Genomic DNA, 576,716 nt, shown 5'->3' on the forward strand with positions numbered 1-576,716 from the left:
ACACTGCCTCTCGCATTTTGTTTTCATCCCACACCTGCCTCTTGTAGGTTGGTTTAGGTGCCAGATTAGTCCTAGGCATCTGGAAACAAAAATACAGACTGCTTATAATATGGTCACCGGGGTCCACATTACAAGCACCAATGGGGGCCATATTACGGTCACCTACGCCTTGTAAACTCGTGTAAACAACTTAAAAACGAAATAATATCACACATTTTAATTTATTTGAAAGTGTTGCCAATACTTTCTAGGTTGTATGCATGGTGCTGTTGCTTACTTCTACATATGAACCAATAATTGTATGTTAATAAAGTGAAATTCACATACCTCTCAAAGTTTTGAAGAGGAGCTTCAAAAATATAACCTCACTGTCACTCAACCACTACACTGACTTACTTCCAGCGCTCCTACAGGCCAGTGAGGATACTAGTAGATTAGTTCCACCTATCAGTACTAGAGTTCAGCTAAATGTCCGTAAGATATTAACGGGGGGGGGGGGGGGGGGCATATTTGTTGCAGGGGCCATATTACCACCACTTCCTCTAGTGTCTGTCAGTCTGACATAAAACTACAACTGTTTTTTATACAGTAGTATAGACTAAAGCAGTTGGTGTAGATGCGACTGGCAATAAAGCCCAATTTCAGCAAAATGTTTTTACACTGCGCATAGTTGCCATCAGTGAAGAAAATCGATAACGACTCAGACAGTATGTTCTCGACTTTGTTGACACTGACAACAAAACGAGTCAGTCAGCTGCCAAAATGATTCTCGGTGAGCTAAAACGTTATGGCTTACAGCTTTCAGACCATCGTGGGCAGAGTTTCGACAACGGGAATGAGGAAGCTAAACAGCATATATTAAAAGAAAATTCATTTGCAATTTTTTCTCCTTGCTGTGCTCGTACATTACGTCTTCGTGGCGCCCATGGTGTGGAGAGCTTCTGAGATGTAGTCACTTTTTTTGGGAATTGTTTCAGAAACATATGCTTTCTTAATTCTAGTCGCCAAATAAGGTAAATTTAAAAGAAAATATCGAGTCTCCCTCTGCGGGGTTAGATGTCGTGCTTTGATTTGCTAAGCATTTGGCAATATTACAAAGTACCATTGAACTTGCTTTTAACTTCAATTTGACTTTAGAGACACTTACTGTGCTAAAGACCATTCAGAAGTATTTGAAATCAATTCAGTGTGTCTTGTCTTCCGTGTAGGACAAAGTCGTTATTGTTGTTGTTGTGGTATTCAGTCCAGGGACTGGTTCGATGCACCCTATCCAGTGCAAGTCTCTTCATCTCTGAATAACTACTGCAAACTACATCCTTCTGAATCTGCTTAGTGTATTCATCTCTTCGTCTCCATCTACGATTTTTACCTCCACGGCCGGCCGGGTGGCCTGCGGTTCTAGGCGCTACAGTCTGCAACCGAGCGACTGCTACGGTCGCAGGTTCGAATCCTGCCTCGGGCATGGATGTGTGTGATGTCCATAGGTTAGTTAGGTTTAAGTAGTTCTAAGTTCTAGGAGACTGATGACCTCAGATGTTAAGTCCCATAGTGCTCAGACCCATTTGAACCATTTTTTTTTTTTTTTTTTACCTCCACGCTTCCCTCCAATACTAAATTGGTGATCCCTTGATGCCTCAGAACGTGTTCTACCAACCGATTCCTTTTTCTAGTCAGGTTGTGCCACAAATTCCTCTTCTACCCAATTCTATTCAGTGTCTCCTCATTAGTTACGTGGTCTACCCATCTGAACTTCAACATTCTCCTGTAGCACCACTGTTCGAAAGTATTAACCTGTATTAAACGAACGTAACACTGTGCTTCAAGCAAGTGAAGTCACAGTAAATGTTGAAAGTGGCAATATTAGAAGTCTAGTGAAAGAATTAAGTAATCTGAGAAACAGTTGGGATATTATTCACGCAGAAAGTTGCAAAGCATAAGAAAATACTCCAGTATCACTTGGCTTGTATTCGAGGCACAGGTAAACATAAAGGTAAAAGAAAACATTTTGTAGCTGAAACACCAGAAGAAGATTGAAACCGGAACTCAGAAGCCAGTTTTAAACTAAATGTTTTCAGAGCTATTCTACAGTTCTAGTATAATCGCCTATAAGGTATGCTGCCATGGAAAACATGCACACGTTTGGTCTCTTATCGAACTACATATGCCTAGACGATTCTACACTGTAAGTGAATGTAGAAAACGTGGTATCTTCGGACAGGATGGACGTTAATAGGCATGATTTAAAAGAAGGAAGTTTGCAGTTGAAAGAGATTGATGCAGCCGACTTTGGGTGTGAGCCACTTTCTCTTCTGCGCCTCCTTAGTGTTCTTCGTCATTGTACTTTTAAATAACATAGTGTTTAGTGTTCCATCCCCTCTGCATCACCGATTTAATTCAACAACACTCCCTCGGCAGTGTCTTACTTTTGTTGATGTCCATCATATAACCTCTCTTGAAGATAGTAACCATACAATTCAACTGCTCTTCGAAGCCCTTTCTCATCTCCAAGAGAGTTACGTCGTCATCGGCATACTTCACAGTTGCTCACTGTACATACTGAATAACACTGGGGATAGGCTACAACCCTTTCTCACATAAGAAAAGTATTCATTCCATCGTAAGAGACTGAAAGGTAGCTAGCTTTGAATGGCCAGACTGGTAAGTGTGATGTCTGTTCACGTGTATTGCATCCGGAGATGGCAGAGTGGCAGCCGCGCCTAATAGGGAATTAAGTAGACTTTTCACCCGAAGACAACATGCAGTTTTGAAACCGAACACGATTTTCGACGGTTTAAGGCCGGTTTTGCAACCTGAAAGTGGACACATGTTTGCTCATACAATTAATATTGCATGTGTAAATGCATGGATTGAGCACACGAAAAACGCATCAGAATTACGTGCTCCTAAAAATAAGGCACTTGATGTGCTCCACTTTAGGACAAGTGTGGCCAAAGTACTGACAAAAATAGATAAGTCAGCTGCCAAGAAAAGGGGGCGTCCCACTAGTGAGAGTTCAAGTACTTCAAAACGATCCATTGAGGAAGTTCGTCAAGAAGCTGAAGTTCGTTTGGACAACGTTGGGCATCTTCCAGTGGTCAGTGACAAAAAATCATTTGACAGATGCAAGAAACCAGGTTGCAAAGGCAAAACCAAATTTTATTGTGTAACATTCACTTATGTCAGGGTACAAAAAAATTGTTTCGTGAATTATCATCCTTCACAAGTGTAAAACCATAGTTTATATATATAAAATCGTTAACTAAGCTATATGTAATTTATGTATTTTGGTGAAATAAAATACTTTTCAACGCATACTGCACCCACTTGAACACAATGTCGCCCTCATTTGGGGACGCGTTGTATCCCCTTTGGTTTGGGTGGGGGGTGAGGGGGGGGGGGACATCGTAATATTATATATATCCGAAAAATAATATTTAAATTTGAAGAACTGGATACCAAAACCATGATTTTTTTCAGGGAAAAAACAATTCGTGACCGAAAGGGTTAATTTGTCAGGAAGTTACGAATATGCGCACACTCCGCTGTAGGGTGAAAATTCGTTCTAGTTTCTTGCATCTTGCTGCAAGTACTTGCCGAATTTGTCATTTTGTGGAAGTTTTTCTCAAACTGGACATGTAAAAAAAACTGATCAGTGCAGAATGCGAAAGTGAAGTGATTGCAACGTTGCTAACTGAGATCGGCATTTTAAAACGTAAATATGACGTCTTAACACAAGAAGACCTACAGCCTGATATATCAAAATATAAAAGCGAACTGGAAGAAGCAAAAATAATAATAAGTTCATTAACTAATGAACTACAAAGACAGGGCTCAGATAGAAAACACCCTGAGATCAATGAATTTCAACAGATTTATACCAGCGAAGCGAAAATCTGTGCCCAAGTGAAATATTTGTCTCCAAGAATAAATAAGAAATCTTCAGGAAATCTCACTGAGTTAAATATCTACTCAGATAGCCACGAAGCGGACTGGTGGAAGTACTATGAAACCCTTACGATCTGAAAGTATGCAGTCATGTGAAACCAGGAGCACCAATGCGGGAAATTATTAGGGACGTTTTACTGGACAAACAAGACAGAAAAAATCGTCATGTTATATTAATTGGAGGAGCAAATGACGTATATTGTAACGAGTTAGCTAACGCTATTATCAGTCTCAAAAGTGCCCTCAGTTCGATAGAGAACCAAAACGTAACTGTTATTGGTATACCACATAGACATGACCTCATACCTGCTTCATGTGTGAACGCCGAAATTAAGGAAGCAAATAAACAGATACAAACAGTGTGTAAAGTGTACCCAAACATAAGATTCTATCAGTCGATTTCCTGGATAGATGCAGCTTTACAAAACATGGCATGCACCGGAATAGAAGAGGCAAGTCATCTCTGTGCAAAGCAATTTACGAAACGTTAGAAACATATGAAAAACAGAGTATCTATGAGTCAGTACCAGCCATTGTAATGAACTACCAATACATTACTGAAAGCAACCATGCAGGAAGTGAATCTGTCTTGGAGACAACAACTAAAGCAGCTGCAGAACCACAAATTGCTACAGCATTACAATCAAATTCAGTAACAACTGCAGTACCAGCAAAACCAGCAGCATCTGAACCAGCTCAAGCAAGAAGACCAATAACAGCAGCAGCACAAGCAACACAAGCAGAAATGGTGTCAACAACAACTGTAGCAATTCCACTGCAGTCACTGGTAGAAAAGGGGAAGGAAACCACAGTGAGTATTGTATCACCACCTCCATCCTACGCCAAAGTGTTATCAAGTGCCTCCACCCAGCCTGCCCACATAAACTATGTAACATGTCAAACAAACAAGAACCTTGAGAAACAGACAATAAAAATGTCACCTCCATTAGCAGATAAGAAGACAGAAACCTCAGTAAGTATTGTATCATCTCCATCCCATAGTAAAGTGTTATCTAGTGCATCAAATCAGCCATCACACATAATGTGTTATCAAGTAGGCCTATATCAAATCCCCCATGCCAGATAAATTATGCAGGAAGTGAAATAAAAAAGTCTGCCACCCGAGTCTCAAACAGAACCAAAAAAATACCACAGAGAAGCAATGATTTTTTATGGCCTGCCACAAGGAAGTCCAGCCGCTAACGAAACATAACACCATCACCACACCAAACATGAGGGCCAGTGAAAGGCAAACCACCATGTGTGCATCAAATTGGGCCCGAGACACCACACATCTTCCCTCTTGCTGTGAAAAATCAATATTATTCATGCTCATAAAAATTACATCTCTGAAATATAAAGCTGATGAACTTGGTGTTGTATTGAATGGAAACAATAGAATAGTATTATGTATTAGTGAAGACTGGTTGAGAGAAGAAGAGATAAAACTCTATGTACCAAGATGTTTTAATTTAATTACAAGTTACTGCAGACCCAATGAAGGTTATGGGGGTTCCTCAATATATATTAGTGACAACCTAGGGTTAAGATACACTGTGCTTGATGTTGTGGGCATATGTGTTAAAGGCATTCTTGAAGTTGGTGTCATGCTACTACCAACATTAAAACTCACAGTTATTTCAAAATACCATTCTCCTGAAAGTGATGCCGATCAATTTGTAGAGCGTTTAGATAAACTTATTCACCGTACAGAGAAATATACCAAACACAAGACAGTAATTTTAGGAGATTTAAATTTTGATGTAAGGTAAAAACACACAAAAATACGAATTTGCTTAACATGCTAAGATCCCATAATCTCTTCTATGCAAATTATAGTCCCACAAGACAACTATCCTGTCTCGACAATTTTATCACAAATATACATAAAGATGATTTTAAATTGGGACTCCTTAATGTCGAGCATCTGACAGATCACAAAAGTATATGGGCAAACTTAACAATTAATGAAACAATGGAGGATTATGAACCAACCCAGTATATCAGGTTATTAAATGATAAAAGCTTAAATAGCTTCAGGGATAAGCTGAAGGTACTAAACTGGAATAATATAATATATGCTTCCATCAATGTTGAGGAGGCTTGTAGCAGGTTTGTTAGTACTCTATCTGAAATTTTCAATACCTCCTGTCCAATGGTTACCAAACGAAACAAAACTATGGCACGTAAGCATAGTCGAACTACTCCACTACTCACACCACATTTACAGAAGCTAATGTTAATGGTTTTGATATGCTATGTTAAGGTAAAAAATGGTAGTGTTGACAATGCAACGTATGTTAGCCTCAAGAGACACTATAGATCACAAATCAGATTAGCAAAATGTAGAGCAAATGATAACTTCATCAAAAACTCCAATAATAAGTGTATGGCTCTGTGGAGGGTCATTAAAGCAGAATTAGGTACGAGTAGTCATAGTGTAAAAGTTACAACTGATTTTAATGCCACCCCAGATGAATTTAAACTCTTTTTTATCAATGCAGCAAACCCTAATCCCTCATCTCCTCATAAGAAGAGTTCAAAATCAAATTCACAATCTACTTATATAAACCAGTTTTTGCAAAACTTTGCTGATACCGTGCCATCCTGTAATTGGGGACATGTGGAAATAAGTGATAAATCAGTGGCAAAGTTAACTGACTCCGGATCAGAAGATATTTATGGCCTCTCAAATTTTGTGATTAAAAAAATAATCGACTTGCTATCATTCCCTCTCTGCACACTCATAAACTGGATATTTGACAGTGGTATTTTTCCAGAATGTCTAAAGAAGACAGTAGTAATTCCATTACACAAAAAGGGTGATAAATCCTGTACTAATAATTATCGTCAAATTTCTCTGATACCTATTTTTTCAAAAATTAACGAATATTGTACACAAAAGCAAATTAACATGCATTTGTCAAAAAACACTATACTGACTAAGTCTCAATATGGTTTTAGGGGCCAATTATCAACAATTAATGCTGTTGAAAATGTTGTTTCTATTGTTCAATCTTCTTTTGAATCCAAATTATCTGTTGAAGCCACACTAGTGGACTTAAGCAAAGCATTTGATTCTGTAAACCACACAATACTGCTGGAAAAACTATGGTGTTATGGCATTAGGGATCTGTAACTCTACCTCATTAAATCATATCTCAGTAACAGAAAGCGAACTGTAAGCTACAACGATCAAAAGTCACAATTACTGCATGTCACTAGAGGTGTTCCCCAAGAATCAGTGCTTGGGCCATTACTGTTTATAATATTTACAAAGACCTGCCCAGCAGTATGCAATGCAAATCTGTGCTTTATGCAGATGATACAACTTTCATCATTTCAAGGAAGGACATAACTAAACTGAAGGAACAAAGTAAAGATTTTCTCAGATTATCCAATATGTGGTTCGAAGCCAATGACTAAGCTATTAACTATGAAAAAACTGTAAATATAACCTTCAGCTTATCCAATGCTGATATTGAGTACACTGCTACCAAACTTCTTGGCATATACTTAGATACGAAATTAACCTGGCAGAGTCACATAGACAACATATCTCGAAAGCTTTCGTGAGTTATCTATCTACTGAAAAAAATTACACACCTGTGTTTCTGAAAGCCTGCTGATTAAGTCCTATTATACATTCTTTCATTGCCATATTAGCTATGATATTCTTCTATGGGGTAATTCTCCATGGTACAGGAAAATTTTTATTTGGCAGAAGAAAGCCATCAGGAGCATCTCTGGGATTACCAAAAATAACATATCATGTAGGTCATACTTCAAAGAATTACAGATAATGACGGTAACTTCTCTTTTTATATACGGCTGGCTTTTGTACACAAAATACAACAACAGTTCATAATCATAACACTCGTCAAACATTTAAGATAAACATACCAACAACTCGACTCAATAAAACACAAGACAGTTATGAATACATGGGAATAAGGCTTTTCAACACATTATCTGGTCCCTTTCATCCCCCAAACCAACCAATCAACACATTACCTGTGCAGGCACATTGTGTCTCTTAATATATTTAAAAGTAAGACTAAAAAATGGCTGAAAGACAAAGCTTTTTTCAGTGTTAAAGAATTTGAAAACTCTCCAAAAATAGACCTGACTTACGAAACAACTTGCAACTCTGTTTGTACCTCTTCCTAAGCTTTGTTTGTCTCTGTAGTTCCACATTTAACTGTTAAACATGTGGAGAAATCCTTATGTATGGAATGTATTCTTTTATTATGCACATTCTATAAAATGCACACTTTAGTTATGTGGGACATCTTTATGTATAAAATGTATTCCTTTATTATGTTCTTTTAAAATGTATACTTTAGCTTTGTGTGCTGCCTCACAATAGTTATATTTCTTAATATGTAAACTGTATATTACTCATGATGACATCGATTGCATGTAAATGTTTAAAGATGGATAAATAAAATATATAAATAAAAACATAACAAGAGTTGTGTTCAGTACCGATGCGAAAATGTCAGTGACGAAATGGGAATGGCACAAAGACAGATGGGCGGAAACAAATGTACCAATGAAACCTGTAAACCATATATAATTCGAGCACCAGCCAAGTAAGTACGACATGGGTTTACCCATCTATTAGTTCCACCACAAAGTAAAGCAGAAAGGCAGTATAGACATCTTTAAATTTTAGGTGATTTTACATTACACATAAATGCATTACATTTTATGGTAAAAGTAGTAAATACTGCTTGAAAAAATAGAAGAGTAATTAAAAGGCAGTTCTTGGTGAGATACATCGCCGCATATTTGTTACCTTGTTATCGAGTATTTGATTATACAATAGACTAGAAATGTTAGAGATTTGCAAATGACATCCTCGAAGTTTTTAATCTACGTGAAATACTCTGATTTTAGTTAATTGAATAGTGTTTCTCGGTAACATCAATATGTATTCTACTAACATTTTTTTTCTATTTTTTATTTTGGGGTTTCGTCACGATTAATAATAACGAACTGCACTTCTGCAGTAAGTAATTGCAGAAAGTTCATAAACTTGCCCCAGTGACTTGAACAAGTAAACTTCAATAGGATTTTGTTCTAATGTAAACACTTTAGCAACTGCTTACAGAAGTTACTTCCTAGTAAACACAAGCCTTTCGTAATACATCGCGTCCAGGGGCAACTTGACATTGGCAGCGCTTGGAGACAAATGAATGTCTTTCAAGCAGTGCAGATTTCACTGTTCTAAAAAATCTTTTGTTCTGTTTCTGAAAAAATACATTGTGACCCTAGTTGTACTTCGTGCGCTGGATTCAAAACCGTTTTAGTTTTTTTCTGTCAGGGGTAGTTTATGAGTAATCACAACTTTATTTCTTTTTTCTATTTCTGATATAGTGTAGCAAAAATGGGGTGAAATTCGATAAACGAATTCACGTTTTTATGGTGTTATGAGTTTATCACATTAATAGAAGGTGACATCTAACATATAAGACAGTAATCTTTGTGTATACGCTTTGTAGTATTTATTTCGCATGAGAAATTACAGAAATTGACAAAAAATGAGGCACTGTATTGTAAGTCACATCACTTTTTTCTCTTGTATTTTGAATCTTTCTTCTATCGAATGATATTCCGGCAATAATCTGCTGACATAGAAGGTACCCACTTCCCTTCATAACGTCTTTCTATGGTAGATATGTCTTTATGGAATCATTCGCCATATGTCACTATAACTCTCTGGAAAGTAGTCCAGATGAGAATCCATCATATGTACCTTCAAAGACATATTGCAGCCCAGATCTTGATATGCTTTGGTCATGTCATTCACCATTGTTTTGTAATTAGTAGCTCTTCTTCTTCTAAGGAAGTTTTCTGAAATCATCTTGAAACAGTCCCATGCTGTCTTTTCTTTGTCAGTATCAAAATTTGAATCTTTCTGCAGCTCGTTGATTTTTGGGTCCACAAATACACTTTCATTTATTTTTGCAGTTTTGAAAGATGGAAGAATTTGGTAGCTAGATATGCAAATCCACTGCCTGTTGGATCCATGGCCTTTACGAATTGTTTCCTTAGGTCAATTTTGATGTGAAGCGGTAGAAGTAATATGTCTTCAGGAGCTACCAGACTTTCACGTTGTACATTCTTTTCGCCCACTTTTCATCTCCGCCCAAGCCATTTCATTTTTACGTAGTGAGGATTTATGTCTCGACTATCCCACTCACAAAGAAAACAGGCGTACGTCATGTAGCCTTGTTCCATTCCCAGCACCATAGCAATTACTTTGAAATCTGCGCATATTTTCCATTTGTATTCATTGTATTGTAATGAATTTAGCATGCTTTGTACGAATTCATAATTCTCTTTGATCAAGCTTGCGTAAGCTACTGGAAAAGAGGGTATTTTATTTCCGTTATGGAGCAGAACACCATTAAGACTTGTTTTCGACTCATCTATGAAAAGATGTAATTTCACCTCTTCTCTTCAGTGGCAATCCACAGAAGGTCCTTCACAAGTGGTGCCGAGAACTGTGTGGCGAAACGGTGCGAATGGAGACAAACTAGATTTTAAGAGCAGGAACCTGACAACTGACTAGCTCTCACAAACGGCTCCCTCCCTACCTCCAAAACTATTTTGACATAGCAGCTAAACAGATCATCTTCAGACAGAACCAACAGAGACATTCCTGGAGGTCTTATCTGAGAAAACGCGCACAGTTTGCAGCAGACATGGAGGCAATGCCCAGAAAGACACTGTTGACGTGGCAAAGAAAAAAGACGAACATCTCTGTGAAAGGAAACTTAAGTCAAGATTAAAGAAGATGGAAATGGCATAACTTACAAAAGGTGTTGTAAGAGTGTGGCCGTGGTATAACACTGGAAACCTTATATGGACAAGAATCTATTATAATTAATAAGAAATATCAGGTAGAACAACTAACACCCAAAGAAAATGGGGAGCAGGAAAAACAAGAATCAGCTCCATTCACAAGCGGAAAAAACAGCAAATACCAAGTGGAAAAATAGGACTTTTTTCCTCACTGTTCTTACTAAAGGGGAATGAAATAAGGGAAGTTGAACAGTGAAATGTTTGCCTACTTACTGAATAAATATTGGGAGAGAAATCGTGCAAGTGCTATGGCTCTCAAAAATTTACTCACATTTAGGTACTTATAACAACACCAGATTCACACCAGATAAGGTGAAAACTTTAGAGAGAGAGCTCACCTTTTAGTAAAAATGACTTATTCTCATACTGTTTCATTGGGAGAGATTATAATTATTCAACAATGAAATAAAATAATTGCAGTTCTATTAAGAGTTGGGCATGATATAACATCCTACGAAACAGAATTAAATGGTTTCTCTGAAAACCACCTCAAACAGGTGATTCAGAAATTTTTAGATATTTGGCAAAATATGAACCCGACTTCTTTGACGAGGTCCTCATTGAAACAAGGGGAAATTGTAGTAACAATGGTTGCCAAAGTACGAAAGGGCAACTAAAAAGTTGGAAGATTTACATGTTCAGTAAACTAGATAAACAACCAGTAGTCATATCTGAATGCTGATCTCAAAAACTTAAGCTGTAGGCAAAAGCTGGTAGAGGAATTGTGCTTAAAGTGTGGAAGAATAGTTGACCAGACGCTGGACATATATGTAGCTAGTAGAATAGTTTGTGATGGGAGGAGCGCTCCACAGTATTCAGTCTCTGTAAAGAAATGGTAAGTACCACACTAAAAGGTACATACTCACGGCAGTCGAAAGTGCAGTGTGAATCCCTCAGTGATTACCTCGGCATAATATTACAGGGAACTCTCTCACAAAAAATTTAGTTCCACAACTGCAAATATGTGCAATGTAGTAAAGTGGCGTGTGAGAAACAGGTGAAATCGCTAATACTGAACAACCCCAGAGTACGATGCAATCGCTATAAGAATCTGTACAGAACTGTGACTGAATTAGTCTCTATATTGAATGTAATATATTCCAGCTTCATTAAGCAATAAAGTGTGCATATTAGTGGAAAGGAAGCACCGGTCAGACCCATCTACAAGAAGGATACGTGTTAAAACCTGTTCTGAACTGAAACACAATTATGTATCTACTGTAGAACAGAATGACCTCATCCACGCCAACCTGCTTAGATTCTGAAAACATCAGTTGTGCCAAACCCCATCAGTCTTCTGCTCACGTGACTTCATGGAAGTCAAGGACCAATGCAGTCAGGTAGGTTCACCAATTTTTTGACTTCTGAAAGGTGGACTCAGTTACATACTGACACTAGTAAAATCATATGAGGTACCAAGCGAAATTTGTGATTGTTTTGATAATTTCTTGGTAAAGAGGAAGCATCCATTTCAGATAGTCATCGACAAAAGTTAGTCACTCGCTGGGGAGTGTCAGGACCGTTGGTGCTCATGTTGGGCAGATAACGTGAATAGCTACTGTAGCCTAGATGTTTTCAGATGATGCAGTTATCTGTAGCTAGTTAGATATTTTCAAGTTCCATAGGTCATAATTCCCATCTCTTGTTATGATATAGTGGGAGTCTGTTTTTCAATTATGTAACAGTACATCTGCAAAGCCTGGAGCTATATACTATTTAACTGCTTCTTTTTTAATGTCCCTGCAGCCATTTTTACTTAACTATGTCCACTCTTCATCTTGAGGGTGAATCTCATTCTTGCGTCCACGTTTGCTTCCAAGTAATAACATATGTTTTTGAGTGGGGTCCACCTTTAGCAAAACACAATTTGCAATTGTTTTTGGATGGTTTTGCCTTTAGCAAATACAATTTCTCCTCCTCCTTTTCATCCAGACTCTGAAATTACAGCAATATTAGTGGGTTATTTATTTTGTTTCTATTAAATCACAGGAAAATTTCTGTTTACTTTCTGTATATACAAAACTTTTGTCTTTGAGAAAAGTATTCACAAATTAGAAAACACACTTTTTTATTTTATGTATTTTGTTAACAAGCGTGGCTTTTGTACCTTTTTCTATTTTGTATCTGTTTTTCTTTTGCAGTTGTCGTCTGCAACCATTGAGAAGATTGACCTCACTTTGAAATGGTACGTTTTAACTTGCACCGTGTCATTGTTTATAAGGCATAAAAACAAAATGGTGAACACTTGAATGTGCTCTTGGTGGAAGTTTTGAATATTGTTTTGGTCTTTGGCTTATATATATATATATATATATATATATATATATATATATATATATATATATATATATAGAGAGAGAGAGAGAGAGAGAGAGAGAGAGAGAGAGAGAGAGAGAGAGAGAGTGTAACTCGAGCAAACGTGTGGATAAAAAGAAGAAAGAAAATTGTGTTTGCTCCAAAAACTAATTTCTGTGCATTGCTCTCCCTTAAAAACACCCATAATAACACAAATTCAGAATGTCTTCTTCTGAGGAGGAAGAATTGTCAAGCAGATATAATTTCAGTCAGTGTTTGAAGTTAATTTTATTATCTATTACATTCTGTGTTGAAAGATTTTTACGGCTGAACACGTCACTCCTTTCTGCTCGTTCCAGTATAATACATATGAATGTCAGCATTGTGAATATGCCCCACTGTTCGAAGAACTGTCTAGCAGATATTTTAGAGTGGAAGCCACGCGTGATCCACACTACATGCTTCTGTGCAACAAACATTTGTCCCTCAGTTACAAGATATCGCAGAGTACGAAAAAAAGATCTGTAAAAAGTGACTTCCAATTTGAGTCCTTATTAACAGTTAAGACCCTAGATTACTCTGTTTCACTTATTGAGTTACTCACACACATGATCTAAGGAACGTTAAAAAAAAAATACGAGCTGGAGACATAATTAGAGAAACCAGTACCTGTATGTTAGAAGTATTGACCCTGGCGGCTGAAACACTTGTTCCACTGTGACACACGGTAGCGAATGACTGACTCTCAAAATTCCCGGGGCTGCGATGTGAACCAGTTCCGCACATACAGCTGGACGTCATCGTCCGAGGTGAATCGTTTATCCCTCAGAGCCTTTTTAAGGGGACCAAAAATGGCGTAATCACAGGGTGAGAGGGCCGGATTGTATGGAGGGTGGCAGAGAACCTCCCATTTGAATTTCTGCAGGAGTGCCGTGACTGTGTTGGCCGTATGAAACTTTGCATTGTCGTGGAGCAGAATGACCCAGCGGGTGAGATTGCCTGGTTGTTTTGATTCGATCGCTTGGCAAAGGGTGGTCAAGGTCTGCGAGTAACATTGGACATTGGCTGTTGTCTCGTGCTGCAGGCTGGCAGCGTTGGACGATTGATGCATGCTGCTGATAGCTCTGTATAGTCACGTGACGTGCACGCGTGCCCTCTACATCTACATCTACCTGATTACTCTGCAATTCACCCTTAAGTGCCTGGCAGAGGGTTCATCGAACCATTTTCATACTACTTCTCTACCATTCCACTCTCGAATGGCGTGTGGGAAAAAGGAACACCTAAATCTTTCCGTTCGAGCTCTGATTTCTCTTATTTTATTATGATGATCATTTCTTCCTACGTAGGTGGCTGTCAACAAAATATTCTCGCATTCGGAAGAGAAAGTTGATAATTTAAATTACGTAAATAGATCTCGCCGCAAAGAAACCTGTCTTTGTTTCAGTGACTTCCACCCCAACTCGCGTATCATATCAGTGACACTCTCGCCCCTATTGCGCGATAACACGAAACGAGCTGTCCTTCTTTGCACCTTCTCGATGTCTTTCGTAAATCCTACCTGGTATGGATCCCACACCGAACAGCAATATTCCAGCAGAGGACGGACAAGTGTAATGGAGGCTGTTACTTTAGTGCAGTGGTCGTCAAACTTTTTTGTTCAAGGGCCAGAACTAACAACATGGTGTGAGACCTCGGGCTGCAGATTTCCAGGTCTCTTTATTAACTGGCAAACCACGTAAATGGTGTGTTATGAAGCTCCAATAGACTAGCTATAGTAAAGACGCGAGAGGTTTACTACCACTGACTTTCTAGCACTTATCGTTAAAGTCGATACCATTCGGACCACTACGCGTAGAATGGTCTCTGTTTCGGATTGTTGCCACCCTCAATGATCCGTAAATTGCAACACTGTAATTGCCCGACGAAATGTTGCTGGGGTTGTCTTTGTGAACAGATGGTTAATAACAGCAAATGGACTTACACTTAAATGTATTATATAATGTGAGACACGATCACAGCTGTTTTCTACATGAATGAGATTTTCACTCTGCAGCGGAGAGTGCGCTGATATGAAACTTCCTGGCAGATTAAAACTGTGTGCCCAACCGAGACTCGAACTCGGGACCTTTGCCTTTCGCGGGCAAGTGCTCTACCAACTGAGCTACCGAAGCACGACTCACGCCCGGTACTCACAGCTTTACTTCTGCCAGTACCTCGTCTCCTACCTTCCAAACTTTACAGAAGCTCTCCTGCGAACCATGCAGAACTAGCACTCCTGAAAGAAAGGATATTGCGGAGACATGGCTTAGCCACAGCCTAGGGGATGTTTCCAGAATGAGATTTTCACTCTGCAGCGGAGAGTGCGCTGATATGAAACATCCTGGCAGATTAAAACTGTGTGCCCGACCGAGACTCGAACTCGGGACCTTTGCCTTTCGCGGGCAAGTGCTCTACCAACTGAGCTACCGAAGCACGACTCACGCCCGGTACTCACAGCTTTACTTCTGCCAGTACCTCGTCTCCTACCTTCCAAACTTTACAGAAGCTCTCCTGCGAACCATGCAGAACTAGCACTCCTGAAAGAAAGGATATTGCGGAGACATGGCTTAGCCACAGCCTAGGGGATGTTTCCAGAATGAGATTTTCACTCTGCAGCGGAGAGTGCGCTGATATGAAACTTCCTGGCAGATTAAAACTGTGTGCCCGACCGAGACTCGAACTCGGGACCTTTGCCTTTCGCGGGCAAGTGCTCTACCAACTGAGCTACCGAAGCACGACTCACGCCCGGTACTCACAGCTTTACTTCTGCCAGTACCTCGTCTCCTACCTTCCAAACTTTACAGAAGCTCTCCTGCGAACCATGCAGAACTAGCACTCCTGAAAGAAAGGATATTGCGGAGACATGGCTTAGCCACAGCCTAGGGGATGTTTCCAGAATGAGATTTTCACTCTGCAGCGGAGAGTGCGCTGATATGAAACTTCCTGGCAGATTAAAACTGTGTGCCCGACCGAGACTCGAACTCGGGACCTTTGTCTTTCGCGGGCAAGTGCTCTACCAACTGAGCTACCGAAGCACGACTCACGCCCGGTACTCACAGCTTTACTTCTGCCAGTACCTCGTCTCCTACCTTCCAAACTTTACAGAAGCTCTCCTGCGAACCATGCAGAACTAGCACTCCTGAAAGAAAGGATATTGCGGAGACATGGCTTAGCCACAGCCTAGGGGATGTTTCCAGAATGAGATTTTCACTCTGCAGCGGAGAGTGCGCTGATATGAAACATCCTGGCAGATTAAAACTGTGTGCCCGACCGAGACTCGAACTCGGGACCTTTGCCTTTCGCGGGCAAGTGCTCTACCAACTGAGCTACCGAAGCACGACTCACGCCCGGTACTCACAGCTTTACTTCTGCCAGTACCTCGTCTCCTACCTTCCAAACTTTACAGAAGCTCTCCTGCGAACCATGCAGAACTAGCACTCCTGAAAGAAAGGATATTGCGGAGACATGGCTTAGCCACAGCCTAGGGGATGTTTCCAGAATGAGATTTTCACTCTGCAGCGGAGAGTGCGCTGATATGAAACTTCCTGGCAGATTAAAACTGTGTGCCCGACCGAGACTCGAACTCGGGACCTTTGCCTTTCGCGGGCAAGTGCTCTACCAACTGAGCTACCGAAGCACGACTAACGCCCGGTACTCACAGCTTTACTTCTGCCAGTACCTCGTCTCCTACCTTCCAAACTTTACAGAAGCTCTCCTGCGAACCATGCAGAACTAGCACTCCTGAAAGAAAGGATATTGCGGAGACATGGCTTAGCCACATCCCCTAGGCTGTGGCTAAGCCATGTCTCCGCAATATCCTTTCTTTCAGGAGTGCTAGTTCTGCATGGTTTGCAGGAGAGCTTCTGTAAAGTTTGGAAGGTAGGAGACGAGGTACTGGCAGAAGTAAAGCTGTGAGTACCGGGCGTGAGTCGTGCTTCGGTAGCTCAGTTGGTAGAGCACTTGCCCGCGAAAGGCAAAGGTCCCGAGTTCGAGTCTCGGTCGGGCACACAGTTTTAATTTGTTTTCTACATGTTTTGAAAGTCATTTTTCTTCAACTCACTTAACTGAATTACAACAGCCTTAATTTTATTTCATACTAGATGAGGTACCTGGCATTGGCTAGATGTATTTATTCCAATCTTATGTTACTCTGTCTCTTCCTTCCCTCACTCTCTGTCGTCCATCTCTATAATGCGTATTCATGAATCCAAAGCACTTTCATTTAAGATTGATATAATAGCAGGTAATTGGTACGAGGCACACGCACCCATTTGTTGTCAGCACTGAGAAACAAGCAAGAAAACGTTTCCATTATTACGTCCCCTCCCACTGCAACGACAAATCTATCTGCCCCTGTACCAAGTGGAACCTGTAAAGGTGATAGAACAACTTTACGCGCTCTACTTACAATTCTTCCAGCATGTTTTTCATTTGAAGCAGGAGACAGGTGCAGCCGACAGCTGCAAAACATTTATTCTTTACCAGATTTGGATATACATCATTTATCGTTCTTCAGAAACTGTAACTATTAGCACCTGTTAAAACGAAATAGTACGTTCGGAAACATACCACTCGCAACTGTTGGATGTATGTGACTCCTTTGCCAAATAACATTGCTTTGCAGTTGCTGACAACAATGAGCCATGTTTATGACCCTGAAATCCTGCAATACAGGAAAAAGATTTAAATACCCGCCCGCGGGTTTGACAACTATTAGAGTATGAGGGATATATTCGTAGGAGACATACGAATAGTTGTATCACGTTGTCAACAATTACGTTTTTAGTCAGTCTTCACAGGAGTCAAGCGTTGAGACCGACTGGAATAATCGTTGTGGTAGTATGAGTCAATGTGAACATGTGCCATTCGCAGACTTTCACATAATAAGTGTCACCATGTTTACGAGTGTTGAAAACTGCATAAAATGCTGCTGATCAAATTTCAATAAACTGGAAAAAAGCATACAGTGTCTCTGACTAATTCATTCCAGTTTAATTATCTCTGTGAAAATAAAATTCACGACCTGCATAATCTTACAATATTCTTGTAGCTAGGCAGGAGCATGTGAAGGGTGAAAGGGAAGGAAGGGAATCATTAGTAATTTTGAGCCACTACCAAAAACAAATCTGGGATCAGTGTATCTTGTTCCTCAAATTTATTTTAAAGTACTTTCATGGAAGATGAGATAGATGTATTATTAAAATATTATATAACATTATTCAAATGACCACAAAATCTTTATTACAATTGCATTAATCTCAAACTTTCAAAAATGTAGAAATAAAAAAGAAATTTAAAAAAAATAAGAAAAGGACAGTTGCACATGCAGCAGGTTATATAAGAATGCTACAGGTCTCTTATCGAATCTGGTTTTTACTCATTATAATTGCAAAACAAATGTAAATACAAATATATAATTTTTCATTAATGTGACTTGTGATGTTGAACTTTCTGGCAATGTCGTGTATATCTGCGTCGTTTGGGATGCATGTAATCCTCATTGCGTCTTCTAAATGATTGGACAACCGATTACGATTTTTTTTTCAGGTACTTCATTTTTAAAAATGAAGATTCACAAAGGTAAGTTGAAGGAAATGGTGTTAAAATGAACTGTGCACAGTCTCGCAAATTTTTAGAATTGCTAGGCACACATTTCCAAAATTCAGTGTACTGTTGTGTTTCACGATGTTCTATAAACAGAGCTTTAAGCTGTGTGTCATGCTGAATTTCGATTATTTCATTTAGCAAATTAGTTTTAGGAAATCCAAATTGGCTGAATAATTTGTGACCATCATGTCTAACATGCCAAAGGTTCTCTACGAGAATGCAACAGCTTTGAATTTCTAACATCTGCAAATCTTTTTATTTCTTCCAAATATTCTTTCATGTTTTGGTATATAGTTTCGGCGATAGTTAAGCCTGATCGGAGCATAGCAACAGTTGGGAAATTAGACAGATCTTTTACTTTGAGTTCATTAATATATAATTGCAATTTATCTTCAAATGCAAATATTTCGTTAGTCATTTGCCCAATTACCTTGTTTGGTCCTTGTAATCACAAGTTAAGTGTGTTGAATTTTTCTCTAGTATCGGTCAAAAAAGCTGTAAGTATCCACCATTCATTATAATCAAGTTCAGGATAATTTTCGCCACATTGTTGAAAGAATAAAATCATTTCAGATTTCAAATTGACAAACCGTTCGAGCACTTTTCATTCGCTTAGCCATCTGACAGCAGTATGTAGGAGAACGTCACTGTAAGAAGCTTGCAATTCCTGCAGAAGTTCTTTAAATTTTCGGTGATTAAGTTCACAGGCACAAATGAAATTTATAGCGCTGATAACCGTTTGCATAATATTCTTCAATTAGGTATTTGAAATTTGACATGTCAATCTTTTTTGATGCAGTAAGCAGTGAATGGAGAGTAAATTTGGCAAATTCCATTCCTTCTTAATCAGAGCTATCAAACCACTGTTGACGCTCGTGATTGACGGACAACCATCTGAACATAGATATTAATTTGCTCATAGATAAGTCTTTTTTTTACAAATTCTTTAAGTGCATCCCCAAAATCACTTCCTTTTGTGTGACCTTTCATGGTTATAATTGCTAAAAAATCTTCCTCTATTACCCCATCATTTGTGCAGTAACGCACAAATAATGAAAACTGAGCCAACGAAGCTAAATCTGTACTGGAATCACATGCAACACTTAAGCATTTGCATAGTTTGACTTTCTTAATTACTGCCTCACACATATATTTTGAAATATCTTCTATACAACGTCGACAGGTAGGTTCTGAAAGTGTGAGCTTATTTATTTCAGCTATTTATTTACTGGTGGAGAAATTTTGGAACAAAGTTTCAGAAACAGTCATCATACATTGTTTCACTAATTCAACATCAGTGAAAGCTTTCATATTTTTTCCAGAATATTACACACTTGGCATGGTGCTCTTTGTGACAGCCTCACTTTGCCCAACTGCTGCTGACAATGTTCTGTTGACGACGAACGGTAGATTTTAGATGAGCAAATTTTTCCTTTCTTTCATTTGAATTCAAAGGAAAAGCTACTGTAAATAACTTGTGCTTACTTGTGTAGTGGCGAAATAAATTGTCTCTTCGGTCCCACAATCCTATCCCGGCATATTAAGCAAGTAGCAGTACCTCCTTTGTGTCCTCTTGCAAAGCAAAACTCTTCTTCCCATATTTCTTGGAAACTTGTTTTCTCTTCACTTATTTTCCTCTTAGTCACTGTTCTTGAGGGTACATCAGACATTATTTATTCCACTAATAATTATATGACCAAATATGAGCACAAATACACTGAATACGCGACGAGCGCTCAGGGGCACCGAAACTGACACGACGAAGCCAACAATGAGGCGGCTGCTGGACGAGCCCGCCGACAAACGAGCGGCGCGTCTCATGGACGGCTCACGTTGTCGGCTGGCAGGCCTCAGCGATGCGGAACACCGGCAAGCGGCGCGTTAAATCAAAGTGGTGGCTGGTATTCAGTTACCTAATTACTTCCCCGACTTCAATCACATTTCTACACAGTTTCCGTAAACAAAACACTGCTACGCCAGGCAAGTAGACAACTAATGCTACCCGTGCGAAGCCGAGGGGGGTCGCGGGCCGCACGAAAACATGATCTGTTTTAGTGGGTTTGTCGCATCTTCTGTGTCCTGCCAACAAAGCGCAGTCTTTGTTTCGCCTTCCCCACGATATTATATATGTTGTCTTTCCAAATTGTAATTCATAGGTAGCCCTCCAGCGACGGGGTGCAAACTTCCACACTCTGGTCGGAAACACTCCTCGTTACACACACCACGGTATTATCCTCCTGTCACCAGTTTGCACATTTCAGCATTCGGCTCGTTTCTTTTTGAACGCCTGTTATATTTCATGGTGCAGTCAGGCATTACTAAACTGGAAGTGTTGTGTTTATCTAAACTGAGTGACAGTCCGTTTCCAGAGAGCCAGTTACTAATTTTCAAGAAAATTTTCAGGTCTTAAAGTCACTCCTTTACGCTCAATTTTAATTCTTTGGAAGCCTCTGTGAAAAACGTGGAGGAGCAAGTGCAAGGTTAGTAGTTGTTGTGTTCCTTTCTTTCATTTGCGGATAACATTGTCGAATGTACACTAACATGTATTTATAGACGTCCAGAGGTATCTCGAACGGTGACTTTGTTCACAAAATGCAAGTTGTTTTCCATACGAAAACACAATGAAATACAAGCAATACTTTATTTGTTGCTATATTGTGTAATCGAGTAACGATCACTTTTAATGTTATGTGTACAACAATGTTTTTCCGCCCGCTGAGTTGTGTAGTGCAATTGTTTCGCTTGTGGATACCAATGCCCAAATTGACCATTACTGTCGTGTAGTTAATGTTACGTTGAGGGATGGATATTTTTATTACAGAGATGTTTGCATACAGTGGGGAAGTGCCAGGAGAAGTATGAGCGATCACGACTGCAGCAACAACTTTTCCAGAGGACGTGCCAGACACAAACGACGATGCCGTGATATGGAGCCGAGGAAAGAAGCGCCTTACAAACGAAGATAGATGGTTTGTAACGTCAGGAAAGAGCCCAGAGCTCCAGGTCGAGAGTATTCCAACCGTAAGTGTAACCTTGTACCTCGAAAGGAATTGTGGACAATCAGTGAGTGTTCGTGCCGCTACGAGGGCCACAAAGACATTAACGAAGAATGGGAAGAAGAAGTGTTCAATGAGTTTTATAATTTAGGCAGCCACGATTTGCAGTCAGCTTTCCTGTTTACCACGATTAAAGTTGTTGATAATGCAGGGTCTTGCGTAGCTCAGCAACATTCCCGCAGGGAGAAGACAAATTTCTATTACTTGCTCATAGTGGTGGGCAGGAAATCGCGTATCTGTTAGAAATCGCAGTGACTGAGAAGTCACAAATATCACAGTAGCAACTTTACAGAATCTAACTGCGATTTCAGTCACAGTTAGCAGTCGCAAGTAGTATTTCACATTCAAAAACGTGAGCCATCTATTGGCCGAATTTAGCGCTGCTTTCTGCGATTTCAGTGACAAGTCGCAACTAAGAGTCGCAAGTAGCAACTAAAAAGCGCGGTTAACAGTGGCATCTGTTGGCCGAAGTTCGTACTACGTCCATCTCTGCGGTACGCTAAGGAGTCTAACTGCGATTTCCGTGACAAGTCGCAAGTAGCAACTAAAAAGCGCGGTTAACAGTGGCATCTGTTGGCCAAAGTTCGTACTACGTCCATCTCTGCGGTACGCTTTAGAGTCTAACTGCGATTTCCGTGACAAGTCGCAACTAAGAGTCGCAAGTAGCAACTAAAAAGCGCAGTTAGCACTGCCATCTGTGGAGCAAAGTTTATATTACGCTATTCGCTACCGAGTCAAACTGCGATTTCTGTGACAAATCGCAACCAAGAGTCGCAAGTAGCAACTAAAAAGCGCAGTTAACATACTTTTCCTAGTGTCATCTGTTGACCGACGTACGTACTTCGTTATCAGAGCCTTGTGCCTCACGAGATCGATGTGCTGTGTGTGCATATGAAGGGCTTATTTCAATAGTGGTACAAGTCCATTTTTGCTAATTTTGAGATATAGAGTCGTAAAGTTAAATGAGTGCTGAAAAATCTGCAGTTGAGATACCAGAAATATTCAAGCATATGACTTCTTGCTAGAGATGAACCTTTATTTATGTTTGTTTGGATCACTAATTTCAGAAGCATTATAGACAGAAAAGTGCAGGTAATGGACTTGTACCACTATTGAAATAAGCCCTTCATATTATATGACGACATGCACATTCAGCATCAGTTATGGTTGGTCAAATACTGCTGTGACTCTGAATGTATTATATTAATAATAAGCAACATTGCCTTTTTCTCCTGAAAATATCAAGTAATGTAACAAATGTGTTTGATTCTGCTTCCAATATGACAGTTTTGGATAATACTCCACATGCCTACAGGACTTTGCAATGTTAACACAGCAGAACTCAGACATATGTATAAGTGTAGAGAAATGAAAACAGTCATATGAATGCCTCACTTTTGTTCCGACACAGTTCAAGACTCGGGAGAAAAGCTTTACACCTGGTGTTCTACATGGCAACTTCACACACAAGAACTTTTTGCCGACACTACTACCACCTACATAAGTAAGCTTTTCCTGTGTCACTTTCAAGTAATGCACTTAAGCTATTCCTGATTTAACTGGAAGATCTGTACTTCCCACTTTCATATCAACAGCCTCTAAATGCATATTGTAGACTTCGGGATATGCTACAGGTCAGTGTCACACCAAGATTGTGGAGAAAGGGGGGGGGGCAGCACGTCGGTATCCAACAAGTGTTTACCAATAAATAAGTGGCGGAAAATTACGGGTATAGGACGGCTTAACATGTGGAAAATGATATTTTTATTATTCACTCAATGTATTTAACATTTATTATTCCTTTAAAATCGCAGAACAACTTCAATAAAACACTTTAATCAGTCACACACTTATTTCATAATTATTTCACTTTTAAACTGCAAATCCTCTAAGAGCTGTCTTGAATCTTCACGAGTCTCTCTCAACAGCCTTGATGTGGATAGATATGTACAGCAACCAGTAATCAGTCAGAACTGCGTCTGCAAAAACACAAGGATTATTAAACAATTTTTGCTGTCACTAATTACTAGCAATATAATTGACAGAGTAGATTGCTAATATTTGCTATATCACATTTGCTAATATTTGCTATATCACATTCGCAAGAACGATCTCACTGAAGTAATTAAGTCCATCAAAACGCTTAGAAACTAACCTCTCGTCTGACGAAAACGGTCTAAAGACTGGCAATTTCTTCAGATCTGTTGACAATGATATTTTGAATTATCACTTTACTGAGTGACTGAAATGTAGTTCAGGTACCTATGAACATAACAATATGTTAGAATTCATTTTCTAAACACGAACTATTACGGTACTGTGCGGCTACTTACATATTAATTACACTATTAATATTTTCACAGTTGTTTCTTTAATACAAAATTAAAGCCAACGGAAGAATAAACGTAAAACATACTTACCAATGACAGGTTTGTTGAGATGCAATTTTCTGTGTGGACAGATGTAACTTTTTCTTACGGTGGTACGTCGCAGAAATCGCAGGAGTCACAGAAATCGCAGAAGTAGCAGAAGTCACAGAAATCGCAGAAGTAGCAGAAATCGCGGAAGTAGCATAAATAGCAGTGGCGGAGGGATACGCGACTTAGGTTCCTTAACTGCGACAAATCACAGTTAAGAATAACAGATACTGAAAAGTAGCATTCACAGAAATCACTGATATCGGAAAAACGCAGTTTAGCCCATCACTACTTGCTCAATTCCAGTGATCTCCATACTAACTGGTTGTACATGTACTATCTTTGAACATAGTGCCTATCCGTGCCGTCTCAGGAGTGTTTGTTTATATCGTCCGCCATCTTTTAGTTAGGCAAAAAGTTTCTCTTGGTGTTAACGAAGTGTATGTTGTGAGTGTAAAATGGTTATTTCGTGCTCTGCATACAACTGTACGAAACGGTGGAACAAAGAAAGTAATTTAACTTTCCACAGTTAATAATTGAATGTCAAGAAATGACAATAATCTCGTAAATATCTTGGTCGTTGCCTTGCATGATACAATGTGTCTTCTGTTTTGGACAGGTTTCCTCTGCAAAAAGGCGATTTGCTGAAACAGTGGGTCATTGCCACTAAACGCAAAGGTTTCACGCCTACAAGGGCTAGTTTCTTGTGTGGAGATGACTTCTTGGAAGAAGATTATTTAGTAAGGCTTGGTACTTCGAGATGGCATCTCAAGCCTGATGCAGTGCCATCACAGTTAGCGTTTCCGACGCATTTAATGCCCAAGGAAAAGCAACCAAGGCGACAGATTAGAAAAACAACTGAACAGCCTACTGTAGAAACTCATGATTATATTTAACAGGTTAGTCACTTCAAATAAACATTGTTTCTGTTTTCAAACAAACATGTTTTCAAATAAGTACTTGCCAAACTTTGTTTCATGCCTGTACTACTTGTATTCTATTCTTGTTTCAGTTTTCTCAGAGTTGTGAAACATCTAAGGAATGTGAATCTCAAACACAAATAGAAATGATTGACAACGCCACTGACACATGCAGTTTTTTACCAGATGTTGTGGAGTCACTGAGTAGAAAAATCAAGAGCCTGCAGGAAAAATTAGGAGAAGAGAGAAGAAAAACTATTCAATGAAAGACATCATAAGTGCTCTGAAAAAGAAGGGTCATCTAACAGAGAAGCTGCATGAATTCCTGAATCAACAAACAGGGACTCAGGTGGAATTAGTGTGCAATTTGTTGAATAATTGTGTGTCATCCAAGGGAAACAGGTACAAAACAGACATTAAAATGTTTGCAGTGACAGTGTATTTTTACTCTCCTAAGGCGTATGAATATTTACAGACATTAATGCCTCTGCCTCACAAATCACTGATTTCTCGTTGGGCAGGGACTGTGAATTGTGATCCTGGCTTTTTAAGTGGTGTGTTCAGGTACTTTGAATTTAACCATCAAGTGAGGACTGAATTTAAAGATTCTAGCCTCATAATAGACAGTATGGCAATTAGAAAACAGGTAGTGTGGGACCAGGAAACTAAGAGGTATACAGGTTTTGTAGATTTTGAAGGAGAAGTTGAACAGTCAAAAGAAGTGAAAGAAGCTTCAGAGGCATTAGTTTTTATGCTTGTGTCCATAAAAGGTAACTTTAAATGTCCTGTAGCGTATTTTTTTAGTGAATGGCTTTGATGGTAGTGTGCAGGCGAAGTTAATAAACTCTGCTCTGCAGAGGCTAAGCAATTCAGGCATCAGAATTTGGGCAGTCACTTGCAATGGCACAAAGACAAATGTAAGTACTCTTCGTTCATTGGGATGCAGTATTAATTTTTAATCAAAACGTTTTTTCTTCTCAGTTCCTTCACCCAGTTTCAAACCACAATGTTTACTGTGTTTTGGATATGTGTCATTTAGTGAAACTTGCCCGAAATGCATTAGCAGAAGTAGGTGTAGTCTACAAATGGCCATATTAAGTGTAGTACTTAAAAGAACTAAATGAGTTGCAAATTGAGGAAGGCATGACATTTGCTAGCAAGTTGTCAGGACAACATATTAATTATGTTAATAAAAAGATGAATATCAGCTTAGCAGTTCAAACACTCAGTTCTAGTGTTGCAGATACTGTAGATTTTTTGAGAAGAGCTGGCAATCCCAGATTCCACGGTAGTGAGGCAACAGTGGAGTTTTTGAGATTTATAGATAGAATTTTTTATGTCATTAACTCCATAAAGCCTCTAGCTTCAGGATATAAAGCCAGCCTGAAACTCAGTAATCAGGCATATTGACTTGATATTTTTCATCGGACAGAGTCTTATGTAAGACGTTTAAAAGTAAATGGTTTCTCTCCTGCAGCACCCGAGAAATACTTGTGCCTTTTGCTTAATTTTGAACATGCATTCGATTAAAGCCATTGCACTGGAAATAATGACTAGGGAAAATTCTCCTCTGCAACATTTATTGACATATAAGTTTTCCCAAAATCATATTGAACTCTTCTTCTCATGTGTGAGATCTAGAGGGGGTTGGAATAACAACCCAAATTCATATCAGTTGAAGTGTGCTACGCGCAAGTTGCTTTTAGGCACTAATGTTAGCACTAATTTAATGGTGAGTCACACAATTATGTTTCATTCAAACATTCAATAGCCAACTGCAGAATCCATTTATCCCTTTCCACACATCCTGTAGTTTTCTTCTAGCTTATTCCAAAATTATCTATCTCTATTGTAGTTTGTGGTAATTATAGTATTGTTGTAGCATATGAAGATCGTGAAGTGGACCGCCAAACAGTCATTTCTTACGAAAAATTTTGTCCACCCTGCTGCTGCTGTCTCAACCATTGTTTGCAATAGAGCAATCATTTACATTGACGAGAAAATATTTCAACCTAAATTTGAGTCAAATCTTTATTAATCAGACTTATATTATTCCCTTTTTGACTTACGATTATACATCCTATTACAATGGAACGCGGTAAGGTAGAGATAGTTTCGGCAAATGAGTTAAGTGAAGTAGATTCATCGTTCAACCAACAAGCCCTCCATGGACCAGTTCACAGATCAATGCAATGATTTTGCCTCAAACTTGCAACATTTGTGATAATACACAGATGGCGACTTTAAATGACGAAATGTGGAATGGACGCGAGACTAGACGGTCAGCGCTATTGTTAACATCAATGTCAGAACCGAATATGAGACAAATTCAGCAATGTGACACAAATCGGACACAGGAAACTGACAAACTGGACCGACTATTAGAGTTATTTGCAGACATGAAACGAGACGTTAGTCAGAAAATTGACATATTAAACCATACTATGACCGAAAATTTTGAACGAACGACAAAACAGATGACAGAATTAAATAATACCACTCAACAGCTCAGCCAGCGATTTGAGACATTGTCCGACCGAGTCACTAAACAGGAAGAAACTTGGGTTACATTCACACAGGAAACAAAAAACAATATCACCCGATGTGAGAATCAGTTAACTCGAATAGTTAATGTGCAGCAGGAAGTGAACACCCGTGTGAAAGAGTTAGCTCAGGCCCACACTTCAGCTAGCTCCACCCGAGAAAAGCTGACTGAAGAAGTGGGAAATATTACCCAACAGCTCACACTGGTAGTTCTGGAACAAACCCACCTCAGAGAAAAGATAGAGAAATTAGAAGATCGAGCGGACCTCGCGTCGCTAAACAACGACACCAACATGGCCGAATGAATTGTACATGAATGTAAATTGTGTGACGACTATGTTAAAGACGAGACAAAACACGTAGAAAACGAAGTGACAAAATTACGAGACAATTTTGTGCCGTGTTTGGCGATTGGTGCAAACGCATCGTCAGGGAACGACAAAACAGCTAATGACACAGACAGAACACCCATTGTGGAATCACCTATTTAAAGTCAAAATTACAATGTGCCGCTTTCTTTTCCACCAAACGAGCAATATTACGGTACGACACCTAGAGTAGCAAGTGACACGAACTACGTCAATACAGTTACGCCAACCGGCATTGCCGATGACACGTTTGGAAGGCATGGGTATTTCCAGACATTTTCCAGCGAGGACAAGCACAAAGTCCACCCTATTGTGTTTATTAGTTCATTTGACGGTGTTTTTCCACGTAGTTAGTCAGAAGTCGATAAAATCAGATATGTCACCAATCTCATGAGAGGACGAGCAGCTAAGTGCGGTGCCGCTATGAAGCGGCGGTGCCTTACGTTTGAACAAAAAAATGGCTCTGAGCACTATGGGACTCAACTGCTGAGGTCATTAGTCCCCTAGAACTTAGAACTAGTTAAACCTAACTAACCTAAAGACATCACAAACATCCATGCCCGAGGCAGGATTCGAACCTGCGACCGTAGCGGTCTTGCGGTTCCAGACTGCAGCGCCTTTACGTTTGAACAGTTCGAACAAGCCTTCTTGGACGAATTCTGGTCCGAGAATGAGCAACAGAGTCTAAGGAGAGAAGTGTGCAACCCCGAGACCTATGACCCTAGTAAAGAGTCATTAAGACAATACTTTGAGAGATACCTAGACAAGACACTGTACTGGTCCAAACCAGCCGACTTGCCAGCGATAATTGACACTTTAAAGAGCCACTTACCCTTTCCATACCGAGACAGATTAATAGGAGTACCGGAGAATGACGTTAAGACTTTCTTAAACTTCATAGATCAAATGGACGTAGTTTACAGAGGCGATTCACGCCATTCAAATTTTACTCATATTAGTAACCAAAATCAGCACCCACCCAAAAGGAACCATAGGGACGGTGGTTGGTGGAACCATCCGTCCGCACCGCGAGACTATACGATGCCTGCACGCGAAACATATTCAAATGGAAACGTGTATGACGGTAGGAACAACCGCAGAAATTCGTGGAATAATAGTAATAACAACAATAATTATCACTCATATCAAAATAGTAACTACAAGCAAAATGAAAATCACAGACAGTACAACAACAACAGCAATAGGAGACGTGAGAATGACCGGTACAACCCGGGCTACTTTGACAGGAGCATGCCATATAACAGACATAATTACCACCAAAACAATAACAATCCCAACAATCACCGACAGAATATGTGGAACACACAAAATTCACGCATGACAAATCATAACCCTCCACGGAATCCGCAGCCGTTCCCCAGTACAGTTATGCACTCCCCGCCACGAAGTAGCAATAATAATTGCGGCGCGCCATCAGCTGACGCGTGGGCGCCAACCGGCCGGAATGTAAACATAGTGGAGGAGCTGGTCAATGAACCCGGCCAAACACAGCAGACGACGGAAAACAGTCGACGACCGACCTGAGCGCTCGTGCTTCGGTCGTGAGGTGGTGTAAGAGCGCAACGGCTGAGAACGGTTTGTTTCTCAGGTACGATGACAAAATGACGGCAGAACAGGAATTAACCGACGACAAAAACATTGAATCAGACAGTTGTGTTACAGAATTCATACAAGCTACGGCATGGATTAAGTTTAACGATTATGATGTACAAATTTTATTCGATACTAGTGCTGCTGCAAGTGTGATGTCAACCGCAGTCTATAATGAATTGAAACAAATTATAAACATACCTACTTTACCTGTACATTATTGCCACGTGGTTAGTGCCACAGGTACTAAATCTAAGAACATACGCATGCAAGCCCTTGTTAACTTCACATTTTCCAATACACAGTTCAAGTGTAATTTTCTGATTGTAGACATGCTCATCCTAGGAATGGATTTCTTGAATGAACACAAAGCAATCATAGATTTAAGTAATGGCATATGTCAATTACCTGTAGAACAACTAATTAATGTTGAACTTAACAAGACGATTGAACCACGACAAAAACATTACGAAGTAAGTCAATTTCAATTGGTATATGCTACCATAGTTAGTGTAAGTAATTTAACACTTAAAGATTCAGACTATCTGGAGATTGAGCAGGATTTATTATATTCAGGTCCATTCAGAATAGCAAGCATACCTCACCCAGGTTGTTATTCCCTAGAATACCCGTTATCTCACAAGCTGAGGGGGCTGCATCCCCACAGACATTTGAAACCCTTTGTGCACTAAAACAACATAATATAGTGACAACTAATTTGAACATGAGCAAGTCACTGCGAAAACGAGATCATAAATATTTGTATTGAATACACGAACATTAAGTTATACAGCTAAAGAACACAAACGATAATTTATGGAAATTATATACTGCAGTTACACTTGTACACATAATTATGAAGAGAATGTAAACCCAGGTGAGTACACTTACTGAATGAGAAAAGATATTCATATAGGAATGAGATCTACACAGGTTACATTTGTTGTTAATTGTAAATTATAGGGTGAATCAACAACTAGTTAGTTATTTCAAGGCTCTCTAATGACAGGAGATAATAGCTATTGAGATCAGTAATGACATGGGTATGTAGCAGAATGAATGAGGATGTAAGAATGAATTAGTTAATTTTTAAGTTAATATAAGAAGGTAAGTTACTGTGAAGTAGTTGATGGAGACAAGAGATTATTTGAGGAAAATATTATTGGAGTTTTATGAGAATGGAAGTGTCAAATGGCCCCACGTATGTGATATATTAATGTTTGATGAGGAATATGTTTTAAGATGACATAAGAATTTCAGTTTGAAAGAAAACATTTGTGATGAGTTAGAACACGTGAGCACAAGACGTTAAATGTGAACCTATTTTCAGTGCCCTTGAAAATGAACGAATGCAAGAAAAGCAGAGTGAACATAATGATGATTACAGCTGTTGAAAGAAGTGTAATAAGAATGTAACTTGGAACCACATTAGCTTTAATTTGTATCAGAAGTGTAACTTAGTAACTTTTCATTAAGTTTTGTTAAGCCACTCTGTGGAAGAAAACATTTATAGTTCGTGTTCAGACAGGAGAATGATATTTTAAGGAACTTAAGTTGAAATATAGTTTTTACACAGCCCTCATGTGAATACATTTGTATAATTTTTTTTTTTTTTTTACGAAAGTGAAATTTAGTGCCATGTTAGCCTCTATTATACTTACAAACAACAGAAAACCCTGAGGAAGCAAAAGATAGGAGAGTTATTAAGGCCGTTTTGCGAATCTTACAACACTTACACTTAAGCGAACAGATGACAAAATTACATCTACTTTGAAGACAACAATTGGCTTTTGAGGTAATGCAAGGTAAGTGCAAAGGAGCAGTGACCACCCGTGCAACCAATGTCGAGCAACGGACACTGAGAAGGAGACATTTTACTGTCAATTGCAATAATACTATGTTCTTTATTTATGTTTTATACAAAGAAATGATATATATACACCACATAGATGATGTTTAACCTTCACTAAAGTAGAAGCAAGTTCATGGTTGAACTCTTGAGAGGAAATTTGATTTGTTATTATATAATACACATTATGAGAGAGACGATCTCTGTGAGATATATTTTCCATTTGTATAGACGGTATCCACAAGAAGTGGAGATATCGAGGAAGTACTGAGCAGCTATGTGATTTACTCATGCAAGGATCTGTTAATGTATAATACACTTAGTCATATGAACAGTCAGAACACAAACACAGGGTGTACACGGGGACGAGCAAACAAATTCCAGGATTATTCACGGATTTCTCCCGGATATCCCGTTTAAAAAAAATATGCTTTTTCCCGGAAGAAAATATACTTTTTCTGTGCTAAGTGACAATGGGTTTTCCGTAGATTTTCCCTCGGAACTGTAAAACTTATCAATCCTTTGAATGGTTAACGTTTTACACAATCGCGTAGAACTTCCCGATAAAAAAAGAAAAGACGGGCAGAGGAGTTTTGGAGAGACTTTAAAAAAAAAAAAGAAAAAAAAAGAGAAGTTTTGTAAAGAACTTTGATTTGCAGCAACATATACGCTGCATATTTTCGTATTACGAAAGTATAAATTTGAATTGCACCAAAAACAGGGCGTTAGTTTCCGGAGCGTTGAAACCGAGGTTGCGATGTCCTTTTGTAAGCGAGTCATATCTCAAGCCACGAGATCTCGCCAGCCGATGACAGGTATTCAGAGCATAGGACACGTGTTACAGTCAGTCAATAGCAAGATCACTGGTTACATAGCGCGAACACGCAAGAGGAAAAGTTAACGGTTTACATTAATATACACAGTACCTTATATCTACAAGAAAAGCTAAGCTTTCACATATAACATTGGTCTCTAAGATTAACACGCTACAACAGACGTTAAGCTTTCACATCTAATATTGATCTTTTTTGTGTGTGTTATACTTTAAGATACATCACACAGATGTGCCAGTAAATTTAAAATTATGACATAAATGTCTCGGCTCGAAATTCTTGTAAGTGGCTAGTCCTCAAACTGTTCAGTTCCGAACGCTCTGTGATTTGGATCTCCATCCCACTTTCTCACACGTAACATAATTCATCTTGCGTAAAAAGGAATTTACTTTGAAAGTAACGCGTTTCTAATCACCGTTCGCAATACTATCCGGAGACTGTTAGAAATAGGTTTGATTTACTAGTCGCCAGAGAGCGCCAGAAAGCAGGCATTACCGTGCGCGTGCAACTGCAGTGGTGTAGGACGCCCGCATGTTCGTATGTATAAAGCACTAAGAGAGCTTACATTACACCATACAAGAAACGGGGCATCAGAGGATACTCCAATGAGCATCGGAATTTCGTTGTTGTTGTTGTTGTTGTGGTCTTCAGTCCTGAGACTGGTTTGATGCAGCTCTCCATGCTACTCTATCCTGTGCAAGCTTCTTCATCTCCCAGTACCTACTGCAACCTACATCCTTCTGAATCTGCTTAGTGTATTCATCTCTTGGTCTCCCCCTATGATTTTTACCCTCCACGCTGCCCTCCAATACTAAATTGGTGATCCCTTGATGCCTCAGAACATGTCCTACCAACTGATCCCTTCTTCTGGTCAAGTTGTGCCACAAACTTCTCTTCTCCCCAATCCTATTCAATACTTCCTCATTAGTTATGTGATCTACCCATCTAATCTTCAGCATTCTTCTGTAGCACCACATTTCAAAAGCTTCTATTCTCTTCTTGTCCAAACTATTTACCGCCCATGTTTCACTTCCATGCATGGCTACACTCCATACAAATACTTTCAGAAATAACTTCCTGACACTTAAATCTATACTCGATGTTAACAAATTTCTCTTCTTCAGAAACGCTTTCCTTGCCATTGCCAGTCTACATTTTATATCCTCTCTACTTTGTCCATCAGTTATTTTGCTCCCCAAATAGCAAAACTCCTTTACTACTTTAAGTGTCTCATTTCCTAATCTAATACCCTCAGCATCACCCGACTTAACTCGACTACATTCCATTATCCTCGTTTTGCTTTTGTTGATGTTCATCTTATATCCTCCCTTCAAGACACCATCCATTCCGTTCAACTGCTCTTCCAAGTCCTTTGCTGTCTCGGCCAGAATTACAATGTCATCGGCGAACCTCAAAGTTTTTATTTCTTCTCCATGGATTTTAATACCTACTCCAAATTTTTCTTTTGTTTCCTTTACTGCTTGCTCAATATAGAGATTGAATAACATCGGGGAGAGGCTACAACCCTGTCTTACTCCCTTCCCAACCTTTGCTTCCCTTTCATGTCCCTCAACTCTTATAACTGCCATCTGGTTTCTGTACAAGTTGTAAATAGCCTTTCGCTCCCTGTATTTTACCCCTGCCACCTTTAGAATTTGAAAGAGAGTATTCCAGTCAACATTGTCAAAAGCTTTCTCTAAGTCTACAAATGCTAGAAACGTAGGTTTGCCTTTCCTTAATCTTTCTTCTAAGATAAGTCGTAAGGTCAGTATTGCCTCACGTGTTCCATCGTAAACCATACTAAAATGTATAATTCGGCTTGAAGTGCAAATTGGCTTTTTCCAGATTCACAATGAAGTAGGTCCCATCTGATATTAAGCTTTTCAGTGTGGTTTTTGGGATGTAAATTTTCTTGTAGTACCAGTACTCTACGATCTCATTTTAGGTTCTTTATTATGGCATAATGCCATATATGGCAGAAGATGATAATGTGCACTTGAAATTCAGCGAACAATTGGAACTAGCCAATACGGTAGAAAGAAACACTTCGTTTCAAATAAAATGATTGCCTCAGCGGAAAGATTAATAAAGCCTGTGATATTATTGGATTTCAGACATTTTGCATATGAGAAAAGGACAGCCATCGAGCTGTAGTTTGTAATGATACTAAGCATGACAACGCGAGAGTAAAAAAACGAAATCTGTTTATAACGTGCGCCTATACCAAGGTACTTTTAAACACTATGACTCGCTGGGCGCAGATATTAAACATCATTGCCGCAGCGCTTGATAGCAAGAAGCTGCGAAACAGAAGAAAGAACAATTTATCTTTTGTTAGGAAAATTCTAGAGTCTATATAGTTAGTTGTACTTCTGGTCGCCAATATGTTAACATGTACTTCATTACCTTTGATGTTTGGTCGCCGACTTGTTAAGACGTGTTGTGTAGCACCGCTACAAGTTGTATTTCATTTAGTGTGAAAAACCACGTTATCACCAAGAGAAAAAAAAAAAACGCTTTTGTAAACCTTGTGACGATAAAAAATACTTACGCGCACGCCAGGACATTTAATTTTTACAAAATATCACACATACAAAAGCAGCGATTGTTGGACTGCTCCATGTATGAGAAAAACATAAAAATGTAAGTTTTGTATTCATTGTAAATTTGTTAATGTTCATAGTTTAACGCCTTTGTTCTTTGAGAATATATTGATGCTTCACTGTACAGAAAATCTATGCTTATTCTTTTCTTTAAATTAATCACAAATAATGTTTATGTTTAAATGAACTTTGTTGGAGGTTCGCTCTTTATCGCGGTGTCTCGATTGTATTTGGGAGACCATTAATGTGTTCAATTTCCGATCTGACAACTTTTTTTACAACATTTCACTGTTTTGCATTCATTTCCAATTTTTTATTATTATTCAAATAGGTCCCTTAGGTAATTTCATTGAAGAGTCTGATTGCGTGAAAGCAATCCGGGTTAAGAGGTCATTTGAGAAACTATTTTCACGCAATCAATCTGTACGTCTCCTGAACACAATCGAGAAGCGACGCATCGTCGATCATTCATTAATTTTTCTCTCTTTCCAAGTCGTACCAAAAAACGGCAAAGGAGAACTGCCGTGAGTACGCAATCTAGTGTTAAAGGTTGCATTCTTTATCTTGTCGGCAAACATGGCCATAAATTATCATCATCAATGTTATATTTGGTTAAATGTGAAAAGCAAAAACCTTTTAACGCTAGGAGCCAAATTTCTTTAGCAAACTTTCAAAAATAACTTCACTGTTCTGCAAGGCGATTAATGCTTGACTGCTACTAACTTGGAAATAAAATAAAATTGAAATTAATAATACATTTTTGCCCTCCATAATTATGTGAATGTATTTTAATTCACTTGATAGCTCCCGGTCACAGAAATCCGTTTTGTTTTCATTTGACGTGGGAGCTGTACACGAAGAGAAGCAGCGAAATCACTTAACGTAAACACGGGTCACGTGGAGGTTAATCCCCTCCCCACTACAGCTCAGATAACTCTGTCCAAGCGTGAATCTGGCAGCTAGCGGAGCGCGAGAAAAATTTTTCTCGTTTGCATCTGACTGCTTGCTGCTACTACCGATACACCCCTAACAGCCAAACTTCAAGTAGCGGGAGAAGGTACTGCTTATATGCGAGTCAAATGCGCGTGCGCAACAGACCGCTGGCAATTGGTCAAACGAATCTAATGTGAACAGTTGTGATGTCATGCTCATAGCAAGCAGTTTACTGTTACGAAGAATTAGTCTGCGGCCTACGGCCTTTGACATATTTTTGCTATTTGCAGACGCTTGTGCGTGCGCGATGTTTTGTTGTTGTAAATTGCACATTTCCTTTGCCACTAAAGTTTTATTTTTTTCCCTCTCGTTTATATTTTATTGCTGCAGTATCATTCGCCAGTAGCGGGATACAATAACATTCTTTGCTAGAGAATCAATTCTGCAGTCAAAATTACAAAAATTTAACTGAAAGCTAAAACAATGAAAAATTCCCGGAATTCCGAAAAGTTCCCGGGTTTTTCCCGGTCTTCTACCGGATGAAAAAATTCCCGGGTTTTTCCCGGGTCGTATACACCCTGAAACAGAGAATCTGTCATGATGTTACACTACACAGACTTGACGTAAGGACACTTACATTTACCCATGATTTAGTAAATTGTAAGCACCTCCTTTCACACACCCCTTGAAGGTGATGCAAACGTTATAATGTATTATGTTCTCTTTATATGTATTAGCTGTAGGATTTGATAGTTTATGGGTAGTGAATAGTTTCTTCCAGTCTATCTTTCTTTCTTTCTCCATTATCCTACCACCACCTGCAGCTGGGTATTGTTTGTTTATGGAATGTAAGAGTATGTTGTGTGACAGTAAACTTTCAGGTATGAATTAAAAGACATGAAGAAAATTAAGTATGGCACTACAAGTCTGGTCAACCACTAGCCAGATATGGAATCAAAAGAAAGAAAGAAATAATAAATGAAGGAAAGCCCATGCTTTAAATATTAAGTCTGATATCCCCTGGCACGCCCAAACCTTAATGAAGAATATCAAAATGACCATAAACACCAACAAAAGAAAGCCAATGGAACTTAGTATAATTTTTAGTGTAAATATTTCACATGCATATTCTTGTAAATTTATATGTATTTGTATACGTGTTAAAACTTTGCATATTGTCAACATATTTTGAAATGTGACAACGAAGAATAATCTTTCATAATTAACGATGTAAACATGCTGGGACACAGTGAACTTTGTTAAAATGTAAATATGGCAAAAAATTGTTGCAAACTGTGAACGTTATAAACGACGAATTTTGTTATTTGTGAAACTTATGGTGCATAAACCAAATAACTGTTTGTAAACCGATATAAACTGCAATTTACTTCGGCGATAATGAGGATTTTCACACTGCAAATGAACGTTTGTTGGCAAGTGTAAACAACGTGATGGAAACACCTACCTTCGCGAACATCGACGCCGTTGTTCCTGGCCGGCCTTCAGATGCTTTGGAGGAAAAAAAACTCAGCACCTGTCGTAGGCGATATGGAGGCTAAAAACTACATCGACCATATATGCCCCGGGAACAATAGTCACGAAAGCGCACAAGGACCTGGAGTGTTGTATCGTAACAGAAGACGTGGACATTGCTTCAGATCACGCACACGCTCAATCTTATGGTGTCACCGGACTTAACACGCCATTTATGCTGGAATAACAACTTGTAATGAACACTATATTAAAGTGAATACTGTGCAAGACTCTCATAACGCAGCGATTTTGAAACTGCCGCACGCGAAATTAAATGATGCTATTGCGCATGCGCAAAGACTACGTGCTGCCAGAGATGCACTGGGAAACCAACGCTGGAAGCGCACAACATTAACTGCGCTGGCGAGCAGCTTGCTCAAACAAACTATATGTAAATATATGTATATTAATTTTGTAAAAAGGATCAAAACTGTAACAATTGTATTTAGTATATAGATTTAGAAAGTAAGTATTGACAAAGATTATTCCCTATGAATGCACGTGGCCTTTCCTACGAAAATATGTATATATTGACATTTAGGTATATCTATTATATTGTTTGCTAGCCTGCCACACTAAATGTTTTAGCGTGACAGTCGAGGGGGCGATGTAGCTGGACTTTGAATTTCGCCGCGCTACACTCGTTCCCTCAGACATAAATTATACCGTCGAAGCGGTATGAGCGCTCGACGGCAGAGAAAATACTAAAATTGTAACTCTTTTTCTCCTATCCGTTTCTTTATTGTCTCTTGAGAGCGGAAGCTTAATGCAGACGTGATCTGATGAAGACGAAAATAAACTTATTAATGTGTAGACATATTGCGGAAGCTGTTATGACATTTGGAGGACGGAAGCAACGTAAGATAAATTGCATTTAATATCAAGACGGTTTTGTATACATTAGAAATTCCAGGACGATGAAACTTATTGCAAGATTTCGGAGCAGACTTTTCACGCAGAAATGAAGTAGGAGATTTTTGAAGACCTGGACGCCGCACGAAAGAAGACATGTTAACATGGTAAAGGATGAACTCTTATCTACGCCACTTCCCCCTGTCAGTTACATTTTGTTATTCTCTGTTCTTTTTCAATAATTTTTGTAGTGGAAATAGGTTTAACTTTTGCTCAAAAATGTCACAAGGACCACCCCAACAATAGCTTTTCCGAATCACGAAGTCCGATTTGCATTTCATTCTTTCCCTTTTTCACGGTCATTTACGATTTTAAAAGCCCCTTTTTATTCACCATTTCTTCCCAGATTTTCAACCTTTTCTTTTTTATTAACCACTACAGTGTACTGTAGTCGTCCAATTACAATTCCCATGGATCATAGTAAGAATCAGTCAACTTGTTCAAATACAATTTGTAGGATATATGAAATGGAGCTCTCACATAGGCTCAAGCTTGCAGACTAGGGTTTATTGTCACTACTAGGAAAATGAAGTCGGTATACAAAGGAGACTGTTTTCACTGGGCCAATCCCACCTAGAATATCCAATAGGAAATAGGAGTAATATGGAAAGTTGCATGTATACGATAATGGTCCGTATGAATGGCTCACTGGAGGGTGTCACGAAAAGTTTGAGAGACCTGTGCTCAAACTAGTCCTGTAACTAGGTAAATGACTCTTTACATGACTTTTCTTGTTTGTAAACTGTTTGAAGAGGTAGAGAAAGTGTATGAGGATACTGAAAGGGTAATACAGTATGTAAAGCGATATTAAAAGCTAATAGTCATGAGAGACTGGAATGCAGTTGTAGGGGAAGGAGTAGAAGAAAAGTTACAGGTGAATATGGACTTAGGAAAAGGAATGAGAGAGGAGAAAGACTAATTGAGTTCTGTAAAAAGTTTCAGCTAATAATAGTGAATACTCTGTTAAAGAATCACAAGAGAAGGTGGCATACTTGGAAAAGGTAGTGTGATATGGGAAGATTTCAGTTAGATTATATCACAGTCGGATGGAGATTCCAAAATCAGATACTGGATTGTAAGGTGTACCCAGGAGCAGACACAGACTCAGATCACAATATAGTAGTGATGAAGAGCAGGTTGAAGTTTAAGACATTAGTCAGCAAGAATCAATACACAAAGAAGTGGGATATGGAAGTACTAAGGAATGAAGAGATACCATTGAAGATCTCTAAGGCTATAGATACAGAAATAAGGAATAGCTCAGTATGCAGTACAGTTGAAGAGGAATGGACATTTCTAAAAAGGTCCATCAGAGAAGTTGGGAAGGAAAACATAGGTACAAAGAAGGTAACTGTAAAGAAGTCAACCATGGGTAACAGAAGAAATACTTCAATTGATCAACGAAAAGAGGAGGTGCAAAAATATTCCGGGAAACTCAGGAACAGAGAAATACAGGCCGCTGAGGAATGAAATAAATAGGAAGTGCAGGGAAAATAAGATGAAATGGCTGCAGGAAAAATGTGAGGACATCAAAAAAGAAATGATTGTCAGAAGGACAGACTCATCATACAGGAAGTCCAAACAACCTTCGGTGACATTAAAAGGGTGATAACATTAAGAGTGTAATGGGAATTCCACTGTTAAAAGCAGAGGAGAGAGTGGATAGGGGGAAAGAATACATTTAAAGCCTCTATAAGGGGAAGATTGGTCTGATGTGATAGAAGAAGAAACAGGAGTCAATTTAAAAGAGATAGGGGATCCAGTACTAGAATTAGAATTTAACTGAGCTTTTGAGGACTTAAGATCAAATAAGGCAGTAGGGATAGATAACATTCCATCAGTATTTCTAAGACCATTGCAGGTGTGGCAACAAAATGACTATTCACATTGGTGTGTAGAATGTATGAACAATCAGCTTAACAGGTCATGCATCCAAATTACTGACAAGAATAACACACAGAAGAATCGAAAAGAAAATTGAGGATGCGCTAGATGATGATCAGTTTGGCTTTAGGAAAAGTAAAGTCACAAGAGAGGCTTCTGACATTGCGGTCAATAATGGAAGCAAGACTAAATAAAAATCAAAACATGTTCATAGGATTTGTCGACCTGGAAAAAGCATTCGACGATGTAAAATGGTGCAAGATGTTTGAAATTCTGAGAAGCGTAGGGCTAAGCTATAAGGAAGAGAGTCGTCGTATACAATATGTACAACAGCCAAGAGGGAATAATAAGAGAGGACGACCAAGAATGAAGTGCTCGTATTAAAAAGGGTGTAAGACAAGGATGTAGCCTTTCGCCCCTACAGTTCAATCTGTACTTCGAGTAAGCAATGATGGAAATAAAAGAAAGGTTCAGGAGTGGAATTAAAATTCAAGCTGAAAGGATATCAATGATATGATTCGCTGATGACATTGTTATCCTGAGTGAAAGTGAAGAAGAATTACATGATCTGCTGAACGTAATGAACAGTCTAATGAGTACAGAGTATGGATTGAGAGTAAATCTAAGAAAGATGAAGGTAATGAGAAGTAGCGGAAATGAGAACAGCAGAAACTTAACATCAGGATTGATGGTCATGAAATAGATGAAGTTAAGGAATTCTGCTACCTAGGCAGTAAAATAACCAATGATGGACGGAGCAATGAGGACATCAAAAGCAGAGTAGCAATGGCAAAAAGGGCATTCCTGGCCAAGAGATGTCTATTAATAATAAATATCAGCCTTTGGGGAAGAAATTTCTGAGAATGTACGTCTGGAGTACAGCATTGTGTGGTAGTGAAACATGGACTGTGGGAAAACCGGAACAGAAGAGAATCAAAGCATTTGAGATGTGATGCTACACACAAATGTTGAAAATTAAGTGGACTGATAAGGGAAGGAATGAGGAGGTTCTGCGCTAAATCGATGACTGGGTTCTGCGCAAAGTCGATGACTGATGGGGGAGAACCTGTACTACCATGGTGTATCCAACATCCTCGAAAAAGTGATCCCTGGACGAATAAACCAACAACCACCGACCCATTCCTCACATATCCGGTACTGAGGTACTCATGGCAGCCCATGTTCCTTTCTATTAGTCTTTACACTTACCTTGGTTTGCTAACTGCACCCGTGGTCTTTAAGTTCCAAATGTTGTTAATAGAAGTTAACACAAAATGTATAAACATCCCAAAAATATACTTTCAGTGTTAAATATTGTGGGATGTAAGTTACATACAGTAACATCCAATAATGTATTTCAAATTTCGACACCATAATTATCTTTTATCTACACATAACACTGTTTTGGACAAGAACAGAATCAAATCTGAAATATATCTCTGGCATCTTGGAGCCAGTGCTGTTCTAGGCATACATATGTTGTGATTACAATTGTTTCATTATGAAAGAAAAGAAAAAAATTCCTATGACTTTTCACTTTCATCACTGTCAGTGGGAGTAATGTTTTCAACATACATCCACTTAGAGTTTTCTAACCTCACAGAAACCTGTACAAGAATATAAGAAACTAAACAAACAATTACTTGGTTCATCATCCAGTTACCTGAGTTTTTTTCATACCATCACTTCATCACAGTTGGACTAATCTCTATCAATTTCTGTATTGGTACACAAGTCCAAACGCAACACAAGTTAATAATCTCAACTAATACAGTAACATTCCAACTGAAAGCTGTGATGTGCTGCTGACAGGAATTTGGTTTCACAGTACCAGTCTTAACATCCACTTTACACTGTGTTTATAGAACTGACAATTTCATTCTTGATGCACTCTAAAGAAAAATCCAAAAATTTCTAACATTTAAGTTAACATATTTTTTTAAAAGAAAGTCAATATAATACATTTGCTGACAAGCAACACCCATAGACAATATATGTAAAAGTGTTTTATGTTTCTTTTCTACCACCACTTATGCTCTTTCTATTAAAAATGAAATCATAAACAATAAAACACCAGACAACTGAAGTGATCAGCAGAAGAATTACTAACCCATAAGAGCGCATGTTCAGTTATTTCATGTTATATACAAAGTAAAAATAAAAAAAAAAAAAAAAAAAACAAGCTAGTTTAAAAAAAATAAAAAAAAACAAGTATTCAACTGCAGTAGTACAAAACAATTTACATAGAAGACAGTTCTTACTAGTCACTCATCTGTAATTTAGTTGTTACAAGTTTGAGGCATTTGTATATACAATAGATAACATGTCCACACTAATCCTTCCTAAATTGAGGGTTATCACTATCTTCCATCAACCCCTTCAATGTAAATCCTAAAATTCACATAGAATTTTAAAAAATCAACCATTCAATGTCAAAGCTTTGCTGATAAATAAGCAGTTCCTGAGTAAAGTAAAAACAGTCAACATGTCATATCAGACTTTGAATCCTCCTCCGAACTATTTTATAACTGAACAGTACAAACAGGCAAATGTGACCTGCATAAGAGGAAAACAATTTTAACTTCTTCACAATGATATGTTTACACTCCTCATCACTACAACATTTACAATAACAGCTTACACATCTCGCATTTCATTTCATTCACTTCTTTACATTCCAAGAAATTTTGTGTAATACATTTTCTTACAAACTAATATCAAATACAAGAGTGGGCATGGAAAGTGTTCCCATAAATACAGTGGTGCAAAGAGCACATCGACAAGTAACAGTTACAAGTAACACAGCACTATTTCACACAAGCATTATTGGAGAAGCATAGTCTTTCAGTATAAAGTAGGTAAAAGCCTAACAAAAAATGTAGGAACTTGGTGCAGTTTGAAAGTTAAATTAGATATCCACTGCTGGTTTGTGAATAGTCAGTGTGTTTTCAGGGAAGAGCTCATATCCTATGTGTTATTTATTGACACTGGTGTAAAGGAACAGAGAGTGATGGGAAATAACTGAACAAACATTCTGCAATCATGAAGGCCACACAGTCCAGAGAAAATGTAGTGGAGTAAAAGCTGTCTCAGTGCAAAAATGTGCAGTCAGATCTAGGTATGACTGCAAAGCAGTGTAAAGGTTGGCGACTTGCTTTAAATGTAGAGAAATGTAAAATTGGGCATGCTGCAAAATGAAGAAACATAGTATCGTACGACTCCAGTACTAATGAGACACAATCGGAATTGGGTCAACTTGTACTAATGTGTGGCTGTTACACTTCATAGGGATACAAAACAGGATGACGACATATGCTCAGTTATATGTAAAGCAGGCAGCAGATTTTGGTTCATTGTTAGGGTACTGGGGGAACGAAGTCAATCTAGAAAACACTCACGTGACCCATTGTAGAATGTCGCTCAAGTCTGTGGGACCTGTACCGAACACGATTAATGTGGGACATTTAACGATACAGAAAAGGGCAGCACAAATGGTCACAGATCTGTTTGATTCACAGGAAAGTGTCACAAAGATGCCAAAGAAACTGAACTGGCACCCTCTCGAAGATAGACACGAACTGTCCCGAGAAATCCTACGTACATAGTTTCGACAAAACCAGCTCTGAGCAAAGAATCTAGCAACGCAAGATAACTGTCAACCTATTGCTCCCTCAGGTACCACAAAGAGGAGATCAGTGTACATGGAGGCGTTTAAGCAGTCTTTTTTCCTGAAGATGACCCGATAACTAGTATAATGGGAAGTACCCTCTGCTGTGGTTTGCAGCATACAGATGCACATCTGTCGCTCCATGTGTCGCATTCATGTGGAGGTTAGGAAGTAAGTTACAAATGTGTTAAATGTGGTGAGTTTGGGCCCAATGTTTTGTACTCCTTACAAGTGCTCTGCAAACACTAATGTGAGGATCCACAGCAGAAATCAGTTAGCCCACACACGGGGCTGGCCACCTTGAGGCATTGCGGTGCTCGCTGCAGTGTGTTTACGGTCTTTTTCCCCCTTTCCTTTTATTAACAATAGGGGAGGAACAGCATTTTACTGCAGTCTGCGCAATAAAAATTTTAGTAATTAGTTTGAGATCAGCTCTCTCGAACATTTGTTAATCATTTATTCATCACACAGAATATCTAAAATTAGATTTTAGTGTAAACTCTGCCTCGATCAAATTAGAAAAGGAATAAGACAAGGATGTTCATTACCCCCTTATTTTTTATTTAATCTTTTCATTGACATCCAAAGGAAAAACACCTGGTGTTAAATCCCTATACACTGCATCAGATTTGCAGCTATTGCATTTTAATAGCTGATGGCAAGAAACATACGCACAGTATACATGGAAGTAATATTCACCCTGCACAATGTCAGATGTGAAGTGGCTGCTAACACACAGACACAAAAGGTCTGGAACATGTTGGCTTATTTCCTCTACAAACATTGGCCACCATCAACTTGTCCAAAGTCCAGGAAGTGTTTTTTACAGTCTGCTGCTCCACTTCTGTCACAGTTAACAAAATCCAGGGCCGACCTACAGAAGCAGAAAATCCCAGTCATTCAGAATGTACCAAAACTGCAGAAGAATTGCCACCCAGTCACAATTAGGGGCGGTGCACATCACAGTAGTGAAATACTGGCCACAACTCATATAAATATTGTACTCAGTGTACATATTTGATTATGTCCAGTTATATTCTGTGTAGCACTTTATATCATTCTGTCTTAATTTCTTAGTTTATAAACTGTCAATCGATTAATTTGTTCACGTACATTTAATATTCTTTTTATTCGATATCTGTTTTGAACAGTACTTGCGACATGAATAAAGGAAAGGACCAATACCTTCGTAGTGTTAAAGAGAATCTTAGTGTTATAGGATATTGTATTGGACAAGAAACCTTTGCTACAGGTAACAATAACAAAAATTCAAGCATAAATTAAAATCAATACTAATACAAGTATAGATGAGTATAGACAAAGGTTATTGTGTGGTGTAATTCGATTACTGGGAAAGTAATGCCTCCATGTACCACCGTACTAAGTGCCAATTTCTTTAGGGCTCTGGACGGGAGGAGCCTGTCCTGCTGTGACAACCACATGCCCCAGATGTTACACACTTAAATTCTTTCTCCTAGGACTGCATCAAGTATAGCATTTACACTGTTTTAATTTAGACACTCAGGGCAGAGATGTGCAACTATCGGCACCACTGTGCGTGGAAGAATATGCACCAGACAACCAAATAAGAGTTTTGTCACACCCTGTGTGTTTCAAAGGCTTCCTCAGTTCCATTTCTTGGTACATTCTCCAGTGGCAAAAATTTGATATACAGGGTGTCCACATGAAATTTCACTGATTTCCAACTGCTATTTAAAAATAAATAAATAAAACTATGAGGCAGAGATACTTGCACAACTTGCAGCATCACTAAAAGCAACTCAAAATGTCTTATATACCTTATATACCTTTCTCTGAAAAATTCTTTTAATTTTGTTTCAGGTGCTGAATAATTACCAGAAATGACTGCACCTCAAGATCGTGGTGTGGCATGCAGAAATGAATTGCACATTGCATTCAAAGAAAGTTTTGTCACGGATTTCAAAGGGAGCTGCCAGACGTGAAGATAACTGATGCTCGATATGTTTAGTTTGTACCACTGAGAGTAAAAAGAAACTCAGGTTCCAGCAGAAAAGGCACATCTGGTGAAATGTTAGAAAGGGACCTTCCAAAGAAACCCATCAAAGTCAGTGCACCGAGCCTCATGAGAGCTAAACACCCCTCACTCAGTAGTCTGTGAGGGGCTGCATAAAAAACTCTACCTGCACACTTACGGACTTCAAATTGTGCAAGCATCGAAGCAAAATGGCTATTCACATTTGCTGTTTAGATGTTGCACCAGTTCAAACAACATCCCAAATATATGGGAAGCAGATTTTCTCCGACGAAGCAAATTTCCGTAAATCGTTACAACATTCACATCTCAGCTTCCAAAAGCCCCCCCACAGTTTCTGAGAATGTGTCATAGACAGGAGAAGATGAATCTGAGCCATGCACTCATGAAAGACAGTACAGTTGGACCATTTTTCTGCAGCAAGGAAATAGTAATGAGAACTGTTTATCTGAGTGTACTTCAGAAATTTGCTGTCCCTCAGCTTCTTCCATTCCAGCCAAATGTGATCCTCCAGCAGGATGGTGCACCAATGCACTGCAGTTTACACATTCACAATTTCCTGGATCAAACATCCGAGTGGGGAAAGATAGGATGTGGTGAAGAAACGTCGCAAGTTTGTTCCAAGTGAACGTTTGTTTTAGGATAGCTAGCTGCGTGTAACTTCAGGGGCTGACATCTGCCGGCCTAACTGGGAGACCCACGCGCTTCTGTCACTACCTGCCATGGTAAAGCTATTCAATGTCTCTTACTGGACGCGTACATTCGCTGCCTATAAAAAGCTAAATAAATGATATTAAATATTATTCAATCATTTTCAACATTTTGGCATTCAGGAGAAGATTGTATCCAAATTTCAGCTTTATAGCTATCATAGTTTCAGAGATAAAATAAAATGCTAAAAAGTCAAAAACTACCACTTAGGAAACTAAATTCAGTCAGGAAATTAAATAGTTTATCCTTTGGTATTATCTAAAAACATAAACAGAACTCACAGGGTGCAAAATTAGTTAATTGAGATTTTCATATTAAAACTTTAATTATTTTTCGTTTTTGTAATATAAAAATGAGACAAAATTATTATTGGTGTCTAAGATTATTGTGGGAGTATATGTGAGTGAATGAGAGTGTGTACATGGGACATTCATCAAATTTGAATGTTGCATTATATACCATCTTAAGTAACCTGCAAAAGTTAGTCAAGCCTGTCGTGGGAAAATGTTCATAGGGTATTTACCCACGCTGCCGATGACATATGTCTAGGTGTGATTGCTATTGTAACAGGGCAGCCAGAAAGTCTGTATCTAAAGGATATTTCCAGATTTATTGCATTTTCATTTATTAAGCATTACTTTAATATTTGTATATCAGGATGACGTAGATGCATCTGTACGTAAGGATTGGTGCAGTCCAATTTTGGTGCGAGTATGATCATGAGTGAGCATTCTGATTGGCAGTGAGTACTGGTAGCCAATCAGAATTACGATGGTTCCCACTCATTATCTGATAGTTATACTGGGAGTGAGGCTGCAAGAAGGGAGTCTCTCACTAGCTTTGAGTGCAGACGGTCATGTTACTAGTGTGAGTCAAAATAATGTGTAAAATGAAGGAATACTGAGTTCCTCGCGTTTCATACATGTCGTGACTAACGCTGATGTAGTTACGGAGAGTTTTGTGAAGTTTGGAAGTTACAGTATTCAACCACTGAGCATTTTTGGCAATTTCTCTTTTGAAATCCACCAGAAGGACCAAATGTAATAACTAATGTTAGTGGTGGAATTTAATAACTGTGGAAATGTTGTTTAACGTGAGTCGGATTTGGACAGTTTTCTGGCTACTGTGCGGGTGAAATGAGTGTATGAATTGTGAACTTGGCCAAAATAACCGATAGTTTAAATGTGAACTGAATAGTACCATTTCTTTGGTTACAAGAACAAATAAACATTTTTGTGTGGAAATTTCAGGCATTATTTTCCAGAAGCCAATCCATTATCTTACCGCCCAATAAATTTTTTATTTACAGCTTTTATACAGAACTTTATTTCATTACTACAGTTGCAAGTCCTCAGAAATTGTAGATATTAGATGTTGCTTTTACATCATCTTTTAAGTATCTACATTGCCGAGTGAACAGACATCAAGCAGACACTGTTCTGAGGTTGGTGAATTTCTAACTTGCAGCCTGCACAGTACATGGAATTTCAAACCCCGCCATGCCGCAATTGGTGCATCGGTTGGGAAAGACTATAGTAAAGTTCGGGTGGGTAGGAACTTCATAAAAAAGCAGCAGTGTTTAAATGGACTCATAAAGTATTCACATGCGAGTGATAAAGGAACCATTGTGAGACAATAGACAAGTGTGCTAATGAATGGTAGTTGGAGCATAGCAGCAAGGAACTTGTGTGCGAAGTTACCAGTGAAGGTACAAGGCAGCGAGAACAACTGACAGTCTGCAGAAGCAGACTACGTGCCGACAACTGAAGATCGACAGGCGCCACGTTACAGCAGCAAACTGGTAGACGGAGCAGTTGGCAGCTGTGTAGGGAGTGCTGGCCCATAAACTGGATCGGTTGAAGCAAGTCCTGGAGAACGGACCCGCGGTATAACCTCGCCATGCAGTCATCCAGACGAGGCAAAAGATAAGTAGTGTTCTACTTAGAGGTTTGTGTGTGTGTGCCAAGAAACTTTGCAGAATGGCTGAAAATAATCAGGCGATAATAAAGGAGAGACTAGGGGTACATCTGGGGAATGTACAAGATGAGAATCATTCCATGATTGGTAATTTCAGTTTTGATGTGTCACAAGCAAATGTTAGTGATAGTTTGCCAGATTCACTGTATGTTAATTGTGGGACTGATAGTGAACAAAATGTGTCGGAACCCAGTGTCCCATATCTACCCGTTATGGTTAAAGAAATGAAACAGGAACCAGGGTCAGTGGCTTGTGAACCAAAAGAGAGAGTTTCAGTAAATATTCTCAAACATATGAAGGAGATGGGTTAAGATATAAAATTGTCATTAAGTTCTGATACGGACACCAAAATTAATAAAATGGGTAATGACATTGATACTAAAATGAATAAATTAGGTATGTAAATAAAGGAGTTACACACTGAAGTAGATGGGTTAATGCAGGAGGTTAACCAAGGGTTCAATAATTTGTCAACTGAGATGGAAGATAAAATTTCGAATTTGAGGGTACTTGGAAAAATGATATGACTTTGTTCAGCAATAATGTTAAAAGTGACATTAATCAGGTCAGACAGGAATGTAATACTGCTATTGTGACAGTGAAAAGTGAAGTAACTACACAGATTGTACAAGTTGCTGAGGACAACCAACAGTCAAAGCAACAGTTACATTTAGAATTAGACAAAGTTAATGAACAGGTTCATAATGTAGAAAAGCAATGTGAAGAAAGACACACAGTATTAGCAAGTAAAATCAAAGAAGACAAAGATTTGTGTGCAAAGGTTGGTATGCAAGTGGCTAGTAAAATTACTAACATAGAAACTAATATCCAGCAATTTAGTACCAGTGTGAATGAACAATTGTGTGAGCATGAGGGTAGACTAACGTGAGTAGAGAAAAATGTTAACAACCACAGTGGCTGTGTAGTGACTAAGGGGGTAGTAGACTCATCTGAAATTGCTTATGTAACACATCACCAATTCTTGAAATTTGATCCAAATAAGAATGTTCACTCTAAAGAGTTTTGGAGTGATTTTGAAGATGTGTTACCTAAAGTGTGGAATGACAAGCAAAAGACTGGATTCATCACATCTGAATCTAATGGGAAGAAGCTAGAATCTGTGGGAATTTTGCTTCTGATAAATACGATAAGTTAGTAGAGTTCAAACAGACATTTTTTGAAGAATATTGTGGAAAGAGGAAGCAACTGGAAGTGTTGAATAAATTTTGGTCGGGGCAACTGGAAGTGTTGAATAAATTTTGGTCGGGGGAAAAATATGATTCCAAGAGTGATAAGATTAAAAGATTCGTACAAAAGTGGGTAACTACCTTATCGTATTTAAATCCAAAAGTAGAGACAGAACAGATAATCATGGGTATTGAAAAAAAATTGCCCTTGAGCTGGCGAAATAAGATCATTTCGGCACCTAGGGATGACACTGACCAGTTTATTCATTACATTGTGTGAGTAGAAAACTTAAAAGAAGAGGAAAATAACAGAAGAGAGTATAGGCCTTCCGTTAGATCAAATGACAACACAGCCGAAGTCAATGTAAACAGAATAGGCAGTCAAAGAGGTAACAGTTATAGAGGCAGATATCGGGGGGGCAGAGGGGCCTATGTTGGAAATAGGTTCAACGACCGAGTACAATACTTTGATTGCTGTCAGCTGCAGTCTGCTAATGTAATGGGTAGGTGCGGCCCGACAGGTGACAGAAACATCAGAGGCAATGACATCACACAGGAGGAAAACTGTTCAGCAGTCTGCAATGGCGCTAGCATTTGCAGACTGAAATGACATAAGTTAAACCCACTAGTGACGCCCTTTATTAAGAAGGCACGTACCAAACAGCGTGGGAGTAGCATAATAGAAAATAGAAGGGTAGAGGAGAATGACACCGTAAAACAATTTGGTTATTCAGTAAATGCAGTAGTCTTTTGTGAAATGGAAAGCTCAAATAAAGATCGCAGGAACCATATTAAGAAGGAACTAAATACAGAAAGTGAAGACTCAGATCAGGAGGTGGGGGTGAATCAGCACTGCAAAACAGATGAGAGGCCTACTAGAGATGGTGGAAGTAGCATTATTATCGGGGAAATAGTCGGGGAGGTACCCAAGGAAAAGTATAATAGTGTAAAGGAGGTGGTATATAGGTTGAATGAACTAATTTCCAATAGTGAGGAAGAGGGGTCAGAAGAAGAGGAAGGAGTAAATGATTTTGAAAATTCTTACACCACCTTGGAGAGGGTTGCAGAATTAGAGGTTATTAAAGAGGGTCAGAAGCTAGAGAAATATTTTGATTTATCAAGAGTGGACAGGATAGTTAAAGTTGCCACTACTAATGAAGTGAAAGAGGACCCAGTTAAGGTAAGTGTACTTTCCACAGAAGGGGTAGGTTTTGATAGGCGTGAAGTAGTGTGGGATTTACTAGACGAACCCGAGTCTGTAGTCAGAAAAGAATATATTTGTCAACCTATAATTGAGGTGACAGTGTTTGGAGAAAAGGTTCCTTGTCTAACTGATACCAGTTCGGAAGTGTGTGCTGTATCACAAAATTTTGTAAATGCTCTCCCAAAGAATAAACAAACAGTTGTAATGCCAGTGAGTGGTTTAAACATTATTATAGCTACTGGAAAAACTAAGAAAGTAGTTAAACAAGAAGTCCTATTACCCATAGCTGTAAGTGGGGAAGCCATGAAACAGAATTTTCTAGTTATAAATGGACTCAGTGTGGAAATGTTGGTAGGTGCTGAATTCTTGCATAAATATGAAGGATGGGTAAATTTTGGATCCAATGATGCAACTATAAGAATCAGTGGAAAACCTGTAGTTATTCCATTCATTGGAAAAAGACCAAGTGTAAACGAAGAACAAAGTGACATTCCTAAACAATACTCCAGGGCTGTGTGTCTTGCACGTTGTGGTTAGTGCCTGCAGAGTGTTCAGCTGATCGTTTATTTCTTCAATTTTCATTTTCGTAAACCAGTGGCCTATCTGTCTCTTTAATCTATGCATCTTTTCCCTCCTACCTTTGGGAGTCAGGATCTATCTATCTATCCATTGCAATTTCTTGTATTACCACTCAGCACTACCAACAGGTTACGGACCTGCTGAGTGATGTGAACACTTAAACTACTGACAGAGTCCTTAGACGGTCTTCCTATTCTTGCACAGGCCCTTGTATGGATCCTTGACAATACCATCTAGTTACCGACTTGTTGAAAGTAAAAGAGGGGGCTGAGGTAACAGTGCTAACTAAAGTGTATTTAATATTGTCAATAAGGTATGTTTTCTTGAATATTGTGAATAGAGGTGTTGGAGAGCCACATAAGTTGATATGAGTCGAGTTTAATGTTTTTTCTATAAGGACCTTTTTTGTATGTACTGTATATATATTGTAATTTAATCATGGAACGATGAAGAACTACAGTAACTGACTAGTGTTAGAGATGCTTTGAGAGCCACAGAAGTTGACTGGAGTTAGCTTCAGTTATGTGTAATGTAGAGCCACAGTAATTGGCTAACAGTATCAGTACTGTTCTATAAGGATTTTTTTTTTTTTTTTAATTTTCTTGAATATTATGTATGAGAAGGGCAGAGCCACAGAGGTGGTATGAGCTGTGTTCAAATTTTCTACATGAACTTTTTGTATTCTTTGCCAATAATAGTGTATTCCTTATGTAATATGTGTATAATGTGAAGACTTTACTAGAGCCACAGAAACTGTCAAGGATATTTTTCAGAGATTTTGCTGAGGACTACTCTACAGAATAGATATTCTTTGTATATAGTATTATGTAAGATGTGTCACAAAGCTACTGAAGCAGGCATAAGTAAATTTTAGTAACATGATAAAACTGTTTTCTCTTTTGGTAAGATGTGTATAGAAAGAGATGTAGGACTGCTGGCGGTGGAATGAATGATTTTCAGTGCTTAATGATTTTGTATTTCTTTACATAATGTTTAATGATTCTTTTTTTTTTTTTTTTTATTTTTTGAAAGGGTGTGTGTGTGGGGGGGGGGGGGGGGGTTGTTGCAGATGGTGGCGGAGATAACGTTTCAGGATATTTTATGATGTTGTATTATTTTGTTCTTTGTGTACAATAGCTTATTTGTGTGAAGGTGTAAATTTGGTTTTCTGAAAAAGAGTTACGAAAGAGTGTTTTTTTATGAAGCAACAGATTTTGTAACAGTAATTTGCTTAATCGTTAACAGATAATGAAAAAAGAATTTAGTGATGGTGCCAATTTTGGGGTACTCTTGATTTTTTTTGAGGGACAGTTAATTCAGTTTTTACTGAGAGGATTAGTATCAAATGTAGGTACTGTAAAGAAAATGTTAAATTGCAGTGTAATATGAATTTGTCTGGGAAAGAAATTTTTTGTGTGAATAAGAAGTAAATTGTGGAGGACAGTAAAGTTTCCGGAATTTTTTTTTCTGAAGTTCTGCGCTATTGAATTTGAGAGCAGCAACTGCTGATTGGAGTATATGTATGTGTTAGGGTAGGTTGTATAGATTAAGAATGGACTATTAGCCATACTGTATATCACAGGTATGAAAATATGACAGAACCTGATACGAGATTGAGAGGGAACCTGGTTTGAGACAGAGCTGGACGCTGTATCCCAGTGACGAGCCCATGGTGTGACCCATATGAAAGTTTTGAATAGAAGTGATCCGCACCCATTTTATTCATTGGAGACAGTTATCAGAACCACAACGTGTTGTCAGAGAAATGTTAGGTAAAGAGACGACCACCATATCGAAGTGAATATATTCTGCGATACAAAAGGACACCCTCCACAGTGCCAAAATTATATTTGTAGTCAATTTTTTGGACACTGATAGAGCGAAATGTTAATTGATTGTCTTTGCTTGAATTCATTATGAAAGAGTAAGGACCTTTTGTGTGAAAAATGTGATATGAGAAAAAGATGGAAATTCTGTAAATTAATTTGATTGTATGCCATTCAGTACTAGCCCTTTATATTCGATGTAATCGTGTATAATACTGTCATGTAGCTTAGATATTTGGTTAATTGAGGAAAACAAATTTTGATTAACAGTGTAGTGGTATTTAAAGATTCAACTAATAATAATAATAATAATAAAATAAAACTCGTCTGCAATAAGAACCATAAAATATGCTCAGGAGAGATTTTAGGTTCTTAGGGGGTATGTAGTGTCGCAAGTTTGTTCTGAGCGAATGTTTGTTTTAGGGTAGCTAGCTGCATGTAACATCAGGGGCTGACATCTGCCAGCCTAACCGGGAGACACAAGCGCATCTGTCACTACCTGCTGTGGGAAAGCTATCTAACGTCTCTTACTGGACGCGTACATTCACCACCAATAAGAACCTAAATAAATGATATTAAATATTATTCAATCATTTTCAAAATTGGTACACTACATTTTGACGTTCAGGAGAAGATTGCATTCAAATTTCAGCTTTATAACTATCATAGTTTCAGAGATAAGAAATTGCTAATAAAGTAAAAAACTGACACTTAGGAAACTAAATTCAGTTAGGAAATTAAATAGTTTATCCTTTGGTATTATCTAGAACCATAAACATAAATCACAGGGTGCAGAATCAATTAATTAATATTAAAACTTTGATTATTTTTCGTTTTTGTAATTTAAAGATGAGACAAAATTATTATTGGTGTCTACGATTGTCGTGGGAGTATATGTGAGTGAATGAGAGTGTGTACATGGGACATTCGTGAAATTTTAATGTTGCATTATATGCCATCTTAAGTAACCTGCAAGAGTTTGTCAAGCCTGTCGTGGGAAAATGTACATAGGGAACTTACCCACACTGCCGATGACGTATGTCGAGGTGTGATTGCTATTGTAACAGAGCTGTCACAAAGTCAGCTGGAGTATTATCTGTATCTACAAGATATTTCCAGATTTATTGTCTTTTCATTTTCATTTATTAAACATTATTTTAATATTTGTATATCAGGATGACGTAGATGCCTCTGTATTTAAGGATTGGTGCAGGCCAGTTTTGGTGCGAGTATGATCATGAGTGAGCATTCTCGATGGCAGTGAGTACTGTGGTTCCCACTCATTATCTGATAGTTATACTGGGAGTGAAGTTGCAAGAAGGGAGTTTCTCGCTAGCTTTGAACACGGACGGTCATGTTACTAGTGAGAGTCAAAACAATGTGTAGAATGAAGGAATACTGAGTTCCTCGCGTTTGATACATGTCGTGACTAACGCTGATGTAGTTACGGAGAGTTTTGTGAAGTTTGAAAGTTTTAGAACTGTGTTGTTGGAATGATATTCGCGTGTGAAAATTTGGCCTTCATAGTATCTGTGGCATGTTCAGTATTCAATCACTGGGAATTTTTGGCAAGCAATTTCCTTTTTTAAATCCACCAGAAGGACTGAATGTAATAACGCCTGTTACTGGCGGAATTTAATGACTGTGGAAACGTTTAACTCGGGTTGGATTTGGACAGATTTCTGGCTACTGTGCGTGCGAAATGAGCGTATGAATTTTGAATGTGATGAAAATAACCAATAGTTTAACAGCAGATGGAATTTCAAACTCCGCCACGCTGCACCACGGCGATCTCAGGACACGAGCCCTCCAGATTTCTCCCTGTGGGATTAGTTGGAAGACAACTGGGTATGCATCACCTGCACATAACCTCAGTGATCTCCACAGAATTACAGATATTGAGCCTCTGTTACACCAGATGTGCTCACGTGCACAGGTGCTGCAAACTGCAGTATCTGTCCCTCACAAATTTCTTAAAAATTGCATATGGGAATCGATGTGGTTTCGTGTGGGCATCCTGTATACCATGTGTTTAGGCTCCATACAGCAAGTTCGATAGCACAGCAGTGCTGAGAAATGGTATCGAATGAACCATGTCAGCTTGCCGCCGAATCCTTCTAATAAAATTACTGGCAGATTAAAACTGTGCACCAACTGGGATCCAAACCCTCAGCTGCAGCAGGCAGCCATTCCTCTATTCTGGGAGTGCTAGCCCAGCAATGAGGTATGTGGGAGAGCTCCTGTGAAGTTTGGAAGTACATCTGTGTGAAGGCAGGTCTTGAGTCATGCCCAGCTAGCTCAGCTGTTAAGAACACGGCATGGTAAGGGTGAGTCCCAGTTGGTGCACTGTTTTAATATGCCAGGCAGTTTCAAAATGCTGCACACTCCATTGTCGACTGACAGGTTTATTCAATTCTTTTACTGTTCACGTTGAGAACTATAGTGAGCTTCTCGGAGGAAGCCAGTTACACGCATCAGCCACTTTTTTATTTGAAACAAACACTTAATTTTATGGGCAATTTGTATTTTTTGCTCATTAGGCATTAGCGAACAGCCTGATGGTACAAATAAAACAAACGTTATGAGCACCGTCATCATGTACAGTCTTATGATACATTTGTCTCACCCACAAACAAGAACTAATAAAGTTTTCACGCTCTCAAACTAAAATAGAGCCTATAATCGCAGCACTTGATACATCAAAAATAGTAGGTAATCCTATATTGGCACAGTTTAGTTCAGTAATTATGAATTCTTCTGTGAATGTGGATTTTGAGCTGATTCCTTAAGATGTATACATAGATAAAGCAGTTGTACCTACCTCCTGTGGAAAGCCTGCTTCATACACTTTAGTTCGATACTTGTATTTGTACAGTGAATATTTGCACATATTGTCTAAAATGCTGAATGGCAGTGACAGTGAGAAAAGCATTTCCGAAAAAGACTAATACATAGCTTTGAACAGAAGTGAAGTGTGGACAATAAAAAAATCAGATGAGAGGAGAATGAAAGCTTTTGGATTGTGGCACTTCAGAAGAATGTGTGGCGAGTTGCAGTGTTTAGACAGAAGCGAAAAAGAGACACACAGGACAGAGCAACACAAAGAGCTGCACCAAACCAATCTTTGGACTGGAGATTACAACAACAACAACAACAACAACAACTAAGGCAAGCGAAAATTATTCGCATTTGCAACATGAACAGCATTGTAATACATGTGTTGATATACGAGTTGTATCACCATTAATGTTGTATGTGTCCAATTTTGTCCAAAAAATATTTGTAGTGTTTCTCTCTGGCTGAATATACAATCACGTACAGAGTTTGACTCATGTACCCTAGATTTTTTATGCAATGTTTCCAAAGTATTCTTATATTGCTTGAAAAAATATGGGAACTGTGACTCTATTGGTGAACTATATGGGAACCCCAGACATCATTTTAGGACTATCTCAATCGGCAGTGCAAAATAAACACATTACTGCGAGTGAAAAAGTGTTCTCACAACAACACAGGAGCCACAATGACTCACGCGGAATCGTACATGGCACCGGGGACGCAGAAGGCACAACGGCAGTCGTGCACCTTGGCGTGCTTGAGCATGTGGTCCTTGCGAATGAAGCCCTTGCTGCAGACGTGACAGACGTATGGCCGCTCCCCAGAGTGCAACATTTTGTGGCGGGCCAGGTGTGCTCTGTTAGTGAACCTCTTGGGGCACTCGTCGCAAGAGTGCCGTTTGCCGGCATCGGCTCCAGCACCGTGCTCCAGGAGGTGGGCTCGGTATGTCGTGAGATCAGGGAGCACCGCCCCGCAGAGCTCACACTCTAAGAATGTGCCGCCAGAGTGGGAGATGACGACGTGCCGCCGCAAGGTAGTGTCATTGTCGAAGGACACACCACAGACGGGACACACGCGTGCCAACTCGGGGGAGCCGTCCGGCGAGGCGACCGTCGCCGTAACTGAGGGAGTTGGAGGAGGAGAACGTTTCGACTCGGCTGCACATATTGTGATGCCGGGGTACTGAGACTGCAGCTTCTCGATGTGTCGGGGGAGAAGAACTGCCTCGCCCCTGCACTGACCGGCCGTGACGGGCATCGACTGTGGCATGCCAGACTGCGGACGGGTCCGACTCACACTGTCACGTAAATTCCTTTCGCAGACCATCTGTGGCACGATCCGGTAAGCATTCTGTCTGCCATTCCTGAAAGGGGTGTCATCAGGGGGGAAGGACGAGACGGTCTTTCGCGCAGTACCGCCTGTACCACTACTGTCAGGCGTGACAGTAACTGCAGAACTGGTAACACTTGTAGTCGGTACAGACAATGACTGTGAGCTGTCGCCTGACCTACGAGGATGCACGAGCTGCTGCTGCTGCTGCTGAAGGTGTTTCAGGCAGAGGTCGTGCTGCTCCTCCTGCTGTATTCGGTGCCGTATTTTCTGCTGCTCGTACACTCGGTGCTGGTACAGGTACTGCTGCTGCTGCTGCGAGTGTATCATATCCCATCTCATCTGGAATGCGAGGCTGTCCTGTGGACCATCAGGTACCCACGGTGGCTGGCAGCACTGGGACCCGAACAGCCTGGGCACATCGTGTCGCTGCCACTCGTACTCGTATGAGCAGAAAGGCTGTGGCATGTACGCCGGTGCTCTGCCTCCATCTGGCATCAGTTGTGGCTGCTGCAGTGTTGGTGGGCCCACCTGATATTGACAAACATTTTATCATATTAGTAACTTAAAAGTTAGAAATATTTTTGTTAGTAATATAAAGTAGCAACTTATGTGATCCAAGTTTTGTCGTACAGGTTTACTTGTCAGTACTTCTTGAGTTTCAGAACAAGACTGCAAAAAATTCGAGATGTACAGAAAATAGACACTCTGAGTTTCGATTCGTAACACGGGCAGTGGCCCGATTGCAGAGTGCACGACTAGTGGGCAAGCATGTCAGAAAACGGCATGTAACAGAGTGATGCATATGGTCATGTCCTCAAATTTGCTAAATATGAGTCTCTGTGATGGTTCAGTGATGTTCTCATACCGAATGTCAGGTGAAAGCTCCAATAGACAAAACAATTCACAGACAGTACGACATATTCTGTGTGTCTCGCTGCTTATATGTTGTGAAGAAGATGTGCTGGCTGGTACCACCAGCACAGGTGTGTCGCTATCGTTTGCCGGGAGCCCTGAAAGTCGACAACATTCGAGAGCACATAACTGCAGCTACCGTTGGGCACATTCTACACAAACATTTGCATGTAAAGCCGTACCAGCTGTAGCCATTGCTATTTGGGATAGTGATCTTCCTTCTGACTTTCAAAATTACTTGCAGTGACTGCTGGAGGAAGGCTTTTTCAGACAAGCTGGTTTCCAATGAGAAAACCATGTTTTGTGTTTCTGGAAAGGTGAACCATCATAACATGCACATTTTGGGGCACAAAAATCCACATGAGATTGTGGAACACACTTGTGATGCACCTAGATTTAATTTGTTTGTGCCATTTGGTCTTCAAAACTTTACAGACTCTTTTTTCAGAGACAAATGTGACTGATTTTGTGGACCTGGATATGCTGCAGCATTGGAATATGCCACAATTACAGCAAAACAGAGGAGAAACCATTTTGCAATAAGACAATGCTCCACCAGACTTTTTTTCAGATGTTCACGACTACCTCAAGGGCAAACTACCTCAGCATCAGAGTAGATGTGCATTTTGACACTTGTCTTTTTCACCAGCCACTCTAACATTTTTCGGAGGAAAACTGACAAATTGATTGGTAAATCTCTCAAAAAGTAAAGTATGATGCCAAAACAAAGTGTTTTTAAGAACTGTGAATTTCATGGTAACAGATTTTTGAATAAAGGAAAACACTGTGTTCAACATGTGGCATGTGAAGTTACTGACAATGAAATACAGGCAAACTCGTTAGCATCCGGCAAAAGATTAAAATAAAATGTTGTGATACACAGTTTTCTCAAAATGAAAGTGATGTAAGTGGGAGGTTAGGTTAGGTTGTATTTTGATAGATTTACACATCCTAACAAGGGTGTTAGATGAATGTGTGTGTTGTAAAATATGTGGAGGGCCAGTTAGTTTACTTGAAGAAAGTGAGGTATTAAATGGACTAGTCAGGAAACTTTTAATTAATTTTGGAATTCTGGTAAGTGTAAAGATAATTATTTTGAAGTAAATGTTTGGTGGTTTTATGGATTGAGAGCTATTGGCAAAGGACACACTGCCGCAGAAACAATGTGTGCCGTGATGAATATCCCTACAAAATTGACAAATATGCAGGATTTATTGGAGCTGCTGTGGACTCTCTTGCATTTGAGTCAATGAATGGTGCTGCAAACGAAGCTGTTGAAATAAAGTGAAATAAAATGAACTGACATACCAGTAGCTTTCGGCACTTGGCAGAAGCGCGGCTACAGTTCTAAGAAGTCTGTTGCTACGGTGACCAGTGTGGATAGTGGAAAGGTATTTTCAGATCTTAGCCAAACATTGTTATAAGTGTAAATCAGGGAATGAAGAAGGGCATATCTCTGACAGAAATTATGAAGGGACAAGTGGTGGTAAGGAAGCCTCTGCAGCTACTGAAATTTTTAGTCGATCTGTGAACGAAAGGGGAGTGTGTTACACTAAGTTCTTAGGTGATGGAGACTCAAAAGCATATAACAGTGTAGTAGCCGCTCAGCCTAATGGTGAGAAGATTATCACAAAACTGGAATGTGTTCATCATGTCCAGAAGAGGATGGGCACCAGGTTGAGGAAGTGGAAACAAAGTTTGAGAAACAAGAAAATTTCTGATGGTAAAACCAAAAAACCAGTACACCACCTTTGCCCTCCTCGACCTGATTCATGGTGCAATTACAGCAATGCCCAGTACTCAAACAGTTCAAACAGCCATAAACATTTCATTCCAGCAGCAGTCATGGCTATCATAAAACCTATTTACAGAGAACTGGCAAATCCTGAATTACTGAAGAAGTGTCTGCATGGTCAGATTCAAAATCCCAATGAGTCATTCAATAATCTTATATGGACTCGCTTACCAAAAAAAGGTCTTTGTTGGAATGAAGACACTGAAGTGCAGGGTCAGTCATACTGTTATTGCTTTTAATGATGGCAACATTGGTAGGGTGAAAGTGCTACAGCATATGGGAATTAATCCTGGAGCAAACAAACTGTATCAGACAACTTGAACAGATGGACAAGGTTTGCATTGATAAAGCAAAGTATACAGCACAGTTGGCCACTAAGGAGTACAGAAAGAAGAAACAACTTAGAAAAATATCAAGAGGATCATATACAGTATGGTGTAGGGTGCTTCTCAGTGACTAAAAATAAAAAAAAGCATAAATTAAGTGAGTTAAAGTCTTTTGAAACATTATAGTTCAATTCTTTTATCTTGGCGGCTCGCGCATGCCCGCCTAGACGCGGGAGATTGCTGCGTTGCCAGTTGCACACGACGCACGCGCCAATAGAAGCAGCACCATAGTATAGCATAGTTCGCAAACTTACGTTTAGGGGGGAGCGCGCAGTTCATGAAGTAAAGCCCCCACGGCCGCATTAACCCTTTCGCTGCTACAAAGACGTGCTCCCTGCATTCCGCGCTGTGGGCGATTTCGTCACTGCACTGCTCGCCTGTGCAGACACATTGTGTTCCGACTGCTTTGACACACTTTATCATTCGATTCCAGGAAAACTATTTGGCTCAAAAATTAGATTTTTACCTATCTTCTTTACTGATACCTTCCCCCCCTAAATGACTTAATTTTGTTTCGATGTTCAACGCAGTTATTATGCAGCATTAAATATAATAAACCATTGCACGAAATTTTTAAGAGTTTGCAGAGGTCAAGTCCATAGAGTATACTTTCTGGATGGTCAATTTTAATTGCCACAATGTTGAGAATGAAATGTGGACAAGATACCTACATATTTCATTTAATTTAAGTACCACATAAGTGTTGTATGTAATATTGAGAAATATTCCACCTTTCCCGACTATAACAAAAGTTTTACTTACACTGGGCGTGTTTGGCTTTATTTGAAAGCACTTTGATCAATCAAAAGGAAGTAGACAAAATACATTAAACAAAACTGTGGACTTACAAAAACATTAGGACTTGAATATACCGTCTGTCAGTGAAGTGCTCAGAGCTATGTCAAATATAATTTTGTGTGTGGCACACACAAACAGCATTTATTTGCTAAAACACTGATGAGCCAACACAAACGTTGAATATTGTGCTACCGCAGCACAAAACTACGAAAGGTGACTTGGCAATGGAGGACACAAAATACAGTCCTTCAAAAGAGAGACGCACGTCTGGTCTAAATAAGTCGCTTATTACAGTTGCAGAAGAGGGACATATTTCAATACCATTGGTAAAACTGCGACTGTGGAACAAAAACAAGAAATAGAACATGAATACCATTGTGTATGTGCCATACCTTTCACCGATGGAAGTGCTTTAAAATAAAGCCAAAGGCGCCATGTGTAAATAAAACTTTTATTAGTCGCGAAAGATGGAATATTTCTCAATATTACATATGACACCTATGTGGTACTTAAATTAAATGAGATATTGTTATACAGTAAATATTATATGAAATTTAGGTATCTTGTCTACATTTCATTCTCAACATTGTGGCAACTAAAATCGACCATACGGAAAGTATACGCTATGGACTTTTACCTCTGCAAACTCTTCAAAATTTCATGCAATGGTTTACTATATTTAATGTTGCACATCAAAACAAAATTAAGTCATTTATGGGGGGAAGGTATCAGTCAAGAAGACGTGTAAAAATCAAATTTTTTGGCCAAATAGTTTTTGTGAAATCGAATTATAAGTGTGTCAAAGCAATGGGAACACCATGTGTCTGCACAGGCGAGAAGTGCAGTGATGACAAAATCGCGCACAGCGTGGAATGCGAGGAGCACGTGTCTGCAGCAGCGAAAAAGTTAATGAAGAGACAAAGCACTAGAAATTTCATTCAAACGAATAAAATTCATGAAGTAAGGCACTCCAATATTGGTTTTAAATAAAGAAAATTTTACGCACCACACAAGGTTTGAACTCATAACCTTTCACTTGGCAGCCCAACACCTTAACCGTTCCGCTACCTCAGCTCATCGAATAGTTAAACTCCATAAGGAGTCTAACACCTCACGCAACTACTTATAAACACTGTTGGTATGACTATGAATTACTCACGCTTCGTCGAAGTACAACAGGAAATAAACAATTACCGCTGTTCTTTATTGCGAAAAAGCAGTTCGTGAGATTGAAACAAACACCTTTCCTTGCTATTGCCTGAATTAGGAGTCTTATTGCTTGTTTGGTTTAATTAATTAATAGAATATGAAGCAATTGGTATAAAGAATGCTTTTTCCAAACTTTCTATAAAAGAAAGTCTGCTATCAAGACATTGCTTTTGTTCTATTACTTTATTTATGACGGAACGTTTCTAAATCTGAAGACACTCGTCCGTGCTCTGCACTGCAGTCGAGATCTGGCAACGTCGTTCTCTGTTCATTGGCTGACTGTGTTTTGTGACGTCAGATGTGCAGAACGAACCTAAACTCGGCCGCCAAGATATATGATGCGCACTTTAGAAGCCGTTCCTGAAAATTTACATTTTCTGTTAGAAACCACTTTGAGTACAGTATTCAGATTTTCAGGGAGTAATAACATGCATATCCTGAGTCTAATGAACTAAAAGAAGAACATAATGTTATGCATAATTAAAACTATTTAGGATAATGTACAAAAACAAATTTTAACCATTTAATTAAAAAATTATATTTCCGAAAGCAGTGGCTGAAATGCAATTAGTGTAACTCAGTAGACTCAGATCATAGAGTTTAACGTCCTGTTAAAGTTCCATGACAATGGCTACGGTGATTCCTGATATACAGGGAAACCAACTCACTAAATTTAAAGTTTATCTTCTGTATGTTTGCAGTTTTCTCTGCAGTTTCTTCAAAACTGCAGTTTCTTCTGAAAGCTCAGAGGCACTTGTGAACAATTGAGGCTTTACTTTTTGTATACCATCTGTGACACAATCGCACCATATTTCACAACACAGTAACCAACCATGAGCAGTCAGTGGTTATCTTGAGAATGAAGGCATAAGCTGCATGTGGTTTTTGTTGCATTGTAAACAATAAAAGTAAAATCAGTCTATTAATAGTCGAGACAGTTTTTTGTCGTATGTGAGAGCAAGTTTTTCTTTACTAGTTTCCATTTGTTGAGTTGCCACATCACCTAACACAGATTATTCCAGGTACAGCCAAACTATCAAATTTTACCAACAATTATAAGTTGTTCTACGCAATTCCGTGCCATGCCATGTCATTATGTGATAACCCTATATATATGGGCAAGTAAACTTAAAAATGATGTCACTAGAATGTGATATCTACAGATTTTGGCAGCAAAAAAGAGATCACTTTTCAAACTAGATGCTCTCCACACTACGGTCATTCTTGACTGAAGCATGACATCCTGAGAAAGTCTGCGAAATATGAGAAAGGCGGCAAAGTACTACATTGCATTGAAATTAGTAAAAAGCAACACAAAACTGAATATTCAGTGCTGGTAGATGAAATGCCTGTGTGGAGATAAGGATGTCTAATTACGTATTAACAAGATTCACGTTGTCCGTCGCACTTCACATAGTGTAGACAGGGAACTGTCTGCTAGGCATGCCCGATGTAAAACTGACTGGGCACAGCCCATGCTGCCTGAGTTGTTGTTGTTCTCCGGGCGGAGGGTGTGGCCGAATTCTCGCGTGCCCTCTGGTGGACGGGACTTTACTTGCGGCAACTACTGTCCGTGACGCACCGTGCCGATGTGTGCCTCCCACGATCTTTCTGGTGGCTACTGCACTCCTACTCCTTCGGGGGGTGAAGCCACTGTGATTCACTGCGTCGGAAGGTGGAGCGTTGTGCAGTAGCGATGACCTCCACATCCATTGGAACGCTGGAGTCAGGGGGATCTGCCAAACCTCGAGCCAGAACCTTCGAATACGGTTAAACGTGAGCCACATGAAGACGCTCCCGTCGTCCCACCACTGGAGCCCGGGACAGAATGGGCGACAAGCTGTTGAACTCCAGATCCCGTTCCACCTCGGGAGGGGCAAGACCCAGCAGCAGGGACGATGGGGAAGGCACGACCACAGGTGAACCAGCCTCCTGAGAAACCGGGCCTGCGAAGGGGGTCGGCTCTCGCTGGGGCATCTCTAACGATGGCGATGCTGGTGCTGGAGCTATTGGAGCCCGCCAAGGCTGAGAACCATCGCAGTGTGGCAAAGTCACAGGTGGGAGGGGTGGTAGCGTCCCCTGAGAAAACAACACGGGTGCCGGCAATGTGAAGACGGCACCTGAGGGGTCGGAGGGTGGGAACCCAAACGTGGACGTAGCTGATTTTGGTGATAACGCACCTCCCGGTCCCCCACCTGCTAGGTATAGAGCCGGTGGCCATTGCAACGCAGGACCACCGCCGGTACCCAACGTGGATTGCGACCAAACCCACGTAATCACACCGACATACCCGGTGGAAAGCCGGGTACCCCATTTTGCGAACACTGGCGAGGACCAGGCCAGAGGAGGTGCAGCAGAGTCCTAGGTTGGCACCCGTGGAGGAGCTCTGCGGGGCTGCATTTTCCCATCGGTGTGGTCCGGTATGCCGTCAGGAAAAACGTCAATGCCTCCTCCGCAGGAAATTCGTGCACATACTTTTTCATCTGCATCTTAAATGTGCACACCATGCGCTCGGCTTCCCCATTTGCTTTTAGATGAAAGGAGAGAGAGCAAACGTGCCGAATACTGAAGCACCTACAAAAATACCGGAAGGTCTGCGAAATAAACTGAGGTCCATTGTCCGATACCAGGGTGACTGGCAGACCTTCCACAGAAAAGATTTTTGCGAGTGCCTCGACTGCAACTTCTGAAGTGGTTGAGGAGCAGTGAACCACATATGGGAATCAGGAATAAGCATCAATGACAATGAGCTGAAAGCCATTGAGAAACGGGCCCGCAAAATCTATGTGAACAAGTTCCCATGCCTGGGTTCCAGGCGGACATGAAGAGAATGCTGACCTGGGAGAGGCCTGTTGGCTCGCACACTGGGAACAGGCGGCCACCAAGTGCTCAATTTCTCTGTCAATGCTGGGCCAGTACACATGTCTGCGAGCCAAGGTTTTGGTACGGGAAACACCCCAGTGCCCCTCATGTAATAACATGAGGACCTCCCTTTGCAAACGTGCAGGAACAACCACATGAGGAGCTGTATCATCAGTAGCCAGAAGGAGAACTCCTGCCAAGACTGAGAGGCAGTCTTGTAGAACAAAATAATTACGAAGAGGGTACGAGGCCCGGCCTGGAGGTCGGGGCGACCACCCCTGCTGAATGAGGCAAACCACTTGCCAGAGAACTGGGTCAGCTGCCGTTTCCCTGGCGACTCTAGAACTAGTGATCGGGAAGCCATCAACCGCTTGGCGGGACGCCACATCCAAATGAAAACACACAATCTCCTCCCGATCGAACTTAGGATCCGGGCGGAATCTGAGAGGCGGGGCCAAATAACGATATTAATGGCTTATGGTCAGTGATTAACTGAAACTTCGTGCCATACAGGAAAGGGTGAAACTTGGTAACAGTGTAGACAATGGCCAAAGCCTCTTTTTCCACCTGGGAGTAATGGGCTTGCGCAGGACTAAGAGTTTTAGATGCAAACGCCAGTGGCTGCTCGGAACCATCCACATTGCGATGGGCCAGGACCGCCCCCACCCCAAGGCGCTGACGTGAGGAGACCCTTCAAAGAGATGAATGCTCGCTCGCATGCAGGCAACCAATCAAAAGGAACTCCCTTGTACAGAAGGCAGTACAGAGGGCAGGCTATGGTGGAAGCCCTGGGAATGAACTGGTGGTAATAGGCAATGTTGCTTAAAAAAAGCTGTAACTCCTTCAGCGAAGTGGGCCGCGCAAGGTCGACGATACCTCGGACCAAACTTCGTGCTGCGGCCTGTGACAATTATGTCATTCAGGTAATTAATACAATGAGGGATTGCCGACGTGATGTGCTCAAGATAATGTTGAAATATTGCTGGGGCACTGGATATTCCGAAGGCCAACCGCTGGTACTGGTAAAGGCCAAATGGGGTGTTGACAACCACCGGCCATTTGGAGTCCTCATCAAGTGGTATCTGATGATAAGCCTCTGAAAGATCGATTTTCGAAAAATATTGGCCTCCTGCCACGTCGGAGAACAATTCATCAGAACGAGGCAAGCGATAGATGTCCACCACCAATTGGGAATTAATGGTGGCCTTGAAATCGCCACCAAGACGTAATTTTCCCAAGGGTTTCCCGACAATAACGAGGGGCGAAGCCCACTCACTAGAAGAAATGGGAAGAATGACTCAGAGGGCTGTCAGCCGGTCTAGCTCTGCTTTTACCTGAGGGCGAAGAGCCAAGGGGATCTGCCTCGTGCGTAGAAAATGCGGGAGAGCCGACGTTAAGTGAGCAAAGGCTGAAACACGTCCCAGGCCCTCCTCAAAGATATCCTTAAAGCCAGAGGTCAAAGGTTCCAATGATTGATAGGGAACGTCTTCGGAGACCAACTGTATGGTGTCTGCGATAGAAAAACCAAAAGCTTGAAAGACATCCAATCCAAAAAGGTTAGCGGAGCTCGCATCACTGACAACAATAAAAGTAAGAGGCCGAGTGACTGATTTGCAAGGAACGTCGGTAGTGAATTGACCCAGTGGGGGAATGAACTGTTTACCATAACCATCGAGACGCCAGTAAACTGGCGCTAACGGGGATGACCCAAGGTCGGAGTAAGTTTGTGCATTCAACAAGGAAACTGCCACGCCGGTATCTACTTGCAGTTGTAGTCGGCGCGACCGAACTGACACCTCGATAAAGAGTTTGTGTGCCGATGTGTCGGGAGCCTGGCCCGATGAAACTTCCTGAATGTCAACATCCATGTCCTCTGTACTTGCGTCCTTTGATTCATTTGAGGCTGAGTGGCAAACCTTAGCAATGTGTCCTTTTTTATTACATTTGTGACAACCGGCTCAACGCTGGGGGCACTCCGACCGATCATGATGTATATAGCACAACGCACAGGACAGTAACAGGGGCTGGCGGCCGGAACTCTGTTTACGCGCCGTGCGGGAGTGGCTGTAACGGCCGGATTGTACCATTCGCACGTCGTCCACCCCGGACGCAATGGACGCGGACGCGCCGCCCTGAACTACTGCGATGTCGCACCACGCTTCCAACTGTTGACCTGCGGTGTGAGAGACATCATACAATTGAGCAATGGACAGGACTTCCTCAAGGGAAGGGTCTTCCAACTGCGGGGCCCATTGCCGGACCTCCCTATCAGGGGCCGAACGAACAACGACGTCTCGCACCATAACGTGGGCATACGACTCTTGCAACTGCTCCGTGACAAAATGACACTTGTGACTAAGACCGTGCAGGGTAGCGGCCCACGCCCAGTAAGACTGATGGGGCTGTTTCTTGCATTGATAGAACTCGACCCTAGCCGCCACAACATGCGTGCGGCAGCGATAATATGAAGACAGCAATGAACACAATGCGTCAAAAGACCAGGACGAGGGTTCCTGCAACGGCGCTAGCTGACGCAAAACTTGATACAGCGAGGGAGATATCCAAGACAAGAAAAGAGCACAACATACCTCCGCATCGGCAACATGAAATGCCTGGATATGCTGCCGAAGGCGATGTTCATATGCGTCCCAATCCTCCGTCATCTCGTCATACAGGGGAAAGGGAGGAGGGAATGGCGCTGGAGAAGACTGCGTGGAGAGCAATGCCAGAAGCACTTGTTTCACGGTTGCCATGAGCTCCTTCTGCTGCTCGACCAAAACCCGCACTAAATCCTCCATGCCATGGGTAAGCTGCGAAACTGGAACAACGACACAACACGCAAAAGAACGACCCTACTCGTCGCCAATTGTGTATTAACACGGTTCACGTTGTCTGTCGCACTATAGTGTAGACCGGGAACTGTCTGCTAGGCATGCCCGATGTAAAACTGAATGGGCACGGCCCGTGCTGCCTGAGTTGTTGTTGTTCTGCCGGCAGAGGGTGCGGCCCAATTCTCGCGTGCCCTCTGGTGGACGGGACTTTACTTGCAGAAACTACTGTCCGTGACGCGCCGTGCCAATGTGTGCCTCCCGCGATCTTTCTGGTGGCTACTGGAAATTATATATGTCATAAAATAAAAGAACACACTTGCACTTCTCAGTCAATTATGAACCAGCAGAAAAATGTAAAAGTGAATATATTCCACTTTGAAAGATTCAGGCAGAAAAATGGGGAACCAGCTTCATGTCTGAATCAATTATGAGTTTACAGTTATGAGATAAATTCTCCATCACACACACAATTGTGCAATGGGAAGCACCTCTCCAGCCCAACAACTCACAGACAATGACAATTCCCAAAGTTGGCGAGTGTGCCTGGAATGCCACAATTGAGCAACAAACATTACAATAATTCAGTGCATGTTGCCAATTAACACTCTCCCGCCCTATTTCTCAGAACGCCCAGGGTCTTTCAGAATGCCCTGACTTCTCCAGTAAATTAATTATACCTGAGATTTCCTGATTTTCCAGACAAGTTACAACCTTGTAACCTGCCTCTGTCACCACTCACCACAATCTATTCTATTCTCCTACTTTAGTTTGACATGTTTCTGAGCTATGACCCTACTGTCTAGAACTACACTATTTTCTGGCTGTCACACTTGCTTCAGTTTCTCTACTAGCACTAAATGAATAATATAATACTTAAAATGTAGGAAAAGATAGACTGCTACTTACCATAAAGAAGACACATCATGTTGCAGACAGGCGTGATTTAAGACACTCGCATACAGTTTTTGGCCACAGCGTTCATCAGTAAAGAAAACACACACACACATACACACACAAACACAAACACATCTTGCGCACACCTGGCAGCAACTCCAGTATCTCGGGGTGGAATGCTGGCCTGAGATGCTGGAGTTGGTTGTCAGGTGTGTGCGAGATGTGTTTGCTTGTGCGTGTGTGTGTGTGTGTGTGTGTGTGTGTTTGTGTGTCCTTTACTGACAAAGGCTGTGGCCGAAACGTATATGTGAGTGTCTTTTAATTGCTCCCGTCTGGAACGTGACGTGTCTTCTTTATAGTAAGTAGCAATCTACCTTTTCCTACATTGTTAATATTCCTACCTGGAGTTTCCAGTGTTTGATTCAATATAATACTTAGATTTACGTGAAAAACAATCTCTGATGAGATTAAATAAACTGTTAATGGTTATCTTCACTTGCCTACAAAGTGTTCATCTTCTGTGTGATTGAAAACTTTCACATTTGCACTCACACTTCAAATAATGTGATATGTTTGTATGTACTAAATGATACAAGTGACTCACTTTACTTTAATGTGTAATTATAGGAAGTATCAAAGCAGCAAAGGGCATAATACCACCAAAAATTTGCTGATGTGTGACTGGCCAATGCAGGGCAGCACCATAGGTATTTTAATAAAAATACTCAGTCTCAATGACAAATGACATTTTATTCCATTACGTTTACTAGATTCAGTCTTACTAGACTATCTTCAGACCAATAGATGACACCGTCAATGACCAGCCTAGATGACAAGTAGAGCTCCTGTGTACACTGGGAGGCACCATTCATCAACTGATCACAGATATTACCGACAACAGCAAACAAAGATGCCACTGTAATGGGTATGGGACAAGTGATATCTGTTAGTATTGTGCAATTTATTGCTCAGTAAAAATGTTGTTTTCCTGAGAGTGACAGGTTTTCATTGTGGAATAGTATTTTGTCAGTTGGCAGTACACACGGGTTGACTTCCTGTGGGAAATACGGAGATGCTGCAGTACCAAACAATTCGAAAATGATGAGATTAACCTCCTGTTTCTGTGAACACAGATCAGTTGCAGATGAGAAGAGAAACAGTAGGCCACCCATTTTGGTAAATGCTAAACTGGCTAGTTACAGAACATGATGCTACATTCCTCTTCAGAAATTTTGAGGAGAATATCTGTCCAATTTCAGATTTCGTAAGGCAGTGCTCAGAACCTGTGCAGAAGTTGAATTCGGACAAATTATTTTTGTAGTGTTCAGGCATTAAGGGAACCGATAAACAAAAGTATCTAGTGTACTGCACACAGTTTCAGTCGTTTCTCGACATCTGTGATTTCACAGCACTGGACTGTGTTCTCTTCACTGGGTAGGTGTGGCTTCATCTTTCTGGTTAGGTGAACAGCTGGAGTACAAGAATTTAGTCAACCATAAATCCAAGCATTTTTCATGAAAATGCCTCTCACCATCAGAAAACTGGAGTACAGTACACCACACCACATTGCCAAATGGCGTGCCCTACATCCTTTGAAGCAACAATAAACAGTGACTTGCACTGAGACACTGCTACACAGATTGTTTCATTTCTTGAAGCAGGTGAACACTATTGTCATTTACAGCAGTGAAATGCCATTTTTTATAGGTCTAATGAAACAATTCAATTCTTAAGCAAATTTTTTGGCAATCAAACCATCTGTTAAAAGTTGGTGTCTTCATGTTGTCCCAATTTAATACCTCTAGACTTCTTTCTGCCGGGAAAGCCACATACACTGGCACTGACATAATAAGAGAGATTAACAACATCAGTGTAAACATGCTCCTCAAAATGATCTGAAATGTGATAAAATGAGTCTGTGCATGCATTACTGGACTGGGCAACCACTCTGAGAGAAGTTATAAACAACATGTGCGACATCACTGAATATAATAGACATCATAAATATCGAAGCAAGTGATGTGCTGATCACCCTGTACATTGTTCAGATCATACATTGTACTTCACAATTCTGGGATGTACCAAAGGAAGAAAGGTCGTACTACCATCCTCTAGTAAATGAGATTAAATAAAATAATAGTATTATGAGAAGGAAAGTTGCTACTCACCGTATAGCAGAGATGCTGAGTCGCAGATAGGCACAACAAAAAGATTTTCACACTTAAAGCTTTCAGCCAATGGCCTTTATCAACATTCCATCCTGGATTTTACATTGTTTGATTAAATAAAATAAAATTATTCAGTGTAGTGGCTGTTAAGGATTATTTTTACACTCATCCATAAACTGCATGTAGTTTGGTGTACTTATTGCACAAACTACTCCTTCCGAAATGGAAAATACATGCTCATTCACACAACAAGCACTCACACGACCAATTTTTCCAGGCACTGGGCATAGAATGCTGCCATGTCTGAAGTGAGCACCAGTCAGATAGGGTGTGAGGTGGGGATAAGGAAGGGGAAGAGGAGTGATAGAAGGATGGTGGGATAGAAGGCATGTGTTGTGCTGGAGTGGGGGCAGGGAATTCGACAGGTAGGTGGAGGACAGGAATTGCTGTAGGCCGAGACGAGGGTTATTACTGAGTTCCCAGCTGCACAACAGGCTGTGAAGCAGTCATTAAAGTGAAGCATATTGTGTTGGACAGCATATTCAGCAGTCGGTTGGCTCTACTATCTCTTGGACATAGTTTGGAGGTGCCCATTTGTTAGTTGTGATGCTGATGTAGAAGTGACATAGTGGTTGCAGCTGATTTTATAGATCACGTCTTCTTTCACAGGTAGCCCTGCCATTGATGGGGTAGGAGATGCCTGTGATGGAACTGGAGTAAATGGTTGTGAGAGGATATATGTGACAGGTCTTGTATCTAGGTCTATTCCACTGACATGAGCCAGGATGCAAAATGTTAGGAGGAAGGGTGGAATAAGGACGAACAATGATATTACGTAGATTTGGTTGCTGGTGAAATACCACTGTGGGAAGGGTGGAGTGGATATTCCTCATTTCAGGGCATGACAAGAGATGGTCGAAAACCTGGTGGAGAATATGATTCAGTTGGTCCAGTTCTGGGTGGTACTGAGTCAGTTCTGTCCTGTGTGGTACTGAGTCAGTAGAGAAGTGTTCCTCTACAGCCACACAGTGGGTATGTGGGAGGTAGTATGTGACTGGAGAGCCAAGGCACAGTAAATCTGTTTCTGGACAAGGATGATACAGTAATTTTGGTCTGTGAAAGCGTCAGCGAGACCCTTGGCATATTTTGAGAGGAACTACTCTTCACTACTGATATGATAAACAGGGGTAGCTAGGCTGTACAGAAGGAATTTCTTGGACTAGGATGGGTGGCAGCTTTTGAAATGGAGATATTGTTTGCAGTTGGTAAGTTTGATGTGGACAGAGATGCTGATGGAGCCACTCTTGAAGTGGAGATCACCACTGAGGAAGGTGGCTTGCTGGGTTGAGGACGACCAGATGAAGTGAATGGGGGAGGTGGTACTAAGGTTTTAGAGGAATGTTGAGACAGAGTCCACACCTTTGGCCCTTATCACAAAGGTGATATGAACCTGAACCAGGAGAGGTGTTTGGAATTCAGAGTGATTAGGAAGGATTCCTGTAAATGGCCCACAAATAGATTGCCATATGAGTGCCCACTGATGTACCACAGATTTGTTTATAGGTTATGCCTCCAAGGCAGAGGTAATTGTGGGTAACAATATAGCCAGTCATGGTGACCAGGAAGGAGACTGTACAACTGGAGTCAGTTAGGCAATGGGAAAGGTAGTGTTCAATATCAGCAAGCCCATTTAGGATGAAGCCTTTGTCAGCAGGAGGTCATGATCAGTTTTTAGGTGGTGGCTTGCAGTTCTTTCTGCAGATGTAAAATTGGTTTCCATGTTGAGGGATTCAGTAAATGATGCTGAGACAAGGTTCAACTGTAGGAAATTCTGGAAAATTAACAGGAGGGCAGTGGGATAGGATCACAGTTGGATGGAGGAATAAACTGAGTGACACAGGGTTCAATATTAGTTTTGGATTGAGTCTGATTGGTTGGGTTGGTGTCAAAAATGTGTTTCCCCTGTACAGACTGGGGAAAGGAGAGAAGCCCAGCATGACAATTTGTGAAAGGGGCAAAAGGTACGGCTTTTGGGAAGGACTAATACTTCTCTAGGACTGGGATTTTGTAGGACACATTCATGTCTTTGTTTTGGGTCTCCTTGGGTTTTGGATTGTGTATGCTAGTGGGAGGAAGTTTCTGAGGGCGTAATAAATGTAAAGGTCAATAAGACAGGGTTTGTCATGTATGAGAAGATGTGGTGGAGGCTCCTGTAGAGGTGATGGATAGTGATTGTGCATGATAGGAGTAGGACGTGCACAGGTTGAAAAGTTCTTCGAGATGGTGTTATGCATGCTGCTCTAGTTCCCAGAGCACATGAATTTCAGTACGAAAAATGGAATACAGAAATTTGGGCTTGTAGATCACGATAATTTTACAAGTGGAGAGGAGGTGTCACAAGTGAGGTTTGAGACTGATTTAATCGGTTTTGCAAGACTAGGTTGGTGAGGGCTATGGACTGACAATATCTGAACACAGAGAGATCCTTTTCGAGGGAGGAATTGCAGTCAGAGATAGGTAATTTGGTGGGATTGCACGAGCTACGTAACAATGCCAAAATAGTATGTGGGCCTGAGTTCTGGCCAGGAACAGGGAAACTTTTCTGTACTGACGTAGATAGAGACAATGTGAATCCATAATGGAAGTTAAAAAATGCATAAAAATACACAGGAAAAATAAAAAAGGAGCAGACGGATTAAGTATACGGAAAGAAAAGTGAAACCTGAGGGAATAGAACCTACAATGAAAGACAAAAATAAACTTAAATCGATATGAAAACAATATTGGGATGAAAGAGAAAAGTAAATATAAAGACAGCAGTCACTCATCCCATACCAAGAAGCCCCTTCCATACAGCCTAGCCCCCATGACCGTCGCAGCAGCATTGATGAGCAGACCCTCAAGAAAAAACATACCAAGGATCCCACTGAGGCCTTCATAGATCAAAATTACCCTTCCAATCTTGTCCAGAAGCAGATCTCCCCTGTCTCGTTTCTACGGCCATCTACCACCTCTCACCTACCCGCTGTCCTGCGACAAAGAAGCAATCCCCTTGTGACTCAGTACCATCCAGGATGGGAGCAACTGACTCACATTATCCAACAGCGTTTACACTATCTCCTGTCATACCCTGAAATATATCCTCCACAACCCTTTCACAGTGGTATACTGGCACCCACAAACCTGTACAATATCCTTGTCCATCACTACTCCACCCCTGTTCATGGCTCATATCCCTGCAACAGACTCAGAGGCAAGACCTGTCACATACATCCAGCCACTACCATCCCTTCCAGTCTTGTCATGTGCAGGGCTAATTGTGAAAGCATTGTAAACTAAGCTGCAACCACTATGCCACTTCTATGTGGACATGACCACTAACAAGCTGTCTCTCCACAAGAATGGCCACCGCCCAACTGTGGCCGAGAGATGGCTGGACCATGCTGCTGCTGCTGAACATGTTGCCCAACATGACATGCTTCACTTTAATAACTGCTTCAGAGCCTACGTCATCTGGATTTTTCCTACCGACACGAGCTTTTCTGAATTGCGCATGTGGGAACTCTCCCTACAAGATGACCTTCATTCCCATACCACCCAGGTCTCAACATTTGCCAATCCCTGTCCTCCATGTACCTACCCCGCCGCCCACTTCCACTCCAGCACAGCACCCATTCTGTACCACAGACCGACCTACTAAACCTTCTCTATTCCTCCCCCCCCCCTCCCCCTCCCCACATACACACACAAACAAGCACTGTGACACGGTAGTTTGTGGTCCTATGTTGCCTCCATATGTGTTATGCACATATGAGCTAAGCTTGTGTGAACGTATGTGTGTGTTTTTTCTATTTTGGAATTAGAACGTTCGTTGAAAGCTTAAATATTTTAGCAGTGTTTTTCATTGTGCCTGTCTGGAACTCAACGCTTCCTCTGCATGGTGAGTAGCCGTCTACCCTTTCGATACTGTTATTATTCCATCCTAGACTTTGCTTACAGCATGCCTTTTAGCGCACCTGTGCCCTAGATGTGTTCCTGATGCCCGACGGCAGTGATGGTGGTGGCACCTTTGGTGGTGGTGGCGGTGGCGGAGGCGGCCCCTGGGGCTGTGGTTGTGGTGGTGGTTGCAGCAATCTCTGTGCCCCTGGCAGTGGCAGTGCCGGTGCACAAGCTCCCAGTTCTGGCGGCTTCCTGCCGCCCTCTCCGGTGTCGTCACGAGAGTTGCCGCCATCCCCTGAAGCCTGGAGGGTCTTGAGGAAGGCAGCTCGTGACCGCCTCGACTTTTCTGTGTGCGAGAGAGTGAGTTCTATCTTAGGGCTATTACAGGTCAACTGATAGAAAATGTACATTTATCATATAAAAAAGCAGTTTTGTTACATAAAAACCTCTTAATTGCTATACCAATGTGTAAGCACGAAGGTTTATGCACTCTGTTCAGCAAGAGAAGATTCAAAGAACAGCATTGTGGAAGCAGTATGTAATGTATATTTATTTGCAGACTACCAGTTTCAATTAAGTGACGGTCTCCAAGTCCTCAGATAATGCTACAAATATTAATAAAACAATGAGAGCTATTTTCCAGATACCTATGTTCCACCACAACCAGCTTTTTTCCTAAATGTACATTTTCCGGTGACAGAGTTCACCAGCAATCTATGTAACTAATTCTGAGAAAAAAATAATTACAAAGCCTCCCGGTAAACTCTCACAGGGAGATATTCATTTCGGAAGAAGCCGTGGGCAGTGTAACAAATGTATCTTAAATACATTGGCAGTGGTTTCTATTAACATACACATTACTTAGCTGTGGAGCACAAAATGAACACGATCAACACAACATTGTGTTAAAGGAAGGTTTTTTGGCCAGAAACACATAATTTTTTCAGTTGCAACACTTCTCACATATACATGTACGTATCATCATCTACATTTTCATTGAGTGCATAAACTGATAGTTTACTGCAGCATTCAAAAGAATCTGGAGAAGGTACAGCCCTTGGTTGAAATGACAACTTTTGGCAGTTCTGGGATTCTGTTCTTTCAATGAGGGGAAACTGCGAGGTTCTGTCTGTATCTGCATAAAAAGGAAGTGTGTTACTGAATGAATAAGTAAAACTTGATATAAACTGAAAGATTCACTTTTTACTGTCAAAAATAGCATTTCTGGTTGATTTTAATAATCATTTCAATAATATGAATTTGTATTTGCAAAGGAAAGGAATGCACTATTTCTGACACCTGTAGGTTTACAGATATTAATGGATTCCGGTGTAAGTTTAGTTTGCATTGTAACTACATCAGAAAAATTTTCATCATTTCTTGTGTTGTTGCGTATCATTTCTGTGAAGTGAAGCAAGAATATGTGGAAGTAAAATTTTCAAAACTTCCTTCAAATATTGATGAAGTCTCCATTGAGTTTAAGAGCCATTTTCAAGATCTTAAATGTCTATATCTGTATATCTTTAACTTTAACAATCCAAAAATTTTAGAAGTGATCTTCAAGAAGAAGTCTGCAGATTACAAATGTTATATTCAAGTTATCCAGAATCCAAGCAAGCAAGCATTAGGTAAGGTTAGGTTAGGTTAGGTTATGCAGGCAGGCAGTTCATTGTAGGATGTTTAGCAGCTCTCAAGGTTTTATTTCCTTGTCCTTTGCAGCAAATTTCACATGGGAGTACATCAAAATGGCGATAGGCTGAGAGATGGCATTATACATCATCCAGTACAATGGAATTTATCGACACTAGTACGAGAGGTAACCATCAGCAAAATGAGTGTAATGCAGGGGTGCAAAAATTTTTGAGACATAAACAAGATAACAGTCAACTGTTGACAAAATAAGGTACTTGGATAGATAAAAAAAATCTACTCACCAAGTGGTGGCAGAACACACACACGTAAAAGATTATAATTAGGTGAGGTTTTGGAGCCAGTGGCTCCTCCTTCAGGCAGAAGGGTTGAAGGGGATGGAAGATGGTTGAAGGGGAGGTAAGAGGTATGAAGAAAAAGGACTGGACAGGCCTAGGAAAACAGGTAGATTTCGGGACCGCAGGTCAGAGGAGAATTACCGAAGCCACAGCTGCCTGACCCTCCTGCCTGCCTCTCCTCTCTCCTTAACTATCTCTCTCCGAGTAGTTTACAATACTATGCTACACAATAGAGAATCAAGAAAAGTGTCATTCTAGGTACTGCTATTAGAATACAGGGTTTCCATAAAGCCGAACTTTCATTTCAAGAAATCATAACAAGGGACAGACTACCATAGTTCACTGTAAGATGTTTAGCAGCTCTCAAGATTTTTTTCCTTGCCTTTTGCAGCAAAATTGATACTGGAGTGCATCAAAATGCTGATAGACCTAGAGAAGGCACAATACGTCTCCCCATAGTGCAGAATTTATCGACACTAGTATGGGAAGTAACCGTAGGGAAAAAAGTGTAATGCAGTGGTGCACAAATTTTACAGATATATCAATGAAAACAATCAATTGTTGACAACATAAAAAAACGAACTCGCCAAGTGATGGCAGAACACACACCCATGTAAAAGATTATAATTAGGTGAGCTTTTAGAGCCAGTGGCTCCTTCTTCAGGGAGAGCCAGTGGCTCCTTCTTCAGGCAGAAGGTTGAAGGAGAAGGAAGAGGATTGAAGGGGAAGGAAGAGGAAATGAAGGAGAAGGACTGGAGAGGTCTAGGGAAAGGGGTAGATTTTGGGAAAGTCACCCAGAACCATATTTCAGTGGAGAATTACCAGATGGGATGAGAAGGAAAGAATGATTTTTGTATCTTTTATCTGTGTGTGTTTTGCTGCCATTCGGTGATCGAGAGTCGATAGAGTGCTCGCCACATTTCAATGTAGCCACCAGATGTCATTTCGTCATGCATCACATGAATTGCAGTAACTGAATTAACTGTCTGATTAGTGTTAAGTAAGCAGCTACACCTTTTCAGTAATACGTGTTAACTGTTAGCATTGTAGCCAAAGAATTGTTCACTCCAGTACATTTTCACATGTTGTGTGATGACCCCCATATGTGCTACAATGGCTACCCGATAAAGTGCCTCTTTTCAGAAGATGCACCATTGAACATTTATGGATAAGTGAATCGACATAAGATTGGGATCCACATCTACATCTACATGGTTATTCTGCAATTCACATTTAAGTGCCTGGCAGAGGGTTTCATCAAACTAGTTTCATACAACTTCTCTACAATTCCACCCTCAACTGGTGCGCGGGAAAAAGGAACACCTACAGCTTTCCATTCGAGCTCTGATTTCTCTTATTTTATTATGATGATCATTTCTCTCTACATTCGGAAGAGAAAGTTGGTGATTGAAACTTCATAAATAGATCTTGCCGCAAAGAAAACTGCCTTTGTTTCAGTAACTGACACCCCAACTCGAATATTATATCAGTGACACACTCACCCTTACTGCGCAATAACACGAAACGGGCTGCCCTTCTTTGCACTTTTTTGATGTCCTGCATCAATCCTACCTGGTAAGGATCCCACACCGTGCAGCATTATTCCAGCAGAGGACAGACAAGTGTAATGTAGGCTGTCTCTTTAGTGGGTTTGTCGCATCTTCTAAGTGTTCTGCCAACAAAGTGCGGTCTTTGTTTCACCTTCCCCACAATATTATCTTTGTGGTCTTTCCAATTTAAGTTGTAATTCCTATTTATTTAGTCAAATTGGCAGCCCTTAGATTTGTGTGGTTTATCATATACCCAAAATTTATTGGAGTTATTTTAGTACCCATGTGGATGACGTCATACTTTACTTTGTTTAGTGTCAATTGCCACTTTTTGCACCATACAGAAATTCTCTCTAGATTATTTTGTAATTGGAATTGATTATCTGATGATTTTACTAGATGGTAAATTACAGCATCATCCGCAAACAGCCTAAGGGGGCTGCTCAGATTATCACCTAGACCATTTATGTAAATCAGGAACAGCAGAGGGCCTATGACACTACCTTGCGGAACGCCAGATATCACTTCTGTTCTATTCGATGATTTACTGTCTATCACTACGAAATGTGACCTCTCTGAGAGGAAATGACGAATCCAGTCACACAACTGAGATGATACTCCATACGCACACAATTTGATTGTCACTTGTGAGGAATGGTATCAAAAGCCTTCTGGAAATCTAGGAATATGGAATCAATCTGAGATCCCTTGTTGACAGCACTTATTACATCATGGGAAGTTGCACAAGAACAATATCTTCTGAATATGTTATGTATCAATTAGTCATTTTCTTCATGGTGATTCATAATGTTAGAATACAGTATATGCTCCAAAATCCTACTGAAAATTGAGATCAAGTATATGGGTCTGTAATTCAATAGGTTACTCCTATTTCCTTTCTTGAATATTGGTGTGACCTGTGCTACTTTCCAGTCTTTACGAACAGACCTTTCGTCAAGTGAGCGATTGCATATGATTGCTAAGAAAGGCATTATTGTGTCTGCATACTCTGAAAGGAACCTGATTGGTATACCATCTGGACAGGAAGACATGCATTTCTTAAGCGATTTGAGTTGTTTTGCAACACCTAAGACATCTACTTTTATGTCAGTCACACTAACAGCTGTTCTGGTTTCGAATTCTGGAAAATTTACTTCATCTTCTTTCTTGAAGGAATTACGGAAAACTGTATTTAGTAACTCCTCTTTAGTAACACCATCGTCGGTAATATTTCCATCGCTATTGCACAGTGATGGTATTGACTTTTTTTTTGCCATTGGTGTACTTTACATCAGACCAGAATCTGTTTGGGTTTTCTACCATATTTTGAGACAATGTTTCATTGCGGAAACTACTAAAAGCATCTCACATTGACGTCCGCACTAAATTTCGAGCTTCCGTGAAACTTAGCCAGTCTTGAGGATTTTGCTTCTGCAACAGTGTTCTGACGTGTTTTGTGTACCATGGTAGATCAGTCCCGTCTCTTATTAACTTATGCGGCATGAATCTATTTATTGATATCTATTTTGTATCTTTGAATTTGAGCAATATCTGGTCTACATTTACATAATTACCTTGGAAGGAATGGAGACTCTCTCTTAGGAAGGCATCAAGAAAATTTTTATCTGCTGTTTTAAATAGATATATTTTGCATTTGTTTTCAGTGGATTTTGTTGATGTGGTTTTGAGCCTCGCTACAACAACCTTGTGTTCACTAATCCCTTTATCTGACTTGATGCTCTCTATTAGATCAAGATTATTTGTGGCTAAGAGGTCAAGTTTGTTTTCGCAACCATTTACAATTCGTCTGGGCTCATGAACTAATTGTTCAAAGTAATTCTCAGAGAAAGCATTTAGTACAATTTCGGAAGATGTTTTCTGTCTACGACCGGCTTTGAACATGTATTTTCGCCAACAAATTTAGGGTAGAAGTCTCCACCAATTATAGCTGCATGAGTTGGGTACTTATTTGTAATGAGATTCAAGTTTTCTTTGAACCGTTCAGCTATTATACCATGTGAGTCGGGGTCGGAGGAAATTATTATTTTGGTACGGCTGATGAGTATAACCTCTACCCATAGTAATTCACAGGAACTATCTATTTGAACTTCACTACAAGATAAACTACTACCAACAGACACGAACACACCACCGCCTACTTTATTTAATCTACACTTTCTGAACATGGTTTGCACCTCTGTAAAAATTTTGGTAGAATTTATCCCCGGGTTTAGCCACCGTTCTGTTCCTATAACGATTTCAGCTTCAATGGTTTCTATCAGTGCTTGAAGCTCTGGTACTTTTCCAACACAGCTATAACAATTTACAACTACAATACCGACTGTTGCTTGGTCGATTCTTGTCATTTCTTTGCCCTGTAACCTTTGAGACTGGAGGTCTTTTTTATCTTTCTTGAGACTGTCTAACCTAAAAAACTGCCCAGTACACGCCACACAGCCGCTGCTACCCGTACAGCCATTTCCTGTGTGTAGTGGACACCTGATCTATTTAGCAGAACCCGAAACCCCACCACCCTATGGTGCTAGTCAATGGATCTGCAGCCTACATGGTTGCAGAACCGTCTGAGCCTCTGATTCAGACCCTCCACTTTCTCTGTACCAAAGGACCGCAATCGGTCCTGTTGACAATGCTGCAGATGGTGAGCTCTGCCTTCATCTCCCTAGCAAGACTGGCAGTCTTCACCAACTCAGATAGCCGCCAGAAACCACAGAGAATCTCTTCCGATCCATAGTGACACACGTCATTAGTGCCGAGAGGAGCCACCACCTGCAGTTGGCTGCACCCTGTACCCTTCATGGCATCCAGATGGACCCTTTCCACATCTGCGATGTCTTCCCCTGGTATGCATATGGAGTGCACATTGGCTTTCTTCCCGTCCTTAGCTGCCATATCCCTAATGGGGCCCATCACCCGCCTAACATTGGAGCTCCCAATGAAAACCAACCCCAACCTCTGCACTTGTCCAGTCCTCTCAGGAAGACTGACCATTGCCGCAACAGGCGAGGCTGCCCTTGATGGCTCAGAAGTACTTTCGGTACAGGATTTTGGCTCCGCAAAGACACAGGACACATGTGGGCTCAGCCCTGGTGGCCACAAGTGCACTGTCTGGTGCAGTGTAATGCACAACTGGGTGACAGACCCATTTTTCTCCACAGAGAAAATAGGTAATGGAAAATGTTTGCCTGGACAACCTTTAACAGTTCCTGCCACAGCAAAGCCAAGAGTAGCCATTCAACATCTTTAAGCACAATAGTTCACGACCATATTGAAGTTTGAATGTGAAAAGTGTGTCGAAAGACACGTTTCCTGAGTCACACGGGTCATGATCGTCCCATGGCACACAGCCACTGCTCCCTGAATGTCGCGCCACTAAAATCCTTCTTTGGAATTATACTGAGGATTGTGTGTACCTGTTGATGTTGTTGTGGTCTTCAGTCCTGAGACTGGTTTGATGCAGCTCTCCATGCTACTCTATCCTGTGCAAGCTTCTTTAACTCCCAGTACCTACTGCAACCTACATCCTTCTGAATCTGCTTAGTGTATTCATCTCTTGGTTTCCCTCTATGATTTTTACCCTCCATGCTGCCCTCCAGTACTAAATTGGTGATTCCTTGATGCCTCAGAACATGTCCTACCAACCGATCCCTTCTTCTAGTCAAGTTGTGCCACAAACTTCTCTTCTCCCCAATCCTATTCAATACCTCCTCATTAGTTATATGAACTACCCATCTAATCTTCAGAATTTTTCTGTAGCACCACATTTCAAAAGCTTCTATTCACTTCTTGTCCAAACTAGTTATCGTCCATGTTTCACTTCCATACATGGCTACACTCCATACAAATACTTTCAGAAAAGACTTCCTGACACTTAAATCTATACTCGATGTTAACAAATTTCTCTTCTTCAGAAACGCTTTCCTTGCCATTTCCAGTCTAGATTTTATATCCTCTCTACTTTGACCATCATCAGTTATTTTGCTCCCAAATAGCAAAACTCCTTTACTACTTTAAGTGTCGCATTTCCTAATCTAATTCCCTCAGCATCACCCGACTTAATTCGACTACATTCCATTATCCTCATTTTGCTTTTGTTGATGTTCATCTTATATTCTCCTTTAAAGACATTATCCATTCCGTTCAACTGCTCTTCTAAGTCCTTTGCTGTCTCTGACAGAATTACAATGTCATCGGCAAACCTCAAAGTTTTTATTTCTTCTCCATGGATTTTAATACCTGCTCTGAAATTTTCTTTTGTTTCCTTCACTGTTTGCTCAATATACAGATTGAATAACATTGGGGATAGGCTACAACCCTGTCTCGCTCCCTTCCCAATCACTGCTTCCCTTTCATGTCCCTCGACTCTTATAACTGCTATCTGGTTTCTGTACAAATTGTAAGTAGCCTTTCGCTCCGTGTATTTTACCCCTGCTACCTTCAGAATTTAAAAGAGAGTATTCCAGTCAACATTGTCAGAAGCTTTCTCTAAGTCTATAAATGCTAGAGATGTAGGTTTGCCTTTCCTTACTCTAGCTTCTAAGATAAGTCGTAGGGTCAATATTGCCTCACGTGTTCCAACATTTCTACGAAATCCAAACTGATCTTCCCCAAGGTCGGCTTCTACCAGTTTTTCCATTCGTCTATAAAGAATTCGTGTTAGTATTTTGCAGTTGTGACTTATTAAACTGATAGTTCAGTAATTTTCACACCTGTCAACACCTGCTTTCTTTGGGATTGGAATTAGTATATTCTTCTTGAAGTCTGAGGGTATTTCGCCTGTCTCATACATCTTGCTCACCAGATGGTGGAGTTTTGTCAGGACTCACTCTCCCAAGGCTGTCAGTAGTTCTAATGGAATGTTGTCTACTCCCGGGGCCTTGTTTCGACTTAGGTCTTTCAGTGCTCTGTCAAACTCTTCACGCAGTATCATATCTCCCATTTCACCTTCATCTACATCCTCTTCCATTTCCATAATATTGTCCTCAAGTACATCGCCCTTGTATAGACCCTCTATATACTGTTTCCACCTTTCTGCTTTCCCTTCTTTGCTTAGAACTGGGTTTCCATCTGAGCTCTTGATATTCATACAAGTGGTTCTCTTTTCTCCAAAGGTCTCTTTAATTTTCCTGTAGGCAGTATCTATCTTACCCCTAGTGAGATAAGTCTCTACATCCTTACATTTGTCCTCTAGCCATCCCTGCTTAGCCATTTTGCACTTGCTGTCGATCTCATTTTTGAGACGTTTGTATTCCTTTTTGCCTCCTTCATTCACTGCATTTTTATATTTTCTCCTTTCATCAACTAAATTCAATATTTCTTCTGTTACCCAAGGATTTCTACTAGCCCTCGTCTTTTTACCTACTTGATCCTCTGCTGCCTTCACTACTTCCTCTTGAGTAGTCCCCACCCGGAGATCCGAATGGGGGACTATTTTACCTCCGGAATATTTTACCCAAGAGGAGCCATCATCATTTAACCATACAGTAAAGCTGCATGCCCTCGGGAAAAAATACGGCTGTAGTTTCCCCTTGCTTTCAGCCGTTCGCAGTACCAGCACAGCAAGGCCGTTTTGGTTAGTGTTACAAGGCCAGATCAGTCAATCATCCAGGCTGTTGCCCCTGCAACTACTGAAAAGGCTGCTGCCCCTCTTCAGGAACCACACGTTCGTCTGGCCTCTCAACAGATACCCCTCCATTGTGGTTGCACCTACGGTACGGTTATCTATATCGCTGAGGCACGCAAGCCTCCCCACCAATGGCAAGGTCCGTGGTTTGCACTGCTAGCCTCCATGCACAAACCGATGAAGCAATCGGAACTGTCAACCCTGTGATGTTGACCCGTACACTGGCAGAACTCTACAATCACCTCAACATTCTATGACTTATGAATTGGGTACAAATTACACAATGAAATGCAGGTATAACAGAAGAAACTTTGGGAGATGCTTAACTTTTTACAACAAACCATAATACGTTATCTCTAATAGTTTCCCAGTTATGAGTTTTTAAAATGATAGTTGGAATTTACAGATAGCCTGTATACAGTAAAAGCATGCATGAAAACGTCTTTTACTGCATTTGTCAGACTATATTCCATGTCAGAAAATTACAGTTATGCTGAAATTTACCTTCCAGTGATTTCTTCGGCAGAAAAAAGTTATACCTTTTTGTAGAGCAGCTAAAATTGTTGGGGAAACTGATTCTTAACCACATTATTAATTTTCACTGGAATAATTTTTGAATCTAATAATAATAATGGACAGCATACCCCAAGGACACCCCCCCCTCCCACCTCCCACAAATCATGGACCTTGCCATTGGTGGGGAGGCTTGCGTGCCTCAACGATACAGATAGCCGTACCGTTGGTGCAACCACAACGGAGGCGTATCTGTTGAGAGGCCAGAGAAACATGTGGTTCCTGAACAGGGGCAGCAGCCTTTTCAGTAGTTGCAGGGGCAACAGTCTGGATTATTGACTGATCTGGCCCTGTAACACTAACCAAAATGGCCTTGCAGTTGTGGTACTGCAAACGGCTGAAAGCAAGGGGAAACTACAGCCGTAATTTTTCCTGAGGGTATGCAGCTTTACTGTATGATTAAATGATGATGGCATCCTATTGGGTAAAATATTCCGGAGGTAAAATAGTACCCCATTCGGATCTCCAAGCGGGGACTACTCAAGAGGACGTCGTCATCAGGAGAAAGAAAACTGGCATTCTACGGATCGGAGCGTGGAATGTCAGATCCCTTAATCAGGCAGGTAGGTTAGAAAATTTAAAAAGGGAAATGGATAGGTTAAAGTTAGATATAGTGGGAATTAGTGAAGTTGTATAAATGGAAGAACCCTGGAGATACTAGAAGGTTTCAGATAGATTATATAATGGTAAGACAGAGATTTAGGAACCAGATTTTAAATTGTAAGACATTTCCAGGGGCAAATGTGGACTCTGACAACAATCTATTGGTTATGAACTGTAGATTAAAACTGAAGAAACTGCAAAAAGCTGGGAATTTAAGGAGATGGGACCTGGATAAACTGAAAGAACCACAGGATGTACAGAGTTTTAGAGAGAGCATAAGGGAACAATTGACAGGAATGGGGGCTAGAAATACATTAGAAGAAGAATGGGTAGCTTTGAGGTATGAAATAGTGAGGGCAGCAGAGGATCAACTAGGTAAAAAGACGAGGGCTAGTAGAAATCCTTGGGTAACAGAAGAAATATTGAATTTAATTGATGAAAGGAGAAAATATAAAAATGCAGTAAATGAAGGAGGCAAAAAGGAATATAAACGTCTCAAAAATGAGATTGACAGGAAGTGCAAAATGGCTAAGCAGAGATGGCTAGAGGACAAATGTAAGGATGTAGAGACATATCTCACTAGGGGTAAGATAGATACTGCCTTCGGGAAAATTAAAGAGACCTTTGGAGAAAAGAGAACCACTTGCATGAATATCAAGAGCTCAGATGGAAACCCAGTTCTAAGCAAAGAAGGGAAAGCAGAAAGGTGGAAGGAGTATATAGAGGGTCTATACAGGGGTGATGTTCTTGAGGATAATTTATGGAAATGGAAGAGGATGTAGATGAAGGTGAAATGGGAGATATGATACTGCGTGAAGAGTTTGACAGAGCACTGAAAGACCTAAGTCGAAACAAGGCCCCGGGAGTAGACAACATTCCATTAGAACTACTGACAGCCTTGGGAGAGCGAGTCCTGACAAAACTCCACCATCTGGTGAGCAAGATGTATGAGACAGGCGAAATTCCCTCAGACTTCAAGAAGAATATAATAATTCCAATCCCAAAGAAAGCAGGTGTTGACAGGTGTGAAAATTACTGAACTATCCGTTTAATAAGTCACAACCGCAAAATACTAACACGAATTCTTTACAGACGAATGGAAAAACTGGTAGAAGCCGACCTCGGGGAAGATCAGTTTGGATTTCGTAGAAATGTTGGAACACGTGAGGCAATACTGACCCAACGACTTATCTTAGAAGAAAGATTAAGGAACGGCAAACCTACATCTCTAGCATTTGTATATTAAGACAAAGCTTTTGACAATGTTGACTGGATTACTCTCTTTCAACTTCTGAAGGTGGCAGGGGTAAAATACAGGGAGCGAAAGGCTATTTACAATTTGTGCAGAAAGAAGATGGCAGTTATAAGAGTTGAGGGACATGAAAGGGAAGCAGTGGTTGGGAAGGGAGTGAGAGAGGGTTGTAGCCTCTCCCCGATGCTATTCAATCTGTATATTGAGCAAGCAGTAAAGGAAACAGAAGAAAAGTTCGGAGGAGGTATTAAAATCCATGGAGAAGTAATAAAAACTTTGAGGTTTGCCGATGACATTGTAATTCTGTCAGAGACAACAAAGGACTTGGAAGAGCAGTTGAACAGAATGGACTGTGTCTTGAAAGGAGGGTATAAGATGAACATCAACAAAAGCAAAATGAGGATAATGGAATGTAGTCGAATTAAGTTGGGTGATGCTGAGGGAATTAGATTAGGAAATGAGACACTTAAAGTAGTAAAGGAGTTTTGCTATTTGGGGAGCAAAATAACTGATGATGGTCAAAGTAGAGAGGATATAAAATGTAGACTGGCAATGGCAAGGAAAGCATTTCTGAAGAAGAGAAATTTGTTAACATCGAGTATTGATTAAGTGTCAGGAAGTCTTTTTTGAAAGTATTTGTATGGAGTGTAGCCATGTATGGAAGTGAAACATGGACGATAAATAGTTGAGACAAGAAGAGAATAGAAGCTTTCGAAATGTGGTGCTACAGAAGAATGATGAAGATTAGATGGGTAGATCACATAACTAACGAGGAGGTATTGAATAGAATTGAGGAGAAGTGGAGTTTGTGGCACAACTTGACTAGAAGAAGGGATCAGTTGGTAGGACATGTTCTGAGGCATCAAGGGATCACCTATTTAGTCCTGGAGGGCAGTGTGGAGGATAAAAATCATAGAGGGAGACCAAGAGATGAATACACTAAGCAGATTCAGAAGGATGTAGGCTGCAGTAGGTACTGGGAGATGAAGAAGCTTGCACAGGATAGAGTAGCATGGAGAGCTGCATCAAACCAATCTCAGGACTGAAGACCACAACAACAACAACAACCCCAATGACACACTTTCCTTCATTAGTACTTCAAGGGCTGCTGTTTACTTGCCTTCTTTGTTAGTTCCAACCTCTCCCAGGAAGACGTTTCTTTTAGCACTTAGCTCTGCTGCAGCTCTCCCTTGCTGTTTCCACCTTTGGCATATGCCATTCATAAACATTTTTATAAGTTTCCTTTTGTCCTTCATTTGCAACCTAGTTTACAATTTCTCAAACTATCACATATTTGGTTATGTGACCTCTTTTTTAATATGAGAGGTCTCCTCACATGTGTGTAATTTTCTTCTCCTCCCCACTCCCCTACCAAAAAACCACACACCCTAAATACTGACAATATCAATATGAAGCAAAATAAAATTCATATCTCATATAAATTTTAATTTAAAACTCGGAATGCACAAATATGTAATGTACTGCTGACTTTTCACTATTTTTTACTGCCTACAGAATTATTTAAAATATGAAACGTCAAATCACAAGCCGCAACATTCGACATACTTCGGGCGTGGGCCACACTACATTCGTGACGCCAATCAATTCATCACTACAGTTGGTCCCCTCTGATTGTGGGGCCTTTTTATTTTCATTTATTTATTTTTCTAACACACATAAGCCTAAACAGTATTAGCAGCTGGATCAAACTGTTAAGGACCTGTGACAGACAAACACAGTGAAGAGGTGGAATGAACAATTAGTACAACCGACCCTTTTAAGGCACCACTCACTAAAAGCCTCACAGACAACAAGCAGCCACGGTTGAAAATTAAACCTCCTTCGCCACGTCATTACGGCTATACTGTATCTGCTGAAAACTCAGATATCTCAGATGACAGACACGCATCGAAGCGTAAGTGGTAAAACTCTGACACAGGGTTTCATTACAGCAAGTGCAAAGTGGTGTGAGGGTGCCACTTACCAGTTGACTGAGGACAGTAACAGTCTCACTAAAATTATGTCTTTGGGGGGCAAGTGTATTTTGCCCAAAACATACAGAGGGGTGTAAATTCCTCCAGCTCATTCCCACGGGGAGACGACCCATGTTCGTGCCCAGGTGATACTACATACCTGTATATATCTGTACAGAGATGGAATGAGGGGACAATAGTTATAAGATGCAAGTAGTGACGTTGTAGCAGTGGCACCTTCAGCCTCATTCCCTAAGAGACCGACACGTCCGGGAACCCATAAAGACGACAGGCTGGTGTGAGCTTCGGTGAGTGAGTTGGAGGCGTTCCCGATGTATAGTACTAAAGGGTAGTACCAAAGGGTGGTATGTAAGGGTGCCTACTGACTTTCAGAGGATCAAATTCATGACTCTTCCATTACACCTCGAGTTTAATTCTTGACTTCTTCAAAATGTGGTTGATACAGTGACAAAAACATTTTTGTCATTGAACCTGAAATCAGTTGAAATTAAAACTGAATTGAATCATTCTTATATCCCTTAAAACACATGTCAATATGAATAATGTAACTATGTATGACTTGTAACAATATTATGAAAAGGAAAGTTGCTACTCACTATATAGCAGGGATGCTGAGTCGCAGATTGGCACAACAAAAAGACTGTTACAAATAAAGCTTTCAGCCCATAAGGCAATCATCAAAAATTGATGACACACACACACACACACACACACACACACACACACACACACACACACACACACACACACACACACATGCAACTCACGCAAACACGACTGCAGTCTAAGGCAACTGTAGCCACACTGTGAGCAACAGCACCAATGCATGATGGGAGTGGCGACTTGGTGGGGGTAAGGAGGAAGCTGGGGCAGGGAGGGGAAGGGATAGTAGGGTAGGGATGGCGGACAGTGCAGTGCTGCTAGGGAGTGCGCAGGGACGAGGTGGAGACGGCAAGGCAGCTATGTGCAGTTGGGGGGTTAGTCAGAGAACACGGGAGAGCTGGAGAGAGGGGATAGTGGAAAAGGAGTGAAGTAAAAGGACTGGGTGCAATGGTGGAATGAAGGCTGTATAGTGCTGGAATGGGAACAGGGAGGCTGCATGGGTGAGGAAAATGGTTAACAAAGTTTGAGGCCAGGAAGGTTACGGGAACATAGGATATATTGCAGGAAAAGTTCCCACCTGCACAATTCAGAAAAGCTGGTGTTGGTGGGAAGGATCCATATGGCACAGGCTGTGAAGCAGTCATTGAAATGAAGGATGTTATGTTTGGCAGCATGCTCAGCAGCCATGTGGTCCACTTGTTTCTCTGCCACAGTTTGTCGATAGCCATTCGTGCGGACAGACAGCTTGTTGGTTGTCATGCTCATATAGAATGCAGCCCAGTGGTTGCAATTTAGCTTGTAGATCACATGACTGGTTTCACAGGTAGCTCTGCGTTGAATGGGATAGGTGATGTTTGTGATGGGACTGGAGTAGGTGATGGTGGGATGATGTATGGGACAGGTGTATGAGCCATGAGGTAAGAGGTTGGGAGCAGGGGTTGTGTAGGGATGAACGAGTATATTGTGTAGGTTCGGTGGATGGCAGTATACAACAGTGGGAGGGGTGGGAAGGATAGTGGGCACCACATTTCTCATTTCAAGGCATGATGAGAGGTAGTTGAAACCGTAGCAAAGAATGTAATTCAGTTGCTCCAGTCCCGAGTAGTACGAGTTACGAGGAGAATGCTCCTCCATCATGGTGGGACTTTGGGAGACTGGAAAGATAAGGCATGGGAGATTTGTTTTTATACAATATTGGGAGGATAATTACGGTCTGTGAAGGCTTCAGTGAGACCCTCTGTGTATTTCAAGAGGGACAACTCATCACTGCAGATGCAGTGACCATGGATGGCTAGGCTGTATGGAAGGTACTTCTTGATATGGAACGGGTGGCAGATGTCAAAGTGAAGGTAGCTGGAGGTTAATAGGTTTGATGTGGACAGAGGTACAGATGTAGCCATCTTGGAGGTGGAGCTCAACATCTAGAGAGGTGGCTTGTTGAATTGAGTAGGGCCAGGTGAAGCAAATGGGGGAGAACTTGTTAAGGTTCTGGAGGAAGTGGATAGGGTGTCCTCACTCTTGATTCAGGTCTCAAAGATGTCATTAATTAATCAGAGCCAGGTGAGAGGTTAAGGAATCTGGGTATAAAGGAAGGATTTATCTGGATGACCCATGAATAGGTTGGCATAGGATGGTGCCCATAGGCGTACCTTGGATTTGTCTGTTGGTAATGCCTTCAAAGGAGAATTAATTGTGGATGAGGATATAGCTGGTCATGGTGACTAGGAAGGAAGTTGTCGATTTGGAATCTGTCAGCGGAAGATAGTGTTCAATAGCAATAAGGCCATGGGCATTAGGGATGTTAGTGTAAAGGGAGGAAGCATCAATAGTGGCGAGCAGGGTACTATATGGTAAAGGGACAGGGACAGGGACAGGGACAGAAACTGTGGACAGATAGTTAGTGGAGGAAATGGTTGGTATCTTTTATATAGGACGGTAAGTTCTGGGTAACAGGTTGAAGTTGTTGGTCTATAAGAGCAGAGATTCTCTCAGTGGGGGCACAGTAACTGGCCACAATGGCGCATCCTGGGTGGTTGGGTTTGTGGACTTTAGGAAGCATGTAGAAGGTGGGAGTGCAGGGAATGGTAGGGGTAAGTAGAAAGATGGACTCTGGGGAAAGGCTCTGGGATGGGCCTACAGGATTTGAGTAGCGACCGGAGATCCTGCTGGATTTCTGGAATGGGGTCACTGTGGTGAGGTTTGTAGGTGGAATTATCTGACAGCTGGTGGAGTCCTCCTGTCAAGTAATCCTGGTGGTTCAAAACAACAGGGATTGAGCCTTTGTCCTCAGATAGGATTATAAGGTCAGGATCAGTTTTTAGATGGTCGACTGCATTTCTTTCTGCGGATGTAAGGTTAGTTTGTATGTTGAGGGACATGGCGAATGATGGTGAGGCAAGGTTCAAGGTTAAGAAATTCTGGAAAGTTAACAGGGGGTGGCTTGGGGCCAGTGGAGGTGGATCACAGTTGGATGGAGGAGCGAACTGAGTTAGGCAGGGTTCAACATAGGTGTTTGGTTGGGTCTGATTGGTAGGGTTGGTGGCAAGCTTCGTTACTGTGTCATTAGACGTTTGATTCTCTTTCTGTATTAGTCTTTTGTTATATTCACATTTGTTGTTTATTAATACTGTTAATAATAGTAGTTACTTCCCTTGTAGAGTAAGTTTGCAATTGTTGTAGTCAGGTTTTTAACATCTTCTTATTGTAGTAGCAGAACTTAGAAAAAGTAAAATTTTACCATGAGTGAGAAGTGTGTGCTTTGCAGTAGGTTCGTGAGTAGTGGATAGCGGTGTGAGACTTGTTCGAAGTATTTTCACTGGGGGGAATGCAGTGGGGAAGCCAGTGGGCATTCTGGTGAGATCCTCTCCTGGAACTGCAGGTTATGTAGCAAGAGTAAGTTGATAGAGGAGCAGGAGCGTAAGATCTGTGACCTTCAGGTGCAGTTGAAAAACGGACAGGAGGAGCTAGATAGGATGAGGAGGAAGAAGGGGGTTGGGGAATGGGAGCTGGCTGTTGGCAAGAGATCTGCTAGGAGAAGAAGATTTACAGATAGTTTTACTGTTGGTGTTTACAATAGATATGACCAACTGTCAGAGTCTAGTGGAGAGGAATCTCTAGTAGCTGTAGATGTAGGAAGTATGCAGCAGACCTCAGTAGTTACGGTGGCTAGAACAGTTGCAAAGTCGAAGAGGTAGAAGAAGGTTCTGCTGTTAGGTAGTTCTCATGGCAGAGGTGTAGGCCAGCAGTTGCAGGAAGTGCTGGGGAGTGAGTACCAGGTCACCAGCATTGTGAAGCCTAATGCAGGATTGACTCAGGTGACTGTTAACATAGGGGGGGTTTGTAGGAATTTTACTAAAGAGGATCAGGTAGTGACTGTGGGTGGGGCTGGTAACAGTATTGATAGGGATGGGGAGTATGACATAGATGGTGACCTGGAAAAGAAAGCCACTCAGACTGGCAACACGAATGTGCATTTCGTGAAACTGTTTTAGCGTCACAATCGGCCTCATCTTAATACAGCTGTCAGGCGTAATAACATGAGACTTGGGAGTGCGCTGATGACAGAAAGCATGGGTCACATTTCAGTGGTGTCGGTGGAGTCTATTAGCAGGACGGGTTTCACTAGACATGGCCTGCACCTCAACAGGTATGGGAAGGGGAGGTTGGCAAAGCTTATAGGTGACAGCATAGGTGGGGTTGGTGGGATCACTCATGGGAAAATTCCTGCAGTAGTGGGTGTTAGAGCTGCACCTTTTTTAGATTGAAGTCAGCTGATAGGTATTCCTGCTTAAGGGAAGTCTCTCTAACAAAGGAACTACTTTTGACAAAGCTTAGATGTCCGCGTAATGAGGGAATTAGTACATTTCATCAAAATATACAAGGTATTAGAGATAAAGTTAGTGAACTGCTTATAGATGTTGACTCTGAAATTATTGGTATATCTGAAAACTTCTTAAATAAGGAGATAATTCAGAGGCTTCCTTTACCAGGATACAGGTTGGCTGGCAGCTTTTCGAGGAGCTCTTTGCGGTGTGGGGGAGTAGCCATGCATGTGAAAAACGGCATCCCATTTGAGTCAATTGATGTTTCAAAGTACTGCACTGAAAAGGTGTTTCAATGTTGTCCAGGTGTGGTTAAATTTAATGGAGCTAAACTTCTAATGTTGTTATTTATAGATCCCCAGACTCCGATTTCACAACATTTTTGCTAAAGCTAGAGGAGGTTCTTGGTTCACTTTATAGGAAATACAAAAAGTTAGTTATATGTGGTGACTTCAATATTAATTGTGTAAGTGATTGTGCAAGAAAGAGGATGCTGGTAGACCTCCTTAATTCGTATAATCTTATGCAAACCGTATTCTTTCCAACGAGAGTGCAAGGGAACAGTAGAACAACCATAGACAACATTTTTGTTCATTCCTCATTACTAGAAGGACATTCTGTTAGCAAAAGGGTGAATGGCCTTTCAGATCATGATGCACAAATTTTAACTCTAAAAGATTTTTGTGCTGCAACACGTGTTAAATATAGTCATCAGCTGTTTAGGAAAGCTGATCCAGTTGCTGTAGAGACCTTTGTAAACCTTATCAAGGAACAAGAGTGGCAAGATGTTTATAGCGCTGATACAGTAGACGATAAATATAATGCTTTTCTCAAGACTTTTCTCGTTCTCTTTGAAAGTTGCTTTCCGTTAGAACGTTCAAAACAGGGTACTAGCACAAACAGGCAGCCTGGATGGCTGACTAGAGGGATAAGAATATCTTGTAGAGCAAAGTGGCAGTGAAAATCTAAATGCGGCAGCCAATTACAAACAGTATTGTAAGTTGCTTAAAAATGTTATTAGGAAGGCAAAAAGTGTGTGGTATGCAGATAGAATAGCTAAGTCTCAGGATGAAATTAAAACTATATGGTCAGTCGTAAAGGAAGTGGCTGGTCTGCAGAGACAGGTCGAGGATATAGAATCAATGCATAGTGGGAATGTCCGTGTCACTTTCTGAATATAGCAGGTGAACTAAATAAAAACCTAGTCCCAACAGGGAATCATATAGCACTCTTAGAAAAAAGTGTTCCGAGACTGTTACATGAAATGCTCCTCCATAATACTGACAAGAGGGAGATTGAGTTAATAATTAAATCACTAAAGACCAAGAACTCTCATGGATATGACGGGGTATCTAGCAGAATACTGAAGTATTGTTCTATGTATGTTAGCCCAGTACTTAGCCATATCTGTAACTTTTCCTTTAGGAGTGGTCAGTTTCCTGACCAATTAAAGTACTCGGTAGTGAAGCCACTTTATAAAAAGGGAGACATTGATAATGTTGACAATTTTAGACCTATTTCTATGCCATCGGTGTTTGCTAAAATTATCGAGAAGGTTGTATATACAAGGTTACTGGAGCATTTAAATTCACATAATTTGCTGTCAAATGTTCAGTTTGGTTTTAGAAATGGTTTAACAACTGAAAATGCTATATTCTCTTTTCTCTGTGAGGTTTTGGATGGATTAAATAAAAGGTTGCGAACGTTAGGTGTTTTCTTTGATTTAACGAAGGCTTTTGACTGTGTTGACCACAAAATATTACTGCAGAAGTTGGACCATTATGGAGTAAGGGGAGTAGCTTACAATTGGTTCGCCTCTTACTTTAAGAACAGAAAGCAGAAGGTAATTCTCCACAATATTGAGAGTGGTAGTGATGTTCAGTCCCAATGGGGCACTGTTAAGTGGGGCGTTCCCCAAGGGTCGGTGCTGGCGCCACTGCTGTTTCTTATTTATATAAATGATATGCCTTCTAGTATTACAGGTGGTTCAAAAATATTTCTGTTTGCTGATGACACCAGTTTGATAGTGAAGGATCTTGTGTGTAATACTGAAACAGTCTCAAATAATGTAGTTCATGAAATAAGTTTGTGGCTTGTGGAAAATAATTTGTTGCTAAATCACAGTAAGACTCAGTTTTTACAGTTTCTAATTCACAATTCAACAAGAACTGATATTTTGATCAGACAGAATGGGCAAATTATAAGCGAGACGGAACAGTTCAAGTTCCTAGGCGTTCGGATAGATAGTAAGCTGTTGTGGAAAGCCCATGTCCAGGATCTTGTTCAGAAACTAAATGCTGCTTTATTTACCATTAGAACAGTATCTGAAATAAGTGTCACTTCAACACGAAAAGCAGTCTACTTCGCATATTTTCATACAGTTATGTCGTATGGTATTATTTTTTGGGGTAATTCTTCTGATTCAAAAAGGGTAGTTTTGGCTCAAAAACGGGCTGTTCAAGCTATATGTGGTGTAAGTTTGAGAACCTCTTGTTGACCCCTATTCAATAGTCTGGGAATTCTGACATTGCCCTCACAGTATATATTTTCTTTAATGTCATTTGTTGTTAGCAATATTAGCCTATTCCCAAGAGTTAGCAGCTTCCACTCAGTTAATACTAGGCAGAAATCCAATCTGCATGTGGAATGCACTTCCTTGACTCTTGTGCAGAAAGGAGTGCAGTATTCTGCTGCATCCATTTTCAATAAGCTACCACAAGAACTCAAAAATCTTAGCAGTAGCCCAAACTCCAAGTCTAAACTAACCAAAGTCTAAACTGAAGAGTTTCCTCATGGCTCACTCCTTCTATTCTGTTGAGGAACTCCTGGAAGAGCTAAAAAATTAAGCAAATTCCAGTGTTACATTGTTGATTTTCTTTATTTAAACTTACGACTTGTCACCTGAATATGTTTTTTATATTTCATTTTATCTGTTTCTAATATTATGTTATAATTTCATGTATTGACTCGTTCCATGACAATGGAGACTTCTCCTTAATTTGGTCCCACGGAACAATAAATAAATAAATAATAAGGACTTTTTCCACTATAGGGACCAAGAGAAGGAGTGCAGGTCTTTAACAAGTCCTGCATGATTGAATTTGGGAGTGGGGCAAAAGGTGAGACCTTTGGAAAGGACTGATATTTCTGTGAATCTAAGGATTCTGGAGGAAAGCCCGATGGCAGTGTTTCAGGTCTGTTTATGTTCTGGATTGTTTGTGGTGATAAGAGGGAGTTTTGGAGGGTGAGTTGAATTTAGTAGGTCTGCAGTCAGCTATGAAGGGATGAGGAAGAGGTTTGGAGGTGGTTTTAGAGGTGGCGGACAGTGGTACTCCAAGGTGGGAAAAGGAAGTGAGCAGGTCAGAGAAGTTTTTGAGGTGGAATTGCACCCAGTCTTTTAACTTCTCTCCTATTCCGCTACCCCCTCTCCCCTGTCTCCTTCAACTAACCTTCCGACTCCACATAGCTGCCAAACAGTAAATCAGTCAAGAACTCTTCAAGCTTCTTGCTAACACCATTTCATCTTATGTAATATATATACATTTACATACCACCTATATTAAAGAAAAGTCTAGCCTATATCTATCTGAATGTTTGAAATTTGAAATAAACTGGTCAAGAACTTTTGAGATTTTGGCTAACAACTTTTCCCCATTAGGTATTAAATATGTATTTATATATTATACATATATTTCAAAAATTATATAGCCTGTGTAGAAATACAGATGGTTCAATTTTGAGTGGTGACAAAACAATACGTAGAAGATGGCTCAACACTTTGATGAACTGTTGAATGATGGTATAGGCTGATAACCAAGGAATCTTACCCTCTGTAAATACAAGGAACCCAGAAATTGGGGAACTAATACCAACTGCTGAGGAAGTGGAGGCAGCCACAAAGAAGCTTAAGAATAATATTTCAATGTGCTCTAACTACAGGGGAATTCGCCTATTACCTACAGCATGTAAAATGTTTTGCAACATTCTTTTTAAAAGGCTTACAACCCATGCTGAAACTGTTATTGGTGACTATCAATGTTGGTTTCATCAAGGAAGATCTACTATTGATCAGGTCCTCACGATATAGCAAATGCTAGCAAAATGCATATGATTTGGGGTTGACTCATTTCGCCTCTTTATAAACTTCAGATTGGCATATGACAGTACTGAAACAAGGGCAATGGCAAAGTTAGATATTCCTAATGAATGGATTGCCTTTATGAAAGCTGCTATGGAAAGCACCCAGAGTAAAATTAAAACACAGGAGATGTTTCAGTGTACTGTGACCACAAAAAATAATGTTAATCTAGACTCGAAAAATGTTACAAGAGAGGCAAGCATCAATACAAAGAGGGACTATCTTGTGAAAATCAGTTCATGTGCTGGGATATGCAAATGATACTGGTATAATTGCAAGAATGCCAAGAGCAATGAAAGAAGCCTCTATAAGTCTTGAAAGTGCTGCTAGAAAGATGAACCTACAGATAAAACAAACAAAAAGTATATGCCTATAATTAAGGAAGATTATCCAAATGAGTTTGTATAAGTTTGATGTCGGGTATTATTGCTTACCTCAAATTACAAGTACATTCTAAGAACAACATCAGTTCTGAAATCCAAAAATGAAAATTGTCCACCAGCAAGTGCTACAGTGGCTCCAGAAAACATCTGAAATCTAACTTTCTGTTCGGAAAAACTAAAGTTACGATATGTAATGTTTTAGTAATGCCGGTGCTAACACATAGTGCTGCAACATAGGCATTAACAAAATTTGACGAAAAGCAAATGGATATATTTGAAAGAAAGATTTCCATGAACTTTTTTGTGTTGCCTTCTTTCATCAATCAACAGAAGTAGTAGTTCTGTCACCCATCGTTTCTTTGGGGTTACCTTCTTTGTACCTATGTTTTTCTTTCCAACTTCTGTCACTGCCATTTTTAGAGATGTGCATTCCTCTTCAACTGCACTGCCTACAGAGCTATTCCTCATTGCCGTGTCTATAGCCTTAGAGAACTTTAAATGTATATCATTATTCCTTAGTACTTCCGAATACCACTTCTTTGCATACTGATTCGTCCTGACTAATCTCTTAAACTTTAGCCCACTCTTCATCATTGTGATTGAGTGTATATCTGCTCGTGGGTACACCTTGTGTCCAGTACCTGATTTTGGAATCTCTGCTTGACCATGATGTAATCTAACTGAAATCTTCCAGTATCATCCAGCCTTTTCCAAGTATACCTGCTCGTCTTGTGATTCTTGAACAGAGTATTCGCTGTTACTAGCTGAAATTTATTACAGAGCTCAATTAGTCTTTCTCCTCTCTCATTCCTTGTCCCACGACCATATTCTCCTGTTATTTTTTTCTGCTCCTTTCCCTACAACTGCATTCCAATCCCCCACGAATATTAGATTCTCATCTCCTTTACGTACTGCATCACCCTTTCAACATCCTCATATACAGGGTGTTTCAAAAATGACCAGTATATTTGAAACGGCAATAAAAACTAAACAAGCAGCGATAGAAATACACCGTTTGTTGCAATATGCTTGGGACAACAGTACATTTTCAGGCGGACAAACTTTCGAAATTACAGTAGTTACAATTTTCAACAACAGATGGCGCTGCATGTGATGTGAAAGATATAGAAGACAATGCAGTCTGTGGGTGCGCCATTCTGTACGTCGTCTTTCTGCTGTAAGCGTGTGCTGTTCACAACGTGCAAGTGTGCTGTAGACAACATGGTTTATTCCTTAGAACAGAGGATTTTTCTGGTGTTGGAATTCCACCGCCTAGAACACAGTGTTGTTGCAACAAGACGAAGTTTTCAACGGAGGTTTAATGTAACCAAGGGACCGAAAAGCTATACAATAAAGGATCTGTTTGAAAAATTTCAACGGACTGAGAACGTGACGGATGAACGCGCTGGAAAGGTAGGGCGACCGCGTACGGCAACCACAGAGGGCAACGCGCAGCTAGTGCAGCAGGTGATCCGACAGCGGCCTCGGGTTTCCGTTTGCCGTGTTGCAGCTGCGGTCCAAATGACGCCAACGTCCACGTATCGTCTCATGCGCTAGAGTTTACACCTCTATCCATACAAAATTCAAACGCGGCAACCCCTCAGCGCCGCTACCATTGCTGCACAAGAGACATTTGCTAACGATATAGTGCACAGGATTGATGATGGCGATATGCATGTGGGCAGCATTTGGTTTACTGACGAAGCTTATTTTTACCTGGACGGCTTCGTCAATAAACAGAACTGGCGCATATGGGGAACCGAAAAGCCCCATGTTGCAGTCCCATCGTCCCTGCATCCTCAAAAAGTACTGGTCTGGGCCGCCATTTCTTCCAAAGGAATCATTGGCCCATTTTTCAGATCCGAAACGATTACTCCATCATGCTATCTGGACATTCTTCGTGAATTTGTGGCGGTACAAACTGCCTTAGACAACACTGCGAACTCCTCGTGGTTTATGCAAGATGATGCCTGGCCACATCGCACGGCCGACGTCTTTAATTTCCTGAATGAATATTTCGATGATCGTGTGATTGCTTTGGGCTATCCGAAACATACAGGAGGCGGCGTGGATTGGCCTCCCTATTCGCCAGACATGAACCCCTGTGACTTCTTTCTGTGGGGACACTTGAAAGACCAGGTGTACCGCCAGAATCCAGAAACAATTGAACAGCTGAAGCAGTACATCTCATCTGCATGTGAAGCCATTCCGCCAGACACATTGTCAAAGGTTTCGGGTAATTTAATTCAGAGACTACGCCATATTATTGCTACGCATGGTGGATATGTGGAAAATATCGTACTATAGAGTTTCCCAGACCGCAGCGCCATCTGTTGTTGAAAATTGTAACTACTGTAATTTCGAAAGTTTGTCCGCCTGAAAATGTACTGTTGTCCCAAGCATATTGCAACAAACGGTGTATTTCTATCGCTGCTCGTTTAGTTTCTATTGCCGTTTCAAATATACCGGTCATTTTTGAAACACCCTGTACTTTCTCTATCTCTTCATCTTCAGCTTCAGCTTGTGACATCAGCATATATATGAGGGTTGGAACTTTAATAGTGGCAACTATTTATTTACAGCTCGTACAAAATAGATACATGTTTCAAAGTTTCACTGACTTCCAAAGTATGCACCAGCATTGTGTTTACCGTTGACAGTGATCAGTGATGTGGAAGTCACAGGCTACTTTTAGCAGTGCCAGTTGTGTTGACAGTTTGAGCGGCACAGTGTATTGCCAGATGAATTTGTAACAGTTCTGAAGCAAATGCCGCGAAGCGTTTCCTTCAGTTTAAAAATCGAGTTGAACTCACGAGAGCTTAATTGAGGGGAGCGCAGCAGGTGGTATAGCACTTTAGCAGCCCCATCAGTCAAACAACTCAGTAACAGCTTGCACTGTACATGCTTGAGCATTGTCCTGCAAAATCATTGTCAGGTCCTGCAGAAAGTGTCATCACTTCTGTCTCTAAGCAGGTCGTAGGTTCTGTTCCAAAAATGAACAGCATAGGGACAGAAGTGATGACATTTTCTGCAGGACCTGACCATCATTTTGCAGGACAATGCTCAAGCACATACAGTGCAAGCTGTTACTGATTTGTTTGACTGAGGGGGCTGCTAAATGCTAAACTACCTACTGCACTCCCCTGAATTAAGCCCTCTTGAGTTCAACTCGATTTCTAAACTGAAGGAAACACTTCACGGCATTCACTTTAGAACTGCTACAAACTCATCGGGCAATAGACCATGCCGCGCCAACTGTCAACACAATTGGCACTGCTAAGAGTATCCTACCACTTCCACATCACTGGCAATGAGTTATACACAATGCTGGTGACTACTTTTAAGGTCAGTAAATCTTTGAAACAAGTATCTATTTTGTATGAGCTGTAAATAAATAGTTGCCACTATAGTTCCAACCCTCATGCTGAACTATCATTGTTGGTGTCGGTTTGTTGTTGATTCTGATAAGAACAACCCGATCACTGAACTATTCACAGTAACATACTTCTGCCCTACCTTCCTATTCATAATCATCCCCACTCCCACTATACCATTTTCTGTTGCTACTGACTTTACTCTATACTCATGTGACCAGAAATCCTTGTCTTCTTTCCTTTTCACTTCACTGGCCGCTACTATATCTAGATTGACCTTTGCATTCCCCTTTTTAGATTACCTAGCTTCCCTACCATATTCAAACTTCTGACATTCCATGCCCCAACCTGTAGAACATTATCCTTTCATCAGTTATTCAATGTTTTTCTCACGGTCACCTCCACCTCGGTGGTCCCCTCCTGGAGATCCGAATGGGGGGCTATTCCGGAATCTTTTACCAATGGAGAGACCGTCTTGACACTTTTTTCAATTACAGGCCACATGTCCTGTGGATACATGTTGTGTGTCTTTAATGCATGTTTTCCATTGCCTTCTGCATCCTCATGCTGTCGATCATTGCCGATTCTTCCGCCTTTGAGGGCAGTTTCCCACCCCAAGGACAAGAGAGTGCCCTGAACTTCTATCTGCTCTTCCGCCCTCTTTGACAAAGACATTGGCAGAATGAGGGTGAATTATTATGCCAGATGTCTTCGGCTGCCAATGGCGATTATTAATCAAAATATAAGCAGTGGCGGGTTTTGAACCCGAAACGGATAACGTATTGATTACTAATCAAAGACGCTACTCCTGGACAACAAGTGCTGCTTCCTCCCTCTTATGGCCTCTTATCTGTCATTTTGTTATACATTCCATGGCTTGTTAAACATCTCAGAGTTTTCTACTTTGGCTTTCAGCCAGCTCTCGGTCCCAAGAATAATTGGGCACAAGAACTTTCCTGGAGGGCAGTAAATTCGTGGACTTTATTACGAATACTTCAACAGTTTACTCATAACAATTTGTCTTTATTATGAACACCATTAGACTTCCCTTACTGCATAACAACTGGCAAGTGTTTATCAGAGCACCGGAAACTTCTGCCTAGATGAAAAAAACCCTCACGTGCACTCCACATGTACTCTGCTACCTTAGTAGCTGCTTCCTTTGTGTATAGTATTCCCTCAAGGGGATTGCTACAAATCACCATATGATAATGCAGGTCTAGAAATCTGCACCCGAGACCATCACAAAGTTGACTAAGCCTTCGGTTCAAACTCTCCACTCAGCTCCAAGCCAAAGGACCTCGATCAACTCTGCAAACGACGCTGAAAACTGTGTGCTCCACTTGCACCCTGTGCACACGGTCAGCAGTCTTAACCACCTCCACCAGCCACCTGTACAAACCGAGGATCGCCTCGGAACCCACACGACAGGCATCGGCGGTGCCGACACGAGCCACGACTTACAGATGACTGCACCCTGCACACTCGGAAGCCACAGGCAAGGCTGCCTCCAAATCTTGGATGAAGCCCCCTGGCAGATATACTGAGTGCACATCAGCTTTCTTTCCAGCCCTGAACGCTATCTGCCTAAGGGGCTTCATAATGGATTCGAGCTCCCAATAACTAGTAACCCCACCCCCCCATATGACTGCTCGAACCCTGCCGAAGGAGTGGCCACCTTGTCACTCACAGGGTGATCGGGCGAGACCAGGCGGCCAGTCTCCACATTGGCCCTCCACCTCGAGCAATGTGAACGCGTTACCTCCCGTCACTCACCCTGCTGTGCTGCTGTGACAGCAGATCCACCATGTTGGGTGCACTAGGAGATGCCTCAGAGGCATAGCTCGTGGGCAAAATGAGTGACACCTGACGTATCCCATGTGATGTGCTAGATTCTCCGCCACTGCTACACCCCAAGGCAGCAGCCTAAAGGTGACTGACCGTAACCAAAACCACATTCAGCTGTTGGTGAACTGCGGCCAGCTTCTCCTGCATCTGCACACAGCGTGCACACATCCTATCTGTCCTACCAAGACTAACTGAAGAAGTGAACTACAAAAGCAAACAATTGTAGATATTTGACTTGTTACCCTCTTAATATGTCACAAATGGATGCTGGAGCGTTAAAGAGCTATGTAGCTGGTGTTCTGTGAGCAACTATACACTGAACAGATTTACACTTACAGAAACTTCTCTTAAACAGAGAACTCCAAAAAAGCTCTCACTTACTAACTTGCAGGACACACGTTGAAATTACTTCCAAAACCCATAAAATAGATTAAAACTGAACTATAAGAAACACCTCACAGATATACAACTCATAAAAGATACAAACGTTGAAGACACAGCTAACATTCTCTTTAGATATAGAAAGTATGAACTCTAACATACCAATAGCAGAAAAAATATCATCACAGACAAAACCTGAAGGACAATCAGCTGAACACATCATGGAAATATAGATATTGCTGGAACTGATAAATGAGCAGAACTACTTTCATTTTAATAATGAGTAATATTTACAAGAAAATGGGCAACTAATGAATCCCCAGTGTCAGGTGCCCTAGGCAACATTACCACTAAACATGTAGAAGACTCAATTTTTAGAAACGTTATCACACAAAATTATAGCATTCTTTATTCGATCAGATACATGGATGATATCCTTTGTTTAACTGCTGAACCTCCAGCAAAAATTGATCAGTTTCCTTCAGATATAAACACAATACACAAAAAGCTAAGATTCACAATGGAAAAACATAACAACCAAAATAAACAAACAAAAAAAACATAAAGAAGAAAAAAATCAGCATAGCTTTGAAATTTACCATAAACTTACTATAAGGGACACTATTATACATTACTTTAAATCACACACACTTACAGAAGCAACAGTGCTCAGATACATGATTTGTAGTCTCAGCACAGTACCACTCAGCACAGTTAACTACCATAAAGAACTAGACATCATCACATTAATAGCATCAAACAATGGGTATAATAATAATAATCTAGTCACAAAGTTAAACAACAAATACAGTCAATAAACATTATGCATAGAAACAACAGCACAACAAAACGCTACACAAACAAACACACACAGCAACAGATCAACAATGGCACCTAGAATACATGAAAACAAGAAAGAAGATTCAAGATAGTACACAATGACCTACAAGCATAAACCCACATGTAAATCAACAAGCATTTTCAAAAGACAACGCATAAACATAGCATTCAAAACAGACAGTTCAATCCTAAAGTACATTTCAAAAATAACAAAATACATAGACATCTACCAGAAATATACCAACTACAATGCCAGACATGCGATGGAAGATACATAGGACAAACCAGCAGAACATTTGACACCCACTACAAAGAACATATCAAAGCAAGGAAACATGGGACAAGCCTTTCAACTTTTGCAGAAAATTTAAGAGAAAATAATCACAAACCTGCAACAAGAAAGAAAGAAAGAAAGAAAATAGAATAAATAATGAAAGGCACGTCCTAACCTCACAAGAAAATTACCACATATATAAAAGAAAGGCTGAAAGGAAGGTACTACTAAATGGCCAAGGTAATGTGAATGCCCACTCACTGTGTACATTGATTGGTCATATAATAGACAGTAATCCCAACAGATGATCACAAAGCCTATTTCTCTCCCAAGAACTTACATCAGCATACACAAAGACACAGAAAAAACTGTTGGAAGCAAAACCTGAGAAAGTTGGCAAAACTTACAGAAACAAATGACACTATACAACAGAAATAGCAGTTAAATTGCCATATGTGGAAAACACTGAGAAAAAGGATAAGTGCAAACTTTTAACCAGTTAGCCACCTGAGAGAAAGCTGTTTGGCTGAGAAATAATGAATTAGATGCTGAGCTGTACGTACTTTTCCATTTTATTATAAAAACCTGAACACACTGTTTTAAATCTACACTATGTGATCAAATGTATCCAGACACCCCCAAAAACGTATGTTTTTCATACTAGGTACATTGTGCTGCCACCTACTGCCAGGTACTCCATATTAGCACCCTCAGTAGTCATTAGACATTGTGAGAGAGCAGAATGGGGTGCTCCACAGAACTCACGGGCTTCAAATGTGATCAGGTGATTGAGTGTCACTTGTGTCATATGTAAGCAAGATTTCCATACTCCTAAACATTGCTTGCTCCACTGTTCCCAGTGTGATAGTGAAGTGGAAACATGAAGGGACACTTACAGCCAAAAAGTGTACAAGCCAACGTCGTCTGTTGACTGACAGAGACTGCCGACAGTTGAAGACAAACTGCATTAGGATCCACAGCAAGTACTATGACAGTTAGGCGGGAGGTGAACTTGGATTTCATGGTTGAGCGGCTGCTCATAAGCTACACATCATGCCGGTATATGCCAAACTACGCCCCCCCCGCCCCCCCCCCCCCCCCCCCCTGCTTGGTATAAGGAATGAAAACATTGGACGATTGAACAGTGAAAGAACGTTGTGTGGAGTGATGAATCACGGTACACGATGTGGCGATCTGATGGCAGTGTGGGTGTGGCGAATGCCCAGTGAACGTCATCTGCCAGTGTGTTAGTGCCAACAGTAAAAGTTGGAGGTGGTGGTGTTATGGAGTGGTCATGTTTTTCATACAGGGGGCTTGCACCCCCTGTTGTTTTGCATGGCACTATCACAGCACTGACCTACAGTGATGTTTTAAGCACCTTCTTCCTTCCCACTGTTGAAGAGCAAATTGGGGATGGTGATTGCATCTTTCGACACGATCGAGCACCTGTTCATAATGAACGGCCTGTGGCGGAGTGGTTACACAACAATCTGCACAGAGTCCTAACCTGAATCCCATAGAACACCTTTGGGATGCTTTGGAATGCCGACTTCATGCCAGGCATCAACGATCAACATCGATACCTCTCCTCAGTGCAGTAATCCATGAAGAATGGGCTGCCATTCCCCAAGAAACCTTCTAGCAACTGACTGAAGTGGAAGCTGTCATCAAGGCTATGGGTCATTCCATGTCAAGTGGCTTAAATTTAGACAAGCTCCCCACTCAACCTTCTCCAATTTTGACGAAATTTTTACAGGATGTACATATAGACCTTACATGAAGCACTACCAAATTACAGCTTCATAAGTAGTATGGTGGGGCCGCTAGCCACCTTTTCATAAAGGCTCGTGTTTTGACATTGCGACTGAAATGAATAAATGATCAACTTTGTTTTACCATTGTTCAGGATCTAAGAGATCTGTCATGCTAAAACTTTGTGATCCTGTTCAACTTTTTGGGTACAATATCTTAGCTGTAAAACAAAAGGTCATACTATTGTAAATTCATCATAGTGTGCTATCAGAGTGGCTCATAAATCTTGTCATACCAAATTTTGGCTATACTTTATGGCCTTGTATCTACTGGAAGAATAACTTTCTGAAGCTAACACTTTAGTTACCTGGAGCCTGCCAGCATGTCATAAAGCTCTGCAAGTGGCACCCAGATTGCTCAAAATAATAACTGAGTTATCAAAGTTCAAAGTGTGCTAAAAAATTTAATCAGTCAATTTTGGCTCACTTTCAAAAGGTCATATCTCAAAAAGGATCACTCAAATTTGATTTTTCTCAGCACCTTTGAAAAGAGTTCACCTTGTTTGATCAGAAAAAATTCTTTTTATTTTGGAGACTTTGCATTTAAGAAGAAATAAATTTATATTTTCAGTACATTACATTTCTCGACATTGCGACTTAAATGAATAAACAATCAACTTTGATTTACCATTACTCAGGATCTAAGAGATTTGTCATGCTGAAGCTTTGTGATCCTGTTGAATTTTTTTGGGTACAATATCTCATTCGTAAAACAATAGGTCAAACTATTGTAAATTCATCATAATGTGCTATCAAAGTGGCCCATAAATCTTGTTGTACGAAATAAAATTACATTTATACTACATTAAAAAATACATGTCATACTCTTTTTGGTCCCCAAGCCAAATATTTCATTTCTTATTAATTTATTTGCTGAAATTGGTTACTAATAGCAATTACAGTTGGTTCTAACAAGCTATAATGTCGGCCCATTCTTGTTGCTGATGGAGCTGGAATGACAAAAATAATGTGTTGGTTTGAAACCCAAAAAGCATCCTGCCTAGCTGGCCAAAAGAATGAATGTGAAGGTCCATTGGGGTGCATGAAACTGACTAAAACATCGTTTTCTTCTTCTGAAACTTCAGACACATTACCAATCCACCATTTTTCATCATATATACAGGCAATGTGTTGGCCCAGTTGTAAAGCTATAATATTTCTGAATGAAACTGTTGCTTGAATTTGTCAACATTTACCACAAAAATATTTGTTTCATTGGATACTCTTACAACAGAAACTTGATTTTCATTTAATGGAATAAAATGGTGATTCTCTCTTGTTCCTGATAGTGTGCAGCCATTTTTGAACCTTACTTCCTGTTCACTTTTTAATGTTTCAATTTCTTATTTTGAAACAAAAATGAATTGGATTCCTCTGATATTCTTTGTACAGTATTTAAACAAATCAGTTGGTGTCAGAATCTGGTCCTCAGTTGGTCTTTGAAGGCACTTTACAGTTCCCCCAATTCCATCACATGGAGATTTTCCATGGCTTGTAGCAAAAAAGTTCCATTCAGCTGAGATTCCAAAGTCATTTTGATGGTGGCAGGGATTCAGAAATTTTTTTAAGTTTTTGTACTGCACTGCTGACCCATCACTGAAGTAGTAAATGTGTGTGATTCTTCTATTAATTTCACCATAAAAGCATGTACAGCAATTACATCATGTTTCAGACTGTCGTTTATTATACAGTAGTTGATGCCCAAGTTATTTCTGAAGTACACAACAAATAGGTGTAAAGTTGCTTGAGCTGCATCCTGGACAATGAAGGAATAATTTTCAGCAAAGTCCATTAATATGATCAGTTCAGTTGGCTTACAGCTTTCTTTTATGCATTTTAGGTGCTTGCTCTGGTGCTTTGCAATATAATGATGAGTGGAAAGTTTGTCAATTTTTGAAACCAGATCTTCAATAAAATCCTCGGTGGTCATCTGTTTGGTTTCTAATGTATCTCTATCAGTGTGCACCCACTGTTTGAACTCAATGGTATCATCTGGATCACTGTCTTCAAAACTACTTTCTAGAAACTGTTCCAGTAGTTCTTTTCCCAGACAGATTTCACAGTGATGAAGCATCCAGTCTTTGGATTCCAAATCACACACTGTTTTAGCAATCAGACACTTACAATCTTCTTTAATTGGAGTGCTTGCAAGCATCAGTTTCACATTTTGGTATAAAGTGCAAACACAGACTGAGTGGGTTCCTGCAGCATCCACAATGATGCACCATTTTGGCCTTAATTCACAAAATCTGGAAAATCCAATTTCAGGCCCATGCTGAAGTTGATATGCAACAAACATTTCTTTAAAATTATTCAGAAGAAGGTATTTTTGCATCAAAACTTTCTTTCCTTCTATTCTATATAATGGAAGGAAACATTCCACGTGGGAAAAATTATATATAAAAACAAAGATGAGGTGACTTACCGAACAAAAGCGCTGGCAGGTCGATAGACACACAAACAAACACAAACATACACACAAAATTCAAGCTTTCGCAACAAACTGTTGCCTCATCAGGAAAGAGGGAAGGAGAGGGGAAGACGAAAGGAAGTGGGTTTTAAAGGAGAGGGTAAGGAGTCATTCCAATCCCGGGAGCGGAAAGACTTACCTTAGGGGGAAAAAAGGACAGGTATACGCTCGCACACACGCACATATCCATCCACACATACAGACACAAGCAGACATATTTAAAGACAAAGAGTTTGGGCAGAGATGTCAGTCGAGGCAGAAGTGTAGAGGCAAAGAAGTTGTTGAAAGACAGGTGAGGTATGAGTGGCGGCAACTTGAAATTAGCGGAGATTGAGGCCTGGCGGATGACGTGAAGAGAGGATATACTGAAGGGCAAGTTCCCATCTCCGGAGTTCGGATAGGTTGGTGTTGGTGGGAAGTATCCAGATAACCCGGACGGTGTAACACTGTGCCAAGATGTGCTGGCCGTGCACCAAGGCATGTTTAGCCACAGGGTGATCCTCATTACCAACAAACACTGTCTGCCTGTGTCCATTCATGCGAATGGACAGTTTGTTGCTGGTCATTCCCACATAGAATGCGTCACAGTGTAGGCAGGTCAGTTGGTAAATCACGTGGGTGCTTTCACACGTGGCTCTGCCTTTGATCGTGTACACCTTCCGGGTTACAGGACTGGAGTAGGTGACGGTGGGAGGGTGCATGGGACAGGTTTTGCATCGGGGGCGGTTACAAGGATAGGAGCCAGAGGGTAGGGAAGGTGGTTTGGGGATTTCATAGGGATGAACTAACAGGTTACGCAACTACCCTCCCGACCTGGTACAGAAGCAAATAACCAGAGCCACTTCCTCGTCCCCTCAAACCCAGAATCCCCCACAGAAGAACCACAAAAGTGCCCCACTTGTGACAGGATACTTTCCGGGACTGGACCAGACTCTGAATGTGGCTCTCCAGCAGGGATACGACTTCCTCAAATCCTGCCCTGAAATGAGATCCATCCTTCATGAAATCCTCCCCACTCCGCCAAGAGTGTCTTTCCGCCGTCCACCTAACCTTCGTAACCTGTTAGTTCATCCCTATGAAATCCCCAAACCACCTTCCCTACCCTCTGGCTCCTATCCTTGTAACCGCCCCCAATGCAAAACCTGTCCCATGCACCCTCCCACCGTCACCTACTCCAGTCCTGTAACCCGGAAGGTGTACACGATCAAAGGCAGAGCCACGTGTGAAAGCACCCACGTGATTTACCAACTGACCTGCCTACACTGTGACGCATTCTATGTGGGAATGACCAGCAACAAACTGTCCATTCGCATGAATGGACACAGGCAGACAGTGTTTGTTGGTAATGAGGATCACCCTGTGGCTAAACATGCCTTGGTGCACGGCCAGCACATCTTGGCACAGTGTTACACCGTCCGGGTTATCTGGATACTTCCCACCAACACCAACCTATCCGAACTCCGGAGATGGGAACTTGCCCTTCAGTATATCCTCTCTTCACGTCATCCGCCAGGCCTCAATCTCTGCTAATTTCAAGTTGCCGCCACTCATACCTCACCTGTCTTTCAATAACTTCTTTGCCTCTACACTTCTGCCTCGACTGACATCTCTGCCCAAACTCTTTGTCTTTAAATGTGTCTGCTTGTGTCTGTATGTGTGGATGGATATGTGCGTGTGTGCGAGCGTATACCTGTCCTTTTTTCCCCCTAAGGTAAGTCTTTCCGCTCCCGGGATTGGAATGACTCCTTACCCTCTCCTTTAAAACCCACTTCCTTTCGTCTTCCCCTCTCCTTCCCTCTTTCCTGATGAGGCAACAGTTTGTTGCGAAAGCTTGAATTTTGTGTGTATGTTTGTGTTTGTTTGTGTGTCTATCGACCTGCCAGCGCTTTTGTTCGGTAAGTCACCTCATCTTTGTTTCCTTCTATTCTAATTGACACACCGTCTTTTTTACCTGGACAAATTCAGCTTAATTCTTTATTCTGAAAAAAAAAAATGTTACCACTCTTTCTTTTACGGGATCTGGAATCTTCTTGCCACACTTGTTCTTTGGCAGAGCTAATGCATCATTTTCTGCCTGTAACTTCCTAGCTGATTTTACCATACTCTCTGAAACACCAAATTCTTGCATTGTCTCTTTTATAGTCCAGCTTTGTGGTACTAATGTTAGTATTTGCAATTTTTCAGGCTGCCTTGACAGCTGCAACTTGTCTTTCAATTCTTTAATCAGCTGCTTATAATCTTCACAATCAGGACATGTCTTGCTTGTATTAGGTACTTGAAGATCTTTTGGGGTGAATCCTCCAGCAGCAGCAAAGTTATTCGCAATTGCCTCTTGAGCTTCGCTTATTTTTCATTTTGCGTAACCTTTCACATCCCTTTTTGATACTGTCTGAAATTTTAGAGGGGGACACTCCAAAAGCAGTTAGACTTGAATCAATTGATACTTCTGGATATGCTTCATCTTCTGACTGGTTTGAAGTTGACTGTGATTTTTTTGCTTTCTTTGCTAAAAATTGTTTTCTTTAAATTGGATAGATCTTCTGACCAGGTTTCACATTGCTCATAGTCATGGCTTGCAATTGTTTTGCTGTTTCCACACTGACAATCCATAAACCCTTTTTAATAGAATGTTTCTTTGCACCAAAAAGATTATGACAAGATCTCTGTAGAAAGTCATATTTGTCCACAAGTATTGCTTTGTGATGAAAGCATATTTGTGAATTTTCAGTAAGACATATCTCACTTCTTTGGTTTATTAATTCCTGTTGCTCTACTGAAAATTCTTTGATTGGAATGAAGCCTTGTTGATGTGTGTATGTTTTCAGATGACATTTAGAATTATCTGAAAGGCCAATGATACATGGTACTGAAACCTCGCTGATATCCATTACACTACAATTAAATTTATGCTTCCAATTGCCGTTTGTTTCAATATTAGATAAAGTAGAAGTGGTGTATCTTTTCAACTGAAAAATATTAAAGAATCATAGATAATGGGAACTTCCTTGAGAATACAAAATTAAACAACCTGATAAACATTTCTAAAGAGGTACTCCATACCTTGAAATAAATTTTACTTGCCAAAAAAAGATGTTCATCCAGTAATGACAACACATTTTACATCATTTAAAAAGGCACACACAACATCTGAACACTCTTAACTACACAACAGTGTGCTTCAGACTGATTGTTGAAGCATGTTACCAAACACCATTGTTGACATTAAGCATTATTGACACTGTCTCCAAAATAAAAACAACTTTTTCTGGTCAGACAAGGTGAGCACAGATAACTCCATTATTATTTGAGCAATCTGGATGCCACTTGCAGAGCTTTATTACATGCTGACAGGTTGCAGATAACTAAAGTATGAGCCTCAGAAAGTTGTCCTTTCAGTAGATACAAGGCAAAAAGTATGGTCAAAATTTGGTACGACAAGATTTATGACCCACTTTGATAGCACACTATGATGAATTTACAATAGTATGACCTTGTCGAGAAATGTAATGTACTGAAAATATAAATTTATTTCTTCTTAAATGCAAAGTCTCCAAAATAAAAAGAACTTTTTCTGATCAAACAAGGTGAGCTCTTTTCAATGGTACTGAGAAAAATCAAATTTGAGTGATCCTTTTCGAGATATGACCTTTTGAAAGTGAGCCAAAATTGACTGATTAAATTTTTTAGGACACTTTGAACTTCGATAACTCAGTTATTATTTGAGCAATCTGGGTGCCACTTACAGAGCTTTATGACATGCTGGCAGGCTGCAGCTAACTAAAGTATTAGCTTCAGAAAGTTACTCGTTCAGTAGATACACGGCAATAAAGTATAGCCAAAATTTGGTATGAGAAGATTTATGAGCCACTTTTATAGCACACTATGATGAATTTACCATAGTTTGACCTTTTGTACTACAACTAAGCTATTGTACCCAAAAAGTTGAACAGGGTCACAAAGTTTCAGCACGACAGTTCTCTTAGATCCTGAACAATGGTAAAACAAAGTTGATCATTTATTCATTTCAGTCGCAATGTCAAAAAGCGAGCCTTTACACATCTGTAATTTGGCAGTGCTTCATGTCTATATGTACATACCGTAAAAATTTCATCGAAATTGGAGATGGTCGAGTGGGGACCCTTAGGCCGCTTGACATGGAATGACTCCTAAGGGTGGGCCAACAGCAAATTGAATACCACCACTACCAATGGAGAGCACCACAAACTTGTAAGTCATTTTCAGCCAGGTGCCCAGATACTTTTGATCACATAGTGTATAACCTATAAGTGTAAATGATAACCTGTATGCGCAAATGAATAAATCATGTAATATTTCAGGACAACCACTGAAGATGTCTTATAACTAATGCAAAGCGTGTCTACATGCACGAAATAAATAAATAAAAAAACTTAAAGTGCAGCATGAAAAAGAGTTTTTCTTTTGAACTGCTGTAATTTAGCTTGAAAGAAGTTCACAATCTGCAGGACTGTCATCATAGCTGATCATAGCCCTCTGTTTCTGAGTCTACGTGAAGGTTTAAAGCAGACTTCAAAGGTTCTGTTGTGAGCTAGGCTGCAACTTTCTGGGCTCACGTCATAGTGTCGAGAATTGGAGTGTGGCCCTAAACTGGTCAGGTGTGCACTACACATCAGAGGCTGCTGCTCAGGTAGACTGTATGTATGGGCAAGGGTGTGTGGGAAATTTTTCTTTTTAGCTCAGGCGTCTCTCCATCTGGTATGAACACTGACATCCATAGAAGACCCTGAAGTATTAGAGTAAGATTCAAAGAAATGTCCCCCACATACGAAACCATTAAAATTCTACTAATCAACTGACAAAGTATTTGCAACAAAAGGTCCCAGAGTTTGAAACAGTCTCAAAAGCAGTGTAGCTCACCTACTACTAGCTATTAAAAGCTAGGTAAAACCCAAAATTCACAGTGTTGAAAATTTTTTGAGTACTTTGAAGTCTACATTGAAACTATAAGCTAATGGGAGATGGAGGTGGTGTGTTTGTCACAGCAGACAAGAAATGCAAATCCATCACAACAGAAATTGAAGCTACATGTGCGACAGTTTGGGTGAAACTGTGTCGAGGGCAAGCATAAACTTCTAGTCAAAGACTTCCATCGATCGCCAGACTCTTCCCCAGATGTAACTGAAAACTTAACAAAAAGAAACTCAGTTCGCTAGTACAAATATCCTCCAATATCTTGTGTCACACGGTCAGCACGTGAAGCGTCCCAGATTGGCTTGGGCTGTATGGTGGTTTGTTATACATGATCTCATGTACCTAACATGTAAATAAGTCGCCACCTGAACACTCCTTCTATAGATGATGAACGTAGCTTAGTGAATATTCCGTCACCATTAAGAATTACTAATTAGGATCCAGCTAGGTTGTACCCTGAATCTATATGACTTCTTCCCTGAATTTTGTTCAGACTTCATCTCCTCACAGACTGCAGATAAACCTGCTGAAAATTAAGTTCTCATTCTCATCTGGTTCATCACATAAATAAGAAGTTAGGTACAATTCACCTTCTTATATTATCTTCAAAATTACAACTCAATGCATGATAAATGAGGACAGCTACCAACTCATTATACTGTCTCTGTACTACATACATAACAGGTCTGATAGTCAACTTGATAATTAAGAATCACAATGGATTTATTATCTTTGAAATTTTGCGTTCATAGATTTCATGGAGCTCTTTCTTCCGCACTCCCCACTCCATGGAACTCTTATCTCTGCCTCGGCAGGTAAGGTCATCTGACTGCTACCTACTTCTGTACAGCCACTGGATCGTTAGCTCTGATATCAGCACCTACAATTTAAAACACCTCCCAACAGTGGGGTGCTCACCACTTATCGACAACCCTGTCAGGAAAATCTTTTCTCTGACATTTATATTTAAGGATGTGATACCTCTCATTCAACACATACACTAGTACAACAGTTCAAGATGGAAGGGACCCCTCCATGGTATACAGTCATTGTAAAGAAACTGCAAGATAGCTGTAAAAGAAAGCACATGGCCAAAGATGGAGAGATGTTAAATGAAATACATGTCGCTTTGAAGAGGGTAATGCATGAAGCCTTTATCGGTTACCGTAGCAGAATAATACTGCAAGATGTCTTCCAAAATTCAAAGAAATTCTAGTTGCATGCAAAGGCTGTAAATGGTACATAAATTAGTGTCCAGAAAATCATGGATGACACAGGGAAAAAGACTGGGGCTAGTAAAGCAAAAGCAGAAATACTCAACTCAGTTTTCAAATGACTCTTCACCAAGGAAGATACAGACATACTGCAACAATTGGAAAGACAAGTGTTATATAGATATTAGCGGCAGTGGCATGGAGAAACATATGAAATCGCTACAATTAAACAAGTATTTGTGGCCCTACAGGATCTTTATCAAATTCTATGCAGAATCTACAGCTGAACCAGTTCCCATTTTAACCAGAATATACCATCAATACCTTGAACAAAAAACTGTGCTCAGTAGTTGGAAGACAGCACAGATCACAACAGTATACCAGAAGGGTAGCAGATGTAATCTGCAAAATGACTATCCACCTCCCTTGACATCTATTTGTTGTAAAACCTTAGGATATATTCTGAGATCAAGTGTAATGAACACAACCAGAAGATTGATCTAACACATTTAAATGTGTTAGACCAATCTTCAATTTAAGCATGAATCTGTATAATTTATATCTTTGTGATTGAAGTGCCACAGTTTTATGTAGCCTCCTTCTGTCTTTTATATATGCCTAACTGGTGAAATAAATGACTTTTGCTGCCATTCTGATCATAATTTACTCCTTTATTATTAAAAAGAACCAGTGTCCCATAAAAAGCGCTAACAGTAGGTAAGGATTTTAATTATCAGTTGTGTTTATTGGCTTCCTATTGGCTCATTCCTCCTTCAAAAGGAACGGTGAGTGCTGGGGATAAGACGTGGTTTCTATCTTCATTATTCATCTTTCTTTTGGACTTCATTGTGATGACAATTTGGAAGGTAGCTAGTAACAAAGTTAAATTCAGTTTTCGTTTGTGGAGTAAACTGAAAAGTTACATTAATACTTTTGGATCAGACATATTTTCTGCTGTACGTAAAATACTTTAGTGCAAAATATGTCACCAGTCAGTGAATTACAAAAAGAAATATTTTATTTCTCAATGTATCATTACAGCCAAACACAAAAATGCACTTTCCAGGGCTACTGGCATGATAATTACTTTGCTTCCAATGGCAATTGTAACATGGAGTTGAATATTGCAATTTGCATTTCACTTTTATTCATGTTAGGACCCACCCCCTCCTCCCCACCTTGTGGAAACTACAGAATCCTACGTTAGGACAGTTTTTGGAATTTATACAGATGAATCAGTGCCGAGGGAGTCAAGTTTGAAAAAGTGTTACTTAAGTGAATGTCACAATAATCATCAAAGATAAAGCAAGAAATACAAAGATCTGGATTTCAATCAAAGATAAGGGATCCTACGGGTTCCATTATTGCCAATGTTGTTGTTAGATCCATCAGAAAGTTAATCAATAAAAACATTCTCACTTAAAACAGAGAGTTTATTTAGTAATTCATTACAGTGACTGTGGCCTGAAGAAATTCAATACAACAATATATTATTTTTCATATCATATGCTGCACCTTATATAAAAAAGACTGCCACAATTTTAAAAGTGGCACTTCATGGGACCTGCATAGCACATGGGTTTTGATAGCGTGAAAGCGATAAGAGATACAAAGCTCATTTTTGGATGTCGACAAATTAATTTCCAGTACTGAGCAGATCTTTTTGAAAGAATCATCAAATATTCTGAAATTTAAAGACATTGTGCCAGTTATAACTCCGCCCCCTCAATTTAGCATCACAAGATGGGGAACATGGATTTCAGAAGGAGACTACTACACTCGTTGTGGTGCTCTCTGAAGAACAAGGTGCTGTGACAAAGTAGGTACCTCATGACAGAGCCTCAACTAAGCACAGTTGCTACCAGACACGGCAATGAATGACAGACATCGGCGTAGTCACGGCCTCAAAAGATTCTGCACACCACTCTTGCCGAAGAAGAGCTTCGCTCGCCCACTCTGCAATTGTCACCAAAAATGACAGCATTGTCTCACTACAGAGACAGCAGCACGAGAATTGTATCGGACAGAACCGTGTAGCAAAGATTACAGTCAACTGTACATGGACAGAAGAGACTATTATCCTGAACTGTATCGAGAAATACATTAGTGTTCAGGGACACAAGCAGTACACATAGATGGATTGTTTCAAAACTGAATATTTCATCTTATTCAAGCTATAATAAATTGAACTATATTTTGATCTAATATTCTGTGTGTGTTGTAATATCCATTCAGCCTCCTCCAAAGTAACTAACCGCCACAGTGCTGACGGGTGTTTTCTGGGACGGCACTTCAAATATCCCAAGCATAACTAAGCTGGTTATTGGTCTGAATGATGAATAATATTCAGCTGCAGCAGGTAACAAACTTTCTGAATCGTTAGAAGTGAGAAATGGCTAACTCTCATTGTGGCAGAGTTCAGTTTCCTGCCACAAGTGAACCGTCAGCTTTGACAAACAAGGTAGCCTCTGACAAAGCCAGTGAAAATTACAGATGGTGTCGTGCAAAGATTGGAGAGTATGTGAGGGAAATGAGGTTCACTGGTTAGGGAAAAGCGTAAAATGGTGACTTCAAAAATCCTGACGTTGACAGAAAAGCTACAAGGTGAAAATTATATTGCAGTAGAAATGGACCCTACCACTGTTTCATGTTTTCAATTTGCTCCAGTTACCTCCGTATATGTCAGGAGGTTGTTTCCTCAGACGAAAAAATGATTATCTGACAGCACACTCAGCACAGCCCTCCACTCGCAACAATTGACAAAGAATAACTCGCGTCATCAGTGTGTCTGACACAGTGACATGGCAGGAATGTTCTGTATCTTGTCCTAATTAATTAGTTAGACGAGGTAATGCTGCAGCAGTCCCATCTTTCTATGAAAAATGTGTGTCTCAGCTAAAAGTAGCAACGCCCAAATCAAAAATGGTAAAATCGGACACGGTCCAGTTTTTTACTCGACTGCCAAAATCGTCACACTCCCAGCAGCGTGTCCGGCAGGTACTCACTGCAGTAAGGCACAGCAGGCTGCCCCTTCTCCACGGCGAGGCGCTTGTGGAGGGCAGTGTTGTAGTGGCGCCTGAGGTGCGGCACGCTGGTGAACCACCGTACGCACAAGGGGCAGTGGTACGTCTTGGGCAGTCGGTGCGGCCTGGCGTCCCAGTAGTCGGGGGGTGGCGGTGGAGCCGCGTAGCCTTCCGGAGGTGGGTCCGCAGGGCACGGGGCCGCGTAGCTGTTCGGAGGTGGGCCCACAGCGTACAGATCCGTGTGTCCGCTCGGAAGTCGGTCTTCCGGGGCCCGGACACTGAGGACGCGCGGCCCCCAGTAAGGTGGTGGCAACTTCCCCCTCTTCGTCAGCAAGTCTTCGAACTGCTGCTGGAAAAGGTGAAACCTGGGGTTTGCAGTCCTCCTACTGTACCCACAATATAACTTGGCACTTTTGGCTGAGGCTGCCAGGAGCCTAAATGTGTGTTCACCACCTAAAAACATGGGCTGTTGCTGGCAGTTTCATAGATGAGGTTGGCAAAAGAAAAAAAATCTGTACCGTAATGAGTTCATTCAACTTCCACAAATTCCTCTGCTCCTATTTCAAAAGTGCCAAGTTATATTATGTATATATTATTATTACTATCATCATCATCATCATCGTTATTAACAGTAAACACAACAAATGAGTTCACTATGTTGGATTTTTAATTGTATAACTAGTCCAACTGCACAATATATCAGTGGGTAATTTGTGGAAATCCTAGTAAAGTGGTTTTATGTAGTTGGGGATGGATAGTTTTTCGAGACCCTTGTTTTTCCAGTGCCCACTCAGAGCTTGTGGCACTGCTTGAAGTGTTCCATGAGCTGCTGGGACTACTTTCATCAGTTTACACCACAGTCACTGTAGCTCAGTTTTCGAGTCCTCGGGTCTTATAAGTTTTTCAATTCTTTTCTCACTGCTTTTGCTGTCACTGGAGGTTGAAATGTCCACGATCTGCAGTTATTTTTGCTCCAAAATTGTGACGTTTGGTGTATCACATGTTCTGACATCCGATCTGAGGTTGAAAGTACCACAGTAAGTTGTTATTTCTGTTTTTGAGAACTTTTTCAGCTTTTGGTCATTACTACAGGCAGAAGATGACTTTGGCATAATTTCCAGTGGATTATTTGTACTACAGCATTGTGTCTCTGCTCATAATTGTCCTGAGTGGTCTTTTTGCATCAGCTCACGATGTGGTGAATTGTTTCCTCAGCTCCTTTGCAGTCTGCACTTTTCTTGATTCTGGCTTTGATGGCTGTACTACTGATAACTTGGTTTTCTGCAGCAAAAATAAGTCCTTCAATTTTCCTCATTCATGGTTCTGCTGGTCAGCCAGGACCAGGTGCTTTCTTTATCTGTTTCACCTTCGATTTCCTCAAAAAATTGCACTCGTTCTATAGGTTGTCAGTCCAACATTAGAGTGCAGCTTTCTGGTATAGTGTCTTGGTTTCTTGTACTTTGAGATGCTTTCATTGTTGACTTCGATCAGTTATTATTATTGTTATTATTAGTATTTTTATAGGTGTGATCAAATCCTATTAGATCACACAAAGCATCATTATTTAATTTTCTGTATTTCTTGTGGACGTCTTATTTTTTTCCATGAATTTTTTCTTTCAACAGTCCATTTTGTTTCCATTTACCGTACTTCATAGTTTCATTCCCTAGCTGCACTTGCAACCTGTTAATTTTTTGGCTGTATGATTTTCTCTCTGCCTTTCAAGGAATTTATATAGGCTGTTTCTACATCCTTTTTGAATTTCAGGGTGTAGTTGTTCATCATTCTGTGCATGCTGAAATTTTGTGGGTAAGTACAAGGGCTGTTCAATAAAGAATTATCATAATTTTTTTATGGTCATAATTTCTCACGCTAAAATTTAATCTTATGATATTCTGTTAGCTTAATGTGCAACAAACACGCCGAAGTAGTTTCATTGTAGGGACTCCCGATTCCTGCCTGTGAGAGGCAGGCAGGGTCGGACATGTTGGTCGGACATGTTAAGTATCGCCTACCGCTGCAATGGAGGTAACACGCGAGGAACAATATGCGGCTTTGAAATTCTGATTTCGTCTCAACAAATCTTCAGCTGAGGCCTATACAATGTCAGAGGAGGCCTATGGAGAGTCTGTTCTTCCCTACAGCACAGCTCGAAGATGGTTTAAAATGTTTAAAGAGGGGAGACAATCAATTTCAAAGAAAGGTGGGCCTGGCGCTCCAATTACTGCTCTTATGGAAGGAAACAACACCGCTGCTGTCACTGTGAGATAGGATCGACGAATTACCTGAAGACCACTTTCTGAAATACTAAACATTTCATTGGGTGCCTACCACACGTTGGTGACAGAAAAATTACAGATGACGGCATGTTTGTACGCGATGGGTTCCAAGACTGTTAATTCCTGAACAAAAGTTAATTCGCTTGCAGGTCTGCATAAAGTTGATGTTAGAGGAAGATCTGGAGTTTCTTTCAAATGTAACCACTGTTGATGAAACTTGGCTACATCATTTTGATCCCGAGAGCAAACAGCAAAGCTCAGTGTGGAAATCTTCATTACCAACCCCCCAAAAAAGCAAAAGTGGTTGCTTCTGCTGGGAAAGTTATGGTCATCTCAATCTTTGATATTCATGGAATGGTTTATCAGCATGTTGTACAACAACAGGTCATACTTATATCTCATTTAAAGTTAATCAGCCGGTACTTTCGCGAAGCAGTCCCTCAAATACTCTTCAATGGTACCCAACTACCATACCAAAAAAAAACAGTAAAAGACCTTGGAATAATCTTGGATGAACACCTAAACTGGGAAAAACAAACAGTCACAGCTTGCCGGAAATCGCTCTCCTCCCTGCATGCAATTCAAAAATTTAGAAAAATATTTCCAACCCATGTTAAACAAAAATTAGTCCAAACACTAGTCTTGCCTAATCTTTACTACTGTGATGTAGTTCAACACGGCACAAATAGTGAAAATTCGAGATGCCTCGAGCTAGTGATGAATGCTTGCGTTAGATACGTATGCAATATACGGTTGTATGATCATATCAGTCCTTCATACTCCCAGCTAGGTTGGATGCGCCCACATAAGGCACGCGATCTCCACATGATGTGCTTACTTCATCGATTTCTTAGCCACTGGTGCCCCCTACTTATCTTCTCACATTAAACACCTATCATCATTCCACAACCGCAATACCTGATCGGATACGTCTAGCATCTTGGCTGTACCTTTACATAGCACAAAATCTTTCTCCGTGTCATTCTCCATCTCAGCCATACGACTATGGAAAGCGCTCCCCTGTGATCTGCGTCTTATCCAGAACCACTCAACATTCAAGAGGGAACTCAAGACTTACATATTAGGGACGGTATAGCCACCATTGTTGTGCCCCTCTCATCCCTTTCTTTCCCCTCTCCATCATAGCTTCGAATTTTACCATTCTATTTCTCTTCCTCTAACCTTTCTACCTCGTCTATATCTCTTTCACCCCATTCTATCGTCTTATGTCTCTGCTTGATGAGAATAACTCACAAGCTGCAAGAATATAACGAGAAAATTCCCAACAAGCAATAGGACTGACATTCATAAAAGAAAAATATGTTTACTTTCATATACATAGTCATTACTATCATTATTATTATTATTCTTGATTGTTATAATTATTTTTTGATTGTTATAATTATTTTTTGATTGTTATAATTATCATTGTACTACTTTTATAATCTCTATTTTTTTCTTTAACATTAATACTGTATAACATGTTATATGTCCTTAATGTTCTGTAGAAACTGAAATTTGTTGAATCTGAGTATGCCTGATTAGGTGTAAGAGAGGACCTGAAGACCCTAATCCTGCCCGATAAAATAAATGCATAAATAAATAAACAGTAACTGGACAATACTACAGGGATGTCCTGAAACTGGGTGTATACGGGGACAAGGGAAAAAAATTCCTGGATATCCCGTTTAAAAAATATGCTTTTTCCAGGGCGAAAATAGACTTTTTACGTGCTAAGTAACAGTAGGTGTTCCGTAGATTTTTTCCCTCCGAACTGTAAAACTTATCAATCTCTTGAATGGTTAATGTTTTATACACTGGCGTAGAACTTCCCGGAAAAAAAAGGAGAGAGAGAAGACGGGGGAGAGAAGTTTTGGAAAGACTTTTAATGATAAAAAAGGAGAGAAGTTTCGGAAAGACCTTTGATGTGCAGCAACATATATGCTGTACATTTTCATATTACGAAAGTACAAGTTTGAATTGCATCAAACACAGCGCGTTAGTTTCCGGAGCGTTGAAATCGAGATTGCGATGTCCTTTTGTAAGCCAGTCGTATCTCATGCCACGTGATCTCGCCAGCCGATAACAGCAGATATTCACAGCGTAGGACACGTGTTATAGTTAGCCAATAGCAAGATCACTGTTCCGTAGTGCGAACACACAAAGAGGAAAAGTTAACGGTTTACATTAATATATATAGTACAGCTACAAGAAAAGCTAAGCTTTCACATATAATATTGGTCTCTCAGATTAACAAGCTACAAAAGAAGCCAAGCTTTCACATGTAATATTGTTTTTTTTCATGCGTTATACTTTAAGACATGTCAAACAAATGTGCCAGTAAATTTAAAATTATTACATAAATGTCTGGTCTACTGGGCTCGAAATTCTTGTAAGTGGCTGGTCCTCACAGTGTTCAGTTTTAAACGCTCTGTGATTTAGAAATTCATCGCACTTTCTCACACGTAACATAATTCATCTTGCGTAAAAAGAAATTTACTTTGAAAGTAACGTTTTTCGAACCACCGTTCGCAATACTATCTGGAGACTGTCAGAAATAGGTTCGATTTAGCTGTTGCCAGAGAGCGCTAGAAAAATGGCATTATTGCACGTGCGCAGCTGCAGTGGTGTAGGAAGCCTGCATGTTCGTATGTATAAAGCATTAAGAGAGCTTACATTACACCATACAAGAAACAGGGCATCAGAGGCTACTCAAAGAGCATTGAAATTTCGTACACCATACTAAAATGAATAATTCGGCTTGAATTCTCATTGTAGGCCTCCAATCCTTGAAGAGGTTTGTCAGTACCTCTCACAATAGCAATTGTTAACCATGAATTACCACTAACTACTTCTGTTGTAGTACAAGAAAATTGAATCTTGCAACCAACAAAAGTAATAGGTTCTTGCAGTAGCTCCTGTTGACCAGTCTCATTTGGTGTAATTGAAAACGTGTCCACTGTCTTGTAAACTGGAAGTCTGCTCCTCCTCATGTATCTTCTGCGTCGGTACGGCATGGCTGTCTGCTCGCTGCGGCTGCCTCGAGTCGAATGAGCCTGCAGCTGCCTCAGTACCGGATGACGCCACTGAAAAGACGTCACCGCGCCAGTTATCAGCGCCGTTGCGCAACAGGATGTGAATTTTCCAGCAACATGCTCCTAGTAATACTAGGGAGCGTGTTGCCCAGCCCATTTGAATCGCGCGCCACAGCCTCGTTCTGCGGCTAAGTCCCACTCAAGGTCACATGCCTTACACAGCGGCATACGGTGAACGCGCACTCACTTGATAGCTCCCGGCCACAGAAGTCCGTTTTGTTTTCATTTCACGTGGGATCTGGAAACGAAGAGGAAACAGTGAAATCACTTAACGCAAATACGGGTCATGTGGAGACTAACCTCCTCCCCACTACAACTCAGACAACTCTGCGCATGCGCGAATCTGGCAGCTACAGCGCGCGAGAAAACTTTTTCTCGTTTGCATCTGGCTGCTTGCTGCTACTGCCGATACAGCTAACAGCCACACTTCAAGTAGCGGGAAGCGGAAGCAGGTACTGTCATACACAAGTCAACTGCGGATGCGCGTGAGCCCGCTGGCAACTGGTCAAACGAACCTAATGCGACCAGAGTCTCAGTTAAGGAACCTAGGTCGTGTATTCCTCCGCCGCTGCTATTTCTGCGACTCTTGCGATTTCTGCGACTTACCACCTTATGAAAGTTACATCTGTCCACACAGAAAATTGCATCTCAACAAACCTGTCATTGGCAATTATGTTTTACGTGTTCACAGGTACCAGAACTACATTTCAGTCACTCAGTAAAGTGATAACTCAAAATATCATTGTCAACAGATCTGGAGAAATTGCCACTGCGTCTTTAGACCGGTTTCGTCAGACGAGAGGTTGGTTTCTAAGCGTTTCGATGGACTTAATTACTTCAGTAAGATCGTTCTTGCAAATGTGAAACATACCCCATTGAGTAGCTTTCATTACAGCAAATATTAGCAATCTACTCTGTCAATTATATTGCTTGTAATTAGTGACAGCAAAAATTGTTTAATAATCCTTGTGATTTTGCAGACACAGTTCTGATTCTGATTACTGTTTGCTGTACGTATCTATCCACATCAAGGCTGTTGGGAGAGACTCATGAAGATTCAAGACAGTTCTTAGAGGATTTGCAGTTTAAAAGTGACATAATTGTGAAATAAGTGTGCAGATGAGTGATTAAACAGTGTTTTATTGAAGTAGTTGTGCGATTTTAAAGGAATAATAAATGTTAAATACAGTGAGTGAATAATGAAAATGTCATTTTCCACATGTTAAGCCGTCCTATACCCGTAATATTCTGCCACTTATTTATTGGTAAACACTTGTTGGAGAGTGACATGCTGCCCCCCCCCCCCTTTCTACACAATATTGGTGTGACACTGACTTGTAACATATCGCGAAGTCTAGAATATGCATTTTGAGGCTGTTGATATGAAAGTGGGAAGTACAGATCTTCCAGTTAAATCAGGAATAGCTTACGTGCAGTACTTGAAAGTAACACAGGAAAAGCTTACTTATGTAGGTGGTAGTAGTGTCGGCAAAAAGTTCTTGTGTGTGAAGTTGCCATGTAGAACACCAGGTGTAAAACTTTTCTCCCGAGTCTTGAACTGTGTCGGAACAAAAGTGAGGCATTCATATGACTCAATACTACTGTTTTCATTTCACTACACTTATACAGATGTCTGAGTTCTGCTGTGTAAACATTGCAAAGTCCTGTAGGCATGTGGAGTATTAACCAAAACTGTCATATTGGAAGCCGAATCAAACACATTTGTTACGTTACGTGATATTTTCAGGAGAAAAAGGCAATGTTGCCTTTTATTAATATAACACATTCAAAGCCACAACTGTGTTTGACCAACCGTAACTGACGCTGAATGTTCATGTCGTCATATAACATGAAGTACTTATTTCAATAGTGGTACAAGTCCATTACCTCCACTTTTCTGTCTATAATGCTTCTGAAATTAATTATCCAAACAAACATAAATAAAGATTCATCTCTAGCAAGAAGCCATATGCTTGAATATTTCTGGTATCTCAACTGCAGATTTTCCAGCGCTCATTTAACTTTACGACTCTGTATCTCAAAATAAACAAAAATGGACTTGTACCACTATTGAAATAAGCCCTTCAGATGCACACACACAGCACATCGATCTCGTGAGGCACAAGGCTCTCATAACAAAGTACGTACGTCGGTCAACAGATGGCACATGTTAACTGCGCTTTTTAGTTGGTACTTGCGACTCTTAGTTGCGACTTGTCACAGAAATCGCCTTTGGCCAAGAGATGGCACTGTTAACTGCGCTTTTAAGTTGCTACTTGCGACTTCTAGTCTTCTTCTTGTCACTGAAATCGCAGAAAGCAGTACGGAATTCGGCCAACAGATGGCTCACAGCGTTGAATGTGAAATGCTACTTGCGACTGCTAACTGTGACTGAAATCGCAGTTAGAAATTGTAAAGTTGTTGTTGTGATATCTGTGACTTCTCAATCACTGTGATTTCTAACAGATACGCGATTTCCTGCCCTCACTACTGCACACAGTGTCCCTTTGTTCCTTCGGTTACCCCATTTCAGCAGCTGACAACGTTTCAACTGGAACACACTGGGGTTTTACCGTTCGTGTGTAGTTTGAAAACAGTAGATCTGTGATGAAGACAGTTTGACATTCTGCATAACATTGCCATTTTTAATGCCAACACAGCTCGGTACTGGGTTTGGCAGGTGGAGGAAACAGGTAGTATAATAAGAAGAGATACACATGGCTGACACAGATCTGTCAGAAAACCAGAAAATGTGAATTTGATGAAAGCCCCAGTTGAGCAATCGCCAGGATGTCCTGCTCTAAGGCATTCTGTTGCATTGGGAATTTCAGGTAACTGCAGTTCGAGAGAATTCTGCATTACAATTTCAATTCCGACCCCTTCAAAATAATGACGGTTGAAGAATTGGGCCCAGCAGACTGTGCCAACCACAGCAATCTGAGAGACCAATAATCTCAACAGATCCCTTCGGGGCAGCTTTCTTCCATAGCGACAACGCACATTTTCACGTCGGTGGGATTACGAACAAATAAAATTTTTTATACAGAGCTGAAAATGACCTCCGAATTATTCACGAAAAGCTGCAATGGTCCCCTAGGCTAACAGTGCCGTGTGCCGTATAACAATTCGGTGTGATAAGCCCTTGCTTCTTTGAGGAGGAATGTGTGACAATGACAGTAAGTTCTGGACATTATGCTACAATTTTGCAAAACTTTCAGCAGCCCAGAATGGAAGAGATTGTTGAAGAAGAGGGATTTGGGGACTTGTGGTTCCAACAGGATGGAGCTACAGCTCAGATGCGAAAAATTCGTTTAATGTTTTGAGAAAAATGTTAGCGGGTCTCTTTGAGGAGTGATGTGGTGTTGCCTGTGTGGTCACCACATTTGAGCATTTGTGACTTCTTTTCTTGGGGATGTCTAAAGGAAAAGGTGATTAAATGTCACCCTCACATTCAACCAGAGATAAAGGAGTAGATTACTGAAGAAGTTGATGCCACGCTTTTGTGATATGTTTAAGAGAGCTTTAAAAAAATCTTTAGAGATCATCTCCGAAAGTATATTGGTGCTAACGGCCATCATATTTTATTTTCTTCCGTGCCGCATTACTGATTACGTTTCCTATGGCACTGGACTGAGATGTGGATTGAGAGGCACAATATTTTATCTAGTTGAAGTACAGTGGCATCAGGATTGTTAGCTGCTACCGTTAGCTCGGTGTCTATTTGTCAGTCATAGAGGATGGCATTACATTACAACTGCTTCATGTTCACGTTCAGGTACTTCGTGGAGAGATTTGCGTATATGCCACTGATGGTATGAGCACACCTCTCGCTAATGACCTCGTAGTTGAGCGCCCTTTAACCCCCCAGCACACCTCTGGAGGTAGGCAGCCTCACTATAACATTACAGGTCGGGCCTGATCTATGAAGTCTTGAATATCTTATTTGTATCTGCCAGTTGGTATGGACAAATTGAGATTTCGGGCATTTCTTTATATAGTTTTGCGTGAGTAAGTCCCGACGCTCTGCAAAGCCGTCATTTAGTTACGCGCGATCTGCTATCTGTTATGTTTTATTTTCCGATAATAAATCATATTTTTCTGATTACCGTTGAAATATAATGACGATAAATGTTTGAGGTAATTTGGAATAATATTTTAGTAACTATATAGATGAAGTGACGTCATTCATTTACTCATAGGAAAAAAAGAATGTTAATTGTGCGTTTATGAACGGTCACTTCGGGATCAGTGATTACGATTCGAGAAATAACTGATTTGATGAAGTTCAATTGCACACAATCGCGTGGGGCGAATTATGATCTTGGAATTGATTGTAGATGTATGCAGGTCGATTTCGTGACAGGCTAGTAAGCGTCGCGAGTGTGTCGCGGTATCCAGATTGTTTTTCGCGCTGCCGATGGTTTGCTTTAAACTCGCGAAAATACAATTTACGCGAATTCTTAATTATCGCGAAAGGGTACAATATTTGATGGTTATCCCACTTTTGATGGCCATCGTGGAGGACGTAAGTTTGGATAGAACGATCAATTTCAAAATTCAATATAAATCCTGTTGATCGAAGTAGCCTAGCAACCCAAAAGCACATACGTGGTTATCAGCAGAAACAGTGTACTATTTTTCATGTACAGATTTACACTCTACATCGAAGTGTGAATGATTTGTGGGTGCGAAATAAACATTTGATTGAATAAAAAGAAATATACCAAGAAGTTTATTCGTATATTTTGTTATTTCACGATCAGTGATATTTTCTTATAGTGGTGTATAGCCTTACGTATTATTAATATTGTGACAGACTGGTCGTAAGTGCTCTCGTTACGAGTAGAGTTTTGGCCCTGATTAAGAGTAGCTGGTTCTTAGAGTCTCAAAGATTAAGTGAAGAATAAAATCACAGTTAAATAACGCTGCATCGAAACCCACTATCTTTATACTATATTACGCTAGGTGTTCTGGAATCAGGTGATACCGTGGCCGTATAGTTGTTTGTTGTCAACAACAAATAGGTAAACACAAACATAAACATTTCTCATGCTCTGATATCGACGAGGGAAAGAAGAGACGACAGCGACGACATACACGTACACATATACATATATAAACGGTATACGTGGCGCCTTACAATACAACTCTGCGACGTCACGGTATATGTGGCGCCTCAACGAGCGGCTCGATCACGGAGGATTTGCTGCATCGAGTCGAGTGCCATCCGGATTCACGAACCCTGGAGCTGGAGAGCACTGTAGCAGCCAGCGAATCAGCCCAACGAAGGAGGTACACTTCAATAATAGCTTAAAGTAAGCGTTACTACCAGGTATAAATAAAATAACATTATAATTGAAAAAGGAATTTTGATACCACTGATTTTGGTATACCGTATATTGAAAAGTGTATACTTTAGTACTGAATGATCATGTCGAAACTTATCACAAGAGTGCATGATAATGTGCAGTCGATTATGGAAACAATTAGAGAGAGGGAGTCCAGTCGTCTGCAAGCAGTTGCTCACGTCGGCATCAATGATGCCTGTCGCTTGGGTTCTGAGGCGATCCTCTCAGAGGTTCGTACAGGCGGCTGGCGGATTTGGTGAAGACCGCTGGCCTCGCACGCGGGGTGCAAGCAGAGCTCTCTATTTGCAGCATCGTTCCCAGAGTGGATCGGAGTCCTTTGGCTTGGAGCCGAGTGGAGGGTCTCAACCAGAGGCTTCGTCGACTCTGTGACGGTCTTGGCTGCTGATTTCTAGACTTGCGCTATTGGGTGGGGAATTGTAGGACGCCCCTAGATAAGTCAGGGGTGCACTACACAAAGGAAGCGGCTACTCGGGTAGCAGAGTACTAGTGGCGTGCACAAGGGTTTTTTTTAGGCTAGGCAGTAGTGCGAGGTGTCCTGATGAACACTCACCAGTCAACGTGCAGGCAGGGAAATCAGGACGCGCTCAGTGTAAAGACACTTCTGCTATCAAGGTATTAGCAGTAAATTTTCAGAGTGTTCGGAATAAAGTTCCTGAATTTACTGCCCTCCAGGAAGCGTGTGGCGCGCAAATTATTCTCAGGACTGAGACCTGGCTGAACCCTAAGATAGGAAGGTCTGAAATATTTAGTGAGGGTTGGAACGTGTATCGGAAAGACAGATTAGACACCGTAGGAGGTGGTGTCTTCAATGCAGTTGACAAAAACATTGTGTCTACTGAGGTCGAAGTAGAGTGTGATTGTGAAGTTATCTAGACACGTTTAACAGGGCTAAGGGAAATAAAGTTAATCGTGGGGCGTTATTACCGGCCACCAGGTTCCACCGCGACAGTTCTAGAATCATTCAAAGGGAGTCTAGTCTACATTCTGTATCGCAGAAGTACCCGGATCACGGTATATTAGGCGACTTCAACCTACCTAGTATAGACTGGGATGTCTATGGATTCATTGCAAGTGGTACAGACACGCCGTTGTGTGAATTACTTTGGAACACATTATCCGAAAACTGTCTTGAGCAGCTAAATCGACAGCCAACGCGTAATGGAAATATTTTAGATCTGGTAGCCACGAACTGACCAGACCTCATCGACGGTGTCAGTGTTGAGGCAGGGATTAGTGATCATGATGTTGTCATTACGACTATGGTTACGAAGGTTAAAAAGTCGGTCAAGAAGGCTAGGAGAGTATTCTTACTAGAAAGAGCAGATAAGCAGTTGTTAGCATCCCACTTAGTAAATGAATCGACTTCATTTACTTTCGGTACGATGGACGTGGAAGAATTATGGACAAATTTTAAACACATTGTAAATCACGCATTGCACAAGTATGTGCCGAAAAAGTGGGTTACGGACGGAAAAGACCCACCGTGGTTTAACAGCGCAATTCGGAGAATGCTCAGGAATCAAAGGCAGTTGCACTCGCGGTACAAGAAAGATCGGGAGAATGAGGACAGGCAAAAGTTAGTAAGAGATTCGTGCTGCTGTAAAAAGGGCGATGCGCGAAGCATTCAACCACTACCACCGTCATACTTTAGCAAAAGATCTTACTGGTCTTACGTAAAATCGGTAAGCGGGTCGAAGGCTTCCATCCAGTCACTCACTGATCAGTCTGGCCTGGTAATGGAAGACAGCAAAACGAAAGCTGAAATTTTAAATTTAGCATTTGAGAAATCTTTCACGCAGGAGGATCGTACAAACATACCGTCGTTTGAGTCTCGAATGGAGGTCATAGTGATAGATATCCCTGGAGTTGTGAAGTAGCTGAGCCGGCCGAAGTGGCCGTGCGGTTAAAGGCGCTGCAGTCTGGAACCGCAAGACCGCTACGGTCGCAGGTTCGAATCCTGCCTCGGGCATGGATGTTTGTGATGTCCTTAGGTTAGTTAGGTTTAACTAGTTCTAAGTTCTAGGGGACTAATGACATCAGCAGTTGAGTCCCATAGTGCTCAGAGCCATTTGAACCATTTGAAGTAGCTGAATAGGTTGAAAATAAACAAATCGCCAGGTCCTGATGGGATTCCAGTTCGGTTTTACAGAGAGTACTCTACCGCATTGGCTCCTTACTTAGCTTGCATTTATCGCGAACCTCTTGCCCAACGTAAAGTCCCGAGCGACTGGAAAAATGCGCTGGTGACGCCTCTATATAAGAAGGGTAGAAGGACGGACCCTCAAAATTACAGACCAATATCCTTAACATCGGTTTGTTGCAGGACTCTCGAACATATTCTCAGTTCGAATATAATGAATTTCCCTGAGACAGTGACGTTGCTGTCCATGCATCAGTACGGCTTTAGAAAGCATGGCTCCTGCGAAACGCAACTCGCCCTTTTTTCACATGATATCTTGCGAACCATGGATGAAGGGTATCAGACAGATGCCAGATTCCTTGACTTCCGGAAAGCGTTTGACTCGGTGCCCCACTGCAGACTCCTAACTAAGGTACGAGCATATGGGATTGGTTCCCAAGTATGTGAGTGGCTCGAAGACTTCTTAAGTAATAGAACCCAGTACGTTGTCCTCGATGGTGAGTGTTCATCGGAGGTGAGGGTATCATCTGGAGTGCCTCAGGGAAGTGTGGTAGGTCCGCTGTTGTCTTCTATCTACATAAATGATCTTTTGGATTGGGTGGATAGCAACGTGCGGCTGTTTGCTGATGATACTGTGGTGTACGGGAAGGTGTCGTCGTTGAGTGACTGTAGGGGGATACAAGGCGACTTGGACAGCATTTGTGACTGGTGTAAAGAATGGCAGCTAACTCTAAATATAGATAAATGTAAATTAATGCAGATGAATACGAAAAAGAATCCTGTAATGTTTGAATACTCCATTAGTAGCATAGCGCTTGACACAGTCATGTCGATTAAATATTTGGGCGTAACATTACAGAGCGATATGAAGTGGGATAAGCTTGTAATGGCAGTTGTGGGGAAGGCGGATAGTCGTCTTCGGTTCATTGGTAGAATTTTGGGAAGATGTGGTTCATCTGTAAAGGAGACCGCTTATAAAACACTAATACGACCAATTCTTGAGTACTGCTCGAGCGTTTGGGATCCCTATCAGGTCGGATTGAGGGAGGACATAGAAGCAATTCAGAGGCGGGCTGCTAGATTTGTTACTGGTAGGTTTGATCATCACGCGAGTGCTACGGAAATGCTTCAGGAACTCGGGTGGGAGTCTCTAGAGGAAAGGAGGCGTTCTTTTCGCGAATCGCTACTGAGGAAATTTAGAGAACCAGCATTTGAGGCTGACTGCAGTACAATTTTACTGCCGCCAACTTACGTTTCGCAGAAAGACCACAAAGATAAGAGAGATTAGGGCTCGTACAGACGCATATAGGCAGTCATTTTTCCCTCGTTCTGTTTGGGAGTGGAACAGGGAGAGAAGTGCTAGTTGTGGTACGAGGTACCCTCCGCCACGCACCGTATGGTGGATTGTGGAGTATGTATGTAGATGTAGGAAAGTGATGATGATATGGGTGATGTTTCCAATGAGTCTAGTATGGAACAGTAAACATGTACAGATGATCATACTGTTATTGATTTAAAGCTATCAGTAGAATGGCCTGTAGGATAAGCAATGTGGAGAAACGTAAAGATATCGAGGTTTCGGAAGTAGAGCGCCCAGCTGATCCAAAAATTGGAAATATTAATCAAAAAATGTTCGATATGTCAGTATCAATAAATACTCAAATGGGTTTGATAAATGGAAGACTTAGTTCGCTAGAAGAGGATAACAAACAATTAAAGGTCAATAAAAAATTAAACGAAAAATTTGCGGCCAAATTTGGTTCGTTGGAAGGTAAAATGGATTCGTTAGTAAGTAAACTTAATACCTCTGACCAGAAATTGGAAAATACTAAGAAAGAATTAAAAGCCAACTGAGAGACCCAGTTAAATGCGAAATTTAGAGAACTGGACTTAAAAGTTTTCTGACACCTTAGGAAATCAACAGAATAAATTACTGAAAAAAATCACTGATGTAGAAAACAAATATGAAATAGTTTCGAAGAGCTGTGATAGGATGGTAAAGTGTGAAAGTAGTTATTTCAACGCTAACGCACAGGTAGAAGACCTTTCTAAACAAAGAGCAGAGTTTGAGTCGGATGCTCGTAAGGGGATCGACAAACATTTAGTAGATCGAACTAAAAGGGCTTGACGAAGATCTATCTGAACGGGCAGAAGAAAAGAAAAACCAAATTGCAGATAAGGTCAAGACTCCTATTGAACCCCATCAAAAAGAAGCTACCAATGAACAAAATGGCTCTGAGCACTATGGGACTCAACTACTGAGGTCATAAGTCCCCTAGAACTTAGAACTACTTAAACCTAACTAACCTAAGAACATCACACACATCCATGCCCGAGGCAGGATTCGAACCTGCGACCGTAGCAGTCGCGCGGCTCCGGACTGAGCGCCTAGAACCGCTAGACCACCGCGGCCGGCTACCTACCAATGAACACTAAAGTAGTAATGATGAATTATGTAAGCTATTCACTAGCGAATTTCAGCTAATTAAAGACAAAATAGTTGATGAGTTCCCTAAACGCCAAAAGGAAACCAATCATAAACTATGGGAGTTAGAACGAAAATCGTCACAGAATTTGTTAACTGAGGACGAACGTTCAGAGAGCAAGTCGAAAAACAACAGAGTTTGTGGTGATCCGAAATGTAAATGTTATGGAAATCTACAGTGGGATGCCGATGATTCATTTCGGAAAGAATATGATTCTTTTGGTCAGTGAGGATATGTGTCTTCCTTAAAGGTGGAGAATAGTATTTTCAAAAATAGGCTATTTCCAAAATTTTCCACTGGAAAGAATAATCTCCACCTGAAAATTTTTATCAATAATTTCAAAAGAATATTTCCGCACAGTTGATCGGAGCACGACAGACTTCAATTTATAGTATCCCTTCAATTTATAGTATCCAAAATTACAGGAGAAGCAGCATTGTGGGCTGCAGAAGCAAGCGAAATCCTACTACTACTATTATTATTATTATTATTATTATTATTACTATGATAATAATAATAATAATAATAATAATATCCCGTGGAGGTCCAGGAAAAGAATAGGCCTTCGGTACGTTCTTCCAGTCGTAAAAGGCGACGGAAAGAACAAACCACTAATAGGGCTAACCTCCCGTTTAGTGTGATTAGTTGGTTCAGGACAGAACTAATGAAGCCTCGGACAAGCGCTGTCATGGTCGGGGACGACGCTTGAACCCTATGCCCGTCCACAATGGTAACGACACTGCTAGCCACATGGAAAATGATTTAAATCCAAATAGAGGTGTTTTGCTGATCAGATCAGTGTAATAATAAAAAATAACAGGATACCCCAGTCAGAATTAGAAACATCAAACAACAAGGACAACAAATACTGGAACAAAATAATGTGCAATCAGAAGAAGAAGAAGAAGAAGAAGAAGAAAATACAGTAATGGACTCAAACATCCCAGAGTAAACAAACAAAGAACATGACGCATCAATTAAACAATCAGAGGAAAACGAAATCTTAAGACAGCCACCAGAACAAGCATAAATAGAACATGAAGTGACACACATGTTAGATATAGCAGAAAAATTTCAGTTGACATATATTGAATACAAAAACACAAATACAGACATTAGACCATTCTTTTATAGACCACCAAATAACCCACAAGTCGAAACAACAATAACAACTATCAACACAATCATACACAATAAAATAAATGAAAATACAACTATGGAAGAGTTACAACTACTGGTTTATATAGGAGCACTCACTACACTAAATATACACACTAGGCAGAGATCAAAACAAACCAACACACTGAAGAAACCCACAAAACCAGCATGGCAACACAGGATACAGAGCAGAATAGAAAAACTGAGAAAAGACATCGGACAGCTAACACAATTTATAAGAAATGAAATATCAGACAAAAAACGAAAAAGGTTAGGCAAAATCTCACAACAAGAAGTGATAGAGCAATTATATGAAAAGAAGCAAAAATTACAAGCATTGGCCCAAACGACTTAGAAGACACAAGAAAAGTGAAAATAGAAGGAAACAAAACCAAACATTCAACACAAACCAAAAGAAATTCTATCAGACAATAGATAACACACACATTAAAATAGACAACCCACCAAACATAACAGACATGGAACACTTCTGGGTCAACATATGGTCAAACCCAGTACAACATAACAGGCATGCACAGTGGATACAAGCAGAAACAGACACATACAAGATGATACCACAAATGCCTGAAGTGATAATTTTGCAACATGAAGTCACGCGAGCAATTAATTCAACGTACAATTGGAAATCCCCTGGAAAAGATAAAATAGCAAATTTGTCGCTAAAGAAGTTCACCTCAACACATTCACATCTAACTAAATTATTTAACAGTTACATTGCAGACCAATACACATTCCCTGATACACTTACACATGGAATAACTTATCTGAAACCTAAAGATCAAGCAGACACAGCAAACCCAGCAAAATATCGCCCCATAACATGCCTACCAACAATATACAAAATATTAACTTCAGTCATTACACAGAATAGAATTAATGACACATACAACACAGGACAAAATTATAAATGAAGAACAAAAAGGCTGTTGCAAAGGAGCACGAGGATGTAAAGAGCAACTAATAATAGATGCAGAGGTGACATATCAAGCTAAAACTAAACAAAGGTCGCTACACTACGCATACATTGATTACCGAAAAGCTTTTGATAGTGTACCCCACTCATGGTTACTACAAATACTGGAAATATACAAAGTAGATCCTAAATTGATACAGTTCCTAAACATAGTAATGAAAAATTGGAAAACCACACTTAATATCCAAACAAATTCAAATAATATCACATCACAGCCAATACGGATTAAGCATGGACTATACCAAAGAGACTCATTAAGTCCTGTCTGGTGCTGCCTTGCTCTGAACCCACTATGCAACATGCTAAATAATACAAAATATGGATACAATATTACTGGAACATACCAACACAAAATCACGCATTTGCTATACATGGATGATCTAAAACTACTGGCAGCAACAAATCAACAACTCACAACTCAACCAATTACTAAAGATAACAGAAGTATTCAGCAATGATATAAATATGGCTTTTGGAACAGACAAATGTAAGAAAAATAGCATAGTCAAGGGAAAACACACTAAACAAGATGATTACATATTGGATAACCACAGCGACTGCATAGAAGCGATGGAAAAAACAGATGCCTATAAATATCTAGGATACAGACAAAAAATAGGAATAGATAATACAAATATTAAAGAAGAACTAAAAGAAAAATATAGACAAAGACTAACAAAAATACTAAAAACAGAATTGACAGCAAGAAACAAGACAAAAGCTATAAATACTTATGCTATAACAATATTGACCTACTCATTTGGAGCAGTGAAATGGAGTAACACAGACCTAGAAGCACTCAATACACTTACACGATCACAATGCCACAAATATAGAATACATCACATACATTCAGCAACAGAAAGATGCACATTAAGCAGAAAGGAAGGAGGAAGGGGATTTATCGACATAAAAAACCTACATTACGGACAGGTAGACAATTTAAGAAAATTCATTAAAGAACAAGCAGAAACTAGCAAAATACACAAAGCAATCACTCATATAAATACATTGGATACACCATTGCAATTTCATAGCCACTTCTACAACCCTTTAGATCACATAACATCAACAGATACTAAGAAAGTAAATTGGAAAAAGAAAACACTACATGGCAAGCACCCGTATCATCTAACACAGCCACACATTGATCAAGACGCATCCAACACATGGCTAAGAAAAGGCAATATACTCAGTGAGACGGAAGGATTCACGATTGCAATACAGTATCAAACAATAAACACCAGATATTACAACAAGAATATTATTAAAGATCCCAATACCACAACAGATAAATGCAGACTTTGCAAACAACAAATAGAAACAGTAGATCACATCACAAGCGGATGTACAATACTAGCAAATACAGAATACCCCAGAAGACATGACAATGTAGCAAAAATAATACATCAACAACTTGCCATACAACATAAACTAATAAAACAACACGTTCCCACATACAAGTATGCACCACAAAACGTACTGGAGAGTGATGAATACAAATTATACTGGAGCAGAACCATTATAACAGATAAAACAACACAACATAACAAACATGACATCATACTCACCAATTAAAAAGAAGAAATTAACACAACTAATCGAAATATCCATACCCAATACAACAAATATACAGAAGAAAACAGGAGAAAAAATTGAAAAATACATGCAACTGGCTGAGGAAGTCAAAGACATGTGGCATCAGGATAAAGTTGACATCATAACAATTATACTATCAACTACAGGAGTCATACCACACAATATCCACCAGTATATCAACGCAATACATCTACATTCCAAACGTATGTATACAACTACAGAAATCTGTAATTATTGATACATGTTCATTACCCGAAAGTTCCTAAATGCAATGTAACATATAACGTACAGTTAAAAGGAAGTCACGTTTGATCAAGGTCCGCATCACTTTCCATTTTTGACCAGACATAATGTCTGAGAAGAGAAAGAAGAAGAAATAATAATAATAATAATAATAATAACGTCTGAGAAAAGAAAGAAAGAATAATAATACAGAAAAGAATGTCACAACACACGTCACAAGATCGAGGGCAATCTCAGTCCTATGGATACATTAAGAATAATAATTATAATCAATATAAAAGAGATACTTACTGTGCTAAAAGTAACTATGGAGGTACCGTTAACCAAGTAAATTGAGATAGTGCAATAAAGCCAAATCGTAAACGTCGATATGGAGACGTGAACGTGCATAGTGGTAATACCAATAAGCGTAACATGTATCCGGAGGATGATCCTAATTGTATTCGACCATGGGAAGATAAGAAGCATAATATTGGTTGGGACGATGGAAAATATACACCAATACCAATGGGCGATGGAGCATCAAATATGTGACATGATAGACATCGTAAGTCGGACCATACTGGGATCGTGGAAGCACATGAACCACCACCAATGATCCAGCAGGAGAGATTAAACTAGAACCGGTCACCGAATGCCTTCCTATGATGACTGGAAAGGAGGAGGAGGGCAAGCATCATTTTGAATTAAATGTAATAAGGTATAATAATGATATGGATGTAAGGGATGAATTAATTGATGAAAAACCTAATGTTTTTAACAAGTGCGGACAAAATTCACAGGCAATAATTCCAGCAAGCACAAATAACGTTAATGTTGAAGTACTGGTTGATACTGGCACGACCATTTGTGTCATGACGCCGGACTCTTTAAAACACATAACCGAGGGGTAAAAGAGCTCACATTTCCTGTCACAGGATGTACCGTGTCTGGCGCGTTCAGCGCAAAAAGTCTTAAAACAGGTACGTGTCGATGGTACAATACGGGGAACTCAAATAGAAAGCACATTTCTGGTTGTTCCTAAAATGACAGTACCATGTATTTGGGGCTTGGTCTTTTTAGGTGAGACCGGTGCAATCACTAATTTGAAGGAAGGTGAATGTGTATTTAATTCCAATGGTAATATTTTGATAGCCACAATGATAAATGGCAGAATAGTTCCCAATCAATTTTGTCTGAACTTAAATGGTGAATTATGTCGGTATCAATTATGAAACAGTAGATGATACTTACCTTATAGAATGTTCTGAAGAGACGATAAGTAAAGTGTCACTTCGGGAAAAGGTTTTGGAGTCAGAATGCTTACCTGTGATCCAAAATGGGCGAAATATACTACTTATTGTACCAATGTTTGCAAGTTTTCAGTAAACATCCTGTTGTGATTAAAGATTTTGAATACACTATAAAGACGTATCCGCATAAACCATTTTGTCGTACATCCTATTCTATACCTTGGACAAAGAAAGAGGTAGTAAGAAAAGAAATCAATAAAATTTTAAAATGGGATATTATTGAGCCCTCAGATTCAGAATTTAGTAATCCCCTCTTGGCGGTAATTAAACCCAACGGTGACATCAGATTGGCGTAGACGCAAGAGAGATATACAAGATCATTATACCTGTACAAACCAGACCCGAGAACTTAGAGGAATTGATACAGTAATTTTATGGTGTTCGTTTGTTAACTCCCTTGGACATGCGTAGCTCATATTGGCAAACGAGAATATCGAAATAATCTAGAAAATATACTGCATTCGTTTTTCTAGGCCAGAGTTACCAGTTCAAATTCATGCCATTTGGATTGAATATAAGCAGTGGTGTTTTTATATCTGCATTGGACACTGCACTTGGCAGAGACCTTTTCAATAATGTTACTTTAAATGTGGATGCTTTGTTAACTGCTTCTGAAACCTGGGAGGAACACCTGGATTTATTAAGAAGAGTTTTCGCAAGACTTTTAGAGTACACAGTTACTGTAAATTTGATCAAATCCAAGTTCGCACGTAAAAAACTAAAATTCCTTGGATATACAATTGCTCCTGAAGGGATAAAACCAAATCCTAAAAAAATGTATGCGATTAACAGATGTCCATATCCGAAGAATGGAAAAGAATTAAAGTCTTTTACCATCAGTTTACTTCCTTTTTTTCGACAATTTTTACCCAATCAGCTAGTCAGCCAAGACTATTTGTTACGGCTGTTAAGAAAAACTGTCACGTAAATAGTCTTAACGAAAATGATTCAAAAGTAGTGTTAAGATGTAAGAAGAAGGTCCATTGGACTTCAACGTATTTATGTTATACGAAGAAAGGTTATGTTAGCCGTAAGAAGGTTTTATTTAGTAATTGTCTGAAGAATTATTAATTTTGTAATGTTATAGATAAGTATGTAAAGCAAAACGGAAGTACACTGTAACCACGTGAGCTAAAAAGTAATGACGAAAGGAAATTTAATGCAACCCAAACAAATGATGTAGTAACATGGAATAGTTACTGGAGTAATAACAGGAAGCAAACCAAGCTAACTGTCTAAAGACAATAGCTACTGTTTACGTGGGAAATGCAACTGACCACGATAACGAAAAAAATTAAATATCTCATGAGGATAAACGAACTTTTTTCATTATATTACGCGAAGAAAAAGTAAAAATACCTGTTAATAAATACCTGTTTGTACTAATTTGAAAAGCTAGCAACAATGAAATATGTAACAATGTACATACTGAAATTTAGCAAGAGAGCCTAGGGTATTGTATTAAGAAACATTTTACTGTACGTTTATGTTGGTTAATGACCAGAAATAATTGAAGAATGATGTGAAATAAAGACGCAAGGAAATATTGAAAGGAATCGGTATCTTCATGTAAGAAATTACGGACCTCGCCGAATGAGATAAACTGAAGAGTGTTGAAGGTCTGAAATGAGATTTAATCGAAGTGTATTACGTACGCTATCTACCTAGCAACTGTTAGTGAACAGTTAATGCAATTAAACGATTGTAACGGCAAATGAATAACCTAACCGTATTGCACAAGTCATAGAAGTTTTAGCAAACTACTGTATTGGAGAAATTCAAATCAACTAACGCGCCTGAGCTAACTGAATAAAAACATCATGGAAGTCAGTAATAGTCCGAAAGGTACATTAACCCCAGGAGATGATTATTTCGTAAAGCACCGAAGATTTCCATCCAATAGCTTCTTGAGGAATACTCAGCTACAGTAAACAATCGACAGCTGATCGGTCCTTTAAAGCGCGCTCTTCGCGCGACGCCACAGAGTAAATATCTCTGGAGTTAGCGTTGCGTTCTGCACATGTTGTCACCATTGAACCAGGATTGTCACGTGTTTTCGTGACTTCGCTGTGCGTGTGTGCTTTCTGCAGCGTTTGAAGTTTATAATAGCAAAAGTTTTTGTTGTGTTTCACCGTTTGTTGTAGTGTAATAGCGATGATGAATTACTGTTGTTGCTACGGATGCAAAGAAAAATATGAGAAAGGAGGGATAGTAACTTTTCATGGGTACATACCATGTGGCTCTAATTATGGTTATCATATTAGTAAGAGAGACCGTATACATTTAAAAATTCCGGAGACGCATTATAATTAAGGCTTGACTCTGTAGACCTATTTTTCTACGATTTTATGACTATATAATAGATATTACGGCTCGTACAAAAGCTTACAAACAATCGCTTCCTCTCATAAATTTACTAGTGGAAACGGAAAGGGAGTGGTTAGTTGTTTCAGCAAATGCTATCCTCCATGCATTTATCAGTGACTTGTCGATTATGTATATACATTACTCAGTCTACTATTTATTTAATAAACTGGGAGCAAGTGCGTTAAATAAATACTTCAAAGTGTCACCAGTGAAAAAAATTGTGCTTTCGGTCGCAAAAACGAGAAAATAAATATGCAGAAATAGCAGAAAAAAGGACGAATTAGCGGGGATATAATTGCTAATGTGTGGCAAATTCGGTGTTTTTCGGACACTTGCAAAAGTACTAGCGTACTGTCAAGTCGTTTTGCAAGACTATCACTGAAAAAATGTACGTCAGGCTCTGTAATACTATAAAGTGCCATATCATACCGAAAACTACAAAAAATCGAGTGCATCTGAAATGTGACACCTATCGCAAAGAAGCAGAATGTAATATCACTTTCCCTTAAGAGATACGTAGCTGTTTTATTCCCGGTATCAAATGGACACTGTTAAAATGTCTGCGCGACATATATAAGTAATCCACGACACGTACGAAAAGAATCCGTCGGTACTAGGGATGTAGTGACATTCTAAATATACAGGGCGCTATGCGGACAAACACACGACGTCCCGAGAACACGTGACCAGGCCGGCAATGTATGTTGACGAAACACAATCTATTCTGTGCATGTGAATGCTCACTCCAGAGATATTTACTCTGTGCGCGACGCAATAGATAAAGTTCATGCATACCAACTTGTGACAATGTCTTGTCAACCACTACACGTAGGCTACTTCAAAATATTAATGAACGCGTTGTTTTGACATAAACGTCATCGATTCTCACAGTGAATGCAGCAAGGAAGTTTGTGGACGATAGTGATTTAATGTTGCTAATCTAGTCGCAGTGAGAGCAACATAACTGCTTTCATCAGAGATGAATTAGCGATACTGTACAACTGCAAAGACAATATTGAGATCCGATTTGTCATCTAACCGGACTGCCAGACTGGCTGATTTGAAATTGGAATTGGGAGAGGAAGACGATGACCAGGTTGTATTCAGCCAACTATGGAATCTGATGGAGGTCGCAGCCTTGGACGTCAATGTCGAAAGCGGCTGTGATCCCTGTTTGCACAGTCGGTTGGAGAACTGAGGACATCGACCAAGAGAATGTGTTGTGTGAATATGTGATATTATTTCGAAATGTTTCTGATACAACCCAATAAACAGATTTAGAATTTATTTAAGGGCGTTTTGTCTAGGCCCTCTCATTAATCATAATTTGTTGTAACATATATGTACTTACTTACTGAGTGAATCAGAGTGTGAGTGAATTCACAAGGACAAGTACACATCAAAATACACAACAGATAGTCCTGTTCTGTCTGGTTTCCTCTTCAAGACATCACAGTCAAGGGGCCCGTATAACATTACGGGTCGGGATTGATATATGAATTCTTGAATATCTTATTTGTATCTATCAATTGGTAAGGAGAAATTGAGATTTCGGGTATTTCATTATATAGTTCTGCGTGATTTAAGTCCCGACGCTATGCAAAGCTGACATTTAGTTACGTGCGATTTGCGATCTGTTATGTTTTATTTTCCGATAATAAATCATATTTTTCTGATTACCTTTAAAATATAATGACAAAGGTTTGAAGTACTTTGGAATAATATTTTCGTAACTATGTAGATGAAGTGACGTCATTCATTTACTCTTAGAAAAAAAAGTGTGTTAATTGTGCGTTTATGAACGGTCAGTGTCGGTGATCTGTGATTACGAGTCGAGAAATAATTGATTTGATGAAGTTCAGATGCACACAATCGCGTGGGGCGAATAATGCCCTTGGAATTAATTGTAGATGTGTGCAGGTCAATTTCGTGACAGGCTAGTAAGCGTCGCGAGTGTGTCGCGGTATCAAGATTGTTTTTCGCGCTGCCGATGGTTTGCTTTAAACTCGCGAAAATACAATTTACGCGAATTCTTAATTATCGCGAAAGGGTACAATATTTGATGGTTATTCCACTTTTGATGGCCATTGTGGAGGACGTAAGTTTGGATAGAAAGATCAATTTCAAAATACAATATAAATCCTGTTGATCGAAGTAGCCTACAGTTCAATTCTTTTATCTTGGCGGCTCGCGCATGCCCAACTAGATGCGGGAGATTGCTGCGTTGCCAGTTGCACACGACGCACGCGCCAATAGAAGCAGCGCCATAGTATAGCATAGTTCGCAAGCTTACGTTTAGGGGGGAGCGCGCAGTTCATGAAGTAAAGCCACCACGGCCGCATTAACCCTTTCGCTGCTACAAAGACGTGCTCCCTGCATTCCGCGCTGTGCGCGAATTTGTCACTGCACTGCTCGCCTGTGCAGACACATCGTGTTCTGACTGCTTTGACACTCTTATCAATCGATTCCACAAAAACTATTTGTCCCAAAAATTAGATTTTTACACATCTTCTTGGCTGATACCTTCCCCCCATAAATGACTTAATTTTGTTTCGATGTTCAACGCAGTTATTATGCAGCATTAAATATAGTAAACCATTGCATGAAATTTTGAAGAGTTTGCAGAGGTAGAAGATCATAGAGTATACTTTCCGTATGGTCGATTTTAGTTGCCACAATGTTGAGAATGAAATGTGAACAAGATACCTAAATTTCATATAAAATTTACTGTATAACAATAGCTCATTTAAGTACCACATAGGTGTCGTATGTAATATTGAGAAATATTCCGTCTTTCGCGACTGTAACAAAAGTTTTATTTACACTGAGCACGTTTGGCTTTATTTTAAAGCACTTCAGTCAATCAAAAGGAAGTAGACAAAATACATTAAACAAAACTGTGGACTTACAAAAACATTAGGACTTGAATATACCGTCTATCAGTGAAGTGCTCTGAGCTACGTCAAATATAATTTGTGTGTGTGGCACACACAAACGTAATTTATTTGCTAAAACACTGATCTGCCAACACAAACGTTGAATATTGTGTTACCACAGCACAAAACTACGAAAGGTGACTTGGCAATGGAGAAGACAAAATACTGTCCACTGAAGATGCTTCAAAAGAGAGAAACGCGTCTGGTCTAAATAAGCCCCTTATTACAGTTGCAGAAGAGGAATATATTTCAGTACCATTGGTAAAATTGCGACTGTGGAACAAAAACAAGAAAGAGAACATGAGTACCATTGTGTATGTGCCATACCTTTCCCTGATTGAAGTGCTTTAAAATAAAGCCAAACGCGTCCGGTGTAAATAATACTTTTATTACAGGCGCGAAAGATGGAATATTTCTCAATATTACATACGACACCTATGTCGTACAGTTATACAGAAAATTTTATATGAAATTTAGGTATCTTGTCCACATTTCATTCTCAACATTGTGGCAACTAAAATCGACCATACGGAAAGTATACGCTATGGACTCCTACCTCTACAAACTCTTCAAAATTTCGTGCAATGGTTTACTAAATTTAATGCTGCATAATAACTGCGTTGAATATCGAACCAAAATTAAGTCATTAATGGGGGGAAGGTATCAGTCAAGAAGACGTGTAAAAATCAAATTTTTGGGCCAAATAGTTTTTGTGAAATCGAATGATAAGTGTGTCAAAGCAGTGGGAACACCATGTGTCTGCACAGGCGAGCAGTGCAGTGATGACAAAATCGCGCACAGCGCGGAATGCGGCGAGCACGTGTCTGCAGCAGCGAAAGGGTTAATGAAGAGACAAAGCACTAGAAATTTCAAAAAATTGCATTCAAACGAATATAATTCATGAAGTAAGGCACTTCGATAGTGTTTTTAAATAGTGAAAATATAAAGCTCCGCATAAGGTTTGAACTCATAACCTTTCATGTAGCAGCCCAACACCTTAACCGTTACACTAAGGCACCTCGTCCGACTACAAAGCGCCATGAGGACTATAACACGCCACGCAAAATAGTGACAAACACTGTTGGTATGACTATGAATTACTCATGCTTCGTCGAAGTACAATAGGAAATAAACAATTACCGCTGTTCTTGCTAAAAAACGGTTCGTGAGAGTGATACAAACACCTTTCCTTGCTATCGCCTGAATTAGGAGTCTTATTGCTTGTTTGGTTTAATTAATTAATAGAATATGAAGCAATTGGTATAAAGAATGCTTTTTCCAAACTTTCTATAAAAGAATGTCTGCTATCAAGACATTGCTTTTGTTCTATTACTTTATTTATGACTGAACGTTTCTAAAACTGAAGACACTCGTTCATGCTCTGCACTGCAATCGAGATGTGGCAATGTCGTTCTCTGTTCATTGGCTGACTGTGTTTTGTGACGTCAGATGCGCAGAACGAACCTAAACTCGGGCGCCAACATAAATGACGCGCACTTTCGCAACCCAAAAGCACATACGTGGTTATCAGCAGAAACAGTGTACTATTTTTCATGCACAGATTTACACTCTACATCGAAGTGTGAATGATTTGTGGGTGCGAAATAAACATTTGATTGAATAAAAAGAAATATACCAAGAACTTTATTCGTATATTTTGTTATTTCACGATCAGTGATATTTTCTTATAGTGGTGTATAGCCTTACGTATTATTAATATTGTGACAGACTGGTCGTAAGTGCTCTCGTTACGAGTAGAGTTTTGGCCCTGATTAAGAGTAGCTGGTTCTTAAGAGTCTCAAGGATTAAGTGAAGAATAAAATCACAGTTAAATAACGCTGCATCGAAACCCACTATCTTTATACTATATTAAGCTAGCTGTTCTGGAATCAGGTGGTACCGTGGCCGTGTAGTTATATGTTGTCAACAACAAACAGGTAAACACAAACATAAACATTTCTCATGCTCTGATATCGATGAGAAAAAGAAGAGACGACAGCGACGACATACACGTATACATATACAAACGGTATACATGGCGCCTTATGGTACAATACAACACGACGACGTCACGGTATATCACATCGTGCGGTACACAGTCTCAGAGCACGTGCCACGAAATCGACATTTATTGTCTCTATTAGTTTTCTTTAGAACTACTACTTAACATAGCAGGACACGGTGTTTTACCAAACGGGTATCTCGAAACTGGTGCATCAGTGGAATGATTGCTTCAATGTTCACTGTAATTTTGCCTTATCGGCATTCTAGACTGTGCGGCATCAAAGTGAAAACTTTGATCACCCCTTATACTGACATATACTAACAGTAAGTCTTTCAAGCCGTGAATGCTGTCTGCTGGAGAATGGATAATATTGAGCCCAGTTCTCATAAATAATTTTTGCACTCTGTTTTATTTAAATTACTTTGAACTGAACAAAGGTAACTTGTACACGATCGTCAAGTAAGGGCACTTTACCACTACTCTTCTTACGGTCCTGTTTAGTGACACACTAATGACATGACGTTCCCTACCCACTTTGCAACTAAGTCTAGTTATTAGTATAAATTATAAACTTTACCATTATTTAATATCATCCAACCATTATTATTGCTTTGTCTTATTGGCACATTTATATTTTCTTAGAATTTTATATTCAAATATTGCATCCATCTTTTATTTTTACCTGAATCACAAGTCGCCGAAGTGGTATCGAATATAAAAACTTGTACCCGGCGACTGGTCTACCTACCAGGAGGTCATAGACACACGTCATTTACTTTTACATGAAGTCCAGGTTTCAGATTCCTAAATTAAATCTGCTACAATTAATGGTCTCACAGGTTTACTAGCAAAATATTGCATATTACAAGAAATCATTTTTCACAATATTCTGGGAACATCTACAGAGCACAATCATTCACTTTATCTCCTTTTATCTCGAAGCAAGTGCACGCACTATGTAACATACTACCCGAGTTCATGTCGGACAATGGAATGTTGATATTTTTTGGACTGCCTTTTAACTACATTACATTTGACTCTCCACTTCGCACTCTTTTTTAAGACACTAAATATTTTTTCTGTATTTAAAACTGTTCATGGATATCAGAAAAAAATGTTGAAAAAATAACACTCTCTTCACTCTGGAAATAAGTATATTTTTTTATACTTTGCATTTATGTACAAGTGACTGAAACTTATCATATTCACTCACACGTGATTCTTTGCACTTACACAAAACCGTGTGAAATTTTCATTATTAATAAACATTTGTTAAGTATAAAAACATAGTTTTAAACACCAAATGAACAACAGTTATGGTAGAATTAATGGTACTATTGAAAATGGATGGATGGCGCATGTCTTTAGATACTACGGAATGCAAGAAAGCAGTTTTTGTCTTTAAGTTTAGTTTGCACTTCTCACGCCTGACAAAGGTAAAGCCTTTGCAGTTCGGGCATTTGCACATTGTTTTCTTCTCATTCCACACTGGCCTGTGATTAAAAGGGTTCTAATCTTATATCCTTTTGAGGTAACAATGATCCCTTATATTTGAGTCTGTCAGTATCTACTGGATCTGTGCTAGCTGGTCTATCTCGCTTTCTTGCTCTGAGACCAATTTAGTCAATATGGTGCATCAGCATGTCTGATGTTCTTTTTTTCTGTGAGTACCCTTCTGTAGAGAATCTATGAATACACTGTAGTTATACTAGTCAGAGGAAAAACAAATGTAAATACCATTGTTTGGATCTAATCTGTATATGACATCTGCCAACACTGATATCTAATAAATCTATATTTCCATATGTTAGTTGTAAACAGAAACAGCAGCAGGACATGGTACCACTCTGTCTTTTATCTTCTTTTTTGCCTTTTCATTTCAGATTTTGGCACCTAGCTGACAAAGGTGGACAGGAAAGAGACAAAACTATTGTCTTTACACAAAATGGAGGAAATGTCCAACTTATCAATGGTAGTAATGTATTTCTAAAAATACCCACATACTTCTTTCTTCAGCTCCTTTTCATTTTGAAATTTATAGTTTGGTATTCTATTTCTCTGGCATATTCTTACACATTGAATTTTCAATAGGTACACAACTACATTAATACAGGTATAATATCTATTAAAATGGATCTTGCAGTTCTGGTCCCCGGGAATTTCCCTGATGAGGTGAATAACAATGTTTTCATGTGCTCCAATATCTACTTCATTACCTAACCTGAATTCTGGATTTTTTCTTGCCCTTTGTAAGTTCAATTTTGTGTGCAAAGCCCATTTTTCCGCACACAAAACAAGTTTATACCCACATTTATGTGTTTTGTTTCATATACATCTTTATGTAGTAACATGCTTCTAATGGACAAATTTGTTTATGAATTGACAAACACTGAACAGCATACTCTTCAAATGATATAGAAGCACTATATATTTTTTACGTTCACATGTTCTTGCTTACAGACACTAATAGTCACCATCGAAAGAGAGAAATGTATGCCAGGGTGAAAACTGTACACGGAGGAGCACACACTGTTGCATCACCAACTCGGTAGCATGTTCTAGTGCCAGATTATTTTAATTAGTTTTATAAAGCAACACTGCAATGCAGTTTTCAGGGTTAACTTTGCTCTGCACATCTGCAAAGCAGCACAGTGGAGGGTTAAACCAGGGTCGGTAGGAGGCCAAAACATATCAAAATCAACTGGCATCCAGTTTTGTACCAAACAGTTTGGGGTCTCACTAAATGACGTATGGAGTTCAGACATTGCCCAAAATAACTTTCAAATAAACTTCTTCTGGAACAGTGTCTATTCTTTCAAAAACATCTAATGCAGACAGTTCTATTCTTTTAAAAAAAACATCTGATGTGAAGACTGGCAGGATATTTCTTTCCAGCAACCACAGGAATGTTCACTGGTTGATTAAGAGCCAGTAGTCATTCCTCTGGCTCACTTTTGTATATGCTATAAAAATAATCTTGTCAGAAAAGAATCTGATGTGCCCCACAGAATCATTTTTTGATCGATACAAAAGCAATTTGCAGTGACTCGCTCTCTTTGTGCTAGCAGTTTTGCTTCTCTTACCTCTGATGTGTAGGATCTGTTCCAAAGACCTTCCTCAGAAATATAAGCACTGTCAGTTTGCTTGCGCTGATAATCTTCATCAGTGATCGCGACTGTCACCTCAGATTCACCTAAACCGGCAACTGAGCTCTTTCGACGGGTTTGGGTGTCCTCACTGTGCTGTCTTTTCAGTGACAATCCGTTGCTGGTACACTGAAATATTTGTTTCACTGTTCTGAAGCCAAATATTTTGGCAGAACTAGCTCTGGGATAAACTATGGATTTTCGGTATATCGAAAAGCGGATTACATCTGGTGCTAAGCACACGTACAAAAATTTATCAAAATATGCTGTTGTCCTATCATACTCTGCACTGTTTCAACATCTAGGCCACTCAAGGATTACTGCTGCTTACTAAGAACAACTGGCACCCAAGATTGCCAACAACAGCTGGAAGAAGAATGATGTAGTATGAAACTTAAGTTGTTTGAGTTTTAGTGATGCACCGTTTACATGTAATTTACATTTCCTTGAAAATAACTAACTTTCAAAAAATCCAAGATGGAATGTGACAATACTATGAAAAGGATAGTTGCTACTAACCATAGAGCGAAGATGCTGAGTCGCAGATAGGCACAACAAAAAGACTGGGCCTAAGCCTGGATAAAAGATTAAACTGGAAGACACATGTAGACTGGCAAATAAATTAAATTCCCTAGTTTTTGCAATGTCTATTTTACCTGGTGCCACTCACATGGCCACAAGAAAGGCAGTCTACCACAGGTATTTTGAATCTGTTGTTCAGTATGGCATAATTTTCTGAGGAAACTCTAGAAGAAGTACAAAGCTACTAATTCTTCAGAAGACAATCATTAAAAATTTGTGTGCTGCCCACAAAAATGAGTCATGTCACCCATTGTTCAAGAAATTAAAAATACTAACAATTACATCATTGTACATTTTTGAAATTTTGATTTTTGTATATAATAATCAACATAATGTTGAAAAGTTCCGTTTTAAGCATAGCTACAGTAATCATCACAAGAAAAACTTCAAATTTCTTTCACATCATTTAAAGCTTTATGCTCAGACACACTGTACATTGGGCTAAAATATATATAACAAATTAAAAGGAATAAACATGTTCACAATGGACCTTGGTTCGCTGAAAAGTTTCCTCAAAAATATTTTAATTCAGAAATGTTACTATACCATTGAAGAATTCATGGAAGACAGTCTGACACTTTGAGCAATAAAAATCTATGCCTAATATTGCGGTGTTGTCTGTGTACAACAAAGGAAATTGGTAAACTGATAATTTATAGTAAATATTGCAGTGTAGTATTTTATTGGCATTATTCTTAAAATAGTGCAAAAAGAATTTCTGTAAATCATTATACATCATACTTTTGCTAAACTTGATGTGTCTTCTGTACAACAGATCATATGATCTGTACAATGTATGTAATGAGACTAATAAATCACATTTACTGTCACAAAATAAGCTTTCAGCCAACAAAGCCTTTGTCAAAAATAGACGAAACACACACACGACCACAGTCTCTGGCAGCAGAAGCTACAGTAGTCTGGCTTCAGCTGCCAGAGACTGTGGTCATGTGTCTGTGAGTTACATTTGCTTGTGTGTGTGTGTGTGGGGGGGGGGGGGGGGGTATTTTTGACAAAGGCCTTGTTGGCCAAAAGCTTATTTTGTGACAGTCTTTTTGTTGTGCCTGTCTGCAACCCTGCATCTCCTCTATGTGCTAAGGTGTACATAACTATCCCTTTCATAATATTCACTTTTGAAAATTGTCATATTGCCACAAATTGTGTCTGATAGGCTTAGTCCTTCCATATGGTCACTGCACCTCTCTAGGCTCACCTCATTTACAGAGTAAATTAAAAGTACTGTTTCTCGCATCTTCAGTTTACTTTTGGACAACAGCCGCCCAGCAAATATAAAAAATTACACCAAGGGATATGTTTTTCTAGTTGTTATCATTCAGACTGCCATTTGTATTTTCCTTACTCTTAACATGTAGTTAGTGTTGTCTGAAAAAAAGAAAGCTATTTTGGTGAAGATTTAAAATTTCATAGTATCATCTGCTCAAAAGAAATAAAACCCATTAATAAGCACTTTTAATTTACGTATAAAGGTGCATACAAACTATTTATTGTGACAATTGTGTTATCAGCAAATATCACATTAGCAAAAACCTAATGAAATAACCAATTTTCAGTAATTTTTGAGATGTTTATATAAATACACACCAACTTACAACTACTTACACAGAAGTGTCAACCAAAGCAGAATGGGAGTAGTTTTACATTACTGTTGTTGACAGCAAGTATTGTTCTCTGTGTAGTTTGCACATAAAATTTTGGACTGTCAGTAGCACTTCTCAGACCATGTTCAAAACCTTTCATTTGCCCATTGCATCCCATAGTTGTGAGAGGTGTAGCATAACTGAATGAACACACAAGTCAACTACAAACCTGTGAAAGGAAATTCCTTAGGTGTATTCCACAAATCTTTCACTCTCACTATCAGAAACTTCAGATTCTGAAGAATTTTCATCTCTTTTAGAGACAGATGGAAGTGTCGCACCAACCGTCATACTTGGCTCAGCTGTTACTTCGAGTTCCTGTCGCTAGTCATCTCTGGCAAAGAGGTCATTCTCGCTGTTGCTTCTAGTTAGAATCTTCACAAATTCTTCATCTGTACAGTCACAATGGCATGCCATTTAGTCGGTCAAAAATGAAGATAGAAATAGTGACACAAATCGGATTACAGCAGCAAACTCGCACACGGCAAATGTAGGAAAGCTGCCAAACACCAAACATGTAAATACAGTTACTTGGCCCCTAAGTGTCTCAAATCTTAACACGCACACTCTCAAATGGCAGCGTGTCGTAACCTGTTGAAAGCACAGAGGCGTTGGCTTTTCGCCAAGCATAAACAGGTACAGAGGACCTAATGTCCTGACAGATGGAACGGAAAAGTGCTACTTGTAAATGTGTCCAGAGCACCTGGGAACAGCAGCAGCAGTGTGTATTAAAACGTAAAGGTTAAAAATTATACTTAAATATAATGACAATCCACATGACGGCTTAAAGGGGCTCGAGACATGGAGTTGTGATCACTGGAGTTGCTGTATTTGGTTGCTTCTTTGTGCAGTCCGACAGTGGCCTCTAGTACTGGAGGATGAGGTTTTTACCAAAATTCGTCATTTGAAAAATATGTCATCTTACATTCACAGATTAAATTATTGCTGATGAAGTAGATGTTTTTACGTCATGTAATAGACTAATATACGGGCTGTCGCATCTCTGTTGACCTGATGCTGTGACAGCATTCCTTAGCCTCTCACTTAGAAACGTCTGTCCACTGTGCTGTCATTCAAAAAATATCACTCAATTCTAAACCAAATTCAATATTGCATTTGGTTACGAGATTACTAGATTGCAAACGAGAAATTCTATTGTTTTCATGTATTAGAATACCAGATAAAAACATTACCAGCTATTAAGCAGCTCCAGAACAAGATGGTGACATTCAAATGAAACAAGGAAAAAATTAGTGAAAAATTTAATGCCTAACAAACAAAATAAATCATATTAATCTGACATTATCAGTGGTAACCTTAACATTACAAAAGACTGGACACGATTGCTAATATGGTGTGTGATCACCACGGATGGGAACGCATTCCTCACAACGTGCTCACACGCTGGCAGTTAGGAGTTCTCGCAGTGGGCACGTTCAAGTTGTCGATGGCACACGGGGACGTGCTGCAGTATGTCCCCGAGATGCATGCCACGCATGCTCGACGTGAGCGAATATCTCCTCGTTCTCCTTTCCCTGTCCTGTTTGATGTGGTTGCACATTTTTGTTCATAAAAATGAAGTCGTGCCGAGAAAGCATGCTTAAAAAATGCCCACGGCGAAGGAGTACAGTCTCACAACAATGTCGAATCGTGAGTGGTACCGTGTTCAGTGATTTGTAAAAGTGCCAAGAGCATAGGGTCTGGACCAACGAGGAACCAATGAGGATTGGAGTCGTGTGCTCTTCTCAGATGAGGCAGATTCAATTTGCACAGTGATTCCAGATGTATCCTCATGTGGTGAGAGCTGGGACCATGTAATGCACGCAGGAATGTTGTAAAACATAATGATTTTGGCTGTCCAGGTGTACGGTGTAAGGAACAGTATAGCAGCTCAGGCACACTGACCTCCAAATCTTCGAATGTGGTACACTCGTCAGTCAGTATCACTGTAACACAGTTTTTCTTCCCCACGTGTGTTTTCAGGGATGAATTTGGCCCAGGCCCCATTGTGTGCAACGGCATTGAACTGTGCAGGTGGAGGAACTATTGGTATGAGAGGGTATCAAGTACATGGACTGGCGTGCCCGTTCCACGACTTAAATCCTGTCGAGCACATCTGCACGTGTCGCAAAGATGTAGCGTATTGCAGTACATTGAGATGCACCGACAAATGTAGTGTTGGTGGACGAATGGAACACTGTGCTACAAGAACTTCTTACCAACCTTGAAGCCAACATGAGAACATGGTACAGAGCATGTGTTGCCATCTATAAATTGCAGTAATTTCAGTGTAATAACTGTCTTGTAATAGAAGTGCAAGTCCTGTTTGCCTCATTCGGTGTTCCCTTCAGTTACCTTCTGTACCATATTGCAACAGTTCATTCTACATACAGAGCAAGTTTCACTGAGTTGCGTTACTCGGCAGCGACGTCGCACAATAGTTACTTTCGTTCTTAATTTTTACACACCGGTGTATCTGGTGTTGTTACATGTAACTGACACTTTACAAGATATTGCAGCCTGTGTATCACAGTTCCTTTTATTATAAAAATCAATAGTGCTTTAATAATGTGAAAATGCGTTACAGAAATAGTACTGAGAGAAGTCGTCAGATCAAGCAGAACCCATGTGTTTTCGAGCTGTGACATAAACTGCTCGAGCCGTTAAAGTTGTACTTGACAGAAATTTGTGAAATGGTTGGAGGGAGAACAGTGACAATGGCTCACCTGAGAACTAAGATGAATGTGGGGAGGAAAGTGGTGATGAGCGGGAAATTTTGCCCCACTGCTGACGGCGGGAATATATACTGGGTACCTCGGATTTTTATGAATGTCAACCGCGTTCAAACTGCAGTTTGTCTGAAACTGATTTGTAGTCAGAACTGAACTGACTTTGCTATTGGAGAATATTATAGATTTATGCAGGAGAGAGTAAAAGGTGATAGCTGTCAGGTACAATGGGAACAAAAGGGGTGTGTCCATTGCTAGTTCCCGGCAGCCAATGAGAGAGCAGAGAGCAGATGGTAGGTTTGGAACTGAGAGGCAAAGGAATAGTCACATTCTCACATTGTTATAGATTCAAAATCCGCTATGTATTCAGGAAAAAAACAGCTATGTTCTCAGGTCTCACCAAAATCAGAAATTGCAAAATATTTGGAAGAAATAGCCAAATATTTGTGAGAACCAAGATTATAAATTTCACTCACTGCATTTTCAATTGTACTATTAAGATAATGGTGATTAAAATCAGTGATACCACATGAGTGGCTAGATAGTAAGCAAAAAGGGAGTGAACATAAAAATCAATGTAAACTTTTTTAAAACTTTATTTCCCCTTGTATTATTGAAATGTAGATAATCAATAAATGTAGAAGCATAGAACAGGAATAATGTTAACTTTTTGGCAGATACTTTGGCAATAAAACAGTTTGTAATTCTGATTAGTCACAATATTAAAAATAATTTTTTTTCAAGGTGCCTCTTGCAAAAGGCGATGTTTCTTCTTATAGTCAGAGTTGTCTTAACTGTGCATGCCTAATTCTTAAAGATATATTATCCTATTAGGTCATTGGAATCAGATGAGAGGATATGTGGTGGATATCAATAAGAAGCTGAGTTACAACTTCCAATATCAGGAACTTTACAAGCCCAATTATGTCAATTTGCAGACTGCAGGTTAAGAGGAAGTGCACACAGATAACTGTACAGAAATGCTCAAAGTCGAGCATGATTCGGTGCAATGGTTGTATCGCACTACGGTACTTAACTGTGTGCCTAAGTGCACTGATTTATGTACGAGTGGAACTTTATTTCGATATACTCACGTGTCCTCTTTCAGCTTCATCCCCACTGTCTGGCTGCTCCTCCTTGATGGCGACTTCAAGTGGCATCTCGGGCTGGAGGCAAACGAGACGTTACTCACTTACCACCTCCGTGAGACCCCACACTCTATAGCATCGCACACTACACAGATATATTCTAAAATCAAAGTAAGTACGATTAATCAAGAGGCCAAAATGTGTCAGTATAACACAACACAACACAACACAACACTGGCACATCACAAAAAAAAAAATACAAATAAGACAGTTTTCCGCATCAGCCTCTGAGTTACTATATCACTAACTGTTCAGACAATTTGTGTAACTGTCAGGTGGAAAATTAAGTCCTCGTACTGTCATTATTAGCACACCGACGAGCCAAGTGAAAGACAAGTTATGTTTTATCTTTTGAGATAATTTAGAACCAAATAACTTATTTATCTGGCCATACGACTAATTTTTTGCCCAAATTCATCATTCATCACTACAGTCTGTTCCCAAGGTCTACATTCTTACGTCGTATAAAAGCTTAATATAAGGGTCATCTTACATTCTCAGCTGAAGCTACAGTAGTTGAGGTCACATGCAGACTTAATTTGACAATTTCAGAATGGTGGGATGGGGTCCAGTGGCACCTGGTCAGCCGAATGTAGGGAGGCTAGAGGTGGGTGAGCAGAAAATTACGTTGCACTGCCAATTTTTGGAATGTATTGCACACTCACATTTTATGGACATCTACCACATTTAAACTGCACCTTTCCCAAACTCGCACTTTGCCAGAATCGAACTGACTTTACAAATGGACTATTATTTGGCAATAGTACACATTCACGACAACCGGGCCCAACATTTTCTGAGGTTGAAGTGGCACATGTCATTACTATGCTTTTGCTGACATGTGGCACCTGGAACAAGATAATGACTGCATTGTCAAGAATCTGGTTGCACATTATTATAATGAATACATAGACAATTTATAATGAAACATGTATTATTATGTGTTCAAATTCCACAATGTTATGTTCTTGGTGAGACTAGAGATAACAGATGTGTCCTGATATTGTGTACTGCTGTTACTGTTATCTAACGCAAATAAAATCATTAACAGTCATAAACATGTACTGAAAGTAATATTTCTCTTATCTGCAAACCACTGTTAAAGTACCATAGTGTAACATATAACTTTAATGAAGTGATATGTTGCGCAAGCATTTACTGAACCTTCGGACGACAATCACCAATACAAAAAGTTTATGTTTGTGCTGAATTAGTATAACTTAACATTTGGATCTGCAAGCCATGACGGCCACGTTACGTACTGGTTGGGCAGTTTATTCCGTGTCATCCTGCCTCAAAGGAAGGGTGGGTGGCTGTGACATCCCAGGGATAAGAGAAGACCTGTTATTCATTTGGAATCTTAATACAGACCGTTTTTAGACACAGTTCTTATTGACATATCTGTTCCAAATAAAATGATGCAGATCTGCTATATACAGTCATTGTAAATGAGACTACAGTATACAATACATTCCTTGTGAGAAGCATTGTGCTTATTTCGAGAACTGGATATTACATTGTACTCTTAACTTCCAGCAGTAACTGCAGCACTTTGAGAAATAAAGGTCAATCAGAAGATATTGACGAGTGTGCACAAATAGTAAGGTGATCGAGATTGAATAATAGAAACTTGTAGCTCCCAATCAGATTTTACAGTACCCAATATCACGAGAAAGAAGTAGCAATGTGGCGAATGATGAGCAGCCCAAAACAAATATGAAGGGAAGTAAATAAAAACTCACAAAGGACAAGAACAGTAACCAGAAATCTTAAATTTTGAGAAAGACTGGTGGCTTTTGGGTGCAAAGATTTGCTGCACTTGATAACTGTTGTCTGCTGCAAAGAAGGTCAACAGCCAAGAATACACTGCAGTGCAAAAGCAACTCATAGCACTGTGAATTACAAATTTTGTACGACATCTGAGTAGTTGATGAATTATTATTAAAGCCTCCAACTGAAATTACGATAGAAAAGAAACTAGCTAGTCGACAAGCAAACGAGTTTCAACTACAACGAGAAGGCTTCAACTGAATTAACCATGACAAGTCTACAGCAGCAGTCACAGACAGCATCTGTGGCTTGTCAATCTGCAGTGGCAGATATTTCAACGGCTCATTCACTTTTGGTGATGCAGCCCAACCTAGAAACTAATTCAGCTTCTCGTCAGCATCTAGTCACAGTGAGATACTGGTGAGCTGTATAAAACCTGAGTTCATTAGTGTCCAAAATGTTTTGGTGGCAGTGTTCGTGTTGTGGGGTAAACTGCAAGTGGTTTTACAACCAGACTTTGTCTATGTACTACAGCATCGTGGCTAGCCTCGTTACAGTACTGAGCCGAGTTTAATTGCATGTGTATCATTGTAGACACTGTACACCTGCAGTGCCACGAACAATGTTGTGGATGTGCTGGTAATCCCAAAATGTGTCGTATGCAATTTAGTAATGACATGAAAGAGTTAACTCTCTGTTTAGAAAACACTAAATCAGAATTAAACAAATGAAATAGAAACAACAAATAACACACTAATAGCATATCAGTGATTCACATAAGATAAATGAGAAATCCAAAGTAACATATCACAGAATGAGATTTTCACTCTGCAGTGGAGTGTGCACTGATATGAAACTTCCTGGCAGATTAAAACTGTGTGCCGGATCAAGACTCAAACTCAGGACCTTTGCCTTTTGCGGGCAAGTGCTCTACTGACTGCTCTACCAAGCATGACTCACGACCCGCCCTCACAGCTTCAATTCTGCCAGTACCTCGCCTCCTACCTTCCAAACTTCACAGAAGATCTTCTGCAAACCTTGCAGAACTAGCACTCCTGGAAGAAAGGATAGTGTGGAGACATGGCTTTGATACAACCTGGGCGATGTTTCCAGAATGAGATTTTCACTCTGCAGTGGAGTGTGCGCTGATATGAGGACAGGTCATGAGTCGTGCTTGAGTACCTCAGATGGTAGAGGACTTGCCCAAAGAAGGCAAAGGTCCCAAGTTCGAGTCTCGGTCCAGCACACAGTTTTAATCTTCCAGGAAGCTTAACATACCGCGCTTACAGACAACACTTTCCATCTTAAAAGATGACCTAAATTGTGAAATTTTGATACAATGCAACTTAGTTTGTAATGAAGTGAATGAGCAACTTAAGAGTGTGGAAAAGGATTTGATGCAATTAAAGGAATTAACTGAGTGGGAGTTTAATGCAATACACAATCAAGTCTCATGCACACAAGTAAGGTTAAGGGTGTCGCAAGAAAGCAATGATTCAGGTGTTGAAGCTATTTCATGGTCTACACTTGCTAGTTTTAAGGAGCATGTCATCTGCTTAGTCAATAATAATGTATGAGAAAATATTGAATCATGTGTAGATACACCTGTTTCTAGTGCAGAAACAGGTACGTGGAGAGAAAACCGTAGAAAATTTGGAATGAATTGACGAAGACTAAGGAGGAATTAAATAAAAGAAAGTTTAGTGGGAACTGTGGGCTGAGGGAACTGATTTAGCCAAACAATTCCCTAAATTTAAGCCAGTAGGGAGGTTCGCCTATGTACATTTTGAATATTTATTGAATTTTTATCCAAGTGATGGGATGATTCAAAGAGGACTAATTTTGCACTAAATTATTTAGAGGTTGACGCAGCAGAGTGGGGAACTGCTAATGCTGGAGCACTCTTGTCGTGGACTGATTTTTGAGGAAAGTTTGAAAAGAAGTACAGGTTCCAGCTACTCAAGAAAACTGACACTTGAGCTTTGTGACCCACGGTATTGCAATAATAATTGGGGAACTTATAAAAAATATACTGAGTGGCACTGAACAAGATCTAAATACTTAGATGATCCCATAGGGGAGAGTCATTTAGTTAAGGGTTTCGTGGGCAGATTATCTTCTGATGCAAGGAAAGAGGTTTGATATAGTGGGTGGTCAACAGTTGGCTTGTTGGCATTTGTCAAAAGTCTGGTTACATTACGCAAAGAACACTGGAATTATACACCAGGAAATAATAGTCAATCAGATAACAATGAAGGAAACGTTTATCCACTACAATTCCAAAAAAGGATATAAAGTATTTTAAATTAAGGAAGCATAATATCAATCACTGGAAAATCCGGGACGGAATGTAACAAAATTACAGAAAGAAGTTGCTACTCACCATATAGCAGAGGTGCTGAGTAGCAACAGGCACAACAAAAAGACTCACACAATCTACTGCGACTCAGCATCTCTGCTATATGGTGAGTAGCAACTTTCCTTCTCTAATGTTGAAGCATAATATCAATAGACGAAATAATTAGGGAGTAACCAGTCAGCAAAATTTTCCACAAATAATGTAAGCACTACATGTGCTTATACATCGACCAACCATTTATAAACAATCAAAAGATGTATAAGAAATATGCCTGAGATGAGTTCACATTCTATGTGAATTTTTTAGATTGACACCTGCTAGGCATCGAAGTGTCTGCTACATTTCTTCAGCATTAGATTTCTGCACAGAAATCTCTCACTTCTTTGCCTATCTTCTTTAAAACCGTAAGTACTCTTTACGAGCAACATGATGAGATAGCAAATAAATACACAAGGAGATAATTATAGGTAACGAATGACATACTGTTGCATTAGAATGTCGCAAATAAAAGAAATTAACTAATTTTAGTTAGCAAATTAATAGCTTTTTCCCTCTTTTTTCTTCTTTTTTCTTTTCCTTCTAAGTGGTGCTGAATCCACCACCTTTGACAGGGGAATTGAGTGGAATATACCCTTTGCTATAAACCGTACATATAATGGACCATGATTGTTGAAACATATAATAGGAGGGCATTCAGATTTACAGTAGTGAGTAACATAAATACAGTACAAATGACAGATTAGAAACCAGATATGAATATGTATCAAACAATGGAAAATCCAGGATGGAAAGTGACAATATTATGGACAGGAAAGTTGCTACTCACCATATAACGGAATGCTGAGTCGCAGATAGGCACAGTGAAAAGACTGTCGCAAATAAGCTTTCAGCCAGCAAGGCCTTAATCAAAAATAGGTCACACACACACACACACACACACACACACACACACACACACACACACAAGCGTGCGCGCAAACGCAACTCCCGCTATATGGTGAGTAGCAACTTTCCTTTTCATGATATGAATATGGAATGTAGTAAAAGTAGGTTACCTCAATATGTATGTGTAGAAGGGTAAGATAGGGTTGTAATTGTACCCCAATTTGTATATATGTATGGTGTGTTGGAAAGGAGAGGTGCACCTAGAGGAGGAAAAAATGATACATAAATAGGAACACTATCAAAAATTCTTGTGGAAAGAGATTTACTTTGACAGTTACTACATAAGTTTGTACTGTTAGTTTTGAGGTTTCTCAAAAGTAGCAAAGCAGATGAATTTACCTGAGCCAATCTGTTCCTCATGCTAATTTAAAGATGACATAGTAGAGGCAAATGTCTGAGTTTGGTATGCTATTCTCCAGGACTGGAAAGACAGGTAACTGACTACAGAATGCCCAACAACAAAGGCTTGTTAATTACTCAAAACACGACTTGTCTGGTTCAGTGGCAGTTTATAATTGATGAATGTGAATAACGATGAAATCTACTTCACAAGAATGGGTATTAAGCTCTCTATAATAACTACACTGATCAATTTATAATTATAGTTTTATAACTCCTGTAGAGTCATAAACATGAATAAATATGTTTATTACAAATGAAATGTAATTACAGCTGTTGTTATACATCAAATATACACAAGCTATTGATATTTGTAATTAAGAACATTAAAAATAGTTTTGAACCTTGAATGTTGACGCTTGTTGGTGTTTCACAGTAGTGATGACATCATTCCCCTAAGAGGAGGAATCTGTAGTTTAATATATGACTTTGGTGATGTCATGTGTAGCACAAGTATTTACTGAACTGACAAGTAGTCCAGAGTGAGATTTGCACTCTGCAGCGGAGTGTGCGCTGATATGAAACTTCCTGGCAGATTAAAACTGTTTTAATCTGCCAGGAAGTTTCATATCAGCGCACACTCCGCTGCAGAGTGAAAATCTCATTCTCTAGGCTGTGGCTAAGCCGTGTCTCCACAGTATCCTTTCTTCCAGGAGTGCTAGTCCCGCAAGTTTCGCAGGAGAGCTTCTGTAAAGTTTGGAAGGTAGGAGACGAGATACTGGCAGAAGTGAAGCTGTGAGTACCGGGCGCGAGTCGTGCTTCGGTAGCAAAGGCAAAGGTCCCGAGTTTGAGTCTCGGTCGGGCACACAGTTTTAATCTGCCAGGAAGTTTCTGACAAGTAATGATTGCCACAGTAAAAAAATTACATAGATAATATAACCTACTGTTTGGATATACATTTCACTTATGCTCATGCATTCGGGAGTAGATGGATGCTGGGTATCTGCATGCCAGGGTGACAATTTTCCCACATTCGCTGCACTTGCTGGTCAGGTGGTTTATTCTGTGTCATTGGTTCCAGCCTTGGTAATCACATATTAGCTAGATGGATAGGGATTTTGTTTGTTGTGTGCGGATGCAGGAGGAGTTGGCCACAGTCCAAATGCTGCTGGAAGCTTTGTTGGCCACAGTCAAAAGGCTCCAGAGTGCCACCTTGAGGTGCAGTGGGGATGGGGTGCCTGGGGCAGCCTCTGCTGTATTAGATATTCAGGGGTAATGTCACAGCTCTCTGTCACTGAGCCGACCTCAGGTGCGACTGAGCCGGTCAGCCCACTCTCACCTCAGTGCGGGTGGCAGGCTATGACAAGGTCTTGAGCCTCAAGGCAATGGCTGCATGGGGGACGAAGGCTCCTGCCAAATCCCATGCACTTTGTGAATAGATTTAATGTGTTATCTGATGCTGGAGGGGAGGCTGAGCCGGGTCAGAATGCACCTACTGCCAAAAGTGGTCACTCCTTCAGCAAGGTCCGGACAGGCACGTACAGATAGGGGTTTGTTAGTTATTGGGAGCTCCAATGTTACGTGGGTCATGGAGCCCCTGAGGAACATAGCGGCTAGGGTGGGGAAGAAGTCCAATATTCACTTGGTGTGCTTGCCGGGGGGCCTTCTCCTGGATGTGGAAGAGGCTCTTCAGGTGGTTATCATGCGTGCGGGGAGCAGCCAGCTGCAGACTGTTGCACATCTTGGCAGCAACAATGCCAGTTGTCGGGGTTCTGAGGAAATCCTTGGGTCCTTTCGATGGCTGGCTAAATTGGGAAAAGCGGCCTCCATCTCTCAAGGAGTGGAAGCCAAGCTGACGACTTGCAGCATCATACCCAAGGTGGACTGAGGTCCTCTGGTTTGGAGTCAAGTGGAGAATCTAAACCAGAGGCTACATCAATTCTGTGATGAAAATGTTTGTAGATTCCTCGACCTACGCTAAGGGGTGGAAGGTTGCAGGATGCCCCTCGATAGATCAGGGGTGCACTACACACAGGAAACAGCTACATGGATAGCACAGTACTTGTGGTGTGCACATGGATATTTTTTAGATTAAGTTCCTCCCCACGGGAAACAAACTGTTGGCCTGAAAAATTAACACTTCATGACACTGATGCGGGTGTCCCAAATGTAAAAATTGTTAGTTCACCTAAAAAGGTCGTTCCAAAGGATTTAAATATGCCAAATCTCATGTTAGTAAATTGACGAAGTGTCTGTAGCAAGATCCCTGAGTTACTCTCTGAAATAAACAGTAGTAATGCCAATATTGTATTAGGTACTGAAAGCTGGTTGAAACCACACATAAATAGCAGTGAAATTTTGAACTCAGATTGGACAATGTTTAGGAAGGATAGGACTGGTGCTATGGGAGGCGGTGTGCTCATTGAGATCGATACTGGGTCGCACTATGAAACAGTCTGGCTAAAGCTGTCAATCAGACAAGGAGTGACCATTGCATTAGGATGTTTTTATAGATCACCAGCATTTGCAACAAACGTCGCAGAACATTTCAGGGAAAGTCTTGAGTACATAGGAAGTAAATATCAAAATTATCCATTTAATTATAAGTGGAGACTTTAATCTGGCATCCATTGACTGGGAAAATTACACATTTATCACAGGGGCAGAAGCAAAGTCTCATGTGAAGCTATTCTAGGAGCACTCTCAACATACAACCTTGAGTAACTGGTTAGAAAACCAACTTGAGATGGGAACAGATGAGATATCTTGGTGACAAACAGACCTGATATTTTTGAGGAAATTAAAAAAAAAAAAAAAAAAAAAAAAAAAAAAAAAAAAAAATTGAAAGAAACAGCAAAGAGTTTTCTTGTTTGGGAAAGCAAATAAAACTGTCATCAATGAATATCTTCATAGTCAGTTCAAAGCATTCACCGAGGGACAGAAAGATACTGAGCATCTTAGGTCGGAATTTAATGGTATCGACCACCACGTGCTAGAGAAATATGTGCCTAGCAAAAATATAGGGGAGGGAAAGGTCCACTTTGGTTCAACAAACATATTAGGAAGTTGCTGAGAAAGCAGACAATTTTGCACAGGCATCTTTACGTGTAGTCACTGCCCCGCTGACAAACAGAAATTATGTGAAATGAAAGCAGCTGTCAAAATGTCAATGAGAGATTCTTTTAACAAATTTGAAAGCAATATTTTATTTACAGATTCTAAAAATAAACCCAAACAAATCTATGAATACTAGAAATAATTCAATCCCTTCTCTTGCTGACAGTACAGGTAATGTAATGGATGATGATAAAGAGAAGATCGAAATTCTAAACCTAGCTTTCAAGAACTTGTTTATGGTAGAGGGTTGCAATACCATTCCCCATTTCAACTGTCGAACAAACACACGGACGGCTGACGTAATGTTTAGTGTATCTGCGATTGTAAAACAGTTAAGATCCTTAGACGCCAGGAAAGCATCTGACCCAGACGGTATCCCCATACGATTTTATGTTGACTATGCTAGAAATATAGCACAATTCTTCTCCATCATCTATCAGAGATCACGGGAACAGCAGTTAGTTCCACAGGACTGGAAGAAGGCCCAGGTCATAACAATCTATTAAAAGAGTAAAAAATCTGATGCACATAATTATTGCCCAATTTCACTGACATCGAATTGTTGTAGAATCATGGAACATATTTTGTGTTCAGACATAATGACCTTTCTAGACTCTGAGGAGCTCATCTGCAGAAAACAGCACGGTTTTCGGAAACAGTGGTCATGCGAGGCACAGCTGACCCTCTTTGTGCATGATATACAACAGGCTCTAGATACCAGCGCCCAGGTTGATGCCATATTCCTCGACTTACGAAAGGCGTTTGACTCAATTCCACACTGTCACTTGCTCCAAAAAGTGCATGCTTACTGTCTATCCAATGGTGTATGCAGTTGGATAGAAAGTTTTCTAACAGACAGTGAGCAGTACGTCACCCTGAATGGGGCGACTTCAACAGAAACAAGCGTATCATCAGGTGTGCCCCAGGGCAGTGATTTACATAAACGATCTGGTTGATGGTATTGACAGTGGCATTAGAACGTTTGCCGATAATGCTGTAGTCTACAGTAAAGTAGTATCACATGGAAGTTGTGAACAAATCAATGAGGATTTGCAGAAAATAAATGCGTGGTGTAGTGACTGGCAATTATCTCTCAATATTAGTAAGTGTCACCTACTGTGTATAAAAAATCGAAAATCCCCATCAATTTACGAGTGCAGTCTCTGGAAGCAGTGACATCTGTCAAGCATCTGGGTTTGACTATTCGAAATGATCTGAAATGGAATGATCAGATTACACAAGTAACAGGTAAGGCAAACTCTAAATTGCGGTTTATTGGTAGAATCCTGAAGCGATGCAATCCTTCAACAAAGGAAATTGCTCACAATACTTTAGTTCATCCAGTCTTGGAGTACTGTTCATCTGTGTGGGACCCTTACCAGTTGGGTCTGATTCATGAGGTTGAGAAGGCCCAAAGAAGAGCGGCACTGACTGGTACACTTCGCCATCGCGAGAGCATTACAAATCTCATAGAAAGTTTGAAGTGGGACACACTCACTGATAGAGAGTGCGCTAAATGGAAGGGGCTGCTCGCAAAATTCCAAAATCTGGTCTTCACCGAGGATGTAGAGCATATATTATTGCCATCAACTTTTAAATCACACAATAATCACCATTCAAAGATAAGGGAAATTAGAGCTCGTACTGAGGTGCTCAGACAGTCGTTTTTCCCTCGCGCGATCTGCGAGTGGAACAGAGAGGGGGGATGGGGGGACTATGACTTTGGCGCGAATAGTGCCCTCCGCCACACATCGCTTGGTGGCTGGTGGAGTATATATGTAGATTTAGGGGATAAGATGCAAACTGTAGAGGAAGAGCAAGCATTACAATGCCTATGATGTGACAGGGACAAGATAAAAACTGTTACCTAGTTACTCAATTGGAATCTTAACTAGGGTAGACTGTTTTGGTCCTGATCAAGGTAATTGTGATGTATCAATGGTAAATCAATTTTATAATTAATAGTCACTGTACACAAGAGTACAATATATGATATCTGATTATCAGAAGCAACTTATTTATTTTGAGAATTGGATGTCTGATTTGAACTCTTAAATTCAGCAGTAACTGCAGCACTTGGGGAAATGAGGTTCGATCGGAAGACATTGGTGAGTGTGCTGAAATAATAAAGTGAGCAAGATTGAATAATAGGAAGTCTTAACTCCTGAACAGACTTTAATTTACCAACCAGTATCATGGGAAAAAAAACTACCACAAACATTGCATGTTGTTGACAACAGCTCAGAACAAGTATGGTTGGGAGTACATAAAATTTATGAAGAACAAGAATAGTACCCAGAAATTTGAAATTTTAAAGAGAATTGATGGAGTTCTGGGTACACAGATTTGCGGGAGTTTATATCTGTTGTCAATAGCCACAAAGATTGACTGCCAAGATCACGCAACCATCCAAAATCAACTGCTAGCATGAATTAAGAATTTTGAACAGGTTTGGGTAGTTGAACAATTATCAGTCCTTCAGCTGCAATTATGAAAGAGAAGAAAATAACTAGTCCACAAGTTGGAAGATTTCCACGAAGATTACAAAGGGCTTCGATTGTAATAATCCCATGACCAGTCTACAACATCAGTTGCGGATCATAGCTGCAGCTCATCAACCTGCAGTAGCAATAACATCAATGATGCTCCTAATTTCAGTGATGCTGCATGACTACACATCAATGCAGTTTCCTGCCAGCATTTACACTTGGCGAGATTTTGGTGGAGAGGTGTGAGGTGTATAAAATCCAAGAGGGTTTTTTTTTTTTTTTTTTTTTTTTTTTTTTTTTTTTTTTTTTTTTTTTTGGGGGGGGGGGGGGGGAGGGGAGGGGGGAACTGCATGTGGTTTTGCAACCAGATCTCGGGTCAGAATGTGACACCATGTGGGATACAAGCAACAATCTGGAGGGGTGAGGAAGGGGAAGGGATGGTAATATACGGGTGGGGACAGAGACAGACACTGTCTGGTGGAGTATGCAGGGACTAGACTGTGAACAGGCAACTTTTCTGAACTGTGCAGATAGGAGTTAACCTTAGAAGACATTCTTAGAATTATCCCAGCTTCAGCTTATGGTGACATACTGTCTCCACATCTTCCACCCAGTAGGTTCCACCCTCTCTGTGCTATGATCTCCTTCCCATTCTGGTCTCCCACCCTGATTCTTTGCAGCCCTCTGCCAATGCACCCTCCTGTCCTTTCCTGTTCCTCTCCTTTTTTTGTTCTTCCTCCCCCCCCCCCCCCACCTGTCCCACAACCTCACAATGCTGCGCCTGCTGATGGTCTAATCGCTGTACACTCCACCAGACAGCATCCGTCTCTCCCCCCATCCATACACTACCATACCACCCCCTCCAGATTGCTGCTTGCATCACACATGGTGTCGCATCCCGGCCCAAGATGCTGGACTTGGTATTCGTGCGTGCTTGATGTGTGCTTGCTAGTGTCTGTGTGTGTGAATGTTGTGTGTGTGTCTCTCTTTACTCACAAAGTCTGTGAAGAAACGTATATGTGAGTGTCTTTTAATCGTGCCTGTCTGCAACTTGATGTGTCTTCTTTGCAATAAGTAGCAATCTATCTTTTCCTACTCTGTTGAGATTCCTACTTGGAGTTTCCATTGTTTGATTTTTGCCGAATGGCTTTGTTCCATCCTACAACCCTGTAACATTTTCCTTTGTTACTCTTCACTATAGCATTACTCTTCTCAGTGTCTATTCTTTCTCCTCTTTCTTGTGTTTATTCATCTCATTCCAAACCGCATCTACTTCCGAGCCATACTGTGTCAATGACGGTCCATGCACAACACACACTTTGTGACCACACACATTGTTGTTGCAGCATCTAATGTCCCAGATTCTTTCCTTCAATAGTTAATCACATTTATTCCTATTGATCCCACTTCATTTCTCACCCTGACGTACTTTCAAACCTGCCCATGCCACATGAAACTTTGATCCTCTTCCTAACCCATTCCCCCTACTCTCCCTTCATTCATCGCAAGACGTGTGTGCGCCCCCCCCCCCCCCCCCCCCCCCACACACACACCCGAGGGAGGACTCATCATTCCTTTTCACCCACATTTCTGTGCTTTTTTTAACATATTTGTGTCCGCTTTACATGATTTCACATGTTTTTACATATCTGTGAATATTTTAAGCATCTTTTCACTTATCCAGCTCCTGTCACAACCATCAACACCTATTTTACCCATTTCTACTTCATTCCCATTTTCTTTGCACCATTCTTGCCACAATGGACCCATGATCCATCTTTCTGCATCAGTTTAGAAAAGTATCCCTTTCTCTGGCTAAAACCCAGTCCCACATCCTGTTTCTCAAATGTGCCTAAACCATGGAGCCCCCACAATGGCCAAACTGTAAAAATTACTTTCTCTGGATACCACCACTCCTTTCACAATGATCTACAACTTTTCAGATTCCGCCAATCCCTGGCCCTCAGAAACATGGCGCTGCAAAAACACATCTCCAAGGCACAGGCATCCCAGAATCACCATTACTCCCTCTCTAAGATACTACTGCTCTGCAGTCCCTACTCCATAGACTATGTCTCTGAAATTGAATCCCTTGCTCTCCACCACCTGGAGGAGTATTACAGACATCACCTCCATAAATTATTCAACCTGCCGACATTCTACTGCCACCTTGAGGGACCACTATTCACCCCCATCGTACCCACAGTGTTCCTCGTCATCCATCCCTTATAGCAGCTATACCCTGCCCAGCTGACCTTTTCTACTTGCCACATCCTCCAAACCTCCCTACCAACCCTCCAACAGATCCAGAGCCAAAACATTCCCATAACACTGTTGTTAACCTTTCCAACGAAACCCACATCTCCACAAAAGTTTCAGTCCAACACCCAAATTTAACCAACCTGGACTTGTTGAGCTCTACTCTCCTTCTCCCGATCCCTATAATGGAAGCATGTCTTTGCCGCCAATCCCTTCAACAAACAAATTCCAACACTGAACCCTGCCTCTTCCAGTCCATACTACCAGCCAATCACGACCTCTCCCCCCCCCCCCCCCCCCCCAGCTAACCACCGTGCTGATCACTTTCCAGGAATTCCTTACCACCAACTTAGCCTCTCCATCCTTCCCCAGATTCCTTCCTCAGAGCACCAATCTTTCAGTGGAAGAAAGAATGGCCATACATAACCTCAAAACAAATCCTGACCTAATCATCCTACCTGCAGACAAGGGTTCCATAACGTTGTTTATGGATTGCAATGACTATCTGGCAGAAGGCCCCCACCAATTTTTTTTGACTCCGCCACCTATAAACTTTGCTAGAGTGATCCCATCCCAGAAGTCCAACACAAACTCCAGTCCCTGCTTAGAGCCTTAGGCCCTTCCCAGAATACCTCCCCTGAATCAAATTTCCCTCCTCGCCCCTATGACACCCAACACACCCACCTTCTAAATGCTCCTCAAAATCCACAAACCAAAAAATCCTGGACGCCGCATTGTGGCTGGTTATTGTGCCCCCACTGAAAGAATTTTGGCACTCATTGAGCGACATATCCAGCCAATTGCCTGTAATCTAGTCTCTCATGTCAAAGACGCCAACTGCTTCCTTCACCAACTGTCCATCTTAACTACCCCTTTACCTCCTGGACACCTACTCATCACTGCTGACGCTACTTCCCTATATATCAACATCCCTCTTGCCCATGGTCTTACCACTGTTGAACACTATCTTTCCCAACATCCTTTAGACTTCAAACCCACTACCTCATTCCCCATACTCCTTACTAATATTATCCTAACCCACAATTATCTCTTATTTCAAAGGAAGGTATATAAACAAATCCGTGGCACAGCCATGGGCACCCATATGGCACCCTTCTATGCCATTCCTTTTATGGGCCATCTAGAAGAGACCTTCCTAACCACACAAAACACCAAACCTCTAGTCTGCTTGGGTTCATTGATCATAGCTTCATGATCTTCATGACAGCTTCATGATCTATCTTTCTTCCTTCACAATTTCAACACCTTCTCTTCCATCCACTTCATGTGGTCCTCCTCAACCCAGCAAGCCACCTTCCTCGAGTTGACCTCCTCCTCTCTGAGGGCTCCATTTGCAGCTCTGTTCATATTAAACCCACCAATCACCAACAGTACCTACATTTTCACAGCTGTCACCCTTCTCGCACAAAAGAGTTCCTCCCATATAGCCTGGCTATCCGGGGAAGGCATATCTGCAGTAACAAAAACTCCCTGGCTCAGTATGGTGAGGGTCTCACCAAGGCCTTCACAGACAGGCACTAACTACCAGACCTAGTCTGCAAACAGATCTCCTGTGTCATTTCCCCTCAGAACCCCAATCCTCCCACCACACGCAAAAACCAGCCACAAAGGAGTGTCCGATTCATCACCCAGTACCATCCCGGACTGGAAAAACTGAAACACATCCTTTGCCAGGCCTTTGATTACCAATAATTGTGTCCTGAAATGAGGGACATCCTACCCAATATACTTCCCACCCCTCCTAAAGTGGTATTCTGACGCCCAATAAACCTCCACAACATCTGACTCTATCCCCACGCCACTCCCTGTCCCAATACCTTGCCACAAGGATCATATTCCTGTGGGAGACCCAGGTGCAAAACCCGCCCAATCCACCCACCCCGCACTACCTATTCCAGTTCTGTTCAGGTTTATCCTACACCATTAGGGGATGGGCCACCTGTAAAAGCAGCCATGTCATCTACCAGCTCTGCTGCAACCACTGCACAGTTTTTTTTATACTGGCATGACTACCAATCAGCTATCCACCATGATGAATGGCTACCGCCAAACTGTGGCCAAGAGCAAAGTAGACCATCCCGTGGCACAACATGCAGCTGAACATAACATACTTGATTTCAATGGCTGCTTCACTGCCCCAACTGTCACAATCCCTCCCTCCACCACCAGCTTTTCTGAACTGCACAGATGGGAGTTATCCTTACAGCATATTCTCAGCTGATGTAATTATCCTGGCCTCAACCTACGGTAACATACTGTCCCCAACCCTCCATTGTACAGTTTCCTCTGTCCTATCAAACACCTCCCACCCTGTTTATTTGCAGCCCTCTGCCAATGCATCCGCCTGTCTTTTCCCACTCCTCTCCCTCTTGCTCCTTTTTACACTCAACTCCCAGCCCCACAACCTCCTGATGCTGTGCATATTGGCAGTCTAGTACCTGCACACTCCACCAGACAATGTTCATCTGTCTCCCAACCAATACACTACTATCCCTCCATCTTCCCCACCCTCTCCAGATTGCTGTTTGCATCCCACATGATGTTGCATTATGGCCCGAGATGCTCGAGCTGGTGTTCGTGTGTTTGTGAGGTGTGCTTGCTTTTGTGTGTGTGTGTATGTATGTATGTGTGTGTATGTATGTATGTGTGTGTGGGGGGGGGGGTGGGGGGTGGGGGGGGGGGGGTGAATGATGTGTCTTGCTTTACTGATGAAGGATGTGGCCAAAAGCTAGATGTGAGTGTCTTTTAATTGTGTCCACGTGCAACTTGATGTGTTTTGTTTATGGTAAGTAGCACTCTATCTTTTCCTACATTGTTAAAGGTATTTATAATATGGGTATGATCACAGGATACATTTTATAAGAAAGATCCCTTTACAACTATAAGAGAGTTTTACATTAGTATGTCACAAACAACAGAAATTAACAGACTCTAACCAGCAAATACAGTACAGAACATAGCTAAGTTATTTCTTTTTCTAAGTGGAGCTGGATGTTATGTCTGTCACTTTTGATAGGGGGAAACAACGGCAATATGCCTTTAGCTATGATGTGCAAGCATGATGGGCTAACTTCCAAGTATGATAGTTGCACCACATAATACAAGGGGAATTCAGTAAGTAGCATTATACTTTTTTTTTTCTTGACCAATATTGGATGAAAAAACACGGAACTTGTCATGGGACATAGTGGAATATTTCCACTTCAGCCCCAAAGTTTAATGAAGTTCCGAAAGGTGGTAGTCTTCCAAATGCTGTATGTAACAGAGCTGCAATCCAAGCAGAGAGCTGTCATTGAGTTCCTTTTGGCAGAAAACCAGAGAATCTCAGATATTCATAGGTGCTTGCAGAATGTCTATCGAAATCTGGCAGTGCACAAATGCCTGGAGAGATGTTGGGTGAGACTTCTGTCATTACTGCATAAAGGTTGCACAAACCTGTTCAATCCGCCACACGCCGCCTGGCTGCTCACATCTGTGACGCCTACGAAGTTAGGCAACACGGACACATTCATTAAAAGTGATCAATGGATGATAGCCAAGTACCTTGCTAGACAACTGGATGCTTCTGTTGGCAGTGCTGACACACTTGTCCACCAGTCAGGGTACTCAAATGTGAGTGCCCATGGAGTCATACAGGCTCTTCCAATAAGCTGGTGTTAAGTTTGTGGTGGTGGTGGTGGTTAGTGTTTAACGTCCCGTCGACAACGAGGTCATTAGAGACGGAGCGCAAGCTCGGGTTAGGGAAGGATTGGGAAGGAAATCGGCCGTGCCCTTTCAAAGGAACCATCCCGGCATTTGCCTGAAACTATTTAGGGAAATCACGGAAAACCTAAATCAGGATGGCCGGAGACGGGATTGAACCGTCGTCCTCCCGAATGCGAGTCCAGTGTGCTAACCACTGCGCCACCTCGCTCGGTTGTGTTAAGTTTGTCACATTGGATGGAGATTATGTTGAAAAATATGGTTTCTTAGCCAAAAAGACTGGAGAATAATATGATGTATTGGTAATTCTGAATAAAACCAAGATGCTTCCAGAAAAAAAAGTGTTGCATTACTTATGTATTGAATGTCTCTCATAGGAGGGCATTCGTTGAAACAGACAATAGGACGACACCGACAATAGGAGGACATTCAGAGTTACATTAGTGAGTATAAACAGGGGATAAAGGTAATTATAGCACAGAAGACAGACTAAAAATTGTCTATGAATAAGGACTTCTGTCAGGAGCAGATTATATACATATATAAAAAGAAGGTAGTAGAGCTGTAAGTGCTTTTAGCAGGATATTGTACCCTAATCAATGTGTGTGTGTGTGTGTGTGTGCGTGGTGTGTGTGTGTGTGTGTGTGTGTGTGTGTGTGCGTGGTGTGTGTGTGTGTGTGTGTGTGTGTGTGTTGGACCTGAAGTAAAAGTATGAACTACTGACCTATACCAGAGAAGAGAAGGGAAGATATGTAAATAAGGACACTACCACTATGGAATATTAAAAGATTGTTTAAAAGTAATCTTTCAGTGGAAAGAGGTGTGTTTTCTCAGTTATTACCTAAGTTAGTTTGTACAGTTCACTTTGAGGTTCCTCCAAAGTAGCAAAGTACATGAATTTACCATAGTTGTTAATGTGTTCTGTATGCTAATCTGAAAGTGATGTTATAAAGAGACAATGTCCGAGTTTTGTATGCTATTCTCTAGGTTTTGGGAGACAGGTAACAAATTACAGAATTTGAGACAACAAAGGTTTGTTACTTGTTCAAAACATATAACTCATATGGTTCAGATGCAGTTTATGAATGCTGAAGGCATTTGCAAGGAAACTGGCCTCACAACAATGATTCAGTGGGAGTTTATGAATGCTAAAGGAATTCGATGAGGAAACTGGCCTCATAGCAGTGAATGTGGTGTTTCCTGCAACAACTACACATGGCCAAATCCCAGTACAGCTATATGAGTTTTGTAGTTCAATACAGTTATCCCTAGAGGAACATCTATTTACACATTCATTCCTTTCCACGAGTGTTATGAGCACGGCTAGAACAGCCCTAGTTCTGGAAGCAACATATTTGACTGGATGAAATATGTATGATTAGACTAAATGGCTAATGGACTGAAGGTGCTGGTAATGAGTAGTTCACAACAGAAAACAAAGAAATATTATAAATCTGCTTACTGTTCCATATGGATAATAAATATTCATTACCTGAGTGCTCACATCTGTAGTAACATAATGATTACCTGGTAGAAATGTTTAGAAACTTAATTAAAGTGAAGATATTACATACCTAAGATTAATGGTTTATAATCTACTGTTCTTCAAGGTATTTTGATGTACTTTTTACATTATTTTATTCCATAGTTAACGCACATGGGTAAGTACATTTACTGCTACTGGCTGTTACTGGGCAAAATTTATAACTGTGATTGTACATATAAGAGGCACTCGATATTAATGTTTGCAGTGAGAAGGTTAACACTAGTTTTAACTTTAAATACTTACTGTTCAATTAGCGTTTCACAGTGGTGACCTAAGGTTAGGAAGTGACGTGTTGCACAAGCATTGTTCTAACCGATGGATGACAGCTGTCATTAAGAATAATTATATTTTTGTAATGAATCAGATAATCTACTGTTTGGATGGACATTTTATTTACGCACACATATAATGAAATGGATGGTAGCAGCATATCTGCAATCGGGAATGACATCACCCCCCCCCACAAACATGGTACCTGCCAGTCAGGCAGCTTATCACGATTCGTCGGGAGCCGCCTTCGAGCTGGGGTGTGAGCCGTAGAGGAAGAGCGGCTGTGACGATACTTGTGGCATCGAAGGGACAAGAGAGAACGTGTTATACATTCACTTAATTGGAATCTGTTAAATAAGACAGGTAGTTTGTGGGCTTTGCTTTTTTCACTGTAATTGTGATGTTTTTACTGTTGAAGCAATTTTATAATTAACAGTGAATAAGAGTACAATATACATTGATTACTGGACACACCTTACGTTTTTTGAGAATCAGATGTCAGATCTGTACTCGTAACTTCCGGCACTAAGTGCAGCATTCCGAGAAATGAAGTTCAACTGGAAGATGTCGGCGAGAGTGTCAAAATAGTAAGGCGAGCGAGATCAAGTAATAGGAAATCTTAGCTCCTGACCAGCCTCTATGTCATCACCAGATATCGCAGTAAAGAACTGGCGGAACATCAATCCATCTGATATCACAGTAAGGAAGTAGTGGAATATTGTGGTGCATCAAGATATCTGAAGAATAAAATAATGTAAAAAGTACATCAAAATACCTTGAAGAACATACAAAAAGAATAATTTTATACAATATTTGGGATCAGTCCGCAGCTTGCGGTTTCGCAGTAGTGTTCTCACTTCCCGAGCACAGGGTCCTGGGTTCGATTCCCGGTGGGGTCAGGGTAAGAGCTCTTCCCTGTAGCCTGGCTGCATTCTCCCAGCAACCGCAGTTCACCACCTGCCTCCTTCTTCGTCTTCAATTCGTAGTCTCAGAAACTGTTACACCCAGGTTTCTGTACAAGTCGAGAGATTCCCAGAGTACCGACTAGCCACTATTGCACTCTCGGAATACCGTAGAGCATCACTGTCTGGTGGTCGACTGAGGACTTTGAGTCCAAGTTTGTGTGTCCCGGTCAGTCCTAGAATTTTTATCCGTGACTTTTTGCTCCCTCCATTTCTAGCGACGTCTAGCGATGTGAAGAACTGAGAGACACACGGAGTTTCGGAGTCTTCACTAACCTTTAGGTCCCCGTGTAACTGGCAGAGTAAGTGGGATCGCAGCTAGAAGGCAGGCAAGCAGGAGGCAGTACAGGTGAAGATGCAGACCGGAGTGGCTCTCTGCCTGCCGTCCTGACTGCGGAATGCCAGCTCAGAGGCGGCTGCCGTCAACTTTCGAACTCTTCCTATCTGTGTCCACAGAAAAAGCGACTATTAATTCTGAACATCAGGTAGCATATCACTTTTATCGACAGTAGGAAACGTTTCACCTCGTGTTGGCTGGCGATTCGGTCTCGCAATTTATCAGATTTCTCGACTGAATTTTGCTCCGATAACATCGTTTCATATAATAGAAGAGAAATGGAACACGGCTGCAGTTTGTCACCAGAAGATATTTCTCTAACAGATTGCCAAATCATAAAGGGCAACTGTGTGGAAATCTTTTTGAGGATAAATTAAAAGCAGTAATCGATTAACAGATGTATGTAGTCATTTACACATTTCTGAAATTGTCAAATTCTTCTCTGTTATGTAATCATAAATATTTTGTCAACGACTTTAAAGTCGAGTTAGTAAATATTTATTTATTTATGGATATTCCACATTTGAAACAATTTCTGAGGCCCACTGTATGAGACAAGCTGGCTGACTCTCACATCACAATTTCAATTCTGGCTGCAGTGGCAAAAACAAATAGAAAATTGCTATTAATTACAGTGCTCCCTTTTACTGACATGAATGCATAAAAAATGGCAAATTGTACAAATGTGAAGTTATCGTGAACAAATAAAGATTATCGCTGTCATTCTCATAATTAAAGCAGTATCGCGATGGTCTTGGGCGAATGCCTCATCGCCGACGTTACACTGGGCCCGACAGTGAGGTGGAGAGCGTCAGACGGGGCAGCCGAGTTATGCAGCGTGGCGTGGCGAGGCACTCACCTGCCGGTCCTCTTCGGTGGACAGTGGATCGCAGGTGCCGTAAGAATCCTCGCTGAACCTCCACATCTGAAACCGGAAACAGAGTCAGCAAACAGAGTTTGAAACAGTAAGCAGCAGTCGGACGAAATGAGCGGGACATTCCGGCATATGCCGTGATGTGTCCGGAGCTTGTCTGCCGAATTATATGTGGTGCAGTAAAGTCTTCTCATACCTTCTCCATAGTCCCCATCACCTCTCATGGTGCTCTGTCCAGAATGTAATTCCGTTCCGACAAACCTCGGAGATTTTCGGTTGGAGCATTCTCTTTAATTGTAAATGGTGAAGCACTGGAGAGGGATGTCAAATCAGTCGGGTTATACATTAACGGGCAGAAGTGACCTCTGCAGGCTACATCTGTAAAGTACACTAACCACAAATTATTACTAGCACTAATCTTCTCAGGCTGGTGACTGTGGGAATAATTTGTGGATTATTTGCCACATATATGACAAGATAAGTTTTTTCTTTAGAAAAAGCCACTGTTCTATTCTTTCTCTCCAATAGCCAGCTATTGTTTTTATCTACTGATTAACTATGCATTTATAAATAGTATCATCTGTCCACATGCTGGCAAAGATAACAATCTTTTCAACACGAACTGAACAATAACTGAAATACCAAAAATTTTCTTAAATCACTAGAGTGGCTAGTAAGTTACTTTACTACAATGAAAATTCACTTTATATACAGGTATGATTGCCAAGAGAGGAAATAGTGTCACAAAGAAAAATAAAACATACTCTCCCTCAGACAATAGGTAGTATTTTGATCAATGCAAAAGACAAACAACCAGCTATCACAAAAAGTGGGGTTTATAAAATCACATGTCGTGAGTGTCAGTCTCGCTACATCGGACAGATGTGGAGGTCAATCTGTACCGGTCGTAAAGAACACCACAGAACCTGGAGATTGAAGAAGCCCAATTCAGCCTTTGCAGAACATTGCCTGAACAATAACCACAAATACATAATAGATATACAAGTCTGACATACAGAGGAAAAGGGGGCCAAACTCAACCAATCAGAAATTTTAGGAATTAAAAACCAGATTTGTATATCCCCACACCTATTATTACATGAGCAAACCTAATTCAATCATTTGCCTCTTTAAGATGAGATAACAACCCCAGGATAGATGCAAAACTTTGGGCCCTGGTCTATCTTAGTTAAAAATATCCTGGCTGATGCATAACTTTAGTCCAGTTATTGCAGTATAATTGGTGAATGTGTAATAATGTATGTAATTTGTTAAAAAATTGTCATCGCTGCAAATGTACATTAAGCTAAGGATTGATACCTTAAGAAGTTGAGAAGATTATCTTTGTCTGGTAATCATGTTTATCTGTGCATTATCATCTTTGGGAATTGGTAATGTACTTGATAATGGGCTTATAACTCGAACTAACATTAATAATAAATTGAATATAATAGAGGGAAACAGTCCACGTGGGACAAATATGTCTAAAAACAAAGATGATGTGACTTACCAAACAAAAGTGCTGGCAGGTCGATAGACACACAAACACACACACAAAATTCAAGCTTTCGCAACCAACGATTGCTTCATCAGGAAAGAGGGAAGGAGAAGGAAAGACGAAAGGATGTGGGTTTTAAGGGAGAGGGTATGGAGTCATTCCAATCCCGGGAGCGGAAAGACTTACCTTAGGGGGAAAAAAGGACAGGTATACACTCGCACGCACACACACACATATCCATCCACACATACACAGACACAAGCAGACATTTGTAAAGGTAAAGAGTTTGGGCAGAGATGTCAGTCGAGGCGGAAGTAAAGAGGCAAAGATGTTGTTGAAAGACAGGTGAGGTATGAGCGGCGGCAACTTGAAATTAGCGGAGGTTGAGGCCTGGCGGATAACGAGAAGAGAGGATATACTGAAGGGCAAGTTCCCATCTCCGGAGTTCTGACAGGTTGGTGTTGGTGGGAAGTATCCAGATAACCTGGACGGTGTAACACTGGGCCAAGATGTGCTGGCCGTGCACCAAGGCATGTTTAGCCACAGGGTGATCCTCATTACCAACAAACACTGTCTGCCTGTGTCCATTCCTGTGAATGGACAGTTTGTTGCTGGTCATTCCCACATAGAAAGCTTCACAGTGTAGGCAGGTCAGTTGGTAAATCATGTGGGTGCTTTCACACGTGGCTCTGCCTTTGATCCTAATCCTACTCCTAATGATCCAATTCCCCAAGACACTATCCAAATTGAACCCTGCCTGGAAAAGTTCCCTCCTCCGTCACAGCGGGACCCACCTCCTCTTCCTAAAAATCACCCTCTCCAAACCTTCCAGGAATTTCTGACTTCCAGCCTTGCCTCTCAATCCTTCTTAAAAAACCTTAATCCTACTCCCAACATCACCACTGCTGAAGCCCAAGCTATCCGTGATCTGAAGGCTGACCGTTCCATCAACATTCTTCCGGCGGACAAGGGTTCCACGACCGTGGTACTTGATCGTCGGGAGTACGTGACTGAGGGACTGCGTCAGTTTTCAGACAACACCACATACAAAGTTTGGCAAGGTAATCCCATTCCTGATGTCCAGGCGGAGCTTCAAGGAATCCTCAGAACCTTAGGCCCCCTACAAAACCTTTCACTTCACTCCATCAACCTCCTGACCCCACCGACACCCCGCACCCCTATCTTCTACCTTCTTCCTAAAATTCACAAACCCAATCATCCCGGCCGCCCCATTGTAGCTGGTTACCAAGCCCCCACAGAACGTATCTCTGCCTACGTAGATCAACACCTTCAACCCATTACATGCAGTCTCCCATCCTTCATCAAAGACACCAACCACTTTCTCGAACACCTGGAATCCTTACCCAGTCTGTTACCCCCGGAAACCATCCTTGTAACCATTGATGCCACTTCCTTATACACAAATATTCCGCACGTCCAGGGCCTCGCTGCGGTGGAGCACTTCCTTTCACGCCGATCACCTGCCACCCTACCTAAAACCTCTTTCCTCATTACCTTAGCCAGCTTCATCCTGACCCACAACGTCTTCACTTTTGAAGGCCAGACATACCAACAATTAAAGGGAACAGCCATGGGTACACCCCAGGATGGCTCCCTCGTACGCCAACCTATTCATGGGTCACTTAGAGGAAGCCTTCTTGGTTACCTAGGCCTGCCAACCCAAAGTTTGGTACAGATTTATTGATGACATCTTCATGATCTGGACTCACAGTGAAGAAGAACTCCAGAACTTCCTCTCCAACCTCAACTCCTTTGGTTCCATCAGATTCACCTGGTCCTACTCCAAATCCCATGCCACTTTCCTTGACGTTGACCTCCATCTGTCCAATGGCCAGCTTCACACGTCCGTCCACATCAAACCCGCCAACAAGCAACAGTACCTCCATTATGACAGCTGCCACCAATTCGACATCAAACGGCCCCTTCCCTACAGCCTAGGTCTTCGTGGCAAATGAATCTGCTCCAGGCTGGAATCCCTGAACCATTACACCAACAACCTGAAAACAGCTTTCGCATCCTGCAACTACCCTCCCGACCTGGTACAGAAGCAAATAACCAGAGCCACTTCCTCATCCGCTCAAACCCAGAACCTCCCACAGAAGAACCACAAAAGTGCCCCACTTGTGACAGGATACTTTCCGGGACCGGATCAGACTCTGAATGTGGCTCTCCAGCAGGGATACGACTTCCTCAAATCCTGCCCTGAAATCAGATCCATCCCTCATGAAGTCCTCCCCACTCCACCAAGAGTGTCTTTCCGCCGTCCACCTAACCTTCGTAACCTCTTAGTTCATCCCTATGAAATCCCCAAACCACCTTCCCTACCCTCTGGCTCGTACCCTTGTAACCACCCCCAGTGTAAAACCTGTCCTATGCACCCTCCCATCACCACCTACTCGAGTCCCGCAACCCGGAAGGTGTACACGATCAAAGGCAGAGCCACGTGTGAAAGCACCCACGTGATTTACCAACTGACCTGCCTACACTGTGAAGCTTTCTATGTGGGAATGACCAGCAACAAACTGTCCATTCACAGGAATGGACACAGGCAGACAGTGTTTGTTGGTAATGAGGATCACCCTGTGGCTAAACATGCCTTGGTGCACGGCCAGCACATCTTGGCACAGTGTTACACCGTCCGGGTTATCTGGATACTTCCCACTAACACCAACCTGTCAGAACTCCGGAGATGGGAACTTGCCCTTCAGTATATCCTCTCTTCTCGTTATCTGCCAGGCCTCAACCTCCGCTAATTTCAAGTTGCTGCCGCTCATACCTCACCTGTCTTTCAACAACATCTTTGCCTCTTTACTTCCGCCTCAACTGACATCTCTGCCCAAACTCTTTGCCTTTACAAATGTCTGCTTGTGTCTGTGTATGTGTGTGTATGTGTGTGTGTGTGTGTGTGTGTGTGTGTGTGTGTGTATACCTGTCCTTTTTTCCCCCCTAAGGTAAGTCTTTCCACTCCCGGGATTGGAATGACTCCATACCCTCTCCCTTAAAACCCACATCCTTTCGTCTTTCCTTCTCCTTCCCTCTTTCCTGATGAAGCAACCGTTGGTTGCGAAAGCTTGAATTTTGTGTGTATGTTTGTGTTTGTTTGTTTGTGTGTCTATCAACCTGCCAGCGCTTTTGTTTGGTAAAGTCACATCATCTTTGTTTTTAGATATATTAATAATAAATTGTGAGACAAAGCTAAAAACAGTGTTTGTTTAGTTAAATGAAGATACATACTTTGTTCCTTACACAGATCCAAAATTAAGTAGTCATCATGAATGTGGAAGAAATAACAAAATCTTTTAATTTAAGCTGTAATATCAAAGTTATCAGTACACTGAGATGCTTGTGACAATTCCTTGACTCTTGTAGGCACACATTATCAGAGAGAAAAACCAATTTACTGCACTCAATAACATTCATCACATTATACTCTAATTATAATTTATTTGTGACTGACATTGGCATTGATAGAGAGCAGTCTTGCTGGCTTATAGACAATGTGAAATGTGCTTGAACTATCGAAAGTTGTGCACGCACGGAAAAATAAACGTGTAATCTATTCACCTACTGTTGCTAAGATCTTTGCAGGTGCAGTGATGCGAGACACTGCCACTGCAGTGACAGTGATCTGTTAGGATATTGTAATAACTAGCAGCACGACGAGCGTTCGGTGGCAGAGATATTGCAAAATAACAAATAAACCAAATTAGCAGAGGAAATTGTGGAAGTGCTGGACACAACTGAATTTCTGGTGAACACTATAGTCCTAACAGATGCACACAACTTGTAACTTTTACAGTGATTTGCATTGTCACTACAACTGTTGTCAGAATTTGATGAAATAATAAATTGTTCAGTGCCATTTTTCACTATACATTGATTCTCCCACAGTTTCATTATTACTTCCTTCATGTGACTTACATCATTACACCAATCTGATGACAAAGTTCGGTTTACAGTGTCCTGTGTCAAACTTTCCACTTCACTAATGTACTGTTTTTGTTCCTTACAGCATAAGCTTTAGCTTGAGGCCATATTAGTTGAATGGGCCTGAAGTGGGAGTGGTATGGTGTCACTCTGGAGATCCTATGAGTGTATTTTTCTGGCAAACAGATGTATAACATATAAAGGAGGTTCGTTCTGAGCCACAAGTTTCAGTAATTCACCCTTTGTACAGTCGTCTCGTGTGGGAATGTTTTTCCGTTGTATCCATTCAATAATTTCTCACTTTCTGGAAGCTACCTCAGACGCCTTATTGAGAATAGCCAAATGATACCAGCATTGTTTGTAAGTATTATTTAATGCTTTTCCAAGTAGGACACAGGACGAGGAATTCCGCTCTATGCAAGACACCTCAGTTTCGTTTCACCCAGACATGTTTCAGCACTTCTTGTGCTATCTTCAGTGGATTATTTTATTTTGTTGCTTACATGAAGCTACTGCTATACAATCTACAACCTGTTGTGGCTTTGATTCTTTTGTGTTTCCTCATATGTTTTGGCGAGGTGAATACACTGATTTCTGTGACTAATGGTCAATTGACAATGCATTTTCTACAAATTTTCAAACATGGACCCACGCTAGAAAATTTGTAGAAAGTGCATCGTCAAACGACCCAAAGTCACAGAAATCAGCATTTCACCTCGCCAAAATGTATGAGAAAACACAAAAGAAACAAATCTGTGACAAGTTGTAGATTGTGTAGCAGACTAGCTACCAACACAAATACCCAACAGCTTCATGTAAGTAAGAAAATAAAATGCCCCCCAGAGGTTGCACAAGAACCGAAGAAACATGTCTGGGCGAAACGAAACTGTAAAGGTGTCTTGTGTAAGGTGGAATTCCTCATCCTGTTTTCATAGCAAGCATGGATACGAGAAAAACTGCAACTCCACACAATGCTTTCGCAAGTTTTTCAAATGTGACTCCTTAATCCACAGCTGAAACTCTCCCTTCACTTATTACTAGTCATCAGCTGTTTTCTTCTAACCAAACAAAACCCTACAGTTTTCCACGATGGCTGCATTTCGTGTACAGTAACATACGACCTACAGTCCACCAAGTGTAAAGTATGAAGCAACCACATTTTTCACTGAAAGTTCTCTGAATTAAAATCTGTTGGTTTCAGAGTTTCAGAACATTATAATATCCGCGACCACCACGATTTCAGACTTGCGAGGCAAAAGAATGAAAGTTTTTAACCAAATAGGTGATCCTAATGATAAAGATTGTGAATCCGACATTGTTCTTTTCAATATTTTTGCCCAGGAAGTAGAATGTTTACCATTGTACCAACTTTAGCTATATATAAAGCTTCACCTTCGTGCAATAACAATAGTTTTGTCGCGACATCACTGAGCACTCAAAAGTCACTGGGCACTTGGCACTCCTTCCCCTCTCCTCCCACAGCCGTTCCCTTCTGCCCCTGCTCGTGCCCGTGCATCAGGTGACACACCGAGCATGTGGAGCCCACAAAACAGCTGCGATTGGCCGGTAATGCCCTTACCATTCGACTCGGGGAAACATCAATTGCGAAGTCATTTTAATCTTAGTATATTGCACTGGAGATTTTTGAAAGCCAGATTTTATGTAAAGTGTCACCAATAAATCCTTTCAGCTCCTTTTAAACTCAACTTGATTAGTAATTAAACTTTTTATGGCTGCTGGTAAGTTATTGAAAAATGTGTGTTCACCAACAATGGACACCTTTCTGGACCAAAGTACATGACTAAATGACAGCAAACATTATTCGTATTTTTAGTATTGATTGCACAGACCGACACATCGGTTTGGAAAATAGATACTAATTACAACAAAATACATTATGAAATACATGTATTTAGAAGCAGCAGTTCGTATGCTCTGCTGCTGCAGCCTCTCTGGTACCTTCTCGAGTTCACACCACAAATAACTTATACCGTTCATTACTCGTCAAACATTAGTTCAGTTTGATGAGTTACCATAAAAATTGATCCTGTGCAACACTGTGGAATAAAAGTAAATGAAGACTGCTAGCTTTTTTATTTTGTAGCATTTATGTGTGACAACATTTGCACTGCAAATGAAGATTAATTTATGTGCCTCAACAGTTCTGTGGTATGCTCCTACAAAACTGAATGTATTATCAAGTTGTAATCACAAGCGTTTAATATTGTCAACTTCTATCACAGGGCTTCCCAATCTTTTCAGCTGGCGGACCCCTTCTTCAGTCGAAAATCCATGGTGTGCCCCTAGTCAGTCAAGAGCACAGTAACTTTAAATTCCAGAATGAAACCCATGGGAACTGAAAGCTTCTTAATGCAAGTGCCATGTACCCAACGAAAGCCTAGTTATTTTTACGTCTTTGCGTATCTACTGAATGGTAGCTGTCAGTCCATAGCCGGCAGCTAGTAGGCGGCGTTGCAACAGTGTACTGTCAGTTGGTTGCTGGCAACTGGCAGGCAGCGTGGCTGCAGTTTAGCCACAGCTGACAACTTCAACTACTACTTGGATACTATATCGTGGCAGTCAGCCTCGACTGTAAACAATTAGAAAAAAAACAAACAGACTCTCTTATTTCTATATAAGAAGACAAAGCATTTTACAGAACGTAAGACTTTTTTCTCAAATTCTGGTGGAGTTGGTTTACCTTCTACAAGGTGGCACGTGAAAAGTCCTCATTTGTTTATGCTCGCAGCCAGTTGCCACAATATAGTGTCAGAGTAATAGCAAGTAATTGTAATTGAAGTATAGGCAGGCCATATTTTTAACTGAGAGGATGGAATATATTATAAAGAAAAGAAATTAGCTTTAGAATCAATTTTCATAATAAAAATATCGATGCCAACAGAAACAAAATTCCTACAGAGTTATAGTTCAGGTACGTTCATTGAGCTCTGCGAAGGAAAATGCTTTCTTCTTTACTATAGATGAGTCTGTAGGAATAATAATGGAATCCTAATGTGATGGTTGAGGGTGCTTCTGCTGATACAATTTTGAAAAGTTGGGTTCAATTCTTGACAACTGGAGACGGATGTCTGGTTCCGCATCTAGACAGCTTCGGTACTTAGTTTTGTGGTCAGCATACATTGAGAATCCAGATTCACACATGTATGTTGTGGCAAATGGAAGAAGTACATGTTTTGCCTTTTCAATAAGGGGGTAGTATTTCTTGTTATCCAAACGGATCCAAAAGTGTGAGTAACCGTCAATGTCAAAACTTGATTTCAAGGTAGGGTCTGTGGCAATTTCCGTCAACAATTCATATTCATTTGATGATAGAATGTTCAGCTTTTTGGATACAGTGAATTGGTTGACCACCCATTCGTATTTCTGCAGCTTCTCATCTTCAGCTGTTGGGAAATAATGCTCCAATAATGACATCAAACTTCGGAGATGTTCCAGGATTTGATGAAACAAATTCTTCCTAAGCACAAATGTTTTGTTTTTCAAAAACTTCTTGAGAAGAGGAAAACACTCGACCTCCCCCTCCTCGACACTCTCTATCCAAAAATTGATTTTCCTCTTTCATGCTTGAACTTTGCCGATAGCAGTGACCTTTGTTTCACTTTATCCTTTGAGTGAAATATTCATTTCATTCATTTTGGAGAAAATATCTGACAAATAGGCTAGTATACACTACCAATTTTCATCATTAATAAGGTCTGCTAATTTGGTGTTATGCTCCAAAAGGAAAGCTACGACTTCCAATCTTAATTCGTACAACCGAGAGAGTGCATTCCCATGTGAGAGCCACCTCACTTCTGTGTGGAGAAGCAGGGAACGATAAAGGCTTCCCATATCTTCACACAGTATTGTGAAAAGTCTTGACTTCAACGGTCTTGATTTTATGTAGTTGATGTTTTGAATGGATTCGTCTAAAACTTTCTTGAACGAAACAGGCATTTGTTTCATAGCTAAAGTGTATCTGTGGAGAGCACAATGTCTACTGCTGCAATTCTTGGTGTTTTCTTTTATTTTCGTTATTGCTCCGACTGTAGGACCCGTCATAGCTTTTGCACCATCTGTGCACACATCTATGCAATTAGACCATGAACGGAATATTTCACCACCTGTTGTGTTGGCAGGTAGTGATCTGCACAATAAGAGGTCCTCCTCAAAACATCCAGAATATTCATAACCGACAAAAGCCAATAAAGTCGCTAATTCTGCAACATCAGTGGATTCATCTATCTGCAGAGAAAACGAATTGTGTTGGATGCGAGAAACAAGAGTGTCTTTCACATCATTTGACATCTCAACAATGCGTCTCTTGACAGTATTGTTTGATAATGGCACCGAAGATACAAGCTTTACTTTCTTTTCGTCTAGCATGCAAGAAACAATATCATTAACACACGGCTTCTTGAGATTTTCTGCAATGGTATGAGCTTTGCCTGTTTTTGCCACTCGATAACTAACCAAGAAAGAAGCTTTTAATGAATTTTCATTAATTGTTTTTGCACGAGTTTTCATGCAATGCTGAGAAGAAGATAGTTCAGCAATCTTCCTTTTGAAAAAATCAATGTCCTTAGCCTGGAAATCTGGGTGAGTACCTTCAAAGTGATGGCACAATTTAACTCGTACCATTGAACTGTTCAGAAGAGCTCGTGCACAAATTACACACTGAGCTTTCCCCTCCTTTGTCTCCATGAAGCCCATTTCTAAATAGCTTTCGTTGTACTAACACTTCTTGGTTATTCCACTTCCACAGGACATTGCAACCGATGGAGTACTTGCAGCGTTTTCACATAATAAATCTGGCTGTGGAGCTTCTTGTTATTGTTGTTCCTTTGGTTGTCCTCCCTCCTCATTCATTTCAACTGAAAACTTCCCGTTGTGAAGGCGATGGAGAAACTGCACCCTTCTTCAATGATCCAGACTTCAGCCACCGATCCATGATAAAAGTAATAAACTGGTCAAAAATCGACTTATGAAATAGGTAGTGCACTGACAAAGTAAGTTTAACATTTAATTATGCCTGGGGCATATATGTGCCAGCGAGCCTGTGATTGGCTGACAAAGCTCGTTCTGTGCATGCATAAAAGGTTTCAGAGCATCTAGTGCAGTGAGCCGTATTGTTGAGAAACAGTCGTCAGAGAAGCCGCATTCTCTGGCACTAAACTGTGTACGCGTTCTCACTTAGGAACCACTAAGGCTGCTTGGGAATACGACCTGAAGTAAAAGTACACGTTTTTTTCTCTCTCTCTCTCTCTCTCTCTCTCTCTCTCTCTCTCTCTCTCTCTCACACACACACACACACACACACACACACAATGATGAATTTCATTTTCACATTTTTATTCAATAATTTTACTCATTATTTTACACGATTTGGTGAAAGGTGGCCGCAGACCCCCTAGAAAGAGCCGGTGGACCCCTAAGGGGTCTGCGGGCCACACGTTGTGAATCCTTGTTCAATCAGCTTGTCATCACATTTTAGGCATATACTGGGTGAGGGGGGGGATCTTACAAGTTTTGAAATAGATAGTGTGTTTTCTTCAAAGATTATTTTTCAAAGATTAGTGACAATGAATTGGCTAGCAACCATTTACCAATGTCAACAGAAAGTGTAACACTGCAAGGAGACAATGTGTGGCCAGTACTGCAAGTACAGCTAGATGCCAAATACTGATGCCAAACTCAGATGCCAAATACTAGCTATTGTCCTAGCTTTTGCATCTGCTAGTTCCTTTACGAGACAGGAAAGAAGGTCGGGAAGGAACACCCTCACCCTCACAAATGGCTCCGACGTTTGCTTGGCCTCCCTGCACTTCCCAACTTATTCCTCTAACTAACTGTTCTGAAAGCCAGGATAGTTTCTTGTATTTCTACATGTCTGCCTGAGTACTGGCCAACCATTCTGGCACCCAATTTTATAATAAGGTACTGTTTTAGTTAGGGCTGTAATATTTAGAGGTTTACAACTAGTAAGTTGGAAGCCTATCAGCTCCTGTTAAAGACTTGTGCATTGGCACGAGAAACTATAAGGTTGTTGTTGTTGTTGTTGTTGTTGTTGTGGTCTTCAGTCCTGAGACTGGTTTGATGCAGCTCTCCATGCTACTGTATCTTGTGCAAGCTTCTTCATCTCCCAGTATCTACTGCAACCTACATCCTTCTGAATCTGCTTAGCGTATTCATCTCTTGGTCTCCCCCTACGATTTTTACCCTCCACACTGCCCTCCAATACTAAATTGGTGATCCCTTGATGCCTCAGAACATGTCCTACCAACCGATCCCTTCTAGTGGTCAAGTTGTGCCACAAGCTTCTCTTCTCCCCAATCCTATTCAATACTTCCTCATTAGTTATGTGATCTACCCATCTAATCTTCAGCATTCTTCTGTAGCACCACATTTCAAAAGCTTCTATTCTCTTCTTGTCCAAACTATTTACCGTCCATGTTTCACTTCCATACATGGCTACACTCCATACAAATACTTTCAGAAATGAATTCCTGACACTTAAATCTATACTCGAAGTTAACAAATTTCTCTTCTTCAGAAACGCTTTCCTTGCCATTGCCAGTCTACATTTTATATCCTCTCTACTTCGACCATCATCAGTTATTTTGCTCCCCAAATAGCAAAACTCCTTTACTACTTTAAGTGCCTTATTTCCTAATCTAATATTCTCAACATCACCCGACAACTATAAGGTAAGTCAGATGAAAATGAGATAAGATGGGAAAAGAGTAAGTGGGCCTTATTGTAGGGTGTGTAAGGACTTCCTAGGGTGCAGAGATGAACAGCCCATATGGAAATTATTTTTACTTTGAGTGCCTCAGTTTTAAATTTGACAGTTCTTGTAATAAGCCAAAAATAGCATTATAGAGTAAAAATACTGGCAAAGGAGTCTTCATAAGCTATTCTGTTATCAACACTACGCAATACTCTTGCTATATGCCTCTGTAAAATAGCTATGTTTTCACATTAGCTGTATGTCGGTTTTATATTTAATGTGAGCTTGTGAATACTGGCTTCATTAATTTGTTTCCGTATTCGTCCGACACCGGACTCTCGGTCTCCGTGACACTGGCACGTGGGTCATTCCACGACAAATCATCCAGAAATTTTAGGACATGACATCCATCATCACGCAAATCCTTGAGATTTTGGGCTATGGAAGTTTACCTAGATATATTCACATTTCCAAAATGTAAATGTTGCAAGTCAACTACTTCTTCACATATGATAAAAAGAAATTGTATAGATTCAGGAATTCAGGCTTTCATAGACGAGCTTCTTTATCATTTAAAAAATGCAATAGTTCCTACAGTTTTGCAGTGGAAGCTCGATTTTTTTTAGTTAAAGAGGAAGGTTTATATTTTTATAGTCACACTTCTTTTAGTGAATATCCATCATCTACATCTCAGAAAAAATTGTAAATAATTTCTTTTAAATAAAATCCAAGCACAGATATTATAATTTTTTTAAGGTATTGCCCCCTCATAGATACCTTTGAAAAATTTACGATATTATTATAAGTACTCCATTATGTCACACAAAACGAATCAGTTTGTAGAAATAATGCAAAGTGTGAAAAACAATGTCGTCGTAAAAGAAATACTGAAGTTGCTAATTCATGACTACCATGTCACCACTAAATTGCTCAAGTTGGCTACACTGGATTTCCCCATGATCAAATCATATCTGAGAACACTGTTTTATTGCCACTACATGTATTCCATCATCCAGTTCCTTTGTTTTGAGTCATGTGTTCACTGAGTGTGCAGTTCTGAACTCTTGTACTGAGTTGTACCCAGAGTCAATTACTGGTCAAAAATTCAATTGTTGCAGTTTTTCACTATCCATTCCAAAACAAAAGTAAGTCCCCTAATGTTACAATAACAATGTGAAATGCTTTTGTAATGAAACAATGAGATAGAATGATTTTTCATTATTTAATTACTTTTTAGGTTAAACCAATTATCTTTTGAATTATTTACAACAAATATTGGTTTTATGACTGAAGCAGTATGGAAAGACAAGTAGACAGTGTTTTCTTGAACAGTGTCTGCAAGATATATGTGATAATGCCCTGACTTGTGTGAATGAACTGACCAGTGATGAACAAGAACTTTTATTGTGGCGAAGCAGCAATCATTCACATTGTGATTTAAGTGTTTCGTGTGTATGTGTTAAACACAAAGAAAGGTATCTGCGCACATTCTCTCTACGTAATAAAATTTGCTGTGATCCCTTCAAGTGCCATAAATGATCTGTTTCATCTGGATTGCATGAAATTAGTTTAGAAAGGCAAAAGTATGTTCAAAATGAGAGGCTTTAGCATTATTCCTTGGGAGAAAATGTGCCCAAGTTGTATCAAACTTATTAATGAAAAACAAGCAAGTGACTACTCATCACCAGACTATATAAACGACAGTAATGTGAAGGTGCAGACTCCTGAAAAATCTGTGCTCAATACTAGTTTAACCAGCTTAGGAGTATTTCCTGCAAAGCTGCATTTTCGGTATGCAGTAACCAATAAAATTTCACATACATATCAAGTTGAGCTGGCTGCTGATGAAAGCACTATCCCTGACAGTGATTTATCAGAACTGCAAGAAAAGGCAAAATATCACGATGAACTCATGGACAAAATCAAACAGAAAATTAATATGCAAATAATCGTGAAAAAATCCAGTTACTTACTCTTGTGCCGCCAACTTGGTCTTGATAGAAAGTCAGTTCTGAATTTCAGGTTTCTGAATATCTGCTATGACAAGCAAGAGCTCTTTTAATGGAGAAGGATATATTATTGATGGCTGAGCAGAAAAGAGGAAAGACATTGCCACATGACACACTGCAAAAAATAGTTTCTCTCTCTCTTTTTTTTTGTTTTTGAAAAAAGACAAAGTGAGCACCAGCAAAAATAGCTACAAACAATAGCGTCTTGTTTCAAGTAATTTATCTGAACTGTATTTTCTCTAAAAAAAAAAAAAAAAAAAAAAAAAAAAAAAAAAAAAAAAAAAATCCTGAAGACACAATAGGATTCTCAAAATTTGCATCTCTTCGACCAAAATTTTGTATACTTGCAGGATCATCAGGAACACATACCGTATGTGTGCGCAATTACCACCAAAACATTAAATTTCTTCTAAATTTCATTTCTATTGAAGAGACATACCAAGATCTAATTATAATAACAACATGTGATATAGAATGAGATTTTCACTCTGCAGCGGAGTGTGCGCTGATATGAAACTTCCTGGCAGATTAAAACTGTGTGCCCGACCGAGACAAGAACTCAGGACCTTTGCCTAGGTCCCGAGTTCGAGTATCGGTCGGGCACACAGTTTTAATCTGCCAGGAAGTTTCATATCAGCGCACCCTCTGCTGCAGAGTGAAAATCTCATTCTGGAAACATCCCCCAGGCTGTGGCTAAGCCATGTATCCGCAGTATCCTTTCTTTCAGGAGTGCTAGTTCTGCAAGGTTCGCAGGAGAGCTTCTGTAAAGTTTGGAAGGTAGGAGACGAGATACTGGCAGAAGTAAAGCTGTGAGTACCGGGCATGAGTCGTGCTTCGGTAGCTCAGATGGTAGAGCACTTGCCCGTGGAAGGCAAAGGTCCCGAGTTCGAGTCTCGGTCGGGCACACAATTTTAATCTGCCAGGAAGTAACATGTGATATAAATGACTGAGCCTGTACGCTTCGTCTATGCGAAAAATGCTCCACCAGTTCAGTTCATTGCTTCAAACCCACTTAGAAAATGAAACAGAAAACTATGATCCTGATGAGGTTGTTCAGTACAGTGAATGGGTATCAACTGATAGAATGACTAAGTGTTCAAATCACTTTTCTGTCAGAATTCTGATGCACTAATTTAGAAAACTAAAAAACTTACTCTACACACTTTTATTTCTCAATCACAATCTGATTACCTGAAAATGAAGAAGGAAACACGTGATGAAGGATCAGTGTTAATTTTAATGGATTTCAGTGAAAATTTCTATTTTGTTGTTCAAGATGAAGTACAGGGGTACCATTGGAACAATGGCAACTGCACTCTTAACACCATCATATAGATAATATAAAGGACAAACAGTTGCATGCAAAAAAGTATTTGTATTGTTTCTGATGATCTAGAATGTGATGTTGTTTTGGTGTACCAGACTCTGAAGACTGTTTAAGTTTTTAAAGTGTGAATTTCCAGAAATTCATCTTGCCTATGTTGAATATTTCACTGATGGTTGTCCAGCACAAGGTTGTCCAGCACAATATAAAAATTGGAAGAATATTCTGCTACCATGAACATGAACACAAGTTCAACATAAAGTGCAGGTGGTCCTTTTTTGCTACCAGCCATGGTAACTCTCCCTGTGATGGTATTGGTGGCACTGTTAAAAGACTTGTCACAAAAACAAGTTTGCAAAGAGTTTATAAAGATCAAATACTTACAGCTTCACAGGGATTTGAATTTTGTAGCAAGAACCTGCAAGACATTTCATTTCTCTGTGTTTCAAAAGATGAAATGGTACAAGTCAGACATTCTCTCTCTCTCAGCACTTCACAAGTACAAAAACAATTCTTGTACCAATGTAACCAACCAAGACTGGAGCAAAAATGCTGAGCTGTGATATGGATTTTACTATAATGCATGATTTCTCAGATGCAGTTCCACCACTAATGCCAGAATAGACTGTGCAGCCCAACTGCTATGTTGCATGTGCATATGACTCTTCTTGGTATTTGGGAATTGTTGTATAATCCACAGAAAGAACGAACGTCTGTATCTTTCCATATAAGCTCTGATTTCCCTTATTTTATGGTGATGGTCATTTCTCCCTACGTAGGTTGGTGTCAACAAGCTATTTTCACATTCAGAGGAGAAAGTTGGTGATTTGAATTTCGTGAGAAGATTCTGTCACTACGAAAAACACCTTTGTTTCACTGATGTACACCCCAAATCCTGTATCATTTCAGTGACACTCTCTCCCACATTTTCGCGATAATATAATACATGCTGCCCTTCTTTGAACTTTTTACATGTACTCTTTCAGTCCTATCTGGTAAGGATCCCACACTGCGCAGCAGTATACTAAAAAGAGGATGGACAGGCATAGTGTAGGCAGTCTCCTTAGTAGGTCTGTCACATTTTGTAAGTGTCCTGCCAATAAAACGCAGTCTTTGGTTAGCCTTCCCCCACAATATGTTCTACTTGTTCCCTCCAATTTAAGTTGTTTGTAATTGTAATTCAGAAGTATTTAGTTGAATTTATGGCCTTTATATTTGACTGATTTATCATGTAACCGAAGTTTAACGAATTCCTTTTAGCAATCATGTGGATGACCTCATACTTTTCGTTATTTAGGGTCAACTGCCAACTTTCGCACCATTCTAATATCTCTTCTAAATCATTTTGCAATTTGTTTTGATCTTCTGCTGCAAACAACCTAGGATGGCTGCCCAAATTGTCTCCCAAATCGTATATATAGATAAGAAAGAGCATAGGGCCTATATAACACTACTTTGGTTAACGCCAGAAATCACTTGTGTTTTACTCGATGACTTTCCATCAATTACTATGAACTGTGACCTCTCTGACAGGAAGTAACACATCCAGTCACATAACTGAGACGCTATTCCATAAGCATGCAAATTCACTACAAGCCGCTTTTGTAGTACTGTGTCAAAAGCCTTCCGGAAATACAGAAATACAGAATCGATCTAAAATCCCTTGTCAATAACACTTAACACCTCATGCAAATAAATAGCTAGTTGTGGTTCACAAGAATGATGTTTTCTAAACCCACGTAGACTGTGTGTCAACAGACTGATTCCTTCGAGGTAATTCAGTACGTTCGAACACAATATATGTTCCAGAATCCTGCATATCGATGTTAGTGATTAGTCATACTACCTTTCTTGAATATTGGTGTGACCTGTGCAACTTTCCGGTCTTTGGGTATGGATCTTTCGTTGAGCGAATGTTTGTATATAATTGTTAAGTATGGATCTAATGCATCAGCATACTCTGAAAGGAACCTAATTGGTACACAGGCTGGACCAGAAGACTTGCTTCAAGGACATTTACTTCTACATTACTCATGTTGGCAGCTGTTCTTGATTTGAATTTTGGAATATTTACTTCATCTTCTTTTGTGAAGGCATTTCGGAAGGCTGTGTTAAGTAACACTGCTTTGGCAGCACTGTCTTTGATACTATCTTCATTGCTATCACACAGAGAAGGCATTGATTGTTTCTTGCTGCTAACATACTTCACATATGACCGGAATCTCCTTGGACTTTCTGCCAGGTTTCAAGACAAAGTTTCATTGTGGAAGCTGTTATAAGCACCTCACATTGAGGCCTGTACTAAATTTCGAGCTTCTGCAAAAGATCGCCAGTCTTGGGGATTTTGAATCTCTTTAAATTTGGCATGTTTGCTTCATTGTTTACGCAACAGTGTTCTGACACGTTCTGTGTCTCAGAAAGGCGTCAAGTGAATTTTTATCTGCTTAGAATATTCACCCCCCCCCCCCCCCCCCCCCAAAGAACCATGGACCTTGACATTGGTGAGGAGGCTTGCTTGCCTCAGCAATACAGATAGCCATACCGTAGGTGCAACCACAATGGAGGGATGTCTGTTGAGAGGCCAAACAAGCGTGTGGTTCCTGAAGAGGGGCAGCTGCCTTTTCGGTAGTCGCAGGGGCAACAGTCTGGATGATTGACTGATCTGGCCTTGTAACACTAACCAAAACAGCCTTGCTGTACCGGTACTGCGAACGGCTGAAAGCAAGGGGAAACTACAGCCATAATTTTTCCCGAGGGCATGCAGCTTTACTGTATGGTTAAATGATGATGGCGTGGGTAAGCTACTACAAATAGCATAGTGAACGCATTGTTGTGACCAAGATAGATACGAAGCCAATGCCTACCACAGTAGTAGAATTTTATATGCCAACTAGCTCCGCAGGTGACAAAGAGATCGATGAAGTGTATGATGGGATAAAAGAAATTATTCAGATAGTGAAGGGAGACGAAAATTTAATAGTAATGGGTGACTGGAATTCGATAGTAGGAAAAGGAAGAGAAGGAAATGTAGTAGGTGAATATGGATTGGGGCTAACAAATGAAAGAGGAAGCCACCTGGTAGAATTTTGCACAGACATCAACTTAATCATAGCTAACACTTGGTTCAAGATTCATAAAAGAAGGTTGTATACATGGAAGAAGACTGGAGATACTGACAGCTTTCAGATAGATTACATAATGGTAAGACAGAGATTTAGGAACCAGGTTTTAAATTGTAAGACATTTCTAGGGGCAGATGTGGACTCTGTCCACAATCTATTGGTTATGAACTGTAGATTAAAACTGAAGAAACTGCAAAAAGATGGGAATTTAAGGAGATGGCACCTGGATAAACTGACTAAACCAGAGGTTGCACAGAGTTTCAGGGAGAGCATAAGGGAACAATTGACAGGAATGGGGGAAAGAAATACAGTAGAATGGGTAGCTCTGAGAGAAGAAGTAGTGAAGGTAGCAGAGGATCAAGTAGGTAAAAAGACGAGGGCTAGTATAAATCCTTGGGTAACAGAAGACATATTGAATTTAATTGATGAAATGAGAAAATATAAAAATGCAGTAAATGAAGGAGGCAAAAAGGAATACAAACGTCTCAAAAATGAGATTGACAAGAAGTGCAAAATGGCTAAGCAGGGATGGCTAGAGGACAAATGTAACGATGTAGAGGCTTATCTCACTAGAGGTAAGATAGATACTGTACACAGGAAAATTAAAGAGACCTTCAGGAAAAAGAGAACCACTTGTATGAATATCAAGAGCTCAGATGGAAACCCAGTTCTAAGCAAAGAAGGGAAAGCAGAAAGGTGGAAGGAGTATATAGAGGGTCTATACAAGGGCGATGTACTTGAGGACAATATTACGGAAATGGAAATGGAAGAGGAGGTAGAAGAAGATGAAATGGGAGATATGATGCTGCCTGAAGAGTTTGACAAAGCACTGAAAGACCTGAGTCGAAACAAGGCTCCGGGAGTAGACAACATTTCATTATAACTACTGACGGCCTTGGGACAGCCAGTCCTGACAAAAAACTACCATCTGGTAAGCAAGATGTATGAGACAGGCGAAATACCCTCAGATTTCAAGAAGAATATAATAGTTCAAATCCTAAAGAAAGCAGGTGCTGACAGATGTGAAAATTACCGAACAATCAGTTTAATAAGTCATGGATGCAAAATAAGGCGAATTCTTTTCAGACAAATGGAAAAACTGGTAGAAGCCGACCTTGGGGAAGATCAGTTTGAATTCCATAGAAATGTTGGAACATGTGAGGCAATACTGACCCTTCGACTTATCTTAGAGAATAGATTAAGGAAAGGCAAACCCATGTTTCTAGCATTTGTAGACTTAGAGAAAGCTTTTGACGCTGTTGACTGGAATACTCTCTTTCAAATTCTGAAGGTGGCAGGGGTAAAATAAAGGGTGCAAAAGGCTATTTACAATTTGTACAGAAACCAGGTGGCAGAGTCGAGGGCATGAAAAGGAAGCAGTGGTTGGGAAGGGAGTGAGACAGGGTTGTAGCCTATCCCCGATGTTATTCAATCTGTATATTGAGCAAGCAGTAAAGGAAACAAAAGAAAAATTCGGAGTAGGTATTAAAATCCAAGGAGAAGAAATAAAAACTTAGAGGTTTGCCGATGACATTGTAATTCTGTCAGAGACAGCAAAGGACTTGGAAGAGCAGTTGAACGGAATGGACAGTGTCTTGAAAGGAGGATATAAGATGAACATCAACAAAAGCAAAACGAGGATAATGGAATGTAGTCGAATTAAGTCGGGTGATGCTGGGGGAATTAGATTAGGAAATGAGACACTTAAAGTAGTAAAGGAGTTTTCCTATTTGGGGAGGAAAATAACTGATGATGGTCAAAGTAGAGAGGATATAAAATGTAGCCTGGCAATGGAAAGGAAATCGTTTCTGAAGAAGAGAAATTTGTTAACATCGAGTATAGATTTAAGTGTCAGGAAGTCGTTTCTGAAAGTATTTGTATGGAGTGTAGCCATGTATGGAAGTGAAACATGGACAATAAATAGTTTGGACAAGAAGAGAATAGAAGCTTTTGAAATGTGGTGCTACAGAAGAATGTTGAAGATTAGGTGGGTAGATCACGTAACTAATGAGGAGGTATTGAATAGGATTGGGGAGAAGAGAAGTTTGTGCCAGAACTTGACTAGAAGAAGGGATCAGTTGGTATGACATGTCCTGAGGCATCAAGGGATCACAAATTTGGCATTGGAGAGCAGTGTAGAGGGTAAAAATCGTAGAGAGACACCAAGAGATGAATACACTAAGCAGATTTAGAAGGATGTAGGTTGCAGTAGGTACTGTGAGATGAAGGAGCTTGCACAGGATAGATTAGCATGGAGAGCTGCATCAAACCAGTCTCCGGACTGAAGACCACAACAACAACAACAACAACAACAACAACAACATAAAAAGACTGAGGGCTGTTATGAAGTGTCTCGAACAAGGCGGACTGGGACTAATCCAAGAAAGTGTCTCTCTGGAGCAAAAGAAATCAAAATACTTGGACACCTTGTGTCAAACGAATGTGTGCGGCCACACTCAGAAAAGGTGACAGCTATAACGGAACTTCCTATTCCGAAAAGTATTAGAGATGGGAGAAGCTCCCTTGGATTATGTTATTATTACAGTCGTTTTATCAAAGATTTTTGTATCAAACCCGGGCCACTCCAAGAGTTGTTCAAAGCTGACGCTAAATTTATCTGGGGTGGTGCTCAACAAGATTCTTTCGACGTGCTGTGAGAAGCACTGACGACTGACCCTGTACTTGGTCTGTATGATTAGAGAGCACCTACAGAACTACACACAGATGCCAGTGGGTATGGGATCGGTGCTGTTCTGGTGCAAATTTCGGATGGAAAAGAAGGTTATAGCCTTCTAGGACAGTTATAAAAGCCGAGAGAAACTACTCAACTACAGAGAGAGAATGTCTTGCTGTGATCTGGGCGATGTGCAAATTTCGACAGTATCTCTATGGAACGCCATGCACAGTTGTTACAGACCATCATTCACTTTGTTGGTTGACACGTCTTAAGGATCCAACAGGACAATTCTGCCAGATGGGCACTACGTCTTCAAGCGTATGACAGTACCAGTGTGTACAAAGTGGAAGAAAACACTAAGATGCCGACTGTCTCTCAAGAAACCCTGTGGAAGACCATCAAAACTTTGATGAAGATAGTGACTGTCTCACTGCACTCCAGGATCTCTCTGCTGAGCAGAAGGACGACGCCAAGATATCTCAAATTATGCTTTTATTTATTTATTTATCATTAGCCAACGTAAGTTGAAATAGACAATTACATACTTAAAGGTTGATCACATTTGATAGTTTACATGTTTAGCTTTACTATATACATTCACATTCCTTAATACTACACTATACTACATACATTCAAATTCCTTAATACTATACACACACTCATCAACTAACAGTTTGTGAATGTGCTTACGGAAGATATCACATTGTAAGTCTCTCACTGGTGGTGGTAGCTTGGTATATAACTTTATCCCTATTTGTTTAAAGCTACTTTGGACCTTACACAGTCTTGTAAAATATACATCTATGTTATTTCTGTATCTAGTTTCATGCAAATGGATGTCTGTTCTGCAAGGTAGTGTATGTATTTGATGTTTTGTAGAGAGAAGAAATGTTTTAGTGTAAAGGGAAGGTACAGTCAAGATGATGAGGTCTTTAAAATGCTTTCTACATGATTTTTGGTTTGTAATGCCTGTAATTGCTCTTATGGCTTTCTTCTGCCATGTGAACACTGTCTGAGCAACATGGGAGTTGTCCCACAGTTTTATTGCGTGCTGGAGGTGACACTGAAAGAAGGCAAAGTAAGAAGTTAGAAGTTGTTGTTTGCTAACTAATGGTTTTAATTTCTTTAACAAGAAGACTACTCTCAATAGTTTGCTACATAACTGTTCAGTATGGCAGTTCCAAGTCAGTTTAGGATACAGGTGGGTTCCAAGAAGCCTTACCGAGTCAGATTCATTTACTTTTTCGTTAAGCTTGTGCAGGTAGAAAAACATAGTCTTGGTTTTGCTATTGTTTAGGATTAACATGTTACCGTGAAGCCATATGGCAGCCTTTTCAAGACTAGCTTTTGTTTTTTGTTTCACCTCCTCCAATTTGTGTCTTCAGCATATATTACTGGCTTGTCAGGCAAGAAAGTAGGCAAGTCATTCATGTATATTAAGAAAAGGAATGGCCCACACACTGAGCCTTGTGGCACACCTCTAACCACTGGCAGGGCATTTGATTGACAGTTATTTACCATGAACACTTGAGTTCTCTTAGTCAAGTATGATCAAATTAGTGTCAGTTCGTTCATTATTTGTGATACCATAGTACTCCAGCTTATTTATGAGTATTTCATGTGACAGTATCAAATTCTTTGCTCAGATCTAGTAGTAAGGCACATGTGTAGGAATTGTTCTCAAAGCCATTAAGAATGTCTGTTACAAGAGTTTCTACTGCATTTACTGTAGACAAATCTGGCCTAAATCCAAAGAGTGATGAGGAGATAAGATTATGATCTTCAAAATAGTTGCCAAGTTGTAATTTAATACAACATTCTATTACCTTGGATATTATAGGTATGAGAGATATTGGGCGATAACTTTCAGGGTTGTTTATTTCCCCTTATTTATAAATAGGGACAGCAATAGTAGCCTTCAGGACCTCAGGAAATTTTCCAGTTTTAAAGGTATTATTGATCAGTAAGGTAAGAGGGGCAAGAATTATGTCAATTATTTGTTTCAGGATGTTGTTTGAAATACCATACAGATCTTCACTGTAAGATGGTTGTAGGTTTTTGACCACTTTGTGTACAATTTGGCAGGTAACCTGTTTCCATTTAAATGATAAGTTATTGTCAGGTATGTTGTGGAAAAAGCTTCCAGAAGTTGCATCATTTGGTGCAGAGGTAGGAGCAGCTTCATACTTTGTGCTGTTTACAATGAATTCATTCAATTTATCTGGCAATAGTGGAATTGCTTGTCTGTTTTTGTGTTTCCCTGCTATTGCGTTGATTACCTTGCAAACTGCTTTGCATTCGTTGCTGGAATTTTCTATGAAACCATCATTGGCTCTTTGCTCTCTGTATTTCTGTCCTGTACCTCTTCCTGGCTTCTTTGTACCTCTGTTTCCATTATAGATTACCAGTTTTAGCCATTTTATTTAGGGCAATAAGAGTTTTTCTCTGGTCATGCAGGTTAGGAGTGAACCAGTTGTTCCACTTTTTCTTGTTTGATATCCATGTGTTCTCACCTTTTTAGTTACTTGTGGGCAGCAGCTTCGAACTAAGCTCATTAGTATGTTAATAAATATGTTAAAAGCATTGTCACTGCTATCACAGCATCCCCATCGACGCGCAAGTCGCCGAAGTGGCGTCAAATCGAAAGACTTGCACCAGGCGGGCGGTCTACCCGATGGGAGGCCCTTGTCACATGCCATTATTATTATTATTGCTATCACCGTTATATACTCAGTCCCACTCAATATCTGATAATTTTTGTCTTAGCTGTGTGATGTTGGCAGGATATAACAGTCTGATCCTCTTAATGTGTTTAGGTTGCTGAAAAGGGTATGTTTCATGGTTGACCATCAGCCATAGGCCATGGTGATCAAATAATACTGGATCTATCACTCCATACTGATATTCATATTTTGTTAAATTGGAAATTACATCATCCAGGCATGCTGCTAATCATGTTGGCTGGTCATTCACACAGTACAAGTTGTTGGATCTTAGCAGGTTTTGAAAATGTGTGACAGTGTTTTTTGTAGAATGTCAATATCAATGTCACCAATGTATACTATCTTGTGGTGCCTTTATTTTACCAACAGGTACTTCTTTAGAGGCTCCATTTGATCAATAAACTGATTGGTATCAGAGCTTGGGGTGCGATAAATAGAGATGAGCACTAACTTTTGTTTTGGAAGTAGCACTACAACAATTTCAAAAAGTTGGTCTTTGCAAAACTGATCATCTTTCTGTGCTACATATTCAGTGTTAGAGTTTTTGTTTACAAAAACTGCAACTCCTTCATGTCTGCTTTTGTTTCTACAGTATGAACTTGCTAACTCAAATCCTTCAGGGATATACAGGGCAATCTCATGAGGTGTGAGCCAGTGTTCATTTACACAAAAAATGTGGCATAGGTTTGAAATTAGGAAAACATATATTTCATCTATTTTGTTTCTGATTGACTGTACATTTAGATGCAAAATTAAAATTCTGTTGTCAGCAAGGATAGGCAAAGAATTTGATACTTCTGTATTCACGGTTTTTGTGGCACTGACTGGGGCATACTAGTTCATAAAAAATCTTCACTACAGCTAGTCACTTTCCTGCATCTGGTAGATCAGCAAGTGGCAGCATTATCCATCCTCTTGGGTGTTGATGTGGCTGTATCTGCAGTTCTGGCTGGTACACTTCTGTTGCAGTCTGGTGAGCTGGCTGCTGCTGTTGGTTCAGTACTGGGTTCATGCCACACTAGTTCTCTGATGGTCTTTTGGGACTTACACTTAATAGCTATATTTATCATCTTTCCTCATGTATAATTTCCTTTATTGTTCAAGTGAAGTCCACCATATCTGGTGAAGCATGTTCTGTCAGGTGAGTTGACATCTATTAGTCTGACATTACTGAATGTGTTGCAAGTGCTTTTAAGTTTAACATTTTATCTACTAATTTCTTTGTTTATTGGTGAGCTTTCAGGCAGGTCATATCTGAGGCTAAAGTTCATGAGTACAATGTTCGTATTTGTTAAGAATAATATAAGTCTCATGGCACTGTTTTTGTAGACGTCATTTGCTCCAACACAAATCACTACATTGTCTTTTCTGGTATAGTTATTTTTTGCGATATTTTCGTCGCTTGCCTTAAATCGGTCAGAGGATGTGAAAGGACAATTTAATGTATTACTTTGCAAGAAAAACTTTGATCCGTTTGGAAAGAGGTGGCTACGAGTGATTCCTAAATACATGCACTTAAGAAATTCTACAGAAGTTCCATGACACACATGAGGCCGGACATTCAGTTTTTATTAAGGCATACGATAGAATCTGCAAGACATTTTTCTGGCCAGGTTTATTTAGGAGTGTCCGTCACTATGTGTTGCACTGTCGAGAGTGCCAGAGGAGAAAGTCAGTTCCTCAGAAACCATCTGGCCGACTCATACCAATTCCGCCAGCCGAAACGCCTTTCCAGTATGTTGGGATTGACCTCCTCGGACGATTTCCAATGTCTGCTAGTGGCAATATATGGAGTATTGTTTGCAGTGATTACCTGAACGCTATGGCGTTACAAAAGCCGTGAAAACAGTCAAAGCATCTGAGGTAGCCAAATTCATCGTGGAAGACATTGTATTAAAACACGATGCCCCAAGGTCATTAATTACGGGTTGAGAGAAAGTTTTTTAATCGAATCTTGTGACAGAGATAAACCTTCAGTGCAACATTATTCATCACATGATGACTGCCTACCTTTCAGAAACTAACGAGCTTACTGAATGCCTTAATAAGACCTTGGACGACATGCTATCAATGTTCGTCAATGTTGCGCAGAGCAACTAGGATGAGGTGCTACCTTTCGTGACATTTGCCTACAACACCGCCAAACAAGACACCACAGGATTTATGCCATTTTTCCTGATGCATGGGCTTGAGGTGACTATGGCGATGGACACTGTGTTTCCATTACATCCTGATGATGTGGACGACGACTAAATCAGCCAGGTGTTAACCAGAGATGAGAAAGTTTGGCAGTTAGCTCGACTTCGCACGCTGCAGGCTCAAGAAAATGATCGCCGAAGGTATGACGTGAGCCACCGTCCTGTTGTCTACCAGCCTGGTGACCTTGTCTGGATCTTCAATTCTGTTCGAAAGGCTGGTCTCTCTGAGAAGCTCCTCAGGCACTACTTTGGACCCTATAAGGTTGTAAGACAGTTGTCTGATGTTACTTATGAAGTTGAAGATTTTGCACCCAACACAAGAAGACAAAAGATCAGAGATACGGTCCACGTCCTTCGAATGAAGCCCTAAAAGGATCCTGCATCCCAGGGTAAATTCAGAGCTCCAGAGACAGGCAACAAGCGGAAAGGTGACGAAGAGCGTAGTAGCAAAAGAAGTTCTAAGATCACCGCCAGGGTGAGCATAAGTCATTGGGAGTAAAAGTATGCAGGACCGAGGACTTGTTCCCGGACTAGGAAGACATAACATGGAGACGCTGTTCTCTTAAGGAGGGAGCACTGTTGCAGAAGAAGCTGAGTAGCACAATCAGTGTGGTGTAGTGGTTACAATAACAGACTGTTGCATGGAGGGTTGTGAGTTCAAAACTCGCCTCAACTGTAAAACTTCAATTTCTATATGTGGTTTGAGTACGTTCCAGAAGTATCCACAAATGTCAAGAATGATTGTACTCTAATATTCTGTAGCTGTATAACTGTTCTAGCTGGAGGCATTTCACTCTGCGCTCTTGTATGTGCAAGTGCTGAATAAACCTTTGTTAAGTGAAGTTAGTGTTCGTCATTCATCTAATTAGACCTTCTTCTACAAGACAATATAGCTAAACAAATTAAAAGAATTGTAAAAGGAAAGTGAACGACACCAACTGAATGAACATGTACAGATTATCAACAAGCCAAAGGGTGTAGCTAATCTCTTTTTCTCCTTTTTAAATTTAGCCAAAACCTTAGAGTGTGAAATATCACTTGTAAAAACTGTATCGAAACAATGTGAAAAACAGAGCAGGTACAAATGGTAGCCAAACTTTTAAATATCACATCAAGACTACGTAATAAGTTTTTCTTTTCTCCACCCAGCTACACCTCTGCAGCAATGGTACACATTTAAGTTCCTACAGCACAGCACTCACCACTGTAACATGTTACCAGAAGAGCAGCCCAACAGTAAAGTGGACATGTACTGCTCCTTTCTGTTTCGCGTCTTCTAGAGGTGTGTTACAGTGCTGTGTGTTGTGGGAACGGAGACTGCAGACATGTACCTGTGGAAATTTCAGTGTGTACCAGAACTGGAGACGTGTACTTGCAATTGTTTTGTATTGATAATTAAAACTTTGGTCAGTACTTGCATAGTGCGACAATAGTAATTAGTGACTTTTGACATTTAGTTCAAAGCCCATCACATGACAGGACGTCTGGCAGATACGGTGCAAACTGCCGGCCCCTCTGTCATCCAGCAGTAGTGTGCCTGGTCCGTACGGTACTGCAGGCACCCGCTCGGGATGTGCTCGTGGCGACACTACCATCCGCTGCCTCCGTACGGAAGTGACAAACTACTTTAACCACATTTCAACTACACAACTGCCAGTATGTGGACATTTTGGCTGTCAAATCTTTGACAAGAATTTATTCTACTAGCTGTGCGACATCTGATACTTACAATTTCCTCCTCGAGGAATGTCTCGTGGGGGCTCTGAACGTGACCCGGTTGTGTGCTGGCCTGAAAACATAAAATAATTCTTATCAATTAAAAACGATGTAAAAAAGTTTGTGAAGTTATCTACTGAGATAAGCCACAAATAATTAAAACTTGTGACACCCAGGAGTCGAAAATTTATTTCGTGCTTTTCGAGAGCAGCCGCCTCTACTGTTACATTATAAACTTCCACCGTCACCGGTTCTGCTGTTTTTCCTTCTGAATCCGTGCCACCTAGGAGCAGAACATTACAGGATGTGGAACGAGTTCAGAAATACATGAAGAGAAGCAGTGGAAATTGTAGAAACTAAGGGTGAGCTGCGGTCCCCCGGCGGCTCTGTTCCCCCGGTGGAAGTACTCGTATACGGCACTCGAGCCAGGCCCAGAAGTGTGCTCGGACAGCTCGACAGTCAAGCTGGGTGCTCGTGATTGGCACAGAATCTGGGCTTGTGTCTCGTATGTTATTCTACCTGTATACTGACCCAGCAGTTATGTTATTTAACTAACATCATTGTAAATGTTTCTGAAATTTACACATTTTTGTTAACCCAAATGACCTGCAGTCGTATCTAGTTTGGAGGAATGAGGATCTACTGTACTACTGGTATTACGTATTAGTCAGTCCTATTCATCCAAATTGCATTAGGTACATTCAAATCTTGTTCCACATCACTTTTAATGGTATTACTATCAACCGACTGCTATATGTGAAACTGAAATTATCATCATCCATTCAGTATCTGTGGAGCAAAAATTACTGTAAGAGATGATCCGAAGGCCCTAATCTGATCAGGTAAACCAAGTAAACAAAATGTCACAAATAATACCAGAATGGAGGTTAGTCTCAAGGTTGCCAGAAGTTTCCGAACGCAAAATTCACTAATTTCCAGATGCAGTTTTACCGTTCTACCCTAACACCTGAAGGATGAGTTAACAGACATGTTGACAAAAAGAAGAAAGGAACATGTTGTTAACTCTAATTCAGAATGAACAGGAAGTCACTGTCTTCTTTACGGGATTTACAATCTGAAGGGTGATGTAGCACAATGACCACATTCAGTCAGAAATGTGCAAAGTAGGAAGTAGATTACAGCAGAGTGAGCCGCAAGCGAGCACAGACCTCAGGCCAGGTGAGGTGCAAGTGTTTATTATATACACCGCAATGCACAAATTGCCCGAGTGAGCACAGCCCATTAGCATGTAAATACCTAGCCACTTTACCTCTGAAATTAACTCGAGTTAGTATTGCAGCAGTACCACCTGGGGACCATAGCTTTTTGGCCTTCAGTTCATTAGCTCACATGTAACTGAATCTCTTCCATCTAGCTATCTGGCTTATTCAACTTCTTCACATTGCTTTCATTGGAAAGCCTGACCATATCGATCTCGATCATTGCAATAGTCCACAATTGTTCTATTGTTAACTTCGATCTTGAAGGTACAGTCAGCTGATTTCAGGCCATCGTATAGCTGACAAGTAGTTACCGATTACTTCATTTCTCGGTTAACTGTCATGTACTCTTTATTAATGGAAAACCTTCCTCTACAAATATTCAACTGTGGCTCCGAATGATAACCTTTTGAAGAAAGCTATATAAATGCTGACAGATGGTATCACCATCCAGTAAGTCTCTCCAAAAGTGATTGATTCTCTCATTTTTCTTTTAGCTTGCACAGAAATTCAAAAATTGTTGATTACCAGGAAGTTGTGCAAATTCTTTCTCAACTTTATCACAGTCCTTAGCACTCACCCAATTTTGTGCAGATAATTTCTGTGAGGTATTTGAGAGTCTACTCTCATTAGTTCTCAGGCTGCTATTTATTGTAGCTGGATCAAAAAAGCTTATGTACCTGCAAATGCTATACTACAAAGGTGACTTCAGTAGGAGGCTTGCTGAATATCTTTGGCAGTCACTTTCATCTTTCTCAGATCAAACAGTACAGAATGGTGTAAGTTAACTTCTTTGGCAGGAATAAGACCAGTTCCATCATCAAGTTTTATATCACATACCGATTTTGCAGCACACAATTCATCAAGATTAAGTACTTTTAGACGCTGTATCAGCAAGTATAGAAGACAAAGCACTGTACAGGAAAGGAGCCATAAGAGCCGCACATTGGAAGTATCTCAAAAAGGGTCTGACCTACCTGAGGGCCTGACCTACCCCGAAGCAAAACCAAAAAAAGGTTTTTAACTGGCAGCAGAGGATCTGTGAGGTACTTCAACATCGTTCACCAGCTGTAAGTACCTATTTTAATCTAATGCTCCATTACTTTGTCTGTGTAAGTCTTTAGAAAGAGAATGGCTTTACACCCCAATTGACCACATCCTCGTTTGCCAGCCTGCACATGGAGCAAAACGTTTTAGGAAATGGCAGATTTTCAAGTTCATTAAATCTCTTATAGTGACCTTTCAGACATAATGACATACGTTCAGACATAATGACCTTTCTAAACTCTGAGAAGCTCATCTGCAGAACCCAGCACGGTTTTAGGAAACAGCGGTCATGTGAGACACAGCTGGCCCTCTTTGTGCACGATATACAACAAGCTCTAGATACTGGCTCCCAGGTTGATGCCACATTCCTCGACTTTAGAAATGTGTTAGACTCAGTTCCGCACTGTCGCTTGCTCCAAAAAGTGCACGCTTACAGTCTATCCTATGGCATATGCGGTTGGATAGAAAGTTTTCTAACAGACAGTGAGTAGTATGTCGTCCTGAATGGGGCGGCTTCAACAGAAAGAAGCGTATCATCAGGTGTGCCCCAGGGCAGTGATTTACATAAACGGTGACATTGGACTGTTTGCCGATAATGCTGTAGTCTACAGGAAAGAAGTATTACATGAAAGTTGTGAACAAATCTATGAGGATTTGGAGAAAATAAATGTGTGGTGTAATGACTGGCAGTGTAACCTAATGCGTATAACAAGACAAAAATTCCCCATTAATGTGCGAGTACAAAATAAATGCCCAGTCTTTGGAAGCGGTAACATCCGTCAAGTATCTGGGTGTGACTATACTAAATGATCTCAAATGGAATGATCAGATTACACAAATAACGGGCAAGGTTGCAGTTTATTGGTAGAATCCTGAAGTGATGCATGCCTTCAGCAAAGGAAATTGTTCATAATACTTTAGTTCGTCCAGTATTAGAGTATTGTTCGTCTGCATGGGACCCTTAGCAGTTGGGTCTGATTCAAGAGATTGATAAGGTCCAAAGAAGAGCAGCAAGATTCGTGACTGGTACATTTAGCAATCACGAGAGTGTTACAAATCTCATAGAAAGTTTGAAGTGGGACACATTTGCAGGTAGATGATGTGCTAATCAGAAGGGGCTGCTCACTAAAAATCGGATCTTCACTGAGGATGTACAGTATATATTATTACCACCAAATTTCAAATCACGCAATCATCACCATTCAAAGATAAGGGAAATTAGAGCTCGTACTGAGGCATTCAGACAATCATTTTTCCCTCGCGTGATCTGCCAGTGGAACAGAAGGGGGGGTGGGGGGGAAAAATGCCTTTTGCACAAATTGTGCCCTCTGCCACATATCGCTTGGTGGCTAGTGGAGTATATATGTAGATAACCAGCTCTTCTTGCATTTACATTCTTCAACACATTACAAATCTATCTCAGAAAAGGGACAATGCCCCAGTTAGTCTTTAACGTTGCATTCTTGTATGGAGACCACAAGATCTCATATCAATAAAATCTGATGCACTGTCCCCATGAATACTCTTCAGATGAAGATGCAAGTCCTTCAAGAATGCCTAGTTGACGTCTGGACAAACCATTGACATTTGAAGCATGTTGGTAAGGTTCAGGTCATAAGTTTTTTTCTTAAAACAGTTCAAAATATGAGCAGCAGTGGTATGGCCCAAAAATGGAATGAAAAGTAGTGCATTTCAACCTATTTGTTTATTCTGTAACAATAGCTGAGAGCAAAATCCATTTGCTGCAACTGAGCCACCTTGTTATGGGTCTCATCAAATGAGATTACAAGAATAATTTCCCCTTCGAGACCTGTGAGAACATTTTTTTAAAGTATGGATCTAACCTATAAACGATATAACAATGTCTCGGTGCACTGGAGTTGCACTGACTAGTTAAATTATCATTAAGGAACACAACCTGAAACAAAGCAGTCTGCTTGCCCGTTGAAGAAAAGAACACACAGTTTCCAATGGCCAGCAGAGTCCGTAATATTTCCACCCTCGTAACGTTTTCCGGGACCAGGTACTTTGCGATACAACTGTTAGCAAATGCGACATTAGTGGCAGTGGTGGAGGTGGTACAGGGCTGCAGATTGGAGGTGCAGGGTGGAACATGAAAACCCAATGGTAAACTGCGAGATCCCCAATTCATCAGTCGCCGCCATCTTACTGAGAGTGAAGGGATCATCTTTGTCAAGTGCAGTTATCCCACCAGATGACAGGGAGCATGATCCAGAAGTACCAGCAGCCTGAAGATAATCAAACATCCTAATAAGACAATACCATCATCTGTGTGATACTATCGATCAAAGAACAGTGGTTGCCAATAGGTGGTATGCACGTGACCAAGGAGAGATTAATTAAATGGATCCCTTTGTCGAATGAAACCGACCTCATCCTCTAAAAAGGAAGTGAGAAGAACAAAAACATTGGGATATGGGGGCAGCAGTGTGTACCTCACTACTCCTCCCTCGCTGCAAAACCAGTGACAAATTTCCATAATGAGTGCCAAAACTTGACATTCGAAAAGGAAAAGGTAGGTTACATCAAACTGCTCAAGTGTAGGACGAGAGTGCGAAAGTACGGTGCTCACTATGGAGTGCCACCTCATTGGCAAGGATTTCCAGCTCACCCAACATTCCTGTTCTCCTCTCTTACTTCTTAAAGCACACGGCATCATCAAAATGGCAGGTAAAAATAACACAATTGTCCAGAAAATAAAATCACATTAGGGTCAGTGAGGGTATACAAAGCACTAGATAAGAATAAAAACCCACTCTCAACTGGTTTAAGAAACTCTTAAAACTGCTAGAGGCCAAGCAAATACAGGGTAATGTGAGGTGACAACCTCACTCAAAACACATCGCCAAAAGATGATCTAGGTGACACGTTACACAGCCAGCCTCTAAGAGTCTACGCATCACTTAATGATCACAGCACTCCATTTCCCAAAGTTTGGCAAAAAATATGAATTTTGCTGTCTTTTTGACTGCTACAACTGCCTCAAAGTGCTGAAGAGAGCCATCTTCCCCATGCTGGTGAGAGTGACAGACTTGCTGTACAGTGTGCAATACACCTGGAACTCTGTCATCTCATTGGCCTCGATACCATCAAACCTCCAATCATTTGGCACTGGATTTCACTTTGTCCAGTTTCACTGCAATCTACAACGTCAACACCGCAAGATCTGCCAAAAGGCAGGATGGAAAGTTTTCTGTTGACAAAACCCCCACAGCAAGCAAAAGCAGGTGCACCTAGGAAGGCGAATCGAAACACGAGTGAGTGAATAAATGCTGATCATTTTGAATGGGTGTTGCAAAAAGCCTCGCAAGGGGCAACGGCTCAAGGGCTCCGCTTCAAGTTTTGGCTTATCTCCAAATTAGCTGGCCACACGCGAGCGGATTTTCCTGACGGGTCATGAGTTTCCAGTGGATTCTCGGATACCTGCAGTCTCTGCCTGTGTGTTTGTGCAGCCTCAACACTCCTACTGTACCGACAGTTCTCGGGACTGGCCATCTGGCATGACAGCTGGGTGCAAAACGTGAACACTGCAGCAGGCCACTGTCAGTCAGGAAGCCCACCAAACCGACCTCTGCTCAGCACACCGGTTTCCAGCTATCTCACATCAGAGTTCTCACATCGGCTACTGTGCAAGTTTTCTCACACTATTTTAAAGAAACAATTTGGTGAAAAAACTGGTTTTTTATTAGTTATACCTTTACACGCCCAGCTTCATGATGAACTGCCTATAATTTCGTTAATCATCATAGTGACTGTCATATTTCACACATGCACGAAATTTGAATTTGTTGCGGTGAAAAATAGGGATCGCTATAAATTTGTGTCTGTGCATTTTAGACCATATATTACTGCATATTAAATTTAGCTAATGTACTGAATTTTTATTTAAACTTGGGAAGATATCAATATCTAATTCCAGTCTTGAGAAAACGAATTGTATATAATAGTTCACTTCTGCTCGTGTGTGTGAGAATGAAATATTCACAACCAGGGTGGCTATTCAAACTTGAAACAAATTTCCCTTGAGATTTCTAGGGATGGGACACAAGGAGCAAGACAGCATCATAACAAGTCCCTAATAAATTAACACTGAGCGTGTGTTTCGGTGAGGAGGGTAGGGAACTCGGGGAGGGGGGTGGGGGGGTTGTAACATGGCCGGCCAGTTATTACGAGTTGTCATCTTGCATTGAAAGCATAGCTTGCCGTGGACGCGGGAGAAGAGCAGATATCAGTTCTTACACTGACACAGCTGACACTGGCTACTGGGCCGAGGAAGCCGTGTACTTTCCTAACGCTGTCTGCAATACCTTACACATGCCCTCCACAAATCTGAGGAAGTACAATAAATTATTAATCGATCTTTTGCATATTTAGCAAACCAAATTCTACGAACAACACAACCACACTTTTAAAATTTCAAAACAAAAACACAAATACTTTCAAAGATATATATTTTTATCTGAGACACTGCTGGAAATGAAAAACTGACTTAGGGATTGTAATATGTTCATCTATAGTACCTACTGAAACTAAAACCAAGAGGATAGATTCATATAATCAAATTTTCTGGATTTTTTTTTTTTAGTTTCATTGGCACAGATAACTGACATTAGGAAAATTACGAGGGTAATCCCAAAAGTAAGGTCTCCTATTTTTTTATAAGTACAGAACTCTGTGTGGCAGTTGGTCACGCTGTTATGAAGAGTGCTTCACGTGCTGTGTGTAAACATGCGCACGCCGTGCTGAGGCGCTCAGTCTTGGCTTGGCAGCCGTTGAGAATGTAGCTCCCGTTGGATGTTACCGACAAGTGCGAATTGCACGCAGTTATTTGGTTTTTGAACGCAAAGGGCACTGCGCCGATTGAAATCCATCGCCAATTGATGGAAGTGTATGGTGAGTCATGTATGGATGTCAAAAATGTTCCTAAGTGGTGTAGAGCTTTTTCAGCTGGTTGGACCAAAATTCACGATGAAGAAGGGAGCGGGAGACCATCAATTTCGGAGGAGACAGTGTTGAAGGTTGAGCAAAGTATGCATAAGGATCTGGGTGATCTCTGCGCTTCGATTCCTGAGGTTTACCGAAGCGCCGCTCACAGAATTTTAACGCAAACACTGAACTACCGGAAGGTGTGCGCAAGATGGGTGCCACGCATGCTGAGGACCACATGCAGCAACGAGTTGATGCTTCCCGCGCATTTCTTCACCACCTTGTAGCCCAACGGGACAACTTTCTGGACTCAATTGTCATGGGTGACAAAACCTGGGTATACCACTTTACACCTGAGACCAAGCAACAATCACGCCAGTGGCGGCACCCTTCTTCGCAACACAGCGGGAAGCTGGTATGACATTGGAATACAAAAACTGCCACAGTGTCTACAAAAGCACATCGACAGAAATGGTGATTATGTCAAAAAATAGCTAAATGTTCAAGCTGTAAACTGATGTAAACCATTGTAGAAATAAACAGGTCTATGTACTTATAAAAAATTAGGAGACCTTACTTTTGGGATTACGCTCGTACTATTTCATCGTGTTTTGGTTGTGTGAGAGTGTTTGAGGGACAGAGAGAGTGAATGCAGGACATATGTAAAGTGAGGATGTGATATTATATGAAAACTATGTAAATGTATGTGTGAGAAGTAGTTGTGCAATAGGGGAATTTATGATGAATGTCCGTGTGAGCTCGATTTTGTAAAAGGTAGCCACAAGGGGCATTGAGAGTTAAATTTATTAGTAATTTATTTTGTCGAAAGGAATTGTACTTTGTTTTCATTAAATTTTATTTAGTTTCAGAACTATGAGAGTTCTAGTCTAAATTACTTGTGGTAATCTGATTGGCTGACATTAGAAATATCTCGAGTATAGAAGTGCTCAATATGATCTGACTGGCTGCTTAACACACCAGACAATAGGAATTCAGCACTTCCAACGCGATCTAGTAGGGCTTTGTGCCTCAGCGCTACGAGTCAATATAATAGCTCGGTAGTGCACGAAGAAAATTCACACTTTCGATCGGTTCTCGTGTTGTTGACGAAATGCAACTACAGTGCTGAGTATTTTGTGAAAGTTTCAGCTTTGTGGGTGGTTTATTTTAGGAAATATTCACATACCAAAACTTTATGTCATACATAAACTCTGCGTGCCGTGTTTCGTGCAGATTACAAGACATTATGGCGAGCATTTCTTTATAAGAAGTCTACTGAACAACTGAATGTGTTACTCGCAAGTAGTTGTGGGTCAGTGACTTTGGGATGTTCAAAATATCGGATCGGACGAAATATGTTCCGGATCCTTTCGGGTGAGAACTTTTAAGTGACAGTCAGCAACATCGCGTAATTGATGGCAGGATATTAAATACGAACTACACAGACATTTTCTGTGTTTTAAAGACAATAAACCAACTTAAAGGAAGTTTCAGATATTTTTTTAAACAAGTCGTGCAAGAATCCCGAATGCTTGATAGTTTAACGAACTTTCAGCTACTGCCCAAAGAATGGAGTTGCGTGGCCTTTGCTTGGTAGGTACTTAGTCAAATTTTTGTCAACACTGCTTTTGTCAGCTAAACTGGTACTAGCATCGTAGAGTGAAGGGGCAGACAATGATGCTATAGAAGAAGGACTTACACCCAGTGCAGATACTGTGAACAGTATTAGTGGAGGGTCAGGGTACAGCAGGGAGAGAAGTCGGTGGACTACAGGAACGACGATGGAAGCATCTCATCTCAGGGCAGTGAGCTGTAGCAGATGGGCAGTAAGAGCAGTTGGCAGCCGTGGACGGTGCTGTTCGATCCCAGAAACTGGACCGCAGCTGGCAGCCTCTGGCAGACGCACTCGCAGTAACATCTCACTGTGCTGACAATGTGGAGGGAAAGTGAAGCAGCGTTTTGCTTCGTTTGGTGTGTGTGGGTGTATGTGTGTGTGGAAAGAAAATTGTCAACATGGAGAAAAGTGATAAGCCTGTAATAAGTGAAAGGAAGGAGATTGTAGATTTTGATGATCCAGTATTTGCAGATGACTGTATGAGAGGAAATTTTAGGTTTGATATGTGTCAAATTAATGACAAGAGGTTAGCCACATTAAGTATCTGATACTTATAGCTAATTAATGAGCTGCTGTTAAGTTGGCATCAGGTCTTGTAAAGGAAACAAAAGACATAAGTAGGGAACAGACACCTGGTTCCAATGTTAAATTAGAACCATTTACTGTTACTGAAGTGAAAACAGAGCAAGCATTGGAGGCTGGTGAGCAGAAAGTTAACATAGCAACCGTACTCGAAAACATTATGAAACAGGTGGGTGTTATTAGCAGTAGTACAGTAGAGTCCCATTAATCCGAACTAATTGGGACCGAACCTTGTTCGGATTACCGATTTGTTCGGATTAGCCAGAATTACAGCAACACAATTCTAGAATGAAGTATACCAAGCAGATACACCATGGTAACAAATGGGAACAAGTGTGGGAACAATGGCTCACTCTCACTTCCTGCCCTTGTTGTTGTGCATGGTTGAGACCTTTGTACTGTCTGAGGTTAGTGCACTGCCAGTTGGCTCATAAAGCGCTTGGTTATGTTAGTTATTGATCGTTGGCATGGTAACAGTTGTATTGTATTTGTTCAGGTGTAAATGGAAACATACAACGTTAACTCTCAAAGAAAAACTGAATGCTTTGAAGCGGATAGGCAATGGTGAGAATGTATCTAAACTGGCAATGGAACTGGGTGTTGGTAAAGCTACCATTTGTGATTGGAAGAAGAACAGAGTGAAGCTTGAACAGTCCTGTGCAATGTCTTCGGGAAAAACACTCAAAATTTGGCAGACTTTGAAACAGTCACAGTACGATAAAATTGATGAAGTTCATTTCCTTTGGTTTATGCAGGAAAGAGAAAGGGGAACTCTTATGAGTGGAGCACTGGTTCAGGACAAGGCTGTTTACCTGAAGAAGTTAATGAATGGTGATGAGTCTTTTAGTGTGATTATGGGTTGGTTGAACAGATTCAAAAAACATCATGGAATTCGTCAGCTAACAATTACTGGAGAGAAGCTTTCTCCAGACCATGATGCAACAAAGGAATACTTGGGTGAGTTTGAAAAAATGATAAGAGAGGGAAAGTATTCTACCCAACAAATATATATTGCTGATGAGACTGGCCTTAATTTTAGGGCATTGCCAACAAAAAGCCTGGCATCAAAAGCAGAAGCTCATGCTCCTGGTTTTAAAATGTCCGAAGATCATGTGACCTTATTAGCATGCAGCAACACTGCTGGTAATGACAAGCTGCCTTTAACACTGGTCAGCAAATCTGCTAGGCCTAGAGCTTTTAAAAACTGCAACATGAAGTCCCTGCTCGTATATTATTGCAACCAGAAAAAAGCACAGATGGATGGTAAGCTGTTCAAAGAATGGTTTCACGGCCAGTTTGTTCAATCTGTTTGATGGTTTTCTAAGGAAAATCATTTGTCTCGCCATGCAATCCTTTTTATTGATAACGCGCCATCTCACCCGAGCACTGAAGAATTATGTGATGGAGAAACTGTGGCGAAGTTTTTGCCGCCAAATGTTACACCACTTCTACAGCGAATGGACCAGGGTGTACAGCAGACATTAAAACTGATTTACAGAAAACAATTTTTAAGAATGCTGATCCAAGATGATAGCATTCCTTTAGTGGACAAAATACAAAAAACACCAATGTGAAGGATGTTGTTTATTGCACCACTGAGGCATGGCAGAATATTTCAAAAAATACTCTGAGAAAATTGTGGAGAAAACTGCGGAAATCTCTTGAATTTCAGGACAACCTAGTTGAAAATTGAGAGGAAAATCTACTACAAATGATACAGACAATCCCTGGATGTGAAGAAGCTAGTGAAGGAGAGACAAATGGGTGGACGGCAGTGGATGGGGCATGTGTGGAGAACCTTACTGACGCTAATTTAATTGCTGCTGTGACTCGAGACCAGGAAGAAGTGGACTGCTGTGACCGAAGTGACAATGAGCTCAAAAGCGACGAAGGAGAGCTGGTGCCACACAGTGACACAGCAGAAGCCCTTGACCTCGCACTACGTTATTTGGAGCAACACCCCACTGCTACACCTTCTGATTTGATGTTTATGAGATGATGGCACAACTATGGATCATATAACAGACTGTCTTCTTCTTCTTCTTCTTCTTCTGCTTTTACGGCCTCATTGGACCACTTCAGTCAATCATTTCTGGTCCTCTTCTTTGGTATTTTCCCCTTCCGAGTGGCCCAGTATCTCTTCATTCGTTCCGATGCTTTTCGTCGTTCCTCATCTGTAAATACCCTTTTCATTGTATGTCGTTTGTCAATTTTTGGTTTAAATCTTATTTCTGTGTCCCTCAACTTCTTTAAATTTGGCGTTTTGTTCTGCAAGTCATCCAGAGTTATTTCCAGTTCTTCCATATCCTCTCTTATTTCCTTAAGCCATCCTCCTTGTTGTTTCAAATTCCAGAGTTTCTCAATAATTTTCCTTGATAATCTGGTTTCTGGTGTCCTCAGAAGGTGACCACAAAAAGAGATCCTTTTCTTTCGTATAGTATCGGTGATGGGCTCCAGTTCTCTGTATACCACTTCATTTGGAACTATCCGCCATTGCCCAGCTTTTTGATATTTCTTATTTATGCATGTTCTAGCAATTCTTCTCTCTACTTTTAAAATTTTGTCAATTCTGTTTTTCTGGGTGACTTTAAAAAGAGTTTCACTTCTGTATGTAACCTCTGGTTGAACCACCGTCTTGTAATGTTTTAATTTTGTTTTAATTGATAGACATTTTTTATTGTATGTAGACCATGTTAGTTTTTGAGCTTTTATCATTTTATTAGTTCTTGCTCGCCATGCAGGTTTCTCGTCCAATTTGTGTGTTATAATTTCACCCAGGTATTTAAATTGTTTCACTATTTTAATTTCCCTATTGTTCACTGTGATGTGATCTATTACAAGTGGATCTGTTACCATTATTTCAGTCTTTTCAAATGATATCTGGAGTCCTAATTTTTGTGCTATATTTTGTAAACTTGTTATTTGTTTCGTGGCTTCCTGAATATTATTAGCTAGTAATGCTAGGTCATCAGCAAATCCCAAGCAATTTAGGTTTATTTTATCTTTCTTAGTTCCAATTTTAATATTCATAGGATTTTCCTTGTACCATTCTCTCATTACATATTCAAGAGCACAATTGAATAGCAATGGTGATAAACAATCTCCCTGTCTCAACCCTGTTTTAATCGTAAATGGTTCAGATATTTCTCCTCTAAATTTTACTTTGGATTTGGTGTTTGTTAAGGTTAACTGTATCATTTTTATTAATTTAGGATGAAGTCCAAAATTCCTTAATATTTTCATCATTGAAGATCTATGGATGCAATCATACGCCTTTTTGAAATCTACAAAGGTTATGACTAGTTGTTTTTGCCTTCTTTTGTAGACATCCATAACTAATTTCAAGGTGATTATCTGTTCTGGGCAGCTTCTCCAGGATCTAAATCCTCCTTGATATTCTCCCAGTTCCAGACTGTCTTCATTATGCCAAAAAACAATGGCCGAGTTTTTGTCATCTAAAAAGTAGGGATAAAATGTCCGCTGTATTTTAGTACGTATGACACCTTTTCTTTCATTCTTATGCATTGTTTAAATCTAATGTTTTCTTGCGAATTTTTCTAATACATGTTTACTGTACTGTGTAAATTAAAATAATGTGTATGTACAGCAGCTTACTGCACTGTTATCCATACTTAGATTAATATTTTTCATTTTCGGATTAACCAAACGTTTGGATTATTGGGGTTCAGATTAGTGGGACTCTGCTGTATTATGAACAGAGTGAGATCTGAAATAAATGGACTAGGTAATGAAATTAATAGTAAAATAAGTGGACCAGGTAATGAAATAAATAGTAAGAATACAAAAATAAATGAACTTGGGTCTGATGTGGATAGTAAAATAAGTGGATTAGTTTCTGAAATTAATCAAGGGTTTATACAGCAGTCAAAACAGTTGGATAATAAACTGAAAAAATTTAAAGAGGACATTCAGGAGGAATTGGATTACAGATCTTCAGGCTTAAATGAGTTTGTATCTTAACACAAACATAAAAGGACAAATTTGCCAAGTGAAAAACAAGACTGTAAGAATAGTATTGTAACAGTAAAAGGTGAACTAACTACCCATAGGAAGCAAGTTGCTGAAGGTAGTAAACAGCTTGGTGAACAGATAAGTGCTGACTTGAATACGGTACAGGCCCAAGTAGATCATGTAGAAAAACTGTGTACTGAGAATCATAAAATTTTGGCTGATAAAATTAAGGAGGAAAGTGACAAATGTAAACTGTTTGGAGGGCAAGTGTGTGCAATAATAACTGATTTAGAAACTAACTTGTCAGAACTTATTACAGCATTAAGTGGTAACCTACAAGAGCATGACACTAGATTAACAAATGCAGAACAGAGAATTACTAACAGTAGTGGTCATGTAATAACACGAAGTGTTGCAGAATCATCTTAAATTGCCTATGTTAACCACAGATAGTGTCTGAGATCCCAATCAGAGTGTGCATCCCAAAGAGTTCTGGAGCAATTTTGAGGATGTGTTGCCTAGGTCGTAGAATGACAAACTGAAAATAGGCTTTGTGATATCTAATCGAGTATGATTGCACGGAAAGCTTTAAATAGGCTTTCTTTGAGGAATAATGGGGAGAAAGAAAACAAATGGACGCAGCTACAGTAGTATATGAAGCTGGGGTTATTTTGAAAATTCTGACAATGTAGATGGAAGTGCTGCAGAATCTGAAAGCATTAGAGAAGGTGGATTTTTGGAGAAATGTTTTGACTTGTCACTGAGACAGGTTAATTAAAACTGCCACAAATAAAGAGGAAGAAAACCCCATAAATGGGTTTTCTTTTTTGGGGGGAATTATGGTTTTAGGACGCAAAGCTGCTACAGTCAAAAGCGCCCATTCGGTGGCTTTGTGAAGGGCAAAACATTGAAATTTAAATCACCAGCAATGGGAGCTAAACTAAAGGAGGAGGAAACTAAAAATGGAAGGAAATCTTAGAACATTGCTAGTGAAGGAGATATGCTTTCCCCAAAGAGAGCTTCAATGACCAGTGTCATCTCACTGACACTGATAAACTTAAGGACACGATTTGCTGAACGCGTGTCATCTGCTAATAGGAAGATTTATCAGGCGACAGCTGTAAATGGGGGCGTAGTGGATTAAAATAGGGGCGCTGAAGTAAAAGATGTCTCACCATCCATGACAGAGCAGTGGGGACAAAGTGGGGGAGGATCACTGCTTAAAAGATGTAGATGGCCAAAAAGACAGTGCCCAATCCCAAGTCTAGTTAAAATTACCTCCTCCCAACAACGAGGCTGGGAGGAGGAGGAGGAGGTCTAGGGACAGGGAAGAGGTTTTATTTCACGTAATTTATTATCGGGAAGTGCAGACCAATGTGTGTGCCATACAAGGGCAACACAACGACATAAAACACTCTGTACATCCGGAAAGGGAACAATATGAACAGTGGGCTGAGGAAGGGAGACAGCAGCCTTTTCCACTATATCGGCTGCCTCGATTTCACGTAAACCAACATGCCCTGTGATCCAGAGGAATGCCACAGAGATGCCCCCCAAGTGGAGCATGTGGAGGCAGTCCTGAATCAAATGGACCAGAGGGTGGAAAGGATAAAGAGCTTGGAGGTTGAGAAGAGGGCTGAGTACATTCAAGCATATAATATACTGTATCCGCTTATGCGACGGATGTATTGGACAGCCTGGAGAACAGTGTAAAGCTCCACAGTAAAAACTGAACACTGGTCGGGAAACCGAAATCTAATAGGGATGCCATCAACACAACACCAAAGGGGGTCTTGGAGCCATCAGCGTAATTAAATGTGGCATCCTCCATTTGTGGGCATAGAGCAGCAAATGCCCGACGATAAACTACAGGGGCGATATTATGATTGGGAAGCTGACAAAAGACATGGGGAAGGCAGGTCTGGGATAAAGCCAAGACGGTGACATACCCCCATTTGTCAAGAAGCTTTGAGGAAAGTGGAAGGAAAGGGAATGTAGCAGTTGACGGAAGCAGACTCCTGGTGGTAGTAGAGAGGAAGGGCGGCCTGCATATCCTAAATCGGAGGCGTCTAAAAAAAAGGGCATGCGTTGGATGAGCAGGCATGGAAGACAGATGACTAGCGTAACGACTCAGGACACCTTGCCGATTGGACAGTGGAGGTTCAGCAGTTTCAGCACAAAAGGCTGGGGCTGATGTAAAAAAATCCAGATGCTAAATCCAATCCATGAAGGTGGACAGAGTCTATACGCCGAAAAATAGACGGCCGTGCAGAGGAGTAAACTATGCTTCCATAGTTCAATTTCGAGCACACTAAAGCACGGTATAGGTGGAAGAGGACCACTCCATCCGCTCTCCAGGAGGTACCACTCAGGAAACTGAGGGTATTGAGGGATCGCAGACACCGAGTAAAAAGATATGAAACATGGGAAGACCAGTCTAAGTCCCAAGAATTTGGCAACATCCATGAACGGAAGGTCAACAGGGCCTAGATGTAAGGAAGGTGGATAAAAGTCTGTGTGAGGCCAAAAATTTACACAGACAGTCTTACTGAGAGAAAATCAGAAGCTGGTTTCGATGCTCCATTAGTGGAGGCAATCAAGATGTCATTGAAGACATCATTCAAGAAAGCTGGTCTGTTGAGAGCTGCAGTAGATTCTAAAATCGTCGACAAAGAGGGAGCCTGATGCTTGGATTCATGCCGATGGCAAACATTACAATACTCAGCATGGAGTCCTGGGGCATCCTGTTTTCTTTGGAGAGAGTACAAGGGATGGTTGGTTGGTTTGGGGTATAAAGTCACTAAACTACATGGTCGTCAGTCCCTTTTTCCTGATGCAAGCAAGGATCAAGGTACAAAAACACCCAACATCCCACCTAAAAACGAAATGGATGGAACAAACAAAAAATGGGGAAAACATGCACCACAAGGAAAAGTGAAAGAAGACAAAATCGTAGAGCCTATGGTCTGGGCTGGCTGATCTCAATGATAAAAAGGAGTCAGGCACTCTGCAACACATTAAAATGTCCACCCCAAAAAGACAAGACGAGATGAACACATGTAGGGAAAAGACGACAACCAAGACAAACAAATGCAAAGAAAGTGCGACAGAGTTAAAATGGAAGGAGGGTGGCAGCCTCTGAGAGAAGGCTAAATGCCCACCTTAGATGGTATGATTAAAACCCCAATCATGAATAAAATGTAAAACGTAAAACTAAATCTGCTGTTGAAGCACTGTTGCTCAACACCGAAGGTAGGTTGCTGGGAAGGTTAAAAGTCCACCGCAGAGCGGCTAAAACTGTGCAGTCCAGCAAGATGCGGACGACAGTCATATGTGAACCATAGTGACACCGAGGTGGGTCCTCATAACAGAGGAGGTAGCCATGTGTTAGCCACGCATGGCCAATGCGGAGCCGGTAGAGAACCATAGAATCCCTGGGAGAGGCTCGCATGGACGTCTTCCACACACTTGTAGTCTCCTTATGGGCATGCAGTTTGATGTGCGCACTGGCATTATGCCATTCCTTCTCCCAAAGCTGAAAAACTTTGTGGTGTAATAATGATCGCAGGTCAGGTACAGGGATGCCAATCTCCAAAAGACGTTTCCGTGTAGCCTGTTTGGCCAGCCTGTCAGCAAGTTCATTTCCTGGGATTCAGACATGGCCTGGGGTCCAGACAAACACCACATTCCAGGACATGGATGGACTCCTGGATGGTCACTACCAAAGGATGGAAGGGGTAGCACTGGTTGATAGCTTGTAGGTCGCTCAAGGAGTTAGTAAAGAGACGAAACGACTCACCAACGCATGAACAGATGTGCTCAAGAGCATGAGATATAGCCACCAGCACGGTAGTGAAAACACTGCAGCCATCGGGCAATGAATGCTGGACATATGCGAAGCTGATGTGATTATTAGTCATCAAGCCATTGGTGTAAACCACTTCATGGAATCGGTACATGTCAATAATCAAGAGAAAGTGGCAGTGGAGAGCCGCGGGATTAACTGAGTCCTTAGGACCATGTGAAAGGTCCAGGCGAAGCTGCGGCCTAGGTGTACACCATGGAGGTGTACGTGAATGGACCTCTAGTATAGGGGGTAAAGGCAAGAACTCCAGTTTGGAAAGAAGGGATCAGACATGAACTGCAATTGGAAGCCCTGACCTGGGCCACCAATGCGGGAGAACCGCTGTGAGTGGGAAAAGGACACGGTAATTCGGATGTGCAGGAGAACTACAAATGTGTACAACATAACTGGCGAGCAGTTGTGCATGCCTAACCTTCAATGGAGGGACTCCGGCTTCCACAAGGACGCTGGCCACCGGCCTCATCCTAAAAGCTCCTGTTACTAGGAGAATGCCACCGTGGTGCACTGGGTCAAGTATACACAATGCTGAGGGTGCCGTAAACCACATTCCCATAGTCAAGGTGGGATTGAATAAGGGCTCTGTAGAGCTGCACCAACGTAGAGCATCTGCACCCCAGTTGGTGTTGCTCAGGCAGCGGAGGGCATTGAGGTGCTGCCAGCACTTCCGCTTAAGCTGACAATGGTGAGGAAGTCAACTCAATCAGGCATCAAAAACCAGTCCTAAGAATCGATATGTCTCCACTACAGTGAGTAGGTCGTTATTAAGGTAAAATTTTGGTTCTGGATGATTGGTAAAATGCTGACAGTAGCGGATAACACACGACTTTGTGGCCTAAAACTGGAAACTGTGGGCTAGAGCCCATGACTGCACCTTGTGGATGGCTACCTGTAGGCACCGGTCAGCAACACCAGTACTGGTGGAGAAGTATGAAATGCAGAAGTCTTCTGCATACAGAGAAGGTGAGATGGACAGCCCTACAGCTGCTGCTAGACCATTAATGACCACTAAAGAGAGATATACACTCAGCCCTGCTGGACCCCATTCTCCTGGATATGGGGGCAACCATGGGAGGCACCAACTTGGACACGGAAAGTACGAAGCAACAGAAAACTCTGGATAAAAATCGAGAGCAGGCCTTGGAGGCCCCACTCTTATAATGTGGCAAGGATATAATGTCACCACGTCGTGCCATACACTTTTCATAAATGTAAAAAGATGGCAACCAGGTGTTGATGTCTGGAAAGGGCTGTTCAGATGGCAGACTTGAGGGTAACAAGATTATCGTCAGTGATAAAACGACACTGGGGGAAGCCACCCTGACGTGGAGCCAGTAGGCCACATGGCTCCAGGACCCAACCCAACTGCCAACACACCATATGTTCTAGCACATTACAAAGAACATTGGTGAGGCTGATGGGCTGATAGCTATCTGCATCAAGCAGGTTTTTACCAGGTTTGAGCACCGGAATGATGGTGCTCTCCCGCCATTGCGATGGAAAGATGCCATAGCACCAGATCCAGTTGAAGATGATGAGGAGATGTCGCTTGTAGTCAGATGAGAGATGTTGAACCATCTGATCGTGGATCCGATCTGGCCCAGGAGCTGTGTTGGGGCAGTGTGCAAGGGCACTGAGGAGCTCCCACTCTGTAAATGGGGCGTTATAGGATTCACTGTGGTGGGTAGTGAACGAGAGGACTTTTCCTTTCAGCTGCCATTTGAGAGTGTGAAAGGCTGGGGGCTAATTCTCCAACCCAGAGGATCGAGCATATTGTTCAGCAAAGTGCTCAGCAATTGTGATTGCGTTGGTAGATAACACACTATTTATGTTAACACCGGGAACACCTGTTGGGGTCTGGTACCCAAAAACATGTTTTATCCTTGCCCAAACTTGGGATGGTGATGTATGGCACCCAATGGTTGAGACATTTCTCTCCCAACACTCCTGATTCCGTACTTTGATAAGTTCGTGAACCCGGGCATGGAGCCGTTTAAAGGCTATGAGGCGCTCCAGGGAAGGGTGCTGCTTATGCCACTGCAGAGCTCGCCAATGCTCCTTAATTGCTTCAGCGACTTCTGGCGACCACCGAGGGACTTCCTTTCACTGAGGGCACCCCAAAAGAGCGAGGGATCGCATTTTCTGCCACAGAAACGATTGTTGTAGTCACCTGCTCAAGCATCACATCAATTTTCCCATGTGGGGTAGATTCAACGGTGACAGCAGATGTGAAAGTTTCACAGTCTGCCTTGTTTAAAGCCCATCTGGGCAGGCATCCATGTGCCTGACACCAGGACAGCGACAGGAAGATGGGAAAGTGGTCACTACCACGCAGGTTGTCATGTGCTCTCCAGTGGATACATGGGAGAAGTCCTGGGCTGCAAATTGATAAATCAATGACCGAGTAACTACCATGAGCCACACTAAAATGTCTGGTGGCCTCAGTATTTAAGAGGCAGAGGTCGAACTGAGACAGTGAAGTTTCAACATCTCTGCCTTGGTCAGTAAGCAGGGTGCCACACCACAAGGGGTTATGAGTGTTCAAATCTCCCAAAAGTAGGAAAGTTTTAGGGAGTTGATCAATTAGTGCCACTAACACATTCAAGGGTACTGCGCGAACTGGAGCAAGATATACATTGCAGACAGTTATTTCCTGTGTCGTCTTTATTCTGACAGCCACAGCTTCAAGAGGGGTTTGAAGAGGATCAATTTCACTACAGACTGAGTTTAGGACGTAAACGCAAACACCACCTGACACTTGATTATAGTCACTATGGTTCCTGTAATATCCCTTATAGCCATGGAAGGCAGAGGACCGCATTGCCAGGAACCATGTTTCCTGGATGGTAATGCAGAAAGTAGGTGTGAAGCTTAACAGTTGCCGTAGCTCAACCAGGTGGTGGAAGAAACCGCCACAATTCCGCTGGAGGGTTACCAGTATATGATGGTGAGACTGGGAAGGCATAGAACACTCAATGAGGCAGTCTGCATCTCAGGGTCACCTGCTGCCACCAGACGAGTACCTGTGCGATAGACATCCATTCTGTCTGAGGGCCCAGTGATATGTAGGTCCTCAGCAGATGCCAGAATCTCCACGTCATCCTCAGACAAGGAGCTTGTAGGTAGTGATGGTGTGGGTGCCACTGCAGTGACTTCGTTCCTGGGAGTCTTTTTCGTTTTACGTTTCTCTCACTGCTCCTTACAAGGGAACCTCCCGATTGCACCCCCCTCAGATTTAGTTGTAAGTTGGCACAGTGGATGGGCCTTGAAAAACTGAACACAGATCACTCGAGAAAACAGGAAGAAGTTGTGTGGAACAATGAAAAAAATAAGCAAAATATACAAACTGAGTAGTCCATGCGGAAGATAGGCAACATCAAGGAGAGTGTGAGTTAACGAGCGCCGTGGTCCCATGGTTAGCGTGAGCGGCTGCGGAACGACAGGTTCTTGGTTCAAGTCTTCCATCGAGTGAAAAATTTAATTTTTTATTTTCAGACAGTTATTATCTGTCCGTCCGTTATGTTTTCATCACTTTTTTGGGAGTTATTATTACATCCACAAGAAAACCTAAATCGGGCAAGGTAGAAGAATCTTTTTACCCATTCGCCAAGTGTACAAGTTAGGTGGGTCAACAACATATTCCTGTCATGTGACGGACATGCCATCACCAGTGTCGTATAGAATATATCAGACATGTATTCCTGTGAAGGAATCGGTTGACCTATGACCTCGCGATCAAATGTTTTCGGTTCCCATTGGAGAGGCACGTCCTTTCGTCTACTAATCGCACGGTTTTGCGGTGCGGTCGCAAAACACAGACACTAAACTTATTACAGTGAACAGAGACGTCAATGAACGAACGGACAGATCATAACTTTGCGAAAATAAAGATAGAAAACTTTTCACTCGAGGGAAGACTTGAACCAAGGACCTCTCGTTCCGCAGCTTCTCACGCTAACCACGGGACCACGGTGCTCCTTAGCTCACACTGTCCTTGATGTTGCCTATCTTCCGCATGGACTACTCAGTTTGTATATTTTGCTTTTTTTTCATAGTTCCACACAACTTCCTCCTGTTTTCTCGATTGATCTGTGTTCCGTTTTTCAAGGCCTATCCACTATGCCAACTTATAACTAAATCTGAGGGGGGTGCGATGGGGAGGTTCCCTTGTTAGGTTTGTCCGGCTGGGAGGGCTTCACTGATTCAGTCTCAGGGACTGAGGATGAGCATGAAGCCCTACAACCAGCTGCTTTTGGGCTCTTCAGCCACTGGCAGGTGTCATCTATCCTACTAGCAGGAACTTGGGTAGAGAGTGACCCAGGGACCCCTTACTAGCAAGAGGAGCCAAAGAAGACTTGCTTCTTCGGCACAGAACTGGAGACTGATATACCCGATGGTTGGGGCGGGGGAGGGGGGGGGGGGGTGGTTTGCTCCCGAAGTAGGTGCTGCAGGAGCAACAGGGAGGAAAGTACCCCCACCATCAAGTGGGTAGGTGTAGTCTTCCAGCTCCAAGAGGTGACTAGGGTTGGCGAAGCTGATGGGGCTAGAACTGTGTAGCGGCAGCGTAAGACGATGTCATACCTACAGGATGTAGACGTTCAAATTTCCTCTTAGCCTCAGTGTACGTCAGTCGGTCAAGGGTCTTGTACTCCATGATTTTCCTTTCTGTCTGGAGAATCCTGCAGTCAGGCGAGGAAGGCGAATGGTGCTCTTTGCAGTTGACACAGATGGGACGCAGGGCACATGAAGTATTGGGATGTGAAGGGCATCCGCAATCACGACATGTGACACTGTAAGTACAGTGGGAAGACATATGACCAGCATTTAAAGCACCGCATTGGGGGAGGGTTATAGGGCTTTACATCACTGCTGTAGACCATCATCTTGACCTTCTCGGGTAATGTATCACCCTTGAAGTCCAAGATGAAGGCACCATTGGCAACCCGATTATCCCTCAGACCCCGGTGGACGTGCCAAACGAAATGTATACCTCACCGCTCTCAATTGGCATGCAACTCATCTTCAGACTGCAAAAGAAGGTCCTTGTGAAATATGATACCCTGGACCATATTTAAGCTCTTATGGGGCCTGATGGTTACAGAAACATCCCCCAGATTGTCACAAGCGAGTAACACCCGTGACTGGGAGGAGGATGCTGTTTTGATCAAGACTAACACAGATCTCATTTTGGACAAGCCCCCCCACCTCCCCTAACTTGTCCCTAAATGCTCAACAAAAAGCTAATGCTTCTTCGTCATGAACGATTCCCCATCAACTCTCGAGCATACAAGGTTTGTTGTTGTTGTGGTCTTCAGTCCTGAGACTGGTTTGATGCAGCTCTCCATGCTACTCTATCCTGTGGAAGCTCCTTCATCTCCCAGTACCTACTGCAGCACACATCCTTCTCAATCTGCTTAGTGTATTCATCTCTTGGTCTCCCTCTACGATTTTTACCCTCCACGCTGCCCTCCAATACTAAATTGGTGATCCCTCGATGTCTCAGAACATGTCCTACCAACCGATCCCTTCTTCTAGTCAAGTTGTGCCACAAGCTCCCCCTCTCCCCAATTCTATTCAATACCTCCTCATTAGTTATGTGATCACCCCATTTAATCTTCAGCATACTTCTGTAACACCACATTTCGAAAGCTTCTATTCTCTTCTTGTCTAAGATATTTATCATCCACGTTTCACTTCCATACATGGCTACACTCCATACAAATACTTTGAGAAATGACTTCCTGACACTTAAATCTATACTCGATGTTATCAAATTTCTCTTCTTAAGAAACGCTTTCCTTGCCATTGCCAGTCTACATTTTATGTCCTCTCTACTTCGACCATCATCAGTTATTTTCCTCCCCAAACAGCAAAACTCCTTTACTATTTTAAGTGTCTCATTTCCTAATCTAATTCCCTCAGCATCACCCGACTTAATTCGACTACATTCCATTATCCTCGTTTTGCTTTTGTTGATGTTCATCTTATACCCTCCTTTCAAGACACTGTCCATTCCATTCAACTGCTCTTCCAAGTCCTTTGCTGTCTCTGACAGAATTACAGTGTCATCGGCGAACCTCAAAGTTTTTATTTCTTCTCCATGGATTTTAATACCTACTCCAAACTTTTCTTTTGTTTCCTTTATTGCTTGCTCAACATACAGATTGAATAACATCGGGGATAGGCTACAACCCTGTCTCACTCCCTTCCCAACCACTGCTTCCCTTTCATACCCCTCTACTCTTATAACTGCCATCTGCTTTCTGTACAAATTGTAAATAGCCTTTCTATCTCTGTATTTTACCCCTGCCAACTTCAGAATTTGAAAGAGAGTATTCCAATCAACATTGTCAAAAGCTTTCTCTAAGTCTACAAATGCTAGAAACATAGGTTTGCCTTTCCTTAATCTTTCTTCTAAGATAAGTCATAGGGTCAGTATTGCCTCACATGTTCCAACATTTCTACGGAATCCAAACTGATCTTCCCCCAGGTCGGCTTCTATCAGTTTTTCCCTGTAAAGAATTCGCGTTAGTATTTTGCAGCTGTGACTTATTAAACTGATAGTTCGGTAATTTTCACATCTGTCAACACCTGCTTTCTTTGGGATTGGGATTATTATATTCTTTTTGAAGTCCGAGGGTATTTCGCCAGTCTCATACATCTTGCTCACCAGATGGTAGAGTTTTGTCAGGACTGGTTCTCCCAAGGTTGTCAGTAGTTCTAATGGAATGTTGTCTACTCCGGGGGCCTTGTTTCGACTCAGGTCTTTCAGTGCTCTGTCAAACTCTTCACGCAATATCATATCTCCCATTTCATCTTCATCTACATCCTCTTCCATTTCCATAATATTGTCCTCAAGTACATCGCCCTTGTATAGGCCCTCTATATACTCCTTCCATCTTTCTGCTTTCCCTTCTTTGCTTAGAACTGGGTTTCCATCTGAGCTCTTGATATTCATGCAAGTGGTTCTCTTTTCTCCAAAGGTCTCTTTAACTTTTCTGTAGGCAGTATCTATCTTACCCCTAGTGAGATAAGCCTCTATATCCTTACATTTGTCCTCTAGCCATCCCTGCTTACCCATTTTGCACTTCCTGTCGATATCATTTTTGAGACGTTTGTATTCCTTTTTGGCTGCTTCATTTACTGCGTTTTTATATTTTCTCCTTTCATCAATTAAATTCAATACTACTTCTGTTACCCAAGGGTTTCTACTAGCTCTCGTCTTTTTACCTTCACTATTTCATCCCTCAAAGCTACTCATTCTTCTTCTTCGTACAAGGTACCGGTGCAAATAAGAGCCACTGCCATCCTTAGCCTGACGTTCCTCCCATGGTGCAGCCAGGGAGGGGGACGATTTTGGATCGTACTTCTGTGCATTGAATTGACCCTGTGAACGCTTAGAGACTGCAGGTGTTTGACCACCAGCAAGAGATGATGCACTACACTTCGTGTGTCATCCACCCTGATGCCACCCACGCAGACCGGGGGCCCTCCCCACGGGCACCACCCAGCCACAGCAAAGGCCACCTGGCAGAATGGCCACTGCTGGGACTTCTGATGCCCTGGGTGACAGGCACCTACTCCTCAGCATATGTGGGTAGTTAAAGGTGCAGGCATCAGCAGAGCAATCCCTGTGTAGTCAGGGGGGCTACAACCAACAGGGTACATGGCGGCCTCACCACAACGGACTGGCTACCATGTTGGATATCAGGTGCAACCAAGCAAACAAATCAATTATCATCAGCAGCATAGAAAATGATGCTGCCCAGTTGATGGAAAAATATGCACCCAGGAGGGTGACCTCACTTAACAGTTGGAGAATGAGCAGGAGTGCAGATGCACGTCGACGAAGGATGCAATAGGTCTCGGTGCACGATGGACACGATGCAACATATAGGGCACCCTTCCCAAATTGGCTCGCTCTTCAGGAAAATTTCAAAAAACGGAAGTCACACCCTACAGGGGACCATCACACAAATGCCGTAACATGTGCGACTCCTTTTAGTCACATAAATTCATGGATAAAAAGGGGTAGCTGACCGCGAAAGCCCCAAGAGAACAGTGTGCAGAGGATGCCCATCCCCCAACAGGTATCGTATGCCCTCTCCAGATCAAAAAATACAGCTATCATTTTGTATTCCCTGAGAAAATTGTTCATGATATAAGATGGGTGAGCAAGAATATAGTCAACTGCGGAATGATACTTTTGGAAACCCGGAAACCGCATTGGGCAGGTTTTGGGACTTCAGCCACCAGCCTAAATGGCAATTTACCATACGCTAAGAAACCTTACATTCGCTACTCGTGAGAGAGATTGGGTGATAGCTAGAGCAGAGATGTTTTTTCTTTCCAGGTTTTGGAACAGGAATGACGATAGCTTCCTGCCATCTTCTGGGAAAGGTACTGTTAGTCCAAATTCGATTATAAAGGTGAAGGAGGTAATACAGACTACAGAATGATAAATACAGCAAGATTGGGACGTGGATGCGATGCGGTCCTGGGTGGAAAAGAGAGAGGAAGAGAGAGTGTTTTGGAGTTCCCACATAGAAAAAACAGTATTACAGCGTTCGCGATTTTGAGAGGAGAAAGCAAGAGGTCGCAATTCCGCTACTCGTTTCTTTGGGAGAAAGGCTGATGGGTAATTTGAAGAGCTCGAAATCTCAGCAAAGTGTTGACCCAATGAGTTAGAAACTGCGACTGGGTCCACAAAGGTATCTTGCACAACAGTTAGCACAAAGTTCAGGGATAAACTAAACATGCCAGATAACTGTTGAATTTGACTCCAAACTACAGATGAGGGAGTCAAGGTTTTAAAGGAGCGTGTAAAGAAGTCCCAGCTTGCCTTCTTGCTATCGCGTATGATGCAACGGCACCACGCATGTACCTGCTTATAGCAGATACAGTTGGCCAAAGTACGATGATGGCGGGAAATGCAAAGGGCATGTCACCGCTCGCGTATTGCGTCACGGCATGCTTCGTACCACCAAGGAACTGGGGGGGCACTGGGGCAAAGTGGAGGTACAAGGTATTGAATGTTCTGCAACTGTTAAAGTAACTTCCATAACATGGGTGACCTGATCGTTGATACTAGGAAATTCATGGCCATCAAATGTTGTTAGAAAGGAGAAAAGTGTCCAATCAGCTTGGGAAAAGTGCCAGCATCTTGGGCACAAAGATAGCAGTTGTGGCTGTAATCTAAGGACACATGGAAAATGGTCACTCAAATGTGTATCAGCAAGAGTAAACCACTGAAAGCGCCAAGCTAGCTGAACAGTACCAACTGAACCAACACCGGGTGCTAACCTCATTAGTTTTCAACGGTCACCAACTATGCCGTTAGAGCAAACAATAGACTCAGGCTTCATGTCGCCGGATTATACCCATCCGACAGTGAAATGTGAACTGAACAATATTTCGAATTGTTTCTCTTCAAATTCAGTGTTTCAAGAACAAAGTGATCTCATTTGAACATGTATTTAGCCACCCACCAGCATGCTACATCAGTTACTGTCAGGCCTTGTGCAATGCCGCCATTATTAGAAACCGCGCCGGATCCGTTCCGCACATGTGGTGTTCCAGTTGTGTCCAATTTACACGCACAATTCAGTGGTTTGCGTAACATGGACCCCTTACCTTGCCTCAGTGGCCCGCCACATGCACTACAGGCATGTTATGCATGTTATGCATCAGATAGTTTTCACGCGGGTGGTGTTCTCAACCTCCGCACTCCCCCCTCACTTGCGGGGGTCCCCGTTTCTGGTCACTCAACCACCTGCCGCTCTCACAGCACCGCCTGTGTCTGCCGCGTCGGTCTCTCGCCCTCTTCTGGAAGCGGGTTGTTTCCATCCAGCACTCATCACACACGGTGCAGTTTTTGTGCCCCCCCTCGTATCAGCCTGTTTCCACGATACTGTCTGTGCCTGCCGCGCCATGGTTGGTTGGTTGCTTTGGGGAAGGAGACCAGACAGCGAGGTCATCGGTCTCATCGGATTAGGGAAGGACGGGGAAGGAAGTCGGCCGTGCCCTTTCAAAGGAACCATCCTGGCATTTGCCTGGAGCGATTTAGGGAAATCACGGAAAACCTAAATCAGGATGGCCGGACACGGGATTGAACCGTCGTCCTCCCGAACGCGAGTCCAGTGTCTAACCACTGCACCACCTCGCTCGGTTGCTGCGCCATGTTTTCGTGACACACAGTCAACTATGCCAGCTGCTGCTACTATGGATTTGCTCGCCTGCTTTAAATCCGGGCCTACTACACTGGTCTCTGACTTTACCTCAGTTCAGCCGATACTCCAGGAGCCACCGGAGCCACCGTTGGCACCCCCTTCTGGCTGCCGGCCGAAGCTACCGCCCTTATACGAGGACAACCCGGCATCATGGTTCGCGCTCGTCGAGCATCTGTTCGAGTTACATCATGTGTCTCACAACAACTGAAAGTTTCTCTGCCTCATCACACACCTCCACGACCACTCGGATTTGATTTGTGACCTGCTCCTTTTGCCGCCTCCTGCACCAAAATACGAGTTTGGAAAGAAGACTATAATGGAACGACTTGCCTGCTCGCCGAAAGAAGTAATAATCAAGATTCTCTATGAGGAACGCACTCCCTCACAACTCTGGCACCGCCTTCAATTGGTCGTGAACGAGCATACCATGCCTGACACCATGCTATGGGCTGTGTGGTCTGCTAAACTACCTACCAATCTACAGATCTATCTGTTACCACACTCATTTGAGTCCACCAGTTCCCGCCTATGCATCGCTGAACAGTTGTATTCGCTGCTGCAGCACAATCAGCTGAATCATTCCACACCTTTCGTAAGCACAACCGCCCACGCATACTGACCTTCAGCTGGCAGAGGCAGGGATCGCTCTGCTGTCACCTCGTCTGCTTCTCCTGGCAGCATCGGTTCACTCTCTTCGCTGTCTGAACACTCCATGATCACCCACGCACCTTACATACTGGTCTATTTACTGGAACAAATGAATGAGGACACGCCGACCCCACTGTCGCAGTCTCCACCTCCTCCTCACCCTTTCCGCTGGTACCACAAAGTGTTCAGCGACAACGCCAAGAAGTGCAGGTTGCCATGCCAACACCCAAACGCCGACTGCAGGAACTAAGAGACGCCGAGTCCTGCAGCGAACTTAACAGGTGTCCTCTTACATTACAATCCGTCTGCCCGACCGAGTGGTCGGCTCTATGTGACTGACATTGCGTCAGGACTGTCTACGGTCCTCCAGACCTTGAACTCCAACGGTGTTGAGGTCAACAAAGACAAGTTTCAGTTGTGGCAGGCGTCAGTCTCCTTCCTAGGTTACACCGTCTCTGGTGACACCTATCAAATCTCGTGTGCAGGCTATCACATCTCTGCCGCCCCCGGCTGCTTACACAGAGCTACACCATTTCCTCTGCACCATCAATTACTATCATCGCCATCTGCCTGCCATCCCTGCTGTTCAGGCACCCCTGACGGACGCGCTATCAGGCACACAAACTTCCGGTATCAAACCCATCTCTTGGACTGCTCCAATGCTAGAGGCCCTCAAGGCTCTGAAGACTTCTGTAGCTCACGCTGTGACGCTCACGCACCTCGACCCCTCGGCCGAGTTATTCATTACCACGGATGCCAGCGACATCGCGGTGGGGGAAGTGTTGCAAAAACGCAAGGGCAACACGGTTTCTCCCCTTCATTTCTTCTCCAAGAAACTATCTACAACTGAGAGAAAATATTCTGCGTTCATTAGAGAGCTCCTTGCTGTCTACGAGGCAAACAAACATTTCCACTCCCACGTCAAGGAACGTTTGTTTTTCGTCCTGACCGATCATGCCCTCAATGTTACCAGCACTTTGACCTGGTTTCTCAATTCACAACGGACGTCCGTTATCCTCAAGGGTGCATATAACGTCGCTGCAGATTTCTTCTCGTGGGTCAGTGCTGTTTCACACTCCGTTGATCTTTCTGATCTGGCCTCCCTCCAAGCTTCTGGCGAAGATTCTCAGGCTCTCCTAAGAGACCCACAAACATCACTTGTTTTCACAAAGGCTAAATTTCCTGGCATTTATGATGAGGTGTGGTGTGATTCTTCATCCGGCATCCTAAGCCCTTTGCTCCCATCCGGGCTGCGCTGACAGGTTTTCGACGCCCTGCATAACCTAGCCCACCCAGGAGTTTGAGCCACCAAACATCTCGTGTCAGAACGTTTTGCTTGGAAGAATATAAAACGGGACTGTCAAACCTGGGCACGCAGCTGTGTCGCTTGCCAGCGCAACAAGATCAGCTGCCACACCTCTCCGCCTCTGGGCAATTTCGACATTACCGCAGGACGATTCCGTCACATACATATTGATCTGATCGGATTTCTTCCTCCTTCAGAGGGCCATAGATATACCTTATCAACTACCGATCGTTTGTCTCACTGGGTCGAGGCTGTCCCTCTCCCTGTTCGAATCCTCCCTTTTCACCATCATCTGCAACATCTGCGGTATTAAAAAAACACACACTACCGCCTATCACCCACAAAGGAATGGGTTGGTGGAGAGATGGCACTGCACCCTCAAGACGGCCCTTCGATGCCATGATTGTCTCTGGTCAGATGCTCTCCCGTGGGTGCTACTTGGTCTATGCTCGACCTATAAACCTGACCTACAGAGGATTATATCCGAATTTGTTTTAGGCGAGAATCCGGTCCTACCGGGGATCTTATTCTTCCCCAGGTTAGCGGGGATCTTCCCCCCTCGCCAGATTTCATTAGCCGGATGTGCACGCATTTTAAACAAATGCGTTTGCACCCACCCATCAGTCATTCACCGACCGAGACTTATGTTCCCACCGCACTCTCTGACTGCTCCCACGTCATGCTGCGTGATGATGCGGTCAGATAGCCTCTTCAGCCTCCTTATCTTGGCCCCTACAAGGTCCTGTGGTGGGGGGACATAACTTTTGATATCATGATTACAGACCGCACACAGACAGTTTCTCTGTATTGCCTGAAACCGGCTTTCGTCGACCCTGCCGACGATCCATCCTTGATCGTGAATGAAGACGTGCTCCCATCAACCTCACCACATACCTCTTCCACCAAAGACTGTTCGCCACCATTCGCTAATTTCCCAACCTCGCCCCATTTCACCCTGCACAGGTTTCGCACCTTCACCTCCAACATCAGAGACACACACACACCTATTATCAGTTGTCCTGTGGGGTGCCGCAGCATCGAGTGAACGACGTTTCTATAGTGATGTTCGACGACCGAGTGCTCATTCTTTTGACACATACAGAGGTCCCACCATTGGATGGTCCCTTACACATCAACATTGCACACAACCTCACACTCCCGCGCGAGTGTGACCAAGCATCTCTATGTGGTTCCATTTCCACAGATGGCTCGATCCACTTAAGGGCCACACACGCCTCCACCATGCTGTCGATCGCATGGTCCGCTTACTCCCGGGCCGGCTGCTGTCTCATCCGGCCACGGTGGATGACTGACTACAAAGAGGACCTGCCTCTCGCTGCTCCGCATGCACAACCTACCTCGTTCGAGATGGAAGTACCTGTTGTGTGCCTACGTGCACAATTTCCACCGACATCGATGCCCGTACACCCCCACCGTTGGACATCTGTAGTACTTTGTACTGAGGGAGGGAGGGAGGCAAGGGAGGGGGGAGGCTGTGTGGCGTCGATAGTTTGTATTGAACACGAAACTTAATATCTGTGGTCTCTAAGTGCTCTGTCGAGCCTCCATCTTAACTTTACTGTAGTCAGTTCTTTGTTATACTTCATTCTGTATGGATGTAGTGTCAAGTGTAAATATATACGAGTTACTACATATATGGGAATTAAGTTTTCCATATCCCGATTACCAATCACGTTCCCATACAGTTAATCTAATGAGTTAAGTTTTAATAGTTATTTCTGTAAATTTAACTTCGAACAATGTGTAGTTCCAGCACCTATTATTGTGAGGATATATAAGGGCCGATTTTTGGTCCCGAAATAGTCAGTCCATGGCCGAATTTCAGACAAGGAACCTGCGTTGCTTAGAATGGTAACAATGTATCAACTTAACAGTGAAATAAGTGTTACACCAATACGCCATGTGTTAAAGCAATGACAGTGACTGTTAAATTTATTTGATGGACTGTGAAGTATGTGGTTATGTTATTACTGCTCATAGATGTTCAACAGTACACTATTGTAGCAGTATGAGGTGGTTCACCTGCAAACTATTAACAAGACTTATGGAAAGGTTAAACAATAGTGCACTTGACATACATATATAAATGTATATTATTGAGGGTTGTGCAAAGTGAAAGTAAAAGGCAGTGAAATGTAATTGTGCATCTGTCAGCTACATTATTTACCGTAGTCAGCGTCCAAATTACAATCACAGTTTTTCAGCCAGTGTAGCAAGGCAGTACGTCGACACCGAGAGCAACAAACAAAATAAACAAAGCAGGTGGAACTGCAACAGAGGGTTACAGGAATGTAGGATGTATTGCAGGGAGAGTTCCCACCTGCACAATTCAGAAAAGTTGGTGTTGGTGGGAAGGCTCCATGTGGCACAGGCTGTGAAGCAGTCATTGAAATGAAGGATGTTATGATTGGCAGCGTGCTCAGCAACCAGGTGGTCCACTTGTTTCTCAGCCTCAGTTTGTCAGCGGCCATTCATGCGGACAGACAGCTTGTTGGTTGTAGCTTAGCTTGTACAGCACATGACTGGTTTCACAGATAGCCCTGCCTTTGATGGGATAGGTGATGTTCATGACCAGACTGGAGTAGGTGGTGGTGGGAGATGTATGGGACAGGTCTTGCATCTAGGTCTATTACAGGTTTATGAGCCATGAGGTAAGGGGTTGGAAGCAGGGATTACGTAAAGATGGGCGAGGTACGTTGTGTAGGTTCTGTGGACAGCAGAATACCACTGTGGAGGGATGGGAAGGATAGTGGGCAAGACATGTCACTGTCCTCACCCATCCAGCTCCTTACCTGTTCCTTCCACTACTCCCCCCAGCCACCAACCCCTGCCCTCTGTCTAACCTGCTGTACTTCACTGTCCGATACGTCCACCACACTATCCATCCCTCTCCCCACCTCAGCCTCCTCCTTACCCCCACCGTTGCCACTCCCATCATGCACTGGTCTGCTGCTTGAAATGTAGTTTCAGATGCCTGAGACTGAAGTCGTCTCTCTCTCTCTCTCTCTCTCTCTCTCTCTCTCTCTCTCTCTCTCTCTCTGTGTGTGTGTGTGTGTGTGGGTGTGTGGGTGTGTGGGTGTGTGGGTGTGTGGGTGTGTGTGCGCGTCCGTGCGTGCGTGCATGCGTGCGCACGCCTATGTCTGTTGTCGACAAAGGCCATAATGGCCGAAAGCTTAATTTGTGACAGTGTTTTTGTTGTACCTATCTGCGACTCAGCATCTCCGCTATACGTTGAGTAGCAGCTACCCTTCTCATAATATTGTCAAAGTTATAAATGTTATCTAATGGTGAAAGATGATGAACACTTGTGATTGTGGAGGTGCGTAAAGAAGTGGTAAAGGAAATAATTCTGGAAATGCTTAAAAAGAACATAATCAAAAAGGGCAATAGTGTATACAATAATCTCTTAGTTTTGGTCCCAAAGAAAGATGGATCGATTAGGCTTGTGCTTTGAACAAAATAATATTGCCAGAAAGTGACAGACCTGAAGACATAGAGTATCTATTACGGATATTTAAAGGCACGAAATTTTTGAAATTTTTTTATCTCTATGGGTGTAAATTGTGGCTACTGGAATCTTCCCTCAATAAAAGAATCATGGCAGTACACAACACCCCCATTTGAGAGACTGTGTTACCCACATAAAGTAGTTCCCTTTGATTTGAGTATCAGTGTTTGTGGTTTTGTCAGGGCAATGTTCCAAGTATTAGGTGACAAATTGTTGAAGCGAATAACTGTGTATGTGGACGTGCATTAATTTCAACTCTCACTTGGGAAGAACATTGCATGTTACTGGACAGAGTTTTGGAAGCCATGGAAAGGGATGGAATGAAGCTAAAAATAGACAAGACCAAGTTTATGAAGAAAGAAATAAAATTCTTGGGGCATATTGTCAGTGAAGAGTGGATAGTGCTAGATCCTGACAAGATAAAAGCTATCACAGAACAGACAAATTCTGAATCATCCTTATTTCTCCAAGCCTTCCTCCCTAGCATCAGATGCCTGTAAGTACACTCTTGGGGTGGAACTGTTTCAAACTGAGAATGAATGAGAAGAGCAAGTCCACAAAACAATAGTGTTTGCCAGTAAATCTTTGCAACAGGCTGAGAAGAACTATGGCATATCCAAATTAGAAGTTCCCACCATTACATTTGGGTTACAGAAATTTCATTACCAATTATGTCGTAAAGTAATCACATACAGTGACCACCGTGCTTTGACCTTTTTGCAAATTTGTAAGTTAAAGTACGCAAGACTAACAAGGTGGGCATAGTACCTGCAGCAGTCTTATATAGAAATTCAATGTATGAAGGGCTCTGAGAATGTGCTAGCTGACGCATTGCTGCACAGTATAGAGGAAAACCAAGAGAAAATAGAACCAAGATAAGATCCAGGAGAGGTACAAATTTTTAAAATAACAATCCACACTGAAGAGAAGGGACAACTGAAGAGAATTTGTAATGACATTAGGAGAGAACAAAACAAAAGATGATAAGCTGAAATTAGTTAAAAGCAGATTAGGTCACCCAAATTTTCCAAAATTATAGAACACTATAAATTGCATCACGATACCATGTTTAGACAAAAAAAGAAGGATAGGGAGGACTAGTGACTGTTTTCCAGAGCAACATGTCAATTTATTAGTTAACTACATGCATCGACAATATGGGCATTATGGGGGCAGAAAATGCATTCATAAGTCGAGTGAAAGTGTAGTTTTCAACAACATGTGGAGAAGAGTACAAAAGCATTTAGAGCCCTGTGATAGATGTCAAAGGGTGAGAGCTGCCAACAGAATAGTACAGAAGTGGATATATTCGATAGAACCTCAAAGTAAACTGGATTCAGTGGCAGTTGATCTATTTGGTGCACTGCCTTCTTCAATGGAGGGAGGGGGGGGGGCTGTTGTAAGTATTTATTTGTATAGTTGATGGATTCACTAACTATGTTAGATTTTACCCCATTAAGAAGGCAAATTCCAGAGGAATGGTTAGTAAACTGGAAGATGGCTTTTTTATGACCATTGGTATACCAAAGCCAATATTGTCAGATGATGGGCTACAATCTGTATCTAAGAGATTTGAAGAGTGTCTGAGAAATAGAAATCTTTAACACACAAAGATTTCTACGTATTACCGACAAGGCAAAATGTGTGAACAAATAATGAAAGATCTGAATCGCCTATGCAGAACAGAGTCATACGAAACACTCGGCTTACGCCAACTATCTTGGGTATTTTGGAGAAGTGATTAATCATGAAGCCACTGGATTCTACATCTACATCTACATCCATACTCCGCAAGCCACCTGACAGTGTATGACGGAGGGTACTTTGAGTACCTCAATCAGTTCTCCCTTCTATTCCAGTCTCTTATTGTTCGTGGAAAGAAAGATTGTTGGTATGCCTCTGTGTGGGCTCTAATCTCTCTGATTTCATCCTCATGGAGTCATCATGAGATATACGTAGGAGGGAGCAATATACTGCTTGACTCCTCAGTGAAGGTATGTTCTCGAAACTTCAACGAAAGCCCGTACATAGCTACTGACCGTCTCTCTTGCAGAGTCTTCCACTGGAATTTATCTATCACCTCTGTAACGCTTTCGTGATTACTAAATGATCCTGTAACGAAGTGCGCTGCTCTCCATTGGATCTTATTTATCTCATCTACCAATCCCATCTGGTATGGATCCCACACCGGTGAGCAGTATTCAAGCAGTGGGCGAACAAGTGTATTGTAACTGACTTCCTTTGTTTTCGGGCTGTATTTTCTTAGGATTCTTCCAATGAATCTCAGTCTGGCATCTGCTTTAATGATGACTAATTTTATATGGTCATTCCATTTCAAATCACTCCTAAAACCTACTCCCAGATAATTTATGGAATTAACTGCTTCCAGTTGCTGACCTGCTACATTGTAGCATAATGATAAAGGATCTTTCTTTATACGTACTCACAGCAGCACATTACACTTGTCTACATAGAGATTCAATTGCCATTCCCTGCACCATGCGTCAATTGATTGCAGACCCTCCTGAATTTCAGTACAATTTTCCATTGTTACAACCTCTCGATATACTACAGCATCATCCGCAAAAAGCCTCAGTGAACTTCCTATGTTATCCACAAGGTCATTTATAAATATTGTGAATAGCAACTGTCCTATGACACTCCTCTGCGGCACACCTGAAATCACTCTTACTTCGGAAGACTACTCTCAATTGAGAATGACATGCTGTGTTCTGTTATCTAGGAACTCATCAAGTCGATCACACAATTGGTCTGATAGTCCATATGCTCTTCCTTTGTTCATTAAACGACTGTGGGGAACTGTATTAAACGCCTTGTGGAAGTCAAGAAACATGGCATCTACCTGGGAACCAGTGTCTATGGCCCTCTGAGTATTGTTGACAAATAGCACGAGCTGGGTTTCACATGATCCTCTTTTTCGAAACCCGAGCTGATTCCTACACAGTAGATTTCTAGTCTCCAGAAAAGTCATTATACTTGAACATAATATGTGTTCCAGAATTCTACAACTGATTGACGTTAGAGATACAGGTTTATAGTTCTGCACACCTATTCGACGTCCCTTCTTGGAAATGGGGATGACCTGTGCCCTTTTCCAATCTTTTGGAACACTACGCTCTTCTAGAGACCTACGGCACACCGCTGCAAGAATGGGGGCCAAGTTCCTTCGCATACTCTGTATAAAATCGAACTGGTATCCCATCAGGTCCAGCAGACTTTCCTCTTTTGAGCGATTTTAATTGTTTTTCTATCCCTCTATCATTTATTTCGATTCTACTATTTTGTCATCTGTGCGACAATCTAGAGAAGGAACTACAGTGCAGTCCTCCTCTGTGAAACAGCTTTGGAAAAGACATTTAGTATTTCAGCCTTTAGTCTGTCATCCTCTGTTTCAGAACCATTTTGAGTGTCTGGACATTTTGTTTTGATCCACCTACCATTTTTTTGACATAAGACCAAAATTTCTTAGGATTTGCTGCCAACTCAGTACACAGAATTTTACTTTCGAATTCGTTGAATGCCTCTCGCATAGCCCTCCTCCCTCCTCGCACTACATTTTGCTTCATGTAATTTTTGTTTGTCTGCAAGGCTTTGGCTATGTTTATGTTTGCTGTGAAGTTCCCTTTGCTTCCCTGGAAGTTTTCTAACTCGGCTGTTGTACCACGGTGGCTCTTTTCCATCTCTTACGATCCTGCTTGGCGCATACTCATCTAATGCATATTGTACGATGGTTTCGAAATTTTTCCACTGATCCTCAACACTATCTGTACTTGAGATAAAACTTTTGTGTTGACACGTCAAGTACTCTGAAATCTGCTTTTTGTCACTTTTGCTAAACGGAAAAATCTTCCTACCTTTTTTAATATTTCTATATGTGGCTGAAATCACCGATGCTGTAACCGCTTCATGATCACTGATTCCCTGTTCTGCGTTAACTGTTTCAAATAGTTCGGGCCTGTTTGTCACCAGTAGGTCTAATATGTTATCGCCACGAGTCGGTTCCCTGTTCAACTGCTCAAGGTGGTTTTCAGATAATGCACTAGAAACAATTTCACTGGATTCTTTGTCCCTGCCACTCATTATAAACGTTTGAGTCTCCCAGTCTATATCCGGTAAATTAAAATCTCCACCCAAAACTATAACATGGTCGGAAAATTTACTCGAAATATTTTCCAAATTTTCCTTCAGGTGTTCTGCCACAACAGCTGCTAATCCACGGGGCCTATAGAAACATCCAGTTACCATGTTTGAGCCTGCTTTAATTGTGACCTTCACCCAAATTATTTCACATTTTGGATCTCCGTCAATTTCCTTCGATACTGTTGCACTTTTTATTGCTATAAAGACGCCTCCTCCTTCACTGTCCAGCCTGTCCTGTCTCTGTGGTATACATTCCAATCTGAGTTTAGAAATTCATTACTGTTGAGATCTGATTTCAGCCAACTTTCCGGCCCTAGTACTATGTGGGCATTGTGACCGTTTATTAATGAGAGTGGTTGTGGGACCTTTCTATAGACGCTCCTGCAGTTTACTATTACCACATTAGTATTCTCATTCCCTGTGGCGTTTTGCCTACTGCTACCTTGTCGCGTCTCAGGAGACGTCTTGTCGGGCCTAGGGAGGGAATTCTCTAACCTAAAAAACCCACATGTGCACTCCACACATACTCCACTACCCTTGTAGCCGCTTCCTGCGTGTAGTGCACGCCTGACCTATTCAGGGGGACCCTACATTTCTCCATCCGATAGCAGAGGTCGAGAAATTTGCACCCCAGATCTTTGCAGAATTGTCTGAGCCTTCCACTCGGCTCCACACCAGAGGATCGAGATCGGTTCTGGGAACGATACTACAAATAGTTAGCTCAGATCCACCCTGCGAGCGAGGCTTTCCACCTTCACCAACCACCTGTATGAACTGAGGATGGCCTCTGAACCCAGACGGCAGGAGTCATTGGTGCTAACATGAGCAACAATTTGCAGTCGGGTGCACCCAGTGCTCTCCATTGCCACTGGCAGGGCCTCCTCCACATCTCGGATGTGACCCCCAGCAAGCAGACAGAGTGAACACTGGCCTTCTTCCCTGACCTTTCCGTTATTTCCCAAAGGGGCTTCATCACCTACCTAACATTGGAGCTCCCAATCACTAATAAACCCCTCCCCCCCGTGTGCCTGCTCAGACCTTGCTGAAGGAGCCTACCCATGTCCACTCACAGGCAGAGTAGGCAATGCCACATCACCAGCCTCCAAAATTGACCCTCCACCTCATGTGATATGAATGCTGTTGAACCCGCCACCCTCCTGGGGAGAGGGTGGCCCAACCACATCTGGTATCCGCGAAGATGTCTCGACAGCAGAGACCATGGGTGAAGCATGTAACACCTGGGGTGTACCATGGGACACACCAGACTCCCCATTACCGCTAGACTCTGAGACAGCAGCCTGAAGACGGCTGAACGCAGCCATCAGCACGTTCAGCTGTTCGCAAACTGTGGCCAGTTCCTCCTGCGTCCGTACACAGCAGTCACACATTATATCCATCCTAAGAAATCAACAATTTACTGTAGAGAGTTAAGTAATAAACTTTTAACTAGGCTGCTAATTCACCGAAGGCGGCTGATAGCTGACTAAACTATGGTTACTAGACACTTCTTGTTGGAAACAATGAAAATAAATACTAACTGTCTCTGGACCGTATTCAAAACAAACACGAAATCTATGGAACACTATTACTAGTACTCGAAAATTAAAGCTTCCTAAAAACAAAAACACACGGAAAAAGAAGTGACAAGTAAGAAAAACACAGTTAATACTTAAATTTATATAGCTTGCTGCACAGCAGATGTGAAGCAGACGGCAGTTACGACGATGTGTGGGATTAGACCCAATAATTTATTGTTAAGGCTAGTGGAATCCCCTAAACTAACAGAAGTGGGAAGTGGTTATGGAGGAGAAAAAGAAAATAGCAAGGACAAATATTAGGAAGAAGGCCTTGGAAAGAAAGAGAAGACATGATGCTAGGGCCCCTCCCACAAATTTTCAGTTGGTACTTGTTAAAACTAAGGAAAGGTCAGAAAAGCTGTCTAGAAACCAAGAAATTCACAGAGCAGTAAGGGGGTCCTTTTAGAATAGTGGACAAGCCTCATGTGAATCAATGCCTACAGGATAGATTATTGTAAGACACACAGACCTTAGAGGTGATTATCAATGAATCTGTGGAAATAAGACTGTCTGACAATGAGACTCCCATCAATCGAGATAACGGTTATCAGCTGAACTCTGCTTGTAATCCTGTTATACAGAAACATTGTAGTCGACGTAGTTATCTGCATGAAGATGGAAGTTGACCTGACACCAATACGCCAGGCTTTTAGAGTGGAGGGCATCAGGTGCAGCGCACGGAGCCGTTATGAACGCGCACACTGAGCAGCGCATGCGCAATGTCACCTCAGAAGGTTTTAAATAGCGGAGCTCAGTGCGTACTCGCCAGTACTACTACAGTGGCATTCACCTGAAGATGGCCAGAAGACTGCGCCGAAATATCGTGGCAGGAAGTTACTGATATCCGGCAGTTCTCCCGTGTTTTTATGAACAATCTGTAGGTAATTAGTTTTGGTTTGTCTGATACAAATTATGTCACAGTAATAATTTTGCCGTTATATGACCCCAAATGTACTAGACGGTAATTTTCAGCTCATAGGGGGTATGTAATGTAGCTAATTATTACAAATTGTCATCAAGCATTGCGAGCATAGCTTGCTGCTGAGGTGGGAGACGAGCAGATTTTTGGTTCTCACACTGGCACAGCTGACACTGGCAACTGGGCCGAGCAAGCCGTATACTTACCTAACGCTGTGTGAAATACATTACACATACTCCCAACAAATCTGAAGAAGTACTATTAAATATTAATCAATCTTTTCCATATTTAGAATACCAAATTGTATGAACAACACAACCATACTTTTAAAATTTCATAAAAATGACATTAATACTTTCGGAGATATAAATTTTTACCTAAAATACTTAACAACAGTGCTGGAAATGTAAAACTGAATTAGAGACTGTAATATATTCATCTATAGTATTTACTGAAACTAAAACGCAGATGATAGGTACATATAACCAAATTTTCTGGAATTTTTTTTAGTTTCATTGCCACAAATTACTGACATTAGGAAAATTATTATTTAATCGTGTTTTGGTTGTGTGAGAGTCTTTGAGGGACAGAGAGAGTGAATGCGGGACATATGTAAAGTGAGAATGTTATGATGTTGTTGTTGTGGTCTTCAGTCCAGAGACTGGTTTGTTGCAGCTCTCCATGCTACTCTATCCTGTGCAAGCTGCTTCATCTCCCAGTATCTACTGCAACCTACATCCTTCTGAATCTGTTTAGTGTATTCATCTCTTGGTCTCTCTCTATGATTTTTACCCTCCAATACTGAATTGGTGATCGCTCGATGCCTCAGAACATCCCCTACCAACCGATCCCTTCTTCTAGTCAAGTTGTGCCACAAATTTCTCTTCTCCCCAATTGTGTTCAATACCTCCTCATTAGTTATGTGACCTACCCATCTACCGTATTTACTCGAATCTAAGCCGCACTTTTTTCCGGTTCTTGTAATCCAAAAAACCGGCTGCGGCTTAGAATCGAGTGCAAAGTAAGCAGAAGTTCTGAAAAATGTTGGTTTAGGTGCCGCCACAACTAACTTCTGCCATCGAATATACGTAGCGCTACACAGGCATGCTTTGAAGGCACAAAGATAAATATTGGCGCCAAAACCTCTGCGTCATAAAAAAAAAAAGAGGTGTAAGACTAGCTTTTTTTCTCCGCCCCGACTTTCGACCACTGTATTTTCATACATTATCCAACAAAGTAAACACAAATTCGGTGTTGTTCATCTTCGAATGTAGCAGCATTTCAATGTACTACGAAAATCCGACTGGCAAGACTATTTGGGTTGTTTGTCAATATGGCTAACTCTACGATTTTAATTTTTTCCTACCTGTGAGAAGAGATGGTTGCTAATAGGAACTTTTGTGAATTGCGAATCACATGCAGTATTGTCTTCAACATAAGAATAATACTAGTATAAACATTTTGCCATGTATTCTTTCGTGTTTGCTGCTATCTCATTTAAATCCTGCCTGTCTAATAACCTACGAAACTAATGTGAGACAGCAGCAAATGCGGAAGAATATACGTGCCACGTCATGTTTATCTTCGTATTACTCTTATGCCTAATAGTGATACAATCAGAAATGAAGCACGGCAATTGACTAGATTTTTAAATCTACGAGGGCAGTTCAATGAGTAATGCAAAACATTTTTTTTCTCGGCCAATTTTGGTTGAAAAAACCGGAAATTTCTTGTGGAATATTTTCAAACATTCCCGTTTCGTCTCGTCTAGTTTCATTGACTTCCGACAGGTGGCAGCGCTGTACGGAGCTGTTAAAATGGCGTCTGTAACGGATGTGCGTTGCAAACAAAGGGCAGTGATCGAGTTTCTTTTGGCGGAAAACCAGGGCATCTCAGATATTCATAGGCGCTTGCAGAATGTCTACGGTGATCTGGCAGTGGACAAAAGCACGGTGAGTCGTTGGGCAAAGCGTGTGTCATCATCGCCGCAAGGTCAAGCAAGACTGTCTGATCTCCCGCGTTCGGGCCGGCCGTGCACAGCTGTGACTCCTGCAATGGCGAAGCGTGCGAACACACTCGTTCGAGATGATCGACGGATCACCATCAAACAACTCAGTGCTCAACTTGACATCTCTGTTGGTAGTGCTGTCACAATTGTTCACCAGTTGGGATATTCAAAGGTTTGTTCCCGCTGGGTCCCTCGTTGTCTAACCGAACACCATAAAGAACAAAGGAGAACCATCTGTGCGGAATTGCTTGCTCGTCATGTGGCTGAGGGTGACAATTTCTTGTCGAAGATTGTTACAGGCGATGAAACATGGGTTCATCACTTCGAACCTGAAACAAAATGGCAATCAATGGAGTGGTGCCACACCCACTCCCCTACCAAGAAAAAGTTTAAAGCCATACCCTCAGCCGGTAAAATCATGGTTACAGTCTTCTGGGACGCTGAAGGGGTTATTCTGTTCGATGTCCTTCCCCATGGTCAAACGATCAACTCTGAAGTGTATTGTGCTACTCTTCAGAAATTGAAGAAACGACTTCAGCGTGTTCGTAGGCACAAAAATCTGAACGAACTTCTCCTTCATCATGACAACACAAGACCTCACACAAGTCTTCGCACCCGAGAGGAGCTCACAAAACTTCAGTGGACTGTTCTTCCTCATGCACCCTACAGCCCCGATCTCGCACCGTCGGATTTCCATATGTTTGGCCCAATGAAGGACGCAATCCTTGGGAGGCACTACGCGGATGATGAAGTTATTGATGCAGTACGACGTTGGCTCCGACATCGACCAGTGGAATGGTACCGTGCAGGCATACAGGCCCTCATTTCAAGGTGGTGTAAGGCCGTAGCATTGAATGGAGATTACGTTGAAAAATAGTGTTGTGTAGCTAAAAGAAAACAACCCCTGTTTCAGAAAAAAATGTGTTGCATTACTTATTGAACTGCCCTCGTAAGATGACTCTAATTTCTGTGCAGAATGTATAGTACAAAAGAGGCATCTGCAAGGACTTTCAAACTGAGAAAAGTTTTAGCTAAACTCTCGTTCAGAACATCTATCATACGCAGTCTATTATTTGGTTCTTGTTGATCATTATCAAAGAAAGCAGCAATGTAAGTAACAACAAATAGCAGTCTCTTGCCATTGTTTCGCTAGTGAGACAATTCCTCTCTTTTTTTTTTTATTGTAAGCGGCGGTAGCGCGCACAAAAGCAAGCCATGCCGCGAGCGGCGACAGGTCGTAAACACTTATTATCGGAATGCGACAAACAATGCATGACACAGTACAATAATGCATTTCCGCCTTGAGTGATGTAAACACCCATAACAAAGAGAACGGCACTTATCAGAGCAAAGAAAAATAAGCAGCCGATTCAAACCAGACGAAGCACGCCTGACGCATAGCAATGGCTACCTGGTAAAACTTAACTGCTAAGCTTACGACTCGAACCAAACTACTGTAGCGGTATCGTCATTTATTCCACCTAAATTGTTTCTCATATTACAATAGATCAACTTTGCTTCGATTTGGAGGTGCGGCCTAAAACTTTTCTCTCCCCTTGAATTTCGAGTCTCAAATTTCAGGTGCGGCTTAGATTCGGGAAATTTTTTTTCCTTGATTTCGAGTCTCATTTTTCAGGTGCGGCTTAGATTCGAGTGCGGCTTAGATTCGAGTAAATATTGATCTTCAGCATTCTTCTGTAGTACAACATTTCGAAAGCATCTATTCTCTTCTTGTCTAAACTATGTATCATCCATGTTTCACTTCCATACATGGCTACACCACATACAAATACTTTCAGAAACAACTTCCTGACAAATCTATACTCGATGTTAACAAATTTCTCTTCTTCAGAAACGCTTTCCTTGCCATTGCCAGTCTACATTTTGTATCCTCTCTACTTCGACCATCATCAGATATTTTGCTGCCCAAATAGCAAAACTCATTTACTACTTTTAGCGTCTAATTTCCTAATCTAATTCCCACAGCCTCACCCGATTTAATTCGACTACATTCCATTATTCTCATTGTGCTGTTGTTGATGTTCATCTTATATCCTCGTTTCAAGACACTGTCCATTCCGTTCAGCTGCTCTTCCAAGTCCTTTGCTGTCTCTGACAGAATTACAATGTCATCGGTGAATCTCAGAGTTTTTATTTCTTCTCCATGGATTTTAATACCTACTCCAAATTTTTCTTTTGTTTTCTTTACTGCTTGCTCAATATACAGACTTAATAACATCGGGGATAGGTTACAAACCTGTCTCACTCCCTTCCCAACTGCTGCTTCCCTTTCATGCCCCTCGACTCTTATAACTGGCGTCTGGTTTCTGTACAAATCGTAAATAGCCTTTCGCTCCCTGTATTTTACCCCTGCCACCTTCAGAATATGAAAGAGAGTATTCCAATCAACATTGTCAAAGGCTTTCTGTAAGTCTACAAATGCTAGAAACGTAGCCTTGCCTTTCCTTAATCTATTCTCTAAGGTAATTCGTAGGGTCAGTATTGCCTCACATGTTCCAACATTTCTACGGAATCCAAACTGATATTCTGCGAGGTCGGCTTCTACCAGTATTTCCATTCGTCTGTAAAGAATTCGTGTCAGTATTTTGCAGCCGTGGCTTATTAAACTGATAGTTCGGTAATTATCACATCTGTCAGCACCTGCTTTCTTTGGGATTGGAATTATTATATTCTTCTTGAAGTCTGAGGGTATTTTGCCTGTCTCATACATCTTGCTCACCAGATGGCAGAGTTTTGTCAGGGCTGGCTCTCCCAAGGCTATCAGTAGTTCTAATGGAATGTTGTCTACTCCCGGGGCCTTTTTTGACTTACGTCTTTCAGTGCTCTGTCAAACTCTTCACGCAGTATCATAAACCCCATTTCATCTTCTTCTACCTCCTCTTCCATTTCCATAATATTGTCCTCAAGAACATCACCCTTGTATAGACCTATATACTCTTTCCACCTTTCTGCTTTCCCTTCTTTACTTAGAACTGGATTTCCATCTGAGCTTTTGATATTCACGCAAGTGGTTCTTTTTTCTCCAAAGGTCTCTAGGTCTCTTTAATTTTTCTGTGAGCAGTATCTTATCTTACCCCTAGTGAAACATGCTTCTATATCCTTACATTTGTCCTCTAGCCAAACTTGCTTAGCCATTTTGCACTTCCGGTCAATCTCATTTTTGAGACATTTGTATTCCTTTTTGCCTTATTAAACCTACTCCTGCATTACCCCTATTTGACTTTGTATTTATAACTCTGTATTCACCTGACCAGAAGTCTTGTTCATCCTACCACCAGACTTCACTAATTCCCACTGTATCTAACTTTAACCTATCAATTTCCCTTTTTCAATTTTCTAACCTACCTGCCCGATTAAGGGATATGACATTCCACACTCCGCCCTGTAGGACGCCAGTTTTCTTTCTCCTGATAATAATGTCCTCCTGAGCAGTCCCTGCCCGAAGATCTGAATGGGGGACTATTTTAGCTCCGGAATATTTTACCCACAAGGACGCCATCATCATTTAACCATACAGTAAAGCTGCATGCCCTCGGGAAAAATTATGGTTGTAGTTTCCCCTTAGTTTCAGTCGTTCACAGTACCAGTACAGCAAGGCCATTATGGTTAGTGTTACAAGGCCAGATCAGTCAATCATCCAGACTGTTGCCCCCTGCAACTACCGAAAAGGCAGCTGCCCCTCTTCAGGAACCACATACTTGTCTGGCCTCTCAACAGATACCCCTCCATTGTGGTTGGACCTACAGTATGGCTATCTGTATCGCTGAGGCACGCAAGCCTCCCCACCAATGGCAAGGTCCATGGTTTGTGTGATATTATATCAAAACTATGTAATGTATGCGTGAGAATTTGTTGTGCAATAGGGTAATTTATGATGAATGTCTGTGAGAGCTCGATTTTGTAAAAGGTATCCAGAAGGGGCATTGAGTGTTAAATTTATTAGTAATTTATTTTGTGGAAAGGAAATTTACTTTGTTTTCATTAAATTTTATTTAGTTTTGGACCTATGGGAGTTCTAGTCAAATTACTTGTGGTAATCTGATTCGCTGACATTAGAAATACTGTGAGTATAGAAGTGCTCAATATGATCTGACTGGCACACACACTAGACAATAGGAATACAGCATTTCCCATGCGATAGAGTAGGGCTTCATGCTTCGGCTCTACGAGTCTATACAGTAGCTTGGTAGCACACGAAGAAATTCACGTGTTTGTTTGGTTCTCGTAATGTTGACAAAAAGCGACTACAATGCTGAGTATTTTGTGAAAGTTAGAGCTTTGTGAGTGTTTTATTTTAGGAGATATTCACGTGTCATCATTTCATGTCGTACATAAACTACGTGTTGTATCTTTCATGCAGATTACGAGTCATTATGGCGAACATTTCTTTATAAGAAGTCTACTGAACAACTGAATGTGTTACTCATAAGCAGTCATGGGTCAGTGATTGTTTAGGATGTTCAAAATATCAGGTTAGACTAAGTATCTTCCGGCTGCTTTTGGGTGTGAAATTTTAACAGAGAAGTCAGTAACTTTGCATAATTAAACACGATCTTGATAGCCATTTTGCGTGGTTTAAAGGCAATAAACCAACTTAAAAGAAATTTTACACATTTTCGTAAACAAGTCATGCAAGAATATTGGACGCTCAATAATTTAACTAACTTTCAGCTACTGCCCGTGTAGTGGAGTTATGCAGCCTTTGTGTATTAGATATTTAGTTGAATTTTTGTCAACACTGCTTTTGTTGGCTAAACCAGTACCTAGCATAACAGAGTGAAGGGGGCAGACAAACTGAAACCTATCCAGGTAGGTGGACTGATTGTTTAAAGGAGAGACAAACCCACCCCACCACAAGGTGTAGGTGGGGATTGGGGTGGGGTGGGAGGTGGCTGTTGCTGCACCGTGTGGGGGAAGGGCGGGGGGGGGGGGGGGGGGGGGGGGGAGCGGGGGGGGGGGGGAGTGAGGGGTTTGGGGAGATTGGCTCGAGCATTTCATAGTGCCAATTTTTGTTTCCTCTCAGGTAAGATATATTAGCCCAAAGCAGTAATTTGACTGCAGTTCCTCAACATCGGTACCTTGTATGGAATAATATTCATCTCTTTAACACACTGTGAAATATCAAACACTTTAAAAATTAATGTTTTATAAAATTCAGTGAAACAAAATACCAATGCGAAATTTAAAAACACATAATTCCATGAGATCACCTGAAATTCCTGCTTTTTTCAATTCCCTTACAATTCCAGGTTTTCCCGGTATTACAGAAGAATCACCATCCTGACACCATCTCTCACGTCATATAAACTGTTTGAGATATCAAAACAAGATCTACTCATACTGCGGTAAATGAATAACTGTAGACTTTTGAATGGGATGCTGTAATTTTGTTAAGAGCATTTGAAAGCTGGTGAAATGAGAATTAGTGTGGCTTTGCAGCAAAACATTTGAAGAAATCACACATTTACTTTTATAACGAAAATGTCATTTTTCATAAGCATTTCACTCTAATTGTACACGGTTCCTCCTCCTCCTGTTTCAGTATTCTGCTGCAGCTGCAACAGCACTACGACATTAGTGAGGTGACATAGTGAAAACTCAAACAATGGATAATCCACATTGGAACGTAACAATATTCTGAGAAGGAAAGTTGCTACTCACCATATAGTGGAGATGCTAAGTCGCAGATACGCACAACAAAAAGATTTTCACACTTAAAGCTTTCGGCCAATGGCCTTTGTCAACAAAACACACACACACACACACACACACACACACACACACACACACACACACACACACACACACACGACTGCAGTGCAGTTCCATGCAACTGAAACCACTGAGACTGCATTCGTTTGTGTTTGTGTGTGTGTGTGTGTGTGTGTGTGTGTGTGTGTGTGTGTGTGTGTTTTGTTGACAAAGGCCAAAAGCTTTAATTGTCAAAATCTTTTTGTTGTGCTTATCTGCGACTCAGCATCTCCTCTACATGGTGAGTAGCAACTTTCCTTCTCAGAATAATGTGAAAACTGCTTTTTTTGCGAAAAGATGCAAATTTTAACAAAGCAATAAGAGAAATGTGGGTGTTACTTGAAATTCACCATTGATGAGTGACAGGCTTTCAAGTAAGAAGTTTTAGTTGCTAGAAGTATAATGAAACCACTGGACCAATGACCACATTGAGAAACTTATACAACCCTACTGTGAAACACATTGATTGTGAAAATTGACACATGAACATTACGCAAACAAAAGCGTAAAAAATAGGGCATACAAAGAAATGGTTGAAAGATTTCTGGACAGTTGTCCAATTATGGACCAAAGTATTATAAAAAAACTAAGCTGCAAAATTTGAAATGAACTTTCAGAAAAACATTCTTTCTTTGTGCGACTATATTAGCAGCAGCTGCTTTATAACAACTGAAGGTATTTTAAATCTGCCTTCGCAACAACGGTACAAGAAACAACAGTATCAAACAAGGGAATACCTAAAAAACATGCAAGCAGAAGGCATTTCCTAATGTAACAAACTTGGATGTAACATATCATAAGTAACATCAACACCTTTTTTAATTAACTGTTTCAGATGTAAAAAGCAAGCCAGATTGTAAATATATTTCATTACAGACCCTTGATGACATTTTATTTCAATACAATAACGCACATTTGATAACAAAAATAAGCATGTTGTTGTAGTGGCAAAGACAGATTTAAAGTACCTTCAATAATTTCAGAATAAGCTCAGAAGGATATAGGCTTCTCGAATGAAGCATAAAATGAGCGGGGGACGGTACTGTCTAAATCGACACTATTGTGGACATCAATAAACTGTTGCTTGCATTACGTTCTTTATTGTGGGCTGTTATCCACTATGTTATGTACATTATTTTACAGGTATTGCTCAATTTTTCTTTAGAGAAATATACAAGTACCAACAGCAACTGCTACAATTTTCTTGCAAGCATTGTCCATACTTTCTTTTGAATATATTAATTACTTTCAGATTGCAAAACATACTACAGTACATAAAATGTTTATTACATGCCACACTGTGCAACATATTTGTGGTGAGAGACCGTCACAGCTCTCTAAATCTGTCGTTCACGGTCTTCAGACCGACGAACATGCATCGCAGTTAAGGGGACGGTGGAAAAATATTGAAAATCTGCCAATTTATGCCACAAGCAATCGGACTCTGCCTCCAGACAGATCAGAGAGACTAGATCAGACGTGTGGGGGACGTACATCAGCTATAAACCACGGCTCCCGTGTTAACCGACACGACCCATCAGAGATACCCGCGGAACAGGCCCATTGTAGAAGTACGTACGTGTGGGGCGGGCGATTTGCACCCGCAGTCACGAGACACTGATGACACGTTAACGAACCGAGATGACAGTGACTGGTCCACAGGTGCTCCCAGATCTGAACAAACCACTCCTCATGTCACCCTGCCGCTCTCGTCAGCAACAGCTCGTCTAATGGCGAACGGTGGTGACAGTGCCAACTGCGAGCCGGGGGTGTGCCCGGGAGGGCAAGTGCTGCAAGGAAGGGGTGGGTGTCACTTGGCAGCCAGTGATGGCCCGAGGTGTCTCTGTAAAACGAGCATTTTGTTGCTGAAATGAGATTTTCCCTGACAATTTCCTATTGCATTTGAAATGCCCTGATGTTCTCCGACTCTTCTTTGGGCCAAATGACTGAGAGAAGGCTAACAAAACAAATACTTGTGTATCTGTGGAAAAAGAGACCGACAATACTAGGAATTACACAAATAAGAAAATGTTGTTGTTGTTGTTGTTGTTGTTGTTGTTGTTGTTGTTGTTGTCATCTTCAGTCCTGAGACTGGTTTGATGCAGCTCTCCATGCTACTCTATCCTGTGCAAGCTTCTTCATCTCCCAGTACTTACTGCAACCTACATCCTTCTGAATTTGCTTAGTGTATTCATCTCTTGGTCTCCCTCTACGATTTTTACCCTCCATGCAGCCCTCCAATGCTAAATTTGTGATCCCTTGATGCCTCAGAACATGTCCTACCAACTGGTCCCTTCTTGTCAAGTTGTGCCACAAACTCCTCTTCTCCCCAATTCTATTCAATATCTCCTCATTAGTTATGTGATCTACCTATCTAACCTTCAGCATTCTTCTGTAGCACCACATTTCAAAAGCTTCTATTCTCTTCTTGTCCAAACTATTTATCGTCCATGTTTCATTTCCATACATGGCTACACACCATACAAATATTTTCAGAAAAAACTTCCCGACACTTAAATCTACACTCAATGTTAAATTTCTCTTCTTCAAAAACGCTTTCCTTGCCATTCCCAGTCTACATTTTATATCCCCTCTACTTTGACCATCATCAGTTATTTTGCTCCCAAAATAGCAAAACACCTTTACTACTTTAAGTGTCTCCTTTCATAATTTAATTCCCTCAGCATCACCCATCTTAATTTGACTACATTCTGTTATACTCATTTTGCTTTTGTTGTTGTTCATCTTATATCCTCCTTTCAAGACACTGTCCATTCTGTTCAGCTGCTCTTCCAAGTCCTTTGCTGTCTCTGACAGAATTACAATGTCATCGGCGAACCTCAAAGTTTTTATTTCTTCTCCTTGGATTTTAATACCTCCTCCGAACTTTTCTTCTGTTTCCTTTACTGCTTGCTCAATATAAAGATTGAATAACATCGGGGACAGGCTACAACCCTGTCTCACTTCCTTCCCAACTGCTGCTTCCCTTTCATGTCCCTCGACTCTCATAACTGCCATCTGGTTTCTGTACAAATTCTAAATAGACTTTCGCTCCCTGTATTTTACCCCTGCCACCTTTAGAATTTGAAAGAGAGGATTCCAGTCAACATTGTCAAAAGATTTCTCTAAGTGCACAAATGCTAGAAATGTAGCCTTGCCTTTCCTTAATCTATTTTCTAAGATAAGTCGTAGGGTCAGTATTGCCTCACAAGTTCCAACATTACTGCGGAATCCAAACTGATCATCGCCGAGGTCGGCTTCTACCAGTTTTGCCATTCCTCTGTTAAGAATTCGCGTTAGTATTTTGCAGCTGTGACTTATTAAACTGATAGTTCGGTAGTTTTCACATCTGTCAACACCTGCTTTCTTTGGGATTGCAATTATTATATTCTTCTTGAAGTCTGAGGGTATTTCGCCTGTCTCTTACATCTTGCTCACCAAATGGTAGAGTTTTGTCAGGACTGGCTCTCCCAAGGCCGCCAGTAGTTCCAATGGAATTTTATCTACTCCCGGGGCCTTGTTTCGACTCAGGTCTTTCAGTGCTCTGTCAAACTCTTCACGCAGTATCGTATCTCCCATTTCATCTCCTTCTACCTCCTCTTCCATTTCCATAATATTGTCCTCAAGTACATCGCCCTCGTATAGACCCTCTATATACTCCTACCACCTTTCTGCTTTCCCTTCTTTGCTTGGAACTGGGTTTCCATCTGAGCTCTTGATATTCATACAAGTGGTTCTCTTTTCCTTGAAGGTCTCATTAATTTTCCTGTATACAGTATCTATCTTACCCCTAGTGAGATAAGCCTCTACATCGTTACATTTGTCCTCTAGCCAACCCTGCTTAGTCATTTTGCACTTCCTGTCAATCTCATTTTTGAGACGTTTGTATTCCTTTTTGCCTCCTTCATTTACTGCATTTTTATATTTTCTCCTTTCATCAATTAAATTCAATATTTCTTCTGTTACCTACGCATTTCTACTAGCCCTCGTCCTTTTACCTACTTGATCGTCTGCTGCCTTCACTACTTCATCCCTCAGAGCTACCCATTCTTCTTCTACTGTATTTCTTTCCCCCATTCCTGTCAATTGTTCCCTTATGCTCTCCCTGAAACACTCTACAACCTCTGGTTTAGTCAGTTTATCCAGGTCCCATCTCCTTAAATTCCCATATTTTTGCAGTTTCTTCAGTTTTAATCTACAGTTCATAACCAATAGGTTCTGGTCAGAGTCCACATCTGCCCCTGGAAATGTCTTATAATTTAATCTCTGTCTTACCATTATATAATCTATCTGATACCTTCTAGTATCTCCAGGATTCTTCCATGTATACAACCTTCTTTTATGATTCTCGAACCAAGTGTTAGCTATGATTAAGTTATGCTCTGTGCAAAATTCTACAAGCCGGCTTCCTCTTTCATTTCTTCCCCCCAATCCATATTCACCCACTATGTTTCCTTCTCTCCCTTTTCCTACTCTTGAATTCCAGTCACACATGACTATTAAATTTTCATCTCCCTTCACTACCTGAATAATTTCTTTTATCTCATCATACATTTCATCTATTTCTTCATCATCTGCAGAGCTAGTTGGCATATAAACTTGTGCTACTGTAGTAGGCATGGGCTTCGTGTCTATCTTGACCACAATAATGCGTTCCCTATGCTGTTTACAGTAGCTTACCCGCACTCCTATTTTTTTATTCATTATTCAACCTACTCCTGCATTACCCCTATTTGATTTTGTATTTACAACCCTGTATTCACCAGACCAAAAGTCTTGTTCCTCCTGCCACCGAACTTCACTAATTCCCACTACATCTAATGTCAACCTATCCATTTCCATTTTTAAATTTTCTAACCTACCTGCCCAGTTAAGGGCAAGTTTTTCTCCTGTTTTCTTTTGTATATTTGTTGTATTGGGTATGGATATTTCGATTAGTTGTGTTAATTTCTTCTTTTTAATTGGTGAGTATGATGTCATGTTTGTTATGTTGTGTTGTGTTGTTTTATCTATTATAATGGTTCTGTTCCAGTATAATTTGTATTCATCACTCTCCAGTACGTTTTGTGGTGCATACTTATATGTGGGAATGTGTTGTTTTATTAGTTTATGTTGTATGGCAAGTTGTTGATGTATTATTTTTGCTACATTGTCATGTCTTCTGGGGTATTCTGTATTTGCTAGTATTGTACATCCGCTTGTAATGTGATCTACTGTTTCTATTTGTTGTTTGCAAAGTCTGCATTTATCTGTTGTGGTATTGGGATCTTTAATAATATGCTTGCTGTAGTATCTGGTGTTTATTGTTTGATCCTGTATTGCAATCATGAATCCTTCCGTCTCACTGTATATATTGCCTTTTCTTAGCCATGTGTTGGATGCGTCTTGATCGATGTGTGGCTGTGTTAGATGATACGGGTGCTTGCCATGTAGTGCCTTCCCCTTCCAATTTACTTTCTTCGTATCTGTTGATGTTATGTGATCTAAAGGGTTGTAGAAGTGGTTATGAAATTGCAGTGGTGTAGCCAATGTATTTATATGAGTGATTGCTTTGTGTATTTAGCTAGTTTCTGCTCGTTCTAAAAAGAATTTTCTTAAATTGTCTACCTGTCCGTAATGTAGGTTTTTTATGTCGATGAATCCCCTTCCTCCTTCCTTTCTGCTTAATGTGAATCTTTCTGTTGCTGAATGTATGTGATGTATTCTATATTTGTGGCATTGTGATTGTGTAAGTGTATTGAATGCTTCTAGGTTTGTGTTACTCCATTTCACTACTCCAAATGAGTAGTCAATATTGGTATAGCATAAGTATTTATAGCTTTTGTCTTGTTTCTTGCTGTCAATTCTGTTTTTAGTATTTTTGTTAGTCTTTGTCTATATTTTTCTTTTAGTTCTTCTTTAATATTCGTATTATCTATTCCTATTTTTTGTCTGTATCCTAGATATTTATAGGCATCTGTTTGTTCGATCGCTTCTATGGAGTCACTGTGGTTATTCAATATGTAATCATCTTGTTTAGTGTGTTTTCCCTTGACTATGCTATTTTTCTTACATTTGTCTGTTCCAAAAGTCATATTTATATCATTGCTGAATACTTCTGTTATCTTTAGTAATTGGTTGAGTTGTTGATTGGTTGGTTGCTGCCAGTAGTTTTAGATCATCCATGTATAGCAAATGTGTGATTTTGTGTGGGTATGTTCCAGTAATATTATATCCATAATTTGTATTATTTAGAATGTTGGATAGTGGGTTCAGAGCAATACAGAACCAGAAAGGACTTAATGCGTCTCCTTGGTATATTCCACACTTAATCTGTATTGGCTGTGATGTGATATTATCTGAATTTGTTTGGACATTAAGTGTGGTTTTCCAGTTTTTCATTACTATGTTTAGAAACTGTATCAATTTTGGATCTACTTTGTATATTTCCAATATCTGTAGTAACCATGAGTGGGGTACACTATCAAAAGCTTTTTTGGTAATCAATGTATGCGTAGTGTAGCGACCTTTGTTTAGTTTTAGCTTGATACGTCACCTCTGCATCTATTATTAGCTGCTCTTTACATCCTCGTGCTCCTTTGCAGCAGCCTTTTTGTTCTTCATTTATAATTTTGTTCTGTGTTGTATGTGTCATTAATTTCTGTGTAATGACTGAAGTTAATATTTTGTAGATTGTTGGTAGGCATGTTATGGGGCGATATTTAGCTGGGTTTGCTGTGTCTGCTTGATCTTTAGGTTTCATATAAGTTATTCCATGTGTAAGTGCATCAGGGAATATGTATGGGTCTGCAATGTAACTTAATTTAGTTGGATGTGAATGCGTTGAAGTGAACTTCTTTAGCTAGAAATTTGCTATTTTATCATTTCCAGGGGCTTTCCAATTGTGCGTAGAATTAATTGCTCGGGTGACTTCATGTTGCAAAATTATCACTTCAGGCATTTGTGGTATCATCTTGTATGAGTCTGTTTCTGCTTGTATCCACCGTGCATGCCTGTTATGTTGTACCGGGTTTGACCATATGTTGCTCCAGAAGTGTTCCATGTCTGTTATGTTTGGTGGATTGTCTATTTTAATGTGTGAGTTATCTATTGTTTGGTAAAATCTCTTTTAGTTTGTGTTGAATGTTTGGTTTTGTTTCCTTCTATTTTCACTTTTCTTGTATCTTCTAAGTCGTTTGGCCAATGCTTGTAATTTCTGCTTCTTTTCATCCAATTGCTCTACTGCTTCTTGTTGTGAGATTTTACCTAACCTTTTTCGTTTTTTGTCTGATATTTCATTTCTTATAAATTGTGTTAGCTGTCCGATGTCTTTTCTCAGATTTTCTATTCTGATCTGTAGCCTGTGTTGCCATGCTGGTTTTGTGGGTTTCTTCTGTGTGTTGGTTGGTTCTGATCTCTGCCTAGTGTGTATATTTAGTGTAGTGAGTGCTCCTACATGAACCAGTAGTTGTAACTCATCTATAGTTGTGTTTTCATTTATTTTGTTGTGTATGATTGTGTTGATAGTTGTTATTGTTGTTTCGACTTGTGGGTTATTTGGTGGTCTATGCAAGAATTGTCTAATGTCTGTATTTGTGTCTTTGTATTCTATATATGTCAACTGAAATTTTTCTTCTATATCTAACATGTGTGTCACTTCATGTTCTATTTATGCTTGTTCTGGTGGCTGTCTTAAGATTTCGTTTTCCTCTCATTGTTTAATTGATGCTTCATGTTCTTTGTTTGTTTACTCTGGGATGTTTGAGTCCATTACTGTATCTTCTTCTTCTTCTTCTTCTTCTGATTGCACATTATTTTGTTCCAGTATTTGTTGTCCTTGTTGTTTGATGTTTCTAATTCTGACTGGGGTATCCTGTTATTTTTTATTATTACACTGATCTGATCAGCTAGTCGTTGTTCTGTTAAAAATTTTAATTCCGGGTATGTGGTAATAAATGTTGTGTATACTTGTGATCTGTGTCCAGTTGTGTTGGTTCCTAGGTTTGTTGCTTGGTAATAACAGAACATGAGGTGTCGATTAACTTCATCTGACCATCTCATCCTCTGTCTTCGATTTCCTTCTAGGGTGGTTGCAGGACGCATATCCTGCAAAACACCTCTATTTGGATTTAAATCATTTTCCAGTTGGCTAGCAGTGTCGTTACCATTGTGGGCGGGCATAGGGTTCAAGCATCGTCCCCGACCATGACGGCGCTTGTCCGAGGCTTCTTCAATTCTGTCCTGAACCAAGTAATTACAATAAAAGGGGGGTTAGCCCTATTAGTGGTTTGTTCTTTCCGTCGCCTTTTACGACTGGCAGAACATACCGGAGGCCTATCCTTTTCCCGGGACTCCACGAGGTTAATTTATTATTGTTATTATTATTATTGAAAGAAGAAGAAAGCTGCAGTTGTGTCACTCATACAAATTCCCACGAAAACAAAACTCTTACAAAACTTTAGGACAGACAAAATAACATAAATCTCAACGAAGATGGTTCCTCTTTAACAGTCATTATTTAGTTTGCAGTAATTCTGCACAGTGCTCAGCTGTTCCTATTATTCTCCAGTACACACATGCCAGAACACCCTGCCCCTCTCCCCCAACAACAGGGAACTGAAATAATGAAGTGACTAACTAGTATTCAATTATGCGCACAACATTTTTTTTTGAAAAGAACCTGTAACATACAGTACTCTACCTGTGCTGCGCACTCGTCTGAAATGCCGCTGTCTGACTCCAACTCCGACTCTTCCTCTTTCAGAAGTTTGCTCGAAATGAACTGCAAACAAAAGAAAAGTCCCAAATGAGCCGACAATGTCATATCCCAAATGAGCCAACAATGTCATATAACAAACACGGCATCGCACTGTAACGTTCCCTGGCAGCACACACACTATTAATAAAATGAAATGACATTTAATTGTACTATGTACGCCACTATGAAGCAATTCGTATGTACTGTAATTGTTTAACAAAAAAATATTATTTAATTTTGTATAAAGGACATTCGTTATTATTGTAATATTTTCTGTAATAATATTCTCGATGTATTTATGATTGTAATATTTCTAAACTCATAATGTAATTACGAAATATGTTAATATCTGCGATAAAAAAAATGTGAAATAGTCACAGAGGAAAATAATGATGTAGGATTACAAAGAGACATTAACAATCAGCAAGAGTACAAATAGGAATACATAATGTGCATTCTTTGACGTCTTCCTCGAGAGAGAGAGAGAGAGAGAGAGAGAGAGAGAGAGAGAGAGGAACCTGCGACGTGGCATTTTATGAATGAGTAGACTTCTTTTGTCTGTATATCTTTAGCCGCCATTATAGGAGAAATTACAAAGTAATGTAAGTTTAATTATTGTTGTGGTCTAAATACATGATAATTTATCAAAATTGTGTATTACTAATGTAAATTAGCTTGCCCATGTCATCTATAATATTTCTTTAAAGAATTTTCAGCATTTTTAGCGATTATCGTTGGTGTTGCTGGGCTGTGCCGCGACCAAACGATTTGCAGCGGCGGCACATTTAAAAAATTGTTCCGCAAAAAAAATTAACCAAACCCGTACATCGGGAGCAGATAAAATTAGCAGTGAATTACGAAATATTTTTCTTTTACAGCGATCCTGAGGCTGACGGAATTTATTACTGGTTTTACATTTGTGCATTCATAGGCAGATGATTAACGTTGAAGTTGTTAATCCGTTGGTTCTTTCCATTTCTAAAACAAATAACTTAAACGTATAGTGAAGTGTGTTTTGTCAATGATAATTAAACGTTCAGGTCGGCTTGGCAACATTTAACCATTTTATGCTAGCAGAGACAGTCTTGTGTTCCATAGCTAATACCGGGAAAGAATTCAGTAAATATTTAAAAAACCACTGCATTTAGAAAATGTGTGCCAAGGCCGAATACGTAAAAAATTTAATTTATATAATTTTCAACTAAATGTTCTTAATCAGTATGAATTTATCAGCATGAGAGGGTTGCTAAGGTTCACGTAATTTTAAATGTGCTTAATTCTGTCTAAATGAATTTTTATTACCACACGTAAATAAGGGGTTCTACAACAAAGTTCGTACCGAAAGAGCATATAACAAAACTATTGAAAGCAACGTTTCTTCTCCCCATTTTCAAATCCATTCATTTCATTTTTTTTACATAATATATAAATAAATATTTTAAATGATTAATGGAAAATCTCATATAAAGATGTGAAACAAATACTAACTAAGAGAGAGAGGGGGGCTGGTTAGTACTTACGTCAGCTCAGTACAGCCGCTAGCTTTACCTTTTGGTGATCTATCTTGGGTGCAGCTGCCCCCTGGTATTGTGGTAGGTAACTAATTTTTTGATATAATGAGCTCTCTTCTTCAGCTTGCCTCTTGGTATATAGTGTCCTCCATGGACAACCATGCCTCCATCCTTGCTACCCTCCCTGTTTTCCTTTCCCTGTTGCTTCATAACCTGGGTTGAGAGTAACTGAATCTACTTTCCCTTCTTCCCTTTCTTTCCCCTCTCGCCTTCCTGATGAAGGAACATTTGTTCCGAAAGCTAGGAACGTAAATTTTCGGTTCTGTTTTTTGCGTATCTATCGGCTGTACTGAGCTGAGGTAAGTACTGGCCAGCCCCTCTATCTCTTTGTTAGTATTTGTTAAATAAATATTTTCTTTTCCAATATTTCATCGAATTGGCGCCCACTAACGCGGGGCTCGAATAAGCAGTAGCCACAAAATACCCATGAGATAATTAGGGAATTATTGTAGTCGAACTTTGTTGGAGAACAATTAATAATTTTTCCATGTACTGTATGTATTGCCTAACCAATATTGTGTGGTAATACCTGTGTATGATTTTTTGCATGAGAACACTATATACCCAGAGGCAAGCTGAAGAAGAGAGCTCATTATTTCGAAAAATTAATTACCTACCACAATATCAGGGGTCAGCTGCACCCAAGATAGATCACCAAAAGGTAAAGCTACAGTGTAGTTGTCCTGTGGGTAGTAAAGTAGCCTCAGTGCAGTGTTCTCGGATCATTAGTGGTGTGCTTGTTGTTAGTGCTTTGTTTTAAAATAACAGGACATTTTAGTAGTTAGTCACTGTAGCATATAATAAGTGTGTTTTAACAAATGACCATTTCTTGTGTGATTATGTCAGTGAAACCTGAGTGTTAGGATATTTAGTTCAGATTTTATTTCGTTTGTTTACTATGGTTAGATTGCGTAGTCAGAAGGATATCAACATGGATAATGAACAACAGTTAGTAAGTAGTGATACCGAGTTAGAAAGTGGGGCACAAAGTAGTGTTAGTGGCGTAGTTCAGGAAGTACAATGTGAGAATCTGGAGGCAGAAGGGCAAGAAATGTTGCCACTGCCAGCCAGTGATTCAGTTGAAAGTAGAAATACTGTGCCACCCACAAGCACTAGACACGGTCCAGAGAGTGGTGAGGTGTCAGAAGTGCAATCATTAAGGGTTATGTTCGAGCGCATGCTCAATTTCCAAGCTACGTTTATGCATGAACAAGCAGAGCGTGATCGATGCCAGCATGAGAGAGATTTGCAGTTAATGCAACCTTTGGAAGCTATGCAAAGTGAGATTGTTAGTTTGAGACAAAACTATGAAACCATAGCCAAAGCTGTGCAAGAACTGAGCGAAAGAGTAGATAATATCCATGTGACTAACGCCAGTATCGTGGGTGAAATCAGTGTACTGGCTAACAGGATGGAAAAATTATAAATTGACACAAGTCAAGCAATAGAGCAGAAAATGTCCGAACAGGCGAACAAAATTGAAAAGGAATTTACAAAAAAATAGACGAGAAGGTGCACGCCGCAATTGAGGCCAAAGACTTGGGCTCTTGTGCGGAAGTGCAGGACCTAAAAAGGGCGGTGCACACTGACATTCCGCTGTGGCAGCGGAATGTCAACCGTCGTCTTGCGGAGCTAGAAAAGCAGCTCGTTGCACGGCGACGCACAGGCGTGTCACGCCAGTCAGGTCCAACAATGATTGGCATATAAATACAGCAGTGAAAAATTGCGACTGCGAGACAGAACGGGCAACCAATATTAGCGAAACAAACAAATGTCACTCCAAAATAGTAATTGAAGAAAGCCTGGTTAAAAACCAAGTTTCAAATCTTTACAACGGAGAAGAAATCTGTTCACCCTGTAGTATTTATCAAGGGATTTAGAAACATTTTGCCTAGCGTTTGGAGTCATACACAGAAAATACAGTTCGTTATGTCTTACATACAAGGAGATGCTGCATTATGGGCAACCGAAGCAGCTGACAGTTGCGACACATATGAGCAATTTGAAAAGGCATTCTTGGCCAAATATTGGTCAACATGTATTCAGGAGAGATTACGGAAAGAGGTATATAATCCAGAGCCGTATTCTCTACGATTAGGCAATTTGCGAAAATATTTTGAGAAATACATTAATAAAACCCGTTACTGGGACGGGCAGATTTCATCCCGGGATTTGATCAGACTTTTGAAATCACACTTGCCGATACACGTAAAGGAAAAACTTGTACACGTATCGGAGAACGACATGGAACGTTTCTTGTCTGTTCTGGACTCAATTGACCTGATTCAGGAGGATGTTAAGGCAGCCTCTGAACAGGCTAGAAGTAACGGAAACTGTTACAGAAATGGTCGAAATAACACGCCTCCACCAAATAATGGAAACGGCGGAGGTAACAATAGGAGACAAGATTATGTACAAAACGGGAATAGAGGTAGAGACCGGAACGGCAATAGTCCGCCGGTGAACAATGACCGGAAAAGGAGGTTCGATGACCGAAATGAAACAGGCCCACCAAGCAACAGTAGATGGAAAAATGCCAGGGGGTCGTGGAACACCAATACCTATAACGATGCAAACCGAACTTCGCCACAGAACCAGAGGCCCAGTCCAGACCGGCAAAACAGTGAAATATATGATAATAACCGACCGCCACCACAAAATGCGCCAATTACGCAACCGTGGCGGCCGACGCAACACAATTTACACATAGTGGAGGTCAGCGACACAGAGCAGCCACACCCATCCACCAGTAATAATCCAACAAACTAGATTCAGCCAAGATACGCTCTCCATCGTCGGCTGAGGTTCGGAGTGAGAGCAGCCCGACACAGAATAAAACATCGGAAATCTGTATCGTCAGGTATAATGACGGTGTACAGATGGGACATTAATTAATAACTGAACCACCCACGTGCATAAAGGAGCACAAAGACAAAGTACAAGCGATAAGAGAGATCAAAATTAACAATATTGATGTGCAAGCAATCGTAGATACAGGTGCTACTGTCAGTGTCATGAGTATGGACTTATTCAGAGTACTGGGGAAAGAAATCAGTGCACAGCGACAAATAATTAAACTCCAAGTGCGGGTAGAGATGTATATAGGGGGAGAAGCCATAGCGTGCTCGTTCCTGGTAGTAAAGGGTTTAAAGGTAGCCTGCACTTTGGGGGTAGATTTTTTGAGAGAAAGGGACGCAGTAATCGACCTTTCTCGGGGAAAATTAAGTTTGATTAACACGGGTAGGAGGATAGAATTGTCCATGCTCAGATCTGAAGAGGTATCTGTGCCTAATTGTAATGTTATTAACATAAAATGTAGGAATCAGTGGATACTGCATTTAGACAATCATTCTCTAGGACAAAATCTCTATTATCCAGACGTACAAAGTGATCAATTAAAAGCAGTCCAAAAATTTGAACTCAATGCAACAGCAGGATTTGGTACAGTTATTATCTAACTATGCAGATGTATTTTCAGAACCACCAGGAATTAAGGGATATCAATACAATATCGAGGTGAAGCCTCACAAAACCTACTGTCTAGCCTCATACTCCATTCCTTGGTCCAAGAAGGAAATAGTAGCTATCTCTTAGCAGATCCCCACTCAGGGAGAGTACGGGGACTGTATCCGTGTAAGGATGTGAAAATATTCCCACAGTAAATGACTAATAGTCCTATATGTTATGTGTAAAAAGGTACACTATTCTTTTGGAAATGAATGAACATTAATGATGTGTGATCTGTAGAGATAATGTACTAGTGTAGTAGTATTTAGTTATAAGAATATGATTGACTTTCTCTTTAGTTTATGATTATTTATGTTATGTCTTCTTTTTAATTAGTGTTAGCTTAAACGTGCTCTAATTGTCTGCACGGATAACCTGATTAGTGCAATTATTTGTAGTGTTAAATTGTGACAGATATCAGTCAGGAGGAACATTTTAGTAGTGATTAGTTTGTGTACTGCATAATATTCTATATGTGTGTCAAACTTGAAATATTTCTTGGTACAGTCTTTTCTATTACATGTATATATATGTGTGTAGCTGTCAGATTGACAGGTTCGAACCCAGAATAATAATAATAATAATAATAATAATAATAAGAGACCCTGAGAACTTTAATTTCAAACTAGTATTATCAAAGAGAGTAATGCACCCAGTAGTGACCCGAGGGCACCATGGGAGGCAAACTTACTGCAAATTTAAGTAACGCAAAGTTACGCACAAAGAAGCTTCAATTGAAGCATGTGCAGATCGAATCAGTAAAAAGATACAATCCAAGTCAATTTTAGCCTACAGAGACTACACTGTAGTTACGTAGGACCTTGCAAGCAAAGTGAGACATAATTTCAAAGGAGTTATTGAATAATATGCCTGAATCCGGCTGGAATGCACAAATAAAATCTACTCGAACATAAATATAGATGATTTTTGGGCAAACTAATACGAAATTTTAATATTTGTTACCATGTACGCAATTATCACACACCTTGGTAAAGAGCGAACAAAGAAGTTACGAATGTGCTGTTACAAAACATTTCACAACGGACATTGTAACTGAAGAAAAAACTTAAACAAAAGCGCAGTATTGTGTGGCAGAGACAGACAGGGACTGTTAAAACTGCAGAAATATGTCACGAGGTTGTTTTGGACAAGCAATAAGAAACTGTATCATCGCCGTGTGTGCAAGTGGATAAGGAACTAACACGACACGAACAGTGAGCCGATAATAGACGGTGGACCAAGCTAGTGTCAAACTATTACTCTTTGTGTGTCAAGGGACGCCAGGAAAGCGCATTGACTACAGAGATACATTTTGTTCTAAGGTGAAAACTTGCGTGTGACTAATGACAAGTCATGAAATGGTGAAAAAATATTGTGTGCCCATTAAACGTGTAACTGTGACAACGAAACATTGTGCAAACCAGACTAGTGAAGACGTACTGAATAATAACTGCCAATAACTGTGTGCGTCCCCCCATGAACCATGGACCTTGCCGTTGGTGGGGAGGCTTGCGTGCCTCAAGGATACAGATGGCCGTACCGTAGGTGCAACCACAACGGAGGGGTATCTGTTGAGAGGGCAGACAAACATTTGGTTCCTGAAGAGGGGCAGCAGCCTTTTCAGTAGTTGCAGGGGCAACAGCCTGGATGATTGACTGATCTGGCCTTGTATCATTAACCAAAACGGCCTTGCTGTGCTGGTACTGCGAACGGCTGAAAGCAAGGGGAAACTACAGCCGTAATTTTTCCCGAGGACATGCAGCTTTACTGTATGATTAAATGATGATGGCGTCCTCTTGGGTAAAATATTCTGGAGCTAAAATAGTCCCCCATTCGGATCTCCGGGCGGGGACTACTCAAGAGGACGTCATTATCAGGAGAAAGAAAACTGGCGTTCTACGGATCGGAGTGTGGAATGTCAGATCCCTTAATCGGGCAGGTAGGTTAGAAAATTTAAAAAGGGAAATGGATAGGTTAAAGTTAGATATAGTGGAAATTAGTGAAGTTCGGTGGCAGGAGGAACAAGACTTTTGGTCAGGTGATTACAGGGTTATAAATACAAAATCAAATAGGGGTAATGCAGGAGTAGGTTTAATAATGAATAAAAAATAGGAGTGCGGGTTAGCTACTACAAACAGCATAGTGAACGCATTATTGTGGTCAAGATAGACACAAACCCCTTGCCTACTACAGTAGTACAAGTTTATATGCCAACTAGCACTGCAGATGATGAAGAAATAGATGAAATGTATGACGAGATAAAAGAAATTATTCAGGTAGTGAAGGGAGACGAAAATTTAATAGTCATGGGTGACTGGAATTCGTCAGTAGGAAAAGGGAGAGAAGGAAATGTAGTAGGTGAATATGGATTGGGGGGGGAAGAAATGAAAGAGGAAGCCGGCTTGTAGAATTTTGCACAGAGCATAACTTAATCATAGCTAACACTTGGTTCGAGAATCATAAAAGAAGGTTGTATACCTGGAAGAATCCTGGAGATACTAGAAGGTATCAGATAGATTATATAATGGTAAGACAGAGATCTAGGAACCAGGTTTTAAATTGTAAGACATTTCCAGGGGCAGATGTCGATTCTGACCACAATCTATTGGTTATGAACTGCAGATTGACACTGAAGAAACTGCAAAAAGGTGGGAATTTAAGGAGATGGGACCTGGATAAACTGAAAGAACCAGAGGTTGTAGAGAGTTTCAGGGAGAGCATAAGAGAACAATTGACAGGAATGGGGGAAAGAAATACAGTAGAAGAAGAATGGGTAGCTCTGAGGGATGAAGTAGTGAAGGCAGCAGACGATCAAGTAGGTAAAAAGACGAGGGCTAATAGAAATCCTTGGGTAACAGAAGAAATATTGAATTTAATTGATGAATGGAGAAAATATAAAAATGCAGTAAATAAAGCAGGCAAAAAGGAATACAAACGTCTCAAAAATGATATCGACAGGAAGTGCAAAATGGCTAAGCAGGGATGGCTAGAGGACAAATGTAAGGATGTATAGGCTTGTCTCACTATGGGTAAGATAGATACTGCCTACAGGAAAATTAAAGAGACCTTTGGAGAGAAGAGAACTACTTGTATGAATATCAAGAGCTCAGATGGCAACCCAGTTCTAAGCAAAGAAGGGAAGGCAGAAAGGTGGAAGGAGTATATAGAGGGTTTATACAAGGGCGATGTACTTGAGGACAATATTATGGAAATGGAAGAGGATGTAGATGAAGACGAAATGGGAGATATTATACTGCGTGAAGAGATTGACAGAGCACTGAAAGACCTGAGTCGAAACAAGGCCCCGGGAGTAGACAGCATTTCATTAGAACTACTGATGGCCTTGTGAGAGCCAGTCATGACAAAACTCTACCATCTGTCTCATACGAGACAGGCGAAGTACCCTCAGACTTCAAGAAGAATATAATAATTCCAATCCCAAAGAAAGCAGGTGTTGACCGAACTATCAGTTTAATAAGTCACAGCTGCAAAATACTAACGCGAATTCTTTACAGACGAATGGAAAAAGTGGTAGAAGCGGACCTCGGGGAAGATCAGTTTGGATTCCGTAGAAATGTTGGAACACGTGAGGCAATACTAACCTTACGACTTATCTTAGAAGAAAGATTAAGAAAAGGCAAACCTACGTTTCTAGCATTTGTAGACTTAGAGAAAGCTTTTGACAATGTTAACTGGAATACTCTTTCAAATTCTGAAGGTGGCAGGGGTAAAATACAGGGAGCGAAAGGCTATTTACAATCTGTACAGAAACCAGATGGCAGTTATAAGAGTCGAGGGACATGAAATGGAGGCAGTGGTTGGGAAGGGAGTGAGACAGGGTTGTAGCCTCTCCCCGATGTTATTCAATCTGTATATTGAGCGAACAGTGAAGGAAACAAAAGAAAAATTCGGAGTAGGTATTAAAATTCATGGAGAAGAAGAAAAAACTGAGGTTCGCTGATGACATTGTAATTCTGTCAGAGACAGCAAAGGACTTGGAAGAGCAGTTGAACGGAATGGACAGTGTCTTGAAAGGAGAATATAAGATGAACATCAACAAAAGCAAAATGAGAGTAACGGAATGTAGTCGAATTAAGTTGGGTGATGCTGAGGGATTAAATTAGGAAATGAGACACTTAATGTAGTAAAGGAGTTTTGCTATTTAGGGAGTAAAATAACTGATGATGGTCGAAGTAGAGAGGATATAAAATGTAGACTGGGAATGGCAAGGAAAGAGTTTCTGAAGAAGCGAAATTTGTTATAATCGAGTATAGATTTAAGTGTCAGGAAGTCACTTCTGAAAGTATTTGTATGGAGTGTAGCCATGTATGGAAGTGAAACATGGACGATAACTAGTTTAGACAAGAAGAGAATAGAAGCTTTCGAAATGTGGTGCTACAGAAGAATGCTGAAGATAAGGTGGGTAGGTCACGCAACTAATGAGGAGGTATTGAATAGGATTGGGGAGAAGAGAAGTTTGTAGCACAACTTGACTAGAAGAAGGGATCGGTTGGTAGGACATGTTTTGAGGCATCAAGGGATCACAAATTTAGCATTGGAGGGCACCGTGGAGGGTAAAAATCGTAGAGGAAGACCAAAAGATGAATACACTAAGCAGATTCAGAAGGATGTAGGTTGCAGAAAGTACTGGGTGATGAAGAAGCTTGCACAGGATAGAGTAGCATGGAGAGCTGCATCAAACCAGTCTCAGGACTGAAGACCACCACAACAACAACAACAAACTGTGTGCGTTCTTTCCCACAGCAGGAGAAATGCCCATAAGGATAGTACACTGTTTGTGAACTTGTTGCATGTTTGCTGGAGCACTGCAAGAAAATGTCACACGGGCGAGCTGATATACAACGCACATCCGGCTACTTCAGCCATGCAGCGGCCGCAGCAGCCCTAGCAGACCAGACAGCCACACGCCTCTCCGCGCCGTAGTTGTCAACACCGGGGGCGGTGACCTACACGGAGCCGACGCGCCGCGCCGAGCGCCGCTCAACAATCACTCCGCACCGCTAACCAACTACAGCTTTATTGACATATTCCAAAATATTTACACAAACTGCATAACATGTCAATGAACTCGATTTTCGACAAACATTGAACACTTATGTATGCCCGTATATTGACGAGAGAAAATGAACACTAACAAGTGTAGGAGATGGATTTTTAACACGTAAGTAGTGAGAACATTATGAAAAGTGACGTACTAAATGATTTCAAAAAACTCAGTGATATATCCTAGGACAAGTGACCTTGCAGTATATCGCAAAAATAATTTCGAGTTGTTAAACACACACTACAAACTTTCGTTGAACTGTATGTGACTGTGATGATATGTAACCGTTGATGACAAAAAGCTAAATCATTTCAAAACAATGACTGTTAAAGAGACAAGATTAATCATGAACCAACTGGGATGGCTTGGCTCCGGCACAGTTTTGCCCAGGTTTCCTGTCTGCCTTCGCCCAAATGGGGGAGCCATGAACATATATAACCCTGGAACTAATTAAAAGAGCCATTCCATAAAAAAAACAATTGTAAAGAACGTTACTGGCACCATTGTGTCAAAGTATAGAAACTCTTTGCCAAATCCTGCCAGGGGGCAATGTAACGTTCCCTGGCAGCACACACACACTATTAATAAAATAAAATGACATTTAATTGTACTATGTACGCCACTATGAAGCAATTCGTATGTACTGTAATTGTTTAACAAAAAAATATTATTTAATTTTGTATAAAGGACATTCGTTATTATTGTAATATTTTCTGTAATAATATTCTCGATGTATTTATGATTGTAATATTTCTAAACTCATAATGTAATTACGAAATATGTTAATATCTGCGATAAAAAAAATGTGAAATAGTCACAGAGGAAAATAATGATGTAGGATTACAAAGAGACATTAACAATCAGCAAGAGTACAAATAGGAATACATAATGTGCATTCTTTGACGTCTTCCTCGAGAGAGAGAGAGAGAGAGAGAGAGAGAGAGAGAGAGAGAGAGAGAGAGGAACCTGCGACGTGGCATTTTATGAATGAGTAGACTTCTTTTGTCTGTATATCTTTAGCCGCCATTATAGGAGAAATTACAAAGTAATGTAAGTTTAATTATTGTTGTGGTCTAAATACATGATAATTTATCAAAATTGTGTATTACTAATGTAAATTAGCTTGCCCATGTCATCTATAATATTTCTTTAAAGAATTTTCAGCATTTTTAGCGATTATCGTTGGTGTTGCTGGGCTGTGCCGCGACCAAACGATTTGCAGCGGCGGCACATTTAAAAAATTGTTCCGCAAAAAAAATTAACCAAACCCGTACATCGGGAGCAGATAAAATTAGCAGTGAATTACGAAATATTTTTCTTTTACAGCGATCCTGAGGCTGACGGAATTTATTACTGGTTTTACATTTGTGCATTCATAGGCAGATGATTAACGTTGAAGTTGTTAATCCGTTGGTTCTTTCCATTTCTAAAACAAATAACTTAAACGTATAGTGAAGTGTGTTTTGTCAATGATAATTAAACGTTCAGGTCGGCTTGGCAACATTTAACCATTTTATGCTAGCAGAGACAGTCTTGTGTTCCATAGCTAATACCGGGAAAGAATTCAGTAAATATTTAAAAAACCACTGCATTTAGAAAATGTGTGCCCAGGCCGAATACGTAAAAAATTTAATTTATATAATTTTCAACTAAATGTTCTTAATCAGTATGAATTTATCAGCATGAGAGGGTTGCTAAGGTTCACGTAATTTTAAATGTGCTTAATTCTGTCTAAATGAATTTTTATTACCACACGTAAATAAGGGGTTCTACAACAAAGTTCGTACCGAAAGAGCATATAACAAAACTATTTAAAGCAACGTTTCTTCTCCCCATTTTCAAATCCATTCATTTCATTATTTTACATAATAAATATATAAAATATTTTCTTTTTCATTATTTCATGAAACTACTAACAGACGTTTTCTAAACTGATGAATGCAATAGCACAAAGAAATGCATGTGAACGTCAATGACTGTGCGGTTCAGGTACAGAATCATGGGAACAGAATGATGGACCTTTTGTGTCCAAACCTACATTTCAGCATTCACATCTGCAGTTGCAATGCTCAAAGTAGTAGCAAAAAGTTCATCTACATGGATACTCTGCAAATCACATTTAAGTGCCTGGCAGAGGGTTAATCGAACCACCTTCACAATTCTCCATTATTCCTATCTCGTATACTGCGCGGAAATAATGAACACCTGTATCTTTCTGTACGACATCTGATTTCCCTTATTATATCATGGTGATCATTCCTCCTTAAGTAGGTTGGTGCCAACAAAATATTTTCGCTTTTGGAGGAGAAAGTTGGTGATTGGAATTTCGTGAGAAGATTCAGACAACGAAAAACGCCTTTCTTTTAATGATGTCCAGCCCAAGTCCTGTATCATTTCTGTGACACATATTTCGCGATAATACAAAACGTGCTGCCTTTCTTGAAGTTTTTCGATGTGCTCCGTCAGTCCTCTCTGGTAAGGACCCCACACCGTGCAGTAATATCTTAAAGAGGATGGACAAGTGCAGTGTAGGCAGTCTCCTTAGTAGGTCTGTTACATTTTCTAAGTGTCCGCAGTCTTTGGTTAGCCTTCCCCAACATTTTCTGTGTGTTTCTTCCAACTTAAGTTGTTCGTAATCGTAATACCTAGGTATTTAGTTGAATTTATGGCTTTTAGCTTAGACTGATTTATCGTGCAACCGAAGTTTAACGAGTTCCTTTTAGCACTCATGTGGATGACCTCATATTTTTCGTTATTTAGGGTCAACTACCAATTTTCACACCATTCAGATATCTTTTCTAAATCATTTTGGAGTTTGTTTTGATCTTCTGATGACTTTATTGGTCGATAAACGACAGCGTCATCTGCAAACAACCAAAGATGGCTGCTCAGATTGTCTCCCAAACCGTTTATATAGATAAGGAACAGCAAAGGACCTATAACACTACCTTGGGGAACGCTAGAAATCACTTCTGTTTTACTTGATGACTTTTTCCATCAGTTACTACGAATTGTGATCGTTCTGACAGTAAATCACAAATCCAGCCACATAACAGACGATATTCCATAATCATGCAATTTCACTACGAGCTGCTTGTGTGGTACAGTGTCAAAAGTCTTCCGGAAATCCAGAAATACTGAATCAATCTGTACTCCCTTGTCAATAGCAGTCAACACTTCATGTGAATAAAGAGCCAGTTGTGTTTCACAGAAACGATGTTTTCTAAACCCATGCTGGCTGTGTCAATAGACCGTTTTCTTCAAGGTAATTGATAATGTTCGTACACAATATATGTTCCAAAATCCTGCTGCATATCGACGATAACGATATTTGCCTGTAATTTAGTGGATTACTCCTACTACCTTTCTTTAATATTGGTGTTACCTGTGCAACTTTCCAGTCTTCGGGTACAGATCTTACGTTGAATGAATGGTTGTATTTGATTGTTAAGTATGGAGCTAATGCATCAGCATACTCTGAAAGGAACCTAATTGGTACACAGTCTGAACCAGAAGTCTTGCTTTAATTAAGTGATTTAAGTTGCTTCACTATTCCGAGGTTATTTACTTCTACGTTACTCATGTTGGCAGCTGTTCTCGATTCGAATTCTGGAATATTTACTTCGTCTTCTTTTGTGAAGGCATTCGGAAGGCTGTGTTTACTAACTCTGCTTTGGCAGCACTGTCTTCGATAGTATCTCCATTGCTATAGCGCAGAGAAGGCACTGATCGTTTCTTGCCGCTAACATACTTTACATACGACCAGAATCTCTGAATTTTCTGCCAGGTTTCGAGACAAAGTTTCGTTGTGGAAACTGTTATAAGCATATCGCATTGAAGTCCGCGCTAAATTTAGGGCTTCTGTAGAAGATCGCTAATCTTCGTGATTTTGTGTTTGTGTAATTTGGCACGTTTGTTTCGTTGTTTTTGCAGCAGTGTTCTAACCCGTTTTGTGTACCAATGAGGATCAGCTCCACCGTTTGTTAATTTATTTGGTATAAATCTCTCAACTGCTGCTGATACTAATTAAGCCACATTTGGTCTACACTTATATTATTAATTTGGAATGAGTGGAGATTGTCTCTCAGGTAGGTGTCAAGTGAATTTTTATCTGCTTTTTTGAATACATATATTTTTCGCTTATTTTTCGAAGATTTGGAGATTACAATATTCAATCTCGCTACGACAACCCTGTGTTCACAAATCCCTGAATCGGTTTTGATGCTCGTTATTAACTCAGGATTATCAAAAATGAGATCGACAGGAAGTGCAAAATGGCTAAGCAGGGATGGCTAGAGGACAAATTTAAGGATGTATAGGCTTATCTCACTAGGGGTAAATAGATGCTGCCTACACGAAGATTAAAGAGACCTTTGGAGATAAGAGAATCACGTGCATGAACATCAAGAGCTCAGATGGAAACCCAGTTCTACGCAAAGAAGGGAAAGTAGAAAGGTGGAAGGAGTACATAGAAGGTCTATACAAGGGCGATGTACTTGAGGACAATATTATGGAAATGGAAGAGGATGTAGATGAAATTGGAGATACGATACTGCGTGAAGAGTTTGACAGAGCACTGAAAGACCTGAGTCGAAACAAGGCCCCCGGAGTAGACAACATTCCATGGGAACTACTGACAGCCTTGGGAGAGCCAGTCCTAACAAAACTCTACCATCTGGTGAGCAAGATGTATGGGATAGGCGAAATACCCTCAGACTTCAAGAAGAATATAATAATTCCAATCCCAAAGAAAGCAGGCGTTGACAGATGTGAAAATTACCAAACTATCAGTTTAATAAGTCACAGCTGCAAAATACTAACACGAATTCTTTCCAGACGAATGGAAAAACTGGTAGAAGCCAACCTCGGCGAAGATCAGTATGGATTCCGCAGAAATGTTGGAACACGTGAGGCAATACTGACCCTACGACTTATCTTAGAAAATAGATTAAGGAAAGGCTGTTGACTGGAATGATGTCTTTCAAATTCTGAAAGGTGGCAGGGGTAAAATACAGGGAGCGAAAGGCTATTTACAATTTGTACAGAAACCAGATGGCAGTTATAAGAGTCGAGTGGTATGAAAGGGAAGCAGTGGTTGGGATGGGAGTGAGACAGGGTTGTAGTCTCTCCCCGATGGAGAAGAAATAAAAACTTTGAGGTTCGCCGATGACATTGTAATTCTGTCAGAGACAGCAAAGGACTTAGAAGAGCAGTTGAACGGAATGGACAGGGTCATGAAAGGAGGGTATAAGATGAACATCAACAAAAGCAAAACGAGGATAATGGAATGTAGTCGAGTTGAGTCAGGTGATGCTGAGGGAATTAGATTAAGAAATGAGACACTTAAAGTAGTAAAGGAGTTTTGCTATTTGGGGGGCAAAATATCTGATGATGGTCGAAGTAGAGAGGATATAAAATGTAGACTGGCAATGGCAAGGAAATCGTTTCTAAAGAAGAGAAATTTGTTAATATCGAGTATAGATTTAAGTGTCAGGAAGTCGTTTCTGAAAGTATTTGTATGGAGCGTAGCCATGTATGGAAGTGAAACATGGACGATAAATAGTTTGGACAAGAAGAGAATAGAAGCTTTCGAAATGTGGTGCTACAGAAGAATACTGAAGATTAGATGGGTAGATCACATAACTAATGAGAAGGTATTGAATAGGATTGGGGAGAAGAGAAGTTTGTGTCACAACTTGACCAGAAGAAGGGATCGGTTGGTAGCACATGTTCTGAGGCATCAAGGGATCACCAATTTAGTATTGGAGGGCAGCGTGGAGGGTAAAAATCGTAGAGGGACACCAAGAGATGAATACACTAAGCATATTCAGAAGGATGTAGGTTGTAGGTACTGGGAGATGAAGAAGCTTGCACAGGATAGAATGGCTTGGAGAGCTGCATCAAACCAGTCTCAGGACTGAAGACCACAACAACATAAAATCAGCCCTGAAATATGGTATTTTGTGCCAGCGAGGTGAACGCTGAATATGCAGAACCCAAGCAAGTTGCTTTCAGTACTACTTTCACCATGAATAGTGTTCTACTAGTCATCTCTTTCAATTACATTTCAGTGATTTTCTTCAGTAGTTTCTTGGAAGGATGATGTGGAAAAGAAATGTTCCTGGCCATAAGGAGAGAAATAAACCATTAAATGTCACATATGCTGTAACCTCGTGCAAGTCTGGAGTAATTTGTGCTTGTACACTGTTTGCTGGAAACACCCGCTCATGCAAATGCTCGAACCTGCTACAATTTCTTTGTGCTATGCTGTCAGATGATTGTCCTCTTTCGAAACTCACTGCTGCAGCAGCTTGTAAGGACGGCTTTGTACAAAGGGTATCCAAAAGTTAGACCATTAGAAATAATATTGTTTTAATTATAAGACAAGTAATATTAACGAGATACACGTATACATGGAGATGGCAAAGTAGTTGTCGTTCCTTTAGGGTGCAAAACAGCTGAGGTCGTAGGCACCTGTCTCACAACTTAGAGCAACCGTGTCACAACTTCAAACGGTCAATTATCAGACGAAGTTGAAGTCGACAATACTCAGAGTGAAATCGACTGGAGTACAGGGATAGCTAAGAATGCTCACTTCTCCTTTGAGGAGGGTGCTCAAAGGGTTGAAAATCAAATTTCCTTCTCCATATTATGACGAATAAAAAGTAAACAGCTACACACATTTTGTGCTGTGGCTGCTAAAATATGTGACAATTCAGATCACAAACGTACATTTGAATGAAAGTGGTTATAAAATCAACATCTGGTCAGAAAATGGTAGACTGCAGTAAGCACAGAGTGTGGTGCAGGGTCTCCACCTGACGATCGCAGTGACTGAAATCATAGTGCCAGACACGCAGCTGAGCTGAAAGTATCTCCTCGCAAGGAGTGGGGCGAAAGGAGTCGTCCGAGCCATCTGTTCCTGTGAAGAGAAGACCAGTGTTCATGCCGGAGTGACACAATGTTCCTAAGTGCAGCAACACAGAGCTCTTCTGAAGTGGTAAAATACCTAGATGGCCTAGGTAGCCTGCCTGCAGCCTCGGCAGCAGCTCCGTTCCCCGACACTCCGATGTGACAGAGGACCTACACAAATGTCATGTCTGTTCCACAATCGGCGAGCGAGTGGAGGAGTTTGTGGATTCGTTCTACTGAGGAGTGGTACCGGTACAGTACACAGAGGCTCTGGAGGGCACTAAGTGAATCGGAGCGTAATACACAAAATGGTTCAAATGGCTCTCAGCACTATGCAACTTCTGAGGTCATCAGTCGCCTAGAACTTAGAACTAATTAAACCTAACCAACCTAAGGACATCACATACATCCATGCCCGAGGCAGGATACGCACCTGCGACCGTAGCGGTTGCTCGGCTCCAGACTGTAGCGCCTAGAACCGCATGGCCATGCCGGCCGGCCGTAATACACAATTGAGAAGCCCGTGTCGTTAGATGTACTGGGTGGTCCAATAGAGGGCGGAAAGCTCTGCAGGAAAAATCCAGCAATGCTCTAAAAGGCAGTATCTAAAATGTTTGTCGCCAATGACAAATGCACATCCGTCACTGCAGTCAGAGTTAGACCCAACAGTTTAGACAAAGGTGCTGCTTCCGAGTTGCATGCAAAGTCAAAAAAACTTACAGCTGTAGGTAGAATCTAGAGAAGTGTCTGGTGAAGTGAAGTAAGTCCGAGATAAACATGGATTCTGTGCGGAGCCAAGGTGGTGAATGGCTCTCGCACGTCGGGAACGTGGCAGTAACATGAGGTTAAGCATCCAAAGCAGTATACGAAAGGGAATTCTGAGACAACAAAGAAGTTGTGCTTATCCCATATTTGTGGTTGACGGAGTCATACAAATGGACGCATGTCAGGCAGCAGCAGCCGCGTGAGACATGAATACTGACAGGGAAGTAACTAATTTTGTGACATTTTACGGGTTCCTAACCAGGAGCATATTCTACAGTTTCATCTGAGTGCTTTGATAGTTTAGTTTCTTGAATTTCTGCATGTTAATTGAATATTTAATAGACACAGTTCTTGCATTTTTGTTTGTATCGAGCAGTAAACCAATTTTGTGACTTATTACAAGTTCCTAATTGGGAGTGAATTATTTAGTCTCACCTGAGTGCTTTGGTAGTTACGTTTTCGAATCTCTGTATGTTAATCTAAGAGAGAGAGAGTTCTTACGTTTTCATCAGCGTCTACAGTAGAGTTGCGCAGCACGTATCTGTAGTCCTTTGTTTGTCTGTGTAATGTAGTTTTCCGTGCTCTTTAGTATGGATAGGGATTCTGATTGCTGTCTGCGGATGCGAGCCGAATTGGTGACTCTTTGCTCACAGCTCCAGCCTGTGATGGCTTCAGTTACCCAGCTGGAATTTGCGGAGGATGGGCATCACTGTTGTGGGGCGACCGTGGCGATCCGACGAACGTCCAGTACGTCTGAGAGCGCCGAACCGTCTTCACTGGTGGCCGGCCCTGTTACTGCTCACACTGAGGTTGACCCCTCATCGGTCATGATCGACAGGAAAGTCACCTACGGCGTGGCAGGTGGCGAAAGACTTCCCGAGGGGCCAAACGTAAGGTCGCCCCTGTTAATCTGACAAACACGTTCCAGGTGCTGTCTGTGGTTGACACTGTCCCTCAGCCAGATGTAGTCGTTTGTCCTGTTTCAGAGGAAACCTCTCAGCTTGCAAGATCCGGGCAATCGCAGAGGGTAGAATTATCTGTAGTTGGGAACTCCAATGTTAGGCCCATTATGCGGCCCCCTTGGGGAGATGGCTGCCAAAGACTGGAAGAAAGCGAATGTGCACTCCTAGTGCACACTGGGCGGAGTAATTCCAGACATGGAACGGGTCCTTCCGTATGCCACGAAGAGCACAGGCTGCAGCCAAGTGCAACAGGTGGCAGCTCACACCAGTATCATTGATGTGTGTCACTTTGGACTGGAAGTGATTCTCTTTGGTTTCGATAGGCGAAGAAGTGGTAAAGGCTGTCAGTCTTTCTTGTGAGATAAAAGCAGAGCTCACCATTTGCAACATAGTCGACAGGACCGATTGCGATCCTCTGGTACAGACCCGAGTGGAGAGTCTGAATCAGGGGCTCAGACAGTTCTCCGACCATGTAGGCTGCACATTCCTCGACTTGCGCCATATGGCGACTGGGCTTCAGGTTCCGCTAAATAGGTCAGGAGTCCACTACATACAGGAGCTGGCTACATCGGTAACAGGGGCTGTGTTCCGTGGACTGGGCAGTTTTTTGGGTTGGGGGTCTTTGAGAAACCCAAAAGGGCTTCACTCTCAAAGGGTCAAACACAGGAAGAACATAGATCCAGGAACCATCAGTATAACAGCTGTGAATTGTCATAGCTGTGTTAGGGAAGTACCAGAGCTCCAAGTGCTAATAGAAAGCACTGATGCTCAAATTGTTATAGGCACTGAAAGCTGGCTAAGGCCAGAGATAAGTTCAACCCAAATTTTAGTGTAGGACTTAACGGTGTTCAGAAAGGGTAGGCTAAAGACAGCCAGCAGTGGCATGTTTGTTGCTGTTAGAAGTAGTTTATCTTATAGTGATATTGAAGCAGATAGTTCATCTGAGTTAGTAATGGTAGAAGTCATTCTTGGCAACTGGAATAGAATAATAATTGGATCCTTTTACCAACATACCAACTCAGATGATACAATTACTGAAAGGTTCAAAGAAAACTTGACTATAATTTCAAACAATTTTATACAATTATAGTTGGTGGTGACTTCAGCTTGCCCTCAATGTGTTGCCAAAATACTTGTTTAAATCCGGAGGTTCGCATACAACATCTAAAATTGTGTTAAACGCGTTCTCTGAAACTCATTTCAACCAGTTAGTTCATGAGCCCACTCGAACGGTAAACGGTTGGCAAAATACACTTCATCTCTTAGCAACAAATAATACTGAGCTAATAACCAGCATCAAATGGATACAGGAATTAGTGAAAACAAGCTGTCGCAGCAAGACTGAATATTGTAACTCCCAAATCCTACAATAAATGGAAAATATGCCTATACAGAAGGGCAGATAAAAATTCACTTGATGTCTTCCTGAGACACAATCTTCACTTCTTCTAAATTAACAATGTAAGTTTAGACTGAACGTGGCTTGAATTCCAAGAAATAGTATTGGCAGTAATTGCGAGATTTACATCAAATAAATTAACAAATGATGGAGCTGACACCTCATGGTACACAAATGGGTCAGAACACAGTTGCAGAAACAACGAATAAGCATGCCAAATTTGAACGAACACAAAATCTCCAAGATTGGCTATCTTTTACAGAAGCTCGAAATTTAGTGCAGACTTCAATGCGAGATGTTTATAACATATTCACTTCAAAATTGTCTTGAAACCTGGCAGAAAATCCAAAAAGATTGTGGTCGTATGTGAAGTATGCTAATGGCAAGATAGAATCAATGCCTTCTCTGCCCAATAGCAATGGAAACACTATCAGTGACAGTTCTGCTAAAGCAGAGTTACTAAACACAACCTTCTGATATTCCTTTGCAAAACAAAGCAAGCATTCCAGAATTTGAATCAAGCACAGCTGCCAACATGAGTAACTTAGAAGTACGTATCCTCAAAGTAATGAAGCAAGTTAAATCACTTAATAAAAGCATGTCTTCTGGCCCAGACTGTATCCCATTTAGGTTCCTTTCACAGTATGCTGATGCAATAGCTCCATACTTAACAATAATGTACGACTGCTCGCTTGACAAAAAATCCGTATCCCAAGACTGGAGAGTTGCACAGGTCACACCAATATTCAAGAAATGCAGTAGGAGAAATCCACTAAATTCGAGGCCCATATAATTAGCGTTGATATGCAATAGGATTTTGGAACATATGTTTTGTTGTTGTGGTCTTCAGTCCTGAGACTGTTTCATGCAGCTACTCTATCCTGTGCAAGCTTCATCTCCCAGTACCTACTGCAACCTACAGCCTTCTGAATCTGCTTAGTGTATTCATCTCTTGGTCTCCCTCTACGGTTTTTACCCTCCACGCTGCCCTCCAATACTAAATTGGTGATCCCTTGATGCCTCAGAACATGTCATACCAACCGATCCCTTCTTCTGGTCAAGTTGTGCCACAAACTTCCGTGTTCAAATGTTATGAATTACCTCAATGAGAATTGTCTATTGACACACAGTCAACACAGATTTCTGAAACATCTTCCTGTGAAACACAACTAGCTCATTATTCACACGATGTGTTGAGTGCTGCTGAGAAGGGATTTCAAATTGATTCTGTATTTCTAGATTTCCTCAGATTTTCTCTAGATTACCTAACTAGCAGCTTGTAGTGAAATTGCGTGTCTCTGTTATGTGACCAGATTCATGATTTCCAGTCACAGATGTCACAGTTCGTTGAACTGATGGAAAGTCGTCGAGTAAAAGGGAAGTGATGTCTGGCATTCCCCAAAGAAGTGTTATAGACCCTCTGCTGTTGCTAACCTATATAAATGAGTTAGGAGACAATCTGAGCAGCCATCTTAGGTTGTTTGCAGATGATGCTGTCATTTATGGACTAGCAAAGTCATCAGAAGATCAAAAGAAATGGCAAAGCAATCAAGGAAAGATCTGTATGGTGCAAAAATTGGCAACTGACTCTAAATAATGAGAAGTGTGAGGTCATCCTCACGAGTACTAAAAGGAATCCATTAAAATTCGGTTGTATGATAAATGAGTCAAATCTAAGGGCTATAAATTTACAAAAGTGTTAAGGCTTTCGTGGCCACTTGTTGACAGACTGCCTATTGGCTTCTGTCTCGGGTTATTCGGCCGACGTTCATCTAATGATTTTTCTGACGTTTCGCCAGCACGAGTGGCTGGCGTTGTCAAAGCTTCACCACCGGCAATGGAAGGTGAAGCTTTGACAATGCCAGCCACTCGTGCTGGCGAAGCGTCAGAAAAATCATTAGATGAACGTCGGCCAAATAACCCGAGACAGAAGCTATAAATTTAAATAAATACCCACAAATTACAATCACAAACTTAAATTCGAAAGAACACTTAAAAAATGTTGTGAAAATGGCAAACCAATGACTGCATTTTATTGGCAAAACAGGTGCAACAGATCTACTAAAGAGGCTGCCTACACTACGCTTGTCTGTCTTTCTGAGTACGGCTGCACAGTACGGGATCCTTACAAGATACGATTGATGGAGTACATTGAGAAAGTTAAAAGGAGACCAGTACATTTTGTGTTATAGCAAAATAGGGGAGGGAGTGTCACTGACATGATACGTGATTTATGGTGCACGTCACTGAAATAAAGGTGTTTATCGTTGTGGTAGAATCTTCTCACGAAATTTCGATCATCAACTTTCTCGACCGAATGTGAAAATATTTTGTTGATGTTGCCCTACATAGGGAGAGACGATCATCATAATAAATACAGGAAATCAGAGCTCGCGCAGAAAGATACAGGTATTCTTTCTCCACGTGATGTTTGAGAATGGAATAATAGAGAATTATTGTGAAAGTGGTTCGATGAAGCATCTGCAGGCACTTAAGTATGATTTGCAGAATATTCACGTAGATGTAGATCGTTGGGCACAGAGGATGCACGGCACGCGGATCTGCTGAGAAGAACATCCCACCAGTATGACAGCGGTAGTTTGGCAGCATCTGCATAGACTCCTAACTGGGCTAGTGAAGCAAGCTCCAATCACAAAATGTATGCCTCAACAGAGGAATGGGTTGAGACGGCATAAAATAGACGGTCATGCAGATTGGCAGACCAGACAAATATAGTCTATTTTTGATCAGACAATGGGTCAGTATAAGCAGAGGACGACTTCCCAATTTGCTCCTCGTGAGGTACCACTTAAAACACATTGAATATTTAGAGATCGGGTACAGTGTGCTGCCAGATAAGATACGTGGAAGGACCGACAAAGTGAGCTACAAGAATTTCGTGGATTCGACAAATGGACAAGTAGTAGGACTTTGATGTAAGGAAGGTGGAAGAAAGAAGTTGAGACAGACAGTTTTTTCGGTGGAAAAGTGGAAGCTGTTGTCAATGCTCCACAAGTAAACACAGTCGTGAGATCAGCGAAGTCATCGCTTGAGTAAATAGGTCCATCGAGAGCAGCAGTAGATTGCATCAATGAAAGGAGAGCTCGAGATGCGTGATGGAAGACAGTCCACGATAGGTAAACCGCTGTGGCAAATAGGGCTATGCTCAGCACGGAGCCCTGAGGCACACTGTTCTCCTAAATATAAGTGTTCAGCAAAGGCAAAGCCACATGTATCTTGCGCAGGCAGCCGCAAAAACCCCACGTGCACTCTGTAGAGAGGATGCCCGTCCTCCAGCATGCATTGTAATGTAAGCCTTCTCCAAATCATGAAGCACAACTATCTGGAATTTTCACAAAAAATAGTTCATGTCAGCTGACGGAGTGACAAGATGATCAACTGGAGAGCAATGTTGATGAAATCCACATTGTGCATTTGTTAGCAAATTGTGAGACCCGAGCTACCATATCGACCAACCACTGATTACGTGTTCAGTCACCTTGCAGACACTGCTGGTCAGGGAAATTGAGTGGTAGCTGGACAGAAAATGTTTGTCCTTACCGGGCTTGTGTATGAGGATTACAGTGGCTTCGTGACAATGTCCGGGAAATGCACCATTCGTCCAGATAATTCTACACATGAAGGAGAGAGGGCTCCTGGTCCTGGCGTGGAGGATCGTGACGAGGAGAGAGCACGTTCGAGTTCCTCTGTAATAAAAATGATACTGCAGCAGTCACAGTTCTGCGAGAGGAAAGGTACCTCCCGAGCCTCCTATGTTCCCGAGGTAGGACGGCGGTAATGTGAGGAACTCGACATCTTTTCAATGTATTGGCCCGAGTGTTGGAAATATTGACAGGATCTACAATGACATCATTCAGTACAGTCAGGCCACAAATCCAGAGATCTATCTCGTTTCCAGGAATCTGACATAGATTACACCGAAGAAGAGAAGAGGAAGTAAAACTGTTATAACCTTTAATCACTAAAATTGCGTGGATATACAAACGTAGAAACAATATCGGGTTACATGCTGCCAACTCCGTATCTGTCACTCAACTGCCGTGCCGTGACACATGCGGCCGGCGCCGTTCATAGCCAGGTGGCGCTCCCGCGCTCAGCCGAGCTGCGGAGCGCCTCTATCGCCGTATTCGCGTACTGACGTAGCGGCACTTTTAAATCTCGTGGCACTCTCAACACTTTTCTCCCCTTGAAAAACACTCACTTCCTTGGAGACACGGACAGTGCGGAGACATCCATAGCCTCTTGGGAGGCCCCGAGAAGATCCCGCGGAGAAACACAAGAGTATGATCGAAAATGTCCAGGACGGAAGCTGGTGCGTGGAACGTTCCTCCTGGACGAGATGGGTGAAAACTCCGGAGCAGCATCCATAGGTGTCGTGGACCTGGGGGTGTGCTCCAGCGAGATGGGTCCCGGAGAAGGCGGCGTCGCGACTGGGGCCGGTTCCGGCGTACTCGGAAGCGGTAGCGACGTCGGCTGCAGCAACACGCACGGAAGATCGGCAGCAGCGACAGGACTGGCTTCTCGGGCTGGTGGAGGCGAAAGAAGGGGCGGTGGCACCGGCGTGGCCATCACTCGTGGGCGCATCTGGTCGTAATGGCGAACAACCTTGCCGTCGTCCGTACGTATTTCACAAAGCCGGCGGCCGCGAAGAGCCTTGACCACCCCTGGAATCCATTTAGGGCGAGATCCATACCCTCGTGCCCACACGTCGGCGCCCACCGAGTATTTTCCCGCATTAGGGGATACAGTACAAGGCCTGACAGGGCGAAGCAGGTGCAGTAGAGTGCGCGGTTGGCGATCATGCAAGAGTTCAGCAGGGCTGCGATCACCCAGAGGCGTGAAGCGATAAGAACTCAGAAATTGCAACAGAGCGTCATCTGTGGAGAAATAACTAAGGAATTTTTTCATCTGGCTTTTGAAAGTGCGGACAAGGCGCTCGACCTCCCCATTCGATTGCGGATGGAAGGGCGGTGCTGTAACATGATGAATCCCTTGTCCAGTACAAAAATCACGGAAGGCCTGCGAAGAGAACTGAGGGCCATTGTCCGTGACAATCGTGGATGGAAAACCTTCTAGCGCAAAGATTTTGGACAAAGTCAACGTCGACGCCGCAGTGGTGGGCGATGGACATCGAACAACAAACGGAAACTTCGAGAAGGCGTCAATCAACAGTAGCCAATAAGTGCCGAGGAAGGGGCCGGCAAAGTCAGCGTGCACCCGTTCCCATGGCTGCGCCGGATCAGGCCACAGAGAGGGCATTGTACGGGGTGCAGCCAGTTGTTGAGCACACTGACCACACGCAGCGACCATGTGGGCGATGTCCGAATCAATACCGGGCCAATAAACGTGCCTGCGGGCCAGGGACTTAGTCCGAGAAATCCCCCAATGGCCCTCATGCAATAGTTGTTATCTTTGCGAAGAGAGGCCGGCACCACGTCCCGCGGAGATGCACCATCCGTGGCCAGAAGAACAACACCTTCACGAACAGACAGACGAAGGCGCAAGGCATGGTAGTTGCGAAGGGGATCCGATGCCCGGCCCTTGGTCCTGTCCGGCCAACCCCGTTGAACAAAACCGATCACCTGACGCAGGAGCGGGTCCCGCGCAGTAGCCGACGCGACCTGCGAACCTGTAAGCGGAAAACCCTCGACCGCACGACGTTCTTCCTCATCAATGTGGAAACAGTAGTTCATCTCGATCGAAAACCAGGTCGGGGCCCATCGGCAAACGCGACAACGCGTCAGCGTTGGCGTGCTGGGCCGTGGGGCGATAGTGAATCCCAGTGAAAACGAGACAAGTATAAGGCCCAACGTTGCAGGCGGTGAGCTGCCTTATCCGGAAGCGACGCCGAGGGGCTGAACAGAGACCGGCGGCTTGTGGTCGGTGATGAGGTGAAACTTAGAACCATACAAAAAACGCTGAACTTTTTTTAGAGCATAAATGATAGCGAGCGCCTACTTTTCGATTTGAGAGTAACGCCGTTGGGCATCGTTGAGGGTCTTGGAAGCGTAGGCGATGGGTCGTTCCGACCCATCCTCATACCGATGGGCGAGAACAGCCCCTAGGCCATACTGTGATGTGTCAGTCGCCAGAACCAAGTGCTGACCCGGACGGAATGCGGCAAGACAAGGCGCCGACTGCAAATGAGCCTTCAGGCGGACAACAGCCTGCTCACACTCGTCGGACCAACAGAAACGAACGTTTTTGCGTAACAGCTGATGCAGAGGATGAGCCACCGCCGCCGCGGATGGAATGAATTTGTGATAATAAGCAATCTTGCCTAGAAACGCCTGAAGTTCTTTGACAGTAGACGGCCGGGGTAGAGCGGTAAAGGCCGCAACGTGCTGTCGTAGAGGACGTATACCCTCACGGGACAAGTGGAAACCAAGATACACAATGGAGGGTTGGAAGAACTGTGACTTGTCCTGATTGCACTTCAACCTAGCCGAATGCAGAACCCGAAACAGGGAACGCAAATTGCGAAGTTGCTCCACAGTGGAGGCCCCCGTGAGAACAATGTCATCCAGGTAGTTGATGCAGCCGGGAACGGAAGCCGTGAGCTGTTCCAAAAACCGCTGAAAAATGGCCGGCGCGCTAGCGACGCCAAATGGTAACCGCTGGTACTGATACAACCCACAAGGAGTGTTTATGACGAGAAATTCCTTGGAAGACGCATCCAATGGCAACTGATGGTACGCCTCCGATAAGTCAAGTTTGGAAAAGAACTGGCCCCCAGCGAGCTTGGTAAATAACTCCTCAGGACGGGGAAGAGGATAAGTGTCAATGAGGCTCTGAGCGTTGACAGTGGCTTTAAAATCACCACACAATCGCAGACTCCCGTTTGGTTTAGAAACCACCACCATTGGCGATGCCCATTCGCTGGAGGTAACAGGAAGGAGAATCCCTGAAGCTGTTAACCTGTCTATCTCAGCCTTGACAGGTGCACGCAACGCCATCGGAATAGGGCGTGCCCGGAAAAACTTAGGGCGAGCCGTAGGTTTGAGAGTAATGTGGGCTTCAAAATCCTTGGCACGACCCAGACCAGCAGAGAACACGGACGAGAATTCAGAACACAATCCATCCAGCTGTTGATACGGAATATCCTCAGATATGAGGTGCACATCATCATCAATGGAGAACCCGAACAACTGGAAAGCATCATAACCGAACAGGTTTTCAGTGCCCGCATGATCCACCACATAAAACGTGAGGGGCCTAACAACAGACTTGTAGGCAGTGGAAGCATCAAACTGGCCAACGATAGGAATCTTCTGCTTATTATAAGTTCGCAGATTTCGCGTAACTGGAGACAAGGGAGGGGAGCCCAACTCCAAATACGTGCGAGAATTAATGAGAGTCACTGCAGAGCCAGTGTCCACTTGCATGCGAATGTCTTTGTCCAGAACACGAACAGTAACAAACAACTTATTTGTTTGAGAAAGCACACAGTTAACATCCATGTCCGATGCCTCGTCCTCGTCGACAGGAACTTTAGGGGACTGACACACACAAGCAATGTGGCCTTTTTTCCTACATGAATTACACGTGGCCCAACGTTTTGGACACGCGGCCCTGTCATGCTGTACGAAACAACGTGGACAAGAAGGAAGTGCGGAACGAACCTGCTTCTGTGGTTGCTGTTTTCGCTGCGAGCGTGGCGGCCCAACGCGACGTTGTTGACGAGTGAACCGCCGCGACATCGTCGTTCCCCTGTGAAACAGGCAAATTGTCCGTGTCGAAAGTGGTCTGTACAGCGCCTACATCACACCACGCTTCTATTTGCGCACCAGCAGCGTGAGACACTTCAAAAGATTGAGCGATGCTTAGCACTTCCGACAACGACGGGTTTGGTAGTTGTAAGGCACGTTGCCGAACTTCTTTATCAGGAGCAAGCCGTAGAATAGCGTCCCGAACCATTGAATCAGCATAAGACTCATGATGAGTGTCCGTGACAAACTGACATTTCCTACTCAGACCGTGTAGTTACGCCGCCCAAGCCCGGTAAGATTGATGGGGCTGTTTACGGCACCGGTAGAACGCCACGCGGGCGGCAACGACGTGGGTGTTTTTTCGGTAATAGGTAGACAATAAGTCACACATTTCTTGGACGGACAGAGAGGCAGGTTCCTGCAGAGGGGCTAACTGAGATAGCAGCTGATAGATCCGTGGGGAAATCCAAGATAGAAATAACGACTTACACATAGGAGCGTCGACAACGCCGAAAGCCAAGAAGTGTTGCCGCAAACGCTTCTCATAATCCTCCCAGTCTTCAGCGGCCTCGTCGTAAGGAGGGAACGGAGGCGGAGAAGAGGAAGACAGACGATGAGTAAGCGACGTCGACAACGCCTGAATAGCAGCCGTCAGCTGTGTTTGTTGTTCAATAAGCGCTTGCAGAAGCTGTTCCACGTCTTCCCCGACACGAACAGACAATTCCACAACGCAGGAAAAAAAAAATATCCGACTTCGTTGCCAAAAAGTGTTATAACCTTTAAGCACTAATAAATTGTGTGGATATGCAAATGTAGAACAATAGCGGGTTACATGCTACCAACTCTGAATCTGTCATTAGACTGCTGTGCCGTGACATGCGGCCGGCGCCGTTCATAGCCAGGTGGCGCTCCCGCGCTGAGCCGAGTTGCGGAGCGCCTCTATCGCCGTGTTCGCGTACTGACGTAGCGGCACTTTTAAATTTCGTGGCACTGTCACAACAAAAACGTTTAAAAGAGTTAGTACAAGAGATTGAACTAGCATTTTTGCACTGTCTGATAATGCGACGACACTTTGCAAGCAACTGTTTATAACGAATACAGTTCTCCTTTGTGGGATGATGTTCAAAGACACGGACAGGATATATCTGCAAGCAGACTACATCTTGGCGTTCGTCAGTCTACCAGGGGAATGGGACATGTAGTAGAGAAGAGGTGCAGGGGATGGATCATTCTGCAGTGGCAAGGATAACATTGTAAAGTACTCTTCCTGATCGTCACTGCTGTGGAAATGTCGTTCGTCGACGGTGAACATTACTGGGACGACGTGTCACTGTCAACAGGTGGCCGGCCCGGCCCGGCCTACCAGTTATTGTTTCTTGTGATTACTGGTCAGTCTGTGTCATGGACCTGCTGACTATACACATTGTTTTGATTTTGAGTGCATTTTGTTGTTCACCACGGTTATTGTTAGCGTATAAAGTAAAAATTGTAGAACAATCCGATAAAGGAGGTATGGGTAAACAGCTGACTGAGATGTAAATTGTTGGACAAACAAGGACATGAAAAGGAGCAAACCTACACTTTTAAACTTTGTGTCAATGCTTGAAAATGAAAATGGTAGTTCTTCAAAAAAACCAATGAAGGTGGCATCAAACAAAAATTCAGAAGGTGGTCTTTTCAGGTGGTTTTTGCAGCAATGTTCTATGGAAAACCAATTTTCGGGTCGGATTCTTTGTGAAAAAGTTAGGTCAGAAGATTGGTTGTTCATTCTTTAAAGCAAGTAACGTCTGGCTAAAAAATTTTAAGTGCACGCACTGTGTCCTTGAATTACATTTAAGTGTCGAGAAGTTATTAGCAGACTCCCAAGCTGCAGCAGATTTAACTGAAAAATTTAAGGTTGTAGCAGACTCCTGTGATACTAAGCTTTTGTACAATGCTGACGAAACCAGTCTTGTTTGGAAGGCTCTGCCTAAAACCACTTTAGCATCTAAAAGAGAGTGTAGTGTTCCGCGACAATGTTAGTAAAGACCGTGTTATGGTGCTTACCTGTGCAAACACTACGGGCAGCCATAAGACACCTGTTTTGATGATAGGGAAGTCAAAAAGCCCGAGAGCATTTTTTTTTTTATATAAAAACCAACACAAGGTTTGGATGACTGCAATATTGTTTACTGAGTGGTACAATGAAATTTTTACCCCTGATGTGAAAAAGCAACAAAAAGCTCTTGGAAGATAAGGCAATAAACTGCTTTTGATTGATGATAATGCACCAACTCATCCCACCAGAGAATTGAAGGAAAGAGGGAATGGACAGTTCATAACAATCTGTTTACTACCAAACGTAACAAGCTTGTTGCAACCACTAGACCAGTCTGTTATCGAAACTATGAAACGATATTAAAGAGGGCAACTTTTGCTAGAGAGCAAAGATGAAGATTTGCTCGGTAACCACCAAAAAATAAATAAGAAATATTTTGCTTACATGGTGGTGGAAGTACTGAGCTCATTATTAAAATGTGCGTGGAACAAGTTGAAAGGCATATCAACTGAAGAAAAAAAAAAAGAAGAAAAAGGAAAAAGAAGCCCCAGAAAAGCAAATGGAAGAGAAGGAGAAGATGAGGATGGCATGTCATTTGCGGAATTAAAAAACATTCTTTTAAACATTCCTTGACGTTCAGTGTTAGTGCTGAAAATACAGGAGAATGGATGGCATGTGATTTGTCAGATCCTGGGTTTCAAATTCTAAATGATGATGATGAACTTATTGAAAGTGAGAGAGAAGCAAGTGTTGAGCAAGATGATGACCTTAATGACTAAGTTGCAGCAGACATGGGACCATCAACTAATGAAATGTTTGCCAGCCTCAAAACTGCGTTGAAATTGATGGAGCATCAGACTGACTGTGACCACAAGCAACTTCTTACTGTCAAGCGGATGCTTGACTTGGCTGCCCGAGAACAGATGAAGACAGTCAAGTGGTTTACTTTGATCGAACAAACAATGACTTTCAGCACCGGTACTGTACAGTTTGCTATATAACATCTACGTAAAAGTGTTGCATTTTCATTTTAATTCATTAAAACCTCTTTTTTTAAACTATTTCTTCTCCAATTTTCAACAAAGTATTAAATTATTGTAATCAAAATATGTAGACTTTTTTTAAAAAAATCAATTATCTGAATTTTTTATTATCTAAATTGATCCAGTCCCAATCAATTCGGATAACTGGAGTTGTCCTGTATATCAGAAATAGTGATTCATCAAAGAAAAAAACATCGATATCAACGTTATCTTCTCCTCATTTACAGTCCAGAGAATGGTTTGCTGCAGCTCTCCTCCAAGTCTGTTGTGTGCAAGCCTCTTCATTTCTGTTCTGGATCACAACTGCTGCCTACCTGGTAACAGTAGTCAAGCCCCAGTCTCCCCTGCAGCTTTACCTCCCTCCCCCCCCTTTTCCCATCACTTCCCTCCAATACTGAACTGGTGATTCTTTGATTCCTCGGAATGTGTCTTATCATCTACACCCTTCTTTTAGTCCATTTGTATCACGAATTTCTTTTTTGCCCAACTCAATTCGGGACATTCTCATTTGATACACACACCCAGTCTCAGGCATCCTTGTTTAGCACCACATTTCGAAAGCTTCTGTTCTCTACTTGTCTCGACTGTTTATCATCCACATTCCATTTCAGTATGAGGCTACAGTCCAGAAAAATACTTCCTAAATTCAGTATTAACAAACTTCTTTTCCAGAAATAATTTTGCCTCTATAGCCAGCCTGAAGTTTATAATCTCTTCACTCCATCCACCATCAGTTATTTTGCTGCCCCAATAACAAAACTCATCAATTACTTTTAGGGTCTCATTAACTACTCCATTTCCCTCATCACCACCCAAACTGATTACATTCAATTACCCTCATTTCACTTTTATCGGTGTTCCTTTTATAATCTCATTTCGAGGCACTTTCCATTCCATTACACTTTCTCCCTAGTCTTTTGCCATTTTGGACCGAATTACAATGCTGTCAGCAGTCTATAAAGTTCTATCCCTCCTCTCTAAATTTCAATACCTTTCCAAAATTTCTCCTTAGTTTCCTTAACAAGTTGCTCAATGCAAACACTGAATAACTTTATGGATAAGACTACAACCCTGTCTCATTCTATTTTCAACCACTGCTTTCCTTTCATGTACTTCAACCATACAACTGCAGACCTGTTTCTGTACAACTCGTATATAACCTTTCAGTACCCGTACGGAACTACGATGTCAACTTGTCCCACTCGGTGCAGCCTGGGTGATGATAAAGAGCTGACGAAACTGGTTGCCAGACAACATTCGGATCGCCTGACTAAAGCACATGGCACCCGACACTACAGAAAATTTAATTGGTCCTTCTCTCTTGTTCAAGGCACATATCACAAAATGTATGGAGTTGCTAATACGTTTGCTTCTCCGTAGAATGTACCCAACTGGTTAAGACAGCCATGACCAACAACACTCATGAATTTATCATCAAACAGGGAGAAATAACTATCAGTTTTATATATATATATATATATATATATATATATATATATATATATATATATATATATACCCCACTCCGAACTGGACACCTGAAACCTGCCTCTACTGCCCCACTTAACAATCTATGTAGGGAAGCTTCAACAATCATTACACACAATGAAAAGATAGGCCCAACAGTATCAACAGCAAAACACTAACTAACAGGGCCTAATGTTATAACTTCAAGTCGAACAAATATATTTCAAGGAAGACGCAAGACATGAAAGTCACAGATCAAGTAAACAGAGTAAGACGTGTGTACACTTTAACAGTCAAATCATAACTCAGTCCAAGTCTAGCGGCCGCTGGCTGGCTGGCCGCTTAAATGGCGCTGCTGCTGCTGCATGGCTGGCAGACAGCGCCGCATGTAGAGGACGCGTGTAACTGCGCGGCGGCACTTTGAAAGATCAGCGAGTCACAACACTTTTCCCCCTTTGAATTTTTTGCGCAGGTCTTGATGGAGGTGTTGTTTGACTGGCCGTAAAGTCTCAAGGAGGAGGCTTCCCGTACGGACGGATGTGTCCCCGATGATAACGGGTCAAGATGACAGGAGATGTGGGGGTCGAATCTGCTGGGGCCCCGTGCACCAACTTGCCCGTTGCGGCAAGTCCGGTTGTTATAACAGGAGACATGGGCGATGTGTCCACGTTCATAGGAGAAGGAGGCGAGTAGAGTTGCTCCGACAGATGATGGTCATCTGGTTCATGCATGGGCACGTCTCCTGGTGGTGTCAGTTCTTGTGCTGGCACCGATATGATGGTGAGAGGAGTGCGTTATGAGCAATGAGAGACTCCAGTATCCCGAGAGACAGGTAGAGCCGAAGGTGGTGAAGTGGCATCCAGAACAGGCGTTGCCGGCACACGAGGCCGAAGCTGGTCCGAATGATGCACTGCAACACCCATGTCCGTCTGGATTTCATACAGGCGTTGGCCACGGCGTCGTAAGATGCGGTCAGGACTCCATTTTGGCCACCTGCCATATCCCCGTACCCATACAAGGTCGTCGGCGGTGAACCGGCCAAGGGAGGGCACCTGCGGCCGTGAGGTGGAAGGCCGCAGAAGATGAAGTAGAATGCGGGGCTGTCGGCCAAGTAAGAACTCAGCCGGGCTGTGGTTGCCCATGGGGGTGAAACGGTAAGAAGCCAGAAATTGGAAAAGCGCATCATCAGCAGCAGAAGTAGTCAGGAGTTCCCTCATCTGAGCCTTAAATGTGCGGACAAGTCGTCCAGCGTCATCGTTTGACTGTGGATGGAATGGAGGGGCCGTGACATGCATGACGCCGTGATAGGCACAAAAATCCGCAAAATCGGAAAAGGCAAATTGCGGACCATTATCAGTAACAAGAGTAGTGGGAAGGCCTTCGAAAGAGAAAATGTGAGCTAGAGCATTGGTGGTTGCCACGGTGGTAGGCGACGTGCAACGGACAATGAAAGGAAAGTTAGAGTAGGCGTCAATAACGAGAAGCCACTAAGTACCTAAAAAAGGTCCCGCGAAGTCAGCATGAATACACTCCCAGAGCTTCTCAGGCGAAGGCCACGGTGATAAAGATGACTTTGGGGCGGCGGCCTGTGACACACAAGGGCCGCCGACCATGAGTGTGATTTCAGAGTCGATGCTGGGCCAGTACACGTGACAGCGCGCCAGAGATTTTGTGCGAGAGACACCCCAGTGCCCTTGGTGAAGGAGGCGCAAGACCGAAGCACGCAAAGACGCAGGTACCACAACACGTGGCGAAGCATTTTCAGTGGAAAGGAGGATAACACCATCCCTAACCGTGAGGCGGTAACGCAAAGCGTGGTAGTTCCGCAATGGATCTTAGCGGAAGGACGATCTGGCCAACCCTTCTGAATACAGCGTAAAACCTGGGAGAGGGTAGGGTCAGAACCCGTAGCAGCCGCCAGCCGGTCCCCAGTGATGGGGAACCCATCCACAACTCGCTGCTCAGCAACATCCACGTGGAAACACAAAAGTTCGTCCCTGTCGAATGCCAGATCAGGACCCATGGGAAGGCGAGACAGAGCATCAGCATTCGCATGTTGAGCTGTCGGCTGGAAATGAATCACATAATTGAAACGAGACAAGTAAAGAGCCCAACACTGGAGGCAGTGTGCAGCCTCGTCGGGAAGTGACGTTGATGGATGAAACAAGGAAAGAAGTGGTTTGTGATCCATAACAAAACGAAATTTGGATCCACAGAGAAAAACACCAAACTTATGAAGAGCATAAATAATGGCCAAAGCTTCTTTTTCAATTTGAGAATACTTTTGTTGGGCATCCATGAGCGTTTTGGAGGCATAAGCAATGGGTTGTTCAGAACCGTCAGAAAAACTGTGCACAAGGACTGCACTGACCACGTATTGAGAGGCATCCGTGGCAAGAACAAGATGTTGGCCAGGTCGATAAGTAGCCAGGCACGGGGCCTGTTTCAGCATAGTCTTCAATTTCTGGAAAACCGCATCGCATGACGCGGACCAGTGAAAAGGCACGTTTTTATGCAACAGGCGATGCAACGGCTGAGCCACTGAAGCAGGTGATGGTAAAAACTTGTGATAGTATGCTATTTTCCCCATGAAGACCTGCAGTTCCTTAACAGATGTAGGGTGAGGAAGGGCATCGATCGCAGCGACAGTTTGCTGAAGCGGACGAATACCATCCGGAGAGAGTCGAAACCCCAAGTACATGATAGATGTCTGAAAAAATTTTGATTTCTGAAGATTACACTTAAGACGGGCAGTCTGTAAGACATGAAAAAGTGTGCGGAGATTTTGAAGATGGTCATCAGTGGTGGAGCCAGTGACAAAATGTCGTCCTGGTAATTTATAAACCCACGGACAGTGAGCAGTAATTGCTCCAAGAATCACTGATGGAGAGCAGGGGCGCTGGCAACTCCGAATGGCAATCATTGGTATTGATAGGGGCCGAAACGCGTGTTAAGGACCAGAAACTGCCGGGAAGCAGCGTTGAGAGGAAGTTGATGATAAGCTTCTGACAGGTCAAGTTTAGAAAAATACTGGCCTCCAGCAAGTTTAGTGAACAGTTCTTCAGGTAGAGGCATAGGGTAAGTGTCAATAAGGCATTGAGCATTTACAGTGGCTTTGTAATCGCCACAGAGACGAATATCACAATTTGGCTTAGCAACGACGACGACAGGAGAGGACCACTTACTGGAAGTGACAGGAAGCAAGACCCCTGAAGCAGTGAGACGATCAACCTCCCATTTGACCTGATCACGAAGGGCCACAGGAATGGGCCGAGCCCGAAAAAACGGGCCAAGCAGTGGGTTTGAGTGTGATATGAGCTTCAAAGTCCTTTGCACGGCCTAACCCAGGAGAAAAAAGGGACGAAAATGTCGTCGACAAGGAATCCAATTGAGCATAAGGAATAGCATCAGAGACGATATTGACAGAGTCATCTATGGAGAACCCAAAAACGCGAAAGGCATCACAACCAAAAAGATTCTCTGCGTTACTATGACCGACCACAAATATGGGAACAGTGCGAATGACAGATTTGTAAGATACCTCAGCATCAAATTGTCCCAAGAGAGAAATCTTCTGTTTGTTGTAAGTCCGTAATTGCCTAGTGAGTGGTGACAGGATTGGAGAACCCAACTGAAGATACATCTGAGAATTGATGATAGTGGCACCAGAACCAGTATCCACCTGCATGCGAACATCTCGGCCAAGTATATGGACAGTGAGGAATAACTCCCCTGAAAGGGTAGAAGTACAATTGACAGACAACACAATCAGAATCACCGTCATGTTCATGATCATCATGTATGCGGTCAGATTTGCAAACGGATGACACATGACACTTCTTTTTTTTATTGCATTTGTGACCCACGGCCCAACGTTGTGGACAATCTACTCGTGAATGTTCCATAAAACACCGCGGACATGAAGGAAGTTGCCGTGGGTTTTGCTGCAGTTTCTTAGAGGTTAGTTTACGGTTAGGCCGAGGCTGCGCTTGGGAGCGTACTGCGGCCACATCGGCCGGCGGGGATACGCCACACGCTTCGTCAACATCACACAGAGGTTGTATTTCCCCGACGTCACCCCATGCCTCTATTTGTGCTCCAGTGGCACGAGAAATTTCAAAAGACTGAGCAATGGATAGGACTTCATCTAGAGTCGGATTTGCCAACTGAAGGGCACGTTGCCTAACTTCTTTGTCGGGAGCCGACCGGATAATAGCATCCCGTACCATGGAATCGGCATAGGATTCTGTGTGAACTTCAGTAACAAATTGACACTTTCTACTGAGTACGTGAAGTTCAGGAGCCCAAGCGCGATAAAATTGATTCGGTTGTTTTTGACAACGATAAAAGGCAACACGAGAGGCTACCACATGCGTTTGCTTTAGAAAATAGACGGACAGAAGTGAGCACATTTCAGCAAAGGACAAAGACGCAGGATCTTTCAAAGGAGCCAATTGCGACAACAACCGATACATTTGAGGTGAAATCCATGAAAGGAGCAGAGACTTACATGTTTGTTCATCTGCGACATGAAATGCCAAGAAGTGCTGTCGAAGACGTTTCTCGTAATCAGACCAGTCTTCCGCTGTCTCGTTGTAAGAAGGAAAAGTAGGTAGAGACAACGACGAGAGACGCCCCGCATTTGATGCTGCGACGAAATGACGAATCGCATTTGTGAGAAGCGTTTGCTGTTCTATGAGACATTGCAATAGTTGCTCTAAAGTAGCCATGGAAACATGTGGGTCAACGATGGAAAAGAAAAATCCCATCCTTGTCGCCAATTGTTATAACTTCAAGTTGAACAAATATATTTCAAGGAAGACGCAATACATGAAAGTCACAGATCAAGTAAGCAGAGTAAGACGTGTGTACACTTTAACAGTCAAATCATAACTGAGTCCAAGTCTAGCGGCCGCTGGCTGGCTAGCCGCTTAGGTGCTGCTGCTGCTGCTGCTGCTGCTGCATGGCTGGCAGACAGTGCCGAATGTAGAGGACGCGCGTAACTGCGCGGCGGCACTTTGAAAGATCGGCGAGTCACAACACCTAAGGTAACTATTTCTACGATTTGATGCAAAAGAGAAAGACTCTTCTAAACCAGCAGCTAGGAGCCGAAAATACAATCCATATTTATGCTTTGTAAGCAAAACAATGAGAACATACCACTGCAAGGGACCTGCAGAATACTCTTGAGACTTCCCACACAGCCAAAACTGCCCAGCTGTAATTGAAATAACAATAAGCATCCTCTTATCTGGTCCTATTCCCATCTGCGATGGCATTTTAAGATTGCAGACTGGAAGAATCTCTTCAACCATCTTGACAAATGCTTAGGGTGAATACCAGCTTCTGTTGAAAACTACCAGACACTCACAAGAACAATGACTGAAACACCAAGGAAGACCAGCCCTAGAGGATTCCACAACATGTACATACTGGGATCAGATGCCTAGTGTGAAAAGTTAGCGTACTGAAGGAAGCTCAACACAAGAAACAGATAGAAACAGTCACCAACATGGATTTTGTTTGAGAGATATAGAAGACAAGGCTGGTCATCTTTAAAGGTATCAGACAGAGAACTAAAGGATTCAAAAGGTAAGATGACCCTGCTCCCAGATGAGACTCCAAACCAAGTCATGATTTCTTCCAGAACCCCAAAGGACAAAGCACACACCACACGTAACAAACATGAACATACAGTCTTGAAGACATTTACCACAGACTAGACCGTATTTTCCCAGCCATTCAGTACAAGACAACAACACTGGCACTCAAAACATTAAAGTGGAAGAGGTACCAGGGCCTGAATTACAGTTGTAGTGGTAGTAGTAGTATGGTATTCTGCCTTACAGCAAGTCTTGTCACGGGTTAACTTTTGTCTGTCCATAGCCAGTATTTTCATTTCTGAATATTTGTCTCCTTTGATATTGTCCAGCATTTGATATCTTCTATTTCCTCTTCCCCTTTTTCCCTCCACCATTCCTTCTATTCCTTCTTTCAATAAACAGTCCCTCCTCAAACAATGTCCAATCCAGTTCTGCTTTCTCTTTCTGATGACTCACAGCATGTTTCTTTCTTCTCCAACTCTTCTTAATGCTTCTTCATTCCTTACTCGGTCTTCCCATTTCACTTTTTCCATTCTTCTCCATATCCACATCTCTTCATCTTCCTTCCTCAATGTCCAGGTCTCCACAAAATATAGTGTAACGCTCCAGATGTAACATTTGGCAAATATTTTCCTCAGATCTTCGTTTAGTGGTCCCCAAAGTAATTTCCGTTTCCTCTTGAATCCTTCTTTTGCCATTGCAATTATTTTCCTAATTTCTGTTGAGCAATACATATCATCCATTATTACACTTCCCAAGTAATTGAAGTTATTCACTTGCTCTATTTCCTCTCCCCCTATTTTCATGCGGCATTTTCTCCCCTTTCCTCCAATTACCATGCTTTTCGTTTTCTTCTTGTTAATCTTCATTCCATATTCTTCTAATTTTTTGTTTAGATCATCTAACATTTGTTCCCTCTCTCTCTTGCACTCTCTGCCATCACAACCATGTCGTCTGCAAATCTTGTACACTCCACTCTCCGACCTCCTATACAAACTCCTCTCCTTCCATCAAAACTTTCACTTACGGTATATGTACCAAAAACTGGATGACAGAGTTCTGTAACAATACTGTCGCAGAAGAAACTGTGTAGCACCATGGTGTAGGGGATATGATACTAAACTGTTGCATAGAGGGTCGTGAGTTCAAAACTCACCTGGATTATACAATTTTAGTTTCTATATACGGTTCAAGTACATTCTATAAGTATCCACAAATGTCGAGTCATCGTACTGGAATGTTCTGTAGCTGTATATATACAATGTGTGTTCTGGCCGGAGGAAGTTTGCTCCACACTCATGTATGTGGATTAGTGAATTTAGTGTTCGACATTCATCTCATTACACCTTCTCCTATGTGACATTATTCTGGTGGAGACACTGGGTACTGGAACTTGTGATAGTGCACATTATCGACGACACAGTGGCTCCCATCAGGACACGACAGAGCCCCCGTTTACATGGCGAGCCATATTCAACAGATCACAATCTATCGGAGACAGAAGAAGAAGAGGACGTTTCGATGATAGCAACTGTGTGCCACCACATGAGACATCCTTCCGGGTTCTCTGGTGACAATGACCAAGATCCAAACAAGTGGCTGAAGGTATATAAGCATATAGCCAAATTTAAGAAATGAGATGACACCGTCTGTTTGGCTAACGTATTTTTCTACTCAGAGTGTGCTGCCAAGCAATGGTATGAGATCAACAAGGAGAAGTTCACAAGCTGGGAGGTATTCCAGGCAGAACTGTGCAAGTATTTCGGCGCCACACAATGACAGAAGTGCAAGGCTGAAGATAAATTAAAGTTCAGGGCACAGCGCCCAGGAGAAACTACAGCATCCTACATTCAAGACGTCTTGGAGCTGTGTAAAATAGTGGATACTAGAATGGAGGAGGAAGATAAGGTTGTACATCTCATGCAGGGTGTTGCTGAGGACATGTATCAAGCCCTAGTCCTGAAGGAGGTTTCGACAGCAGACTATTTCATAAAATGGTTCCAGTATATCGAGACAATGTATCAAAAAAGAATTACACGCAAGAAGTTTGAATGGCTTCCAAAAGTCATATCGATGTACGTGATGGAGGCAGCAACTGATATCACAAGTGTTCATCAGACAGACAGAGAGGAAGTTCAGAAGGCACTTGAATAGCACAGCGAGCAAAAAACCGAGACGCTTCAAGAGGTCATACGAGAGAAATTGGAACAGACGTTGAACCCAATCTCCCGTCCTTCATTTCCCTTTAAAATGGTGAAAATGTCGAGACCCAGGCAGAGTTACGTTCCTACAATGCCGCATAAGGGACCTGTTTGGGCACTAAGGAAGATTGACGTCTGGAGGACCCAGGATAACCAACCAGTAGACCTCCACTGCTGACGACTGGGACATGTGGTGCGATATTGTTGAGAAAGGCGGTGGTTATCTGATGACACCCGTACCAGAAGATAGCAGACCAATCTTAGCCAATGCCAGCTCTAGGAGGACGAAGATGAACAAGATGATGGGGGTGTAGCACGACGTAGGTCACCATCACTGGAAGCTAGCCGCTGGAGAGGACGCTCCCCAACACGCTGATAAGGTCTCCATAATCGTTTAGAAGCTCCAGCCAATCACCTAGCCACAGAAACCTGGAAAACTAAAGGGTACGACCTTCCTTGGAGGTGAGGCTGCTGAGGAGAAAGATCCTCCGCCATCGATCACTACAAAAATGATAGGAAACTACGTTCATATCCTAATGGATGGCTAACTAGCCCAAGCTCTCGTGGACTCTGGAGCATCATCTTCAGTCATTTCGGAGACGTACAGCAGCCAGTTGCAGGAAAACCGTATTCGTCGACAACAAAACATCTCTTTTGAAGGTGGCTAATGGGAAATACGTAAAACCTACAGGAATATGTACCATTCGTGTGGGTATAAGTGGCCATATACAGCCCTTAGAATTCATAGCCCTACAAGAGTGTAGTCATGACATTCTCAGATGGGACTTTTTGAAAGATTCTCCGGCAATTATAGATTGTGGTCACTTGAAGATTATGCTAGACGTAATGAGATTCTCTGTGCAGGAAGATGTGCAACTGAGTGTGTGAAGACTATGTACGCTGGATGAAGAGATCATTCCTGCAGTCAGCACTAGAAAGGTAACTGTTACGTATCATGCCATGCATCAACCCATGGATCTTGTAGTGGATTGTAAAAGAAGCATACTACTGGAGAATAACTTCGTGGTCCCAGGCTCTGTCGTCTTGATTAAGAACGGAGTCGGTGAATTGTGGATAGTTAACTGTCGCTGAGAATCACAGATCCTTCCAAGACGCATGTGCATAGCAAACGCTGAGCTGTTAATTGAAGAATAGCTGAGCGTCATAGAAACCTCCCATGCTGAGTTTGAGGGTGAAATTAGTGCTACCACTAGGAGACAAGATCTTCTAGCTCGACTATCACCAGATTTCAATAGAAGAAGCTACTTGCCATTCTTCAAGAGTTCACTGAATGCTTCAATCCACAGGTGAAGAGCAAATTAGACAAATCGATGGTGAAGCAGCAAACTAGCATGAAGACTATCAACCAATAAACCAGAGATCATACCGTGTATCAGCAATGGAATGTAGAATAATTTGTGACGAGGTAGAGAAAATGATGAAGAATGACATCATTCAGCCTTCGCAGAGCCCATGGTTGTCACCAGTGGCCCTCGTCAGGAAGAAGGATGACAGTTGGCGCTTTTGTGTTGATTACAGGAAGCTTAATAAGATAACTAATAAGGATGTTTACCCTCTTCCATCAACTGATGATACACTAGATTGTCTGAAGGAGGCTAAGTTTTTCTCTACCATGGACATGTACACAGGATACTAGCAAATTGAAGTAGATGAGGCTGATCATGAGAAAACTGCATTCATCACCCCTGAGGGACTGTATGAGATTAAAGTAATGCCGTTTGGTTTGTGTAATGCACCAACAACTTTTGAATGGACGATGGAGAATCTTCTAAGTCACCTGAATAGGATGATGTGTCTTTGTTATTTAGATGACATTATAGTGTTCTCAGAGACATTTGATGAGTGTATAAAAAGACGAGGATATAAAATGTAGACTGGCAACGGCAAGGAAATCGTTTCTGAAGAAGAGAAATTTGTTAACATCGAGTATAAATTTAAGTGTCAGGACGTCGTTTCTGAAAGTATTTGTAAGGAGTGTAGCCATGTACGGAAGTGAAACATGGAGAATAAATAGTTTGGACAAGAAGAGAATAGAAGCTTTTAAAATGTGGTGCTACAGAAGAATGTTGAAGATTAGATGGGTAGATCACGTAACTAATGAGGAGGTATTGAGTAGGATTGGGGAGAAGAGAAGTTTGTGCCAGAACTTGACTAGAAGAAGGGATCAATTGGTATGACATGTCCTGAGGCATCAAGGGATCACAAATTTGGCATTGGAGAGCAGTGTAGAGGGTAAAAATCGTAGAGAGAGACCAAGAGATGAATACACTAAGCAGATTCAGAAGGATGTAGGTTGCAGTAGGTACTGTGAGATGAAGGAGCTTGCACAGGATAGATTAGCATGGAGAGCTGCATCAAACCAGTCTCCGGACTGAAGACCACAACAACAACAACAACAACATAAAAAGACTGAGGGCCGTTCTGAAGTGTCTCGAACAAGGCGGACTGAGACTTAATCCAAGAAAGTGTCTCTCTGGAGCAAAAGAAATCAAAATACTTGGACACCTTGCGTAGAACGAAGGTGTGCGGCCACACTCAGAAAAGGTGACAGCTATAACGGAACTTCCTATTCCGAAAAGTATTAGAGATGGGAGAAGCTCCCTTGAATTATGTTATTATTACAGTTGTTTTATCAAAGACTTTTGTATCAAAGCCAGGCCACTCCAAGAGTTGTTCAAAGCTGACGCTAAATTTATCTGGGGTGGCACTTAACAAGATTCTTTCAATGTGTTGCGAAAAGCTCTTGACGACTGACCCTGTACTTGGTGTCAATGATGAGAGAGTACCTACAGAACTACACACAGATGCCAGCGAGTATGGGATCAGTGTCGTTCCGGTGCAAAATTCGGATGGAAAAGAGAAGGTTATAGCCTTCTAGGACAGTTATAAAAGCCGAGAGAAACTACATAACTACAGAAAGAGAATGTCTTGCTGTGATTTGGGCCAAGTGCAAATTTCGACAGTATCTCTATGGAAGAGCATTCACAGCTGTTACAGACCATCACTCACTTTGTTGGTTGACAGGTCTTAAGTAACCATCCAACAGAACAACTCGCCAGGTGGGCACTATGTCTTCAAGAGTATGACATTACCACAGTGTACAAAAGTGGAAGAAAACACAAAGATGCCGACTGTCTCTCAAGAAACCCTGTGCAAGAACATCAAGACCTTGATGCAGATAGTGACTGTCTCGCTGCACTCCAGCATCTCTCTGCTGAGCAGAAGGACACCAAGATATCTCAAATAATGCTTGCCTTAAATCAGTCAGAGGATGTGAAAGGAAAATTTAAGGTAGTTAATAGATTACTTTGCAAGAAAAACTTTGGTCCGTTTGGAAAGATGTGGATACCAGTGATTCCTAAACACATGCGCTTAGATATTCTACAGAAATTCCATGGCACACCTGAGACCAGACATTTAGGATTTATTAAGACCTACAATAGAATCAGCAATGAGACTTCATTTTTCAACTGCATGGTTCAAGAGCTACCTGGGCGTGAGGGGACAGATGTTAGTAAAAGGGGGCAGACAACATATAGACTTGTAGAGGCTTCTCTGTGAGTCTGCACCAACTTGCAGATGCTGTCTGCAAACCTGCTGAAACTTTTAACATAGGACTTTCTCAACAAATAATTGTTAATTATTTTAATGTGATGTGTTTAAATTATACAACTGATATACTTTATTCCATCATCCTACGTACCACAGATGTTAAAAAACGTTTTTTACTCATATTTGTAATTTTTTTCATAACTTTAACTGAAGCTCAAAGTTGAAATTTATACTGATGTTTTAGATCATAAAGTCCTATTAAGTATGTAATTTTCTGATTTTTATTTAGTTTCCTATCAAAGATATTGCAGACCACAAAATGAAAAAAAAATTTAAAAATCTTCTGTACGTCCATCTTTTCAGAGATGGCTGGTGATTTGGCTGTTCACTACAGACTGAAAGGTGTTTGATTTGACATACTCAAAAAAATCAATTTTCAAAATAGTGTGTTTTCTTCAGTGTAAGCTTCCCAACATTGATATTCCATAAACAGTGACTACACTATATAGTATAACTGCACAAAAATATTAAGACTGAGAAATTACTCCTTCTTTGGGAAACCGATGAAAAATTGATTTTTTGAATTTGTGCTTTTCATTTGATAGATACATGGTGAACAATTAAGAAACTGCTTGGGGAAAAAAGGTCTTTGCAGCCTTAAATAAATTGGCCACTATTTCTGAACAGTTTTGAGTCTACTGATAATTAGGTAATTCAGCCAGCGAATATCCAATTTTTCTGAGATAGCAAAGTAATTAGTTACTTTTGGAGATAAATGTAGCTCCCTTGTTGGTGTACATGAGACTATACGTCAATGTTGCTGATTTCCTAATACTTTTTGCAATTTAGAAGACTATTTCATTTCAGAATCTAAATTACTTAACGTTGAGTGACATTAATCAGTTCTATAAACTTACTTTATTTAAAAAGCAATGAAAAATTTTAATTACATTAATTTTAAATAAATCAGACAGTAAAAGTCGGAGAGGAGTTTTAATTTGGGGATGCAAAATAGCTGACAGTGGCCAAGGCAGATACTGTGTAACGTTTACACACGCAAAAAAATTAGTTAATTAATTAATTAAGGTGTCGACAGACAGACGGACAACAACATGATCCTATAAGGGTTCTGTTTTTACTGACTGAGGTATGGAATCCTAAAAATGACGAAAGTGAGAGCAGTCAATAGGCTTCTCTCCTGCTGAACAATTTGCTGTTACATTACGCTTCTTAGCTACTGGAGATTCGTACAGCTCCTTAATGTACATGCATAGGATTTCCAAATCCAAAATCAGTGAAATAATACCAAAAGGGTGTCAGGCTATTATAAAGGTTCTTCAGAGAGAAATTGAAGTGCCGAAATAACTTATTTTTATTGATTGCTTACAACAAAATACCACTGAAGTTATCACACAGATGTAGACATTTAACTGTTTTCTCTTAAAATAAAAACGTTTTCTGTTTCCATTTGCTGCCCCTAGTGAACGTCTATTGGCATTAACTTTATTTCCGTAATTTCACTCTGTTCAAATTATTCTGGTTTTTCAAGTTTTGCCTCAAAAATTAAGTCCTGGATTTTCTTCTGCAGAATGGTAACCCTTTTTTATTATGAAATTCTTGTAGTCCACAATCAATATATTCTGAAAATGAAGTCAATTGATCTTCCGTGGAGGTCCTCTTTAAAACTTCAAGTGCATGATCGGCAGACAAATTATTTTGAATCATTTTCGCAATCTTCTGCGGTGGAATTTGGGGTTGCTCCAAATGTGTACTAGAAGTACTACAAGTACTCACAGTACTCACGCTTTGTATTTCTTCCAGTTGTGAGTCGTCATCTTCTCTTACTTCTTCTGATGTACCCTAAAAAAATGGAAAAAATGTTCAGAATCTTTGTTTACTTTCTTCAGGTACCGCAAACTGAAGCACAATGGGAGAAAATGGCATGACAATTTGAGCTTTGCTGTAATTTCTCTCACTGCATAGGGGCTTTAGATGGAAAACATGTTTGAATTGTTAACCCTGCTAATGCTGGAAGCACTTATTACAACTATAAAGACACTTCCAGCATTGTGTTAATGGCATTAGTGGATGCTGATTACCAATTTCTTTATGCACATGTGGGAGTGAAACGACGTATTTAAGATGGAGGTGTACACAGTTGATTATGTGTACCCAAGATGCAACACCACGCGTCTGCCTGTCTGCATATATGGTAGAAAATACATCTACAGCACTGGAAACAAAATTGCTGGGAATTTATGTTGTGTATTAGGTTTGTATCAATCACCAAATGGTGTAATTAAAACCTTCTTTGAACAGCTGGAAGATATAATCCAACACCTCTCAAAAACATATGCTCATTTGATCATTATAGGAGATCTGAACATAGACACAAGTAAAAATACGGTCAATACTAAGACCCTACTGGACTTATTGAGCATATACAATCTAAAATTAAAAACAGATAAACCAACCAGAGTAACAAAGCATAGTGAAACCATAATTGATCATGTAATAACAAATATTCCTACATGCTGTTGTGACGCACAGGTAATAAACTCCTCATCAGCAGACCATTTTGCAATCATGATAGACATAAATATAAAGACTAGTGATTCAGTGCAGAAGATATGGGAGATGAGAAGACAGAACTACCCACATTACATAAATCTGCTAAAAAAGATGTCAGAGGCAGAAAACTGGGAAACAATATATGCAGCTAAAGATGCAAACACCAAATGGAACCAGTTTTTTTTCTTTATTCGATTATTACTATGATGTTACATGTCCTGTTAGTAAAAGGCTTGTCAAAAAGCAACAACAACAGAAAACTGGGTGACTGGAGAAGTAATCCATGCCAGAAATAATCTGAGAGTGTATTATGACCTCTCAAAAAAAAAAAAAAAAAAACTGAGGCCTACAACACACTGTATAAAATAAAAAATAAAGAGTACTGTAGTTTTATCAGAGAAACTAAAGCATCATTCATCAGGATGTCTATAGATAAGGGAAAGAACTACTCAAAAGGTTTATGGTCTTTCATTAATGAAGAGAGAGGAAAAGTAACAAATCGGGCAGAGGACATCTGCCCACTGATGAGTGGGAAAAGCAACGCAAACCCTCTGGAAGTAGCGAATACTTTTAACAGATATTATATTACTGTAGCAGACGAATTAATAAGACAAAATAAAACAAATGCAGTAAGTAATTTGTTAAACCCCCTCACATACAAATCATACTATGGTTTTCATACCTACAACAGATACAGAAGTGTCAAACCTAATAAAACAACTTAAAATTAAACATTCATCTGGCTTGGATGGTGTCACGTCACATCTCATAAAGGAATGCAGAGAATGTATATTAAAACCATTGACAAACATGCTGAATGCTGCGATAGAAGAAGGTATATTTTTCAGATTCACTGAAAGTAAGTAAAGTGAAGCCAATATTTAAGAAAGGGAACAGGGATGAATCAGGAAATTACTGGCCATTATCATTGATCTCAACATTTGCTAAAATCTATGAAATGATAATAAAGAATAGAATTGTAAGTTTTATAACAAAGTACAGTATAGTGCATTCATCACAACATGGGAAGTCAACAAAAACAGCATCGACAGATATAATTGAGCACATTCTTAATTTACTTGACAGGCAACAAAAGACTTGTAGGATTTTTATGGACCTATCTAAGGCATTTGATTGTGTGAACAACTCAAAATTAATGATGAAATTATATCAGTATGGAATTAGAGGAAAATGCTATGACATACATTACAAATAGGAAACAATGCACACAAATCAGACATACTAGTGGGGGAAATATAGCAAACTACAGATCAGAAACTATTTATACTCTACGTAAATTACTTCCCTAGCTATATAAATCAGAAACTTATAATGTATGCTGATGACACAACAATCATTTGCACAGCTGACACAAAGGAGGAGCTTGAGAAGGAAGCACTCCTGAATATCGAAAATGCAAATAAATATTTAACACAAAACAACCTGTTTACGAATCAGTCTAAAACAATGAATGTAGTATTTCAGACCAAGCATAGTGAAAGTTATTATATAAATGTTAATATAAATGGAAAGACTATTAAAGAAGTAACCAGCACAAACTTTCTAGGAACTATAATAGACAAACATTTGGCATGGGGGGAGCACATAGATGCACTGTGTAAAAAGATAAACAAACAGATCTTCATCGTGCATAAAACAGCAAAGACTGTGGATGATAAAGTCCTCAGATCAGTGTTTTATGGACTTGTCTTCCTCCATTTGTCTTATTCAGTTTATATATGGGGAAGTGCACAAGCTGACTACTTAAAAAGAATATTCACAATTCAGAAAAGGGCAGTGAGGTGCATTGCAAAAATACCACCAAGACAGACCTGTAGGCTAGCTTTTGTACTCTATAATATTATGACAGTATATTCACTGTACATATACCAAAGCATAATGGTAGTAAGGTCAAGCGATAAATACCTCCTAAATAAAGATGTACACAAACACGGTACAAGAGGAAATGATAAACAGAAATCTAAAACTGTCTATGACTGCCCCTGAAGAAGCAGGCAAAATCATTAAAAAAGAAACAGACCTAAAATGTTTTAAAAATCATTTGAAACTATATCTCACAGAGAAATGTATATACAGTTTGAGTGAATACTAAGATGGTGTTTAAATATGTTATATCATTACTGAAATGTACCTTTAAAAATTATCATTTCTGTATGTTGTTTGGATTTGTGTGTATATATAATGTGAAACATGTAATACCTTTGTATGCTTATAGACTATTTTTGTTTATTTATTTGTTTATTTATATACAACCAAACCAAGTTTGATGTTAATAGCCTATTGTATGACACACCCAATACTGTCAGCTGGAGTCCATGGGCAAAGAATAAATAAATAAATAAATTTGTGCCTTGTTAAGCTACGTTCACACTGAGGTATTTGTCATGGAGATTTGTGCCTGGCACATGCAGCTGATGAGGTGTGGCACATGCCCCAAGTTCTTGCAAGCTGTACCTGCATCGTCGACACTAGAATTCCGACAAACACTCTGTTCCAGCACATGTGCGTCTCCATTCGCCAAGCGATAAAACGTATTTTACATAGCAGTTAGTGTTATAACTTGTAATCTCGTCCAATTTTGCTTTCGTTTGCGAATATGGAGTGGACGAAGAACAACACAATGAAACTAACTGAAGAATTTCATGAAAGGCGTTCTTTGTGGGATCCACCATCCCCGACTATAAAAATCACGACGCCAAACGGGATGAAATTCATCAGTTAGCGTGTTTATTCAGCGTTTCTGAGAAAGAGATGGACAGTAAACGCCATAATTTAAGATCTCAATTCCTGCGGGAATATAATAAATCAATGACAAAGCCGTCAGGATCAGGGAGAGAAGATGTTTACATATCTAAGTGGTATGCCTGCAATTCACTGCTACTCATGAAGGATATAAACACACCAAGAGAGAGTTTATCAATGTTTGATATAAGAAAGAGCATATTTATTTCTCATGATTATTTATGTAACACTGATGAATGTGAATGTGTTCTTTGCTGTAGTGCCCGAAAAGAAGTATTTTCGATGAACGATCACTGAACTATCTTTGACACTAAGCAAACAAATGTTGCCACTCCACTTGTCCTTCAGCAGTGAAAAATATGCTGCAAACTCATTTCTCACTTGCTTTGCACCTTCAGCAACATTTCTGCCGATTCTTGACTGCAATGTAAGTGGTGGATTGTCTCTCCATCTCTCAGGTTCTACAGTCTCTATTTCTACGTTTTCAGAATCAAAACTGCCTGGTGGTGAATAAATTAGGCGAGCTTCTCGATTTCTTCTTAGGAAGTTGTGAAGATAAATGCAGCACAAAACTACAACAGTCACTTTATGGGGATCAAAATGAATAGGTTTTTGGAGAACTCGAAAAACAGACGACAGTATCCCAAAGGCATTTTCGATGACTCTTCGGGCTCTACAGAGTCTGTAATTATATACTCTTTCTGTGCTGCCTTTGTTATGATTACCTGGAAAGGGTTTCATTATGTGTTCTTGTAGTGCAAAGGCATCGTCAGCAACAATTACGTAGAGGTGTGGACACTTCTCTTCCAGAAAGAGGCTCTGGTTCTGGTAGGTGCGCCTCGCCTGCTTGAAGGGCTTTGTTAAAAGTTGTTCGGTTAAATACACCTTCGTCCAAAATACGTCCTTGCACTCCCACATCTGCATAAAGAAATTGGTAATCGGCATCCTCTAATGCCATTAACACATTGCTGAAAGTGGCTTTATAGTTGTAATAAGTGCTTCTAGCATCAGCAGGGTTAAAATTCGAATGTGTTTTCCATCTAAAGCGCTATGCAGTGAGGGAAACTACAGCGAAACTCAAATTGTCGTGCAATTTTCTCCCATTCTGCTTCAGTTTGCGGTACCTGAAAATAGTAAACAAAGATTCTGAACATTTTTTCCATTTTTTAGGGTACACCAGAAGTAGTAAGAGAAGACGATTAAATTACAGAAATAAACTTAATGCCAACAGATGTTCATGAGGGGCAGCAAAAGGAAACAGAAAATGTTTGTATTTTAAGAGAAAACAGTTAAATCCCTACATCTGAGTGTTAACTTCAGTGGTATTTTGTTCTAAGTAATCAATAAAAATAAGTTCTTACGGTACCTCAATTTCTCTTGTAAGTACCTTTATAATAGCCTGACACCCCTCTGGTATTATTTCACTGATTATGGATTTGGAAATCTTATGCATGTACATTAAAGAGCTGTATGAATCTCCAGTATCTAAGAAGCGTAATGTAACAGCAAGTTGTTCAGCAGGGGTTACAGCCTCTTGAAAATTTGTATCCTTCAGTGTGTAGTACTGTGCCGTTTTAGTAATACTTCAAAGTCCATCGTAGACATACGAACAAAATTTTTGAAGTCCTGTCTGTCCTGAAGTTTAAGGTCACGCATCACAGAAGTGTAAGCTCCATGACTACCCCGTTTATTGAGAAAGTTACGACTCACCACCTACGTTCCTTTCTCCACTTATTCTCCGTATTCATTATTATATTCACAGTGCTAGTGCACAGAAATAGAAGTTCTGCATCGGATGCCATGTTCCGTGAAATACTTGTTAACCCACATTCCTAGTTGCCCGGAAGTCTTTTGACACTGTTCCACTTCTTCAACCGTGGACCAGAATACGATTGAATGGAGTGTCTTCACAAATGTATGATTTCACAAACATATATTTTACTAACAGAATGAGTATGTTATACTGGACAGTGAATATTTAATACAAACAAAAGTAATGGCAGGCGTGCCCCGAGCGAGAGAAATAGGACCCTCGACATTCTCAATATACTCAAACTGTTTACCTGGTAGGTACAGCAGAACTATTAAGTTGATTTCTGACAATAATTTTGTCTACCAGCAAATATCACTGAGAGTTGCAGAAAGACAAAATCTGCACTCAGCATAATATTTGGCAGCTCATTTTAAATATGAATAGATGTAATATAATGTCCACAACAGAAAGAAAACAGGAACATGTCACATCATGTAGGTACGTACAACTGTTGATTATATAAAATTAGTATTAGGGAAGGCTAATCGAAGATTCAGATTTGTTGGAAGGGTTCTGGGGAAATGCAGTGCATCTGTAAAGAATAGCACATATGAGACGCAAGTGTGAATGATTCTACATTACTGCTTTCGCATATATTGGAACTGGACATGATATGTACATTAAATTAATATTTATTGCATTACATAGTTTTCTGGTGCGTTGTTTGCTTGTGTACTAATGTGAAATACAGAAACATAGTAATTTCAAAATTACTGAGTACAATATCCTGTATTTTTGAAAAGCCAGTATTACTATTTATTATTACTCATTATTGTTACCAGCAGTAATACAGAATTTTGAAATAAAATTAAAATATTAAACTGTCACTGAAAAATAAACAATGACAATTTTATGTGTATTTATTTATGCCATTGTCAAACAGTATCTCTGTATAGCTGAGATATACTTTGACCACTATTGGAGGAAATTTTGGAAATTTGTGGTCAGGTCTTATGGGACCAAACTGCTGAGATCATTGGTCTCTAAGCCAACACACTACTTAATCTAATTTACACTATGGACAACACACACACACACACACACACACACACACACACACACGTCCGAGGGAGGACATGAAGCTCCGACAGGGGGAGCCACACGGACCGTGACAAGGTGCCTCAGACCGTGTGGCTACCCTGCACGGCTACTATTGGAGGAAATGGGTTGTAGAGAAACAAGTAAACCATGATCCGATGTAACGTGTGTGTTTCACGTTTACAGGTGCTCGATGGCGAGGTTATCGGCACCCTATGGGTGAAGCAGTGGCACATGTTGTATTGTTACTACTGGATCTAGGAACTATTTATTAGAATACTGAAAAAGGAAACTAAATTACTACGACTTCTCTTCGTGCTACTCTATCCTGTGCAAGCCTACTCATCTTTGAGTGACTAATGTGCCCTACATCCTTCTGAACCCGCTTACCGCATTAATCTCTTTGTCTCCCTCTACAATTTTTCCTAACACACTTCCCTCCAATGCTAAACTGGTATCCCTTGATGTCTCAGAAAGTGTCCTGTCAACAAATTCCTTCTTTTAGTCAAGTTGTGCCGCAAATTTCTTGTTCCCCCAATTCTGTTCAGTACCTCCTCAATAGTTGCACAATCTACCCATCTAATCTGCAGCATTCTTCTACAGCCAGTCTACGCTTTTTCCTGTTCATGTTTCACCTCCATATATGGCTACAATCCAGTAAAATAACTTCCGAAAAGACTCTCAGATACTTACATCTATATTCAATGCTAACAAATTTCCCTGGCCTTTGGCAGTCTACATTTTATATCCTCTCTACTTTGGCAATTATCAGTTATTTATGTAATTCCAACATTGGGTTGGTGTCAACATTGGCTCAATATATCTGTAATTTAGCATATTTCATCAAAATATAAGAGGTATTAGAGATAAAGTTAGTGAACTGCTAATAGATGTTAACTCTGAAATTATTGGTATATCAGAGCACCACTTAAATAATTTGATAATTCAGAGGCTTCCTTTACCAGGCTATAGATTAGCTGGCTGTTTCTCAAGGAGTTCCTTGCGGGGTGGGGGAGTGCTCTGTACGTAAAAAACAGTATTTCATTTGAGTCCATAGACGTATCACGACACTGCACTGAACAGATATTTGAAAGTTGTGCAGCATTAGTTGAATTTAATGAAACTAACTTCTAATTGCTGTTGTTTATAGGTCCCCTAACTCCGGCTTCAGAGCATTTTTGCTTAAGCTAGAGAGGGTTCTTCATTCACTTTGTAGGAAGTACCAGAAAGTAGTTATATGTGGTGACTTCAATATTAATTTTGTACATGATTGTGCAAGAAAAAGGATGTTGGCAGATGTTCATATGATCTGATGCAAACTGTGTTTTTTCCAATTAGGGTGCAGGGGAACAGTAGCACAGTCATAGACAATATTTTTATTCATTCTTCATTACTAGATGGGCATACTGTTAGTAAAAGGGTCAATGGCCTTTCAGACCATGATGCACAAATTTTAACACTAAAAGGTTTTTGTACTCAAACCAATGTCTTATTTAATTACAAACTACGTAGAAAAGTTAATCCAACAGCAATAGAGAGTTTTTCAAAACTTGTCAAGGATCAAGAGTGGCAAGATGTTTATAGTGCTGATAATATAGATGATAAATACAATGCTTTCCATAACACATTTCTCACGCTCTTTGAGGGTTGCTTTCCACTGGAACATTCTAAACGGGGTACTAGCAGTAATGGACAGCCCGGTTGGCTGACTAGTGGGATAAGGATATCATGTAGAAAAAAGCGGGAATTATATAAAAATGTTAGAGGTAGTCACAATCAAGCTACAGTAGCCCATTACAAACAGTATTGTAAGGCGCTTAAAATGTTATTAGCAAGGCAAAAAGTATGTGGTATGCAAATAGAATAGCTAATTCACAGGATAAAATTAAAGCCATATGGTCAGTTGTGAAGGAAGTGTCTGGCCAGCAGCACAAGGTTGACGATATAAAGTCAGTTCGCAGTAATAATATTTCTGTTACTGATAAATCAGATATATGTGCAGCATTTAACAACCATTTTCTGAGCATTGCTGGTGAATTAAATAAAAATTTAGTTTCTACAGGAAATCATATAAATTTCTTAGCAAATGCCTTTCCGAGATTGATGTCTGAAATACTCCTCTGTGATACAGACAAGAGGGAGATTGAGTCAATAATTAAATCACTGAAGACTAAGGACTCTCATGGTTATGATGGAGTGTCTAGTAGAATATTAAAGAACTGTGCTGCACATGATAGCCCTGTATTTAGCCATACTTGTAATTTTTCCTTTAGGAATGGTCAGTTTCCTGAGCGATTAAAGTACTCAGTAGTAAAGCCGCTTTATAAAAAGGGAGAAAGGGATATTGTAGATAATTTTAGACCTATTTCTATGCCATCAGTGTTTGCAAAAGTTATCGAAAAGGCTGTGTATGTAAGGTTAATTGATCATTTTGTATCACACGATTTGCTATCAAATGTACAGTTCGGCTTTAGAAGAGGTTTGACAACTGAAAATGCTATATTCTCTTTTCTCTGTGAGGTACTGGATGGGCTAAACAAAAATTTTCGAACGCTTGGCGTATTTTTTGATTTAACAAAGGCTGTGTTGATCTCACAATATTGCTCCAGAAGTTGGATCATTACGGAATAAGGGGAGTAGCTCACAATTGGTTCACCTCTTACTTTAGCAACAGGCAGCAAAAGGTCATTATTCACAATGTTGATAACGGCTGTGATGTGGGATCTGAGTGGGGTACTGTCAAGTGGGGGGTGCCCCAGGGATCAGTGTTGGGGCCGCTCCTGTTCCTTATTTACATAAATGATATGCCCTCTATTATTATGGGTAACTCTAAAATATTTCTGTTTGCTGATGACACTAGCTTGGTAGTAAAGGATGTTGTGTGCAACATTGACTCGGTTTCAAGTAGTGCAGTACATGACCTCAGTTCATGGCTTGTAGAAAATAAACTAATGTTAAATCACAGTAAGACTCGGTTTTTACAGTTTCTAACACACAATTCAACAAAACCCGATGTTTTAATCTCACAGAACGGGCATATGATTAGTGAAACTGAACAGTTCAAATTTCTAGGTGTTCAGATGGATGGTAAGCTGTCGTGGAAAGCCCACGTTCAGGATCTTGTTCAAAGACTTAATACTGCCATTTTCACTATTCGAACAGTATTGAAAGTGAGTGATACTTCGACACGTAAATTAGTCTACTTTGCTTATTTTCATTCACTTATGTCGTATGGTATTATGTATTGGGGTAACTCTTCCCATTCTAGGAGGATATTTTTGGCTCAGAAACGGACGATTCGGGTAATAAGAGGTGAGAGTTCACGAACCTCTTGTCAACCTCTGTTCACGAGTCTGGGTATTTTGACATTGGCCTCTCCATACGTATATTCCTTATTGTCATTTCTTGTTACCAATATTAGTTTATTTCCAACAATAAGCAGCTTTCACTCAGTTAATACTCAGCAGATATCAAACCTCCATTTGGATCGGACTTCCTTAACTCTTGTGCAAAAAGGTGTGCAGTATACTGCTGCATCCATTTTCAATAAGCTGCCACTCAAATTCAAAAATCTTAGCAGTAATCCACGCGCTTTCAAATCAAAACTGAAGAGTTTCCTCATGGGTCACTCCTCCTATTCTGTCGAGGAGTTCCTTGAAAAATTAAGCTGATTCTCATTGTATTGCTGATAGGGTTTGCTTAAACTTATGGACTGATTTTCTTTCAGGTTCATGAATATTTATTTTTATCTGTTATTACTTTCATGTTGTAAGTTCATGTACTAACACGTTCCATGACCTTGGAGATTTGCTCCTCAATTTGGTCCTACGGAACTTGACATGTAAATAAATAAATTTAATTAAGGTTTCTGTCAAAGTTACAAATGATATTTTACTAGTGACTAGTTTTGAACTTTTTGTTCATTCTCAAACCATTACCTATATTAGAATACACAATATTACTAACAAAAAATGAAATACAAACATTTTGTGTGCACAGCAGTGCAATAAGTCTTATGATATACTGCATTTGTAATGTTCCACTGTACATAATACATTTGTTTTTACATCAGATCAGTGTATCAAATGGGTCATTCCACAAAAAATGCTCTAAAGATTCCCTCATGACCATCACGGATTTTGATGAAATTTTGTACAAACAATTGTACAATTGAACATTGGTTCAAGTTTCACCATTATTAATTCAACACTTCCGGAGCTATAACCATTTGTTTGAGCCCTTAGCACACCCATCAGCAGTGCGCCCATGTGTTGTTAGCACTTTTCAGACATAATATCTCCAGTAAAATGTTTTTGAAAGAAACAGGACCGAGTCAACTTGTACAATTTTTGCACTCTCTTAAGTGAAATAATACCAATAATAATAACAACAACAATAAAAGATTTCCTGAGCGATTTGCACATAATTTGAAGCAAAGACATATGAAAAAATAGACACTAGAAAAAAGTGTATAATTCAGGTTTTTATATTTCTGGAAATAATTCTGAGATACGCATGAAACATTGAACATAATAACTTACCAATTTGTCTTAGAATATACAATTAAATCCTCCTACTGATTTCCAATATTTTACAAATTGAGGGCAAAGTTGACGATTTTTCTAAAAACATAAAAAATAGTTACTTTTACCACAATTTTACAAGAAAAGAGTCTTCTGTAAACAATTTAGTTTTCATTAAAAAAAAGTTGATCGAAACCACCTACAAAACTATATTTGGTTTTGCAAACGACAATAAGGTGGAGGTGCCTTGAAAACGAGCCAATATTCTGCTGGCACTAAAATTAAATATAACATCTTTTATCACATTCTATAATTGTTTAATACTCTCTGTGAAAGGCAATATCAAAAGTCTTGATAACTAGGAAGTGACAAACTTCGAGTAACTCAAAACACTTCACTTCAAAAACAGCGTGTCTATTGTCACAACTCACAATGACATATTCCAGTCTGTTTTTCTGCTATAACTACAGTATCAAGGTAAAAAGGTATGAATTCGTAATTTATGTATTTTTTCAATTATCTGTAATTATGATTTAAAAACTAATAGCTACATGTATACAAACAACAAAGAACACTCTTTATCATATTAACAGAATCTTCCGTCGGTTCTTGGTAGAACAACATTGCTCACAGTCCAGATTTCATCCTAAATGACCAGACACAGCTCAACACTTCCGCTCTCCTAAACTTCATATAACCATCTTTGTTGTTCATTACTTCCCACACTCTCTCTTCCTACATATTCCCATTTTCCTGTATTCATTAGGTTGTTTTGTTTTGTTGAAGTTGTCTTTGTATTTCACATAGACTGCAGTTTCAATAGTTAATGCTTTCTTTTAACTGGTACTTGTTACTGTCCATGCTTAACACCCCTTGTGGTTGTCTCATCAAATACTGTTCACATTTTACTTTGCTCATTTATTTAATGAAAACTGTTACACAGCCACTGCTTTGATTATAATGTTAATGTTAAAATGCAGTACCACCACACACTTAGACTGTAGGTTCCCTCAAACACCTCCATTTTCCTGCATTTATTTATTTCTGTTTATCTTATTGATATTGCTTCAGTTCCTTATGTATTCTGTATTTACATTGATAACTGTCTCTTCTTTTAATTTGTTGTGTATCACTCTCCATGTTTCATACCTCCTGATGATGCCTTGTCTAGTACTAATTTTATTTTATTTTATTAGTTTTGCTTGTTAATAGAAACTGTTAGGTAGGCATGCTATTCCAATTTTGTGCTAAAGTTTTTCCTGTCTAGTCCATTTTTATTCATGTACAGTTCAGGTTTTACTTTTTCATTGCAAAGATGTTACTTACTGTATGTTTCTGCATCAGTCTAGATGTGTTACTTCTCTTCCAATGTAGTCTGCTAACATTTAACTTCTTTGGTGATAATACTCAGTAAATGTCTGCAGATGGCCTTGTAAGACGAAAACCGGTTTACAATAAAAGTAATATTGTAGAACAAAAGCAAACTGGTGCTTTTCATTTATTAACACTCTTTATCTTTAACAGATGAAAAATAAAAGCCCACTGAAGATGCTGCAACTGCAGTGAAACATGTTTGGGTAAAAAAACAAAATTGTGTTTTGCTAAAGGCGGACCCTATCCAAATAATCAAGCTGATTATAAACTTCACAATTTAACTGTACATTACGAAAGCAATGGGGGTCATGACAGTAAGACTGTTGCATAACAACTACAGCACATATTGTTTAAATAACTTTTGGGTTTTATCCCACTGTCACATTGTGTAAATTTTTATGAAGTTTCCAGCAGTCTTCCTGACATTTTTTTGAGTGGATTCATGTGACAGAGAATCATTAGTATGTCCTTTTAGTGTGTAGTTTAATTCTAGTTTAAGGTACAATGTGTGTTAGCATAGCTTGCAGTTAATGTGGAACAATAGTGTACACATGAGAAATTATATAAATGTGTTGGTAAGGTCCACGCCAGCTTCACCACTGCCGTTTCCTTTTAAAGTGAGAAAACAGCATCCCCAGCAGCCACCTGTGAGTTTCCTTACCAATGCTTTCCAAATCTGATAAGGGTTTCTTTGCACAGGGTCCCAAACTGATGATACATTTCTTAAGTGTCAGAGGTCAAAGCAAGAAGTAGTCTCTTTTAGGATCACAAGCATATGTTTACTTCAAGCTACTCGAGGTTTTATTTACAGATTTCATTAATCTGCTGTAGAATGTCATGAGGAAAACTATACTGATGGACAGATGATGTCACTGATGGGATTGTCTGGTAAAAAATTTTGATAAGACAGAACTCAAAAAATTACACTTGTCAAATGTGATTACCTCAAATTATTATAGCCACAAAAAAGATAAAACTAGTCATTATACTGTATTCTTATTCTAGTGTATTTTTTATAAAATTAATTTCATGAGGTTGAATGCTATACAGATTTCTAAAAAACTAGCAAGACTACTTGAAGTTTAGTGCTCTGTGTGGAAGATAAAATCAGAAGTCCTGATGACTAGAAAATAATCTTTTGTCAGAACTCAAGATTATTTTCTAGTCATCAGGAATTCTGACATTATCTTCCACACAGAGCACTAAACAATTGCATAACATAGTAAATGACATCACATATAATTTGAGTACCAGTGGAATATGGGCCCATCCTCAACGCATCTCCACAGTGTAGTTCTTTTTTTTAGGACCTTATATGCTTGCATTGCAAAACCTAATATAGTTTTTAGATGGTTTGGTTGGCTGGTCTAGAGGCGTGAGAAAGGACCAAACTATGAGGTCATTGGTCCCTTGTTCCTAATAAAACAATGCCACAAGTGTGAGACTAAAATGGACAAAACATATAACACAAAACAGAAAGAAAGGAAAAGCCACAGAAACGAAGAGAAGGCAACGAACACTAAAAGGAACAAAAGAGGACAAGAAAACAACAGAGAGACACTAGAAACAGAAGAGAGTAAAACATGGAAGCAGATTACAGTAGCTGGCCAACTTAGGGTGGAGGACACAGAGGGACAAAGGTAATGCGCTAAAACCTACATAGAAATATAAAACCCACTCTCAAGGCTAAAACGTAACACTAAAGCTGCTGTGGAGGCATTGTCACCCAACACCAAAGGCAGGGTGCTGGGAAAGTTAAAAGCAGCATGGCTAAAAGTGGGCAGTCCAGCAAGAGGTGGACGACTGTCATTTGGGAGCCACAGCGACACTGAGGTTGGTCCTCATGACGGAGTAGGTAACCATGCGTTAGCCACATGTGGCCAATGCGGAGCCAGCAGAGGACAACTGATTCCCTGCGAGAGGGCTGCATGGAAGAATTCCACACATTCATAGTGTCCTTAATGACACACAATTCGTTGTGCGTGCTGTTATGCCATTCCGTCTCCCACAGCCGGAAAACCCTGCGGTGTAAGACAGAACGCAGGTCAGCTTCAGAGATGCCTATCTCCAGAAGCGGTTTCCGCGTCACCTGTTTGGCCAGCCAGTCGGCAAGTTCATTGCCCAGGATTCCGATGTGTCCTGGGATCCACACAAACACCACGGAATGGAAGGACTGTTCCAGGGCATAGATGGACTCCTGAATGGATGCTACCAGAGGGTGGCAGGGGTAGCACTGGTCAATAGCTTGTAGGCTGCTCAAAGAGTCTGTACACACAAGAAATGACTCACCAGGGCATGAGCGGATGTAGTCAAGAGCACAAGAAATGGCGACTAGCTCTGCAGTGAAAACACTGCAGCCAACTGGCAAGGAGTGCTGCTCAATATGTCCTCCACGAACATATGCAAAGCCTACGTGACTATCAGGCATTGAGCTGTCGGTGTAAACCATTTCAGAGCCCCGGAACACATCACGAATCGAGAGGAAGTGACAGCGGAGAGCGGTGGGGTTAACGGAGTCCTTAGGGCCATGCAAAAAGTCCTGACGAAGATGCGGCCGAAGCGTACACCATGGAGGTGTACGCGAACAGGCCACAAGCAGAGGTGGTAAAGGGAAGGACTCCAGTTCGCAGAGAAGGGACCGCACGCAAACTGCTGTGGGTGGGAAAAGGAGACAGTAATTCAGATGCTCAGGGGAACTATGAATGTGTGCCGCGTAACTGGCGAGCAGTTATGCACGTCTGATCTGCAGTGGAGGGACACCGGACTCATCCAAAAAGCTCCTGTCGCTAATCAAAGCCCACAGTGGTGCACAGGGTCTAGAAAATGCAATGCTGAAGGCGCTGCTGAACCATAAACCACACTCCCATAGTCAATTCTGGATTGGACAAGGGCTCTGTAGAGCTGCAGCAGCATAGAGCGATCTGCACCCCAATTGGTGTTGCTCAGGCAATGGAGGGCATTGAGATGCTGCCAGCACTTCTGCTTAAGCTGACGAAGACGAGGGAGCCAAGTCAATCGAGTGTCGAAAACCAGTCCTAGGTACTGATATATCTCCGCTACAGTGGGTGGATCATCATTAAGGTAAAGTGCGGGTTCCGGATGGACGGTAAAATGTCGACAGAAGTGCATAACACACGACTTTGAGGCTGAAAACTGGAAGCCATTGGCTAGAGCCCATGACTGCACCTTTTGGATGGCTTCCTGGAGGCACCGCTCAGCAACAACAGTACTGGAGCAGCAGTATGAAATGCGGAAGGTGTCTGCATACAGAGAAAGTGTGACGGAGGGCCCAACAGCTGCTGCTAGACCGTTAATGGCCACTAAAAATAGAGAGACACTCAATACAGAGCCCTGTGGGACTCCATTCTCCAAGATATGGATGGAACTATGGGAGTCGCCAACTTGGACACAGAAAGTACGGAGCAACAGGAAGTTTAGGATAAAAGTTGGGAGTGGTCCCCAAAGACCCCACTCATACCAATGTGGCAAGGATATGATGTTGCCAAGGCGTGTCATATGGTTTACGTAAGTCAAAAAAGGTGCCAGTCAGGTGTTGCCATCTGGGTTAGGCTGTTCGGATGGCAGACTCAATGGACACAAGATTATTGGTGGTAGAGTGACCCCGGCGGAAGCTAATCTGATATGGAGCCAGCAAGCCACGTGACTCCAGGACCCAACCCAACCCAACCGCCGACATGCCATGTGTTCCAGCAGCTTACAAAGAACGTTGGTGAGACTGATGGGCTGACAGCTTTCCACATCAAGCGGGTTTTTACCGGGTTTGAGCACCGGAATGATGGTGCTCTCCCGCCATTGCGATGGAAAGATGCCATCGCACCAGATCCGGTTGAAGATGATGAGAAAATGTCACTTGTAGTCAGATGAGAGATGTTTAATCATCTGGCTGTGGATGTCATCAGGCCCAGGAGCTGTGTCGGGGCAATGTGCAAGGGCACTGAGGAGCTCCCACTCTGTAAATGGGGCATTACAGGATTCACTGCAGCATGTAGTGAATGAGAGGACGTTCCCTTCCAGCCGCCTTTTGAGTGTGTGAATGGCTGGGGGGGGAATTCACCGATGCAGAGGCTCGAGCAAAGTGCTCGGCAATCGCATTTGCGTCGGTACATAACTCTCCATTTATGGTAACACCGGGGACAGCTGTTGGTGCCTGGCACCCGAAAAGACGTTTGATCTTTGCCCAGACTTGGGAAGGTGACATGTGGCACCCAATGGTGGAGACGTATCTCTCCCAACACTCCTCCTTCCGTTGTTAGATAAGGTAACGAACACGGGCACGGAGCTGTTAAGGCTATGAGGTGCTCCAGAAAAAGGTTGCCACTTATGCCACTGTAGAGCTCGCTGACGCTCCTTAATTGCTTCAGCGAATTCTGGCGACCACCAAGGGACTGCCTTATGCCTCGAGCACCCTAAAGAGTGAGGTATGGCGTTTTCTGCCGCATAAACAATTTTGCTAGTCATCTACTCAACCATCACATTGATGTTACCATGTGGGGGAGATTCAGCGGTGACAGCAGAAGTGAAAGTTCCCCAGTCCACCTTTTTCAACACCCATCTGGGCAGGTGTCCGTCTGCCTGATGCTGGGGCAGTGACAAGTCTGGTACCGCGCGCTGCGGAATTTGAATCCGCGCCAGACGTCATGGACGTCAAAGACCCCTAGAGGTCTCTGCACCATCGTGCCGTAAGCTGTGGCGGCATGCGCCCCCTGGCCCACTTTTAGTGTGAGGGCGCCACAGTGGAACATGTGGTTCCAGCAGCCAATAGGAGGGCCCCAATGGAGTACTTAAGCGCCTGCCTATCGCTCAGCCAGCCAGTCTAATCTCGCGTACGTCTGTGGACACATCGCCTCGCATTAGACAGCTTACTTACTTTCTTGTTCTGCGTACGAGTGGATGTGTTTGCTAGGTTTCCTTGTGACTGCGTTGTTCGATCTTGTTGTTCGTTCTGTCCTCTGTTGGTCGTGTCCATCCCCTCCCGTTGTGTTGTTCACGGGCCTCTCCGCGGGTCCCGCCACATTTTCCGTCATTTCAACCCCGCAACCGTCTCGGTCGCAGTTACAACAACAGGAAGATGAGGAAATGGTCACCAACACACAGTCGTCACGTGCTCTCCAGTGGGTAGATGGGAGAAGTCCTGGGGTGCAAATTGAAAAACCAGTGGCCGAGTAACTACCATGAGTCACACTGAAATGTGTGGTAGCCCCAGAGGTTGAGTTGCAACAGAAAAGTTTCGACATCTCTGCCTTGGCCAGTAAGCATGGTACCACCACACAAGGGGTTATGGGCATTAAAATCTCCCAGAATTAGGAAAGGTTTTGGGAGTTGATCAATCAGTGCAGCTAATACACTCAGGGGTACTGCACCATCTGGAGGAAGATATACATTGCAGACACTTATTTCTTGCGTTGCCTTATTTTGACAGCCACAGCATCAAGAGGGGTTTGAAGGGGCACATGTTCACTACAGCCCAAGTTTAGGACATAAACGCAACTCCACCTGACACTCAATATAGTTGCTACGGTTCCTGTAATATCCCTTACAGCAGCGGAGGGCAGGGGTCCGGATTGCTGGGAACCAGTTTTACTCGAAGGAAATGCAGATGACAGGTGTAAAGCTTAACAGTTGCCATAGCTCAACCAGGTGGTGGAAAAAACAACGGCAATTCCACTGGAGGATGACATCGTGAGACTGGAAAGGCATGGAACATTCAATGAGCCAGTTTACACCTCAGAGTCACCTGCTGCTACCGATTTACTGCCTGAGCAGTCTATATCCATTGTTTCTGAGGGACTGGTGAGATCTAGGTCCTCAGTGAACGCCAAAAGCGACACCCCAATCTTCTGCCGCAGAGCTTGTAGGTAGCGGTGGTGCGGGTACCACCACAATTTCCTTCATCCTAGGGGTTTTCTTTTTGGATTTCTCTCGCTGCTCCTTGGGTTTCCCTGGCTGGGAGGACTCCACTGGCTCAGTCTCCCGGACTGAGGATGAGCGTGAAGCCCTACGACAAGCTGCTTTTGAGCTCTTCAGCCACTGGCGGGTGTCGTCTTTCCACTAGAAGAAACCTAGGAAGGGAGTATCCCAAGGGATCCCCTCCTAGTGAGAGAAGCCCAAGAAGACTTACGCTTCTAAGGCTTAGAAGTGGGGATGGACGTTCCCTGATGGTTGGGAGGTGTTGCTACTGAAGTAGGTGGTGCAGGAGTCTTCCGGCTCTGAGAGGTGACCTGAGTTGGCAGAGCTGATGGTGCCAGAACTGTTGTAGCGGCAGCATAAGACGATGTCATACGCACAGGATGAAGGCGTTCAAATTTTCTCTCAGCCTCAGTGTAGGTCAGTCTGTCCAGCGTCTTGTACTCCATGATTTTCCTTTCTTTCTGGAGAATTCTGCTGTCAGGCGAGCAAGGCGAATGCTGCCCTCCACAGTTCGCACAGATAGGAGGCGGGGCATATGGAATATTGGGATGTGGTGGGTGTCCGCAATCTTGGCATGTGATGCTGGAAGGACAGCGGGATGACATATGGCCAAACTTCCAGCACTTAAAGCACCGCATCGGGGGAGGGATACAGGGCTTGACATCACACCAGTAGACCATCACCTTGACCTTCTTGGGCAACGTATCACCCTCAAAGGCCAAGATGAAGGCACCGGTGGCAACCTGATTATCCTTCGGACACCGGTGGACATGCCAGACAAAATGTACACCTTGCTGCTCTAAATTGGCGTGCAGCTAATCGTCGGACTGCTAAAGAATGCCTCTGTGGAATATGATATCCTGGACCATATTTAAGCTCTTACGGGGTGCGATGGTTACAGAAACATCCCCCGGCTTGTCACAAGCGAGTAACACCCGCGACTGGGCAGAGAATGTTGTTTTGATCAAGACTGACCCAGATCTCATTTTGGACAAACCCTCCACCTCCCCAAACTTGTCCTCCAAATGGTCAACAAAAAACTGAGGCTCAAATGTCATGAAAGATTCCCCATCAGCTCTCGAACACACAAGGCACTGAGGCGAATAAGATCTGCTGCCATCCTTAGCTTGATGTTCCTCCAATGGTGTGGCGAGGGAGGGGAACGATTTGGGGTCGTATTTCTGTGCGTTGAATTGAGCTCGCAATCGCTTAGAGACTGCTGGTGTTTCACCACCAGCAACAGATGATGGACAATGCTTCAACGCGTGTCATCCGCCGTGATGCCACCCACTCAGACCGGGGGCCCTCGCCATGGGCGCCACCCAGCCACAGCAAAGGCCACCTGGCAGGATGGCCTTTGCCGGGAGTCCCGATGCCCCAGGGGGATGGGCATCTACCCCTTGGCACACGTGGGGAATTAACGGCGTAGGTATCAGCACAGCAATCCCTGTGTGGACAGGGGGCTACAACCAACAGGGTACATGGCGGCCCCACCACAACGGACTGGCTACCATTCTGGATATCAGGTGCAAAGAAGTCCATGGTCATCGTTGATGCAGAAATCGACACTGCGTAGTGCATGGTGGAAAACGCATTCGGAAGGTGTCCTCGCCCAAGAAATGGACAACGGGCGGGACTGCAATGCGATGACGAGAAAGTGGGAATATGATCTCAATGCACGATGGACACGATGCACCCTGTAAGGTGCCCTTCCCCAATTGGGTCGCTCTTCAAGAAAATTTTGAAGAATGGAGGTCAAACCCTACAGGGGACCATCACATAAAGGCCAAAACACGTAAACTCCTTTTAGTCGCCTCTTAAGACAGGCAGGAATACCTTGGGCCCATTCTAGCCCCCGGACCCGCAGGGGGGGTTTTAGATGGTTTGAAACAAGGTCTTCCTTCTAATGAAAATGGGATAAAGAGTTTACAGACGGCTTTTTTTGTGTAAAGGTGGGCCAGAAATAGCTATTTTTGGCATTTTTAGCTAAAATGTCAAGTTTTTTCTCAATTTGGAAAGTACTGGAAAGCAGCAGCAGAACGGAATTTTATATTCTAAGATCTGGTATTGGTAAGTTTTTTTGTGCAAAGTTTCAGGTGGTATCCCACAATTACTTTCAGAGAGATAAAAAGCTTCAGACTTCTTTCGAGTATCAATTTTTTTGGTTTATTTTGCTTCAAATTATTCATTCACAAATCACTCAGGAAATCTTTTTTATCATTATTATTATTATTATTTCAAGAAATAGTACACAGTGGTGAAGTTTTGCTTCTGTCACCAAGTTTTGCTTCTTTCAAGAAAACACTGGCGGAGATATTAGATCTCAAAGTTGCCAAGAACTCAGAGCTGCACTGCTGATAGATGCGCTGTGGGGTCAAACAAATGACTATGTCTCTGGAAGTATTAAATTAATGATCACGAGACTTTGCCAACGTTCATTGGGCACATGTGCAAATGTTCATACAAAATTTCAGCAAAATACATGACAATCATGTGGAAACTTCGAAAATTAGACCAGTTGGTGTGGAATGGACAAAATGTTACTTGACTGTATTAACTTGTCTTGATACATTCAAAATTCAATATGCATCTTTAGTTGTTCAGACATAAAAATCTGACAGGAGCCTTCTGTTGTTCACTGTGTGTCCATACACTCTGTCTCTCAGAGATCATAATGTTAGAATTAAATAAACAGATGCTGTGTTGGTAAAAGACTATAACATTGTTATTCCTTGAGACTGTCAACAGGGAGATAGATGACTTGTCGATTTAAAATGTGTGGATAAAAATCCTACCCTAAGATTGCCAATTTTCTTTATTTCTTACTGTTTAAAGATCACTGATGAGTCCTCTTTAGATCTACAGTACAGAAAATTGTGAACAAAAAGTGAATAACACAAAATAGATTTGAATTTTTCATTTCCTTTATGCAATACATACTGATCTAAAATGATGTTTACTGTGTGTCACATCATCATTGTAAGGAAAAGATAGATTGCTACTTACTGTAAAAATGACAAAAAAAGAAGGAGAAACACACAACACTCATTCCCACAAACACGCACGCCTCATACACACATGACTGGCAACTCCAGCAGCAAGGACCAGAATGCATTGTAGCGTTCTGGTCCAAGTTGCCGAAGGTGGTGGTCACATGTGTGTGAGGCGTGCTCGCTAGTGTGAATGAATGGTGCATGCTTCTCTTTCTTTTTCTGAGAAAGGCTGTGGCCAAAAGCTAATGTGTAAGTGTCTTTAAATTCTGCCTGTCTGCAACTTAACGTGTTGTCTTTATGGTAAGTAGCCATCAATATTTTCCTAACATCATCGATACTCTGACCTGGAATTTCCATTGTTCCATTAAACATCACGGTATTCTTAGAGCTAAGTGCTCTAGTTAAATAGAAAATCATTAAGGCATAACAGGGAAAATATTGAAATATGGCAGAATAAAAACATCCAAATATATGTGATCAGTGATATGAAATACCTCACCTAAAATGAAAAATCATAGTTGGTTATGTAAATTGATATCGTTAATCACTGATTAAATATTGTTTCAGTGCCCATACTACCAGACGTGTGTACAAACGATCAACAGCTACAATAGCTGCATTGTCCACGAGTGAATGTAAACGAGATATCACTTCTAATATTCATAACAGAAAAAAAGAAGTACGTGTGAAAGTTGTCAGCAAACTGGCTGAAGTGTAGCGCCACATCTACACAAAAATACTGACTGCCATCTGCGAATTTGCAATCTTAAATTACAATTATTATTCCTGTGTCTCATACATTATCACACAATTTGATAAATTACTGGTATGTCATAAGCTTACTGCTTTACTGAATCATAAATCATTTTTAAAGGAGCAAAAAAGTCGTTGCATTTAAATTTGAACTGCTCATAAATCAATTTGTCTGGCTTCTCAATCTTGAATTTATATATTTCCCATTCTCCAAATATTTCTAACTTCATTCTGTTGTGCGACATGTGAAAAATTTTCAAAGTACTGTATGTTTCGTGCATCACAAATGATGTTTGGGCTGATATGTTCTTTGTATCTTATTACAAAATTTTGACCAGTTTGGTCTATATATAAATTATCACATTTTCCACATTGTAAGCTATACACATCAAATGCGTGCCCTACACGTGAATTTTAACCAGCAGTATCATAGCATTTAAACACACTTTAGAGCAAGCCTGGCCGAAAATTGCCTCCCGGTGCACGCTCGCACTCCAGGACCATAAACTAAGTTTGGCAAGCACTCTCACTTTCCTCACTACTGCGCTATCTCCCACAGGTGTGTGACTGAGGCAGTAATACGCTAAATGCTGCGCAAGTGGGAAGTGCAGGAAAGCATGTTTTCAACACAATGTAACTACTTCTGAGTGGCATATGTTGCATAATACTTTTATAAGAAGAATTTTATCACTAAGTAGCTGAGAAACCTGGCATTTCCTGGGTATTTATTTTTCCAATCTTCTATTAGAAACAAAAACAAAAAATATTGAAAAAATTTCACTTCCAAGTGCTCATGAAAACAGCTTAGAAATTACGAAAAAGTAAAACAGAGAAATATGTGTGATGCATAAAATTATAAGTACAGTAAACAAATTAAGAAAAATAATACCCACAATACAAATTATCTGCAACATTCACTTATCGCTAAACTCAATTATAAACAACTGCTTGATTGATTGAGTTGGGTAATGTGACTAAACGGCAAGGTCATCAGTCCTGTGATTCCAAAGTTACTCACACAAGAGACAGGGTCACTAAAATTTGACGGAGCCAATCACAAGAGTCACACTATAAAACGACGAAGTTAAAAACTTACACAGTAGAAGGCATGAAAGGATAGACCACATCTAAAAACTGGAAAAACAGAGGGGTAAAAGAGTGGTCTTTGCACAGAGGAGGGATCATCGCTCGCGGGCTGAGAAAACGTGAAGGGGGTCCCAATCACAGCCACCCTGCCCCTGTTCCAGGAGTAAAATGAAATCATAATCTGAAAATAAAAAGCTCTTTCACACAGGAAACTGAGGACCAGATCAACCATATGTGAATTGTCTGCAAACATTAAAATTAAGAATGCTGGAAGGCTGTAGTTAGTACAAAGGGGCAAAAGAAGGGGACAGTCCACCAATATATGGGATCCCGTCAGTCTGGCTCTACAATAACATTGAGGGAGTGGTTTGTTACGCAAGAGCAAGCAACGGGTGAGCCTGGTATGACTAACGGGTAGATGGCATAACACAGTGGAATCCTTCAGAGATGAGCGGAAGGCAGAGATAGAGCGATAGTGCACCAGTCATTCCACTTTTGGGCAAAGAGAGATCTGACGTAGATCCTCATATCCGCAGCTGGAATCATAAAAGAGAATTGGGAGGGGGGAGGGCGAGGGGGGGGGGGGGGGAGTATCTGTTTCTCTAGCCAAATGGTCAGCCAGTTCATTCCCTGGGATGTCTACATGGCTTGAAACCCACAGAAAGGCAACTGAGCATGAGCCCGGACAACGGCAGAGAGGACAGATAACAGAGGCCTTAGGGTGACAGTGTGATGAGCATCACATTGGTCGATAGCCCGCACGCTGCTCACTGAGTCAGTACATATTAGTACACTGTGGAAGGAGTCTTGAAGGACAAAATGGAGGGCTCTGTTAATGGAATATGTCAGTCTTAATCTGTGGTCTAGGCACCATCCAAGGGGGGGGGGGGGGGGGGGGGGGGGGGGGGAGGGGGGGGGGGGGCCTTGCGAGGAAAAAAATACACGGGGCACTTTCCAGTGAGTGGAGATGGTGATCCCGACAGAGGGAAGTGAGATGCATTCCAACCGGCAATCCCACCTGTAGGTGGTTATCGAGAGGGAGACATCCCTCATTTGCAGAGAGAAAAGGGTACATTGAATGGTCAGTGAATTGGTGAATGGCAATTGCGTCAGAAACCAGGAGTCGGATCCATCGTATTTGTAGTAGAAAAATCCCGGCTACTGCGAAGAGACTGTTGACAGGACTAGTGTACACGGCACTGATAGCCACATGCACCCCATGATTAACAGAGTCAAGTAGTTTAACAGTGGGAGGAGCCACCGAGCCATACACCTGACACCTATAATCTAGTCTGGACAAAACCAGAGTGTGGTAAAGATGGAGAAGAACAGCACAGTCTGCGCCCCAAGATGTGTGAGCCAGGAGGTGGAGAGCATGAAGTTTTGCCTCCATGAAGTCTTCAGCTGGTGAATATGGGGCAGCCATGTCAGCTTTTTATCAAAAATAAGGCCCAAGAAACAGGATTGTGCTACAGCATCGAAGCGCTGGTTGCCCAAATAAAGTTCTCGATCAGGGTGTACTGTGGGTAGATGACAAAAATGCATGATTTGTATTTTGGAGGGAGAAAACTGGAAGCCGTGGGAGAGGGCCTACACAGAGGCCTGTCAGACGGTGCCTCAGGGCTGGCGCTCAGCACATACTACCGAACAGGAGCTGCACCACATGCAAAAATCGTCAACATACAATGCTGTGGTAACCACAGGCCCAACAGAGGATACAAACGCATTGATAGCTACGAGGAAGAGTGTGACACTTAACACAGAAACCAGTGAGATACCATTCTCCTGGATCCGAGGGAAGCTGAATCAAGTGCCAACTCTAACCCGGAAGAGCCAGAGGGATAAAAACACATGGAAAAAAATCTTAAGGGGGCTGCGAAAGATCCAGTCAAAAAATGTGTGTGCAATCTTATGGGACTTAACTGCTAATGTCATCAGTCCCTAAGCTTACACACTACTTAACCTAAATTATCCTAAGGACAAACACACACACCCATGCCCAAAGGAGGACTCGAACCTCTGCTGGGACCAGCCACACCATCCATGACTGCAGTGCCCCAGTCATGGAGGGTAACTAAAATGTGATGGTGCCAAGCCGTGTCATATGCGACATGTAGGTCAAAGAAGAATGTGACTAGGTGCTGGCAGTTAGTAAAAGCCTGTCAGATTGTTGTTTCCAATCTGAGTAAATGGTCAGCTGGAGATCGTCCTTCCTGGAAGCCACACTGACACGGGGACAAAAGGCCCCGAGATTCGAGTACCCAACATAATCAGAAGCAAACCATCCTCTCAAGCAGTGTAGAACGTACATTCATCTGGCTAATCGGGCAGTAGTTGTCAACACACTTTGGGTTCTATCTGGGCTTAAGGAGGGGGATAACTATACTGTCTCATCACTGAGAGGGGAAAGCACCTATGAGACGAATGCAGTTGAAGACCCTGAGTAGATGCTGCCACTGGATAACTTCCAAGTGTTGGATTGTCTGCTTGTGGATTAAATCCAGGCCTGGGGCAGGGTCATATGAAGAGATAAAAGCCTGCAAGAATTTATATTCAGTGGAGGGTTCCTTACACAGTTCAGCTTGGTGGGGGCTGAAACAGAATGGGGGTCTGGCCAATTCAGCATTCCTGGCAGAGAAAGGTAGCGCAACAGGAAGAGGACGCCAATGCTGTGGCTAAGTGTGTCGCGTGGTGTTCTACAAGGACCAATGAAAGAGTATAGAGAGCACCTCGGACAATAAGACCCTGTACAGTTGGCCATTGTTGGGGCCCAGAAGGCTACTGAGCTCGGACCAAACCTGCGATCAAGAGGAGAAAAAATGGTGCTCCCAGCATTCCTTTTTACTCTGCTGACTAAGGTAGCAAGCCTTAAAAGTGAAGAGGTTGGGCTGGGAAGGGTGTCATTTGAATCGCCACAGCACCTTTTGGCTGTCCTGGACAGCAATTGCTGGGTACTTGGTCCACCACGGCATTGGTTAATGATGAGGGGGACCTGTGGGTAGGGGCACAGAAGTGCCTGGGAAACAAAGAATAGTGACAGATGCACAGCAGACATACATAAAGGCCAATTGCCTCTGCAGAATGCCCAACATGGGGGGATGTCTTCCTGGTAGCAGCAGAGGAATGATAGAATCACTGGAAGGTGGTCACTGTCACAAAGATCATGACGGGGTGATTAAAGTAGGGAAGCCACGAGAGCAGGGGAGGAAATCATGAGATCGATAGCATTAAAGGTGCCACGAGTGGCACTGAAGTACGTAGGGGAACTATCCCTGAAGAGACGCATATCAAAGTCAGTAATAAGTCGGTCAATTAGAAGACACCTAGCTGTCGAAGTGGCACTCCTCTACAGGAAGCGTTGGGCACTGAAGCCTCGAGGAGGAGATACGGGGGTGAGAGTTACTGTATTAAGGTAGACAGTTCAGCATAAGGAAGTGGCCTACCTGGAGGGAGGTATACATTGCAAACAGTGATTGCCGGAGTTGTTTATGCTCTAGCGACTATTGCTTCCAGGTTGGTATGAAGGGGGAGCCAGTCACTAATGACATCGATGCAAACCAAAGTGCAGACCCCTCCAGATGCTATCTCTGGGCCAGCACAGTTCTGACAGAATGCCCGATAGTCAAGAAACATTCGAGAGTGGTCATCAAGGAAGTGTGTTTCTTGAAGAGTAACACAGAATGCAGAATAAGAGGAAACAAGATGTATTTCCGGTAGGTGATGATAATATCCACTGCAATTCCACTGAATTAGCACGAGTCCAGGTCAGACACAAAGAAGCTGAGGGGGGTTCATGTCACTCAGTCAGTGGTTATCAATAAATAACATGTCAGACTTAGGTTGTAAAGGGGGAGACGGCACCTCCAGGGACACTGGGAGGGGGGGTGGGGGTGTTCCGGTGGGAAGGGCTGTCCTGGGACTTCTACTTCTTCTTCTTCTTCTTCTTCTTCTTCTTCTTCTTTGGAGGTGGAGGAGGGCTCACCACATAAGGAGAAAAGGCTTCTGCAACACCCTGAACCGAAAGAGAACAGGCGACCTTGTCATGCACAGATAGTGCGTCTCGTGGCCAAGTTGTCATAGTAGACTTCTGGTTTGATAGACGCCGGGGGGAGGAGTGCAGGGGAGAGCCCCATCACTGGCAGGAGCCAAAGAAGGGGGGCACTTCTTTGGCCAGGGAGGGGAAGCAGTTCCAGGAGGGGAGGGAGTCAGAATTGCACGGGAGGAGGAGGGGAGTTGGGGGACTGGGCTGGGGTAAGACGAAGTAGGAGGAGGAAAGGATGTAACAGACAAAAAAGTAGAAAAAAAACTGACACTGCGTGCAGTCGGTCATATTTCTGGTGAGCTGCAGCATAAGATAGCCAATCCAGCGACTTGTACTCTTGCATCTTCTTTCCTCTCTTTGTAAGCTGGACACACACACACACACACACACACACACACACAGAGAGAGAGAGAGAGAGATGGTGGAACACAGAGGTTTCTCTTGTGGAGTGGGTGCCCACAGTGACCACACAGAGAATCTGCCATACAGCAGGACAACATATGCCTAAAATGCAAGCACCGAAAGCATCTCATGGGTGCTGGGATGTACAGCATTACGTCACCTGCACCACATAACTTTGACCTTCTCCGGGAGGATATCCCCCTCGAAAGCCAGAATGAAGGCACTGGTATCTGTGTGGTTGTCTTTACGACCCTTCAGCACACGTCGAACAAAATGAACGCATTGTCACTCCAGGCTAACCCGGAGTTCCTTATCAGTTTGCAGGATAAGACCCCTATGAAAAATCTCTCTCTGGACCATATTCAGAGACCGGTGAGGAGTAACATAGACTGAAACATTGCCAAGACACCAGCTGCAGACTGGGCGGTAGAAGAAGCTTTGATCAACAGGGAGCCTCAGAGACTCCAGTTCGCCAGACTTGTCTTGGGTATTCTTAAAAAAAAAAAAAAAAAAAAAAAGAGGGGCTTTGTGGCGGCAATGTGTCTCGATTTGTCCTAGTACAGACAAGGGGAGACAAGGTAGCGAGGAGAGTGTTGCCAGGGACAGGAAGGCTGTCGAGTGACACAAAGTAGCATTCAGTGATCCTTTACCATTCAAAGAGATGGCCATTTGAGAACAGCCAGATTTCTGCAGTTTGATATGCTTCATGCGCCAAACACTTGCACCGATTCCACCTACCCCGATCAGAGGCTCTCCCCATGGGTCGCACCCAGCCACAGCAAGGGTCACACGGCAAGGTAGCCATTGTCAGGAGTTCCGTTGCTCCAGGAAGACAAGCAACCACTCCTTGGCATACGTGGAGAGGGTACAGCTCAGTTATCAGTAGTGTGCTCCCTGTGTTTTCAGGGGGTGCAGCCACACGGGTACATAACAGCTCCCCCACACCGACTGGCTAGACATGCTGGTGACCTAGCAGGCTGGAAGGGGAGCTACGGTGGGGAAGAAAGGGTGGGAGAGGAATCCACATCATAGATGATAAGGAGGGAGCTCTTCCCCAAATGGCTCACACTAAAAACAGGATAGTTAGAAGTGGAAGTCAAACCTCGAGTGGGGGACCTAAATGCCAAAAAGGATGAAAAAGAACAGGCTGCAGGAACAAAATTGCAAGCAATGCAGGGTAACTAGGTGGATAGCCAGCTTGACATAAATCAGAACAGTAAAAGAGAGGAAGAAGGGGGCAACAGAGACGGAGTGAGGATAGGGAAAGAGGGGCACAGTGAAGGAAATGCAGCCAGGGAAGAAAGAAGGATGCGATAACTTGGAACCCATGTGCACTGTGCATAAACTCTCAAAAGAACTGCGAGCCCCCCGGTGGGAGGATTATAAACAATATTTGTTGTCAAAGCATTGTATACGATGTGGCAGTTTTAATACATCGATACTGCGTGCGAAATGCGTTACGAATAGAGTTAGTAGCATGGAAGAAACAAATTTAAACGTCATGTCTGATGCAGCAGCTTTACTGCGTGAACAGTGAAAATGTAGAATGTGATAAAAAATTTTACTTTTGTAATTTTGTGTGTCAATGAGAAAAAGTTCCATAAAAATTTGAAATTGTGTGTTAAGTCTGTTGCAGTAATACTGGATTCATCTTACGCATACACGATCACACGTTGTGATCGATAAATACATGTGGACATTATCCAAGTCACAACACTACACCATCACATCACTCAGTAGAAGCTGTAACTATGGGTACTCATAGATGCAGCAGAGGCACACATTGTAAAATGTATGTACATAAGCTGATATCAAGAATGTCCCTGATAATAACACAATGCCGAAATTATCCAACCCCAAGAATTACATTATAAACTTCAGTATCCAGCTTACAACGGATAATTTTTCATTTGTAAAATGTACGGAACCTGTGGACCCACAAACAAACAAAATTTTGGTTTAAAAGTTTTATCGCTTCTTTACGTACCCTAAATATGGCTTTTTTACCAATGGGTTACTTTCATTTCATTCAGCATTCCATCTCGTTTGTGCATCACACAGTATTTGTGATTGGTGTCATAATGGCATTCCGCTGCGTGTTTTTTCCAGCTTGTTATAGTATGGTGGCATAACAAGCACTGTGTGTGGCCTTCAAATGATACAAAAAAGTAACATAATTCTCATACCTTATTGAACAATATGGCTCTCCATTATTTTTTCTTTTTTTTTTTTGTGCAAGTGCATAGACGCCACTGTGCTCCTGATATTGTATTGTATTGTATTGTATTTATTGGTCCAGTAAATCTTACATGTACAGTACAGCACATCAGATATTGGACAGGTCAAAGTATATCTTACAATTAAAACACTTTAGAAACTAGAAAATTATGTTCACAAAATTTTACAGCACTTCATATACTGGGCAAGTCAATGTGTAAGTTATAATTAAACCACATTAGAAACTTGAAGTTTACAACTGAATACATGTATAAGCCAATTTTAACGATTAAAGTATTTGCATGATCCTCACTTAAGCTCTAATGATTTTTGAGGAACTCTTCTACACTATGAACTCATATGTACACTACAGAATTACATTCACAGAATTTTACTTCATATACTGGGCAAGTCGCTATACAACTTATACTTGAACCCCATTATAAACCTGAGAATTACATCTGAATGTATTTATAGGCCAATATTAATGGTTACAGTATTTGCATAATCATCACTTAGACTCTCGAGGATTTTGGAGGAACTCTTCCACACTATAAAAGCAATGTGTCAACAGATATTCTTTTAATGCTGCTTTAAAATTTTTTACATCTGTCATTACTTTAATTTCTCTTGGCAATTTATTCTAGATAATTTTTCCATGGTGTAATGTTCCTTTTTGGCACAAACTGGTTTTTGTATGGAGTACATGAAAGTCAGTTTTCTGTCTTGTATTATGATGATGAACATTTTCATTTTTGGGGAGGATACTAGGATTTGTTATTGTATATTTCTTTATAAACATTGCACTTTCAAATAGGAAAATACATGGAAGGGGAAGAATCCCCATCCTTTTAAATAATGGTCTACATGGTTTGTTCCTTTTTATTCCAGCCATGATTCTCACTATTCTTTTTTGCATCCTGAAGAGTTTTAGGCAGGATGGCGAGTTACCCGAAAAGGTGATCCCATATTTTAGGACAGAATGTATATTAGAATAGTAAACTGTCATTAGACAGTCCTTATGACAGCAGTTTTCTAGCACTCTCATTAAATAACACATGGTACTTAGCTTCTTTAATATGTTGTCAATGTGAGTTTCCCATCTAAGATTATCCTGTAGCCAGACCCCCAGAAATTTTGTATTAGGCACACTTGCAATATCCGTGTCTGACATCTGAATTCTTATATCCTCTTCAATGTTTCTCTTGATATTATGAAAATTTAATGCTACTGTTTTGCTTTTATTTATTATTAGTTTGTTTTGGTTGAACCAGTTTACAACATTTGTTAATGCCTCAGACAGTTTTGTCTGTAGTATCTCTGCAGACTTCCCGCTGACTAATATGCTTGTGTCATCTGCAAACTGGATAGTGCTATGGTACTGGTTGGCTGATGTTAGGTCATTTATATATATCAAAAATAGGATGGGGCCAAGTACCGAGCCCTGCGGTACTCCATATTTTACTGCTTTATAATCAGAATAGTGTCTTGTTGATTTATTTTCTTTGTGAAAATGTATTTCTACTACTTGCTTGCGGTCAGTAAGATATGATCTAAGCCAGCTGTTAGGCATACCTCTGATACCAATTCTTTCAAGCTTCTGCAGCAATAGAGTGTGGCCTATGATGTCAAAAGCCTTAGACAGATCAAGGCATATGCCAGTTACTTTTTGTCCACTATCAATTTTTTCAAGTACTTCACCCAGAAATTCATATATTGCTGTTTCTGTTGATCAGCCTTTCTGGAAGCCATGTTGGGTTGCGGATAATATTTTGCACTTTTCTAGAAAATCTAGCAACCTCTTATGAAAAATTTTTTCTAGTATTTTAGAAAATGTAGATAGCAAGGCAATAGGTCTATAATTGGCTATGTCTTCTTTCTTACCCTTTTTGAACAGTGGTTTTAGTTTCACTGTCTTTAAGCAGGAAGGAAAGACTCCATTTGTTAATGAACTGTTGAAAATGTGGGCTAATGGTATTGCAATGAGGTCCCCCACATTTTTAATGGCATAATCTGGAATCTCATCCACACCTGTTGAAAATTTTGTTTTTAACTCTCTTATTGATAGTTTAATTTCCTTATGGTTGGTTGGAGTAAGAAATAGGGAGTTGCAGTTTCTGATTTGATTGGATGGTGTTGTAGCAGGATTTTTATTTGAAGATTTTATGTCTGATAGTAATTTTTCACTAATATTTGCAAAGTATGTATTAAAAGCATTGGCTACTTCTTCTGGAATTGTAATTTTTTTGCCATCTTGGATTACCTGGAGATTTACATTTTGGGAGGTCTCGTTTCCTACTTGTTCTCTGACTATCTTCCACATGGCTTTCATTTTGTTCCTGGCCATTTTATATGGTGATCATTTGTTGTTTTTTAGATTCTTTTATGACTTTGTGAAGCACTCTCTTATAATTCTTGAAATGCACCAGAAATTCTTCTGTAACATTTTGTGTTTTTGAGATTTCATAAAGTCTCCTCTTTTCAGCACATGATATTTTTTAGCATAGCTAGTGTCACCAGTGAACTGGCTGACGTGTCCCTTTACAGAAAGAGTCTGAAAGCAAAATTAACTCCTTAGACTTACAGTAACTATGGCAGAAAATAAGTTCAAACTGACACACTTAAATGAAACAATAACTGACAACTCCAACATCACAACATGAATATAACTGCTGCAATTTACAAAAAGACACATTTCCTTGTTATGGTAGCTCGCATATGTAAGTTACCATTAGATAAAATGGAAATACAATGAGAGTTACACATCCTAGAAGAAGCAGCAGTATCCAATACTTTGAAGAGAAGCTTAGTCACAAAAATTCTCAAAAAATACATAAGTGAAGAAGAAGGAAAAAACATGTAAGAAAGAAAAGAAGTTTATTACACTGAAATATTATGTACAAATTAACGAAATGTTAGCGCACACTTACCCTAAACAGTACAAAATAGCATTTCAAACTACAAACAATGGAAAATCCAGGATGGAATGTAACAATATTATGAAAAGGAAAGTTGCTACTCACCATATAGCAGAGATGCTGAGTCGCAGATAGGCACAACAAAAAGACTGTCACAAATAACCTTTCGGTCAACAAGGCCTTTGTCAAAAATAGATGACACACACACACACACACACACACACACACACACACACACACACACACACACGCACACACGCAAAGCCTACAGTCCCTGGCAGCTGAAGTGTGGCTTCAGCTGCCAGAGACTGCAGTCATGCGTATGAGAGTTACCTTTGCGCGCGCACATCTGGCCCCAACATTTCACACTTACGTGCCCACTTCTAGCATGTTTGCCCACAAAGCGTGCATCATACTGTTACCCATTTGTGTGGTAAACCAGAGCAGGGCCTCTCTCTGCTCATGGACTCAGCTGTGCACTCTTGAGGGAAAATGACTTTCCTCCAATCGACATCTTCCCAGCAACACGCAATTGCTAGTCTATCCACACCTTTAATCTTCTGAGAGGAATTCTCGACAAGCCAGGGAATGTGAAGCTCTCCTCTGTTCCCAGAGAATGACGAAGGGGCATTCTGGACTACCCTGACCAGTTCTTCAACTTGTCTCCACATAGAGACTCCTAGTCTTCCAAGCATTGGACGTCTCGCTAACTCATCATTATCTCTAAATTGTTTAATCCATCCCCTTGCTTTGGAAGCATCAACACCATAATGATGTCCTGCCTCAGATGCATAATGCATATTTTCCAAGAGAGCAACTACACACTCATGAATATTCACATCAGCCATTTTGAAGCAGGCCTATGACATTTGCCAACCAGCTGGTACATTTCTCTCAGATAAAAGCTATACAGACTCCAGATGATGGTCGAAGTAATTATAAATAAATGCATCCATTTTCAATATTTTGTTCATAAACTGCCAGCCTGTCCATTCAGAGTTTGACACAGGTGTAATTCTACCAATGTAGTGTGCCTATATTTCGACCGTTTCTACATGCTTGAATAATGACTTTCAAAAGAAACGATATGATAAGTGAAACTGCAATGAATCTCAACATACACCATATACTAACTATTATACTGCTTTTTCTGACAGTGTAAACATCAAGCTGAAGCTCCATCTCTGTCGTTAATTGCTTCGAGGCAAATGGCTTACCATTACATCCTGGCATGGCTCTGTAGATTCAGACTACTACTACTCACAGATTTCTACAAACTATGAAAACAGTGTACTCAAATAATGGAATATATGAAGCAGTTAGAGTTAGGTATTTGGAACTACAGATAAACAATCTTAATCAGTTAACCCAGGTCTACAACCTAGCATTAACAAATCGCCTTACACAGGGATCGTACAGCTAATAGTTGCTGACTTTGTTCATCTTTTGCACGGTTATGGTACAAGCTGAGATATAACAAATGCTACTCTAATACAACTCCCAAGAATTTTTGATAAATCACCATTTGAAGTTTTATGACACTGTCTAATACCATACGAGAGCACCAGCTGTCGAGCAGCAGTGTCTGCCAAATTGGCTAATACAGCAGATTACGAGTACAGTCTACACGGTGTTTCATTATCTTTTTCTCCTAATATGCCAGAGAATACTTGAATCTCTTCAACAAATCAGGTTTATGCAGACAGCAAAAATAATGATGAAGCAGCGCAATCAGAGTGAGGTATAATAAAGACACAAAGAACAATAATTAAATGAACAATTATTTATCAATACATTTGTGCACATATTAAACAAAGTTATTGCAGTGAAGTCATTACAGTTGTAAATCTTCACCACCACTGGTAGGCTAATAGCATTTGGGAGTGGGATCCAACATAAAAGTGTGGAAAACACTGTAGTCTCACATGTATAAATTTTACGAATGCCACTTCGTGATATACATATTTAATAATGACAGTGGGAAACACACCTCATTTACATTTAAAAACAATTGATATTAAGGAATAATTTTTGACACAAACTGTGTGTATTTCGACACAGTACAAATACCTTCGTTGTCAAAATAGGTAGGTGTATCATTGCTGTCAATATATGTATGAAGTCACAGAGTTAATCAGAAGTGATACCTGGGATTCCTCAAGGGAGTGTGTGCTCCTCAGAATCCATATAAACAATTACGAGACCATTTGAGCAGCTCTCTCACATTTTTTGCAGATAACGCTATTATCCACCATCTACAAAAATCACCAGAAGATCGAAATGAATTGTGAATTGATTTAGACAAAATATCTGCACGATGCAAAACGTGGTAATTGACACTAAACAATGAAAAGTTAAAGATCCTCCACACGGATACAAAACGATCGATTAAATGTCAGTTGCACTATTAAATCACATAAATTTAAAGATTGTAGATATACTGAATACCTAGAGATTGCATTTACAAACAACTTAAATTGGAACGATCACACAGAAAATGTTGTGGGGAAGGTGACCAAAGACTGTTCAAATGGCTCTAAGCACTATGGGACTTAATATCAGAGGTCATCAGTCCCCTAGGCTTAGAACTACTTAAACCTGCCTAACCTAAGGACATGACACACATCTATGACGGAGGCAGGGTACTGGTCTTTTTACTCAGTGTTAAGGCAACATTTAGATTGCATTTTGATTCTGAAGTCATTACGGGGCCTGAAACACATAAGATTCTGAATTCGCAAAACCTGCCCCACATTTCTGAGATCCCACACCTTGTATAGCAGCCAAAGGATTTCATTTTCTGCTTCTAAAACACTTGCATCTGGAGGGGTTCAAGATCGTTCACAAACAGAATTTTTTCCTCCTCTTCTTTGGTTCTGGAATATCTGGGTGGTTAAGTTCTTCCGTCAGATCCCTGCTTTCAATGACTTGAGGTTGTGATTCAGGCTTTTGTTCTACTTCAGGACACAGTATGTCTTTTTATTCCTCTTTACGATAGGTCCTGATGATTTTGAAAAGATTGTTTTTTCATTGTTTTGTCACCCCTGCTGGATTTCCTGCACCAGGAAACCCAACTGGCCCATTTTCTCCAGGAAGATGTGGTGCACACATTCATTTCCATTAATGTCCATTTTGCGATGTAAACTACAAAGAGCTCAAAGTGGATATATTTAGTTATACGAGGTACATTGTTAGCATTCTTGAAGGTATGGAGGAGGAGGAGGAGATTAGTGTTTAACGTCCCGTCGACAACGAGGTCATTAGAGACGGAGCGCAAGCTCGGATGAGGGAAGGATGGGGAAGGAAGTCGGCCGTGCCCTTTCAAAGGAACCATCCCGGCATTTGCCTGAAGCGTTTTAGGGAAATCACGGAAAACCTAAATCAGGATGGCCGGAGCCGGGATTGAACCGTCGTCCTCCCGAATGCGAGTCCAGTGTGCTAACCACTGCGCCACCTCGCTCGGTTGAAGGTATGTACCCAGTAAAAATCAACTTTGTATTTTCCATTTCAAACAGCAACAATGTAGTTAACATGTGTTGTAGGTGTAGGTTTTTGTTTCTACAGTAATGTCAACTGGCATTTTTGGGCTGCCAACTGCAAACTGGTAACATATGTAGACATTTGTAACTCTCATATAAAAAGGATCCAATTTTCTTGATTGGCATTCTTGTATTCACAAAATGTTGTTCTTTTATACAAAGTTACTCTGAGCTCCTTAAAATGCCTATAAAATTTAGGTGATACTATTCTTTAAGCATTGCCCACACTGCTGTGAGACTTAGAAAAGAGGTAACTTGTCAGGCCTATGTTATTTCCCCATAATGACAAGAGGTATTTTTTCAGAAGCCTGACATCAATTGCTTTTATTGATGTTACTGATTCCTATTGTATTCAAACAATTTTCAAATGGACATGAATGTGTACCAAATTAAGTAAATTACTACTAAGAAAAAGAAAATAGATATTTTAGACAAAAATAAATATTTTACACATTGAACATTTTTGCTTGCACTGAAAATTTTACTTCTCCAACAAAAGCTCTATTTTTCGCTTTGAATTGCACATATACGTAGCTGACGCTCATTAATCTGTTGTCATACACTACAATGTAGTCATAAAAAAAAAACCACTTGTGCAGTTGAATATCACTCCACAAGTACTGAGAGAATATAAACACACTACATGTGTAAGCAGCACGGGCATGTACTTCCACATGTAAAAACAACTCATTATTTGTTACTTTGTTCTGCTTTGAAATCATCACAACAGTTTTCAGAAAAACTGCTACTTTATTATTATTATTATTTGTGTGTGTGTGTGTGTGTGTGTGTGTGTGTGTGTGTGTGTTAAGAGGTTTTCAAACCGACAATAAAAATATACTACAAACTTTTTTTATATTATCTAATCACTACAGGTCACTTAAATGGTCATACGTCAATGGTTCTCAAGCAATTAATCTGTCACTAGTCAGACGCCACACAAAACAATGCCATGAAATAAACTGTTGGAGGAAAAGCCACTATCCAACACAGAAGTAGTATACATGTTACTTGAATGCCCTTCTAAACAGATAAAAGTAAGTGCAGAGAAAATTGTAAAAATTTGTTTTTGAGGCCAAGAAAAAGCTTGTGCAGAAATCTCAAGCCTAGTTCAAGATATAATTACGTTGTGAAGCGTGATGATTATAATAAATGAAAGAGGGTCAATCCAAGTGAAGTGATCCAATAAAAATTAAATTGGTTGCTGGACCATTTCTAAATATTTTCTTTTTTTTAATATGTAATTACCATGTAAATCAGAAGTTCGAAACAGTTTTTTTAAAAAATTTCGCCCTGCACCCTTACTGAATGGCGGCAATTTTTATTTGTAAGCGCACAGTGGTTTTACAGTGTGGAGACATTAGCAATGGTTTTTCAGTTTGGAGGCATTAGTGTTAATATGAACATTCTACACTGGTTTAAATTACAACATTGCAAATGAGATGATTATTTTTAGGAAAGTCTTCTCTACAACATTGTTTATTACCCAAAATACCCTAAATTCAAAAATAACCAGTGAAAATGACCTCCAAAGACTGGTACTGAAAATTTTGAAAATCCACTTTTTAGACCTAAAAATAACAACCAAGGGGTGGTTTATCAGAGCGTATCTTTTTCTCTATTTACATATCATAAACTACTGCTCTTATATAGAGCAACAACACTGATAAACATTTCCTTAATTTCTTGTGAATTTTTGAATTTTGAAAAATTTTATTTTTTTTGTAAAGTTTGGAGCTAATTGTCTCTGATGGGACTGAATATAAAACTTTGATTTTTGCACGTTTAGTATATAATAGCAAAGTACTGTGAAAACTTCTACACTGATATTTGCTGTGAACAAAGACATAAATTTTTGAGAATGGGCAAATAATTCACATTATACTACAACTGATCTTATGGCCATTGCCTAATTTATGTCTGATACTGGCTGGATGTAATCAGTTATTATCGAATTTAAGGTACTGAATTATATGCAAAAAGTCGCAAAAATTACTGAACTAAACATTTAAAATAACTCGACAAGTTTAAAATATGTAATTTCAATTAACATAATTTTGAGATGCTGTGCTTCCTAAACCTGGTGGTGATTGTAAAGAACACTTACTTCTTCAGAGAGCTTTTGTGATATAGAATGAGATCTCCCAGTAGTTGTGGTAAGTTCAAGCCCTGAAAGTTTCCATAATACATTTTGAATTGGTATCTAAACTTCCTCACTAGTACATCTCTCGAATGACGTACTTGGGCCATCAGGGTGGCAAAAATGCACAAAAACATCATTTTTTCCCCCAAACCTATTCTTTCAACCTGTGCAAGCCACCACTGTCCATCATACACACATGCCACTATGTCATTCTATGTTAAAGATGGAAATGTAATTTTACAGACACAATGGTTGGTTGGTTGTTTCGGGGAAGGAGACCAGACAGCGAGGTCATCGGTCTCATCGGATTAGGGAAGGACGGGGAAGGAAGTCGGCCGTGCCCTTTGAAAGGAACCATCCCAGCATTTGCCTGGAGCGATTTAGGGAAATCACGGAAAACCTAAATCAGGATGGCCGGACGCGGGATTGAACCGTCGTCCTCCCGAATGCGAGTCCAGTGTTACAGACACAATGATCCTCATAAATTTCAGTTTCTGGTGTTACATAGCATCGAACTAAGTTTTATGCAACACCAAGGAATTTGTGGAATTGCCTTATTCTTTTTACTGCTATAGAGTTTTCAGAGTGCTGAATGCTTTGATATGAAAACTATCTCTTCTTTCTTGATGAGAACCTTTAATATTATCCTTGTGAAAGGTATACATGCCCTCTATTGAGAGAATTTGGTCTGTAGTCATTGTTTGTAGGATGGCATTACTCACTTCACATTTTGTTGTACCTCCTACTCCATCGCATATACAGGGTGTTACAAAAAGGTATGGCCAAACTTTCAGGAAACATTCCTCACACACAAAGAAAGAAAATATGTTATGTGGACATGTGTCCGGAAATGCTTACTTTCCATATTAGAGCTCATTTTATTACTTCTCTTCAAATCACATTAATCATGGAATGGAAACACACAGCAACAGAACATACCAGAGTGACTTCAAACACTTTGTTACAGGAAATGTTCAAAATGTCCTCCGTTAGCGAGGATACACGCATCCACCCTCCGTCGCACGGAATCCCTGATGCGCTGATGCAGCCCTGGAGAATGGCGTATTGTATCACAGCTGTCCACAATACAAGCATGAAGCGTCTCTACATTTGGTACCGGGGTTGTGTAGATAAGAGCTTTCAAATGCCTCCATAAATGAAAGTCAAGAGGGTTGAGGTCAGGAGAGTGTGGAGGCCATGGAATTGGTCCGCCTCTACCAATCCATCGGTCACCCCTGGAGAATGGTGTATTGTATCACAGCCGTCCACAATACAAGCATGAAGAGTCTCTACATTTGGTACCGGGGTTGTGTAGATAAGAGCTTTCAAATGCCCCCATAAATGAAAGTCAAGAGGGTTGAGGTCAGGAGAGCGTGGAGGCCATGGAATTGGTCCGCCTCTACCAATCCATCGGTCACCGAATCTGTTGCTGAGAAGTGTACGAACACTTCGACTGAAACGTGCAGGAGCTCCATCGTGCATGAACCACATGTTGTGTCGTACTTGTAAAGGCATATGTTCTAGCAGCACAGGTAGAGTATCCCGTATGAAATCATGATAACATGCTCCATTGAGCGTAGGTGGAAGAACATGGGGCCCAATCAAGACATCACCAACAATGCCTGCCCAAACGTTCACAGAAAATCTGTGTTGATGACGTGATTGCACAATTGCATGAGGATTCTCGTCAGCCCACACATGTTGATTGTGAAAATTTACAATTTGATCACGTTGGAATGAAGCCTCGTCCGTAAAGAGAACATTTGCACTGAAATGAGGATTGACACATTGTTGGATGAACCATTCGCAGAAGTGTACCCGTGGAGGCTAATCAGCTGCTGATAGTGCCTGCACACGCTGTACATGGTACGGAAACAACGGGTTCTCCCGTAGCACTCTCCATACAGTGACGTGGTCAACGTTACCTTGAACAGAAGCAACTTCTCTATTGCTGACATTAGGGTTATCGTCAACTGCACAAATAATTGCCTTGTCCATTGCAGGTGTCCTCGTCATTCTAGGTCTTCCCCAGTTGCGAGTCATGGGCTGGAATGTTCCGTGCTCCCTAAGACGCCGATCAATTGCTTTGAACATCTTCCTATCGAGACACCTTCGTTCTGGAAATCTGTCTCGAGACAAATGTAACGCGCCACGGCTATTGCCCCGTGCTAATCCATACATCAAATGGGCATCTGCCAATTCCGCATTTGTAAACATTGTACTGACTGCAAAACCACGTTCATGATGAACACTAAGGTGTTGATGCTACGTACTGATGTGCTTGATGCAAGTACTGTAGAGCAATGAGTCGCATGTCAACAGAAACACCGAAGTCAACATTACCTTCCTTCAATTGGGCCAACTGGTAGTGAAACGAGGAAGTACAGTACATACTGACGAAACTAAAATGAGCTCTAACATGGAAATTAAGCGTTTCCGGACACATGTCCACATAACATCTTTTCTTTATTTGTGTGTGAGGAATGTTTCCTGAAAGTTTGGCCGTACCTTTTTGTAATACCCTGTATTTTTACCATGCCATGAGGCTAAAAAGTACCATTCGGCCTCCAACCCAAAATCTACTTTGCGGTTGCAAAGATTTGAAAAACCCTTTTTGTTCTTGTATTGGCTACTACTTCCATCTGAAAAGTATGAGCTTGTCAACCTCGGACAACTTTTCTGTTATGTAATTTTCACATACTTTTGAAACATTCAGACAACCGAAATGTTACGTTCCCAGTAGTCACGTAGAATGCAAATTGGAGAACTGCAAACTTCATCTTTCTCATTTCTGAAGTACCAAAGAAATGGACGGATGCATGCATGCTGGTCATTCACCCAGTGGTGCCCTTACATTTCATCCTGAACCACAAAAAAAGTTTTCTGCAAAATCTCCTAGGACTATGTTTTCAGTTTCGTAAAGCTGTGCTTTTTGTCCTGCCAGAACTTGCTTTGGATTTTAGAAACATAGTGGTGAAATAAAGCAGGCAGAAAGGAATATAAACGTCTGAAAAATGAGATCAACAGGAAGTGCAAAATGAAACAGACCGTAGAGCACTTGCCCACGAAAGTCAAAGGTCCCGAGTTCGAGTCTCGGTCCGGCACACAGTTTTAATGTGCAAGGAAGATTCATATCAGCGCACACTCCGCTGCAGAGTGAAAATCTCATTCTGGAAGTGCAAAATGGCTAAGCAGGGATGGCTGGAGGACAAATGTAAGGATGAAGAGGCATATATCACTAGGGGTAAGATAGATACTGCCTACAAGAAAATTAAAGAGATCTTTGGAGAAAAGATAACAATTTGTATGAATATCAAGAACTCAGATGGAAACGCCCTGGCAGTAGACAACATTCCATTAGAACTACTGATAGCCTTGGGAGAGCCAGCCCTGACAAAAATCTACCATCTGGTGAGCAAGATGTATGAGACAGGCGAAATACCCTCAGACTTCAAGAAGAATGTAATAATTACAATCCCAAAGAAAGCATGTGTTGACAGATGTGAAAATTACCGAACTATCAGTTTAATAAGTCACGGCTGCAAAATACTAACACGAATTCTTTACAAATTAATGGAAAAACTGGTAAAAGCCGACCTCAGGGATGATCAGTTTGGATTCTGTAGAGATGTTGGAACACGTGAGGCAATACTGACCCTACAATTTATCTTAGAAGACACATTAAGGAAAGGCAAACCTACATTTCTAGCATTTGTAAAAGCTTTTGACAATGTTGACTGGAATACTCTCTTTCAAATTCTTAAGGTGGCAGGGGTAAAATACAGGGAGCGAAAGGCTATTTACAATTTGTGCAGAAACCAGATGGCAGTTATAAGAGTGGAGGGGCATGAAAGGGAAGCAGTAGTTGGAAAGGGAGTGAGACAGGGTTGTAGCCTATCCCCGATGTTATTCAATCTTATATTGAGCACGCAGTAAAGGAAACAAAACAAAAACTCGGAGTAGGAATTAAAATCCATGGAGAAGAAATAAAAACTTTGAGGTTCGCTGATGATATTGTAATTTTGTCAGTGACAGCAAAGGATGTGGAAGAGCAGCTGAACGGAATGGACAGTGTCTTGAAAGGAGGATATAAGATGAACATCAACAAAAGTAAAACGCGGATAATGGAATGTAGTCAAATTAAATCCAGTGCTGCTGAGGGAATTACATTAGGAAATGAGACACTTAAAGTAATAAATTAGTTTTGCTATTTATGGGAGCAAAATAATTGATGAGGTCGAAGTAGAGAGGATATAAAATATAGGCTGGCAATGGCAAGGAAAGTGTTTCTGAAGAAGAGAAGTTTGTTAACATTGAGTATAGATTAAGTGTCAGGAAGTCGTTTCTGAAAGTATTTGTATGGAGTGTAGCCATGTATGGAAGTGAAACGTTAATGATAAATAGTTTAGACAAGAAGAGAATAGAAGCTTTCGAAATGTGGTGCTACAGAAGAATGCTGAAGATTAGATGGGTAGATCACATAACTAACGAGGAGGTATTAAATGGAATTGGGGAGAAGAGAAATTTGTGGCACAACTTGACTAGAAGAAGGGGTAGGTTAGTAGGACATGTTCTGAGGCATCAAGGAATCAGCAATTTAGTACTGGATGGCAGTGTGGAGGGTAAAAATTAGAGGGAGACCAAGAGATGAATATACCAAGCAGATTCAGAAGGATGTGGGTTGCGGTTTGCAGTAGGTACTGGGAGATGATGAAGCTTACACAAGATAGAGTAGCATGGAGAGCTGCATCAAACCAGTCTCTGGACTGAAGACCACAACAACAACAGTGGCGACTTTTGAGATTTTCTAAGTTATCAATTAAATATTCGAAGTACTCTTCCTGAGATTGAACCACTGTTCCCATTTCAGCCCTGTCACTTGTGACCCACTGTTTGAAGGTAACATAGTTGCGCATTTCGTCCTCAGATTCACTAAAAAATTCAAGTGGTTCCTTTATCTCACAAACTCATCATACAGTCATAACTGTTATCATCATAGACCATTAAATCTAGTAACTCTTTGCAGTTAACATCATTGAGTTTTGCACCTGCACTCATCAGTTTGACATTTTGATGATTATTAACACATTCGGAGTGTTTTTTCTTGTTTTGGTTTTAGGGCGCAAAACTATTATGGTCATTAGCGCCCGGTCCGTGACTTACGAAACAGTAAAAACCGAAAATGGAAACCAGCAGCAATGGGGACGAAACTCAAAAAATTGGAGAAACTAAAAGCAAAAGGAAGGCTTAAAAATCCACTACAGAAAGGGGTTTGTTGTCCCCAAGAAAAAGCTTCAAATGACTGACGTCATTTCACTGGCACAAATAAACTCGAGAACGCGATCGGCCGAGCGAGTGTCATCTGCTAAAATTGACGATATATCAGGCGACAGCTGTAGACGGGAGCGTAACGGATTAAAATAGGGGCACTCAATTAAAAAGTGTCTGACCATCCACAGCTGAGAGCAGTGGGGACAGAGTGAGGGAGGATCGCCGCTTAAAAGATGTTGATGGCTAAAAAGACAGTGCCCTATCCGGAGTCTAGTTAAAATTACCTCCTCCCGACGACGTGTTCGGGAGGAAGAGGTCCAAGCACAGGGAAGAGCTTTCACGTCCCGCAATTTATTATGGGGAAGTGTCGACCAATGTGCGTGCCATAAAAGAACAACACGACGACATAAAATGCTCCGTAGATTGGCGAAGGGAATCGATTGAATAGCTGGCCGAAGAAGAGAGACTGCAGCCTTGGCCGCAATATGGGCCGCCTCATTTCCACAGATACCAACGTGTCCCGGGAGCCAGAGGAATGCCACCGAGACGCCCCCCAGGTAGAGCAAGCGCAGACAGTCCTGAATCCGGTGGACCAGAGGGTGCACAGGGTAAAAAGCTTGGAGACTGAGGAGAGAGCTGAGAGAATCTGAGCAGATAACATACTGTATCCGCTGATGGCGGCGGATGTAGTGGACAGCCTGGAGAACAGCGTAAAGCTCCGCAGTTTAAACCGAACACTGGTTGGGAAGCCAAAATTGATTTGGGGTGTCGCCAACCATATAGGCACTCCCTACACTTAACGATATTTTCGAGCCATCAGTGTAAATAAATGTGGCTTCCTTCATTTGTGCACATAGAGCAGCAAATGCCCGACGATAAACAAGTGAAGGGGTACCATCCTTGGGAAATTGACAAAGGTCACGGTGCAGGCAGATCCGGGGACGGAGCCAAGGCGGTGCTGTACCCCAAGTTGTCAAGAAGGTTTTAGGAAAGCGGAAGGAAAGAGAATGGAGCAGTTGACGGAAGTGGGCACCCGGTGTGCATGGAAGACAGATGGCTAGCATAACGACTCAGAAGGACTGCTCGCCGATTGGACAGCGGAGGTTCAGCAGTCTCAGCATAAAGGCTTTCCACAGGGCTGGTGTAAAAAGCTCCAGACACTAAACGTAATCCACAGTGGTGGATAGAGTCGAGGCGACGAAGAATAGATGGCCGAGCAGAGGAGTAAACTATGCTTCCATAGTCCAATTTCGAGCGCACTAAGGCGCGATAGAGGCGGAGAAGGACCACTCGGTCCGCTCCGCAGGAGATACCATTCAGGACATGGAGGGTGTTGAGCGATCGCAGACAGCGAGCCGAAAGATAGGTAACGTGGGAGGACCAGCACAATTTTCTGTCAAACGTAAGACCCAAGAATTTAGCGACGTCCAAAAACGGAAGGTTGACAGGTCCTAGATGTAAGGAGGGTGGAAGAAACTCCTTACGTCGCCAAAAATTAACACAAACGGTCTTGGAGAAAAACGGAAGCCGGTTTCGGTGCTCCAAGAGTAGAGGCGATCGAGACATCCTTGAAGACGTCGTTCAAGAAGGCTGGTCCGTTGAGAGCTGTAGTAGATCGCAAAATCGTCCACAAAGAGGGAGCCTGAGACATCAGGAAGGAGACAATCCATAATTGGATTTATGGCAATAGCAAACAGTACAACACTTAGGACGGAGCCCTGGGGTTTTTTTGGTAGAAAGTACGGGAGAGAGTAGTGTTCACCCACACTCTAAATGTGCGCTCTGCCATAAATTCGCGAAGAAAAAGGGGCAGCCGTCCTTGAAAGCCCCAAGAGAACAGTGTGCGGAGGATGTCTGTCCTCCAACAGGTATCGTATGCTCTCTCCAGATCAAAAGATTTGCTACTGTTTGGCGTTTCCGGAGAAAATTGTTCATGATATAAGTGGGGAGAGAAACAAGATGGTCAACTGCAGAACGATGCTTTCGGAAACCGCATTGGGCAGGTGTTAAAAGACTGCGGGACTCCAGCCACCAAGCTAAACGGTAATTCACCATACACTCCAAAACCTTACATACACTACTCGTGAGAGAAATGGGGCGATAGCTAGAGGGGAGATGTTCAACCTTTCCAGGTTTCGGAACAGGAACGACGATAGCTTCCCGCCATCGTCTGGGAAAAGTACTGGCGGTCCAAATTCGATTATAAATGCGACGGAGGTAACGCAGACTATGGGTTGATAAATGCAGCAACATTTGGATGTGGATATCATCCGGTCCTGGGGCGGATGAGCGAAGAGAATAGAGTGCATGTTGCAGTTACCGCATGGAGAAAACAGTATTATAGCTTTCGCGATTTTGAGAGAAGAAAGCAAGAGGTTGCACTTCCGCTGCACGTTTCTTCGGGAGAAACGGTGGCGGGTAATTTGAAGAGCTCGAAATCTCAGCAAAGTGTTTACCCAAGGAGTTAGAAATTGCGACGGGGTCCACTAACGTATCACGCGCTACAGTGAGCCCAGAGACTGGGCAGAAACTAGGCGCGCCCGATAACCGTCTAATCCGACTCCAAACTTCCGAGGAGGGAGTGAAGGTGTTAAATGAGCTAACAGCTAATAAAGAATTTCCAGCTAGCCTTCTTGCTATCGCGGATGACGCGAAGGCATCGCGCACGGAACTGCTTATAGCGGATACAGTTGGCCAAAGTAGGATGGTGGCGGAAAACGCGAAGAGCACGTCGCCACTCACATATTGCGTCACGGCATGCCTCCTTCCACCAAGGAACTGGGGGGCGCCGGGGCAATTCGAAGGTGCGTGGTATTGAACGTTCCGCAGCTGTAAGAATAACGTCGGTAATATGTGTGACCTCATCGTCGACGCTAGGAAAGTGACGGTCATCGAATGTCGCTAGAGACGAAAAAAGTGTCCAATCGGCTTGGGCAAACTTCCAGCGTCGCGGGCGCATATAGGGCAGTTGAAGCTGTAGTCTAAGGACACATGGAAAGTGATCACTCGAGTGTGTATCATCAAGGGCGAACCATTCGAAGTGCCGAGCTAGCGGAACAGTACCGACCGAAAGGTCCAAATGAGAGAAATTTGTCGTGGAGGCAGACAAAAATGTAGGGACCCCAGTGTTGAGGCAAACTAGATCCGCTTGGTGGAAGATGTCTAGCAATAGTGAGCCACGTGGACAAGGATGTGGAGATCCCCAAAGCGGGTGGTGGGCATTGAAGTCCCCAACCAGCAAATAGGGGGGTGGAAGCTGACCAAGAAGATGAAAGAGATCAGCTCGTGCCATTGGTGTGGACGATAGAATGTATACAGTACAAAGAGAAAAGGTATATCCAGAAAGGGAAAGACGGACAGCGACAGCTTGGAAGGAAGTGTTTAAGCAGATTGGGTGATAACGGAGAGTATCATGGAGAAGAATCATGAGTCCTACATGGGCTGGAGTGCCTTCAACAGACGGGAGATCAAATCGGACGGACTGAAAATGGGGGAGAACAAAGCGGTCATGGGGACGCAGCTTTGTTTCCTGAAGACATAAGATGACCGGCGAGTAGGATCGTAAGAGGATCAACAATTCATCCTGATTGGCTCGAATGCCGCGGATATTCCAGTGGATAATGGACATAGGATGAACAGAAAATCGAGGAATGTGACCAAGGTTGCCGTCAACTCAACGACTGCTCAGAGCTTGCGACCGACAGTATGGAATGGCATTCAGCCGAAGGCAGAAGATCCTGATCCATAGGTTGCTCAGGAGCAGCTCCTGCCACCAGCGATCGGCCGCCAGCAGTGCGCCTCGGCGACACAGAAGACGGCCGAGGGCGATTTCCGCCAGGTGGTGCTGTAGATGAGACACGCCTTGGCAGAGAAGGAGATGAACTGGGTTTCTTATTAGCCTTCTTGGAAATATGATGCTTAGATGATGGAGGAACCGATGGTTGTGAAGTTGGGGTACGTAAAAAATCTTCACGAGTATGCTCTTTTTTCGAAGTCTTGGTGTCTGACTTCTGGGCTTGAGATTTAGCAGAACCCGATGAAGGGTGAGCTGTAGAGTGGGCAGGCGAAAGTGGTGAGGTTGAATGGGCGATCTTTGCGCTGGCCGATCTGACGACCGTGGCACTAAAGGTGAGGTAGCAAGTCTGCGTGGCCACCTCCTTTGTTGGCCGAGGAGAAGCAAGGACAGTGCTGTATTTTCCTGTCTGAGGCACGGTGGGCTGTCGACTGGCGAATAATTTTCGAGCAGCAAAGGTCGACACCTTTTCCTTCACTCTGATTTCCTGGATGAGCTTTTCGTCTTTAAAAATGGGGCAATCTCGAGAGGAAGCAGCGTGGTCACCCATACAGTTGATGCAGCGAGGGGATGGAGGTGGAAAAGCACCCTCATGGGCATCCTTGCCACACGTAACACATTTGGCTGGATTGGAACAGGACTGGCTAGTGTGATTGAACCGCTGACACCGATAGCAAAGCGTAGGGTTTGGGACATAAGGGCGAACGGAAATTATCTCATAGCCTGCTTTGATTTTGGATGGGAGTTGAACTTTGTCAAATGTCAAGAAGACAGTGCGGGTTGGAATGATTTTCATGTCAACCCTTTTCATAACTATGAACAGCCGTTACGCCCTGGTCAGACAGGTAGTGCTGAATTTCGTCGCCAGACAATCCATCGACGGAGCATGTATAAATGACTCCACGTGAGGAATTTAAAGTACGGTGCGGTTCCACCCGGACAGGGAAGGTGTGGAGAAGTGAAGTACGCAGCAATTTTTGTGCCTGGAGGGCACTGACTGTTTCTAACAACAAGGTGCCATTCCGTAATCTGGAACAAGACTTTACAGGACCTGCAATTGCGTTGACACCTTTCTGAATAATGAAAGAGTTGACCGTGGAGAAGTCGTGACCTTCATCAGACCGAGAAACAACAAGGAACTGTGGCAACGATGGAAAAACTGTCTGTGGCTGAGACTCAGTGAACTTACGCTTGTGAGCAGACATAGTGGAAGGTGAGGAAACCATTGCGGAAGAATCCCCCATGATTACCGGTGTCTCCGATGGCGCACTCCTCCCTTGTGGGGGCCCTCTCTGAGGGCACTCCCGCCTTAGGTGATTGTTCACACCTCAGGTCACACCTCCCGACAAACGGACGGAGGGACCAATCGGCACTTTCGGAAGGTATCAGCTCGGGTAATCACCCCTCCCTGGGCATGGCCGTTACCAGGGGGTACATATGTGTCCTACCTGTCTACCCGGGGCGGGGAATTACGTGTTACCCCGTCACCGGCTACGCACGAAAATGCGTGGGTCGGCCTTCAGACACGCACAGGGAGGAAGAAAGAGAAAGGGAAAAACAAAGAAAGGGAAAGGAAAGAAGAGAGGTCTCAAACGCCGCAGCGGAGAAAAGGGTAAAGAGACGAGGTAAGGAAAAGAGAAGGACAAAGGAAGGATGAAGACATACAAGCAGAGAAGGCGAAGAATGAGTTACATTTACGAGCGTCCGTCTCCGGACGTAGGCACAAACCATACTCCCAGAGGGGGAGAAAGGGAAGGAAAGAGTCAGAGGTGAGGGGGGGGGGGGGGGAGGGGGGGGGCGAAGATGGGGGATAGGGAAGGATGCGGAAAAGGAAGGTATGCAGCCCGGAAAGGAAGGAGGGCCACATTAGCTCAGGGTCCCGTGCTCACTACACACGTATCCACAAAAGAGTTGTGGACCCCCTGGGGGGACATTCGGAGTGTGTTCCTGAGGAGCCTATTCAAGATGAAGGCTACAAAATTTGACATTCCAATTTCGCATTCAGCATGAGTATTTTTTAAAGCTACATAAAGTTCATTTAAAACTGACAGCCCTGGTCATTTCTGCCTTGCTTACTTTAACTCAATTTATAAAACCTCTATTGCTATCTCTGCGACCCAGGCACCTTCTCCTGGTCTCATCATCTTCAAAAAACGGCCAGATCTTTTCAATTGTTTCCTCACTGGTAACTACTCCTTTCTTCTTTCCTAAAACTGGTACAATGCTCTGCTCCTTCAGTAATGTCTGGGGTAAATTTAACCAAAAGATCAGAAAAATTGAATTTGTGAATTGTTTTTTCCCTTGACTGTGAGTCGGGGAGCAAACCTAAAATTTTAACTTTTACTTCTTTAGGTGTCACTGAACATTTACTTTTGAATTTCTCAATTAAGCTCAAATATTCGGTGTCCGATGATTCTGGAGACAGGTTCTCTTCTTTGTTAGAATCACCATTGGCATCTGCATAATTAAATCATGATTCTAAGTCTTTTGTAATTTTGTCTGAAATTCTTTGTACCTCACTTTCAATAGTTGCTTTTCTTTTTCCACTACTCCACTCATTCATTTTCAAAGCAGGAGATACTTCTAAATTAGAACAAGCTAGATCCAATCTGCTAATAGCTTCCTCATTAGAAATATAAATGTCATTAACAAGTTTACATGATTCTGGTTCTGGATTCACGGTAAATATTTTTGAACAGCAACTTGAGCACAGGGAATTTCCAGGAATCACAATAAGTTTCACTCAAAAAGCAGTTTTACTTGCACTTAACACGGACAAATGTTCAAATTTTATTTCCCTCAAACCTTTAATAACGAGCATTGTTTCAAAAAGTGTAGCTGTACTTCAGAATATATTTTTTTCTCATGATACAAACTGACAATACAGAAGAATTTACTCGTAACGCAAACAAAGGTTGTCTAAACTCCAGAAAGTCATTAACATTTTTTAAGTTTTTTGAAACTGAACAATAAACTGGTTTATGACTCTCATACTATCTATCCAATAGAGTACCATTCGTTGATTTTATCACACTCCAATTACTCTTTCAAATTTATTTATTATTAAATTTTAAAATTGTTTTAGTTAACATCTTCAACTTTTTTAGTCCTGTCTTCCTCAGTTGTGTGTAATATTACGGTATATTGATAATTTTTACTTATGGACCGTCTGACAGAAACTGAATAAAACACAATTTTAGTGCAATACGCGTTTCGCCTTTATTTTCTGCAAGGCATCATCAGTGGCCTGGAATATGTACATATGTTAGCTATTTAATTTACATTTTTGTCACTGTTCATATAGGTTATAAACAGTTCTGGTGGTTGGTATTTCCTATTAAGTAGCAATGTTTTGAACTGTACTTACAGGTTGGGTGGACAATTTCTTACATACTACGCTCCCGTTGCATTTTTGGTGTTGTTCTTCTTATGAATGCCAAATTGCGATTTTATTCCACATTCCCAAGCACTATGAACTGAATGCTTGTTTCAATGCAATGTTTTGGCTTCTATTGCCGACTGTCAAATGTTTTTGCCAAAGATCGAATGTTATTGCCAACTTTCGAGTGTAATTATTGAAGTATCTGTGATCTGTTCGTGTATGCGTGTGTGTGTGTGTGTGTGTGTGTGTGTGTGTGTGTGTGTGTTTTGGTGTGATATAATTTTTTATTTTTTATTTTTTTGTGCTGTGTCAATGTGTGTGTGTGTGTGTGTGTGTGTGTCCAGATGACGTGGGGAAGAGTTTTTTTGTTTTATGTTATCCTTTCCTTTATTAAAAAAAGAAAAAAAATCAAATAAATTTTCCTGACATTGCAATAAAAAAAGAAAATGGCAAACATACATTTAACATCTTTAGAAAACCAACAGACACAATAAAACATTCCACATCCAACCACCCCCACAGCCAGAAACTTGCAGCACTAAGACACATGTTACATAGATTAAATAGAATCCCACTAAGCAAGAGAAACTATGAACAAGAAATGAGTACAATCAAAAAAATGGCTCTGAGCACCATGGGACTTAACATCTACGGTCATCAGTCCCCTAGAACTTAGAACTACTTAAACCTAACTAACCTAAGGATGTCACACAACACCCAGTCATCACGAGGCAGAGAAATTCCCTGACGCCGCCGGGAATCGAACCCAGGAACCCGGGCGCGAGAAGCGAGAACGCTACCGCACGACCACAAGCTGCGGACTGAGTACAATCATACAAATAGCTAGGAACAATGGGTATGACATACATGTGGTACACAAGCTCAATCAAAAAATAAAAACACAAATACAAAACAAACACAAAATTTCCAGAATACAAAATAACTCACAAGCTGAAAACTTACAAACACACACAATGATAATACAACACAGAAAAGAACCAGATGATACACCATGACCTACACACAAACATACACACAGAGTTGCAAACATCCTAAAGAGACAGGGCTTTAAAATAGCATATATGCCTGGACAAAACCTCCAATCACACCTAAGCCAGCCATCTACCAAGAGGGACAAATTCCAACAATCAGTAATATATAAACTTGAATGCCAAAGTTGTGATGCAGTATACATAGGCATGACAAGCAGGAATTTTGAAACAAGATACAAAGAACATATCAGATGTTGGAAGTACGAAACAAACCACTCCACATTTTGCGGAGCATTTAAAACACTATAACCATCATCCTACAAACACAGAACAACAAATGAAAATAATGAGAATAAGCAACCATGACAAACATCTTACACAAACACAAGAAAACTTCCACATCCAGAAAGCCATAGCAGAAAACAAACATAAATGAACAAACACACATCAGCACAGCCTCCCTACTTCACTTAATAAAGGAAATGATAACAAAAAACTCTTCCCCACACCGTCTGGGGACACACACACACACACACACACACACACACATACACACACACACACACACAGCCAAAAAAAAAAAAAAAAAAACCAAAATACACACACACACACACACACACACACACACACACACACACACACACACACACATGGACACAGCATAAAAAAATAAAAAAAATTATAACACACCAAAAAACACACCAACAAACGCACACACAAATGCATACACGAACAGATCACAGATACTTCAATAATTAAACTCGAAAGTTGGCAATAATATTTGATCTTTGGCAAAAACATTTGACAGTCAGCAATAGAAGCCAAAACATTGCACTGAAACAAGCATTCAGTTCATAGTGCTGTGGAATGTGGAATAAAACTGCAATTTGGCATTCATAAGAAGAACAACACCAAAAATGCAACGGGAGCGTAATATGTAAGAAATTGTCCACCCAACCTGTAAGTACAGTTCAAAACATTACTACTTAATAGGAAATACCAACCGCCAGAACCGTTTATAACCTATATGCACAGTGACAAAAATGTAAATTAAATAGCTAACATATGTACATATTCCAGGCCACTGATGATGCCTTGCAGAAAATAAACGCAAAACGCGTATGGCACTAAAATTGTGTTTTATTCAGTTTCTGTCAGATGGTCCATAAGTAAAAATTATGAATATACCGTTGTTTTAGTTAGTTGAAAATCACACAACAAAAGCACGTAAAATATTCTGCACTCTCAGCGAAGTACGTAGATCCACGCTAACAGAGGCTTCTGAACAGACTGACTCCAAGAGTGCCACAACCAGCACATTTAGTGGGGGTACACAGTTTATGTACAGACTTGTCACAGACTGCTGGGCTCCTGTGCAGACTTGTTACTGTATCCACTGAGCTCCTGACACACTTGCCTTAAGGACTAAACTTGTGTGCAAAAAAACTGCAGCCTCCTCAACAACAGAGAAATTTTACATGTTTCTCATTTTATTTTATTTTTTTTTCATTTTTAACTTGTAATAATGTGCTACTTAATTGAGAATAAAGCAAGATGTAAATGGTCAATTTTTTAACATAGAACTAAAGCAAAAACCACTATTTTTTAATATTTTATTATCAAAATAAGCAATACTAACTAAATATTGGGTAGTAGTATTAACTAAATGTAGGTTACAACTAAATTTTATTACAGTGAAACAATAAACCATTTATACAGGCAACAACCATACCATCAATTGTAGTGTAATTACTTCCTCATTTCCAAAAATTCGTATCTTTGTTCATGGTCAAATATCTATGTTCAAATTTTTACAGTACTTTGCCATCATATAGTCATACAAAATGTGTAAAAATCAAATTTTTACATTCAGTCCCACAAGAGATAACTGGCCCCAAACCTTTAAAAAAAAAAAAAAAAAAAAAAAAAAAAAAAAAAAAAAAAAAAAAAAAAAAAAAAAAAAAAAAATCGAAATTTTTAAATTTCAAAAATTTATACAAAATTAAGGAAACATTTGTCACTGTTCTTGCTCTATATAATGCTAGCATTTTATATCTAAATAGAGAAAAAATGCACTCTGATAAATCACTCCTTGGTTAGTTTTGGCTCTAAAAAAGGGATTTTCTAAATTTTCAGTACCAAATTTTGGAGGTCATTTTGACTGGTTATTTTTGAATTTAGGGTATTTTAGGAAATTAACAATGTCACAGAGGAATATTTTCTAAAAACAGTCATGGCAACTGCAATGTTGTAACTTAACTCAGTGCAGAGATATTCTAATTAATGGCAACATCTCCAAATTGAAAAACCGTCATGTGGTTACAAATAAATATAGCCGCCTTTCAGTAAGGGTGAAAGATAAAGTATTATTAAAAACTGTTTTGAACTTATCAGTTATAGGGTAATCACATATAAAAAATCAAAATATTTAAAAATGCTCAAGCAACCCTCATTGGATCATTTCATATGGATTGACCCAAGAACAAAAGACAAGAACGAAATTATTTCATTCACAGGTTGTCACTGTGCAGGAAATACGGGCAATGCCAAAATCGGATCATTTGCACTGTAAAACTATACCCCATTTTAGAGAGAAAGCAGTAGAATAAATCATGCCAGATTATTACTGTAAGAGGAGAGGAAACGCACTGTAGTAATCAATATTTATGGCAAGTTTATATTCTTAAATGGGAGTAGAAGCGAGAGTGAATGTGTATAGCTCCACACTTCATAGCAAACATAAATACATGCTTCTGTTGACAAATGGACAAAAAATCCCCACACAATTATTTGCTTTTAGGAAACAGTATGAACGTAAGATTAGTTTAGCATTTTTTACTGGATCTTTATACTTACGTACTCTGCTGCCTATAATTATTGTCTACCACTGCATCACACTACGTTTCTGAAACCTGGTAACCTATTAAGAGTCCTTAGAAACATAAAACATGAGAAATGCGCTGCCAACTTTCTACAGTTCTTAAAAGTCACAAATTTCTTTTGCCGTGCACACCCCCATTTGTAAAGTAAGACAGGTACTCGCTAGATGCCTCAGTCAACCACTCAGTTCACACGCCACACAGTTGCTACTATTGCAATGGACGATGGGGGGTGGGGGGTGGGGGGAGGGGGGGGGGGGGAATGCTGTGTCAAACAAGGTATAGAGCTGAGAGCCGATTACTGTCTGATACATATCACACACACTGTGGATGGTGACCAAACTGAGGATTTCTCATCAGGTCAGATGCAGTACATTATCTCAGATGAAGAGACACACAGAGAAGGCTTGTACCAGGAAGCCAGATGAAGCTCCATCAGTAAACACTTCCGGGCTAAGTTGCCGTGGTCGATCTGTAGAACTACTTCTCCCTGACGTTTCATTCTCAACTAAGGAGAACATCTTCCGAGGTGAGTCAACGACTGGCTGCTAGGAGCTGGGGCCGCTGCTTATATGGATATCGTAGGGGGCGCCACCACACGTCACGTGGCGTCGATGTGCAGCTATCTCTGGCTATCGTCTGTTCTCTCGATTGCAGGCAATCGATTGTCACGTGATTGATGCAACGTCGACCGCCATATCTTATCCAATTTTAAGCCTTCTTCTTTACAATTGAAATTGTATTCATGTTTGTGGATTTCAATTGCCTCTCTATACATACATGTATAAGAAACGCAGTCAGTGTGTAAAGGAGGCAACTTACAAATCACTTATTTGCTCCATTTTAGAATACAGCTCGAGTGTGTGGGACCTGCACCAAACGGGAGGAAGAAGGGCACCAGGAACAGTCACAGTTGGGAGAGCATCACAGAAAAGCTGAAAAATCTGAATAGGCAGGCACTTCGCAATAGACTGATTATCCATCAAATGTGTTCTTACAGAGTTTCAAGAGACAACACCAAGTGAATAATCTACTAATATACTTCAGCCCTCTACGTATCACTTCCACAGGATACACAAAGATGAGACAGGACTAATCTTAGTAAATACCGAAAGGTTTTTAAGCAGCCGATCTTGCTACGACAGGACAATTGTAACTGGAATCGGTAAATACCTCAGCGTAACTGTTTGTGGGGATACAAAATGAAATGGTCACGTATGCTCATTGGCAGCATGAACGGGCACAAGTTTGTTTGCCCAAGAGATAGCATCACAGATATAATGGAAAATGAAAAAAAACCTATTTACAAAGTTTTGAGGACTAGCATTAATGGCAGCTGTATGAACGTACTGCAGCCCAACACGTCTTACTCCTGTTGGGACAGTGAAGATGAGATTAGATTAACTGCTATGTGCAAACAGGCACTTAAGCAATCAGTCTTTCTGCACTTCGTACCCAAACAGAATGGGGAAAAAATGTAATATTCAGTCGAGTACCCCCTGGCATGCATTTCACATCGGTTTCGAGAGAACAGCTGTAGCACGAGATGTATGCATCAGCTCCATTCCTGAGTGAACAGAGGTCTGGCATTCGGCTTGCTGTGTAATGAAATGCAGGATTGCAGACAGTGTTTGTGACAGAAGTGGGAATACCCCAGCCTTACCTCAGACGGGCACTCCTCGACAATCCCACTGTCCGAGTCCCGGCCCCACTCCTCTGCCTCATACTTCACTGCTGTGTTTGGCGCAAACTGAAAACAAACAAAAGCAAAGTTCACTTGAGAAAAACTATAAAACTGTCACAAAACTTCAGGCCGCTACTTACATTTAGAAGGCAACATTTTTACACGGGAGAGAGGGGGGATAGGTGTGCTGGGTATGGTATCAGCTTTTTTGGAACTACCAGTCAGTGGTTCGGATTAGGTTAGGATCTTGGGCATCACAGGCTGCAACCATTTACCCTTGTGGGCCCTTGTTTGTGAGTAAAAAATGAAAAAGAATTTCTCGCAGTCTACTGCAGCCTCAAATATAACACCTAATTTCAAAATGGCTCTGTAGCGTACGGGTTACGTTACTTAACTGATGTGCTGTTGGGTGCTATCTACTTTTCTTAGATATTTATCAAGAGTTGAAGAGGCTATTGTAGCAATCATTGAGGGAACAGGGTTCAACCAACTGCAGATTGTGGCAGACGTTGGAACGAATTATGCCTGTCGTCTGGCCTTCGAGGTCATTCTCGGGTCATTGCAGCGACTGACAGGGAAGGTTGAGAAGACCAGCCTTGCACGTGGAGTTTCAAAGACATTCACAATTCACAATATTGTCTCCAGATTTGATTGTGGCCCCTCGGTTCCGATTTGAGTGGAAGGACTGAACCACAGACTTTGAATGTTGTACGACGAGTCAGGCTGCCACTTCCTGGACTTGCGTCATAAGGCTGTGAACTGTAGGGTCCCCTTAAATATGTCAGGTGCACACTACACATCAGAGGCTGCTACTCTGGTAGCTGACTGTGTGTGGAGTGCACACAAGGGTTCTTAGATTAGGCAACTCTCCATCCAAACCAGATAACACAGCTGTGGGAAATCCAGAAGTATCAGTGTAAGACTGAAAGAAATTACTCCCACAGGTGAGTTTTACAATCCTAATGGTAAATCACCATAGACAGCATTCACAAGACAGTACCAGAATTTGAAGTGGTCGTGAAAAGCAGTGAAGCTCCCATAATACTAGGTACAGAAAGCCGACTGAAACCTGAAATTGATAGTAGTGAGATTTGTGCAGAAAATTTAAGCGTATATTGAAAGGATAGACAAATGGGAAATGGAGGTGCTGTATTTGTCACAGTAGACAAGTAACTCAAATGGATTGAGACAGAAACTGAAGCTGCATGTGAAATCGCTTGGGCAGGGGTGAGCATAAAATGATAATTAGATCATTCTATTGCCCACGAGACATGTCTCATGAAGTAATGGAGAAAACATCAGTTCACTTGTACCTAAGTTACGCAATAATACTGCAATCATCGGTGGAGCCTTTAATCATCCAACAATTAATTGGGAAAATTACAGTTTAATTAGTGGTAAATGAGATAAGATATCCTGTGAAACTTTACAAAATGCCATCTCTGAAAGCTACTTACAATAGATGGTCAGGAACCTCACTCATGACGGAAATACATTGGATTTAATGGCAACAAATAGACCTGACCTCTTTGAGGATGTCCACATCAACACTGGTATCAGTGGCCATGACATGGCTGTGGCTACGCTGATTACCAAAGTGCAAAGGACAATTAAAACAAGCAGAAAGATATATATGTTCTGTAAAATAGATAAAAAGTCAATAGTGTCATATCTCAATGAGAAATTTCAAAACTTTCAGCACAGGGCAGGAGCATGTAGAGGAAACCTGGCTCAAGTTTAAAAGAATAGCAGACAGTGCACTGGATAGATATGTACCCAGAAGAACAGTTCACAGCACTAAGCAACAATGAATTTGCTACTGGGTGAAAATAACACAAGTAAGAGAGAGCGCTGATTTTGATTTTGCAATCAGAGATGTTGTAGGGCGTGTGGATTTAAAGTCATAGGTGAAAGCCTGTACACAGATTAATATGTAGCTGCATCAACGAGCCGTGTTTGATATACGATTGTGTGAATGTGTATTCTCCAGGTTCCTCTGATTTATGCGTCTGTGGAACGATAAGTGTGCAGTAGTACTAACAAATAGGCAGACTCTGACAAGTTCTAATTAGTCCGTGAGAAGTTCTAACTTGTCAGCGAGCTACAGCATGCAGGCGGGTTCCAATATTTTGTAAAATTAGTCCCTGTGCAATTTCTCCCATTCGTCCATTTGTCTGATTCAGAGGTGACTAGAGAGTAGTTTGTGCTACTGTGGTTCTCTGTTTTGTTAATCAACAGTCACAGTAACATGCATTTAAATGATTTCGTATAAGAGAATTTGGTATCTCATGATTTAGTAAATGAAAGATGAATAGGTTGAGTTGTGTGAACTGTCTGGACTGATTTTGCTATATCTGCAGCTTGTTTACGTGAAATCTGAGATCAAACAAAATCGAGGACTCCTCATTTCTGTTGCAACATCTACTACTGCTGCTTAACCCAGTCGTTAAATGGTAAGCGAATTCGAATGCCTTTTACTTTTTCCACAATTTGGTGGGAGCAGGAAGTTCACCACTCAGATTAATATTTCTGCCTGACCACCCTCATATCCGGGTTCAGCAGGAAGAACAAGTCAAAAATCGTGTACACAGATTGGCAGTCTGCTCTAAAGCCAGCCTGTGGCGAATGGAGCAGATTACCCAGTACCAATTCCTCCTCCATTCAATGCAAGGAAAATCAAAGAAAGTGATACTGAAGGTAATGATAGTGATGCCGGAGCTATGGAACTGTTGGGTTCCAGACTAAAGGAGTGAAGAGATGTACAGTTACGCATTCTCGAGATTGTCGCATGAAATTCACAGCATGTCGAACATGGTGTTGTGATGTAACATGACATGACAGGTTTCGTAAAGGAACTGGATAACAAATACGTGGTGGAGGACTGGAGACTTCTGGTGACTCTAGCTTGAGCAGTCTCAAAGCTGAACTACTACACAATGTAAACCATCAATTCCTGTCACTCGCGCCATGGGAATGAATGAAACCTATGAAACAGTTAACACTCTCTAGATGCTGGTAAAGTACTCTGAGCATAACTGGAATACTTGCGGTGATTTGAAGGTTGTAGCCCTTCTGTCAAGAAGGCAGACTGGGTATACAAAGCTCACGTGCTTTCTTTGTCTGTCGAATAGTCACGATGACAAGAATCATTACATAGTGAAAAATGGAGCACCCAGAAACTTACCAGTAGTCAGATGGCACATTGTTCAACATGTGCCTCTTGTGGATATTAATAAGATTTACCTTCCTGCACTCCATATCAAACTGGGTTTTGTGAAACAGTTTGTTGCAGCGACGGATAAAACAAATCATGATTCTCATTACCTAAAAGGCAAGTTTGGAAAGATTTATTTATTTATTTATTCTTTGCCCATGGACTCCAGCTGAAAATCCAGCTGACAGTATTGGGTGTGTCATACAATAGGCTATTAACATCAAACTTGGTTTGGTTATATATAAATAAACAAATAATTAAACAAAAATTGTCTATAAGCATACAAAGGTATTACACGTTTCACATTATATATACACACAAATCCAAACAACATACAGAAATGATAATTTTTAAAGGTACATTTCAGTAATGATATAACATATTTAAACACCATCTTAGTATTCACTCAAACTGTATACACATTTCTCTGTGAGATATAGTTTCAAACGATTTTTAAAACATTTTAGGTCTGTTTCTTCTCTAATGATTTTGCCTGCTTCTTCAGGGGCAGTCAGACAGTTTTAGATTTCTGTTTATCATTTCCTCTTGTACCGTGTTTGTGTACATCTTTATTTAGGAGGTATTTATCGCTTGACCTTACTACCATTATGATTTGGTATATGTACAGTGAATATACTGTCATAATATTATAGAGTACAAAAGCTAGCCTACAGGTCTGTCTTGGTGGTATTTTTGCAATGCCCCTCACTGCCCTTTTGTGAATTGTGAATATTCTTTTTTTAAGTAGTCAGCTTGTGCACTTCCCACCATATGAACTGAATAAGACAAATGGGGGAAGACAAGTCCATAATACACTGATCTGAGGACTTTATCATCCACAGTCTTTGCTGTTTTATGCACGATGAAGATCTGTTTGTTTATCTTTTTACACAGTGCATCTATGTGCTCCCCCCATGCCAAATGTTTGCCTATTATAGTTCCTAGAAAGTTTGTGCTGGTTACTTCTTTAATACTCTTTCCATTTATATTAACATTTATATAATAACTTTCACTATGCTTGGTCTGAAATACTACATTCATTGTTTTAGACTGATTCGTAAACAGGTTGTTTTGTGTTAAATATTTATTTGCATTTTCGATATTCAGGAGTGCTTCCTTCTCAAGCTCCTCCTTTGTGTCAGCTGTGCAAATGATTGTTGTGTCATCAGCATACATTATAAGTTTCTGATTTATATAGCTAGGGAAGTAATTTACGTAGAGTATAAATAGTTTCTGATCTGTAGTTTGCTATATTTCCCCCACTAGTATGTCTGATTTGTGTGCATTGTTTCCTATTTGTAATGTATGTCATAGCATTTTCCTCTAATTCCATACTGATATAATTTCATCATTAATTTTGAGTTGTTCACACAATCAAATGCCTTAGATAGGTCCATAAAAATCCTACAAGTCTTTTGTTGCCTGTCAAGTAAATTAAGAATGTGCTCAATTATATCTGTCGATGCTGTTTTTGTTGACTTCCCTTTTCAGAAACCATGTTGTGATGAATGCACTATACTGTACTTTGTTATAAAACTTACAATTCTATTCTTTATTATCATTTCATAGATTTTAGCAAATGTTGAGATCAATGATAATGGCCAGTAATTTCCTGATTCATCCCTGTTCCCTTTCTTAAATATTGGCTTCACTTTACTTACTTTCAGTGAATCTGTAAATATACCTTCTTCTATCGCAGCATTCAGCATGTTTGTCAATGGTTTTAATATACATTCTCTGCATTCCTTTATGAGATGTGACGTGACACCATCCAAGCCAGATGAATGTTTAATTTTAAGTTGTTTTATTAGGTTTGACACTTCTGTATCTGTTGTAGGTATGAAAACCATAGTATGATTTGTATGTGAGGGGGTTTAACAATTTACTTACTGCATTTGTTTTATTTTGTCTTATTAATTCGTCTGCTACAGTAATATAATATCTGTTAAAAGTATTCGCTACTTCCAGAGGGTTTGCGTTGCTTTTCCCACTCATCAGTGGGCAGATGTCCTCTGCCCGATTTGTTACTTTTCCTCTCTCTTCATTAATGAAAGACCATAAACCTTTTGAGTAGTTCTTTCCCTTATCTATAGACATCCTGATGAATGATGCTTTAGTTTCTCTGATAAAACTACAGTACTCTTTATTTTTTATTTTATACAGTGTGTTGTAGGCCTCAGTTTTTGAGAGGTCATAATACACTCTCAGATTATTTCTGGCATGGATTACTTCTCCAGTCACCCAGTTTTTTGTTGTTGTTGCTTTTTGACAAGCCTTTTACTAACAGGACATGTAACATCATAGTAATAATCGAATAAAGAAAAAAAACTGGTTCCATTTGGTGTTTGCATCTTTAGCTGCATATATTGTTTCCCAGTTTTCTGCCTCTAACATCTTTTTTAGCAGATTTATGTAATGTGGGTAGTTCTGTCTTCTCATCTCCCATATCTTCTGCACTGAATCACTAGTCTTTATATTTATGTCTATCATGATTGCAAAATGGTCTGCTGATGAGGAGTTTATTACCTGTGCGTCACAACAGCATGTAGGAATATTTGTTATTACATGATCAATTATAGTTTCACTATGCTTTGTTACTCTGGTTGGTTTATCTGTTTTTAATTTTAGATTGTATATGCTCAATAAGTCCAGCAGGGTCTTAGTACTGACTGTATTTTTACTTGTGTCTATGTTCAGATCTCCTATGATGATCAAATGAGCATATGTTTTTGAGAGGTGTTGGATTATATCTTCCAGCTGTTCAAAGAAGGTGATTGATACAAACCTAACACACAACATAAATTCCCAGCAATTTTAGTTTCCAGTGCTGTAGCTTCAAAGCTCAATTGTAAGATGAAAACTGATGCAAAATTGAAAGCAGGACCCTTCATTGGACCAAAAAAGCAAAAGTTGATTCGAGATCCACAATTCAAGTTGGAGTTCACAGAATTAGAAACAGTAGCTTGGGATGCATTTGTGCTTGTCGTGTACAACTTTCTTGGAAACCACAGAGCAGACAACTATGCAGAAACTGTGGACAATTTGCTAACACAGGGTGTATATGTGGACAAGGAAGAAAAATTTCCGGATTTCCCGGTTAATAATACACTTTCTCCCAGGTGAAAACACTCTTTTTCCTTGTTACATGACAGTATATATTCCCTTATGAATTCTTTGAATGGTTATACATGGTTATACATGGGTGTAGCATTTCCCAGCACTTCAGAAAATGAAACTTAGAGAAAAAGACACGTTTTGGAAATATCTTTTATGTACAGCAACATGTACGTTGCGGATTTTCTTATTACGAATGTATACATTGGAATTCCACCAAACACCGCATTTACTCTCTGAATCATTGAATGGAGATTGCGATGCGTTTCTGTAAGCCAGTGATCTTGGCAGCCAATGACAGCGGATATTCAGAGCGTAGGACACGTGATGTAATCAGCCAACAGCAACATCACTGTTACGTAGCATGAACACACAAACAGGGAAAGTTAATAGTTTAAATTAATTGACATAGTGTTGCTACAAGAAAAGCAAAGTTTTCACATATAATATTGGCCTCTAAGGCTAATAAGGTGCAAGAGAAGGTAAGATTTCGCATATAATGTTGATCTTTTTTTGTGCATGTTACACTTTAAGATATATCAAACAAAAGTGGCAGCAAAATTTTTAATAACGACATAAATGTCTGATCTTCAGGGTTTGAAATTCTTCTACATAGCTCGTCATCAAAGAGCTGATTTTTAAATGAGATTCAAACACTCTGTGATTTAAGAAATTAATGGTACATTCTCGCACATAGTTCAACTTACGTAAAAGGATATTTACTTTGAAAGTAATGCTTTTCAAACCAGCATTCGCAATATTTTCCTGTGCCCTGTGAGAAATAGGTTCATCGCAGCAGCTGCCAGAGAGCGCAGACAACAGGCGACACCGTGCTTGTGCATGTACCATGACGCAGGAAGCCCATATGTACGTACGTGTAAAACATTAAAAGTTCCTACATTATGTCATAAAAAAAAAAAAAAACAAGGTATCAGAGGATAGTCCAAGAGCATCGGAATTTTGTGAACCATATTAAAATGTGCACATTTAAAGTGCATACTTAATGTGCACATTTGTATGATGGTTCAAATGGTTCTGAGCACTATGGGACTTAACATCTATGGTCATCAGTCCCCTAGCACTTAGAACTACTTAAACCTAACTAACATAAGGACATCACAGAACACCCAGTCATCACGAGGCAGAGAAAATCCCTGACCCCACCGCGAATCGAACTCGTGAACCCAGGCGCGGGAAGCGAGAATGCTACTGCACGACCACGAGCTGCGGACCACATTCGTATGTCCAGATTCACAATGAAGTAGACCTCGACCTGATATTAAGCTTTTCAGTGTGGTTTTTGCAACGTAAATTTTCTTGGAGCACAATTACTGTATTGTATCTTATTTGGTTCTTTATTATGGCATAATGACATATGTGCTAGAACATGAAAACATGCACTTGAAATGCAACGAACAGTTGAAATTAGCCAGTACTGTGGAATTAAACATTTCGTTTAAATACATTGACTGCCTCTGCGGAAAAGGTTAATAAAAGTCAAACAGACAAAAATAGCTTCATTGTTCTGCAAGGCAATTAACGCTCGACAGTCAGAAAGCTGGAAATAAAATAAAATCTGAAACTAATGACATATTTTAGCCTTCCGTAATTATGTCAATCAATTTTAATTCACCATCAGCTCCCGGACACAGATATCATTTTGTTTTCATTTGACGTGAGAGTAAACGAAGGGGAAATAGCAAAATCGCTAAATGTAAACACGGGTCACGTGGAGACTACCCACTATAACTCAGACTGCTCTGCACATCAGCCTCGAATCTACAATATTTGCGAGCCAGATCAATACTTAAAAAAAAAAAAAAAAAATTTTTTTTAAATATGTTAATCTTGTAGCGCACATCTTTCTGAAAAGTCTAAAACATAAAACATATGTGTTAGAGGAAATGTAAGATACATTATTTGGTCGTAAGTGTGCCAAAGTGCAATTCCACGCCTCTTCATAAAGCATTCTTCTATCGCACACGTCATGTATTTCGCTCTGTGGAATTGAAACGTGTATATTTTGTAATGGATGCCATAAAACCATATTCAGTCCGGGGAAAACTGAAATGCCCTGTGGTGCCTATCCAGCTCCCAGTCGGCTGGTTTGACATCCTGCCCCCCCCCCCTTTTTTTTTAAAAAAAATCTCGCAATAAATAGCGGATGAGATTATTTGTAATTGGGAGAACATGAACGCTTCAGAAAATTTGCACTCTTTATTGCCTATTAGCTAATAACTTGCTGTTATGTGTGACATAGAATTACTCATCTTGCTACAGCTTTACATGGTGTGGTTTCCTTTTTGCGAAAGAATCTATTACCTCATCAAAGTTCGTCAAACGTTTCGCTACATGAAAAACCGAAATGTCGTTATCTAAGACTGGAAAAGCTGTTAACACAAATAATACCCAAGACTGGTGTTCCTCAATCTGATTACGTCTATTTTTTTCACTGTCTGCTAGATAAAACAAAATAGGCCTTTCTAATATTGGAGAACTTTTGTAAGACACCAAATAAATGAGACTGTTTTGGCACAAATGGCCATTTTTCTAACACGACAGAATATAATTCATGAAGTGCCAATATCAAATGCCTATTAGGCGTACTACAAGCAAAAAGCTTTATGTTAGGAAATAGTTTCACATTTCATTCACACGCACCAGCTTCTCAAGCATGAGATCTAAATGTAGTATTAAGACATTTTTATATGAATTTGGAATCGTCTTATTCTTCCATAATTTGTGAGATGTCCCCAATCCTTCTCCTTCCTCATTCTAATAAAAAATCTTGTCATCACCAATTCTACAGCTATTCCTGCCACTGTCGAAATTTGTCCTGTGATTAATTTCACTAACCCTGCCAGAATCGCAGGTTCAGTTATCCCGCAATGGTTTTTTGGTTAGGCGTTATTACATGTCCGTACAACACATTCTCCGCGTTACTTCCAGAATAGAACTTAGGCGGCTGCAAGCTGGGGACTTTACAACTGGTCCTTACTAATGTAGCCATCTGGCCAAAATTTTTTTGTCAAAATTTCATTTTCTTGGGTACACCGAGAAGATAGTACGTAATCTTTCTCACCTGTTATTCCTGTCAGTCGTTTATTCCCATTCTGGACTTCACTAGTAATTATAACAACGCTGATCATTCGCAAAGCCAATCACCCACATAATCAGACACCGATTGGCATTCATCCGTTCAGCTTTACTCCGCTCAGCTCGTATAGCCCTGTTCCCTTTTGCCTGCGGAAAGTTGCGATGAGGATTCTCCTGACAGAGACATCACGTACACTATGCACGCTTTCAAAAATCAACTTATGATTCATTCAGAAATCAACTTAAATTGTGTTCAAAAAGCAACAGGGAAACGTTTGAAAATCATATGAATAACCGATAGACAAACGTGCACTGGATGCTAGGCGCTTTTTTCCCCCTCAAGAATATGAATTTGGCACCCCCTTTTCCCAGTAGCATCTAGCTGCTTGCTGCGACTGCTTGCACAGCCAATAGCCATATTCCTGTAGCCAGAGCGGGAGAATCTACTGCTCAAATGCGACTTAACTGTGTATGCGCAGGAGCCCGCTCGTAACTGCTAGAACGAATCTAATGTAAACAGTTGTGACTTCACGCTCATCGGAGGCAATTTGTTGTTATGAAGGATTGCAAAATCTTCCTAAAGCCTTTGACACACTTTGCTGTAAAAAAACGTTACCAACAGCCCCGGACATTTGCACAAGCCTCGTCCATTTACCCCCCCCCACACCAACCAAGAGCGCATCAATATGATCTTTGGTCGTCGCCCACATGGTCCGGCTTCTTTGTTAGTGAGTTTGCTGCATTTGCTTATTCACAGTGTTTCTCAGTGTTTGCGTTTGCCTTCACAGCGTTTGTAGTGATTTGCAAAGTGAGCATTTGTTTATTCGCCCTTTCTCACAGCGTGTTCGCCGTTTCTTGCAGTGTGAGCGTTTGTTCTTCGCTTTTTGTAGAGTGAGAATTTGCTTGTTCCCCGCCTTTTGCAGTTCACGTGTTTTTGTTCGTCATTTTTTGAGTTTTACCGCGGTTGTTCATATTAGCAGTGTTGTGCTGTTAGTACTTCTAAGCAGTTTGTGTGATTAAAACATTTAAAATGAATAGTTTTAAGTGTGAATTTTGTGGAAATGAATTCTGTTATCGGAGGAGCCTGAGGCGGCATATTTCCATAGCGCACCCACAGCAGCTGTACGAAATCGTACCTCATGTTACAAATAATGAACCTTCATGTTCCTATGAGTGCTACATATGCGACAAGAGTTTTACTTGGAAAAGAAGTTTGAAACGCCACCAACAAGACGTTCATGGCATAATGAAACAGCAGAAGAGGTTGAAATGTATGATGTGCACATTTGAAGCCGAGTCAAAAAAGTGTGGGATTGAACATTTCCAAACCGCCCACCAAATACATGTGAAATCTGAAGATCTGGAGTTCTCTAGTTAAAGTGTATTTTTGAAGTGGAAAGTAGAAATTGAACACTCTACACAATCCAAATTCATGAAACAACATGGCATTAAGTTTGGTGATGATTACTCAACCTGTACGTATATTTGCCATCATTCAGGTCAGTTTGTTTCCAAAGGTGAAGGGATGAGACACTTAAAAATGGTAGGTAGTAACAAAATTGGTACAAAGTGCCTGCAGAGATGAAAGTCCTCTATAAGGAAGGAAAGTGCCTTGTTAATTTTGTGTGCACTTATGTTGGGCACGATCTAGACTTAAGTCATTTGAATCTGACACCACAAGAACGTGAGACCTTAGCTGCAGACATTGCTGTAGGAATTCCCTTTCCTGTTGTTCTAGACAAAATTTGAGCAACTGCGCAGGATTCAAATTTGGAGAGAGTACATCTCACAACTATGCAGGACTTGCACAACATTGCAGCTTCTTCTAATTTGGCCTCAAAGTCAGTCAGAAATCAAAATGATGCCATCAGTGTCGAAGCGTGGGCACAAGAAGTGAAGGAAAGTGATAATCCGTGTCTGTTATTTTATAAGCCACAAGAAATTATTGCTGACCATTACACAGAATTGAGAAGAGAGGATTTTATGTTAGTGATAATGAACACTGTACAAGGTGAATTATTGTCTAAATATGGAAATGACTATATTTCTGTTGATGGGACTCATGGTCTAAATGGCTATGATTTTGAGCTTACCACGATAACAGTACTGGATGATATGAGGCAAGGTTTTCTATGCGCCTTCCTCATTTCCAACAGAAATAACAGTGATGTGTTAAATACACTCCTAGAAATGGAAAAAAGAACACATTGACACCGGTGTGTCAGACCCACCATACTTGCTCCGGACACTGCGAGAGGGCTGTACAAGCAATGATCACACGCACGGCACAGCGGACACACCAGGAACCGCGGTGTTGGCCGTCGAATGGCGCTAGCTGCGCAGCATTTGTGCACCGCCGCCGTCAGTGTCAGCCAGTTTGCCGTGGCATACGGAGCTCCATCGCAGTCTTTAACACTGGTAGCATGTCGCGACAGCGTGGACGTGAACCGTATGTGCAGTTGACGGACTTTGAGCGAGGGCGTATAGTGGGCATGCGGGAGGCCGGGTGGACGTACCGCCGAATTGCTCAACACGTGGGGCGTGGGGTCTCCACAGTACATCGATGTTGTCGCCAGTGGTCGGCGGAAGGTACACGTGCTCGTCGACCTGGGACTGGACCGCAGCGACGCACGGATGCACGCCAAGACCGTAGGATCCTACGCAGTGCCGTAGGGGACCGCACCGCCACTTCCCAGCAAATTAGGGACACTGTTGCTCCTGGGGTATCGGCGAGGACCATTCCCATTCGCAACCGTCTCCATGAAGCTGGGCTACAGTCCCGCACACCGTTAGGCCGTCTTCCGCTCACGCCCCAACATCGTGCAGCCCGCCTCCAGTGGTGTCGCGACAGGCGTGAATGGAGGGACGAATGGAGACGTGTCGTCTTCAGCGATGAGAGTCGCTTCTGCCTTGGTGCCAATGATGGTCGTATGCGTGTTTGGCGCCATGCAGGTGAGCGCCACAATCAGGACTGCATACGACCGAGGCACACAGGGCCAACACCCGGCATCATGGTGTGGGGAGCGATCTCCTACACTGGCCGTACACCACTGGTGATCGTCGAGGGGACACTGAATAGTGCACGGTACATCCAAACCGTCATCGAACCCATCGTTCTACCATTCCTAGACCGGCAAGGGAACTTGCTGTTCCAACAGGACAATGCACGTCCGCATGTATCCCGTGCCACCCAACGTGCTCTAGAAGGTGTAAGGCAACTACCCTGGCCAGCAAGATCTCCGAATCTGTCCCCCATTGAGCATGTTTGGGACTGGATGAAGCGTCGTCTCACGCGGTCTGCACGTCCAGAACGAACGCTGGTCCAACTGAGGCGCCAGGTGGAAATGGCATGGCAAGCCGTTCCACAGGACTACATCCAGCATCTCTACGATCGTGTCCTTGGGAGAATAGCAGCCTGCATTGCTGCGAAAGGTGGATATACACTGTACTAGTGCCGACATTGTGCATGCTCTGTTGCCTGTGTCTATGTGCCTGCGGTTCTGTCAGTGTGATCATGTGATGTATCTGACCCCAGGAATGTGTCAATAAAGTTTCCCCTTCCTGGGACAATGAATTCACGGTGTTCTTATTTCAATTTCCAGGAGTGTATATTTTTCAACAGGTTGGGCTGATTTATCCCAAGATATGCATGTCAGATCTGGCAGAATCCTACAGTATTGCTTGGAACAGAGCAATGGGGCCTCCTAAAAAGAGACTTTACTGCACCTGGCATGTGGATAGAGCATGGAGGAACAACATTAACAGTAAAGTTCTTGATAAGGACAAGAAAACAGTCGTTTACAAGCTTGTCAAGACATTAATGCAGGTGAGAGATATTGCTGTGTTTGAAGAATCATTGCAAAAAGCACTCCAGAAGTTCTATAGTGATCCAGATACATCCAAATTTGATCATTATTTCAAAACCTACTAAAAAGTGTTGGGCATATTGTCACAGGCTGCAAGCTGGGCTCAATACAAACATGCACCTTTTAACTTCAGCATTGCTGGTCCAAAGCCCGGATGAGAAAGAAGGATGGAAAATATAACTGTGGAAAAAAAGGGGCGAGAGGGGGGGGGGGCGGTCAGCGAATTATCTGAGCTTGAAGAGCCTCTCCAGATGAAATACTTTGCTGACAAACACCTTATGTACGGACATGTGAAACATCCAGTCTGTGATGACAAACACAGACTGGATGCTTCAAATGTTCATACAGAAGGTGCAAAAATAAAAACTTACTACAAATTTATGTATTCTTCCATAACTTCTTGGTAGAAGTTAAACCTTAAACTTAGTGCAAATATCATTAATTAAACAAAAAATTCTAGCATTATTATTACTACAAAATTGTAGCCTGGGTTGTGGTAAAAGATATTTATTTAAGCAGCGACTAGTTTCAGCGAATCCCATTTTCAAACCACCATGTAAAACAAAGACTGTGACAACCACATTATAGCTGTTAATAAAACCATAGAAGATGTATAGCTATCGATATTCTATGGTTTTATTAAGAGCTATAATGTGTTTGTCACATTTCTTTTTGAAATGGTTGTTTGAAAATAGGCTTCGCTCAAAACTAGTCACCGCTTAAATAAATATCTTTTATCGCAACTCAGGCTACAATTTTCTAGTAATATTCAGTAACGGATTGCTGTCCTATTTTTCCAGGACACTGGATTTGTGAAAAAATTCTAGGCCTACAATTGGGAAGGGCGTCTTGGCACACATTGGTCAGTTGCACACACTCGCCTGTTTCTGAAGCACAAAAGGTCACTAGGAATTAAAAGTGACATTTAATTAGGTAGTTTAGAAACTTGAGTATTTCCTTATCTAACTCTTAAACAAAAGATATAAATCATTGTTTACTTCTACTGTACAATAACAATTGCATCCAATATAAAAATAATTCAGAATTGAATTTTTGATACTGAAGTTTCCTACGGATAATTTATTGGGTTAATGCTCTCAAAATATTGTGATTAGCTTCAAAAGTGTGTCTCGACATCCAGACACTTCCCTTGACGGTTGTTTGCGGGCGAATTAATGCACCAGTACAGAAGAATATCAACGTTTGGTCATTACGGATTCTACAGCATTTACATCGTAAGTTGTGTACAAAAATCTGATAATTAAGTATCAGTATGCCAAATAAAACACAGATGTATACTGAGACCTTATGACAGTTCTCAAGAACTAATTGCAAATGAAAGAAAGCCTTTGATGAGGAGTTACATGTTAGCAGTGTAAGCAGTTTCAGTTTACATTAGGTCTATCGAGCAATTCATCTCCAGATTCAAAGCTATGGAATAAGTATCCCGATATCCTGCGTTTATTTGTAATGTCAGCGATCACACTAATGGCAAGACTGTCATGACCTCCGTGGTTCCAGAAATACTCAGGCCAGGGCGAGGATGGCCGAGTGGAGAGCTCAGGCACACACAGTAGTCCATGGAAGTGGCTGCCAGTGCAGGAACACAGATTAGGGGGCCCCCAAGGGCAGGCTTGACACGGCCAGCCGCACGCACCGGTGCAGCACTCAACGGGTTAAGTCATCTTCAGTGTTAGAGAGTAGAGAGTTGTGCCCGCTAGGAAATTTTATAGTGTCGTCCTCCATTATTCCAGGGGTGCCTCTGCCTGTCTTCATGACTCATCCCGTGTTATCCCGACTTATTTTGGCTTGCTAGGCATGAGATGGGAATGGGTGCGCACATTACCCCTGAGGTAAGATAGACTAAATCTGCCTAGCCAGCGAGTCTCTCCTGCTCCCCACATATAGTTAGGTCTTATTTTTGCCTAGCCAGCCAGTCTCCCCCACAATCCATGTATGGTTAGGTCTTATTTTTGCCTAAGCTATTCTTTGAAGGTAGTCTCTTCTCCAATTTGCCTTGCAAACCGGTGCATAGAGGTCTAAATGGAATCAACGTCATTAATGGAGTACGTTCTATCGATATGAGATGTCGCTGTAAGGACTCAAACAATGAATTCCTTGAAAGCTGTCTGGTAAACCCTTATTTTGCCACATGTTTTTAGGTAGATAGGGACAACCGTAACTAGCACATAATTTTTAAAATAATTTCAGAATTCATGAGATTACTAGTTTTATACTGAAGGTAATATGTTCAAGTAAAAGTTAAAATTTATACTTTTTGGAGCACATTCATTTTGATAAACTGAAAAAGATAGTAAGTTAACACAAGATATAGTATTATGCAAATAATTAACAGGGTGTATACATGGACAAGAAAAAGAAAATCCTATATTTCACAATTGAAAACACATTTTCTCCCTGGCAAAAACACACTTTTTCTGTGTTAAGTGACAGTATATTTTTCCTTGGCACACTAAAACTTACCAATCCTTTGAATGTTTATCGTTTTATACACTGATGTAGAATTTACCGGCACTTAAGAAAACAAAACTAAGGGAAAAAACACGTTTTGGTAAGATCTTTGATGTGCAGCAACATGTACGCTGCATATTTTCATGTTACAAAGGTATAAATTCGAATTCCATCAAACAGCACATGTTACTTTCCGAAGCATGGAAATTGAGATTGCGATGCATTTTTTGTAAGCCAGTCACAGCTCATGTCCCATGATCTCACCGCCTAATGACAGCATAGGACACGTGATATAGTCAGCCAATAGCAAGAGCACTCTTACCTGGCGCGAACATACAAATAAGAAAAGTTAATGGTTTAAATTACAAGAAAAGTAAAGCTTTCACACATAATATTGGTCTCTAAGATTAATAGGCTGCAAGAGAAGCTAAGCTTCCACATATAATGATGATCTTTTTTGCGCGTGTTACACTTTTAAGATACACCACACACATGTGCCAGTAAAATTTATAATAACAACGTAAATGTCAGATCTTCCGGGCTCGAAATTCTTCTACATGGTCGTCCTCAAAGAGTTGATTTTTAAATGAGTCAAGCCCTCTATGATTTAAGAAATTCATCATACATTCATGAACATAGTTCATATTGCGTAAAAGGAAATTTACTTTGAAAGTAACACTTTTCAAACCACCACTCACAATACTTTCCCGCGAGGTGTTAGAAATAGGTTCATTTCAGCAGTTGCCAGAGGGCGCCAGGTAACAGGCGTCACTGCGATTGTGCAGCTATGACGACGCAGGAAGCCCGTATGTTTGTTCGTGTAAAACATTAAAAGATCTTGCATTATGTCATATAAGAAACAAGACATCAGAGGACACTTCAAGAGCAATGGAATTTCATGAACCATACTAAAATGCATAATTTGGCTTAAAGTCCACATTCGTATGTCCAGATTTGGATGTAAAATTTTCTTGGAGTACCAGTGCTGTATTATCTCATGTTTGCTTCTTTATTATGGCATAATGCAAAATGAGCTATAAGATAGAAAATGTGCACTTTGAATGCAGTGAACAGTTGAAACTAGGCAACAATTTAAAATTAAACACTTTGTTTCAAATAAATTGACTGCCTCAGTGGAAAAGATTAACAAGAGCCAATCTCTTCAGTAAAAGCGACAAAAATAACTTTGTTGTTCTGCAAGGCAATTTACGCTTTCTGTCATAAAGGTGGAAATAAAACCTGGAACTAATAATATATTTTAACCTTCTATAATTATGCGAACATATTTTAATTCGTTTGTTAGCCCTGGCCACAAAAATCCCTTTTGTTTTCATTTAATGTGAGAGCAGTAAACGAAGAGGAAACAGAAAAATCACTAAATGTAAACACGGGTCACGTGGAGACTCCCCACCTCCCCACTACAACTCAGACTGTTCTGGGCATCAGCCCAGGATTAACGATATTTCCGAACCGGGGCAATACTAGATAGTGGCACCCAGCCACACATCTGTAGCCAGAAGCGGAAGAAGGTACTACTCATATGCTACTCAACTGTGCATGCACAAGAGTCCGCCTGCAACTGCTCAAACAGATCACAGTTGTCACATCACACTCATCGTAGGCAATATGTTGTTAGGAAGCATTGTGTAGTCTTCCTAAAGCCTTCGACACCCTTTGCTGTCGCCAGACGCTTGTATGAGCACTGTGTTTTGTTGTTGTATATGACGCAATTCCTTTGTAACTTAAGTATTATTTTCTTTTTTTCTTCTCTTGTTCATGTTTCGTTGCTGCAGTATTATTCTACAGAAGCGGGATACTGTAATATCCTTTGTTAGAGTATTGGTTCTTACCAATCAAAATCACAAAAATTTAAATGAAAACTAAAACACTGAAAAATTACCAGAATTCTAAAAAATTCCCGGGTTGTTCCTGGTTTTCTCGTGGATGGAAAAATTCCTGGGTTTTTCCTGGATCTCCTGGTTGTCCCAGGTCGTATACACACTGAATTAAATAATGGTGATAATATGATACATAATTTGATACTTAATACAGAATTTTTTTTCCCTTTTATCAGATGTAATACAGATGGGTGGGTTTGTATCGATTTTCAACGGGGTGGGTAGTGTAGGTACAAGCATGACTAACACTAAACACACATCGCACCTTTCAAATGACCCTCGCAAACAAGTGTGACTGATTCTTCACCATTTGCCATTCCATAGGGGTTGCTAAGATTTTTTTTTTTTTTGGGGACCTCAAGAGTGAAGGTGAGAATGTCCGTTCTGTAGGAGATGATTAACACCACACCGGCTTCTCACTCAGGTACCAGCGTGGTAGGGATCCTGGGGTAGGGGGGGTGGGAAGGGTTTCCTGTCTTTGGGGCTATCTTCTTTCACTTCTTCGATCTTAGCAACCATTTCTTCTACTTTTTCCTTTCTTACTTCCCATTTTAGTACCTATCTATCTTTCCTTCTATCCATATTCAACTATTTCTATTGCAGAAGTCCTTCCTAATTTCCGCAGTTTCCAATAATCTAGGCTACACAAACACACTTACGCATACACTCGAAGAAATATGAGTACACAAACAACGAAGTTACACATCAAAAAGGGGAGAACCATCAAACGTTGTAGGGGGAAAGGAATGTGTACATTGGAAAAGGATGCACACATCGTCATTTACTGTGATGGTTCTACATCGCACACATGGTTACATAGGAACACATCAGGTATGTGGACAATGATGATTCCATGTCACATATGTGCACAAGTGCAGAAGAACTATGATAATTGCAAGAGTATGTAAGACTAGAATGATTCCACATCAAATATGCATAAGAAGAATGTGCGAGTAAGGACAGAGGACAGAAGCCAGAGAGGAAAGCATCAAAGAAGGTTAGTCTAACAAGTATTCTGACAACTGGTAGGATAGTTTGAGTAAAATATATTGAATGATGTATGTAGGCATGGGGTATGCTGGAAGTGTAGAAGTTGATGAGTTAATCAGGACTCTAGGGTATGAAATGAAGTATTAAAAAGCAAGTGTGAAGTAGATTTTTAATTTTTTTCAGAGAATATTTATTTATAGTTCAAATGGTTCAAATGGCTATGAGCACTATGGGACTTAACATCTTAGGTCATCAGTCCCCTAGAACTTAGAACTACTTAAACCTAACTAACCTAAGGACGTCACACACATCCATGCCCGAGGCAGGATTCGAACCTGCGACCATAGCGGTTGCGCGGTTCCAGACTGTAGCGCCTAGAACCGCTCGGCCACCCCGGCCGGCTTATTTATAGTGTACATAAAGATGTATACAAGGGCAATGAATCATGAGGTCGACTCAGGAAGAATAGGGGGGGGGGGGGGGGGGGCGCACCCAGAATTTATTGCATATAAAAGGCAGATAGGCAGACCTAAGAAAGTCTGACCTATACTGTGCAGACAGGGGCACCAAGAAGGGGATTGACCTGTACCATAGGAGAACAGGAATTAAAATGGGCTTACCTACTGAAATGGGAGGAGGAACTGCACTCATAGGGTCAACCCATATGTATCTACAGAATTTCGTTTAGTTGTTCTTTGCTCTCTCCAGCAATTTAACTATACCTTACCTCTTCATTATTTAACTCACATTTCCAGAAAGTAGCGTAAAGTTTAAGTTGTTGTTTCAGAAACTTTGCACTGTTGCATATAGGCCAAATTTGAGGAACCATATTTTCATGTTTATCTGTAATTTAACCGACTTATTCTTAATAAACTGTTATGTTCATCATGAGTGAAAAGTGCTTGACTTGCCATAGAATTGTTACGTCGGGGCTTTGGTGTGACGGGTGCTGTAGTTTTTTCCATGTGGGTGACTGTAGTGGCTTGGGAATAGGGGAAGTAAATGAGATTCATCAATGGTTTTGTAAGATATGTAGTAGAGATAGGAAGATACTTTAACAAGAGGGGAAGATTGACACCCTTCAGGCTGAGGTAAACAAGGCCAGGGGAGATCTTGACGGGTTAAAGAGGGAGAAAGGTAAAGAGAGGTGGGAAGTGTCAACAGGCAACAGGAGGAACAGGCCTAGAACTTTATCTGACAGCTTCGTGGTGAATGTGGAAAACAGATTTGACCTGTTGCTTCAGTTAGAAGCTGGTGAGCCTCAAGCAGTTGCAGGTGTCGACAGAGCACAACAAACTTTCAGCAGCAAATTGAAAAGTAAGAATGTAGGGAAATCAGTAAAGAGAAAGAAAGTAGTGTTGTTAGGTAGTTCCCATGGAAGAGGTGTTGGCCAACTTTTGCGGGATGAACTAGGGCCAGAATCCCAGGTCACCAATTTTTTTAAACCTAGTGCTGGTCTGGAGCAGGTGACGGAGGATTTAGGATCACTTTGCAAAGATTTCACCAAGGAAGACACCGTGGTTATAGTGGGTGGGGCAGGCGATAGTATTGACAGTGATCCTGGGTACAGTATAGAGTGTGACCTGGCGAAGATTGCATCAGCATCGAAGCATACTAGTGTTGAGTTTGTATCTGTTCTTGGGTACCATGACCGACCTCATTTGAACTCTTCTGTCAAAGAGAGTTAATTTGGAGTTGGAATGGCTCCTTATGTCGGGTGCAGGGTCACACGGTGTGGTTGTGGTTCCTGTTGATTCAGTCAATAGATGGGATTATACTAGGCATGGCCTTCACCTCAACAGGAAAGGGAAGGGTAAACTGACTGGGAAAATAGCAGGAAAGTTAAAGGGGGGAGGCACTGTCATGAGTGATAAAATACCAGTGGTTATAGGGTTCAGAAATGACCCTTTTTTAGAGTAGGGAGGACAGAAAGAAACCAAATTTTAAGAGAGGTTAGGACTGAGACAAACCTTCAGTTTGGGAAAGAAACCAAAAATCATAATTCTAGCTTATTACATCAGCCTAAACAGCTATTGGTTAAGAATTTTCAACAGTCAGCAGATATTTCCACTCTACCCAGCTTTAACTCAGTCAATGTGAAATGTCAGCTATCTTTATTGCATCAAAATATTTGAAGATTGAGAAATAAAATTAATGAGTTAATTATCTGTGTAGATGAATCAGAGTCCTCAAACCCAGCTGACATAATCTGCCTCTCTGAACATCACGTGACCACTGGTATAGGACTTTTAATTGTTATAGGGTTCAGGTTAGCATCTCACTTTTGTAGAGCAGAAATGGAGAAAGGAGGAGTTGCCACAGTCATCAGGAACTGTCATAAATTTAAGAACATAGACATTCATAAATTTTTCCTAGAACAGCATATGGAAGCATGTACAACAAAAGTAGAATTTCACAAAAAATCCTTCATAATATTAAGTGTATATCGAGCACCTGCGCATAACTTTAATCTGTTCATAAACCACCTTGAAGCTGTACTGTCCCATTTAACAACCAAAAACAAAGAAATAGTGGTTGCTGGTGATTTCAATGTAGATTTCCTTAAAGACTCTCCCAATAAGAACTTACTTGAGTCAGTAACACTATCATTCAACTTAATTCCCACTGTAAAGTTCCCCCCACTTGGATGGACAATTGCTCACAAACAGCCATTGATAATATCTTTATAGAAAAGCCCAATGAACAAAATTATATTACAAAACCAATAGTCAATGGGCTCTCAGATCATGACATGCAGTTCCTTCTGTTAAATGCTAATACTGAACAGGATATAAAATCTGTTTAATCTGAGCTCAACAGGGTAATCAATACGCTAAAAAATTGATTATTTTAGGACACTCCTCAGAGACACTCACTGGACTGATGTTTACAGTGCTCAAGGCATGAATGAAAAATACAACACTTTTGCTAATAAAGTATTTACCTTATTTGTACACTGTTTTCCCCCAAAACTAACCAAGGTTAGAGCAAAGTCTACAAAGAAGCCATGGATTACTTAAGGAATAGGGGTATCTTGTAAAACAAAAAGAAAACTGTATCTGTAAATCCAAAACAGTTCTGATGTTGATGCTATAGCACATTACAAGAAATACTGCAAAATGTTAAAGACTGTAATACGGGCATCAAAGCAAATATACTACAAGGAAAAGATAGTCATGTCAGGTAACACAATAAAGACAATATGGGATATAGTGAAGGGGGAGACCGGTAGAACCAGGCATGAAGAGGGACAAACAGCATTAAGAGTAAATGATACATTGGTGACAGATGTGTATAGTGTTGCAGAACATTTTAACAAACATTTTATAACTGTTACTGAAAAGACAGGGTTGTCAGGTTCTGTAGATGCTGCTATGGAATACTTCAGACCAGACATTTCAAATAACTTCAATATTATGAATTTGACCCTCACTACCAGAGCAGAAATAATGTCCATTATAAAATCTTTAAAATCAAAAACATCTAGTGGGTATGATGAAATGTCAACAAAGTTACTTAAAGAATGTGATTCTGAGTAAGTAACATATTATGCTATCTTTGTAACCAGTCATTTATCAGTGGAATATATCCTGAATGGTTGGAATATCTTGAAGTTAAGCCACTGTTTAAGAAGGGAGATAAAGAAATAGCATCAAATTTCTGTCCAATTTCACTTTTGCCAGCATTCTCAAAAATTTTAGAAACAGTAATGTACAATTGGCTTTATAACCATCTTATCGCTATCTACACTTACAGTGAAATGTTCTTAATTCATTAGACAAAAAACTGCAGGCAACTGGTATATTTTGTGAACTGTCAAAGGCATTTGACTGTGTAAATCACAATATCCTTTTAAGTAAATTAGAATATCATGATGTAACAGGAAATGCTGCAAAATGGTTCAAATCTTATATCTCTGGCAGGAAACAAAGGGTGTTATTAGGAAAGAGACATGTATTAAGCTATCAGGCATCATCCAACCAGAAACTAATTACATGTGTGGGTCCCACAACGTTCCATTTTAGGGCCCTTACTTTTTCTTGTGTATATCAATGACCTTTCATCGGTAACATTACCAGATGCAAAGTTCGTTTTGTTTGCCGATGATACAAACATTGCAATAAATAGCAAATCAAGTGTAGTCTTAGAAAGATCAACTAATAAAATATTTGTGGACATTAATCACTGATTCCTAGCCAATTCTTTGTCACTTAACTTTGAAAAAACACACTACATGCAGTTCAGAAGTTGTAAGGGGTGACCCACAAGTATATGCCAAACATACGATGACAAGCAGACAGAAGAAGTGGACAGTGTTAAATTCTTGGGATTACAGCTTGATAATAAATTCAACTGGGAGGAGCACACCACAGAACTGCTGAAGCGTCTTAACAAATCTCTATTTGCATCGCGAATTGTGTCAGCCATAGGGCATATAAAAATGGAAAAGCTGGCATACTACACTTACTTTCATTCTATAATGTCATATGAACTACTTTTTGGGGTAATTCATCAAACCAAGCTAAAGTTTTCTGGGCACAAAAACGTGCAGTAAGAGTTATATGTGGTGTGAACTCAAGAACATCCTGCAGAAGCCTGTTTAGGGAACTAGAGATACTAACTACTGCTTCCCAATATATTTAATCCTTGATGAAATTTGTCATCAAAAATATATCACTTTTTCAAACCAACAGCTCAATTCATGGAATCAATACTAGAAATAAGAATAATCTTCACAAGGATTTAAAGTCACTTACTCTTGTACAAAAAGTTGTGCATTATTCAGAAACACACATTTTAAATAACTTGCCAGCAGCCATAAAAAGCTTAACAACCAATGAAATTCAGTGTAAGAGAAGCCTAAAGGATTTATTGGAGGCCAACTCCTTCTACTCCATTGATGAATTTCTCAGAAGAACCAACTGATTTTTGTGTGTGTGTATTATATATCTCACACACACACACACACACACACACACACACACACACAGGGTGGTCCATTGATAATGACCGGGCCAAATATCTCATGAAATAAGCATCAAACGAAAAAACTGCAAAGAATGAAACTCATCTAGGTTGAAGGGGGAAACCAGATGGTGCTATGGTTGGCCCACTCAATGGAGCTGCCATAGGTCAAACGGATATCAACTGTGTTTTTACATTGGAATCCCCATTTTTTATTACATATTCGTGTAGTACATAAAGAAATATGAATGTTTTAGTTGGACCACCCTTTTCGCTTTGTGATAGATAGCTAGTCAGTATTGAGAAAAAAAAATAGTACAAAAAATTAGACTAAAGGATGAAATACTGAAGAGTCCATGACACCTGGAATTTACAATTAGAGCTGAAGAGAGAGTCTTCACCATGCAGAAGTAAGAGTAATGCATAATGATATCACAAGTAGAGGCTTAAGTTCTAAAAAACAAAGTACAATAAAGAATCAATGGAAAGACAAAAATTGGAAGTCAGCTCTATGGAGTACAAGGATTTCTGAAAAAAAAAAAAAATATGTATATAAACTTATGTTTTTTTTGGGGGGGGGGGGGGGGGTTAAGGGCACTCAACTACTGAGGTCATTAGCGCCCAGTCACAATTGTTAGAGCACATAGAATCTAGCAAACCTCAAGGGGGAGGGGGGGGGACACCAGAAAGGTCTGATAAAGAGGCAGATAAAATAAGTGAAAGAGTTAGACGTCTTTGGACAGGCCAGTCAAAGTAATGAAACGAAGAACACGAGCGTCATCAGCTAAAATATCCTGTAAAGTAGATGGCAGAGACAGGACAACACGAGATTGACTAAAACGGGGACACGACAATAAAACATGGTGCACTGTTAATGCATGACCACAAGGGCACTGCAAGGCTGGGTCACCGGAGAGAAGGTAGCGGTGGCTAAACCGGCAATGCCCAATCTGCAACCTGGTCAGAAGGACCTCTTCTCGCCGAGATGGTCGAGATGAGGTTGTCCAAACAGATGGGAACGGTTTTACTGCCCGGAGCTTGTTTCCTTGAAGTGACGACCAAGTATCCCACCACAACAACATAAGCCTCTTACAAACAACCCCACTAACGTCAGATAACGGGACACAATGGGAGGCTGGCCGAGGCAGGAGGACTGCAGCCTTGGCTGCGGCATCAGCAGCCTCATTCCCAGGCACTCCCTCATGGCTGGGAACCCACAGAAAGCTGACAGGAGAGCCATCTGCAGCAAAAGAATAGAGGGACTGCTGGATCTGTTGCACCAAGGGATGGACCGGATATGGAGCTCCAAGGCTCTGAAGAGCACTGAGTGAATCAGAGCAGAGTACATAAGATGAATGGCGGTGGCGGCGGGCATACTGAACGGCCTGATGTAGAGCAAAAAGCTCGGCCGTAAAGCTGGAACATTGGTAGAGGAGCCGGTATTTAAAGGCGACGGCCCCGACGACAAAGGCACAGCCGACACTATCGTCAGTTTTGGAGCCATCAGCGTAAATAAAGGTGTGACTGGCAAGTCGCGCAAGAAGTTCGACAAACCGTGAGCAATACACTGCAGCCGGAGTACTCTCCTTCGGGAGCGAGCTGAGGTCGAGATAAATATGAACCGGAGCCTGGAGCCAAGGTGGTGTCGGGCTCTCACCCTTTCTGAAGGTGGTAGGGAGGGCAAAATCCAATTGTCGAAGCAGGCGACGAAAGTGGACTCCAGGGGGCAGCAGGGCAGACACATACAACCCATACTGACGGTCGAGAGAATCAGCGAAGAAGGACTGATAAGAGGGGTGGTCGGGCATTGACAACAGCCAGCAGGCATACCGACAAAGCAGTATGTCACGCCGGTAGGGCAATGGTAATTCGGCAGCTTCAGCATAAAGACTCTCGACGGGACTAGTGTAGAATGCTCCGGTCGCAAGTCGTAACCCCCTATGATGGATAGAGTTGAGACGGCGTAAGAGGGATGGCCGAGCAGACGAATAGACGAGGCTCCCATAATACAGCTTTGATCGGACTATGGACCGATACAAGCGAAGCAGGACAGTGCGATCTGCTCCCCAAGATGAACCACTAAGAACTCTGAGGACATTAAGGGAATGGGTACAACGGGCAGCCAAATAAGAGACGTGCGGAGACCGACAAAGTTTCCTGTCCAGTGTGAGCCCTCGAAACTTAGTTGTTTCCACGAAGGGGAGAACAACGGGACCGAGATGTAAGGATGGCGGAAGGAACGCTTTATATCACCAAAAGTTGATGCAAACCGTCTTCTCTTCAGAGAACCGGAAGCCATTTGCCACACTCCATGAGTATAGGCTGTCTAGACAATGCTGAAGGCAGCGCTCCAGGAGGCATGTTCTCTGGGCACTGCAGTAGATCGCGAAGTCATCGACAAAAAGAGAACCCGAGACATTAAGTGGAATGCAATCCATAATTGGATTGATCGCTATGGCAAAAAGGGCTACGCTCAAGACGGAGCCCTGAGGCACTCCGTTCTCCTGGAGGAAGACGTCGGACAATACAGAACGCACACGTACCCTAAACTTTCGATCTGTTAAAAAGGAATCAATAAAAAAGGGCAGGTGACCGCGTAGACCCCACCTGTGCATAGTGCGGAGGATACCTCCTCTCCAACAGGTATCATAAGCCTTCTCCAAATCGAAGAACACGGCTACCGTTTGGCGCTTTCGCAAAAAGTTGTTCATGATGAATGTCGACAAGGTCACAAGGTGGTCAACAGCGGAGCAGCAGTGACGAAAGCCGCATTGAACATTGGTAAGTAGCCGTCGAGATTCAAGAATCCAAACTAACCGAGCGTTAACCATGCGCTCCATCACCTTACAGACACAGCTTGTAAGAGAAATGGGGCGGTAACTAGAAGGAAGGTGTCTATCCTTCCCGGGTTTGGGTATAGGAACAACGATGGCGTCACGCCAACGCATGGGGACCTGACCTTCGGTCCAGACGCGATTGTAGGTACGAAGAAGGAAGCTTTTGCCTGCCGGAGAAAGGTGTGCCAGCATCTGAACGTGAATGGCATCTGGCCCCGGAGCAGAGGACCAGGACAGTGCAAGTGCATGTTAGAGTTCCCGCATAGTAAAGGGGGCATTATAATTTTCCAGATTCAGCGAGTGGAAGGAAGGTCGCCGAGCCTCTTCTGCCTCTTTCCTGGGAAGGAAGGCAGGGTAGTAATGGGCGGAGCTTGAAACCTCCGCGAAAAAGCGGCCGAAGGCGTTGGAAACAGCCACAGGATCAACAAGGACCTCATTACCTGAAGTCAGGCCAGGTACCGAGGAGTGGGCCTTAATGCCCGAAAGCTGGCGCAGGCCACCCCAGACGACAGAAGAGGGAGTAAAACTGTTAAAGGAGCTGGTGAAAGAGGCCCAACAAGCTTTTTTGCTGTCTTTCATGACTCTACGGCATTGCGCTCGGAGTCTTTTGTATCCAATACAATTCGCCAACATAGGATGGCGGCGAAAGGTGCGTAAAGCACGTCGGCGAGCATGGATAGCGTCTCTACAAGCCTCATTCCACCAGGGGACGGAAACGCAACATGAAGAAGAGGTAGTACGAGGAATGGAACGTTCGGCAGCATTGATGATAACAGCCGTGAGGTATTCGACCTGACTGTTACAACTGAGAAAATCGTGGTCCGGAAAGGTCGCCAGGGAGGAGTGAAGGCCCCAGTCAGCTTTCGGTATGTTCCACCTCGAAGGACGTGGGGATGGGGTGTGGTGCAGGAGACGAACGACACAGGGGAAGTGGTCGCTCGAATAGGTGTCAGAAAGGACATACCACTTGAACCGACGGGCAAGAGTGGTAGAACAGATCGAGAGGTCCAAGTGGGAGTAGGTATGAGTGGAGTCCGAGAGGAAAGTCGGGATGCCAGTATTGAGGCAGACAAGATTGAGATGGTTGAAGACATCCGCCAAGAGGGAGCCTCTCTGACAGGATGCAGGAGAGCCCCAAAGGGGATGATGGGCATTGAAGTCGCCAAACAATAAAAACGGCGGAGGAAGCTGAACAATCAGGTGCATCATGTCAGCCCGACTAACCGCGGATGACGATGGAGTGTAGACGGTACAAACAGAAAAAGTAAAGGCAGAAAGAGTAAGACGGACAGCTATTGCTTGGAGTGGGGTGGTCAATGGGATGGGATGGTAATAGACATCGTCCCGAACGAGCAACATGACCCCACCATGTGCTGGAATACCGTACGCAGGGGTGAGGTCAGACCGCTCCGAGGTATAGTGGGTAAAAGCAATACGGTCAGTTGGGCGCAACTTGGTTTCCTGGAGACCAAGGACGAGCGGACAGTGCAGGCGGAGGAGCAGTTGTAATTCCTCCCGATTAGATCGAATACCTTTTATGTTCCAATGTAACAAAGTCATCGCTAGTCAGAAAAAAAGGGGGGAACGAAACGGGTGAAGAGTGGGTCACCTCGACGGCCGCGGAGGGCCAGGTTTCGAGGGAACAACGCTACAACCGGCGGGAGGCGGATCCTGTTCCATCAAGTCGTCGCCAGCTGCAGCCGCTTTCCCGGGTTGCGTAGGAGGGGCAGCATCCTTCGCCGACGAGAGGCCAGCTGAGTGCCTGGCAGCAGAGCGTCCCGGCAAAACTGAGGACGGCCGGGAGTGGCAACTCGCGGATGGAGCGTCAGACGAAACACGCCGGGGTGGAGAGGGGGATAAAGATTTCTTCTTGGAGGCCTTCTTGGAAGTCCGATGAGGCACGGGGATGGTGGGCTGGACCCGAAGAAGGTCCTCACGCGCGGGGTCCATTTTGGAACGCCGGACCTCGGAAGCCGGGGTCCGGATCGTTTCCCCGATGGACGCCTGAGAAGAGGATCGCTTCTCAGGCGGCGGAGGGGGAGGAGGAGGAAGGGTGGTCCCTGGGGCAGAGGGGGCAGGGGCCGCGAGGGAGGAAGATTTGGAAGTGAGGGATTTGGGAGGCGGAGGCATAGACCTCGGATGGGGTGAGGAGGTGGAGGGGGGACAGGATAGGGGTTAGGATACTGTGGAAGGAGTGGACATGACTGAGGCAAACGAAGTTGTCAACGTCACGGGATGGAGGGGGTCATATTTCTTCCTGGCCTCAGAGTAAGGGAGACGATCCAAAGTTTTTAATTCTTGACTCTTCTTCTCCATCTGATACACGGGGCAGTCTAAAGATCTAGGCGAGTAGATGCCAGGACAATTGACGCACCGAGGTGGTGGGGTGCATGTATATTCCTCAAGAAGAGGACGTCCACAATCGCCACAAAGGGGCTCAGCCTCACACCGTGACGACATGTGCCCAAAGCGCAAACACCGAAAGCAGCACATAGGAGGCGGGACATAAGGTCGCACGTCGCACCGGTAGCACATCACCTTTACCTTCTCTGGGAGAACGTCCCCCTCGAAGGCGAGTATAAAGGCCCCAGTGTCGACGCGACGATCTTTGGGGCAGCGCTGGACTCGCCAGACGAAATACACGCCTCGGCGCGCCAGGTTGGCCCTGAGCTCCTCATCAGTTTGCAGCAGGAGGTCCCAATGAAAACTAACCCCCTGCGTCCTATTCAGTGCCAGATGCGGGACAATGGACACTGGGATGTCCCCTAGTCGGTCGCACGTCTGGAGCGCCGCCGACTGTGTGGCGGAGGTGGTCTTTATAAGAACGGACCCCGAACGCATTTTACTGAGAGCCTCGATTTCCCCGAAGATATCCTCGATGTGCTGGACAAAGAACATGGGCTTGGAGGTGGCGAACATCCCTCCATCGGTCCGAGAACAGACTAAATAGCGGGGGAAGTACTTCGCCCCAAGCCGGCGGGCCTGTCCTTCCTCCCAGGGAGTGGCCAAGGGGGAAAGGGCAGGAGAACCAGAACCAGAGACAGTACCTTTCTTTTTAAAAGACTCGGCTGCAGAGCGGCCTGATACATATTGACGTTTCATCTGCGAAACGTCCGCCCCGATACCACCTACTCCGACCAGGGGCTCTCCCCACGGGCGCCACCCAGCCTCAGCAAGGGCCACCTGGCAGGATGACCGTTGCCGGGAATCCTGATGCCCCAAGGAGACGGGCATCTACTCCTTGACCGACGTGGGGAGGGTGCAGCTCAGGTATCGGCAGTACGATCCCTGTGTAGTCAGGGGGCTACAACCTGGAGGGTACATGACGACCCCACCACAACGGGCTGGCTACCGTGCTGGATTTCGGGTGCCATGGAAAGTCCATCATGATTGTAGGTGCAGATGGGGACGCACTATGGGCGTAACTTGTGCAACCCATCAGGCGTTTAGGCCCAATTGGAGGAATAGTGGGTGTGGTTACAACGCCGTTACAGTGCTGAGTGCCAAGGTCTTAGTGCACTGAGGACCAGTGATACACCACGTAAGGCGTCCTTCCCCAAAAGGCTCGTACTTCTGTAGAATTTTGAAAAATGGGAGGTCAAACCCCAATGGGGACCATCACATGGAAGGCCGAAACGGTTGAAACTCCTTTTAGTCGTCTCTTACGACAGGCAGGAATACCTCGGGCCTATTCTTACCCCGGACCCGCAGGGGGGAAACTTATGTAGTAAATGATTACTTTTAAAATGTGTACAATATTAACTGACATAATGATTATGTATAAAATATCGAGTGTTCGATCTAAGGAGGGGGATATGTAGTGATTCGAGAATTTCCACATACATTCTGGAACCATTCGACCTTCTGCCGCCTCGAACATGCGATGTTTTAAAGATAAGTGTGAGAGAGAGCCTATTTATTGCGCAACACATGTCTCTGTGTGCCGGATTAATGTTTATTGTGGGAAGACCAGAGCTGCGTCAGACGAGCGGAACCGATAAGTGTTTGCTGGTCACACCTTGGAAGCTGTATTAAAAGGACAAGGAGTGTTTGTGTAATATTCTGTCATTTATGGTACTGTGATAATAATTATTGTTAAAGAGACAGATGAAGCATGGATCGAATAGAGATTTTACTTATTTCATGTATGGGACTCGCTAGAGCCGAGCCACGTAAATAATTTGTGGTGGATATTAAACCAATCATGATATAAATGTATTTTAATAGAGTCTAATGTTTGATGACTCAGTTGGCTTAACAGAGTTGAAAGGTTTATACAAGAAATGGTAAAGTGGTTTCCTGTTGAAGTGAAAATATACCGTGATTGAACTGAAAGTTTTCTACGAGTGCCCAATTATTTGAAAACTAGAGTCTTTTAAATTCTTATAACCAGTGACAGTCTTCGGAGAAGAAGCTTTTGGGAGATTGACATAGCTGATTATCCAGAGAAGAGGATCAGCTAGCCCATCACGTATGTCAACTGATGAGAGACAGGTGTGAACTGTGAATGCAATCCAGTTTTGCACTGCTCCTCGTATTGTCAAAACGTTAGAACGTGGCGACCGTGACAGGAAAAACTAATTCCTATAGTCCAATTGCAAATTGCAGGCATTAACACTTGAGCTGATAACATGGAAAGAAATTTTAAAGAGAAACTAGCCACTTCAGACATAATGAACATCAGTAATCTGGAGGAACAGGTAGAAGAGATGACACGACAGAAAAGCTGCCACGAGAGTGACCTCCGACAGCATGTCTCCGACTTTAACTTCCGAACTTAGTAACACTAAGAGAAATGCAGATGAACTATGGAAAGAATTCAAACTTCTACAGGACAAAATGGAAAATAGGGTGACTTCTCCTAACATAACATTAACTAGTGAAGTAATGACACATGTACAATGAGGATCAAATTCAGGGTTATCTAGGCAGTTTCCTAAGTTTAAGCCGGATAGGGAAGTACACCCTATTCACTTTTTGGAAAGGTTCAATCAAGCCTTGCAGGCAATACAATTTTGCACCACACTCCAGGTTGTCTAATGTGTTAGAACGTGGTGACCAGTGAAAAGGAATCGAACAAACGAGAATTTTGAGCGGAAATCAAAGCGTAAGATATGATGTGTTGCCATAGCAACCAGATATAACAAGACAAGAGAAACTGTTTCATGGAATGGGATTCGGCCTAAAATTTCAAATGGTGAAAATTAATAAATGCAATAAAAGAGAAGATGTAAGAAAGATATAACGTTACAAGAAAAGAGATAAGATTTCGACGTATTAGACTAAGAAGAAATACGACGAGAATAATTCATCAAAGAAGATCTAGTGTGGGGAGTACGCAACTCTCACCCACATCGCAGGGATGCAGACGTGGGAACCAGCATAAGTCCGATGACGCTGGTACCAATCACTGTTCACCGGTGCCAATTCCACACACACTCGCTGACGCCAATGCTGAAACCAACATTAGACGCCGCCGGCGCCAGTGCTGTTCGTCGACACTGATTATGCATCCGCTCATCAACTCAGCTAGAACTCTAACGCTGGGTGAGCGAAAACAATAATTGTTTGAGTGTAAAGTTGAAGAAATTGTTGAATAATAGACTGTTGGTAAAGTTACTATACTCAGTGCAGAATTTTTTTTGAAGATTACTAGATCAAAAACTAAGAGAAATATGGATATTACACGGAGAATTGGGGGGAAACTTCAGAACCAGCTATGGCAATGAAAGTGAGTAAGGAGGTGCCTGACTAGTTTAAAGTAGATTCAGCAGCTTTAAGAAAGGAACTAATTGCTCAAAATACTTCTTTAAGAAAGGAACTACCTGTGGTTTTAGATGCCAAATTAGAAGCTCAGAGTTTACAATTAAATGATAGAATAAATGACCAGGGTGCTTCTTTGAGAAAATAAATAAGTGCAACTTTAAGTGAAAAACTCGATGCACAGAGGGCAGATTCAGAGACTCTAAGAAAAGAAATAGGCTCAGTACATTCTCAACTAGATGACCAGAGGACAGATTCAAATGCTCAAAATGCTTCTTTAAGAAAGGAACCAGATACTCAATTCAAAGACCAGAATGAGTTTTTTTATAGTTTTAGGAAAGATTTAGACGATCGCATCGCGGCCTTGAGTAAAACATTAGACGATAAACTCAAGAAAAACCTAGACTTTATAAACTCAATAAATTGGATGCTCGAGGTGAGATGTTAAAGAAAAACCTAGACTTAATAAACTCAATGAATTCTAAATTAAAGGCTCGGAATGCAACTTTAGATATTCAAAAGACGAGTATAAGTTTGCTGCCCATCAAAATAGACACTCAATGCAAAGAATCTAGTAATCGATGCAAAGGCATAATTACTTTGGAGACTGAATGTGATGTCAAATATACCAATAAAGAACCCGATCTTAATGAAAAGCTAGAATCTTGTGAAAATGTGTGTAATGTTAAATACAATAATGTAAGACAGGAAATGAATACTTTGAAAGAGAGTGTAAATCAGCCTATGGAATTAATGTCGATTAGTCAATCGCAGATGCCAGGTGTCAGTACACAAGTTGTCAGTGCACGAGTAAATAATGTAGGATGAAATTTCAAAGAGAATCTATCCAGCGTTGATATCACAAGTGTATGTAGCTTGGAGGAACCACTTAAAGAAATGATAGATCAAGGAGTTGCCGCAAGAGGTTATAGGCAGATTCAAATTTATCCAGGATAGAGTAGAAAATAGAATAACTTTACCTGATGTTGTGTTACCTAGTAAAGCGGTGACTGTTTTGCCGTGGGTAGACATTCACACAAAATTTAACGAGAAGTACTGGTTTGCACTTGCGCAATTGAAGTTAATATCAGATCTACGGGATATGGGCGATGTCATGTATGTCCCCCAGGGATGTTAACATTCTGTGTTAACGGGCGGAGTGACAACTGTTGAATTCCAAGTTGTTTTCGGTGTTTCTTCCAAAATAGTTTACTTGCACTGAATTCCCTTCAATTCCGAAATTATTCTGTAGTCTATTATGTTTTTGTTGTTGTTGTTGTTGTTGTTGTTGTTGTGGTCTTCAGTCCTGAGACTGGTTTAATGCAGCTCTCCATGCTACTTTATCCTGTGCAAGCTTCTTCATCTCCCAGTACCTACTGCAACCTACATCCTTCAGAATCTGCTTAGTGTGTTCATCTCTTGGTCTCCCTCTACGACTTTTACCCTCCACGCTGCCCTCCAATACTAAATTGGTGATCCCTTGATGCCTCAGAACATGTCCTACCAACCGATCGCTTCTTTTGGTCAAGTTGCGCCACAAACTTCTCTTCTCCCCAATCCTATTCAATACCTCCTCATTAGTTATGTGATCTACCCATCTAATCTTCAGTATTCTTCTGTAGCACCACATTTCAAAAGCTTCTATTCTCTTCTTGTCCAAACTATTTATCGTCCATGTTTCACTTCCATACATGGCCACACTCCATACAAATACTTTCAAAAACGACTTCCTGACACTCAAATCTATACTCGATGTTAACAAATTTCTCTTCTTCAGAAACGCTTTCCTTGCCATTGCCAGTCTACATTTTATATCCTCTCTACTTCGATCATCATCAGTTATTTTGCTCCCCAAATAGCAAAATTCCTTTACTACTTCAAGTGTCTCATTTCCTAATCTAATTCCCTCAGCATCACCCGACTTAATTCGACTACATTCCATTATCCTCGTTTTGCTTTTGTTGATGTTCATCTTATATCCTACTTTCAAGACCCTATCCTTTCCGTTCAACTGCTCTTCCAAGTCCTTTGCTGTCTCTGACAGAATTACAATGTCATTGGCGAACCTAAAAGTTTTTATTTCTTCTCCATGGATTTTAATACCTACTCCGAATTTTTCTTTTGTTTCCTTCACTGCTTGCTCAATATACAGATTGAATAACATTGGGGGGAGACTACAACCCTGTCTCACTCCCTTCCCAACCACTGCTTCCCTTTCATGTCCCTTGACTCTTATAACTGACATCTGGTTTCTGTACAAATTGTAAATAGCCTTTCGCTCCCTGTATTTTACCCCTGCCACCTTCAGAATTTGAAAGAGAGTATTCCAGTCAACATTCTCAAAAGCTTTCTCTAAGTCTACAAATGCTAGAAACATAGGTTTGCCCTTCCTTAATCTAGTTTCTAAGATAAGTCATGGGGTCAGTATTGCTTCACGTGTTCCAACATTTCTACGGATTCCAAACTGGTCTTCCCCGAGGTCGGCTTCTACCAGTTTTTCCATTTGTCTGTAAAGAACTCACATTAGTATTTCGCAGCTGTGACTTATTAAACTGATAGTTTGGTAATTTTCACATCTGTCAACACCTGCTTTCTTTGGGATTGGAATTATTATATTCTTCTTGAAGTTTGAGGGTATTTCACCTGTTTCATACATCTTGCTCACCAGATAGTAGAGTTTTGTCAGGACTGGCTCTCCCAAGGCCGTCAGTAGTTCCAATGGAATGTTGTCTACTCCGGGAGCCTTGTTTCGACTGTGTCTGCTTGTGTCTGTATATGTGCGGACGGATGTGTGTGTGTGTGCGTGTGTGTGTGTGTGTGTGTGTGTGTGTGTGTGTGTGTGTGGGTGCAAGTGTATATCTGTCCTTTTTCCCCCTAAGGTAAGTCTTTCCGCTCCCAGGATTGAAATGACTCCTTACCCTCTCCCTTAAAAACCATATCCTTTTGTCTTTCCCTCTCCTTCCCTCTTTCCTGATGAAGCACCGTTGGTTGTGAAAGCTTGAATTTTGTGTGTGTATTTGTGTTTGTTTGTGTGTCTATCAACATGCCAATGCTTTCGTTTGGTAAGTTACATCATCTTTGTTTTTAGATATATTTTTCCCACGTGGAATGGTTCCCTCTATTATATAAGTATATATGAACTATGGTAATTCTACATCAGGTATACATAAGAAAGAGGCACGAGTAATGAAGGAGAACACAAGCCAGATTGGAGTTAATTATGATGCTTAATTAAGTAAAGTCAGTGTAGCAAATATTCTAATGGAGTGATGAGTCATAGAGTAGTGGGACTTGATCATTAGGTGTAGACATAGTATCTATTATGAGTTGAATAATATGGGTAGACATAGTATCTGCTAAAGATTACAGAAGTTGGAAAGTAGAGGACAATTCTAGGAAGTATTAAGAAGTGAGTGTGAAATAGATTTTTATTTTTTCCAGGAAATATATAATATGTATACTAGGGAAACGAACCATGAGGCCTACTCGTAAAGGATAAGGGGGCCATACACAGCATTTGCTAAGGATATAGGGCAGGCGTACCTACGTAGGGATAGGATGACCTGTGGCCTGAAGAACAGGGATTTGTTATAAAGGGGCGTACCTATCGGTAGGTACTGATCCTAGGGGAAAAGGACAGTATCGTGACAGAAGTCACACAGTTAATAGGAATTATTCTGGTGAGTTTGATTTCTATATTCCACTAGCATTATTATGTTTTATGTGAGTTTACAAGTGTTGAGAAGAACACTTTCATCTGCCTATAGATCCTCCAAACTACAAACAGCCTATAATTAATGAGGCTATTACGTACTAAAGAAGCAGTACAAAGAATTAGAATAAAGAGTAAAATACTCAAGTGAACACCTGGAGATCACGACTGGAAACCATGCGCCACGACTCCTAGTTATAAAAGAATTGACTCCACCATTCAGTGAAATACTCCCGTTTTATAGTTAAAAAAACTAAATAGTAAATAATAGGGTTATACACAGTTAATTAATAAGAAAAAGTGGACTGCATACTTTTGAAATATGAATTATTGTTATTTGTAATAGTAATGTACATAATGAGTATTGTGGTGCCCCCAGAATTTTACGAAAGTCTGGAGACACTCGTGTTCCAGCTGTTTCGAACAAGCGTTATTTTAAAGTAGGGCGTAAGAATGAGCATGGGATACTGCACCCATTTATTGTTTGTGCAGGCAAAACTGGAAGGGAGATAATTCGTTGGCGTTGGCAAGTGTTCAGCGCGACCTACCAAGAATAAGCAAATACGGCCCAGAAGCTCCGTGGCCGGCTGCAAAGAGTAATGTAGCATTGTATTGTTAAAAAACAAATGGAGAGACTTGAAATAGTGACTGTTTATTAGACGCTGAACTGCTGTTGAGAGTACGTGGACTGGACGTGGATAGTCAGCCACGATAAAAGCTTATGTATTTATTGTGTTCAAAAATGTGTAATTAACTGATTCTGGGTGCCCACTAATGTGCGGGCTTACGTCATAAAGTTAAGTTTTTTTTTTTTTTTTTTTTTGTACAAAGTGGAAATAAATATGTTCTGGTGCATTGAATGATATTCCAATAGTAGCACAATTTTTAAATAAGAATAGAGAGAGCGAGAGAGTGAAAATTTCCCCTTTCTAGCAGTGAAATCTTCGGAGAAGCATCCGGTGCTAGCAGAAGACATCGGTACAGCAAGAAAGCAGAACCAGCATTCTTCAACAAGTAAATCCAAGAAAACGCTTAAGCTGTATAGAGAGAGCTTAACATTACACCGGGCCACCACAAGAACATGGCGACCGTAAAGAAAGAACCTCAGAAAGAAGGGGAAATATTAAAGAAGAAGCTATAAAAAAAAGAAAGGGGGAAAAAAACAGTTGGGAGTTGCCATAGCAACCGATAACAGCATGGCTGAAGAGTGATTCCACGATACTTATCCAGAAATATTGTGTTGATAAACAGTGAAATGATTAAGGGAATCAAGAAAATCGCACAACACTGCAGTTAGTCTCAAATCACCGACGCCGCCATCCAACGCTGACGCCCCCGTCCACCAACGCCAACGCTGACGCCGCCGTCCACCAACGCTGATATCGCATCACACCAACGCCGACACAGCCGTCCACAAAAGCCGACGCCGTCGTCCACCTATGCTGGCGCCGCCGTCCATCGACGCTGGCGCCACCTTACACCAGTGCCGACGCCACCTTCCACCAACGCCGGGTGAGCTACTACTAACCTTTGATTGTTTGTGAAGTGTGGAGGTTGTGGAAATAAGTGAGTGTACTTTTAATGATAACTAGATTAAAGCCAAAACAAAAGACAATGGAAAAAGAACATTAATCCGTAGAGTCTGTTGGGCCTATGGGAATTGAAAAACAGGGGCCAGATTTAGGCAACTTAATGAGGTTTATCAAAGTGCAGTTTGAATCACAGAACACAAAACAGACGAACTGAAGGCAGAATTAAACTCTAAGTTAGATTTGCAAAACACAAATGGAAAAAAGGATTGAAAAAAGAATTGTCCGATTCCTTGAGTGAACAGACAAATATTTTATTTAAGGATTTAGAACAAAGAAATGAAGCTCATCTGAAAGGGTTAGATCAAAAATCAGAATATGATGTAGACTGTAAATGTAGTAATTTGGAAACACAATTTAACGAAAAATACGACTCTTTGAAAAATGTATGTAATGTTACATTTGATGTGGTAGAACGAGAATTAACTACGCTAAAAACCAATGTCCAGAAACAAGATAAGTTGCTCCCCCTAGGACAGGTGCAAATTTCAGGGGTCTAATCACGGGTGGAAACCGTAGAACAGAACTTCAAAGAAAAGTTAATGACTGCAGAGCTTATAAATTTGAATGGCTTAGAAGAACAAGTAGAAGAATTAATAGGACGAAAGGTAGGAGGGAAACTAAGTGTTGTTATCTCTTCGCCTATAGTAACTTCCGATTTAGATAACACCAAAAAGACTTAGAAACTTTGAGGAAAGAATTCAAGCTTATGCAGGAGAAACTAGAGAAAGGCACAGATTACCAAAATATTATATTAAATAAGGACATGATAACCAATTTGCAATGGGGATCAAATTCAGGCTTGTCGAAACAGTTTCCTAAATTCAAACCAGACGGGGAGGTACACCCCACCCATTTCTTAAAACGGTTTAACCAAGCCATACCTAAAAGTTGGGAGGATGCTAAGAAAATAGAGTTTGCGGTAGGTTATTTGGAGCGTGAAGCTTCAGAATGAGGCACAGTAAATATTGAAAACTTCACAGCCTGGGAAGATTTTCAGAGCAAGTTTAAGGAAAAATATTGGTCTTCAAGTGCACAAGAGAAGTTGATCTAAGATTTGTGGGATCCTAAATACTATAGTAATGCCTGGGGTGCAATGCGCAAGTATTTTGCCTGGCATTTGACAAGGGCGAAATATTTTGACCGACCAATTGAAGATGAGGGATTAGTTAGAATTTTAATAAAACGTCTACCTACTCATGCTAGAAAAGATATTCTATGCAGTGGGTGGAAAACAGTGGAGGAACTGTTATCCTTTGTAGATGCACTCAATGCAATCAATTAAGACAGGAACGAGAACTTGCAAGCACAAGAAAATCCGAACAATCAGTCAAAGCATTATGAATCCAATCTTGCCCGAGTCCACCAACCTGCCAGGTATGTAAATAGAGGGGGTTGCTCACGAGGACCATTAACATCCAACCTCGGTCCGGTAACTACGCAGGAATTCGTGCCCAGCAACAGCTGTGGAAAAGGAGGTAATGCTGTTCCAACGTACGGAAATCGTCCCGTGGTTGGTACCCATGACGAAAACGTGGAGCGATCTGGACCCAGGGCCGGGGCCCAGGTCATAGAAATACATTGAAAGGCCTAAATAAGAGGGTACAGGTTTCCTTTATGCATAAAGTACCTACCAAGGAGTGGCTACTGCTGGAGGAAACGAAAAAAAATAACTACGCCACCACAACCTATTATAACAGGGGAGATAGAAAACCACAAAGTAGACATATTCATCGATTCTGGTAGTGAAGTATCACTTATTTCTAAGGAATACTTTAATACATTAAAAACTAAAAGTAATTTACCTATTTTACCAGTAACTGGGGTATACATAGTTAATATAAATGGAAAGACGAGTAAGGTTGTTAAATACGAAACCTTGGCACACTGCCGCATAAGTGATATGACATTTCGACAACCTTTGTTAGTAGTGGAAGACATAAATAAAGACGTATATACTAAATTTCGACGAGAACTGCATTTATGTGCGGGAACCCGAGAATAAACGTTGCATTAAGTTTGTGACGGACAGCGATGTGTATAAACAAACATCTGAACACTTAAGATTACAATTAACTGCGTCAGCTCAGTTGTCTCCAGAGACAGAGTTAACTAATACTGCATGTCCACAAGATGACTTTCACAAAAAGGTAAGTGAATCTGAAGTGTTAGATATTGAACAGCAAACAGATTTACTGAGAATTTTGTCTAAATACCATTCAGTATTTTCAGAGAATCCGGGTACCGTTAGCGATTATGTTTGCAAATTTAAGATTAAGGACGAGACTCCGTTTTTTAACAAACCATACCCTATACCTATAAGTCTTAAATAAGCGGTTGTGGAGGAGATTAATAAAATGACGATCAAGATATAATAGAAAGGAGTATGAGTGTCTATAATAATCCCTTAGTAGTAGTGAAAAAAGCTACAGGTGGAGTGAGATTGGTGCTAGATGCACGCACTCTCAACCATCATATTGAAACCAAAAGAGATGGTCCGGTTAATATAGATGAATTATTAACTAAATTTAAGGATGCCCAAAATGTGTGACATCTGTCAGAAAGCTAAGGAGAATAATAGCCATGTAAAGTATAAGGTGTATCAGATTATTCGTAAAGCATTACATGACCTCACAGCTGCCGATTTTTCTGGACCCATACCCAAGGGCAAGGGAGGCGTGGCTTATATATTAGTAATTATAGAATGTTGGTCGAAATATGCAAGACTGTATCCTATTAAGAAGGCTAATGCACAAACCCTGACCAAGTGTTTGCAAGAATATTTTATAGCTACAAGTAAACCGAGGTGTTTTCTTTCTGATAATGGACCCCAGTTTACCAGCCATGACGTTAAGGAATTTTTAGTCTGGGAAAATATATGACACATTTTAATATCCAACTATAATCCATCTTCGAACCCTTGTGAAAGAGTAATGAAAGAGATTGGTAGGTTGTGCCGCACTTATTGCCACAACACTCATACCTCATGGGCGGAAAGAATTAAAGATTTTGAGCTTATTCTAAACGAACTACCGCATTTGTCTACAGGAATGATGCCTGTAGAAGCCATTGACAAGCCATTTATAGGAGAACCTCTAATTAAGTGTTTTCGTGGCCGGAGCAAAAAGCTACTGATCACCAAGCAATTCAGGAAAGAGTTGGTAGAAACTTACATAGGAGCGCCCAACGAAGGGTAGATATTTATTGGCGACTCCATGGAGTGCTGTGTGCACAATGATCATATATGTTAAATTAAAAGGAAGGTCAGCATTGATCGTAATATTGATGTTTTATTGGTGGCAGAATCGATTTTCGATCACATAGTGATCATATTCAGTGCTGATATGTACAAATTAAACTCAGACACTGGTATCAAGTTACCAATAACCAAAACTGAGAAGAGATTACAATAACAAACTTTTGAGCTTTCAGTTATTGTGATCGCTTCTCAGTTTTGGTTATTGATATCTTGATACCAGTGTCTGAGTTTAATTTGTACATATTAGCACTGAAGATGATCACTATGTGATCGAAAATCGATTCTGCCATCAATAAAACATCAATATTACGGCCAACACTGACCTTCCTTTTAATTTTAAAGGGTATATAAATACAATGCAACCGCAACTGACCCAGAATACCTCATAGATGACTTAGTATTAGTAAAACAACACCTTCGAAGTGCAGCACTGAAAAAAGAAACACACAAATTTTTTCTGAAATACATAGGACCTTATCGTATTCAATCAATAGTACACGAAAAAAAACCTATATTTAGTAGATCCTGTGACAGGAGAGGAAAAGGGAATGTATAATGTTAAGGATATAAAACGATATGTACAAAACCCCCAGGGACGTTGACGTTCTGTGTCAACGGGCAGAGTGACGTCCGCCGGTTCCCGAGTTGGGTTCGGGGTTGCTTCCACATTAGTTTTCCTACACCGAACTCCCTTCAAATCTTCGACTATCCTGTAATCTATTTAGAGCCCTTAAGCTATCCTACCATATTAGTGTTAAAAGAGACCAATTATAACTACATGATTATGACTAATTTAAGGAGTCATAATAAACAGTAATCTCTAAGCATGAGATAAAACTAACAGGGTAACATTCTAACAGGAGATATAATATGATGGTACTGTTTAGGAAGAATGATACCTAGATGACATAAACTGAACATGTGTAGGAAATATAGAGTGATGTGACTAACTGAATAACTATTTGATTATAGTGTATATAATTTCTATTTTTAGAGAATGTTTTATATATTTTGTAAAGTGTGATGTGATTGGGGAGGGTTTATATCTATTTTTGAAAGGGGTGGGTAGCATAGGCACAGACACGACCTACACACCACACCCTTCATACAACCCTGGTTCTTCATCATTTGCCGTTCCATAGGAGTTGCTAAGATCTTTTCTTCGGGACTTCAAAGGTGACTGTGAGAATGCCCGTTCTGCAGGAGATGCCGAACATCATATCTCCTTTGGCTTCTCACTTAAGTACTGGCAAAGTGGGGATCCTGGGGAAGGGGGTGGGAAGGGTTTCCTGTCTTTGGAGCTGTCTTCTTTCTTTCTTCGATCTTAGCAACCAATTCTTTTATTTCCTTTCTTACTTCTCCTAAGAGTACCAATCTATCTTTCCCTCTGTCCACATTCATATACTTCTATCACTGAAGTCATTCTCTTTTCCATGATTTCTATAAATCTTCAACTAAGAACCTTAGTGAGCTGAAGAATCAGGATGCATGATCACACTTCCACGCTCAAACAATTAAATACAAAGACGCAGACAAGTAATACACAGGGAGATGTAACAACCGTCACAGATAAGGGGGGAAGTAATGCTCAGGAAGGGCTCTAGCACATGTGCTAAGTAATGACGGTTGCACATCTCAAGTGAAATGGCGTAGTGAGCTTAAGCTAAAGGAACAAGGGGGGATGAAGTGTATATCCACCTGTGTTCATAGCTATAGTAGTACAAAGATAAAAAGAAATATATATTAAGCCAGAGGTATCGAGTCAAATAAGTTCCTGATGAATAATAGGACTGTGCAGACCGAATAGCCCGAAGAAAAGAAATAAAGTTACAACCATGGACGAAACATGTTTAGTCATTAAGGCTATATAAGTGAGCTGTAAGCAATGAACAAGCAAAGAATTTAAGCAGGTAGGCTGAAGGACTCAGGAGGAGGAAAGGAGAGGTAGATAGAAATTGTACCAGGAAATTTTAAATAAAATAGTGGGCAGAGGAGTGCGAAAGAGGCCAGACTATGAATCATTGTTAGAGAAGATAGGGAGGGCGCATCCGATACAGATGAAATGAGAGAAAGAGAGGCAGGTAGGCAGACCCAGAGGAGGCTGACCTATACTGTGCGGGCGGGGCACCAAAAAGTGGATTGACCTGTACCATAGTTTAGTATAAATGGAAGGGGATCCTGGGGAAGGGTGAGGAAGAAAACATTTTCATAGTATCAACGCTTACGTAGAATGGAACCCAAAGGGAAAGGGCGGTATAGTGGCCTGAGATTGTAGTGGAAAGTTTCTACTGGTACATTTGAATTCTAAAATTTTTTAAATAGAAAAGACGAGTCCTGCGCGAGGAGATAGAAAAAGAGAAAACCCCCAGTACAACTAATTTTTTTTTTTTTTTCAGACCTGGAAAACTGGTGGTTATCACTGCAATATCTTCTTAAAAAAAAAAAGTAAAGACTCTACTCAGAATAACACCTGAACTTTGAAACTGGCTAAGGAGAGGGATTTATTTTGGCTCAATCCAGGAAGCAAGAGTAGATAAATCTATTGGAAATAGCTAATACTTGTTGTACTTTTAGTTTATCATCCCACTATGTCTATGAAAGATATTACCAACAGCTTAATGAAATACCGGAGATGGAGGAGTTTTTGAACCTAATGTTTTTATGTAGTACAAAGTAACAAGATAAGTGGTACGAAAAAATTATTAAAATATATGTTGTGTGAAAAATAACGAGTGTTCAAGCTATGGGGAGGGATATGTAGTGCCCTCAAGAATTTTACGAAAGTCTGGAAGCACTTGTGTTCCAGTCGTTTCGAACCTGCATTATTTTAAAGCAAGGCATAAGGATGAGCATGGGATACTGCACCCATTTATTGTTTGTGCAGGCGAAACTGGAAGGGAGAAGGGAGATAATTCATCGGCACTGGCAAATGTTCAGCACAACCTGCCAAGAATAAGCAAATACGGTCCGGAAGCTCTGTGGCCGGCTGCAAAGAGTAATGTAGCATTGTATTGTTAAAAAACAAATGGAGAGACTTGAAATAGGACTATTTATTAGACGTTGAACTGCTGTTGAGAGTACGTGGACTGGACGTGGATAGTCAGCCACGATAAAAGCTTATGTATTAATTGTGTTCAAAAATGTGTATTTAACTGATTCTGGGTGGCCGCTAATGTGCAGGCTTACGTCATAAAGTTTAGTTGTTTTTTTGTACAAAGTAGAAATAAATATGTTATGGTGCATTGAATGATATTCCAAGAGTAGTATAATTTTTAAATAAGAATAGAGAGAGCGAGAGAGTGAAAATTTCCACTTCCTAGCAGTGAAATCTTCGGAGAAGCATCCGGTGCTAGCAGATGACATCGGCACTGCAAGAAAGCAGAACCAGCATTCTTCAACAAGTAAGTCCACGAAAATGCTTAAGCTGTATAGAGAGAGCTTAACATTACACCGGGCCACCGCAGTATGTATAAAATATCGCGCGTTTGAGCTGAAGGGAGGCATCTGTAGTGCTTCGAGAATTTCCGTGTACATCCTAGTACCATTCATCCTTCTACAGTCTCGAACACATTTTAAAAATGAGTGTGAGAGAATGTACATTCTGTGCGACATATGTCTGTGTGTGCAGGCTGGAAAGGAGTCACGAGCACAAGGTAGGCGCGATGGTCGAACGGCGTTGACAAGTGTTTGTCGCTTGCACCACGGAAGTCATATTGGAAGGACAAGGAGTGTTTATGTATCTTATGGTGTTTTATATCATTGGTTATTGTAACAAGAAAAAAGAAGAACAGTTGAAAAAATGGTTAATTGTACTTCACGTGTTGGTCTTGCTACACTATTGTAAATGCATTTAATCGAGTCTAATGCTAGAAGAATCGGTTGACTTGCAACCATTCGAATATTTATGTGAGAAGTGGTGAAGTTGTTCTTTGTGGCAGCTGAAATATACCAAGATGAAGCTAAAAGTATTCTGTGTGTATGTGTGTGTGTGTGTGTGTGTGTGTGTGTGTGTGAGAGAGAGAGAGAGAGACTGATAAATTCCGTTAACCAGTAGTATTCTTCGGAGAAGAAGTTTTTGAAGATGGACGTAGCCGGCTATCCACAGAAGAAGACCGGCTGTACATACCACGTAAGTCAACTGACGAGAGAGAGAGGTGTGAATTGTGAATGCAATCCAATGTCGCACCGCTCCTTGTGTCATTAAAACATTAGAAAACGCACCCAGGAAGGTGTCCGCGCACAATGGCTGGAGAATGAGTGGAACTGCAGATCCACAATGATGAAGGAAGCTAACGGTCTCAGCATCTGAAGGACACAATGCATCACGTAAGGCCCCCTTCCCTGACTAGCTTCCTCTTTGGAAATATTTTGAAGAATAGAGGTCAAACTCTACAGGGGATCATCACTAAAGGCCAAAATATCTGAGACTCCTCTTAGTCACCTCTTACAACAGGCAGGAGTACATCGGGCCTATTCTAACCCCCAGACTTATGGAGGAGGAGGGGGGGGGGGGGGGGGGAGCCTATTTGAATGAAAGCATTATTTGCTGATCTGTACCCTCAAAACTATTCAAAATAAAGTTGTACGAAATATCAATAGCCAAATATAAATGTAGGACAACCTCAATATTAATCTAGTAAACAATGTAAAAATGTTGACCTCAACAGCAATAATTTAATCTGCAAACATAAGATGACCCTGTATTTTCAAATGAAGAATTTGGGAAAAAACTTCATGTTATAATCGGTTAAATACAGTAATTTTAAACAAATTATGTCTTTGCCACCAAAGTCAATATGCTGAGCTACGGGCTATGCCAATCTTCACTAGTCAGCCTGTTGTCCCCAGGAACCGTAAGTTATGTATCTGTAGTCGGAACTGACTTTTATTAACTGCCACTCCTGTAAATAGGTTATACTCTGCGGACTTATGTACGTTACTATACCGAATTTGCGTAAGCTAGTTTAAGTTTGTTAGTAAATACACATACATGGCAGAGATCATTTAGTATAAGAGAAATGCAGATGATATGCTGGTGCTATTCTGTGGAAAAATATACAGGATCAAGGACCAACACCATGTTAATGCAACTCAACTACTTACTTCCTAGTATTAAACACACAGTGAAATTCTCCAGGATTAACTTCCTGCAAGTGACCATTGCTAACAGTAATGACATCCACTGAGAGATTGAGATATCCATAACTCATCACACCAAAATGAAACACACATAAGTGCTTTCATATCAATGACTGCCCAAGTTATAAAATAGAATGTAAGTCTAGAAGAAGTTAAGAAAATATTGTCACTACTGGAAAAAGGCTGCTTTTCTGAATGACTACGCAGGGAGTACAAGTGACCAATCGGTTACAAATAAAAATATGACCACGTGGAACTCAAACAACAAATAAAGATCTGCTCTACAACACTACTAGGAGAGACCTTTCAAGTCTGTTTACCCAGCTGAGGAGTTCTACAGTTGCCTGTGGTTTTGTGTGTGTGTGTGTGTGTGTGTGTGTGTGTGTGTGTGTGTGTGAGAGAGAGAGAGAGAGACAGAGACTATTTGTACACTATGCAGTTGAGCAGATCAAAGATACATTCTTCTTTATGAATGTGACACGACACCATAAAAGTTTCACTTTCATAGTAAGAAATGTGCCTTCACAGATAATGATTAAGCAAGCACATACTGTACAAAGTTGGCAAGGGACTCGTTACGGATATCTTTGCTGAAATCTAAGTTTGTTACTACTTTAATTAATTTCTGGGAAATTTATTAAAGAAACAAATAGGAAACTTGATAATGCCCAAGAAATCACCGGAGGAATGAGATGTGTGCTCCAAATCAAAAAAGTGTCATACATGAAAAATGACTTTTTTCAAAACATAGATTCAACACACCTGTCCTTCATGCACATTGCCAATTTCTGTGTCCATAGGTGACTGCTCCTGCTTCACCTGCTTAACCAAGGGTTCCCAAGCCTCCTGAAACACAAAACAAGTAAGCCAGGAACACACAAAAACATAAGAGATGAAGTCAATAAGGAACTTTCATTTTGAAACAGGTTGCTCACAGTAACAAAATCACTGTAATGTTGTCGAAAAATTCTATAAGAAAATAAAAGATAGGGTTTACAACAAATCATCAATGACAAGAGTAACTGTAACACCAGCAAAACAACAACAAGAGAAGTCAAAATAATATTACATAACAAAATATTAGTCACCCCTATTTGGTCATGAAAATAAAAATAATAGATTTATAAAGATTGCCATTTCATTTGCACAATACCTGCATCTCATATTCGTTGTCAAATGATTCTCCAGGAATTTCTCTCTTCACTGATATCCTGTTCCAACCCTGCAAACAAATTAATTAAATTATAGCTATACTCAGACACTGCACACAAGAGGATGACTACAGATACGGGCAGAGAATGAGACTACATTATCGAACCACATCCTCGCCCCCTTTACACACATGTCTAAATCTCCCTAATGTCCTTACCTGCCTCCAGCTCTACCATTTGAAGACCTGTGAGGAATGTTGATGTGTAATGAGTAATGAGAGCAATCAATGAAGTGTGACTTGTACTTAAATCAAAATAACAAAGGACCAAAAGCTACAGCTGTGTATTTCCATTCTAGGCACATTCACACACTGCCCATTAAGGTACAGTGTTATTTATTTATGGCTTATTTAGTCTGAACACATTAGGGCCTCATTAGGGTCCCGTACCTCAATCAGTATCAACAGAACCCTTGTGAGATTACTTTATTGTCAATCTATCTGTCTGTCAAATACCCATTTTCTCAGGAACAGATGTACCAAGTTGAAATTCGTGTCACATACTACGATCTACGGTCCCTCGGAGGTGTAAAAAGTTGTAGCTTCTAAATTGATGCAATCAAAAGCTACAGGCAGCCATTTATGTCAAATATTTTGATACTTCTGAACTCGCTTACCAAAACCTAGAGGGTACTTTCTGTTAATCTATAATACTGAAATTTGGCAAGAAGCAGTAAAAATAAAGGAAGAAAGTCCAAAAATAGGTAACCTGTAAATATATCACACACACAAAAAATATTTCTTTTGTCATTCGTCATCAGAGTTCAAAATTAAAAGCAAATCATTCTTGAAAGTTTCGAAATTCCTGGGATTGATATTTTGCCAGTATCAGTGTCAACAACAGGAAAAAATCATCACAATTCTCAATTCCCAGCACAGATGAACTGTCTGTGTACATAATTTAGTTTGTACTACAGACATGGACAAGTGCTCTACCTTTCTTCCAGGAGTGATACTTCTGCTAGGTTTGCAGAAGAGCTTCTGTGAAGTTTGGAAAGTAGGAGACAAGGTACTGGCGGAAGAAAAGCTGTGAGGACGGGGCGTGAGTCGTGCTTAGGTAGCTCAGATGGTAGAGCACTTGCCCACGAAATGCATAGGTCCCGAGTTGAGTCTCGGGGTGGCACACAGTTTTAATCTGCCAGGAAAGTTTTGTAACAGTGCACACTCCGCTGCAGAGTGAAAATCTCATTCTGGAATTGAAACTATAGTTTATCGGATAACATAGACAATTTCAATAAAATGAAAGAACTTAATGAATACAGGAAAATGGGAATATGTAGGAGCAGACAGTGTGGGAAGTAATGAAAAACAGAGGTGATTGTGTGAAATTTGGGAGAGCTTTGTCCGGTCATTTAGGATTAGATCAGGACTTTAAGCTAGATGTTTGTTAATTTCCTGGGCTTCCAGCTGGCTGAGTTTACGGCCTTTGTTCGCTAAGTGAAGGCCATCGTAGTATGACTGGTAGTTGTGACCCTCACTCAGCACATGCTCAGCAAATGTGGAGTCAGAATTTTGCAACCTCCAGTAGCGCTCGTGTTCACCCGGCCTAGTTGATATGCCTCTGACTGACTGACCAATGTAAAACTCGTCACAGTCAGAACAGGTAATTTTGTATATCCCACTGTTGGCTAACAACTGCATCTTAAACACTATGCCGTCCGGCAACACCACAGTGGTGTCGTGCGTGAAATAGCGGTCAACGCCCGGCGACACCACAGTGGTGTCTGCGTAGTATCACTCAGCGGCCGGCGACACCACAGTGGTGTCTGCGTAGTATCACTCAGCGGCCGGCGACACCAGAGTGGTGTCATGAGCATAGTATCGCGCAGTGGCTGGCGACAGTACGTTAGTATCTTTTGCATTCTGTTGGTGTTTTGTTTAGGTAATATTAAGTTACACATGTCAACAAGTGTTTTGTTTTTATAAGTACTTGTGCCCTTTCATCATGGTGGATGAAAGAGACAATAGGATTATTTATAATGAATGCGTGGACATCTTGTCTGACATACCGGACAACTTGTCCGATTGGGAAGAAGACATTGGATATAAAAAAAATGAAAATGAAGCAGAATTGTAGGAAGATAGTGAAATGTGTCCAAGAAGAATTTACCAACTGATTCAGCTGAATCAGATGAAGAAGACAGTGCACAGTGGTCAGACTTTGATTTAGCGAGGACCAATAACAAATTTGAAAGATCCCCGAGTCCAATCATATTTCCCAAAGATACACAGAGCGTTGAGGATATCATAAAATTATATATTGGGAATGATCTATTTGAATATATTAGCAACGAAACCAAAAAGTACTACAGTCAAAATTGCAATGGGAGGAAACTGGATTTTAAAAAATGCCAAATTTGTCGATGTTACGGGATGCGAACTTAGAAAATGGTTTGGGCTTGCTATCCTTATGGGAATTGAAAGCAAAGCAATGATCAATGATTATTGGTCAACAAATCCGTTGATAGACACACTGATATTTTGCAAAACGATGTCCTGCAACTGATTCAGACAAATATCATTTTTACAGTTTTCTGACAGCTACAATAAACTGGATAATGCCGACCGGCTTATCAAAGTGCAACTCTTAATTGATTAGTTTTCAAAAAGTTTAAAGAAACATTTAATCTAAGTCAAAACATCTCAATTGATGAAGGAATGATACCATGGCATGGACGTTTAAATTTTAAAAGTTTACAATCTGTCGAAAATTACGAAATACGACATACTCATTCGGATGCTGTGTGATTCGAGTATGGTATACATTTCCTCATTCAAGATATATTCTGGCGCTGGACAGCCCTTAGCAAAAGCAGTGACGGAACTATTGACACCTTCTGATGGAAAATGGCATCACCTCTGCATGGATAATTATTATAACAGTGTAGAACTTGCAGAGAAGTTACTTGAGAAGAAAATTCGAGTTTGTAGAACTATTTGGCAAAATAAAGGATTTCTGGAAAATTAAAGCGCGCAAAAGTCAATGTGTTTGAAGTTTGTCATCAACAGAAAGGTGGCAAGCGGCCAGCGACAAGCCAAGTAATCCGACTTAGCGCTGCGTGCACCAAGCAAATAAATTTGTATGAGACGTGCGGACGTTAAAGTGTTAACATAGTACGAAAGCCTGTACTTGCAGGCTTCCAGTGCTTTGGCTACAAGCCACGGTACCTCTCCTAGATATGGTAATGTACACCATTTGTTGCAGACAGGGGATACGGCAGCAGATGGGGCATAGAGGAGGGGTTTAATTTTCCGTTTTTGTTTCCTACGAAAGGTGTAGTCAATAAAGACTGGACTGTAACCATGCTGTGGCAATAGATTTTATTGTATCCAACTCTGCTTTAAAATCGTCTGTGGACATGGGGTCAGATATGAGACAGTGTACCACTGAGTGAAAAGCTGCACATTTGTGAGCTATCGGGTGTTGTGAGCAACAAATTTCTCTAATATTTTGAGGAATATTGTTTCAAAGTCAGGTTCCTGATACAGAAAATGATTCAGAGGACATGGTAGTTTCATGTACTGCTACAGAGAGGACTTTACTTTATTGAGAACATTCAGATAATACTGTAAGAGTTGAAGACAAATAAAAGGGAATGCAATGACTGAAAAGACAATACAGCAAACACACTGTCCATCACCAGTTACAGGCCGTGTGAGCTTTCATACAGTCCTCGGAGAATATCATCGCTGGAGTCACGTGTGGGGAGTATTAGTGACTCTACGAGATTTTGAGCTCGAAATACTTTTTTATATTTCTATAGGGGACGACGTGATACATTCCTACGGGCTGCAGTTGTATGTTCAGTCCAGTATAAATGGTGGCCCAGAATTAGCACCAAGTTCTTTACAGGAGAAGAAAAGGTTATTTCTGTGCCATTTAGGTTTAACACTGGAAGAGATTTCTGAACTGAGGACTAATAAGTCTTTTGTGGGTGACTGAGGTTGCTTGCATTTTAGATGGCTTAACTTTCAAACCTGTGTTCAGCACCTATTGTGATGAGCAAATAAATCAGCATTTACCTGCCAAATGGCTGTACACAGGTTTGTCAGGCTTGCACTTAAATACAACTGAACTCATCATCTAAAACTAAAGCTAAACTCCATCTGAACGGGCCTCGGAAGGCCCGACAGTGCCGACCAACTTCTTTGTCATCCTCAGCTGACGGAAGACAGCGGATGCAGATACGGAGGAGCATGTGGTCGGCACACCGCTCTCCCATCTGTTGTCAGTTTTCGTGACCAGAGCCACTACTTCTGGAGTCCCCTATCGGCCTCACGAGGGCTGAGTGCACACCACACACCTACGGCACTTGGCAGTCCCGTTCGGTCACCCGCACGAGTGCTAGCCGAGCCTGACAGTGCTCAATTTCGGTGATCTGATGGGAACCGATGTTACCATCGAGGCATGGCCATTGACGAACTCATCTTCGTGTATATATATTTGCAATGGACGAGAAAAGTTGACACATCATCAACATATAACGAGAAGACTCACAGGCAGAATGCTGATCCTCGTGGGAGCTCTGATACTACATCCCAAGGTTCTGACTGTTTTGTTCCAATTGTTACATACAGTTAGCAAGATGTAGGAATTTTTCCATTCCACAATGTGCTTTTCGTTTTAAATGCATGCCCATAAAATCAGAAATAAATTGTTTCTCATCTTGCAATGTCTTACTGTGGGTAGAGTACAGTCGAGTCTACTTAAAATGGAAGGTCTGCAATCCATTCCTGATGTTCTAAGTTTCATTCCTGTGCTCCTTTTTCCTCCATAAATTCTACAACAGTAAGTTTTTATATCTGAAAATCGGTCTAGGCACGCTCCTCGACTTAACCGACATACTTTGCAGTAATACATAAAGCCTTCACGCTCGTCTTTGTGCGCCACTAAAACCTCTCTGCAACTGATAGTGAAATAATGTGTGCTATTTTAGAAATTTTGCTATTCGTATCGCCAATTTCTTCTTCATATTTAGAACACTCCGCTTCTAGATGTACAGGTCACTGAATCCAGTCTGTTGACTGGTGTGACTGTTCATTCACTGTCAAGTAATGTTCCCATTCTTTCTACAGAGTGCTGTAATATCGTTTCACAGCAAATCTGCAGTACCCATATAATATACGACTGTATAATGGATGTTGAGAATTCTCATCCCTCTCTTCAGTCAATCCCAATCCTTTTTAGAGGCTTGTGATGAGAGTTTGCTAGACTGCCTCTTTTTGTGCAAACAGCGACGGACCCTGTGAACATCCTTCATACCGTGAACTACCAGCAAAGGACACCAGGCACTGACACCTCAATTCTGCCCAACTAAATAGAGTTGTGGCAACCAAAAAACACCACAGCACAATAACAAATGAAATGTCGTGCTGTATTGAGTACTTCTGGGAAGAAACAAGCAAAGCTGAGGCAGGTCGAGGATCGGCCTGTATGTGGCCCACACATCCAGCACACTAAAAGTTTTGCATGTCACGCTGGTCCCAGTCGAAAAGGTTATCTAATGTTACACAATTAAAAAGTTGTTCTTAACTATGTATTCTATAGTTTTGGCTAATGCTGGCAGAATGCATATGGCCCTGTAGTCAGAAGGCAGTTCGGCAGATTCTTCACAAGGTATAGGTTTTACAGGTATAGGAAGATGCTGGAGCTTAGAGAATGCTTGAAATGTCGGATATTTTGGGCAGTAGTGGATAAACATGAAAGTTGATAACTTGCACTGTAATATTATTATTTCCTGCAGCTGCTGAACGAATCTATCCAACTGACTTCTTGACCGTGTTACGGCTTACCAGCTGCAGGAAAAATTTTTCGTTTGTGGCAACCACACACACTTTAAAAGAGTCCATGGTCTTCACCCTAATTCATTACTCAAGTAGAGATTTTAGCATGGCAAAACACTCATTTAGATTCTCAATAGGTAAAAGGGGTTCAGCTGCGAATTGGGGTTTCACTCTTCCTACACCTCTTGGGTTTTTCCACGTAATAGTGGACCTGTGAAAGTTCTCATTTAGCGAGTGCGCATACCTAAGTTTTGTACTTCTCACAGGTTGACTAACTCTGTTTATAGTTGATTAAAGGAGAGGTCGGTTGCCACTCATAGATCCTGTGTACAGTGTGTCTGATGCTCATAAAGTGCATGTGGTTGTCTGTAATCCATGGTGTATATTTTCTCTTTACACTTACTGTTTTTAGAGAAGAGTGTTTATCATATCACTTATTGAGTCACTTAGTGAAATTAGATATTTCATTACTTATGTCAAAGTTAATTCCTACCACAATCACTTTCTGCATGAATCTGAACTAGTTTAGGAGATTGTGTTGCATAAATTTATACACATCACATTACCTACCACTAGGAAGGTGCACAATGACCGTGACATAATTTTCATCTCCATTAGAGCCTTATTAGAGCAGACCCATATTTCAGCTAGTAACTAGCCATCAACAATTCTTCAATACAAGAAGTACATAAAGCATAATACACAAAAATTACAGCTCATCACACACTCTATACTGCTTGTACATTAAATCACATACCAGTGCTTCAGAGTTGTTATACATGCCATAGTATGTCTACACCTGTTGTTCAGTGTCATGTGACAGTTCATTAAAGACTACAGTGTAATGGAGGTAGTAATTACATAGAACACATCAGTTGGCTGTGTGGTGCCCTCCATATGAACTACATAATACATAACTTTCATAGTAAGGCAATTATGGTCTCGAATAAAATTTAAAAGTTGCATAGGAATGAAATAAAACACAAGTAAGATTATTGATGCTGCTGTACTGACTTACTACCACATTTAACAGTTAACATTAGAGCATATAAGTACCAGACTCAATCCTTGTGAGCCTTTTTTTCTTTGTTAATCTTTAAAAGCATAGATAAAATCAGTTTCATAAAAATTTACAAGCAACTAGGGTGGATATGATGTATGCTGTGACTACTGGAATTGATTTGAATATTTTTTTCTTTTTTACTTTAATCATCGTGATGAAGTATTTAGCCCATATTACTTATTGAATAGTTAATAGATGATGCCATATCACCAAGCTAGATCATTTATGTGATTTGCCAGACCATAATGGATATAGAGAGTATTGATCTCTGTTCTGCTTCATATAGATTTTTAATTATAAAGTACAAAAAAAAAGATAATGAATTGCTGTTATTAACAATATACATGCATCTAAACCAGTATAATATGGAGAAAGTTACATATGTTCAATAATATAACCACAGCACTCATACAATAGTGTGTCAGTAGCTGCAACATATTGGCAAGAGGTCAGGGCCTATTTCATACCCCACAGGTCGTATTTTTCACTGCGTTTGAGCAAGTAGTTTCTCATAATGACCTGATCATTAACCAGGTTGCAACTAACATTATTCTGATGGGGAAAGACCTCCCACTCTTTGAGGTCAAAGAACCTGCCCTTCATCCAGGAAAAGTTTCCTGCAGATGTGCCCTCACCTGTCTGTTTAAATGCATGGGGGTTCCATCATGCTGGAATCGATTGTGGTGACAGATAGGTACAGGGACATCATTCAGCATGCCTAGCAGAACATCTCGCAGGAATGTGAGTTACGTGCACTGATCAAGTTGGTCCAGGAGAATGTACAGCCAAATTAAAGAGTCTCCAACGAGATCAGTGAACCAAGCTGCGACTCGCATTGGTACTGTCTGTAGGTTTCTGTCCTCTGTTGGGAGGCCAGACCGTATTGTTTAGTTGACATGGCTGCGGTTGCCTGTCTTCTTCTCACGTTGACTGGTGCCACCTGGTTTTGCAAGCACTGCCTGTCCGCGAGTGGCAGCAGTGGCGGTTATCAATATGTAGTGACTGTGGCCCTACCTTCGGGGTGACATTGTCTTCTTTTGGGCCGTGTCAGTGAGCAGTTTGGGTGGGGACTCAGGAGTAACCAGGTCTGCGCACTGCGAGAACACGCCGGGACTGCCGGATCAAAGGCCTGTGATCACGAGGGTGCACAACCTCGTGGTAAACCGGATCCTGCAAGTTTTAAGTTGAGTGCGTTTGGATTCAAGTAGAGAAACCTCTACCATAGTGAGATCTTGCGATTCTTCAGTGACTTGGGTCCGTGTTGCTGCTTGTAGTGTTCCCGAGGTAAAGAGCAGTGAGTGGAGTGCTTGGGGAAGGCGGATCTGATTAACATTCCTGGACGTCTAATTACTATTTATTGCATTCAGTTTGTTACTATTTGTTAAGTTCAACCAGTGATATTTTTCCTGTCTCATGACTGCTAATGCTCCATTTACCTGTCCTGGGGGTTGGTGTATGTAACGGCAGTGTACGTTTCCTCGCCTTGCCGCTGCTGTCCAGTGAGGCATGTAATTTTTACAGGTTTCTTGATTGTAGGTTGGTTGGCGATTCTTATACTCTGGTATAGTAAACTAAAAACTGCACTGTGCACTGTGTCGGCTGCAGCAGTGAGCCACGTACCGATCTAATGCCAAAAAGTAGCCCATTGTAAGTGCCAAGTGACTGTGATAATATTTCCTGGTACGTGGTCACTATTCATGCACTGAAGAGTAAAGAAAAACAGTGGTATAAGGTATTACTTAATAACTATTAATTTATTTAATTAATTTATTTCTGCCATTATTTTGTACTTCAATATGTGAATGATGGCCACGTACTAGACACAAGCAGCACTGTCACTCGGCACTTACAATCAACTGTTCATCAACGTTAGATCAGTACACAGTTTGCTGTTACCCCGACGTGCCCTTTTACCGTAAGCCTATACGTAAACTTGTTTTCTCCATGACTGGGTGAGTGTGACTAATAACTCTCAGTTTGGTTCTTCGTGTTAAGGTATACGGACAGTCTATTTTTGTAGTTATCTGCTAGATGAGGAATTTTTATAAAAATTTATTTATCTTTCCAGTCTCCCAATTTTATATTTGCAGTTACACTCCATTCGCTGTTTATTTTCCAACTAGTGTCATTTACAATGTTAGAGGCAATTTCTTTTTATATGGCACTGAAGTCGATAGTTACTTAGCAGGGATAGGACAGGCTCGTGGTCAAAAATTCATGTAATACATATCTTATGATTAATTTACAGGAATTCTGAAGTTGCACCACTAGCACACAATACATCAACTTTCAAATAAGGATGTGCAACATAGACTGCCTTTTTATCTGAAAACTGGATTACTGCTGCTGAACCATCCTGGGGATGGAGTGGAAAAACATACACTCAATAGACATGTAAAATTAATAGCAAAGTTCTGTGAAAAGTACATGTGCACATAGAAGTGTCAGTTAACACAATAAAGTAAAGAATTTTTTCATCTTCAGGATAGCAGTCTGGAGGTGAATCAGGAATTTACACAACGCAGTATTCTCACTCAAAATAAAGGCCAGGTTCCCAGCTATGTACGGCTTATGAGGGAATCTTATACTGTTCTTCCTGCAAAATAGTGACAAATTCAGATAATGACAATGGAGGTGGATAGTGATCGTCCATCTTTGTCTCAAACGCATATCTCCAAGGCTCAATAATATTGAGATACAGTGACTTTAGTGGCCAGGGGAAATGCAACAATTCCTCCCCGTGCTCACAAAACAAGTCCTGGGAGATGTCACATGTGTGAACTGGGGCCCTGTCATCTAATAGCACAACATCGTCACTGGAGAATCAACGTCTACTAGGGTACGGACCTGATCGGATAAAATGGTCACATAATCCTTTGATGTAAATTTTTCATCACAATCCTCTTCAGTGACAGTCTGCCACAATCACACAACACACTATTTCATCTGCAATGTGACTTAGTGGAAAATGTTTTTCAGCTTTTCCTGTATGCCACATAAATCTTTGATACAGTGCCTCTTGAAACATCAAACACTATGGCTACTTTGGTTACAGAGGCACCCACCATACAAGAACCCACAATTTGTCCACAGTTGAATTCACATAGCTTTGACATAATGCACTCAGAACAACAAAGAACACTATCCAGACAGTGACTGACACTTGCAACATATAGAGGATATTGCACACGTGCTGTTCGTGGTCAACTACAACAGCGCAACCTGCAGGGTCAGCTAATATCTACACGTTTGTTCGAGCATGCATTTGGTGCGGTGTTCCCAAGTTTTTGTCCAGCCCTTGTTATTGTTTTTGTTGTTGTGGTCTTCAGTCCAGAGACTGGTTGGATGTAGCCCTCCATGCTACTCTATCCTGTGCAAGCCTCTTCAGATCCGAGAAACTACTGCAACCTACAGCCCTCTGAATCTGCTTAGTGTATTCATCTTTTGCTGCCCCTCTATGACTTTTCCCACCACGTTTCCCTCCAATACTAAATTGGTGAGCCCTTGATGCCTCAGAATGTGTCCTACCAACCGATCCCTTCTTCTAGACAAGTTGTGCCACAAATTCCTCTTCTCCGCAATTCTATTCAGTATCTCCTCATTGGCTACATGATATATCCAGCTAATCTTCAGCATTCTTCTGTAGCACCACATTTCAAAAGCCTCTATTCTCTTCTTGTCTAAACTACTTATCTTCCATGTTCCACTTCCATACATGGCTACACTCCATACAAATATGTTGAGAAAAAACTTCCTGGCACTTCAATCTATACTCGATGTTAACAAATTTCAGAAATGCTATTCTTGCCATTCCCAGCCTACATTTTATATCCTCTCTACTTCGACCATCATTAATTCTTTTGCTCCTCAAATAGCAAAACTCCTTTACTACTTTAAGTGTCTCATTTCCTAATCTAATTCCCTCAGCAGCACCCGATTTAATTTGACTGCATTCCATTGTCCTCGTTTTGCTTTTGTTGATGTTCATTTTATATCCTCCTTTCAAGACACTGTCCATTCCTTTCAACTGGTCTTGCAGGTTCTTTGCTGTCTGACAGAATTACAATGTCATCGGCAAACCTCAAAGTTTTTATTTCTTCTCCATGGATTTTAATTACTAATCTGAATTATTATTGTTTCCTTTACAGCTTGCTCAATATGCTGATAGAATAACATCGGGGATATGCTACAACCCTGTCTCACTCCCTTCCCAACCACTGCTACCCTTTCGCGCCCCTCAACTCATAACTGCAGTCTGGTTTCTGTACAAATTGTAAATTGCCTTTCTAACATTTGTAGACGTAGATAAAGCTTTTGACAATGTTGACTGGAATATTCCCTTTCAGATTCTTAAGGTGGCAGGGGTAAAACACAGGGAGCCCTGTGTTTTACCCCTGCCACCTTAAGAATCTGAAAGGGAATATTCCAGTCAACATTGTCAAAAGCTTTATCTACGTCTACAAATGTTAGAAACGTAGCCTTGCCTTTCCGTAATCTATCTTCTAAGATAAGTCATAGGGTCAGTATTGCATCACGTGTTCCGACATTTCTACAGAATCCAAACTGATCTTCCCTGAGGTCAGCTTCTACCAGTTTTTCCATTCATCTGTAAAGAATTCGGGTTAGTATTTTGCAGCCATGACTTATTAAACTGATAGTTGGGTAATTTTCACACCTGTCAACACCTGCTTTCTTTGGGATTGTAATTATTATATTCTTCTTGAAGTCTGAAGGTATTTCGCCTGTCTCATACATCTTGCTCACTAGATGGTAGACTTTTGTCAGGGTTGGCTTTCCCACAGCTATCAGTAGTTCTAATGGGATGTTGTCTACTCACGGGGCCTTATTAACTCACGTCTTTCAGTGCTCTGTCAAACTCATCACACATTATCATATCTCTCATTTAATTTTCATCTATGTCCACTACCATTTCCATAATATTGCTCTCCAGTACATCATCCTTGTATAGACCCTCAATACACTCCATCCACCTTTCTGCTTTCCCTTCTTTGCTTAGAACTGGTTTTCCATCTGAGCTCTTGATATTCATACAAGTTTTTATCTTTTCTCCAAAGGTCTCTTTAGTTTCCCTGTCGGCAGTATCTACCTTCCCCTAGTGACGTATGCCTCTACACACTTAGATTTCTTCTCTAGTCATCCCTGCTTAGTCATTTTGCACTTCTTGTCAATCTCATTTTTGAGACGTTTGTATACCTTTTTGCGTGCTTCATTTACTGCACTTTTATATTTTCTCCTTTCGTCGATTAAATTCAATATCTCTTCTGCTACCCAAGGATTACTACGAGCCCTCGTCTTTTTACCTAATTGATCCTCTGCTGCCTTCACTATTTCATCTCTCAAAGCTACCCATTCTTCTTCTACTGTATTTCTTTCCCCCACTCTTGTGAATCAGTCCCTAATGCTCTGTCTGAAACTCTCTACAACCGCTGGCTTTTTCAGTTTATTCATGTAGCAACTCCTTAAATTCTTACCTTGTTGTACTGTCTTCAGTTTTAGCCTACAGTTCATAACCAATGAATTGTGGTCACAGTTCACATCTGGCCCTGGAAATGTCTTACAATTTAAAAACCTGATCTGCAACCTTCCAGTGTCTACAGGCCTCTTTCACGTATACAACCTTGTTTCATGAGGGTTAAACCAAGTGTCAGCTATGATTAAGTTATGCTCTGCACAAAATTCTACCAGCCAGCTTCCTCTTTCATTCCTTCCCACCATTCCATATTCACCTACTAGTTTTCTTTCTCTTCCTTTTCCTACTATCGAATTCCAGTCCCCCATGACAATTAAATTTTCGTCTCCCCTCACTATCTGAATGATTTTTTTTTATCTCATCACACATTTCTTCAACCTCTTTGTCATCTGTAGAGCTAGTTGGCGTATAAACTTATACTACTGTAGTAGATGTGGGCTTCGTGTCTATCTTGGCTACAGTAATGCGTTCACTATGCTTACCTGCGCTCCTATTTTTTTTATTTATTATTAAACCTACTCCTGCATTACCCCTATTTGATTTTGTATTTATAACCCAGTATTCACCAGACCAGATGTCTTGCTCCTCCTGCCACCGAACTTCACCAAGTAACACATTTGTCACAGAGTGATGTACTTCTCGCAAGTGAGAGACTGTTTGTTTACTCTTACGACACTGTATCTTTGACTTGTTTTATTGTATGTTCTGTGACTATGTAATAAAGTTGTTAGACTGCTAATCGCTGCTCTACTGTGATTCACGGCGTAAGAATTTGGTGCTGAAACCCGGGATAGACTTTGCCCGAGACAATTTCCACGATTGGCGTTGTGAAACACCAATTCTGGACGCACGTCACGCGGCAATACTACGACGGGGCTTACTGCAGCGATTTGTCAGACCACGCAACAAGCTCTTCGACGAAATCCGCCTGCATACACAGCTAAGTTCAACTGAATTATCACGCAACATGTTTTGTAGTGCATTTTTGTAAAGGCAACTGATTACATTATTGCCGCTGTGTACTGCTATTGTAGCTGTTCGATTAGCGCTTTAACGAATTATCAGGTCCTACGCTACGCCTGTAGATTGTTTATGACTAGTGCTGCCATCTAGCGACCATCAATTGAACTACTTCGACTAGCGATCCAAAGATTACGCCTTACTAGGACCAGCTGATCGCTAGCCGACACTGCTTTAAACTTTGGAGTAATCGGACGGAATGGACGTGCCACACCACAAACCAGAAGCGCAATTACATTCTCTAAAGAGAAAACGTATGAGAGAAAGAGCAAACATTACGCGACTCGTAGCGGAAGTTGCAAGGTTGTCCGACACATCGGAAATCGCGGATTATAAATATTACAAAGATTGGGAAGTGTTCTGAACCGCCTCGTTAATTAGATGAGGATATTCACGAGTTGTTAGACGATGACGAATACGAAGAAGATGTTCCTAAATGCGAAGATTATATAGACACCGCGAAACTCACAATTTCCCGATTGTCTCACGAAATAGAGAAACAGCTTGCGAAATCGGTAGCAGACATAAAGATTCCCGACAATCCGCCGGCACAATCTGAAACAATGAGTGTTCCCACAGCTTCAGTAAAACTTCCGCCGATCAAACTTGAGCCTTTTTCAGGCGATATCGAGACATGGGCACGATTCTGGGAGCAGTTTGAGCAGTCAGTTGACAAAGATCCGACGGTAACTACAATCAATAACACATTTTTCTTCGCGGCTATCTCTCGGGAGAACCAAAGCATTTAGTGGACGGTATTGCGGTGACGGCCGAGACGTACGCAGAAACGAAGAGGATTCTCCGAGCGCGTTATGGCAACAAGGATCGAATAATTCAAGCCCACTTAGATTATCTCGAAGCCATAAAACCAATTAAGCTGTCCACCCCAGAGGAACTTAATTCAACATTCATTGAATGCCAACGACGTATTCAGGCTCTCCGGGCACTTGGGGAAGACGTGAACGGATACGGTCGAGTCCTCGCGCCGAAAATTTTACGCGCTTTTCCGGATGACATATGCCGCCGCTGGATAATTCACGCCAAGCGTACAGGAATATCCGAAGGGGACATTTTGCAACTGATGGAGTTTCTGAACGAGGAAGTCGACGGGGCGCTTACCACGCAGAAGATACGCGGTGAATTTTCAAGCACTTCTAGTAACCTTCCCACAGCGTCCACACTTCACGTACACGCGAAATCTAAAAGATCGACTCCGAAGGATACCAGCGTAAAAGGAACCATTCTGCGTCTTTTGTGAATCTGGCGGTCATTGGGCGCAAGACTGTAAGAAGATCGTACGCGTTAATGATCGAATAGCTAAATTGAAACTAGCAAACAGATGCTTTCTTTGTCTTCAACGTGGGCACAAAGTGTCAAATTGCAAAAAGAAGGCAAAGGCTCGGTGTGTTAACTGTAAAAGACTGCATCATAAGTCCATTTGTGAGGAACGAAAGGATATTAGGGGTCCTGCGGGTCAGACAAACGTCACTTCCGTGGGAAAGGTATCTGTCGCTCCCCACGGATATACGTACCTTCAGACAGCTCAAGTATGCGTCTCAGGACCTACAGGAATGAGCAAGACAACGCGATGTCTATTGGACGCAGGTAGTCAGTCCAGCTTCATAACAAAATCGCTGATTGACGATCTGAAACTGCAAACGGTACACCGACAAGAACTAACCGTTTGTTCCTTTGAATCAAACCCTACACGCCCACGCCACCGCAGGCTTGTTCAGTTTAATATGAAGGGCCTTTGGCAGAATTCTTCAGTGCCACTTACTGCCTTCGAAAGTACTCACGTTATTTCTCACCATCCTTCGGTTCCACAACATATAAAGAGTTTACCAGATGCCCGTAAGATTACGCTAGCAGATCCGAAAACCGATTCAACAGAAGATCTTTCCGTGGAGATTCTTGTAGGAGGCGATTTTTATTGGAAGATAGTGAAGCACAATTCGCCCATACGCATCTCTGAAACCTTAGTGTTAGTTCCTTCTCTGTTTGGCTGGATACTTAGTGGTAACAAGTCACAAGCCTGTGTGCATGCAACCGTGGTAAATTTTGCTCAGACTGACCGATCTCCTCTGCACTCTGACAATGATTTCAGACGCTTTTGGGACTTGGAAACTATAGGGATTACTCCCGATCAGGATCTACCTGTGAACAACAAGGATACGAGACTTCTTGAAGAGTTTAGAGCATCTTTCTCTATAAAGGATCATCGAGCAGTCGTTACACTTCCCAAAATGCAACATTAAGTGCTTTCGAGTAACAGACCTATCGCGGAAAAACGATTCAAGCACCTTAGGGAAAGATTTCAACGTCAAGAGACATTTAAGCAAATCTATTTCGATCTTATGCTAGACTACATTACGAAGGGGCAAGTAGAGGTTGCTCCCACCCCACTCTCAGGAAAGGAGCTATTTTATCTCCCTCATCATGCAGTGAGGAAGGAGAAATACGGAACCACTAAGTGGAGAATAGTCTTTGACGCCTCATCTCACGGAAACAATGCACCTTCTCTGATTGAGGTATTAGAAGTAGGACCGAACCTATTACCAGAGATTCTGGAAATTTTACTGCGTTTCAGACTATATTCTACGGCTATCGTCGCGGACATCACACAAGCTTTCCTTCAATTAACCTTGAACGAAAAGGACAAAGACTTGACCAGATTCTTCTGGTTCAAAATTGGCCAGGATCAAACAGGAAATCTTCAAACGACGGACGAACTAACAGAATACCGTTTTAACAGACTCCCATTCGGCCTGACCTGCAGCCCATTTTTATTTTCTGCAACACTAAGAGAACTTGCCGACAAGTGTATGACAGTATTTCCCACCGTAGCACCACTTATAAACAAGACTGTGTACATGGACGACTTTGTGATCTCAGTAGAAGGTGATAATTTGGTTATAACTATATACTATGAACTTGTAACCCTAATGAAACTGATTAGTCTCCCCTTATCAAAATGGGCTACCAACTCCACACTATCTGGAGGGCAGAAGGGCGAGAACTCCACACCCAGAATCAAGTTTTAGGCGTAGACTGGAACACTGCAGGTGGCTACTTCTGTATCGATCCTAGCGAAATCATCAGAAGGTCGTCAGAAGAGCCAGCCACCAAACGACTCCTTTTACAATGTACGGCTAAATTCTACGACCCACTCTGACTGTTTTCCCCAGTTTCTCTTGTTGGGAAATTGCTATTCCAGGACACATGGTGCCGAGGAATTGGCTGGGATGAACTTATGCCGTGGGACTTAGGGGCACGATGGCGCACTTGGATATCTAGCTTACCTTCATTGTCACATATACGTGTCCCTAGATGGATAGCTACAGCTCATGGAAGAGACTCTCAGCTGCATGTATTCTGTGACGCCTCGGAAAAGGCATATGGAGCAGCTTTGTACATTCGTACCGTCTTAGATGATGACGTCGTAACCCATTTAGTCTGTAGCAAGAACAGACTTGCTCCTATTAAGAAGGTGACATTGCCTCGACTCGAACTTTTAGCAGCAGTAGTTGGGACCAGACTATTATGTTACTTTTGCCGCACAACAGACTTTAAAACTGCCCATGCGATATTGTGGACGGATTCTACAATAACACTAAGTTGGATTCGCTGTGATCCTAACAGATGGAAGACCTTTGTTTGTAATCGGGTAACTGAGATACAAACACACACGACTCCCACGCAATGGAAACACTGCCCAGGACCAGACAATCCTGCTGACCACCTCTCAAGTGGACTCCTCGGCTACCAAATGAATTCTTTGGACATTTGGTGGCACAGACCGCCTTGGCTTACACGCCCTCCTGAATGCTGGCCAAACAACGATACTCCAACGATGGTACGACTTCCTCCCGAAGAAAAGAGGAAGAAAACCCAGAGCCAAGTTTTGTCGATATCTACGCCAACGACCCTTTTGAACTTACTTAAATTCAGTTCATACTGGAAGCTCATTCGTATCACAGCTTGGACACTCTGTTTCCTACACAAAATTCGTCAGAAGAATAAATCTTCAGGAGAACTTACAGCCACCGAATTATCAGCTGCCAAAATGTATTGGATTCGAGTGGGCCAGAGAGATTCCTTCCCCAGCGAATTAGATGCACTTCAGAATAACTTACCACTGCCAAGAGAGTCAAAAATCGCTCGATACAATCCTTTCCTAGAAGATGGACTGATACGTCTAGGAGGTCGACTGCAGTGCACTAGCCTAAATAGGGAACAAAAACATCCTGTACTCCTTGACGGTTCCCACCACTTCACACAATTGGTTATTCGAGAGACACACATCCGCCTCCATCACTTTGGTGTTCGTTCTGTACTATCCGAACTGCGAACTGAATTTTGGATCCTTAGAGCTTGTCAGGCCATCAAAAGAATCCTACACTCATGCCTCGCATGCAAGATCTTGAAGAATCCACGAGGGCAACAGATCGAAGCACCGCTGCCACCTGAACGAGTTTCACCTGCCAAACCATTTGCTATAACTGGAATAGACTCTGCTGGCCCACTATTCATCAACGTGGGGAAGGAAACGCACAAGTCATATATCACTCTTTTCACATATGCTACCACACGAGCTGTACACCTCGAACTATGTATAGACTTGTCAACGGACAAGTTTCTTATGGCACTTCAGCGATTCGCCGGAAGACGTGAACTACCCCGCACGATATATATAGATAACGCAAAAACATTCCACGCCACGAATATGGAACTAGCCCAACTTTGGAAGGCATTAACCACCACAAAAACTTATCAGTTCCTCGCCCACTACGGTATTACTTGGAAATTCATTGTCTCCCGTGCGGCTTGGTGGGGAGAGGATGGTGGGAAAGAATGGTGGGCACTATAAAGCGTTGCCTACGGAAGGTATTGGGACTCGCAAAGCTCACTGAGGAACAACTGAACACCACCTTGATCAGTATTGAAGCTGCGGTGAACTCCAGGCCCATCACACCAGGAGATGATTGTGATGCACTCACACCATCCCATTTTCTGGCGGGAGAAAAACTTACGACTATTCCGACGGAACCAGAGCCTTCAGCGAACACTAATTTAACAAAGGAATTCCGACTGAGACAGCAACTCTGGGACAGTTTTTGGAACTGTTGGATTAAAGAATACCTATTGGAGCTCCGGAACTACCACGAAGTTAAACGCCCACCGGGACGAGTCATCCCCTTTCGCCCTGGCGACATCGTGCTGATCCAAGAGGACCTTCGTCCGCGACATATGTGGAAGAAGGCCAGGATATAAAAGGTACTACCAGGAAGAGACGGCAGGGTAAGGACGATAATACTCCGGACACCAGAAGGTCACATCATTAGTCGTCCTGTGCAGCTGGCCGTACCTTTGGAGGTCGGCCAGGGTGGGGAGGATGTCACAGAGTGATGTACTTCTCGCAAGTGAGAGACTGTTTGTTTACTCTTAGGACAATGTATCTTTGACTTGTTTTATTGTATGTTCTGTGACTATGTAATAAAGTTGTTAGACTGCCAATCGCTGCTCTACTGTGATTCACGACAACATTATATCTAAATTTAACCTATTCATTTCCCTTTTTAAAATTTCTAAACTACCTGCCCGATTAAGGGATCTGACATTCTACGCTCCAATCTGTAGAACACTGGTTTCATTTCTCCTGATAATGACATCCTCCTGAGTAGTCCCCGCCCGGAGATCCTAATGGGGGACTATTTTACCTCTGGAATATTTTACCCAAGAGGACGCCATCATCATTTCACCACACAGTAAAGCTGCATGTCCTCGGGAAAAATTACAGCTGTAGTTTCCCTTGCTTTCAGCTGTTCACAGTACCAGCACAGCAAGGCTGTTTTGGTTAATGTTATAAGGCCAGATCGGTCAATCATCCAGACTGTTGCCCCTGCACTAATGAAAAGGCTGCTGCCCCTCTTCAGGAATCGCACGTTTGTCTGGCCTCTCAACAGATACCCCTCCATTGTGGTTGCACATATGGTATGGCTATCTGCATCACTGAGGCACGCAAGCCTTCCCACTAACGGCAAGACCCATGGTTCATAGGGGGGCCAACCCTTGTACATATGAAGAACAGATATCTCTTATGTATCTCAGTGGAATGAAGACATATCTATTCTCCAACGCTTGTACATACACAGAATGGATATGTCTTCATCCCACTGAAGTACGAATTATTCGTATTTAATGGAAGGCCCTTCCTTTGCATTCTGTTTCTGACAAACACTAATGTTTTGTTATGGTCGTATAAACATACAAACAGTACATATGCATTTTTTATGTTGGAATGTTATTAATCACTGTATCTGGAAAACGAACCTTGGTTGTGGTGACAAAATTACATCAATTACTCACATTTCTTCATTTCCTGCTTTTTGCGCTAAGAGTTTTTTAGTTATTGATCTATACATCACTTTGGCACTGCCTACATTGAAATATTGCTACTGATTTCATCTCAAAGGCAAAAATCCACATTGCAGAAGCAGATTGAGCTGTAGCGTAGTTTGATGTCTATGTCAGCCTAGACACTATTGGTTTCATTTATTATTATTATTATTATTATTACTACTACACTTGCTTTTATTATCACTGGTCATGTTTTCTCTAGCAACTGTTGTTTGTTATGTTGTAACTGGCAGTCATTCCTTAGCAGTTGTCAGGCCGCGTTAAGTTCCACAGAGAAAATGGTGGAAGCTGTTCTGAAGATTCCAGAGTTCCATGCTGGTAAGTATTACAATATCCTTCTGAAGTACCACAGTTTTGAAATCATATTGCAACGCTTTCCTTTTCCTGTTTTTAAGACACTAAGTGGTAACATTAAAAATTATCTTTCTAATATATTTAAGCTGAATAGCAACAAACATTTTTACGCAATTTAGTACAACATGTTTCTGTTCTTCTGTAGGAAGCATGGGCTCTTTGCCCGTCCTGAGTGTAAAAGCACCCAAATCGGCCACTTTACCTTCTACTTTGCTTGCCACTGACAGCATTAAGAACCAGCAATACTAGAAGAAAAAATCAAAACATCAAGAACAGTGGGCAAAACATGCTTCCAAAACTGGACAACAGTGTGGAGAATCTCATGTTTCATCCAGGAAAGTGAATGTTCCAGGAACATGCATGAAAGACGCATGTTGAGATAACTGCAAAAATAAGTGTCATAAAAAGCCTATACATTCAGAAAGGCTGAACGCTTTTGAATGATATTACAGACTTTATTCACAGTAAGACAGACAAGATTTTCAGAAAGACTGGCACACAAGTAAATTCAAAAAGAAACTTTATCTACTTGCCACCAGGATGACAATTAATGTAAGATTGTAAGAACATGTGTTTGAATATTCCTGGAATCCGTATAGGTTCTGTAGATATAGTGATTAAGAAAAGGACATCCAAAGAAACAAGTGAAGAAATGAACAACATGAGAAATCACACTAAGTTTTTGCAGTTTTCGAATCCCACTATTGTGGCTTTCGAACAAAAACAAAATTCCTAAGTCCCTCACTTGATATCAGGCTCATGTATTCCCTGTACAAATCTGCATAAACAGATACAAAATCTTTGTACACATCTGTTCTGCATATAACAAAGGAAAAGTACAATGATTTGATGTCCCTGATCAAATCATTGCTTCCCACACTAGGATTAGAATATCGGGCATTTTATGAAAACCTACCACATCAAGGAGTAACATCTAAGGTCATAAGTGCCCAGTATAGAACCATAGAATGCTGGGACCGCGAGGGTAAAAAACCGCCTCGAGGTCCAATACAGAAGAGTATCTAAAAGATGTCGACAAGACAACGGAGTCACCAGGTAGAAATCAGATCTCTTTTGTCATATTACTGCTTTTTAAAAAACTTAAAATGCGAGCCATGGCTCGCATGTCATCCGCTAAAATGTCTGGCAAAGCAGGCAGCAGTCCGACCCTGAGACATAAGTGGCTTAAATAGGGGCAGAGGATCAGGAAATATCTGACTGTTAATGGCTGGCTATAGAAAGGACAGCTGGGTGCAGGGTCGCCACCCAACAAGTGGCAGTGACCAAAGCGGCAGTGCCCTATTCGTAACCAAGCTTACATTACTTCCTCATGGCGAGATGGCCGGGAGGAAGCTGACCAGGCTGTTGGGAGAGGTTTGACTTTTCTGAGTTTGTTCCCAAGAAGGGAGCACCAATGGTCATGCCAAAGTGACGTGATACGCTGATAGGGAAAATTACAAATATCTTGCGAGAGAACAGAGTAAGAGGCGGGCTGACTGAGATGGACTGCGGCCATGGCTGCAGCAACAGCAGCGTCATTCCCAGGCACACCAACATCGCCAGGAACCCACATGAAAATCACTTCAGCTTCCCCATCCGGGAACAAATGGAGGCAGTCCTGGATCCGTTGAACGAAGGGGTGCACTGGATCTGGATCATCCAAAGTCTGAAGGGCACTGAGGGAGTCAGAGCAGATCACACAGCAAGTGAGCTGGTGCCTCCAGATGTATTGAACAGCCTGATAGAGGGCAAAAAGGTCTGCAGTAAAAATTGTGCACTGGTTGAGAAGCGAAGCCGATATTGAAACTTATCATCCCTGATGACAAAAGCACAGCCAACACCGTGGGCGGACTTGGAACCATCAGTGTACAAAAATATGCTATCGGCAAGTTAGGAGCGAAGTTCGAGAAATTTGCAGCGATAGGTCAGCTCGGGAGTTGAATCCTTCGGGAGTTAGCTGAGGTAAAACTGAACACAAACCTGTGCCTGAAGCCAAGGTGGTGAAGGGCCCTCAGCCATTCCGAAAGTGGCAGGAAGTGTGAACTGCAGCTGCTGAAGCAGGTGATGAAAGCGGATGCCGGGAGGCCGCAGAGAAGAAACATACATCTCGTATTGGAGGTCAAGAATGTCATCAAAAAAAGGGTCAAAGGTTGGGTGTCCTGGCATGGAAGAAAACAGACACGCATACCTACTGAGCAGGATGTTGCGCCGGTATGACAGTGGTAGTTCACCAGCTTCTGCGTGTAGACTCTCAATTGGGCTAGTACAGAAGGCACAAGTGGCGAGACGGATCCCCAAATGTTAGATCGTATTAAGACGCAGAGCAGAACAGGGGGGGCGGGGGGGGGGGGGGGGGGGGGAGAGCAGAATGGGGGGGGGGGAGAACAGAATGGGGGGGGGAGCAGAATGGGGGGGGGAGCAGAACGGGGTGGGGGAGAGCAGAACGGGGGGGGGGGGGGGGGAGAGCAGAACGGGGGGGGGGGGGGGAGCAGAACAGGGGGGAGGGACAGAATGGGGGGGGAAGCAAAATGGGTAAAAAAAGCAGAACAGGGAATGAGCAAAACGCGGAAAGGCCGGCACGGGGAATGGCCGGCACGGGGAATGGCTGGCACGGGGAATGGCCGGCACGGGGAAGGGCCGGCACGGGGAAGGGCCGGCACGGGGAAGGGCCGGCACGGGGAAAGAGCAGTTGAAGAGAGAATATGCCTACAAGCAAACCAACGCAAATGAGCTTCAAGAGTCCATGGAGACACGAGACATCTCCCCAAGAGAGGGGAAAAGGACAGGAGAAGAGGAGACAAGCAGTGCAGAAAGAGAAGTGGTGCTGCGAGGGCTGGGGCCCTGTGGTCGCCAAGCACGTACTCACCAAAGAGCAGTGAGCCCCCTGGGGGGGACATCAAGAAGACTTGTCAGCTTCACTGGTGAAAGACCAGGAGATTAGGTGTGAAATATTTACCTTTTCAATTTGTTTTTGCATTGCTTAATTATTACATTCTTTGTGTATTTTTCGTGTGCTTGCACTGTTTAATTCCTAAATTCACAGAATATATTTTTATTCAAGAGTTGTAGCATCGCATTTTAGTAACACTAATGTGTACATTTGCACAGTAATTATTTGTTCATTTGTTTGTTTTGGACAGCCAGTGACTGTTGACAACAGCTCAGTTAGCTGCCAACCTCAGTTGGTGGAGCACCAGCAGGCCCACAAATCACATATTTTGCTTTCTGTCTGTTTTTGAGGTTTAATTCTTCAGTCTGTGTATGAGTTGTATGTGGACAGAGGAGGAACCGACCGCAGTTTGTGAGCAGCTGAAGGCATTTACATCCATAATCAGTTGTCTGCAGGCTGCTGCCTCTGGATGTGGTGGTAGAGGAGAAGTCAGTGCGACACATGAGATACCTCGGGTGTCACTCATTTCACCCGAGGGCTCCGGCTATCGAAGCACCTACCGTTATACCCAACGGGGGGTACCTGCCCTCCCTGCATGGTGAGTGGTGGGTCACTATGCGGCAGAGTGTCAGTGTGGAGGCCAGCCGTCTGGCCTCAGCCATTCGTCTGCAGGTGGACCACTTGTGGTTCTTTTGGCAGAGTCTGAGCTGGCACATGGGGGGAGTGGTTTACTAGTTATCATGAGCTTTGGTGTTATGCACGTCTCGAAACTCCTTACGGAAATAGAGTCTGGAGCAGGAAAAAATTCCAATGTAGACTCTGTGTATCTGCCCGGGGCCTCATCCGAGATGCGGAGGAGGCCACACTTTTGGCAACCGAGGGTGGAGGAAGTAGTAGTCTGCGAGTCGTCACTGGTGTCGGTGGCGATGACGACTGTCACTCAGGTTCCGAGGCTGACCTCAGTTCCTCGTTCCTACGAGTGGCTGGCAAAAGTGGTGAAGATTGCTGGCCTCACTGACAGGGTGCAAATAGTTTGCAACATTAACCCCTAGTTGACTGTGGTCTTCAGGCTCGCAGCCAAGTGGAAGCTCTCGACCGAAGACTTAGTCGACTCTTAACGGTCTCAGTTGCAAATTTTTGGGCCGCAGGTTTCTGTGCCAGCACTGTGAGACGGAGAGTAGTAGAACTCCCCTCGATAGGTCCGAGATGCTCTTCTTTTTTACGCTAGGCAACAGTTTGAGGTCCTCTGACGAATGCTCGCCAGTCAATACGCAGAGAGCGATATCAGATCACATACAGAGTAGAGATAGTTCAACTGTCAAAATATTAAAAGTAAACTGTCGAAGTATTTGTGACAGAGTTCCTGAACTTACTGCCCTCCAGGTAAGTCGCCCTACTCAAATTATTCTCAGAACTGAAAGCTGGCTGAAATACAAAGTAGAAAGCTCTGTAATACGTAGCGAGATGTGGAATGTATGCATAAACAACCATTTAAACACCATAAGAGGGGGAGTGTTCATTGCTGTAGACAAAAATATTGCGTCTATCGAGATCAAAATTGAGTGACTGTAAAGTTAACTGGGAATAAGTAGCAAGCCTAGGTGAACTCAATTATCAGATTTTTTTTACTGTACACCTGATTCCACTGTAACAGATTTCAACTCATTCGAGGAAAATCCACGCTCAGTAGTGTGGCAATACCCATGCAGTTTTAGTTGGAGTCGACTTTAATCTACTGAGTGTAGACTACGACATCTATGGATTCACTAGTCGGCACAGACAGACTATATTGTGAAGCAATTTTGGACACTTTTTCAAAAGCTGCTTTGAACAATTGGAGCAACAACCCACGTGCATTGTAAATACTTTAGACCCTGCAGCGGCAAACAGACCTGACCTAGCCGCTGTCATTACAGAGGCAGGGATTACTGATCAAGATGTCATAATAGCGATGACAGTTACTAAAGTTATTAAGTCTATCAAGAAGGCTACGAGATTATTTATTCATATACTAGAAAAAGCAGACAAGCAGTCATTTGTGTCTCACTAAGACAATGTGCGGCATAAAAAGAGTTGACCACCACAGAGATACAGCACAGCAAAGTGGTATCACTGTAATAACTTCAAGTTGAACAAACATATTTCAAGGAAGATGCAATACATGAAAGTCACAGATCAAGTAAACAGAGTAAGATGTGTGTACACTTTAACAGTCAAATCATAGCTGAGTCCAAGTCTAGCGGCCGCTGGCTGGCTGGCCGCTTAGGTGGCGCTGCTGCTGCATGGCTGGCAGACAGCACCGCATGTAGAGGACGCGCATAACTGCATGACGGCACTTTGATAGATCGGCGAGTCACAACAATCACGAAGTACCAACGAAACACTAGGAAGAAGCCGTGCCTCCTGTAGTTCCGAGATGCCACCACCGTACCTCTGCTCTGAAATAGCATCGCTAGAGCCCAGGAGTTCAGTTCTGTTCGAGGTCGGATCCTGACCTCCCCCGCAAAGTTCCTGTCGGTGTAAGATCGCTGTGCCACTTACTCATCATGAGACAGCCCTTGTTGACTGTCAAGGAGTGAAGAAACTTCAGTCTTCCATGAACTGTGCCTACACGCCAACACTGTCGGAACTGTGTTGACAAATGTCTACAAATTCCAGTTTTTATAATGATTGTAGTGAAGCCATAATACAGCCATTCTGAATGTGTATCAGTTCGCCACACGTTTAGTGTGTTCTGAACCGCAAGTCCACATTTGCATTTTCAAAGCTATAGCTGAGTCTGGTGCACGAAGATAAGTTTTGTCATTATTAATAAAGTACAGGGTGTCCAGAAAAGGACTCCCTGATTTCAAAATTAAATATCTCGAAAACAAAGATCGATAGAGGAATGCAGTAAACGGTATGTTTATTGTGAAAGCTGTAAGAAGTTTATACAGCAGTTTGAAATAATAGTTACAAAAGCTGCTAACAGATGGTGCTGTAATCGCCATAGGTAATGCCTAGCATAAATAGTGATCCGAAGCCCAGAGCGATCAGTTCCACTATTGAAATGTGAAAGGAGGTTAGCGTACCGAAGGAAGAGATTAAAACCATGTACTCCATTGACTAATGCGTTTTTTGGTAATGCGTTTTTTGGTGCTACAGTACCACAGGTTAGAAGAGTCCTACGGCAACAAGGCGAAGTTTTCAAGCACGATTTAATGTTCCAAAAGGACCCGATGCGAAAACCATTTGTACGCTCTTCGCAAAATTTCAACGAACAGGCAGCGTAACTGATGATCTAGTGGGGCATGTTGGCCAAAGCAAACTGCAGTTACGCCTGAAAATATTGCCACAGTTTCCGGAATTATTCAGCGAAATCCAATGTCATCTGCCCGTAGAATTGCATCTGAGACTGAATGGAAACATGTGAAGGCTCTTTCTCAGTATTTTCTGCATGCTGGAACGCTTCAAACCAAAATTCAAATGCACCAGGCCATACCCATACGAGCTGTGCAACAAAGGGTTGCCTTTGCTAATCAGATGCTCACAATGATTGATAGTGAAGGATTTGATGTTGGCTGCATCTGGTTTACGGGTGAAGCACACCTCCACCTGAATGGATACATGAATAAGCAGAACTGGGGATTTTGGGGCTCCGAAAAGCCACATCGGTGTGAAGCAAAACCCCTGTATTCTCCTAAAGTTACTGTGTGGGCTGCAGTATGCAGCAGAGGCATTATTGGCCCTTTTTTCGTTCGAGAAACGGTCACTGGTGCACGTTAGCCCGACCACATCAGACCAAACAAGTGTTTCGCTTTCTGGAGGAATACTTCGGGAATCGAGTCATTGCTTTGGAATATCCCAAATTTACTGGTGCAGGCATGGATTGGCCTCCATATTCGCCGGATTTGACTCCCTGTGACTTTTTTTTGTGGGGCACAGTGAAAGACATGGTCTACCCGAAGCATCCCCCCACGCTGGACGAGCTTGAATCGGCGATCTCTGTGGCATGTGAATCCATTTCAGTTGAGACACTACGAAATGTGATGGCAAATTTCATTCGTTGTTTGCGCCACGTCTGTAGTGCCAATGGTCAACATTTTGAAAACATTGTTATGTGATTGTTTGCAAAGATTGTTTTCATATGATTATTTTACTTATGTATGCTGATATGAGCTGTACAGTGTACAGCACCATCTGTTAGCAGTTTTTGTAACTATTATTTCAAACTGCTGTATAAACTTCTTACAGCTTTCACAATAAACATACCATTTACTGCATTCCTCTATCGATCTTTGTTTTCAAGATATTTAATTTTGAAATCAGGGAGTCCTTTTCTGGGCACCCTGTATTACTTACTCACAGTCTTTTATTGAACTGTATTATTACTAGCCACCTCAGTGTGTGAGAAGTCTGACAGGACACGTAGAGTGAAGCCGAGTATGCCACTCGCAATTAGCTCACTGTGGCATCTCATGTAACTGACTCGCTCTTGCAGTAGTGCTACTTTTCTGTTTGTATGTGTAACTATACTGAGTTTTCATGATGTCTCTTCCAGATGTGTCTTCAATGCAATCTATACTATTGCAGGGACAAAGAACTGAATAATTATTACAAGCTCTGAAAGGAAATGTGGTGGCACCATGACTGCCACCCCAGCCTGTTCAATTGGAAACAAGTGAACAGAAAGTTTGAGAGCCTAAATTCATAGTATTCCTGGGGCAGAGTGAAAACTGGGGTGATTACGGTGCACAGCTGGCGACACATTACGACACCTACAGCATAACAGGTAGCGAGCGTATTTCTCATTTTCTCTCCACTGTAGCCTCAGATATATTCCAGTTAGTAGTAAAACTGTTTCCAGATCATCAACTTCGTGGCGACCTCTATGACACGTTAGGTGATAACCTGTCAAATCATTTTAAATCACAAGTGCACGTAGCGGCTGCTCATTATAAGTTTTTCAGATTAAAACAGCAGCCAGCACAATCCTACAAACAGTGGGTAATAGAACTTTGCAGCCTTAGTGGACAATGTCACTTTCAGTGTTCACGTGGGATAAGTTACAGTGATATTTTTATAAGAGATGCGATTACTTACATCATGTCTTATTCCAGCATTCGTGCTGCCATACTAATATATCCAAACCCTCTCCTTGCTACAGTATCGTTAATTATAGAGTTACAAGACATTGCCAATGTCTTTGAGTATGATTTTCAAGCACCTGAAATATCTCTCGTCAAGAGTAAGACAGATTACTCAGATCCGACGTCGCCCGACGTCTAGGTCAGGTGCAAACCAGTCGCACTGTCACGCTGTGGCACAGTCCGCACAGTTGTGGAACTCCTGCCTGGTTGGTTGGCTGGTTTAATAGAGGGGGGAAGAAACCAAACTGCTAGGTTGCCGGTCCCTTGTTGTGAATAAAACAATGCCACAAGGGTGACAATAAAACAAGTGAGACTGACAACACAAAACGGAGAGAAAGGGAAAACCACACGATCGACGGAAGGGCAACAAACACTTAAATGGACAAAAGAGGAGTGAAAACTACAGAAACGCAATAAACAGCTAGAAGAGATTAAAACGACAAAACAGATTACCACGGCTGGCTGACCGTGAGAATAAACGGAGAAGCCAGCCACTCTGCAACACATTAAAACCTCCACCTTAAAAGCACTATGGTGGAGGACATAGAAGGACAAAGGACGGGTGCTAAAACTTAGATCAAATGGTAAAACCCACCCTCACAAATAAAACGTGAAACTAAATCAGCCGATGAAGCGTGGTCAGATAAAATTAGCAGCAACCAGTCCGGTAACCAAAGATTTCATCACAGAGCACTCACCAGAATATGGGCCACTGTCAACTGGGCGCCCCATCGACAGTGAGGTGGGTCTTCACGGCGCAGGAGTAGCCATGGGTCACCCAAGCATGGCCAATGCAGAGCCAGCTGAGAGCCACAGAGTCCCTGTGATAGGCCCACATTGAGGACTGCCACACATTTGTAGTCTCCTTAATGGCACGCAGTTTGTTGTTTGTACTGAGACTAGGTCATTCTGTCTCCCAGAGCTGAAAAACCTGGCAGTGTAAAAACGAATGAAGGTCAGTCAGCTAGTGGAATGCCGATCTCCATAAGCGGTTTCTGTGTAGCCTGTTTGGCCAGCCTGTAGGCAAGTTCGTTGCCTGGGATTCCGACATGTCCTGGGGTCCATACAAACACCACTGAATGACTGGACTGTTCCAGGGCATAGATGGACTCCTGGATGGTCACTACCAAAGGATGGCGAGGGTAGCACTGGTCGACACCTTGCTCAAGGAGTCAGTGCACAGAAGAAATGACTCCCCAGGGCATAAACAGATGTGGTCAAGAGCACAAGATATAGCCACAAGCTCTGCAGTGAAAACACTGCAGCCATCGGGCAAGGGATGCTGTTCAATACGGCCTCCACAGACATACGCAAAGCCGGCGTGACCATCAGCCATCAAGTCAACAGTGTAAACCATTTCGTGGCCTCAGTACATATCAAGAATCGAGAGGAAGTGACAGCGGAGAGCTGCAGGGTTAACTGAGTCCTTAGGGCCAAGTGAGAGGTCCAGGTGAAGCCGCAACCTAAGTGTACACCACGGAGGTGACGCGAATGGACCTCAAGTATAGGTGGTAAAGGCAAGGAGTCCACTTCAGACAGAAGAGACTGGACATGAACTGCAATTGTAAGCCCTGACCTGGGCCGCCGATGTGGGAGATGAACTGCCGTGGGTGGGAAAAGGTAACGGTAATTCGGATGCATAGGAGAACTACGAACGTGTGCAGTGTAACTGGCCAGCCGTTATGCTCGCCTGACCTGCAATGGAGGGCTCCAGCCTCCGCCAGGATGCTGGCCACCGGACTAATCCTAAAAGCTCCCGTCGCTAGTTGAACGCCACAGGGGTGCACTGGGTCGAGTAAACACAACACTCAGGGTGCCGCTGAACCATAAACCAGACTCCCATAGTCAAGATGGGATTGAACCTAGACCTGCAGCAGCATAGAGCAATCTGCACCCCAGTTGGTGTTGCTCAGGCAGCAGAGGGCATTGAGGTTCTGCCAACACTCCCACTTAAGCTGATGAAGGTGAGGAGGCCATGCCAATCGGACATCGAAAACCGGTCTTAAAAATTGATATGTCTGCACTACAGTGAGGGGATCATCAATAAGGCAAAGGTCTGGTTCCAGATGAACGGTACAATGCCAAAAGAAGCGCATAACACATGACTTTGTGGCCAAAAAATGGAAGCCATGAGCTAGATCCCATGACTGGGCCTTGTGGATGGCTCGCTGTAGGCGCCGCTCACCAACACCAGTACTGGTCGAGCAGTACAAAATACAGAAATCGTCTGCATACAGACAGGATGAGACGGACGGCCTTACAGTTGCTACAGGACAGTTAATGGCCACTAAAAATAGAGACATTCAATACAGAGCCCTGCAGCATCCCATTCTCAAGGATATGGGGGGAACTATGGGAGGCACCAACTTGGACACGGAAAGTACAAAGTGACAGGAAATTCTGGATAAAAATCGGGAGCAGGCCTTGGAGACCCCACTCGTATAATTTGGCAAGGATGTGATGCCACCAGGTGGTGTCATACGCTTTTCATAAATCAAAAAGATGGCAACAAAGTGTTGGTGTCCGAAAAGGCTGTGATGGCAGACTCAAGGGACACAAGATTATCAGTGGTAGAGCGACCCAGACGGAAATTGCCCTCGCACGGAGCCAGTAGACCACATGACTCCAGGTTCCAACACTCCTGCCCACACACCATATGTTCAAGCAGCTAACAAAGAACGTTGGTGAGGCTGATGGGCCGATAGCTATCCACATCAAGTAGGTTTTTGCCAGGTTTGAGCACTGGTATAGGGTGCTCTCCTGACAGTGGTATGGAGAAACACCATCACACCAGATCCAGTTGAAGATCATGAGGAGATGTTGCTTGTAGTCAGACGAGAGATGTTTAATCACCTGACTGTGGATCCGATCTGGCTCAGGAGCTATGTCGGGGTAACGTGCAAGGGCGCTGAGGAGCTCCACCTCTGTGAATGGGGCATTATAGGGTTTACTGTGATGTGTAGTGAAAGAGAACTTCCCCTTCCATCCGCTGTTTGAGAGTGTGAAAGGCTGGGGCATAATTCTCTGACGCAGAGACTCAAGCACAGCGCTCAGCGAAGTGCAAGACAATCACATTTGCATCGGTAGATAACACACCATTTATGTTAACACCAAGAACACCTGTTGAGGTTTGGTACCCAAAAACTCATTTGAGCATTGTCTACACTTGGGAAGGTGACATATGGCACCCAATGGTCAAGACGTATCTCGCCCAACACTCCTGTTTCCGTCTTTCAATAAGCTGGCGAATGCACGCTCGGAGCTGTTTAAAGGCTATGAGGTGCTCCAGGGAAGGGTGCCACTTAAGCCGCTGTAGAGTTAGCCGACGCTCCTTAATTGCCTCAGCGTCTTGCAGCGACCACAAAGGGACTGCCTTTCGCCAGGGGCACCCTAAAGAATGAGGGGTCGTGTTTTCTTTTCCGCCACAGAAACGATCATTCTAGTTACCTGCTCAACCACCACAGCAATGTTACCATGTGGGCGAGATTCAACGGTGACAGCAGAGGTGGAAGTTTTCCAGCCTGCCTTGTTTAAAGCCCATTTGGGCAGCCGTCTGTGGGCCTGACGCCGGGGCAGTGGCAGGAAGATGGGGAAGTGGTCACTACCAAACAGGTCGTCATGTTCTCTGCAGTATATAGATGGGAGAAGGCCAGGACTGCAAACAGAGAGATCAATAGCCTAATATGTGCCATGTGCCACGCTGAAATGAGTGGGTGCACCTGTATTTAAAAGGCACAGGTTGAGGTAGAGTTGTGACAGTAAATTTTCGACATCTCTGCCTAGGCCAGTAAGCACGGTGCCACCCCACAAAGGGTTACGAGTGTTCAAATCTCCCAAAAGTAGGAAATGTTTAAGGAGTTGATCAATCAGTGCAGCTAATGCATTCAGAGGTACTGCACCATTTGGAGGAAGGTATATGTTGCAGACAGTTATTTTCTGCATCATCCTTATCTTGACAGCCACTGCTTCAAGAGAGGTTTGAAGGGGCACAGGTTCACTGCATACCGAGTTCAGGACACAGACAAACTCCACCTGACACTCTATTATAATCACTATGATTCTTGTTATCTCCCCTATAGCTGCAGATGGCAGGGGTCAGCATTTCTGGGAACCAGGTTTCCTGAAGGGCAATGCAGAAAGTAGGTGTAAAGCTTAAGAGTTGCCAGGTGATGGAAAAAACAGCTGCAATTCTACAGGAGGATGATGTTATCATGAGGTTGGGAAGGCATGAAGCGTGCAAGGAGGCAGGTTACACCTCAGGGTCACCTGCTGCTACTGATTGAGCCTTTGTAGCCTTTTCTATGGTGGAGGAAGCATCCGTGAGATCCAGGTATGCAGGGGACACTAAGATCTCCACCGCATCCTCAGATGCAGAATTGATAAGGAGTGGTTGTTTTGGGGCCACCAGAGGGTCTTGTTTCTTAGCAGACTACTACTTAGTTTGCTTGCTCTCTTGCTTCTCCTTAGGTGCTTGTTGGGAAGATTTCTCCGAAGCAGCTTCAGGCACGGAGGAAGACGGTGAAGCTCTTTGTCCAGCAGCTTTTGGCTCTTTTAGCCACTGGCGAGTGCCTGCCGTGACATTAGAGAAGATCTTGGGAGAGAGGGCCCCAAGGGACCCCTTCCGCAGAGGAGCCAGAGGAGACTGTTGCTTCACCAGCAGGGGGGAGGGAACAGATGTCCCTCGGGTTTGGGGGGGGGGGGGGGGCGCTTGCTCCCAGCGTAGAAGCTTTGGGAGCAACGGAGGAAGATTTGCTCCCTACCATCAAGGGGGCGAATATATTCTGGTGGCCTGGAGGCCCCACTGTTCATGGCACAGAGTGAGGAACCACTGGCCCTTGGGACAGCGATGGTGACATAGCTTCAGCATGTGTAGACATCAACCAAATGGGATGTAATCTTTCAAATTAACGTTTAGCCTCTGTGTAAGTCAACTGGTCCATGATCTTGTACTCAATGATTTTCTGCTCCTTTTGGAGTACTGGGCAGTCTTGCGAGCAGGGCCCATGGTGCTCTCCACAGTTGATGGTAGTGGGAGGAGGCGCACGTGGAGTATCTGGGTGCAGTGGACGTCCGCAGTTTTGACATATGGCGCTGGAAGTGTAGCGGGAAGACGTGCCTGAACTTCCAGCACTTAAAGCACCGCATAGGGGGAGGGACATATGGTTTAACATCACAGTGCACAGTGGTAAACTATCACCTTGACCTTTTCAGGCAAATGAATCACCCTCAAAGGCCAATATGAAGGCACCAGTAGCATCCCTGTTGTCTTTGGGTCCCCTGTAAATGTGCCGGATGAAATGACCACCCCACCGTTCTAAGTTGGCATGAAGCTTGTCGTCAGACGTCAGACTGCAAGAGGAGATCGTGATGGAAAATGATCCCCTGGACCATGTTGAGGCTTTTATGGGGAGTGACGGAAACAGGAAGTCACCCAGCTTGTCACAGGCTGTAATGCTCGGGATTGGGCTGGGGATGCTGTCTGAATCAAGACTGCGCTGTTTCGCATCTTTGACAGCACTGTCACTTCTCCAAACTTACCCTCAAAGTGTTAATGAAAAACTGAGGCTTCGTAGGTAGAAAGGAGTCCCCACCAGTTCTGCTACAGACTAAAAACTGGGGCAAATATCGCTCTCTCTGTTCTGTAGACCTACATTCCTCCCATGGTGTAGCAAGGGAGGGAAACTATTTAGGGTCATACCTGTCGGCATTGTACTCGATCTGACCCTTCTTAGAGACTGCTGGTGCCGTACAGTCACCAGCAAGAGATGACGAGTGTATTAATTTCAGTTAAATACTGTTACACTGCTCAACTGCACTAGGTACAAATGATTAGCTAACCCACAGCTTGAGCAAACCACGTAACTCGTTGTCAGCATATAATGGACAATCTATTCCATTGCCTGGAGTGGGCAGTTTACCAGTCATTTCCGTGGTACCGCCAAAACAGTGTTATTTCATGTGTTGTTCTCTTATGAGTCTAGAAACACTTTTTAAATGGATAGCCTTGACTTTTTCGGATTGTCAGTTCATTGGAACACATTACAACTTAATTCATCTTGGTTTCCGACCAACATTAATGGATTATGTGACAAGTACAGTTCACTGTTCCACAGTAGTTTAGGCAAGGGCCAAGGTTTTGAAGCCCACACAACATTGAAAGACAATACACAGCCAAAGTTATTTCGTGCTTGTCCCATCCGTTATGCATTATGGGACTGGGCTGCCACAGAGTTACAATGGTTGCAGGACAGTGACATCATCAAAACAATGTCAGCCAGCCAACGGATGTCAACAACGGAGGTCCTTACTAAATTGTTGGGTGGGTTGAGACTCTGTGCAGACTTTCAACTAACCGTCAACCCACAAACTGTTGTTGATTCATTTCCATTGCCCCATCCTGAGAATTTCATGAACAAATTAGGTCAGGGTCATTTCTATCCAAAATTAATCTCCAGAAGGCCTATCTGCAATTGCCTTTAGATGAAGAGTCAAAGAAGATTTTTGTGATCGACACACACGAGTGACTATTCCAGTTTCAGCGGATACCATTCGGTAGCACTTCCACCCCAGCTGCTTTCCGAAGGTTCCTCTAGCAACTGACGCCACAAGTACCTTCTTGTTCTGTTAAGATTATACAGTTGTCTCTGGTCATATGACAACAGGAAACTTACAAAATTTAAAGGCATTGTTTCAACTGTTGTCCGAAATGGGACTGACATGCTACAATTCTAAGTGTTCCTTCTTTCTCACTGAAATGGAGTAACTTTACCAGGTGATTAATGTACACAGCATCCACCTGTCAGTCACATTCAGTGGCCATTCGCAACTTGCCTGTAACATATCAGAATTGCAAGCTGTAATGGGGAAGCTAACCTGTTACATCCATTGTATACCAAAAGCCACTCAGATTGTGGTGCCTTTGAATCAGTTGTGCGGCTGCAAGGGCATTCCATTCGTATTGTCAGCCAAATGTCTGACCACTGTCCTGCGACTGAAAGACACAGTACTAAGTGATTGGCGTTTGGTCCACATCGACCCCTGCAAGCCTGTCATTATTGCAGTAGATGCTCATGGTGTGGTGTTGTCACACCAAGTGAGCCCCAGGGACAGGCCAATTGGATATGCGTCAATGGCATTGACTGAGGGCCAATGCAATTACAGTCAAGTTGAAGGCTATCTTTTATGTGGTCATGCACTTCTGTCAGTAATATGTGGTCATGCACTTCTGTCAGTACCTGTATGGCCATCGATTTTCTCTAGTAATGCACAACAGACCACTGATGGCTCTGTTTGGCTCCTCCCAGCCTGCCCCAGCATGTACAGCCAAAAGTTATAACGGCATGCCCTTCTCTTGTCCAATTACCAGTACAAGTTGTGTTGTCATATCGATCCTCTACCAAACAGTCCAAAGCCAACCCCCTGTCGAGGTTTCTTACTGGCATCAATGCTGCATTTTGATTCCTCTGAGGATTCCTATCATCATATTGGTTCAGACGAAATCCGACTTTTGGAAGACTTTCTGGTCATCTTCTACAGGGTCGCACAGGAGGTGCTTTGAGTTGGTTTGTTGTGGGTGACCGCAGAGTCTGAAGGAGATCCACTGCCCAGTAGTCACTACTTTGCTTGCCGGTGTGCCATCTCTGTGCAGATGGGCATCCTGCTGCTGCACACAAAAAGTCGCAATGGTAGAGTCAAGGTCCCTCAGTCCCTCCAGTGAGAAGTTCTTTGGTTGTTGCAACAAGGACACTGGGCTATTGTCCATACCAAGCAGCTGGCAAGGCAAAATTGTACATGGCTGGGAATGGATGCACAAATAGACAGATTGATTCAGAAGGGTACAGGACTAAATGGCGAGGCCATCAGTCCCACAGTTCCAAAAATTACTCGTCTAAGATAGAACATTTAAGATAAAACCACTTTCACGTAGGAAACTGAGGACCATTTCAACCATCCATGAACTGTCTGCTAATATTAAACAAATCTGGAAGGTTATACTTACTACAAAGGGCCAAAAGAAGGGGATGCCATCAGTCTGGCTCCACAGCCACACTGTGGAGGTGGCTTGTTATACAAAAGAAAGCAATGGGAGAGCCCAGATGACTGACGCATAGACAGCATAAGACAATGGACTCCTTCCAAGAGAAGTGAAGGGAAATGTACCAGACTGCAGTAGTCTCCCTGATTGTGCGAAGCTTATTACTGAGAGCAGCAGATGTGTATCCTCATATCTGCACCTCGAATCATGAAAGGGAATGGGGGGATAACTAGCTGCCTCTTTAGCCAAAAGGTCAGCCAGTTCATTCCCTTGGATACCACATGACTTGGGACCCAGAGGAAGCCAACTTAGCGGGTGGTATGGCCGAGGGTAGAGAGGTGGTCAAGGATGGCAGAGACCAAACAGCGATGAGAGTAGCATCAGTCTATAGCCTGCAGGCTGCTGAGTAGGTAAATATTAAAACACTGTGGAGGGAGGCCTCAGAAAGAAAATGGTTAATGGTGAGCACCTCTACTGTGAGCACACAACATGACCCTGACCGTAAATGGTATTCCATGCCAGCAGAAGTATCCCACCCTATCTATCATTTTAGAAGCATCAGTGGAAAAAATGTTAGCAGCCTAGAACCCTTCGAGGATGGAACGTACAAGACACTGGAATATCATTGAGACGGCAGAGACCTTAGGACCCTGGAACAGCTCAATTCTAATCCATGGTCAAGGCATCATCATCCAAGGATGACGGGGGTGGGGGTGCGGGGGTGGGGTGGGAGGGGAGGGTGCAAGAAAAACAACAAGGGGCACTTTCCAGTGAGTTGAGATGGAGATCCCAATAGAGGAAAGTGAGACGCATTACAAACGGCAACCCCACCCGAGGGCAGTCAAGGAATCATCAAATGGCGACCACATAAGAAACCAGGAGCTGACTCCATCATATTTGTAGTGGAGGAATTACTGCTTCTGTGAGGAGACTGTTGATGGGAAAGGCACTGATAGCCATGCACATCCCATAATGACGAACAGGATCAGGTAGTTTCAGAGTGGAAGGAACCACCGATCCATAAAGCTGACAACCACAATCTAGTCCGGATAAAACCAGAGTGTGGTAAAGATGGAGGAGAACAGCACTGCCTGCACCCCAAGATGTGTGGGCCACGAGGTGGAAAATAGTAGGCATTGCCTGCAGGTAGTCTTCAGTTGGTAAATATGGAGCAGCCAGGTCAGATTTTTATCAAAAATAAGGCGCAAGAAATGGGACTGTGCTACAACATCAAGGTGCCTAAATAAAGTGGTTGCCTAAATAAAGTTCTAGATCGCAGCGTACTGTGGGTTGATGACAAAAATGCATAACCAATGTTTTGGAGGGAGAAAGCCTACGCAGAAGCCCATTGGATGGCAGCTTGGAGCTGGCGTTCGGCAGATGCTACCAAGTGGGAGCTGCACCAGTCGCAAAAATTGTCAACGTACACTATGAGCTCAAAAGTACCGGACACCTGAATGAAAATGATTTACAAGTTCTTGGAACCCTCCACCAGTAATGGTGAAATTCCTAAGATGTCGGTCCACCCTTAGCCTTAATGACACCTACCATTCTCGTAGGCATACGTTCAACCAGGTGCTGGAGTGCTGCACTGAGGAGAGGTATTGATGTTGGGAGGTGACGCCTGGCATGAAGTCGATGTTTCAAAACATCACAACGGGGTTCTAAAGGATTCAGGTCAGGACTCTGTGCAGGCCAGTCTTATTATAGGAATGTTATTGTCAGGTAATCACTACACCATAGGCCCTGCATTATGAACAGGTGCTCGATTGTGTAGAAAGATGCAATCGTCATCCCCAAATTGCTCTTCAACAGTGGGAAGCAAGAAGGTGCTTAAAACATCAATGTAGGCCTGTGCTGTGATAGTGCCACACCAAACAACAAGGGGTGCTCCATGAAAAACACCATCTTTGAATTTTACTGTTGGCACTACACTACACATGCTGGCAAATAACGTTCACAGGACATTTGCCATACCCACACCCTGCCATTGGATCGTCACATTGTGTACTGTGATTTTTCACTCCACACAATGCTTTTTCACTGTTCAATTGTCAAATGTTTACTCTCTTTACACAAATCGAGGCATCGTTTGGCTTATGAGCAGCTGATCGACCATGAAACCCAAGGTTCTCACCTCCAGCCTAACAGTCATAGTACTTGCAGTGGATCCTGACACAGTTTGGAATTCCTGTGTGATGGTCTGGATAGATGTCTGCCTATTACATGTTATGACCCTCTTCAACTGCCGGCAGTCTCTGTCAGTTAACAGACAAGGTCGGCCTGTACTCTTTTGTGCTGTACGTGTCCCTCCATGTTTCCACTTCACTATCACATCGGAAACAGTGGATCTAGGGATGTATAGGAGTGCGTACAGACATATGACACAAGTGACACCCAATCACCTGACCACATTCGAAGTCTGTAAGTTCCGTGGAGCACCCTATTCTGTTCTCTCTCAAAATGTCTAATGATTACTTCCTGTTTTTGGGGGTGTCTGGATACTTTTGATCACATAGTGTACAATGTCAGTGTAACCAGAGGCCCCACAGAAGTTACAAGCCCACTGATGCAATGATGAAGAGTGTGACACTTAACACACAACTCTGTGGGATATTGTTTTCCTGGATCCAATGGGTGCTGAATGAAGTGTCAACTCCAACCCGGAAGAGCCGGTGGGATAAAAAGTCGCGGATAAAAATCTGAAGAGGGCCATGAATGCCCCAGTCGGGATCATAACAAAAATTTGACGGTGCCAAGCCATGTCGTTTGCCTTATCTAGGTCAAAGAAGATGGTGACAAGGTGTCGGTAGTTAGTGAAAGCCTGTCGGATTGCTGTTTCCAATCTCAGTAAATGGTCAGTTGTATATTGTCCTTCCCAGATGCCACACTGATATGGGGACAAAAGACCCTGAGAGTCAAGTACCCAAGATAATCGGAAACTAACCATCATCTCGAGTAGTTTACAAAGTACATGAGTCAGGGTAATCTGGCAATAGCTGTCTAAAGATGCTGGGTTCTTCCCATGTTTAAAGACAGGGATAACTATGCTGTCTAACCATTACAAGGGGAAGACACCCGTGACACAAATGCACTTGAAGAACCTGAGTAGATGATGTCTCTGGGTAACATCCTGGTGTTGGATCATCATCTTGTGGATGGAATTCAGGCCTGGGGCCATGTCATGTGAAAAGGGTAAGAGCCTGCACAAATTTCCATTCAGTGAAGGCTTCATTATAGGATTCAGTTTGGTAAGGGTTGAAACAGCTAGGGCTGTTTCTTCAACTCAGCATTTTTGCTGAAGGTGGTAGGATAGGAACAGGACGCTAACAATGTCGTAAATGTGTGGTTTGGTGTTCTGCATGGATCAGCACACAGAGCACCATGTAGGATAAGACCCTAGACAACTGTTTATCACTGGCAGCCCAGAAGGCTATGGAGCTGGGACTAAACCTACAATGAAGAGGCATACATCCCCAGGGAGGAAAAATGGCCCTCCCAGCATTCCCCTTGACTCTGCCTAAAAAGGCAGCAAGACAGCACGGAGACACCCCAAAATGATAACGCTGGTCTGTGAAGGGTGTCATTTAAATCGTTGGAGCTCTCATTGGCAGTCCGGAATAGCGACTGCTACATCCTTGGTCCATCACAGTGCCAGTCAATGACTAGAGGGACCTGTGGATAGTGGGATACCAGTGCCAGCAGCACGAAGAACAGAGACATCTCGCACTATCGCATCAAAACAATGTAAGATAGAGGTGTTGAAGTGCACAGCAGATGTATATAAAGGACAATTGGCTCTGCAGAATGCCCAATGTGGGAGCCTGTGTCTGTCTGCTGGCAGCAGAGAACAACAGACTCACCAGAAAGTGGTCACTGTCACTAAGATCATCACAGGGTGACCAACATACAGAAGTCGTGAGACCAGGGGAGGAGACCGTGAGATCTATAGGATAAAAAGTGCCATAAGTGACACTGAAGGAGATCTGTCATTGAGGAGAAACAAATGAAAGTCTCTAACGGGTTGCTCAATTAGAAGACCCCTGTCTGTCGAAGTGGCATTCCCCCACAGGGAGTGGCATGCATTGAAGTCTCCGAGGAGGAGATATGGGGGTGGGAGCTGCTGTATTAAGGTAGGCAGGTCAACACAAGGAAATGGCCTACCTGGAGGGAGGTAGACTTTGCAAATGGTGATTGCTGGTGTCATTCGCACTTGTACCATTATTGCTTCCATGTAGGTATGAAGGGGGATCCAGTCACTAATGACATCGGTGCAAACCAAAGTGCAGACCCCTCCAGACGTTATCCTGTGGCCAGCACAATTCTGAAAGAATGCCTGATAACCAAGAAACATTGGAGAGTGGTCATCATGGAAGCGCATTTGTTGAAGAGCAAGACAGAACACAGAATAAGAGGAAACAAGTTGTGTTTAAGATAGGTGACAGTAATATTTGTTGCAAATCCACTGAATTATCGTGTGGTGAGAGTCCAGGTTAGGCGTAAAGAAGCCAAGGGGAAGTCATGTCATCAGGTCAGTGGTCATCAACGAGGATGGGGTGACATCCATAAACAAGAGGTGAAGGGGGAGATGGCACCTCTGGGGGCACCAGAGGGGCCTTGTCCTGAGACTTATGTTTCTTCTTTTTCTCTTTTGGAGGTTGAGGAGGGCAGGCTTCTGCAAGATCCAGAACCGAAAGAGAGAAAGGGTGACCTAGCAGTGCACAATGTGCCCCATGGCTAAGTTGTGATAGTAGGCCTCCACCACAAGACATGTCAGGGAAAGGGGTCCCGGGCTACAGCCCCATCACTGGTGTGCACCGAAGAATGGGGGTACTTCTTTAGCTGGGGAGGGGGAGTGACATCCAGAGGGAAGGGCATGGGAACTGCAGGGGAGGAGAAGATGAAAGGGTGAAAGGGCTGAGATGCAGAAGAGATAGGACAGAGAAAGGATGTAACAGAGGCAAAAGTAGAAGAAATCGAAACTGGGTGGAGTCGGTAAAATTTTTGGCAAGCCTCAGCATATGACAGACGATCCAGGGACTTGTACTCTTGAATCTTCTTCCCTCTCTCCGTAAGCTGGGCAATCTGGCAAGCGATGAGTGTGATGGTCGTGACAATTGACACAGGCTCTTCCCTCGTGTCCACAGCTGCCACACAGAGGTCTGCCGTAGAGTGGGAAGATATATGCCCAAAACATAAGCACTGAAAGCAACTCACGAGTGGTGGGACACAGAGCTTCACATCATATTGGTAACACATAAACTCAACCTTCTCTGGGAGGATACCCACACGAAAGCCAGAATAAGGCTGGCAGTATCAGTGCGGTTATCTTTATGACCTTTCTGCACACGCCCAACAAAATGAATGCCGCGTCGCTCCAGATTAGCCCAGAGTTCCCCATCAGTTTGCAGGACAAAGTCCCTATGAAAAATCACTCCCTGTACCATATTCTGGGACTTCTGAAGGGCAATAAACACCAGGACATCTTCAAGGTGATCACAAGCACCGAGGGCTGCAGACTGGGTAGCAGAAGCAGCTTTTATCTACAGGGAGCCTGACTGCATCTTATCGAGATACTCCACTTCGCCAAACCTGTACACGATATTCTCCACAAAAAACAACAGTTTTGTGGCAGTGAATGTGTCCCCGTCCATCCTAGTACAGACAGGGTAGCGGGGAAAATGTTTCATCCTAAGACGGCAAGCCTGGTTCTCCTCCCAGGATGTATCCAGGTAAGGGAAGACTGAATGCTCATACGAAGCAACATTCTAGGAACCGCTACTACTCGAAGAGATAGCAGTTCGAAAATGTCCAGATTTTTGCACTTAGATACGCTTCATGCGCCAAGCATATGCCCTGATACCACCCACTCTGACCAGGGGATCTCCCCATGGATACTACCCACCCACAGCTGTTGCTGGGAGATCTGATGCTCCAAGATGACAATCAATCCCTCCTGGGCATACACGGAGAGGGAACACGTTGGGTATCAGTAGTGTAATCCCTGTGTTGTCAGTGAGCTCAGCCAGATGGGCACATAACACCCCACCAACAGAATGTCTGCACATGCTGGTGATCGCTTGGGTTTGAGGGGGGATATGACAGGAGATGAAAAGCGGCAGTAAGGGGAGGGAGAGAAATCCATGCCATAGATACTAGGGAGGAAGTTCTTCCCCAAATGACTCACACTAAAGACAGAAAATTTAGAAGTGGAGGTCAAACTCCAAGGGGGGACCAGAAACGCCAAAAATTATGAAAGAGAAGAGGCAAGAGGAACAAATCCGCAAGGAACGCAGGGAACCAGGTGGATAGCCAGGTCAACGTAAGTAAGAAAACCGAGAGAGGGGAAGGAGGGGGCAGCAGGGAAGGAGCAAGGATGAGGATGGAGGGGCATGGTGAAGGAAATGCAGTCTGGGAAGGAAGAATGGGGGTAGGGGGGGGGGGGTGGGGGGGGGGGGGTAGGGGTAGGGGGCAGGAAAGCACAAATAGAGGGCATGACTCCAATGTGTCAGTCCACTACCCCACAGAGGTACTCTGACTGGCCATATCCTGACGGGTCTTAGCAATGCTTGCACATAGATTTTGCTGGGCCACACTGGAACATACAGGGATTGCAGATGGGAATTGCGTGTGGCGTCTGAGCTACTGTCCCTTTCCATCTACATTATCCACTGTTTGATGGGGTTACACAGATGGCATCAGAAGCAGCTTCGGCCAATCTACTTGGAAGATTCTTTCATGCCTTTTGGTTCACAGATCCAGCACAAAGACAGGGCATGCGGCAGCCACCGTTACAGTCGCAGACATCGCCTCCGACAGCACATGGGAAATGCTCATGGACATCAGCCTGGCGTCGCCATCACTGTCAAGTCGTGCCGGCAGCCTGTGATGCTGCCAGCAACAGGATCACACCTGCCCACCCAGCCAGAGCACCCAGACATCGTCCTATGCGGCCCACCTGTCGTATCGTCTGCCTCTGCATCTACGAGTGCCAATGCGCACTCTGCGGTCGGTTTCCCGGTCGGCATTTTCGACCGAGCACAGTGTGTATACCGGTGTGAGGGTGCGTGCTCAGCATCTACCTCTGCAACTGTGTCAGCATTCTTTCCTCCCCTCAACCGTCACTTTCCATTTCCGTACCCAACGTCGGGGCAGATTGCAGGCAGGGAGTGGGGGTGAACTGCGATGCCCCGTGCCGTCAAATATCAAGAACGGTGCAAGAAGGATCGACCACAGCAGAGATACTACACAACAGAGCAGTATTACAAGTTGCCAACTAGATGAGAGGAAGAAGCCAAGCCTCTCATAGTTCTGAGGCATTACCAGGGTCAGGAGGACAGTTCTATTTTGAGGTCAGTTACTGCTCACTTCCAAGAAGCTCCTGTCAGAGTAAAGTCACTGTGCTGCCTACTCGCCAAGAGACAGCCTGTGTCAAACACAAATACGTGTGTGCGGTTTCGTAGCTACAGCCTAGCCTGGCAAGCAGGATAAGTTTTGTTGTAATGACTAAAGTATACATCATAATGAATGGACACCATTCAGATCTAACATGCAGGATGTAGAAGAATTGTGTGCAAAAATTAAACTAATTGTACATTACAGTCTGGAGACGTAGCTTCAAACTATGTGGGTTAAGGATGGAAAAGATCCTCTGCGGATTAATAATCAAATTTGGAAAATTATGAGGAAACAGATTGTTGCACTCTCGGTTCACAAAAGAATGAGCAAATGTTGACACGAAAAGGTTAGTAGCCATTTGTGCATCTGTAAGATCATTGAGTGAAGCATAAAACAACTTCCACTGTCATAGACTTGACAGTGATGGCGACGCCAGGCTGATGTCCATGAGCATTTCCCATGTGCTGTCGGAGGCGATGTCTGCGACTGTAACGGTGGCTGCCGCATGCCCTGTCTTTGTGCTGGATCTGTGAACCAAAAGGCATGAAAGAATCTTCCAAGTAGATTGGCCGAAGCTGCTTCTGATGCCATCTGTGTAACCCCACCAAACAGTGAAAGATCTTGCTGAGAACCCAAAGAAATTCTGGTCATACATAAAATCATTAAACAGGCATACGATCATTTGATTGTGGCACAGACTCCCACCTGGGGGACATAGAAATAGGGAAAGCAACTAAAAGAATTGAAAACAAATAAGTCACAGGTCCAGATGGAATCTAAATTTGGTTTTACAGAGTACTCTGCTGAATTCGCCTCTACTTAGCTTGCAGTAATTGTGGCTCTCTCACCCAACAAAATGTTCCGAGCAGCTGGAAAAAAGGGCAGCAGGTGACTCCTGTACATAAAAAAGGTAGCAGAATGGACCCACATAACTACAAACCGATATCCTTAACATCTGTCTGCAGTAGAATTCTTGAACAAATCTCGAGTTTGAATATAATATTTCTTGAGGCAGAAAAGCTTATGTCCATAAATAAGCAAGGATTTAGATAGCATCACTCGTGCAAAAGTCGTGTTGCCCCATTCCTACAAACCATCAATGAAGTGCTGGCAGATTCCCTATTCCTCGATTTGAAAAAAAGCATTTGACACGGTACTCCACAGTTGACAGTACAGCTACAAGTACAGATTAGATTCCTAGATATGTGAGTGGTTCGAAGATTTCTTAACCAATCGAACCCAGTAAGTTGTCCTCGATGGTGTGTTTCATCAGAGATCTGAGTATCATCAGGGGTGCCCCAGTGAGAGGACCACTCTTGTCCTCTACATACATAAACAACCTGACAGACATAGCGAACAGCAATCTGCAGCTGTCTGATAACGATTGGCGTACAGCAAGATGTCATCGTTGAATGACTATTAGAGTATACAGGATGACTTGGACACAATTTCTAGTTGGTGTGACACATGGCAGATTGCTTTAAATGAAGAAAAAATGTGTAAGTTAATGTGGATCTGTAGGAATAACAATCCTGTAAAGGTGTATAAGCATTAGCAATGTGCCGCTTGACACAGTCACCTCCATTAAACATGTAGCTGTAATGCTGCAAAGTGATACCAGGTGGAACGAGCACATACAGTCAGTAGCAGGGAAGGCATATTCTCGACCTCATTTTATTGGGAGAATTTTGCAGACATGCAGCTTTTTTACAAAGGAGGCAGCTTATAGAACACTAGCGCAACCCATTCTTGAGCACTACTGAAGTGTTTCGGATCCCCAGCAGGTCAGATTAAAGGAAGACATCGAAGAAATTCAGAGGCATGTTACTAGATTTGTTACTGGGAGATTCAACCGACAGGCAAGTACTGCTGAGACAATTTGGGAACTCAAACGAGAATACCTGGAGGGAAGATGACACTCTGTTCGTGAGACACTATTACGGAAATTCAGCAACCCAGTATTCGAGGCCGACTGCCGACCGATTCTCCTGCCGCCAACATATATTTTGGTTAAGGACCACGACGGTAAGACGAGTGAAATTAGGTTCGTATGGAGGCATACAGACAGTTGCTTTCCCCTCACTCTATTTGTGAGTGGAACAGGGAAGAAAGTGATTAATAGTGGTATGTGGTAACCACCGCCATGCAGAGTATGTATGTAGATGTAGAAGGATGTGAATCACCATATGAAGATGTGGTGAGTGATTTCTAATAGTGACAACTGTTTTTAAATTTTGTGGTACGTTTGAAAGTGTAAAAGCAAATGAATAACAGTGTATTTTCTAAAGATTACACATTATAATGTACGATTAAAAGAATTCTCACGTATTTCAACATGACTATGTAGTTCTTTGCAAACATATGTTTACTATAAGCAGTAGGTGCTTTATTCTGGAAAACACAAGTAGGTAACTTGCATTCCACCAGACAGTGACATTAAGCTCGGTGGCCCCGCGTCACTTTCTGAGAGGAGTAAGCTGTGCGACAGCACCCGGTTTGACCCTCTCCCTCGTCTTTCGTCTGTGACACTACAATATATACACCACTATGGTGATCTATACCCACACAGACAGCTCTCATACTTCGCAAAGGAGAGGTGGCTGCAGGCACGGAGGACAGGGAAAACCTTTCCAACTGAGTGGCCGAACCTGCTCTTTGGGCTCTCCCAGCCATTTGCGCCATATGACTTTCGTTTGCTCACTTATTAGCTGGGGTCATCCTGAGCAGCTAGTATTCCAAAGCATTAAATATGACTTTGAACTAAACACAGAAAATCTGACAATGAACAAACATACACTGGATACGGCCAAGACTGATGGAACAAAGGTCTTGTTAGATTATCACCAATCTCATACTGGATCAAGGCCTACAGTTGAAACATCTGATAGATAAGTTATTAGCCACTGTGATCGAAGATCATTTTACGTGGAAAGAGCATGTCAACTCCACTTGCAAGAAGATTAGCTGCAATATTTATTTAATGAAAATTCCTTCAAATCTATCAATTCCTTCTGTGGTCACGCAAGTCTAATACATATTAATACACTCACATTTGAGGCTGAAATTTAAGGTAGGTTAGCCACACTCTACACTGACAGGATATTCGGGCTTAAAAAGAGAGCATTTACAACAACTGCTAATACAAGCAAAGGCCAATATTGTAGTAACTACAGTGGAACCTCGCACAGTGTTTCAGAATCTCACTCTTAGTGCGAAACATTCGTTAAGTGAAACAATTTATCCTCTATAAATTAATGTAAAATACAATCGTGCGTTATGTGCAGAAAAAGTACTAAAAGGTTTATCTTATTCGTACCATTTATTTAAAGAAAATTATACATACAGTTTTATGTACTTTATTATTCACAATACATAACTAATTCTTTTTTGCTAGGAAGCTATCTATATAATTTGTTTCTGCCGACACTTCCAACATGTGGCAAAAATGCGACACAGCATTATTGTCAAATACATTTTTAGCACCCATAGCCATTGCTTTATTGGGGCGACGATTTTCAATGTATGATGCAACTTCCTGCTGTGAAACACACTGCAACTCCACAAACTCTTTGGTGGCCAATTCTTGGCTGTGATGTTCCACAAGCTCACTGATATCATTGTTATCCACTTCTAGTCCCGTGCTCTTGGCCAAAGACACAATCCTGTTGACTACAAAGTCCACAGGTACTAACTCAAATGCCTCAGTCACATTCAACAATGCACTCCAGCCAAAGCTTCTTCGAAGCAGAAGTTAGAGTTTTCTTGGTAACCCCCATCCCATGCTTTTTCAATCATCTTGATGTAGGCAATGATGTTGAAGTGACATTTCCAAATCCCTCTGAGAGTGAGATTGGTGGCTTCAGTCAACTCAAAGCAATCCCCAAAGAGTGCTTCAGTGTAGAGCTTCTTAAACTTAGAAATAATTTGCTGGTCCTTACACTGGAGGAACAGTGTGGTGCTGGGAGGCAGAAATTGGATCTCGATGAACTGAAATTCTTTAAGGAGGTGGTCTTGTAGACCTGGAGAATGGGCAGGAATGTTGTCCATGGTAAGCAAAACATTGAATGGCAGATTCGTCTCAAGCAAATATTTTTTCACTGAAGCACCAAACACTTGCACTGGTCCAATCACAAAATAGATCATGTGCCACCCAAGCCTTGTTGGATCTCCAATTCACATTTAACCTTCTTTTCTGGACTTTACACTTCTTGAAGACTTGAAGAGTTTCTGAATGGTAACACGCAGTGATTTATTTTCAAATCACAGAATATCAGTGTGACGTAGTCTTTCACTGGTTTGTGACTGGGCAAAGTTTTCTGCTCTGCTGTTATGAAGGTATGCTTTGGCATCTTTTTCAAGAATAGATCTGTTTGTTTATTTGTTTCGCTTTGTTTTAGGGCGCAAAAACAACTAGGGTTATACACGCCCATCTAAAAACTGAAGAACATGAAGGCAAAGAGAGCAGTTAAAAATGACTATACGTCAATCCCAATAGATGGAAGAGAAGAGAGCTGAAAACATGGACGTGGAGAAACGTCTACAAAATATAAACAGAGAGACAGAGGTCCAGAATCAAAAATTAAATTACCTTCGCCATATTGCTACGGCGGATGAAAAGTAAAACGCAGTCGAAATACCGTGCATCATTGGTTAAAATGGCCGATAACTCAGATGCCAAACACGAACGAGAATGTAAGTAATTAAGAAAAGGGCATTCTGTCAGGAAATGGCAGACCGATAAAAGATGATCGCAATGTGCTCAAAGTGGTGGGGGAGTACCACTTAACAATTGGCGATGTCTAAAAAGATAGTGGCCAATACGCAACCTAGTTAAAATGACTTCCTGGCAGTGAGGGGGCTGAGAGGTCATCCAAGCCACTGGGAGAGGCTTGATAACCCAGAGCTTGTTCCCATGAAGGAAGGTCCAGTGGTGATGACAAAGTGACACCACCTGCTGCATATGGCAACACAGAAATCTCGGAGGGAATGTAAGAACTAGCAGGCTGATGTACAAGGAATGTAGTCTTGGCAGCAGCGTAAGTGGCCTCGTTTCCTGTCAGACTGGAGTGGCCAGGATCCCACATAAACATCACAGTGGCTCCATCATGTGTGAACAAATGACAGCTTTCACGGACCCGTTGCACTAAGGGATGGACGCTGTACAGCACACAGAGGCTCTGAATGGCACTAAGAGTGTATGAGCAGATGACACAATTGAAAAGCCTGTGTTGACGGATGTGCAGCGTGGCTTGATAAAGGGCAAAGAGCTCTGCTGTAAATACTGAGCAGTGTTCAGGAAGCTGATACCAAAAAATGTCGGCACGAATTATGAAGGCACACCCGACACCACAGTCAATCCGAGAGCCATCAGTGTACACAAAGGTACTATCATGAAATTCCATGTGAAGGTCAAGTAACTGAAGGCAATAGAGTGAGGCTGAAGTAGTGTCCTCGGGAAGAGAACGAAAGCCAAGGTGAACACGGGCCGCCGTACGAATCCAAGGTGGTGAAGGGTTCACACTCACTGGGAAAGTTGCAGGTGGAGTGAAGTTAAGTTGCAACAGCAAGAGCCAAAAGCAAACTCCAAGAGGTAGCAGAGAAGAGGGACACACCCCACACTGGCGACCAAAGGGGTATTGAAGAAGGAGGCATAGGATGGGTGGCCACGCATTGCAGACAAACGGCACGCGTATCTGCTGAGGAGAGAGTCACGGAGATACGACAGTGGTGGTTCGGCACGTTCTGCATACAGACTCAACTGGGCTGGTGTGAAAGGTGGCAGTGGCCAAACGGATGCCATGTGTGGGTATAGTATTGAGACGGGGTAAGAGAGACTGATGTGCAGATGGGTAAACTAAACACCTATAGTCTAGTTTCGAACGGAGAAAGGAGCGGTACAAACGGAGGAGGGTGGTTCGATCTGCTCTCCAGGAAGTACCATTGAGGACACGTAGGACATTGAGGGACCACATACAGTAGGCTGCCAGGGAAGACACTTGGGAGGATTAAAACAGTTTCCTCTGAAGCATGAGCCCCAGGAATCTCATAGTTTTAATAAACAGAAGATGGTGGAAGAAACCAATTGTGCCTCCAGAAATTCATATAAATGGTTTTGTCAGTGGAAGAAAGGAAGCCATTGTCGATCCTCCATGAATAAATATGATCGAGATATCACTGAAAATGTTGCGCTATGAGGCAAGTCCATGGAGAACTTCAATAGATGGCAAAATTGTGAACGAAAAGGGAGCCAGTGATGCCCAGCGGAAGACAGGCCATTATACAATAAATGGCAATAGTGAAGAGGAAAACTGATTTGCACCGTTTTCCTGAATAAAGGTGTCCGACAAGGCAGAACACAAATGTACCTGAAAAACTTTGTCTTTTTAAAGACCCCTGAAGGAAACAAGGCACGCAGCCTCTGAAGCCCCACGTGTAGAGTGTACGGAGGATGCCAGTCCTCCAGCAGGTGTCATAGGTTTTATGCAAATCGAGAAACACTGACACAGTCTGGGATTTCTGCAGAAAACCATTCATGATATGGGTGGACAAAGTGGCGAGACAGTCAACTGCAGAACGCCACATTCAAAATACACACTGTGCAGGGGCTAGTAAATTGCATCGACAAGCCACCATACCAGCCGGGCATGAATCATACGTTCCATCATCTTGCAAACACAGCTGGTGAGAGAAATGGAGTAGTAGCTGGAAGGAACGTGTTTGTCCTTACCTGGCGTATGTATGGGTATGATAGTGGCTTTAGACCAGCATCTCTGATATGTGCCCTCTGCCTTGATGCGGTTGTATGCATCAAGCAGAAAGGGCCTGGCTGCAAGAGAAAGATGCTGCAACATCTGAATGTGAACATCACCTGGCCCTGGGGTGGAGGATCAGGATAAAGTGAGAGCATGATCTAGCTCCCTCATAGTAAAGGCGACATTGTAGCACTCAGGATTCTGAGAAATGAAGGGTATCGCCCGAGGCTCTTCCCGCTCGTATCCGATGGAGGAAGGCAGGGTGATAGTGGGAAGAGCTTGAAATATCCGCAAAATGGCGGCCCAAGATGTTGGAGATAGCAATAGGGTCCACGATGACATCGTCTGCTAATGTCAGACCACAAACTGGGGAATGGATCTCGGCCCCAGAGAGCCATCGGAGGATGCCCCAACGACAGAAGAGAGAGTGGAACTGTATGGAAACCTACTTGCTTTTTCCGTTACGTGGACGACACATTCGTCATCTGGCCACATGGTATGGATAAACTCCTTGACTTCCTTACACATCTAAACTCCATACACCCCAACATCAAATTCACTATGTAGACTGAAATGGAGGGTAAATTACCTTTTCTTGACATCTTGGTCAAGAGAAGGGCTGACGGCACCCTAGGTCATGGGGTGTATCGGAAGACAACGCACACTGATCTGTATTTGCACGCAGACAGCTGCCACCACATTTCACAGAGGAATGGGGTACTTAAAACTCTAGTACATAGGGCGCGCACTATCTCTGACGCAGAGAGTCTACCCCAGGAATTGGAACATCTGAGAACTGTATTTCGAAAAAATGTGTACTCAGAGTGGCAGATTCAACGTGCTCTCCGCCCAACCACTGCAGCACAACCTGTTAAGATGGATGAAGTCACGAGGGAGGAGGTAGGCACTGCATTTATTCCATTCACAGGCGCACTCTCGGGGAAAATCGCCCGCATTCTGAAGAAACACCGGGTCGGAACTGTGTTTTGTCCTCCAAATAAAACTCGTGCACTGGTGGGGAGCGCCAAAGATGACCTCGGTTTGAGGAAGGCCGGCATGTACCAGATTCAGTGTCAATGTGGCAAGTCGTATATTGGTCAGACGATGCGTACCGTCGAGGATCGATGCCGTGAACACCAGAGGCACACTCGACTGATGTATCCGAGCAAGTCGGCGGTCGCTGAACATTGTTTGTCGGAAAATCACACCATGGAGTATGACCGCACGAGGGTTCTGGTACAGACGTCGAGATACTGGGACAGCGTTGTTAGAGAGGCCATCGAAATTCGCACCAATGACGACCTCATAAACCGTGACTGTGGCTATAATCTTAGCAATGCTTGGGAACCAGTGATTGGATTAATCAAGAGTAAATCGAGCAAACGTATAGTTGTGACGACCATGGCGGACAGAGCCATCACACCGAAGTCATCTCAGACGCCGTCGCAATCTGTTCCACCGCGCAACCGTGGCGCGGGGCATGGACGGCGGAGGGAGCGCGCCGCGGGCGGAGGGTATTTAAATCGGCCGCCGCCGCCGCGACAAAACCCAGTTCCCTCTGAGCAGCCATAGCGTACGGATCTCCGTGCCGGCACGTTCACAGGAGCTCAGTCCGTCAGTTCACCTGATGATGGCGACATGTATGATCGCCGAAATATTGTGCCCATTGGACACTATAGACCGGCAGCACACCCGTGGATATTTTGATTATCAAATACGCCAGGAGAAACTCAAGAATCACTCTAAAAGGTGATAGACATTCATATGGAAGGAAAAATATACTGCAAAGGCTGGACCCCATGGTAGGCAAGCACGAACCTGCCAAAGAGTACTGCGCTCGTTAAGTGAGTCAGTTGTTTACAATTTGTTTTGCTTGTTATACTAATTGCATGTTATGGGAGGTGCATGTTAAGTGAGGTTCCACAGTACTTCAACAATTATAATTTACTGATTGTGTATTCCTTGTATGTCTTGAACATTGTTATGTTTGTAACACAGGCTGATGAAATAAGCATACCGAATATCGACATTCATAACTGCAATACACAAAACAGATGGGCTCATCATTATTGTTTACACTCACTCAAATATTTTTAAGGGTGGTAAATGTATAAATAATAGTATATTATGTGTATGGTATGATACGAAAGCTGTCCAAGACTTTAAAGTTGTTATGGACAAATAAAAGTTATTATTATATGTTCATAATATGCACCACGTAAATTATCATTGGATACTTGTCCCATGTGTAGTATAGATTTTCTCACTTTATCCTGCAGTTTTAGTTTTTATAATAAAAAGTTCATTACATATGATAAAGTGTATGTAATATGGTGCTAATATAAATACCAGGTTAAGCTACAGCCCAGGTTAAGCTACAGCTCAATCTGTTACCAAACCTTTATTTCACACTCATATTCATTGGCCTTGCCAATTCACAAGCAAATTATTGCCTGCCAACCTAACCTAGATCTTGGGATACACTACAGGTAAGTCTGGTACCAGAGTCAAAATTTCAGATGGGATCCACTATCAGAATCTCACTAACCTTTATTTATTTATTTATTTATTTATTTTTTTTTTTTGGGGGGGGGGGGGGGGTCACAATGTCTGACATTTACAAATGAAATACAAAAACCAAAATTTCCCAAATACCATCCACATGACATAAGTCATCATACTTCAAAGAATACGATCGCACATATTCTTCAGACCCCCAAAATTTTCAGGTAAGACAGAGACAGTAATACACACAACAAATACTTTATAACACTGGCTGCAAATGTTACTCTGAGACAAGGAAGTTTGCAGAGGAGAGGGAACTGTTTTGTGCAACATCAAATCAGCTGAATATATGTCATTAAAAAGCATGTAAATACTCAGCCTGTTGCCATATTTACATAAATTCTGTTTAACAATCAGCAAACTGACATTCCACATATTGTGTGGCATATAACTTACATGGTGTACAGCATGATATGTAATTAGTGACATGCAATTTATTTTTGTAACAAATTGTCTGAAAAGAATTTAATTAATTAGCTTCTAGTATTCCCACTCAATACAAGTATTTTCTCTTTGGCTGAAAGACTGGTACGCAAATTAACAACAAGGAAAAACAACATGCAGTGACATATAAATGAACAAAAAACAATCATTATGCAATGGAAAAAGTTATGAAATCAGCATTATTAACTGCTTCGAGTGGGGGCGAGGTGGGGAGGGAGAACCATGTTGGTATAAATGCACCAAGAGACACACACACTGAAATTCTTGTCTCGACTACAAAATATTCATTTTATTTCTTCCTTGCATGTTTCAGCTTTTCACCACTGTCGAATGAACAGAACACTGGCAATAAAAACTAATGTTTCCAACTTACTCTTACCTGATGCTTGGTAAGAGTAAGTGGGACACAATATTTTGTACTGGGTGTCCTGTTTCTCAGTCAATTGCAAAATGCATGTGAGGAAGAAATAAAATAAATATTTTGTGGTCAAGGCAGGAGTTTCACTGTAAGTGCAAAATGTGAACACCAGGTGCCATAAAGCTTTCATACAATATGCATCCAAGATTGCAGGAGGGCACGTGTAATCTGGGGATGTGTGCTTGGCAGAGGTTCCAGGAAACCAATTTGCTCCTCAGTCATTACTTAAAAACTAACTTAGTAACTTACCCTTTGAGCACCCCATTTGGAGTTATCCATATTGTCGCAAACTGCTAGCCCAAGGTTCCTTTATTTCATGTCTTCTCCTCCCTGGAACTATAAGGTCACTTGTTTAAGAGTCTACTAAACTAGTAAATGCAGAAGCTGTTTTATTCATTAATGAGTGTGTGTGTGTGTGTGTGTGTGTTATTTATATATATATATATATATATATATATATATATATATATATGGGAGAGCAGGGATGGCAGCTGGGTGATTAATAGTAAAAGCTACTGCAATATCAGAACAGAACCCGCCTCCGTGGCCAAGGTCACTAACATATGCTTGTGCGGTGGCACTCGACCTGATGGTAAGCCAGTTTGAATCCTGACGGTGGAAAAAATCTTCATTGCCAGTAGTTGGCCGGCAAGGAGAGGAGAGGTGGTGGCATAAAGTTCCTGATCACAAGTTTGTGCCAATGTCTGGTTTAAATACCAAACCTCTCCACCGTATAAAGTGAGGGCATGTGTTGACTATGATCTATCCATCGATGGGGATGTTTAGTTTGGCGGCCGCCTTGGTGTTATTCGCAAGGAATAGGCTATGCGCTGGCACTAGGTTTCACCCTCCACACACTCACAGTATTGCAAAAAAAGTAATGGGGCTTCTCGTACATAAATACCAGTACAATAAATAGTATAAACTAGAAAAGCACTTAGATATGCTCAAGAACAGTTATGAAACAATGGGGCACAAATTAACTTGTTAATGGAATTAGGGCTACTGAAGGAAAAGAAGATCAAATAATAATGAATAAAATGCAAATTATAAAAATTGTTGGGTCGACAGAAGCGTCCGATCCATGCGTCAGCTTTGACCCGTGACGTAAGGATGTTGTCGGGTGTGACGTCATGACGGCGCGGAGTTTGGTTTGAGTGTGGCTGTCTCCAGTTCTGTTTTATCTTATTTTATTTACTTTTCTGATCTGTTCGTTCTATCTCGTGAGATTTTTTTTTATTTAAAAACACTTATTACTTATTTTAATTATCTGTTTCCTCGAATTTCTGTTTTAGTTTATTATATTTATCTTTCTGATCTGTTCGTTCTATCCCGTGAGTTTTTTTGTTTTTTAAGACAAGAAAAACTAATCAGCTACTGAAGCATCTTTATCTTCTATGGGTTGCAGGGGTTACGACCCCTGGGGAGGTGGGTGGGTGTTCATGCATGGCTGTCTTCACTTACACGTTGTAGCTACGCAAGGCGTCTAAATTTAATTATATTTAATTTGCCCCCCACCCAAAACACCCCATTTCCCGCGCTTGTCCGTTAGTGTCATTAGGCTTCTTGTGGAAAGTGTGTGTGTTTGTGTCTCTTTCCGCCATATTTGTGACGTCATGGGTCAAAGCAGACGGGTGGGATCGGACGCTTCCGTATTTCCAAATTGTTACAGCTGTTGCCTCCTCACAAACCATGTCAGTTTGATTAACAGGGAAAGTTCACATCACAATTGTGCCAGCCCCAACTCTTTACTGGAATGTGCACAATGGTGCTATACTCAGCAGACAATAAGTCCAGAGGTGTACTACAGTTGAAATTCTTGGTTGTGGTGACAAAACTCCAAGCAACAAAGTGCACATCTGAAACCTATGACAATTTTAACTTAACAGATATCTGAATGTAGCTCCAGCCTGATGGAGTCATTAGTGTTGTTACATTTCCTTTTGCTGAGAATATGCCTAAGTTAACTGACAAAGAATGGAAGTAGATTTAACACTGGCTAATATGATAAGCCTCCAGTTTTCACCTTTCTGTGTTTCCTTCAGTGAACTGTAATTAAATTTCAGAGTAAATAAATACAACAAAGATAGCAACATTTGCATAGATGTATGCATAGCAGACAACACCAAGTACACAAAATTCCATGATATAATAATCAGTGAACATGTATTAATAACGAATTAAGAGGGTCCGCCTTTCTGCAAGAAAACAACTTTCTTTAATACTAAAATATGTTTCACCACAGTTGCAACATCCTCAGCATTAATTTGATTGTTTTTTAAATTACATTTGTACTATACACTTTTTAGCAGGAGAAAAAGTAAGTAAGTGCCACCTGGGATAAGTAATATACAACAATGATAAGCCTAAAACAGCAGCATATGACACTATATTATTAGAAAATATAGTTTAAATACAAAAATTCAGTTCAGACATTGCCCTAACACCTCACGTTGCAGACTTCATGGCATATTAATTTTGATTTGTGATTGACTTTTGTTTGCAACCACAGGGTGCACACAATATAAAACAAGGCACAATACAAATGCAACTTAAAGAACAAAACACTGCTGTAACATTTTCCTAACATACATAAAATCTGAATGTATGTATTTCAGGGATAAAAAACAAAAAACAATAACAACAATGAGGATGTCACAACTGAGGTGAGACATGTATGAATATTTAAAAAAAAAAATGCTCTTGCAAAAAGGCTGACCCTTTTAATTCATTATTACTTATATTCTGCAAGCATGAGCATAGAGCTTAAAATTTCATTAAAAATGCAACTGTAAATTGGATAAGCACATAGAATATATATGTGGAAAACTAATTTTTGACCTGCAACTCCCACATAAACTCAGCTACCTAGACACAAATATTATAACAACGATATACCATGAACTAATTCATTCTACATTAATTTACGACAATTTCATGGGAAGGCACCTTCAAATCAAACATTAACAGAGACCCAAAATGTAAAAGAGAGCAATAGGAATGACAGCCAGCCTTTACTGGAGAAAATCATTAACGCCAGCATTTAAAGCACTTAAATATTATGAAGCATGAACAGACATGAACTTTTCGGCTGGGCAGAATTAAAATGTTCAGAAAACTCCATAAAAAACCGTGACACAAGGCACTGTCACTTCTTATATGAGCCCACAGACAACACTATGAAAAGCCATCATATGTAGCCTATGTCCAAACGACCTAGGAAAACTCCTTTCAAACTTGTGAGGGATAAAAAAAATATATTTTCAAAACATCTTTGATAGAAAACTGTTACTACAGTATAAATGATTTTACTCATACCACAGTGTAACACAAATTACAATTAATATTATGTACAAAACGGAGATGTCGCTAATATAAACACAAAACCTATTCATAAAAATATGAAAAACTCTTACACCATACAGAATTTATACACATACTGCATAGCTGCTTTAAGAAAAATGGTAATTAAAATTGTATAGGCCTAGAATATTGATGTACAAATAATAATTTGCTAAATCCTAGTTATTAAATACATGTTTACTTTTCAATGATTCTGATACGAATTTCGATTGATACACACAATGTACGTTGTCTATGGGCTCAATAAACATGTAAATGAACTCGAATACGATGATAAAATATTAATACAAGGAAAAGTCGGTTTGATGGCCCAAGAACGTCTAATAGTCTGCAATTAAAATCCCAAAAACAGTAGCGCACTTTTGGAATCTAGACAACAACTCTTTAACCACAATTAATTGGTACGCACAAAGGAAAGTAATACGAAATTAGTATGAAATGCTGATCATAAAGTGGCACACAGAGCCAACCAACTTGCACAACTGCAGAGAATTTATGTTTAACGTAGCCTATGACGCGAATTAAATCTATAACTGAGGGCAATCACAACTTTCATAAAATATTATTAAATGCGATAAGCCAATAGTCTGCAAATTGTATTACGCTATGTAAAAACCGAAGCATTAGTTTCTAGCTTCCGTACGGTGCATCTGTAATCACTTTATATTTTCATATCTTGACCACTTAACACAAATCATAGGAAAGAATTATATATACAAACATAGTTATTTTTCAGTATGTTACGTTTAGTACCAGCATTTGTGTTTAGCGGGGAATAGCTGTCATAATAGATGTTGCTTGGTAGAAATTTAGGAAAACTTTCGGCGATATTTCAAACGAGACCAGCATTCTGGGAGACGAAATATGTCAGAAATGATACACACAGCATATTTATTTCTGGCGAAAATATGCAAGCACTTGAACCGTTCGCGCTCAATACTTTCACAGTCATTTTTAGCGCCATGTTGTTTCGTACCAGTCGACCGCGCTAGCACTATCACATTTCGACCTCTCGATTTCAAATACAAATATAAATGTTTTATTCCACCGTTGAGCATATTTACATGGAATTGGTGTCGTCAGGAATAACATTATAATAATAACAATTACAATAATAATATAAACTTCTCCATTGCAAATATTATTAACTGTTGTTGATGATGTGGTCTTCAGTCCTGAGACTGGTTTGATGCAGCTGTCCATACGACTCTATCCTGTGCAAGCTTCTTCATCTCCCAGTACCTCCTGCAGCCTACATCCTTCTGAATCTGCTTAGTGTATTCATCTCTTGGTCTCCCTCTACGATTTTTACCCTCCACGCTGCCCTCCAATACTAAATTGGTGATCCCTCGATGTCTCAGGACATGTCCTACCAACCGATCCCTTCTTCTAGTCAAGTTGTGCCACAAACTCCTCTTTTTCCTAATTCTATTCAATACCTCCTCATTAGTTATGTGATCAACCCATCTAATCTTCAGCATTCTTCTGTAGCACCACATTTTGAAAGCTTCTATTCTCTTCTTGTCTAAAATATTTATCGTCCACGTTTCACTTCCATACATGGCTACACTCCATACAAATACTTTCAGAAACGACTTCCTGACACTTAAAACCAATACTCGATGTTAACAAATTTCTCTTCCTAAGAAACGCTTTCCTTGCCATTTCAAGTCTACATTTTATATCCTCTCTACTTCGACCATGATCAGTTATTTTGCTCCCCAAATAGCAAAACTCCTTTACTACTTTAAGTGTCTCATTTCCTAATCTAATTCCCACAGCAACACCCGACTTAATTCGACTACATTCCATTAATTACAATATAATAATCCAAGATGGATACAATACGTATTTGTGCAAATGTCAATAACAACAAGAAGTTTGCTAATAGATCAATTACAAGGTCTATGAACCACATAGTTCAGTGAATGGCAAATATATAATCAAACAGATAATTTTTCTTTTGCCATTTAAACACTAATTTTTATCCTACGGAATTGCCCCATAATAGTATTCCATAACACAGGTGAGAATGAAATAATGCAAAATATGCATATAAAAGAAGTTATTTGCTGACACTGCTCTTCAGCTTGTACAGCAGATATATGGCACGTGCCAATTTGCCACACACCTTCCCTGTGTGGGTGGGTATCCCAGACGAGCTTTTGAGCTATATGAAATCATAATAATTTTACTGTTTTGTTATCATGACTGGGAGTATTTAGATTGAATACAATAGCTTCAGTTTTACTATCATTCTTCTGCAATACATTTGCTGCAAACCAAGTAGTGCACATCTCCAATGCCACTGCCATGCTGTGTTGCACATTTTTTAGATTGGTATCACATGTGATGAATGTTGTCTCATCAGCATATAGCACTGCATCACATGATACAACTGCAGGTAAATCATTTATGTACATTGTGACATTTGATTATTTACCTTAACTAACTGTTTTCTACTGTCCAAGTATGACTGCATTAAGCATAGAGCATTCTCTCTTGCTCCATAGTGGTAGAGTTTTTTTATGAGAATATTGTGGGAGACCATATCAAAAACTTTTCTGAGATCCAACAGTGTTGCACAGATAATATCTTTATTTTCAAAAAAATTGTATATTTTCGCTACCATACTCTCAACTGCTTTTACTGTAGAAAGGCTGGATCTGAAACCATGCCATGAGGAGGTGAGTATATCATTATGTTCAAAATATTGACTTATCTGTTTATGCATGCAGTATTCTATTATTTTTGATATTATGGGTATAAGTGATACTGGTCGATAGTTATCTGGTAATGCTATATCTCCTTTGTTGTGTACTGGTTTAACTACAGATATTTTTAAAGGTTCTAGATAATTACCTTCATTTAAAATTTTGTTGATTATTTTAGTCAGTGACGATACAATTTGACTTCTGGTATATTTAATAACATAATTTGAGAGACCATAGTAATCCTCTGCTCTATAGTTACTCAGCTTAGCCAATGGTTCATTGACCATGTTCTCAGTTACACAAGTCCAGCAAAAGCTGTCTATCTCCTTACTGTTCATTTCTGGCAGCAGTTCCTGTGCTTTAATCACATTCTCCATTATGCTGCTATCTGATTGAAGACTGACAAAATACACGTTAGAATATCAGGTGGAATTGGTGGCTGGTATATTTTATCATCACAGTTAGTTTCTGTTTTAATAATTTACCATGCAGCTTTGCATTTATTTACTGAGTACAGTATATATGTATCATTTGCTTTGCTCTTAGCTGCCTTGATTTCAGACCTGTAAATCTTTTTCACTTTAATGTACATTTCCTTGTCAGCATTATTGTGCTTGGACCTATCATGATAGAGTAGCATTACGATTCTTATTCTACTTAGATGTGGGGTGTACCAGCTTTTTAGATTTTGTAGTTTGGTGTAACGATTTTGCTTTGATATTTTCTTGCAGCATTTAGGACGACATGCTTCAAAATTTTTAGTTAACAGTTCTAGAAATTTGTTGTTAGATTCATTTGCACCCGCAGTGGTTATTATTTTATCCCATTTTATTAAATTCAGTTCGCTGATTAATTTGTTTAGCTCTGATTTGTTAATTGGTCTTATAATTTTTCTACAGTCTGTGGAAGGGTTTGTCTGAGCCATAGTCCCTAATGATCTGAAATGCCTAGCTTTATTGTGCTGAATTCTGTTTTGCTTAGATGAAAATTACAAATTATGTTATCTAAGACATGTTTCCTGTTTTGTGGGTTTGTCATTTACTCAACTTAAGGTAAGGGATTTTAATGTATTTGGTAAGTGATCAACATTTCTATTCTTAAACCTAATGTTTGTATTGATATCACCAAATTTTAGTATTCTGTAATTTTTTAATTTGAGTAGCAAGAGTATCAGTTTCTCCAGAAGCTCCACAAACAGATCTTCATTTTGTTTTGGGGGATGGTATACTGAAGCTATTATCATTTCCTGGTTTCGCAACATTATGGATGCAGCTTCAAACTTTGCTTCTATGCACAGTCGACTTACATCTATAACTTCATAGATTAGGTTCACACTATTTTTAACATGTACAGATAAACCAACATGTTTAATACTTGTTCTACAGTAGCTAGTTGCCAATTCATATCCAAATGGTACACTTAATTTTAGTTCCTCATTGCTAAGTCAGTGTTCATTTATTGAAATCACAGTGCAGCTTAAGTTTTCCAGTCAATACTGAATTAAATAATTGTCATGGCCTTTTGGTACAAGTTTCTTTGTAACGTGGAAATGAAGATTATTCAGTAGATAAGTATTCCTATTTGCAATCAGTAGTTTTGGTTGTTTCTACAAGAATGTACCAAGTATTGTAATGTTTTACTGCTGAATGATTGGTTTACAATATTGGCTATACTGTCGTAATATCGACTTTTCACCTCGGTCATTTGGGAATTGAGTGGAGCGGCAGTATTTCGTAGGTTTAGTGCACAGACATACATTCAGAGTAAGACAGAGGCAGTCGAACGTGTTTGACAAAATCACTCTTATGTGGCCACGGATTTTCAAAGCAAGCTCATACACTTGTGTCTGGCAACCCGCTGGTCGCGATGCTGATTGGCTGAAAGTTAAATTCATGGCGCCCTGTACAGTAGCCCAGGCTGTTCCAGCTTGTCGGCTCCGTTGTGAGCCGCAGAGCGCTCCCTGCTCCAGGGAGCCGTGTTGCTCGCTGTGATCATTCAATTGGGCCGGCACCTCGGCACGTCTGGCTGAGGCAGTTTTGATGTGCCAGCTGTGTCTTACAAGATCGACAACCTCATACTCTTAGCTGCTAATACGTGGTGGCATGCTACACCAGGAAATACTATGTTCAGGAAATAAATAAGAAACAACTGTTTTACCAGAAATTGCATATTAAATTTATTGGGCCTCTGTATCTTGACATTTCCTTTTCATTACAAGATCGGAAATATCAGGCGTCAAAGTGTTTGCAGCGTTAATGCGGAGGATGGCCTTCATTGTTGCATCCTGAAGAAACGATCGTTCCTTAATGTTTACTCTTTTCATTGCTGAGAAAAGCTGCTCACAACAATACGTAAATCCAAACATCCACATGATCTGAGTGGCATTGTTGTGAAGCTTGGGAAATGTTATTTGCTGTAATAAACAATACCATCGTGACAAATCCAGCGTGTTGTAGTACATCTCTTTCAACAAAGTTGAATTTTGCAAATCAATAATCTCCAATTGAAGTGACGATGACAACTCATCGGGGGAAACTGAAAAAGGAGTGCTGAACACCTTAAGTTCCATTTCCAAACTAGTGAGGTCTCGGAATCGTGTTTCAAACAACGTGATGAGCTGCTTTAACTTTGCTTGGTAATCGCTGAAAGTAGTACCTTCAGGTAGTTTTAAAGAAGCAAGACGATTAAAGAACGTTAAATGTCCATTACTCATCTGCCTCTCAAATAAACGTAGCTTTTCCATGAACACTTTGATCTGGTCGTGCATGTCAACGATTAGCTGCCCTTTGCCCTGCAATCACAGATTTAAATTATTCAGATGAATAGTTATGTCAGCTAGGAACGCCAGGTCTGATATCCATTTTATATCTTTCAGACAGCACATTTCTTCCCCTTTTATTTCGAGAAAAAAGGATATATCCTCACGAAAGGCAAAGAAAACATCAAGAACTTTTCCCCGACTCAGCCAATGGGCTGTACTGTGGTAAGGTATATCCCCATACTCCGCTTCCATAGCTTTCAGGAATCCTTTGAATTGGCTATGATGCATACTGTGACGCCAAAAAGTGGCTGCAGCTTTAAATGTAATTTTTTGGCTAAGTTGCGACTACATGTGGAGCAGGAGCACATGGTTGAGATGGTAAAAGAAATTAGTGAATTTCAAACAAAGGACGGTAAGTTAAATGTACACTGCCTATTTAAATTAATATTGTCCATTGAAACTTCCTGGTAGATTAAAACTGTGTGCCGGACTGAGACTCGAACTCGGGACCTTTGCCTTTCATGGGCAAGTGCGCTACCAACTGAGCTACCCAAGCACTACTAACGCCCCGTCCCGCCCTCACAGCTGTACTTCTGCCAGTAACTCATCTCCTACCTTCCAAACTTTACAGAAGCTCTCCTGCGAACCTTGCAGAACACTTCATTGCTGAGAACACTCCATTGTTGATTACTATATACTTGCCTGACCCGTGACTATTAGCTCTTGTTGTGCTTGGTCAATAGAACATGTGTTTATTTGAAAGCCTGAAAAGACGCATTTCGCATAAACTGTAAACTTAATTTATGTTACATGAAGTATAGGTCAAATTGTTGCAAATTTAAATGATTAAAATCACACCAGTAACCATATGGTGTCAGCAACTCATGAGGGTATCTAACAATGCAGTTTGTTTCTTTTACTGCTGCTGTGTACTTTGCACTTGTTTAATCTGAATGTAATTGTATTTCATCAATGCTTTTGTTTTAGACTTTCTGAAATGGAAGTCTGAGGAGGAGAGAAAAACAAAAAGTAGTTTTGTCTTTCGTTATGGCACTATGCATTTAAAGGATGGCACTGGGAAAACCACCTTTGTGTGCCACATAAGTGGCACATTTCCTTCGAAGTCAGGTGGCATTTGCAAGATGGGGAACCATTGCGTTGCTGCCATAGAGCGTCACGAAGAAGAAAGTGGAATTTGTAGTGTCATTTACTACAGAACACATTTCGGCCATGAGCACAACGTTGCTTTCCTCCATCTCAGTAGTTCTGACAGAGAAGCCATCGCTGGTGAGTATTAACTTAATTCTAGAATTTTGCTGGCCTTTCAGTGATCCCGGAGTAAATATGGTGTGAAAGTTTCAGAATCCATTGTTAGGCTTGCTTTTAGTTATATGTTGTTGACTTTTACATATTTGCATTGAAGGAACATTGTTTTTTACTCCTGAGAAATTAATATTGTTATGGTTATTTGATCTGGAGTAAAAGGCGTCATATGTCGATTGGCAGTTCATATGAATACAATTTGTGATGGTAGCATGAATGCAGTTGTAAAAGACAAGATGTTGTGATCCATATTGACCACAATATTGCTGATTGTAATGCCATGTACTTGGTTGTGTGAGAGCAGGTGTAATACATTACAGTATTGCAAGTGTAGAAATAAGTTCTGAAATACTTATGTATTGCCCTGTGTTATTGCTTGTGTCATAGTAATCTATTTAAGAATAGATCATTAATGCATCTGGGTACACTAAAGGCAATACATTTATTGTTTCTTGTGCAGCATGTTAAAAATGGTGGATCAGGGCATCTGCAGCTACAATGATGGATTTGAGAATAGATGAAAACACCTGTTACAATGCTCTGACATGTACTTGTAGACCTCGTAACCATTTGAAAATAGTCTTGGTAGCTGAAACTGGGAAATATCACATTGCAACAGGTGCTGTAATCAGGTCTCAGTTTATTCTTCCATCCCCAGTGTGCTAATGGCGTCTCCTCCCAAGGAGATCACGAATGTAAAATTAGATAGATTCGAGAGCGCACGGAGGCTTTCCGGCAGTCGTTCTTTCCACAAACCATACGTGACTGGAACAGGAAAGTGCCACACACCGCTGGGTGCCTTGCGGAGTATAAATGTAGATGTAGTACTGTTGGAAGGATACGCTGAATATACTGTTAAGCCATTTGTTAAACTATCCAGTTTATAAGTACTTAGCAACTGTTATATTGCATGAATTTATTTTATTGGGGGTGGTTAACTGCAGTGTACTTTCTGCATAGTGTCTTCATGTATATACTCAGAATTGGCCTCTTTGTAATTGGAGTAATTTTAAAATATTGCAGGTAAAATTGCTGAGGGGTCACTTTCCAGAGAATTGTGGATGATGTGCGGGACTCAATTCATTCCTGCGGAGTGGAGAGGCTGCATCTCCTGCCTTGATAACATTAAGAGAGACTTCACCATTGGTGATGATCAGCAGCATAACATTGATGAAGTTGGTGTTAGTATGTGTTTGGAGAAAATGAAAGACTGTGTTCCCCTGTATAAGAAAGATGGCGAGGCCAGGGAAGATTTTGATAGCACTGACTCGGTGATAGTGTTAATGACCGACTATCAGAAGCACTTATTACAGAGATTTGGACAAAATACTGTATGTGTAGACTCCACACATTGTACAAATGTTTACAAGCTGTTGGTGACCACATTGTTAGTGGCAGGCGATTTTGGTTCAGGTATGCCTGTAGCATTCTGTGTTTCAAACCGGGAGACTACATCCATGATGACTTGTTTCTTTTGTGCTGTGAAAGAGAAAGCTGGCATCATAAAAACATCTGTATTCATGTCCGACGACACTAATACTTTCCGTAGTGCTTGGTCATGAGTCATGGGACCTGCAGAAAATAATCTACTGTGTGCTTGGCACACAGATCGCAGCTGGTAGACTAATTTGAAGAAAGTCCATAGCAATGAAGAAAAGAAAGCACTTGTGTACAAAGATCTTCGTACATTGCTTGAAGAAGTGGACATAGACAATTTTAATGAGCTGCTGGAATCGTTTGTCGGGCAGCTTCAGTCAGATGAAGGTCAAGAGACTTTGGTGTATATTTCTCTTCAAATTACTTATTCCGGCCTCAGCAGTGGGCATACTGTCACCGTCGCAATCTGGGTATAAATACAAATATGCACCTTGAAGCAATGCATCGAGTTTTAAAATATTGTTATCTAAAGGGAAAAACAAACAATAGACATGATAAACTACTTGTTGTGTGATGAAATTAGTGCATGACAAACTGCGCTTGAATGGTTAAGCTGTATATAAGGGTGGTCATTCACATAGAATCAATGTTATTGGGGCTCGTCACAAAGCTTCATGTAGTGTTAAGGAGAATGACATTACAGTCAATACTGATGGCACAGTTTTGCATGAAATCCCAAACACATACTGTGATTTTAAATAACATCGAATGTAAATTGGAGTGCAAGTTGAAGTGTTCCAAATGCAATATATATATACATGCTTTCAGTTGTTCCTGTGCAGATAGTTTAATTCATTTGAACATATGCAAACACATTCATGCAATGATGTATGCATTACATTCAAATGCCACATTTACACCAACTGAAGCTGTTGTGTCTAGACAAGACAGCCTAGACACAATGAGAGGAAGCCGAAAGGCACGCGCTAAGTTAAAGCAGGATGGCGTGAGGTCTGAAACAGGATACGTAATGAATGCTATAAAGAAAAGTACGTAGCTTCTGGAATACTTAACTTTAATCCATCCTTTTGGTACATCTGGAGATTGTGGCGATTCAAGTGAGACTCTTTAGATACATGCAATGCTACTAATGGCGCCTTGCTAGGTCGTAGCCATTGACTTAGCTGAAGGCTATTCTAACTATCTGCTCTGCAAATGAGCGAGGCTTCGTCAGTGTGCATCACTAGCTACGTCGTCCGTACAACTGGGGCGAGTGCTAGTCCATCTCTCGAGACCTGCTGTGTGGTGGCGCTCGGTCTGCGATCACTAACAGTGGCGACACGCGGGTCCGACATGTACTAATGGACCGCGGCCGATTTAAAGCTACCACCTAGCAAGTGTGGTGTCTGGCAGTGACACCACAGAAGCAATGGTGACAGAAGAGGCTTCTGCCATTTTGTGTTCACTGCAAACAATTACTAATGTTCACGAGAACACATCTCTGGCCTGAGAAATGGTGTCCACATACCAAATTTTGATAAAGTGTCCACAGAAATCCTGAGAAAGATGCAGCTCATTCTCTGTCACTTTTTCAATCAGACTGCAGGGAAGCTCCATGGTGCCCCAGCAATGAGCGGGTGAAAGTGCAACGAAGATCTGGTAAATGTAACAAACAGCCAAAGGGCATTTTGAAGAAACCAACCGTTGCTGAAAAAGTGAATATTGTTTTGGCACTGAGGCAGCCTGAAAGTGAAATATTAAATGTTCATGTTGATTCTGACCATAATTTCTGCCGGTACTAAGTTTTAGATGTGTGTGCGCTTCTGTACATTTCATGGTTTGTAGGCTTACTGGGGAAACTCGCCGTGTAAAACAGAGAGTAATGCATCGTGCTTGGTACCCCTGTTGATGTGGGAACCCAAGCGATATTAATAAAGAAAGTAAAAACTTTTTTGCAATGTTGTCTTTCAATTGATACCTTTATCCTTTTATTTGCATGTGCAATTAAAACCTTTATTTGAAATACTACTTGATTACATTAAAATGAATTGCTATGTAACTAGTGGAGAAAATTTAGATGTCTGCAGAGCAGTGTGTGTGGCATGAATTTGAAGCTCCTTATCACATGATGGACTGAAGTCTGTTGTAACAATATATTGCAAAATAAAATTGCTTGCGTAACAATTACACGATATTCCCGAATGAGATTTTCACTCTGCAGCGGAGTGTGCGCTGATATGACAAGACACTGGCAGAAGTAAAGCTGTGAGTACCGGGCGTGAGTTGTGCTTCGGTAGCTCAGATGGTAGAGCACTTGCCCGCGAAAGGCAAAGGTCCAGAGTTCGAGTCTCAGTTGGGCACACAGTTTTAATCTGCCAGAAAGTTCAATTACAAGATATTTTTCACTTCTGAATCACATTTCAATTTGCTTCATTACTAAGAGTTCAACAGAATGAAATTCAGTGCACTTCAGCTAAGTATCTGATGCTCCCTTATATTTATTTAAAGGCTCTGAAAGTAGCAACTTCCTGAAAAATTTTGTACTTGCATTCCTCCAGTAATTATTGACCAAGGAAATTTATGGTAAAGAATTTCACACAGTGTTCAGTCAGAGGGAACAAGGTTTCTACATCATCCAAGGTGCAATTACTGAGCAGGGTGGTGCAGTTAGTATGATTTACAGAATATTGAGAATTGTAAAGACAAGTGGGACACTATTTTCTTTACTACAATTAATCATTTCCTTTTCAGTATCATTCCAAGCTGCTTTAGAATTATTTTTAGTTTACAGTCTCATGTGGTTTACATCTAGCAATTATATTTTTAGATTTATATACCTTTCCTTGTCTTCAATATAATAGAGGGAAACATTCCACGTGGGAAAAATATATCTAAAAACAAAGATGGTGAGACTTACCAAACAAAAGCGCTGGCAGGTCAATAGACACACAAACAAACACAAACATACACACAAAATTCAAGCTTTCGCAACAAACAGTTGCTTCATCAGGAAGAGGGAAGGAGAGGGAAAGACGAAAGGGTGTGGGTTTTAAGGGAGAGGGTAAGGAGTCGTTCCAATCCCGGGAGCGGAAAGACTTACCTTAGGGGGCAAAAAGTGCGAGTGTATACCTGTCCTTTTTGCCCCCTAAGGTAAGTCTTTCCGCTCCCGGGATTGGAATGACTCCTTACCCTCTCCCTTAAAACCCACATCCTTTCGTCTTTCCCTCTCCTTCCCTCTTTCCTGATGAAGCAACTGTTTGTTGCAAAAGCTTGAATTTTGTGTGTATGTTTGTGTTTGTTTGTGTGTCTATCAACCTGCCAGAGCTTTTGTTTGGTAAGTCTCATCATCTTTGTTTTTAATATAATAGGCGGAAACATTCCACATGGGAAAAATATATTTAAAAACAAAGGATGTGACTTACCATACGAAAGCGCTGGCAGGTCGATAGAAACACAAACAGACACATACATACACACAAAATTCAAGCTTTCGCAACAAACTGTTGCCTCATCAGGAAAGAGGGAAGGAGAGGGAAAGACGAAAGGATGTGGGTTTTAAGGGAGAGGGTAAGGAGTCATTCCAATCCCGGGAGCGGAAAAACTTACCTTAGGGGGAAAAAAGGACGGGTATATACTCGCGCACACACACACATATCCATCCACACATATACAGACACAAGCAGACATATTTAAAGACCAATGTCTGCTTGTGTCTGTATATGTGTGGATGGATATGTGTGTGTGTGCGAGTGTATACCCGTCCTTTTTTCCCCCTAAGGTAAGTCTTTCCGCTCCCGGGATTGGAATGACTCCTTACCCTCCCCCTTAAAACCCACATCCTTTCGTCTTTCCCTCTCCTTCCCTCTTTCCTGATGAGGCAACAGTTTGTTGCGAAAGCTTGAATTTTGTGTGTATGTATGTGTTTGTTTGTGTGCCTATCGACCTGCCAGCGCTTTCGTATGGTAAGTCACATCATCTTTGTTTTTAAATACATGTTTGTTTTTAGATATATTTTTCCTTGTCTTCAGTACCTTTTGAGATTCATCTTCCATAATAGGAGTTTTTATGTAGATTGATACTGTTCAATGCTTGGTTGGCAGAATTTACCAACCAGTAGATAGAAAGAGGAAAATTGTAAACTATTTTGGAGTCATTCACCCAATTTTTATTGGTACAGAAGATGCTGTAACTGATTCTTTCTAGTCAGTAGAGCAGTTGTTTTAAGTTGGACTTTAAGAGACTTTACAGTAATGTAGAGAATAATTTCATCATTACTGCATAAAGGTAATTCTATTTTCCTGGATCTTAACTACACTTTCTTTCACTGAATATTCTTTACAAGTTGTCAGTGATTTTTTTTTTATAGACAATAAATGTGTCTGAGCTGCAGTAACTGTACTTACAGTAAAGACGTATTTCACCTGTTTTTTGTTCAGACTTCACTGATGAGAACACCTCTTTCCTGTTTTTGCAGTTTCAGAGCATTTTTCAGAGTGAAAGTGGAATTTGCATTTGGTATGCTGCTCACTTTCTTCCTTTGTTCATTTTTTTAGCTACACATATTTCTCAACATGATATGTTTCAAATGTAAGAATTTTACTTCAAAATGGACACTATGGTGCTAGGATATTGAGAGCAATAGAGGTAATAATTGATTCTGAGAAACCAGAGTTTGTGTGAACATGGACTGGAAGAAAATGTAATCAAGATGTACAACGTTCTTCCATTTGACAGATGAAGTCTTCCATTTATAAGGTATGCGACCAATCAGACTTTCCATGTAGTAATTCTATGGAAATGTCTTAATTGCTAAAAACTTTATGTATGATGGGTTTTGAGTCGTCATCAGATAATTGCGGCAAATTTACACTAAAGACAATTTACGAAAGCTAATACATAATAATTATGAGGCCAAAGTAACATCAGGAATGAAAATACATACTGGGTAAAAGTACCTACAATGTGATTAAGCAGGTTCATATAAGTTAGCAATACAAGAAAAACATACTGTCTTGAATGCAATTACCGTTAGACAACATTTGAAACAGAAGATATTATCTGGGAACTTCATGTCAGACTGAAGACAGCAGACTTGAGGATTGTACTGTTTTAACTTGCGCCAGATGGCATTGATGTCAAAGATTGAGACAAACCAAGACATAGCTTTTATAATACACAAAACAATGTAAATATTCCAGCCACATTTTTGGATACAAGAGATTTGCATGTTTCAGTGGACAGGGACATAAGGGAGGCAGAGTTGCTATATATTTAAACAAAAAGGTAAAGGATACCACTTTGTGGACTGACAGAAACATACAGAAATTGTCTTGAAGCAGCAGCTATACAGAGAAAGGAAGAAGAGCTTAATACTAGGGCAGTACTGATCTCCAAGTTGTCAGGTAAGACATTTTCTCAAGTAACTGCATGTACTACTTGAAAAGGATACCAGAGAATTCCCTTAAATAATAGTAGTAGGTGGTAATATAAAAACATTAGAAGGCAGATCTCATTCAAGAGACTTATATGATGTAATCAGAACTTCACAAACTAAATAATTGACTTGACAGGGGGAGGGGGGGGGGGGGGGGGAGAGAGAGACTACTATATGGCATGCTGCTGTTCCACCATTGCAACACTGGTAGATCATGTCATCAGTCTATACAAAAAGTTCAGGTATTAAATATTAATTTCAGACCATTGCAAGCTGTCAATAAAAATAATTGACAAATCAAAGCACAATGTATTTACATTTATGGATGTAAGACACAGTTAAAAAAAAAGGAAGTTACATTTAGCTCAGAGAAATGAAGTAATGATAATAAAATTTTATTGTCATTCAGCTTGTTAAAGCAATAGACAGAGTCAAGAGCATACATTTCCCAACGTACTTTAGTGTGTGTGAAATGGATAAAAGTAGAAACCACATGTTACCAAGCAATACTTTCCTCTTAAAAAATTCTACAACAGTGTAAAAAGGATCAAGTACTAGTAGCTTATACAATTTGGCTTTAAAAACGTTTACAGGCAATTCTTTAAAATCTTTGCTTAGTCTATTAAATGTCCTTAGTCCAAGGACTAGGTAGGAGTTCTGTGATTTACATAGTCTATGATGTGGCATGTCTACACATGTTCTGTTTCTAGTATTATAGCTATGAATATCACTTCTCAATACAAATTTTGAAACATCGTTTAGAATGTACAACAGAACATTATAAATGAATAGGCTTACTACTGTTACACATTGCAATTTAACAACCAGAGGTTTACAGTGTTCTGATTTACTGGAATCAGTAATTATTCTCAATACTTTCTTCTGCAAAAGCAAAATATCATTTATGTGACTATTAATACCCCACAATAAAATTCCACATGATAAAATGCTTGAAAGAAAGCAAAATATGCTGATATTACATAGTTATCTGGAACATATCTTTTTAAATTCCTAATTAAATAAATAACTCTTGAAAGTCGACCTGATATATTTTTGATGTTTGGTTCCCAGGTCAATTTGTTATCAGTAGTAACACCTAAAATTTCAACAGTTTTTAGTTCATGGTGCTTAGGGATCTCCTTCAAGCAAATGTAAAGTTCCTGGGTTTTACTTTTAGTAGTAGTAGTAGTAGTAGTAGTTTATTCATCCAGAGACAATTTACGTTGCATGGATTTCGAAACCATTCGCTCTGAACTGTAATGAAGATTGAGCAAGGGTATTTTTGGTCCATGTTTTCAGTGTGGCTAGATCTGTGATTTTATTTCAAAAAGTTGTGTCATCAGCATACAGTATTGTGTGAGAATTTGTGAATAGAGGTAGATCATTAATCATTCTCTTCTCACAACCCTCTGTGGGTTTTAGCCTTATCAACAAGTTTCTTCCATTCTGCCCTCTGCAGTGCCATTGTCTGCTGTCCTCTGACTCTGAGAGATTTTATACCTTCTTCCCCATCATCTATCCACTGTTTTTATGGCCTACCTCTCTGTCTTCTTCCAGCTGGCCTCCATTCAAAAATCTTTTTTGTTGTTCTTCCAGTATCCATCCTGAGGACATGCCCAACCCAGGCTATTCTGCTTTTTATAATTTTTATGATGTTAGCTCCTTGTAATGAGGCGGTCCAGCTCAGGACTCATTCTAGATCTCCAGAAACCATTATTATCCTGAATTGCCCCTCAGATCTTACACAGCAATCTATGTTCAAATATCCTGAGCTGTTGCTCATCAACACTGGTTAGCATTCATGTTTCGCATCCATAGGTTAGAGCTGACCTGATCATGACCTTGTATAGTTGTAGTTTCAGCTGCCTATTTAATAACCTAGAGGCCAACAATTTGTTAAACATGGGAGCATCTATTACCACTTAGGATGCGCAGTTTTATTTCAGTTAACATGGAATTTGTGCCGTTAATATTAGAGCCCAAATAGTCAAATCTCTGCACATGTTCAAAATTGAAACTGTCTGCTAATAATCTGTCCAAGTTATTAATTTCCTTCCTGGTGAAATTTGTGTACTTAGTTTTTGTTTCATTTATAGAAAGGCCTCTAGGTCCTGTCACTTCTTTCATCTCACATATTGTTCTCTCTAGTGACACCTTTCTTCTTCTAATAATTGTTAGATCATTAGCATATGCACATATCTAAGTCGACTTTGTGCCTATGTAACCAGATATCTGAAGCTTCCGCATGGCTGCTTCAAGAGTCACATTGAAAAGCATTGTAGAGAGTGTGTCCCCTTGTCTGACACCTTTACTAATGCTAAACCAATTGGTCAGTTCTCCATCCTCTCACACTGCAGCCTTGGAACTAGCCAATGTTGCTTGAATAAGTGAGACATACTTTGATGGTATACAAAGCAGCAGCAAATCATTTAGCATTTGTGCTCTATCTAAACTATCAAAGGCCTGCTTGAAGCATATGTCTTTTCATGTATTTACCTCAACACAAATATCTGGTCTGTTGTTGATCTATTAGGCCGAAAGCCACACTGATACTCCCCCAAAATCTCTTCTGAATATGGTGCTAACCTGTTGTAGATAATACTAGAGAAGATCCGATAGGTTACATTCAGCAAGGCAATTCGAACAGCAGGTCTTGTCTCCCATCTTGTGTATTGGTTGGATTACACCTAAGGTCCATTCTTCTGGGATTCTTTTCTGATTCTATTTCAACTTAATAAGTTTGTGGATCTGCTTATGAAGATCAGTTCCCACATTTTTAGCAGTTCTGCAATTATTTCATTGGTTCCTGGTGCTTTATAAATTTTTAAACAATGCACTACCTTCCGTACTTCCTCTAATGTTGGTTCCTCTATTTCTGGATCTACGGTATAATAGAGTGGCTGCCCATTCCTGGTAGGATTGCCTTCCAAAATTCCCTTGAAATATTCTCTCCATCTATCCAGAACATCTTGTTTATCTGTCAGCAAATTTCCCTCTTTGGGCTTTCAAACTGTTATTTTTGGTCTATATTCCTGAGTTCCTTTTTTGTAGTATTTTCTGCTTTCATTCTTTTTGTACTGCTCTTCCATCTCCTGTCTCTTCATGGCTTCCCTTTTTCTCCTCCTGCATACTCTTGCTGCCTCTATTTTCTTTTAATTATATAATGCTTGATTTGATCTAGTATTCTGCTGCAAGCATTTCAGCCTTACTTCCTTTTTCTGTTCCACTGCTTGTCTACATTCATCATACCAGTCTCCTCACTTCTCCCAGTATTTCATGCACTGTTGTACTAATGTTGTTGTTGTTGTTGTTGTTGTTGTTGTTGTGGTCTTCAGTCCTGAGACTGGTTTGATGCAGCTCTCCATGCTACTCTATCCTGTGCAAGTTTTTTCATCTCCCAGTACCTACTGCAACCTACATCCTTCTGAATCTGCTTAGTGTATTCATCTCTTGGTCTCCCTCTACGATTTTTACCCTCCATGCTGCCCTCCAATACTAAATTGGTGATCCCCTGATGCCTCAGAACATGTCCTACCAACTGATCCCTTCTTCTGGTCAAGTTGTCCCACAAACTTCTCTTCTCCCCAATCCTATTCAATACTTCCTCATTAGTTACGTGATCTACCCATCTAATCTTCAGCATTCTTCTGTAGCACCACATTTCGAAAGCTTCTATTCTCTTCTTGTTCAAACTATTTATCGTCCATGTTTCACTTCCATACATGGCTACACTCCATATGAATACTTTCAGAAATGACTTCCTGACACTTAAATCAATACTGTATGTTAACAAATTTCTCTTCTTCAGAAACGCTTTCCTTGCCATTGCCAGCCTACATTTTATATCCTCTCTACTTCGACCATCATCAGTTATTTTGCTCCCCAAATAGCAAAACTCCTTTACTACTTTAAGTGCCTCATTTCCTAATCTAATTCCCTCAGCATCACCCGACTTAATTAGACTACATTCCATTATCCTTGTTTTGCTTTTGTTGATGTTCATCTTATATCCTCCTTTCAAGACACTGTCCATTCCATTCAACTGCTCTTCCAAGTCCTTTGCTGTCTCTGACAGAATTACAATGTCATCGGCGAACCTCAAAGTTTTTATTTCTTCTCCATGAATTTTAATACCTACTCCGAATTTTTCTTTTGTTTCCTTTCCTGCTTGCTCAATATACAGATTGAACAACATCGGGGACAGGCTACAACCCTGTCTTACTCCCTTCTCAACCACTGCTTCCCTTTCATGTCCCTCGACTCTTATAACTGCCATCTGGTTTCTGTACAAATTGTAAATAGCCTTTCGCTCCCTGTATTTTACCCCTGCCACCTTTAGAATTTGAAAGAGAGTATTCCAGTCAACATTGTCAAAAGCTTTCTCTAAGTCTACAAATGCTAGAAACGTAGGTTTGCCTATTCTTAATCTTTCTTCTAAGATAAGTCGTAAGGTTAGTATTGCCTCACGTGTTCCAACATTTCTACGGAATCCAAACTGATCTTCCCCGAGGTCCGCTTCTACCAGTTTTTCCATTCATCTGTAAAGAATGCGCGTTAGTATTTTGCAGCTGTGACTTATTAAACTGATAGTTCGGTAATTTTCACATCTGTCAACACCTGCTTTCTTTGGGATTGGAATTATTATATTCTTCTTGAAGTCTGAGGGTATTTCGCCTGTTTCATACATCTTGCTCACCAGATGGTAGAGTTTTGTCAGGACTGACTCTCCCAAGGCCATCAGTAGTTCCAATGGAATGTTATCTACTCCGGGGGCCTTGTTTCGACTCAGGTCTTTCAGTGCTCTGTCAAACTCTTCACGCAGTATCATATCTCCCATTTCATCTTCATCTACATCCTCTTCCATTTCCATAATATTGTCCTCAAGTACATCGCCCTTGTGTAGACCCTCTATATACTCCTTCCACCTTTCTGCTTTCCCTTCTTTGCTTAGAACTGGGTTTCCATCTGAGCTCTTGATATTCATACAAGTCGTTCTCTTATCTCCAAAGGTCTCTTTAATTTTCCTGTAGGCAATATCTATCATACCCCTAGTGAGATAGGCCTCTACATCCTTACATTTGTCCTCTAGCCATCCCTGCTTAGCCATTTTGCACTTCCTGTCGATCTCATTTTTGAGACGTTTGTATTCCTCTTTGTCTGCTTCATTTCATTTCATTTCATACATTTCTTCAATCTCTTCATCATCTGTGGAGCTAGGTGGCATATAAACTTGAATTGCTGTGGTATGCCTGGGCTTCATGTCTACCTTGGCTACAATATTGTGTTCACTATGCTATTCATAGTAGCTTATCCATGTTCCAATTTTTTATTCATTATTAAACCTACTCCTGTATTACCCCTGCTTGATTTTATATTTATAATGCTGTATTCACGTGACTAGAAGTCTTGTTCCTGCTGCTACCGAACCTCACTAATTCCACTATATCCAGCTTTAACCTGACCATTTCCCTTTTTAAATTTTCTAACCTACCTGCCTGATTAAGGGATCTGACATTCCAAGCTCTGACCCATAGAACACCAGTTTTCTTGAAAAAATTAGTAGTTAATAAATGAACCTCCCGAAAGTGCACTTAGTATCAATGACAACTGCTTTGAAAAGCCTTTCCCAAGCACTTTCACAGGAGTATATCCAAGTACTATCCTGAAAATGGGGAAAAGATTCAAACCTCCAGCTAATGTTGATTACTATGATTTGTCATGTAATTTGTTTAAAGATGTTATTGACCGTGCAATTTATCCTTTAACTTATTGTGTAAATAAATCTCACGATGAAAATAAGTTCCATGAGAAAGTAAAAATTTCTAGAGTTGTGCCCATATAAAAAATGTTGAAAAGAACTGTCCCACTAGCTATAGGCTGCCTTTCATAGGCAGAGTACATATTCTCTCATTATATGAGGTGAAGGTGATAGTTGATCTACGCATATCCTTGGAGACTATAAACCAAACTCCATACTCCCCTTGTCTTTCATCTTTTCCAGAAAAGTATATTGAGAATTTCTGCTTATAAATCTCTCCTCTTCCCTTCCACCTGATTTCCTGCAGTGCAACATCTCCGATTTCATACCTTAGCATCTCTTCTGCAACACTATTCATCACTCCTGTTTGCAACAGCATGCGCACGTTCCATGTTACAAATATAAGTGTCAATAAATCCATATTCCTGTTTCCTAGCAGTTTGTCTACATAGGGGCAGTCTGGCATTCCTTGTTGAATTATTCGCAATAATAGATTTTTTACAAGGCACACAGAGGACCGGGCTTTTGTTTTGGGGTTAGCTCCCCTAGAGGGGTTGACAACCTATAGAGTCCCCCCTATGGTGTGGGTCACACTTCGTCTAGCTCCTCAGTCAAGGCCACACCAGCTTAGGTGACCCTGCCAGTAGCTACGCTACCACTGGTACAGCCCTCAACTTCATTAGAGCACACAGAGCCTCCCACCCAGCACTGGAGGTGCCTATGATAAGGTGTGTCCCCTGGGAGGGGATCATTAATTATTAACAGAAACAATAAAGATCTGAGCACTGACACTTGTGGCATTCCAGACCTAATATAAACCAGGCAGACAGTGTTTGTTGGTAATGAGGATCACCCTGTGGCTAAACATGCCTTGGTGCACGGCCAGCACATCTTGGCACAGTGTTACACCGTCTGGGTTATCTGGATACTTCCCACTAACACCAACCTATCCGAACTCCGGAGATGGGAACTTGCTCTTCAATATATCCTCTCTTCCCGTTATCCACCAGGCCTCAATCTCCGCTAATTTTAAGTTGCCGCCACTCATACCTCACCTGTCATTCAACAACATCTTTGCCTCTGCACTTCTGCCTCGACTGACATCTCTGCCCAAACTCTTTGACTTAAATATGTCTGCTTGTGTCTGTATATGTGTGGATGGATATGTGTGTGTGTGCGAGTGTATACCCGTCCTTTTTTCCCCCTAAGGTAAGTCTTTCCGCTCCCGGGATTGGAATGACTCCTTACCCTCTCCCTTAAAACCCACTTCCTTTCGTCTTTCCCTCTCCTTCCCTCTTTCCTGATGAGGCAACAGTTTGTTGCGAAAGCTTGAATTTTGTGTGTATGTTTGTGTTTGTTTGTGTGTCTGTCGACCTGCCAGCACTTTCATTTGGTAAGTCACATCATCTTTGTTTTTAGATATATATTTCCTACGTGGAATGTTTCCCTCTATTATAATATAAACCAAATTTGACTTCTCTCTACTAATGCACACAACTTGTTAGCAGTTCTCTATGAAAGATTTAAGCATATTTATATTGTTGCCATCAAAATCATAATAGAGTAGCTTATTCAACGAGGTATTATGCTCTACACCAGTGGTTCCCAACAGATGGTTTGCAGACCCCCAGGGGTCAGCAAGCTGTGCCAGAGGGGTCCGCAAGATGCTATTTGAACATAAAATATATTAAATATATTTCGTATGATAACATATTTTTTGTTTTGACCACTTCCTGCATGAGCAGAGCTTTAGCGAATGCAAACTTCTGTGTCTAGCATCTTTCTAGAGCCAGCTGACACTAGCACACTTTAGTGCAAAACTAGAATTAACTAGAGGCAAATAGTTCTGCTGTTAGACTGCATGCGCTGCCTCTTTGCAGCTGGCAACTGACAGTCACTTTACACAGAAACTCGCATTTCAGACGACAATCAGCCATTGTTAATTTATTGCCAGTGTTTTACAGACTGTGTTGTTTACATATTCTTCAAACAGTAGCGTTTGTAAAGCATTGTTTTTCGCGGAAGCTACAGTTCATGTAGTTAAAAATGGACTGTTGTTAAAAAGTAGTTTGTTAAAACGAGAGAGGCCTACAGATGAAGAGGAAGGTAATGCATTTGATGTTTAAGCAAGTAAGTCAGTGACTTTCGAACCAAAGTTGTCAGTGTCCATTGAACCTAAATCGTCGGCATCCCTTGAACCTAACCCTTTCAAGATCAGTATTAAGCTTACTGGAAAAATTTGAAAATATAACTCTGATTACTTGGAAATCAGTTTTATTCACTGGACCTGAGCAACAGCCTAAACCTCGATGTGTAATTTGCTATGAAAGCCTTACGAATGAATGTATGAAACCAGCAAAACTCTGACGTCATCTTGAAACAAAGCACCCAGAGTACAAAAGTAAGTAATTAGATTTTTTCAAAAATAAATTAAGAGAGTTGAAAACATCTTGTAAAACAATTACCAAACGCTGTGGTGCAAATGTAAGTGAAAATGCAACCCTTGCATCGTATGAGGTGGCTCAGCTTGTCGCTAAGTGTGGGAAAAACCACACAATTGCTGAGGAACTTATACTGCCATCAGCAATAATACTTTGCAAGAGAATGTTAGGTGATGCAGCTGCTAAGATAATAGGAACTGTCCCACTCTCAAATAATACTGTTCAAAGACGAATTACTGGTATGGCAGTTAATATTGAAGAAACATTGCTGGCTAGACTTTGCATGAGTGACATGTATGCTCTACAATTGGATGAAAGCACAAACATATCAAAAAAAGCTATAATGTTGGTTTACACATGATTCTTATGGAAGGACCAAGTGTTCGAAGATTTTCTTTTTTAATGCGAACTACTGCATACAATAGCAGACGATATTTTTACTGCATTAAATAATTATCTCAATGAACACGTTGACACCCGGAAAAAATGTGTAGGCTTCTCGATGGATGGAGCAAAGTCAATGGCTGGCAAAAAAACAGGACTTCTAGCTCATATCAAAGCAGTAGCCCCTGAGGTGAAATGGACTTTCTATTGTATCCATCATGAAGCCTTAGTAGTCAAAAGATTGTCTGAACCTTTGCAAAAGATGCTTAATGAAGTAGTTCAAATCATCAACTAAATTAAAACTCAACATCTGCAATCCAGATTATTTTCTTTGTTGTGTAAAGAGACCAGCAGTGAGCATGAGCAACTTCTTATTCATTCGGAAGTAAGATGGGTTTCTTGAGGTAGGATCTTGTCATGATTTTTTGAACTTAGAGAAGAGGTTCGTGTTTTCTTTCTTGACACAAAGTACGCAGATTTTCTCACTAACTTCTCTTGGCTTTGCACAGTTGCGTACTTAGCTGATGTGTTTGAACACTTGAATGTGTTAAACTTGAGTTTACAAGGAAAAAATGTAGACATGTTCAAAGTTGAGGATAAGATTAGTGCGATGGTCAAAAAGTGTCACATCTGGGCGTTAAGGATAAAAAACTAGTCACTAACTAACTTTTCTACTTTAAAACAATTCTTGGAGTCATCAGAGGAGAGTTTTCCTGACCAGATCAAGATCAATGTAGCCTAGCGTCTACCCAGCCTAGCCACCACTTGTAGAGGGTATTTCCCTGAACCTGATGACAGATGAATTCAAAATTCCTTTATCTGTGAAGAAATAGACAAAATCCAAGGCCTCACTGAAGAAGAGCAAGATCAACTTGTGAATCTGTCCAGCTGAGGTACGATGATAAACATTTTCATCGGTGATAAAATTTCAGACTTCTGGGCATCAGCACGCAAGGACTACAAGAAACTTGTAGATAAGGCAATGAAAAAGATCCTTCCATTTGCAACAACATATCGGTGTGAGCAAGCATTTTCTTCCATGTGTTTCATGAAAAACAAATATAGGAATCGGCTCGACATGCGGTTGGATTCCAGAGTGAAAGTTTCAAGTTTGGAACCTAATATTTCAAAAATAATGGACTCAAAGGTCAGATTGAACTTATCTCATTAAGAACTCAAAATTAAAACTAACTATATACTGATGGAGTACTTTGTTGTAACTGTATTTGTTCAAATAAATAATACCTTGTATGAAATTAGTGTTTTCTTATTTTTCACATGTCTACTCAATGCAATCTCAAGTGTAGTACGCTTGAAAGACCAATACACTCAGTTTTAATTTTTTCCTGTCATTTTCAGTTCATACTCAATTTTTATTTTTTTAAGAAGTTTGTACTAAACACCCAGATTTGAAGACAAAGATTTTGAGCAATAATCAAAAATTTAACAATAACAATGATGGCTAAATTGAAAAAGTTTTAAGCTCAATATTTTTTCAATAATGAATATGTCAATGTTTTTTCTAAGTACCAAAAACAGAAAACGTATAAAAAGACTCTTAATTCGGCTTTTTTAGGTACCTGATACTGTGATATGACAAGGTACCAATCATGCTCAATGAGGGGGTCCTTGAGAAAATTTTGTTGGGAACCCCTGCTCTACAAAATCAAAAGCTCTGCTGAGGTCACAAAACATAGCCCCTAACCTCAAACACAATTAGGACAAATTTTACTTGTGAATCCATTGAGTCAGTTGTGCCTTTACCTTTCCTGAACCCTAATTGTTTATCATTGATTATATTTTATTTGCCCAAATAAACACTAACTTTTTTATACATTATCGTTTCAAAAATTTTAGAAAAAGAGGAGTTATGGATATGAGCCTATAGCTAGTGGGACAGTTCTTTTCAACATTTTTTATATGGGCACAACTCTAGAAATTTTTACTTTCTCATGGAACTTATTTTCATCGTGAGATTTATTTACACAATAATTTAAAGGATAAATTGCATGGTCAATAACATCTTTAAACAAATTACATGACAAATCATAGTAATCAACATTAGCTGGAGGTTTGAAACTTTTCCCCATTTTCAGGATAGTACTTGGATATACTCCTGTGAAAGTGCTTGGGAAAGGCTTTTAAAAGCAGTTGTCATTGATACTAAGTGCACTTTCGGGAGGTTCATTTATTAACTACTAATTTTTTCAAGAAAACTGGTGTTCTATGGGTCAGAGCTTGGAATGTCAGATCCCTTAATCAGGCAGGTAGGTTAGAAAATTTAAAAAGGGAAATGGTCAGGTTAAAGCTGGATATAGTGGAATTAGTGAGGTTCGGTAGCAGCAGGAACAAGACTTCTAGTCACATGAATACAGCATTATAAATATAAAATCAAGCAGGGGTAATACAGGAGTAGGTTTAATAATGAATAAAAAATTGGAACATGGATAAGCTACTATGAATAGCATAGTGAACACAATATTGTAGCCAAGGTAGACATGAAGCCCAGGCATACCACAGCAATTCAAGTTTATATGCCACCTAGCTCCACAGATGATGAAGAGATTGAAGAAATGTATGAAATGAAATGAAATGAAGCAGACAAAGAGGAATACAAACGTCTCAAAAAAGAGATCGACAGGAAGTGCAAAATGGCTAAGCAGGGATGGCTAGAGGACAAATGTAAGGGATGCAGAGGCTTATCTCATGAGGGGTAAGATAGATACTGCCTACAGGAAAATTAAAGAGACCTTTGGAGAAAAGAGAACCACTTGTATGAATATCAAGAGCTCAGATGGAAACCCAGTTCTAAGCAAAGAAGGGAAAGCAGAAAGGTGGAAGGAGTATATAGAGGGTCTATACAGGGGCGATGTTCGTGTGGACAATATTATGGAAATGAAAGAGGATGTAGATGAAGATGAAATGGGAGATATGATACTGCGTGAAGAGTTTGACAGAGCACTGAAAGACCTAAGTCAAAACAAGGGCCAGGGAGTAGACAACATTTCATTAGAACTACTGACAGCCTTGGGAGAGCCAGTCCTGACAAAACTCTACCATCTGATGAGCAAAATGTATGAGACAGGCGAAATACCCTCAGATTTCAAGAAGAATATAATAATTCCAATCCCAAAGAAAGCAGTTATTGACAGATGTGAAAATTACCGAACCATCAGTTTAATAAGTCACAGCTGCAAAATACTAACGCGAATTCTTTACAGACGAAAGGAAAAACTTGTAGAAGCCGACCTCGGGGAAGATCAGTTTGGATTCTGTAGAAATGTCGGAACACCTGAGGCAATACTGACCCTACGACTTATCTTAGAAGAAAGATTAAGGAAAAGCAAACCTACATTTCTAGCATTTGTAGACTTATAGAAAGCTTTTGACAATGTTGAGAGGAATACCTTCTTTCAAATTCTGAGGGTGGCAGGGGTAAATTACAGGGAGCGAAAGGCTATTTACAATTTGTATAGAAATGAGATGGCAGTTATAAGAGTCGAGGGACATGAAAGGGAAGCAGTGATTGGAAAGGGAGTGAGACAGGGTTGTAGCCTCTCCCCGATGCAATTCAATCTACATATTGAGCAAGCAGTAAAGGATACAAAAGAAAAATTCAGAGTAGGTATTAAAATCCATGGAGAAGAAATAAAAACTCTGAGGTTCACCGATGACATTGTAATTCTGTCAGAGACAGCGAAGGACCTGGAAGAGCAGTTGAACGGAATGGACAGTGTCTTGAAAGGAGGGTATAAGATGAACATCAACAAAAGCAAAACAAGGATAATGGAATGCAGTCGAATTAAGTTGGGTGATGCTGAGGGAATGAGATTAGGAAATGAGACACTTAAAGTAGTAAAGGAATTTTGCTATTTGGGGAGCAAAATAACTGATGATGGCCGAAGTAGAGAGGATATAAAATGTAGACTGGAAATGGCAAGGAAAGCGTTTCTGAAGAAGAGAAATTTGTTAACATCGGGTATTGTTAGGAAGTTGTCTCTGAAAGTATTTGTATGGAGTGTAGCCATGTATGGAAGTAAAACATGGATGATAAATAGTTTAGACAAGAACAGAATAGAAGCTTTCAAAATGTGGTGCTGAAGAAGAATGCTGAAGATTAGATGGATAGATCACATAACTAATGAGGAGGTATTGAATAGAATTAGGAAAAAGAGGAGTTTGTGGCACAACTTGACTAGAAGAAAGGATCGGTTGGTAGGACATGTTGTGAGGCATCAAGGGATCACAAATTTAGTACTGGAGGGCAGCGTGGAGGGTAAAAATTGTGGAGGAAGACCAACAGATGAATACACTAAGCAGATTCAGAAGGATGTAGGCTGCAGCAGCTACTGGGAGGTGAAGAAGCTTGCACAGGATAGAGTAGCATGGAGAGCTGCATCAAACCAGTTTCAGGACTGAAGACCACAACAACAGCAACAATGATGTTAAAAAAATTAATCAGATAGTGAAGGGATCTGAAAATTTTATAGTAGGAAAAGAAAGAGAAGGAAAAGTAGTAGGTAAATATGGAATGGGGGTAAGAAATGAGAGAGGAAGTTGCCTGGTAGAATTATGCACAGAGCATAGCTTAATCATAGCTAACACTTGGTTTAAGAATCATGAAAGAAGGTTGTATATGTGGGAGAGGCCTCGAGACACTGGAAGATTTGAGATATGTTATATAATGGTAAAACAGAGATTTAGGAATCCGGTTTTAAACTGTAAGACATTTTCAGGGACAAAAAAACTGAAGAAACTGCAAAAATGTGGGAATTTAAGGAGATGGGACCTGGATAAACTGAAACAACCAGAGGTTGTAGAGAGTTTCCGAGAAAGCATTAGGGAACAATTGACATGAATGGATGAAAGAAATATGGTAGAAGAAGAATGGGTAGTTTGAGAGATGAAATAGTGACGGCAGCAGAGGATCAAGTAGGTAAAAAGATGAGAGCTAGTTGAAATCCTTAGGTAACAGAAAAGATACTGAATTTAATTGATGAAAGGAGAAAATATAAAAATGCAGTAAATGAAGCAGGTGAAAAGGAATACCAATTTATCAAAAATGGGATCAACAGGAAGTGCAAAATGGCTATGCAGGGATGGCTAGAGGACCAATGTAGGGATGTAGAGGCTTATATCACCAGGGGTAAGATAGATACTTCCTACAGGAAAATTAAAGAGATCTTTGGATAAAAGTGAACGACCTGTATGAGCATCAAGTGCTCAGATAGAAAACCAGTTCTAAGCAAAGAAGGGAAAGCAGAAAGGTAAAAGGAGCATATAGACGGTCTATACTAGGGTGACGTACTTGTGGGCAGTATTATGGAAATGGAAGAGGATGTAGATGAAAATGAAAGGGAGATATGATACTGCGTGAAGAATTTGACAGAGCAGCAAAAGGCCCCAGAAGTAGACAACATTCCATTAGGACTACTGGTAGCCTAGGAAGAGCCAGCCAGGACAAAACTCTACCATCTGGCGAGCAAGATGTATGAGACAGACAAAATACCCTAAGATTTCAGGAAGAATATATTAATTCCAGTCCCAAAGAAAGCAGGTGTTGACATGTGCGAAAATTACTGAACTATCAGTTTAATAAATAATGATGGCTGAAATATACTAACACGAAATCTTTACAGATGAATGGAAAAACTGGTAGATCCCAACCTTGGGGGGAGATCAGTTTGGATTCTGTAGAAATGTAGGAACACATGAGGCAATACTGACCTATGACTTATCTTAGAATTTATATTAAGGAAAGGCAAAGTTTCCAAAAGTGGTGCTACAGAAGAATCCTGAAGATTAGTTGCATAGATCATGTAACTAATGAGGAGGTACTGTAATGAATTGGGGAGAAGAAGAATTTGTGGCACAACTTGACTAGAAGAATGGATTGGTTGGTAGGACATGTTCTGAGGCATCAAGGGTACCAATTTAGTATTGGAGGGCATCATGGAGGGTAAAAATCATAGGGGGAGACCAAGGCATGAATACACTGAGCAGGTTCAGAAGGATGTAGGTTGCTGTAGTTACTCAGAGATGAAGAAGCTTGCTCAGGATAGAGTAGCAAGGAGAGCTGCATCAAACCAGTCTCTGAACTGAAGACCACAACAACAACAACAACAATTTCTTCAATGGATTGGATACAAAATTTCTTACATTCTTCTGGGGTTATGGCAATATCATCTTTTTGTTTAGAGTAGACAATAGAGTTAATTTCACTTCCAGGTTCTTTGCATTTTTTCTGTTATCATATTTTTTTTTTTTTTTTTTTTTTTTTTTTTTGTTTACTTTTCAATGTTTAGTATATCATGTAGTTTCTTTGCTTCATTGATTGCCTGCTTATACTTATACTTAGCTCTGGCGTACAATTCTTTATACACTTCTGATTTACCAGTTTAGAACAGTTCAGAATATAGCATAACAGTAACCCTGGCATAGAAAATCCATGGATAAACATTGGGAAACTTTCTATTCATTAAGTATTAAAACATAATACTTAAAAAAAGGATGAAATGAATTTTTGGACACACATTTTATCATTTCCATTTTCTATGAACACAATCGTAACTGTGGTAGACAATCTCATATGACAAAATCCCACAAAACAAAAAGAATAATATATTTCTTTAAGCATTGTAAGTGAAACAGAGTGTTTATTCCTGTTTCTCACAAATGATATGTAAATATAAAAAATAATTTGCAAAATGAAAATAAAGAAAAAAATGCCATAGAGCCCGATGACATATGTACAAGAATAGTTAATTACTGTTCAGAGTTTCCAGTGGAGCCAATGATATTTCTAATAAACAAGTGTAGGGAAGAATCCCTGAGCCTCAAAGCCAATACAGTATTGGGCCAACTGCTTTTCATTCTCTATATAAACGATATGAGTACACTAAAGTGTCCAAATGTCATTATATATGCTGATGATATGGGTCAATGGAGGTGACCAATCCCACCCGTCGCCTTTGACCTGTGATGTAAAGGTGTTGTGGTGTGTGACATATTATGGTGCAGAGTTTAGTTTATGAGTGTGTTTTGTTTGTAGATGCTGCCTTGTTGCGGTTGGTGGTGTCCTCTGGTGGTGTGTGTTGGTCTGCGTGTTATGTGGTGTATTGGGTTCATTTGGGTGGGAAATTGGTTTCAGTGAGTTAAGAATTAAGTTTCTGTTGTGTTTATGGTATTGCAATGTCGTTTGCTGTTACTGGTTTGCTGTTTGTTACACGGTATGTCATTTAATTGTTTGTGACTTCTATTGTTAGGTGTGGATATGACTTCTAGGTTTAATAGTGTGCGGCTGCGGCCTAAAATTGGGGACGACATGTTGTCCGTTATTAAGTTTCTGCATCTTTTTGGGCTTGTGATGGAGATTGAAATGCGGTGTTTGCAAGCTCAGTATGTGAATACCCAGAGTTCTGGCATCTCAGATCAGGGACTGTTGGTGGATTTTTGTTTTGGGGGGGAGGGTGAAGGTTGGGTAGGGGGGTGGGGGGTTGGTAGGTTGTAGGTGGGTTGGGAGTTAGTTTTGGTTGTTTTTTTGTGTGTGTGTATGTGTATGTGTGTGTGTGTGTGTGTGTGTGTGTGTGTGTGTGTGTGTGTGTGAGAGAGAGAGAGAGAGAGAGAGAGATTGGGGTGGCTGACCTAGTGTGTTAGTGTGTAGTGCCAGAACTTTTTTGGGATAAGTAGTCGTTTTTTTGGGTCTACTGTCCGCGTGTTATGATGTTCAGTGGAGATTTTATGTATTGATCGGTCGGTGTTATTTACTGTATATGTGGGTGGTTGATGTATTGGTATCGGCGCTTGTGGTTGATTTATGTATCTTAGGTGAAGAACTCAATTCCAATTTTTTTTGTATCGTCAGTTGTATTTGAGCCATATAGGTCGTGGGAAGTAGTAGTAGTAGTAGTAGTAGTAGTAGTAGTAGAGGGGTTTTGTGGGCGCACGACAGCAAGGTCTTCATCGCCCGTTCAGTATCATAGTGAGACGGGTGTCAAGAAAAAAAAAACTCGGAACATTTACATGAAACGGAACATAAAACATGGGGAACAATCATTGAAAAATATGTGCTCACCCACACCGAAGCGTGGGATGAAGCAGGGCGTCAGCAGTAAAACATGGACAACACAGGAAGAAAATGGTAGAGGGAGCTAAAACAATGTAGCAGATGGAAGTGGCTGGCCGACCGCAAGGAAAAAAGGGAGGAGTCAGCCTCTCTGAAATACACTAAAATTTCCAGCCTAAAAGTTTAGGCCAGAGTCCAGACACATCACAAAACTTAAAAACCCTAGACACACATGTCTCATCGTTAGCTAAAACACAAGGCAGATCCCCATCAACTTGTGCTTCTGCCCTTGCATCATGGTATAAAATGCAGTCTGTTAAAATGTGCTGGACAGAGATGTGCACAGTCGTCATAGCTATGTGTGTTTTGGTATCATGAGCTGCTGTTGACCCATATAGGTCAAGGGAAGTGTCGTCATAGCTGTTTTGGCATCGTAAGCTGCTGTTGACCTATATGGGTCAAGGAAAGTGTGTGATTCCAGTTTTCGTTGTTTCATGTGTTGGTTTTGTGGTATCGATAGTTGCAGTGTGATTATAATTTTTGGTGTAGTTGGTTTGTATTTTGTGGTATCGACAATTGCGATTGAGCTATGTAGGTGAAGGGAAGTGACCGATGCCTGTCGATATTGTGAGTGTAGAGGAATTTTGGATTTTGCAGTGTTTTTATGTAGTCGTTTTGTGTGGTTTGGGATTGTGGTGTGTGCCTGTATGTGTTTATATTTAATTTGTCTCCACCCAAAAAACTCCAATTTCCCGCACTGATCCCTTTAGTTAGATTTTATTTTTGGAGGAAGATGTGTTTGTTGGTTTTATATGTATTTTCGTGTTTATGTAATGACGTTATAGGCACCATATTGGAGACGTTGAGAATGGCCGTTTCCGCTAAATTAGTGGCGTCATGGGTCAAAGCAGACGAGTGGAATCGGACGCTTCTGTAATCCAGATGATACATCTTTTGTAGCTAGTGATAGGACTTACAATGTCCTGGAGAAAAAACTTACTCTGATCATACAAAATGCAAACCAGCATTTAAGTAGTAACAGTTTGTTCATAACTGGTACACACACAATGTACATGCAGTTCTGAGCCAGCAGAAATATCCACACTGAAAATATCGGCCTAAAAAGTGGGAACACAGACCTACATGAGACAAGTAGCTATATTTAAGTATTTGGGTGTGGTAATAAACCTGGGAAAATTATGTTGATAATGTGTATTCAAAAATATGTACGATTCTTATCAGTCCTGTAACGTAAAACACTGATTTTCTTGCTTGTTTCAAGCTGTCATCATGTAAGATGATCTAAGGAGAAATAAACATTAACGTTATTCTTGTTGGTTTATCGAACATCGTATTTGTTTCTGTTACATGTACCTGGGGTTCATCTATTAATAACAAAGCAACGTCACATATGCAATCTGTATTCGGAAATTATATGACAAACTGTCACGTAAAACAGTAATACCGTTCCATTCGTTGCGCTATTCTCATATGAGCGTAAGTTGTCTATCAATACAACCAAGTATTTGTAATATGGCCTGGTAGATCAAAATGTGAAGCTATGTGACATCTTTAACATTAAAGTTACTCAATTACAGATATTGGAGTTATGTTTCGTGTAAACACACTACAAGACACTGTAATATGAGGTGCATTCAAGTTCTAAGGCCTCCGATTTTTTTTCTCTGGACTGGAATGAGATAGAAACATGCGCATTGTTTTAAAATGAGGCCGCATTCATTGTCAATACGTCCCAGAGATGGCAGCACCGTACGGCAGATGGAATTTTACCGCCAGTGGCGAGATTGAGAACTGTTTTAAATACTTAAAATGGCGACGTTTTCCTTACTTGAACAGCGTGCAATCACTCGTTTTCTGAATTTGCGTGGTGTGAAACCAATTGAAATTCATCATCAGGCAGAACATCATGTGACAACAAACTGAAACAACCTTGGGCTCACACAAGCCGGTCTGACGACATGATCGAGAAAGTGCAGAGAATTGTTTTGGGGGATCACCGAATGACTGTTGAACAGATCTCCTCCAGAGTTGGCATTTCTGTGGGTTCTGTGCACACAATCCTGCATGACGACCTGAAAATGCGAAAAGTGTCATCCAGGTGGGTGCCACGAATGCTGACGGACGACTACATGGCTGCCCGTGTGGCATGTTGCCAAGCAATGTTGAGGCGCAACGACAGCATGAATGGGACTTCCTTTTCGTCGGTTGTGACAATGGATGAGGCGTGGATGCCATTTTTCAATCCAGAAACAAAGCGCCAGTCAGCTCAATGGAAGTACACAGATTCACCGCCACCAAAAAAATTTCGGGTAACCGCCAGTGCTGGAAAAATGATGGTGTCCATGTTCTGGGACAGCGAGGGCGTAATCCTTACCCATTGCGTTCCAAAGGGCACTACGGTACAGGTGCATCCTGCGAAAATATTTTGAAGAACAATTTCCTTCCTGCACTGCAACAAAAACGTCCGGGAAGGGCTGCGCGTGTGCTGTTTCACCAAGATAACGCACCCGCACATTGATCTAACGTTACGCAACAGTTTCTTCGTGATAACAACTTTGAAGTGATTCCTCATGGTCCCTACTCACCCGACCTGGCTCCTAGTGACTTTTGGCTTTTTTCAACAATGAAAGACACTCTCCGTGGCCGCACATTCACCAGCCGTGCTGCTATTGCCTCAGCGATTTTCCAGTGGTCAAAACAGACTCCTAAAGAAGCCTTCGCCGCTGCCATGGAATCATGGCGTCAGCATTGTGAAAAATGTATACGTCTGCAGGGCGATTAAGTCGAGAAGTAACGCCAGTTTCATCGATTTCTGGTGAGTAGTTAATCAGAAAAAAAAAACGGGGGCCTTAGAACTTGAATGCACCTCGTATATTCGGTTTGTGTTATTATGGGGGTAGAGTCAGTCTGGAATTATACAGTTACTATAAACCTTGTTACTTCCTTTGAGAAAACCACTTGGCAAGTGTTTTGTTTAAGATCACTGAAAGTGCCAGTACGAGAATATGAATCTAACGCCAGCACTGCATTAATTTAATCATTTGGAGAATGTACAACTACAATTTATCTTTCAGTAATCACTCAATAATACTAGCTTCCTCATACACAAATGAAAGACCGAATTAAAAACGGCACTTTATGGAGAGACCTTTAATACAGTGGATCATTACTTTCATAATACGTAAATATGCAGGCTTCAATCCGAGAAACACCAAATATGTCAACAACTTCGGAAACCTTGAAATTAAGATGGCGGCTGTTATTTACTTGCGTCTCAAGTAGCGTCTAGCAACCCACTGGTCGCAATGTTGCGCTTCTGATTCGCTACTGTATATGACATCATGAATTTAACTGTCAGCCAATCAGAATCGCAACCAGTGGGTCGCGCGATAAATGTGATGGATTTTGGCGGGAAGATGGGTCAATTCGGCTACTTCCACTAACCTAACCCCCTTCTCCACCCCAAGAAAAATAGCGGGAAGTTCAAATTCCAACACGATAATGCGTACACCATGGATCTCTACTAACCTAAGAAAAATCGCAGGAAGATAGGTCATTTGGGCTACCTTCACTAACCTAAGTCATCCGACCGCCACCTCTTCCTAGGAACTGGTGCCAAGTTCGAATTTTGGCTGTGAAATAGGTCAATTGAGGTATGTCTATCAGCCAAATAAAATGGGGGGAAATAAAGCTCACCTCCACTAACCTAAGTCACTCGACCACCACCTCTTCCTAGGGATTGGTGCACTGGGCAGCTGGAGAGAGGAAGAAGTGTACTTTATTTATTTTTTAGCAATTTATCTACCGGTAGGGATGTATTTTGAAAGATGGTATATTTATCACAGTGATACAGAACACACTTCACTGACATGCCACACAGCATACAGACCTGCAAACTACTTCGAAATAAGTCATGTACAACACTCTGCACATGCGACTGCTGATTGTAAACTGCCAAAATAATGCATTGCAGAGCCTACAGACCTGCGAACCACTCGTAAATAATGCAATACATTTATGTCCAGAGAACCAAACAACTTGTGTATTGAAATTTCCTGGCAGGTTAAAACTGTGTGCCCGACCGAGACTCGAACTCGGGACCTTTGCCTTTCGCGGGCAAGTGCTCTACCATCTGAGCTACCGAAGCATGACTCACACCTGGTCCTCACAGCTTCACTTCTGCCAGTATCTCGTCTCCTACCTTCCAAACTTTATAGAAACTCTCCTGTGAACCTTGCAGAACTAGCACTCCTGAAAGAAAGGGTATTGCGGAGACATGGCTTAGCCACAGCCTAGGGGATGTTTTCAGAATGAGATTTTCACTCTGCAGCAGAGTGTGCACTGATATGAAACTTCCTGGCAGATTAAAACTGTGTGCACGACCGAGACTCGAACTCGGGACCTTTGCCTTTCGCAGGCAAGTGCTCTACCATCTGAGCTACCGAAGGACGACTCACACCCGGTCCTCACAGCTTCACTTCTGCCAAAGCTGTGAGGACCAGGTGTGAGTCGTGCTTCGGTAGCTCAGATGGTAGAGCACTTGCCCGCGAAAGGCAAGGTCCCGAGTTCGAGTCTCGGTCAGGCACACAGTTTTAATCTGCCAGGAAGTTTCATATCAGCGCACACTCCACTGCAGAGTGAAAATCTCACTCTCAAAACTTGTGTATTGTCAAAATAATAATACGTCTAAAAGACTCTGCAAACATGCTTGCTGATCATCAACTCTCTAAATCATGCAAGAGTCTTTATATAAACAAACAATTAGAGGCAGCACCATCATCCAGTGTGTTTGCCACTAGGTCAGGACTCCAAGTGTGCTAGTACACCCTACCACCACCAGAGGGCACTGTCATCCATTCTGTGACGTAATCCAAGATGGCAGCCATGACATGAGTACTGTTATCCAGATGGCAGCAAACAGTGTGTTCACCATGAGGTCTATACCTAGTACATAGTACCACCACCAGAGAACACTGTCATCTGTTCAGTGACGTAATCCAATATGTTGGGGGAAATGGCAGGAAAATGACTCTGCCAATGCTAGACGTAGGTTATTACTTTGCAGGCAGTGTCTCCACCACGAGATCTAAACTCCAACTGACCTAGTATACAATACTGCCACCAGAGGGTGCTATCAACCTTACTGTGATGTAATCCCAGCTGGTGGTCTGGAGGGGGAAAATGGCGCGAAAATGACTCATCCAGCACTGGGCTGCTGGAGAGAGTAAGGAAGGAGTGTACTTTATTTATTTTGGAACAATTTATTTAGGGATGGAGTATATTTATCACACTGATACAAAACACATGCTTGGTGTCATGTCACACAGACCACAGTTCTGTAAACTACTCCTAAATAATGCTCTGCAGACACGCAAACAACTCCTAATTTACTGAAATAATTTCAGTACAGACATGCAGACTCCTTCTAAATATTGCAGTACACTCATGTTTAGACACACTCAGTACTCATAAAACGTCCAAATAACGCATAGCACAGCCTACAGATCTGCTCACAAAATATTGCAACAGACACGCAAAATACTTACGCAGACACCATCCACCACCCGTTGTCCAGGAGAACCGCACAGGAGGCTACCTGTAGCCTTGCGAAGTGACATGACCATCAGCTGTCAAATCACTCACAGATGCCCTCAGGCATGAGGCGGCAACATCCCTTTCATAATTGATACCTGCAACGCGACCAGGCGGGAGCACAGACATTCCAGGGGCACGCGTGCTGTCACAGCCGTGAGCTGCCACGGATGCAGGTGAAACTAGTCTATTTTTGGGTATACATTCAGTGTTAAACTGACATCATAGGACTCCAAGGTACACTCACGCAGCTCCCATATGAGAGATGCCTCTGGACAGCATTTCTCTTTACCGTTGATGACAGAGTAGCACAGGGCACATTGTTCCTAGCACAACATGGGAGATGCATCTAACCGTGCTTAAATGCCCAGCATGACTGACACAAAGCCGTGAAGTGTGCGCATGTAGCTACAAACCATCACAAGCACATCTAACAATGTTCTCAATCTTATACTGATGCACATGCATTTGTAAAAAATAAGAACCAAGTCGAGCACATGGAAATTGTGTAATGTCCCAGAAATAGTTAATGCTCGCTTTCTTGGTGTCTCAGCTTGTATGCACGGAAATTCTTGCACTAACAGAACGAAAATAGCGCAGAATAACATCGAATGCAGTCATCCTAGCGATCCTAACGTGATATCTCGTCCATCACATGTTAGCCGTCCTGCTTCAACATACATAAACGTCCTCCACTATGTAGAGACTCCTATATTCCAGCACAATGGATGTCTTGTGAATGAATCAAGCATTATGATTGGCTCTTATCGAATTCACCCGTCAAATTACTGTTGCAACCGGTGTAGATACACTGTACACCTTTTTCCCTTCTGCAGATGAGAGTTTCAGCAGTTTTTTTACCCAGATCGCCATATTGCACTGGCAATTAAATCTTACAAACTACCATACATATCGTCAAATATGGAAAGACTCTTACTCATTTACACTGCTCTCCCACCGAGGAGAGGAGCTTGAATATTGGAATGTGAAATAGACCTGCAGCCCATCAATATATCACCGCATGCCCTGTATAACGTCAAATAAGGAAAGACACCTACTCAATTACACTGCTCTCCCACCGAGGACAGGAGCTTGAATATAAGTGTGTGAAACCGATCTCCAACCCAGCAATATATTACCGAATGCCCTGTCGAAGTAGTAAACATACAATTCGAATCCTGCGCCAAACAAAATCATCCCTTTTACATCATTCGTACATATACCGCAAAGACAGACAGTACTGTACATACTCCTCATAGCTCTAGATATTTTACTGCAGCCGACGATCACACCTACTTCCTTGCTTGCTCGCTTTTCTACACACATCTCCAGACTCAAAGATTACAACAACGAATGTATTTTAGCATGTTTCGCCACAATATTATACCATTTTCGCGTTACTTCTCAATATCAAGCACTAGGTAGCATACTACAGATCGCTAGCGCAACATAATTCCCAAGATAAAGACTGGAAATTATTTCTCTACAAACCTGTAACTTTAGTTAAATGGGGCGTGCTGCAAGCCACTGGCTATCTAGAAACTTGTCTCATCTGCCAAGACATTTACTCGGTAACTCGAAACAAATAGAGGAAACTGATATTTCCACTCTCAAATACCGATGTCGGTGATGTAGTAGATATCAAATCATCCCTATGATATACAAGGTCAACTAAAGTGTTTCTCATGTCTAGAGAACCGGCAAACGTGTCTTCCACATGCTAGATGCACACATCACAATCGATCGTCTCTCAACTAAATAAAATGTGCAGAAGCAGTCAAGCAAACAAATTACATGGGAGGGAATAACGATTCAGCCAAACGCCCATCCCTATTCAATCTTCTCAAATTTCCACCCAATCACGAAAGCTATCCAACAGATACTAAGTATTAGTTCGCTATTCGGTCGTCTAGAAGACAACACGGTTAGATCATCTACATTCCTACACTCCAACAGGCATCTCCAGTGTGACATCTCCTACCATTAAGGGGAAACGTGAATCACCCCCGCCTAGGTCACCGACGCTACAGGTCGAGCATGCACATGAAGGATGTTTATCCTAAGAAATTGGTCACATATATATATATATTACCCCTATACTTACAACTAAATGTTATTATCGCACTCTCAGTTCAATGACATCTGACAATGATCGAAGTATCGGAAATACACTCTGTTGACGGCTGTGGCTCTGGAAATAGAAATATCAGTACAACTCCTATGACTTGACATACTCTTCCTATGCTATCACAGTACTTCAAGTCAAATCCATACCTTCCTTACAACTGGACATTGTCATTTCCTTTGCACATGTCAGAACACAAACACATACTTCATAAGCCTGATGCTCAAATGTGAACATATCACGCAAGCCCTACTACTATGCATAATACTTCGTCAATAACTGATGGCTGGCGATACGAAATAAAACTGAGAGAAAATCAACAATGGGTGGATATGTATCATAAGGATTCCTTGTGAGTGCCACCACCGTGTCCTAGAAAGAGAGACGTAATTGGCCAGATGTTAAAAAAACTCGATCCCAACAACTACTGTATGTTACTGTCGCAAGCGGTCATGGTTCTACAGGTGCACACAAGTACCCATGTTAAGACCTATACTAGCTTTATAAATCGAGGTAAGACATTACCTCTGAATTAGGTGGCTTTTCTATCCGGACAGATACTGAGATGGTGATCGCTGGAGTGTATATTATCAGACCAGCACTCCAGTTACACGTAGCCCACGATGCAACCTCGTTAAACAATCGCTGAATTTTGAAAGTGATTCGGCTAAGGGATGTGGTATGTAAGTGGTATTTGCAACTCCCTCACACCGCCCCACCTAGATATTTCTACAGTACTTGTAATGTGTTCTGTCTTGGTACCATATCAGAGGTTCTGTGATATATCCACTGAGCTATAGGCGATGACTGATTGAGAAGGAACACAAACAGTAGTAGTAGATGACGTGCCGAGTGAGGTCGTAAGAAAATGTTCACTAGCTTTTCAGATCTCTAGTGTTACACTATCTGCTAGAAATGATGTCCATTATTTGGGATCAAGTCTTTCCGTTCAACCACATACCTGCGTCAGATCACACCCACAAGTGGATCATATTTTTGGCACTCTCATATCTCAAAACGAGTCACCTTTATCGAACCTGTCTGCTACAGTAAAATTCCAACCTGGTTTTAGTCAGCCCCCTACGCATCTTGCAACTGCTCCCCTTTAGACAGCTTTACACATGTGATCATTCCAATTTAAGTCAGAACTGAGCAGAAGTCGGAGAAAGACATAACCGCCGCCTTCTGCAACCTGTGTAGAACAACCTGAGTTAGAGCAACAGGAGCGTGTTCAAACCATTCCGTGGAAATGCGGGCATTGTGGTGCACCTCCAAACTGCGTACAGATACTACAATCCAAAGTAGATCCGCATCGATTCACGTCTGTCTCCCTAACATGCTATCATCGTTATTTTGTACCATCCGACAGAGAAAAATTACGAACTACAAAAGCTCCACTAACTTCAGTTCATACAGAACTCACCTAGGCGTCGTTTCTAGTGTGATGCGTAGTAGCGATGTGGGTCCGGCACAGAGAGAGACTTGTTGCGATGCTTCCCAGAATAGTATTCCTAATGGGACACCCAAACCATCGTCACATTTAGCTATCAAACTACCGCTGTTGCCGATGCAGGACGATCCTGTTTAATATACAGCTCTTGATCCATTGCAGAGGGCAGTTTAAGGTTTCATCACCCGTCCTATGGGAGGATTGCCGTATCCCACAGACTATACTGTAAGTCGCAAGAGACGCTCCCTGTGACCCTGTGTGGTTGTTTGAAACATTGTTTTCTAACCCACTTTGTACACTGTCATACATTTTGTTTTTCTGCGACGACTTTGATGTGCATGTCAGGTCCTAAACTAACATTAAGACACTCTGATCCACGGCCTCTGGCAGAAAACTAGACATCGCACAACGTAAATCATATTGTTACTGTGGCTACCATAACACGCCACAAACACTGGATGATTTTAAATAAAAGAGAGTTACAACATGAGCAAACTGGAAGAGTTTTACAGCTTTGGCGTAGGTTTCCAAACTACATTTAAACCCATCCGTTAGAGTCACGGAATAGCTGATGACTCTACATTCTGTTTCGACAGATTCATCATATTGCTGTCATGTAAGCGATCAGTATTTTCGTCATATCCACTCCATCCACCAAAACTCTTTCCCCAACTCAAACAAGCGGTATCTATCAATCATTATGTGGTAACCAACAGCATGCTAGTGCACAGATGGGATAGAAAAGACACAATCAATATACTCTTATAATAAGCATCACAGTTGATAGTGCGAAAAATTTTACAGTAATTTCAACACCGACCAATGCTGTGACAGCATGTTTCTCAATTTCAGTGTCATAGCTGAACCGCCCCTTCTCCACTTTGCGAGTATCATTGTGAACGTGTAGCACGTCCTTTCATTGTTAATTGTCGAACACATAAATCATCAAAGTATACCAGACAGAGCTCCACATATTTCTAACACCTCGAGTGTAGTGTTTAATTTACGATCTATCTCTCTGCGTATGGGAGTCGCAGAGTATTCTCACTGTCTTAGGGTAAAATTAGAGAGTGAACGATCCTCCACACACAGTCATTGACCAACCCGCCCTGCAGCACCGTTACTGAATTAATCTGCAACCGACCAGAAAAAGACCGCTACACTCCACGTCTCGTGAATGAATGGAGCTTTCCGAGTCCCCACCCATGCAAAGGCATCAGATTTCTCGCGATGGGCCAATGTCGAGGAGCTTAGCACTCCCTACCGATGTATAGTAACAGATTTGAAAGTGTCGTGACGTAATAGCAGACTGTTAAGAACAAGAATCGATTTTAAGCGCGATGGAGCTCCAGATGAATGGAGTTCAACACATTTTTACGTAAATCAACCAACCTATGAACTCTAAAGTATTCTTCTAGAGTCTAGGATCGGTACGTGGAAGGTACTGGTAACAGATATCATAAACACACGCATTCCTAAGGCTACAACGATCTGCACTTAAAACGGGCTATAATGTTAGATCGCTTCCGTTCCGACCTATCAGTTGTATGAAATGTAGCGCTGATAAAACTCGAAAGTAAGAAGTATGTTTCAAGCACATGACATACATCCTTCTTCCCGGTTTCTCTACGATAAACTATGTTATCGAACCGTAAATCGAAAGAACTACTTCCGTAAAACATTTGCTCCGCGTGACATGAGCAGGAGTCATTGCATAAATCAAAGTTCGTTTAGAGAAATGTGTCAAGTTTCATCACACATTAGATGGAAGTCCTCTGATGATCGGCAGTTTTATCGTTAACGATAGCAAGTAGACAGTGCTTAGAACCACATACGAGTAGAATGCAGGGTATGTCATGCAACTGATGCCTCCGGAGAGAACAGTGGAATAGCTGACCTGCAGCAACTTTTCCTTCTCTATAACGCATCAGTCAACCATTACACCGTACTTCGTTACAGCTCCATTTCAATCGATCACGCTGTCCACTCTCTGTTATCCTTTAATGCAGATTCATGTAAGTTTAGAGGTGAATGGTTCTCTGACTTCCTGAAAAGCACCAAATACAGTAGTCAACTCGGGTGTATCACTGGTACCTCAGTAGACATATGGTATAATGCTGCCTCGACGGAAAATATTGACTGCCTCCCTGATTCCCTTCATTGCGATGTCGACGTTTTCTGGGACTCGTTTTGTTGCCGCATACTTGTTCCCATGTACAAATTGTTCGGCGCGAACCAGAAGATACGCAAGTACTTCCTCAATTTCACCGCATCTCGGTGTACAGAGTGGTCCATTGATCGTGACCGGACCAAATATCTCTTGAAATAAGCGTCAAACGAAAAAACTACAAAGAACGGCACTTGCCTGTCTTGAAGGGGGAAACCAGATGGCGCTATGGTTGGCCCAGTAGATGGCGCTGCCTTAGGTCAAATTGATGTCAACTGCGTTAGGTACCCCACTTTTATTAGATATTCGTGTAGTACGTATAGAAATATGAATGTTTTAGTTGGATCACTTTTTTCGCTTGAGGTAGGTATCACTGTAATAGTCACAAACGTATAAGTACGTGGAATCACGTAACATTCCGCCACTGTGGACGGTATTTGCTTCGTGATATATTACCCGTGTTAAAATGGACCGTTTACCAACTGAGGAAAAGGTCGATATCCTGTTGATGTATGGCTATTGAGATAAAAATGCCCAACGGGCGTGTGCTATGTATGCTGCTCTGTATCCTGGATAACAACATCCAAGTGTATGGACCGTTCGCCGGATAGTTACGTTATCTAAGGAAAGAGGAAGTGTTCAGCCACACATGAAACGTCAATCACGACCTGCAACAAATGATGATGTCCAAGTAGGTGTTTTACCTGCTGTCGCGGCTAATCCCACATCAGTAGCAGACAAATTGCGCGAGACTCGGGAATCTCAAAAACGTCGGTGTTGAGAATGCTACATCAGCATCGATTGCACCCGTACCATATATCTATGCACCAGGAATTGCCTGGCGACGACTTTGAACGTCGTGTACAAATGGTTCAAATGGCTCTGAGCACTATGGGACTTAACTTCTGAGGTCATCAGTCCCCTAGAACTTAGAACTACTTAAACCTAACTAACCCAAGGACGTCACACACATCCATGCCCGAGGCAGGACTCGAACCTGCGACCGTAGCGGTCGTGCGGTTCCAGACTGCAGCGCCTAGAACCGCTCGGCCACACTGGCCGGCTCGTCGTGTACAGTTCTGCCACTGGGCACAAGAGAAATTACGGGACGATAACAGATTTTTTACTTGCGTTCTATTTAGCGACGAAGCGTCATTCACCAACAGCGGTAACGTTAACCGGCATAATATACAGTATTGGGCAACGGAAAATCCATGATGGCTGCAACAAGTGGAACATCTGCGACCTTGGCGGCTTAATGTATGGTGCAGCATTATGGGAGGAAGGATAATTGGCCCCCATTTTATCGATGGCAATCTAAATGGTGCAATGTATGCTAATTTCCTACATAATGTTCTACCAATGTTACTACAAGATGTTTCACTGCATGACAGAATGGCGATGTACTTCCAACGTGTTGGATGTCCGGCACACAGCTCGCGTGCGGTTGCAGCGACATTGAATAGCATATTTCATGACATGTGAATTGCCCACATGTTCACCAGATCTGACATCCCCAGATTTCTTTCTGTGGAGAAAGTTGCCGGCCGCTGTGGCCGAGCGGTCCTAGGCGCTTCAGTCTGGAACCGCGCGACCGCTACTGTCGCAGGTTCGAATCCTGCCTCGGGCATGGATGTGTTTGATGTCCTTAGGTTAATTAGGTTTAAGTATTCCTAAGTTCTAGGGGACTGATGACCTCAGATGTTGAGTCCCATAGTGCTCAGAGCCATTTGAACCATTTGTGGGGAAAGTTGAAGGATATTTGCTGTATGATCCACCGACAGTACCTGACAACATGCGTCAGCGCATTGTCAATGCATGTGCGAACGTTACGGAAGGGGAACTACTGGCTGTTGAGAGGAATGTCGTTACACATATTGCCAAATGCATTGAGGTTGAGAGACATCATTTTGAGCATTTATTGCATTAATGTGGTATTTACAGGTAATCACGCTGTAACAACATGCATTTTCAGAAATGATAAGTTCACAAAGGTACCTATATCACATTGGAACAACCGAAATAAAATGTTCAAACGTACCTACATTCTGTATTTTAACTTAAAAAACCTACCTGTTACCAGCTGTTCGTCTAAAAATGTGAGGAATATGTTTGTGACTATTACAGCGCCATCTATCACAAAGCGAAAGAAGTGGTCTAACTAAAACATTCATATTTCTTTACGTACTACACGAATATGTAATAAAAAATGGGGGTTCCCATTTTAAAAAAACGCAGTTGATATCCGTTTGACCTGTGGCAGCGCCATCTAGCGGGCCACCCATAGCTACATCTGATTTCCCCCTTCAAGCTAGACAAGTTTTGTTCTTTGTAGTTTTTTCATTTGACGCTTATTTCGTGAGATATTTGGCGCAGTCACGATCAATGGACCTCCCTGTATATTCGGTCAATTTGTAAATATTCCCTCTTAATTTTTCACAATTCTATCTATTTTATGTCAGATCTGTCCATGTGCCCATGACATAACCTGACGTTCTGTGTTCTAAAATTGATTGTAAGTGTAGCACAGCTGCTAACCAATCCCCTCCCTCCTGCAACAAATGCAATCTCCCCCATCCCACCTACTCCCAAAAGTGTAAAGCCCGACCCCCTCCGACCACTCCTGAACTCACCGTCCCTGTCCATCTTCTGGACGCCCTCACCCCTCCCGGCAATTCCCTTCGCCCGCCCCCTACCGCTGAGGACATCATCAGATTCCTCACCATCATCCTTCAGAACGTTCATCCTTTTCAGCGCCCCCACACTCTCCAACAGATATCCCTCGCCGCCTGTTCCATTTTCCAACTCAAAATGTACGCCACCTACTCCAACAACCAGGCCCATTTCACCTTCTCCCGTCTTGACACCCTTGTCTAAATCCCTGACATGGCGCGACAGCACCGTATCCTTTTCAACAATATCCGCTCCCTTCCCGCCAACAAGAACCTCTTCCTGCACACCCTTGCCACCCTCCGCGTGGATGCCTTCATCCTCAATGAAACTTCCTCCAACCCCACCACACCGTCCACACGTCACCCCTATCTTCTCCACCGCTCCGATAATCCCCTCCCGATTGCACGTGGTGGAGTTGCCATTGGTCACCGCCAGATCCCCGTTCGGCTCCAACATCTCCTTCCCGACCCCACCGAACACCTGATCCTTAGTCTCTTCTTCCCCAGCCTTACCGTTCGTTACCTGCGTCACCATCTATGTCCGCCCTAACGCCCCTATTCTCTTCGACTTCCTCTCCCACATTGACCGTACCTTCTCCTCCTATGTGATCGCCGCCGACCTCAACATCCATAGCCGTTCTGCTGACCAGTTATGGCGGTGGCATTGGTTCCTCTCCTCCCTTCAAGGTGACCTCATCCCCATCCCCCAGCCCACCCATCCCGAATCCAACTCCACTCCCGATGTTATCCTTTCCTCCCCCAACCTCCTTGGCCGCATAACGGTGGATGTCCTGGAGCCTATTGGTAGCGACCATCTCCCTGTCCTCCTCACCATTTCAGACGGTCGTCGCCCCCGCCCTGACCCTCGTCATGACCCTCCCCCTAAGTACATCCATGACTATTCCTGTGCCAACTGGAATTCCTACTGGGATACCCTTTCCACGGAGGTCGATAGCCACCCATGCCGCCTCCTTTCTCCAGCAGACCTTGTCTGAGGCCGTGGAGGCCCACGTCCATACTGTCGCCATCCACCCCCACTGTCCTACCTTACCCCCACAGACCGTCCTCCGCCTTCGTGAATCCCGCCGTCTCTACCGTGCCTTCCTCCGCACGCGTGACCTGGACACTCTGCGCCGCCACCGGCAACTCCAGCGACACATTTGTAATTTGCTCGCAGCTAAGAAATGCCAGGACTGGCGACAGACATGCACCCATTTAAATGCTGCCCTACCTATCACCTCGTCCAAGTTCTGGTGTGCCTTCCGTCGCCTTACCGGAACTAAACCCTCCCCCTACTATCCTCTTCTCCATGATGATCACCCCTTCCCTGACTCCCTTAGTAAGGCCAATCACTTTGCCTCTTACCTCTCCGATGCCTTTTCCATCCCCGATGATCCCCAGTTCGATTACTCCCTCTACACGGATGTCCGCGATCAAACTGACACCTCTGTCCCTCCCCTCGCTCCTGGTTTCCAGTACTTGGACAACATCGCACACACGGAACTCAATGCCCCTATCACTACACAGGATCTCCTTGCTACACTCCGCACAAAACGCAACACTGCTCCTGGTCACGATCGTGTCACCTACCGTCACCTTCGTGAAGCTCCTGTCTCTTTCCTCTCCACCCTGCCCAGGCTCTACAATGTAGTCCTGTCCACCGGTTACTACCCCGACCTGTGGAAAACCTCCTGTATCCTGATGTTCCTTAAACCTGGCAAACCGCCGCCCGCCATCTCCTCCTACCATCCCATCAGCCTTACCTCGGTCTTCAGCAAGGTCCTGGAATCCATTCTTGCCCGACGCATCCACCAGCATCTCCGCCAGCACCGCCTCCTTCCCATTACCCAGTGTGGCTTTCGACCATCCATCTCTTCCAACGATCTTCTCCTTCACCTCACTCATCTCCTTTCCGACCAGCTTAATTCCTGTCGCTCTGCAATCTTCCTCTCCCTGGACCTCGAACGAGCTTATGACCGTGTATGGCATTCCGGTCTCCTCTTCAAGCTCCAAACCTTCGCCCTTCCCATTAACTACAACCATCTGATCGGCTCCTTTCTCTCCCACCGTCCTTCCTACATCACCATCCATAACACCAACTCCTACACCTTTTTCCCCTCCGCCAGTGTGCCCCAAGGCTCCGTCCTCTCCCCCCTTCTGTACCTTTTGTATACGGCAGACATGCCACTGCCGTCACCCCCCATCTATCTCCGCAAGTTTGCCGATGACACCGCCTTCCTTGTCATTGCCCCCACCCTGCAGCGCTCCCAACGCCTTCTCCAATCCCATCTTGACCGGTTCACTGCTTGGTGCAACCAGTGGTTGCTCAAGGTCAATCCCTCCAAAACCCAGGTGATCATTGTAGGCAAAACCACCCCTTCCTTCCGCCTCCTTGATTTCTATCTCACCATCTATGGCCGTCCTATCGCCCTCACTCCCACCCTTAAGTACCTTGGCGTCACCCTCGACCGTCGCCTCTCCTGGACTCCCCATCTCCGGACAATCCAAGCCAAGGCACGCTCCCGACTCCATCTCCTCAAGCTCCTTTCCGGCCGTACGTGGGGTCTGGACCCCTCCACCATCCTCCACACCTATAAATCCCTCATCTGCTCTATCCTTTGTTACGCCCATCTGGCCTGGATCTCCGCCCCCCTTCCTTTTATAACTCCCTCCAAATCCTTGAACGCCATGCTCTCCGCCTCGCCTATCGCATCCGTCTCCCCTCCCCCACGCGGATCCTGTATGATCTCATCCCCTTCCCCCACCTCCTCCTCTTCCTTGAAAGGATACAGATCCTGTACATCTCCCGCAAACTCGATCCTCCTCATCCACTTGTCTCACCAATCCTCTCCTACCCCTGCCTGCTGCCGCACCTGTATTCCCATGTCTCACCTGGTCTCCATCTCTCCACCCTCCTTACACTCCCCCAAGGTGACTTCCGCCAGCTCCCCCTCCCTGATGATGTCCTCCTCCCCTCCATCTACCCCTCCTATCAACTTTGATCCCCCCCCCCACTTCCTGTGTCATTTCCTTTAGGCACCCTCCCTCCCTTCTCTTCCCTTCCCTTCTCTTTCCTTTTCCCCCATCCCCTCCCTCCTCCTCTCTTCCCCCAGGCTTCCCCTCCCCCTTCCTCCCTCCCCCTCTCTCCTCTGCCCATGGCATCTCTGCTCTCCCCTCTCCCTCTCCCATTCCCCTTCCTCCTCCTCCTCTCTTGGCAGGTCCCCGGACTCGCACACGCTCAGTGAACATTCGCGCGCCGGAGATCATCGCCATCAGTGTTTCGTGTGTGTGCCTTCATTTGTGTGTAGTGTTGTTCGCCGTCACGCCACCACCGTTCGCATACCGTCGCCATCATCCATGTTATGTGCACCGTGTCGCCTAGTGTTAGTGATGTTTCTCGTCCAGCGTGAACGGCTCCATGTTTTTTTCGATTTTTAGTGTCTACATTTTTTGCCCACCGTTTTGACTGTCTTCTCTGTGCCACCTTTATGTACTACTTGTTGTCAAACTCAAGGCTGAAGAGCGGCATATTGTGCTGCTGACAGCCCGCCTTTGTATAAGGTGTTTAAAATCACAAAAAATAAAAAAAATAAAATAAAAAATAGCACAGCTGCCAACACCTAGCCCAAATGCACTGATCGCGAGGCGTAATATAGTACTGTACATGACTGTATCCAGCCACCTGCTCATTTGGAGAGCGTTTGCTATGTTTTCTATATGCCTGTGCATATGCATGCCTTGCAGAAGGCTCCCAGTACCCACAGTAGACCCAAGTTAGCATTCGAATGTGGATCTGCCACGTATTAAATCCAGAGCGATGTTGAGATGCATATCCACAACATGTCGTGTACAGGATAGGGTTCGAAGGTGGATCCATCACGCACAATGTACGAACCAGTGTTGGGATGCAGATCCAAAATATACTACATCCAAGATAGCATTCAAGTGAGGATCTGCTGCGGACTATATATCCGGACCTATGTTCGGAGGTGGATACAACACACGCCACATCTACGATAGGGCTCGCGGGTGGATCAACCACACGTTATCTCCAGACATGTATTCTATGTTCGAAATTTGGTCCACCAACAGAGGGGACTGGATCCTCGGAGCCAGCTGCTAGGCATGCATATACACAGAAAACAGAGGAAACACCCTCCAAATGTGGAGGTGAAAAAATGGCTCTGAGCACTATGGGACTCAACTGCTGAGGTCATTAGTCCCCTAGAACTGAGAACTAGTTAAACCTAACTAACCTAAGGACATCACAAACATCCATGCCCGAGGCAGGATTCGAACCTGTGACCGTAGCGGTCTTGCGGTTCCAGACTGCAGAGCCTTTAACCGCACGGCCACTTCGGCCGGCTGTGGAGGTGACTGGATATAGTCGAGTACAGTACTATATTACGCCTTGCGATCAGTGAATGTGGGCAAGGTGTTGGCAACTGTGCTACATTTACAAGAAATTTTAGAACACAGAATGAGAGGTTATATCATGATCGCATGGATAGATCTGACATAAAATCGATAGATTTGGGAAAAATGACAAGGGAATAGGTATAAATTGACTGAATATACACCGAAATGCGGAGAAATTGAGGAAGTACTTGCGTATCTTCTCGTTTGCGCGGAACAATTTGTACATGGGAACAAGTATGCGGCAACAAAACGAGTCCCAGAAAACGTCGACATCGCAATGAAGGGAATCACGGAGGCAGTCAATTTTTTTCCGTCGAGGTAGCATTATACCGTATGTCTATTGAGGTACCAGTGATACACGCGAGATGACTACTGTATCTGATGCTTTGCAGGAAGACAGAGAGCCATTCACCTCTAAACTTACAAGAATCTGCATTAACGGATAACAGAGAGTGGACGGGGTAATCGATTGAGATGGAGCTGTAACGAGGTATGATTTAATAGTTGACTGATGCATTCTAGAGGAGGAGAAGTTGCTGCAGGTCAGTTTTTCCACTGTTCTGCCCGGATGCATCAGTTGTATGACATGGCCTGCATTCTACTAGTATACAGCCATGTGTTTTGTATGTGGTTTAAAGCACTGTTTACTTCCGATCGTTAACGATAAACATGTCGATTATCAGAGGAATTCATCTCATATATGATGAAACTTGACACATTCCTCTAAACGAACTTTGATTTATGCAATGACTCCCCCCCCCCCTCCCCGCCCCATGCATCTTGGGTGTTGAATCGAGACTTCAGCGTCATAACTAAGTTAGTAAGTTAGTGATAGGTCTACACATATGCCTGACAAATGCGGTGTTTAGAGGATTAGTAACGGAGTAACCTGTAATTTTCACATGTCGGACGCTGCTGCTATGCACTTACCTGTTTCCTAGTAGGACGTTTTCCCGGCTACTAACGATCATTTTATATAGGCCTGATGCGGGCATCATTCAATTTCTGAACTGTGATCGGATGTGAATGGTGGACACTATATGTCTCCGGAAAACTATATTGTGCTCATGTCACACGGAGCAAATGTTTTACAAAAGTAGTTTTTTCGTTTTACGGTTCGATAACATAGTTTATCGTAGAGAAACCGGGAAGAAGGGTACATATCATGCGCTTGAAATATATTTCTTACATTCGAGTAATAACAGTGCTACATTTCATACAACTGATAGGTCGCAACGGACGCGTTCGAACATTATAGCTGTTACCAATACCTTCCACGTACCGATCCTAGGCTCTAGAACAATACTTTAGAGTTCATGGCTTGGTTGATTTAGGGGTCTTTTTCTGGTCGGTTGCAGATTAATTCAGTAACGGTGCTGCAGGGCTGATTGGTCAATGACTGTGTGAGGAGGGTCGTTCACTCTCTAATTTTACCCTAAGACAGTGAGAATACTCTGCGACTCCCATACGCAGAGAGATAGATCGTAAATTAAACACTACACTCGAGGTGTTAGAAATATGTGGAGCACTGTCTGGTATACTTTGATGATTTATGTGTTCGACAATTAACAATGAAAGGACGTACTACACGTTCACAATGATACTCGCAAAGTGGAGAAGGGGCGGTTCAGCTATGACACTGAAATTGAGTAACATGCTGTCACAGCATTGGTCGGTGTTGAAATTACTGTAAAATTTTTCGCACTATCAACTGTGATGCTTATTATAAGAGTATATTGATTGTGTCTTTTCTATCCCATCTGTGCACTAGCATGCTGTTGGTTACCACATAATGATTGATAGATACCGCTTGTTTGAGTTGGGGAAAGAATTTTGGTGGATGGAGTGGATATGACGAAAACACTGATCGCTTACATGACAGCAATATGATGAATCTGTCGAAACAGAATGTAGAGTCATCAGCTATTCCGTGACTCTAACGGATGGGTTTAAATGTAGTTTGGAAACCTACGCCAAAGCTGTAAAACTCTTCCAGTTTGCTCATGTTGTAACTCTCTTTTATTTAAAATCATCCAGTGTTTGTGGCGTGTTATGGTAGCCACAGTAACAATATGATTTACGTTGTGCGATGTCTAGTTTTCTGCCAGAGGCCGTGGATCAGAGTGTCTTAATGTTAGTTTAGGACCTGACATGCACATCAAAGTCGTCGCAGAAAAACAAAATGTATGACAGTGTACAAAGTGGGTTAGAAAACAATGTTTCAAACAACCACACAGGGTCACAGGGAGCGTCTCTTGCGACTTACAGTATAGTCTGTGGGATACGGCAATCCTCCCATAGGACGGGTGATGAAACCTTAAACTGCCCTCTGCAATGGATCAAGAGCTGTATATTAAACAGGATCGTCCTGCATCGGCAACAGCGGTAGTTTGATAGCTAAATGTGACGATGGTTTGGGTGTCCCATTAGGAATACTATTCTGGGAAGCATCGCAACAAGTCTCTCTCTGTGCCGGACCCACATCGCTACTACGCATCACACTAGAAACGACGCCTAGGTGAGTTCTGTATGAACTGAAGTTAGTGGAGCTTTTGTAGTTCGTAATTTTTCTCTGTCGGATGGTACAAAATAACGATGATAGCATGTTAGGGAGACAGATGTGAATCGATGCGGATCTACTTTGGATTGTAGTATCTGTACGCAGTTTGGAGGTGCACCACAATGCCCGCATTTCCACGGAATGGTTTGAACACGCTCCTGTTGCTCTAACTCAGGTTGTTCTACACAGGTTGCAGAAGGCGGCGGTTATGTCTTTCTCCGACTTCTGCTCAGTTCTGACTTAAATTGGAATGATCACATGTGTAAAGCTGTCTAAAGGGGAGCAGTTGCAAGATGCGTAGGGGGCTGACTAAAACCAGGTTGGAATTTTACTGTAGCAGACAGGTTCGATAAAGGTGACTCGTTTTGAGATATGAGAGTGCCAAAAATATGATCCACTTGTGGGTGTGATCTGACGCAGGTATGTGGTTGAACGGAAAGACTTGATCCCAAATAATGGACATCATTTCTAGCAGATAGTGTAACACTAGAGATCTGAAAAGCTAGTGAACATTTTCTTACGACCTCACTCGGCACGTCATCTACTACTACTGTTTGTGTTCCTTCTCAATCAGTCATCGCCTATAGCTCAGTGGATATATCACAGAACCTCTGATATGGTACCAAGACAGAACACATTACAAGTACTGTAGAAATATCTAGGTGGGGCGGTGTGAGGGAGTTGCAAATACCACTTACATACCACATCCCTTAGCCGAATCACTTTCAAAATTCAGCGATTGTTTAACGAGGTTGCATCGTGGGCTACGTGTAACTGGAGTGCTGGTCTGATAATATACACTCCAGTGATCACCATCTCAGTATCTGTCCGGATAGAAAAGCCACCTAATTCAGAGGTAATGTCTTACCTCGATTTATAAAGCTAGTATAGGTCTTAACATGGGTACTTGTGTGCACCTGTAGAACCATGACCGCTTGCGACAGTAACATACAGTAGTTGTTGGGATCGAGTTTTTTTAACATCTGGCCAATTACGTCTCTCTTTCTAGGACACGGTGGTGGCACTCACAAGGAATCCTTATGATACATATCCACCCATTGTTGATTTTCTCTCAGTTTTATTTCGTATCGCCAGCCATCAGTTATTGACGAAGTATTATGCATAGTAGTAGGGCTTGCGTGATATGTTCACATTTGAGCATCAGGCTTATGAAGTATGTGTTTGTGTTCTGACATGTGCAAAGAAAATGACAATGTCCAGTTGTAAGGAAGGTATGGATTTGACTTGAAGTACTGTGATAGCATAGGAAGAGTATGTCAAGTCATAGGAGTTGTACTGATATTTCTATTTCCAGAGCCACAGCCGTCAACAGAGTGTATTTCCGATACTTCGATCATTGTCAGATGTCATTGAACTGAGAGTGCGATAATAACATTTAGTTGTAAGTATAGGGGTAATATATATATGTGACCAATTTCTTAGGATAAACATCCTTCATGTGCATGCTCGACCTGTAGCGTCGGTGACCTAGGCGGGGGTGATTCACGTTTCCCTTTAACGGTAGGAGATGCCACGCTGGAGATGCCTGTTGGAGTGTAGGAATGTAGATGATCTAACCGTGTTGTCTTCTAGACGACCGAATAGCGAACTAATACTTAGTATCTGTTGGATAGCTTTCGTGATTGGGTGGAAATTTGAGAAGATTGAATGGAGATGGGCGTTTGGCTGAATCGTTATCCCCTCCCATGTAATTTGTTTGCTTGACTGCTTCTGCACATTTTATTTAGTTGAGAGACGATCGATTGTGATGTGTGCATCTAGCATGTGGAAGACACGTTTGCCGGTTCTCTAGACATGAAAAGCACTCTAGTTGACCTTGTAAATTATAGGGATGATTTGGAATCTATCACATCACCGACATCGGTATTCGAGAGTGGAAATATCAGTTTCTTCTATTTGTTTCGAGTTGCCGAGTAAATGTCTTGGCAGATGAGACAAGTTTCTAGATAGCCAGTGGCTTGCAGCACGCCCCATTTAACTAAAGTTACAGGTTTGTAGAGAAATAATTTCCAGTCGTTATCTTGGGAATTATGTTGCGCTAGCGATCTGTAGTATGCTACCTAGTGCTTGATATCGAGAAGTAACGCGAAAATGGTATAATATTATGGCGAAACATGCTAAAATACATTCGTTGTTGTAATCCCCAAGTCTCGAGATATGTGTAGAAAAGCGAGCAAGCAAGGAAGCATGTTCGGAGGGGAAACAGTAACGTGCTTGGGCCAAGGGGAAGTGAGCCCGTGTTTGTAGAAAAGCTCTGAGAGTGGCTTCGGTCCTCTGAGGGTGCTCTGGTCGCGCGTTGGGGGTGGATGAGTTGTGAGCGTCACCTGCTGCAAAATATCTAGTGCTATGTGGTGTATATATGGTACTGTCTGTCTTCGCGGTATATGTACGAATGATGTAAAAGGGATGATTTTGTTTGGTGCAGAACAGTATTTTTATCTTCACTTCATCGACAGGGTACGTGGTGATATATTGCTGGGTTGGAGATTGGTTTTGTGCACTAATATTCTAGCTCCTGTCCTCGGTTGGAGAGCAGTGTAATTGAGTAGGTGTCTTTCCTTATTTGACGTTATCTAGGGTACGCAGTGATATATTGATGGGCTGCAGGTCAGTTTCATGTTTTAATGTTTATTCTCCTGTCCTCGTTGGGAGAGTAGTGTAAATGAGTAAGTGTCTTTCCATTTTTGAGATTATGTATGGTAGTTTGTAAGATACAATTGTCAGTGCAGTATGGCGATCTGTGTAAAATAACCGCTGAAAGTCTCATCTGCAGAAGGGAAAAAGGCATATGGTATATCTACACTGGTCGCGAGAGCAATTCGGCGGGTAAATTCGATAAGAGTCAATCATAATTCTCGATTCATTCACAAGACATCCATTGTGCTGGAATATATGAGTCTCTACATTGCAGAGAGACGTTTGTGTATGTTGAAGCAGGAAGGTTAACATGTGATGGACGAGGTATCACATTAGGATCGCTGCATTCGATGTTATTCTGGGCTATTTTCGTTCTGTTAGGGTAAGTATTTCCGTGCATACAAGCTGAGACATCAAGAAAGTGAGCGTTAACTATTTCTGGGACACTATACAATTTCCAGGAGGTCGACTCGGTTCTTATTTTTTACATAGTCATGTGACATCATTGTAAGATTGAGAACCTTGTTAGATGCGCTTGCGATGGTTTGTCACTATGCATGCGCATTTGGCTGTGTTGTGTCAGTCACACTGGGCATTTAAGCATGGTTAGACATGTCTCTCATGTCGTGCTAGGAACAACGTGCCCTGTGCTACTCTGTAATCAACAGAAAAGACACATGCTGCCTGAAGGTGTCTTGCACATGGGAGCTGCGTGAGTGCAAGTTGGGGTTCTGTGCCATCAGTATAACACTGACTGTATACCCGAAAATAGAGTCCACTTTCACCTGAGTCCGTGGTGGCTCACGGCTGTGGCAGCACGGGCACCCCTGGAATATCTGCAGTCCTGCCCGGTCACGTCAGCAATGGTGCCCAGGTGAACACTTATTTCGAGAGGAATTACTCAGGTACCAAGTATGAAAGGGACGTCGCTGCCTCATGCTTGAGAGCATCTGTGGTTGGCTTGAAAGCTGACGGTCGTGTCACTTCGCCGGGCTGCAGGTAGTCTCGTGTGTGGTCTGCTGGACAGGGGGTGGCAGACAGCGTCTGCGTATGTTGTTTGTGTGTCTGTTGCATTATTTTGTGAGCAGGCCTGTAGGCTGCGCTATGCGTAATTTTGTAATTTGATGAGTACTGAGCTTGTCTACACATCAGTGTCCTGCAATATTTAGAAGGAGTCTGAAAGTTTGTTCTGAAATTGTTCCAAAATAAATAAAGTACACTCCTTCCTTACTCTCTCTAGCAGCCCAATGCCGGATGAGTCATTTTCGCTCCATTTTCCCCCACCAGACCACCAGCTGGAATTACGTCACAAGGGTGATTATAGCACGCTCTGGTGGCAGTATTGTATACTAGGTCAGTTGGAGTCTAGATCTTGTGGTGGAGACACTGCCTGCAAAGTAAAAACCTATGTCTAGCACAGGCAGAGTCGTTTTTCCGCCATTCCACCCCCCCCCCCCCCCCCATTTTGTATTGCGTCACTGAATGGATGACTGCACTCTCTGGTGGTGGTACTGTGTACTAGGTCTAGACCTCATGGTGAACACACTGTTTGCCACAATCTTGGAATACAGTACTCGTGCCATGGTTGTCATTCAGGATTATGTCACAGAACAGACGAAAGCATCCTATGGTGGTGGTACTGTGTACTAGGTCAGTAGGAGCCAAATAAAGACTGGTGCATGATTTTGAGAGTTGACAATTAGCAAGCATGTTTGCAGAGACTTTTAGACGGATTATTATTTTGACAATTTCCGAGTTGTGTGGCTCTCTGGACATAAATGTATTGCATTACTTACGAGTGGTTTGCAGGCCTGTAGGCTGTGCATTCGTTATTTTGGCAGTTTACAATCAGTAGGCATGTGTGCAGAGCATTATACATGAGTTATTTAGGAGTAGTTTGCAGGTCTGTATGCTGTGTGGCATGTGTGTTCTGCATCACTGTGATAAATTTACCATCTTAAAAATCCATCCCTAGATAAACTGTTACAAAATAAATAAAGTACACTCCTTCCTCTCTCCAGCAGCTCAGTGCAGGTGGAGTCCTTTTCTCACCAATCCCTAAGAAGAGGTGGCGGTCGGGTGTCTTAGGTTAGTGGAGGTAAGCTTTCTTTCCCCCCATTTTGTTATGTTGGTAGAGATACCACAATAGGCGTATTTCACAGCCAAAATTCGAACTTAGCGCCAGTTCCTAGGAAGAGGTGGTGGTGAGGTGACTTAGGTTAATGGAGGTAGCCCAAGTGACCTATATTCCAGCATCTTTTCTTAGGTTACTAGAGACAATCATGGTATGATGTACACTCCTGGAAATGGAAAAAAGAACACATTGACACCGGTGTGTCAGACCCACCATACTTGCTCCGGACACTGCGAGAGGGCTGTACAAGCAATGATCACACGCACGACACAGCGGACACACCAGGAACCGCGGTGTTGGCCGTCGAATGGCGCTAGCTGCGCAGCATTTGTGCACCGCCGCCGTCAGTGTCAGCCAGTTTGCCGTGGCATACGGAGCTCCATCGCAGTCTTTAACACTGGTAGCATGCCGCGACAGCGTGGACGTGAACCGTATGTGCAGTTGACGGACTTTGAGCGAGGGCGTATAGTGGGCATGCGGGAGGCCGGGTGGACGTACCGCCGAATTGCTCAACACGTGGGGCGTGAGGTCTCCACAGTACATCGATGTTGTCGCCAGTGGTCGGCGGAAGGTGCACGTGCCCGTTGACCTGGGACCGGACCGCAGCGACGCACGGATGCACGCCAAGACCGTAGGATCCTACGCAGTGCCGTAGGGGACCGCACCGCCACTTCCCAGCAAATTAGGGACACTGTTGCTCCTGGGGTATCGGCGAGGACCATTCGCAACCGTCTCCATGAAGCTGGGCTACGATCCCGCACACCGTTAGGCCGTCTTCCGCTCACGCCCCAACATCGTGCAGCCCGCCTCCAGTGGTGTCGCGACAGGCGTGAATGGAGGGACGAGTGGAGACGTGTCGTCTTCAGCGATGAGAGTCGCTTCTGCCTTGGTGCCAATGATGGTCGTATGCGTGTTTGGCGCCGTGCAGGTGAGCGCCACAATCAGGACTGCATACGACCGAGGCACACAGGGCCAACACCCGGCATCATGGTGTGGGGAGCGATCTCCTACACTGGCCGTACACCACTGGTGATCGTCGAGGGGACACTGAATAGTGCACGGTACATCCAAACCGTCATCGAACCCATCGTTCTACCATTCCTAGACCGGCAAGGGAACTTGCTGTTCCAACAGGACAATGCACGTCCGCATGTATCCCGTGCCACCCAACGTGCTCTAGAAGGTGTAAGTCAACTACCCTGGCCAGCAAGATCTCCGGATCTGTCCCCCATTGAGCATGTTTGGGACTGGATGAAGCGTCGTCTCACGCGGTCTGCACGTCCAGCACGAACGCTGGTCCAACTGAGGCGCCAGGTGGAAATGACATGGCAAGCCGTTCCACAGGACTACATCCAGCATCTCTACGATCGTCTCCATGGGAGAATAGCAGCCTGCATTGCTGCGAAAGGTGGATATACACTGTACTAGTGCCGACATTGTGCATGCTCTGTTGCCTGTGTCTATGTGCCTGTGGTTCTGTCAGTGTGATCATGTGATGTATCTGACCCCAGGAATGTGTCAATAAAGTTTCCCCTTCGTGGGACAATGAATTCACGGTGTTCTTATTTCAATTTCCAGGAGTGTATTATCCTGCTGGAATTTGAACTTCCCGTCATTTTCCTGGGAGGGGGGAGGAGAGGGGGGCTTAGGTTAGTGAAGGTAGCCCAATTGACCTATCTTCCCGCCAAAATCCGCTATCTTTAATGACTTTACAGCTGCCATCTTGTATATGATCAGGCACTTTGGCAAGTCTACATGCCGCAATCTTGGATGACCTCATCGCCGCCATTTTGGATACATGTGGCAACAATGCAGAGTGTGCCAGAAATCAGGTTGCCTCAATACTGACAGGCTTATAGGTTCCCCCAGATGGTTATCAATGTGTACAGGGGCGAATTTGCTAGTATTTTGTTTCCTTTGCCCGCCGACAAAGAGGAGGTCTTAAACACGTACAACCGATTGCACTTATATTTGGCTGATTGCTTGTGTACAATCTTAAACGATAGTCTCTAAGAAATTTAGACTCAGTTTTTAAAAAGTCACTTCCAAAGTGCATGACTCAAAGTTGACAGGATCAAAATACAATTGAAAACTGTGAATTATTCACCATCGCACATGGGATTCGAAGAAATCGCGGAAAGAAGCGTGTACAACTGTCACTGATGTACCCATACGGTGAAGGACGCTCAACGTAGCGGCCAAGGCATCTGGCTGTGTTCGATGCTCACATGCATTCTGCAGGTCTTTTTATTTGTGTTTTTTCTGTATCGAAATTGCTGTGAATAGGGGGGGGGGTGGTCAGCTTTCCGCTAGATGCTTGTTTACAGCGAGGCACGTACAGAACTTTATTTGAAGGTTACAAGATTGCGATGTGCTTCTGGACGCCCAGTTGGCATTAAACAACCACCGATTTCAACAACAGTTCACATCATAATTCACTACCACCTTTCAGCACAGACTTTTCAGGCGACGTTATCGTATGTGTGGTAAGCATTCGATTTAATTCCCAAAAAAGAAATATTCATAAATGTAAACAAAATCTGTGTCTTCAGAAGGAATGATGTCATTGCGAGAAGATTGCTTCACTGACTGTTCTTGATGTGGCGAATGTATTTGATTCGAATGTTTATGTGACTAAGTACCATCCATGTAGTTGTTCGAAAGAAAGTGAGCACATGTAACGATTAAGTGAAAGAACCATGCTAAGGCAACCAAGATTAAAAATTTAATTCTTTATTAATTCAAGTCGTTTGAGAAATTTATTTATCTAACTTGTTATTATTTCTTATGTGCTACCACACCTAGACTGCTTAACACAGTCCTTGTATCCTAGGCGGCACAAGTGAGAAGAGCTTGCCCCAGGTAGTTGGCAAGATAAGTCATAATAGGCCAACGGGATCTCACATTAATACACTACCCAGGATTAGATCGTGGGAAGGCATGCACTATGACCCTACTTGCAGGAAGCCAATAATTTCTATGGAACCGAGGAAAGGCGGTAAAAATCGCAACATTAATAAATAAAAGATTAGAAAATAAATGAAAGAGATGTATTCTGAAACCATTACAGAACAAGGCACTCTTAATCGAGGGCAGCCTCCACTGACATTAAAAAATTCACAGAACGATAAATGAAGTACAGACCTAGAACTACACGAGTTTAACTAAATACACTTCGGAGAGAGAATGCCAAACCATGAGAACTAGGTTCAGGAAAAAAAGAGGGGTTGATTCTCTCTGGTGAACCTTACTGCATGGCAGGCGCTGCAGCTCTGCCCTTGTATTGCGAAATGCTCGCCGTCGCCTAACGATCGAAACGGTGATCGAATTCGAGCGTCATTACTAAACTGTGCTCGAAGTAACAAACAGTTAAAATTTACTGCAGGCATGACGGTGAGTGCCTGTGGCCAAGAAGCGGTCAGGGCGAGACAGCATCTTCTAAGATGATGTTGCAGAATGGGCTTGGTAGCTGGCGGGCGGCTGAAAAAAGTAGTTCTGGTGTGAATTTGCTATTTCTCTCAATCTCAATAAGTAAAAAATATAAACGAAAGAACTGCAGAATGCGACTGGAAATCGAGCACCTCTCCGGCCAACCTACACTAGCGGCGCTTTCGTTGGACAGCGTTTACCTAACCGGTGCATAAGCGGCAGTCGTAATAGTTGATATCACGGATTTCTAGGGGAAAGCGCGTCTGCGACCTGCACGTGTCATGATCAAAGATCCTCAGTTTCATATCAATGTTGAGTCGACTGCGTGTCTCAAACGAGTGTTGGGGGAGGCAGGCTGGAGGTCCGTACTGTTTTCTGATGAAAGCTGGTTCTACTTAAAGTAACCTATGCTACGAACAACAAACACAGATCCATGCCCGTGGGAGGACTCCGACGGGAGGGGCCGCGCAATCCGTGACATGGCGCCCTAACCGTGCGGCCACTCCGCGCGGCTTTTGCTTGTTTTTCAATTTTTTTTGTAGTGGGTTGGTACTAACATGGTTAAAGTATTATCCAGTAATGGCAAAATGCAACATATCTATACTCTACTCTAAAAAAAATAATGTTTTGCTACTGGCGGAAGGGTGTGGCTGTCTAGTCATATAACCGTTTCGTCAGCCAAGTTAGTGGTGTGGGAAACATTTTTGTTATTTGCGATTACTACCGTTCCCAAACGCGCAACCCTCTCCAGAAGCTTTTGTTAGGATGTTGAGAATACGGAAAAAGGTTAGTGATAGAAATTCTGATAACGCTGTGGTGAGTCCTGGCTGTCTTACTGGTTTCAATGTTGATCAAATTATACCTTTCTGGTACGTAAAGGAGATTTTGTTGGTCATGCAGAATTAGTCCATTACCAGTTAAAGTTTTCAGATTTGCGTCTCTAAGATCAATCGCCAGCTTGCCTAGATTAAATTAGATGGTATTGATCTTGATGTCTTTTTTATTGTATTTTTAGCTGGATGCGGACATGGCGTAGAGGAGTGTAGTTTTAATGGGTCATTCTGTAATGGCAGGCTGTAATTTGTCGATACTGTATTTGAAAAAAGAATCAGGACCTATAATGGTTTGTAAAACAATGAACTGTTTCTATAGTTTTAATGTGGAAATTGATTTCTCAATACAGCTATACTGGCAGCCGATGTAATGGTGGAATTCAAAGGTACTCTGCCAGATGATTCAAAATCATTTCGTCACCTTCGTTACTTCCTTTAGATCCAAGACTGAGAGACGTTATACTGCGCCACCCTACAGACACAAAAACCCACGTAGAAACAACAAAACGAATTGGCACAAATGAGGCACAGTGAGACGTAACGGGAGAGCAACGTCTCACAGCAGAAGTCAACACCTCAATTTCGCTCACTTTTACTCGAGAAGCACAACACAAGAATCTGCTACGTCAGCTCCATTGTGGACGTACATTACTCGATGATGACGGTTTATGGCGGAGGGCGCTTATCAGCAAGGTTACCAGCGCCCTTGCGTTAATGATATACCGAAGAAGATTGTGAAAAATCTATGGAAAAAGATCAATAAACTGGAAAACTTAGTTTCATTCCACCACAAAAATTGTAAAGCAACCCCAAGAAAGTGAGCTTCAGAAAATGCCGTAATAAAATCCCAACGAGACACAGCAGAATAACTAAATAAAACTGTGGATAAAATACTTGTAAAGACGCTGTTAAAAACGGGGTCAGATAACCGTGGATGACGGCTTAGAAATAATATGTGACCCAACCACTCTGTGACACATTAAGATCTCACGCCCAATATTTTGCGAAGAATTCCGGACACCATGCAAAATCTTAAAACACGAACGTCACTCGACCTCACATAGTAAGACTACAATTTAGATAACCAGTGAGCGTAAACTTCTGTATTGGAAATGTCGTCTGCCCAGATCACAGCGTAGACAATTTTATTTGGCTGTTGAAATTCTCCTGATACAGTCCACACTACTTACCACTACGATGTTGTGCATTACAGAATTATCACATATAGTATTTGTGGTTTGACGGCCTAGTGGTAGCTACAGGAATATGATGATATTTCTAGCTCATCTCTCAGAAGCTCTACAAGGTTCGTACGAATAACCACCATCAAAGACGTTCTGAGCTTCAATGGAAAATGCTATACACTGTATATAGGTTGAATAGAAAATCATATATTCGACCTCACCACTCAAAGCCACAAATCGACTCTTCCAGTGTGTAACGCTACTACACAACGCACCTCGATAAGCAACGAAGTAACAAAATGTTCAACCCTTTTATAAAAGAATTACGAGCTGTCGTGCTCGATAATATCGTATAAATATCTTTCCAATTCCACAACCAAATTGCGTAGAAGCAGTTAACTGCAGTAAGCTTGTCTGCACTTTTAAATAATCGTCATTTTATATCGCACTTTCAGATGTGTAATTTACTCTCTTGTTTAACGGACAATATTAATCAGAGATAACTTCTGTACATGGCAAACCAAGGAGGTTCGGTAGCAACCATGCTACAACAATATCGTCGCATAAATTGAATACAAACGTGTTAATTCGTTTTCAAATTCTCAACCTCTCAGCCATAAATAAATTCTCTTTCTTTCCGTGGTTCATCCCTTTTTCCCTTATATAAGGTCTTGGAGATAATTTCTCTCCTTTTTAACTTTAGAAATATGAAATAATTTCAGTTTTCGGAAATTAACAGATCTGTACAAATATTCCTATTTCTTTGAAAATTAATATCTTTGCTTTTTATAACGTTGCAGGCTATACTTTATTTAAACTTTGACTCTCTTTTACCACTTTTTGATATTTGCAAATTATTAGTTTGCTATAAAAATGGACTTACCGTTTAAAATAGCCTTGAATATTAAACATGGGGCAAAAGAGACTCAGGACACTATTTTTATTTTTGAAACAGAAACTGTTCTGTCTTTATTGCCTGTTTTCTTTCATAAACAGATACAAGTCAGTTTTGATTTTATGGGTGCTGGCCAATGAAAGAAAGACCTCTAAGCGAAAAAGTTAAAGAAAAACCTCGGGTGTAAGCGCAACTTTTAACTTGCTTGATCTCTCAAATAGACACAAAAGTAATCCCACTTCAGCTATTGACTTTGCGTGGACCCTCTACCATTGAAGTTATTCAGAACACAGCAACGGCACGATAGGAGAGACAATTTGCGTGTTCCCGGTAACAATGGTTGTCGCTTTGTCGTTAGGGTTTTATAGGGTGCATGTAAAGATATTACCAAACCTTAACTAAAATACTTCAACGCTCACGCTAGAGCCGCAAAATAGCCCAAATACAATATCGCAAAGTCACCATTTCCTAAGTGCTTCCTTTCGCCTTCAAATACACTAATGCAACAACGCAGAGGCACTATTTCCTTAGTGCGCGCTTTCTCCATATTCAGATACAAATAATGATTTCCTGTGAAGACGTCACCTATCTATCACAACAAAATTGAGAATTTCCAATATAATTGATGTACATATCAAGTAAAAACGAGTGGCTTTCTGGTAACAATTTGTTTGGTAACCGTTTTGGAATAAAATCACCAGCCACGAGAAACCTTATGAACTACAATATATCGTAGCCACTACTGCTGCCTCAGACAAAATTCTAAGTTCCTGCATAAATCAATTATTTCACGCTTTTCGCCTCGCGAAGTGAAATCAAAATTATCACAGATCGGCGTAAGTATATTTCAGACAACTCGATAACTATCTCGCGGAATGAACCTAAACGACTATAGCGTTTGAATGAAAACACTCCCGAGTCCAACCCGGATTAGGACTGATCTTAGTCCGGCTAACAAACAACGACTAGCTGAATTTCTCCTGGAACTAACCAAGAGCCATTTACGATGAACAAATGTAGCACACTAATTCTCCCTTTTAAAAGTAGTTATATTTTCTTTGAGGCTGTCGTTTGAGTCTTGCGGTGGCCAGCTGCGCCGTAAATGTTATCTTCGCCAGAAGCTGCAACTCTGCAGTCATTCACGCTGACTTTGACGAGATTCTGCTGCTCACATACTCGTATTTTTAGGCGACAGTCTCCACAACATTTTACAAAAATACAAATAAGAAGATTTTTCAAACATATCATCACACCCTCGTTTCTTTTCATAACAGTAAATTTTGATTGTAAGTCGAGGCGACACCTACTAGTAACTCCGATTTAACGCAACAACAATTTTGACGCATTACAGAGCTCCTCCTCGCCTCAACTTATTATCAAATAGTTAACATAAATAACAATTTTCTTAAAATTATTACTTTAGAATTTAACGAGCAAAACTTAAATCTGTAGGTACTAATCTTTCCATTAAAGTTTTTTCAGTGAACATAAGGCAACATTTGTTTTATCGTGGTTATTCTTTAGTTATAATTTTTAATATAGAGTCTCTCAGTCCATCGGTTTTATTCGTTGTGGGAGGCAGTGACAAACTAATTCAAGTCCATACAGTGAAAACAAATGGATGCTTGTAACACATACACTTATCGTATCTGACAAGTACTTTGACAGGAGCTTGCAGACCTTTCAGAGGACTGGATCTAAACTTTTAGTATCACCTGTCAACTGATCAACAATCAGAATAGAAATAATCCGTGTGTTGCCCCCTCGCAATATTGTATCAATGCTCTTCTGGCGTAAATTATAGCTTACATTCGTTTAAGGTTCTCAAAGAAATAACCTGCAATGAATATCTTAGGACACGACAAACAAAACTTTCTTGATCAACCAAACGCATTAAATACAATTTTAAACAAATTAATTCTAAATAACTAATTTGCAGCCTGAATTTATTACCGGGTGCCCTTATCGACCCACTCAAAGACTGCTCCTTCTGGTATGCACTTGGCTTTCTACATTCTATTTCAAATTATTTAGTGTTAGTCTTTTTATATCGCGACACACTGATTACATTCCGCCTCCTCAAGCTCCAGATACTCCTAGGTCTGCTATGCCTAATTTGTTTTTTCTTCTTAAGCAACTATTTCTTTTTACTGACATGTAATGCATTTAAAGATAATACAGTCCTAATTCTATTGTATCCTGTTTCCTTATCGACTAGGTGCTCAATCATTTTAAGTTCAGATCCGTTAATGTACCGTCATTAGGTTCCTTAACATTGCTTGTTCTCGTATTACTCATTATTCAACAAAAACATCTTCCGATATTGGCTTATCCTCTTCTCTTGTGTCTCTCGCATTTAATTTTATGCTGCCTACATTATACCTTGTTATGCCACTTTCATGGTACAGAACTAATTTATTGTTCCCGATTTCATTGAAACGGTGGACCTGTATAGAAATGGTCTCATTGTTACGCGCAATCTGATCATTTACATCACGCCTAGGCAAATCTGTCACCATTTCCTGGGATTCCTTAAGTTTGTCCAGCTCCACACGAACTGACAATATCTTACTGAGTGCGTCCTCCAGCAACAATACTTCGTTATTAACCGCTTCATAGTTATTATTTGGGTTAGAAATTTCATTTCGTAATCCTTCCTGACCACCTCTGATATGAAACATCCTGGCAGATTAAAACTGTGTGCCCGACCGAGACTCGAACTCGGGACCTTTGCCTTTTGCGGGCAACTGATCTACCACCTGAGCCACCGAAGCACGACTCACGCCCGGTACTCACAGCTTTACTTCTGCCAGTATCTCGTCTCCTACCTTCCAAGCTTTACAGAAGCTCTCCTGCAAACCTTGCAGAACTAGCACTCCTGAAAGAAAGGATATAGCGGAGACATGGCTTAGCCACAGCCTGGGGGATGTTTCCAGAATGAGATTTTCACTCTGCAGCGGAGTGTGCGCTGATATGAAACTTCCTGGCAGATTAAAACTGTGTGCCCGACCGAGACTCGAACTCGGGACCTTTGCCTTTCGCGGGCAAGTGCTCTACCATCTTTTTTCTTTTTTTTTTTTTGTGTAAGTGATCAGAGGCCTTCTGCGCCCCGTCACGTCTTCTCGAAAGTGATGTGTTCCGTTCAATTGTTCAGAAATGTTCATTGGTTCAAACAGGAAACCTTCTTCTCTCTTGGCTTAACACATTCCAGCTGCGAGGCGGCTCGTGGAAAGCACTCCCAAAGAAGTTCGAGAAAAATTGTCTGTATTTTGGGTGACAGACAACGACATAATGACGGTCATTGAGGTATGTCCAAAAATCGAGTACAGAGTCTACAGTTTGTCCAAATATGTAGTGAATGGCATGTCCGCGAATCCAATTCACAGCATTGGTCTTTGTCCGAGGAAAATAGTCACGTTCCGGAAATAATAATGAAAGGGGAGTAATCCGATCCGGAATGTCCCGCGTTAGAAAAGCCACAATACGTCGAACCAAGTGCCAAACCTCCGCCGCCGGTCCGCAAACAAACCAATGTTCATCATTGTCTGGCACTCCACACGTGGAGCATAGAGGTGATTGGGCGAGGTGGATACGATGAAGGCGAAATTGGTTGATTTGCTTACCATTGACAGTTAGGTACCAGACAGATTGTACATTCGTTTCAAGGTAACAGGCGAACACCGCGCGCCATACATGACGCCAGTCAACCTGGGAGAACTTTTGTTCAATCGGGTTAGGTGAACGACCTAATTGGAGGACATTGTGTACTGCCTTTGTCTTGAGTAAAAGCTGTCTTGGTAAGGTGAGGCGTAGATAACTGAGTTCCAGAAAGAAGTACCGTATATAGTGGAACTGGGCCGGAACATCCGAGATCATCACTGGGGCTGACAGTGAGACCGGCGAGTATGCCGACAGGAGGAGACCAGTGAGGCTCGTTGGGCAACGGGTCCATACCGTCATCTGGGAGCTGACAAATAGGGCGCGAGCTCTATCTGGCACGTGAAACAGACCTATCCCTCCTCGTTCACGGGGAAGAGTAAGGGTTGCATAGTTAACTTCGAACAACATCTCAGAGCTGACGAAAGATGCCATCGCTGCCAACATGCGACGTGCCACAGTAAGTGGGAAAGGTAGAACTTGTGCTACATGGGGAACTCGGGATGTGATATATGTATTGACATATCGAGCTCGTTGGAGAATATCTAGGGATCGAAGGCGATGGTCCATAAGACCTGCTCAGATCATTAAAAGGAGGCGTCGCAGTTGATGGTGGCTGAACGCCGGAGATCAGATGAAAAATCTATTCCCAAACAACGAATGGTATCAACGGTGGTGAGAGGTGTAACGCACTCCACGGGAAGTCCCGTGCCAATGAACATAACTTGTGACTTGCGTACGTTTAAAGAGCTACCCGACGCCTCACCATAAGTCGCTACCCACGTCAAAACAGCTCGAACCTCGTCGGCATTACGTAAACAGATGACTACATCGTCAGCATAGGCCGTGCAACAGAATCGGTAGCGATCTATGGACAACCCTACCAAACGTTGTCTTAGTCCACATAGCAAGGATTCCAAGGAAAAGGTGTACAAAATTGCCGATAGAGGGCAACCTTGACGTACGGATCGACCTATTATTATCGGTGGAGTGAGTCTGCCATTGTACATAACCCTGGATGAGGCACCCCGCAGAAGGCGCATCACTACCGTGATAACGGCGACTGGGAAACCCATATGGTGGAGAACAGCCGTAAGGAATGAATGGTCAACCCTATCAAAAGCTTGACTAAAGTCCAAAGACGCAAGTGCCCCAGAGAGGCGTTGTGCCTGGGTAACAGCGATCATATCCCTGTAGTGGCATAAAGCCGTGCGAATATTATTATTTCCTCCCAAAGATGCTTGGTCTGGCGACACAACGTATCGGGCAACGTTTTTAAGTCGTGCTGCCAAAAGGCGAGTGAAGATTTTCATATCACTGTTAAGGAGGGTGAGGGGCCGATAATCACTGATATTGTTGCCGCCGTGCGGTTTATGTACAGGAATAATAATTCCTTCCATGAAAGCGTCCGGCACAGGCACTTCCGGAGACATCAGTTCCCGACAGATGGAGGTGAAGGTGGACTCTAACAAATCACGGAAGGTGCGATAAAATTCGAGGGGAAGACCGTCGGGTCCTGGGGAGCGATTGATGGTTCCTGCCCGGATCGCATCGCGGACTTCCTCATCAGTCACCTCCGACATCAAGTCAATCGCCGCATCTCCTGGGATACCACCGAAGTTGAGCTGTGAGACTTCCTCGATCAATTCTGGGGAATGTGGAATTGCGGCGTAGAGCTGCCGGTAGTGGGCGTGAAGCACATTCCCTATTGCAGATTGGGTTACGTAGCGACGCCCTACTTGATCCGTTAGGACGTGAATCAATTTTCGACGTCGATTTTGTCGTTCTTGGATGATATGGTACATCGACGGATGTTCATCAGGCATGCGATCAGCAGTACGAGATCGTACTATCGCTCCTTCCAAATGCCGTCGCATGAGATTGGAGATTTGGGCCTTAGCTTGGTTCATCCTCATATGGCGCTCAGGGGAGGCTGGCATCGTGGAGCATTCTCGTAGGATCCTGTAGTAAAAGTCCATAGTGCTCTTCCTCCAAGCGACAACACCTTTGCCATACCGGATTAAAGTTTTTGGAAGAGCAGGTTTTGCACACTGGATCCACCAGGATATGGTAGACGGATACGTGGGTCGGCGTCTATTACATGTGATCCAAGTGTCTTCTATTAGAAGTCGATAGTCAGGTGAATTAAGAAGTGCCGTGTTCAGTTTCCATAAACCACGTCCGTGCCATACTTCCTGTCTTGTGAGAACAACAACACAGAAGTAAGCCTCATGGTCTGAGAAAGCAACAGGCCAGATTTCAGCCTGTCGAGTGTGTTGAATTAGGGATCGCGAGATGTAGATACGATCCAGTCGGCTAGAGGAGTGCGCAGTGTAGTACGTAAAGCCCAAAAGATCACCGTGAACATGTCTCCACGTGTCGACAAATTGTAGCCGCGTGACGACTGTTTCCAGAGCTGCGCATGGTGAGTGACGCGGCAATTGATCCTGAGGTCGCTGGGTGCAGTTGAAGTCTCCACCCATGACCCAGTCATCGTGTGGTCCCATAAAAAGGGGTGTAACTTCATTCGAGAAGAAGGCATTGCGTTCACGACGGTAGCTGGAGCCCGACGGCGCATAAATGTTGACGATGCGCACACCAAAGAGAGTAAGGGCCATACCTCTGCCGCTGGGGAGGTATAGGACATCTTCGGCAGGAAGACCTTCGCGTAAGATGATGGCAACACCACTACCGGTGTCCGAAGCGGGAGAAAGATGCACCGTGAAGCCATGTGGTGGTGAAAAATCGGCGACATGCACTTCCTGAAAAAGCGCAATATCTATGTCCGCATCATAAATCATATCGCGGAGCAGCGCCAGTTTGTAGGGCGCACGAATGGTCGCGAGGTTAATCGTTGCGACACGATAATGCTGGTGTTGGAGTCCCACAGGCACAGGTGGGGCTTCTTCTTCAGGAGCGAGAGGTCGTCGATCTTGCCGGTCCGCTGAAGAGGCTGCTATTGTGGAGAGTTTGCGGGCGCGGGCGCAACCGATGGGGGTGCCCCATCATCAGCAGCATCCACCCCAGTCCCTTCGATCTCCACGTCGTCTGCCCAGGAGACTGATACTGCGGTAGGGCATCGGCTGTGCACATCATCCACGTGGAGAGGAGACGTAGTTTTCGTCTCATTGGATAGGCTCTCTTCAACGTCGACCTGTGGAGGCGACGGCGCCAGTAAGGAGGGGTGTTCGTTGCCAATGGTCGCCTGTGGCGTGTCTTTCGCATCAGACTTTTGGTCATCAAAGAGCGGTTTGTCGTCCATCTTCGGGTCTGCATCCCTGGTATCCATCCGTAGAATGGATTCATCAGGGGGTGTACGGCTACGTTTCTTTCTCTTTCGTGTCGACCCTTGTTTTCGAACAGGTCGTTCAGAGTCCGATTGCGGGTGGCTTTCGTCTGACTCCGGACCAGTCTGAAGGAAAGCAGAAGTAGGTACCACTCCCGGATCAACGTCCATCTCAGTAGCATTTTCAGTCACAGTGCTGCGATGATTCGGCAGGTCAGGATCTGGCGTCTGGGGCACCTCAGAAGGAATCTCAGGAGCGGTTGCATCTACCTGATCAGACGTCGTCAACGGAGCAGGAAGACTCTGTGTAGACGTGCTACCTTCCTGGGCAACCTTGGCGTATATGACAGGGATCTGAGTCATCACCGCTGGGGACGCTTCCTCGTCGACCGGCGTCTGGATCAGGCGGCGTCGCATACTTCCTGGCAGCTCAGATGGTAGAGCACTTGCCCGCGAAAGGCAAAGGTCCCGAGTTCGAGTGTCAGTCGGTCACACAGTTTTAATCTGCCAGGAAGTTTCATATCAGCGCACACTCCGCTGCAGAGTGAAAATCTCATTCTGGAAACATCCCCCAGGCTGTGGCTAAGCCATGTCTCCGCTATATCCTATCTTTCAGGAGTGCTAGTTCTGCAAGATTCGCAGGAGAGCTTCTGTCAAGTTTGGAAGGTAGGAGACGAGATACGGGCAGAAGTAAAGCCGTGAGCATCGGGCGTGAGTCGTGCTTCGGTAGCTCAGATGGTAGAGCACTTGCCCACGAAAGGCAAAGGTCCCGAGTTCGAGTGTCAGTCGGGCACACAGTTTTAATCTGCCAGGATGTTTCATATCAGCGCACACTCCGCTGCAGAGTGAAAATCTCATTATGGAAACATCCCCCAGGCTGTGGCTAAGCCATGTCTCCGCTATATCCTATCTTTCAGGAGTGCTAGTTCTGCAAGGTTCGCAGGAGAGCTTCTGTAAAGTTTGGAAGGTAGGAGACGAGGTACTGGCAGAAGTAAAGCTGTGAGTACCGGGCGTGAGTCGTGCTTCGGTAGCTCAGATGGTAGAGCACTTGCCCGCAAAAGGCAAAGGTCCCGAGTTCGAGTGTCGGTCGGGCACACAGTTTTAATCTGCCAGAAAGTTTCATATCAGCGCACACTCCGCTGCAGAGTGAAAATCTCATTGTGGAAACATCCCCCAGGCTGTGGCTAAGCCATGTCTCCGCTATATCCTATCTTTCAGGAGTGCTAGTTCTGCAAGGTTCGCAGGAGAGCTTCTGTAAAGTTTGGAAGGTAGGAGACGAGGTACTGGCAGAAGTAAAGCTGTGAGTACCGGGCGTGAGTCGTGCTTCGGTAGCTCAGATGGTAGAGCACTTGCCCGCAAAAGGCAAAGGTCCCGAGTTCGAGTGTCGGTCGGGCACACAGTTTTAATCTGCCAGGAAGTTTCATATCAGCGCACACTCCGCTGCAGAGTGAAAATCTCATTGTGGAAACACCTCTGATCTCTTTCTTTAAATCTTTTATCAGTTTCTTCATATCAAGTTTAGCTTCGTCTAGTTTTTTAGACCAGCTTCTGTCTTATCATTAAGCTTATTTACTGTTAGTCTCGTTCTTACTGATTTCTAGTTTACTATCTGGTCCCTTCATATCATCCTGTAGCTCCCTCATTAAACTTCTTCATAGTACCATTAGTCTCGTTCTTACTAGTTCTAATTTACTTTCTAGTCCCTTCATATTACCATTAAACTTCTTGATACTACCATTTATTCCTTTTATACTGTCTACTAGCTGTGCAAACTTTCATCACCATCCATCTTAAATTCTTACTAATTACGCGTTGAAATCTTAGACCGACTACATGAATGGTACTTCTTAGTGTTTAAAAGTCACTCCACGCCTTTAGTGCCGAAATTAAATCACCAAAAGTATTCAGTTCACTTCTCCAAAGAACATCCACTCACATTAAACAATAAAATGTCAACCAGACTATCTTTTGATACTTATGTTTGCTGTTGTCATGCCTCTTCGTTATCGTTATTAATACAGGAGCTGCATCAGATGATGAAACCGAAGCTGTAGTCACAGCCAATGGCACTACAGCAGTCAATGTGTGCTGTACTCTCAGCTGATGGCCCCACCTGTGGTATAGGGTTGCCAGCAACGAGAGATAGTACCTGAACAAATCTAATTCAATCTCCAAACTCCTCAAGACAATTACTTCCCAATGACTGAGATCTCTTGAGGAGATGCTTGAACTCTGCAAATCTTAACGAGCCAGAGTTGATAGTTCTATACTGGACTCAGCATGAAACATTTTTCTTTCACCTTATCAACCCAGTATGTAGAACTTTTCAAAGACATAAACAGTAGCATACCCTGGACCACCGGGTCGCCATTGGGTCGATTACAACGTACTTCATTGTGCCCTTACAGCTGTGAATGGCAGAAACATGTTTTCTCCATATGTGTTAAAACACACACACACACACACACACACACACACACACAGACAGACATTTCGAGTGGCACCATGTGCCGCTCACAAAACCAAAGTTAGCTAGAGGACAGCGTCCATATGTACAAGTTTTGTTTTCTCTTATACTATGTTGACATTGATTGTCAGTTCTCGATATAGTTTCACAAAAAAAATAAGCATTGGCTAATTTCTGTTCGTGTAACACTAGTGTGTCGGTTGATCCTACCAGAAAAATGTCCTGCGTTACATTATTGGTTCTGGAGAATTCACCCACTAAACGCTGTATTACAGCATTTTCCAAGCAACTGAAGTTTCGCTGCTATGAAGTGTAGCCAGCAAGTATTGGTACAAGGGCAGTTCTGGCCCACTCTTCATTGTTGCCAGATGCATCCAAGATGGTGACGATGACGTCATCCAAGATGGCGGAATGTAGACTTGGCACCAGCACATGATGTCATCGAAGGTGGCTGTGGTGTCACAACCAGACAACACACTTCCTAGGTGGTAGCCTTTAAATCGGCCGTGGTCCGTTAGTATATGTCGAACCCGCATGTCGCTACTATCAGTGATTGCACACTGAGTGCCGCCACACGGCAGGTCTAGTCTAGAGAGACTCCCGAGCATTCGCCCCAGTTGTACAACCGACTTTCCTAGTGATAGCTCACTGCCTACATATGCTCTCATTTGCAGAGACGACAGTTTAGCATAGCCTTCAGCTATGTCATTTGCTATGACCTAGCAAGGCGCCATATTCAGTTACTATAATCTGAAAAGATAATATTGTGAATCATGTACCGTCAAGAGCGATGTTCATCATTAATGGATTAAAGTTAAGTATCAAACTAATTAAATACGCTTTCTGAATTCTAATTCCTTGCCATGTTCCAGACCTAATGTCAGTATAGTCCTTCCTTCCTCACGCCAGCCTGTGTGAGGTAAAATGCGTGCATTTCGGCCTCCTCTAGTAACACAGTGTTGGCTAATTGCCAACACAACAATGGCGGCTATGACATAATTAAAGATGGTGGTTTTTGGCGGGAAGTTTGAATTTTGGTGGGAAGAAGATCAATTGGGCTACCTGCACTAACCTCACCCTCTCCCCTCCCCCATAAAAATGGCGGCCAGTTCCAAATTCTACCAGGATGCCTCACAGCATGCTTATCTCCACTAACCTAAGAAAAATAGTGGGAATATAGATCACTTGTGCTACCTGCACAAACCTGTCATACTACCGCCACCTCTTCCTAGGAACTGTCGCCAAATTTGAATTTTGGCGGTAACGGAAGGTCAAATCGTGTATTTCTACTAAGCTAAGAAAATGGCGAGAAGGAAAGGACACTTGGATTAACCTCAGTCACTCGACCGCCACTCCCCCCCCCCCAAAAAAAATGGCGGGGAGATCAAATTCTAACAGGATATGCATCACACCACGGTTACCTCTACTAACCTGAAAAATCGTGGGAAGATAGGTCACTTGGACTAATCTCAGTCACCCGACTGCCACCTCCTCTTTGGAATTCGTGGGAAATGGCATCAGCCTGCACTGGGCTGCTGGAGAGAGGAAGGAGTGTACTTTATTTATTTTGCAACAATTTATTAAAGAAACATTCACAGCGATGCAGAACACACGCTTTGACATGCCACACAGCATACAGACCTGGAAACTACTCCAAAATAACTCAGGTTATAATGCTCTACACATGTGCCTGGTAATTGTAAAGTGTCAGAATAACGCATTGCGCAGCCTACAGACATGCAAACCACTCATAAATAATGCAATAAATTTACATCAAGAGATGTAAATTGTCAAAATAATAATCCATCTAAAAGACTCTGCAAACATACCTACTAATCATCAAGTATCAAAAACATGCAGTAGTCTTCATTTAAACAATTAGAGACAGCACCACCATCCAGTGTGTTCGCCAGGGGGTCTGGACTCCAACTGACTTAGCACACACTACCACCAGCAGAGGGTGCTGTTGCCTATGATGTCATCTGATGATGCGACTACCATATTCAAGACGTTGGCATGCATTGTGTTCACCACGAAGCCTAGTACATATTGCACCTCCAGCGAGCGGTACCGTAGACTTGAAAAGAATTTTCGCGAATGCCATGCCTACCTGGACATGGAAGGAAATACTTAAAGACACCACCACATTCTCAACCGATGGCCACGTCCCCTCACAAACCCATGTTGACATGCTAACATACACAAATGTGCACTAACATGCACTAAAGTGAACTAACGTGCACTAACATGTACTAATGTGCACTAACGTTTACTAATGTGCACTAACGTTTACTAACCTGCAGAGCACATGAAATCTTCCAAGATGGTGAGGGGAAATGGCGGGAAAACGACTCAGCTTATGATGGACATAAGTTTTTATTTTAAAAGCAATGTCTCCACCATGAGACCTAGACTCCGACTGAGCGAGGTTGCGCAGTGGTTAGCACACTGGTCTCGCATTCAGGAAGACGATGGTTCAATCCCGTTTCCGGCCATGCTGATTTAGGTTTTCCGTGATTTCCCTAAATCGCTTCAGGCAAATGCCGGGATGGTTCCTTTGAAAGGGCATGACCAATTTCCTTCCCCATCCTTCCCTCACCCGAGCTTGCGCTCTGTCTCTAATGACCTCGTTGCCAACGGGATGTTAAACACTGAGCTCCTCCTCCTCCTCCTAGAATCCAACTGACCTAGTATACAATATTGCCACCAGATGGTGCTGTCATTCCTCCTGTGACGTAATCCAAGATGGTGGGGGAAAATGGTGTGAAAATGACTCAGCCTGTGCTGGGTTTCAGCGGAGAGTAAGAAAGGACTGTACTCTATTTATTTTGGAACGTTTTATTTATGGATGGAGTATATTTATCACACTGGTACAAAACACATCCTCTGGTCACACCACACAGCCCACAGACCTATAAGATACTCCTAAATAACACTCTGCAGACATGTAAGCAACTCCTAACTTTCCCAAATAATTTTAGTACAGACCTGCAAACTGCTCCTAAATAATACAGCACAGTGATGTGTAGACATACTCAGTACTCGTAAACTGTCCAAAAAGCACATGCAACAGCCTACGGGCCCACTCGCAAAATAATGCAATCAATGGGCACAGGCATCGCCTCCCCCCCCCCCCTCCCCCATACCCTGTCTGCTGGGCCGCGAAGAGACGTGGTCGTCAGCTGTCGAACCATGCACAGATGCCCGCATGCATGAGGTGGGGAGAGCCCTTCCATACTTGATTTCTGAGAAATTCCTATCCAAATACATGTTCACCTAGATACAGGTGCTGATGTGATCGGGCGGGAGCACAGCCGTGAGCCGCCGCTGTACGCAGGTGAAAGCTGCATCTATTTTCAGGTATGCAGCCACTGTTATACTGACATCACTGAACTCCAAGGCACAGCCTCCATATGCTACACACATCCGGACAGCACTTGCCTTTACCATTGATGACAGAGTAGCTACAAACCTTAGCAAACCCATAAAACAATGCTCTCGATCTTACACTTATGTCATGTGACAATGTAAAAAACAAGAACTAAGTCGACATCGAGGAAATTGTATAGTGCCCCAGAAATAGTTAACGCTCGCTTTCTTGATGTCTCAGCTTGTATGTAAGAAAATTCCTGTCCTGACAGTACCTGTTTACGAAAATAACGCATAATAACGTCGAATGCAGTCTTTCTCACGAACCTAATGTGGTATCCACTCCATCACTTAATACCCTTCCTGGCAAGCTGGAGTGGCTGAGCAGTTCTAGGCGCTACAGTCTGGAACCACACGACCGCTACAGTCGCAGGTTCGAATCCTGTCTCGGGCATGGATGTGTATGATGTCTATAGGTTAGTTAGGTTTAAGTAGTTCTAAGTTCTAGGGGATTGATGACCTCCGAAGTTAAGTCCCGTAGTGCTCAGACCCATTTGAACCATTTTTTGATACCCTTCCTGCTCTCAACATTCGCAAATGTTCTCACCGCTATATAGAGGCTCCTACATCCCAGCCCAAAGGATTTGAATGAATAGAGCATTATGATTGGCTCTTACGGAATTTACCAGCCGAATTACTGTTGTCGTAGGTATCGAAGCACCATCCACCTTTTCTTTCTTTCTGCAGACTGGACTTTCAGCAGTATGATTATTTTGCACAGATCGCTAAAGTGCATTGGCACGTAAACCCGTAAAGTTGTCTATAGGTCATCAAATACATACGAGACTCACAAGGATATTGTAAGCCAGGAACATATTTACTAGTGAATCTACAATTAAATATTACGATTGCTGCTACAGTTTTTCCAATTTTCCACGTACAAAATCTCTCACGGTTATCGATGTACGGAATCTATACGTACCTCATGATAGGACACAGCACCCGAAAAAATAATGGTATACGTACACTCACACTGGCTATATGCCACGATGCTCCTCAGTTCTAGGGAAACACCATCCACCTTTTCTTTCTTTCTACAAAAGAGACTTTCAGCGGCGATAAACTATTTTTCACTGATCGCCATATTGCAGCGACAAATAAACCTAGCAAAGTGGCATACATATCGTCAAATATGGAAAGACTCTTACTAAATTACACTGCCTCCCATTGATGACAGAAGCTTGAATACAAGAACACAAGTATTTTCGCATCGTTTACCATAATATTATATCATTTTCACGATACTTCTCGGTAACAAGCACATGGCAGTAGCCTCACGATCGCTCATACAACATAATTCCAAAGATATAGATTGGAAATAATTTCTCTACAAACCTGAAACTTTAGCTAGGTGGAGCGTGCTCTAGACCACTGAGTAACTACAAACAAACAGATGAAAAATGATATTTCCACCCGCTAATACCGATCTCGCTGATGTAACATATTCCAAATATCCCTATAATTTACAAGCCAACTAAGGTGTTTCTCATGTCTAGAGAACAGGGTGACGTCTCTTTCCCCTGATAGATGCACACCCCACAATCGACCTTCTCTCAACTAAATAAAGGCGTGAAATGTGCAGAAGCAGCAACCGAACAATTTGCATGGGAGGAAATAACAGTCCAATGCAAATGCACCTCTATATTCATTCTCAAATGACCACTTGATCACGAAAGCTATCCAAGAAATACTTAGTATAAGTTCGCTATTCGGTCGTCTAGAGGATGGCAAAGTTAACTCAGATACATTCCTACACTCCATCAGGTCATTGCATTCAGATGGGTGCTGCCGCTAATGGGAAATGTGAATCATTCCCATTACAGGCTATGCATACACAGAATCATTCTAGAAAACCGGTCACATATATGTTTTATCATTATACTTAGAATTAAATGTTATGATCATAGTCTCAATTGAATGGCATTCAACAATGAGCGAAGTATCTGAAATACACCCTGCTGAAAGCTGTGGCTCTGGAAATGGCAATATATGTACCTTCCTTACGACTGGACATAGTCATTTGCTTTACACAAACACATACTCTTTAAACTTGATGCTCAAATGTGAACATATCACGCATCCCCTACTACTAAGTGTAATATTTCGCCGATAGCTGATTGCCTACGATACGAAATAATACTGACCAAAAATCAACCATGGTTGTGCATATCTCTTAGATTTCTTCCTGCGGGTGCTACCACTGTAGAAAGAGAGACGTAATCGATCAGATGTTAAAAAACCCGATCGCAACAACGACTGCATGTTACTGTCAAAAGCGATCTTGGTTTTACAAGTGCACACAAGTATCCAGTTAAAAGCTACACCCACTTTACGAATCGAGGTACGACATTAGCTCTGAATGAGGTGGTTTTTCCGGACAAATACCGTGACAGTGATCGTAGGAATGTGTATTATCAGATCAAGATGCAACATTGTGATAAAATTACTACTTTTTGAAAGTGATTTGGCTAAGGAACATAGTATGTAAGAGCTGTTTGCGACTCCCTCAAATCGCCCCCAGCTAGATAATTCTATAGTATTTGTAGCGCATTCTGTCTCAAGACCATATCAGAGGTTCCGCGGTATATCCACTGAGTTATAGGCGATGACTGATTGGGAAGGAACACAAACAGTAGTAGTAGATGATGTGCCGATTGAGGTTATAAGAAAGAAAATGTACAGTAGCTTTTCAGATCTCTAGTGTGATGCTATCCGCTAGAAATGATGTCCATGATTTGGAATCGAGTCTTTCCATTCAAGCACATACTTGCGTTCGCAATTCCTTTAATGATTTCAACCACTACTCAATCATATTTCTGGCACTCTCATATCTCGAAAAGAGTCACCTTTCCCGAACCTAGCTGCTACAGTAGAATACCAACGTGGTTTTAGTCAGCCCACGCATCTTGCGACTGCTCTCATTTCTACAGCTTTGCGCATGTGATTGTTCCAATTTAAGACGGAACTGAGCATAAGTCGGAGAAAGACATATCCACCACCTTCTGTAGCCCATGTGGAAACAAAACGATCTGAGTTACTGCAACAGGACCGTGTTTTTACCATTCGGTGGAAATGCGCGCAATGTGGTGCGTCTCCAAACTAGATACAGATACTACAGCCCGAACCAAATCTGCGTCCATTCAGATCAGTCAGCTCAACATGCCATCATCATTATTCTCCACCCCGCAACAGAGAAAAATTACGAACTATAAAAGCTCAGCTAACTTCATCCAATGTAGAAGTCACCTAGGCATCGATTCTGGCGTGATGATGCAAAGCTGCGGTGGGGCTCCAGTGTGGAGATGAAATTTCGCAGTGCTGCCCAGAATAGCGCAGCGTGCAGCCATTCAAGCATTACTACCGGTATACATAGTCCCTCGCCGAATTAACGCCTCAAACTGCTGCTGCTACTACCTACTGTGTGGCACAATCCTATTGAATATACAGGCACTGCAAAGACCACTTTAAAGTTTGATCACCTATACTCTAGGCGAATGATCGTATCCCACAGACTGTACTAAGTCACTAAAGACGCTCCCTCTGGTCCTGTTTAGTTGTTTTTTGAAACACTGTTTTCTAACACACGTATGTGCAATGCCAAACACTTTGTTTTTCTGCCACGACTTTGAGGCCTGTGCCAGGTTCTAAACTGACATTAAGAAGTTCTGATCCACGGCCTATAGCAGGAAACTAGATGTTGCACAGTGTAAATCATGTTCTTACAGTGGATACCATAACACACAACAAATCGACTGATTTTAAATAAAACACACTTCCAACATTAGGAAACCGGAAGAGTTTGCTCACGTTGTGTAGAGTCTCCAAACTACAGTCCTAACATGATTCACGAGCTCTACATTTAGACTCGTCTGTCACACTGACGGAATAGCTGATGTCTACGTTCCATTTCAACTGATTCCTCATATTGCACTCATGTACGCGATAAGTGTTTTGGTGCTATCCACTCCACAAGGTGCTGTCCATCCACCAAAACTTTCTCTCCAACTCAAACAAGCAATGTCAGTCAATCATAACGTGGTGACCAATAGCGTGCCAGTGCGTGGATGGGATGGAAAAGACACCATCTATGTACTCTAATAATGAGCATCACAGTTCAAAAAATGGTTCAAATGGCTCTGAGCACTATGGGACTCAACATCTTAGGTCATAAGTCCCCTAGAACTTAGAACTACTTAAACCTAACTAACGTAAGGACATCACACACACCCATGCCCGAGGCAGGATTCGAACCTGCGACCGTAGCAGTCCCGCGGTTTCGGACTGCAGCGCCAGAACCGCACGGCCACCGCGGCCGGCAGCATCACAGTTGACAGCGTTAACAATTTTACCAATTTTACAGTAACTTAAACACCAGTCAATGATGTGACATCTTAACATTTAATTGTAACTATAATGATAAAACATGTATGTGACCAGTTTTCTAGAACGATTCCGTGTATGCGTGGCCTGTGGTGGAAATGATTCACGTTTCACGTTAACGGCAGCATCCGTCCGAATTCAAAGTCCTGTTGGAGTGTATGAATGTATCTGAGTTAACTTTGTCACCCTCTAGACGACCGAATGGCGAACTAATAGTTGGTATGTGTTGGATAGCTTTCGTGATCAAGTGGAAATTTGAGAATTAATATGGAGGTATGTTTGTGTTGGAATGTTATTCCCTCCCATGTAAATAGTTCGGTTCACTGCTTCTGCACATTTCGCGCCTTTATTTAGTTGAGAGAAGATCGATTGTGGGGTGTGCATCTATCAGGTGAAAGAGACTTTTCATTGTTCTCTAGACATGAGAAACACGTTAGTTGGCTTGTAAATTATAAGGATATTTGGAATATGTTACATCAGCGAGAACGGTATTGGCGGGTGGAAATATCATTTTTCATCTGTTTGTTTGTACGAGGGTGAGTCAAATGAACACCTTAAATTTGTAATAACAAATCGAAATTTTGCGCCGTTATCCTGTAAGTTGGTAAGCGTGCTACAAACAGAGTGCAGAATGGCCTGTAGGTGGCAGTATTGCGCAGATGCACACATACCGTCGCAGTATCAATATAAAGAAGGCCGCACCACTTGTGACTTGCACCAGGAAAGAACAGCGTTCTGTTATTCGGTTTTTGCGTAGTTAAGGTGTGAAACCTATTCAAATTCATCGACGAAAGAAGGTTCAGTACGGTGATGCATGTTTGCCAAAGCAGCAAGTCTACGAATGGAGTAGGAAGTTCACAAATGGTGTGGTTTCAGTGGGAGATGCTCCTCGTCCAGGTCAGGCACAACTAGTTGTGACTCCACAGAACGTTGCAGCAGTTGAAGCCATATTGAAGGAATACTGTCGAGTGACACTGAATGACATTGCAGCATGTTTACAGATTAATCATGGGTCAGCACACCACATTGTGCATGATGTGCTCCACTTTCACAAAGTGTCTGAAAGATGGGTGCCACGGCAGCTGACTCCTGAAATGAGAGAACGACGTGTTGATGCTTGTGAAGAACTTCTTCGACGCTTTGAACGAGAAGCTGATGGCTTCCTTGCAAGAGTCGATACTGGGGACGAAACCTGGGTTCACTTCCACCAACCGGAAATGAAGAGAGCGAGCAAGGAATGGCACCATTCCTCATCACCAAAACCAAAAAAGTTTCGAACAGAACCATCAGCAGGGAAGGTTATGCTGACTCTCTTTTGGGACGAAAAAGGCGTCATTTTGGAGCATTACATGCCTAGAGGGACCACTGTCACCAGTGCATCATACACAGATCTCCTAAATGTTCATCTGCGGCCTACTATCAAATCAAAGTGACGTGGATTGTTGTCAGCAGGTGTCCTTCTGCAACATGACGATGCAAGGCCCCACACTGCCCGTACAACAGTTCCAACAAACACAGACCTGCATTCTGAGTGTCTTCCTCATCCACCACACTCACCAACCCTTGCCCCAAGTGACTTCCATATGTTTGGACCACTCAAAGACGCAATGGGAGGAAAGAAGTTCCGTTCTGATGAGGAGGTACGCCACGTGGTGCATGAGTCGTTGCACAGACTACCAAAAGAAACTTTTTCTAAAGGAATTTATGCACTTTGTAAGCGCTGGAGGACTTGCATTGAGCGTGGGGGAGATTAAATTGAAAAGTGATGCAGCTTTGTACCACTTCTGCACAATAAATAATATATAAAAATATTTAAGATTTTCATGTGACTCCCCCTTGTACTTACTTAGTGGTCTAGAGCACGCTCCACCTAGCTGAAGTTTCAGGTTTGTAGAGAAATTATTTCTAGTCTATATCTTCGGAATTATCTTGCATGAGCGATCGGAAGGCTACTGCTGTGTGCTTGATATCGAGAAGTACAGCGAAAATGATATAATATTATGGTAAACGATGCGAAAATACTTGTGTTCTTGTATTCAAGCTCCTGTCATCAATGGGAGAGCAGTGTAATTTAGTAAGAGTCTTTGCGTATTTGACGATATGTATGCCACTTTCTGTGGTTTAGTTATCGCTGTAATATGGCGATCAGTGTAAAGTAGTTTATTACTGCTGAAAGTCTCTTTTGTAGAAAGAAAGAAAAGGTGGATGGTGTTTCCCTAGAACTGAGGAGCATCGTGGCATATAGCCAGTGTGAGTGTACGTATACCATTATTTTTTCGGGTGCTGTGTCCTATCATGAGGTACGTATAGATTCCGTACATCGATAACCGTGAGAGATTTTGTACGTGGAAAATTGGAAAAACTGTAGCAGCAATCGTAATATTTAATTGTAGATTCACTAGTAAATATGTTCCTGGCTTACAATATCCTTGTGAGTCTCGTATGTATTTGATGACCTATAGACAACTTTACGGGTTTACGTGCCAATGCACTTTAGCGATCTGTGCAAAATAATCATACTGCTGAAAGTCCAGTCTGCAGAAAGAAAGAAAAGGTGGATGGTGCTTCGATACCTACGACAACAGTAATTCGGCTGGTAAATTCCGTAAGAGCCAATCATAATGCTCTATTCATTCAAATCCTTTGGGCTGGGATGTAGGAGCCTCTATATAGCGGTGAGAACATTTGCGAATGTTGAGAGCAGGAAGGGTATCAAAAAATGGTTCAAATGGGTCTGAGCACTACGGGACTTAACTTCGGAGGTCATCAATCCCCTAGAACTTAGAACTACTTAAACCTAACTAACCTATAGACATCATACACATCCATGCCCGAGACAGGATTCGAACCTGCGACTGTAGCGGTCGTGTGGTTCCAGACTGTAGCGCCTAGAACTGCTCAGCCACTCCAGCTTGCCAGGAAGGGTATTAAGTGATGGAGTGGATACCACATTAGGTTCGTGAGAAAGACTGCATTCGACGTTATTATGCGTTATTTTCGTAAACAGGTACTGTCAGGACAGGAATTTTCTTACATACAAGCTGAGACATCAAGAAAGCGAGCGTTAACTATTTCTGGGGCACTATACAATTTCCTCGAGGTCGACTTAGTTCTTGTTTTTTACATTGTCACATGACATAAGTGTAAGATCGAGAGCATTGTTTTATGGGTTTGCTAAGGTTTGTAGCTACTCTGTCATCAATGGTAAAGGCAAGTGCTGTCCGGATGTGTGTAGCATATGGAGGCTGTGCCTTGGAGTTCAGTGACGTCAGTATAACAGTGGCTGCATACCTGAAAATAGATGCAGCTTTCACCTGCGTACAGCGGCGGCTCACGGCTGTGCTCCCGCCCGATCACATCAGCACCTGTATCTAGGTGAACATGTATTTGGATAGGAATTTCTCAGAAATCAAGTATGGAAGGGCTCTCCCCACCTCATGCATGCGGGCATCTGTGCATGGTTCGACAGCTGACGACCACGTCTCTTCGCGGCCCAGCAGACAGGGTATGGGGGAGGGGGGGGGGGGAGGCGATGCCTGTGCCCATTGATTGCATTATTTTGCGAGTGGGCCCGTAGGCTGTTGCATGTGCTTTTTGGACAGTTTACGAGTACTGAGTATGTCTACACATCACTGTGCTGTATTATTTAGGAGCAGTTTGCAGGTCTATACTGAAATTATTTGGGAAAATTAGGAGTTGTTTACATGTCTGCAGAGCATTATTTAGGAGTAGTTTACAGGTCTGTGGGCTGTGTGGCGTGACCCCAGCATGTGTTTTGTACCAGTGTGATAAATATACTCCATCCCTAAATAAAATGTTCTGAAATAAATAGAGTACACTCCTTCCTTACTGTCACCAGCAGCGCAGCGTAGGCCGAGTCATTTTTGCGCCATTTTCCCCCCACCGGTCTGGATTATACCACAGGAGGAATGACAGCACTCTCTGGTGGCAGTATTATGTACTAGGTCAGTTGGACTCTAGATCTCGTGGTGGAGACATTGCTTGCAAAATAAAAACTATGTCCGTCATAGGCTGAATCATTTTCCCTCCATTCCCCTCAGCATCTTGGTTGATGTCATGCACTGTGCATGTTAGTACACGTTAGTGCACATTAGTACACGTTAGTGCACGTTAGTACACTTTAGTACACGTTAGTACACGTTAGTGCACATTAGGGCACGTTAGTCCGTCAACATGGCTTGGTAAGGGGACTTGGAAACCGGTTAAGGATCGTGGTGGAGATTTTAACTACTTCCTTCCAAGTCAGGGTGGGCACGGCACTTGTGAAAATGCATTCCATGTCCATGGTAGCGCTCTCTGGTTGTGTCAATATGTAGTAGGCCTCGTGGTGAACACAGTGTATGCCGCCATCTTGAATAACGGTAGTTGCATCATCATATGACATCATGGAAGACAGCGCCCTCTGCTGGTGGTAGTGTGTACTAAGTCAGTTGGAGTCCAGACCTCCTGGTGAACACACTGGATGGTGGTGCTGTCAATAACTGTTTAAATAAAGAGTGGTGCTTGATTTCTATAGTTGATGATTAGCAGGCATGTTTGCAGGGTCTTTTAGATGTATTATTATTTTGTCAATTTATGACTTGTTTGGCTCTCTGGATGTAAATGTATTGAATTATTTATAAGTGGTTTTCATGTCTGTAGGCTGTGCAATGCATTATTCTGACAGTTTACACTTAGCAGGTGAGTGTGTAGAGCATTCTATATGAGTTATTTAGGAGTAGTTTCCAGGTCTGTGAGCTGCATGGCATGTCAGAGCGCGTCTTCTGTATCACTGTGATAAATATACTCCACCTCTCAATAAATTGTTCCAAAATAAATAAAGTACACTCCTTCCTCTCTCCAGCAGCCCAGTGCAGGCTGATGCCATTTCCCACAAATCCCTAGGAAGAGGTGGTGGTTGGGTGACTGAGGTTAGTCCAAGTGACCTATCTTCCCACAATTTTATTAGGTTAGTGGAGGTAACCATGGTGTGATGCATTATCCTGTTGGAATTTGAGCTTTCCGCCAGTTATTTTGGGCGGGAGGTGGCAGTTGGATGACTGAGGTTAGTCCAAGTGTCCTTTCTTTCGAGCCATTTTCTTAGCTTAGTAGAGATACACGAATTGACCTTTCTTTACCGCCAAAATTCAAACTTGGCGCCAATTCCTAGGAGGGAGTGGTGGTTGGATGACTTAGGTTAGTGGAGGTAGGCCAAGTGACGTATCTTCCCGTGATTTTCTTAGGTTAGTAGAGATAAGTGTGGTGTGAGGCATTATCCTGTTGGAATTTGAACTTCTCTCCACTTTTCTGGGGGAGGGGAGGGGGTTGGGTTGGTGGAGGTAGTTCAGTTGACCTTCTTCCCACCAACCTTCAAACTTCCTGGCAAAAGCCGCCATCTTGAAAGACATCATGATTATCATCTTGGATGATGTCATATGCTGTTGCCAAGTCTACACATCGACATCTTGGATAACATCATTGCCGCTATCTAGGATACATCTGGCAAAAATGCAGAGTGGGCCAGATATGCCTTTGTTCCAATACTCCATCAGCCTTACAAAACTCATGGGTTGATTATAACTCTCCTTTTTCTTTTCTTCATCGGAAACTGCATTAGTTTGTCTTTTGATACATCGATCGTAATTTAACACTGAATAATTGCCACAACAGATTTTTCAGTGATTCTCATCACGACGAAAAACATGTCACAAGTTACTGCATATTTGTCTCAGAACGTTTTCTCCTAGTACAATCAATTTTATGAATTCTTGTTATGAAGGTTGACTCTGCTACCACTGTTCTCAGATGTAACAGGCTCTTAACTTATCTCCGATATTATTTGACTTGCAATTCGACAGTTTCGTAGCCGGCACATTGTCAGAGCTATAAACATAAATGAGAGTTGCATTCGTTCGAGAATCTTAACGTTCAACACCTGATGGTATTATTGTAAGGAGTAGAAGTAGTGTGTATTTTTGCTTCTGAATAATGCAATTTTGTGTTCATAAGACGGTGTATAGTAGCTTGTAGATGTGTAACAAAAATAATATAAGTACCTTTTTATTCATCTTTCTGTCACTGGCTCTTGGAAGGTGGCACACTCAGTCAACATTATCAATTGTCAGCTTCCTCTTATAATGGCAGCTTTGATCGCACAAAGAATGAAATCATTTGCAGAAAATACTTGGTTAGAGTAGTGAAATCAAATTGCTTTATATTAAGAAATTCATACATAATAGGAAGTTATATGATGTACATCTCGTGTTATCAGCATTTATTAACAACCAAACAGTGATGATAAAGATGATACAAAAAATTGAACAAATCACAGGAAGAACACTGCAATACACACAAAACAGACACAAACGATAAATCTGAACACTCACTAACAAAAATGACCATAAAGAAAAGCATAGCAAAGCGGAACACGCCCACCACCACAAATTTCACTCAAAATTAATAAATCTCACAGATACAGAATTAACAGAGAAAGAAACACAGATATTAGAGAAAGGGCCCAAACATAACATTAGTACAAAAATAGTTAACCACTATATAGAAAACTTTATTGCAGAAACAGAAGACATCCTGACAGAGGAAGAGAAGAAAGAGAATAGCACTATAAATATTGGGGTAACACAAGAACTAGTGAAGAAAGAAATAAATAACATTATCACCACGTCAAAGAAAGAGCAAAACAGTAAAATTCAAACATAAAAAGCACCACTAAGAAATTAAAAGAAAAACTACAAGCTAACAACATCGTAGTCACAAGAGCTGGTAAAGGGAACAGCACAGTACTGATCATTATAGAACAACACATAGAAAGAACTAAAGATTTCATATCTTCTAACAATGTCACAAACTAAAATCTGATCCAACACCACGGTTTCAGACATACATAAAAAGCAAACCTCAAAGAGATCAGACACATACTCACAGATAAACGAAAACAACACATCACAGAGAAGAAAGCAAAAGCACCAACACTCAGCAGTCAACCCAAGGTCCACAAAACCCCACATTCCATTGAGGCCTGTTATTAATTTCATGAATGCACCATGCAAAACACATAAACAAAATTATAATGCAATATTATGAAATGAAAAACAGCCTAACAGTGAAAAACACAAATCAACTTATAAAACAAATAAAAGACTTACACATCCCACAAACAGCATCACTCATCACTTTTGACATAGAGAACATGTACACCTCAATACACACTCCAGACACAATAAAAATAATTGAAGAAAACTTACTGACACACAACAAACTACCTGCAGACAATATTAATGAAACAACAAAAACCCTCAAAGCAATCACACCCCAAAATTACTTCCAATTTGAAATGGAATTTTACTTACAAGAAGATGGGCTCCCAATGGGATCCCCAATTTCAGGAACACTGGCAAACATATTCATCAACCACATAGAAAACACAATCTTTGAGACAGTCATCACAAAGAAAGGTTACAAAATTGTTTACTCGTACAGATATATGGACGACATAATCTGTATGGTGGATGAACCATCAGAGAAAATTGATAAACTTCATACAGACGTAAACAACATACATAAAAGTATTCAGTTTATCATGGAAAAAGAAACACAAAAGCAAATACATTTCTTGGGTATAGCAATAAGGAGAGAGAACAATAAACACACATTTGACATCTTCAGAAGGCCAACAGCCACAGACATAATCATACATACTTCGTCCAACCACCTGCAAAATTAAAAATTATCGGCCCTATGACACATGCTACAAAGGCTAAATAACATCCCACTCAGCAAAGAAAATTATGAAAAAGAGTTACAAACAATACAACTCATAGCCACTAACAATGGTTACAAAAAATTAATCAAGAACTTAAAACACAACTCAAGAAAAATCAAAACAAGCAGAGAGCACGGAACCCCACAGATACCACAGCACACGCAGAAACACAAGACAATAACACTCATGAGATAACTAACAGAAAAATGGTACAATCTTACATACAAACACGAAGCAACACACAAGATAGCAAATATACTAAAGAAACAGGGATTATAAATATATTACAGAAGAAGAAACACACTCCAGTCACATTTACAAACAACAGAAAAACCAGATAAATACCAAGGAGCAGGTATATACACGCTAGAGTGTCAAGAATGTAAATCAGTGTATCTGTGGATGACAAACAGGAACACTAAAACCAGATATAAAGAACGTATAAGAAGTTGGAAATAGGAAAACAGTCATTCTACCTTCTACATGGACATGAACCACCCAACATGGAATGTGACATGACAGTTAACAAAGTGAATAATCACAACAAAAAGCTCCTGACATTGCAAGAAAAATTTCACTTACAAAGAACCATTGCAATGGAAAAGAAGGTACTCAGTGACCAAATCCATATAAACAATAACTCCGTGATCATACTACCCACCAAAACAATAACAAACCGAAATGTAACCAGGATTAATAAATAATGAATCTCCTTCCCCTCTTCTCTCTCTCTCTGTCTCTCTCTCTCTCTCTTTCTCCTCCCCCCCCTTTCACACACACACAGAGGCACATGAACTCATATTTAATAAAATATGAAATAAAATAAAGATCTTTGGTGTGACGTCATAAGTGAGTGACTGCGTGTGAGATCGCTCTCTAAGTTTTTTATATATTTTTAGGTTTCAGATACATATTTTAACGGTTTTGTGATAATATTTACTATATAAGTGACTTATTAGTGGTTTCTTCATTCACCTCTGCCTCTCTTGTGTTGTGACCTGATATTTGTGAGTGCTTCGTATCGAGCAACGTAACCTCTTACCTGTGTTTACATTCCGCGCTGACCAGTCGCAGCTGTAGTGGTGGAACGAAAGCTAAGTACTAATTAATTGTTTGTGTATAGTGGTTTATTTAGGAACTTTAATAGTCTTCAACCGCTGTTCTTGGTGTTTTCTGGTGAAATAATTTCAGAAGAACCTTTTGGGAACTGTTTTCAGCTTCCTTACTGTGTGAGTAGACGTTTGATTCTCTTTCTGTATTAGTCTTTTGTTATATTCACATTTGTTGTTTATTAATACTGTTAATAATGGTAGTTACTTCCCTTGTAGAGTAAGTTTGCAATTATTGTAGTCAGGTTTTTAACATCTTCTTATTGTAGTAGCAGAACTTAGAAAAAGTAAAGTTTTACCATGAGTGAGAAGAGTGCGCTTTGCTGTAGGTTCGTGAGTAGTGGATTGCGGTGTGAGACTTGTTCGAAGTATTTTCACTGGGGGGAATGCTGTGGGGAAGCCAGTGGGCATTCTGGTGAGATCCTCTCCTGGAACTGCAGGTTATGTAGCAAGAGTAAGTTGATAGAGGAGCAGGAGCGTAAGATCTGTGCCCTTCAGGTGCAGTTGAAAAACGCACAAGTGGAGTTAGATAGGATGAGGAGGGAGAAGGGGGTTGGGAAATGGGAGCCGTCTGTTGGCAAGAGATCTGCTAGGAGAAGAAGATTTTCAGATAGTTTTAATGTTGGTGTTTACAATAGATATGACCAACTGTGAGAGCCTAGTGGAGAGGAATCTCTAGTAGCTGTAGATGTAGGAAGTATGCAGCAGACCTCAGTAGTTACGGTGGCTAGAACAGTTGCAATGTCGAAGAGGTAGAAGAAGGTTCTGCTGTTAGGTAGTTCTCATTGCAGAGGTGTAGGCCAGCAGTTGCAGGAAGTGCTGGGGAGTGAGTACCAGGTCACCAGCATTGTGAAGCCTAATGCAGGATTGGCTCAGGTGACTGTTAACATAGGGGGTTACGTAGGGATTTTACTAAAGAGGATCAGGTAGTGATAGTGGGTGGGCCGGCCGAAGTGGCCGTGCGGTTAAAGGCGCTGCAGTCTGGAACCGCGAGACCACTACGGTCGCAGGTTCGAATCCTGCCTCGGGCATGGATGTTTGTGATGTCCTTAGGTTAGTTAGGTTTAACTAGTTCTAAGTTCTAGGGGACTAATGACCTCAGCAGTTGAGTCCCATAGTGCTCAGAGCCATTTGAACCATTTTGATAGTGGGTGGGGCTGGTAATAGTATTGATAGGGATGGGGAGTATGACATAGATGGTGACCTGGAAAAGATAGCCACTCAGACTGGCAACACGAATGTGCATTTCATTGAACTGTTTCAGCGTCATGATCGGCTTCATCTTAATAAAGCCATCAGGCGTAATAACATGAGACTTGGGGGTGCGCTGATGACAGAAAGCATGGGTCACATTTCAGTGGTGTCGGTGGAGTCTATCAGCAGGATGGGTTTCGCTAGACATGGCCTGCACCTCAACAGGTATGGAAAGGGGAGGTTAGCAAAGCTTATAGGTGACAGCATAGGTGGGGTTGGTGGGATCATTCATGGGAAAATTCCTGCAGTAGTGGGTGTTAGAGCTGCACCTTTTCTAGATTCAAGTCAGCTGATAGGTATTCCTGCTTAAGGGAAGTCTCACTAACAAAGGAACCACTTTTGACAAAGCTTAGGTATCTGAATAATGAGGGAATTAGTATTGGTATATCTGAACACTTCTTAAATAAGGAGATAATTCAGAGGCTTCCTTTACCAGGATACAGGTTGGCTGGCAGCTTTTCGAGGAGCTCTTTGCGGTGTGGGGGAGTAGCCATGTATGTGAAAAACGGCATCCCATTTGAGTCAATTGATGTTTCAAAGTACTGCACTGAAAAGGTGTTTGAATGTTGTGCAGGCGTGGTTAAATTTAATGGAGCTAAACTTCTAATGTTGTTATTTATAGATCCCCAGACTCCGATTTCACAACATTTTTGCTAAAGCTAGAGGAGGTTCTTGGTTCACTTTATAGGAAATACAAAAAGTTAGTTATATGTGGTGACTTCAATATTAATTGTGTAAGTGATTGTGCAAGAAAGAGGATGCTGGTAGACCTCCTTAATTCGTATAATCTCTTGCAAACTGTATTCTTTCCAACGAGAGTGCAAGGGAACAGTAGAACAACCATAGACAACATTTTTGTTCATTCCTCATTACTAGAAGGGCATTCTGTTAGCAAAAAGGTGAATGGCCTTTCAGATGATGATGCACAAATTTTAACTCTAAAAGATTTTTGTGCTGCAACACGTGTTAAATATAGTCATCAGCTGTTTAGGAAAGCTGATCCAGTTGCTGTAGAGACCTTTGTAAACCTTATCAAGGAACAAGAGTGGCAAGATGTTTATAACGCTGATACAGTAGACGATAAATATAATGCTTTTCTCAAGACTTTTCTCGTGCTCTTTGAAAGTTGCTTTCCGTTAGAACGTTCAAAACAGGGTACTAGCACAAACAGGCAGCCTGGGTGGCTGACTAGAGGGATAAGAATATCTTGTAGAACAAAGTGGCAATTATATCAAAACGTTAGAAACAGTCAGAATCTAAATGCAGCAGCCCTTTACAAACAGTATTGTAAGGTGCTTAAAAATGTGATTAGGCAGGCAAAAAGTACGTGGTATGCAGATAGAATAGCTAAGTCTCAGGATATAATTAAAACCAATAATCACTTTCTGAATATAGCAGGTGAACTAAATAGAAACCTAGTCCCGACAGGGAATCATATAGCGCTCTTAGAAAAAGTGTTCCGAGACTGTTACCTGAAATGCTCCTCCGTGATACTGACAAGAGGGAGATTGAGTTAATAATTAAATCACTAAAGACCAAGAACTCTCATGGATATGAAGGGGTATCTAGCAGAATACTGAAGTACTGTTCTATGTATGTTAGCCCAGTACTTAGCCATATCTGTAACTTTTCCTTTAGGAGTGGTCGGTTTCCTGACCGATTAAAGTACTCGGTAGTGAAGCCACTTTATAAAAAGGGAGACAGGGATACTATTGACAATTATAGACCTATTTTTATGCCATCGGTGTTTGCTAAAGTTATCGAGAAGGTTGTATATACAAGGTTACTGGAGCATTTAAATTCACATAATTTGCTGTCAAATGTTCAGTTTGGTTTTAGAAATGGTTTAACAACTGAAAATGCTATATTCTCTTTTCTCTGTGAGGTTTTGGATGGATTAAATAAAAGGTTGTGAAAGCTAGGTGTTTTCTTTGATTTAACGAAGGCTTTTGACTGTGTTGACCACAAAATATTACTGCAGAAGTTGGACCGTTATGGAGTAAGGGGAGTAGCTTACAATTGGTTCACCTCTTACTTTAAGAACAGAAAGCAGAAGGTAATTCTCCGCAATATTGAGAGTGGTAGTGATGTTCAGTCCCAATGGGGCACTGTTAAGTGGGGCGTTCCCCAAGGGTCGGTGCTGGGGCCACTGCTGTTTCTTATTTATATAAATGATCTGCCTTCTAGTATTACAGGTGATTCAAAAATATTTCTGTTTGCTGATGACACCAGCTTGATAGTGAAGGATCTTGTGTGAAATGTTGAAACAGTCTCAAATAATGTAGTTCATGAAATAAGTTCGTGGCTTGTGGAAAATAATTTGATGTTAAATCACAGTAAGACTCAGTTTTTACGGTTTCTAACTCACGATTCAACAAGAACCGATATTTTGATCAGACAGAATGGGCATATTATAAGCGAGACGGAACAGTTCAAGTTCCTAGGCGTTCAGATAGATAGTAAGCTGTTGTGGAAAGCCCATGTCCAGGATCTTGTTCAGAAACTAAATGCTGCTTTATTTACCATTGGAACAGTATCTGAAATAAGTGACACTTCAACACGAAAAGTAGTCTACTTCGCATATTTTCATACTCTTATGTTGTATGGTATTATTTTTTGGGGTAATTCTTCTGATTCAAAAAGGGTATTTTTGGCTCAAAAACGGGCTGTTCAAGCTATATGTGGTGTAAGTTCGAGAACCTCCTGTCGACCACTATTCAATAGTCTGGGAATTCTGACATTGCCCTCACAGTATATCTTTTCTTTAATGTCGTTTGTTGTTAGCAATATTAGCCTATTCCCAAGAGTTAGCAGCTTTCACTCAGTTAATACTAGGCAGAAATCAAATCTGCATGAGGAATGCACTTCCTTGACTCTTGTGCAGAAAGGAGTACAGTATTCTGCTGCATCCATTTTCAATAAGCTACCACAAGAACTCAAAAATCTTAGCAGTAGCCCAAACTCTTTTAAGTCTAAACTGAAGAGTTTCCTCATGGCTCACTCCTTCTATTCTGTCGGGGAGCTCCTGGAAGAGCTAAAAAATTAAGCAAATTCCAGTGTTACATTGTTGATTTTCTTTATTTAAACTTACGACTTGTCACTTGAATATGTTTTTTTATATTTCATTTTATCTGTTTCTAAAATCATGTTATAATTTCATTTATTGACTTGTTCCATGACCATGGAGACTTCTCCTTAATTTGGTCCCATGGAAGAATAAATAAATAAATAAATAAAAACATTTGCCCACAGCAAAACACACCCACACACACAAACTCACGTTTATTTAAAATTAGGAAAAAAAATACATCTGCACACAACAAATTACACATTCACATAAACTCATATTTGTTAAAAAAAATAAAAGGAATTGCACACAACAAATCACGTAAACACCACACACACACACACAGAAAAAATATTTATTTTAAAAATAAAAATAAAAAATAAAAAAGCACACACACAAACACTACACACACACACATGTGCACTCATGCGTGAACAAACATACACACGCACACACACACACACACACAGAACTAATGAAAAACATCAAAGACCGCAGAAAAAAGAGACAGACAAACTCACGACAACAGCTGGCAACACTACATACTGAAGACACACATTGTTGATAACCAAATGCAAGTGAAAGTGAAACATATGATGTGACAAATGTGTATAAACAACGCCAGAAGTCAGCCAGCTGGAGTATGAAGACCAAAGAATACATCTCCAGGAACACATAAATGTGTTAACAGCACTGAAATCGTTAGTAACACCGAACTTGTGCTACAAAAGTTGCTTCTAACCTAAAAAAAAAGACGAGAGAAAAACATGACGAAATGTAATATACCAGCATATTATATCTATCACATAATACTTTTATTGCATGTATAAAAAGAAACATGTATTTCAGACCACTGATGATGCTTCCCAATAAATTAAGTGAAACGCGTATGGCAACAAACAAACTGCATAGACGGTACATACCTCCACGAATTTAATTTTTGTTGCACTCTGGCCATTGCTCATATCTTTTATATGCATGGCGAGGTCGTGTATACTTCGGATTGCTTCACATCTGTTTACGAGCCTAACAGTGATGTCGCACTGAAGTATTATGAGGGTTACATGTTAAGAACACAGACGCACCTAGGTCCTAGGATTGTGTTTTGTCGCTCAATTTTTAGCTGAGATACCTAGTACGTTTTATGTATAGTGCTCCACTATACATATGTCGGTTGCATATGCCCTGGTCACCTTTGAATTGTGCTCATTACTAATGGACACAGAAGTTTTCGTAGAAACCACTGAAGTGTGCTATCTATCCAGCACACGTCTTTGGAATTCTATGTTAATAGCGATGGCCGTACTCGGTATTTACCATGGTTAGCATGCGACACTGTTCAGATATCGTAATTCTGTGGCTTTGTTCCACCTTGGAAGATGCCAGACTGAAAAAGGAGTCAACCACGCTAGTTCCAAAAGCATAACAGTTGTGGAAAGAGGGGGAATATCTTTCTTATTGGTCCAGAGACAAAGCGTGGTATGGGGTATGTTCGTACCACTTAAACTGTCAGCAATGTTTATCTCCAAACGTGAGCATTGGGATAACCTATGCTCTGGCGCACTCTGCATTGTTGCCAGATGTATCCAAGAAAGCAACGATGACGTCATCCAAAATGGCGGCTTGTAGATATGGCAACAGGGCATGACATCATCCAAGATGGCGGACATGACGTCATTCAAGATGGTGGGAAGATAGGTCAACTGGCCTACCTCCACTAACATAACCCAACTCCCCTCCGCTCCCCCAGAAAGATGTAGGGAAGTTCAAATTCCAAGAGGATAATTCATCACACCATGGTTATCTCTACTAACCTAAGAAAAATCATGGGGAGATGGGTCACTTGGGCTACACCCCTAACTTAAGTCATCTGACCGCCACCTCTTTTAGGAACTGGCGCCAAGTTGAAGAAACATGAAGCGTCAACGGCAGTTGCACTCTAGCCCAGTCATGCACATCAGGATTAAACGGAAAAGCATGTATCCCATATTACATCTTTCTCTCTGGTTAGCCTCAGTATTATTATTATTACTATTATTATTCAAAGTTTTTACGTCTTGGTCCATGTCTGATGCTTTCTCGTCTTTGTTCAACAGGGTCATGCACCAACATGCCAAGCTCTGCTGCCACATCTGGACCTCTAGCAACCTCGGCTACCATCTTGTCTAGACCTGCAGCAACAGCCTCCAGCGTGTCTGAACCAGTAGTGGCCACGTGGGATCTGATGGATAAGAAGGCGTCGAGTGCACCTACGGTTTTCACCTCCATATGAAATTTAGCTCCCAGTGGATCGAAACGTCTGAACATTGCTATAGAAGCGCTTCATGTCTGGTACTTGCATGTGAAATCGGAGATAGAAAATATATCCAAATGTGTTAAAGCGCCAATTTCCGAGTTCAGTTGGGATGAAATATGTTGTGAAGAGCACTACATCAATCAGCAGATGGACTAAAGAGTATTATCCAACTCTTCCCCCCCCCCCCCTCCCAGACACCAGACATTCACCTTACTGGTGTGACACTTTCTATTACAACAGTGTATGATGACTGTGCATTATGTGTGAAATCGGGTGACAACTGTGTTTATCTAAGAAATGCCTCAGTTATGAAGTTATACGATCTGGACACTGCCATACGCCTTGCACTGGACAGACTGAACTATTGGTTGCCCAGCATAGACTCTGCATAAAAATGGTGTTGTAAACTCCCTATGTGTGCTTAGTGTACATGTTGACGATCTTAAGCACCACCTTTGTTTGCACATGAATGCTAAAGAGAAACAGGTTAAATGTGTATGTGAAAAACCTAATTACTGTGAGTCATCTATTGGCTTGAGTGAGATACGCACTGAATTTATTGCATGTCAAAAAGCTTGTTTTGGTAAATACTGTACAGGTGTGAAGAAGAAAAACATACATACAGATTTTAATGATATTCCTGAAATGCTACACCCTATTATGATATTTAAATAAATAATTTATGTATATATAATCTCAAATCATGTTTGTGTTTTATTTCATACCTCTCTCATAGTAAAGTATTACAATTATCAACTTTTTTTCAATGCTTTATGAGGTATTGAGGTAATGATTGATCAGGTTACTCTTCATGGGTAAAATATATAGCTGTTTTCTCTGTGTAGTCAGTATAGCTCAGTCGGTTAAGTGATGGAAGTATAGTGGCTACACATACAATTATTATCCTTTCAAATGTATTTTTTCTATATATTTCAACTACTTCTCTGTACTTGGCGTAGTTAGTATCATGGCAGGACGGGTGAAACACCGCCATGACGAGGACTTTGTTGTCGGTGACTGGTCCAGTGAAGATGCAAGAGAAGACCTGAAGAAGAACAAGAACAACAGAATTCTCCTCCTGATAATATACGAACAATTATTGTAGGTCCATCCAATTGTGGTAAGACTAATGTCTTCATGACTCTGCTAACACATGTAGATGGAGTCCGATTTGAACATTTTTGTGTATTGTCAAAAACACTGTTTCATCACAAGTATCAGCTATTGCAGGAGATATTGCGCGGTGTAGATGGTGTTATATACACGACATTCAGTGAAAGCGGTGATATCCCTACACCTGAAAAAGCAAAGACAAACATCGTCTTCATATTTGACGATGTTGCTGTGGAAAACCAAGACCAAATTCGAAAATTTTTCTGTTTCGGTCGCCATATGGGTGCAGATGTAGTTTATCTAAGCCAAACATATTCAAGAATCCCCAAACAGTTGATTAGGGATAACGCAAACCTCATTATAGGCTTCAAACAAGACAACCTGAATTTAAAATACATTTACCAGGAACACGTCACAACTGACATGTCATTCAACGATTTTGTAAAGATATGTGCAGATTGCTGGAATCATTCACAGTATGGGTTTCTCGTTATTGATAAAACAAGAAAACTGAGTGATGGTAGATACAGGCGAAACTTTAAAGAGTTTTTGCATATATAGCGTGGTAAGAGAGGTTGGTACAACAGTATACGCCGCACCGTGGACAAATTCGCGCGAATGTCTTGCTCTCATCCCGAGAGAATGGGTGTACACATACAGAACATTCGTCTGTACATGGATGCGAAAATTCAGGCTATTGCGCATAAAGTTGGAGGTATGTGCAGGGAATTAGAGACATATTAGCAGACTCTTTTTAGAATGGTGAATGCGTTAAATGAGTTAGTTAATCTAGTCGGTAACAAAGTAGCCAACTTAACTGAAAAGGTCGAGGCTATTGAAGGGAAAATAGATGTAGAGTTCGTTGTTGTTGAGACGGGGGAGCAGGTACATAGTAGGAGGAAGAAGAAAATGACCGGATATATAAAGCCTCATGTTGCAGAGATGTCTGATTAGTATACACCGAGATGTCGACGAAGCAGAAAGTGATTCAAGCGCTGAAAGCAGTTCGTGAGAAATTACGGTTGCTGAGGTTAGGGGATATGGATCGACAGCAAACACTAGGAGAGATCTTTAAGCCAGTTACTGACTCTCTCCGATAGCTCTCAGCAAAAACAAAATCACACGATAACGAGGGTGTTGCCATTGACGAATTCATTATCCGTCACAGCCCGGTCGTACACGTTGGGTACCAATACAGATCGCTGATAGATGGTTTGAGAGAACATCCGACTTATTTCCCTAAGACCTACCAAAAAACCTATAAATTATTCAGTTAATGATAGGGAAACATACCGTGAAATACTGCATTGATCACCAAAAGCCTGAGTTACAAGAAATATAAAACATTTATAAAACCAATATTTGAAGGCAAAAAAAACAACAACAATAGCAGCAGCAGCGGTGATGGTATTGAGATTGAGCATAAAGTAGAGAACAATCGAATCCCGCAGTATATATGTTATGACGACCCCAAAGAGCTAACAGATCGACTACGGCTGCTCATGGCATCAGCTGCTACAGGTAATACAGTTAATTCGAATGAGGTTGTTACAATAATCTTGGAGCTTAGACAGAGGTATCATCGAATAAGTATGAAGAAAGTAGTTCGAGAACTGCACAAGCCAGCACGCAAAACATACACTCGTAGGCATGTTATGATTAAAGGATTGGATGACTTGTAGCTAGATGATCTTATAGATATGAGGGAATATTCATATGAAAATAATGGATTCAAATGTATTTTAATGGTTATTGATACATGATCCAAATTTGCCTGGGTATTACCCGTCAAAACTAAAACGGGCAGAAATGTCGCCTATGTTCTTGAGCGTTTGTTACAGACAGGGACGAATCGATGCCCAGACAACCTCCAAGCCGATCTGGGGAGTTCTACAGTAGGCATTTCAAGGCCGTGATGCAGCGGTACGGAATACATCACTACTCAACATTCACTTATCTGATGGCAAGTATCGTGGACCATCTGAACAGAACAATAAAAGGTCGAATGTGGATGCGTTTTAACCTTCGCGGCTCATACAAATGAATCCCAAAAATAATTGCTCAGTATAATCGGACCAAACATAGCACAATAAAAATGAGACCAATCGATGTTCATGATAATGGACTCATGGATACGGTGTACTATCGCATTAAGATGCTTGATCCGCGCAAGCCGATATTTAATGTAAGTGATTTGGTGCGCATCTCAAAACACAAGACCGCATTTGAGAAATCATACCTACCGAACTGGTCAACTGAGATATTTACAGTTTCAAAGGTGCAGCGAACGAATCCTAGAACTTATATACTGAAGGAATTGCAGGCTGCTTCTACACCGAGGAGTTGCAGAAAAGCTCAGAACCGAATGTTTTTGTCGTGGAGAGACTCATAAGACGTCGTGGACATAAAGCACTAGTCAAATGGCTTGGTTTTCCTGCTACACAAAGCAGTTGAACTGATCCCGACGATTTGCTATATAATGGGCGTGCATAGTCCACAACCGCCACAGTAGCATAACATGCGTGCAAGGAGACGCATTAGAGGAGGTGGTGGTATTCTAGACAAACTGGCCGTGGAATTACACATCCATGGGCATAACTACTGTGGACCTGGGACAAAGCTTCAGAAACGCTTGGCACGAGGTGATAAGGGGGTTAATCTGTTCGCTGAAGCGTGTATGGAACACGACAGTGCATACGCTGCAAATGAAGATCTATCAAGTCGTCACATTGCAGATAGGATTTTAGCTGATAAGTGTAAGGCGATACAGAGAAGAAAGGATATTGGTATAAATCAACGCATCGCAGCATTTACAGTTGATAAAACCATGAGAGGAAAAATTAAGTTGGGTTTAGGAGTGATGAATTTCAAGCGAGTTACGAATGCTGCACGTTATGCGCTAAACAAGAAGAAGGACAGGGGCGGGAAGCAGAACTGTTTGAAGAACTGTATCCTGACAGCGATGTATGCAGCTAAAAACGCAATGAAGCAGAAAGATGCGGGAAGAAGAAGAAGAAGAAGAAGAAGAAGAAGAAGAAGAAGAAGAGGATCGGTTAAAGCACTTTGAGTTCTACCAACACCCAAGACGTCTAGCGGTTTTATTCCATTTCTCATCACGGCCCTTTCTGCGCCCTAGGCGGTAGGTTCCCTCGCTGGTGGTGCTGCAGCTATTGCTCGAATGCTCAAGAACGCGCAAAACTCCGAAGCACAGTTACAAGAGGCAAGAAGACATAACAGCATGATGGGAGCAGCAGCCATCATTGGCCTGGAGACGTGCAACAGCATCCCAAATATCACTGAGACTAACAATAAACTGCATCTGGATATTAATGATGAAAAAGATATTGTGGAAATAGAACCGGGTGCATACGATATCGACGATTTACACGAAGTTTTAAAAGAAGTCTGGAAAAAGTATTGAACCACTTAAGTCTGAAATAAGGACTGTAAATGCAACGATTGAATTTAATCAGAAAGGTTCAATAGGGCTCCTGCTGGGTTTCACAGAAGGACAGATTTTCAAGAAGGATCCAAGTAAATTTTACAAGTCAGATCAGCACAATCCGTGTCGAGTGTAACATTGCAACGTACTCCTATCTCAACGACAGTCTGATTCACACTATTTACAAATTCTTCCCCTCAGTTGCAACGGGGTATAAGATTGTTGAGACCCCTGGCAATACAATATACCTCCCAGTGACAGCTCAGACATTGGACTATTTGTATCTGCATATAGTGGACCAGAATAATCAACTTGTTGACTTTCGTGGTGAGGAAATCATTGTACGATTACATCTAAGGCAGGATGGGCGTACGGTATAAAACGTGCACGCAACCCACAGCATGCCTCTTCGCTACCAAACAGCAAAGTGATATCACTTGAGAACTACGAGTTTCTTAAATCAGTCTCCTGAAGCCGCGCAATGACGTCCTCACTCAATACAATCAGTCTAGTAGAGTATGATGAGAGAATTATACGTCAGGAATACTTCTCTCGTATACCTTACGCTTCAATCACGTTTAACAAGAACGATGAAATCAGAATTTTCATCCAGCACCAAGACGCACTCACGCTTCCATGCAAGAGTTTCATATATCTAGAGGGGTCATTCAAGAAAACCGACAGCAGTGATACAGTGGGAACCAAGCTGACACGTAACGCATTAACATTTCTGTTCCAAGAGATACGATATGAACTCAGTCGGTCTCAGATCGACTGTACACGCAATGTCGGCGTAACATCAACCCTTAAAACATATGTCTCGGTATCACCAGCAGATTTGCATAGTTTAGAAAATGCAGGATGTTTCATAGACGATCTAGAGGATAGAACAGTTGCAGAGTACAGGCGATTTACTGCCTGCATACCTCTAAAAATGCTAGTGGGGTGCTTTGAGGACATGAGACAGATTATCATAAACGCTAACCAGGAACTCATTCAGGTGCTGAGTGCGACGGACAATAACTCATACGTTCAAGGAGCTCAAGATGAGAATAAGATCACAACCAGCAAGATAATATGGAAAACGTCTCACATCAGTGTATCAGACGAGGAGCATTTGAAGCTTTTGAAAGTCCTGAATTCTGGTACATTTCTGTCACTGACATTTCGCTCGTGGGAGGCTTTCGAGTACCCAGTGTTACCGACTGCGAGCAGACACACATGGGCTATTAAAACCTCCACCCATTTAGAGACACCTAGATTCATCACACTTGCGTTTCAGATTGATAGAAGGGGTAATATAGCAAATGATTTCGATTTCGTACTTCTTGCTATGAAACTGCCGAAGGAGAGGGAGGAGGGTGTCTTCTCAGTCCACATAAGTTTAAAGGGCTTTCACCGATCATCGTAATAGAATGCTCGAAACAGAATGAGATAATTAAGTCTGGTCCTATAGATGTGCGAATTGAATTTGAATCATCGACAAATTTCCCGGAACACACTGCCTCATATGCTCTAGTTCTACATGACCGTGTGATCAACTACTGCCAACTCACAGGTGTTGTGCAACGAGCTGCATAAATGAATAGGTGGTGCAGCATGCCTAGAGCATTTCACGATGATGTCTCATGGTGTGAACATCATTGCTGATGCTCAGAGGTTCTATGAAGGTCAGCATAAACAGTTCGTATTTAAAGATGTTGCGTTTGTAGCGTACACACAAGCATCACCATAGGTTTTCAAGCGTGTGAGGTGTGCTGAGACACGGAAGAGTGCAAAGTGGTTAACACATCTCTACCATGGAATTCACTGGGATGATCCTGGCATACCATATAAAGATATGGTGACTGCGCTTAAATTATTCGATCACGCGGATACAATCGTCTACGTGAAAGGGAAGGAGAAGATCTCATGGATGCATCGAATCTTTAAATTTGCTTCTATTCAAGACCTGGGATTCTATAGTTGTCCTTCTATCCATCGACCCAAAAACATGTATCAAAAAGTGCTACTGTATCTGGTTATGAACATGTAAAATTACTTTTAAGTTGGATGAGAAATAAATGAATTTTTTTCTCTAACAATCCTTGTAGACTTTTTTTTTTTTTTTTTTTTTGAGACCTAAGTCCTTAGCATGTATGTTTAACCATGATACAATACCTGCTTCCATCTATACCTGCATTCCACTGAAACTGTGTGTGACTCACTTACCACAGCCTTGCACGCTGTCACCTGGGGCGTAGCGCTACCTGTGCTGTTAATAGGTACGCTTTCACATTCTTCACCCATCGCCTGCAGTGAATTCCCTGAAAATGTGTGTGTTTTTTTCTTATATTCATTTCAGCTCAATTGTCGAGATTACAATTTAGTTCGCGATGTGCAATATATATAGTTCTTGAGATACAGTTCACATCAGTACAGTGATACTCTTAACTTACTATTATTACTAGAATCCAATGCATGTTGGAGATTCCTCAATTGGAATGTCGGTTATCAAACCATACTTAAAACTAAATCAGAGGTAGAGACTAACTTACACACTAAATACTTTTACTAATGAAATTCCATCCAAACAGACTACATTGAACCGAGCTGCTCTGTGAATTAACTTTCTCCTACTTAGCTAGATGGCTCTAAATTATTTTTTTAAGTAGACTTTTCTGTGAAATAATTAATTAATTGACTGGCTCCAACTTAACGAGACAAGTTCTACCATTTAATTGGATGGCCCCAACTGAACTGAACAGCTCAATTTTTTTTTTTTTTTTTTTTTTTTTTGAAGTGGGTGGCTCTAGACATTTTACACCACAGACAGCAGAAATACTTTAATAATAACAATTAATTGAGTGGATCTAAAGCGTCCAACCCAAACAGCTGTGTAAAAGAAAGAATTATTTGGATGGAAATAAAACTGCTTTGACTGGATGGCTAGTGGTGGGTGAAGCTTAAACACTACTCTATTTATACACACACATGAATAACGAGAGAGAGACAATAATATTTTTTTCAGCACGTTTTGCTTATATATAAATAAAGTCGCTACAATTTTTTTTATTTTCCAGTGCATGGTGCTTATATATATATTAAAAGTAGATGTATTTACACATTTTACACTCACACACATACGCACACACATTCATACATATTTTTACACCACCACATATGCACACACGCTCACACCACGCATCACAAACACAACCATTAATTACATTATGGTAAAAGAACCATACTATTTGATACATAACCCCCCCTCCCCCCCATTCACACACTCATTCTCTCTCTATCTCTCAATCAAAGTTCCACAACCCTACTTTCACTTCAAGTAAATAGTGTGAGTGTGGGAGGGTTTCCACCCCATCCTCACAAATGACTATTTTATCGTCATGAGGAGACAATCCAACTTTAGACTGCAGTACAGTGTACACTTCGTGACCTCGCGATCGAATGCTAGTTTGCCGAACGAAGTGTGGAGGAGCGCCTTGAACGCTGCGACCATACAGGCACTGCAAATAGTCTTCAACCGTGAGAGCGCGAGATGCCGCACGTCTACCACCCTTTACCTGCCTCTGAGTGCCGACGCCTATTATACGAGATGCATACATTTTGGACCTCAATCCCACAAACTCTACAATCAGTAAACCATTCGCCTCGTCTTTCATGAGACCAGTAACCTTATATATAATACTGTAAGGATTATCGACCTCATAAAAAGACGTGTCGAATTCTTTACCATGGCACCTACTTACTTCATATGGATCACAGTTCTTGATCCAGTAGATAAAACTGTTTGTATCCATATAAAGCAACTTCGGTTCTACGAAATGAGGTCTCGCAAACTCATAATGGGAGTGGTACATGCAGAGTTTGGAGATATCCAGAATACACATCCCCAAATAAATAGGCTTCATAAACTCTACTGCAGTCATCGACATCTCCACAGCAACAAAGTTTTCATTGAAGATTGTGGCATGCTTAAAATTTGGCCTGGCGATACACTTTCTCACGCCATAACCCCCTTCCCATGTGGTTCTAATGAAACTATCGTGTTCATTTCTTAAATTCTGCATAGTTTTCCCGAAAATAGAATTGATCATTAATTTACAAAAATCTATTTCAAAATTATTACTCGTGACTGTCCTCTTTTCGGTATTTAGTTCAATATACTCCTTCAACCAGGGGGATTGCTTGAAGGAGATAGTCCAGGTGATTCTAATAAGCTTCAGCCCTAAGCTGAGGCACTGATAGAGATTACGATAATGAATAATATACCTCTGCTTATCTCCAACAGTAGCGAACAGTTTAGGGATGGTGCTTCCTCGTGGAATACGTTGTTCTGGACATAATGGCGAGTCGCTTGCCTCTCCATGCAAATTATTAGGATATGTGATGTCTGCCTCTACCACATACCCTACATCAGAATCGGCCGCAAGACCCATTATTTTTCCATCTAATCCCTTCATTTCGTCTTCAGGCACCCATCGAAACCCACCAACCGGCGGTGACTGCATCATGTCGTGCCCGTGTAAGTTGTTCACATCTAGGTACATAATGTAACTCGAGTCAAGGGATGCGTTAAACCCGACACCCGTCCTCGGGATATTTGCCTTGGCATGCCTGTGGACGCATTGACAAAAGTCCCCCACGGATCCTACGCTCAAAAAATAGAAGCATTGCAGTATCAGTCAAAAGTTCGATGCTGCGCCCTGTTTTCTTGAGCATAGCGTCCCAGGACAACCCAGGTGCCATGTAATAAAAGGTGGAGTCCAGAGAGTACGTGGCCATACATATACTCCGGAACTTTTTGAAAACATCTGTTAGCAAACGCACATCTGTGTCCATGTAAAGTCTTGCATATTGTCCCAAATAGGGGATGTTGAATTAAGGCCAGACATTCACGGCATGCTCATAATCTGCTATAGTTACAGCACCGCCTGTGAGAGTACTGGTAAGTGCAGATATGTCGAGAAGCCTGGTTTCATCGAGTTTTGCCATACAATCAACATACTCGTATGGGAAAACTCCTTTCCTAGTCACAAGTTGGAACTTTTCCTCATCAGGATATACTAATCGATTGATATGCATATCATTCTGACGTGAAGTTTCAACGAGTTTCTGGAGTGAAGTCTGCATAAAGCGTAAAGAGTCAAGGAAGTGGAGCGTTATTTTTGGCGTCATTCGTTTTGAGAAAGAAATGTACTTCTCAATACTTTCAGGCAGGTTACTGACCTGATCATTCTTCATACCGAATTTAGCCAAGTGCTCAACTAGAAAATGAGCCTCATACCCACTCAAATTATGAAAAGAGACAGGTATGTGCCATGGTAACTTATACTTCAAATTGCATGCGTTATGAGCTACACTGCGGAACTTTCCTGTAAGGTGGCAATGATCTCTATGGGGAGTTTCCGCTTTTCTATGTAACGGTAGCCCACAAACATAATTAACCGCCTTTTCATACAATTCGTCATCTTCCTTTGATTTGGTCATGGGAATGTTGGTGCTGTAGAGCTTATCAACTTCCCATGAAAGTTTTTCGAGCTCAGTGAGGAGCCAAACTGCAGGATCGTCCCCAAAAAAGGCTCGTAGCGGCTAAGTTTAGAATCATATCCACATAAAACTTGGAATGCTGCCACATAAGGTACGTGTTTTTGTGTGAAGATTGTATGAGAGGCTAAGGGGTTCCCTTTACAGCGAGTTATAGGAGCCAACTAGAATTCAAAGTCGGCGTACACTGCAATAGGAAGTCGCTGCTGGTGGTGAGTTATTTTCCTCCATACCATATCCTTGGAAGCGCAATCTAATGGATGTACCACTAATGACTCTTTTGATGAAAAATAATTCAGACACTTTAAGCAAATATGTTTTACATGAGAATCAGTTGATAGTTGGGAGGAAAGGAGTTGAGACATGTCTTTGATCCAAACATAGTGATAATTATCACCTTCATAGAAGAGCAGCATGTTTACATGCAGCTCTCGCTCACCTGCAAATATTGAGAAATGGAGGGGGCCGACAATGGTGTGCTTATCTTACTCATCGGACTTGCTTTTCTTCTTCAGGTCATAAATGTGAACCAATATGCCAGTATTCTGCGCCTTAAATTTAGGTATGTCCTGGATCTTTACGCGGAACTCTATACCATCAAAGTTATAATATCACGGACTTTGTAACTGTTCGGTGAAACACGTATGTTGTGTGGCGGCGATGGCGAGGCATTGCAGAGTCTCTGACCAGAGAGCCATTTATCGTGGCTAGTCTGCGCTTGACCGCGCGAGTGTTGCGAGCAGTAGTCAGTGGGCAGTCTGTGAGCAGTGCAGTCTGTCAGTAGCAGTAGGCCAGTGCAGTCTGTCGGTAGTAGCAGCCCAGTGCAGTTGTCTGATGTAGTCTGTCGGCAGTAGTGGTCTAGTCGTGTCACGGTCGCGAGCGGGACACAGTCGCAGGCGTCGACATGGGTCTCTGGTCAAGATGATGAATGAGATATATTGTTACTTAAGGTAACCATCAGATAATGTAAAGTTTATTTATTGTAATTAACTTTCAACAAGTGCCCCAATAATAATTTTGATTTCAGAGCAATATTTTTAACAAAAAACTATTTAATTGAACGAACGATTTCCTTTCATTTCCTTTAAAGAAAAGTTTCAGTTAAATTAAAAATATATATATATATATTACTTGCGATGCAGTTCCTCCAAGCCGTGGCCAACAATAAGAGCAGAAATTTGACATGCAGTTTCAATGAGGTAAGAAATTAATTACGATTTTTTGCACAGGGCCAAGACCGATATTTTGCTGTAATTGAGTTTACATTGTTACTGAAGTCTCATTAGCCTTGAATTGTTTTTCATTATTTTCGTGACAGCTTACACCTTGAGTCAGATTGCGATTCTCATTTTTATTGTCATTAAATTTAATTGCTAGGGAGGTTACACTTAGCTCAATGTGCATTATCATTTAAAATAATATCTTTAAAATTTCGGTGGGGAGGTTACACTTGGAGACACCCAGTCCAGGATCGAATTTCGTTGAGAGTCTTTTGAAAAACAGTCAGATATCTGCTCTTATTTGCTTAAATATAATTAGGACTTGGCGCAACGCTTTTACTAACTTTTTGACTTTCTTTCCTCAGATCATCGGCAATTCTTTGCTCTGTTGTATTTGTGTTTGTTGCTTTTTGCATCTGTGCTTATTTCTTTTGTGAACAATTGTGACTATTGTAAAAATGCGGCGAAAGACTGTGAATAGTGTATCGCGAGGTATTTTGAATGAAATTACCGACTTAAACAGCGTGACCGATAGTAATTGTGACACGCAGTGTAATGATGACAATCCTGCGTTCACTGACAATCAATGCGTTCCAACCACTAATGATGACTTTTGTCTTAATGATGAACAAACGAACTCGGTTATGTCCTCTGTTGATTTGACGACAATCGATGACGCGGGACGCTCTATTGTAATGAGCGCTGCCCAGCCTAACACACCCGGTTTACTAAATTTACGTGATGAACACACAAATTTGTCTCATGAAAATGAACAGGATACACAAAATACGACGGATTTATTTAATTCCGAAATAGTGACTGACAGTGTACGTTCGACTGACAAATCTTTTTGCAAATTACAGAATGACCAAATGGTCACACAGAACGTGACAATTGCATGTACTCCATCACAGAGCACTGAGAATGCAGCAGCTACTTTTGGTTTGGAACAATTTATGGCAGTAATGCTACAGTTTAAGAACGAATTTAGTGTAAATTCCAAACAACAGAGTGAAGATCTCAAACAACTTAGTGAACAGGTCAAACAAGATAACGAAAAACTCAAACAACACTTAAATGAAAAATTAGACGACAATTCCAGACAGTTAAATGAAAAATTAGACGACAATTCCAGACAGTTAAATGAAAAATTAGACGACAATTCCAGACAGTTAAATGAAAAATTAGACGACAATTCCAGACAGCTTAGTGAACAAATTAGAGCCGTTGCCGCGCAGTGCCATGACACTAAGGAACAGTTACGCGAGGAAATTGAGGCTTGTTCAAGAAAAAGTAGCGAAGAAATTAAATCTGTTGCTCAAGAATTAAGGGAAATGCAAACAGCCGCAACAGAAACACTTAGAGCGGAAATTAGTACAGTCGCTAAACAATGCTCTGAAAAAGCTACACAATTACGCGACGAGTTTAAAGCAATGACAGCAGAACTTTCGCGCACAATGGATGAAAAGATCGACGCGAAATTCGACCAACAGAACACTCAGATTGACGAACGCTTTAATCACCATATACAAAACAGTGATACGCGTTTCCGTAAATTTATTCGGGATCAAAACAAAGTAAATGGAAACAATCACAGCACAGAGACAAGAAGACAAACGTAAATTGTTCGCGAAAGGGAAGACATATGTAGATAACAATATTGCTACAGTGTCCGACAAAATTAATACCATCGAACAGTGGAATACCGAATTACGTGATGAGATTTCTGACCTTAAATCGAGAAAAGACACATACACAACCGATTTTCAAACAGTGACCGACAGACTCGAACAATTAGAACTAACAGAGGATTCCGATGTCGTCAAAGCTGACGTTAAAAAACTGAATGAAACTACGCGTAAATTGCAAAAACAGATTAATGCCTCTGACACTAAAACTGATGAGCAGGTAAAAATACTGACTGAAAAATATGATGAATTGGGCAGTCGTATTGACGTTATAGAAAGTAGTAATGACAACAAATCAGACGATACTTCACCGGTTTCATTCAGTCAAACACCGGAATTTCAAAATCTACAACAGACAGTCAATGAGATAGATTCAGCTAATCACTCATTACGGAGAAATTTGTCAAATTTACAGCAAGAGGTAACAGATATGAAAAATATTTCAGTTAATAACACATCACAGCAGACGCCACTTTACGAACATTTGTCAGACTTACGCAGTGCGTATAATTTGAGTAATTTACAGCAACTACGCGACTTAAAATCCGAAAAGCCACGCGACTTAAAATCTGAAAAGCTACGCAACTTGAAATCCGAAATGACACAGACGAACAGATTCACACACAAACCTGAACGTGTTATCAAATTTAGTGACGAGAACGTTGATTACGAGCAGTTTTTATCCGTAATAAAATCTAAGGAATTTAATAATGACAGAGCACAGATACACGATTTGCACTGTATAAGACAATTTATTTTTGTACTTTCACCGCTATTACCTGTAATGCAGAAGCTAGCTTTGAACCTGATGCGACAATTTGCTATTGTATTTTCATCAGCATTGCCTATAATGCAGAAATTGGAATTAACATGGATACAACTATTTGCTTTTGAATTTATACCGCTATTGCCTGTAACGCAAAAGCTAAAATTTATTTGCAGTGCGTAATTGACCTCAGGGGATTCATTACGCTTTAATGAATATGTGCCGTAACGTGCATAGGGCCCCGAGCTGTAGTAGTGCTGTTTCATCTTTAGTTTTCTGCACTGCTGCCTTCTCTTCTACTATCCTTTATATCTATCAAAACAGCTCTTTAACTATTGCTCTATCTAGAACTAAGAATATGTAATGAAAACCCGATATGACAAATCTTTTACCGAATGTGACAATTTTCAGTAGGCACTCCCGTAATGACAACTACCGCCGTAACTTTAATAACAGATAAAATCGTAATCATCAGTATATCGTCAAAATTTTCAGCAACAGGAACCACACTTTAGTAACAATAGAGGTATTTCACGACAACAACATCAAAACCAGCCGGTTAGCATACCTAACCAACAATGCAGTCTACAAGGTAAACCAAACTTTAATGTTTCGCCGCGTGCACGTATAGTCCCAGATCCAACAAATAGTAACGCACGGCAGCAAAGGAAACAACTACGTATAGAAAACACAGTATTTCAATTCCTATCGCAATGCACCGTATAGGAATGACTATTACGACAGACGTAAAAATAATGAGCACAATTATCAGCGTACATTTAATAACAGTCTATCTTATCATCAGCAAGAACATTAGCAACAACAAATAATCATGAACGAACCAGGCAATATGTGTCATCTATAGCGTAACACGTCAGTAAGAAATAACAGAGCAGTTCAAATAGTCGAAATGCCACAGCATCCTCCCGTAAATAATAGCACGTACGACAGAATTTGACCAGACACAGTACAGGTTGCATATTCCAGTAACGTAAGCAATAATTTAGACACGCAGAATCTTGTTCACGAAAATGTTATTAATTTTGACGCCATCCGACACACGTTTGCATTAAAGACAGAATCACGACGTACGTAGACGACATTCTTATTGCAGAAGCTAACTGGTCTGAACACAATCTGATTTTAGAACAACTGTTGCAAACTTTTCATGCACAAAGACTCACAGTTAACCTCAGTAAATCGCACTTTGGCAAAACTTCTATAAAATTTCTTGGACACGTAATTTCAGCAGAAG

The 576,716-nt window shown here is 41.6% G+C and overlaps 1 protein-coding gene across 1 annotated transcript; it reads right to left on the reverse strand.

The window, feature by feature from the left end:
• Positions 1-56,918: 56,918 nt before the first annotated feature.
• Positions 56,919-467,508, reverse strand: LOC124616658 (hypermethylated in cancer 1 protein-like). The gene is made up of 12 exons (XM_047144986.1): positions 467,321-467,508; positions 463,454-463,540; positions 409,385-409,453; positions 408,994-409,077; positions 362,297-362,383; positions 260,321-260,401; positions 204,260-204,319; positions 176,287-176,352; positions 155,258-155,329; positions 118,068-118,431; positions 75,432-75,700; positions 56,919-58,088 (listed from the first exon to the last, which is right to left on the reverse strand). The coding sequence occupies exons 2-12, from the start codon at positions 463,481-463,483 to the stop codon at positions 56,919-56,921; spliced, it is 2,352 nt and encodes a 783-aa protein (XP_047000942.1). The 5' UTR covers positions 463,484-463,540; positions 467,321-467,508.
• Positions 467,509-576,716: the final 109,208 nt, after the last annotated feature.

This window comes from Schistocerca americana, chromosome 5, assembly GCF_021461395.2.
Source record: "Schistocerca americana isolate TAMUIC-IGC-003095 chromosome 5, iqSchAmer2.1, whole genome shotgun sequence".
NCBI classification, from domain to species: domain Eukaryota; kingdom Metazoa; phylum Arthropoda; class Insecta; order Orthoptera; family Acrididae; genus Schistocerca; species Schistocerca americana.

Coding starts and splice junctions, on each gene's coding strand:
- LOC124616658 (XM_047144986.1), bottom strand. CDS start 463,483: ATGGATAACTCCAAATGGGGTGCTCAAAGG. Junction 362,384..408,993: donor GCAATGTGCATGAAGGACAG/GTGTGTTGAATC, acceptor GTTTGTTTTCAG/TTTGCGCCAAACACAGCAGT. Junction 75,701..118,067: donor GCCTGCTGTGCCTTACTGCA/GTGAGTACCTGC, acceptor TCTCGCACACAG/AAAAGTCGAGGCGGTCACGA.